The sequence below is a fragment of the Pelodiscus sinensis genome, chromosome 27 (assembly GCF_049634645.1).
Source record: "Pelodiscus sinensis isolate JC-2024 chromosome 27, ASM4963464v1, whole genome shotgun sequence".
Taxonomy (NCBI): Eukaryota; Metazoa; Chordata; order Testudines; family Trionychidae; genus Pelodiscus; species Pelodiscus sinensis.
The window spans coordinates 2,408,313-2,985,028 of NC_134737.1; the positions used below are offsets into that span (position 1 = coordinate 2,408,313).

Consider the following 576,716-nt stretch of genomic DNA (forward strand, 5'->3'; position numbering starts at 1 on the left):
TATGAAATCAACTGACGCTGAATGAGCACATAAGTTGAGTAGACAGACGTGTGCTTCATGTATAAATTAGAGACCCAAGGTGCTTTGACTTCAATTTGTTCTGCCTTCTGAGGTCATACTGCTGGCTTATACCTTTTAATTAAACCATTTCCAAGGACAAGGGGATACTCTGGCTACAGCGGGGAGTGCCACTGAAAAGAGAGGGTGCCCAGGTATTGCACCTCGCAACATTATATTCTACTTTTCACAGAGCCAGCTTACTCCAGAGAGCCCAGGTGACAGGTGGGTTAGTGGTGCAGATAGACAGAAATCTTTTTGAAATATGCATTTCTCTTCTGACTTACAGCTAGTGCATGCAAAAAGGGCAGGGTCTGAGAGCTTGGGGATGTGAGGTCATCTGTTCATTATCCCAAAGGTAAGCAGTGGTCCTACCTTCTTCCACTCTTACCAAAGGACACATGGGGCCCCTTGCAAGGCTGACTAACCTCCATGTCTGTTTGACCCCTGGTACTTTCTTCATTGTCAAATTATAGTCTCGGCAATATTAGTTCAAATCCAGAGTGCTGTGAGGTCACTGAGGTTATATCTTGGCCTGTGGGTTTCAATATAATTTCTCATGGCTGAGAATGCAATGCTCCAGATCTTCCCCCTCCCTCATTAAATAAGAAAAGCTCCAGCAAGTTATAGGAGCAACTTTACTGCACAGGGGTGGCTGGTTTTGTGGTCAAAGCACTATCCTAGGGTGCAGGACAGCTAGGTTGAATCCCTGCTTCTTCCACAAACTCTGTATGTGACCATGGTCAAGTCATGTCATAGCCCTGTGCCTCAGTATCCCCATCTGGAAAATGGGTCTGTGCAGGAGAATTCATTAATATTTGCAAGGTGCTGAAAGACTGCAGGGATGGGAGTCATGTAAAGAGAAAGGCTTGCACTTTTCTTCTCATCTGCACAGGAATCTAGCAGACTGTGGACATGATGTTCTGAATGCCATGTGGGTAAAGGGCACTTCTGCAAAAACACGACTACCTGCATTCAGAGAAGGAAAGCTGACCCCGAACGAGTCCAACTGAGTAGCTGTGTACAGAGCTAATATGCCAGCTGCATATTCCATTCAGAGAGGCTGTCATTCAGCAGCCACTGAATAAAACAATGCAACCTAGTCAGCCACTGGAGTATATCCAAATTGCAGACATTGCCACCAGAATCAAAATCCAGTGGGAGCAAGTGTGTGAAATGGAAAACACATTCCCAGGCCAAGTTACAGGACAGTTTCAAGAAGGCTGTTCCCTTCCCATTTTCTTCTGCTGGATCCTCCTGTTGCACTGGGTGGAGTTGGCTTGGTTTCTGGGCCATTTCTTCATGTTATTCAATGATTCAGTCAGTATATGCAAGTAAAGAGTACACAGGTATGTAAGGAATCCATCTCATTGAGCAGAGACTATAATATCCACTTGGAGTTGGGTATGTACAGAGCAATCAACCGTATATAAGCGAACATGAGATACTAACCTAGGGATGGATTTTCAAGGCTCAGCACCCACAAATGGGGCCAGATTACTTAACACCTGAGCCCCCCACATGCTGACCTCTTCTTAAAATCTGGTCGCTTCGCTGTTTCAACAGGCATTAAGCTGAAAACCTGGCCATAGGACAGAGAACTGATAACCAAGAGGGAGACGTTTAAAGGCACAAAGGACAGCTAAGTCAAATCTCACTGAAAGTCAGCAGCATTTAATAAATAAATAAAAATAATAAATAATAATAATAGAAAGCTTAAAAAATGAGTCGTCCTATGGCACCTTAGAGACTAAAAAATATATATAGTATGAGCTTTCATGAGCACAGCCCACTTCTTCAGATGACAAAAAAAATGATACTATCTATATTTTTTGTTAGTTTCCAAGGGTATGTCTACACTAGCCCCCTAGTTCGAACTAGGATAGCTAATGTAGGCATTTGACCTTGCAAATGAAGCCCGGGATTTCAATATCCCAGGCTTCATTTGCATGTTCCTGGGCGGGCGCCATTTTTAAATCCCCTTGGTTCGAACTGACTGCCTGCGGCTACACATGGCAGCCAGAAGTTAATCCGAACTAAGTCCTTAGTTGGGATTAACTTTAAACTGTCGCGTGTAGCTGCGGGCAGTCAGTTCGAACTAAGGGGATTTAAAAATGGTGGCCAGATGGGAACATGCAAATAAAGCCTGGGATATTGAAATCCCGGGCTTCATTTGCAACTCCGGTTGCCTGATTTGCCTACCTAGCTCGAATTAACGAGCTAGTGTAGACATACCCTAAGGTGTTACAGGACCACTCGTTTTTTAAGCTTTTTTAAAGTTACAGACTAATATGGCTACCCCTGAGACTTCACTAACATTTAATGGCTTTCAGTTCCTTAGGAAATCCCACTCCAGGTGAAGTTTTACAGCATGTGCCCTCACTGGCAATTGTAGTCCGGTGGAGAAGGCAAAGCCCCACATTTGGATGTTCTGCTAAGTTCCCAAGGAATTTTGAAGGCTTTTGGACATTGTCATGAATGGGAGCTACAAAAGAGAGCCTCAATTTACCTGGGGAGTGAGGAAAGGGTTAAGCTCACCTTAAGCTATTCTGTACCTGAGGAAGGGGGCATTGGGCATTGAGCCAATGAAATGCAACTAAAGAATTTCAAACTGGGGAGCAATAGTCTCGTTTGTTAGAGATAGAGCAAGAGAGAAAGAGAGTGGGGATCTTCTCCAGGAGCGGAGGGAAGAAATAAGTTCTCCCAAAATAGAACCCCTGGGTTCATCAGAATGTGTGAGTAGGAAAAAGTTTAGGTATTTCACAAGGTTTATTGTTTTCATTGTTTGGGGTTTGGAACTTATGTCTGAGCTGGTTAATTATTCTCCCCCCCCCCCCCCCTTGTAACCAAGAATTAATCCCAGGGAGAATCCCTGGACTTTGTTTCAATTCATGGCTTTTGAAAACCAAGCCATTTACTAGGTTTGCAACGATAGTCTTGGTTTAATAATAAAGTGTTTTTTTCTTCTGTTAACTAGTTGATCTTTTGAGTCTGCAAAATTACGTGCCTAGCTGCAAACATGGTGCCAGAGAAAGCGCACAGGTTCATTGTTCTCTGCCAGGGTGCCCTTGTTTGTTTTTTCCAACTCCTTGGGGAAAGGAGGTTGGGGGTTTTGCCCTCAGGGAAGAGATTCCAATTGATATCTTCCCTGGAAAAGGAAGTTTGTATACTTGGTGGTGGCAGTGCCAATGGATTTCAGGGACAGGACCTGACAGTGTTTTTATTTTGTTAGCCGGTCCCCATTCCCTACACTCGAAGTGCCAGGTTAGGGAATTCAGCCGTAACAGACATGAAGAAAGACTAGAGAGGCACTGTCCACAAGAACATGCATCTCTCAGGCCTACAAGGCCGAAGTCTCAGACAGCATCACCCACATTAGCATGACTCTTGCAAATAAACTCCCAACCTGGGTCTGACTTTCCCTCCCCCCCAGCCTCATAAAAGTATTTTTTTGACTTCCGGGATGTAAGTGCAAACTATTCAGCAATTTTCAGCAGCTGCACCCAGTGGCAGGCACTCCCCTTTCCTAACAAATGAAACCTTCCATTGATATGCAGATAACCCTTTGGCATCTCAAAATAGCCCTCCGCACAGAGCAAAGGAGACACTAACTGGCAGTTCAAATTAACTGCCTTCCTTGTTTTCATGGGTGCTCCCATAATCACAAGCCTTTTCTTTACTGTTTCCAGCCCTGGCGTTTGGCCCCTGGACATGCCTACTAAGAAACAGAGCTAATCACAAACTTAGAAATGCTGCTGCAAAGTTCAAAGAGACTTTCTAGCTCACCCCCTCCCTTTTGCCCATTTAAAAATATTTTACCAACATTTGTCAGATTAATGTTTTGTTTTTAGTTTCTTTAAAAAACTATAAGATGAATGTCTAGGAAGAGTCCAATACTCCCCTCAGTAGAGGAGAATCGGATTCAATTCTCCATCAAGAAGATTGTGTCTTGTACAAAAGCAGGCGTGTGGTTGGTTCCTAATAGAGCAGGTTCTCAGCCCCATACCGTACCCTTTGCATGCATGGGGGGTGCCAAAAAAGCAGAGATTACCAGTGTGGGAAAATTCTCAGGAGCCATGTAACTGGCTCCTGTATCTTTCCCTTGTCTGCCACCTCCCGCCCCTGGGATGGCTAACGGGACTGGCCAGAACGTGACACATTCCATCTGTGCTTGGCTGCTGTGTTCTCCCAACTGGTATGTGATGGAGCAGCAGCAAGCATGGGTCGACTAGTAGCCGGGCTACACATAACTGGGTCTCTTAGACCCCTTGTGCTCCTCCATTTGAACAGACATAATAGATTGGGACCAACCCATGGGGTTGGGTTCAGATCTGGGGGGTCTGAATCAGAATCCTTCCAAAATGTCCCACCAGTTGGAGCTGAGATCCTGGTGTTGGCTGCACATTAGTTGTACCATAACCTGGATGCAGCAGATTTGGCTTTTCAGAAGTGACATTGCTGTTGCTACTCTCTCATGTCTCTCGGGAACACTAAACAATTCTGACATTTGAAGGAACCTTGGCTAGGTCTGCAGCGTTACTTCACTTGAAAAATAGGCAATAAAAATTAAGGGCCCAGTGTTGCTGTGGTAGAATCCAGCAACATGCCATGCTGCTCTCTTTTAAGAGTGGAATGATATGCCCGCTTCTAAAGCTCATGTCCTTGTCAGCAGTTGTCAAGTTGCAGACAATGAAAAGAGAGGAGTGCAGAGAGCTGACACGGCTTGTAATAGCCTACTGAAAGATTTCACCATGGGAACAGGGACAGCTCCACTCCCAAACGAAAGAAATCTTTCTGCTTCAGACAGACTACGGACCTACCAAGGTTACAGGAATGATTTGGAATTCTTGTGTGCATGACTCTAGATGAATAAATGCTCTGTAGAGAAAACCAGGACATCAGAAACACAAACTGGGAACTGGAGAAATTGCATCAGTATTGGCTTGGTTCGTGAGTTGCTAATGGAGAGTCCAAAGTGGAGAGGGAGAATAATTACAGTACAGGCTGAACCTCTTTGGTCCGGCAACATCGGGACCTGACTGGTGCGGACCAGAGAATTTTCCGGACCACAGGAGGACAATATATCAAGCAGCATCTCCAACACTTCCACTGCTTGCTGGGCTCTTAGAAGACATTGAGGGGTAAATTAAAGCTAAATAACAGAACAGAACACCGGGAGCCAGGACAGGTGGTGGGAAACAAACTTTATGGGAAACTTGGCCATACCCTTGATAAACAGACTAACTAAAATCACACCGGACCACGGATGTTGCCAGACCAAAGAGTGCTGGACTAAAGACGTTCAGTCTGTAATGGCAATTAACCAACCAGAAACCAATGCAAAGCAACTCTGTTTCATAGCTAGCTGCATATTGTCTAGCAAAATGCACTTAAGTTACAAATTCTCTGGTTCTCTCTCACGCGGCCTGGAGTATCCCGTGCGTGAGCAGCAAGGTGGTCTCAGAACACTAGGTATGGGGTAGTCTGGGATACCATTTGCTGTCAGCACCTTCCATTTCCATCACAATGAGAACTGCTTTTCTAATATGAATCATTGACTGTGGCCAGCAAAAGTACTGTAGAGACTAGAGTGATTTATTAGTGGTGTAAGAAACACAGCATCAGTGTAGGAGCAAAGAAGTTTCTTTCATTGGGAATGGTGGAAAGAAGAGTGAGCCACCCATCAATTCATCTCTCTAGTATGATGTAGGTTTCATGCAATTGGCAGTAGATTTGTGAGCTGTAGCTCTGGGAACCTATTACAACAGGTATGGAAACCAGGCCAGTGTACAGCCTTGGAAATTGGAGTCCATCTACATAGCCAGAGGACAGGTACAGCTCTTGTGGCGAGGGGAGATGGAAGCCTGTGTGTCCCTTTGGCCTGGGTGGTATTTATAACTAGGAGATTTACCTGGCATTGCTTGGGTCCTACACTCAATTTTTGTTTTTCTTCATTTGACTCGTTGCTCTGGGGTGGGGCTGGGGAAGAGGGGTTCAGGATGCAGACTGCCCTGCGGGGGGAGGGATACCCCCAGCCCTCTCTCACGGCAGGCCAGGTGAGAAGCATCTCTCCAGGGCTGCTGCAGCTCCAGCAGGCTCATCCGGGGAAGGAGTGCATGTCCCCTGGCTGCGGCAGGTCCAGTTCGTCTGCCCACAGTGCTCCCCAGCCAGAGTGCACAGTTTGCTCCATTCCTCACTTTTCCCTCCCTCCCTGACAAAGGGGACAGCCAGCAATGTTCCCGTACAAATGTGGGGGAGGGGAGCTTCACCTCCCACCCTCCCTAAACAGCAGGTAGGTGGCTTAGAGCTGGGGAAATCCCAGATGTTGGGGGGGGGGGTAAGATGTCATCACCAGCCAGACCCTCTCACCTACCTGGTGATCCTGTCCCTCTTCTGTATGATTTTATGAGGGGTCTGGAGGATGGATGGTTATAATGTAGAATGACCACAGGGGGGCAGCCAGGGGCCGGAGATGAGGACCCGGACAGCTATTGGGCTAGCAGGGGGCAGGGGTGGAGAAATGGATAGCTATCTACTATAGATTCCAGAGAGTTTGTTTGTGTGTCTGTTTGTCTGTCCCCCAGCTGGGGGACATGCACCCCTCCCCTGGCTGTGCCTGCTGCAGCAGCCATGGTGAGGGGTGCCTCATCTGTCCCCAAGCCACTGCAGTGAGAGAGGTCTTGGGGTGTCATCTTTGCCTGGGGCTACCTGCATCCTGAACCCCTCCTCCCCAGAGCAATGATTTAAACAAAGAAAAACAAAACTTATTTGAGCTAAGGTTGAGCTAAGGTAAATCTTACCCAGTGCAATGCTAGGTAAATCTTCTAGTCATCAGTAAGCAAGTCTGTCAGGGAAAACGCTATTTTTCAGAACTAAATCAGAGGCTTAGATAGAAAACAAACGATGTTGTGGGTAAACAGAAGTGCATGGTTACCATGGATTTCTAAATGAAAAGTGGTTGAGCAGATTTAAGTACCATCTCCAGTCATTGTTTAAAACCACATCTGAGAATGCCCAGCCTGATTTAGTTAGGAAGAGAAGTGGTCTTGTATTGAACTACCACAGTGGGACTGATCATTAAAAGTACACAATATATGATGTGCTTAAATAACTGGGACTTAATTGTATAACAATTAGATTTATCTCTAGTATTTACAGTGAAGCTTTATAAATGTCCTTTCAATGATATACAATTAACATATGATATACTGTGCATTCTGCTTAATTATGAATGCCCACTAGAGATGATGTGTTTCAAGTGGTAGTGGAATTGTTTATGAGGGTCTTTGAGTTACATTAGGACATTCACTTGCTTTGTTCTTCTGAACAAAAAAATGTATTTAAATCAGGCTCAAGGCAAAGTCATGGCTCAAAGCCCTTCAATATACAGATGAACTTGAAGCCAGCTTGCAAATCTGTTTCCACAGTAACCTTCTGGGCATCTTTTATCCCTCAACAAGTATCTAAAACCTTTTGCATATAAGTAGAGCTAATATTAGACATTCAAAACTTTTTCCAAGAAAAGAGAAGTTTTTAAAGGATATTTTAAATGAAAAACCTATTCCATTTTCAACCAGCTCTGGACATAAATCCAGCTACGATCTGATTTTACACTGGCAAGAGTTAGGAGATTCAAAGACAGGATAAGAGTCGGCCTTTACAGAGGGTGATGCTCATTTTGGTGAGTGCAAAGAAATGGCCATGGTTAGCAGAGCATAGCAGCTTAGGCAGACAACAGATGATAGCTTTATGGGGAAAAAAATCACCTTACGGAATATGACAGAAACAAAGTTTCTATACTTTTTTTGAACAGTCTTATAGAGTGCAAATGGATTAGAATCCTCCAGGCTGGTTCACAGACCTGCAGTGAAATTCTCATTCCCTATTAAACTACAGAGGTGTTAAGAGAATAAAGTTCCCTAGAACTGTGCTATATTGGTCTACCAGCCTATTGGTTTTGGCTGGGATTTACAAAGCATTCATGGACAGTGCCTAACTTGGTTTTAATTTCCCTTTTCCTTCTTAAAACATTCCATTCGATTTTCCCAGAAGGGTAGACAGACAGACACTTATTTCCTGCCAGGGCCGTCCCAACTGGGGCTGGTGCTCCTGGAGGGTGGGGTCGAAGCTTTGGAGGAAAGGGGTTGCTAACTCTTCTAGACTGGCACTGAGGGGCAGGGATGGGGCGGGGGGGATGACTGGAGCCTGTCAGCAGCATGCGGCTGCCTAGGCACCATGACATGCGGAGCAGTTTGGTGCCCCCAAATTTTGTGGTGCTCCATGCGGCTGTGTGTTTTGCCGGTTGGTAAGGAAGGCCCTGTCTCCTGCAGGTATGGATGCCTTTGCACAACTCCTTCCTGTGCCGAGTGAGCCAAATTTAGGACTTTCATCCCCCTCCTGTCCATGGGTGCTCAATTCATCCTCCCCATTATTATTTTAAAATGAAAGGTGCTATTAACATAGAAAAGGTGTTAGAGAGAAAAAAGGGGGCAGGATGTTAGTGAGAAAGGCAGGGCAGCAAACGAGAACAAGGAGTGAGAAATGGGGAAGGAGGAAAGAAAACAGGGTGTTTATCACAACTCTGACAACATTTGACAAACAGGTTAAAAAGAAATCTCCAAATACGGTTTTTAACAGCACAGATATTTAGACTGAGTTTGGCCAGTCATGCATGTCCCAAGGGCTCCCCTGTGCAGTCCTCATTCCCCCGTCTGTCTCGCTGACTGACAATTAACAGACTCAGTTCCTGAGAGGGTCAACAATACATTTGTGGCATGGCCCAATGAGATGGTGGAGAAAAAACCCAGCGGCATGGTGGGTACTATTGGGAAATGCACTAGGCGTTAGCCTTAATTTCTTTTTTTTCAGTCATGTAATAGGTACAGATCCCTGGCTATTTAGGGCCACATGCTGGCTTGTGTAACTGTGGATAGTTAACTGGATAAAACCTTTTCATGCTTTGCCCAGAATACTTTGCTGGACTGACAGGTTTCATTTCAAAATAATCAAATCACTGGAAGAAGGGCCCTGACCCTGAAAATTATAGATTTGCATTTCCAAGTGCTAAGGCCATAATGTAATAATGAATATATTTGTCTTCTTCAGATTGTCATCCTATTAGTGCCTGTGTCTAACAATCAGCTTTCAGCTAACATCAATCATTACCCTCACAAATTCAGCAAGTAAAATACATTAGAAAGCAAATTGATTCCGTTGCACGCCTCTCTTTCTCTGATTAGTTCATTTTCCCACTAACGGCCCACTATGCAGTTAATAATGTATAATTTCAGGTACAGCGTTCTTCTACCGTATCACTGCAGGAGAGGGCTGATGGAGTGCTACAGAAATTCTCTGCCGCAGGGTAAGATTCTCCTTTCTGATCAGCATGGCCAATCTCTATTGGGACTCTGGTTATACACCACGACCAGCCAGAGAGAACAGTTTGTAAACAACCCACAGGCTGAAAATTGTTCCCCTTCAATATTCAGACCCATACTGACAAATAACGAATACAGCCATAGAAACTGGGTTCAATCCACCAACACAAACCAGAGCTAAAGTTCATTGGGTGGTTTATCAGCAGTGAATAGTTTCATCGGCTTGAGACTCCACAGGCGTTGCTTCCATCACCTGCCTTGGAAAGGGGAGTTCATTCTTACCGCTGCCAGGAAGTGCTTTGTTAGGGGAAGCGTAAACTTGTGTTTCCCTGATTGTTAGGTTTGTAGCTGTATTTGGACCTCTCTGCCCAGGTCCTCACTGTAAAGATACAGGTACCCACTCCTAAGGTATGTTGGAGAAACTAATTTTCATGCAGCGGAAATTATGGGCGGTGGGTGAAGGTAGGTTTGGAAGAGGCACCCCCAGCCCCGCCCCTTCTGCCTAGGCAACACCCCCATCACAGGGCAGTGGGGCAGCACAAGGCCCAAGCCTCCTCTGCCCAGAGCACAGGAAGGGAAGAGGGCGCATGGCCCCAGCCTCCCAGTCTCTGGAGCATGGGGGGGGGGAGGGCCGGTGTTCAGGGGCAGCAACACTACAGCAGGCGTCCTGAAGGCGGAGTAGGGGTGGGGCCAGGCTGGGGGTTTGGGAAGTCAGTGCCTTCCCCCGCCTTGCATACCGGGCACCCCAATGGAAATCTATAGACAGAAGCACTGTTTTATCCCCTCAGAGGGCCAAGGCCCACATTTTCAGCAGTGACTAGCGATTTTTGGGTGCCCAGTGTCAGGCCCCTTAATTAGAATGCTCAACCTCTTCCGCATGTGCACAGTGGTGGAGGGAGGTGGTCACCCTCATAGAACTGAAGCTTCCATTGTCAGCAGGCTTGAAAACAGAGATGCCCGCTCTTGCCTCTGCTGCATGAGGGAGCCGTGCGCTTGCAACGGAGGCCGCACACAGATTTTTTTCCTCTAGCCTCAGGCTTCAAGCTCTGAAATTTTCCTAACTATTGGCTTGCGTGTGTCAGATCTACAGCAAAGAGATGCTGAGCCTCCGTTCAGTCCGTCTGTGCAATGATTAGTGTTGATACAACATCTCGCTGCACCAATGACCAGACTCCCTTTCCATTTGCTGTAAAAGCCATTAGCTGGCAAAGCCTCTATCAAACACAGAGCGCTCCGTCAAAATATTTTTGGCACATTCTGCAGTGGGCTCTGTTCCATAGCAAACCCATGACATGTTTCAAAAACTTTCCTCCTAGTGTTCCCTCCCCACCATGAGGTAATTAAATGTGTAGCAAAATAAGTTGGCAAAGCAGCCAGCATTCTTTACAAGGACAAGAGTAAACTATGGCTTTTTTTTTTTAACGTTTGTTATTTTGTTTACTGGTAGCAAAGAAAGAGGAAACAAGAAAATTACTGGTGGAGGAATGTCAAAAGGCCAACAGTTCAGAAAAGCTCATGTAAAACTCTTACTTAAAATAGCCTGAATTCTTGAACACGCAACAACCGAATTACATATTTCATAAGAACAGGATTTCTCCTAAAAGTTTCAAGCATTTCCACTTCCAGAAATGTCACAAGATGTGCTTTTCCCCAGGTACATGGGCATTTCTAGTCCCAGATGGGAAAGAAAAACCACAAAAACGAAGACCTATTTTATGTATTAATGGTTTAGTTAGTGTTCTGCTATGGAAACAGATGAAGGGTAAGGATGGAGGTGAATCAAATGTTATCTAAGGTGTCCATCACTATGTTATACGAGTTCCTAGTCTTATGAATTCAGACATTCCTATCCCTCTAGAGAATCAAAGGAATTTGCAGGCCAGAGCTCAGACCCAGCTACTCCCATTATTATTCTCGATAGGAGCTCAGCATGTCTGAAAATCAAGCTATAGTTACGTGATGAAATGGGAGCTGCTGGCAAGTGAGCTCCTGGGATTTTTCTTTGCATGGAGCCAGTCCACAGGGGCTGGGATCTCAATATGCTACCGTAATACAAACAAAAACACAGAACAAGAGTAAACAGAGCAGAGGGAGTTTGGGGGATTTTGCAGAAATGCAAAATAATGCTGAGTTTAGCGACTCGGTACAATTATTTCCTCATAGGAAGGGCTCTCACAGAAGTAGCTACATTCTCCTGCCCTTATGCTGACAGGAAAAAATAGCTCTAAATCACACCTCCTGCTCAGTCCGACTGAAATACAGCGCGTCGTAATGACACTATTATTTTTCATCTTGAGAACGGCTTTAAATTATTTACAAAACCCGCTACAAAATGTTCCCTTTGTTTGCTGTGCATACCCCCCCCCCCCCCCCCGGCTCCCCGCCTTCCCTCTCTCTTTGGAAATAAATGCATCTTCCCGAATAAAAAAGGGCACCCCCATGTATCATTTCACTCTCAGCCAGCACAGAGAAATATGCTCCCGCCGTCTCCCGCTGGTGCTTTTGCAGCTTGTCCAAGAAGAAATGTTGCTGCGCTCACAGGTAAATTGGCTGCGTACCCACTCCCACCTTCACATCCCCAAGCCCAATCTGCCTCCCCATCACTCCTTGCACTGACACATCAGAAATCGCCTGGCTCAGGGCAGGAAGGGAAGTGTAATCAAAACTAATGAGTGTGTCCTGGGGCTATTGACTCCATAATTTTTTTGGACAGACACAGAATCCATTCAGTCCACTGGGCTTTGTGCTTTTCTAGTATCAACAAAATTAACTAGCTCTGGCACCTGATAAATTTCCCTTGACAATTCAAAGCAAATAAATAAAGACAGACAGGTTGCAGCAATGTAGGGTTTGTGGTGCTTTGGGGGTTTATTCCACCTGTCTTTCTTCCAGTGGATTTTGACTCTGGGACACACTTTTGATTTAATATTCACCTGCTTGTGTTAGGAGGGAAAATCTACTGAGAGGGCTAGGAGCCAATCTGGGATGTTGATTCTGGACAACAAAGGAGGAAGATGGACAGAAATCCATTGGAGAGCGGTGGACACCAGAAAGCAGGTCGGTGAAACCAACCTTTAAAAGTATTTCTCAAAGCCTATTTGCTGCCACGGCTTATTAATGACAAGGGCTGAACCTACCGCAGAGTGCGCGTTTATTTCCCCAGTATCTCTGCCTCTAAGTCTTTTGCTTGGGTTAATTCAGATTCAGTACACTGTTTGTGTCGGGCACCCAGAGATCTTCAGCTATGAAGAAGCTCACAATTGAGCATCTTACTTAAACTTTTGGGGCACAGCCTGCATTTTTGTTGAGGCTTGGCACAGCGCCCTAGCACCATGACTGAGGCTCCAAGATGCCACCACAATATACATAATAAACAACAGAAATAATCGTTGGTGAGCTAGGCAAGATTTGTTTGATTTTTGCAGGGGCAGGGGGAAGTCGCTGTAGGCACAGGGGGGAACATGCTCAGTTTATATTATAAAACGGACTCAAAATCCTTAAAGCAAACTCAAATCCATCCCGAACCAGGTAGGAGTGCAGAAATCATGTGGCTAGTTTTCCTCCTTTCATTTTCATCTGTGTCGTACTTTCTGGTTTCACCTGGAGATGGAGAAGCTATGCTGAAAACAGAAGGTGTCTGCTTTTATGTCATTTTCAATCGGAAGAGAATCTCTGGCGAGTACTCAGTTTTGTGAGGTTTCAAGTCCGGTTTGCAGGGCAATTAAAAGCCAAGCCTTAGAATGGAGCCATTTGCCACAGGAGACTATGCCACCACGTGATTAAAACAGCTAATCATGGCTCGGGGGGGAGGGGGGGAATTCCACCCCACCTCTGCCACTGACTTGCAGCATGACCCTGGGTAACTCACTTCACCACTGTGCACCTCAATTTCCCCATTTATAAAATGGGGATAATATCAGCTGGTTTAAAAGCTTGCCCATCTTTCATAGGTTTAGGTGAAACATGCTGTAAGTGCCAAGGATATCAATTGTTGTGAACCCAAGAGATTTCTGTTGGAATGTTCTTTGTCACTATATTGCTATGTTGTCTCTGGATGCTCAAGCTGCTATCCTAATCCAGCCCCCACATAACACTGTCTGAGTCTGACCATGGACTCCAACTTTCCTTAGGAAATGATGGGACTCCTGCTCCTCCATGTGGTTTGTTTATAAATTGGGGGGAGATGGTTACTAAGGATACTCAGGCTCATGCCTTTCAATCAAGCTAGGAAGTGCCGCTCTTCCAAAATGCCATTAGAAATCACAGGTGATTGAAGTGGTTAAGGGCCAGTCTCTTTCCTTTCCACCCAACTGATTTTCTTTAAACATCTCTCAGAGCATCCTGGGGACACATAAGTAAAGAGGGCTCTCTCAGAAAGCTCATTTTGGTATCCGGAGCCCATGCGTTCCAGCAAGACTAGCACGATCTCTATTCCTCGTGAGCAGCATATCAGGTCAGCAGACTCTTAGGAACTGAGATAAGGGGCGTGATTCTCTACTGCGTGGTACCTGGCACCATCATCTGCACTATCATGCTGGTCTGCTCTGCTAGCATCTTATTCACAGTGCCAGACAAATCGGCACAACCCAAGCTTTGAGCAATTGTACTCCTGTAGGTTAGGTTATTGCAACGGGAATCAGGTCTACACTGGCAGAGAAAAATCGATGCAAGATACAGCAACTCCAATTACAGGAATTGTGTAGCTGGAGTCAATGTACATTGCATTGATTTTCTGAGGAGGCCCCACAGCAGGAAATCTACAAGAGAAGTACTCCCATCAACTTCCCTTACTCCTTATGACAGTGGGGTTGTACTGGCGCCAATGGAGGCACCCTCAGCATTTCGTTTAGCAGGTCTTTACTAGACCTGCTAACTAGAACTCCGGAGGATTGCTCGCTAGAGTGTTGATCCTCCAGTAAGCGGAGACATGGTCTCCATGTTTCCTCTAGGTAGTAAAGGGAAACAGAACTCATGGCTCCTTGGTTCTAGTCATACATCTATCACTGACCTGCTGCGCAAGACACTTGACCTCTCTGTGCCTCAGTTTCTCTATACATGGCATGAGTAACTAATACTTTCCTACCTCTTTAATGTTGACCGCTCTATGTTCTTTTTGGGAGCAGCAAAATAGTTTTCAATATTAACAACAATACTTAGCACTTACTTACAGAGCATGACACCTTTGATCTCAGAATCTTAGTGAAATTTACAGACATTAATTCCTCTAAGACTTCAGACAATTACACTCCTGTTGATTTGTATCAACGCTGTGTCTCCCACCCTAACCTACCTGCTTGTCTCAGCCACACGTGAGGTCTTTTCTGCAGCTAGCCAGAAAACACTCCCCAACATTTTATTTGTCCTGAGTTTTGTAAATGAAATGCAAAGCTGGAAACATTTTGACCAGCTTTAGTCTTTTATTTCGAATTTGAAGCTTTCTTGTGTGATTGCACTGGTAAATGTTTAATTAGAATTATCCCCATTTTACTGATGGAAACAGAGGTACACAGAAATGAACTGACTTGCCCAAGATTTCTCTGTCACACACACACACTCACACACACACACACACACACACACACACACACACACACACACACACACACACACACAGAGTTGGAAATATCTCTCAGAAGTCCTGATTCAAAGTTCACTGCTTTAAACGCAAGCTGGCATATTTTCCTTATACAGCCTGTTCTCATTTGAAGTGCACAAGCTCTTGGCAGTAATTTTATATTAGAGTGGTATCATAAATATTGGGAGTTACGGTACATTGCAGCAGACCTATTATACATGCCTGAGCAGGTTTGAATTTAATAGGGAGCCAGGTTAATATCAGGTAAGGCAAAGACAACTGTCAAGAGGCAACCCTGTGTTTATCCTGTTTTGCTTCCTGCAGATTCATGTTGTTTGACCTCTGTACATGGAGTCACCTCGCAATTAGCAAATTGTGTCAGGGCATAACTCACCCCAAAGGCCACTCTTGCCTTTCAGTTGATGTGGCTGTAACAACAAACCATTTGCCACTTCCTGTAAAGTGGTCACAACACAACTTTGTCTTGAGGTTTCCGAGGCAGGCTGCGGTGAATTCTCCTCCTCGCTGTCATCCCGCCCAGTTGCTGATGTACCCAGAGGAGCCCCTGTTTGCCTAGACATAGCCAGCTCTGCTCAGTGCCACTCAGAGAGGAAAGGAACAGTGGGGACAAGACTGTACATTCCTGCCGAGTGATGCTCCGTTAGCTGGGAATGCTTGCGCACTTCCAAACAGCGGAACAACAGAGGGGTTGTGACAAGGACTCCCGGTGATGGAACGTGCAGCCTGTCCCCTTCAAAGAACCTTCTTGAGGTGTCCAATGCCGTGGTGTCCAGCCAGTTCTGAAACGTTAGCCGCTAGAGTGGCTACTGCTCTAACGAACTAACCACGCTCAACCGGCCAAATAGACACATTGTTCAAGCCAACTAGCCCTACTCAACCGGCCAAATAGACACATTGTTCAAGCCAACTAGCCCTACTCAAGCGGACAAATAGCCACATGTGGCTCGTGACTAGCGCGTTGGACACCTCAGGTCTAATGGTTCCAGAAGTGACCTCCCCACTTTCTTCCTATTCCTTGAGTGAATTTAGTGCTATCAACAAGGCTGTCAAGCAGTGGTTCTTAAACGTTTTAGCCTGCGGCACACCCCACTCAATGCAAACTTTTCCATGGGCCACCAGCCAACCACTCATGATGACAAAAAGGATATTGCAATTAGAGAAAGTCATTTCCAAGGTGAGAGTGAGGCCCCAGGATTCATGTCAATGACTTACGAAAACTAGCACAAGATTGTGAATTTTTGCTTTACATAGGGACTGAAGGAAGCCATCTTCAATACAGCAGCTTTCCTCCCAGGTCCTCCCTGCAGCAAAATGTGCTGCTGAAGTCACCTGGCACTATAAGCATGGTCCTGTCTGGCTTAGGAGAGCTAGCAGGATTACAGTGGAAGGCAACACATCGATGACCACAGACACAGAGTATGGGCATACAGCTGTTGTGCCCACTGCTAATAACCTGGCTCTTTACTTTATTCATCCACAAGAGTGCTGTGCAGGGAGAAAAATTGTTCTCCTTTACATCTGAGGATAAGACAAGAAGCAATGGGCTTAACTTGCAGCAAGGGAGGTTTAGGTTGGACATCAGGAAACATTTTCTAACTGTCAGGATGGTTAACCACTAGAATAAATTGCCCAGGGGGATTGTGGAATCTCCGTCACTGGAGATATTTAAGAACAGATTAGATAAACATCTATCAGGGATGATCTAGACAATGCTTGGCTCTGCCATGAGGGCAGGGGACTGGACTTGATGATCTCTCAATGTCCCTTCCAGTTCTAGTGTTCTTGATAGTACTACAAATGAAGGACTATAAATATGTACTGCATCAGCTGTCATCATCTATCACATTTATAGAATACCAGCGGGGGTCTGCAGAGCTAGGGCAGGTATAAACTGTTACCAACATTGTTACTCATGGTGTTAATGCATTTATAGAAGCAATAGGATTTATGGTGAAAGCTTTATTTCCCACTGGTAGAGTGTAAATATGCTTCACACACACAGCCCTTTTTTAAAAGATTTTTTCTCTGTTAACAAAGAAAGGAAAACATACATACAGGTTGGAGAGTCACCTGCATGAACACCAGAGATGAGGCCAGCAGACAATTTACTGATTAGCTGACTCTCTGGGCATCTCCACTTGGACTTGTCCTGCATGTTTATGAACGTAGTAAAGAAAATGCTGCATGCTGTACGCAGGAATCTTCAGGCTTGGGACCAAGTGGACATCACTGCCAGTGACACAGACACTCAGAAACAGCACTTGTGATGAAAAGGGGCTTATACCCCTCCCACACGTACACTGAGAACCCGAGAGAGCAGTTGAAATCCAGATACTCTGACAGGGCAGGCACTTTGGAATACTGGCAGAAACCAGTTCTCTGGAAAAAACAAACAGCAGAGTCCACACTGGCTATTTGTTGATAATAAAGGGACAAGAAAAGACAAAAGTCTCTTGCAGGGCTGGAAGATTTTTGTCTTCAAAACTGGGTGTTTTTCCTGACAAAATTTGCATTGCAGTTTAAATGCTCTGTTTTGTCGCCAAAAGGCAGGCTTTGGTGACAAAACATGCCAGTGTGGACAAAGACCATCTCCTCTGAAGTGAAGTGAGATCAGATTCAGGCAAGCTGTTTCTCCTATTAATGCAAACTTTTTAGAATGATCAGGGCAAAGGCGAATGAACCAAAGGTGTTGAACCAATAATAAAATTGGTTCCCTGTCATGTTCGTTGGCAGCTTGGCCAGCCTGCACCACTGCCTCCTCCACTCACCCTTCAAACAGAAGCAGGCCTGGATTGCTTTTCCTGTATAGAGAACCACCCTAATGGGAGGTGGAGGGGAGATTTTTGGCTACCATCTTTCTGGTTACAGCTCCTATCAGCCGTTGCAGCTTTCTATGAAGAATAGAACTACAAGAAGGCATCTGACTGAAAGCATCCAGTATCTGTAAAGTGTCCGGTAAGTTATGTCTTAGCTTCAAGGGCTATGCAGCCCCTCCCCCTTGGGAATTAATGTCTGAGTGGCTCGCAGGGCTGCAGCAGCGTGGTTACATATAGAACGAAGCATGTTCCTGTCTGGCAATGAAGAGGTATGAGAGTTCCAGAAAGATATTCAATACTTGCTCCCAGAGCCTTCCAGATAGGGCCAGCGTTTGACGCACACAGCACTGTTGGGAACTACACGGGAAGGCCGTATATAGCTGCTGCCTACTGAGCATTTCTAAAATGAACCTTGGGAGCCCCTGGTAAAGAGCTTAAAGTAAGAGATGATCAAGTCCTCAGGACAGATGGTAACAGGAAAAGGCAGGATAAAGAGAGCAGGAGCTACTCCAGCAAGCAAGGGCGTGACATTCAATTCTAAATATCTGGCCAAAATCTGCATCTGCCTCTTTGCTGCAAAACACAACAGAAAGTCGAGCCCAAGTTTCAGAGAAGTCTCCATGGTCTCCCAAAGGTCTGGACAAAGCAGAAGAGGAGACTGTCTCTCAATGAAAGATATGGTTGCTTCCTCCTTTTTAAAAATGTACCAACTTTTTCCCCAAATCACTGGAAAGATCAAAGCTATGAAAATAGAAGTCCCAGGTCTCCTTTCAGATTCAGATTGCTGATGCGGCATTTCATGGCTGATTGTGCCCTTTCCATATGTAACATACCCTGCATTTTGTAGAACCAGAGATAGCAAGACAGAAACAAATGTCTGCTAACTCAGTGCAGGGTTGCCCTTTGGAGTATGCTGGACCCATTTTGACTTAAAGATGGGGCTTCTAGCTCTCCTCATGGGGAAACTCTTCCATAGCCCAAGAGGCATTACTGTAATGGACCAGATTCACCTATATTATATATATATATAATATACAGTCCACCCCAAGTCAATGGCATTTCAGCAGAGGTAAAGCTTGGCCCATTCATCCTATATGTTCCTTTGTTCAGTTGGAAGGGACTGCATAATTCCAGGTTATACTTTCCTGGGCTGCTCTGTTGTACTCTTTTCACCTTCCAGATAACTGTGGGTATTCATGTCTCTGTTAGCTGTGCTTTTGGCTAGCTTGCGCATTTTTAGCCTCTTTTACTTTCTTCTTAAGCCTGCATGTTTCTTTCCCATTCAGGAATCTGCGCGGCTACTTTGGCTGCTAGATACGAAATGTCAAATGCAAAGTCAAGCTCTGAGAGATGCAAAACTTTTGAGAAAGAAATGAGAAAGGGCAGACCAGAATAATTCCTGCAGCCACTTTTCACACCAAAGAGATAATTGAGCAGAGCGGGCAATTATTCCTTTATTTTCTTCTTCTCTAAGCAGCAGCAGGAGAGATTAACCTCCCTCCCCACCGCAACAAAACAGGCTAATACAGAGGGAAAGGAATGGAGAGGGATTTTGTTCCCCTTTTTGAAATCCCAGAAATACTGTGTCTGGTTTTACCAAGGGAGGATAAATGAAAATGGCCACAAAGGAGTTGAGAGGGAGCAGTGTCTGAGGCACGCCAATATTATTAAGCTGATCTACAGAACAAAGAGAACACAAGGGGGCGGGATGTGAGTTAATTTGTGTGCATGAATCCATCGACATAGCCCCAGTGAGAGGAAGAGACGGAGAACGAGGCAGATGGCTTCCTGTCAAAGGGAAATAGATTTTCTGTGCAGTTTTAGGAACAAAAGGGCCTTTTCATTCCTATTTGCTTAAGGATTCTGTTGAGTGTCTAGCAATTGAAGGTGGATGGATACAGGTGCACATCAGAGAGAGAGAGAGAGAGAGAGGAAACGTTGACCGGAGAGTCATTAATAGATGGGGTTTCTAGGGCTGGCTGCAGCTCCAAATAATCTAGTGGCAAGACAGTGAGGCTGTATGTGCGTGGCAAGGTCAGATTTGGTCTTCTTCCTCACTGCCTTATTCTAGCAGATCTCTACAGAATCTCTTTAGAGATTCAGCTTGCAGCTGTCAAATCTTTTAACAAGGACTCCAGGTTTGGGCCCCTCGTTTGACGCAGTCTCACGAGAATGGAGCCCAGCCCTCTGCAAAATTTCAGTTTGCTTTGAGTAGAGATGCAAACACGTGCAAAATGTTGCTGGGTGGTGGTGGTGCTGGCAGTGCATGCGTTGTGTCTGTAGAGTGAAACTGCAGAGGGAAACTGAGGTACGGAAAGGCTAAGTGACTTGACCAAAGTCATAGGGTGAGCCTGTGAGAAGAAACCAGGTCTCCTAGCCAGAATCCTAACCATTGGCCCAAGCATTCCTCTCCTAGCCCGTTATCCCTAGAGCAGGTACCTCCTGGGCAAAATCAGGGATAGCTTCCCCCACATACAGCCCTTCCCGCCAGCATTCCTGCAGGATGCAACTTAATTATTAGGCCCGCAGAGCAGGGGAGCATAAGACCCACTCCCAGCTCGCGGTAGGGAAACTTCTTGTTTTGGCTTTGAACTCTCTCTAGAAGGAGCTTGATTCCAGGCTACCATAGGAACTCACGAATAATGTATGTTGTTGAGTGCCTAGCACTGCAGGTAACCGATCAGCTGGGAATCATGTACTTACATCTAAAATGAACTCATTTTAATGTACTTCTAACTCATCCTCTAAGTGTTACCAGTGTCGCTTCAGAAAAGCTGTTTGCATCCTAAAAATATATTTCAGCAATGATAAAAAGCTTATTTCTTTCACTGCCATTAATTCCAGGAAGGCTCAGCTATGCACTTCTATTTTGCCTTGATTTTTTTCTCCCGACAGTGAAATTTTTGCTCATGTAAGTTTCTAGGCAGAGAACGGTGTCCTTTGTTTACCTGCTTTCCAGCTACAGCCAATGGGCAACAGCAGCGTAAGGCTGTATCACCCTACCCCAGCAACGTAAGGTACCCCTGTCCTGACCCAAAAGTCTCAGAGGGGCAGCCATGTTAGTTTTTTTAAAACAAGGTGTAGTCCTTTTGCACCTAAGAGACTAACAAACACATACAGGGATCATGAGTTTTCGTGGGTAAAATACACTTTTTCAGATGATGAGCTGCAGTGGAAAGTCTCCTCTTTCCACACGCAGGCCCATCACTGTTCTTGATCATGGTACTAATGGAACTTGCATAGTGTTGATATGAAATCTAGAACATGGCGCCACATAGTACTGTACATTTCCGTGACTTCCCGCGGAGGATCTTAAAGCACATTGCAAGAGAGCGCATAGACTGACTCTGGATTTAACCTGCTCTATTTGAGGTCAGACCTGGAGAGCACAGCTTCCTCGTTTTTTAGGTAGTGTTAGCACGTTGGGTATTAAAGGCAACCACAGAACTCTGGCTTTGGCAAGTAAAACCTAAACCTTTTCAATTCCCTTTAAATTATGAGAGTTTTAGGAATCCTTGAATTCTACAGCCAAGTCCTGGTTCTGAAAAGGTGGATCCCCCTGTGGTTAGGGTACTAGAATGGGATGTAGGAGACCAGTGTTCAAATTCTGACCCTTCTGGGATCATAATGGACCTGCATGGGATCTCAGAGCCCAGCTGAGTCTGAAAGTTTACACTGCCATTGTACAGCCCTGCGGCCCGAACCCGCATGCCCAACTCAGCTGAAGTGGGCCAACTGCCCGTGTTTTACTTCAGCGTGACTCACCGGACAGCCCATATACCTCAGTGTGGCTGGAGAGGTCACGAGCTAGATGCAGGGGTAATACTCTGCCTGGATATTTCCAGGACATTGTGTAGGGCACGAAGAACTAGAATTTGCAGAAGAGTTCTGGGCTAAGGTCCCTTTCAGCCTTGGGAATGAGCCATCAGACTTTCCACAAGTGCTCAGCATCCTACTACTCCCTAAACACCTGGCTCCGGTTGTGGAGGTACTGAGCACTAGAGCAGGTGCATGCCATCTGAGCACAGACCACGCAGCAGCCTGGCACACCTCCATGTGTCACAGGCTGCAGCTTAAACTTTTGACTGACCTAGCTATTCCTGTAACACACAGCAACCAGTGTCTTCTGCCTTGGCGTCACTGGAACGTGAAGCAGCCATCTGGTGGCTAACTGCAACGTCAGGTCAACTTGATTCTTCAAAACCAAAAGGGGAGATTAATTACACATAGAAGAGGTTTTTATTCCTCTTAAAGTCAAACCTTCTGCTTTGGGATTTACAGAATTAGTTCCACTTCTTGGCATGCTGACCCTTTCCAAGTATAGCTCCGTCGCCAACCTCCAAAGTCAGTCTCACCAAGGTGAGTCGTCAGGAATGACACCGGAGACTGGAAAAAACCAATGTCTGTCAGAATGTGTCCTTTCAGAATTATATCTACTGTACTGGGGAATTTTCTTTCACTTCCCATTCCTCAAGCTTAGCCAATCTGTTTACTGTCTCCCCACTTTTTTTAAACCTACAACTACTGATGTTAATAGTCAGGGCACTTCCAGAAACTGTGTGTGGGTGTCTGTTTGATGGGGTAGACAAAGCTCAAAGCCCTCTGCTGGAGGCTTGTGGCCTTGCTGCACCCTTCCTCCTAGAAAAGAGCAGAGGAGAGGTCCTCCAAGCAAGCTAGAGTGGCTGCTTCCGCTGCAGCCAATCAGGGCCCAGAAAGCCAGTATAAAGAAGCTGCTGGGCCAGGGCCTGTCAGTTTCTCTTTGGGGCTCAAGCCAGGCATACCCAGGGACTGACTGAATGGGAAGGCAGCAGTACCTTGGACTGCCCAATGGATTGCAGGCCTGGCTGAAGCCCAGGTCGGGTAGGGAGGCTATGGTGAATTGCAAAACCCTGGACAGGGCATCATGAGGACTTTGAGATAAAGCCCTGAGTGAGAGCAAAGATGGAACAAATTCTTGGATAAGTGGCCCAGGGAGCGAGTAGCAGTGGACAGTAAGGACTGACACTCAGCAGACAACTACTATTTACAGGGTCCTTGGGCTGGGATCCAGAGGAGTGGATGGACCTGTAGCTACTCAAGGGGGGAGGAAAGAAGCCTGGTCCTAGGTGACCCAGAAGAGAGGGCATCTGGGATATCCTCCACTCCCAGAGCTGGTCACCAGAACAGGAGCTTGTGGACACACACCCTTGTCCAAAAGAAGACACTCAGGAGAGGAATAGCACCGCTGTGAAACAGCAGCCAGAAGGACAAAACAGCAGCTGTCTCATTTGCTGCTGTTTTATAACACAGCCTGACAAGCAAAGGTGTGCAGAAGTTGAGAAAGGAGCAGCCCTTTACTTTCTCTGTCTATATCTGCTTCTGTCTCTTCTCATTCCTCACTCACAGGCACACCAAACAAAAGCTACAGCCAATGTTGTGGGAAATGTCTGGGTGACTAATGAAGCCTCAGTTGACACCAGTGTAAAGCCGGAAAGATGTCATAGCCTCAGGTGGAGTTTGATGGCTGAGATCTCCTTTCTAGCTTCATCTAGTTTCAAGTTGCAGCCAAGAAACTGTCACAGCACAAACATGTTAAACAATCACTCGAGAGGTGAGCTATCTATTTTGGTACCTGTGCCGATTTACAGTGGGAAAAGATTAAATGAGCACAAAGATCTATTATTGACTTATTTCCTTCCTTTTCTTCTCTGCAAGACTCTTCACCAGGTAGCAGCTGTGCAATCTGATGGGAACTTTTAATAGTTTGACCATCAGGCTCAGGAAAACTTTGCAGACTACTTTTCCAGACCTGGTTCAATTTGTCGCATCCGTGCTGTACTGTTTCCCAGAGTTGTTGATGGCCTTCTGTTGCTATTTGTGCATAAATAAGAAGAACTTGCTAGCAGAATGTGAGCGTTGAGACAAGGCAAATGCCCTTGCTCCCTGCCCCGTGGGATGCTCACTGTGATCAGCAAAGTTGTCTCTCAGGCATTTGGGGTGAGCATTCCGCAGATGAAGACAGATTTATCCAAACAACCTGCACCTCTTGTATGTGAAGACTATGGAATGTTGCAAGAATAATCTCCTGATATATCTGCTGCTTTCTATTTTGTCTCAGCATTGCTATGGGAACCCATTTCCTCATAACACACCAACATAGTACCCAGCAGCAGAAAGAAGTAAAAGTAATGGGGAGTAAATAATAAGGTACCCCTGAACTTTGAAACATCAGTTTGGCCAAGTCCCTTAGTTTTTTTATGCCTTAGTTCCTCATCTTTAAAATTAGAGTAACACGTCTCTACCTCGCAGGTATGATAGAATATTAGAACTAGAAGGACCTTGAGGGATCATCAAGTCCAGTCCCCTGCCCTCATGGCAGGACCAAGCACCATCTAGATCATCCCAGATAAATGTCTGTTTAACCTGCTCTTAAATATCTCCAGAGATGGGGATTCCACAACCTCCCTGGGCAATTTATCCCAGTGTTTAACCACCCTGACAGGTAGGAAGTTTCCCCTAATGTCCAACCTAAACCTCCCTTGCTGCAGTTTCATAGAATCATAGAATACTGGGACTGGAAGGGACTTCGAGAGGTCATCGAGTCCAGTTCCCTGCCCCCATGGCAGGACCAAATACTGTTAGACCATCCCTCATAGACATTTATCTAACCTACTCTCAAATATCACCAGAGATGGGGATTCCACAACCCCCTGGGCAATTTATTCCAGAGAACATGACCTATGAAGGAAGACTGAAAGAATTGGGCTTGTTTAGTTTGGAAAAGAGAAGATTGAGAAGGGACATGATAGCAGTTTTCAGGTATCTAAAAAGGTGTCATAAGGATGAGGGAGAAAACTTTTTCATCTTGGCCTCTGAGGATAGAACAAGAAGCAATGGGCTTAAACTGCAGCAAGGCAGGTTTAGGTTGGACATTAGGAAAAAGTTCCTAACTGTCAGGGTGGTTAAACACTGGAATAAATTGCCGAGGGAGGTTGTGGAATCTCCATCTGTGGAGATATTTAAGAGTAGGTTAGATAAATGTCTATCAGGGATGGCCTAGACAGTATTTGGTCCTGCCATGAGGGCAGGGGACCGGACTCAATGACCTCTCGAGGTCCCTTCCAGTCCTAGTTTTCTATGATTCTATGAAATGAACATGGCACACCCAGTCAGAGATACCTGGCATATGCTTGGATATGACAACAATGGGGATATTTAAGTTCCTGGGTACACAGACACATAGGGCTAAGTGCTCTCTTTAGAGCCTGGTTAAAGTTTCAGCACCAGGCAGGCAAAGCCCCGTGAACCCTGCCCAAACCGTGGTAAAGACTGTGTTTTCTCCTCTCTCTGGCCATATGGAAGTGCCTCTGGAATAAGCAGCAAAATGGAGGCTTTTTAGTCTGTTTAGAAAACCAGTCTGAGAGACCACAGCAATCCTTTTCTTGTGTTGATTTTCAAAACTTTACATGAGGCTTTAGGGATCCGTGCTCTGAGTATGAAGTATGTCTGGTGATCAAGAGTGGATAAAATTCCATTAGAGGTAAAAATGTTGTCAAACTCTGTCCTGGAAAAAATATATCGAAAGCTGAGAAACTCCTTAATCAATTCAGACCAATGCTCTGTGACATTTCCCCCCAGACTCTTGTGCTGCTTACAAATTCTGAAGAACACCTCCAGTCATTTCTGGCATGGACTTATGATTGATTTCAAAGAAAAATGGGCCTGAGAATGTGGGTCTGTGTTTAAGGTGAAAAGGGAGTTGAAGATGAAAAGTCAACTGGCATGAAAGATTGCAGGGCAAATGTGAAGGCAGCAAAGCATGTGGGTGGTCTTGGAGCATGTAATAGGATATTGGGGAGGAAGAGGGATGCATTCAGGATGCTGGAGTTTAATAAAATCATTCCTTTAACTCAATCAATAACGTATAGGAAGAGCATACAATTAATCCCTGAGGAAGAGAATGATGCAAATGAGAAAGGGACTTGTGCCATTATTGAAATGGTCAGCGCCATTCACCCCTCATACACCAAACAACACACTCACACCCAATTCAAGGTAAGGCACCATGAGCTGCAGAGTTTATAGCTGGTATCAGCAGAGCTTTTCCCAGGAGCTAAAGTTCCTATTTGCTCTCTGCTTGCTTCCCCCCCACACCAAAGGATGGCAGTGTGCTGAAAAGACAGTCTGGCTAAGCCACTAGCCTTCTGTGTTACTAGAAGCCCAGGCTAGTAGATTTTATAGCTCCCACTATGCTCTGGGGAGAGGCCAAAAATTAGGAGTTCAGTGTGTGGGAGGGGGCTGCCTGGAACTAGGCTTGGGTGAGTCTGGACAGGAGAGAGGATATAGGAGTCAGTTGGGGGTGGGAGGTGTGGGTAGGAGTTAGGGTATAGGAGCAGAGTGGGGGTTCAGGGCCAGGGCAGGAGGGGGGCTGCTCCCTGATGTGGGGAAAGAAGCCCCAAGCCTCTGGGGCCAGATCCAGGCAAGCTGAGAGCCGGATCTGATCCCTGAGCCGTAGGTCCCTCTGGTCCCTCTGTCGTAGAAGATCTGCCCACTGGAATCCGTTTGGACTCCACCGGAGTGCCAGAAGGGCTTGATAGTTGCAAAAGAAATTGAAAAACTAGGGAAAGTTACCACTGAGTCATTCGGCGAGACAGTAACCATTAACGCGGCATTCTGAAGCTAATTCGATTAAATGTTTCATAAGAGTCTCACACTTGAAATTCCGAGCCAACACGAAAGAGAACAGATGCAAATTATTTTTAAAAATGCACCAAAAATACCTATGAAGAGAAACTGCTCCTAACCTAAATGATTCAATTCTGAATAGCTAGCATATACATGACTCTCACTTTAATGGCCCCTCTTATCATTACTCAGTGTGAAACAGGAGGTACCACATTTTAATTGCTACAGATTGGAGGGAGTCTAGTGCCAGACAGTTAAGCACATTTCTGGTTCAGGCTCGCTGCTGAGTTCCATCTTTCCTTCATCATTTGAGAGCTGTTTTCTTTCTGTCTATATTAGCACACATGTCAACGCCAAATGGAGAGGGTTATACCGGAATCTACGTGGAGTTCTGGATTTTTTTACAGCCTTTAGAACGGGGGTAGGAAATACCAGCACAGAAGTTAGATCTGGTCCACCAGAGTTAGATCCTGGCGGGACCCTTTGGCTGTATTTACTCGATCAGCTGCAGGTACCGGCAACTGCAGCTCTTGGCCAAACCGCTGTTCCCGGCCAATGGGAGCTGTGGAAAGCAGTGTCCTGGCCCGCACAACTATCCACCACTCCCATTGGCCAGGAACGGTGATTCACAGCCAACAGGCACTGTGATCGCAGGTATCTATGTCTGTGCAGGTAAACAGAGCAGCGGCACCCCACCAGGGGTTAACCCTGGCCAACCACCGCCATGTTATTGCCCAACCCTGCTCTAGGAAATAAAACACTCTCAATAAGATGAAAACGTGGTAGCCTTCAGATGTTCTGGTGAGGAATCAAGCAGTAAATATGAGCACCGGCATTAGCACTAAGGTCGGGACATAAATAGCATTCCCTGTAAGGCAAGCTTTTGGGTGGCTGCCTACAAGAGATTCAAATGCTGCTTAGATGATTAGCAGAGCACGTGTAGCCCGCAGCATGTTTCTCTAACAGTGGTGCACATCCGTACATGCCTCATGCACATAACAAAATTTATTCTGCATGTAGATGGAGAAAGTTAGAGGACACATTGGATGTAAACACCTTGCAAAGGAGGTCTTGGCATGTGTTTCAGTTCCCCATCTTGGTTGTAGGCACCTAAGCATAAATTACAGATTTCAGTGCTAAATTGTTCCATGAATTAAAGGAAGCGCTATGAAACCCAGATACAGCCAGCAAAACTGACACAAGCTCAAACTCCCGGAAGTTCCCCTCTCTATATAAAGAAGTAAAAGCTCACCTGCCTTCTGATAAGAAAAGGAAAGAGAGACTTACTATACCTACAGACCCAACTTCTTCCTGCATGCATTCAACCACTGGTTTATATACCTCAGTAGCTCTGAGCCTTTCCATATTACTGTTCCCGTTTCAGGAGCCTGATTTGTCTTGCCTACTTAAAAACTACTTGCTTACAAAATCAGAGATAAAACTGCCAAACTGTCACAGCACACTGGTACTGACAGATTGCTTATTTTCTCATTTTTTACCATATAATTATAAAACAAGAAAAGTGGGATATAAATATTGTACTTACATTTCAGTGTACACTACATAGAGCAGTATCAAGAAGACCTATGAAATTTTAGTTTGTACTGACTCTGCTGCTTTTTATATATAGGTTGAATCCCTCTGACCTGGCAATATCTGTGGTCCAGCATGATTTCAGTTAGCCGTATGTCCACTTATCATGGGTGTGGCCAAGTTTCCTACAGTCCCATAAAGGTTGTTTGTAGCCACCAGGCCTGGCTCTCAGTGTTCTGTGCTGTGATTTAGATCTAATGTACCCCTACATGTCTTCTAAGAGCCCAGTAAGTAATGGAAGTGTTGGTGATACTGCTAGACAATAATGACTTCCCATGGCCTGGCAAACTCTGTGGTTCAGCACCGGTCCTGAGAGTGCCAGACTACAGAGATTCAACCTGGAGCAGTATTGTAACACCAGGAAAATATCTAGATGAGCTGATGAACTCCCTGGAAAATCTCTGCATACCCCCAGAGGTATACACACCGGTCATTAAAATACCTTATTCATGCTGTGGGAAAGATGTTGCTAATTATGTTTTTGCACCATCCTCCACAGTCCTCTTGCTCTCTTATTAAGCTTAGCTGGTGGATAACAGGCAGCAGCTGCAAAGCATCTGGCTGCTTGGGGATGGCCTATATTTTTAACCTCTCTTTTTTTTCTTGCACAGAGTTTCATGCAACCCAGCCAAGAATTCACCACTTTAGCAGACAACCGCTGCCACCTTCTGAAGTGACATAAACTGCTATTAATTTCCACAGATCTCTCTGGGGGGTGGATGCTATCTGGGTAGATTTACTTCTCATTGGTAATAGTGGTCCTTCTCAGTGGTCTTTCGGGTAGACTCTGGCATGCCACTATGATCAGTTCTCATGCCCTTTGGTGAGAGGGAGTGCTCACCATCCTGCACGGTTTGAATCTGGAACAAGACTACAAAGAACACCTGGCCTTGCTGAGACTACTCCATGTGGATGCAGCAGGATGGAAGGCCGAACAGAGCGTGGGAGGAGGAGCATAGCCAGACTTGTTCTTACTCTGTCATGGGATTCATTTGGATTAAAAGCCTGTTTGTCAAGCTTCCAACTCAGTTTGCCTCATCGGTGTTCCAAGGAGCAGCAATTTTGATCAAGGAACTTAACACAAAATCTTGAAAAGCCATCTGAGGGCGTGACGGGTCTTCTGCTATATCATTCCAACCAAGTGATTAATTTCACTCACCCCATCCCCAAGCAGGAAAAGATCCTAGCCCTCTCTGCTCGTGGCAATGCTCGCTTTGTCGAGACAAACCAAGCAAAGGGCCAGGCTCCTTTTCTGTCCAATGCTCCTGCTCCATCCCCCGCCTGGGATTCTGCAAGTGGTATGCATGGCCCAGGGAATGAGATTTTACTGCAGAAAGACTATGTGCAGTGATCATTAAAAGTCCAGTGGCAAAAGGGGAGGAGATACAGAGAGCTCTAGGCTCAATGAAGCTTTTCACATTTGGGGCCCCGATGCTGAACCTAACCAAAGTCACTATGGCTCTGCATGGGAACAGGGGACTGACCCTCAGGAGCACCTTGCAGGATAGGCTCCATGGTTATCATGAGTTCAAATCTGACCCAGGCTATGGGGAATCTTCAGCAGGATGAATGAGCCACATGTTCCCAGCCCACCTTGTGAGTGGACAGAGGTTCGTGTAACAACAAACCAATCAGAGCTGGACCTTGCTCCCCGCAAGGCCAGATGAACTCTGGTCTTGAGATTTTCAAAGCAGGTTAGCTTTCATCATGTGACCTCCGCTTGCTTGGCTTTGAAAATCTCCCCCTGGAACTGTGTTCTGACCCCTAGTGGTGGTGCTTTCATGGCATTTGTAAGCTTGAACTGCCTTAGATGTATACACTGCTTCAAAAGAAGCAGGCAGCTCCCTGTGCTATCCAGAGCCTTAAATTAACCTCAGCTTCTTTTCTATATAAAAGAAAAAAGGAAAATGATGCACTGAGGCACTCTGTCATTATTCTGCACAGCACAGATAATAATAATAATAATAAAAAATACCCTCCATTGTCCAATCACCTTTCAGATCTTGCAAGAGAGGAACAGACAATCATAATTAACAGGGCTTCTCCCCCTTCCTTCCCCAAAGCCATGAAACTGATGTAGAAACTTTAAAGCTCGGAGCAATACTTACAGGGAGAAGATGAAAAGCTTCTCGGAACATAGATTCGAGCGTCAGATGGAAATTACTGCTCCAATTCATCCTCCTTTATTACAGGGCTCTGTGAGTTTAATGGGAAGCGAATACAGTTACTTTCACCTGTCTTAGGGGAAAAATGACATTCCATTTTGTCTCCAAAAATACACATTATTTAACTTATAAAATATTTAATCTAAGTAATTAATCCTCTCACGACAGTGCTTTGCACATTTTCTCTGGCAATCCATACTTCCAAGGGCCTATTGTAACAGCAAACTTTGTTTCCTTTTTCATATGAAATTAATCAAAGGTACATCCTGAATTATTCAGGAGAGGAGTGAAACCTGCTTACCACAGCTCACAGAAAGAAAACTCCCATTTCTTTCATATCCCGCCAATACGACAACTCAAGTCAGCATGGCAGCTAGTGCACAAGAGTTCCTGCTGACTATGAGCAGGAGAACACAAGAATGGCCATGCTGGGTCAGACTAAAGGTCCATCTAAATCTGTATCTTGTCTTCCAACAGTGGCCAATACCAGGTGCCCCAGAGGGAATGAACAGAACAGGTAACCATCAAGTGATCCCTCCCCTGTCACCCATTCCCAGCTTCTGGCAAACAGAGGGTAGGGTCACCCCATCCCAGCTAATAGCCATTGATGGACTTATTTTCCATGAATTTACCTAGCTCTTTTTTGAATCCTGTTATAGTCTTGACTGTCACAACATCCTCTGGCAAGGAGTTCCACAGGTTGACTGTACATTGTGTGAAGGAATACTTCCTTTTGTTTGTTTTAAACCTACTGCCTATTAATTTATTTGGTGCCTTTAGTTCTTGTATTATGTGAAAGAGTAAATAACACATTTTCTTTTTCTACACCAGTCATGTTTTATAGACCTCTATCATATCCTTCCTTAGTCCTCTCTTTTCCAAATTGAAAAGTCTCAGTTTTATTCATCACTACTCATAAGGAAGCCATTCCATACCTCTAATCATTGTAGCATGTAAAGTTTCTTCTCCCTGTGGTCTATAAGGCTTAGCTTTTCATGTGTGTTAGGTTTAGATACATGGCCTCCATGAATATCTATATGAAACTGTCCAGCATGAAAATGGTCTGGATGGGGCCTAATGGGTTATTTTATCTCTATTCTTTATACGTCTGTTTATTCACAGGTCAGACTTTTTCTCTCTCACATTAAAACTAGTCCAGGTTTCTGAGCAGGAAGAGTTCTAACAATAGTTTCTCAATTTTAAAAGGAAAAACCCTCTTTTTTTCTGGTTAAGAGATCAATTCTGCTTGTGGTGAAATTTGCCAAACTCAGCAAAGAAGAGAGATGAAGTTTTACTTTTAAATTTTGATTTTTTTTTCAAAACTGTCAAAAATATTAATTTGGTGCCTCATGTAGTGTCCCTGACTTCCAGCAATCTCTGCCAGGTGTAAGTTATACAGAAAGTGCTTAGCAAATTTATTCAAGCATAACTGGAGCCCAACAGAAACAGAGTGGTTTCAATTTTCTTTCATTTTCAACTGCATAAATCCAGAGTAAGAACTCTGGCGTTCATGGCTTATTCTGTATTTGAAAATAAGAGCAGAGGGCTCATGGGTTTGTTAGGTTTGGGCCTCAAGCCTGAAAAACAGAATAACATGAGGGTATCCCTGTGCTCATAAGCAACCCAAGAGAATTTAGTGGATTGAGCACAGAGCTCAACATGTGGGATTTTCTTTGTAAGACTGGAGCTTCTCAGCTCCAGTTCAAAGCGATTGTGTTTCTTGGCCTGGCATAACCAACGAGGAGTCTTGTGGCACCTTAGAAACGAACAGATTTATTAGGGCATCGGCTTTCAGGGGTAAACCCACGTCATCAGGTGAATTGGAGTGGAAGTTACAGAAGCAGGAGTAAATATACAGAAAAAGTGGCTTGTGTTAATAAAGCTAAGGGTGGAAGTATGTCATTCACAGCATTTGGCTGGGAGATGTGAATATCCAGAGAGGGGAATTTGCCTTTGTAATGCGTTAACCAGTGAAGATCCTTATTCAGTCCCAAGTTGGTAGTGTTTAATTTGCAAATGAATTCACCAATGGAAATGGCTGCTGGAAGAAGGTGACATTAAAATAGGTTCCACATGCCAATTACATCCAAACCTCAAGAGCTTGACATAAGCTGTTGTACTTTGCATAATCACCAATTCCCCCCTTCTTTACCACCCACATGGGACAGACTCTTGTGCAACAAGCACCTTCACAGGAGAAAAAACTCACCTTTCCTGAGGATCTCAGGCACCTATCCTTGAGCTACTTTTAATACAATGGGAAGCACTGGAGCCAAGCAAATGACTTGAGTGCCTCAGAGGTGAAAGATGTCTATTGGGCACATATGCTCCTATTTCTGGTACAATAGCACATCGATTTCTCATATCAAGCAGGGCCAGATAAACACTGGAGAAATCAATTTACACAGAAAGTGCAGGAAATTACTTCTTACATAAACAAATAAATCCCCACTCCTGACCTTCGACATGAAGGCTTCATGGTGGCTTTTTCACCCTGTCACTGAGAGGCAGGGCAGATGACAGATGTTCATATTTTTTTATGTGGCCTTATTATTTTTTGAAACCCAAAGCATTACTGTGTATTAAGTTCTAGAATTGAGCTTGTATTCCTACACTAGGGAAGGAAAAGAAGAGATGTTACCGTTTGAACTTCTAGCCTGGCACTCTCTGGTCCAGCAACATGTGTGATCCGGCATGATTTCAGTTAGTGGGATGTCTACTTATCACGGGTGTGGCCACGTTTCCCACGATCCCATAAAGTTTGTTTATAGCAACCAGTCCTGGCTCTCAGGACTGTTCTGTGCTGTTATTTAGCTCTAATGTACACCCAAATGTTTTCTAAGAGCCCAGTAAGGGAGTGTTGGCAATGCTGCTAGACCAGTGTTTCTTAAACATTGTAAGACCGAGCAACAACAAACAATAATTTTTTTCAAAGCAAAAAAGCTGAGGAAACATTATTGATGGGGGAAAAAAAGGGCCAGGGGGAAAGTTATTGAGCAAAAAAAAAAAAAGATCGCCCTTTAAGGGCGGCCATTTTGAACATTGTTATTCTCTGCGGCACACCTCCGACAATTTAAGAAACACCGTGCTAAACAATATTGACTTTCTCTGATTCAGCAAATTCTCTGGATCAGCACAAGTCAGGTCCCTAGGGTGCTGAATTAGAGAGGTTCAGCATGTAACTACTACAGTGTTTGTGTCTAATGCTATCTGTGCTTATTCCATACCAACATATATATGGTGTGGATAAAGCATATACACACAGACTAGCAGCTTATATATTAATCAGCCATAAATAGATCCATCAAATGTAGCCACAGCCCTGAGACAGCTAGCTCTTCCTCCTCTCTGTCTCTCATATAGTTCTTTAATAGTATCTCTCACCATAACATCCAAGAGCTTCATGGTGTTGCTTTCTATTAAACCAGTTAACATTTCCTGGAACAGGTGACGGTAGGTTGCACTGTGTCTGTGAGGCATTTATATAAATGCTGCTCGTTATTTTTACTCTCCACATCAGAAAGGGGAACAACTAGAAAATCCAGACTAAGATTCTGTATCACCTCTCCCATGTTATTTGCTAACAAAGTCAAAACTCCAAATGAGCTTTTGAGAAGGTAAAGAGCTCCCTCAGCCTCCTCACTTCCCTGTGGGGCACTAACGAGCCATCCGTTCCCTCAGCACTTCTTACCTGTGCTAACTGGGTTTCAGTTACTCCCTTAACAACAGGGTTTACTTTTCAGAAGAGTGGGAAAGCACTAAGGCCTGGCTTTCAGAGGAGCTGGGCGTTCGTAACTCCCTCTGGAGATTAAATGGAGTTGTGAGATGTTCAGCACCTGTTTAAAATCAGGTCTTTAGGGTATTGGAGCCTGAAGTGGATCTCCTTGTGGTACAGCAGCACTGACATTAGTGGAGTCACTCCAGATTGACACCCGTGCAGGACAGGAGAAACAGGCCTTGGTGAATTTAAGTAGTTTCCACTATAAAGGAGGAGAGATTGAGCCTATGAAGGAAATAACAGGAGTATGAGGGAAAAAAATAGCCAGCTCCTCTCTACTGAAACAGTTGGAATGTCTTGCTTAAAATATAACTCTCTGCATGGCCCCTCAAGAAGCAACAATAAAGAGAATTTTCATCTAAAAAATTAAGCCCTGGAGGTGAAAACTTCAAAAGAGTTGAACTCTGGATCAAGCGAAAGCACTGTGCTCCTGCGGGAGCTGGGCAGAACAAGTTTTGATAAAGTGTTTTAAAACTTTTCCAGCTCCGTGATCAGATTTCATCAGCCATTCAGCTTCAGGAGGCAGTCGGTGATTGGCCAGCTGTATAAACATACGCTCCAATGGGGAGTCAGACCCCTTGAAATGATGATGAACATACTGCATGGAACACAGAGGGGAAAGTGAGAGAGAGCAAAGTGTACTCAGACCAACATGATGCTGGAAAGATAAGGGAGGACGCGTGAAACAAAATGCTAGAGATTCATAGATCAGAAATGCCTCTAGACTCAAACGCACACAGCAATGCTGGTAACGCACTATAGGCCAGATTTCCATAGTGTTCAGCGCTCAAAAATCAGGGCTGGATTTTCAGAACAGCTGAGCTGCCATTCAGAGACATGGGGCTTTTGGGGGACATCAAGTCGGAAGTGTCACTATGGCAGCTGCTGGGTGCTCGGCACTTTTGAAAATCAAAGTCAAAACACGTGAGCCTTTTTGACTATCTGGCCAGTCAGGAAGAACTAAGCCCTTACGCTTTCCACTAGAATCAATGGAAAGGTTCCCTTTGAGTTAATGGGTAGCAGACCAGAACCTTTCTTTGCAGAAATGTATCTCCCCATGGGTTGAATTCCCTGCACCTCAAGATAGAATCATAGGGCTGGAAGAGACCTCATGAGGTCATCAAGTCCAGCCCCCTGCCCAAGGCAGGACCAATCCCAACTCAATCATCCCAGCCAGGGCTTAGTCAAGACGAGACATAAAAACCTCTAGGGATGGAGATTCCACCACCTCCCTAGGGAACCCATCCCAGCGCTTCCCCACCCACCTAGGAAAATAGTTTTTCCTAATTTCCAACCTAGACCTCCCCCATTGTAACTTGAGACCATTGCTCCTTGTTCTGCCATCTGTCACTACTGTGAACAGCCTCTCTCCAGCCTCTTTGGAACCTCCCTTCAGGAAACTGAAGGCTGCTATCAAATCCCCCCTCACTTTTTTTCTGCAGACTAAACAAACCCAAATCCCTCAGCCTCTCCTCATACGTCATGCACTCCAGCCCCCTAATCATTTTGTTCGCCCTCCGCTGGACCCTCTCCAATGCGTCCACATCCTTTCTATAGCGGGGGGGAAGGAGGGGGGGGGGGGGCAGAACCAGACACAATACTCCAGATGTGGCCTCACCACTGCCGAATAAAGGGGAATAATCACTTCTCTGGATATGCTGGCAACGCTCCTCCTAATGCAACCTAATATGCCATTAGCCTTCTTGGCTACTAGGACACACTGTTGACTCATATCCAGCTTCTCATCCACTGTAATCCCCAGGTCCTTTTCTGCAGAACTGCTACTTAGCCAGTTGGTCCCCAGCCTGTAACAATGCTTGGGATTCTTCTGTCCCAAGGGCAGGACTCTACATTTGTCCTTGTTGAACCTCATCAGATTTCTTTGGGCCCAGTCTTGTTATCTGTCTAGGCCCCTATCCCTGCCCTCCAGCATATCTATCTCTCCTCCTAGCTTAGTGTCACCTGCAAACTTGCCGAGGGTGAAATGCATCCCCTCATCCAGGTCACTAATAAAGATGTTGAACAAAACCGGTCCTAGAACCGATCCTTGGGGAAAACTGCACAAGATGCACAAGTCGTGTGTCTCACTACCTGCCTTTAGATATCCGCAATCTCTCCAGCTGTTGTGAAGGGAGCAAAGAATCCCCACCCAGGGCCTGGCAGGGAGAATAGCAGCTGGGATGAAAAGGAGAAGCTACATGGACGGCTGAGTGTGTGCACCACAGAAATAAAGAATGGGGAGCAGCTCTGTTTTCCCCTACAGTTATATATGGTCAGAACTGAACTGGCACGTCACCATGGCGTGAGAAGATGCTCTTCTGTTGGGTGAGAAATAAAACCCAATTCCTTTGATCCAGTGGTGGGCAACCTGCAGCCCCCAAGAGTCCACCTACTGCTTGCAGTCCCCCTATAGGAGCTCCCTTCCCCACACGCCTCTCGTGCACAGGGTCACCGGAGCCCTGAACTTCCTACTCCTCGCCCTGCTCCCACAAATGCACTGATCCTCTCTCCATCTTTGCTCTTTTCCCTCCCTCTCAGAGCCGGAAGGCCCTGAACCAGCTGTTTGCGGCAGTTCAGTCTCTGGGCAAGAAGGGCTGGTGTGGGGAAGGAGAGAGAATCAGCCAAATCATGGTACTCCAGAAGTGCTGGCAGGAGAAATGTGGGGCTCTAGGGTGTGAGAAGCATGTGGGGGAAGAGTCCAGAGAAGGGGTGCGCAGGCTGAAGGTGAAAACCCAGTGGGCCATGGACCAGAGGTTGCCCACAATTGGTCAGGCGGCCCACTGAGACCAAGGAGGACCACTCGTACAGCCCACTCACTAGTCTTGGTTGCCTACTGCTGCTTTGATTCATCTGGGTTTATTACAGTTTCCCTAGCGGCCTTTTGCCAAAGAGAGTGGTCAGTGTCATAAGCCGTGTAATGATCCAATTCCAGTTTGGATAGCGACATTTCAGCAACAAAATTCTGCCCTGGGTGATGTTGGCAAGTATCTGACATAACTGCAGAGACAGCAGAGTGAATAGACATTGTTGTAACCGAAAACAACACTTTGTCCATTGTCTTTCAATTTCATCTGCCCTCGCAAGCAGAGAAGTTATCACTAAATTGGCACCGAGTGTTTCTTCTGGCATAGATTGGATGCAGTGTTCTCAGAAGCGGATGGATTTCAGCAGCCACTGAGTAATGTCTGTTACAGTATTCTCTGTAAATAACTGGGATATTTCCAGAAGAAGGTCACTAAATAAGTCTAAGCTATTAATAATACATCAGGATACATGTATCTTTCTTCAAGAGGTTTATCACTGTAAGTGAAAGCTAAGTGCTGTATTGCTGCAATTTGTAAATGGCTGGTTTTGAAGAGTATTCAATATTCAGTTACATTGGCTCTGAGAGAAGAATGGAAGTAGAATCTCACATATTATGGCTTAGTGTAATGCCAGCTTCAAACCCAACAGAAAATTGAAAACCACTATTTATCCACAAGATTGTACTAAAAACATTTCCTTTAGATTTTCAGCAGGCAGCTACCGAAAATGATGCGATATTTCTTTATGCAGGCACTGACGCCCTATGTTCACAGTCTAGCAGAGAGGAAAAAGTCTAACACCCACTTGAAACAACTTTAGAACAAGCCATCCCAACCGGAGAACACAGACAAGACAGAGGGTCACATTCTACGAGAATGAGGAAAGAAGCGGGGCCGAAACCAAAGAGTGTGCAGCAAAACCTTTGTCAGAACCAGACGGGCTCAGCTCTCAATTATGTACTGTAGCTACTGAGTGGCTGGGCTGCCCAAGTCAGACAGACGGGTCACTCCCAGTGCTTCAGGTTTTATCATCATCAATATTCGTATTGAGGTGTGCCTACAGGGCCAAAAAGGGCTCAGTGCCCATTGTGCCAGGTGCTGCACATACCCAAACTGACAGGCAGTCTCTGCCCAAAGAGCTTGGAGTCTAAATAGACATGACCAAGAAAGCATTAATTTTCCCCCTTTTACAGATGGGGGTTAAAGTGACTTATCCTACACTGTAGAGGAAGTTGGTGGTACAGGCAGAAATCAAAGTGAGGTTTACAGAGTACCAGTGTTTTAATCACACCCCAGCTTTCCTCACTCAAGATATTTACTTAGCCTCATTGCCTTTCCAAAGCAGCGTCTCAGAATGCACGTTTAGGGTTTTAAAAGGTGAACAGAACTCCTGAAAACAGTTCTCTGTTCTGCTCACCAGTCAAGTGACACCTTCCCGATCTGCTAGTCTCATTTGGAAGGTGACAGACCACAGCTGGGGAAGTGCAGACCCCTCAGCAAAGACATCCAGGGGCAAGTTGAGGAGGAAAACTGTGAACTGTCCCATGAGGTGCCACTGAGAATCTCATGTCAGCACCGATGCCGCAAAGCACGTAAGCTTTCATGTACGTTTAAGCAGGAGAGTAGCTTGGTTGACTTCAGTGGCGCCTTCTGAAGTAGGTGCCTCTGTGTTTTCTTGTATTGGTGCCCAGTTGAGCTATCTATTAAATAGTGTGATGGCATGTTGCAATTTACATTAAAAACAAAAATAAACACAACTTATTAAATTGCATAAAACCTACTAAAATAGCCATGCTAAAAACCCCACTGAATTCAATGGGAGCTGTAGAAAGTCAACACTTCTCAAAATCAGGGCAAGTTTATTGAGATGTCCACATATGGATTTAGGTGTCTAATTTTCAGCAGCCAGGTTTGAAGATCTGACACACAGCAATTTATGTTTTTTTTTATGCAGTTCCCTTCTTTTTTACTCCCAGCCAAAACTAGTTGCCAAATTTGACCTGAATTCATGAACAGTTTTGGTTGACCCAAAGCTCCGATTTTGGGGCAAACATTTGCCAACTAAGACATTTGCCAAAAAAGTTTAACCCGTGCTACCCCAGTGCAAGAGAGCAGAGCATGCCCTAGCAGGAAGATGAAGGGAGCTGAAGTTAGCAACTTATTTTATATTTCATCCAGCTGACCAGCCTGTTACATTTTTACACGCTCACTCAGGGGAGACACGAGTGAGATTTTGGGAGAGTTTAGTGTAGGCCCCTGGTGGGTTAGAATGACTTACACGGCACACATACACCGTGCTAGCCCTCTACACAAGCTACATTTTATCCCATGGATCTACCGGGGAAAATGGTTGTTTCACTGCAAAATAGCCTTCGTGCTTCTTTTCTTTTAGAGACTCGATGGGGCCACAGATATGTATCAGAAGAAGAGACCGACATGTTGTCTAGGATTCAGGACATAGCTCAAGTTTCCCAGGAAGTGAAAAGGCAGGTGGCACGCAGCTGTCTTGTTCCAAATGTCAATCACAGCCCAGGTCTGAGCTTACCCAATCTCCTCCCAAGTCATTTGGGTCAACGGAACTGAACGATACAGGTCTAAATTGCTGCTGTGCTTGGAAACCTGTTCCCCGTTACTTCCCTCCTGCATTGAACACAGCTCCCACACCTGCGTTCTGCCACTGTCTTGTCTGTTACATAGTTCTGGCTTTCACTCCCACCGTGCATCTCGAGGTGCAAGACAAGCTGGTGGAGATGACTGCAAATGCTGGTTTGTGAGCAAGGCAGCCTCACGTAAAATGCTGCAGGAAGAGGAAAGCCAGGCGCCAACCTGACAAAATGCTGAGTCGTCCCTTGGCATGGCAGCCCACTCAAGCGGCAAACAAGAGAAGAAAATAGACTTGGTGATTTGTGTAAGCCCTGGCAACCGCACTTGAATGTACAATAAGTTTCTGTCGAGCACCGTGTCCCATTAAAATGAAAATGTGGAGGTCTCCATAAACTAAGTAAATAACTTTCCTCCTTCTGTTTTATTAGAGGATTCCTGTGGAGCTGACATCTCAGGACAGCTTTTGATCGGAACTATCACTATTCCAAACACATGCATGACAGGTAGGCCACCTTTACAGTTGGGGTGTGTGCGTTTGTGTGTGATTTTAATAATTCTCAGTTGATCTAATTTTAATACACTCCCATCCCTACACCAATACTTGCATCCCCAGTTGGTTTTATGTCACTTGATAGAGCCTTAGCTGGATTAACGATCCCAGCATGCATTTTCAAGAGGCGCGGCATTAGCCACCTGTTGGCATTAATTACATTTTGCAGAGCAAGTGGCCTCTTGAAATGCATACTTGAATGAGCAAGGCTGGACAAAATGATCTGAGGGTTTGTAATCCTAGCTGGGTGTTTAGCATCCAAGTCTGTTTTATTCCAGCTCACAATATGTATTAGAACTGGGCCGCAGATAAATGTTTTCTTCTTTTGATTCCTGTCTAGGCTTTTTCCCAAGCAACTATTACAGGAGCACCTTCTTTTGTAAAACAAGTATCAGTGGTGTCTGGGCTCACTTGCTAAGTCAGCTCGCTGAGAGTTCAACTCTCAAAGAAGAGAGAAGAGAAAACTACTTTGACTTTTCCCCTCTTTTCTTTATTATAAAACTGCTATTTTCTCTGTTTATATGGGTGCATTTAGTGCTGATGAGAGAGCCTGCCTGAGACTGACCGGATGCCCTCTAGTCCCAGAAGAGGCAACATTGAGAGCAGCCATACAAGTCTTTGCTTTCTTCCCCATCTGAAAGAAAGATATTGTTGACCTCAGACTGCATTCACTTGCCCACTGCCTTCAGCTCCCGTGCCTGGCGGCCCAAACGTGAAGATTCTCCCCCCCCCCTTCTTTCTGTCTCCTGTTTTCCCCGCACAAGCCAGCCAAGCCACTGGGGTAAGAAATTGCCTTTTGTTCCTGCCAATGAGTGAAATCCAGAGGACAGGACCCAAATCTCCTTAGAGGTAAATTATTCAATCACAGTTCTTTCCCTGAATTGGTGGAACTAATTAATGTATTTAGATTTCTCTCTCTCCTTCCCCCTCTCACCCGCCCTGCCACAACTTCCAACCACCTTGACTTGCTTGATTAACATTCTCACTGCGAATTTCCCCAGAATGTTTCTCAGAGGCCATACATAAATTCCCTCTCATCTCCAATACAGGATGTTCATTCTGATGGAACAATGGACAAGATCTAAAAGGGCTCGCCCTGAGGGCTCAGCTCTTTGGAGAACAGTCTCCTTGAGGAGGGAAAGAACAAAAAGCGCAGCCCTGTTTCCAGGGGTCTAGGAGATGGCTGGCTGGAGCTATCTATAAGAGACAGGTCTTTGGAGAGTCCACATTACGAGGTCTGAGTTTGAAAGTCCTGGGGGAGAATAGAAAGGAATTGAAATGACAAACTGCATAATGAGAAAAATGAACTTGCAGGGGCTGTAAATAGAAGTCAAGGCTTCCACATGATATGCCCACCAAGGAGAAAGAAGGGGACAGCAGTATCCCCTGCAGACCCATTGGCTATAGAAACTGGAGGCCCAACAGCCCCAGATCCTGTGTTTTTCTGCCAGGAAATTTGGGTTAGGAGGTTCCAGAAGCATGTGGCTTGTTGGCTGTATGTGGACTTAAATATGTTTTTGTAAACCAGAAGGTGAGGGAAAGGGGAGAGGCAGTGGCAATTAACTGATGCCTGCAGGGGATGGCATACAGGGTGGGACACCCAGAGGGACGGGAAAGGGGCAGACCCATGTAGCAATTAACATTTCGGTGTGGGCGTAAGAGGGCAGTGCACTCCAGAATGCTTCCACAAGTCACCTATGGAGAGGAGGGTGTGATTGGTGCAGGATTTGGGACAGGGCATGAGTGTCAGAGAGGGAGGAAGCAAGCCTGGGTATTGCATACTCTAGCTGCTTTGGGCACCCTGTTGTCTAGCTCAGTGTGACTGTGGGGAAAAGGAAGAAAAGATGCAGGTGGCTATTTGGGAAGGAGACAATCCTTGCTCCTGGGTATTTGCCCGTCACTGTGATTGGAGCTTGCAGCAAACTATTGCATGAAAGTTGCCCAACTTCAGAATGAGCAGTGAGGGGGAACAAAAGATCCTTTTCCCTTTACCCATTTTTCATTTAGTGGAGGAGCTGGGAAGCAAGGAAGCACAAGCCACAGAGACCACATGGGAAACATAGTCAACCAAAGTGTAGAAGCATTTCTGCTTGTACAGCCTGGTGTGTCTCTTTGTTGTTGCTAGTAGTAGCCCATATTGGCATAGAAACTGGAGCTCTGCTACTGAACAGCTCATTTGTCACCTCAATCAATATCAAACATTGCACCGACCCTCCCTATGAAGTGTCTGGTGGGTTCGAGCCTCGCCTGCCCAATACCAAAACTCTGACCTCTAACTCTTGATCTAAAAGAATTACTCCACCTGCTGGTAGCAACAGTAGACTATTATCCTCTATGCACGTTAACCACTAGAAAGGTGCACAACACAAGCTTTACAAGCATGCTGCAAAACCCAACGCTGGTTGCTGAGGATACGACTATATCACACCACACACGGAGGTGGTTCTGCTGTTCAAGATTGCTTTAGTTTAACCCTGGGGCAAGTGTCACAGGGCACCAATGAAGGATGTGCATAGCAGAGTAGAGCTGGGAGCTTGTGGGATTCAGAAGGCTTCTCCTGCAGGGGGGAAGGAAGCTGGTTGCCACTTGGGGGAGGGTAGTTATCTGGCTACAGACACGCCAATCACTTTTAAAGTATGTTAGTCTCTTTAAATAACCCTTCTGTAGGAGCTAAGCCCCACGAAGGGGCTGCAGGAGACTGCATGCCTGTGGAGAAAGTAAGCACTGGGTTCTCCTAACCTTAATATTTCCAGCTGTCTTTTTACCAATGGGCTTTGGCCAGCTTCACCAACCCTTGTGTGTTCTATCTTCCTGATGTGTCTCAGCAGGACGCCCTCCCTGAGCACGAGGTGGGGAATGGCGTGAAGCTGCCCACTTAGGGACACCGGACGCATTTCTCTACAGACTGGCACTCTGAGCTGCTACAGCTGTTGGGATGGACCATCAAGCAGCCCTTTGCCAAAAGGGCCATGCCTCAGGTTTCCTCTGCTCCCAGCTAGGCTCAAAACTTTGCAGAATTCTCAAGCTAGGGGAAAAGGAAAAATAATAGATAAGGGAATGCAGCACAGGGACACCCATTGGGCTGGGGAGACATGATAGGAACAATGCTTTCCCCGCCTTCTTCTCTTTCCATAGACCATTTGAAACCTCTCAGGGCCTTTCATGCCTAAACAGTAGGGCTCATGCTTGGGTTACACCATGTCGGGGTGCAACTGAAAAAGGAACATTAAAGATTTAATAGAACATCTGGAGTGAGAGTCTTGGCTGCTCCAGAACCTTATGCTTCCCACAAAATCTGCTGGTCTGACATATACAATATGAAAGACCAAGCAGACTGCTATGTGTTGCATACTCCAAATTACCTTTTATCGGCACAACAAATTTAGTTTGGAGCAGCCTTTGGTGTCTATGGCGCCTTTAGATACACGCACCTTTAATACAAACACCATTTAATAGACTGCAAAATCATCCAAGATTAACTAGTCTTACTGGCCTACTTTAGCAGCCCTGGTAGTCATCTCTGAAGTTGTGCTACTTTCAATATAAGCACAATACACGTATTGAATAAAGATGGTGTGCGACAAACGGTACCTCCTCAGTCTAAGTAAGCAGAACCAACATATTCTTCATTCATTTTGTTCTCGGGGTTACTGTTTTTCCATGGTGAGAAGTTGGCTGCCCAGGTGAGACCTTTGCTTTCCCTAAGAATGGTAATGGGGGAAATTTACCAAGGTCTATGGTATGGTGCTCTCTTTCCCTCTTGCTCCTTCAGTTTCAACAGCTGCCTGCACATTAGCACAGCCTGAGGTATGCTACCAAACCCAAAGCAGCAGCCAGTTACCTTAAAAGAGATAGGCAAGCAATATTCCCTCTCATCTTTTCAATCCAACATGTGGATTTTTTCCATCCCTGTGCGGAATACATTTTATGTGCACCGTGGCATGTGTGAATGTGCACCACCAGTTGAAACACAAAACCTAGCTCTGAGTGCTCTGTGAATCACCTGGGCAGCATTTGAATTTCTCCTGGGCAGCTGCACAAGTGCCCAGCTTACAGGGAGCACAGGCGGCAAGCTAGGAACATTATTAGAAGCATGAGGGGGAATGTATTGGGCACAAAGTGCTCTTTATAATACCGATCACTCTTAAAACCTGTGATTGATTGATTTTGCCAGAACAGTAGCTAACGTGTCACTGGCCAAATCAAAAAGAGGTGGGGGAGAAATAATAAACCTGACAAGTGTCATGGGCCAATGCAAAACTAAGAAGGAATGAAGTAATTTAATGCCAGCCTATGGTTTCAGACTTCTCAGCCCTAGCCACTTCATCTTGAGAAATGAAAAAATAATCCAGCTCCAAGTGCAAGGTAAACCCTGACACTCCATCATGTTCAAAGCCAGTTCTGCATTGATTTAGATGCTTGCTACAGGGAAATCCATAGGCTGAGATAAACGACAGTGTCCAAATCTGAGAGCTTGAGGTAGACAAACCAAACTATTAATGAGTTTTCTCCAAGTGTGATTCTTAAAATTAGACAATTGGGTGGTCAGTAACTAATCTCTGAATACAGCTGTATGATTGTCTACATGGAAATTGCCTGATCTAGCTGTAATCCAGTGACCTGAAACCACAGCCTTTGAACTTTCTAGTTCTATCTATATAGACAGTTTAGAAATTTGTGCATCTGTCTGTGAGTCTATTTGTTCAAGAACTCCTGCTAAACAGTAAGAGCTAGCACCAGCAAATTTTGTAGGCAGCCTTCTCGTCTCCTAACTTAAAGCCAGGTCAGGGGTTGGTTGTTCCAGGAAAATAGGATGTGCCTGGAATTCGATTGTTTTCCATAACATAAAAAGCAAGGGGGCAGAGAGAAGAGGGGCATGATACTCACAGTCACCACTGGGGGGCAACAAGTGCAGGGGACAGCTATCCTGCAGAGTGACCACTGGGGCAGTTGCACCACCGAAGGAGTGGCCAGTTTGGGACAGAGCTCACCGTGATGCCTGCCACCAGACCAGGTAAGTGGCTGTCCTGCCCAAACCCCTCCCGCACCCCAACCCTAGCGCTGGACCAGGGAAGGGGAAGCCCTGCCAGCTCCACCGCTGTGACTCCCCCTGGAGGCACTGTGGGGGGTAAGCAGGCAAGTCCAGTCCTCCCAGGACCCGCTGGTGCCCCCCACCTCCTGCCGGCATGGTCGAGCTGCCTAGCTGGCTGCAGCCAGTCAGCCTGCACGGCTCCCTTTTCTCCTATCTCCCCGTCCGGGCTGAGATTGGGGAGCTCCTGCAGGATACCTGCACTGCCCCCCCATCTCCCCTGGGCCAGTCCTGGGCAATGCCGGGTAAGTCTTCTAGTACAACCATATGCTTGTTGGCAAGTTCCTTCCCAGCTCCCCAAAATGCAGCCTTGCTCAAATAGATAAATTATGTTTGCACAGCATTAGCAAGTTCATTAACACCAGAGATAAACTGGATCAGATTGGAAATCTTCAGAGACTTTTCATGAGCTATTTCCAGGGGCTTGAATTCTTGTGAGTTTAGTCACTCTCTCTCTGTGGTGTTGTCTTTATTTTTTCCCTTTGAGGAAACAAATTAACCCTTCCTAGAGAAGTCGCAATGTCTGTGAAAATGTAACCAACTGGGTTTTACAAGCTGTTATTGGTGGTACCAGTATCCAAAGAGACCAGAAGCTTAAATGGAGGTTACAGAATCACACGCATCAAGGAAAACAATATACATACTATGATACTATCTTGGGTTTCAATTACAATTGTCTTTATAATCTAATTTACTTTTCACCGCATGGGCTGTTATTTCCCTTTCCGTTTCACTGATCCATCTCGCATAATCCTGATTAGCTTCTGTTTTTAATCCATGTATCTCTAGGGCATTATGTTGAAATGTTTAACCAACAAATGTGCAGCCCGAGGGGATGTAAACTAGAGCAGAATTCACCCCATAAGTTGCAGAGAGGGCCAGCAGCATAAATCAAAGTGGTCTGAGGAAATCAGACTTGTAGAGAATTTAGCCTTCATGGGAAAGGTTAAACTCAGGTCTGTTTTGCTTGTCTCTCTGGGAAATCCTAGAACACTAAAACTGGAAGGGACCTCGAGAGATCATCAAGTCCAGTCCCCTGCCCTCATGGTAGGACCAAGAATGTTAACCAGCAGTTAAAGTCCTTGTGATAGGTCTGAAAAGAGGATGGAGACTCTTGGCCAACATGCAAAGAAACTAGTTCTGATGACTGTAGTAGTCATACGAGCTGTATTTGCTGTAGGATAGGGACTCCTTTTGTCCGCAATGGCTTACCAGCAGTGTTCTGTTATTTTGTTTGTTGGGCCTATCTTGAAGAAGCTGATGCCTGAGTACTCGTCTCGTTCTGTCAGTCTACTTTTTCACTTCCCGGGTGGGTATTTAAGTTTTAAGAATGCCCGAGAGAGACCCTGTAGATTCTAGTCCCAGTTCCTCTGCTAAGAAACTGCCAGTCCTCCATGATTCTTCCTCTCCCCTTGAAAGTAGATTTCCTTCTCCCTCCTTCCTACATCAATGAGCATGATGCTGCAAGATCTGAGATGTAAATACCAGGACACGTTGATGATCTTATCCTAGACCACTGAAATGTTAATCAAAGCAATGTACATACATTTATTATCGGTAAACAGCTGGCCATGAGATACATTGTCTATTACCAGGGAAGGATCAGAGCACTCTTAGCTTTCATTTGCATCAGTAGGTAAGGATGGTACCTGGTATCTAGCATAACCAGGGCTTTTGTTTATATTCCTCACTCAAACACCTCTCAATTTCATCCTATTTAATACATGAACTCGCAAAGGACAATGACTTACATGTCTGAATATACTTTATATATTTTGTGTGTGTGTGTGTGTATGTAATTTATTACAGTTTTCAATTCCGGTAGCCTCCTTTGTAAAGTGTGGGCCAGGATCTAAACTTGCATTTCCATTGACAACTTGGAGGGGGAAATGACTGGAGCATGTTTACTCAATTAGGGGGGTTGTTAAGGAGGATTCACTTTGTGCTACAGTATCTGCTGCTTAATGATGCGTGTTCCATTTCAAGGCAGTAGGAATCAGTATGTTGTGTGGGGATGGATCCAGGACTGGTGAGATCACAGCAGCTCACAGCTTTCATGTGCATTAAAGCCCCCGGAGGGGATGTTGCAGAGCGGGGTGCCTTTCCGGAAAAGACTGGGGGAAGAAAAGCAAGTGGTTGCTGTGGCAACGATGGTGAGGTCACAAAGGCATGACTGTGGCTTCAGGTGGGGAGCGAGCAGCAGGTGCAGATGAGACTTGTAAAGCACAGAGAGTCTGTTTCAGAGCAAATGTCCCTAGTTTAATAAGGGTGAGAGTTGCAGAAGATATTGGATAAGACAGGGAGGAAGAAGCATTTCTAAGGAAGTCTGTACTCTCTTTCAGGGAAATAAGATAGCTCAAAAACAGTGAAATATTGAGTAGACCTTTAACCAAGTTGTGTGTGAAAATGCACAGCATGGTGTGCTATTAAGCATGCAAACCCATGCATGCTTTGTGAAATGGCATGCCTACCTCGCACATTCCTTGATTCTGGCGGTCATGGCAATGCCTGTGGGAACCTCAGGATTATGCCTGCACATTTTGTGCACAGTTTTGCTTTAACAGATAAGCCAACAAGTTGTAAAGGAGTACAAAGTCGTCCTCAAAAGAGGATGAGTCCGGCAGAACTCCTCAGCAAGTTCTAGTTCTCGAAGACAGATTTAGTATCTAAAAAGTGTAACATTAAAGCAAAACAACTGTCATATCCTTTCAGCCACAACACTAGCACCTCTTCTTATCACCACACAGGTCTGATGACTGAAAATATACTTTTGGATAAGTTCTCCTATGACCTTAAAACAGAGTAAGTATCAAGATTCCATCCCCCACCTCTTTCTCCACTGCCAACAACACAATTACAAAAGTCCTGACTGTATAACCAGGAGTAAAATTACTGTCTTCTATTTACAGTCACTTCACACCTGCCATCAGGGAACAAAAGAGGAAAGATTCTGAGGAGTCTGCAGACCCTGTCCAAATTTAATTGCCCATTCCATTGGGGGATTGCAAAACACACTCTGGGTAAAATTTTCAAAAGCACTAGCGACCTAGAGCCAGATTTACAAAAGCATTAAAGTACCTAAAGGTACAGATGGGTGTCCAGTGAGATGTACACAAGCGGCTAAAGTCGTTATGAGCAAACTCTCATGAATCCCAATGGGAAGCAGGTGCTGAACTTGCGTAGGTGATTTTGTAAAACACGATAAGGACCAATTTGCACCTGTAGGTGCCTAAATCTCTTACTGAAAGCTAGTCCTCAGTCAATGAGAAAATCCATTTTACCCTGTAATATTTAGCTTGATGCTGCCAACAGTATTTCCTTTCTCTCTGTTTTAGAGAAAGGGGCCTTTTGTGATCAATCCTTTAGAATAAACCCTTCTTCCTCTTCACCTGACATGGGTGTTACAGGGAGGCGAGAGAAAAATTGTTCTCCTTGTCCTCTGAGGATAGAGCAAGAAGCAGTGGGCTTAAACTGCAGCAAGGGAGGTTTAGGTTGGACATTTGGAAAAACTTCCCAACTGTCAGGATAATTAAACACTGGAATAAATTGCTTAGGGAGGTTGTGGAATCTCCATCTCTGGAGATATTTAAGAGCAGGTTAGACAGGCACCTGTTCAAGGTGATCGGTCCTGCCATGAGGTGATCTAGATGGTGCTTGGTCCTCAATGACTCCTCGAGGTCCCTTCCAGTTCTAGTGTTCTAGGAACCTATGTGCTGTGCACTGCAGCTGTGTGTGTGTGTGTGGGGGGGGGAGTTATTTGGAGAAGACTGGATGTTGTCCAGGACCTTGTAAACCAAGGGGAAGTAGTCCCCGCCTCTGAATGGAGCTTCCCCAGAGTTTATGTTATGAATATCTTTGCTAGAAGAGACTGTCGTGCTGGCAAAAGTGCTGGATCAACAGACCCAGAGAGTGAATACCCTTGTTTACCATCAGAGCTGGGGCTACTTCATTTCACACCTCTGGACTTTAGGAGAGCTTTTCAGTTGCCTCTTGTTGATGTCCCACTTCTGCATGCAATACCCAGGAAACGTATCAGCACCACAATTCTTATTGGGATTCTGCAAGTATCTCTTTATGCTTTGTAAAGTCAATTGAAAATCATGATTTCTTTAGAAAGAAAGAGAGAAAGTTGACCTCTCATGACCCTCTGGGAGAAAATCCATCTCTGAAACTTATCCCTTGTCTCTGCAATACAAGGCAACCTTAAAGCAGTACCTTCATGTGAAACTTAATAGTTTATGGCCATTCTCATTAAAATGAGCCATTGTGCAATTGGTGTAAGCTCTTTCACGGCTCTTTCATTTTGACAGCTTCTAATGGGAGCTATATAACAAGCTGAAAAGAAAGCAGGGGTAAAGCATGGAAAGAGGGTGCATTGATGAAAAAACTTAGACACCACTTCAGCTAAAACTTAACTTCTCTCCTACTTTCCTTTTGCTTTACACGCAGTCAAGCCCTATTTCTTTTCTCTGCTGAGGAGTCTAGTTTCTTTCCTGCTGTCTGGACTGATCGCATTTCCCCCTTTCACCTCAGAAATCTGCTTTCTGCAGTAAAAGGTATTTGGCTCCTGGGCCAATTGGTCCAGAGCATTTAATCAGCTAATACAGCTATGGCATTCCACTCCAGTGTTTTCTGTCACCAGCCAGTCAGCTTGGCAAACAATACAAACAGTGGCTGGTTTCTTACAGCAGAAAATGAGGTGCTTGTGGAAAGCACATGATGTAAACCAAGGGGCAGCTGTGCAAGGCTAGCTTGTGTTCACATAACAATATGGCTCTGTAACATTACGGCGTAGATGTTATCCAGCCCTCTTCAGCTCTATGGGTATGTCTACACATCGAGCTGTGGGGAGGGTTCCCGTCTTAGGAAAAGTCCCAAATACATGAGCACCAAGTTTGGTCACAGAGATCCCCTTGCAACTGTCCCTTGATGGGTTGGAAATACCACCCAGGCTGGCTCAACAGGATGGGGTGGTGGGAACCCCAGCTAGGCACCCCAGGTAGGTAGGCTCAGTGGCACAACCAGCACAAGTCACAAGGGGAATTTCTGTGACTGAACCCATCACCACATGCCCCTAAGCATGTTCACAGGGCAGTCATCCCATTCCGCTGCTCACTGGCATGCCAACACTCTGCAATTAGCGCTCTTGCTCCATGAGGGCTAGTGCAAGCATGTCTCCCTAAGCTAGGAATTGCCCCTCCCCCAATCAACACGTCCACCTCTTAAAGCACTCTAACAGAGAAAGTGAGTGTTACTATCACGCTTTACTGAAGGGCAAGAGCCAGAAATAGAAGGCAATTCTCCTGGGTCCTACCCCAGAACCTTCTGTGCCAGGGAAGATAATGGAGCAAGTAAATAAGGAATTCATCTGCAAACACCTGGAAGAAAATAGGGTGATAGGGAACAGCCAGCATGGATTTGTACAAAACAAATCCTGTCAAACCAATCTGATAGCTTTCTTTGAGAGGATAACAAGTCTTGTGGAGAAGGGAGAAGCGGTAGATGTGGTATACTTAGACTTTAGTAAGGCATTTGGCACGGTCTCGCATGAGATCAGTAAACTAGGGAAATATAACCTAGATGGGAAATATAACCTATAAGAGGGGTGCATAACTGGCTGGATGACCATTCTCAGAGAGTAGTTATTAATGGTTCACAATCCTGCTGGAAGGGCATAACAAGTGGAGTTCCACAAGGGTCTGTTTTGGAACCAGTTCTATTCAATATCTTCATCAATGATTTAGCACCATAAAGAGGGCATTAGAACACACAGTCTAGATGTGATTTTGCTGAAAAAAGCCCCGATCGCCATTTTTGCGATCGGGGTTTTTTTGCGCAAAACAATACCGTGTTGTCTACACTGGCCCTCTTGCGCAAAAGCATTTGTGCAAGAGGGCTTTTGCCCGAACGGGAGCAGCACAGCATTTCCGCAAGAACACTGACAATCTTACATGAGATCATCAGTGTACTTGCAGAAATTCAAGTGGCCAGTGTAGACAGCTGGCAAGTTTTTGCAGAAAAACTTGCCAGTCTAGACGCAGCCTGTTGGTAAAAGATTCTTAACTGCTAAAAACCACCTCAGAAACCCAACATGCAACGTGAGTGAAATGAATGAAGGGGACCATACATACAAAGGTCTCATTGAAATCAATGGCAAAACTTGAATGGTCTTCAGTGGGACCAGGATTTCACCTCGAGTATTTTAATAACGTATACCTCTATAATAGGTCATTCACTCTTCTAGTATCATGTGCTTTGGTGGGCAAAGCCCACTTCCTCGGATGAGATGACGTTGAGAGCATCTATCATCCCACTTGTCACAAAGTGATGTTTTACCACAGCAAATTGTCCCATCAGATACTGGGGTCTTAGTGTTCCCACAAGACCCTTTGATAAAAGTATGCTAAGAGCAAAGAACAAGACAGAAGACCACACCATTAACCATCACACACAGAAGAATGTTGTACAGGGATGTGGGGAGAGCTGGGGTCAGATGAATGAGATTTGCTTCGCAAGAGATAGATGCAAAATATTTGCCAGCATTTTTTTTTAAATACTGAAGTTCGTTCCAAAAATTTAGGAAGCATTTTGCTGACGTGAAAACTGCTTTTTGTCTTGTCTCGTTTTTTCAGCTTCCTGCCCAGAGGGTTGCCTCTGTCACTCTACATTGCGAAAGGTTTCCCAGTCCTACTTGCAGGCATGGGGCTCTGTAGGGAAGCATGCAATCTGAGCCTAGCACAGTGAGTCCCATGGACCAACATCCTAACGTAAGGTGGGGGGAGCTGTGCCGAGGCCTGCCAACAAGGGAGGGGGGAGAAGGGCAAAGCGGGGCAGTTGCGTCAGGACCCAGCAATTCAAAGGGGAGTGGGGCTCCCCGTCACTGGAGCCCTGGGAGGTGCACTTCAGATGGCACTGAGGGCCGGCCCTTCTGCCCAAGCTCCCGCCCCTTTTGCCCGAAACCCCGCCCCCTCCAGGAGCGTGAATCCACCCTCCCACCTTGCCCAGGTGACTCTCTCAGTTCTCCTGGTTGTGCCTCTTTGTTTCAGGGAGCAGCCTGCATTGTGTGTCTATTTTGGGATTGCTCTCTGCTTTCAGAGTCTTATTTGTTATTCTGAATTCTAAGAAATGTAGTAGTGCTGAATTATATCCTTCCAGCAACAGTATTTTATGGTCCCTCCCCCTAACTTTCTGTTTGTATGCAATGAATGATCCAGTGGACCTGTACACATATGAGTAGCTTTGCTGATGCAAATGGCTCCATTAACTTAATAATGCAAGTAGGTAACATTTTGGAAATCATGGTTTGTATCTATACTGCTTGCCATGAGGAAGCCGAGAAGGCAGGTAACATCTTTTTTTATTGAACCAACAAACAGAGGTTGATGCATGAGCTTTGGGGCCAAAACAGGACTTCTATAGTATTTAGAATTTTTTTTAAAAGCATAACTTCCCTCCCTGTGTCAAAGATGGAGGAAACCAGACTGGAGATAGGAGTTGATGCTGGGAACATAAGCCACACTAGCACTTAATAGCTAGCACTGTTGGTATAAAGCAAAACCTTTTTTCTGATTCATACATGCTATTACCAGGATCTGGATTCAATGTGTGTGCAGCATCTGAGAGCTCTTTTCAGGACTTTTAATATTGCCTGGTTCCCATTTCCGGAAAACATTACAAGCTGCATGAATGGAATATGAGAAATGCCGTCACGATCTTTTAGACAGCCCTCTGGGCACTGCTCAGAAAGAACAAGTGGAGTACTGAGTCCCTCCCACAAATGTTTCTCTGCACAGGCAGGTTAAGAATTTATGTTTATATATGTTGCATTTTTTGCAACATAGACATACCCTCAATATTGCAAAAGGGAATGCCGGAAAGCAAATACAATGACTACATTTCGCAAGTGCATTGTACGGAGTCCTGTACCTAATCTAAACAAATAATAATTAAAAGCCAATAATAATGCTCTGGGTTACGTGAGACAGGTTTCTATTTGTGTGGCAAATACTCAGCTATTGCTAAAAGAAAGGGATACAAGACAGTGAAAAGGTGCAAGAATTATGGAACTAGGATGACTCAGCATGGCTTCTAGGCTCATTCCCTTTTCTGTGGTTTGTAGCTTCTTCAAATTCCATCATTTTTCACTCATGGGTGAAATTCACCCATGGCATTTTGAGGACTTACGTATTACAGAAGGATTTTTTTTTTACTGTCCCTCTGCACAGAGGTGAATATCATCCACACATGAGTACCAAGACAAAGGGAAAGACACAACTCAGCTGGATCATCAGTCAGCCTTCCTGTCAGGCAGGGAATCATTGTGGCTTCAGTATTGGATTAGTCCACATGAGGTCTGGATTTTATTTCTGGCTCTACCATTGGCTTGATGGGCAGACCAAGCAAGACACTTTCTTGTCCCTGTGCCTCAGACCCACTCATGTACAGCAGTACAGAAGAGTAGACAGCAGTAGCAATGTGAGTTTTGGATGACTGACATTCTGATGTTAGGTCCACATTCCGGGTTTTCTAATGAAGGCACCTGCGGGTACAGCGGGACATTTCCATTTGAATGTGCTTTGGAGCTGGAAGGGTGACAGAGGTCAGGCTTTAGGGGATGCAGGTGGAGGTTTGAATATTTAGGCAGGCTGGCCACCCACCCAAGGAAAGGCCCTTGCGTCAATAGGGCTTTTTGCACTCGGTCTGAGAGCCTGTCTTTGATGTCAGCACATCACCAGCGAACGTTCCGGATAACGCCGCCAGTCATTCCGATGAGCTCTGCCAGAGGGATTAGTGCAGCAAAGTAGGTCACAGGGAAATTGTTTGCCTGCTGAATTGGTTTTCATCTGTATTTAAAAAAAAATGAGTGATTGGCATGGTTCTCGGTGGGGAACACACCAACACTTCCAGTGAACTAACGGCTGGAGCCTGGGCCACACAACCGCTTTTGTCTCATGCTAACTGTATGTGTGCTATGCCCCCCCAAAATGGCTCAGCTCCTCAACCAGAGGTCCCCACCCACAGCGGGCACAGGGGGAAAGGGGTTGTTTTCTCTCCCAGATCACATGCTGTTTACTGTAGAGACATCCAGCCAGTCTGGCCTGGGAAAGCGAGGCCAGGAGGGAGATGCAGGCTGGAGGACTCTGGCTGTGCAGCCTCCTGCTGTTATTCCAACCAGAGAGAATCACCACTTAAGGGGAAGACACTGCTTCTCTTCAGCTGCCCCCTGCTCGGTCCTCCAGCCTGCAAGAGTTGCCTGCTGCTGCCTGGTGAGTGAGGGCTGAGTGCTGAGCCTTGGGGGACGGGGCGGAGGTGGTGGCTGCACTATGCAGCCGTGTGCTTTGCCTGTTGACAGGGATGGCCCTGTCTTCCTTTTCCCTGCTGTACTTTTACAGCTTGTGTCTAATAGACCATGTACTCTTCGGAGAATGACAGTCGCCAACTAAGGTCACAGTTCAGGAAAGCACGCAAGTGCATGCTTAACTTGTAAAAGGACTTAAGCGCATGTTTAATCCAATGGCATCAGAGGATGCTTAACATTTTTCTGAACAGAGATTGAAGAGTTTACACCACTGAGAGACATCCTAGGCTAATGAGAGGGCGCATGGGTGGCCTTCATCTCAGCAGGCAGCAAGTCTGTTGGAACCAAGATGGTCTCCCGGGACCGGGTAGTTGTGCTCACTGCCCTTGTGTACTTAGAACGCGTGGGCGGGGGGTGGGGTGCTGACTGAACCGTAGCCGCACTGTGATTGGGTGCAGAGGGAGCGCCTGGCTCTCACAATGCTGTCTGCAATCAGCATGCACCTCCCTTCAAATGCCCTGGCTTTAAGTACCTGTCACTTTTGTGCAGTAGGAAAAAAACTACACAGACAAACCAGCCAAATCTGGCAACCCTGCGCATGGACAATAGTAAAAAAAAAAAAAAATGTTTTGTGGGTCACAGTTTGCCCACCTTCTGGGAAAATGAATTTGGGGATGTTTTTGTAACTGAACTACCAGACAGGCATGCCTCATTAAAATATTTGTTCTATTGGCATGTCAGCAATTTGGGGTACATCCTGGCTTTGGCTCTGTGTTTGTACAGTGCCTAATGCAAGAGAATCTGCTGCCCACCTACGGCTAATAGGCTTGATCAGTAGTAAAATATTTCAATGCACACCATCCTGAATTTTGGCAAATCTCGGCACATTTAGGTTCTGCTCCCCACCCTTAACATTTCATTGGCTGAAGTTAACTGATTACAGCGGAACACAGTGAGCAGAGCTGTTGAAATCACAACTCAACTTTTTTTGGGTAGGGCAGTGGGGACCAGAGGGGCTGATCCAACCTAGGAGATTTTTCAGATTCCCCCAGTGCTTGTGTCAATGCCTGTGGTAAAGGGCTCCTGGTTTCTAAGCTAGTTGTAGCATATTTATTTATCTTTTAAACTACAGAGGAAAAAAGTATTGGGGACAAAGGAAAGAGAAGAAAAACAAAAACCCCAGCCTGTAAAACAGAGCAGGAAACATGTCTGCAGAGGGTATCTCTGGGAGAGCCTCCAAAGGTGAGTCAGAGGCAAGCAGGAGTCTGCAGAGATTTCTGAAGCAAGCTAGAGCAGAAAGGCTGCCTTTAGACTGCGTCCCTGCACCCTGAAAGGGAGGGAGTCAGGAGGAAAAAGAAACTACAGCGGCCGCCAAAGGAATGTCGAACAGAACACACACTTCCCTTGCCGTCAGAGTCCCGCGACTACTTTGGATTCTTAAAGCAAAGGTCAGAAAGTTCAGATTTTGTGGACACAAGATTCAGCATTATATGTAGGCATGTGCGTGATATTTACTAAAAACCCTGCACTTTTACAGGCTCAGGCGTCTTACAGAAAGCACCGTGTTTTACCAACAGGAATCATTGCCCCATCACTGAAACGTGCCCCCTTAGGCTACAAAGCGGGAGCTGTGTAATAGCACACATTCTGTTCTATCCAGGTTCTTATGCCAGGCTGAGCGCGGTAATACCTTAGTGCCTTTCAGTAGTGCACTAAGCCATGTGCCGCACAGCTGTCGCGTGTGGTTTGTAACACTGAACAGCAGCCTAGGCCAGGAACAGAAGAATACGGAAGTATGGTGGCAATTACCCAGCCTGGAGTCTGGCTGGGCAGCTGATGTTTTTGTGCATTCCCGACTCTTTCAAAAAGTACTCTGGGAGCTTTAATGGCCGTAAGTAATCAGAGTTTCAATTTAAAGCATCATTTAAAAGATGCATCTGCACCGTGATCCCTCCTGTCGCATAGGCACATCCGCTCAGCCTCCATGCCAAAGGAAGCATGCTGCCTCTGCTCGATAGGCAGCCCTGCTACCTTCACCTTCTTGGATTTTCCCTGGAGTCCTCCCAGCCCAACACTGATCAGGCTCAGCCTGGCTGGCAGAACAGCACACCAGTGGATTCTCTGGGTGCAAAGAGAAGAGCAGTCGAGTCTGCAAAGCCAGGACAGTGCTGCTTTGTCTAAGTTTCCTACTGAAACGAACACAGGCGGAAGGGACAGGGAGAGGACATGGGAAGATCACGGAATGCAGGCTTCGCCTCGCTCTCTCTCAAGCATCCCTTCTCCCCTTTGGCAGATGCGCAGAGAAACAGGGACAGGCACTGAGGGTGTCTCAATAACAACAACAGAATGGCCACAGTGGATCAGACCAAAGGTCCTTCTAGGCCAGTATCATGTCTCTGACAGTGGCCAGTGCCAGGTGCCCCAGAGGGAATGAACAGAAGAGGGAATCATCAAGTGATCCCTCCCTTGTTACCCATTCCCAGCTTCTAACAGAGGCTAGGGACACGATTCTTGTTCTTTGTGGCTAATAGCCATTGGTGGACCTAACCTCCATGAATCTATCTAGCTCTTTTTTGAACCCTGTTAAAGTCCTGGTTTTCACAATGTCCTCTGGCAAGGAGTTCCACAGGTTGACTATGTGTTGTGTGAAGAAATAATCCCTTTTAATTTCATTTGGTGACCCCCTAGATTTTTTGTTCTTCTAAATGCTTGGCATGGATGAAAAGGGGTATCCTAGAGAACCCCACAAATTAGAGAGACTCCCACTACACCGAGTTCCCCCGCAAGTGCTGATGTTGGTGGGTCTAAGTCCCCACTACAAAAGGGGATCTTCAGACAAGAGCGTGGGTATGTTTTTTCCACAACACATGTGGTTCTGGCTGGGAAAGGTTAGTGCTGGCACCACAACAGTAGATTAATTTAATCTTGTTATGAATATTCAGCTGTTCACATGTGGTGACCATTTTCTGTGGAAAACCAATGTGGCTACATCAGGCTAGATGTGGGTTATTTCTCTGCAGTCTTTCTGGCTCCGAGTGCACAGAAACAAGTGGGGAAACTCCGGTTTATGGGCAATGCAATTTATTTTATGATCAAATTACACCAGGGTAATGCCGCCTCTTGCATTAGACAACTCAGTTCCAGTAATTGCTACCCTGGGGGGGTCTCCTCTTCTCTCCATATACCCAGCCCATTTATAACACTAATGGCAGTAATGCGTGAGTCGAGGGAGGATAATAGATCTTAAATAGCAGCAGCATTGCGCTAGAGGAGAAGGCTTCGCCTTCATCTGTGTGTCCAATTCTGGGCCTCACGCTTTAGGAATGATGTAGACAAATTGGAGAGGGATTCCAGAAGAGAGCACAGGCATGATGACAGGGTTAGAAAATCTAATTTAGTGAGGAAAGCTTTTTAAAAATGGGCATGTTTAATCTTGAAAAGAGAAGGCCAAAGGGGGACTTTGATAACAGGCCAAGTCTACCCTGGCACTTTACTGTGCTCTCACTCTCTGGCTCAGAGGTCTGAAAAAACATCCCCTCCCCAACCGCTGCAAATTCCAGCACTGCCAAGCGCCAGTGTGAACCAGGCTACAGGGCCTGGTTTACATGAGAGTTCTCTCCCAGCACTCGTGCCGTGGCCACACTTTCAGTTTTTAAAGCTCTGCTGCAGCTACGATTTAAACTTCTAAGTGTCGATAAAGCCACAGGATGTTCAAAGCTGTCAGAGAGGAGGAAGATCAACTGTTCTCCATGTCCTGAAGTTAGGACAAGAAGTAATGGATTTAATCTGCAGCAAGGGAGATTTAGGTTTAGCTAGTGGGAAACGAATGTAGGGTTAGTTTAACTCTGGAATAGGCTTCCAAAGGAGGGTGTGGAATCCCCATCATGGAGGTATTTAAAAACAGGTCATGCTTGCTTAATATTGGCTGAGAGATTTGAAAGTATGTCTACTGTGCATGCACAAACACCACAGATTTCCATCACCAGTTGCTCCAGCAGTGTGTTACTTGTACGTGGGCACCTGTGCAATTGTTGACATAGCAAATGTGAAGACATGCATTTGTGTGCGCAAAATGCATGCGAACTGCAAACAACTGTGTGTGTGTGGGAGGAGAGGGGAATAAAAAGGATTCCACTTTTCCTGTCCCAGTTAGTCGCAGAGCCTGAAACAGAAGCAGAGCCATCTGCACTGCAACAATCCTACCCTTACTAGTTGTGTACAGTCAAGTGTATGAAATGCACTCAGCAGAAAAGGTTAAACTATCTGGAGAGAAGGAGAAAAACTGACAATTCCAAAGTTAAAGTCCAAGTTAAATCTGGCTTTACTGAGTAATCTCCCGGGTGGTCTCGTACAAGTGATAAGGACCCTCTAAACCCATCAGCTGCATAGTTTTGTTATGTTTTTATGATAAACATTAAACTGGAATCCAAATTTCTTCACTCTTGCACCACTTTAGATGTGTGTTTCCTCAACCGCCTCCTGCTTGCTATGCCAGAAAGGACTCCTGCAACCTTAACTGAATCCTGTGTGACACATGGAACTCATCATTGTGTTAGATGGAACAGGGGAAACAAGATTCCTTTTCTGAAGCTGCTATTATCTACAGACCAATGCTTGCATCCACACCTCTTTACTCACTTGTGTGTTCGCGACAAATTTGTAATGTGATTTTTTTTCCTGCCTTCCCTCCTGGTCCTCCTCCTAACAAATGTTTCTGCCAGCCAGCAGGACCATATTTCAAACAAGATCAGGCCTCTGATTGTCTCTTTCTTGGCACAATATATTTTGCAAAATATGATATATAAATCAAACTCTCCCCTCCAGCAACAAAGTTGGGAGAAGTATCGTGAAGTATTTCTCTTCATCTTTGAATGCCAGGAGAGTGAGGAGGCACTGGAAACAGAGCAGATTTTTAAAGGAAAAACATCTGTACCCTGCACAATTCTCTCTCGGTTTATATTTATTAACGAGTAACCAATTTGTGATCAGAGCATGGCATTCCTCAAAAGACCAGCATGGGGAAAGTGTTTGTGATTAAACCAGATAAATAAAGGATGAGATTTTCAAAACCAACTCAGAGGAACTATAATTTCCATTATAATTATATTATTCATTACAAACATTTAGCAGAGAAATACAATAAAAACTGTATTTTTTAATTACTTCCCCTTACCTCATACAAGGGAGGTTTAATTACTGTTGATCATGCTGTCAGTTTACACACAGTACTGAATTTAGGTCAGTGTGCCTGTTATTTGTGGGGAGGAGGTTAGTACCAGGGTTGCCAAATGTCCAGTATTAACCCGGACAGTCCGGTATTTTCACCTCCTGTCCGGTAAAAAAATTCAGAAAATACCGGACACCTAAAATGTCCAATATTTTCTATTTTTTTCCCAGCCAGGAGGCGAAAATACCAGACACCTGGCAACCCTAGCACAGAAATCAGAATAGAATGTAATGCCAAGGACATTGGCTATGTTAAGAGGACCATGAATGGTCAAAAGCAAGAAATGGTGGAAGATAAAAAATAAAGTCTGGATGAGAGGACTTAAACAATAGCCTATCTTACTAGCAGCTGATCATGAAATATTCAGCTTTGTGCATTAGAAACCATGAAAACCCCATTCCATCCCTGCAGTATGGAGTACTGAAGGCTTTCTCTCACCTTGCGAAGCTTGCGAATTTGCTGTCCTGGGTAGATAGCTCCAGTCATGGAAGACAGGACGAGAGATTATGGGGTACCTTTAGTGTGAGGCAGAAATTCTGTTGCAGAGCTGTAAGGCCTTGGGTCAGTCAGTTCCTTAACCTCCCGTTACCTCAGTTTCCAGATCTCTGAAATGGAGATAATAAAATTCACCTTTGTGAGATGTGATGTTGGGAAAGGCTGAGGAGTTAACAGACGATAAAGCTCTGCGAGGATGTAGAGTTCAGAGCCTCAGTTAGTGCAACTCACTCCGCTGACTTCAGCCAAACTACACAGACTTTTACCATCTCAGGATCTAACCCAGAAGACTGCTTGTCTAGGTCACCCGTCTTTGGGGAGCATCTGAACACCTGAACTGAAGTATACCACAGGGGCCATCTCCTTTATGTGCAGGAAACTGGCACTCTTAGCTATGTGGAAAACTAGTTTTGATCTCTTTCAAATATTTAAAACTAGTTACCTGGCGTTGCTCGGGTCCTTAACTCAATTCAGAGGTTTTTTTAAATAAAAGGAAAATGTACATGCTTTATTTAAATGATTTTATTTTTCAAAAATAGAGTGTTATTTTATGAAGTTAATTTTTATTTCAGATTTCTTAAAAGGGAGTAAAGTTCGGGGGGGGGGGGTAAAGGGAGACTCAGGCCAAGGGGCTGGCTGTGGGGTGTGGGTGGGGGAGGAATGGGGGCCAAATCCCACCCTGATTCATACCAGGACTGCTTGCTCTTCCCCCTCCTGTTTCTATGAGGGAGCAAAAGCACAATACATAGTTCATCTGCCGCCCTTGCTCCCCAGCCAGCGAGAGGAATCCAGCAAACTGTGCACTTTCCCTTTGCTCCCTGATGAAGGGGAACAGCCAGCAACATCCCCATATGAATCTTGAGGGGAAGGAGCTTCACCCCCTGCCCTCCCTAAAGGGCGCATGGGGGGTGGGAGGCTCAGGGCTGGGGCAATCCCCGATAGAGGGGAGGGGGCATGGCCACAGCCAGCCCCTTCCACCTACCTGGTGATTTTTTTTTCTGTAGGGTTTTCTGAGAAGCAGTCCCCTTCCAGGCACATCCCATTGTCCTGGCCCAAACAAACCCTGACCTGGCTTTAAGCTATGATAAAAGGAAGCTGCATAGCAAATTTCGTGGCCCTAGCTCTTACCATTTAGGAAGAGTTCTTGGACAGAAAGACAAATACTCATCTATATAGTAGATAAAAAGTGCAGAAAATGGGGCAAGAATCTGACCCACTCAAAAAAGGGAGTTGGGTTTGTGCACTGATTATGTGAATGTTCATGTGTGAAATAAAGCCAGTTTCTAAAGGCAAAAAAATGTCATTCAGGAAAATTCATGAAGTAAACTCATGAATATACAGGGTTTTTCCCCAGAGTAAGCATTTTGTTAGTTTTTTTTTAAAAAAAAGTTTTTGTGTTTTTAAGACACAAAACCAAGAAAAATCAAAACATGTTTGCAGGAAGCAAGGATGAAACTCACAACTACTGGTGAAAATACAGAAAGGTCACACTTGAAATCACTCAAAGAGTGAAATTCACTTCAATTCAGATGACCTGTACAAAGCCAATGTATCACTTAAGCCCTACTTGAGACTTGTTTGGGAGGTGTTCTTTATGCCAGTGTTTCTTAATCTTTTTTTTATAAAGTACCCCTTTTTTAAAATAAAAAATTATAAGTACCCCCAATACCTATGGTTTTCAGACACACAATTTTTTTCCGACCATTGCAACACATTTGTTTAAACAACTTAATCTTAGACAGGTGGGCGATGAAATTTTTGGGTGTACAAAGTACAAAAATAATAAAGTGCTGTAAAACTTAAAACAAAAATTCAGTTTTCTCCAAATTTCAGTTTGTTAATATACCCCCAGACTTCTCTCAAGTACCACAAGGGTACTCATACCACTGGTTGAGAAACACTGCTTTATGCTATCTCTTCTGCAGAGATGAATGCTACTCAAAGTGGACATGAAATCTCTTTGCACAGTGACTCGGAGGACTCCACATTAATCACAGAGTAGGGGTCACACCACAAGAAGGCTGCTTAAAAGTTGGGAATGCTGGTGGCCACTGAAGTGGACAAAGCTTTAAACTGTGCTAAAGCTGGGCAGTCTCTGCAACTTCACTCATGCCTGGTTTCACACAGATAGGAGAGAGGAGAACAGGCAAGAGGACCTCTGAAAGTAAAGTCTGTTTTTAATGCAGTAGTCAATCTGAACCGCAAGAGTCGGGGTGAGAATCGCTCAAAATGATTCAGAACCTAAGAAATATTTTGATATCAAATCAATTATGCGTCCAATATGGTTAGAAGTAAAACTGGGTAGACTTCAGTGGAATCTTTTCCTCTTACTTCTGGGATAATGCACTGATTTCTTTCTCTGGCAGGATTGCAGGGAGTCATAGAACCCTACAATCCTAGAACTGGAAGGGACCTCAAGAGATCTTCAAGTCCGGTTCTCTACCCTCATGGCCAAGCACTATCTAGATCATCCTTGATAGATGGAGATGCCTATCTAACCTTCCCTTAAATATCTCCAAAGATGGAGATTTCTCTACCTCCCTAGGCAACTTATTCCAGTGCTTAATTTCCCTGACAGGAAGTTTTTCCTAATGTCCAACCTAAACCTTCCTTACTGCAGTTTAAGCCCGTTGCTTCTTGTCCTACAAGCTTTTTTTTTTTTTTTTTTTTTTTTTTTTTAAAGTGACCTTTTTTTTTGAAAAAACTTCCACTGCATCTAGACTGCTGCCGCATTCTTTCAAAAGTAAATCGAAAGAACGCGGCAGTTTTTTTGACCACAGAAAACCTTGTTTTAGGAGGAATAACGCCTTTTTTTGAAAGTGCTCTTTCGAAAAAAGGCGCTATGTAATGCAAACTATGCTTTTTTGAAAGAGAGCATCCAGACTGCCTTGGTGCTCTCTTTCAAAAAAGCGAATTGCTTTTTTGAAAGTACTGGTTGTCGTCTAGACGCTCTTTTTTGAAAGAGGCTTGCAGTCTAGATGTAGCCAGAGGCCAAGGAGAACAATTTTTCCCTTCTTCCCTGTGACACCCTTTTAGATACCTGAAAACCACTGTCACGTCCCCTCTCAGTCTTCTCCTTTCCACACTAAACAAGCCCAATTCTTTCAGCCTTCCCAGGGCCGGCCCACAACATTTTGGCACCTAAGATGTGTAGCTCAAATGATGCCCCCATACCCCATCGCTTGCACCAAAACTTTGAAAGGTCTCAATTCTGCCTTCCTCTCATGGGACTGCTCTGCTACCTACATATGCACCAGCAGCAGACACAATTTTCTACACTCTGGGTCCTAGTGGCACCCCCCCACCCCCATGGTCTGACACCTGAGGTGGCCGCCTCAGTTTGCCTCATGCAGGGGTAGATGACCATTTTGCGGGGCCCAGGGCAGCACAATTTTGCCAAGGCGCATGCGCGGGGCTTCTTGAAGCATGGGGCCAGGGCCGGCCGCCCCGCTCGCCCTGCCCTATATCCGCCCCTGGCCTCATGGTGGGGCCAGCCCTGAACCTTCCCTCATAGCTCATGTTCTCTAGACCTTTAATCATTTTTGTTGATCTTCTCTGGACCTTCTCCAATTTCTCCACATCTTTCTTGAAATGGGGTGCCCAGAACTGGACACAATATTTCAACTGAGGCCTAATCAGCGCAGAGTAAAACAGAAGAATGACTTCTCATGTCTTGCTCACAACACTCCTGTTGCATCCCAGAATCATGTTTGCTTTTTTTTGCAACCATGTCACACTATTGACTCATTTATCTTATGGTCAACTCTGACCTCTAGATCCCTTTCTGCCGTACTCCTTCCTAGACAGCTTCCCATTCTGTATGTGTGAAACTGATTGTTCCTTCCTAAGGGAGGGGAGGAACCTTCCTACAGCCTCATATCCTGGAATTTGAGGGGTTTATTAAAAATACAACTCCATCAGACATTCGATTCATTTCTGTTCATACCCCACAGCCACCTCAGCTCCCTTCAGGATACAGGGTAAATGGATCAAAAGGAAAAGAGAGGATCCTGAGAGCCCATCATTCATTATCACAGTTTCTTCCCTCCCTCCGCCCCCCAGTTTAATTCCAGAAGCTGTCAAACAGGGACCAATTCTAATTCAGTTTCAATTTGGGGTAAAATTCTCGGCCATGCTGCTTTTCCTTTGCATGGCTCGTGCTGGCATTCGGCATGCGCTGGGTCAGGGATGGAGGGGCTTGCTGAGGGCATGGAGGAATTCCCCGATGGCCGCCCCTCATTGCCCCTGAGCATTGTATAGGCCCAGCTGAGAATCTATCAAGCACTTTAGTATTGTGGTAGCAGTAGAAATTCCACAGACAGGGAAAGCAAAGATGGGAGATCTACATGGAGACTCTGGGTGAAATTCACCTGTCGAGCTGGCCAGCCTAAGACACTACTCAGATCCCAGAGTTGTCATAGAATCAGAAAATCATAGAACACTGGGACTGGAAGGGACCTCAAGAGGTCATCGAGTCCAGTCCCCTGCCCTCACAGCAGGACCAAGCAACACCTAGACCATCATGCACACTCCTTTAGTTGGCACCATCCGCAGGGGTGAATTCCACCCCAAATGCACGGTGCTGCAGCAGAGTCTGGGGCTTGTTATACTGGAGGTAGGTCCCTATTTGCTTCTTGATGAGCTGCCCTGGAAATGCCTCTTTAACAGCTATATGCAAATAGATTCCAAGAAAAATAAATGGGTAACTAGCAAGGATTTTTATCAAATGCCTTCCGGTCTCCAAGCCCTTGGAAGTGCCAGGCAAACTACAACAGGAACCTCACGAGAGCTTTTCTCTGAGCCAAATATTGTCTCTGGCAGGCTGCATCCTTGTTTGTATTTCCCTTCCTTTCATTTATTTGCTTTCAAGAACAGATGAACTGCACGCAGCTATCTCCTCACAGACCCTGCCTTTCATGCTTCCCTGCCTGTCGTGAGCTCATGCTACCTTTCGTGCCTTTTCATCTGGGCTCTCTTCCAAGCCTCTTTGCTTTGATCTGGCCCATTAAAGTCAATGATCTATTTTGGGAGCATCATTTCAGATGCCGTCAGAGCATCTCTGTCTCCCTTGTCCACAGTATGGAGCCAACATGGCTGCTGCCGGAGGGGCTTTCTGTGAGCCCGGTGGGGCCCACACACGTGTTCTGCAGTGATCCCTTTGGTGTGTGCATGCGCTCACAAGTTAATTCCAAGCTGACGCCACACCTGAGCTCTCAATGTGAAAAGCAGCAGCTAAACACACACAACCTGGTGGAAATTATTTTTAACATATTGTATTCCCCAGCAACATTGTAAACCAGAGGAAACTAAAGAATGCTAATGTGGCTTCCAATGGCATGGCTGGAGGAGGCGGGCGCTTTACTGTTTACACACTATAACCTTAGCTTTATTCCTCAAGCTGACAGCTTGGGTGACTTATATTGTATTTTATAGCTGGTATTTTTTTCCCCTCCTCTAAAAATGTCTTAAATTGGTTAAGACATTTTTTATGATGTCCCTGAAGAGATTTCTAATAGCAGTTTGGCTTTCTAAAACCAATTGTAGCTTCATCTTTATTCTGGAAAAAGATTAAACTATTAATATGATGAATTTTTATGATTGCGCCCAGACACTGAGATACCATCATGTTCAGCCCTGCACAGTCAGCTCCAGGAATGGCTCGAAAAGTTTACATTATAATCTGAACAGACAAGAGCGACAGAGGTAGAAGAAAGGAAGTCTCATTCGCCCTATTTCTGAAAGGGATGCAGTGAGAGATTAAATGACTCAACCAGGGTCACAGAGGCAGAAACTGACCCCAGATCTTCTGAGTGCCAGTCCAGCCTCTTCACAAAGCCATACAAAGCAAGACCCAAGTGTGGCAAAGGCCCAGTGATCTGTCTTCACAAATCCAACTGCAGCTTTGGCTTACAGATAACACTCATCAAGACCATTAATGGTATGTTAATGAGCAACTCCAGTTTGCTCACTCTCTTTTGGTGGATAATTCATAAAATGTTTATTCAATAAATGTCACCTGTTTCTCTGTTTGTGTCTTGCCAACAAAAGCAGATCCTGGATATTATTCATTTCACATTTTGCATGGGCTGGAGCCCTGCTAAACCACACTACAGTGCCCCCAAAGTGAGCTTTCCTGTGCAGGAGAAGTCTTCCCATTCTCATTTCTTAATCAGTCCATGCCAGTAAATGGCCACTGAGGACTAGCTGGGTCCCTTGACTTCCTGAGCATATTAGGGGAAAATGGAGAGGTAATCCATGCCAATCCCTGCTGAGGACTCACCTGATTCTTGCATCTGGGTTTGATGCAGAATACGTAACCCCCCACACAAACAAATGGGACAGGAGGCAATGTTCCCTCTAATCTTTGCCATCCCCAAGCAGAATAAAATGTTTGTGTGCACCGAGGCATGTGCAAACGTGCACCACCACTGGGCACTCTGCTAATCAGCATGGCAGCATTTGAATCTCTCCTGAGTGGCCGCCCAAGCTCACATCTTACAGGGCGTACTGCTTGGGGGCGGAGGGGGCAGAGAAAGGCAGGAAGCAGATGGAGTTTGGACTCATCTCCTCCCACAGGCTGGCCAAAGTGGCCAGGCTCAATAGAGAAGCAGGCTGCATCCGCTCCGGGAGATTGGTAATTCCCTCTACTCTCCTCCCCCCCACCCTGAGAAAAAGGAAGAAGGGAAACAATAAATGTAACAAAGAAATACAGCAGGACGTGTAAATAATTTGCAAGCCCCCTCACTGTGGGGGTACTCACTGTGGTCCATGTACTGGTCAAAGTGAGCTCTAGCCCATTTGGGTTAATTTAGTAAACATGGCTATTCAGAATGCAGCGCTCCCGCCGTTTCTTCAGAGCGCTTCTGTTGCAAAACAGGTAACAAATACTGGCCCGCTGAGCCACAGTTCTTTCTGGAGGGGAGCAATGACACAGTCCCTGTTACTTGGGGTATAGCTGAAAGGCTCCCTCTTGCCCTACATGCCCCACAACAATTTATGACAGGGCAAGTCCATGGAGAAGCTCCTGGCCAGAGTCGTTTTTGTAGTTTGTGTATATTGATTGTTTAATATTCAATAGCTGAGTATGATGCTGTTGTGTGCAGAGGAAAACACTTCATTATAACAGAAGGCATTGTACCGGCAGAATGGCCAGCTCTGTGCTCATACAGAGTCCTTTCAGTAGCCAGAGATAAGTGAGGAGGTTTGGACAAGACGTGATACATCTTTAATAGGCCAATTCACAGCGTACGCAACTAGAAATTGTGCTAAAAAATACAGCTTCCGCAGCGAGAAGATTGACAGGGTGGACAACCCCACGCCACCCCCCTGAGTTGTCACTTCTCTGACTCAAAGCTGGATTCTACACAATGGGGCCCACTCAGCAGCAGAGGAAAATAATGACAGATATGCCGTAAGAGCCAAGTTCACCACATAAGAGGGTGGGATTAAATGACAAACTGAGTTTAGCGTGTCCTAGCCAAAATGTTTTGAGTAATTATTTTATAGCGACAGCGATCCTGTTATAAAGTGAAGTCAACAACATTTTAAAACAGTCACAAGGAGGATTATGAATAAAAACAGAGAAAGAAACTAACATGACCACCTGAAACTTACACACACACTTTCCCCACGGCTCCTTCTTTCTGTTTTGCTCACCCCACAAACCTGTTCTCTCACTTAGGCTTTGTCTGCACTTGCGAGGTGAACATGCTGCTGTGGTGGTGTTTAAACGTGGCATCATGGTCACGGCACCAGCGCCGGGAGAGAGCTCACCCACCACTGACACTTTTTGGCACTGTAACTTGCTTCCGCTGGGTATGGGTGTGTTTTTTTCATCCCCCTGAGCAAGAAAGTTAAACAGCGCAGCAACGTGCCAGTGTAGACAAGCCCTTAGATGTGCTGTCACTCTCTTTTTCACACACACACAACTTTATGCCCTCGGGTACTTATTTCCTCATTTGCATACATTCACCTCATTCATGAAACCATAGAAGATTAGGGCTGGCAGAGACCTCAGGAGTCCTCAAGTCCAACCCTCTGCCCAAAGCAGGACCAACCACAACTCAATCATCCCAGCCAGGGCTTTGTCAACCCAGGACTTAACAACCTCTAGGGATGGAGATTCCACCCCCTCCCTAGGGAACCCATCCCAGTGCTTCCCCAGCCTCCTAGGGAAATAAGATTTTTCTAATATCCAACCTAAACCCCCATCCCCACACTGCAACTTGAGACCATTGCTCCTTGTTCTGCCATCTACCACCACTGAGAACAGCCTCTCTCCACCATTAGTCTTTGGAACCCCCTTCAGGTAGTTGAAGGCTGCGATCAAATCCTCCCTCACTCCTCTCTTCTGTAGACTAACTAAGCCAAAATCCCTCAGTCTCTCCTCTTAGGTCATGTGCCTCAGCCCTCTCATCATTTTCACTGCCCTGCTCTGGACTCTCTCCAGTGAGTCCACGTCTTTTCTGTAGTGGGGGGCCCAGAACTGGATGCAGTACTCCAGATGTGGCCTCCCCAGTGCCAAATAAAGGGGAATAATCATTTTCCTAGCTCTGCTGGCAATGCTCCTCCTAAGACAGCCCAATACGCCATTAGCTTCTTGGCTACAAGGGCACCCTGCTGACTCACATCCAGCCTTGCATCCACTGGAATCCCCGTGGCCTTTTCTGCCAAATGGCTGCTTAGCCGCTCAGTCCCCAGCCTGCAGTATATCCAGCTCTTCTAAATAGTCCTTAACCTGTCCTTTTACCACTGAGGGTTATTCACTTCCTCCCCATACTGTGCTGCCCAGTGCAGCAGTCTGGGAGCAGACTCTGTCTGTGATGACGAGACAAAACAAGCACTGAGTACTTCAGCTTTTTACAGTCATCTGTCACTGGGTTACTTTCCCCGCTCAGTAAGGGCTCCACGCTTTCCCTGGCCTTTTTCTTGCCAACTTGCCTGTAGAAACAGGAGTGGCCGGCTGCGGCAGCTAGTGCCCCAGTGGAGTACGTGATCAGCGCCCCCGACTGTAGGGCTGTCAATGGCCTGACGTCATCAGCGGGCACCCTGGGTGCCCCTGTGACATCATCATTGGGCGACCCGGGCAGAGACCAAGTCCGCCTATAGTCATGGGCCGCCCCGTGTAGAAATCCCCCTTTTTATCCTTCACGTCCCTTGCTAGCTGCAACTTCCATTTACCCACACAAAGATTTCCTTTCTAAAATGTCACTTTGCTCAAGGAGTCTGGAGTTAAATTTGTGCCTATTCCCAGCCTCGCTTTCCAAACACCTGGCGATGCGGCCCTTTGAGGTGTGCGGCCCTTTCAGAAACGTTTGGAAAACACGGCTCCATCGCCCTCATTTCTACTTGCTTCCCTGTCACAATTCAGAACCCACCTCACTGTGAAATGCTGACAGCGTTTGAGTTGGTTGCTTAAACTGGTTTCATACCGAGTATGTTTATCTTTGCTAGCAAGCCAGAATTTCCATACTAATTGGAAAACTATTTTTTACCCTGCATCTTCTACAGACCTACAAGGACAGATGTGAGAAATGCAACATTAATCTCAGCTTTTTGTTCCTCTTACCCTCAAATTAAATGGTTATGGGACAAGATATTCATTGGAGTTTGTTTGCACTTATACCCTGGTGTATTACAAGATGTGGGTTTCTGTTTTCAAGTGCTCAGACAGCCTGGTCTTAAATTCATTATTGATTCCTTGTACCTGTCTCCAGGGGTAGCTGCAAAGCAGCCAACTTAAAGGCCTTTATTTATGATGCATGGCACTGGGAGCACAGGGTGCTGATTTAAGCGGATTCCAATTTATAATAATTATTCAATCACAAACACACCAATATTTAGATAATCAGAGTCTACAATTCAGCCCCTTGCTACAGGACAAGGTGGACAGTCCTTTGCTTAGCACCTTGCACTTGGAAACTTCATGCCACATACGTAGAATGGAACCAAAGACGGACATAACTCTTAAGAGCTAGGAGAGGAAATACTTATCCCACTCTGGGCGGGTAGTTTTGGGTAGTTCTCTGCACAGGGATAAACTTCACTCATCCATGACCACTTGTTCCTACATTTAGTTCCATTGGTTGATGCATCTTAATTGTACAAAGGCTCTTGAATTCAATGCAACTACTTACATAAGCGATCACCATTCTAACGGTGGCATGGGCCAGACCAGAAACTGGATTCCAGTTAGGATATGCTCCTCAAAAGTTCTGCTGCTTATCTGAATCCTTTTTTTTTTCTTTCAGATCTGAAAAATTGGTCTGGATGCCTTGTGAAAACAGGCTACTTTGGAAGGTTTTGCAGCCTGGATCAGCTAAAGATAGGGAGGTGCACAAAATTTAAAAAAGTAAAAATAATGGGGATATTTGGAAAACATTGAGCAAGTCTGAAGAACCTCTGAGGAGTTTGGGTTTGAGACTTTGGCAATGATTGCCAGTGGGAGGGGCTACCACTTCAATCTAGTCACATCTATGGAGGTCAGGTCCCTCTGGTGTAAATCCAATTCACTGCCAATTTCCACCAGCTTAGGATTTGGCCCTCTGGTTGCAAACCAGAATTCTGAAATAGCAGCAGCAGCAGCAGCTTAACCCAGGGCGGGCAATCAAAACTAGGAGTGACCGTATGAGTGGCCTTTTCCTTCATCTCAGAGGGCTGCAGTAGTCCCTCTCCCCTATACACCTCTCACACACTGGGGGGCTGGAGCCCCACACTTCCTACTCCTTCCTTTTCCTCCCAGCATGTTTGCACCACCATGAATCTGCGGATTTGCTCTCTGTCCTCACTCAACCCCTCCCTCCCAGAGCTGGAACAGCTGCAAACAGCTGATTTGCAGCATTCCAACTCTGGGAGGGAGGGGAAACAGAGAGAGGGAAGGAGTAGGTAGGACGTTCAGAGCTGCTGTGCCCCAGTGTGTGAGAAGTACATGAGGGAGGGGAGATGACAGGGGGGTCCACAGGCCACAGGTGGAGCCCCAGTGTGCTGCAGGGCATAGCTTGCCCACCACTGGCTTAACCTCTTAGATCTGAGACTCACTAGAGGCGTTGAGATGCTATAAATGGAAATCCATCCTGACTCTTGTACTTCTGTCCTTTCCTAGCCAAGAGATCATAGAATCCTCAGGTTGGCAGAGACCTCAGAAGGTCACTGAGTCCAGCCCCCTGCCCAAAGCAGGACCAACCCCAACTCAATCATCCCAGCCAGGGCTTTGTCGAGCTGGGACTTAAACATCTCTAGGGATGGAGACTCCACCCCCTCCCTATGGAACCCATCCCAGTGCTTCACCATCCTCCTAGGAAAACAGTTTTTCCTAATATCCAACCTAGACTCCCCCCACTGCAACTTGAGACCATTGCTCCTTGTTCTGCCATCTGCCCCCACTGAGAACAGCCTCTCTCCATCCTCTTTGGAACTCCCCTTTGGGGAGTTGAAGGCTGCTATCAAATCCCCCCATGATGGGATGTTGTGTTGCTCCTCTTGTTCTCCAGACAATATCAAGAATAATATGATGCAGCGGCATCTGAGGGTGAGTCTACAGCTCTGCTGAAGATAATCCATGGTGCTGGGATGCTCACCAGCACACGAACATGCCAAAAAGGATCATTGCAAGACTAAGACCATTTAAGTGAAGTAGGCACACCCTGGGAAAAGGATGTGAGCAGAGGAGGGTAACCACCTATTTCCCTGTGCAGCTACACCCCTCAGTAAGCGGTACCCAACTTGTGGGTAACTCCCTGCCTTTGTAATTTCCATCCAATGCATCTGACAAAGTGGGTCTTTGCCCATGAAAGTTTGTACCCAAATAATTTGTTAGTCTTTAAGGTGCCAAAGGACTCCTCATTGTTTTTACAAACAAGCTGTTTCATTTAAAGGAAAACATATTCTGATCCAGAGCAAGCACAGAGAAAGGCCAAGAGAAAATGGCTCTCAGAACTGAAGCAGGGAGAGCCAGAGGAAGCCTGACTGTCACTCATGCAGGGTTTTTAACCACCTTTCAATATTTTAATGAGCACTTGAATTTTCAGATGACTCTTTTCCACTCTGCAACATGCCCTCTTCTCAAGGCTGCCCTGACAGCAAGACATGTTCACAGGGGAAGCAGCTTTCTGTAGAAATAAAGCCCCGTTCTGAATCCCTTCTACTTATAACAAATGAATGTGATTAGAGAAATCCTCCCCGCCTTTACCCAAAAGGGAGAATTAAAATGAAATGCAAGTGCTGTGTGGCATGCATGCCCCCGAGGAAACCTGAATGCGTCCTGCTTTTGTCTGTCCGCACATCTAGAAAGAGCAGAGAAGGGTATTTGATTGTGCACAATGTTCTTCTGTTTCCATTTAAAGGGAGATGCTGGTCCCCAGCATTATCTCCTACGTTCCAAGGTTGGAAGGGACCACTGTGGTCATCTATGGGTTGAACCTCTCTAATCCGGCACCCTCAGGACCTGACTGGTGCCGAACCAGAGAATTTGCCAATCCATGGAAGGTCAATATTGTCTAGCAGCATCACCAACACTTCCACTTAGAAGACATTTAGGGGTACATTAGAGCTAAATCACAGCACTGAACACTGGGAGCCAGGACTGGTGGCTGTAAACAAACTTCATGGGACCATGAAAAACTTGGCCACGTCCATGATCACTGGACATCTGGCTAACTCAAATCATGCTGGAGACCATGGATGTTGCAGGACCAGAGAGTGCTGGATTAGAGAGGCTTACCCTGTAGCATGTTTTGTGTGATACAGCTCAGCCAATTTCCCCACAATAATTCCCAGAGCAGATCTTTAGAAAAAAACAAATCCCAACTTGATTTAAAAATGACCTGTGTTGAAGAATTCGTCCCAGCCCCTGGCAGATTGTTCAAGCACTACTGGAACATACACTGTACTAATGTACCTCTACTAATGTACCTCTATTTCCCCACCATTGTGAGCTTTCTTCTTCCATCTAGTTCTAAGCGATATACCCTTCTATCGACACGGATGTGTATGCAGAGATAAATACATTTAGCGGTATCACTCTAAAATATGACCATGGAACATATTGCAGTCTCTATCAATGAGAGTGAATTTCAAGGCTTATAGATGGAGGCAATGTAAGTCCTTAAAATTGCCTTTCCATACAAGGATGGAGATGACGTTGTACTTGCCATGCAATGTATTTATTTGCATTGGATTATATTTCACTTGGAAATGCTGCCCTGTTTTCCAAATGATTAATGTCTAATAAAAGCTTATGGCCCAATTCCCTGCCATCATATTTATGGATATAAAACCATCCTTTTTATACTCTACTGCTGCTATGTATTTTGTTATCAAGGAGGCCTCAGGTCTGAGCTATATGCTTCCTTCTGCCTCCTCTATGCGTTCGAGCCAGTCACGCATTTGTGTCTTCTTTAGATTGTCCCACACACTCTCTCTTCACAGGCCACTTTGAATGATGGAAAAATAACCAGCTGCGGGTGAAACTGCAGTGGCTTCTTAATCAGTGGACTGGTAAGAAGCAACCAACACAAGTGGGACATGAGGCTGAAAATCCCTTCTCGGGCACAGGGCTTTGAGCCACCCATAGCTGCAGTGGGATGTAATGAGTCATGTGGTCAGGGCTAGGGACCAATGCAAAGGCTTTGTGCCTCTTTCTTTTCTCTGCCTCCACAGGTTTCAGTTTCTCCTGTCTTTATCCTCCCTCTTCTCTTTTCATTTGCATTCCCCTCTTCCTCCCCACCCCCGCTCTCTCCCTGTCTCTTGTCTCCCTCGAGGGCCAAGCAAAGCAGTGCACAAGTATTAGTCATGTGCCTTTGATCAAGCTCTCTGAGTCATCAGAAAGAAAACCCATCAGCAGACTGGGAGCTGGACTGGTGCTTATGTAAAAGCTTGGCATGGTTCCCTGTCAAGGTTCAAATGAGTGCAGGGGATATCTCTAAAAGGGGGTTAACGAGGTGGTGGTGGTGGGGGGATTATTCTCCTTAACCTCTGATGATAGGACAAGAAGCAATGGGCTTAAACTGCAGCAAGGGAGGTTTAGGTTGGACATTAGGAAAAATTTCCTAACTGTCAGGGTGGTCAAACACTGGAATAAATTGCCCAGGGAGGTTGTAGAATCTTCATCTCTGGAGATATTTAAGAGCAGGTTAGACAGACACCTGTCAGGGATGGTCTGGACGGTGCTTGTCCTGCGGTGAGGGCAGGTGATGGGACTTGATGACCTCTCAAGGTCTTTTCCAGTGCTGGGATTCTATGCAGCACAGAATACTGCTGTAGAAAATCTCCTCTGCACACTTCCCCCATCTGGTTACTTCACCAGTAAGTGTATTTCTATCTGTATTAAAGACACCACACATTCTGTCAGTTCTTGAGCTTGTGCTGAGGTCCCTATGTAATGCCAGGAGACCAGACCACAGCTGTCTGCAGGGGGAATCAAACCTGGGGGCTCTGGAGCTTAGCCCATGAGCCTCTAGAACAGGCACTAAAACCCAGCTGGCAGCAGACTCATTATTCTCTCTGTAAGTATTCTCCTTACCACTACAGAGGCCAGTACATCTCACCCAGCAGGTGTGTGGGTTACACTTGCATAGATGCAGGCTTCTGAGATTTATTCTCACTCAATTACAAGTCTCCCCTCATCCCCTCCCACCTCTCAGTCTGTTGCACTCTCTTTCAGTCCTCCTGAGACTGTTTGCCTGCTGCTACATCTGGTACCCTATGCCTCCTGCAGCTATCTGTCTCAGCCCTAAGGCACCGGTCATGAAAAAAATAACCACCGAGCCACCATGCAGAGGCATTGCCAGGGCCCTGAATCACTTAAGGAATCTGTCCTTACCAGCTGGGCTTCACTGCGGGAATTAAAATACCTAGCCTGTTGCCAGCTGGCATTGCTACTTACAGGGCTACCGCTGCTCAGTCTGTGACGTGCTCCTCTGAACATGAAAGATGCCTTGGTGTCTCACCTATGCCCCCTCTCTCACTCTCTTTGTCCCCCCAGCCTTGTCTGAAGGATGCTTTGAACAGCAGATCAAAGGGTTTTGGTTTTACGTCAGCCTGGATGCCTGGCGCAGATAGGGGCACGTCTCCTCCCCACGCGATTTCCCTGTAGATGAATGCAACCTTTGGGTAAGCCTGGAGTTTTAAACCCGGTAGTGCTCTCCTCCGGCATAGTCACAGCACCCGTTAGAGGTTATATTTGTTTATCTTCCCTGTTAGTCAATTTATCACGTGGACGTGGTCTGCTTGTGAAAGCGCCTGACAAAGTCTGGCAAGTCCCCCAGACTATAGTTAATCAATTGCTCAATACTCTTGAAAAGACGAGCGGGCAGGGAGGAGCACGGGAGGGCTCGAAAACTTTCAATTGTCGATCCGCTTGCCTCACCCGGAGGAGGACTAGCGAGCGCAGGTCTGGAATGAGGGTATCAACCGCTGTCTTTAAACCTTAATAAAAACATTGGTAACTAAAACACTCCTTTTCTGCTGACAAGCAGGAGCAAATCAAGGAACTGGCTCTTGGGGTGGACGTAAGTGTTCTGTTTGCGAATCTGTGGGAGAAGGACGTTGCCAGAATTGACATGTATAGATCCTCCTTTCTGTATTTCATTTGTTGGAGTAATATCTCAACTGATCACATATCAGTGAATTAATTCATCTTTGTGAGAGCGGGGAAAAGGTTATTCTCCCATTCACCCAGGCAAGGGAACTAGGCATAAAGAGTTTCATTGACAGAAGGCCTAAAGCAGAGCTGTGGAGGGAATCCACACCTCCTGAATCCTAAATGGGTGGATTAACCACAAGGCTACAGGTGAAATCCTGGCTCTATTCAAGTCAAGGGGAATTTTACCATTGACTTCAATGGAGCCAGGATTCCATTGAATATTTTTCCTCCTAGAAGAGGAGGCCAGAGGTAAAAAAAAAAGCATGTTGCATCACACTTAGCAAAGTGGAATGCAGCAGAGGTGAAAGTCAGGGGGTGCACCCAGATGCACGGCTCCAGCAAAAGCCAGTAGGGAACTATTTAAAGAGCTGGGAGGACCCTGGGTTGGGATACGACAGCACTTGCAAGTTCCTTTCAATCCTGGAATGCAGACAAGAGAATATTATATAGAGAAGAAAACCACAACACTGATGGGTGCTTTCTCCATTGGAGTAGGATAGACTGGCATTGGCCACCTGGGGCCCATCTGGGTTCTGTGTGTGGCCCACGAGACACTCTGTTACCGTTGTCCATGCACAGGGTTGCCAGTTTCTGCTGGTTTCTGTCTGTGTAGTAATGGATTACTAAAATGACACACGTGTAAAGCAAGGGCCTGTGCAGGGAAGTGCGTGCTGATTGCACATAGCATTGACTGTGAGAGCTATGTGCTCCTCTGCATCCAATCACAGTGCTGCTACGGTTCCATTGGCACACCCTGTAAATTCTAGGCACACAAGTGCCATTAGCAAAACTATCCAGGGAGACCATCTTGGTTCTGGACAACCATGCAGTCTACTGAGCTGGAGGGCCAGGTTGCCCATCGCTGGGTTAGTAGACACATCCATTACATGGCTGGGGCTGATCCTGTAGACACTGTATCCTAAATAGAGCTGGTCAACACTTTTCTGATGGAACAGTTAGTTTACCATTGGCAAATACTGATTCACTGAAAAGGCCAAACCAAACATGGCCATATTAATTTCAGGGGAATTTGACATTTTTTTCCATTCTGATTTAGAATAAAAGTGAAATTTTGGAATTTTCCCTGGATTGGGAATTCAGGGTTCCAACCAGGGCTGAAGTCTGCTTGCTGCATAGAGTGCTAGTAGCATAGATAGCATATACTTCATTATTGGTATTATTTTAATGCATAGGAGTCTCTAGTCATGGACAAGGCCACACTGGGTTAGGTGAACAAACACAGAAAAAAAAGGTCCTTGCCACAAATAGCTGCCAATCTACATAATAGTTCTCCTCCTTTTGGGGCCAAGAGTTACTGTACATCATTCCTGGTGGGGGAGCATGTGATCAGGATTCGAACCATCTGTGTTTTATACACCTGGAATAGGTTGGCAGTTACGTGGAAATATCAAATTTACTTGCTAACAGCCTGGAAGATTGTTTCACCCTCCCCCCCCCAGCAAGTTATTGAGTTTTATGAAGCACATAAAGATCTTCAAAGGTGGTCTTTCAGCCTAGTTATAGCGCTATAAACATAGAGAGCTGAAATAATTGCATTTTAAAGACTTCTTTATCTTTATGTAATTGGTATTTTTAAACAATCACACCAGCAAAAAGGGGGGAAATGCTCACTGTAACCTCTTCTGGCTTGGAAATGAGGGGCCAGCTGACCCCTCATCCCTGCACAGCTGATAAAAGCTTCCCAGTTCCCTATTATGCACTGTTAAAGGAGTCTATGAAGATAATCTATACATTACAGCATTCTGATTGGGTACGTTATGCAGTGGACGGCTTAATGCTCTAAGCACCAGACCTGAAATGCTTTGACTGCTCTGCAAAAGTGCAGCTTCAGGTGTTTTCCGAGCAAATTCACTCTCCCGAATATGACCGTTGATTCTCAGTGTGTGAGATTCACTCCTATGAAGACGGTCAGCACCACTTAAAGCCTGTTCTGAGGGCCTCAGTGGGACTAGGTGCAGCAGAAGTTTTGGGCTGATCCTCTACTCAGGGGTAAACTACAAGTGAGATTGGCAGTAGACGTGGCATACCTAGACTTCAGTGAGGCATTTGGTACTGTCTCACATGCCAGTCCTATCAAACTAGGGAAATACAACCTAGATGGGGCTACTATATGGAGGGTGCATAACTGGCTGGATAACTTTTCTCAGAGAGTACTTATCAATGGTTCACAGTCATGCTGGAAGGGCACAGTTTGGGGACCGGTTCTTTTCAGTATCTTCATCAACAATTTAGAGGATGGCATAGCAAGTATGCTTATAAAGTTTGTGGCCCAAGCTGGGAGGGGTTGCAAGTGCTTTGGAAATGATCTAGACAAACTGGAGAAATGGTCTGAGGAAAATAGGATGAAGTTAAATAAGGACAAATGCAAAGTGCTCCACTTAGGAAAGAACAATCCATTTCACATATGCAGAATGGGAAGTGACTGTGTAGGAAGGAATACTGCAGGAAGAGATCTAGGGGTCATAGTGGACCACATACTAAATATGAGTCAACAGTTTGACGCTGTGGCAAAAAAAAGCAAACAGGATTCTGGGATGTATTAACAAGGGTGTTGTGAACAAGACACAAGAACTCATTCTTCCACTCTACTCTGCACTGATTAAGCCTCAGTTGGAGTATTGTGTCTAGTTCTGGGCACCACATTTAAAGAAAGATGTGGAGAAATTGGAGAAGGTCCGAGAAAAGTAACAAAAATGATTAAAAGTCCAGAAAACATGAGCTACGAGGGAAGACTGAAAGAATTGGGCTTGTTTCGTTTGGAAAAGAGAAGATTGAGAGGAGACATTATAGCAGTTTTCAAGTATCTAAAATGGTGTTGCAAAGAGGAGGGAGAAAAATTGTTCTCCTTAACTTCTGATGATAGGACAAGAAGCAATGGGCTTAAACTGCAACAATGGAGGTTTAGGTAGGACTTTAGGAAAAACTTCCTGTCAGGGTGGTTACACAGTGGAATAAATTGCCTGGGGAGGTTGTGGAATCTCCATCACTGGAGATATTTAAGAGCAGGTTGGACAAACACCCATCAGGGATGATGTGGATGGTACTTGGTCCTGCCGGGAGGGCAGGGGACTGGACTTGATGACTTCTTGAGGTCCCTTCCATTCTAGTGTTCTGTGATTCTATGAAAAGTTTCATCCTATTTTGCTTCTTTATAAACCACATAAGAGTGATCTGAAAGGCTTGGGTTGAGCGAGGTTTTTGTTTTGTGCTGGAATATCCGCAATGTCCAAGCTTATGGTCCTGTGTTTTTGGGTGAAATTCTTGGATCCCTCCAGGGTGGGGGCTGGGCACTCTCTCAAGCTACATTTCAACATCTTTTATTAAGAGAGGAGTTTGGTCTGGAGAAAGCCCTCCACTGTGGCAGATGGGTGCAACTTCCCAATGGCATCCACGTCTCTCTCATTTTTCACTCATGGTGACACACACACACAAGTCAAAATCCTAGCTCCATTCAGTATAGCCACGCATGGGTATGAAAGGAATCCTATTGCCTCTCAAGCTCCAGACTGGGAAGAGCTATTTTGCTGCTGTTCCTTACCCAGGGCTAGGGAAGTCTACATCATGTGAGAGGCAGGAGGGGAACATCTAGTTCATCATTCCTCACCCCCTCGCCCTACCCTGATACATGGGGGAGCACAGGGAAGGAATACCAACAAAGCCACCCAAACCCCGGCCCCTCCTTCATGCCGGTTGTGAGCAACATCTCTACTCCTGTGCTGAATTTACCCTCCAAAACACCAGGACTGATTATGTCAAAGGTTGGTAAAAGTTAGGGGAGCTAACGGGAGAGGTGGTTTGCTTCTCATTCATGACAACAGGTACATTCCCCAGGGATTTGATTGAGGTGCTTGCAGTTTTGCACAGCTCTACATGTCAGAGGCTGGGAACGGGTGACAGGAGAGGGATTGCTTGTTGAATCCTTGTTCTGTTTGTTCCCTCGGGGGTACCTGGCATTGGCCGTCATCAGGAGACAGGATACTGGGCTGGATAGACCTTTGGTCTGACCCAGTCTGGCCATTCTTATGTTCTTAATTCTGGCTCCTGCTGGGCAGAGTGAACAATTGTGATTCTGAAGCCTAGATTAGCTCCCTAGCATTCCTGTAGGTAACCAGTGTAGTAAAATTTGCTACATTTTGTCAGGGGAACCATCTCAGTGTTATGATGGAATATAGCAGTTAGCATCCCATTAGCCAGTGCTAGCAGAAAAAAGTGGATCAAAATCCATCTATCTGATCTGCCTTTCCCTTGCTCGGTGGATCTGGAGAACAGACTTTTATCCTTCTCGAGTGAAAAAATTGCAGATCAGAATTTTGGCCTTGTTACATTACTGACTTTGTATTTATTTATTGCTGATGTTTGCAGGTAAAGGCTTTGCAGTGTTTTAAGAGTCCCAGTTAAATGTTTCATTTAGAGTTAGTAACAGTTATGCAAATTGGTTACCAAAAAATCATGTGTTTAATGAGAGTGCATGGGACACAGTTAACTGCTATGCAATTAATAAAAAAGACCTATGCAACACGTAGTTAATTAGGTTCCCAGCTGAACAGTCACAGTAATAATTTGTGGTTATTTAGTAAGATCACAATCAGAAGTTATTAAACCCAGTTAACAGTTAGTTTCAATGGACATTAATTAGGGTTAAATAATAATGGGATTATTTTTATTACACCCACTTCACTATCCCGAGACCTTCTCATGTTTAATGACATTGAAATGAAAGCCAGATGAATTAGTAATATTTGCAACTTATTAGAAAAATTTGCCTGAGTCAGAACAATTGAAGTAACCGGTAATTCCAGCAATGTCAAATGTATAATTATCTTGCCATAGGGTATCTTTTCATATTTCAAGTTCCTCATTCCTCCTGCTGCTAATGGGAGGTGCATTTATTCCTCTCTCTCCCTCTCATTGGTAACCCAGGCATACACCACTAGTGGTTTCTCAGGTAAATTATCCCTTGCAAAAAGCCAGCAACTGCCTATGCCTCACTTAAAACCCAATGAAGCTTTATTTGGAGGCTTTAGTTTAACAAAGCACTTAAGTAAGTGCTTAAGTCCACCCCTATTAAGCCAAGTACTTATGCTGAGCTATAAGCAGATGATTAAGTCACATTGGCTTTTGTTAATTGACTTGCATGGGGCTTGGGCTGCAGAGGAGTAAATTCGGCAGTGTGCAGTTGGGAGAGTGCCCAAGGTAACATACCATTATTCATGGGAAGCTTATAGTACAAGTAAAAAAAAAAAAAAAAAAAAATCCTTCCCTTGTAGTAAATGAAAAACCCAAGCCTGCTAAATATGGCTGGACTTCACACTGATGGCTACATATTTCCTTTCTATATTTGTCAATATCTCAAAGTCCTGGCATACATCCTATTTACCTTCCCTTCTTTAGCAGCTTCGATGTGTTGCCAAGGTTTTAGCACCAGCCTGGTTGCTCAGTTAGTTTATTACAGCTTCATTTCGTATGTGTGGGGGTATTTAGTCTTACAGATGGATTGTGACCCTTTCGTTCTGGCCAGCCGCAAGTGGAATGGGACCGTAGTGCAAACTGTCTGTGGAGAAGATTTTCCTTCTGATTTAAGAACAAATTAAATGGCGGCAAGCTCAGTTAGAAGTCTCCGGCACTGCCGGCCTTTCTGTGCTTTTTGATGTTTTATATATTTGTCTTTGCTGCCTGTCATCTGAGCCGGCTTGGAAGTTATCAAAGTTTTATATCACTTTTTTCCAAGTAAGAAAAAAATCTCTTTGGCCCTTCACATTTCATATCCTCTCTTCTCTCAGACGAAGTCAAACGGCAAAGACAACCACAGAAATCGTTTTTCTTTCTACATAAGGAGCCTCTTTCTGCAGCGCATTGTTCAATCTGATATTAACTCTTCACTGTCTCGTGACTTGGGAGGGCAAAGATGAAAGCAAAATCTTGTTAGTATTTATGGTGTTGAGGGTTAACAGTGATAATGCTTTGAACTGCTAAAGCACCTTTCATCAAAGGAGCTCAAAACATTTTGCCATCATTAGGGAAACCTTGCAACGCTTCTGATCTAAAAGACGGTTATTTGCATTATATGGATGGGGAAGCCAGGTTAGAAGGAAGTGGGCTGTTAAGTAGGTTAAGTGACTTGCCCACCTCTAACTTGGTAAATCAGCAGAAGATCTTGGAGTCAAGACTGCTGTGTTCTGTTCTAAGTCACCTGCACTACCCTTGCAAAGGTAAAACAAACAAGCTTTTAAGAATCAGTGAATTGGTCTATGTAGTCTTATCCCTTGTCTTTTGACAAGAGAATTATTTTCGTGGATATATTTTTGGACATTAGAAGAATGTTTCACTTTGCCATGAACGCCTTATTATCTTGCTTTGTCCCTTGTGTGCACGCTACTGTTTATTGGTCTGATCTAAATCTACTTGAGGTCAAATATTACAGGGATGAGTGCAGTACAGGAACAGAGGCAGAATAGCAAAGCAGTCTTTCAAGTTAACTGCTTTGGATCAGGATGTATGTGGTCCAATGAGGAGTTACCTTTATGCAATGAAATCCTTCTGGAAAGTTTGCTGGATGCAATGAAGTCATTTGTAGCCTGAAACACTGAAACCCTGCTTTCTGTTATATCATGAGAGGACTTTTCAATAATCATTAGTGTCTCTGCCTTAAGCTACTTTTGTAACCTTTCTCAGTGTCCCACTTTTGAAAACATAGCCCAGCAATGGGCAACCCAGGCTAGTGATGGAGCTGCAAAAGTGGCCCTCCTTCATATCATTGGGCCGCAAGATTCTCATAACCAAGACGGTCTCCTGGGAGAGGGTAGTTTTGCTCACTGCGCTTACGTACTTAGAATTTGTGGGATGTTCTTACTGACTCACAGCAGCGCTGTGATTGGATAGAGAGGGAGTGAATGGCGCTCTCAATCAATGTTGTGTGCAATCAACATGCCCCTCACTTCATGTCCCCTGGCATTACATGCATGTCACTTTAGTAACATAGGAAGGAAAAAATCAAGTTGGTAGGAAACCAATCTGGCAACCCTGTTTCCAGGAAATGGCAAACAAAATGTCTCATGGGCTGCACACAGAACTCCGATGGGCCACAGGCCGCCCGCGACTGACATAGCCTACACAAGGCATGTTTTCACTGGTGCTGCAGTTAGCATTTAAAAAAATGATTTGGTCTGCACAGTGTAGCCAGACAGGAACCCCCCTTGTAACATCCATTTTTGCTTGCCTGGAGCATACAGGGCACACAGAGCAGAAGGCTCAGGCTGTGTGACCGTGAATGGCTGTAAACAGAGATATGCCAATTACTGACCAAGAGGCTGCCAAGGAGTGTCCTTGACTTAACCCATATTGATACAAACACACAGCCGTCCGTGGGGGGAAGAATCTCTCGCCCAGTAAAAAAATGTCTAGTACTCACAATTTAGTTCTCTCTCTTGCAAGTGTAAATTAACTTGAAACTTGCTTGTAAGAACTGGCACCACAAAACGGACCAGTAGAATTTGGCCTCTTAGATAAGAAAGAGAATACGGGCCCCCAGGGGTATAAAGATGGGTCCAGCAGCGCATTTTCTCTGTGTGTCAATCTACCATCTATCTGCTGGTAGGGTTAGGTGTTTGATCTCCCGAGGTTCCAGAGGGGACGCCCACCTCGTATTCGTCTTTCCTAGGAATTGAGAGACCGGCTCTGGCCTGACACGCTGGAGTCGAGAGGCACAGAAGGGGGTAAAAATTGTACCTGGATGTGGTCCTTTGTTTAAGTATCTATATACATAGTGTCAGAGCTCTTTAAAGATTAAGCTGTCACTTGGTACCATTATTTCTATTTTCTATCTTTACCTTTTTCCTGTAATCATTGTTAAGACCTATATATATATATATATTTGCTAGCATTTAAGAAATAGAGCAATAGCCATTGTAATCATATGATTTACAAGCTTCTTTAATAAACCTGTAACTGTTTAAGCTTTAACCTGACTCCTTCAGTTGCTGTAATAGAACCAAGCACAATTTAAAAGAACTTCAGCCGGTCATAAAAGGACAGACATAGGGAGAGCTTTGGCGTTTGGATCTGTGTCACTCCCAGGTGATAGATCCGTTGGGGCACTTTTCAGCCTTCCCCAGGCTGCCCGCTGCGAAGGAACTTTGTGTTCTAGCAGCTAAAATCTAAGGTGTAATAAGCTCTTCCTATATAATGGGATGTCTGTCGGCCTGCTGGCCACCCTCTGCGATGGGACCCCGGTCCTAGCAGTAAAGACACGGATGTTAAACCTTTTCTCGGAAACACACACACACACACACACACACACACACACACACACACACACACACTGCCCTGACCGTCGGCTGACACACAGTCCTGAAACCTGTGGATGATTCATTAACTAATCCCTTGCTGATCTTTGGTCTGATACTTGCACCAAACACCAATAATCCCATCAGCCACCCTCATGTGATGTTGAAGTCCATTTTTAAATGGTTGTGATTGGCAAAAGTAATCTGAAGTGTAATGCACCCAGTGTATTACTGCCTTCTGCTTCCTCCCGCAATAGAATTACGGAAAAGAAGATCCAAAGTGGGGCTGAAGTTTGGCATGAGTGTGTCCGAGTGAACATAAGAACGGCCATACTGGGTCAGACCAAAGGTCCATCTAGCCCGGTATCCTGCCTACTGACAGTGGCCAGCACCAGGTGCCCCAGAGAGGGTGGACCGAAGACAATGATCAAGCGATTTGTCTCCTGCCATCCCTCTCCAGCCTCTGACAGACAGGCCAAGGACACCATTTTATCCCCTGGCTAATAGCCTTTTATGGACCTAACCTCCATGAAATTATCTAGCTTCTCTTTAAACTCTATTCTAGTCCTAGCCTTCACAGCCTCCTCTGGCAAGGAGTTCCACAGGTTGACTACACGCTGTGTGAAGAAGAACTTTCTTTTATTAGTTTTAAACGTGCTACCCATTAATTTCATTTGGTGTCCTCTAGTTCTTCTATTTAGGGAACTAATAAATAACTTTTCTTTATCGGCCCTCTCCACACCACTCATGATTTTATAGACCTCTATCATATCCCCCCTCAGTCTCCTCTTTTTTAAACTGAAAAGTCCCAGTTGCTTTAACCTCTCCTCATATGGGACCCGTTCCAAACCCCTAATCATTTTAGTTGCCCTTTTCTGAACCCTTTCCAGGGCCAAAATATCTTTTTTGAGGTGAGGAGACCACATCTGTACACAGTATTCAAGATGTGGGCGTACCATAGTTTTATACAGGGGCAGTAAGATATTCTGGGTCTTATTTTCTATCCCTTTCCTAATAATTCCTAGCATCCTATTTGCCTTTTTGACCGCCGCTGCACACTGCGTGGAAGTTTTCAGAGAACTGTCCACGATAACTCCAAGATCTCTTTCCTGATTTGTCGTAGCCAAATTAGCCCCCATCATACTGTACGTAGTTGGGGTTATTTTTCCCGATGTGCATTACTTTACACTTATCCATATTAAATTGTGATGTGGGGGTTTGCTCATGAGCAGAGGATGGGGCTTGGGTGACAACAGAAGAGGAGCAGTACAAGACCTTCTTTAAGGCTACTGAACTGTGATGACCCCTTCTTTGCACCTTATATTGTCACAACTCTCTTAACACAGGTTCTCTTATTTGCTGACAGTGTACACAAAGGGAGGGTAATAACATGGCAGTGGTTCACCAGGGTCAGCTCCTGCAGGCTGCCACTGCAATATCTACCTGCACAGCTGCTGGTACCAACAATCGCAGCTCTCATTGGTCACAGATTGCCGTTCCCAGCCAATGGGAGTGCAGGGAAGTGGCGGGGACTGGGACAGCTTGCATTGGCCAGGAATGGCGATCCCCGGCCAATGGGAGTGCAGTCACTCAGACCCGTGGAGGCACAGGTAAATATAGTGGTGGGAACCCACCAAGAATTAAGCTTGGTCAGCTGGGTCTGGCCGGCAGGCAGGTATTTGCCTGCCCCTGGTTTACATCCACACTACACCTGTGTCAATCACCCCTCATGCACCAGGCCCATTACTTTCACCAAGCAGTAAGAACCGGGTTTCCAGACCAGATCCTGTAGGTGAGTCTGTCTAGGAGAGATTGGGCAGGGGCAGCTGTAGTGCTGTGCAGTAGGCATTTGGCTCGCATACTGGCGTATAGAACTGCAAACACTCAAAGGGCTCCAGTCTCAATGACAAACGCCACTCACTTCAACAGTCTCTCCAGATCGACGCCAGGGTAGCTGAGAGCAGAAATTGGCCACCAAATAACCTAACACAACCTCTCCTTTGAAGCCTCTCCTAGATAGATTCATGGAGGTTAGGTCCATCAATGCTATTAGCCAGGATGGGCAGGAATGGTGTCCCTAGCCTCTGTTTGCCTGGGAATGGGTGACAGGGGCGGGATCACGTGAGGATTACATCTTGTGTTCCCTCCCTCTGGGGCACCTGGCATTGGCCACTGTTGGCAGACAGGACACTGGGCTGGATGGGCCATTGGTCTGACCGAGTCACGCCATTCTGATGTTCTCCTTCTTCGCACCCTAATGCTAAATTCAGTCTCCCTTGCACCAGTGAACATCAGGAAGGGCTGCACTGCAGCCAACAGAGTAACCCCAATGTGAAAAGCCGTTACATGACTCACCCTCGCTTTCCTTAAAATGTGCTCGTAATGCCCGTACATACCGTTTCTTCCTCTTTCCTTGCTAACTACTCTATTCCAATGATACCCCCTGCATCCTTTTCAAATCCCACCTCTTCTAGAGGAGACAGGGAGTCCACTGGAGTACATGCCCACACAGTGTACACCGAGCCTGGCTTCTCATTACTCCTTAATGAGGATTCATGCTTTTGATGCAGCTAATCACATGCATTTCCAGAACATTTGATTAACGAGGCCCTTTTCTAAGAAGGAATAATAAGCCCCTGGCTACAATGTGATGGGAATAGAGAGAGCGGTCTAGGCTTCACTCCCCTTAAAGAAACCTGACAGTAGAAGAGCCAATGTCTTCTACACGCAGGGTTCTGGATTCTCCTGCCTGCAAGCTGCTCACACCATTAAATAGGTCATCCAGCAGCAAGTGCAACAGGAGAAGCCATTTTAAATTCTCTATTTATTGCCTAGCATCTTTTGTAGCCTCTCAGCTGAGTAAGACTCTGACAATGGAAAGCACATCCAAGGGGGTAGTTATACCCAATTCATTACTTTAGGGATGAAATTCATTCCTGTGCAGAGGGTCAGCACAAAGCTCATATGCCCCTGGAACCCTACAACAATCTTTCGGAGATCTGGGTCCATTGTTGTGCTTTCTGAACTGGGTTAGTGGGTCCCTGGTTTGGGGTTGCAGCCTACTAAAGACTTCTCTGTCATATAATGAGGCAGATTTTCTAAAGCAAAGGAGAATTAGGCACCCAACTCCCATTGGCACTGGGAGTCCCTAACTTTCTTTTTTGTGTGCTTTTGAAAGTCAACCCCAGTATCAATAACTGTTTTACAGCGTGTTCCCGCTAATCTTTTCCATCCATGTATGGAATATTTTTTCTATGTGCACTGAGGCATGTGCAAATGTGCACCACCAGTAGAAACCAAACCTAGCTGTGGGCACTGTTAATCAGCTGGGTGGCATTAGAATCTCTTCTGAGCAGCTGCCAAAGTGCTCAGCTTACAAGGAACACTGCTTTGTAGCTATGTAATGTCGAACATTACAAGACTTAAGAAACACTTGTGTTTCCAGGCTTAATCCCATCTCTGACGGTGGTCAGGAAGAAACCTTTGCTGAACCCTATTCTGCACCTTCCTTTGAAACAGCTGATCACAGCCTCACACAAAGACAGTACTAGACCGACCCCTCTCCCTCTGATCCTATCTGGCAATCCCTGACAAATACTGACAAATACACATACAATTACCTGGAAACACAAGAAGGAGGAATACAAATTATAATAAACTTGCACTTATGTAGCATATTTAACCCCGAAACAACCTATATCATTTCAACGCTTTTACTGATTGTTATCAAGTTCTCTATCCATCCACCCTGGAAATGCATTCCCATAACATAGTAGTTATTGGTTTAAAGCAGATTTATTTATTAATGTAATGCTTACAACTGGTGTGGGCAAGAGAAATCAGCAGTGACAAACCAATCATGAGAAGCATGCTTCGGAATGAATTGGAATAATTTACTCCGACCCCTTCAACACGATACATTCCAAGCCAAAGGGAAAGTGTCTCACTCCTCCAAGGATTCAAAACAGACTATGAAAATGTAATTAAGTGCTAAGTCCCCTGAAATCAATCACAACCAGAAACTAATACCTAGCTTGTTGATTAGAGGGTAGGTAAGCGATGGGGCAATTAACACATTACTATGAAAATTGTTAACTATGATAGCAACCCATTTTGTTAGAATAATTGCTCTGAAAAAGGCTATTTGATGATTGATATTAGAAGTAAGGGCATGTTTGGAATCAACCATATTAACTGCAGTTAATTAAAAATGACCTATTTCTTGCTACCACTGTATTTGGTTGCACAAAACCATTATTCCCAGATTCAGATTAGAAGCCCACAACATGCGTCAATCTGATGAAAGCCGGCTTCAAAAGTTTCTGATTTATTTCAGCATTAACCCCCCAAACCCCACCCCCCCGAAATTAATCTCAGACCAATAACCTTCATTAAGAGGAAGCTGTATACTCAGTGATGGAGACTAGACCGTAACATGGGACCAAGTTAATTTCTGCCACTTAAAGAGTGACACAACAGGAACGTAAAGGCTCTTGTGGTGCTGTAGAGACATCCCTCTTGGTATTGTGTGGCTCTGCCTTAGCCACCAGAGGTACTGAGGCATCACTGAGGTGTACACTTCATGTCAAGTAAGGGAAATTAATCCCCTTCTTGGGTGTAATGTAGCTGACAGGATCAGGTTTATCTTAGGCTAGGTCTACCCTGGACAGGGCAGCTTGGCTTAAGGTACGCAACTCTAGCTACATAGAATCTGTAGAATATGTAGGTAGAGTCATCTTACCTTAAACCACTGTGGGAACCCTACCAAGCTTGGGAGGCTGACGGAAGTAAGCGCTCTTGTTGGCCTCCCTTACTCTCACAAAAGGAAGAGTTCTGGATGTTGATGGGGTGTCCTCTGAGTTCAATTTAGTGAGTCTTAACTAGACTCAGTAAATCAAACACTGGAAAATGGATCACAGCAACGGCAATCTTCCTTTTTTGTGTAGACAAGGCCAAATATATGATGTCCCATCATAGTTTCCACCCTGACTATGACCTGAGACCTCCACCTGCCCCCAGCTCTTTGTTCTCAGATTCCCTCCTGGCTGTGGTAGATGGGAGAGAGAGGGAAGACGGGAATTTGGAGAGCTGGATGGTTGAACATCAGGACAATGGTGAGGTTAATACTGGGTGCTCATGACATCTATCTGGGATGATCTAGACCAGTGTTTCTTAAACTGTGTTCTGTGGCACACCTCAAGGCAGTTGGAGGTATGCCATGGAGAACAACAGAATTCAAAATGGCTGCCCTTATAGGGGCAGGTGACCTTTCTTTTTGCTCAATAACTTTCCACTGACTCCCCCCCCCCCCCGCCAACCCCCTTTTTTTTTTTGCTTAACAAAAAATTCCTGGTGTTCCTCATGAAAAAAATATTGTTTGGTGTTCCTCAGACTGAAAAAGTTTAAGAAACACTCATCTAGACCGTGTTTGGTCCTGCTGTAAGAGCAGGGATTGGACTTGATGATCTCTTGAGATTCCTTTCAGTTCTAGTGTTCTATGATTCTATGACCATGGTGCAGAAAACTATAACTACATACCCTGCACAGATTAAAGACCACCACTTGTAGCTTATAGGGCAGACCTATTTGCTTGCCTCTATAGATTTATTATTTCCTAATGGCTTTGATTATATGTTTATTATAAGAAGTTTCAGTAGCTTTATATTGGCAATTTGGCTTCACATGAAGGACTTACAGGCCACATTGTGGTGTTGAGCTAAGGCAAAGTCAGCATGCACATGCCTGGGACCTTTCACCCAGATCGCAAAGTCAATGCCCGTATATTCTGGACCTTTCACCTCGATAAATCAATCTTCAAGGGCATAGGAGGGTTCTAAGAATACCCTCAAACTTAGCAGGTACATTATTTGGAAAAATCCAAAATAACCGGTTAAGACCAGACTGAATAACTGGGTAGGACAGAAATAACAACTGAGATAGACAACCACAAAAGGCCCACGGTAACAAACTGACGCGTATGATAAGTTGATATCGATGATATACTGACCTAAAGGAAAAAGACACTTCATCATTAGTAACGTAAAGAAATAGAAATGAGGAGAAAAGGGAACATCCCCTACTGAATATGCATCAAACATAACAACATATGTTTCAGCATAACCCATGATGAAAGTGCCATCCCAGACTACGGGCAGTAGGAGAAGGAGACATAGTCCTTGAGAGGTGCTGGAATGAGGCCAGTGGTGATGATGGGGAAGATGAAGGTGATGAGGAAGATGGCTAACGCCTCAGGTTGTTCTAGAAGGAATGGTGTGAGTATAGGGGATGGAAATAGAGATGTACATTCCCCATCTACCTTATGGAATTGGGCTGTTTGTGTGAACTGTATTTGTAAATACACAGGAGTTCCTATAGGGTGAGTGCTGCACCTCTGCACATCAGGTTCCCAGTCACAGAATAGTTAAATACTGGGCCTGATCCTGGGACAAAGGACCTGACAACCCGAACGGTGGTAACTGGACATTCATAAGTACTCTTAGATCAGGCAACACACTGCAGGTCAAGTTAACTATGTATGGAAACGTGGGGACTGATCCCGTTCTTATTTTCCCCAGGTTAAATCTGGAGTCACTCCAATTCAATGTGAAGTAATGTAAACGTGAGGAGAATCAGGCACCATCCAACTTACATGTCTTGACTGTTGTTGACACTGAGTTACACCAAGATCATCTGAGTATATTCAGTGTACGTATCTGTCCAGCTATCCCAGCTTTCTTTTCACTAGCTCATTGCATGGAATGTGTGAAGAGTTAATTCCCCATTTCCTTCTCACTGTTCTCTTCCAATCAGATGCAGAGGTTATTCTGTCTCTGCACAGCAGCTCCAAAGCAAAGCAGATGAAAAGCACGTTCATGTCTTCAATTGTGGGGAAAGTGCTCAAGATTTTATTATAATTTGGGCCGTAAAGTTGTTAGCCAAGCCCACTCCAGCGACTAGAAACGAGCCCCATAAAAATGAGCCCATTACGTTTGCCACACTGAATAATTGGTTACATTTCTAAATATCCCATTGTGTGTTTGTTCAGAGTGGCTGAATGGAAATGCCAGAAAAAAAAATGTTTGTTTTTCATACCCCTGCAGTTAATGACCAATTTTCTACAAATCATAATAGTCTTACCCCATTAGGTTTTATAATTAAGTCTTTATTATATGCTCCTGTTTGTTCAGCACACAGACATTTGACAGCCATCCTGCATTTTTGTCAGATGATCCAGAAATGACTTGCGTTGCAATGCAACCTCCCAAATGATGGCTTAGTTCCTCTCTGGGAGAACAAAAGGATGAGGCTCCAGGCTAAATGAGGGAGGCTATTTCAACAAGACTGATAAAATAATTATAACACTGAACATGAGCCTCAACTGGTGTTTATCAGTGTGTTACCACCGACTTCAGTTCACATCAGTGGAGGATCTGGCTAGCAAAGCATAAGGATTGTGACTTTAGCTGTTAACTGCAGTTATGAAGCAGATCCTGATTTCTGTAGCACCTATTTATCGGAGGTGCCCCCAAAGCATTTTAGAACTATTTCAGGCTTGCTATCCCCCCTGTGAGTGTTAGTCCCGCGCACAGCAATTAAGTGACTTGGCCAATGCTGCCACTCTGATATTATACCACTGGGGACAGTTTATAATTACAGAAGTGGTTTGGAGTGTCATGGTGGTTACGTTTGCAACCAGGATACTAGTGAGACAAGGTCAGGAAAGGTAATCTCTTTTATTGGTCCATCTTCTGTTGGGGAAAGAGACAAGCTTTCCAGCTGCACATGGCTTTTAGAATCGTAGAACACTAGAACTGGAAGGCACCTCGAGAGAACATCAAGTCCAGTCACCAGCTCTCATAGCAGGACCAAGCACCATCTAGATCATCTCTGATAGAGTAACCTGCTCTTCTTCAGAACTTGCGCAGCTCACAATCTCGTCTGTTTCGCCACAGAACCCACGCCGATAAAGCGATTACCTTGCCCGTCTTCTCTCTCTAGAATTCCAAAATGGAGCTTCACACTGTCCTCTAGGTGGGTCTTGGGGTTTGCAGACACAGACAAGTGCATAAGCAGCCAGAATCGCTCTCCTGGGATGGGGAGTCACTTCAAGTTTCTCTGATAAACCAGAAGAAACATTTGCTTTCCCCTTTACAATCTCTTTTTGCCATTTCCTCTCATGGGGATCACAAGACAGTAACAGCTTCACTGGCAGTGAATACACATGTGAGTGGTTCATCAGGGATTAGAAATAACTAGTCCTGTGGCACCTTAGAGACTAACAAATATATCTATAGTATCATGAGCTTTCATGGGCACAACCCCCTTCCTCAGATGAGTTGGAGAGAGATCAAGCATTAGTTCATCAATAGCATGCCTAGAACTAGTAGCATAATGAACATTTATTCATGATGAATTCTATGCTTGGTTGGTTTTTATTCCATCATTTATATTGCTGGATAAATAATGACAAAATCTGCCGTGAATCAGTATTGGATAAAAAGCCCAAAATGGTAATTTGATTCCAATAAACAGTCTGACATTCTTGTCAATAGTTCACCCAGTTTCCCTGATAATGCCAGCACGCCAGGTCATCTCTCTTCTGTGACAGGGAAGGGCTTTTGTCTCCTTTTCCACAAATCAGGGAACCTGGCCCACAGCAGTGAAACACCAGATCACACAGCATGCCCAGGGCATGGGTAAGAACAAACCCAGGAGCCCAGATACCTAGCCTTCTCTGCTCTAACTCCTAGATGGCACTCTCTCTCACACACAGCCTGCACTGGCCTTCCTAAAGGGTCCTGTGAAGGAGGTATATGCCATATTAATATAAAATACCTCAAATTTTTGCCCACCCTCTTTCTCCAAAACACAATGGAACAATCCCCATTGACTTCCAGGGGCTTCAAATCAGGTGTACAATCTGTAAAGGTCACCCTTGCTAAGAAGCCTGCATTGCTGCAGACAAGCAGAATTGGAAATGTAACTAGAGAGAGGTGTAATTAGGACTGCCAGCGCTCTTGGTTTATGGTCTTTCCCACCACAGTATTTTCACCAAAGCTATAGATGCAGCTACCAGGGGTACAGGTGCTGCCTGGGAGCAGCTGTTCAGGATTCAGAATGGGTCAGGGGAGGGGAGGCCATGTTCTTAGGTGCATGACACTGAATATTATAGCAGCTCTGATTTAGAGCTGGCCAATATTTGATACATCATTTCCCCACAAAGGCGGATTTGCTGAAACTGAAGCTGTTTGAGAAACAGGAATGCATTCAGTTGATTTCCTGGCTTGAGAAAACACACAGAAATGATTTGTCTCCACAATTAAGACCAAAACATTTCCTAATTTTCCCACTCTAAACAATGTTTTTGTGTTGAAATTTAAGTTAATCAGATTAAAAAAAGGGCATGCCAGATGAAAAGGTCACAATCAAAAGAAAATGTTATGAATTATTGTAAGGCAGCATTTTGAGCACCCTGAAGGGAAATTCAAAAATGTGTTTCTTAGTCCACAGAAAATGCTTTGAGACAGAAAATGTTTTCAAAATATCTACAGGATGGGAATACCTTTTTGCCATTCACCACTACTCAGAACAGCTGCCCTCTTACGTTCCCTCTAATCTTTTCCGTCCAGGTGTGGGTTTTTTCCATCCTTATGTGGAATAATTTTATGAGCATGAAGGCATGTGTGAATGTGCACCACCAGTAGAAACAAAAAACCCAGCAGTGGGCACTCTGCTAATCAGCTGGGCAGCATTTATATCTCTCCTGGAGCGGCTGCCCAGCTTACAGGGAACTCTACTGCCATCCCCTGTGTTAAAGACTTCACTGTATCTGCTTGCACAAGCAGTCCCCAGAGACTTGCACAAGTGGCTGTCTCTTTCAGACCAGGAGAATATGAGGGCCATCCATGAGAGACTAAGGGACACATCGGTCTGCTATGCCAGCTAAAAGGAGTCACTCCTTTAGCTCATACAGCAGAGAGAAACTATTTGAATCTCTAAAGATTCCAAATTCAAACTCTTCTTATAGTCAAAGGGGCTGGGTCATTAGTAGTATCACTCCAAAGGGGTTTGAACACATTACTCTGAGATTAAGGATCTCCTGACTGGGTTAAATTTCAAATCCCACTGAGGGGCCAAGATGGGGAGGGTGGGAAGAGAGGTGATATCTTTGCAAGTGGTGAAAAATGTTGGCACACTCCCTACTACAGCAAACTAGGGCACCGGAGAGCATGCAAATCAAAACAAAACTGGCCATGGGGCTCCCGCAGCGAACACACAGCAGGACATGGGACTGCAGGGGAATTATCAAACCCAGAACGAGTCAGTGTATTACCTGTGTGAGGTACCTGCATCCCCAGAGGCTCCTGAAAGCCTCCAAAAGCTTCCCCAGAGGAAGAATGTGCTGCACCAGTTGAAAAAGCAAACAGAATGTTAGGAATAATTAAATAAGAGCTAGAGATGAAGACAAAGAATTGCCTCTGTATAAATCCATGGGCCGCCCACATCTTGAATACTGCATGCAGATGTGGTTGCCTCATCTCAAAAAAGATCTCTTGGCACTGGAAAAAGTGCAGAAAAGGGCAAAAAATGATGAGGGGGTTGGAAAAGCTGCCATATGAGGAGAGATTAATACAATTGGGAATTTTCAGCTTGGAAAAGAGGAGACTAAGGGGGGGGGGGATGATAGAAGACTATAAAATCATGATAGGTATGGAGAAAGTGAATAAGGAAAAGTTATTAACTTGTTCCCATAACGTAAAACCTAGGGGTCACCAAGTGAAATAAATAGGTAGCAGGTTTAAAACAAACACAAGGAAATAATTCTTCACACAAGGCACAGTCAACCTATGGAACTCCTTGCCAGAGGACACTGCGAAGATCAGGATTTTAACATGGTTGAAAAAAGAGCTAGACACATGTATGGAGGATAGGTCCAATAGTGGCTATTAGCCCAGATGGGCAGGAATGGCGCCCCTAGCCTCTGTGTGTCAGAGGCTGGGAATGCGTGACATGGGAGGGGGATCACTTGATGGTTACCTGTTCTGTTCATACTCTTTTGGGCACCTGGCATTGGCCACTGTCAGCCGACAGGATACTGGACTGGATGGACCTTTGGTCTGACCCAGTGTGGCTGTTCTTATGTAAGAAAAATATTTATAGATGTGTGGCTCATGACTGGGGTAGGCAGATGCCGTCCTTGCCATTGGGATTGGTGTTTATTTCCTTATCTAGAGGCATTTTTGGGCTGTCAGTTGCTGCGAGTCCCTGAGTGACACAGAGATTAAAAGAGATGAAGAAATTCTCAGAAATGGTCCTACCCCAAAGGAGCTGAGTGTCTCTGTACTGCAATATCGGGCAGTCAGTTTGCCCACGAGGTCATACCATTGTCAGTTGCTAGAGCAATGGAATGTTGAAAGTGTCCATTTAAGTACAAGAGGCATCCATGATTTTTTCCATAATGCACTACCCAGGCTAAACAGAACTGGTCAAAGAGTTTTGACAAAGCGGCGATGTGGAGTACGTAGCTAGTCTGTTTTCTGGTCTATAAAAAAGTGAAACACATTCCCAGCTCTCTCTGTTTTATCTAGGACCTTATGGGCTTTATAACATGGTTTCATGCTTATGTCTGAAGATTTTTCCTACTGCTAAGCTACATTTATTCTCAAATAGGTGGCACAAAGATTCATTTCTAAATTGTTCTATTAGAGTCATTAGGTCTTCAGACAATGTAAAAGGATAAGACTCAACTGCTGAGCACTGACAGGGAAATGACCTGGAAACCCCCAAGTCCAAAACATACAGATCTAAAGTGTGAAACTTGTATACCTCCATTGCAAATCTGCAATCAAGCCCCATAATCCCAGAGATCTTGTTCTAATTTGGCTCAAATCATGGCTATGACTCTTTGCTGCACAATGTGGACCACAGTTATATGTTAATGGATTATTAGCATGAAAATACAAAGGGACATGATTTTCCACATTGGATTTATGTCAGCTCAGGTCCTCAGAGCTCAATGAAATGACAGCAGCATACAACAGAGGAGAACCAGACCCTGTATATGTATTTACATTCCATTATACTGCTCAGGATAAAATGCAACTTATAAACCGTTAACTCTTTTTGACAACAAATTAGGTTTAGATCAAGGGCTGCTACTCTGACTCAAAATATATTCTTCACTCCTGAATTATTCATCTTGCTAGAAGCTGTTCCTAGCAAATAAAAGCAATTTTGAAGTGCTTTATACAAAATCTCCCTCACTTTCAATGCTTCTTCGTGAAAACTTCCTGGGTGTCTGTTTGGTCGGGGGTAATCATCTCTGTTTCTTTAACTAAACAGTGGGATTGGAGCAGCATCAATTTATCCAAGATACTAAAAAGTAGTAGATTAATTTATTTAATCAGACTAAGATTTGCATCTGAGTCTTCTGCCTGTGATTATGTGTTAAGTACATGACTCAGCCACTAGATGCCTCTCTTTTCTCTATAAAGAGATAAGTAGGATGTGGTACACATGGCAGACAAAGCTAGAACTGGAGCTGGGTGGAAGTCTGTCTGCAACTGTAGATGATTTTTTAAAAATGTAGTTGTTCTCAATCAGATGAGAACATTCACCATGATACCTTCCCATTTATCCTGAAGATCTCACTCATTTTTAGAATGTGAGGTATAATTATTAGCAATCAGGAGTCTGATACTAACATGTCCACAAGACACATTCTTTCAAAGACAGCAAGCCCCAGTCCTGACATATTCCTTCTTTGTATGCTTTAGAGAGCAATTGTAGCTGCTATTTGCTGATGCACTTTGTTATAAATTCAAAAGCTGTTATGCAGATGCACATGAACACTCATGCCTAATTGATCAAGAGCAAAGATCCCTTTCATGAAAGGGCATATCAAGAGCCAAATACAAATCTCAGTAAAAGATAAAAGGAGATAAAAAGGAAGAATAAGCATTACAAAAATCAAAATGTCTCAGAGAGGTAGTCATGTGGTACTTTAGAGACTAACAAAAATATATATAAATATGAGTTTTCATGGGTAAAACCACTTCATCAGATGAGATGGAATGGAAATAACAAAACCGGAGATTAATATATATATATATATATAACAGCAGAAGTATTACCTGCCAATTGTAGAACCCATGCTAATGAGGTTAATGGGCTGGATGTGTCCCATTCATAGCTTTTGATGTGAAAATATGGATGTTAAAGTCAGGAGAAACTGGCTTTGTATTAAACAGTTAATATCATTATTCAAGCCCAGGATAACAGTGTCAAATCAGTAGATGAATTCCAGTTCTGCAGACTCTCTCTGTAACTGGTTAGTGAAATTCCTTTATAGGAGGATGGCTACTTTTAAATTCATGATTGAGTGACCAGGCAGGTTACAATGCTCCCTACAGGTTTATGTGTATTACCATTTCTGATGTCTGATTTGTGTTTATCTTTTGATGCAGAGGCTGTCTGGTTTGGCCAATATACATGGCAGAGGGGCTTTGCTGGCACAGATCATGTTAGAGGATGTGCAATTGTATGAGTCTCTGATGTTGTGGTTTATGAGTCTGTCTGTACTGAGAACTAGCATGGGATTCTCAGAACATTCAGATCAGCAACAGTGAGTCACAGAGTTCTGGAGAACTGCATAAGTCAGAGCTGCTGAGGAGCCGGCTCTGTTTTTTGGAGCTACACCAAGCAGAACTGATGAGACAATATGCATGTTCACCAAAGCCCTGGATAACTGAGTGGTGCATGGACCTTTTGCTGGGCAAGTCCAACCTTCAGGAATGCTCATCTGCCAAAATACTAGAGCTGGCTGAAAGTGCAGAATCAGATTGATTTTTTTTTTTTTTAACAGAAAATGACTTTTTGCAAAATACATTTTTTTTCAGAATGTAGAGGTTACCCAACCTCCCCAGCCAATTATATACAGAGAGGGAAAACTGCAAATGTTTATTTTTTGCTTCCAAACTCTCCCCCTGTTTTTTCTTTTTTGGTGTTTGAGTTTTCATTTTCTCAACAAAACTGGAACATTTTCTAGAAAATTAAATTAAAAAAAGTTTCCTGACCAGTTCTACAAAATATACACATTTGCCAGTGACAAATATATTCCTCTCCCCTAGCCAGCATGGCTTTTTCATTGCAGTGTGATACCTTCCTGCCTGTGGAGATGTGCACAGTATTCCAAACAGCAAGGCAAGAACTAACACTCGAATTCAGGGCTACTCAACATGCGGCCTGTTTGTTTGCGGCCCATGGTGCGGTTTGGGCTTATGCCTGGCTAAACACGCGGCCCACAGGTGGGATGCTTTGAACATGGCTCCACTGGGAACACGTTCCACAACGGCGAGGCATCTCCCAGGCAGGGTGACCATTGAAAGACGCAAGCAAAAGGGCTGTCTGGAACAGACAAGTACAGGGTGTTGGCATTTCTAGCCCCCGCAGAAGAGGTGCTGGGAGCGCTGGAGCATTGTGTGAAAGAAGCTATTTGCATATATATTTGCATGTATATACAACCACATTTAAGTTGCGGCCCTCGGCATGTGCTGAGAGTATCATTGTGGCCCCCGGGGCTTCCAAAGTTGAGTAGCTCTGCCCTAAGCCATAAATGGAACCTATTGGACATTATAAAGCACAGTTCCTGTCTGTCTTAGGTGCTTAGGTAACCCCAATCACCATAGTATTTGAGAACCTTGCAATCTTTAATGCATTTTTCCTCAACAACCCTGCAAGGTGTGTGTGGGGGGGCTTTTATCCTCTTTGCAGAGCAGGCAACTGTAGCACAAAATGACTTGCTCCTGATCACACAGGAAGTCTGTGATGGAGCAGGGAACTGCACAGGCCTCTTGTGTTCCTTTTAAATCAACAGTACATGAGTCTAATTGATTTGTGTGCAGCACTACTACAGTCAATTTCATCTAACTTGTTTAGTTAGGTATACCCCAAATTCCTCCTTGTTGCTCAGTACTGAACGATAATCAAGGGTGTCCATGTATTAGCATATTATGTTCCTGCATATCCAAAATCTTCCCTTTCATCAATTATGTTGGAAACATCACTTCTGAGGGCTGTCTACAAATAGCAGCTAGTGTTGCATTTTTGTCTCTCTGTGCTGGAACATCTCCATTTTTTGGGTAATTATTACAGAGAAAGGGAGGAAATTAAAATAAAACTGAAAAAACAAAACAGGCTAAAGAAATTCCAGCTCAGCTATTCCAAAAGGAACCATACCTCCGTGCTTTGGGCCTTAACTTAATTTCTATTTCACCTTTCTTTCAGTAAGGGACGACAGTAGTAATGTGCATGCTATGACACTTGGTATTAATGTCTGCTTTCTTCCAGAAGGCTCTTATCAACAGCCCATTGCCTCTTGACACCAGCAGATGAATAGTCGGTGAGAAAGGTCTCTGGGTAGCAAGCAGCCACCTGTTCCATTTGTCAGCAGTGCAGTGCAACCATGTTTTAGAGTTAACTTATCCACTATTATTTACCCTTACATGAAGTTTAGCGGCAGTGTAAAATACCAGCCTGTCAGGACTGGAGACTGGAATCCTCTAGACTGGAAACAGGTACAAAATACTCCCTCTGGTCAAGATGGGAATTTTGCCAGCTTCCCTGAGCAAAGACTAACATGCTGCATTTAAGGAGCTGACCAAAATTGTTGTACCCTCCACCCTTTTTGGGTGTACATTATTTCACCCCACTCCGCTCAGATTACAAAGGCTGATGCATGCCCACTTTCCTTTGAAGAAGTGGCCAACTCATTTATAAGCTTGCACTGTCCAGGGGAGTCTTGGGCAATGTACAATGGTATATTGCTGAGATCAAAGGCTGGGGTGACTGGCTGGTGCCTCTCTCTCTAGTGGGCATGGGAGGTGGGTAATATAGGCAAGGGAACACGTTGCCTTCCCAAAACTGCCTACACTGCCCAGCCATCCAGGAGGGCTCAGCTAGTGGCCCAGCTTCCTGGCTTTCTTGGGAGGGCTGGGGCTGCAACAACTGTGGAGCCGGGCTGCTGCACCGTAGGCCTAGCTCTCCTGGGAAGCCAGGCAGTGAAGGCAGTCTGGGGAAAGCAATGCCTTCTCTTGCCTGCATTACCCACCTTCCATGCACTCATGAATTATACAGAGAGAGGCCAGGAAGGATTGGTCTTAAGGGCTGGAGGGGGAAGATTGTTGAAGGGGTGTGGCCTTGGGGAAGGGGTGTGGCTTTGGGCAGAAGGGGTGGGGCCTGGACGTGCCTTTTCCAGTGGGGCCTTCACCCACCACCCATGCATGAGTGGCTTGGAGAGCATTCATGCAGTCTAGCTAGGTGCATGGTTCCATGTGCAAATGGCTGGAGGAGCACCAGGAGGAGTTGAGCTACTGGCTGCTGGCACAGCATTTTGTGAGATAATTCTCCAGCCTAGGTGCAGGGAGCACAGCAGTCCCCCAGTTCCTGCATGTCCCATGGGGATCCCATCACAAATGGATCATTAAAACAGACTGTTCGGCTTTCCGATCAATTGCTGATCTGGGATTTTATTTTTCTCGCTGAATGGTAAGCCGGATAAGCTGTTTTACTAAAGGAGGAACAACCTATAAGGTTTAATTGGTTGCTGCAGGAATCTTAAGACAATTCAGTTTCAGTTTGAAAATAAAGATAAGAATGGAGTTCAGATTATTCCTGGAACTTTGCTCCAAATGTTTTACATTTTCTGTTTTTACCGAGTCTGGTATCTGCCCACGTTTATATTTTAGATTGGAAAAAACCAAGAAGCCAAGTAGAAGAAAGCTCAGATACATAGCTGATTCAAAACACATAACACCCTGTGGAACTCATTGCCATAAGGTGCTGTTGATGCCATAAACTTAACAAGATCCCTAAGAAAGAGATTAGGCATTTATAAGATAGATACAAGCATAACTAGTTACCTGAGTTAGGATAAGACATTATAGAGGGTTTATGTGAACCCTCATAATGTAGAAGAGATGCGAGCCACAAAACACCTAGATGCTTGTTCTCTTCCTATCATTACCATAGTAACTGAACCCAAATGATCAAGGTTTTTTTTAAAAAATATTCCCTGTGCAATTCCCATTTACAAACATCAAAGTTATTCACAACTTCAAGTCACTTTCTGCCAAGAGAGGTCAGTTTCTAAGCCAACACCACCAGGGAATCACATAATAGCACTACTTTGATTTTTTTTACTACAAACACTTAGGGACAAACAGGAAAGTAAATATACTCATGTTTAGCAATTTAAAACATGCTCACTGAGCTAATTAGCCCTCATTGGCTTGTTGCAGTGCACTCTTCTGTGCTACACTCTGTTTTTGCTTTCTAGAGTTAACAGATGCTGTAGCAATGGAGGAACCATTTCTGGATATTTTATTTTTGAAGACGTGATGTATGCAGGTGTCTTTTAAAAAGACACCTGCTAATCAAGAGGGCCAGGGCTCAGTTAGCAAAAAAGATGGAAATGACTCCATTGTCCTGTTGCAAAATATCAATGAAATGTAATGCCTTTTCTACCAAACCGGCCCTTTGTTTTCCACTTCATTGAGGGAACTAATAATTAAACTCCTGTCTGCCTAGTGTGCCAAAGAGCTGAAACACAGTTCAGTCTCTGAGACAGTATTTAGAAAGGTGAATATCTAGTCTGGTGGCTTTGTTGAAGTACCAGAGAAATCAAACTGCTAGATGGGAGAAACCATAGGGTCTCACAGCTACAGGAATAAGCAAACGTGAAATTAAAGCTGCGTGAAACTTCCCTAGTAATGAATCCAGCCCAGTTTGGGTTTTCCTGCAAGCCACACAATCAATGCAGGTTCTGTGTCAGTGTCCGAGAACCTTGTATGTGCTTTGGGTAAGTAACAATGGGTGAATTATGCCAATGTGCCAAGTGTATTGCCAGCAGGAGATGGGGAAGAAATGAAAATGGGACGATCTGGAGGAGGAGCAACCTTCATGTCTTGGTTTAATACATTTAGATCCAACCCCTAATATCCATTTGAACTCCTTTCAGTCCACATCTGGCCAGAGGCACTGTGGAGACGACTTTGCTTTCTTCTGAAACATCAGATATGTGGACAAAGGCTGCAGACAGGGGAGTTTGAGCAGGAGTACAAGAGAGAGTCGTGATATGGTTAGGAAGACCCGTAACACCTGCTAGATAGTCCTGTTTTTTGTTTCAGCTACACCAAACTAACACAGCTACATTTCTATCACTATTCAACTTGGAAAGTCTCTGAAGGCATGTCAGTCGCAAAGAGAGCAATGTCTTCACAGGACTGGTATTGAAAAATGGTTCACTGAATCCATAGAAACAATTATTCCCAACCAATGTTTCCAAGTGTTGGTTTCTTGTGTAAATGGGGGTTAGCAGGAAACAGATGGCAGATGATGCACTGTCGAGTACACCCTCGTCGCTCTCGATTTATTGTGTTCAGTCAGGGTGTATTTATAGTCCTCTCTTGAGTGGTGGTGGCAGTGTGTCACTTCCAGTTATTTTACGCTTGTTATTCTGGAAACGGAGAGAGATTGCGAAAGCGCCTTGTGAGCCGGAAAGGGGTTCAGCTTCAAACCCTCACTCAGCGTGCTGGCTTTCTAAGACCAGCCACTTCTGTTCTAGTAGGCCATGGAAGGGGGCTCTTGGTTCCCTCAGTGTTGAAGTCCTATTTTGTGACACAGAATAGGGAAGCGTGAGCAGGAAGTGGTGGAGGAGCAAATTCCAAACAACTGCCAGCGTTATAACTTCCCAAGGAAGTTTAGCAGGTGCCAGACACTGACACCCAAGCATTTAAGCTAAACTGTCGGGCATTTTAAAAATCCAGATGATCGGCTTACATGAACATAGGTGCCATCAGTCACTAGCCCAGAGAGGACCAAGGGGCACAAAAGCCAGAAGCTTAGTCCAGGCATCTATGATTCCAGACACATTACTGCTATAGAGGTGCGTGTGGGGGATGGGGGGAGAAGAGGACGACAGGGAAGGAGGCAATTCTGGGTTCTGCAATAGTCCTTAACACTACTCTGTAACGGGTGTGGGGAAAGGGATTCTCCCCATGGTGTACAGCTGCCAAAGTGGGCCTACATCGCTCTCAGGCCCAGGAGGAGACAGGAAGTGGGAAGGGTCAGGTACCGAGGAGGTAGCATGGCCAGCTACTCTGTACTGTACCGGATGTGGGCTTTGAAATTGAATCTGCATGTTACAGCAAGCGCCTCTCTCTAAATTCACCGCAAGATGGAAGTGTGTCGGTCTCTCCGTTGTAATTCTAAGATGTCTCTCCTGTATAGTTCTACCAGACCATTTCAGGTTAAATTATGGCTTGCATTTTTCTATGGACTTTTCCCCTGGGTCCTTTCTCAATGGGACAGCTATCTTGCAGGCCTCTTTGAAATCAAGACAAAGCACTCCCAGCTAGTCATGGCTTGCAGACGCTGATCGCTGTAGAAGTCCAAGCAACGTTCACACCCTCAGCTGTCAAGGATGTCATGAAACATTCTCAACACTAGCAACTCCTTTTCTGCCCGCGAGACAGAAAACCCACCTTCAAGACCCCACCCCCATCCGGCCACACTGTGAGCATCAGAACTGATCAAGATTCTGCTTTCAACGGCTCCAGAGTGAAAACGTGCAGCTGCTTCATTACTTTGATTTTGGTGACTGCCTGTTAAAGATTATCAGCGCCATCTGTTCCCTTTTCTAGGTGAAGGGCTGCTCACTCCCCGGCTGATTACCCGATAGCAAGAATTCAGCTCAACACACGGAAAGCGTGTGCTACAATTATAATTAGCTGAAGGAGAATGCGATTTAAAAAAATCATTCCTATGCATAGTATTGAGGTTCATTGTTGAACGTGCTTATCCATTTGAATGTTTCACCGGTACAGGATGTTATGTGATAGCCAAGCAACGGCAGGGTGGTTGGAGAGTAATTATTTAAGTCAGAGGCAGAGATTCAAAAAGTTCACCTTTATAACCATTAAAACTCAAATAGTCAGCATTGTGTCACTTTACACAAACTAAATACCCTTAAACCAGAGAGATACTCAAGCCCATTTGTCTTCTTATTTTATCTGTACATTCTGAGTTTGGTGGAACTCTTTTCGTCAGTTTGTGTGAACAGTAAAATCATGTTTACAAATATTGACTGATAAGTCTAACTGTTTAAAGCTTGTCTTGGAACAACCTTGCCACCCCACTAAAGCTTCATACAGCATGTATCCTTAAAGACATGTTCTGTGGAATTGAATGTAGATGATAAAGGTAGGTGGGTACCCAGAATTCACCTACTACAGAACAGACCCACCAAAGAAAGCAACAGAACACCCCGGCTAACACCGCTCCAATACATCATCAAGGATCCACAACCTACCTTAGATGATGATCCCTCACTCTCACAGACCTTGGCTAGTCCTCACAGAGACAGCCCCCCAACCAGAGGTCAATACCACCAACTTCACTCCTCACGACAGAAGCACTAACCCAGGAACACATCCCTGCAACAGACCCTGTCCACACATCTACCCGAGTGACACAGTCACAGGACCTAACCACATCAGCCATTCCATCAAAGGTTTGTTTACCTGCACATCCATCTGCTAATGTGATGTCTGCCATCCTGTGCCAGCCATGCCTCTCTGCCATGTACATCGGACAAACCAGACTGTCTCTACACCACAGAATACATGGACACAAATCAGACATTCAGAATGGCAACATCCAAAAGCTAGTGGGGAGAGCACTTTAACCTCCCTGGACACACAGTTTTGGATTTGCAAGTGGCCATTCTCAAACAGAACGATTTCAAACCCAGACTGCAGAAAAAAAGTGCTGAGCTGGAATTCATATGCCAGTCTGACACCCGGAACCAAGGTCTAAACACACACATGGGGCGGTCCTCGCATTGTAATAGATAATTTCCCATTCAGGTACTCTCACCTTCTCCCTGCAGTTGGAGATGAGCCACATCCATTCTGATTTAATTAGCACTGATGTCACACTCCCATCTCTGTCTCCTTCCCCCCCACCCCGTCTTTCTTTTTTCTTTTCCGCATCTGAGGAAGGGAGTTGTAGCTTATGGAAGCTTATGCCCTAATACCCTAATAAATTTGTTAGTCTTTAAAGTGCCATAGGACTGCTTGTTGTGTTTGCTGAAACCAACTCACATGGTTATCTCTGTGAAACCTATCCTCCTTACAATTTTTTTTAAAAACATCCTATGGAATTATTTTACAAGGATACAATTTCCTATTACATTCTATGGGATGCTTCGTAAAAGGTTATCATGACTTATTAAATGCTATACATAACTGAATAAATTCTACAGAAGCTTTCTACATTTCCCTAGAGCGTTGGCATGCCTTACACATGGACTTTGTCACAAGGTTTGCCTGCTGTTCCACCCCATCACTCTGGGTAAGCTTGGGGTCTGTATGGGCTGAGCCGATTGCAAGATCAGGACCTACAGTGCTGAGTGCTCTAAACTCCCATTAGTTTCAGTTAAATGTGCAGGTAGGGGGAGGAATAGCTCAGAGGCTTGAGCACTGGCCTGCTAAACCCAGAGTTATGAGTTCAATCCTTGAAAGGGCCATTTAGGGATCTGGGGCAAATCCATCAGGGATAGTACTTGGTCCTGCCTTGAGGGCAGGTGACTGGATTCAATGACCTCTCAAGCTTCCTTCTAGTTCCAGGAGCTAGGTATATTTTCAGATATTTTATTATTTCTGCAGATCCACCCCTTTAAATCCAGCTCTGCCTGCATACTGTACCGATCTACACATTCTCTCTGTAGATTTCAGTGGTTGCAAAGGACACTTATCTAGAAGCACAGGAACGACCATGCAAATGCAGCCAAGAGGCCTCAGAAATAAGATACAGAAGAAAAGATGTGAAAACTTCATTTCCAAGTCCAGCAAAGGGTTGTCTGGTTTCCTGTTCTGTGGGGAATTTAAAGTGCTTCTGAGTCTGGAATTCTAAATCAAACTCAGAAGTGAGGAACCATATGCCAGCCAAAAGGAAACAGACACTTCATACAAACGGCTGCCACACCAAATGCCTGGCTTCATTCAACTGTCCTTCTGTTAGTAGGTGCTCAACCAGGATTATTCCCACTGGTGTAACCACAAACAAGCCTATTTTTATATACCATGAAGTTTTGGACACGTTCCGATAGCAGCTATTAAATCCCACGATAACCAGGATGACTCACTTCCTTAACTCATATTCACCAGTCTTTATTCAAACTTCCAATTTGCATCAAGCTCCTGACATGGGTTAATTACAGCTCTTTGTCAGTGAATATTTCTTTTGTTTCTTTCTTTTATATTTAGCACAAGTTCTGAAGGGGTAAAGTGGGTTTTAATTAAGATGATTTAATTGCTAAGGCCTGCAGAATCCTTGGAAAAATTAAGAGTGGGAAGGAAAAAAAAACATACTTCATTTACTGTAAACAGAGATGTTGGAAGAGTCTCATGCCTTGGCTAGTAAGACATGCCCCGTGAGCAGGGGTAAGAATGACTATGCATATAGAATGTGCATTTGCAGTATGCATAACAAATTCCCATGAGGTTCTCAAAGCCAAAACACCACCTAAGCTCTCCTCCTCCGTCATAAGTCACCTGACCTCCCCTAATAAACTCCAGCAGGGAGGGGAATGGTGTATAGTTGCTACCATCCCCCATAGGACAATTGTGACTTGGGTCCATGGGGGAAGCGGTGTAAACGGCAATACACCTGCAAGGCTGAAAGTGCCCTTCTAACTCAAACATTATGCTCCTACCGAGTCCAATTCACCATTGCGCTGGCCCCTTGTCACCATGTACACCAAAGCTAACAAGCCACAGAGGCCACGTTTTGTTGTGGTGTGAATGATCACACCAAGTGCAAGAGAATGGAGAATTCAATTGGGATGAAGCCTATAGAAGTTTATAGAGATCACTCTAAGATCCCAATGGAGAATGAACGTCCGTCTCCAGGTCTTCTAACAGCAGAAAACAAAACCCCCCACTAACCTAGAGAATGTTACAGGAGTGAAACAAGCTTCTACTAAGCTAGAGGAGGTCTCTTCCTCCAACAAACAGCCTAGGGAAAGAGAATCATTTCCTACTGAGCTAATGGATTATAAGGCCAAAAGGGACTGTGGTGATCATTATGTCCAACAATGCCCAAACTTTTCCCTTGCATGCCGCCCTCTTTCCACCCCTGCAGATTATGGATGGGACCAGCTTAGGGCTGCAACTACAGCCAGATGCCGAATTGAACTGGGGATAAAGTGGCACTCAGAGCCACCCCCATGTTTCTCCATGCCCCCAAAAGGGACATGCCCCCCCCAGCGTGGGGACCCCCGATTTAGTCTGATCTTGCACACAATGCAGACCATTCATTCCAATGTGATTCACTAAGGAGAGAGGGCAAGAAAGAGACAGAAAAAGGAAGAGAAAGAAAAAAAATCACAAAGGGAAAGAATTGATTCACCTGTGCAGTGACTCCGGGGTTCCATTTAGAAGCAGCCAAGAGATTTACAGATCGTGCAAACAATCCTGGAGCTCTCCAGAGACCAGGACACAACAGCCACCAATCATAACAGAATAGGATGATTAAAGCAGCAATTGCTACATGCCGAGTGCATTATTCTGGGAAGTATAATTTATAGGCTGGTAAAATAGCTCATTCTTGCTAACTCAGGTGTACAAACTCTGCTGACATAAAGCATAAACAAGAAAGGGAAATTAGTATTTTTTTTCACTTGCTAAATGACAGTTTTTCAAGCATCAATGTAGAATGCCTTTTGATCATGAAGTCTTGTCAGGGACAAAGCAGGGCACAAAGCCCTCCTCTTCTCTGGCTCATGGTAAAAACCTTCCTATGCCACTCCCGTGTTACTGGAAAAATGAAAATAGCCACAATTTGCACAATACATTTTCCTAGCAACATCTCCTCTGTTATACCCCATTTTCTCTCTGGCAGCGTTCACATGCCAGTGCTGCCAGTAAATGCCACTTCCTGCTAGTGAAACATGCCAGGAGCCAAGTCCTCAACTGGCGTAAATGAGAATTGCTCCACCATGTAAAATAGCTGATTTTTTTCTCCCTCTACCCAATTCAGTGCCGCTTGCATTCATTTGCAGCAGGTAGGGACCAGTTCCTGAAATCCCATCACAGGCAAGGTCAGAATTGTTTATTTTTTGAGATTATTTACAATTCCGTAACAGCTCTCCCCTAAGGATTTGTTTGGCTCCCAATACTGTACCCTCTCCCTTGGGAGCAAGGTACATACAATTTTCTTCACTTTAATCTGTGCCTTAATTTCCCATCTGTAAGATTCCAGATTGGTTCTAGTGATGAGTGAATCCGGCTGTACCCTGTAATGGATGTCCCACTCTGTCCTGTTATTAATGACAGTTCATATAAATGCTGCTGCTCTTGGCATCCCTATTGAGCTTTGTCTGTGAAATGTGCAGAGCTGTCCTTTCCATGGGAACACGTCCCTCAGACCTGGAGCAAGGAGGCATTTATTTACGAGACACAGCTCAAGGCATTTCTTGGGGAGGCGTGATCGATCGCAGCATCTTAATGTGTTCCAGCTAATTCAAAACTTATTTGGGGCACTCTGCAGAGAATGGGACGGGAGCAGCGGAGGAATCATATTTCATGTTTGTGGCCAGTTGTAACTTTACAATACAACGCTCTATTGCTGCTAACTTGGAACAAGGCATAAAGGCAGGAAAGTGCATTGCCATTTGACAGGTAATTGGGTATCAAATAAATGTCCTATTAATCTCTACCCTTAGGTTAGCAGTGAATGTTACTGCTGGTAGCATACAGGACTATAACAGAGTAGTTCTAAGCTCTGAAAGGGAATACCTTTGCCATTTTCTTTCATCTGATTCTTCTACAGACAATTCTCAGTTTATTCTGTCCCTTTCTGTGTGTTTTAAATATATGGTTCTCTTTGGGAGCTGTCACCACCATAAGGGGCGCTTAGCTGAAAAATGAGAGAGCAGAGCACTTTGACCAAAGAAACGGGGAGGAAGTTGGAAAATTACAATGGTCACAGAAGCAGTCGGGGAGTGAGGACTCCTAGAACTAGACTCATTGGTGTTAATGGTCATAGGTCAAGGGTTACAGGTCAATTTACACCACTTGAGATCTGGCCCCCAATTTCTATTCCCACTCTGCTAGAGGCTCACAATATAACCTTGGATAAGTCATCTTCTCTTTTGTTTGTATGCAAATATGCATTTTAATGGATTTCCCATTGAGCGTAGCATCTTGCTTTTCATTTCAGCTTTGACCATTTGCACAGAAGTAGTTCTTAATTCCAACCAAAAGAGGAACTTTTGTATTTTGTGTTTGCACTTAATTAAATTGTGTCACAATCTCCACTTAAGGAGGAAGCTTTATACCTGATGGAACCATTTACTGACATTAAATTAACTCCCCAGTTGGAGTTTTCACTAATGCAAAGTGAGGATTATACTGTGTTCTTATTAATAAATTTATCCAGGAGCAGAATGTGGTCAGGTAACAGGAAATATACCAAGATTTAGCAAACTCATAAATTATAACTGGGCAAGAGAGAATTCCCAGTTCTAAAACAGAAGCGTAAAGGATTAATGAAACTGCAGTGTATTTTCCAGTCTCACTCAGATTCCCACAGACTCAACCTACATGACTTTCCCTATTATGTCCCATTGGAAGATCTATTGTCTGACCCTTTCAAAATTGGTTTAAATGTTTAGCGTCTTAATTCAATACTGTAAAATTTGTACGGCTTATATCCTGGTCTTCACATCTCACCAAACTCTTGTAAAAAGCCTCGAACACACAGAAATGAGATCTGTACAGCGGTGGAAGGGAGGGGAATCAGTTTTAAAGGACAAATTTTTAAAGTGTCCATACTGAAATGTTCAAAGCCAGAGTAAAAGTAAGAGATCCTGATGATAAAAATGAAGGGTTTTTTTTTTTTTTTACTTGTTTTAGGGAGAAGTAAGATTTGTTTGGAAAGAAATTCATAGAGGAAGGGCAAACAATTCTAATCTGCAGCTACAGTACACATGAAAAATGTGGTATTTTAGTTGTGTAGATGTTTGTGACCAGACAGCTTCAATTTTGACAAACTTTTCCCATCACACACACAGTTACAGAAACACAGGGCCCCAAAGAGCTGTGAACTTTGCACACATAGTAAGGAACAGCCTCTCTCCTGAAAGAGCTTAAGACAATAAAGAAAGGAAACATGGAAGGAATTAGCATTCTCATTTTGACAGATCGAGAACTAAATGGAATAATTAATGGACTTGCCCATGGCCACACAAGGCGTTTGTGGAAGAGCCAGATCTTGAACTCAGGTGTCCAGACTGCTAGTCTATGGCTGTGTCTGTACGACTATTCTTCTTAAAGCACCAAGCTAGTAATTGCCTGTCCGTATCATTACAGACCTTCCTTCATGAAAGTTGTAATTCATGGCTGCCCTAACGCACTGAATTTGTATGTGAACCGCAGGCTGTGGGAAGATTGCAGTGCCTTACTTGGCTGTGGATTCCCTTATGTGGTCCAGTGTTTTCCAGTTCATGAGAAGGGAAAGCCTTCCCAATATCTCCCATGGGAATGGGATTGGACCCACAATTAGTTTAGATGCAACAAACCAGTAGTTTTCAATTAAGGAAACATATACCTCTGTGGACAAGTAGAGAACTTTCAGGGGTACATGAAACCATCTAGATAGTTGCCTAGTTTTATCTCTAGCTACATAAAAAGCACTAGTGAAATAAGTGCAAATTAAAATTTCACATGACTTGTTCATACTAAAAATATAAGAACAGCCAGACTGGGTCAGGCCATAGGTCCATCTAGCTCAGTGTCCTGTCTGCCAACAGTGGCAAATGCCACATATCCCAGAGGGAGTGAACACAACAGGTAATCATCAAGTGATCCATCCCCTGTCACCCATTTCCAGCTCTTGACAGAGGCAAGGACACCATTCCTACCCATCCTGGATAACAACCATTGATGGACCTATCTTTCATGAACATATCTAGTTCTTCTTTGAATCCTGTTAAAGTCCTGGTCTTCATAACATCCTCTGGCAAGGAGTTCCACAGGTTGACTATGTGTTGTATGAAGAAAAACTTCCTTTTGTTTGTTTTAAACCTGCTACCTATTAATTCCATTTGGTGACCCCTAGTTCTTGTGTTATGGGAGCAAGTAAATAACTTATCCTTATATACTTTCTCCTCATCAGCCATGATTTTATAGACCTCTATCATACCCCGCACCCCTCACCCCCCTCGCGATATACTTTACACTGAAATGTACGTACATTTATATTCTAATTGATTTATTTTATAATTGCATGGTAAACATGAGACAGTAAGCAAAATTTCATGACTAGTGTGCTGTGGAGCTTTTGAATTTTTATGTCTGATTTTATAAGGAAGTTGTTTGAGTGAGGTGTAACTTGGGGGCACACAAGGCATATCAAACTCCAGAAGGGGAACAGTGGTCTGGAGAGGTGGAGACCCACTGCAATAAACTAACATCACAGTTTTTTTCTCTTACATTTACAGTGGAACCAGTGAAATGACATGGAAGTAAGTGAGCTCAGGATTTGGGCCATCTGTTTTGGAGCATTATTCTTTCTTCTATAATGAAATGACACCCTTCATACCTGTTGTGGATGCTCAGGAACTTTGTCTTCCCTGCAAAGTTAACTCTAGCTATAAAACTCAAGCGCAGATTGATCTGGAGTCCCATTCACAAACATCATACATACAATATGATGGGGACGAATCTGGCTACAACTAATCAAGAGAGAGATCTTGGAGTCATTGTGGACAGTTCTCTGAAAACATCCACTCCATGTGCATGGCAGTCCAAAAAGCTAACAGTGTTAGGAATCATTAAAAACGGGATAGAATCCATGGTACGCCCACATCTTGAATGTTGCCTACAGAAGTGGTCACCATCTCAAAAAAGATATACTGGCATTAGAAAAGGTTCAGAGAAGGGCAACAAAAATGATGAAGGGTTTGGAACACGTCTCATAGGAAGAGAGATTAAAAGGACTTGGACTTTTAAGCTTAGAAAAGAGGAGACTAAGGGGGGATATGATAGAGGTCTGTAAAATCATGACTGGTGTGGAAAAAGTGAATAAGGAAAAGTTATTTACTTATTCCCACAATAGAAGAACTAGGGGTTCACTAAATAAAATTAATAGGTAGCAGATTTAAAACAAAGAAAAGGAAGTTTTTCGTCACTCAGTGCAGTCAACCTGTGGAACTCCTTGCCAGAGGATGCAGTGAAGGCTACAACATTAACAGGGTTCAAAAAAGAGCTAGATATATTCATGTAGGTTAGTTCCATCAATGGCTATTAACCAGGGATGGGTAGGAATGGTGTCCCTAGTCTCTGTTTGTCTAGAGGTGAGTGACAGGAGAGGGATCTTGTGAGGATTACCTGTTGTGTTCATTCCCTCTGGGGCATCTGGTATTGGCCACTGTCGGCAGACAGGGTACTGGGCTGGTTGGACCTTTCATCTGTCCGTTCTTATGTTAAACCAAACCAAACAACACACACAAAACCCACCCAACCACAACAAATACAAAACAAACAACAAAACCAAAAAATTAAATACCAAACCAACCAACCCCTCCTCCCCCCAAAAAAACAAAAAACAGAACCCAAATCCTCATTCACATGAAATGGTGCTTTCAATCCAAGTGGGCCAGCCTTTCAATAGCACCACTCTGCTGTGGGAACACAGGCTAGCTTCCCTCCAGCACCCCTATTCTTTCAGTGCTTTGTGTCATTTCCCCATAGGCCTGGAAAGGGCAGAAAAGTTCTCCCACTACTCACTGGGAGACCATCAGAAAGCGACTCATCTTACTGCCAAGCAGAATCATAGGCTGTGCTCCCAGAATTCTTAATGTCATGAGTGGGGTCTGTGTCGGTGTAGGCACAGCAGCCTGAGGGTTATTGCACTGCGTGGCCATGCTCACTCAAGCTAGCTATCGTGTTAACTTTGCAATGGAAACACGCCTCTTATGGCTTCCAGACTATGAACCTCTTCCTTTGATGCACTTTGTTTAGGACTCTGGGCCTTCTTCTCATTTAGAATGAAGGTTCCTTTACCCCACTCTGGCAGTATAAAGATTCCTTAAGAAAGGTGCAAATTCTCATAGAACATAAACCATATTTTCCTTACATTGGCATAGCAGTGTAAAAGGGGTCACTGAAGTCAATGAGACTCGTACACTAATTCTGTAGCAGTTATCTTGTCTGGTCCAGGGAGAGCAGATCAATTAATCATGCACAGGGCGATTTGGATTCATTTAAATTCTGCCATTCCCCTTACCCATTTCTAAAAGAAATTGCTTTCATTGTATGCCATGGCAATGGGTTTATTTTTTGTAATAGAAGGCTAAAACAAATAGATAAAAGGAATTAAAAACAAATCAGATTATAATAGGTTTTATCTTTTCACAGTCTGAATCCTTTCATGCACAGCTAAGAAGGCATCTGGGCAAATTCTGTTTTCATTTACACCAACATAAAGCTAGAGTAAAACCAGTGAAGTCAGTTCATGTGAGTGAGAGATCAGAATCTAGCCCATGCTTTTTGATAGTTTAGATTGTTCTATAGGTCTAATATTTGCTATAAATGGTTATAAATACATGCTGCTTTGTGCGGAACCATTAATAATCTTATCTCTTTTAAATCTTATGAGAGCAAACAAAGTTTTTACTGCAAAAACAATGAGGAGTCCTGTGGCACCTTAAAGACTAACTAATCTCTTGTGGTTCTTGCTTTCTAAAAAATGTATGTCCAGGGTGCTCAGAACTCTTAGATGAATGCCCTTTGGGAAGGAGTTTTTAAAAAAGCACAAAGTAAGTAAATAAGTGCAGATTCTCTTCTGTTTAATTCCAATGAGCAAGTGGGGTTGCTCCTAATCTACACTGGTGTCAGCGAGAAAGGAATTCTGTTCCTAACACAAACAGCCTAAACCGATAGGTGCTGAGTTCAGCCTAGTGCCTTCAAAGACAAAGATCCTTTGATCCATGGGGTTAGGAGAACCTGCGACACCAAATAGTCTTACAAGCAAAGATACCTGCAATACCAGCTCTACACTGGGGCTATGTCTACACTGACAGCTTCTTGCGCAAGAACTATTTTGTGGAAGAGTTCTTGTGCAAAAACTCTTCCAGAAGAGAGCGTCTACACTGGCATGTGCTTTTGTGCAAGAGATGTGCTTTTGCGCAAGAGCATCCGTGCTAGTGTAGACACTCTCTTGCGCAAGAAAGCTCTGATGGTCATTTTAACCATCGGGCTTTCTTGTGCAAGAAATTCATGGTGCCTGTCTACACTGGACTCTTGCGCAAGAACAGTTATGCAAAAGGGCTTCTTCCTGAGTGAGAGCATCAGAGTCCTGGCTCAAGAAGCCCTGATTTCATACATTAGAACATCAGTGTTCTTGCGCAAGAACTCACAGCCAGTGTAGACAGGCAGCAAGTTTTTGCGCAAGAGCGGCCGCTTTTGCACGAGATCATGCCAATGTAGACACAGCCTAGGTGATCAGAGAAGCCAGTGGACCAAATTCTGGATTAAGAACTTGGCAGCCAAGAGCAGAATAACCCTCAAAACTCAGCAGCACAGTGGAGTTTATTTGGATTCACTGCATAAGTGGAAGCAGAATTTAGCCCTATATTTGTTCGGGGTATGTTATAATGTAAGACAATTGCAGCTTGGATGCAAGAGGCAATCACCCCAGTTCTCTGTACCACCTGTCACCAGTGCAAAGCTGGCATGATGCATGAGTAGTGCCCACTAAAACAGCTGAGATCTCAGCTGCCTGCTGACAACCACCGCATGGGATACAGGTCCTGCAGAACTGACATATTAACCTATTAGCCGTGAGTCATCCAATTTGCTACACCCAGTCAATCCCCAATACACCTTTTAGTCAAATGGTTGCCAACAGTACCCAGGGCACATGTTAGAAATAATTAAAATGTTGCAGTACATCATGAAATAGACCTGGACAGGAAGGCAGCTTCATTTATCAAGCTCCTGTAGAGTATTTGCACGGGGGCCTTCGCCACTGGGGAGGGCATTAGCTTAGCTCATGAAGGCTTGACTAACGTACCGGAAGTGATTTGTTTTCTGCTAGCCGAGGCAGATGATGATGGTGTTTATCATTTTCTCTACTCTTGTTCTGTACTGAGCTGCAGGGCAGGCAGCTAATTTAAATCAACAATCCAAAAAAACTAGCTAGAAAAAAAAATCACTCCTCCCCCACCAATGTTTATTGACAACAGGACTGCTTTTCAGAAATGCTGGGCACCTGGGAATGTCACTTACTGATAATGACAATTAGATCTAGGATCTTTGGGCTTCCTAATTTCAAGGAAGGCACCACAGTGTTTATGGACATGCCGTTTCACATGCCTTGTTGCAATTCCCTGTTTCGGAAACTCAGGGGATGCTTTTCTCCTTGACTCACTCTGCATTTGGCTGAGTCAGCCTTGGGCTGAAAGTGGCTTCCCTTGGCACTTGCTTGCTAACGTTATCCTGGGGTTACTTGCATGGTGGGTTTGTTAGCATCAATTGCACCAATGAAGCATGCTGCTTCCATTTTACTCCAAGGCCTGACAAAGAAGGCCGTGTCAGGAATTCAGTACGGCTTTGATAGCTGCTACTTCCTGAGCTGTTTTAAAAGGATCTGCTCAATGATGAGATGTTGCCTCTAAGCCTTCAGCAGAAGACCTGCATCACGCACGATCCCATGTTGAAAAGGACTCAATGTGAACCGTGTGAGGAGACTTCTGGGTCAGGGAATTCTATCTCCTGGCCACACGCACACTTGAAGCTCACCAGCCAGCCAAGCTGGATTTCCATATGTGTTTATCCTTCTGCGAGGCAGAGCAGTGTTCTCATGCCCATTTTACAGATGAGGAACAGAGCAATTAACATCAGGCAGTCCCTAGCAAAATATTTATACTGGATCCCCCAGTAATGCAGGCTACACCAGAAAAAGCACTTTCAGGATGGGAACAACTGCGTCTATTCCCTGACTTCTGGTGGTACAGCTAATGTTGCCCAAAATAAAAAAATCTGCAGCTAAAAATTCCTACCCTGGCAAAAATTTCTAATATAGATCTGGCCCAAGTGACTTGAACAAGTCCCACAGGAAGTCATGGACAGAGCAAAAGAATCCAAGCCGGAACTCCAGCTCCCAGTGTAACCACTGAGCCATTCTTCCTTTGTAATGTCACAGTGCGGGCATATCTCAGAAAGCAAATGCACTTCTTGGTTCAGCTGGTTACACTGATTCTTTGGAGCAGTGGGGTGGAATAATGCGCTTTCCCATGCAGTAAATGAGCCACCAGAGGGAGCATGAAAGATCATCTACTTGCACGTATGCCAGAAGCAACTTCCGAAGCTGTCAAAGCACTGTTAGTAGTAACTAGTCCTAGAAACACCAGACACGCAGATCAGCCCTGTCTGTCTGCTTCATTTTGTTTACCTTGGATTTTTTTAAGCTCACTTAGAGAAGAGAATAAATTAATCCTCTTTTTTTCCATTTACTTGGTGCTTATTTCACTCGTTTCACTCCTTACCACCAAGACATTAGGCCATGAGTATGCACATTGCAAGCTATTAAAACATAAGGCTCTGATGCTTGTGTATGGTGTTGCTAGCTGGCTTGGGATGCACTTTTCAGTCTCCATGACTTTTGTATCCATATGAGACGGGGAGGTTCCTCCCCCTCCACCCAAGGTCTGGAGTGGCTAGGTTTATTCTAACAATTTGTTTGCAGGTCAGGCTAAGAAATTTGTCCAGTCTTCCATCAGTTAGCCTGAAAGACTGCTTGGCTCCTTAAATGAGCAGAGATCCTCAAAATGACCCTTTAAAAGGAAAGCAAGGCTCAGCCTGCATAGGCTAGGCAAGTTGCCACAAGAACACATCCCTAGGAAGGCAAAAAGAAAACCTCAGCAGAGTGAAATAAGCACTAACTAAAAGGGAAAAAATTGATTCATTTTTATTTTCTTCTTTTAAATTAGCTTAAAAAATCCAAACTAGTCAACCCTTGGGAGAGGGTTATAAAGCAAGCATGAGCACTAATAATTGCCAGGCTCTAAATGTCTTTCACACAAGGACCTCCTGAGTTCTAATCTCATTCAGGTCTTCATCAGTTCTGTAGCTGGCTCACTGGCACATGGATTTTTCCAAATACTCCCCAGATTAGGAGCTAGGATTCTATCTTCCCCATCACTCTCTCCCCCCCTCAGAACTCTTCCTGATGATGTCCTCTCTTTTGGCCTGACCCAGAAGCCTTTTAAGTCAGTGGAAAAGTTCCAGTTGATTCCAGTGGGCCTTGCATCCTGGCTAGCAGTCAAGGGCCATTCAGGGATCTGCAGGTGCTTTTCACAGAAATTTCCCATGAGTCTAGGAGACACGAGGTAATAAAGTGGAAGGACGGCTCTACCATTTAGCCTGGGTGGGCTTTGAGACTGAACATATGATGCCAAAACATTGAGGCTGCTTCAATGCTCCGTCCCTGTGCTTCCTACTGAAGCATTGTAGCTATTTCTTGTTTGTAAAAACCCTTCTCTGCGTGCAGCTGGGCAAACAGCCAGGGGCCTCCAGGGAAAGTGGCTGCACAAACCCGTACACAGGAAACCTTACGAAGCATATCGCCATCAGAGCTAATTCTCAAAGCATTTAAAATAAAGATACACGCTCACTTCAAAATACCTGGAGGCTTATCCGAAAGCAGCCCCTAGAAAGCTTCTGAGGGTGGCCAGTCCCTGTAACTAACAAGTCCCAGTTACTGGAGTGGAAGCAGTGCAGATACACCACTGCTTTTGCAATGCTTACCAGCTACAGGTACAATCAGCTGCCTCGGAGAAGTGGGACACAACGGGCTGGAAGAGGGTGGCAGGGTGGAGCAGAACAGGCTGCTGGGCTGCTCTGGCCCCCATTGCCATGGTGTGTGTGCGCGCGTGCGTGTAGAGAACAACCCCTCCTGCCTCAGTGCCAGATCCCTGTAGTCCCCTAGGTCCTTCCCATCCACAGGACATCTGGGGCAGCCATTACAACATCCCCTAAAGCACGGGGCTTGGGCAGCTGCCCTGATCCATCCTATGGATGGGACAGCTCTGGGTACAAGCGTCTTGGTTCGTGCTACAGAATGGAGTGAAAGAGACTTTGGTAGAGACAAGACACAAGCAGAGTCCAAGATATTGGGGATGAGTGAGAGAGAAGCAACACCTTCTATTCTACAGTATAGGGCACCAGACCATCCCACTTCACTTGGCCACCTTCTCCCCACCCGTCGCTTTCCGACATCCCTGCTGCCGCCACACACTGCAAGGAGACAGAGAATGGTTGCACAGGGACCGGAATGGGAACAGGGCACAGTCAGTGCCAGAGGTTCTATGCTGGAGTGAGAAATCAGAGGGGAAGCAAGCCATGTGGGACATCTGAACGGCATAGGAAATAAATTGTGGGTCTTAGAGTTCTGACAATTTTGGGAAAAAAACCTATAGGGAAATACTGGCTTCACTGAAGTCCCTGGGAGTTTCTGCATTGTGCTCTAAAAAGCCAGGAATTTGCCTGAAATTTAAAATGATGAAACTGACCGGGCACCGTTGGAAGCCAAAAGTTCATCTTGGCCATAGGAGTCTGATCTTGATACTCTTACCACTGGTTGTTTTTAAATAGAAATGTTATATTTGTTGAAACTAATGGAGGAATTTCAATTAATTGAAAGAGTAGCCATATCCTACTATAATGGGACAAACTAGGCACTGCAGCTAGAAATGGCCATAGAGAAGTCCTCCGGGCTGGCTAGAGGGGCTGGGAAGAAACCAGCCAATGAGGACTCAGGAAGGACTACATAAAAAGCTGCAGCACCAGAATCAGGGCTGTTGCAGCCCGGCCCTAGGGAGAGAGAGCCAGAGATATCTGACTGATCTGAGGGAGCGCCATGGGGAGAGCTGCTTAGAGATTATGAACTGGAGTGGGGAAAGAGCCTGAGGGGAAACAAACAGAGACAGACCTGGAGAGACCAGCAGAGGGTGTCTGTTAAGTGTGTTTGAGTATTTCACAAAGTGTGATTTGGCCGGAGGATTAAGTAGCCAACAAGGCTTTTAAAGAGTCAGTGCAGGAACCCGCATTGACTAAATGGGGGCCGCTTGCATAAGGTGAGTGCCACCCCATTACACTGGCTTTCAAGCCTCACCCATCTCTGCCAGTGCTCAACATGTGCAAATCAGAGCTACCTTTATTATGCACTGCAGCACACTCGCCTCTTCAGGGCCTCCAATAAGTCACACCACAAAATGACAAAACTCAGCAATGCTATTAATATTGAACATTCACTCCATCTTTTCTAAATGCACATGCACGCACAAAAATGTACCGCAGTGATTTGTTTTCCATTTTATGTTACTAAACATATTGCTAATCAATTATACATATTTACAACGGAGGGTAGTGGGTATGCTGAAGTCAGTTTGATTGTAAATATAAAATAAAAACACCACAAACTAAAATGTATCTCCCTTGGAATTTTTATATTACGCTACCATTATACAATGGAATTATATGCTTTTAATTGGATTGCTTGTTTATATACATTTATGAACCCATTTTTAACAAACATTCACTCATTACAGTATATTTAAGTAACAATATGGGACGCGTAACTACCATGGATTTTTGTCATTGACTTTACTGCATTTTTTTTAAACTTGGGGTTTATATGGTACTTAACACATGCAAAGTGCTGGGAAAATATCTAATCCAGCATTGAAAAACAAACAAAAAACCCCATACAACTTTCTAGTAAGTGGCTAGGAAGAAGGGACTATGCTGTCCCTCAGTGGCAGAGAGTGTTCAATGGGCTAATTTTCTAAGGAGCAGCATGTCTATAATGGATCTCAAAAAGGATTTATGACGACTATCTCAGTTGTGCGTTGTCTGCTACCTTTTCTCCAGCATATGTCTGAGATCCACAGGGGCAACACAAATAATTCAGCAATCCACATGGCTGCTTTTTGGAGCTAAAAATAACATGCTACTGTGAATACATTATGTTAAGAATGCAAAATACCTTGACTTAGTGTCTCTGAGGGCTGCAGATAAAATGCATGTCGAAATATCCATGGCCTTGATCTCCTTTTGCCCAAAGATGATGGCGTTAGCCAATGAAAACCTCATCCCTGCCCCACATTTAAATAGTCTGTATTATTCACTTCACTATATAAGGCCTGATCCAAAGCCCCTTGACACCAATGATAATAGTCATATTGACTTCAGTGGGATTTGAATCAGAGCCACAAAGCAGAAACCTGAAGATAACCAAAAGCTAGATCTTGACCTGAGTGCATGCATTTTCAATGTACTTATGCAAACATATGTAATTACATTGCTCTCTTTTTTGCCTTATGCTGAGAATGCCTCATTAACCTGGTTAATTTCTGTCATTATTGGTCTTTATGTGGGGGAAGGTGTTAGCCTACTGTACTTAAGCATCTCATACTACATAAGGAAGGGGAGTGAAGCGTCAAACACGTACACAGATAGAACTCACGGCAGTGGAAATATGGTCTCTGAACAGTCATTTGAATCCAGCATCAAGTGTCAACTCCATTGTGTTTATGGCTTTCATGTTTTGCTTTCAGTGCTCAAGCTTTTACTAGTACAAGCCTTCTGCCTCTCACAATTAGAGCTGAGAGGTACATTGGTATGAATAAGGATGATCTGAGCCCAACTTTTCCAGTGGCTAGAGAAAGTTTGGTTAGGTTATCCTTAAATTAACCCTCCCCCCCCCACCACACACAGAAAATGATCAGATTCCTCTGCATTCCCTAAATGCAGCCCAGAATGGAAGATCAAATTCTCACATAAAGGCTGTTCTGACTGCATTTCTGATAAACAGGGAGCACTGGAAACATGACGACATTTCCAGCATGACCAAAGAGATTCTATTAATTCAGTCACACTATATATAAAATGTACCCTATGTGGTATATAGCTCTTTAGGGACAGATTCTTAACCATTCGGCCCATGCCTGAAGAATAAGCCATGGTGCTTATTCCTGCACCTATGTAAACCCTATTGACATAAACTTACAGGATGTCTACACTTGCAGCCTATTTCGGAATAGGGCTGCAAATGTAGGCATTCGGAATTGCAAATCAAGCCCGGGATTTAAATATCCCACGCTTGATTTGCATCTTCCTGGCCGGGCGCCATTTTTGAAATTTACAAGCCCGGAATAGCTGCCTGTGTCTACACATGGCAGTGGAAGGTGCGTTCGAAATAAAGCCCTATTTCGAACTACCTGTTATTCCTCCTGCATTGAGGTTTAACAGGTAGCTCAAAATAGGGCTTTATTTTGAACACGTTTCACTGCCGCGTGTAGACGCGGGCAGTTATTCCGGGCTTGTAAATTTCAAAAAATGGCCCCTGACCGGGAAGATGCAAATCAAGCGTGGGATATTTAAATCCCGGGCTTCATTTGCAATTCCGAATGCCTACATTTGCAGCCCTATTCCGAAATAGGCTGCAATGTAGACATACCCTTACTGAACTAAGTGAAGCTCTGTCCTGACCCCAGAGCCTATCCAGATTGAATGATTTGCAGGATCTAGATCTTAGCCCTTGTCTACACTTTGGATTGATCTATAGATAGGTTGGTATGGAGTATAAAAATAAAATCACAATTAAGTCAACGTAACCCCCCGTGTGGACAGGTTGGTCAATGTAAGAATTCTTTGGTTCACCTCGCTACCCCTATGCAGGGGAGTAGATTACTTACCTATATTCTTGGAACAACTCCTTTCATTGATCTCGAAAGCATCAAAACTATGGCACTGCAGCAACATAGCTGCAGCACTGCACCAGTAGCATAGGCCAATGGTTTTTCCTTTTTCATTTGTGGACCCTTTGGCCATCTACTGTCTGTATATATCGTTGAATCCTGTTCAGTCAGTTTTCAGTCTTTCATGGACCTTTTAGACATAGTTCATGGATCTCCAAGGACCCACCAACTGGAATCTGAGAACCACTGGACTATAAACAAACCTTCTTTGAATAACTCTGGTTCTTCCATTAATACTCCGTTACATGTTGCATCTAATCCTAAGTTACATCCCAGGCTATTTTTCCCCCACCACTGCAAAACCCTTTTGTAAAATATTATAACCATCTAGCAGCTTTTCCTCCAGTAGCTCTACCCAATCCAAACTGTCAATATTTGCTGCTCTCTCAGGTTAGATGACATCCTTTAATATTTTTCCAACGGATCCACTGGTAAAAACAAAGTTCACTTAGGCCGAATGTTTTGCAGGTTTTTTTCCTTTTTAAATACTGCGTATTTCCTCAGTTCTTTTCTTCATATTTGTTTTGGTCCACAAATATTGACTTAGCCCCAGAACATTGACAAGCATGACCACACATGGTCACATACGTATATTTATTTTAATGCAACAGAAGTACCTACTCATTCTCTGTGCATCTACACAAATATTAAAAGTACCAGCAACCACAGAAATATTCCCCATTGAATTTGTATGGTTTCCATCATCACTGAGTCCCAGAGCCTCACCATCTTTCAAGTAGTTATCCTCACAAACACCTTTGGGCATCAGGGAGTTTCTACAATCCTCATATTGCAACGGGGCACAGAGAGATTCAAGTGCTGGTTCTCGCAGGGATGTAAGGTGTTGCAGCACCCCACCCAAGCAGCCCCCACCCAAGCAGGCCACCCCACTCAAGCAGGCTACCCCCTAGCAACAAAAACTGTATTGCTCCTGCTCACCCTGTGTCCCCCAGCTGCCTTGTTTATGGGCGCCGTGCTGCCTGCCCCGGGAAGCCTGTATCTGGCCCTGCTATACTTTAGGGTCTGACAAGCGTCGGATGCACTCAGAACCCACCTTCAGAGCCTTGGTAGTGTCGGCTTGAGCAGAGGCTCTGAGCTGGTCACTGTGGGGCAGCAGCAGGGTTTATGCAGCTTTGTGAACACTGACTTGGTGTATTGGGCCCCAAGTCACGTCCTTGGGGTCATACAGAAAGTCTGTGGGGGAACAAAGAATTGAATCCACATCTCCCATTCCCCAGACTTGCACCCTAAGCTTTGGACCCTGCTTTTGGTCTCTCAAGGCTACCGAACAATCCATCTCACAGCACCAACGTGCCTTTCACCAGCCAGGAATCCACCCCCATCTCCATTTGCCCCTCCACTGGGAAAGCCAGTAGGCAAGGGGTGTATCATTCCGAGAAGGTCAACACAAACTTGCCCATCAGGTCAAAGTGGGAGGCAATGATGGACAGATCCTACATTAAACAAATGACCTTCCAGCAACCCTTTCTCTTGACAGCCAGGCTGGGATTGAAGCTGGTTAAAAAATGCCAAATCTTTATGGCAAACTTTGAAATCCTTTGAAAAAAAATCCTGCATGTTGTTGAATGAAAAAAATGAAACCAAAAATTATTTTCTTTAAAAGCAAGCAAGCAAACAAAAAAAAACCAAAAAAAAGAAAACTTTGAATGAAAAAGCCCCAGAAAACTTTTTTGAGGGGGAAGATAGGGAGGCTATTTCCTGCCTTAGACCCCTCTCCATCACCCTTCCATTAAAAAAAGAAGAAGGGCAGCCAGCACTAAGTGGTTGGCATATATTGCCATAACCCATATTAATGCCATGTTGGACTTATCCCTTTAGAATGGATCAACCATTCAAAAGGTTTATGATTCTGCTCTTTCTGCCAGCTAAGGGATTTAATTCTTCAACTCAAGCAGTAGAGCCTGATGTTTTTAGATTAAGAATTCTGGGAGCAATAATCCATCCACAGAGTTGTTACATACACATACACATGCTATCTGAAGCTTAAAAGCAGAGGAGCACACGATTGGAATATGACAAGAGGCCCCAAGCAGTTTCCTTCTAAAGCAATGTTTCTTAAACTTTTTAAGACTGAGGAACACCAAACAATACATTTTTTTTATGAGGAACACCAAGGATTTTTTTGTTGAGGAAAAAAAAAAAGGGGTTGAGGGGGAGTTATTGGGGAGGGGGGGGGGAAGGTTGCCTGCCCCTTTAAGGGTGGCCTCGCTGCACATTGGTGTTCCTCGGACCACAGGGTTAATAAGTTATTCAATTATTAGAGACCATCATTGAGTCCAACACATTGCTTATAACCAACCATGTCTTTTTGTCGAGTACTAAATTTTAAGGCATTTCCAGAGCCTGCATGCAGACTTGGAACCACCATAGAGAAATGTGTGATCTGACTCTATAGTCAGTCTGCACAGAGACAGCCTGGACTAAGGGGAGGTAAATTGTGATGCTTTGCCTCAGGAAGCAGCCTGCTTTGTTTCTCCTGTGTTAAGGTTCTAGATTCCAAGGAACAAAGTAATGTTATATTGCAACCTTCCAGCAAAAGTCTGTGTTATATAACTTCTGTGTGTGCGTAACATCTCATACAGACATGCTTATAACTGTCTACAAAATATACTACTCATGTCTGAAACATGCTGTTTACCTCCATTAATGATTTATTAACGCTCTAAACCATTCACAGGTGGAATGACCCATTTAATAATGTTTTCTACATATCATGAGTTATTTATGTTGTTTCTCCCCCAGTTCTTCCTGTGAGACAGACATATTTTCAATTGTGATAGATCATAGATCTGTGTTTTAAAACAGGAAGAGATTTAAATGACTTAAAATAAAAAAAAGTCCTCCATTAGAAGTCACATTTAGAGATTTCCTGCTGGTTTTCTACATTATTTATTGTGGTACACTCAAAATAGAATCCAGCAGAGCAAATTTAGGCCAGCCTGCCCTTCCAAGCTGAATGATTACCTGGTGCTACTGTAAATTAGGCCTACTGGATCTGAATTAAAAGAAAAAATTCCTTTTCTATTTGACTCATTTTCATACATCAGTCACATTGAGAAGGATTTAGAGTCCTTTTAATTGCAGCAGAGTTTGATACCATTTCAAAACAAGTACATGGTTACAATGACAATATATAAACTTTCCAGGTCATCTTCCTTGTAAACACTGTGATAAACCAACACCCCTTTGCTATTCTCTGGAGCTTCACCCACAGAACACCCAAAGTGGGTGTCTGAGTTCTTTGACTGAGGGTCTAAAAATTTTGCAAAGGGACAGTAGAATTAAAGCCAGAGGTGAAATCCTGCCCCCGTCAGAGCCAATGGAAGTTTTTCCCTGGAATGTCACTGAAGTCAGGACTTCATCCCATACACAGAGAGCAACTTCAGTTCTCACCATTGGCTTCAACTCTATTCCAATCACAGTTGGAGTGCATGGTATTGTTTCTGCTCCCTGGTTGGATGGTCCGGAGAACCAAGAGTTAAAGTGCAAAAATTTCTAAAATTCATGCCATTGGGATTTGAGAGGGATTTCTAGAACAACACTGCGGTGTTTGAATGCTCATCATAAGGAACCAGACTCGATGCTTTTACACATCAGTGAAAATATCAATTAATTGACATTTGCTCGGTCTGGGGGTCTCTAGTTTGTACCCAGGAGCAAACTGGAAACTGGGGGAGATTATAGAAAGCCTCACTGCTATATGCATTCCAAAATCAGAACACTAAGTAAAGGAGCTGATTTTTGGCTAGAATGGTTACCTGAGAAACCAGGATCTAGTGCAGACCCCAAAGGATCCCCAGACTGGAAATCCAATCTCCTGCCTATTATTTTGATGCCTGTTGCTCTTGCTAACACTCAAAGCTTTTGAAAAATCTTAATTTCACATATCTGAAGGGTAAGCTTGCCCCATTGCCAATGGCCATGGCATGCCCCTGTTTCAGAAGCAGGCAACAGAATGCGGGCTGACAAATTTCTGTGTTGATACAATCATGTTCTAATATGCAGTATCATGAGTTTTCATGGGCAAAACCCACTTCTTCAGGTAAGGTGATCTTGAGAGGAGAAAAAAAGGGGGGGGATCCTCAGAATAAGAAGGGAGATTGATATCAAACGCTGTGTATGGGACACTTCCAACCCACTCAATTAGCCTCATTAGCTCCAGGACTAAAACTAACAGGTGATTTACCCCCTCCCTTTCCCTTCTTATTCTGAGGATTCCCCCTTTTTTCCCCCCACTTAAAATCGTCTCATTGTGGGTTGTGCCCACGAAAGCGCATGATACTATATATATGTTTTTGTGAGTCTCTACGGTCTACTCGTTGTTTTTAAAGTTACAGACTAATCCGGCTACCCCTTAAAAAAACAAAGCAGTAAAATATTTTTAAAAACTAAAGTATCATGCTGCTCCAGGACTCTGCGTCCTGACAAATAAGACAGCAACTAGCACTCGAAATATATGCACAACCCATAGAACAAGAACACACCAGTCTGACTCCCTGCCACTCGCCCACGTGTAACTAACTCTGCGGGAAACCAGGATGCCATGTACTGGCCACATTCATTCCTGCTGCAACTCTAGCAGTACTGTGGGATTGAACAAGGATTGAAAAATATTTGGCTTGTTTTTAAAACCCATTATCATCGGTTTGAAAAGGAAGAATGGCCCAGCAGTTAGGGACCCAGTCTCAGTTGCTGGCTCTGCCACTGACTGCATGCCTCAAGCTCTGGGCCCTGGTCAAGTCACTTATCCTCTGTGCCTTGGGTCCTCATCTGTAAATGAGGGCTGAGGAGTTGGGCTCTAGTGAAGGAAACCTGCCTATTGAAACATCACGAAATGATGCTCTACTACGGGGCTGCTCACAGAATACATACCTTCATCAGGTGGCTTAGTGTCAAAATGCAATGCAAGCCTTCCATCCCCCATTTATAACACAACTTTCATATTTACATTTATCTCACTGCAACAAGTAAGTGATGTGAACTAAATAAATTAGGTTCACCATCTATCAAAAGGTAAACCCATGGCCATCACCTAAGGTTCCTGCCTCATTCCCAGTCTAAGTTCTCTTTACTAAATAAATCATCAGTGCTAACGACATGAACCACCAGGGTGGCTGCCTCAACAGGCTGAAAGGCCAGCGTGAAGAAGGCAAGCAACCTCATGATGAAATCCAAGCATGGTGGAACCCTCCTACTTGTTAGCCTAGAGGATCATATTGCAATTAATCATGTCAAATTACCTCCTATTACACTTATCATAGAATCATAGGACTGGAAGGGACCTCGAGAGGTCATCGAGTCCAGCCCCCCGCCCTCAAGGCAGGACCAAGCTCCACCTACACCATCCCTGACAGATGTCTATCTAACCTGTTCTTAAATATCTCCAGAGAGGGAGATTCCACCACCTCCCTTGGCAATTTATTCCAATATTCGACCACCCTGACAGTTAGGAATTTTTTCCTAATGTCCAATCTAAGCCTCTTTTGCTGCACTTTAAGCCCATTACTCCTTGTCCTGTCCTCAGAAACCAAGAGGAACAAATTTTCTCCTTCCTCCTTGTGACACCCTTTTAGATATTTGAAAACCGCTATCATGTCCCCCCTTAATCTTCTTTTTTCCAAACTAAACAAGCCCAGTTCATGAAGCCTGGCTTCATAGGTCATGTTCTCTAAACCTTTAATCATTCTTGTCGCTCTTCTCTGTACCCTTTCCAATTTCTCCACATCTTTCTTGAAATGTGGCGCCCAGAACTGGACACAATACTCCAGCTGAGGCCTAACTAGTGCAGAGTAGAGCGGCAGAATGACTTCACGAGTTTTGCTTACAACATACCTGTTGATACAACCTAGAATCATATTTGCTTTTTTTGCAGCAGCATCACACTGTTGACTCATATTCAACTTGTGGTCCACTATGACCCCTAGATCCCTTTCCGCCATGCTCTTTCCTAGACAGTCGCTTCCCATCTTGTATGTATGGAACTGATTGTTCCTTCCTAAGTGGAGCACTTTGCATTTCTCTTTATTAAACTTCATCCTGTTTACCTCTGACCATTTCTCTAACTTGCTAAGGTCATTTTGAATTATGTCCCTATCCTCCAAAGAAGTTGCAACCCCACCCAGTTTGGTATCATCTGCAAACTTAATAAGCATACTCTCTATCCCAATATCTACATCATTCATGAAGATATTGAACAGTACAGGTCCCAAAACAGACCCTTGCGGAACTCCACTTGTTATCCCTTTCCAGCAGGATTTAGCACCGTTAACAACAACTCTCTGATAATTGGTTATCCAGCCAATTATGCGCCCACCTTATCATGGCCCTATCTAAGTTATATTTGCCTAGTTTATCAATAAGAATATCATGCGAGACCGTATCAAATGCCTTACTAAAGTCTAGGTATATGACATCCACCGCTTCTCCCTTATCCACAAGGCTCGTTATCCTATCAAAGAAAGCTATCAGATTAGTTTGGCATTACTTGTTCTTCACAAACCCATGCTGGCTATTCCCTATCACTTACTAATTCAAACTCTAATACAGGTTGAACTTCTCTAGTCCAATACCCTCTGGACCCAACCTGAGTCAAACTAGAGAATTTGCTGAACCACGGGACGTCAACATTGTCTAGCAGCATCACCAACATTTCTCACTACTTGGTGGGCTCTTACGAGACATTGAGGGGTAAATTAGAGCCCAATAGCAGCACAGAACACTGAGAACCAGGACTGATGGCTGTAAACAAACTTTATGGGACTGCGGGGAACTTGGCCACATTAAGTGTACATCCGGCTCACTAAAATCATGCCAGATCATGGATGTTGCTGGACAACAGTGCGCCAGACCAGAGAAGTTCAACCTGTAGTATTTACTACCTCCAAATGTGTTCATCTGAACTGAGTGCTGGTTGTGGTGCAGTGTCAGTACCTTGCTGGTTGCTATGCTTGGGCGGTGGGCTGTGGAGGACCCCCACTGGTGGTTGTCGGTAAGCATGGCACAGCAAGAGGGGGCTCAGGACAGTGGCCAGACTGGTTCTACTTGTTAAGGGAAGAGACAAAGGAAGTGTGTGCTGGGGGAAGGGTCAGTCTTGGGCTGGAATCATGGAGGAACCAGTCTAAGGAGGGGGCTGGAATCTAGGGATCCAGGGACCCCTCTCAAGGGGTCTGAGGCATCCTGGCCCTGACTCCTGTAAGCGCATCACGTCTATACTGTGCTGTATCCTGGAGAAGCAATAAACCCCCTCTATTCTACCGGCGGGAGGAGTCTGTTCTTGCTGCTACTGGGGTGCAGTGTTGGGGGAACCCCAACTGCATTGTCACACTGGTGCACGAATATTTTCATACAAACACACTTGTTAAATTCCCTTAGACAATTTTTCTTGAAAACCTGGTCATCCAAATAAGTGGGCTGTGCCCACAAAAGCTCATGATACCATCTACATGTTTTGTTTGTCTTTAAGGTGCTACTAGACTATTCCTTGTTTTTTAAGTTTTTCCTGTTACAGACTAACTCGGCTACTCCTCTGAAGCTCTTGTCTCATATTGTCAGTGAATGTGACATGCAAATGAGATGGGGAGGGAACAAAAATCAAAAGTAGCTTTTGACAGGTCTCATTAGATGAAAGAGGAGTGAAATGGAACGAAATACAATAGCAAAGGAGATAAACCCCTTCTGACGGATGGAAAGTGTTTTAAAGCATCCATCTGAGAGCTCCTCATGAACCACAAATAGATGCAACTTGAATCTGGGTTTGCACCAGTATTGTATATCTAATTACATGTATGGATTCACTGGAAGAATTGTGTAACAGGCTGTGAATATGAACAGAAAAAAAAAGCAAATCTCTCTTGAAAGACATTCTCAGTGGTCCCATCACTTAGAACCAATCTGGAGACACAATGGTGGGGACACAGGTTTTGTTCAGGCATGGAGACACATTGCTCCTACTGAGCATTTTCACAAGCAGAGAGTGGAGAGGAATGTATGGTTTAGGGAGACCACAATCCACTTAGTCAGACATGCAAGGCACCTTCAAAACCCTGGCAATGGATGGCAGATTCCTTTAGAACAAGGCTCCATTTTAGGCCATGTCTATATTTACGCAGAAGTTCGAATTAAGATATGGAATTCCAGCTAATAATGGTGTAGCTGGAGTCAACATAATTCAAGTTGAATTTTGGTGCTGTCTCCACAGCGATTCTTGGAGTACTGGCATCACCAGGGGTGCTCCCAGTATTTGATTTAGCAGGTCTTTACTAGACCCACTAAAACGAGCCCCAGAAGATCAACCACTGGAGCGTCAATCTTCCCGAAGTGAAGATGTGGCCTTAGAGTATATATTTTGGGGATAGAAACCAGCCTAACTTGGCGTTGTAATTGGGATTTTCAGTGAAGTTGCAACTAGAGGCTGTGTATACTCACAAGCCAATTTTTCAAAACCTTTAAACTAGAAGTAAGACTGATGCTTACAACAGAGACATGAACACTGTCTAACCTGTGGTGAGGAAGAGCCGCAGTGCATGTATCTTGTAAAAGAAAATGGAGTGAGTTTCTTGAGCACAATCAAGACTTTTCCCTACATATTCAGAACAGATCCTTCCCGTTGCTACGTCCTTCTCACTAATAGAAGCTGCTTGCCACAGCTTTGTACAGGACGGAGGCACTTCTGTTTCCAAAGAGAGACACTGTCCTATGGAATGATGGATTGCAGAGAGGCAACAGTTTCAAGTCTCTCGCCCTACAAGGCTGTATCAGAAAACGACTGCAATATGAAAAAGGATAATAGAGTCCAGGGTTGAGAGAGGATTTAAGTCACCTGACTGGTTTTAGCGACAGGGCATAAATTCTCTAGACACATGTCCTGCACCCACCAGCTAAAAGTGCAGAACCAATGGAAAAAACCCTCCAACCTCCTATTTTTTATTTTAGCTTTCAGCGATAATGACTTAGCTCCTGGACATTTCCTAGGGATTAATGACTGTCTGGGGTTAATGGCCCCTGGCTGCTCTTCGAGCCATCAACTCCTCCCCACCAGTCATTAATTCCCAGGAAATGCCCTCTACCCCGATCATTAGTGCTTCATTACCATTTGTCTTGGTCACAGTCACCAAGACCTTCAGTTCTCCAGCCTCAGATCTGGTTTGTGAATTGACTTCAGACCTGGCTGCCTTGGTCACACCGAGAAAGAAAACGATTTGTCTTGAAATTCTGTTTGGCTGAAACTGAATCTGGAAAACTTCCTGCTCACGGGTGCCAAGGCCAAGCGATGAGTGTTGAAAGCACCTCTTTTCCAAGATCATTAGCCCCATCCAGAGAGTGTGACCTTTGCAAGTGACCATGCATTCTTCTCTCTGAGAAGCAGGCCAAGGATAAATGTATTTAATGATTTTTGCACTGGGAACTTATCCCCTCCAACCTATCCCCTCCCCTAGCAGAGTGTCACATCAACTAAACACTGTTTCTCCTAGGCAACAATTGGGTTGCAGACTTCTCATCTGGCACGTGTCTACATCAGAGGTATTTGTGGACATTCCACTGCAACTTCTCAAGGGGCAACAAAGATCAAAGCTGCACTGCAAATGGGTATCAGAGCTCGGACTCCAGCCTAAGCAGAACGGCTACATTTACCAATGCAGCTGGAGCACCCTGAGCCTAAGTCACTTGGTAGCTAGTCTCAGGTGTGGGTTGTGTTCCCCCTTCTGTGTAGTCTTTGAGGACACGTCATTCAGGGGCATCCTTAGGATTGATGGGGCCCTACACGGTACTAGTAAACTGGTGCCCCTAGGTCATACTGCAGCAGGGGAGGGGGAATGATTTTAATCATCTTCTGCACCACACTAACAAAAAAGTTTTAAAGCAAATTTTAAGAAGAAGGTCCTGTTGACCAACACAGAAAATTCAGAAACTGATAGGCTAGGCCTGGGGTTGGCAAATGCGAACAGGCATGTTAAATGGCTTCATTTCCACTTGAACGGCACTCTCTCAGGTTCTGCTAATAGCTCTGCCAGGCTCTCTCATATTTAAATCAACTAGACCCACTCAGGAGGAAGTGAAGCCATGAAAGAGAGATAGGAAGAAGTGGGTGGGTGGACATTAAGACCCAGCGGTGCCCCAAATTTTTGAGTGCCCTATGCAGCTGCATATTCTGTGTATGGATAACGATGGCCATGACTTCAATCATCCTTGAATCAACCCTCACTCCTTTGGAAGGTTGATACATGCTGAAATACTATCCCAGTGCTACCAGCCCAAGCAGCTAAGCGGTTTTCTTCTATCAGCCAATTTAACTGGAAGAATCTTCTTCCCAAATGAATGATCACTTTCAATGTCAGAGCACTGGCAGGATTTTCCTACTCAAGTTCGCTAATTCCTTTAATTGATATTTCCATAATAAGCCTTCTGCTACAGTGTGGGTGTTCACATTAAGTAGCTTTCCTTCTTTCTCTCTCTCTCTCTCTCTCTCAAAAAAAAAAAGACCTCATTTTTCTTCCTTGTCTGTAGTTAACATCTGTTGAACAAAATTGATAACAAAAGGGGACTCGTTGCTGTCACTCCAGATGCATTAGAGGTTAAATCAAAATATGTTCCCACGTGCAATAGGGAGAAGGAAGCTAAACAGGCATGCTCTATGGCCAGATGTTTAATAGTGTGATGGAGCTAGTTAGACTTTCTAGTCATTCAGCTTATTAGTACATTCCACATTTTCTCCCTTTGCTCGTCACTTTTTATTTGTTTGTTCTTTGTTTATAGTCACTTCATATTAGTTTGCTTCATAATTCAAGCATATCTGATACCATTCTAGTTTTTAATCTAGCAAGCACATTAATCTTGGCAATGCACTTGTGGTTTCACTCATTCTTACTCGACACACCCCTGTGCACTCAATTCATTACCCTATATAAAAGAATGAACCGAAAACACTGTGCACCATAGCAAATCACATCAATTAACCACCTCAACTATTTGACCAAATGCTATACGCTGAAATGTATAAAAGTATATTTAAGGGTGCTAGCATTAAGTAGCCTGGGTCTTTAATGCTATCTGCCACGTGTGTGTATCCTGGAGAGATAATATGTCTATTAGGCAAAATTAAGTGTGCTTATGAAACTAAAAATCCTTGGGAAGGATTTGTTGAATTATTGCAGCCCTATACATCCATGGCCTTTTGACTACACATTCTAAGATAAAGTAAGCTGTGGCATATACTTATGTGCTTGTGCTTGCACATTAACACTCCAGAGATTGTAGCTTTTTACCATGTTAGTACACTAAGGCCACACCTTCACTTTCCAGGAAAATCGATGCTGCAGGAGTTCATCTTCTGGAGTTTGATTTAGAGGGTATAGTAAAGACCTGCTAAATCGAATACTGAGTGCACCCCTAGTGATCCTGGAACCCCCTCTCTTTGAGAGAAGTAAGGGAAGTCAACTGGAGCATTTCTCCCATTGATCTCCCATTGTGAGGACAACACCAAAGCTCAGCTTAAGGTACATTGACTCCAGTTTTATATAGCTGGAATTGTGTACTTTAAGCCAACTTTCGGCTGTAGGGTGGACCTGGCCTAAATTATAGAAAACCACAGCTGGGTCTTCCAGGCATTACTGCAATACAAATAATAAATAATCAAATCAGTTCATCATGAAGGCTAGTGATGGATAAGCTTGTAAAAGGTTCTGACATTAGGATCAGTACTTTCTGTAAGCATCTGAAAGTTTGAATAGTTCTCCAGAGTTTATCTAAACCTCTTGTTTATCTAAACTTCTGCAGACTTCAAAGTGATTAATTCACAATACCTTGGTGAATGTAAGCAACGTTACAACCATTTTCAAGGAAGGCAAAACAGTGACATAGAAAGGACAAGTGACTTGCCCAAGGTTAAATAGCATATTGGTTGCAATGCTAGGAATCGACTTCTTCAATCTCATCTCCCTGCTCTTAACACTCACTAAAATCACTGCCCACAGATTACTTCCTCTCTGCATAGTCATTAGCAGGAGAGGCAAAACCATCTTCACTGCCTTGTGGAGGAGAACACCATCCCAAGCTCAGCAGCTAGCAAATATCTTGCCACACTCCACTACTCCGGAGCAATGAAGCTGATTAATACAGCACAACCTGTTAAGTGATAACAATTCCATCACAAAGATTTTTAAATTAACTTTTAAAATGGTTCACTCCTCTGCTTTTTATTTGATCACCCTCTGTGTGTGTGTGTGTGGGGGGGGGGGGGGTGGAATTATAATGACTATTGTACTTCCCAGGGTTCTATTTAAAATCACAATGACTTGAATAGACTATTTCAAAGAGCTTTTCCTTCTCCCCATTCCTTCTGTAAAACAATTCGTAGCTGTTAACGAGCACTCCTCCCTCTCAGGCAACGAAACCACTCTGGCAAATGTTTGGGTTATATAATTACATAGGTAAATATCGGATTCACAGAGGAAACTGCAATCAACATCAGTTCAAGTTCATTCCCTTTCCCCCCAACTCAGTATTCACAGACAATTTGCTGCCTTAATCCTGAATGAAGGAGACCATGCTCCCTGGGCCCCATTGTAGGCAAGAATCCCTCAAGACACAATTTAAGCATGTGCTTAAATCCCACTGTTACCAGTTTAAGCACACACTTAAGTGCATTCCTAAATTGGATTCCATGTTTTGAGTCTCAGTTTCCTGGAGGGGAAAAAAGTTTGACATGTTTTGAGCAGTTTTGCTGTCAGCTCAGGGTTCCCTCCCACTTTTCACATCCCCAGGATGAATCGTTCCATTTCTTTCTGGAGGGACATCATTAATTCAGGTGTCTTTGTTGCAAATGTGTATTTTGCTGATATGTTCAGTGTGTCATTCGCACCAAAGTCTTCCCCATCTTGCAGTTCGGCAACACAAACTATCACAGTCTGCAGCCACTTCACCGTTGAGGAAAATAATTATCCAAAATGTAATTAAATTAATTGACCAGGAAAGCGATTTCGTGGGTCTATGGGGATAATTAAAAATAGCACATGTTTTGATGCATTTATATTACAAACCACATAGTACCACAACAGTGATTAACACTCCTTGTTCTATTATTCACCCTATACAGTCATCCATCCATCCACCCACCCACCCACCCAGAAACAATCTGAGCTGGAATAATCCCATATTTATAATGCTTTTATTCTTCTTACCAATCGGTGTGTATTCGAACTGGGTCTGTGTTCTGTGAAACCTCTTTTCTGTTCTTGCTGCTGGAACTCCATTTAACAGAATAATGACGGAGCAAGGGGCTAGTTTAAAGACCGGATGGATAATGATTTTCAAGAGGCACCTAAAGTCCTACTAAATCATTGCAGCTAACTTAAGGCACAGTTCTGTATTCCTTGGGCCCAAACCTCCGCTGACTTTCTGCAATGCTTCTTGGTCACCCAAGAACTACAAGCCCAGGCTTGAGATCTGCAAGGTGATGTGAAGACTAGAAGGTTTATGGGGCACTTTGAACATGGCTGGATCTGGGCCATGTTCTCAGCTCAATGTCAGACAGCATGGGTCTCTTGACGTCATATGGAGCTATGCAATTTGTGTTCCATCTGAGGCTCTGAACTAGTATTTCCTGGCTTTGGTGTAAGCCAGTTGGCTCAATATTAACTGAGTCCGACTGAGGTTGTGAGGGGGGTGGCAGGGCATTCTGGTAACTCTGGCAAGTAGCAACATGAAGCTCAGACCTCTTATACACACCGCATGGTAACTCCAGTGGATCACCATTTAATTTACTTGCCTTGCAGACATTTCTCCTCCATATCTCCTTCTCCATTAAGCACTGGAATAAGTTGCCTAGGGAGGTTGTGGAATCTCCATCACTGGAGATATTTAAGAGCAGGTTGGACAGACACCTGTCAGGGATCATCTAGATGGTGCTTGGTCCTGCCACGAGGGCAGGGGACTGGACTTGATGACTTCTTGAGGTCCCTTCCGGTTCTGGTGTCCTATTGTATGATCCTAGGATATTGGGAGGTTTATAGATCTCAGAGTGAAAAACTGGAAGTAAAAGCAGCAGAGAAAGTGCATTAAAGAAAACAACATATACATCTATCTTTGGGAATGTAGGTCCACAATTCTTTCACTACTTATTAATAGTAAATACATGCCCAAGATGTTATGGGGCAGATCCTCAGATGGCATAAAGCCGCATAGCTTCATTGACGTCAAGGCATGTTGATTGACACCATCTAGAGATCTAGATCCCTAAGGTCATATTTTCAGAGGTGAGGACCATTTGGTTATCCTATTCAAGTCAGTCTGGGCATGTGGAAGGTCTCAGGGCTGAGTTCTTTGGCTTTTGGGGTTTACAACACTCGTAAGTGCGTTTTTTGAAGCTTCAAGGCGAGATCTGCTCTTTTCCAGCATTGGCTTTTCTGTATGCAGTGGCATAATAAACTCAGGGGTAGTAATGATTCTTCTATATCAACCTGAGGGTGTATGAATGGCAACAGCAGGATACTGTAGAAGAGCAACAATCACAAGGAAATGGGAGGGGAGGGAGGAAATGACAGTCCAGAAAGGACTCCGTCCTGAACACTGTGTTCTCAGTAGAACTCCATTTTTCACAGATGACTAGTCAGTTGCCTAGCGCCATCCAATCATCATATGACAGAATACTCACCTAGCCTCAGTTCCATGTAACTGATGCTTGTTTTGCTCGGAGTGTGAAATGGACTGCATGAGAAGCCAGCAATTTTTTTAAAAAGAGGGGAGAAATGAAAAGGTGGGTGGGGACAGAAGAGTGAATGGAGGAAGCGAGATTTTGCTTCCCAGTTATTTGCTTGAGAAACACAAATCAGCAGTAGTAAACAGAATCTTTAGAGCGGGGAGTTCATGAAAGAGTGCATGTTGGGGCATGTGCATTTCCAAACAATTACACGGATTCCATACGCTTCAGAAATGCAGTTTCAGCTTTGCTCAGTTGGGATCTGTCACTTGTTTGCTAAGCAGCATTCTCAGTGTCAATGACTCACTGAAGGGACTATAATTGGAATAGGGGACCTCAGAAAATGGAAATTACTTTAGAAACTGCAGCCCTGCACTGAAACTGCAGCGAGCAATAGTAAACCTCCAGTCTATAGAACCCAAGGTATGCTCAAAAGGCCTATCTAGCCCAGTGTCCTGTCTTCTGACAGTGGCCATGCCAGGTGCCCAAGAAGGAATGAACAGAGCAGGCTCATCCGTCCCGTCGCCCATTCCCAGCTCCTAGGAACAAAGGCTAGAGACTATTTTGGGTGGGCACGCCTAGCTACAGTCAATAGACAGACATACATGAAGCAGATTAATCCACATTAGAATGAGAGAAATACCAAAGGATAGAAGCGTTTATTCTCGAGGCTGAAGGTCATAGACCAGTCCAAGTCCAGTTAAAAATGAGTCTAAACCCTGTGTAGTCCTGATGAAATCTCCTTCTTTACTGTAATGTAATTTCCAAGAGCAGTATTTGGCCCAATATGGTCACTAGTTGATGATTAGGATATCTGACTACAGGAAACAAAGATCACTCCCACTCATACTGAAACAGGTTTGGGCTAACCCTAGTCTTAACCTAAACCCTGAGGCTGATCTGTAGCACACAGTGACAATAAGGGCAAGGAGCAGTTTTACTGCTCTCTAAGTTTGCACAAGTTAGACTGGATTACGTGAATTTCACTCACTCTCTCTGACCTGCACCGGGGGATGGAGAATAAAGGTGCACAGGAGTTGTGTCTGCCAGCACTCTGTCCCTTGTGAATAACTCCAAGCCAAAAGGAATCTTCTAAGATGGGTTGCAGATAGCTTCCACTCCCTTCTCACCACTCAGGTGACTCAAAGGGGTAGATTAGGGCTAATTATCTGCCCCAGAATCTAGACAAAGCAGATCAACAAATGGCAGAACTTTCTGAGAAGAATCCAAAACACCTTCCCCCTACCCAGACTGCTATGAACATTCATGTTTTGAAAAGAAGCCTACTTTGAATTTGTGCAAAAACTTAGAATAACAGACGCCCTCGCTTCTGAGCTGAAGAGAGATGGATGGAGTGTCTTAATTGTTTTTGTGGCTTATTCCTGCCTTGATCGTTTGGATGATTTTCTTTGCAGTCCATTACAAACTTCATTAAATGTACTTGCCTAGCAGGCATTTCCCCTTCATATAATCAGTTTCATTCTTGTCAAAGATAAATTACTTAAGTGGATAACTTGCTCCTATACAAATGAAGCTTTGCTTTGAAGTTGTGTTGATAAGCAGCACTCCAGCAAGGCACTAGATAGAGAAAGTTTCTCTGTTCTTTAGCTTTTCAGGGCTAACTAAATTAAATCAGGGCACTGCTATTTTTCCTACCTGAGCCTACACTGTATTCTAATCTCTACACTGCCTGATGAATGTCTTTTATTAAGTGAAATGCTCCAATACAAGCCGCTCAGATGGAAGAGCACTACCACTTTTAAGGTCTTTGTTAACTTACATCAATATAGTTTGTCAATGATTTGTAGAGTACTATTTTTACACTATTTTCAAGTTTCCCTTGCATACAGAAGGGGACCCACTGTTCATGAAAAAATATTTGACTGTTTTTGTGCTTTCATTTGCACGTGCATTTACTATTTTTAGGCACACAGTTATTGTCACTGGAATTGGGTATTTAGGTGCATGCAATATTGTTCTTACATTTTGGCCTGCCTCAGAAAAATATGGAATAACTGAGCCAGATACTGAGTGCTATACTGATTTACACCACCAGCTGAGGACCTGGTCACTTGTTCTTATTATTAAAAGTATTTAAAAAAATATCCACACTAGCACTTATCTGCCCTATAGTCGAGTGTCAAGTTCTCAGCGCAGAGGACAAAGACAAGGATATTGAGGGCACACCTAACAGAGTAGCAATGCTCGCTTTCAAATACTGCTATGAAAAAGCACACTAGGGAATGTTTAGTGTGCACCGGCAGGTCTCCACGGTATGCCAACAAGTGAGAGAGATTTAGAAACCACATTCTCACAGTACACATTGAACATCATGTAGACACACCTTCCCTAAGTGGTCTATTGAAGTCTCTCTCAAACACAAGTGTGATAGCATTGCATGCACTGGGGCTGTTTCTGTTGCATATTTTCTGTAAATACAGCAAATACTTGAGACCTTTGGCACCTCTCCCCTGTCCAAGATCACTTGGCGGATTATCTATTTCTAATTACAAGCATTTCCAAGAATCTTATCATAGCATTTCAGCACCATACATGCACTAATCAATCGTCCTAATTCCCCTGAGCTAGGAGATTGTTATCCTCAATTTACAGAGGGAGAACTGAGTTGGAGAGATGGAGTGATTTACCCAGGGAGTCTGTGATCCAGCTAGGGTTGGAATCAGATTTCTAGTTCCTCACTAGTGCTTCAGCCACAAGGCCTTCCTGCCTCTCTTCTGTAGTTACACCACTATGATTGTACTGAATTAGCTGGAGCTGTAGGTCTAAATGAGACCAGAATTTTGTTCCCATTATTTTTTAAAAGTAATCTGGGCCATTAATACTGTAGACTTCAAAGTTACAAACACCAGGGTTACAAACTGACCAGTCAAACACACCTTTCATTTGAAACTGGAAGTACACAACCCAGCAGCAGCAGATACACACACACAAAGATATAACACAGTTCTGGGTTAACATTAATAAAACTAAAGCTTCAGGGGGTAGATGAGTTAGTCTGTACAGGATAAACTTAAAAAACAACAAATGGTCTGGTAGCACTTTATAGACTAACAAAACATGTAGATGGTATCATGAGCTTTTGTGGGCACAGCCCACTTCTTGAGATGATCAGAATTTTGAGTTTAGGATTTGAGCCAAAATAAATAGGGGAGAAGGGATGGGGGCAGAGGGGCAGAGAGGGGAAGGGCAGGAAACAAGAAGCAGAGGGTATGTAAATATGAAAGGGAAAACCAAACAGGCAAAACTGGTAATTTATAAAGACCTAAAATTGGATAGTTGAAAGAAGCGGATAAGCAGATAAGATAAGCAGATAAGGATTTATACACAAATGAGGGAAAAATTGAAAAATTTTTTTTTACAAGGCAAGGAAATGGTTTCTGTGCTTGTTACATGTAAATTTTAACAATTTTTTTTAAAGCCACATTTTTTTCTTCTGCATAGTAAAGTTTCAAAAGCTGTATCAAGTTAATGTCCAGTTGTAAACTTTTGAAAGAACCACCATAACGTTCTGTTCAGAGTTATGAACAATCTCCATTCCCGAGGTGTTTGTAACTCTGAGGTTCTAATATGCACACATCACTTTCACATCATTAATGTTTCAGATGGAATAAGGCCCTTCTTGGCATGAATAAGGGTTTCACTATCCCGTCTCAAGCATTTGTTAATTCATTATGGGCTAGATTCTGCTGCCCTGCCTCTTGAGGATTCAGGATTTACTTTGTGAGATGTGCCATTGAAAGCAACAGAAATGCTTATGAAATAAGCCATCACTGTGATCAAGGAATGGAGAATTTAGTTCTGTAATTACAGTAATGCTGAGGTAGGTGTAATAGCTTAATTAACTCATTTTAAAGAGAGCTTAGTAGTTATGACAAAGTCAGCGTAGCTTAGTGCACCAGGTCATTAACTGTGTAATCTATTTTCTTTCCAATAAAAAAAATCAGGGAATTGTATGTCAATGTATTATATTTTAATGAGCTGTAATTAGGTATTTATTAACCCATTAGTTGATTCAGGATGAGAGTCGTTTGCTAAAGATATTAGACTTTGTGTTTTCCAGTAAGTAGTTTAAAACTGAAAGAAAAAAATGCATTGTTAAATGTGTAAAATAGAGAATAATTAATTAGCATTAAATGAGATGCATTGTACATTAGATATCGGAACTTTATAGTTTCAGTGAGCACTGCTTACTGACACCTTGGTGATTCAGTATACTAATGCTAATTAAGAGTTTATTCTGGATGAGTTTAACGTATTAATAAAATGCATTTACATATTTATAGATTTCATAATGCAGTGGAGTAATTCAAAGTATGCAAAAGAAACAGTTATTGAGAAAACAGCAAAGAGGCCACAAAGTATTTGCTCTAAGGGACTCTCTTGGCCTCCCACTGGCACTACAGACATGGTTCCATCTCTGCTTCTCTGCATTATGTTGCCTGGAGGGGAGATATTCACTCCATTGTATATCAGGTAGGAAAATGAAGAGGGAATGAGTTCTCAATTCAAGGCTGAATGTCTGCAGGGAACCCTGTTCTTCTTAAAGCCTTCCTTCCTGCAGATAAAGCCTATTCCAGGGAGTCAGCAGCCCTTTAAAAATAGACGGTCCACACACTGCTTTCTTCAACAGCTGCTGCCCTACAGTCAAGGTGGGAAATGTCACAAATGAATTCTGACATTGAATTCATGAGTTGAACTGCTGCATGTTGCTTGAGCCAAGTTTTCAGTTGTGCTCCTTGGATATGTGCTCTGGTAAATAAATGTAAAAAAACCCGGAACAAACTTTGCAGTGCAATGCACATTTTATCCAGGGATCTCAAAGCACTTGGCAAACTCCCTTTGATTTGCATTGGGTAGCTTTCCTTTGACTATTACCCTCTTCCCTCTCCTATCTCGTCCATATGCTATGAAACAAAGAAGAATTTTATTCTGTAAAAAGGGTTCAAAACATTGCATCTAATCCAGACTACTGTGGCAATATTTGTTTAAGTTTTGTAGTATGTTTTTGCCAAGGAAGAGTGAAGTGACTGCACTATTTGTCTCCATAAAGAGCTAGCTGTAGAGGTAGGCCTTGTCTGCATTGATGTGTTTTATTTCCAACTACTCACTTTTGGTGACAAACCAGTGAGTGTTTGCATGGCGGTGCGATTTAGTCAGGGAAAACATCCAGTTTGGGCACAAAATCTTTCCACCTCTTCAATAAACTTTTGTCTCTTCCCTCTCTTTATTGTGGGCAGTGTGTCAGTGTGGACTCCACTGTTTGTTTTGTGCAGAGAACTGGCTTCCACCAGAATCCCACAATGCCTACCCTGGTGACTGTGCTCAGTGTTTTGTGATTTCTGCTGCCCTGCAGGCCTGCACCCCTCTCCTTTCAAAGTTCCAGGAAGTGTCTGACAGAGGAAGGAGCTGCTCCATTTGTGGAAGAAGCAAAGAACAAATAATTGGAATGCTCTTGTTCTGTCTGGGTAGGGACACAGCAGCAGGCAGGCGACTCCTGCAGAGGGGCTGGAGAAAAGGTTGTGCTGTGTTGACATTCCTTAGCACAGAGAGCTCCCTGAGCTATGAGGGAATCCCAAGAAGTGCAGGGATTAGCTCTGCCTTCCCACAATACTGCTCGGTGGGATGCTTACCCACACTGCTTTGCTCTGTCTGGGGTGTTAGTCATGGGACCAGGAAATGTCGACAATGGGAGGGAAAAAATGGGTTTGACTGTTTTTCACTTTTGGTGACTTTTGCATGTCGACAGCACTTTTGTCACCAAACCTTCCCTGTGTAGACCTAGCCCTAGACAGAGAACCTATGAGAACCTGACTTTCAGACCTGAGCTTCACTGTTAGAACAATCTGATATGCATTCCAGCTGTCAGGTTACTCATGGGTATGTGCTGTCAGCAATACGCCCCATTGTGCTGGTTTGTAAGATAAAATCTTGCTGAACCATGACTCATTTGCTATCAATCAGGAGCAAGGAAAGAAGATCTTCTGAGTTCCAACAAGCAACACAGTCATTGTTTAAAGTTGTGTGTTTTGATGTGAGTGTTGATTTTGCAAGACATGCCATTAGTTTCTCTCAGTGAAGGATGTGTGCTCAAGCACATTAGAAGCCAATCACATCTATTACAACGGTAACTTAGTGGCAGAAGAATTTGCATTTCTTCCTACGAGTCAATTATGCAAAGCATTCAAGAGCCTCTATGCCAAACCATGAATCACCCAGGGATAAAGTGACCCCTGGAGTTTCCTTGCAGAACCAAGGCACACAAAACAAAGCACCATCATAGAATTAGCTACTGTGTCAGAAAAGAGAAGCATCAGTCAGTGGGAGACAATTAAGTCAATGGGATGTAATGGACTCAAAGGTCCTATTTATAGCCCGGCTTAGAATTTTTCCAACTGTTGCCTCCAGAAGGGATGTACACACTAATCACTCACACCGCTGAAAGTGCTGGTTGTAGTCAGAAAAATGAACTGTGCAAAGCGTTCGTCTGGTGAAGTGGGTTTTAACCGCAAAAGTGTCTGCCCTAATAAATCTGTTAGTCTCTAAGGCAGTGGTTCTCAAACTTTTTGGCGTGTGGCCCTCCCCGCTCAATGCAGATCTTTCCATGGACCACCACCCATGATGACAAAATGGGTATAGGAGCTGGCTGAGAGTGTGGGGGAAGGTTGGGTGCAGGAGCGGGCTGAGGGTGGGGGGTCTGGCCAGGAGGTTGGGTGCAGGAGTGAGCAGGAGTCGGCTGAGGGTAGGGAGGCTGGACAGGAGGGTGTGTGTGAGAGGGGGGATGAGAATGGGGGATATGAGAGCTCATGATTCTTGCCAATAGGAGCAGTGGGGAAAAACTTCAGGCAAGCTATTTCCCACTCTGCCATTCCCTCAGCCAGGGAGAGGGGGAGCATCAGCAGGTGGAGCCTCTTACTCCTCCTGCAAGCTGGATATGGCCCACAAGGTTTGCCCTTCACCATCACCCCTGCCCCCAGCAGGAAGCCAGCACAGGCACTCCAACCTCACAGGCTGGGTCATGGGGTGCAGGGCTGAAGCACCAGTGCAAATTCCCCACTGCAGGGGTGTGATGGGGCTGCGGAGACCACTGCCGCTGCCCCCACCGCAGTCCCCGAGCCCTGCACTACTAAAAGCCCCACAGCGGCTTTGGGTGGGTGTGACGAGGCTGCAGAGACCACCGCCACCGTGACCCCCGAGCCCCACACTACTAGGAGCCCCACGGCGGCTTTGAATGGGGAAGCCGTAGCCACGTGGCAGATGTGCGCCGCCTGCTCTGGGGCCACCCCACGGAGTCAGTCGGAGGCGCCAGATGATGTCAGAAGAGGCACCGGGAGCTGGAGGGGCTGGGCATCAGAGGGCGGTGTGGGATATAAAGAAGGCCCTGAGAGGCCCATGGGGGAGGAGGAGAGGAGCGTGCATGGAGAAGGCGGAGAGAGCACTGAGTGAGGGGGCATGCGACGGCCCGGGGAAGGGCGCGCCGTGCCTTGGCAAGGAGTGGGGTCCACAGGAGGTGACGGCGAACTGCCGGGGAGACAGACCTGAAGACAGGACCTGACGGAGGAGAGGAAGGACTGAGCAGTGGAGCTGGAAGGTCGCTCGAGGGGTGGTGAGCTAAGGCTGCAGCCCCACCAACTGGGCAAGGAATCCCATCCCTGCCCTTAGAGTCCTGGGTTGGGACCTAGAGTGAGGGAGGGCCCAGGTTTCCCTCCTGTCTGTTGGACAACCCCACAGGAGAGACTCATGACTAGAAAACGTGCGGTAATCCTGGAAACCAGGAACACTATAGACAGAGGACAAGGGGAGAAAAGACCTTATAAACTGAGATACTAAGAAGGGAGGGGGAGCACTCAGGAGTTGAGGAGAGGCGGGCATAGCCGCCTTAACCCCAATGATGACACGGCCGGAGATCTGAGAGGAGGCGCGGACCGTGACAAGGGGGTTAAGCCCCGAGTGGAGGCCCATTTGCCAGACGGTGGTGGAGCATAATTTGAAACCCGCTGCTCTAAGGTGCCACAGGACTCCTCGTTGTTTCTGCAAAGCTTGACTCCCTCAAATGACAGAATAAACGATATTACTTCGCCCACAATCTCCACTGTAAGAAAGGGCCCTTGACGCTCAGTCGGCTCCCTCAAGGCCCTGTTCTCTTGCTTACACTGGTGTCACTCCATTTGCTTCAGCAGAGTCACTTCTGATTCACACTAGGGTACGTGAAAGGGAAAATAAGGCCGGCTGAGATTTTGAAGTCCTACCTTCTGGATTTACCGCCACAGACAAGCTTTGAGCACTGATAGTGCTTTAGTCACTGCACGGTTCTGGTTTCTGCCTTGTCAGCTAAGTTCCCCCTAAGACCTGACTACACAATGGCCTCACTGGGAATTCAGTTCCCTGACTGAGGCCCATGATACGACATGTTTTCACCTGCACAACTGGCATTGCTGAGAAACAGACACAGAAACCCCATAATCATTTTAAATAGCCCCCTTTTTTTAGTGCATTGCTGCACTTTCAGGACCAGCTTAAGAGAATGGAGCAAGGAAACTCCACAGCAGAGCTCAGGACTGCTGCTGCGGGTTGAAAATATACTTTGTAAAAGCAGCTGAAGTTGTACTACAGGGCTCCAGAGCAGAGACCCAGCTAGGAGATGTACTCCGTTCCCCAAAACCAAATGGGTCAGGATCTTTCAGTTTGCATCAGCCTCCCAAAACTGCACTAGCTTGGGAGGGTGTGGTACTTGCTTCCCCGAAAAAGCTGCTGCGGAGCTATTGGAACAGTTTGTCTATTACAGGAGAAGGAAGCCCATGGACTTGTAGCGCCACTTTAAAATTAACAGGTGCTAAGCTAAGGAAGAACCTTGAGTCTAGGGAAGTGGGTAGAGGTAAAGGGAAGTCAGTGGCAAAGTCCTATTGACTTTGGTGGGATAGGACCAGGCCCTATACATGTGTGTTATTTATCCTTAGATGAACACACGTATGCTATTTCCCTTCACATACAAGTCCATAGCAACTAGTCCAACCTCTGCCACTGATTCTGTTGCCTTGAATTTCTAAGGCAATTTCCCTGTTGGCTTGAATTTCTAAGATGATTTTCCATAGTTAGGTGCCCAGTATGAAACACAAAGGGAGGTGAGCATCTAACACTCAAACACACTTTTGAAAATCTCACCCCTAGCTGGCCATTTAGGCCTCGTTTCTTCATCCATGAGAGGTGTATGCTGTCAACCTCACACCTCCTGCACAATGAGTTATGAGGATTCAGCCAAGGTCAGAAAAGCACTTCAAAACGCTAAGGCTGTGACTTTCAAAGGTTCTTAAGGGAGTTGGGAGCCTAATTTATACTGAATTTCAATGGGAGTTGGGTGCCACAATTCCTTATACTGCTTTAAAAATCCCACCCTTACCACGCTACTTGTGTCACTGTAAGTTTGTGCTATTTACCCATTATTGATGGACACCCAGGGATTTCACTGTGTACTATTCACATCCTTAAAAATAAAGGCAGCTCGAGTTGAGACTTACTCGTGGCCTTATTTAAAAAAACCAAAACAGTGGGAATCTGTTGTATTACCATTAATACGAAGTCTCAGTTCTCTGCAAGGCAATCATCGAAGGGAACTATTTTTTAAATGAAAGAGAAAGCTCAAAGTTGCGTTCTGACACTGTGGTCCTCTTAGCTCCATAGCAATTGGTAATTGTGTATTTCATATCCTCCCAACATGTACACTGAAGTGTTATTTTATTTTCTGGTGAGTGCTAATAGTGTCAGAAGGCAATACAATAAAATGTTTCTTAGCAGACTCATTCCTGCCTTTGGGGACAACCTTTGAATATCATGTGTCTGGAGATATTTAAGAGCAGTTTAGATAGACATCTATCAGGGATGGTCCGGACAGTGCTGGGTCCTGCCATGAGGGCAGGGGACTGGACTCGACCTCTCGAGGTCCCTTCCAGTTCTAGTGTTCTAAGATTCTATGTTGGGTTTAAGCTCTAAAACGCAAAAAGCAGATTTTTCCCTTCTGTACATTATGAATTCTAGCAAGTCACTCTTCGGAATCCACTCCAGAGGGACTTGTCACGCTCTGTGCTCAGTTGCACACCCCAGTTTTATCTGATTTTTATTAGCAATTCACTCCTCAACAAATGTGAATGAGAAATGAAGAATAGGACATAAGGATCCCCTTTTCAAATGGGCCATAGTTGCTTGCAGAAGTGATTTAGGACCCTATGGGCAACATTTTTCAAATGCAAGTAAAGAGATTAAGGAGTTTAAGTCCCATTTTCAAATTCACTTACACGCACAGAAGCCCAACATTCTCAGTGGGATTTGGGCTCCTAAAGCAGGTGCTTTTGGTGCTAGATCTTAAGAGTACAATATATGGAAATCTTTCATCGGTAGGTCACTAGTTCAAATCTGGACAAGGCTAGTAATTAAGGATGGAGGGAAGTTGGAATTCTTTGCAATTTGTTTAGTTGTTTAAACTTCATCTTAGTGTCAGAATGTTTCCTTTCCAGAAGGTAAAAAACATTGTTTCAACTTAATTGTTTTGCTTCATTTTATATTGATTTTTACTTCAAAATATTTTAATTTTCTTTGCATATCAAATTGTAATATATTATTTCAACATTACTGAAACGAAGCGAGCTCATTGTGTCCAATCTGGATTTCAAAATTTTCATTCCATGGGGAAATTTTGAAATTTCATCTCTTACTTGGAACAATGCAGTTTTGAAACATCAAAATTTACCACCAAACAGAATTTACATTTTCTGATCAGATCTTGAAGAGACACTCAGTAAAAACAAAAACACCAGAGTGAAAAACCTATGGTTTTTTAAAAAAAAAGGGGGGGGGGAAGGGAATATAATCCCTATTATACAATGAGTACACCCAACATGCAGAACTTTGACTATAGGCAAGATTTGTACCATTTTAATTTTCATGGTACCAAGTGGACATGATTTGTTTCTCATGTTGGCATAATCCCTTTGACAGCAGTGGAGTTAGTCTTGATTTACGTTGTTTTTTTTAAAGTGAAAGCAGCAGGATGCGGCTTTGTATCTAAGTCATCATTAACCAATATCACAGTGAGACTCAGTAATATAAATATATGCCGTATGTTTATCTAACTGCCTTTGAATCTTCACAAAGATTTTGAGCTGTCAAAGAGAGGGAAATATCCCCTCAGATAAAATGTTTGATTGAAGCCTCTCTGTCTTCCTGGATATTTTAATTGGTATCGGTTTAGTTCGTGTTTCTAAATGAAAGTTCATATGCATACCAGGAAAGGCGCTACCACGCTGTTTCTGCCAATACTGCAGAAATCATTATCTTTATTTTGATTTTTCCCCCTTTCACAGTATTTTAACAAGGTGGTAGTTCTGAAGACTGAGTTAACTTTTTTTAGATTAAAAATAACCACTCTTAATAGAAGCCAATGTGGAGTTCTTTTTTGAGGGAGAAACTGAAGTGGAATTTCACAAAACAGGGATCTCTGGGCTCTCACAAAGGAGGGAAAATCATAAAGCCTATTAACCTTTTATTCCTAGGCTGAAAAAAGTGCCTTTGGACATTTGATTTATTTGCTGTAAGACAACAAAATAAAACCCACCCACCCCTGGAATTGCTTCATTTTATCCCACAATTCCCCCCTTCTCCTAATCTCCTGAAAAGGAGTCACCATCAGGATCATAAACAAAAAGATCTTGATATTCTATTTTTCCAGCTGCTCCCAGCAGGTTACTTACCAGGCAAGTCTAGAAGGAAATATTCATACTGGGCCAGTTGCTGAGGTCCTTACTGTTTTATACTTGGGCAAACTCCATGAAGGAAGGTTAAAGAACAGACAACGTGAAAATGTCTTATTAAGGAGATGAAGGGTTATCACTCAGCATAGATCTCAGTGGCATTTTCCACTTCCAAGGTACAACACAGCAGGGCAATCCAAAGCCCCAGAACTGGGCAGGTATCAGTATGTATGACCACCTTTACCGGGGGGGGGGGGAAAGGAAAACACTATCAAAACCTGGACAGATTGCAACCCTAGCCTTCAGGGATGCCCTAACTTGCTCCTCTGTTGAAATGGATCATATGGATTGTTGCAGAATGAAAGGGTTAGGTCCACCCAAATCATGACTTGATATATCATCTAGCCCACCCTGGCTGCTCCCCATGCAACAAAGCAGGCAGGAAGGGCAGGGCCCTAGCTGAACAGAAGGATGAAGTATGTAGTTACATTGCAGGTAATTTGCATTTGCTTATTTAAGGGCAGGTCTATACTATGGGAAGAGACTGCTCTAAGTTATGCAGCTTCAGCGATGTGACTAGCATAACATACTTAGCACAGAGTCTTCACTGTATTGCAGTAACTGGAGACGCTTTCCTGTTGATTCCTCTGGCACTTCTTGTCGAGGTGGAGCATGGAGTCCATGGGCCAGTGATTGGCAGCTGATTTATTGCGTCTATACTAGACATGGTAAATCTACTCATGCTGGATCGATCGATGTCCTGTCAATCCGGATGGTAGTGAAGACAAAGCCCTAAGGTGGCACAATGTGGCTGCTATGGAGAAGTGTTGCACCCTTCAACTTCTTCCCATGCCTCACCTGAGAGCTCTCCAAACTGAATAAAACTGAGAAAGAACATGAAAGTTGTGTCCTATGCACAAAAACTTCTATTTTGATCATGAAATAATCATCTACAGTGTAAACTTTCATGTCCTTCTGTCTTTTAAAGGTCACTCCATTGTTAGCAACTGGCTTAAAAAGGTCAAGTGTTAAAACAATTCTGTTACCCAAGAAAATTTGTATGTACATGTTAGGGAGAATTCTGAGCTAGCAGAAATCATGACTAACTCCCCTGAAGTCAGTGGAATTACTCTAAATTTAACTCACTGTAAGTCAGGACAGATTCTTGTGTGAAACTAAAGACAAGGCAGGCTTCCTTCACGCAAATGAACCTCAGCTCAGACCAAGAGGAATCATATAAAGGAGCGAGAAGGGAGGTGAGTTTCTGAAGCTAATGCAGACATGGTGAGTCTCCCAACATGGGGAGCCAATCTTGCCAGTTATAAGGGTGGGTTTTGTAACAGGAACTGGTCCATTAGCAACCGGATTGTACGCAGCTGGGGCGGACACCAAACTTTTGGTGCTGTGTTTTGTTTTCCATTAACAAGTAGCCCACTAACTCAATTGAAGCCACACAGAACACATCAACAGTTATGTATGGGACTCATTCAGCCCACTTAATTAGTCTCATTAGCATAGGTCCTACAATTGACAGGTACTTCTTCCACTCCAATTCATCTAAGCAAGTGGGTTTTACCCACGAAAGCTCATGATTCAATATATTTTGGTTAGTCTCTATGGTGCCATCCAACTGCTTATTGGTTTTAAAGCACAGAGTCAGCTATTATAAATAGAACACTGACTTCTCTCAACTAGAGGACAAAAACCTCAACATAAAGCTTCTACAGTACTAGACAAAGTAGTGCAACGAAGGTACTTATATGGCCTGCAGGACCACTGTATCTGAGCATCTCACCATCCTTTATAGTACTTATCCTCCCAAGACCCCTGCTCAGCAGGGAAATTCTGTTAACCCTATTTTACAGATGGGGACCTGAGGCTCAAAGATAGTAAATGACTTGGCCCAAGATCCCACAAGAAGTCTGGGGTAAAGCAGAGAACTGAAATGGAATCTTTAGCTTGCACCTTAATCACTGGACTATCTTTCTCCCCTGTAGAAGGCAGAACTCAGCCAAAAGAAACCAATGGAGATCGACCACCATATTTGCCAGGAGGTGACATCATTCAGGGGTTAGGGCATTTGTGCAAGACTCAGGAGACCTGGATTCCCCAATCCCATCGCCATTCTGTGCCTTGATTTCCCCATCACAAAAACTGAGAACGATACATGCCGCCGTAAAGCAATTTGAGGGTTCCAGATCATTGCTATGCAAGTATATCATTATGCCTTAGCTGAATTTGGCCCATGGCTCAGAGATCTTATCACAGCAATCATCCTGTGAAAAGATAGCTTCCACTCCACAAGTCTAATCTTTCTGAATGCTTCCGAGTAATTATCTAGACTGCTGAAATAGGATCAACGTCAACAAAAACAAGCATTTAATACATGCGCTTCAGCCAAAACAGGCTGCGTGATTGCCAAATGTCTGACTGGCTCTTCTTGGTGACTGTGATGACATTCCTGTCAGCATGGATTGCATCACACAGCTAGATCATCAGTATCTTTTATACAGTAGCTATTCACCCAGAAAGAACTCCCTCCAATTATCAGGAAGTTTTGTGCATTTCTCATCTGTAGGGCTTTTTGTACATTTACTGCTTTCATTTTTGGCTTCTAATTTTAGCCTCCCTTAATGACTTTTTTTTTGTCATTGGCAAAGGACTGATCACATTAAAATACTGCACATTATCACCAATCTGTCATAACTTCAGCACAGATACCAGAGACAAATGTGTCACAATGTTAATTTGAGAAATAAGATAACTAAGTTATCCATTAATTGTCCCCCTTTTGTTTTGCTGATTGCCATGCATGCAGACTCATTTTCCATTTCTGAAGGGAATTGAGGTTTGATTCTTTTAAGACCTGCCTTATTATATTCTGCACAAAGCAGATGTGAATTTGCAATTGTGTACTTGGTGTCAAATGCTCCTCTTTTAATATGGCCAATTAACTCCAAATCTTACTTGCCTTTCAAACTGCATGGAAAGCAGAGTACGGTTTTGTGAGATCGACTGCGGCAAGTTGTTAAACGCAAGTAACAAAAGATATCTTTAGCACAAATGAACTACACCAAATCTGAAGAGCAGGTTATCCAAAAAAAGGATGCAAGATTTTCTTCCCTCACTACTTTGTACGAAACATTTAAAGCAAATACAATTGTGGCAATTCTAGTCATTTTTCTTAAGAGGAACAGGCTATTTCCACAGCTGATACAATCGCTTAGTGCAGCAAGTAATCCCACAAAGTCCACGTGGTTTAAGTCTCTTAAAAAAAAGATTTAAAAAAAAGGCTCCAACGACTATCCCGGCAGTTACCAGCCATAAGCCTAACTTCAGTACCAGGCAAACTGACTGAAAGAGCAGACTATCAACACACAGACAGACACAATATGTTGAAGGAAGAGTCAACTTGGCTTTTGCAAAATGAAATCATGCCTCACCAATCTACTAGAATTCTGTGAGGGTGTCAGACACATGGACAAGGATGATGCAGAAGGTGTAGTTTATTTGGACCTTCAGAAAGCCTTTGAGACAAGGTACCTCACTAAAGGCTCCAAAGCAAAGTAAGCAGCCACGGATTAAAAGGGAAGGGCCTCTCATAGGTTGGTAACTGCTTAAATGATAGGAAACCAAGGGTAGGAATAAATGGTCAAATTTCACCGTAGAGAGTGTTAAATAACTGAGTCCCTGTCACATTACTGAATTGCAGGGAAGCAGCCAGATCGCTGCTGCACCCCTAGGTGGGGGTGTTGGCCCCAGAAATTGGTATAAAAGGGAGCCATGTGGGGTATTGAATGGGAGCTTATTGTTTGCTGATCCTGTGTATGCTATTTATGTGAGTGTATAATGTCTGTGTGTGTAGGTAGGAATCTGTAATCTGTGTGGAAGCTGAATATTTCTCTGAATGTGGTTAAGCATTGCTATGGACAGGCTGATTAGCCAGGCCCTGTAGGACAATGGCACTTGATGGGCCAAGGACACACCCAAAGAATGGGGGCTGTCACCTGAGAGCAGCCAGCAGGAAACACAGAGATTGGCCTCTGACCAGGTGACCTGCTGCATACAAGAAGAGGCCAGGAAGGAGGTATAAAGAGGTCATGTGGTCGATGCCATTTTGTTCTCAGCTCAGCACTTCATCCCAGAGGCAGCACTGCAGGGATCGAAGAGCCTGGAAGACCTGTGAACCCATCCTGATGATAGGATGTGCAACAAGAACTTTTAAACCAGCAGCTGTAACATCTCTGCTAGAGCCTGCATCGAGGACTGGGAGATTCGGTGCATGTAACGTACTGTACTTTAATAATCTTACTCTCAGGCTTTTCTTTCTTGTAATAATAAACCTTTAGATATAGATTCTAAAGGATTGGCCCAGCGTGATTTGTGGGTAAGGTCCAGAGGGTAAATTGACCAGGGATCTGTGGCTGGTTTCTTGGAACCGGACAGAACTTGTTCGGGGTAGGTGGGATTGGATGCTAGGACCCCCCCACCTGTGTATGAGGCCCAGGGCCATCTGGGGCACGGATATTGCTGGGGTGTCGGAGGGGTTTTGCTCGTGAGGCTTCAGGCAGGCAGCTGAAGCGCTCTGTGGGACTGGTTTGTGGCCTGTTTGGAGAGGTCACCAGTCTGGGGGCTGTAAGGAGCCCTGGATTTGAGCAATTCGCCCTGAGCGGGCGCCCTTAACTGTGCCCAGACACGGCCCGGTCCGTCACAGTCCCCCTAAGGATTTGACCTGGACCAGTGCTGTTCAACATGTTCATAAAAGATCTAGGAAAAGGCAAATAGTGAGGCAGCAAAGTTTGCAGAATTACTCAAGATAGTTAAATTCAAAGCTAGAAGAAGAGTTACAATGGATCTCTGAAAACTGGGAAACTGGACCACCACATGGCAGATGAAATTCAGTGTTGAGAAATGCAATTGGAAATTCAATGTTGACAAATGCAATTCCATTATGCTCATTGGAAGACAATCTAGCTATACACACAATGATGGGGGCGGGGTCTAAATTATCTGTTACCACTCACAAAAGGTCCTGGAATTGTTACGGTTAATTCTCTGAAAACTCCTACACAATGTGCAGCAGCAGTCAAAGCAGCGAACAATGTCAGAAATCATTAGGAAAGGGATCAAGAACAAGGCAGAAAATATAATGCCATTATGTAAATCCTTTGTATGCCCACAGTAGAATATTGCATGCAGTTCTGGTTGCCTCATCACAAAAGAGATATTAGAAGGGGAGAGGGGGAAAGCACAGAGAAAGGCAAGAAAAATGACTGGGGTATGGAACATCTTCCATACGAGGAGTGATTAAAAAGGACTGGAACTATTCCTTTAAGAAAACAGACAAGGGGGTGGTGAAATTCAATAGTTTATGCAATTATGAAACAGTATAGAGAAAAAGGGGTACTTACTCACTCACATAACACAAGAACGAAGGGTCACCTAATGAAATTAACAGGTTTGGGGCAGAGTTTGAAGGATGCTAAGACAATCAGTCTTGTGCCTGTTCTGCTCAGGCGTAACTTCCACGGTGTAACACTTCTAACCCTGAAGCTGGATTTATCACTAATGCTGCTTCCCATTTCTGTAGAGCTTTCCATGCACTTTACAAGGGTATTCATACCCATTTTGATAGAGGGCAAAAGCAAGTGAGTCCCAGATCCTCAAAAATAGTTAGACTCCTGATGAAATGGGAGTTAGGAACCTTGCCACACCTATGAAGATCTGGGCCGGAGAGATAATTGACTTGCTCCTGGCAACATAGGTCAGGGACATAAATGAGTATTAGACCGGGAGCCCTGGCTCTTAGCACAGGATTTGTCCCACTCAGCTCTCCACCAGCACACCTGTGGACAAGTCAGTCATTCGCTTGCCCCACACATTTCAAAGTCTAACGGAGGTTGCCTTTCTTGCTTGCGTTGCTCTCTACGTAGAGCATGAACCCCCCCCCCCCCCCCCCCCGTAGGTAACAGGGAAGAGAAAATGACTTTGCCCAACAGAAGGCAAACCTGTTTGAGATCCTCACACGGCTCACAAGGTTCTGAACTTTCCATGCTCCTTGAAAATTGCAGTACGAAAGAAACTGTTCTAACCTTCGTGAGAGCTGGGAAATGAAAAAAAAAAGTGTTCTGAGCATGTGAGGAATGATGCTTTCAAGTGACATCATTATAAGCCGTAGCAAGAAAGGCCTGTTCACCGCCAGTATCTATATCTATCTTTCCCTTTACGCACCTGATGAAGTGCGTTGTAAGTCAGGAGAGCTGATGCCATAATACAATTGTTAGTCTTTAGAGGGGCCACTGGACAACTTGTTTTTTTACTGCACAAAACTACCAAGTCTACAGTTCTACAACCAATGGGTAAGCTCATTCTCCATATACTTGTGTAGAAAGAACACTCCATATTTATCTCTCAACCTCCCAAGTAGAAAGGATAAGGCCTTGGGACCCTAGGCAGAGCTCTCATTAGGGTTGAGTCCACCCCACCTCACTGATCTTGTGATTAGGAGCTTTATTACCTTTCCTATGGACCTATGCAGACCTCCATAACTCCCGTAAGGAGGAGTCTCTGATACTGCAGCTCCATCAGAGTGAAAATGGAACAGCTGAAGTCACAGAGCTGGGGTGGAAGGAGAAGACTTCCTGCCCTACAAATCAGAGCTGAAAATGGAGCAGTTTTTTCCTTCTATGCCTCTCCACCATTAGGTGAAATTTGGGCAGGCTAAATTATGCCTGCCCTTGTCTACATACAACTCCATAGCCTTTAGTGCAGTTTCACAAGCATGCTGGAGGGCGTCATTAGAAGACAATCTAGCTGAACATATAATTGCTTCTGCACTATCCTTGCAGATGAGATTTAATATAATCCAGTATATGTGGATTTGATGCAGATTTCAGGGAAGCTACAGCCACACAGGCTGTGGGGGGAATAGCTGCCTTAAACAATAAAGATCAATGCTGAATTACAAAACCCCTTTTTTTCCATCACTTGCAATCCTGACGCACAGCCACTGTGCTAATTGGAAAAATGTATTTCAGAAAGGTGGTGACTGTCAACTCCTCCCAGAGATGAACATCTTGAAGACATTACCATCTTCATGCAACAGATGGACTTCCTTACAAGGAATTTCACAGAAGAGTACAGCATTTTATAATCAGTGTCAAAGAGTAAGAGTCAGAACATCTCAATGACAGACACTGCCTTGTGTTCCAGGTCTCTGTATTTCATACCGATTATTTGCACTACAAAAGATAGCCAGAAGTTCAGTGAAGTATCTGTGTCCCACAGCAGAAAATCAAATGGATTTTTCTGCACTTCCCATCTGTTCATTTTATACTATTTTTTAAAGATTAGACATTTTCCTTATTCCTGGAGCTCATGCAGTAAGCGAACGAGCTTTTGTAAGAGCTTTCTTTCCTGTGCATCTGTGAAGGGGCAGACAAGGCCCTGAGCCCAGAAAGGGCCATAGGGAAGTCCTCCAGGAGGCTAGAGTGGTCAGAAGAAACTGGCCAATCAGAGGCCAAGGAGGCCTACAAAAGATGCTGCAAAGCTCAGTTTCAGTGGAGCCCTGAAAGAGAGAAGATCAGAGGTAACTGGCTGACTGAGGGAGCAGCAGTACAATGGACAGCTCCCAGGGGAGAGCTGCTGAGAGACTGGGGACTTGAATAGTATTAGAGAGGTAGCAGTGTTAGTTTTTTCCTTTTGTTTTAGCAAGATCAGACTATGTAGCACTTTAAAGACTAACAAGATGGTTTAATAGGTGATAAGTTTTCTTGGGCCAGACCCACTTCCTCAGATCATATTCTGAAAGAGAACTGGCATGACCATATATACCAAAGGAATACAAGGAAAAAAGTGAACACGTTATTAAACTGACAAATCAGATTTAGTACAGAAGGTGGGGCGAGGGAGGGAGGGAATAGCTATTTATAAGTCCATGAATGGCTAATCAAGGGTGATAAGTGGGGAAGCTATCTTTGTGGTAAGGGCAAGGAAGATGTCTCCAGGAGGAGCAGCCCTGGAAGCACCTCTCTTAATTGGAGCAGGGAGAATGAACTGAGAAAATAGACTGAACTGAGAGAGACTTTACAGAGCACAGAGGGGGTTAGAGATGTACCCCCCAGAAGGGGCTTGCGATACACAGGGAATAACTCGGCCACAGGGCTAAGTTGCCAAGGAGGCTTTTGGCATCATTCAAAATGCAGTAACCCACACTTGGCCAGTTGGGGGGCATCTGCATGAGGCGAGTGCCAACCTTGCTACAGCATCATAACTAGGTATCATGACTGCTCAGTCATTTAACTACTGTGAGAGTGATTGTAGCAAAATAATGCAACCGCCCCATCCACGTCCAGTCTTCTAACAGTGCTCTCTTCCACCACTGGTTGAACCAGCTGCATTGCTGTGCTGCAGGGTGGGGAGGGAGGGCAGGTGAGGTGGGGAGGGGTGACTGAGCCAAGCCAAATCCCTGTACCGTGGTAGCTGCTCCAGCTAGAACCTGGCAAGCCTAGTCCGGTTCTGCATCTAGGTTGCCAAGTCTGTACACACTATTATTTATTTGATTGATTTAAAAATATTTTTTATCCCGCCTCGCTTTAAAATATTCAAGGCAGCTTACAAAAATTTTAACACACTATATATAGATAGAAAATAAAACACACTAGCGCTTCTGGTGCTTGCCAGTATGTTTGTCTCTATCCCAGTGTTTTCGTAAGGGGGTTATTGCCAAAGAGCCAGGCACAGAGTGAAAATCCACTTCAACAGTCTGAACCAAAGCCCATTGAAATTAACATGCACCTTCCCATTAATTTGAATGGGTTTGGGATCAGGACCATAGCAACCTTACTCATGTAAGTCTGAGCAGTCTTTGCTCATGTAAGGTATTTCCTTGCACTCTGTGATCTTCACATTACTCGTGGCACTTATTTAATCCAAAGCCTTTCTAAGACTCACATGGCCACTTTGCTTGTAATAAAAGGCCCAATTCTGCTATCCGTACACTCAGTAGTGCCTCACACTCTCAGGCGTACCATCGAAATCAATTTCCCAGCCCCCAATGCAAGAAACCTCAATCCAGAAAGGCACTTTATGCATATGGTTAACTTTTAGCATAGGCATAGCCCTAGTATCTTCAAAGGGACAACTTGCATACGTAAGGGTTTGGGGCTTTTCCCCAGCAGAATCAGGGCCAGAGGTGCTACTCTATTTGAATAAGGGTGAGAGAACCAGGCCAAGAGTTAATAGGTACAATACCCACAAAGTGTAAAAAAAGTAAAATTCTGCTGCTCCCTAAAGTGGCTCCTAAGATTCCCCACCATTAGGATGTTGAAACCTCACTCTGTTACCTAAAACGGATTCATCCCATATCACAGGGTATCAGGAAGGGCAGGTGAAGCTAGCCAACAAGACTAGGTAAGTTTGAAATGGGGCAGAGAATGGAAAGATGAATGCAGAAATGAAGTCACGGGTTGTCAGTTTGAAATAAGTTCTGTACATTGTCCCCAAGAAAATCAGAAACCTCTATATTATGCCTGTATTTGTATCGTCACAGTTTGAAGAGGGACATTGCGCTTCTAAAGAACACCTAGATTTCTTTTTAAAGCTACACTTTTTTGCACACCCAGAGCAGCATGAAATTAACATGCCAATGTTCTTTAGAAAGAGCAAACCAAAATATAGCAGTTTGCTGCCTATTTTTCAATCCTTACACGTTATATCTGGGTCTTTAGAGGTCATCAGGCTTCTATGGGGTATAGGAGTGACTAATGCTTTGCAATGCTGTTCATTTGTTAAGGGTAAAGGTTGCTCCCATATTCAGAGACCAAACATGCACAGAAAAAAAAAAATCAATAAAGTGTTACGCTACATTAGCAATAGGAGGAGCGCTCACCAGCTGAGAATTACCCAGTAAAGCAAAAGGGAGTGAAGTTCAACTAATATAGGAAGAAGCAGATGTTTGTGGCTTGTTTTATTTTGACCTTTTTGATTTTGGAAAGGGATTTGAAACCTATTTAACGAATTAATAGAGAAGAGATTCATGGAGCACATGACCTTTGCTAATGCGATGGAGAGAAAACAAAACAAAAGCAAAGACAAGTTTGCCACCAATGCTGGTGCAGCTGAGTAATTGGAAAATGAGTGTTGGGGTTTATTTCAAGAGGCAGACTAACTGCTCAGTTGTTTTCAGGGCACCAGAAGAAGAATTAACCATGTTCTTTCAGCACATGGTTTGGAGCTGAGCTCCCTGACTCCAAGCTTGTGAGACACAGCTGGAATGGGCTGATCATCCAGCTGCCATTGTGAGCAAAAGGGAGGATTCCTTTTCATTCTGCAGGGGAGCTCATGGGAGACTAGTTTGAACAAATTGTTTTGAGGATGTCACCTGGACTCCCTGTAAGCTGAGCACTTGGACCACTGTCCAGGAGAGATTCAGGTGCCACCCAACTGTTTAGCAGAGTGCACACAGCTGGCAGCATGTTCCTATTAGTGGTGCACATCCACACATGCCTCAGTGCTTGTAACAAAATGTATTCCACACATGGATGGAAAAAATTTGAGGGAACATTGGATGTCACCATGTTTATTTAGGAGATGCAGGGAGGGGAAGAGGGTGTTATCAGGTTTGCCTTCTTCGTTCCCTATGGTGAAGATCCATGTTCTCATCACCACATCAATAGCACCTGCAGTGGGACTCGGGGTTCATCTGCCTCTCTTGACTCTGGGCTAAATTTCTGCTTCCACAGGCGGGAGAGCAATTTCATCTGCCTTTTAGAGAACAGTGATACCTTCCCTCAAACTCCCTTTGTGGGCTGGCATGAGAGGGAAGATCCATGGCTCCCTGCATCTGCCTGCCTGTCCCCTTTCACGGGTGTTAGTTCCATCCTGCTCCCTCTCTTCCTGGGAATAGGACGGAACTAACTCCCCACGCTTTCTCCAAAGCACATGAGCAGCCTGACCCAGGCCCAGACAGCACAAAAGGAGTAAGAGTCCCTCCCTCCCACCCAGCCTTACAAGCATTCACCCCAATCCAGCCCTTAGCTGTTGGACCGACAAAGCAGGAAATAGAAGGGAGCACCCACAGGCAACAGGATGGAAGCAAATAACGGGGAGTTCTTTTCCCCTAGTTACAGATGAATGACAGCTGCATTGTAATACGTTCACAGGCCTTCACATCCCAAGTGCGTTCATCTGTCTCTCCCAAAAAGGCCTGTAGAACTTACCCGATGAAGGAGAATGCTCAGAAGGAATACAGCAATAAAGCCAATACAACCGAGTGTGGGGTGAATTTCAAGTCAACCTCTCTCCGTAAATCCTGGAATCAAGTTAATTGTTATTCCCTGCCTTTGTTCAACGCCAAACTGTCCTTGCTAAACAGATAGGAGTAATCTCTGTAGCATTCTAGGTCTGTTTAATGATGGAATGGCCCAGGTTCCAAATGTCAGACGCAAAGATGCATCATGTTAGCAGCCATCAGGATGGCCCCAGAAATGAGAAAAACACTACGGCGGAGAATTACTTCAACCCGATGAAGATCTGTGTTGCAGCTAGAATAAAAGGGTATATAGTCAGGTAGAGAATTCCTAGAGGCTATGGGCATTTTGGAGAGAGCCTCACAGACGTCTGAACAACTGACACCTCACGGAAACCTCAGGAGACCTGTGATTCTTCCCTTCTTCTGTCTAGGTGGCAGGGATTCAAATGCAAATCTCAAGTGCACAAAAGCCATTTGATGTGCGGGGGGGAGGGGGGAGAGAAGGAGCAATACAGCTGGTGACAGAATTCTAATCAGTTTTATTTCAAACTGATGGGCAAAAGTGTATTCCTCAGAGCAGAACACTCATCCTTCTGCATAACCCTCCTCCCCCAAGTCACTTAACTCCATGGGATAGGGCTATGCATGGGGCACCAGCAAAGGATTTAACTTCCCTGCATGTGCCATCCCTCTGATTCACAGAGTGGGCGAATTCCTTAATTACTGCTACCAGCTCCAACGGCAAATGCCTGTGTTCTTGGTGATGAAAGTCCCAGGGTTACTCCTCATTGACCAACATGGTGGCACAGGGTTGCTACTGAAGGGTTGGGTCTCTACGCCAGCCTGACGGAAGATGGATTGGTGTTGGAGGGTCACAACCTGGGATCAAGGTGCCTTACCACCCCACACGTAGCACAGAGGGGCCAGGTCCTGTATTCTAGCTCACACTTGCTCCCTGGCAGCAGGCTGGAAGGGAGTGGGCTTTGTCTCCTCAACTCACCAGGTTTCAAACAAAGCCTGGTCATTAACCCAACTTTATACAGCTGAAGCACATTTCAGCCCCAACCTACCAAAAATCCATCCTCAGCACATACAACGTTTCCCTTATAAAACCCCTTGCATAAGGCTCAGATGTTTCATTTAGAAGGACTGTAGTTTTTGAAAAAGATGTTTTGCATGGTTGTACCTCTTGCCAAGAAGCAGAGGCAGCACTGCTCTTCGAGCCAGGAAGTTCCCTAGGGAGGGGGTGGAATCTCCATCTCTAGAGGTTTTCAAGTCCCGTGTTGACAAAGCTCTGGGCTGGGCTGATTGAGTTGGGGTTGGTCCTGCCTTGGGCAGAGGGTGGACTTGATGACCTCCTGAGGGCTCTGCCAACCCTGAGATTCCAAGTCTTCATCAGCAGAGCAACATGGGCCAATAGAGACCTGTGGGACTTTTTCTCTGTATGGCACAAGAAAAGTGTCAAACCTACATGAGAAACACCCCATCCACACTTGGGGGAAAGTCCCCTTTCTGCTGCAGGCATGATTGCAAAGCCCTCCTTCCAGAAGGCAGCTACGCTTGTAACAGAGAGCAGGCCCGTATGCAGGAATTTCTGGGGCGGGTGCACTTTCTTTGTAAATGTGGACCGCAAGGGTGTGAATACACCCCTTATGGCCCCCCAAGTAAGCAGGGAAATCAGCCCCTAGCCTTCCCCCAGCTGGTCAGACCATGGGGGAGGGAGGCTCAGGCAGCGTGCAGCTCTTGCCTTCCCCTGGCCAGCCGGAGCATGCTCACTTGGACATGGGGGGTGCTTTTGTACCCTTCACCCCTCCCTCCCAGCATATGGACCTGGAGGGATGAAAAAAAAAGGAAAAAATGAACATGCTTCCTTGGCTTACTGCTCAGCCAGGCTCCCTGCTGAGGGGAATAGTTTTATATCAAGCTTAGCTTCTATCAGCACTCAGACAATACTAAGCCACGCATTATTACCCTCCACCCTGGTATGTGCTTGGATGAAGAGAAAGACCAGCTCTGTGTCTGTGTGTGTGGCGGGGGGGGGGGGGGGGGGGGAGCCAATCCCTTCTTCTACCACCCCCCCACCCCAAGAAAAGCAAAGCCACCTTGAACACACATCAGTACAGGGGCTCAACCCAATGCAGAGCTGTCGTGGGTAGAACAGCCTCCCATGTTAATGATGGAAGCCAGTGGATTAAATCAAGTGAAGCATTTCCTCTCATCCCCTAGGGAGGGAGAAACTCTAGTAGCATTCGGGAGGAGACTTGGAGGTCCTGTGTTGTGGTCCCTGATACTCGGTATCAAAGGGACATTGGTAAAGGGAACGGAGCAGGCATTGTTTATAGAGAATGTCCCTTGCTAAACTCTAGCTGATTACTGGGGTTCACCTTCAATGCTAAGCCCCTCTTTGTTCATTTTTAACTTCAGCACAGGTCTTTGGGAAATGAAAGATGGCGTCCAGGAGGCTGAGAATCTCAGGCAAAGGGAGGACAGATCCTGGGGGAGAACCAAGCTTACTCACTCCCACAGGGTTGGGAAAATGGGATCTGCAAAGAGCCCAGGGTCTAAGCCAGGGGTGGGGAACCTCAGGGCTGAAGGCCGGATTTGGCTCCTGAGACTCACCTGGATCTGACTCCCGAGTTGAGGGCTCCCCCTACCAGCATTGAGGAGCCTGTGCTGGTGCTCCAGCCTAACATCCCCCCCACATCCCCACAACTTGCCTCATGGGGCTGGATTATTCTGTATATAATGAGAAAAGTGCTGCTGATTCCAAGGGCATCGCTTTTAGGGACTTTTTAACTATGTGGCTACGTAAGTTGATGAGGCCATTACTGCTAACCCACGTCATTGTGTTGTGGTTCTTGGGAACTTTGGTTAAAGCTCCAGCTTCTGGGTTCCTGTGATTGTGTGACACTTATTGTGATGATGCAACTAAATAAATCTGTAGCCCCTATACTATGCTGCAAGGCTTGAACATATGAAAATAAAAGGGATTCAAATGCAATCTAAGTAGTCAGAAGCCTGATTTTATGGGATTGACTCACGATTTGAGCACTGCACATTGACAATACTTCAAGCCATGAGACACATTGCGATGGCAACTGTGAAAATGAAGAGCCAAGGTCTGAATCCGGTATGGTAATGCATTCATACGGTGTGCACCAAATCCAGACTTTTGGAACACCCACTTTACCATGCAAACACATCTTGGTGAACAGTCAAGGCAAAGTTCTAGTGAGATCTGGGAACTTACTCTTTTGGGTTAGGGTGTAAAAGCAAGTTTCTATATGGAGAGGTTCAATCCCCTGGCACCTTCCATAAAAGCAGGCTTGGAATCTCATGTCCACGGCAAGCAAAAACTTGGGTAATTAATTACATTCTCGTGAATTGAATTCCTCTGAACTTTTACTGATCCACATTTCTGTGCTGAGCTGTTGTGTGCATACTTTTGTGTGGTCCTGTGAAACAGCTACCACGTTTGGGCCCTCGAGGAGTGTGGGAAAAGCATTCTATCAATGCAAGACTATCGCTGCAAAACTAAACAGGGCTTTCAGATCACACAGCTCCTCAGTCCCTGTCATGACACACAATTCCTCCTTCTCTGCAATATCAATAGAAAGAATCAAAGCCAGTGCTGCTCAGTCAATCTCTTTCAGGCACGGATTGCATTTCTGTAGGATCTTTGCCTACAAAACAGACAAGCATATTAAGTCATTTGCCCCAAGCAAATGGATAAGCAGAGGAGCTAGGATGTTCTGTTGTTGCTGACTGTCGGTGAGAATGCTCGACATTCAGCAATGCCAACAGCCCAGCTGTTCACCTGGCCTCCTGCAAACTGTTTGTGTAACTGAAGTTAGAGATGGAGAAGTCTTTGCCCATCAGCCAGTTCAGGAGTCTTCTCCACCGTATCTTTGTCTTTGGCACTTGGTCCCATCCATTTTTCAATGATCCAAGAGGTGGGCATTTGCCTTTCCCTTAGAAGGCAAACTCCACACTGGCCTGGAGCTGCAACGTGCATATCCATTACCCACTGTCCTCTGCTGCTCCTCAGATCTGGGTGAGAATGTCACAAGAGCGCCAAAGCTTTTCCGTCTGCCTCGGACTCCTTCCTACCTAGCAGCCCCACAGGTGATTCCTTGAGCCACGATGCCCCCAGCTCAGATCCACGCTTCCTTTCCCCTCCCCTCCCCGGCCACCTGTATACAGAGGGCTTTCCCATGGTTCACGTGCCACTGATGTTCCAATTAAGCCCTATTTTGAGAGTGGCACACAAGTACCGTAGACCTTCTGCACAGGGGTGACTCCCACTTACTTGTGTATCAGCTATATCCAGTGAAAGTTTTGTTAACTGGCACTCTGTTAACCGGCATTGCCCCCTGTCACACCACTACCACATCTGCAGGCTCACATACCTGACTCTTGCCTGTCCAGCTGGTCATTGCGGGGTTCCTGACAACAAGCACTACCAACTGATGTCATCAACAGGCACCTCCTCCCCCTTCAGCCTGCCTCCAGCTGCTGGGAGCCAGATCTGCCTGGAGTAGCAGAGGAATAAACTTTGTTATCCGGCACATTCAATTAACCAGCAACCCTCATGCCCCATGAGTTCCGGATAACAAAGCTTCCACAGTACATGCTTTCAAACAAAGGATGTGAGCATGTTCACCTGTTACTGAAAATGTGCCTACGTGGCTGGAAAGTAACAGCCACCCCTTGTTTTGTTTCCAATCCTGAACTATCACAAGCTATAAAAGCACTCCCTTCAGTACCAGCTGGGCGGGGGTTATAAACAAGGGGATCCCAGGCGATCTGGTATGGGGCTTTAAAACCAAAGAAGCTACTAGATAAGGCTTAGGGCTTATCATCACTATGCGGAAGATTGACACTGGTCAGTTTTCCAGAATTCGATTTAGCGGGTTAGTAACGACCCACCAATTCAAACTCAGAGGGTGCCCCTGTGGCCAGCCAGTACTCCTGATCCTCACAAGGAGTAAGGGAAACCAACAGGAGCATTTGCTCCCATCATCCTTCCGCTGCAAAGACCCCCGTGGAAACTCGAATCAAGGTACTGTAACTCTAGCTACATAAGTAATGCAGCTGCAGCTGTGTATCTAACTTCAGCCTTTCCCTGTAGCGTAGGACTAACCTTACTGTAGGATGGAAAAGTACCTTTTTGTCATCATCAAGTATCATGAGTTGTTTGCATGGTTTTTGTTTTTTAATTTTCCTCGGTGTTAGTATAACTAGACATGAGGGAAAGGACTTGAACTGAATTATAAAACAGGTAAAATTAAGCCCCAAATCAGTAGTATCTACTTATCAGCATAAACAGACCTTTTTCCCCCCATTTGTTTGAAATAAAACAATCACAGCAAACACTAAGTGCCTTCACTATTTCTTTAGCTTCCAAAGAAAAATCTATGCCCTTATCAAGAGCAAATGGTAGTTGCAATTGTTATGAATATTTAACATGCAATGATCTAATGATTTTAAAAGTGCTCCCTCTCCCAATAAGAGAAGTCTGGTGGGATTTTTATTTTAAATAAAAAGAAATAAAATACATTAAAGCAAAGTCATTAAGTACTTAAAGCAGCACCGAATGCCAAATACAGTATGTGCAACTTATTAGCGTAGGCTAGCTGTAAGTAAGGCCCCACTTGTAATAGATTTTAAAATTTATTCTTTGTGCACTGCCAGTATAAAAGGTTCCATGCACTGCTAAACAAGCAGCACACACTGTTCCCAGTAGGATTTGATTTTACTCCTCCATAAAAAAGGAATTAAACCAAAGAATGGCTCTAAAGGGATGGTAAGGCCCATACATATGTTGCTACCACTTATTAATGTGAGGCAGCAAGAAGAATGATCCTTGGATTACTATCTGTAAGTTTAGCTCAATTCTGAGCTCAAAAAAGAAGACAAATAATTGTTGAAAGCCATTGCCCTGTGGCCTTCCCAGGTAATACAGTCTGATTCTTTTCCTTATTCATGTTTTGAACTTCCACTTAATGGAAAACTTCACTCCTTGGATGGCATGTATAAGCAGACATTGCACTGCGTAGGAGCGTGAAATCATTAGCCTTTGAGGGTAGCAGGATGGCAGTGTGTGCACATAGCTGGTCTACTAGCTGCCATTCTGCATCTATGTAAATAGTTATTAGCAACAAGAAACAGTTTTAGTTTTAGAAATATGGAATTCTGTCCCGTTACTACTCAGCATGTGTTGCATGAAAAACACAACCCTTGATCTTGGTGGTAGATAATTTATTCAAGTGCATATTCCCAGTAGACTAGTTTGTCCAAGCAAGCACTCAAAAGTTCCATGATTCAGCCCTGAAGCGTTAACCAGAAGCATACAAAAATCCCCTGAATTATATTTAGGTGTGGTTACAGGACATCTAGCTTTTTATACTTACTGTACAATGCTGTTTCTGAACAGCTGGTAGAAGTGCTGCACAAAGAGAAACCTCCAGAAAAACCTGCCATTTTCTAAGTGAGCTCTCTGGGTTAATACTGTCCTTTAAGTAAATGACTTATGCATATGCAGAACAGATAACGGCCGATAAAAATCATCCATAAAACTTTGTCCAACAAAAGAGTAATTATGAACCATGCCTGTTAACAATACATAAGCCAGGTTTACACCAAACATAAACATGATTTCCTTGAAGATGGATGCTAATGTTCCAAATTACCAGACTAAACCTAATTACTCTTCCCCCCCCCCCCCCCTTCACTAAATGATAAGCAGTAGCAACAGGAGTGGTTCTGTTGACTTTGGATTTGCATAGGAACTTAAAGCCATAGGGAGAGGTCTGCTGCATTTCTTTCCAACAGAGAAGCCAACATAACTGGGGCTCTTTTTGTGCATCTGTCCTCTGCTAAGCTCCACCTCTGCTTTTACCTCAGATTTTTGTTTGCTGGGATAACAGGGTGCTTTCGAACTAACAAATACAATTTTTGCCTCTATCTATGAAGGCCTGAGAGTCAACTCTTTGAAAGGGCAAAGCAGCTTTTTCTCCTTTTCTTTCCTTATTTATCTTTTGCAGCTTTGGCAATCTGTTTTCAGAACAGAAATACCATACAGCTACTTTCAATTGCCATGGCAACCATACCTATATTTCAGTTGATAAAAAAACCCTGCAAATCCATGCTCCTTTAGGTACGTTGGAGCAGAAATTACACACCACTACTCACATTTTTTGGTAATTCTTTCTGGGTAAAGAGTAATGGCTGGATTTTTATGCTAGCGACACATAGGGCTTCCTTCTTTGTGCCTTCCATTTCATGCACACTGATAATTGCAGACATCTCAATTGGCTAAATTGCATCTGAGGAGCAGGTTTGCAGGTGTAGTTAGGTATTTCAAATGAGTCCACAGATAAGAGTGAGCACAAAATTGCACCTGCCTGCACTCCTGCCTTTAAGTTGAAGATAGGGAAAAGAGGAGGCTGTTTAAAAATCTGGTTCATATTTGCAACCGGAGTTGGAGAAATGAGACAAAAGTCACAGTAGTAGATTAATTCATGTCACCCAGGCTACTCCTCCCCCCACTCCCATGTTTGTGAAGGTTTCTCTCCATGGCTACGTCTAGACTGGCATGATTTTCTGCAAATTGCTTTTAACGGAAAAGTTGTCCATTAAAAGCATTTGCGGAAAAAGGCGTCTAGATTGGCACAGACTCTTTTCCACAAAAGCACTTTTTGCGGAAAAGTGTCCGTGCCAATCTAGACGCGGTTTTGTGCAAGAAAGCCCTGATCACCATTTTCGCGATCGGGGCTTTTTTGCGCAAAACAGTTTCAGCTGTCTACACTGGCCCTTTTGCGCAAAAGCATTTCCGGAAAAAGGTTTTTGCCCGAACAGGAGCAGCATAGCATTTCCGCAAGAAGCACTGATTTCAGACAGTAGGAAGTCAGTGTTCTTGTGGAAATTCAAGTGGCCAGTGTAGACAGCTGGCAAACTTTCTAGTCTAGATGCAGCCCATGAGTTTTTGGGGAAGTAATGTGGCCTAGTGGTTAGGACACTCTCTCTGGGAGTCAAGAGATTTTGGCTTTATTTAGGGCTCTGACTCTAAGCTGTTGTGTTCTTCAGGCAAGCCTCTTCTACTCTGTGCCCTATTTCCCCTGCCTCTCTTCCTCTGCCTTTTTGAATAGGGGAAACATTTTCACAATTGATTTAGGGGCACAAGAGTCTTAATGGGAGTTTACCCCTTAGGCACTTCTGGAATTCCCACCCTTGATGTGTTTGAGATTTCTTAATACCCTCTCCCCCCAAAAAAGGGTACATGTACTAGACTGCCGGCAATACTCTTCCTTGAACTTGTCAGTTCACATGTGTGTTTCCCCTTGGTGAAAATAATTCTGAAGCTACCAGTTCAAAGAGAAAATAAATGGATCCCCTTAAGTCACAGTGAAGCTGTGAAGAGATGACTCCGTCCCTGATAGTGTCAGTCCATGGAGAGGGGATGTAAGCATAGGGGGTGACTATAATAAATGCAGACCCACTGACAGGGTCAGCAAAGGGGGCAACTGCCCCAGAGCCAGGCAATTCAAAGGAGTCTGAGGCTTTGGTCACTGCCGTAGCCCTTGAAATTGCTACTGGAGCAGTCGCTCTGAGCAGCACTAAGGACTGTGGGGTGGGGTGCACAGCTGGCTTCCCCTTGGCCCTGCCACTTCCAGCCTAAACCCTTCCACGAGCACAGAGGCCCACCCCCCATGTTGCCCAGGCTGTTGGCTCCACTGAATGTTTGAGGTGATTATTCCTTCCAATTATTATTTGTATTAGCGGTAATGCTTAGTCCAGTGTGTCTCCACCCTACCAGACTGGCTACCCCTTATTCCAAAAGGAAATTTTTGGGACACCCTTATATTTGCTACAAAAGAGTAAAATGTCTCAACGATCAGCCGAGGGAATGAATTCTGCGTGCAGCTTTTGAACACAGTTGGCCTTAAAGGATAAGGATGGACAGAAAGCAAGGAAGTGCAATTCTCTTTGCTTTAGATTATAACTCGCGAGAAGACTTACCCAGGGGTTGCCAGAGCCCTTCAAGGCGGGGGGCTGGTGGTGTGGAGAGTGCAGGAGTCAAGGCAGGAGGCTGGGGATGTGGAAGTGAGTTGGGGATTGAAGACAGATTGGGGGAGCCCCAGGGGCAGATGACTGTTTTGCGGGGGCCCCGGGCAGCATAATTCCGCAGGGCCCCCCCCTTTGTCCCGGCGCATGCGCAGCGGTGCCACGGTGCATGCGCGGGGCTTTCTGAAGCGTGGGACCGGGGCGGCCGCCCCATTCCCCTGCCCTATATCCGCCCCTGGGGAGCCCATCCAGTGGGGCTCTTACTCCCCTACTGCCTAGCTGGCCCTTTTCTAGCCCTCTCAGCTTTCCCCTAAGCTTGCCGCCTTCCAGTGGCCACTCTGAGCATCACATAGAATCCTAGAGCTGGAAGAGACCTCAGGAGGTCACCAAGTCCAACCCCCTGCCCAAGGCAGGACCAATCCCAACTAAATCAACCCAGCCAGGGCTCTGTCAAGCTGAGACTTAACAACCTCTAGGGATGGAGATTCCACCCCCTCCCTAGGGAACCCATCCCAGTGCTTCACCACCCACCTAGGGAAATAGTTTTTCCTAATTTCCAACCTAGACCTCCCCCACTGTAACTTGAGACCATTGCTCCTTGTTCTGCCATCCCTCACTATCATCAACAGCCTTTTTCCATCCTCTGTGGAACTTCCCTTCAGGCAGTTGAAGGCTTGCTATCAAATCCCCCTCCCCCCCCCCCCCCCCACGCTTCTCTTCTACAGACTAAACAAACCTAAATCCCTAAGTCTCTCCTCATAGGTCATGTGTTCTAGTCCCCTAATCATTTTGGTTGCCCTCCACTGGACCCAATGCGTCCACATCCTTTCTATAGTGGAGGGCCCAGAACTGGACACAATACTCCAGATGAGGTCTCACCAGAGCCGAATAAAGGGGAATAATCACTTCTCTAGATCTGCTGGAAATGCTCTCTTAATGCACCCTAATATGCCATTAGCCTTCTGGCTACAAGGACACACTGTTGACTCATATCCAGCTTCTCATCCACTGTAATCCCTAGGTCATTTTCTGCAGAACTGCTACTTAGCCAGCCAGTCCCCAATCTGAAAAACTTTTGCGCAAAAGGGCCAGTGTAGACAGCAGAGATTTGTTTTCTGCAAAAAAGCCCCAATCATGAAAATGGCGATCGGGGCTTTTTTTGCGGAAAAGCACGTCTAGATTGGACACGGACACTTTTCCGCAAAAAGTGCTTTTGCGGAAAAGCATCCTGCCAATCTAGACGTGCTGTTCCGAAAATGCTTTTAACGGAAAACTTTTCTGTTAAAAGCATTTCCGGAAAATCATGCCAGTGTAGATGTAGCCCTGGAGTTTGATTTAGCGAGTCTAGTTAAGACTTGCTAAATCAAACTCAGAGGGTACCCCCATTGGTGTCTGGTACTCTTGCATTTGTGAGGAGTAAAAGAAGTTGTGGGGATGCTGCTAAGCTTGCCTTTCGGTAAGCCAACTCCAGATACGTATTCTACGTATCTTAAGCCGAGTTGCCAGGGCTAGTGTAGACCTGGCCTTAGATTCCTACCTCAGGGTGGATTGGCCAGATCCTAGGAATGTACACTGATGAACCAGGATTTTTGCCTCATATGATCCTCTGCAGGATTCTGCTCCATGTGGGGAGGAGCCAAAAAACCCAGAAACATCAAAGTCTCCCCTCAATTTAAATCTGGCAAGCTGCAAGTAGCTGAATCCTTCTGCAACAACAAAAGGGCCCAGCCAAGATCCAGATCTGCTGTTAATGATTTCTTCCTCTGAGCCTTAATTACATCTAATGTTTGATCAATAGCTGCTTACAAAAAGCTGCACAATACAGGAACTGCACATTTATTAACCAATTTGCCTTCTGGTTAAGATAGATGATACCTAGTGGCCTCTCCCCCCCCCCCCCCACCCACACCATACCTTTATTTTTTTGTAACTGTTCTGAGAAATGAAATCAATAGGCTTTATAACATGTCAACGGCCGTGTCTTTCAGCAACTCCACTGATGCTTCTGAGGAGTAAACTTGCCCCCACTCCAGCCAATTTAGTCTTTGCACTTTTTCGGAGAATTCTTGCCCGTATTTTTATCACTTTGATGATGGGCTTACAAAGAGGATCCAATCATGACGGGTGGAGTCCCATCTGCATACAATTCCCTGGGGTAAGAGACAGTCCTGGCTCAGACAAGTTTGTGCTCTAAATAGGCCGGACAAGGAGGAGGAGGGAAAACAGGTACACGGACTTGCCAGAGGTCACATGACACTGCCAGTCACATAATACTTCCATCTCCTGAGTGCCAAGCAGTGTCTTATCCACAGGACTATGCTACCTTTCAATATTTATCATCCTCATCATACCTGGCTGCTGCCAGAATCAATGGAACTTTCCAAGTTCGAATCATTTAGTGACATCACCCCACCCTGGAACATGGGTACAGCTCAAAGTGTCCCTCTCTGCTCATCTGGATTTTCAGCAGTGTCATTCTACTCGTGTTGGTCACATTGCTCTGAAGACCCATGGCTCAACCCGAAAGCAAAGGTGACCCCTGTGCCTCCAAAAAAGACTGATGTGTAGCAGGGACTATGAGTGTTTTGGACAGTGCGATCCATCCCAAACCACATGCCAAGCAGAAAGGCCACTGGAAGATGATGTGGAATTCAGAGATACAGAGTTTATGGCCAGAAGATACCATTAAAACATCTAGGTCTTACCTCTAGTATAGCCCATGCAACGTCAACCAGTTACCCCAGCATGAAGCCAAATAACTAGTTTGACTAAGTCATCTCCCCCCAAAAAGCATCCAGATGTGATCTGAAGAGGAGCTCCCCAGCCTCTTGATGCCCTTCTCCTGGTAGTTTGTTCCAATACTTGCTCACCCTCACTGAGAGAAAATTGTGCCTCATTTCAGTTGGGAATTTGCTGGCTTCAGCTTCCAGCCCTTTGTCCATCCTATGCCCTTTTCAGTTCGATTATGGAGCCATTTAGGACCTGGTATTTTCTCCCCGTGCAGGTACTTACACAGTGTAACCACATCACCCCTCCCCATCTTCTTGATAGGCCAAGCAGATGGAGCTCTTTAAAATGGGTGAATCAGATATTTTCTCCAAGTCTTCTAGAAGTTTTATGGCCCTTCACTGCACACTCTCCAGATTATCGCATCATTTTTAAATAGGTGCACCCCAAAACCAGGTACAGTATCTACCTCAGCAATTCCAGTTAGTATGAGAAAAAAAATCTCCCCCTTCCCCCCCCCCCCCCGTTTCTATTCCCAACTACCTTTTATATACCTCCAGGGACCACATTAGCTACTTTGCCATAGCATCCCATTAGGAACTCATTGTGAGTTGTTTGTCTATTATGACTCATCTATCCCTTTCAGTATGCTTTCCAGGGTACTGTCCCACACTCTGGGGCATGTTCTTTCTTCCTTGTTTCTAGATGTATGCAGAGCCCCACTAGAAATGCTATCATTTGAGGCTGATTCCCCATTAAGGGCTATTTTCAGAGATTGTTAGGGAGTTTTGAATCCATTTTATGAATTAGCACTATAAGATAGCAGTAATCAGAATAGGTTGTAAATTTAATGCCTTATAAAAAGTGTAAGTATGTTACACATACAGTTACCTTCAATCAAACTTGTAATCTCAAAGAATAAAATCAGGTTTGACAGGAGGAGTTATTGTCCATAAAACCATGTTGATGGCATTAGCTATACTATTATTGATCAATTGCGTCCAGTATCACCTTTTTTCTTTATTTACCCCGGAACTTCTCTCATACTAATGAGCCTAGAGTTACCAGGGTCATTCTACTTGCCCTTTTTGAATATTAGCATAATATTAGCACTCTTCCAGAATTTCCTGGAAATTCCAAGACTTTTAAAAAATAACATCTCTTCAGAGTGCTCTTTTTGGATATTTGGATGCAAGTTCCACAGACCTGCCGATTGTAAAATATTTATCCCTAGTAGATGTTTAACATCCTCCTTGATTACTAATGGATTGGAAATTAGTTCCTCATCTTCATATAATATGATTACATCACTCTATTTCTTTCCAAGTGCAAACCAGAGATATTTATTGAAGAAGGTCTGCCGTCTCTGCAGTATTAACAATTTCCCATACCAATTAGTAATAGGCCTATATCATTTAAGGATTGCTTTTTTTTCATAATATTTAAAATAACCTCCTCGTTGTTCCTAGCTTTGACAGCCATGACTAGTCCCTAGTGTCTTTAGCTTTCTTTATCAATTTACTACACTCCATACCTTTACATTTCCTCATCCCCGTGCTCAGTTAACTATTGCTCCCCCTCCCCCGTTTAATTGTTGCTGGTTCCTCACCACTGAACCAAGTCACGAGAATTTTGACTAAATGCCTTTTTCTTGATTGCTGAATCATGGAGATGCTCTTCCCAATATCCCAACTGTCCTGTCCTACCCTCCAACTAAAACTGAGAACAATAAGACCCTCTGAAACAGGCTAAGATAATCTGTATGAAAGAAAACAAAAAACACCAAGCAAAGCAAATGTGCTGTTCATGAATTGGAAACTAAATTTCTATGAAGGACTCTCAACTACAGCGATGATTGAGCCACCAGAAGAATAGACAAGGGACAAGACCAACTCAGAGCTAAAACCTAGGTATCGGAAGAATTTACAAGCACCACACTTTGTAGACACCGAAGTACAGGTCTGCCTCCCTTAATTATAACAGGACCTTTTTAGAAGCTAAGGACCATTAATCAGTATTCCTAGCAGCTGGTTGATCATCTCTGAGATCTCTGAGTTAATTCAGAGACTGTCGCCTGTTCACATACACAGTCTGCAGTTAATATTTATTCCACCCTCTCATATGTGTAGTACCATGGCCAAGTAGCGGCAAGAGGGAGATTTAGGATAGAGAAGATTTTCCCTCCTATTTTTAAAGAAACTTGAGACTGTCAATGGAGCGACACGGATATTCGCCAGCTGACAATTTGTCCCAGAACCGTTCCCAGACTGGACTACATGAAGGGGCTGCCTACTGTCCTTTCTTGGAGAGAGCAATGCTGCATGCTCCAGAGGAAAACCTAAGAGCCTTATAAAGTTCAGACATGCAACATTGTACCATGCATGGGAAGAGGGGTTTCCTAATGGGATTGGGTGGAGGGGGGCTCCTGATACCAGCTAGTCATAAGTGTATACATCAGGCATTCCTCGCACAGTAGGGCTGAGGAGTATAGAAGAGCTACATACAAAGAACCAAAGCTACATGGGCTACTCTTCTCTTATTATCCAGATACCTCCCAAAGCGCATCCAATGCTTGAGGAGATGGCAGAGCACACGAGGCTTAAATTACCTAGTGTGAGCCAGCCAGCTTGGAGCTGTGCTCCGGCCACTATGATTTATTCATTTGCCTGCATTATGCAAGAATCCGCAGGGCTCCCAGTATGAACCAGCCCCAGGGGACTCTATTAGCAAATCCCGGGGCTCTGCTGTTCATCTAGAGTTTACTGCTCTTCAGGACTGCAAGGAGCTGCCGGGGCATCCTAATCTACAGCCTGTAAAATGTTCCAGTCTGCGCCAGACTCTGCTTCCCTTGGAACAGGCGAACCAAGCTCAGAGACAGGCAGCGGGTTCCAGAGGTTGTTAGCTAGCCAGGGCGCAATCCAATGATTCAAGAATTAGCACTAATCTTAATATAATGAGGTTCTAAGTCTAATGCCTTGTAGAAAGTGTAAGTATATTACACATACAATTACCTTCAATCAAACTTGTACTAGACATCCACCTATCCCAATTAGCTATTTAGCTGTTATCTCTACTAAGCAGCCAGGATCTTGCTTGGTCACTTAAGGCAGGTGGTTGTGTATTAAAATAAAGCTGCTCTGAATTTCTCCAGCCCCATCACTTTGCCAACATGCAAGGGATGGGTAGGCTGCCTGGGACAGAGAAGTGTAGGAATCTGCCTGATCTAACGAGTGAGTATCACAGCCACGAATAGAACTCAAGGGATCTTAATTCCCAGCCCTCACTCTATATAGCTCTATATTCTGTGCTAGTCCAGTCTGATTCTTCCATGCTGAACTCCACAGTATCCAGATAAAGCTGCCGCAAACAAATGGGGGAATCGCTTCCCTGGAAAACATAATCATCCAAGACTCTGGATGAAAACAGGTCATTGAAAGAAGATTTTCACAGAGGAGGAGGCAGGGAAGTATTTCCTTATTTGCTTTATGGGAGAAGGGAGCAACGGGAAACTGTTCTAACTCCTCAGGCTGTGAGATACCCCCTCCATCAATCCTCCGACAAAGGCCAGGCTGCTCACATGGAGTGGAATAGGATGTGGATTCAAATAGACCTAGTTACAATTTTTGGAACATAATTCAAAAAGCATGCCTGGAATGGTCACCATTCTTTGTCCAACTCGAGTAATAAAATGGTCATCACAGTATCTAGACCTGCAAGCTAGTGCCCTACACCAGCAAAAAGGAGAAGTCAATGGCGGCTCTGAGTAGCTGCAGAGATTTGTCCATGGAGGGTTTGTCTACACTGCGTTTTAAAACCCACAGCACACTTGCCCTGCCTCTCCAGACTTCACAGCCTAAGCACAAATGTCCAAACAGCTGTTTTTAGCACCTAAGTGCGAGTAATGTGCCCTATCTGGAGACCCACATACCACACCGCTTTGGGTTTTAAAAGGCAGTGGGCGTGTACCCAGTGTGTCAATTGCAGACTCAAGGCCTGTGTTGGCTTCTTCATTCGAGCTAGCTAGTGTTAAGATGAATTCCCATGAAAGCTGACCTAGGACAAATTCACCTCTTACTTGCACCAAGCAGTTTTCATGGTCATCAATATGATTGCAGAATCACAACCCATTCAACTGCAGAGTTTTGCTCCTTATTTTTATTGGCATGGTTTTGATTTCAGAATGCTCTTCTTACATCCCTCATTAAAAATCTGTGCTGGACGCCTTTCTTCAGAGCAAGGCTTCTCATTTGCTATTGTCATTCTTATTTTAAGCTGGTTTGCCTTCAAGTGACATACATCAAAGTCACTTTTCATATCAACGGGCCTTCCACTTCAGTCAGCCTAAATTTAATCACTTGACTCTGATCAAAACCTCTGAAATCTAAGCCATTTGCATTAAAAAATAATAGATCTTCCCCCTTTTATTTTGATCAATTGAGGCAGGTGTTATTCAATAATTTAATCATTGGCTATAGAAAGCTGCTATTTAATTTAAAAAGGGAATGGGAAGAAAAAGACTATGGAAAAAACCATGATGCGAAATGATACACAGTGCTGACAGCTGCAAAATCCAGACATGATTACTTGCATTTTTAGCAGAATTTAAGAAGAGTGGATGGGATATGTCTGTGGAGGACAAAATTATCCAGAGTTACAACAGGAAAGATGGGGGGGGGGGGGGGGGGGGGGGGGGGGAAGAGAAGGGCAAAATCCTGGCTCTATTGAAGTTGATTTTGAAATCTCAATTGACTTTGACAGGGCCAGGATTTCAGCCCAGATGCTTTGGAAGAGGCCTAACCTCTATGTCAGGGCACAAACCCACTTTTAACTAATGGGGATTAGGAAGAAACATCCCTGGCTGGCAGGCTTCCTTATCTTGGCTTTGTGCAGGGCTCCCTCCACTGACTCATTTAGTGCTGGCCACAACACAGTGGCCTAGGCAGGAGGCAGCATTGTCTAGGGGATAGACCAATGGCCTGGAAGTCTAGAGAAAAAGATTCAAATGCATGGGTTGGGCAAATACTGACCTACAGGCTTGATCCGGTCTGGCAGGGTTAGCTCCTGATGGGTCCTCACTGCTACATTTACCTCTGCAGGTACCAGCACTTACAGCTCCCATTGGCCGTGGGTCGCCATTCCTGGCCAATGGGAGCTGCAGGAAGCAGTGTCCCAGTCTGCACTGCTTCCCACCACTCCCATTGGCTGGGCGATCTATGGCCAATGGGAGCTGCAATTGCTCATATCAGTGGCTGTGCAGGTAAATATAGCAGGTGCGCCAGGGGCTAACCCTGGCAAGCCATTGCCATGTTTTTGCCCACCCTTTGTTTCAATGCCAGCTCTGCCACCAACCTGTCATGTGACCTTGGGTATTTCACTTGACCTTCCTGGGCCTCTGATTCCCCTCCCTCCTTTGTCTTATCTATTTATGTTTTAAGAACTTGCGGGGGAGGGGGGGAGGGAAGAGGAGAGTTAGAGGCCATCTCTCACGGAGGCTGTGTAAGGCCCAGCACAACAAGACAGAGTTGCCAGCTCTCTAGGATTGACCTGGAGTCTTCAGGAGTATCATTAATATGATGAAATATCCAGGAGTTCAGCTAACCAAAGCTGTCAACCCTCCAATAGGGCCTCGATCTTAGTTGGAGCCTCAGACTTGTGTTAATAAATGTATTTGTGTTATTTCTCCTGATATCGACAGAGCAGAGTTCAGCCTAATGTTAGGGTTGCCAATTTCAGGTGGATGTGTCCCTGGAGATTTAATCACGTGACAATATGTAATTAAAGATTACTCTTTAATTTCTGGAGACTCCAGGACAACTCTAGATGGTTGGCAACTCTACCTCCTAGAACAAACTTCTTGACTGTGAAATAAAGCACAAAAAGTTGTTTGCTATTGAAAATTGATTTGTTAACACATAAATTTACTTGTTAAGTATCCACACTTTGCAGCATGCATCATTATGGTCTGCTGAAGAACCACTTTTTTTTCTTTTATTGTTGATGCGTTGTGGCTCATGAATTGGATAAATATATCTGACTGATGAACTGGATTTTTCCTCCTGATTAGTATATTGTAATTAATTCTCTGATGAATCCTTGCTTAGGAACTTTATTAAATCCCATTAAGACTAATGAATTGTTTTTGTTTGTTAATGATACAGTTGTTTCTAGCTTAATGAACTGTGTATTAATAAACGTACAGACATTTTACTCTTGGGGTGCTAGTGTGGGGGGAAGATATATAAGAGTTATTATTCTTGCTAACAGTCCTTCCCTTCGGCTCGGTTTTCTTTCAATGCATCTAGAAGACGACACATTCCCTTTACATACAGATTTCTAGAGAATTACGTTCATTTATAAACAAATGATGTTCACAGCAGTGAAGAGCTAAAGCCTTTCCAGCACTCGAAGGAGTATATTTTAATCCAAAACGAGTATAGTTCCCCGCAAGTTAAAATTTTAGCACCCATGCACGCTGCTTAATATTTCTTCTGACACAACTGATCGTATTTTTTGTAAGGAGGAGAAAAGAGTCTGACTGACTAGGGCCCCAATGACGTATTTGACTTCACTGAGAGAAAAATCCACAAGATGCTGTTCCCGGTTTATGGAAAAGTAGGTCTTAGAGATGACTGTATTACTGTGCCCAGACCTGTCTCCATTAAAATTAGGCAAAGAGGTGACCACATGTTTAACTCTACAGAGGTGGGTTTGCCTAACAAAAACTTGAGCTACTCAAGTAATGGATGCTGTAAACAGAAAAAAAAAACCATGTGGGTAGATGGATGAACAATTTCCAGGTGTTAAAATACCCTTAGTCAATTTTGGTTTCAAATCAACAATGGAAAGTGTGCGTATGGGGAGGGTGGGGGCGAAGTGACACACACAAGATAAATAGAGAGAGAGAAAAAAAGAGGAGACATTTTTCAACACATGCCTCAATGTCAAATATTAATACATGAGCCTGATTCACTTCAGCTATTTTGTACCCCTCCCAAGATGTAATGCAGCTAGAACTCAGCAGTGACTCACACCGGTGTATGCTTATTTTATTATCTTTCATAGGAATGCATTTCAAGCGATTTCAGAGTGACTCAAAAGTTATATTGCATTTTCCCCTCCAGGAATGGGCTCATTTTAAAGTTGGCAGCTAATCAAACCACCTACCAGCAGTTTCAGTGACAGTTTGCCCCTAAAGTTTCTCTACCCACTTATATTATAGGAGTACGGCATGTGTTTGATTAATTCCCATTAGCCCACTGAACAAAATGTTCTTCCATGAGCAAAATGACGGAGCTGCTGTGGTTACCTTAACAAGCTAACATCTGCTTAGGAAGAAAAAGCCATCATATCACTTGTTAGCTGACTGACCGGAATAGTCTAGCAAAGAGTGTAGGCTTGTCTCCAGGGCTGGAATAAAGGACCGTGTGGGTCTGCACACCTGTCATTGTCTCCTTCTCCCCCAATAGTTACTACTGAAGCCAAGCAGAAAGGAGCCTGGTTAGAGAGTTTTGCTAACTTCCCACTGGCTCATCAGAAGACCACACCAATTCAACCAGTGCTGACTGCCAGCTCCTGCTCCCTTGGGAACATAGCCGCGTTATCATCAATGCCCTTAAGCAATCTTTCTTTTCCTCTTCCTAGAAATAATCCTCACTTTCTGGAGCAGCATGGTTTAGACCATGGGTTCCCAAACTGGGGGTCATGAAGAAATTCCAAGGGGGGGCACAAGGTGACCCAGCCCCCGCCATCAAGTTTTGCTGCCCTGGTCAGTTCCCTTTTTTTTTTTTTGGATGAGGGAGGGGGGCATAAGGGTTTTTCAAAAAAATCAAAAAGGGGGCATGATACCAAAAAGTTTGGGAACCACTGCTCTACACTAATATACCTAATGGGGGTCTAATCCCCCTAGAAAGCCCACTCCCAACTGGGGTGTGGAGACCTTAAAACCTGGCTTTGTGCTTCTGTGTGTGTGTATGAGATCTGGACAGAGCTCTCAGCCACATCCACCCATGCACCAGGCTCAGTGTTGCACCCATGCTGTTTCAGGGGGTTCTCAAGGACAGCCGACAGCCTGCAAGTTGGCAGGGGTGTCATATTCCCCACTAGACTCCTAGTCCAAAGCTGTGAGGTTTCCGAGGAACAAAGTTGTTTCGTTCCCGTTCCCAGTCCTTGGTGCAGACTCGCACCTCACCGTCATGCTTCCACAGACGCTTAGCTCGACGCTTTAGTGCGCTTACTCCTGGTTTGTGTAATTTCAGTAAATAGAGACACTAAGGTTGTCCTCCCCTCCGCCCCCGCCAATTGTCTTTTCTACATTCCTGTCAGAGGTGGCGAGTTTTGGTCTTCTTGGATCTGCACAGGCACTGAATGCAGCAGCAGAAATACCAGGCAGACATTTCTGAGCAATTACTTTTTAGGTACCAAATGTTCAGGAGGCAGGGACCAGCAGGAGAAGAGGATCTAGCAGGAGCTGATTACCAGTTTCATTACGGGCATTTGGGAAGCAGCAAAGCTACAGATTAGAACAAGAGAAACATTTAATGATGGGGGAGGGGAATTGTCTCTTGTTCCCTCAATGTCTCCTTTGTATTCCCCCTCCGAGGGCTTCTAATACACATCAGGGCTCTTCCTTTGCTGGCCAAAGGAGTCATCCAGGTGACCTCCTTCCTTCACAGCTCCATTGGCCAGGGCATGTGCTAGAACTTCCTGACTGGCCATAGTTCCATTGCTCCTCTTGGTGTTCTTCAGTTACACTGTGTCACTGGTCACCAACCAGTAGATTAGGATCTACTGGTAGACCCTGAAGCATCTGACCAGTAATCAGTTATACTTGGTTTTAAGTGCATCAGGCCAGAGGACTTGTCTTTTTATTCTGCTTTCTGAAAGGCTCCATTGAATGGTGTTTTGGTCCACGGTACAGTAATGACATTAATTTGCAAACCACCATGATCCTAAGGAAGGTAAATAAAATAGAAGCTTCTTTACTTCTGCCAAATGCCCAAACACTTCCTTCCTATGTCACATTACGCTGTACAAAGACGTGGCTCCATGAAAGAGCAATAATGCTGTTCACTACCAAGAAGCAAATGGATTTCTGCTGCGCTTTAATTTATAATGAATGATGGTGCCTAAGCCATCCATCAGTAAAACTATTTTGCCGCATTAACAATCATGTTTAACGGCGACTGCCTTGCTTATTGTGCCACAGCTTTGATTAAAATTGTGATAGAAGGGAAATGTTTAAACAACACAACCGTGGGGAATTCCAACCAGAGCAGGACTCTTGCATCTTGGTACATGTCGTCTTAGGAAGGGTGGTCATTCCAAAATACGGTGAATACATTTGGGGAAAAGCAGGAGCAAGGAAGTGAAAGCTTAGAATTCCTGGATATTTTGGTTTCTTGACTCTCTTCTGTCGTCTGTGGCTGTGATTCACAAAATTTAGCTGCCAACATGAAACAATGCCTATTGGTTTTAGGTTTATTCTCCAGCCTTCATCTACAAGCTTTTTTCCTAGAGCTGGCAGCAAAAGTTACAAAAAGAGTAATTTTAAAAAGAGAAGTGTCAAAGGTTTTCATGATTTTTTCCTCTTCTCCTCTTCCCACATTTTATGACCAGATCTGTGTTTAGTGCACTAACGTAGAAACCCCTTATGTACTTTTGGTACTTCTAATAGGCAGGTAGTGCAGGTACGCGGGTCCTTTCTAAATATACTGGAAATGTATATTCAGAGAAGATATGGAGTTGCCAGCTAGCTTTACTCTAAGCGTGTCTAGACTACAGGGTTTTGTCCACAAAAGTGGACTTTTGTCGACAAAACTATATCTGTGTCTACACTGTGCTGAGTTCTGTCAACATAACGTCGACAGAACTCAGCAGTTTTGTCAATGGCTGTAAACCTCATTCTACGAGGAATAACGCATTCTGTCGACAGAAGGCATTATTGAATCTACACTGTCCTTTTCGTCTAACTGTCATGTCGACAAAGCGGCTTGCTTTGTCGACAGAACTGGATGTAGTCTAGATGCTCTTTGTCGACAGAAGCTTTGTCGACAGTATCTGTCGACAGAACTTCTGTCAACAAAAGCCTGTAGTCTAGACATACCCTAAGTGTAGAAGATCTATTTTATGCAAAGAAACAACCTAGTCACCAAAAGATTCAGCAGAATTTTCCAAGGGTTCTTCCTTGTCATACACTATGGTAGATAAAAGATGGCTGCTGAGAAATGTAGCCAGAACCTCCAAAATAAGAACATAGTCCTGGCCTTGGACAATATCAGTGTCACAGCAGCCTCTTCAAATATGAACTTCAAGTCCCAGATTATGATTCAAGAATGATTCTGGAATGCATTAACGGGAGTGTTGTGAGCAAGACACGAGAAGTCATTCTTCCACTCTACTCTGCGCTGATTAGGCCTCATCTGGAGTATAGTGTCCAGTTCTGGGCACCACATTTCAAGAAAGATGTGGAGAAATTGGAGAAGGTTCAGAGAAGAGCAACAAGAATTATTAAAGGTCTAGACAATATGAGCTATGAGGGAAGACTGAAAGAATTGGGCTTGTTTAGTTTAAAAGAGAGAAGGCAGAGAGGACAGGACAGCAGCTTTTAAGTACCTAAAAGGGAGTTATAAAAAGGGGGTTATAAGGAGAAGGGAGAAAAATGACACCCAAATGATGCCCCCTGAGGATAGGACAAGAAGCAATGGGCTTAAATTGCAGCAAGGGAGGTTTAGGTTGGACTCTAGGAAAAATGTCCTACCTGTCAGGATGGTTAAATACCAAAATCAATTGCCTAGGGAGGTTGTGGAATCTCCATCACTGGAGATATTTAAGAGCAGTTTAGACAGACACTTGCCAGGGATGATCTAAATGGTGCTTGGTCCTGCTATGAGGGCAGGGGACTGGACTCACTGATCTCTCAAGGTCCCTTCCAGTTCTAGTATTCTGTGATTCTATGATTCTGTCTACACATAAGGGTAAAACTGCAATAATGAAACAGGCCAAAGACCCATGCTAGTCACATGCCCTTTCTTTGACATTGGTGTGCGTTTCAGAGGAAGGTCAAGCACTGGTATAATACACCTAGCTGTTCAATACTTGGTATGTGTTACTAAGGAATGACAACCTTTTCAAAAAAGGCAGGAGGTTTTGTGCCCCAAAAGTGCCTGTTTCCTTCTAACCTCCGGAAAGACGTGGGTATTTATTTCACAGTTGGCATGGTACAGACTAATGTAATCTACTTGAGTATAGATTTAGGCTATTGCTTTTTATTTCAGTTCATGCCATCTTGGAATTTAATACCCGCTGAGATAAAGGTTGGCAGAGCATGTGTAGAGAAGGGAGGGAGAGATGTTTGTGTGTGTGCCGTCTTTGGAAACAAAAGCTTTGATCTTTCTCCTGATAGCTCTCTCTGGTGTTTTTTTGAAGATTTAAGCAATTAAGAGCCATTTGGGTAATTTCAAAGAGCTAAATAATCTAAAGCAAACTGAAGCATCGACATAATCTGAGCCCATATGCATGTAAAATAAAGTTAGCCAGTGCTGGTTCTGAACACTATCCCATATGCCTTCGTCCCTGCTGCTTCTCCTGTCAGTATCTGACTCAGGAAATGTCATCAGGCATACAGTGGTGCCATTTGCATGCTGAGCGTTTCTGGACACAATGGAATCATTACCCTGAATTCTAGACGTCTTTTTGTATAGCCTTTGTTCCCCCTCCCACCACTCCGCCAATGCCTTTAAAAAAGCCGTTCCTTTAATGCAGGTAGCAGCAATGCCCTTCTCTGATATACAGTCACAGATGGTCGGTAGCTACATCCCTTTTTTACAACTCTGTACTTCCCCGGTAGCCTGGCATTCCCTCTGATCAGACCTTTTCTAATTTCAGTGGGCTAGTGCCAAGGTTACCTGGGGACATCTGCCCTTTGCATACCGGTGCTTGGTGGCAGTGTTTCTGATATATATACCATACCAGCCTCCCACAAGGGAACCTTATTAGCACCCCTACCAAAGCCAACAAATAAGACAAAGGGTGAATGCTTTGTAGAGTACTCTCTGTAATAGATGGGATACATTTAGCTTTGACATAAATCCTAATACATCTATCTGTAATCTAAGTACTTTATAGATCAATGAGTAAAATGTGAGAGCCTGCTAGTGCATAGCTTCAAATCAGGTACACTTGTCACCTCTCCTCATCACCCGCGTATTTACTGGGGCAACCATCTTATGACTTAAGGATCGAGACTCATGAGTGAAAGGATAATGCTGCTCTGCTTTCCGTGCCAGTCTCATGCCACCTTTCCCAAAAGTCTAATAAGTATAGCTAGGGCCTCATTTACACTATTGTGGGCTGTTGATCTAAGGGCTTGTCTCCATTCACAGGGAGATTGACACTGTGGGGATCAATCTTCTGGGGGTCAACCCCAGTACTCTACCCAGTCACGAGGACTAAGGGAAATCAATGGGAGAGTTTCTTTTGTCAACTTCCTGCAGTGGTGGTGTTGTGGAATTTCCATCTAAGGTACATTGACTCTAGCTATGCTATTCTAGTATCTTTTCCTAGGTTGACTTTCTCCCCTAGTGTAGGCCAGGCTTAAGTTATACATCTTCAGCTATGCGATTAACTAGCTGAAGTCAATGTGCTTCTGGTGGAGTATCAGAGTCGACGGGAGAATGCTCAGTGGTCAATTTCCTGTGTCCTATTAGACAAAAAAAAATCACACCCTGCTGGATCGATTGCTGCCCACAGTAAAGACATGCCCTTATGCAGCAGCTTCTACCATTCCAGAAGTATTTTCTAGGTGACCATTCCACAGTGGGAGATGTTTTGCTTTCAGCATCTTTAGGGGAGGGAGGGAAGAATTACTCTAAAGCCAAGCTTTGTTAAGGATCTGCCGATTTTGAGAGACAACACAGGCACAAGATGGCCTCATGACTGCCAAAACCTAGGTCTGAAAGCACAACTCACTGCTTGCATCATGAATCAGAGTCAAAGAAACCCACCTCCCCACACACCAGGGCCCAGATGAGCTAGAGCATCCTCAGTAGATTTCCTGTTGCCCCACAGCACATCCCTCTTCTGGAACGTTGTTGATGAGGTGAGAGAAGCAGGGATAATTCATGAATTTCCCAAACCTGGTGCAGTCTTGCCAAGTAGCCCCTTTGCAGAGTTTCAAGGAAGGAGGGATGGATTATTCTCTTCCCTGCCAAATTCTGAACTAAGTCTTTACGGAAAGCCAGAAAGCTTCACAAGTTTCCTAAAAACAGCAGGTAAGGCAAAATACTAGCCCATCCTGGAACTAGATGGCCCAGGTGATGCCTGAAAGAAATAGTTGTGTACACAAAGAGCTGGCAGTGTGCTCACCGTACAGAACAGAAATTTGTCATGCCTCTCTAGAATGGGGTACAAAGCAATCCTCAGCAAGTTAGGTGTGAAGCAAAGAAGTCTGAACTGTTTGACATTCAATGTACATACGTTGTCTGTGCCTTGATCTCTCTCTCTGTCCCCCATTTCAGTGCTGGCATGCTCCCAATGCCCCAACCTGTAAGCTTTCCATCAGACCTGCTCACAACACAGAACAGAGGCGTTTCAACCAAGGGAGACGTTACTACAAATTACAGAACAATCATTTAGCTCTTGACAACATTCCGAGATATAACATTAAACACTCTGGTTAATTAAACCTGAACCACTCAGTAGAGGTACAACTTTACCCCGAATGAAGTTTTGCCAACATTAACTATCACTCCATTTAAGATTAAGGCTGTTGATAAATCACAGTTAACTCACGTGATGAACTCAAAAAATTAATTGCAGCTTTAATTACACTACTAAACAATAGAATACCAATGGAAATGTATTACATATTTTTGATGTTTTTCTCCATTTTCAATTATAACACTGAATACCAAGTGTACAGTGCTCACTTATTTTTTGTTACCGATGTTTGAACTGTGAGAGTGATATAGTATTTCTCAGTTTAGCTCACACAAATATTGTAATGGGATCTCTTCTTGGTGGAAGTGCATCTTACAAATGTAGATTGTTACATAACTGCACTCAAAAACAATGTAGAACTTTGGAGCTTACAAATCCATTCAGCCCTGCTTCTTGACCACTGAGATGAACAAGTGTTCTCACATTTGCAGGAAACAATGCTGCCCACTTTTTAGTTGCAGTGTCACCTGACAGCGAGAACAGGTGTTCCTGGGATAATTTTGTAGCTGGCATTGCAAGGTGTTTACATGCCAGATATTCTAAACATTCCTATGCCTCGTACACTTTGGCCACCATCCTAGAGGGCATGCTTCCATGAGGATGATGCTGTTAAAAATAGTCTTAATTAAATTTAGGACTCAGCACCTTGGGGGAGATTTAAGAGTCTCCTGCTCTGTGTTTTACCCACATTCTGCCATATATTTCACGTTATAGCAGTCCTGGACGATGACCCAGCACGTGTTTTTAAGAACACATTGGACTGCACTGCTTTGGATCGTTATTGAGCAGAACTCATTAGCTGCATGGACACATCTTCTGAAAAGGTGACTGACACATGAATGAACATAAGAATTATTAATGCTTATGGCATGCAAATATTTTGTGATGCTGGCAACAACCCTAAATGCAAACACTGGTTTTCATTTTCAGGTAGCATTGTAAACAAGAGGTGGACAGAATTATTTCCTGCAAATATAAACACACTTGTTTGTCCGAGAGGACAAGAATTAGGACCGAGTGGTCTTGTAGAGACTAAAATTTTATAGTTTTTGAATGCCTTTTTTTGTACAACTTTCATGCTAAAGAGATTGCACTACAGTTTAAACATCCAAAATGCTTAAATAAATGGTATTGGATTATTGTTGAACAGAATGATTTATGGCATGGTTAATTATGATTAGTTTTTTAAAATTGCTTGACAACCTTAAATAAGACCAAAGCCAACTGATTACTGGTCACCAGGTTGGTATTCTTCTTGACTCCTAACCAGACCCACTGCTCTTGGGCTTTGTTATTTCAGTGGAAGAAGCAGGGATATGCAGTGTCATGCCAAGCAGAAGTCAAGAAAATCCAGCATTTGGACACGAGGTTGGAGAAAGAAACCTGAATCACTGCCCCTTTTCAACCAGTGCAGTCATTTACACCAGTGTAAGTGGCAGCCAGTTCAATTTGATACCACTTTTGCATTCACTTGGAAATTGGGACCATCTTTTTATTGTTCTGAACTTGATGGCCAAGCAAGGACACATCACGTCTTACATTTGCCAAATTGCACTGTTTGCACCAGGAATAGCTAGGAGACACTTTTTTTTTTAAAAGTCATATAGCATTTAATAGGATTTACTTTTCATATATTTTCCCTTTAGCAATGTACTAAGGGTTTTTAATTTCTTTTCATAACAATATAAGAGGATTTGCCTTGCAATTTGTAAGTGTGTCACTTTGTAATGCTAAGAAGTGTCATATATTTTAATTAACAGGTTTTTGGTCTGACTTAAATCACGGTTAAATTAGTAGGCTTTTCCTATTAAATACTTGTAAGACTAATTCTTCAAGGATCTTGTCAGTTCCTGTATCAACGATAGCCTCATTTAATGACCTTAAAAAGTTCTGATGAATGTTGGGTCAAACAATAATTATTCTCTTTACTGTGGTATGTTGTATTTTGAAGAGTATTGAGCTGGTGTATACAAATAAATAAAACCAGGAGAGGGAAGAACTAGATCAAAAGGTACTCATTAAGTTAGGTGATGCTATGGCCTTAAAATTTTTTAAATTAACGTTCCTGTAGACAGAAGTCTCTTCCAGAAGCAAATGTAGGCAGGAATAGTTTCTATTATTCACATTACCTGGGATGCCTGCTGATCACATTAAGACTCCCCGCAACAAACACTCACCTACCTAATATTTCAACCATGGAAACTTTCACATTGTCACACTGAGAGTCTCTCTGCTAGAATAAATGAAGAGCCTATGATCAAATATTTGATACCTTGTAGATAGCAGGGCTGACAGCCCCCATGGGTCCTGGGGCAAGCAGTGTGTGTGGGGGGAAGCAGTTACCACCACCCCCCAAGGGATAGGGCCTCAGGTGGAAGGGGCAGAGCTCAGGGCAGCCAATCCTTAGTCCCCTCAAACTGCAACACATGGCCCCACCTCCCCACCCCTCCGCAGCCCTCAGAACCACATGGAGCTATGCGCCGGTAACAATTCAAAGAGGCCCGGGGCTCTGGCTACTACCATAGCAGCAGCTGGGATCTCCAAGACCCTTTGAACCGCCATACCTCAAGGCAGTTGCTTCCTCCCCACCCTCTACCATTTGCAGGCCTCCTTGTAGAGACATATCTAATCAAGTCACCCCTTAACTTTCTCTTCTGTGTAGCTCAACAGATCAACTCCTTTGAAGCATGTTTCCTAATCCTTCGGCCATTCCTGTGCCTCTTCTCCAATTTCATTCACCTCCTCCCAGACTTGGGGGCACCACAACTAGACACAGTATTCCAGCACTGGTTGTGACCATACCAGAATACAGAGCTGAAATAACCTCTCTGCTCCCATCTGAGATTCTCCCGTTTATGCCTCACAGGACTGCATGTGCTTTTGGCAACAGCCTCGCATGGAGCTCAAGTTCAGCTCATTCTCCACCAGAACTCCCAGTTATTGTGTACATATTTAAACCTCCCCAGCCCTTCCCTTAAACTTGGGTTTAACAGTTTTAGATTAAAGTCTTCTCTCATTTATGCCAGTCCTATTCGAAGTGAAGTCACTAGGAGCTGAAAGATGACTCCCGAAATCAGATTTTTACTCAGTCTTGGATGAGATGGGAATGCTTCCCTTTTCCTGTTGATGATCAACCCTGAAAAAATTCTTGTCACTTCAAATGTAATTTCAGATTGATTGATTTATTTTGGTGACTCAGGATTCTATAGTCAAAAATGTCTTCCTAACAGAAGGTGACATGACATTGAGGAAGCTGAAACAGCAAAAAAGTCAGAAATAGATGCAGTTGTAACTTCTCTTAATATTACAAGACCCTGGTTTAAAAGACCATTGCTTTGATGAGCGCTGCTGTTTTAGGTGAGCATTTTTACCTGTTTCCATGGGACTCAGCCTGTGACTTAGGTCTGCATGTGTAGGGGTGTGTCTAGACCACAGGTTTTCTTTTTTAAAGGGGCCTTTTTTCGAAAAAACTTCCCCTGCATCTAGACTTCTGCCACATTCTTTCAAAAGCAAATCGAAATAACGCAGCAGTTTGACAGCGGAAAACCTCATTTTACAAGGAATAATGCCTTTTTTCGAAAGTGCTCTTTTGAAAAAAGGCACTATGTAATACAAACTGTGCTTTTTCGAAAGAGAGCATCCAGATTGCCTGGGTGCTCTCTTTCGAAAAAGCAACTCACTTTTTTGAAAGTACTGGCTGTAATCTAGACACTCTCTTTCGAAAGAAGCTTTTCAAACGTATTTTTCGAAAAAGCCTCTTTTGAAAGAGGCTTGTAGTCTAGACGTACCCTAAGAGTTGTTAGGATCAGGCTTTGAACTTGTAATGGTTTTTTTGGGCATCAGCTTCAGAATGCAGGATTTTGTTGGCAATTTAAGACATTTTCCCCTCTTGATCTCTGCTTAATATTTAAGTTTCACAGCTAATAAGACAGAAAGCGATGTTCAAAATAGGATCCAGTGCATGCACATCGTTGAGTGCGGAATGATGTCTGTTTATTAGACATCACACCTCCAAACTGCAGACAAGATTTGAATTCCTTTTGCTTCTAACAGCATAACCCAAACACATACAACTGAATAGTAACCATGACAATGGCTTATCATTTATTCTGCAGCATATAGGGGTTTTCACTTTTTTACTTTGTGTTATTTACAAAGCACAACCCCGAACAATCTGCTTAAGAGATAAGTGGTACTGATATAATCAAATTATTTCTGAAAAACAGCAGTCTAGTGATGCACATACACAGGAATAGGAAGGAACCTCGAGCCTGCCTCGAGCAATGACTAATTCCTGATTCTTCAAAGGCTAGAACTAAAAGCAATACCATAATGCACCTGGCTAATTGTACAGTATAGTATCATGAGGGGAAAATACTACAGCAATTAGCTTCTGGTCTAAAATTCAAGCACAAGACAATTCTTATGCTTACTGTCACCAAGGCTTCAATACCTGCAAATACTAATATTTTTAAAAAAGCCCATCATATTTCCTTTTTTGTTCCTGCTGCATTGAGTTCCACAGCTAGGTGATAGGCTATATGAAGTTATTGTATGTCCTTTTATACTATACAAATGCACCACTCATTATTTAGTTGTAAATAGGTCTTCAACTAGTCTAATTATGTTGTTCTAGAAGCTTAGAGAATGTTCTTTTTTCCTTTTTTACTGTGTGCTTGTGGGGGCATGCCAGGTTGCTGCTTGGGCAGGCTTTTCATCAAGCTAAGTGGATTAAAACCTTGACAAGTCCATTCTGGCTTGTTAAATTGGCACAGATAGAAAAACAAAACTTTAAGTTGGTTTAATTAAACCCAGTATGCACCCAGATGGAGCATAAAAACAACATCAACATGACTACCAGGATATTCCCAGTATGGAGGAGACAAAACACACAGAAGTTCTCTTCTAATGCACCCCTGACGCCAATGATGATGTATAGCAAACACCACAGCAAGCCCATCTTCCTTGTTTAAAGAAAAAATAAATTGAACACTAACCATAGACTCATGAAAAGGTAAGGGTAGAAGAGACCTTGAGATGCCATCTTGTCCACCACTGGAGTTGAAGTGGGATCAAGTAAATCTTGATCATCCCCCAACAGGTGTTGGTATAACCTGTCCCCCCAAACTGACACTTGACAGGAAATCCACAGACTCTCTTGGGGGCCTGTTCCCAGAGCTTAACTATCCCTCTCTTTAGAAACTTCCCCCCAGCTCAGCTTGTAACCTAGATCTCTCATGCAACAGATCAGGCCTATTACTACTCATCCTACCTTAAGCTGATATGGAGAACAATCGATCAGCTGCGGTGTAAAAGCTTCTAGCATATTTGAAGCCTTATCAGGTTCCCCCCTGGGGTTTAAAATTGCCAACTTTCTAATTGCACATACCCCAAACACCCTTGCTCCCATCCCCTGCCTGAGGCCCTGCTCCCCGCCACACACACACTCCAGCCCACCACCCTCTGTTGCTCCTTCTCCTGAGTTCACCAGGCTGAGGCTGGGAGGGGCAGCATTGCTCAAGGCTGAAGCCAGAAATAAGGGGAGAGGGCTCCAGGCTGGGGCAGGAGATTGGGGTGCAGAAGGCGGCTGAGGGCATGGCAGCACTAACTTCAGGAGGCTCTCCAGAAGTGGCTCTATTTCCCTGGCTTCAAGGTGGAGATGCAGCCAAGCCCTTACCCCAGCAGCACCCGAGTTTCTGGCCAATGGGAGCCGTGCACCCGGTGCTTTGGGTGGGAACAACGTGACACGTACCTGCCTCAGAAGTGAAGAACAGGTCAGTGCTCCTAAGGAGCTGCGCTGAGCCAGTAGCCAGCCTGCTTTTGCTCTGCTGCAAAACCAACCAGCCTTTTAATGGCCCGCACCGTGGTGCTGACCAGAGGTGACAAGGTCTCTTTTCAACCAGGTGCTGGAAGCCTGGCAAGGTTAGGTAGGAAACCCCCTCCTTGGAGGTTGTCTCCGAGCCCTCAGGCACATGCTCTGCACTCAATAAACGCAGCACAGACATTTGGGCTCAGACTCTTAACCCCAACATGCTTAACTGTAATTTAAGTACTTTCCATAGTTAGGCATGCACTCAGGTACATTGCTGAATAGAGGTGGACTGCTGACCCAAGGCCTCATCAGTGCCCTCAACAAGCCACAGATACTATTGAACACTAGGGGGGAAAAACCTGTGCTCTAGAAGACTGTTGAGTTCATTGTTTATACTTCAGTGAGAAATGAGCAGCTTTGTCTAGCCTGAAGACCTGAGTCCACATGAGAAACATTAGGTAAGACAGCGATGGGCTCAGGTGTTAGCAAGACTACCCTAACAACCCAAAGGATGGGAGGGAAAAACAGATTTGGTACCTTTACCACCAGTGTTCTATGCTAGTAAATGATGCCAGCCTCTGAGTGATTAAAAGAAAGTCATTTAAATTAATAATCTCAAACGTAAACAGCTTTCCATTGCTCATACACTCATCTAATATAGCAACCATTTAAATTATTGACTGGAGTCTGGGCTGAACCCCCGAAGTAGGTGAAACGGAAGAAGCAGTAACGAACCCATCCTCCAAATCCTAGCACAGAGGGAAAGGGATGTGCAGCTAGTTTGCAGAATGAGCCAAGAATCTACACCTGACCCTGCCCAGAGAAATCAGAAGCAACTCCTCAGAGGCATCTCATGCCCATTTTGGACTTAAGGCTTGTCTGTATTTACCCACAGATCAATGCACCAGAGATCAATCTTCCGGGGTTCCATTTAGTGGGTCTAGTAAGGACCCATTAAATCGACCACTAATGGAGCCCCCCTTGACCCTGTTACTTCACTGGGTCATGAGTAGTAAGGGAAGTCGACAGGAGAGTTTCTCCCATTGACCGCCTGCACTGGGGCTGCAGGAAAAATTTGATTTAAGTATGTCAACCCCAGCTAGGCTATTCTCGTAGCTGAAGCTGCATATATTAGATCAAATTACTCCCTCAATGTAGATGTGGCCTCAGAGGGACCCATCAGGCAGCTTCCATTTCAGATCAGCTGTGATCAAACAGGAACGTGACTTCATGCCTACAAAAGATGTTTTGCCAATGTGACTGAAGCCTTTGCCAAAGAGTATTCTCTGGGGGAAAGAACATGCAAAAAGATGGACTTCCAGCTGGGTAAGCAAGCATTTTACACCACAACAAATATAGTGCAATGTAATAGTTCAGACATTACCCACACAATTAGATCACACTTTCTAACTTATTTAGACTAGAATAAGCTTACTCATATCACAGACTGCCTTTCCAGACAACCGTACCCTTTTCAGGAGTCTGATTTGTCTTCTGCAACCTTGAATTTCACCTCACTTCAAAACTATTTGCTTACAAAATAAATAAATAAAAATAAAATCAGACCTAAAATACAAGTGTGACAGCACACTATTACTGAAACATGCCTTCCTTTTTCATCTTTACCCATGTAAAAATAAACCAACTGAAACATATTGTATTTACATTTCAAAATACAGGACTATGTAGCACTTTAAAGACTAACAAGATGGTTTATTAGATGAAGAGCTTTCGTGGGCCAGACCCACTTCCTCAGATCAAATAGTGGAAGAAAATAGTCACAACCATATATACCATAGTGGAACAAAAGTCTTGCAAGGTGTCAGTTGGTGTGGATGTTTGTCTTGTGGTGGAACAAAAGTCTTGCAAGGTGTCAATCGGTGTGGATGTTTGTCTTGACTATTTTCTTCCACAATTTGATCTGAGGAAGTGGGTCTGGCCCACGAAAGCTCATCATCTAATAAACCATCTTGTTAGTCTTTAAAGTGCTACATAGTCCTGTAATTTGTTTCAGCTACACCAGACTAACACGGCTACATTTCTATCACTATTTACATTTCAGTAAGAGAACAATACCAACAGTCATTGTATGAAATTGCAGTTGGTACAGACTTCGTTAGTGTTTTTTTTTTTTTTAAAAAAAAGACGATTATCAAAGGGTAGGTAAACATTCCCTGGAGGACCTCATTGTACCCACAAGGGTATGCATATTTCTCATTGAGAACTACTGATTTACCATACTCCTTTAGAGCCTAATCCTGTGATGTGTGGAGCACTCTTGACTGCTTTTGAAACCACTGGGTGGGGAAGCTGCTCCTTGCATGTTTGAACCCTTAGATAATAAACCCTTTGGGACAGAGACTGTCTCCATTATGTGTTGATGCAGCACAATGGGTAACCCATTTTTAGGTACTGTTGCATTACACACACACACACACACACACACACACACACACACACACACACACACACACACACACACACACACACACACACACACACACACACACACACACACACACACACACACACACACACACACACACACACACACACACCAGGCTTTATGCTTCTCAACCCACCTCTTCTCTTAAATGTCCCAGAGGAAAAAAAATACGGGTTTTGCATCACGACCATACAGATTAACCTGCCTTGTTTCTGAGAGCATGGGAAGTTAGTTCAAAAGGCCAGGATCTGTCAAAGGCAATCTCTCGCAAGTGGCCTCTTATTTAAATAAAACAAAAGAAACTCATCTACTTGTCCAACTGCAGGAGTATCCCACAGGAAATCTCCTATCTAACCAGCAGTTACCACAACAAGAACTTGATCCTGACCGAGGGCTCTGGTTCTAGGCACTGTTGTAACAAATGTGAAATCATAATCATAGTGAATTACCAGCACTGGCTACTGGATTGTCCTGAAATGCTCTCACACACAGTTGAATGCTTCCCAGGATTTTTCAAACCAGGCTCTGGATCAGCTACTCTAAGGGGAATGCTTTAAAAAAACCCAACACCACCACTCTGCAATTTTAAAAACACTGACTGATTAAACTTTAAGCACTGAATGGCTGAAGCCTTAAACTGCTTTTAAAAATAGCACCTACCTTTTCAGTGGTGCTATCTTTGTTTTCTTCTAAATAACATAGCTCCCTGAACTTCCCCAGAATCAATGTGTCATCTAAAAAAAACCAAGAGAGCAAACTAAACAAAGCAGAGAAGTATTACAATAATTTAAAACTTGAGCAAAGAATGCTTGTACAAAGAACAATCAAGTTACTGCCTCCACACACATCCAAATCCAAGTTTTCAGCTGTGGCAATATGCCTCTTACTCTAGTACAAAAGCAAGCTTGATTCTCCTCTCACTTAATATCTGGTTCATCTCCTTGCTGTGGATTTTCTCCTGATATACGTGGACAAGAGAAGAACTGGGCTGTATTCAACTTTTAAAAATTAATTCCTCTCTGGCCTTTCATGGATAGAGGTGGCTAAGGCGATTTATTTAAGTCAACACATTCAGTTTTGCTTTTCAACATGTATCTGGACATTCAGCCCCCTAAATCTATTCATGTTCATGCAGCCAGTTGGGTCTCTGACCCTGCCTAAATTTCTTCAAGAGAAGTCACATTTTTAAAGCACCATCGCAAGCCCATCCATAATTGGTCTCGTCTGGGGCATTGTGATGTGCACAGCCATAGCACGGACAGAACTCTCATCCCCTCTATGCTACATTAGCTATCGCAACCAGCTAACTGTGCAGGGAACAATTATTGTAGCTTATCAGTACAGAGACGCAGACACAACTGAGCGGTTTTGATCCTATCCAATAGATGGCAAAGGGGTATCCAGGTGCATACGCACCACCCACTTCTAAAACAAACCCCGATATCAAAATCCTGCTATGCCAAAGTTGTCTTGCATTACTCCAGAGAGCATGCGGCTGCTCTGTTTAATCTAGTTTTAAAAGGGCTGTTATACTGAGCTCTAGTGGACAGCGCAGTATTCTAACATTATGTTGGGAGCAATGCAATATAACCCCCCTCCCCTACAATAACAGTAAAATATTTAACAAAAGTTCCGACTTCCCCAGTGTTTTTTACCTTGGCGAGTTAAGGTCAGAGCCGGAGGCACGGTTACCAGAGAGGCGAGGAGAGAGCTGGCCTACTCTGAAACCCTTTGAAGCCAAGACTGACCCATACGCACTACGTATTCTCTTTGTACAATGCACAGGCAGAGGGCCGGAAGCGCAAGCCGGTGTGAAGCTGCAAAGCTCCGTGGATTTTTCCAATGGAGGATCTAGTCTGTTTTACGTGTGGCGGAGCTCCAGCTGTGCCCATGGGTCCTATGCTTCTGTGGGACAGTGTTCAGCCTCAAAGGCTTGCTGTGACCTTCCACACGGCCTCTTCTTTTTCCAGAGGGAAGGGCCTACTGAGCCACACTCCTCACAAGCTAGTCCACAGTACGGGGTAAAACCCCTCCCCAGCCCTGCTCTGCCTACCCAGGGACAGGTTCCGTTGTGGTGTGGGGAGGTTGGGGGGAACCCGGGCCCGCCCACCACTGAGGGTTCCGGCCCAGGGACCCTAAGGCAGCAGCAACCAATGGGGTTTGTTCTACTCCTCGGTCTGGCAAGGACTTCCCTTGGGTCACTCCCCCAAACGATTCCTCCCAGGTGCCTGAGCAGCCTGCCATGGCACCCTGCCTGCCTGGCAGCTCCCAGACTCCTCTCTCCCTCACACCTTTGGCTCCTTCCCGCCTCCTCGTGCGCGTCTGATGGAGCCCTTTGAAACCAGTCTCAACTGGTTCTTGATCAATCAGAACACTGGGCCAGCCTGACTCCCTTGGCTCTGGAAGGTTCCAACTAGCCTGAGTGTCCAGCCTGATTCCGGAAAGTTCCTGCCGGTCGTAGGCCAATCCCTGCCATCTTACCCAGGGAGCAGAGACCTACTTAATCCAGGGCTCATGTCCCTTTGAGTACTTGTCTGTAGTCTTCTGGCCTGACCTTGTCGCATATGCAAAAGGTGATCCAGGCCAGGTTGTGCATGCAAAATATTATTCATGCTGCCGTAGCAGGGGAGGTGGCATTTGAGATGCCATGACACAGGTATTCAGTCCCCTCTCTGGACTTGTGGCATGCTCACAAATAAGGTCTGGAGGCCGTGAGGGACAAACTGCTACCAAGCAAGCCGCTGCATAGCAAAAGGGCAGCTGCCGGGAGGAGATGTGCTTGTCTGCCTTTTGGAAAGGTTCTTTGATCTTTTCTTTCCTCGAGTGGTGGCAAGCCAGCCTTTCGAAATCAGCCACCTTGCATGTCAGCCTGACAGCTGAATGCCTGGATCCTGTCACAAGGCGAGGCCTGAGTACTGCAGAGCCAGAGGAAAAGTAATGCCACTCATAGCCCGCAAACGAACCCAGATGCATTAGTTACACCCAGGAGACCTTGCGCAGCAAGCATGAGACACTCACAGGCACCAGATGCAAGCGCGGTATTGGAGAAAGTCTGACAAGCATGTCTCTGTTCCAATTTAGGAGAGCTCTGAATCACCTAGGCAATTATAAAGGAGACACCTTAACCATGACAGGCACTTAAGGAGCCAGGGTTCTGGAAGCAGAGCTGGGTTTCTGTGCTGGATGGTACGCGTAGAAGTTGAAAAGACCTTTCTGCAGCATCACTGCTTTTCCCCAGGGTCCTCATTCACACAGCCCACAACCTTTTCATGACGGGCGAGGTCAGCAACAGTTAGCACCGTGTCCGTCGTTAGTGGCGCAGGGTGCCAACTGCTCAAAGACGACAGCTGTGGAAGCTGTCGTGGCCTTGTCAGTCTGGGAGAGCTCTTCAGCAGAGACTGTGCAAAGCAGCCCCCAGGAAGAGTGTTACCTGGCCATACCAAGCTTAAGAATGGAAGTTGTAGAGAGAGATGTAGGAATTGCCAGGCCACCCCAGACAAATGAACCTTCTAGGCCAGCATTCTGCCACAGAGCATCCGGTATCAGATGCTTCCCAGGAAGATGCAAGCACCCTGTAATCTTGCAACAACCTTACAACAGAACCCTACCGACATATTCAGTATGGCCATTCTTAGGTTCAGACCAAAGATCCACCCAGCCCAGTGTCCCTTCCTCTGACAGTGGTCAATGCCAGGTGCCCCAGAGGGAATGAATAGAATAGGGAATCATCAAGTGATTCCTCTCCTGTCACCCATTCCCAGCTTCTGACAAACAGAGGCTAGGGACACCATTCCTACCCATCCTGGCCAATAGCTATTGATGGACCTAATCTCCATGAATTGATCTAGCTCTTTCTTGAACCCTGTTAAAGTCTTGGACTTCACAACATCCTCTGGCAAGGAGTTCCACAGATTGACTGTGCCTTGCATAAAGAACTACTTCCTTTTGTTTTAAACTTGCTACCCATTAATTCAATTTGGCAACCCCTAGTTCTTGTGTTATGGGAACAAGTAAATAACTTTTTCTTATTCACTTTCTCCACGCCAGTTATGCCTAACTCAGATAAAATCATATTTATATTCATAAGCCAATTTTCATAAAGTATGTGGGGGAGAACTGTCACACTCCATATTATATTAAATTTGCACCTATTGTGCAGATAGATGGAATTCAAGAGAATTAGTCCTTCAATTTGAGTATGCACACAACTGTTTGCTATTTCAGGGGTCTATAAATCATACCAGACGATCAAGATTTTCTGCTTTCCTTGGGAAATTCCAGAATTTCCTGTTTCAGAACAGGCCAAAAACCATCACAGCATCTTCATGTGTCCATTTCTAGACCAGAGTGAAATGCTAAGTCACATGAAAACTCAGGGGTGCAGTGATGTGGAATGAAAGTGTCTGTTCAAGGTTTCCAAATTTCAGTCTCAGCGCAGGTTTGGTTTGCTTTTAAGACTGAACTCTAGACTAGTTGTTTCACTAAATGAACTGACTGCTTTATCTGCAATCACTGGGAACCTGGTTAACATTTCCAGCTGCAGCTGAACACATACATACCAAAAATTACCTTTCATTCAAATATATTCCATCTACACACACATTAATATATTTCATTTTTGGTAGACGACCAGAGCCATTTGGATGATAGTATGAACACCATACATCAATGTCATGTATGCTTTATGCGGCTCACTTCTTATTTTGCTCGAGTTTAAGCATTAAAAGAGAAGGGAATCAGTGTTCTAGTTGCTTCTGGAGCAAGAGAGGCATCAAAAGCATATTACTAACAGTTTTCTCATTAGCAGTGGAGTGCTTGAGATTGTATGATTCATCATCTCCTCTTTGAAAAGCTTGCAAAGTATCCAAACAGTGCAAATGGAGTTCCAGTTGCAACAAAACAGCATGTCCTTAAACATTAGCTTTGCTGTGCAGTAATAATCATCTCCATTTATTTCATTTAATCCTTTAAGTGCACAAATGTAAAATGGCTCGGTAAGTACCCAAAGGATAAATGAGGTTAAAACATTCGGAGGCAGTGGAAGGCAGTGGCGGCTCAGCCTTATCACTTTCGCCAGAGCCATTACTTAGCAATCAGCTTTTTGACGTTTCAGGCCTTGGTGGCAGGGGCTCTGCGTTGACACGCATCTCCTTTCGCTAAATACCAACTCTCTTCATTAGAGAGCAGCTGGGCCGGATGGAAACCACACTGCTGATTTAACACACGCACACCACAGGCACACCGCATTGTCACATCTCAGCAGCGAAGCAGGGGGCCCAGGGAGATTGTTCTTTCCCCGTACACATTGTTCCTTGGAAAAGCAGCTCTGCTGTGTGGGAGAGCTCTCTTGGCCCAATCCTTGGTTGGTGTAAGTTATCATAGCTTCACCGAAGCCAACTGGAACAAGTGATGTAGATACAGGACCGAGGTAGCTAGAGAGAGCCAGAACTCAGCAGAGGAATGCCAATTTACTCCAGCTGAAAAATCTGACCCACTCTGTCTCCATCCACATATCAAATGTTAATCACCATGATGTTTATACCAGTGTTTCTCAACCTTTTTTTTTATAAAGTACCCCCTTTAAAAAAAAAAGTTATAAGTATCCCCAGTACCTACAGTTTTCAGGCACACACTTTTTTGTCCCTCCCATTGCAACACATTTGTTTAAACAACTTAAAACACATGGGTGGTTCACTTACAGGTCACTCACCTTCCAGAATCAGAGGTGCAATATGAAAGCCTCAAATAATCTGCAGAGATGTGGGAAGGGAACAATTGAGTCAGGATGAAAAGGAGAAACTCTTTGCAGCCACTCCTCAAGGCCCTGGAAAATGCCCCCAAATGCTCCTTCTAGCTGCATCCCCATTTTTGCTAATCCTGGGACCCATGGTTTTGTTCTGCCATTAAAGCTGTGACCAGGCATGCGAACAGCCACTAATTCATTCCAGAAAATCTGCACTGTAGATTCAAAAAAGCCCCAGTGCACTGCAGCTTCCAAGTTCCACTTGTAAAGCAAGGGGTTTCCTGGGGAAACGACTGTACTTCATGAAAGCCTTACTTCATCCTACACATTGTTCTGCTTGACATCACAGTGGCAACACATTGAAAGCTACACCTAACTATTTTCAAGTGAGACTCCTTTGAAGCTCAGGTGCATTTTGCCCCCTTGATTTCAAAAAGGGGGTATGCTTAAGTATAAATGGTATGTTATGGCCATCTGTAACTAGGCACCAATTGGAACCAAGCAGCCTTAGGCGGTTTAATAAGGATGCTAAGTAGATCTGGCTGTCTGCTGTTGTGTGTATGCTGGTTGTTCCTGGTCAGGGTCCTTTATTCTACCCTGGAAGCAACCAAACGGAGCTCCCCCCCTACCTCCCCATCAGGGCAGCCTGTTTGTCGTATTGTCTTTATTTAATGTTAGAAGAGGACACAGCTTCCCCAAAGTGACTGACGTTGCTTCCGGAACCAGGCAGACTCTATCAGCGATTTGCATTTAAAAAAAAAAAACCCTGAGGGGCTTATTTGCATAGTGTTGCTATAAACAGCAAAAGATGCCAGTGGGTTAATTTTTACATCCAACGACACGTTCACGAGATGTGAACAGAGGATGATTTATGCCAGGGGTGAGAGTGGCAGCGGAGCAACCCGGAATTGGAGGACGATGAAGATTCCACCCTACCACAGAGCGGTCTCCTCCAGGTTTGCAGCACACGGACACGCGGAGCTATGCTCTGTGCATGTCTGTGACGCAGTTCCAACACAAGTATTCAGCTCAGCTGACACGAATGGGGTCAAATCTAGAGAGAATTGCAGTGAGGGGCATGGTGTGAGGGTCAGTGTCCCAAAGGAAAGGACTAAGGGGTTCAAAGGTAGAGGGGAAGGTGTTCCAAGCCCTTTTCTACTTATTTGATTTGGACTCTGCATCCCCAGAAGCTGAGGGTGTTAGCCAGCTGCCCCCTGCAGAAAACAGATGCTTACTCCTGGTCTATAGGCAGATCCTTGACAGTGTACTCCTCACGCCACAGAGCTCAGTAGAAAGCACAGGGTGAAACAAAGGTGACAGCAGGGGCACTGGAAATAAGGGTGCTGGGGGTGCAGCAGCATGCCCTGGCTTGAAGTTGATGCCATAAGTGGATTTAAAACAAAGAGCTAGATAAATTCATGGAGGATCGGTCCATCAATGGCTATTAACCTAGATGGACCGGTGTGGTGACCCTAGCCTCTGTTTGTCAGAGGCTGGGAACGGGTGACAGAGGATGGATCTCTTCATGGTTCCCCTGTTCTGTTTATTCCCTTTGAAGCACCTGGCATTGGCCACTGTCAGCTGACAGGATACTGGGCTGGATGGACCTTTGGTCTGAGCCAGCGTGGCTGTTCTCATGTTCCATCATACACAAGGTTTACTTTGGTGCAGTGGCTCTCAGCACCCCCCCCCCCCCGCCCTTACAAATTATTCCAGCACCCCTGGATGGCTGGGATTTTAGGGCACTCATTTTAAGGCTTGACGCCTGGAGTTAGCTCTCTGCTCCATGACAGATTTCTAATGTAACCTTGGAGGAGCCTGTTTGTGTCTGTCCATGGGGACAGTAACACTCCCCTACGGAGCAGAGGTAAGGGGAAGGAGAGACACACTAGAGATTGCAAGGTGCTCAGATATTTGCTAGACCTGCTAAATCAAATGATAGAAGATCAACTGCCTCAACGTCAATCTTTCCGCAAGGGGAGACATGGTCTGAGTTGAAGTTAATTGCCAGCTCATTGGGAGTTAAGAGTGTCAAAACCCCTCAGTGCCCTGTCATACAAAACAAGCCCTTAAAAAGCTTTCGTGCTTATGGGCCTGATCCTGCATCACTGAAGCTAATGGGAATTTTGCCATTTAAGTAAATGGGATCACGATCAGGCCTTAAAATAGGCTTTGAGAAAGAAAGCAGCAACAAATAGTTCTCACAATGGCCATTAATGCATCATGCTATGGCTCTCTCCAGATGAGCCATTTCTGAATCACTGTGAACTTCACCGCTTCACTCAACTGGGCTCTGGGGTTGAGTCGTCCAGATGCAAGTGCTAAACAAAATATATAACAACAAACATGAGGGATTTGAGCAGTTACTTTGTAGTTAAAATACCATGAACTTGGAGCCTTCAGGGACACAGAGTATAGAAGCCTAACATGTAGTTTTCTTTACTAAGAAAACAGATGTGCAACTAGTTCTGATGGGAGAAGGAATTTAATTAATTTATTTATTTTAACAGATGCACTTATCACTGAGAATTTTCTTCTAATCCTGATTTGTCTGAGCGTCTGGAGAAGATTGTGCTCATTCCAAATCTTGTGGAATCTTTATATTGTGCGGCCACCTCTGGGCAGGAACTGGGCTTGCTCATAGCAACACCTTTTATCCTTAAAAGGCCCCATGTACAAGTTCTTCCAGTGATTCACTCTTTAACGATGGAATACAAATGGATTCATTGTAGAGAGCTGGAGCATGGTGCATGAGGAGGGGAGGGGTGAGAAGATGCCATGCTGCATCCATCAAGTATTCCCAGAAGAAACAGTTCAAATCCCATACATTTCATCTCACTTGAAGTAGAGAAGCAAAATGCAGGACAATGTAGCACTTTAAAGACTAACAAGATGGTTTATTAGATGATGAGCTTTCGTGGGCCAGACCCACTTCCTCAGATCAAATAGTGGAAGAAAGTAGTCACAACCATATATACCAAAGGATACAATTAAAAAAATGAACAAATATGAAAAGGACAAATCACATTGCAGAACAGAAGGGGGATGCAGGGGGGGGGAGGAGGAGGGAGGAAGGTAAGTGTCTGTGAATTGAGGATATTAAAGGTAGGGAGAGTGGGATGTTTGTGAGTTAATGGTATTACAGGTGATAATTGGGGAAACTGTCTTGGTAATGGGTGAGATAGTTCAAATTCTTGTTAAGTCCTTGTTGGCAAGTGTCGAATTTTAACATGAATGACAGTTCAGAGGATTCCCTTTCAATATTGAAGTAGAGAGAGAGACACTACTCAAAATGCAGGTATTCAGAAGCATTGAGGAGAGAACATCTGCTGAAAAATAAACACCAGGACTAATTATCTAGGATTAGGGATTTAAAAAAAAATCCAGCTATTTTTAACCAGGAAATAAAGGTTTGGGGAAAGCAAAAGTTTCCGTGATCAACATTCTAAGCCAAAGATGGAGATGAAAATAAATAAATATCCATGTAGCTAACAGGAATGGAAGCAGAAGACCCTGGAGTAGACTCTGCTTTCTGGAGTTTAGATTGAACACCATGAAACCACTGCTGTCTGGGGTGGCTTTAATTTCACCAGCAATTCACCGGATAAACATCATGCCTTTCTTTTCAGATTCAGCGACAGTAGGCCAGTAGCAAAGTTCCCTTCATTAGCATCTGTGCCTCAGGTCATTGGCTAGGAGAACTCTCCTCTCTGAACCATACATAGCATGTTGCAATGGCGGCTTTGGGAGATATGGAGAATCATCAGTGGAGGAGGCAGCCAAAAGGTAGACTGACACTCCCCCCGGCCCCTGAAAGATTCTTTGCTTATGCTGGGCTCTGATCTCACATCAGCATAAATTAGCAGAGGATTGCAAGAAAATCTCTCATGTCTTGGGTGTTTAAAAAGCAAACAGACTCAGCAGAGATATTTTACAGAGAAGCAATGAATAGAACAAAGACAATGCTGAAGTGAATGATCAAAGGCATCTGCCTCGTTAGATAGGGTGCTACCGCTGTCGTGGCAGTCCAGTTATTTAATCCAGTAAGAAATGAATTTTAAAGACCAAGGAGAAGGAAGACGGATGCAGTGCAGTTATCTGCCAAATGAACCATGACCTCCCAGTAACTACAGGGAGGCTTTGAAACCACAACCAAGTTCTTAGTGTGCACCCCTCACCCACAGATCTCTAAACGCTTCACCAAGGTGGTCAGTATTGCCTCTGTCACAGCCTTTCCCCCCCCCCTCCGCTGGGCTTTATGATAAGTGGCTCATGAATATGCATAACTCAAAGCCACTTTAGACAAAAGATCTCATTGTAACATATCAATAGTAATGTTACAATCTGCTGAATCTGTGTATCTGGGTTTTCACCTGCGTACCGGTATCATTCTTGTACGTGTGGTTGGAAATAGGAAGTGAGAGTCTGTTTATAATTCCAAATGTGCTAGTGAGGGCCACTATGAGACTTCAGGAACATAATGGCTCAGTGCTCAAACCGGGTTTGTCCTGTAAGCCCAAACTGTGGTTGGTCCCAAAGAGACAAGTGACCATGCCACCCTGTACTGGAATCCACCAGATATTTTAACAGGGTGCTGAACACCCTGGGGAAAAGTCTATTTATACAATGAGAAGCCACCGGTCCTTTGTCTTCACCTGGCCCTTGAAACTGCCTGGACATATTTCACTAAAAGGTCAGTAGCTTTTGTGCCTTCCAGTATCTTTTCCTGCCTAACTTCTATTACTTCAGGCAATGCCACAGGCTCTTTATCCTGAATTTCTGGAAGGAAAGTTAGTCCAATGGTTATGGTACTAGCTTGGGACTTGAGCTTTGAGTGAATGAAGACTGGAGGGGTTCAGATGGTTTGGAGGTGGGGGCTCTATAGATAATTCCATCTCCACAGGAAGCATGGAGACAGGTCATAGTGGGCTTTAGGGAGGAATAGAAATTGTGTTTGACAATATGTATACAGCTGAAGAAAGCCAAAGACATCATTAGAGCTATCTAGGTGATAGTGCTGTCCTTCTAACTCTGAGAGAATTGCTCCAGAACTAAGGAAAGAATGACTAACATGAAGTCGGGGGAAAAAAAGACCATTCTTCATATTTATTGCTCTTGAATTAGCAGAGTAAAACATTATGTTTTATTGTAACTTCATAATAATTACAGTGATTACTGAATCCATGCATCTTGAAGAGGCTGTAGTTCCCTAAGAAATCTCATTAATTCGTGTGCCATTTCACTGAAATTACGTAATATGCCAACTTCAACATTTTTTGCTATTAAACAATGTCTTGCCCAAAAAAATGTATGTATTCACTAGGGTTGTGGGATCAAAGTCAGGAACAGACCTGGCGCAGAAGTAATTACCTTTAAAAACACTTCACTGTGACACCACCTTCTAGTTAGAGCACATAGAGACAGTAATAGTTGTCTTATCTTTCTGTGGCTCCATAAATACCAAAGGATCCTAATGTGCATTTCCAAGTCTGCATAGACTGGAAATGCATCATATCCACACAATGCAGCCATCTCTGGGATGAAATACAGCAGCTGATAAACAGCTCACAGCAACACTGCTGGAAAGCAGAACTCAGGGTTTTAATTTGTTTCTAGCTTTGCTTCCTGACTCCCATTTACACCTCTTTCACACATCCCAAAATAATTCCCGTTCCACGTGCATACCCTTCGGTTCCATAGAGATCACTCCTGTTTGGATTGGAAAGCAGCTTTTCAGCAGGTAGGAAAAGGAACCCTGCATGCAGAGCAGCTGCTCTTGTCGTTTAAGGACACGGAGGTCAAGTTTCGTATCAGGAAGCGGGGGTTTGGACTGCAAGGCAAGCAACTGCAGGCTCTGTCTGAGATGTTAGAGTTACGTCATGTCAGAAGAAAATACAATTGGAAATACCAGCTCTTCCTTCCTAAGTTAAAAGAACAGGAAGTCTGAATGGTTCAGACAGACACTTGACATTACAGGTGGTACTTCACTAAACCAGGACTTGGGTCCAACAACATCCATGGTCCGGTAGGACTCTGGATGTTCCTGGATCAGAGAGCCCAGGGGCAAGGAGCCTGGCAGAGCATCCAGCAATGCAGCCAGAGCTGGTATTTGACAATGGTATTGTTTCCTACACGATGTAACTCTAACACCTTAGATAGAGCCTGCAGTTGCTTGCCTTGCAGTCCAAACCCCCACTTTCCAGGACCCCTATGGTGGGGGGGGGGGTGGGGAGGGAAGGAGACATCAGCATAGCCTGTAACCCTGTGGCACAGCCAGGAACCCAGCAGCAGGGGGTTCTGGCCCCATGGATCCCCAGCTGGGCCTGCTGAGCCCAGCAGCAACAAGTCCAGAGCAGGCCAGAAGGAGCCGGCAGCAGAAAGGGGAGGCAGGCTGGAAGGTTGGTGGCAGGGGAGCTCCCCTGATCTGGCAAATTCCCAGGCAGATCCCGAGGGTGCCGGACCAGGGAGGTCCAACCTGTATTTACACTCCCAAAGCCAGGTGACCAGTGAGCTATCGGGAAGCAGTGATTTCCTTGCATCGTGCCAGAGCTGTCATGTTAAAGCAGATGCTCCTCCCCCACCAGCAGCAGATATCAGCCAACTTGCAGCAATCACTTACCGCCGGGGGAGGGGGAGAAGTGGTAACAGTCATTTCAGACCTTTCAGCTGTAGGCCACTTTGAAGACAAAAGGGGACTAGGGTGCATTGAAGCCAGCAGCAATGGCACTTTACATCTCTGTTACCTGACCGAGTGAGGAAGCTGCGCACAAACTCCTGGTGGTCACGATTCCCGGGTGCTTTGTGCTCTTATACTAAGTTGAAGTGGCTGCCGAGGGCAAGTCTGTTATCAGCATCAGTGGCAGCCATTCAGAATAACTAACTGCCAAACTGGCTTAAAACCAGCCCAGCCATCCGCACCCTAAGCTTAGGAACATCATAACTAAGGGGCTCAGACCCAACATAACTACCCAGTGAAATAGCTGATATTCCGTCACTCGGCATCCAACCCTGTTTGAACCCCATGTTAACACCTGCCCTGAATGGGGAAGAGACTTACAGATAGAGGCATTCCTGCATAATCAGTCACATGCTCACCCATTCATTAATTGATACAACACACGGTTAATTGGCAGGGTATAGGAGTAGCAATTCAGCCTCACGTGTCGGGCATCCAAACAGCATACATTCCAAGGAGCCGTATAACCTTATCTCATTTCTTACTGCTCAGTTAATCTTTTGTCTTCCATCAAATGAATTGAAGCACATTAAAAAAAACCTCAACCATGCATATTATGTGAGTAAAATGAGGCAGCAGAACTGTTGCAATTCTTAGGCAATTTCCTCCATGGTGCCAAGCTGTACTTACACATTAATATTTCAAAAAAATTCAATTGCTATTAAACTTTCTGACCAACTTTGTAAAATTAACCTATTTTTCATTCAGGCAAGAGTTAGCTTTTGACTTAGCAAGAAAGAATTCACTTAAACACTTTCTAGACTACCTCCATTAGGAGATTTAGCGGTGATCAATAAGCCGTTTGAATAAATTATCTGTCTGAAATCTGAGCAGTTTCTGTGTGAACCAGACAGCGGCTCCCTAGCCGCTCCCCATGATGTAAAGTTCACACTGGATCTATGCACCCATCAGCCTCCTTGATTTTCAGCACAAGAATGGCATCTTTTGCCTTTGCTGCTTCTCGTGTGCAGAATACGCCCCAGAGGATGTGCTGACTCAGTCAAGCTGATTGTGTGTCATAGCCTACATCTCTGTTTGCTCAAGCAAACTTGAAACTTGAGACTAAACTTAGCTATGCTGCAACTGCGTGTGCAGTTCTGTTAGCACTGGACAGGGTGTTATGACCATGAAGATCCAGTGTGCTCTGCTCATGCAGACCATCAACCCGTATTGTAGAAACAACCTCATAGGGGTTCTCCCTCCCACCCAAATGTAAATGGAACACTTCACTCAACTCGGCACAGCTGTGATGGAATTTATTCCCGCATGGAGGACCAGCGAAAGACCTATGCACCATTTACCCTGCAAAGCACGGAACTTAAGTGATGCACAAACCATCTGTTGGCTTTCTCTACAGGTGTCAGTTTTACCGCGAGTGTTCAACATCTTTGCATAAACAAACAGATCCCATGACAAAAAGAAAAAAAAAAGACTAAAGCAAAAGATTAAAAGGGTAATCCTGTGACTTAAAATGATCAATTCTTGTTAAAGGGATAAGGTTTCCTTGAGTTTAATTAGATGAGCATGCAGCTGGCTGTTTGTGAATAGGCTTCATTTGTCATGTTCACAGACTGTTTGATTGCAATTTGATGGTGTTTCAGTTACTGCAGCATATTATAAAACATGACCCCAGAAAGGGTTGCATGTTTCACATTCCTGCATGTCTAAAGTTAGGGGATTCCTCATTCTGTTTTTCAAGTCAACAGCTGTATCATCATCAGCGGTACAGGGATACATGGGAGCTCACTGACTTCACTAGCAGCTGCATGTGCTTGGCACCCAGGGGTGTCCTTGTGACATATGACGCCCTACACAGCCCGAGCACTTTCCCCCACGAAGGGAGGCAGGTGGGGGAGCAGGTGGAAGGGAGGCAGTGCAACCTGCCAGAACTGTGGGCCAGGAGGCAAAGCCGGGGTGAGGGACTGGGGCTACAGATGCCAGTAGGTTGAGCAGAGGGGCATGGGATTGGGATCACCTGAACTGGGGTGCAGTCAGAGAAGGGGTGAAGGGCTGGGAGGCAGAGCAGGGAGCAGGGGACTGGAGTTGCTTGAGTAGCACCCCAAATGTAGGGTGCCCTATACAGCTGTGTATGCCTCAGAACAACCCTGCAGGACCTTGGGGAGGAAGGGGAGTCCAACCACATGTACTAAATACACATTGAGGCTTCTAGGAGTTTAGTGTTGGAGTATTTCAGCCATGGGTCAAAGCAGAGGCAGAGTCGTAAGAGAGAGGCTGGACAGCAGTTAGAACAGGGGGCTCAGGGCTGTGGGATGCTATCCCCATTCCTGGCACTGACTCCCTAGGAGCTCAGCACATAGAGCCAACTACAAACATCAGAACCCAACATCGGGACCAGACCTTTTTTAAGAGCTGGATCATGTGACCGTCACAGAGGCTTTTTGAGCTTCACATTAACCTCCTGCACACCAGCAATAAGACCACCAGTTAAAAGCAATCTAGAATGAAAAAATCTAGAAAGAATCTAGAATGAAGAGCACAACCCAGCAATAACACTGCTTGAAACACTGCAGTTCCTTAATTGCTTTGTTCATTTCAGGTGAGGTTAGGCAACAGAGTTAGGATTGGGTTTTTTTTCATTTTAGGGGGTTTCTTTTTTTGTTTGTAGGTTTTTTGGTTTTTTTTTTTTTTGTTCCTAACCTTTAAACTTAAGGGTTTTTTTGTTTTTTGCTTTGTGTTTTTTTGTTCCTAACCCTTAACCTTAAGTTGGGTCATAGAAGTTAACATTGGGATTGATTTTGGGGATGAAGATAAAATTTGGCTGTAGAATTTAAGATCAAGTTGAGTTTAATATAACCCTGCTGAAAATTTCTTTTCTCTCTATTTCAGGTTTTCAGCTGTAGTATCTGAGTGTCTTCCATGTTTTAAAAAAAAAATCAATGATAATAGCCAAGTCCCTAGTGGACTGTGTGGATTCTCTGACTCTTCTCCCTTCTGGTGGAGAAAATTCTGCAAGGGTCAGGTAATAGTTGCAGTGGTGTTGGGAGAATAAAAAGGAGTGTTTACACGGGTAAGAGTCATTTATGTTGGAAAGACTCTCTCAAAGAAGATATTAGAAATTATCCATCTATGTATTTATTTGCATTCCTTTATTGCCAGAGACCCCATGGTGCTAGGCACTGTACAAACAGAACAAAAAGATGGTCCTTTGATCTCTAAGTGATGTGGTCTTTTTTTTAAGTTTGTGTTTTAAAAGCCCCATATCTTGGAAGGGCCAGGCATGAATCAAAACCAAGCAAAATCTTGCTTATCCGGTATTATCCCTGCTCTAGTTGAGAGATCAATTGGAAATCTGCGTTTTCATGTATGGTTTGGATAGCTCACAAAGCCATCTGCAGGGGCGGGAAAATAAGTTCTGCTTCACTACAAAAGAAATTGGATCTAAATGAACAAACATCAGATAATAAAAACTTTAACACACTTGAAAAATGCTGCTGCACAGACAGGTAATCCAATGATGTATAGTGTACACCATGCTCTTGACAAGGGTCACCTTTAATTATTCTGCAATGAAAGGAACTGATTCATTTCTAATAGGCCTTTATGATGTGTAAATGCCGAGGCAGAGAATTAGCCAGCCAGAGCCTAAAAAGCTGCGCTGCTTTCCTAGTTGGGAACTAAATAATATGTATTCCCAATACGAGGAATATTAGCCTGGCTTTTCTACTTTATTTTGAATGGATTTTCAAGTCATAACCCTCTTCACATGTCTCCACTCCATCCCGCTTTGGCTGAAGCTGTCATTACCAACTTCAAAAGAACTCCTGAAGTTGCTAAAGACAGGGATAAGCACAACCACTCCAAACACTAGACCGAAATTGACTGAGTTCTCTTAAAAGCCAAGTAATGAGTCCATGTTGAGAGCACAGCCAGATTAACTCTTCTGACTGCCCTCTGGGCTTTGGGGTGGGGACGTGAATGAGGGGTTCTGTGTGCAGGAAGGGCCTGCCAGGGAATGGGGTGTGAGGTCTGGGCAGAAGGTAGGGAGTAGGAGGAGACTGGGGATGCAGGGTCTGGGCGAAGGGCAGGGGCAGGGGATTAGGGCGCTTACTTGGTGCAGCTCCTGGGGGAAACACGTCTCTGTGGGATACTGGACTTGCAAGCACTGCCCCCCCCCCACACCTCACTTGTGGCCAAGTGGACCTTAATTGAAGACAGGGACAATGGGAGAGGTGGGTGGGGGAAGCCTGCTGGGAAGCACCATTAGCAGAGACTTGGGGGGTGTATATAGGAATGGCAGTATTCAGAACTGCTTCTCCCCACCCCCACGCACGACTGTGTCACTCAGGGGCTTTAGTGGCTGCAGTCCTGGGCTAAGGGGGCCCCAGGCTCCAGTCCTAAAGCCCCTTTCATAATCCAGCCCTGACAGAGGGTTCTCGTTGGCCATTGACCCCACAGGAGTGAAGAGGGCTCATCCCTAGGAAGTCAGGGTGTTGGGGCGGGGGTGGAAGATGGATTTTCCAGTTCTATACAGCAGCACTTTGCAGAATCAGGGCCTGGATATGGACAGCAGTACCACATTGGCTTTACATTTATGCAGAAATGTTTATCTGAGCTCGTCAAAGCCCGTAAATACCAATTAAGCCCCAGCACACTTGTGGAAAGCAGGTACGTGTTTATAGAATCATGCACGGGGCAGGGGGGAACCAAAGGCGCACGGAAAAGTAGTAACACGAGGACGTTTGCTCAGCGAACCATTTCGGAAGTTTCTCTCACAAAATAAAGCCTCGATTGTCTGGCTCTGTGGCTAAATCCAGCTCTGAATTACACTGGCGTATATCTGGAGTACCCCCATTGGCTTTAGAAGCATGCCTCTACTTTACACCAGTGATTCGAGGCCAGAGCCTCTCACAGGCAGGATTCTTACCATTGTCTGAAGGAACCACCAGCCCCACACGGGTCTGCTGGCTGCACAAGGACAGCAGGGTCATAAAAGTGACAGGCAATAGTGGTAACGTGATATTCTGACAGGGAGGATGGGGGGAAATGAACAAAGTAGATGATTGAGGTGGACAAACAGAATCTGACAGATGATTAAGGAAATCCCAGACAATTAAGACAGAGCAAAGCAGTTAGGAATGTAGTCTGTGAAATCTATGACCAGCCATCTGCATTCTCTCTTTTCCTTATGATAGAGCAGGGTCACACGACCTTCACTAGTCTCTTCTTGTGATGGCTGTTGTACCCTGTTTGGAGCTAGGGTTGATGCATGATTTTGTTTTAGGATACCCAAGATCTAGTAGGTCAAGATGCACTAGGAGGCCAGGGCTATTTGGAATCAGGAGTGTGGGAGTTGTCAGGTCAGATCATGTCTCTGCCTAGTCACTCAGCCAGCTTCTGGCACGAACCAGTCCCCAGAAGAACATGCCAGCTTTAACCAACTGCACAGGGTCCAAGGAAGGGTCCTCTCTGACCTCGCCCCCCAGGGGAGCCTGCTCCACACAAAAGGCTCAACTCTGAAAATCGCCCAGCACCCCCAACTTACGCTGCACGCTGGGGTTCCAGGTGGAGAACATGACACCCTCTCCCCACCCCAGAGCCTGGCCCCGGCCATTACTGCAGTGACGAGGGTGGCAAAGACACCACGGCTCCACAGTCTGGAACAGGCTACCTAGCAGTGGATCCACCATCCTTGCTCCTCCCTAAATCCTTCTGCCCATGGTGCACAGATCTCCATTAGAGTCTGGGCCCAGCACCATGGGCCTCTGGATACTCCCCCTAAAGCATCGCCCTCCTTGGTTTACCCTGCAGCACAGCAATCCTTGCTTAGGCCTCTCCCACCACACCACTAATCCCAGTGTTTGCACAATTATCTGCCAGTTGGATGGAGATCCTGAGACCCGTGCAGGCATGGGGCATGTCTGAAGTTATTAGAACTTACACACACACACACACACACACACACACACACACACACACACACACACGTTAGCAACACTACAGTTCTAGGAGTTGCATCAAGATCCTTGTTCACCATCACGTGGTACTTTATAATTGTGTTATTTAACCTCAGTTTCTGACCTTGGTGGAGTAAGCCTGGGATAGCTGTACGTTCATCCAGTGAGCCTTACAGTTATATTTAGCTACAGCTCTCTCTCATGCTGCCATCCTGAAGTGTTCCCTCCCAATTCCTGACTAGGGCTGCAGAACAAGTCAAGACAGACTTTAGCTCACCCCTCCTGGGACTGTTGCAGGCCAAGACTAGCTTGTGAGGACTTACCCTCAAGCGGTGATGTGTGCACACAGAGGAGCATCCTCCCTGGTGACGTGCCGCTTCACGACGGGGTGTGGCATCGCGTAGCAGCGTGTCTTTCTCTCTCATAGTGCTCCCTGCAGCCATGCCGCTCCTGCCGCAGTTTGTCTTTTCTCGGAGTCAGCCTTCCAGCAAAGTCACCTTTTAGACCCGCCGCTTCCAAGGGAGCAAAGAGTGCAGTGCACAATCCCCACAGCCCGTGTCTCTCTTCAGCCCTCATGTACAGGCTCTGCCATCCTCATCGCCTCTCAGAGCATTCGTCGCCCTCAGCAAGGGGCTGTCTACCACGCAGCTGGCAAAGCACTCCTGTCCTGGGACCCACTCTAGGCTGGGCAGCTGAAGGCTGCTGTATCAGGCATTTTGCTTCTGTCCCCTTAACTCCTTCCTACCATGAGCCCTTCTTCAGGACTTCCTTCCAACTCTTCCCTGCCTCCATGTACTGAGCAATAACACCCAGAGCTTCTCCCCAGAGAGCCAGAGTCTACCTTCAGGACAGACACTTGCTCTGTGTTTCTCTCTCGCTGGCTCCCACACTCTCCCCAGCTGCCTTTGATCACCAATTATGCCTCAACACTCCTCAAGGTGCTCCCCACTGGCTTAATTGGGCTCAGGCCTGGCTTAGGTGGTATGGTATGTATCACCCAGTCCCAGTGTGCAGTGAAGTGGTGCATAGGCTGTGTGCTAGCCCTCTGCCCAGGGGGAATTTCCTCCTCTCTGAGGAGTTATGCAGTGCAGGCAAGACCACTACAGTGCATGCTTTGCTGTCTTTGCTCCGGTGTGTCAGGGCTTTGATGTGGTGACCTGAAGCTCATAGGAAATTCCTCTGCGGTGTCGGCAATCTTTGGAGCAAAACATTGAGAACTGCTGCAGCACTAGGGAAGAGGGGCTCTCTGGAGGCCCAACTGGGCTCTCCCTCCCTCCCAACAACCTGCCAGCCCATAACTGTGCTGGGGAAACAACCCACATGCCCTAGGTGCAGAGGGTCCAGTTGGTGACTTCCCTCCTACCTGCTCTGTGGCCTGGGGAAAATCCACAGAGTGCAGCCAGCCAGGGGCTCCAGCTGGTAGGAGCTGAAGCAGGGAGCACTGGCTATTCCAATTGAAACTACAGACTGTTTTCAGACTGCCTCTATCCTGCACTGAGTGGCTGTTTTCTCCAATACCGCCCGTCCCTAGGGTGACCACATACCCTGTCCTGGCTGGGACAGTCTCCTTTTAACCTCTGTGCTCGACAGCCCGACTCTTTTGGAGGGTTTGTTGTTGTTTTTACAAAAATGGGCATTTCCTGGTTTGCTCTTGCCAACGGATCAGTTTCTAACAGTAAAGGAACAGGTGCCCAAGGCACCTTAGAGGGACACGGAGGAATGTGGAGGAGGAACAGTGATGGGAGGAGTTGTCACAGGGTTTGGGTGGGGGATCAGTCCCAGCCCCAGGCAAGGCAGCGCTCGGAGAGCCAGCCCCAGTCCTGTGAGGCATGGGGCGTGGACTCAGCTCCAGTCCCAGGCAGGGCTCACTTGGTTGCTTAGCCCCAGGTGGTCCACCCCAACCCCAGCCGCTGCCAGTGCAGAGCTTGGGGGAGAGTCAGCCCCACTGTGAAGCTGCAGCAAGTGGGGAGAGAGGCTGGCTCAGCCCCAGGCAGCTGGGAGGGGGCAGCTCTGGCAAGCCCTGCTGGTGATGCGGGGAGAAGAGGGGAGATAGCTTAGACGAGCCCCAGGGTGTCCCGATTTTAACCCAGGCCTCCTGCACAGTTTTTTCACCTCTGATTCACCCCGCCCTCTCCTCTTGCCTACCTGTGCCGGCCACATTGTTCATGCTGCTGCTGAGGTTATGCATTCTCCCACCCCGGGGCTGGCCGCTCCATTTAGATTTGCGAGAGCTTTGGTGACCGTCTGCGATTGTATTTGCACAGCTCCTAGCACCAGAGGGGACTGGGTCCAGGAACGGGGCCCCAGTGGGCTACACGAATAAAAATGGCTTAGCCTTTGTTTTCTGCCATCTCGTTTTCACCCAGGCTTTCATGGCGAGCATCGAATGTACCCGCCGGAGCTAAAATTTAACCTTGACCCCAGTGAGCGCCAAAGTTTAAACATCAAAAGCAGCATCGCCCCTTTGGCTCTGTGCGCTCGTCCTATCTGTGTGCAAGAAATAGACATCCAATGTCCTTTTCCCCCATTATCACTGAGCCACATCTCAAAGAATGGAGCTCCAGTCTGCTTATTTACAGGGATGTGACGTTTGCTTTCAAGAGCATGATGCAAAAGCAGGAAGCAAAAGCAGGAGTGGAGGCTGACCTGTATGCCCAGGGAACACCTCAGGGAGCTGTACAACAATGAAGAGGTGTTTGAGGCAACCATGGCTAGAGAAAGACATTGCCATTCCTTGCACATTGCAAGACAAGGCTACACAATTAGCAACAAAAGAATAGTTTTAACCAAGGTATAAGTAAAAAAAATAGGTGTTTGACATTAACTTTTCATCCGGGCTCACTTTCGCACTTGTCACTTTTGAGTCTGACTTGCAAAGGGTTAGGACGAATAGATATTGCCTCGATATAAAACCACGGAACGCCCACATCTTGAATACTACATGCAGATCTGGTCTCATCTCAAAAAAGATATATTGGCATTGGAAAAGGTTTAGAAAAAGGTAACAAAAATGATGAGGGGTTTGGAACGGGTCCCATATAAAGAGAAATAAAAAAGACTTGGACGTTGCAGCTGAGAAAAGAGGAGACTAAGGGGGGATATGATAGAGGTCTATAAAATCATGACTGGAATGGAAAAAGTAAACAAAGAAAAGTTATTTACTTATTCTCACAATATAAGAACTAGAGGTCACCAAATGAAATGAGTAGGCAGCAGGTTTAAAACAGATGAAAGGAAGTTTTTCTTCACTCAGCACACAGTCAACCTATGGAACTCCTTGCCCGAGGATGCAGCGAGGGCTAGAATTTTAACAAGGTTCAAAAAAGAGTTAGATATATTCATGGAGGTTAGGTCCATCAATGGCTATTAGCCAGGATGGGTAGGAATGGTGTCCCTGGCCTCTGTTTCTCTGGAATTGTGTGACAGGGGAGGGATCACATGAGGATTACCTGTTGGGTTCCCTCTCTCTGGGGCATCTGGTGTTGGCCACTGTTGGCAGATAGGATATTGGGCTAGATGGACCTTTGGTCTGACACAGTATAGCTGTTCTTATGTTCTTATAAAATGCCATCTTCCTACTGGGACCTTTATGTAAAACTTCATCTGATACAGCAGTAAAAGAGCCTTTTGTTATGAACAATAAATGTCTGTTAGTGGCAGGCACCCACTCCTGGAGTGTTACTCACACAAAATTCTCTGTCACTCCCACACTCCAGGGACACACACCTTTACCCAGTTCCTAGGGCTCAAGGGATACCCCTGTTAATTTGAATACCCGCCTTACCCAATTCCTGGGGCTCAGGACATAATTTCCTGTGGGTTTGCAGAATCTTTGCCAGTGAAAGGAGCCATACACAGTAATATCATTATGCTCTATTAACAAGTACCAAGCAAGCGAAAGACACATGCTTTCTTTCTTTTTCTATTCAGGATCTGAGGAAGTGAGTTGTAGCTCATGAAAGCTTATGGTATAATGCCTGAATAAATTCATTAGACCTTAAAGTGCCACTGGACTCCTTGTTGTTTTTGCTGACACAGGCTATATCTACACGGGGAAGGTTTGGTGACAAAGGTGCTGGTGACATGCAAAAGTTGACAAAAGTGAAAAACAGTTAAACCAGTTTTTCTACCTCTCATTGTCGACATTTCCTGGCCACATGGCTAGCACCCTGTCAACATCTAGTGCAACAGCTACAGTGCAGTGTCTTGGGAAAGCAAAGTTGGTCCCTGCACTTCTTGGGTATCCCTTGTAGCTCTGTGAGCTCTATGTGCTGAGGAATAGCTGCACAGCAGTCTCTCCAGCCCTCTCCCTGCAGCAGCAGCCTGCCTGCCGCTGTGTCCCTAGAAGGTCAGAACAGGAGCCCTCCAGAGATTTGCTTTTTGTTCCCTAACCAAGCAGCTCTCTGAGCTGTCAGACACTTCCCGGAGCTTTGAAAGGGGAGGGGCACATGCCTGCAGGGCAGCAGAGATCACAAAACACTAAGCACAGCCACCAGGGCGGGCATTGTGGGATACTAGTGGAAGACAGTTCTCTTGACAAAACAAGCAACCGAGTCCACGCTTGCTCTTTGTCAACAATAAAGGGAGGGGAAAAGACAAAAGACAAAAATCTCTTGCAGGGTCACCAAAACTGGGTGTTTTTCCTAACAAAAGTTGCACTGTAGTGTGTACTCTCTCACTGTTTTGTCAACAGAAGGCACGTTTTGGCAAGAGAATGTGCCAGGGTAGACAAGACCATGGACTAACATGACTACTGTCCAAAACCTATTTTCAATCTATTTCCCCAGGTGCCCCAGAAAGCAAATGCTGAAGTATTGTTACGCTAACAGTTGCTAATGGCTGTTATCAGGTCAGTCTTTGATCCATAGCCAATCACAGACTTCCTTCAAGACCATGGTTCTGCCAAGCACTCTTTCTGCCTGACCAGACGTATTCCCCACAGTGCTTTTTTTGTTAAAAAAAAAAAGTGGTGCCGGTACTCCCGGGGAAAAGTTGTTGAGCAAAAAAGGCTGGGGTGGGGCCGGCATTGCCCTTTTGAGAGACACAGCCCCCTTAAAAACATGCGGCCCAGCCAACTATTGGACATTTACATACAGAGGTGCGGGTGCGATCCGTTTTTTCCAGGTAAGCTCTAACTGGAGGTGCTGGTACTGCATACAGGTCAGTACCCTCACAAAAAAAGCACTGGTTTCCCACACGTGGGGTTTGAAGAAGCTGCAGCTTGCGTTGCTTGTGGATTGCGACAAGAGCTTTAATCAGATTGCTCCAGTCTGAAATAGCTCCTTGATCAGGGAATGTAATGTTCATGTTAGTCAACAAAGCTTCTTGTGGAATTCAGGAAATTCTCAATGGGCAGTTTGGGCTTTAATGCAGCTTGTATTGGTTTAGCTTCCGAGAGTAAGACCATTATTCAAATGAATAACAAACACCCTATACAAACCTACTGGGGTGGGCAGCCCTGCTGACCTTTCAGTGCCAGACACTAGCAGGAAAAAGGATCCCCCAGATCGAGATGTCTGTTTGGAGCACTTGCTATGCATGTCTTTAATGTCCTTGTTACTCAGTCAGAAGCAGGGCTACCATGGATATTGCCTGCTTATGCCCCTCTGCTCAGACAGGGTCAGGCCTAGACCAGAGCAGTCACTTTCACCGCACTGCGAGTTATTTTTTACGGTACTGTGAAGCCAGGGACCAATTAAGCACCTTTGTCTTTCAGAACAGCATTTGCACAATTTATTTTTATCTTCTGTATCAGAACAACAAGGCTAGCTAATGGGGGGGGACCAGTTGCTGTGGTTACTTGACGTGACAAAGTCTTCCAGTTGCTCTCCATGCTGTGTTGCACAGCCGAGGATAAATTGGGATTTGTGGCTTGCAGGGAGGAGATGGGGAAAGAGAGGGTGGAGCACAACTATCAATAGATGCACATGCCATGCTGATTGCATAGCTGGGAAGGGTTTTCAAAGAGCTGGTATTTAATTGCCTTCCATTTGAACGTGTTTGTCCGCCACAAAGAAAGCTTAACTTTGAACTCCACCGCACGAGCTGTAATCTTGTTTTCCCATTGTGAAAATTAAAGGCATCTCTTATTTACTCTTAGAAAATGATGGATAATTTCAAGCTCTTTGGTCTGCACTTGTGGCTAGGTGAGGTAGGATGACAGGAAGAATGACCAGGGAGAACCATCGTAGATCAACCTCTTTAAAAGATAACAGAAAATAGTGAATTGTGTTTTTTTCTTCACTCAGCGCAGTCAACCTGTGGAACTCCTTTCCAGAGGATGTAGTGAAAGCTAGGACTTTAACAGGGTTAAAAGAAGAGCTAGATAGATTCATGGAGGTTAGGTACATCAATGGCTGTTAGCCAGGATGGGTAGGAATGGTGTCCCTAGCCTCTGTTTCTCTGGAGGTGGGAGATATGGGCAGGATCATGTGAGGATTCCCTGTTGTGATCCTTCCCTCTGGGGCATCTGGTATTGACCACTGTCAGCAGACTGGACGCTGGGCTAGATGGCCCTTCGGTCTGACCCAGTCTGACCATTCTTATGTGTCCTTCAAGGTGGAATATACTCTTGTACAGAGGCCCAGCGCAAGGCCTCTATTCCACTGGCAGCCCATTTAGAGCTTCACAATAGGCATTAAACATGATTCCAGTGGTGTAAAGACCACATGCTACTCATCTTTGTATGACATGTGTGAATTTTATCTTGATGATTCCCTGTTCTATTCATTCCCTCTGAGGCACCTGGCTGGCCCTTGTCACTGTCAGGAGACAGGATACCGAGCTAGATGGACTTTTGGCCTGATTCTGTATGGCTGTTCTTATGTTCTTAAGTGACATTGAACACAGATTACTGGCTATAATAATAGTTATATGATGCAGTTCCTACATAGCTAATGATCATGCAGCCTGCTGCTTTGTAAAAACCTTTGGATTACAGAAGTCTGGTCTACAGTTAAAGTAGACTGACACAGTTACAACACCCAGGGTTGTGAAAAATGTCTCATCCTGAGAACTACCTCTCCACTGTAGACGTGGCTAGCTTGAAGAATGAATTCTACTGTCTGCGTCTTAGAGAGACCTAATCATACTGATGGGAAAACCCCTCTGACAATTCAGGAAACATCTACAGTGCAACGCTACAACGGCGTCGCTACAACTGCACTGTGACAATGGTTGGAGCGTTGACAGCCTATGTGTGCAACACCAATACAACAACCAATTATACTACGCTTGTTTGTTCACGAGTCTCTGACCTCCAGGCAATCCCCTGACTTGCCTTTTTTCTCTAAAAAGAATTCTGGGTTTAAATTGGTTTTACTGGAAAAGGTCAGTCTGAGGAATATGCCTCTGTCCAACCACCTCTCACATGGCGTGTCGTACCAACATTTATCTAATCAATAGTACATTGATCCCCTGTCATAAGATACCATTCTCATTTGGCTCCAACATCATGTAGTGCATGGACTTATTAGCCTTTCAGTGGCAGGGGCCTCTGTGTGGACGTGCATTGGATCAAACATGAAATGAGTTTGATCAACTCAAACTCATGCAGGCTGGGAATGGAAAGCACGTATCAGAGTTCTTAGCTTGTTTCTGCCTGGCCATTACATGGTGTTTCCCTGTGGCATATATCCTAACCCGTCATGTTGTCTAACCTTAAGAGCCTACAATTTCTCGGAAGACTAATAAGAAACATGCCAAAGAAAATGTTCTTAACATCAGTATCATTTCCTATTCCTTAATTTCATCCAGTTGCCCCTCGATTCAGTCTAATACTGAACATCTGCAGTGGAGTACAAAGTCCTAGTTTGGTGAAATGTTGAGAAGATGCCTGTCATACAAACAGTGGGGAAGGAACTTGATTCCCCAGGCTTGTAGTAGTATGTGGAACATTTGTATCCATTAGAGGCCAATAAACAAATGGGACTTGAAGATGAAGTCAATGTTAGGAATGATATATGGAGATATACCTGTCTCATAGAGCTGGAAGAGTCATCAAGTCCAGTCCCCTGCCTTCATGGCAGGACCAAGTACCATTTCTGACAGTCAGATTTACCCCAGAACCCTAAATGGCCCCCTCAAGGATTGAACTCACAACTCTGGGTTTAGCAGGCCAATGCTCAAACCACTGAGCTCTCTCTCTCTCCCCTCTCCCCTTAGCATGCAACCCTGGCACACTGTCAAGGTGACATTTTTCACTGGCAATTAGTAAAATATATGACAACAATATTAATATTCATTTCTTGCCTAGCCGCGCCAGGTCATGTATATCCATGTTAGATATTAAATAACCCTATAAGACTATATTGGGTACCATAATAAGAACTGGCTACCTCTGACATTTACAAAATGCTCTAAACATACTTGCCTCTGCCCACTTTTGTGGCTCATTACATGCCTTCAAACAACAGTTTCTTCCTTTATCACAACTGTAGTCATTCACCACAAAGCTGGTATTTACATTTCAAATAAAAGTTACAATCCCACCCGTGATGATCTTCACCCAGGTTCTTATCTCCTCATTTATTTGTCTGTATGCAAAAGATGATTTTAACAAAGCTGTGATGTGTTGCTAGACAGCAGCTGCATTGGAGTGCCCAACAATGCTTCCAACACAACATTTTTAGACTGCCTGGAAGTGAAAAAACAATAATCTGATTGTATTAAGGGAACAGGAGCTCTTTAAAGTGACACAACACTACTAAAGAAAGCAGGGACTACTGTTAGTATGTTGGTAACAATGGAAATTTGCTTGGATGGTTAGCCCTTAAAATTAGGGAGAGAGCCAGCCCTTTGGAGCAAAATAATTAGTGTTTCACTTGGAAGCACGCTCCTTTCCATACGTAGTGACTAACCATGATGTAGTATAGTAAGTGGAAACTGTCATCTTTAATGCATTAATAGTGTAAAGGTAACTCATTTACATGTGTCTAAATTTTTGCCCATAATAGAAGGCTGATCATTTATTTTAGAGCTGACAGTTTCTCTTTTATTTGCTTAGAGCTGAACATAAGCTACTTTATTTCCTTTTCAAAACAAAATCTTGAGCTTACTTTTCGATCTGTAATGGATTGGATCAAGTGTTTGGGATTCAAACACAGTTGAATGTTGCCTGACTAATTATAATCCACTCATTTGTGGTAAGTACAGCACTTTGCCCACTGTCCCGGCTTTATTTTAGTATAGAGAATTAATGACTCTCCCAAAAATCCTTAGATAATTATATCATGCCATTTATTTCTAACCTGAACTCCTCCTTGACTCTGTGAAGGAAATCATTTGGGAATTTGCTTAAAAAAAGATGGATTGAAAACTTCAGAATTTGTCCCTGAACGAAAGAAAACCTTTTGGTCATATCATCATGGTGGAAAGCAATAAAATACCCCTCTCTGCTTTGTTTCTAATATGTTGTCAGTCAAGGTTAAAGAATGACTGGGAAAATAGAATCTTGCTTTTTCTGCTCATCTGATTAACTTCTGCTCTGTGGGAAAATTAGAATCTAAGGGACCATTTTTCCTGCACTACATGCAGTTGGGGTGAGCATGATGCAAGCAAACAAGGAGTGAGACAGTTCGTACAGCAGCACAGTTGGTTTTATGGTGTCATGCCTTAAATCTATTGCCAAGAAGTGCTCTTATAAGGAATAGTCCTGTCCCTTTTCTTTCCTTGAGAGGCGCTGATTCCAAGAATGACTAACCAAATGACTCATGTTATATGTCTCTCATGCACTGAGCAACAGGAAAAATAAGTCACCTCTTTTAAGCTGGCTTTTAAATACTATCCACCTAAGGATATATTTGCAATACAGGTTGAAACTCTCTGGTCTGGCACTCTCTGGTCTGGCAACTTCCATGGTCTGGCATGATTTCAGTTAGCCAGATGTCAACTTATCATGGGTGTGGCCAAGTTTCCCACTATCTCAAAAAGTTTGTTTACATCCACCAGCCCTGGCTCTTAATGTTCTGTGCTGTTTAGCTCTTATTTACCCCTAAATGTCTTCTAAAAGACCATTAGGCAGTGGAAGTGTTGGTAATGCTGCTAGACAATATTGACCTCCCGTGGTCTGGCAAATTCTCTGGTTCGGTACCGGTCAGGTCCCCAGGGTGCCGGACTAGAGAGGTACAACCTGTACATGCAACAAGGAACCAGGACGGGGGAAGAAACAAGCCATTACTTTGAGTCACTCATATTCTAAGCATTCAAGTCTTAATTTTAGATGAGGCATAAACTGATTTAGGCCAAGGACTTTTCTTTCTGACCTACAGACCATATTAAGCAATGGTGTATTTCCATCTCGGTTTTGTTCTGTTTCAGCATTCCTGCTCAAATTGAAAGAGCAGGGTGCAATCGACCTACAAGAAGGATTCAACGTGAGTTGTAGTCTCAGCAGAGAGACACATTTCCTTGTCTCTGCGGTTGTCATAATCCTGCATCAGAGAAGTAGGTCAACAACCACACCCCAAGGAATGGTCATGGCAGATTCCGGTGATATTTTCTGAACTATGCAGTGCCAAGGTGTACGTCAGTACTCCACAGATGGGACCCAGCAACTGGTTCTGTCAGCACAGAGTTAAATATGAATGATGGCTCAAAGATTAGAATGTATTAGTACTCCTGGTGGCAGTGTCAGCACACAACTCAGGATGGAATGGATACTAATAACCCCCATTCACCTCAGCTGCTTTACAGGGAAGAGTGCGGGGGCATTGGCAGAGGGTACTACAGAGAAACAACATCCCAACTGCATGTGCAGAGACATAGCATGAGAAGAAAACCTATTCTGAGACTTCCAAGCCAGTTTTGCAGACTCAGAGGATTCAGTTAGATTCATCTGAACTTTTTGGGTGCTTTCCCACACTTGCTCTGATTTCCCGGCAGTCTGAAGTTCATTCATTTCTAATTTCTGTGGACGTGGCCTATGGGCCGTAGCTCACCTGCTCCTGAGTTAGTGTGAAGTGGTGTAACCCTAGTGAAGTTGACGGCTTACGCCATTTCAGGATCTGGCTCAACAACTTTCACCATCCCCTGAATGACTCCAACCCCCAGTTAGTACAGGGGTGGGCAATCATTTTTGATGGCGGGAGGGCACTCCAAGATTTTGGTAAGTGGTCAAGGACCACACTTTTCTACGGAGAGGGTGCCGGGTCTGAGATGCAGGTTGTGCACAGAAGGAGGTTTGGGGTAGGGATCTGGGGGGCAGGATAGGGTGTGTGGTCTGAGAGGTAGTTTGGGTGAAGGAGAGGGTTGTGATATGGGGTAGGGGACTTGGGGTGCAGCTTCTGGAAGAGAATATGGGTTCAGAGGAGGATTCTAGCCTGGGAGCAGGGCGGAGTAGGGGGTGCAGGGTCTGGGAGGGAGTTGAGATAAGTGAGGGGGTAGGGTGCCAGAGGCAGGCTCTGCCTGGGAGGTGCTTATCTAAGCAACTCTGGGCCAGCAGCATTCTCAAGCCAGCAGCCCCGGAGCACTCAAAGCAGCTGGCTGTTCAACGCAGCTCTCTGTGTGGCCAATAGGAGTTGAGAGATTTTGCTTGTGGCAGAGGCAGCGCTAGAAGCTCCCCATCCCTACCCCTACCCTGCAGTGCAGACAGCCACAGGGAGCAGCCAGCCTCTCTGAATGGTGTTGCTCTGTGCCACAGGGGTGGCCCGTGGGCCAGATCCAAAGCCTTGGTGAGCTGTATCTGGCCCGTGGGCTGTAGCTTGCCCACTCTGCATTAGTGTGAAGTGGTGTAACCCTAGTGAAGTTGACGGCTTACGCCACCTCAGGATCTGGCACAAGAGTTTTTACCCTCCTCTACATTGACATCAGAAAAATAAGAAAATTGGAAAAGGAAAACAAAATCACATTTTAGTTCCTTGCAGAATCTAAAGCGTTAAGTTGTATTCAGAAGCAACAGTCAATGGTTTTAAGTTGAGCAGCTTAAAAAAGGTAAAAAAAAAAAAAAAGCTGTGTGCAATCAGAAAGTATATTTATCTAATATGCTAACAAGGCTCTTCGGATGGCGAAGGAATAAGTCAAGGGGCACGCATACAAGAAACAATGTTACACCTTGCTCTGTGTTAGGCTCCAATGTTATTACCCCTTTCCAGAAACCTGACATTTTTAGAAGCTGGAGAGAGCTGACAGAGGTGTCAATAAGCTAATTTGTGGCTTGTTAGAGAGTTACACTTGTTTATTGGCATTTAACTAGACAAGATATTGATGTTAAGACAGTGGGCGGAGGGAAATGTCTGAGCCAGTAGCGTGTCTTGCTGGAAAATTAATTTGAATCTTCTGTATGCCCCAGACTGTGGACATAATCCGTTACTAAAGCACAGACGTTCGGCTGAAAATGAAACTAGGAGCATGGAGCAGTCAGCAGGTCTTTGACCACAGACACAGTTTAGTTTTAATTTAAGACTCACACTGGACATCTAACTAGTGTATTTTATCCTAGAAAGTTTAAAAAAGGAAGAACAATGTTTTCCGACACAAATGGCTTTCTTAACAACCAGGAACAGGGGTCGCTTGTGGCCAAGGAATGAATGTTGTTTGAAAGCTTAGCAAAAGCTCATGCAGCTCTTAATGTCATCATCTTCCTCAGAAGGGTGGCACTGTATTGCCAGGATTATGTGTAGTCCTGCTGAATACTGTTTACAGTTCCTCCTCCCACCATGTGCATGATCTTTCTGTAAGAAGGTCAATGCATTCCTATTTTTGTTCGTTGCTACAGTGCATGATTAGAAGTCTGCAAATCCCACCTACGTATTACTATGACTATTTTTGAAAAGTAACCATGTATATTAAGACTTCATGGGTGCATCTACACAGCACCCTAAACTCGAAATAGGAGACGCGACTTGTGTGTAGCTCCGCTGATGCTAATGGGATGGATGAATGGGATGAATCTGGATTTGTACTGGTGGAAATCTATTTGAAGTCAGTGCAATAGGTAGTTGACATACATTAGCCATGTCAGTCACTTCTCCAAACATCATGACATTAGACAGCGCTGGGCATGTACGGCCCATCAGGGTTCTGTGTGGCCCACGAGCCATTATGTTTACCGCTGCCAATGTGCAGGGTTGCCAGATTCTGCTGATTTCTACCCACGTAGTTTGTTTCCTTACCGGTGTTACTAAAGTGACACACACATAAAGCAAAGGAACATGAAGGGAGGTGTGTGCTAATTGCGTTAGCCCCATGGCCATGCGTCTCGTTGGGGTGGCAGAAGGAGTCTGAATTAAGGTGAATGGGGACTCCGGTTTCAGACTGTCTGCAGAGTCTGGCAGGCATGAGGTTACACTCAGTTCTCATTTTCAAACTATTCTTCACATCTATATGGGCAGCATAGAAGAGTATTTAAAAAAAATCCAAACTGAGATTCTGACTTCTGGGGCCCTAGACACAAACCTAAGGCATATAGGCCTGAATCCAGCCCTGCTTGAAGATGGTATTTTAAATGGGTCTCTATAAACTCTTAAAATGACAGAAAAGCAGTGAGCATCACACTGACCTGACATTCTAGAAGTCTTTGCCGGTCCTATCACTGGTGCATGGGCAGCCTCGGGATGGTTTTTTTTTAAAATGCCCCTTAAAAAACACAGATATTTAGGTGAGGAAAAACAAATCAAAAGCTCTTCCAGACCACTCCACCTTAGCAAGCATGATGGCCCTGACCCCCACAGCAAGGAATAAACAAAGTGCCAAGAAATGTCACAAGCCATTCAAGTTAAAGCTACAAAAGGTGGCGTGGATGCGCCAATACATCTCCGCCTTGTCAGAGCAGGATTTCACTCGTCGAGTGAAGAACAAGCAGTCGTTTGTCAGACCTGAGATGATTGCACAGTTTACCATATTGGCTATTCCTCCCTGTTTAGTAACAAGGCTTAATCCAGAGATGGGAATAGGTGCCCAGTTCTTGTCACCGTGCGTGCACACCCTGGTCATGTTCAGGTGTGACTAAGGGTGGCATGGACAATGTGATAACCCTTGTGGGGCAGCCTCCAAGCCTCACGGACCCCGCAATCCAAGTTCCATGGAAAGAGCACTAGCAACAGTGTAGTCTAATAAACAGAGTCAGTAGTGCAGACATTCTCTACAAAGCAGAGTGGCCTATTAGCTAGAGGCTTGTACACCCCCTCTTCCTAACAGGGCAATGCGGCCGGCTATCCCAAGTCAGTACCCTTGCCTGCATGGCAGAGTGGCCTAATAGCCAGCCACAGTCCTAGGATAGAAATAGTCCCCCGATCATGATCTCATTGCAATACGTTCCCATGGTATTTTCAGATGTGTAGCTATCCTGTTTCTAGATTGGTATCAAGAGCTCTTCCAAACAGTTCCACCTCAGCAAATGTGATAGAGCAGACCCCCCGAAGCAAAGAACAAACAAGGTTCCAAGAAATGTCAGGAGCCATTCAAGTTAAAATGGAAAAGGTGGTCTGGATGCCCCAAGACACCTCCTGGTTTTCTCTTGTTTGCCAGAGTTTAGCTGCAAAGTGAGGTGTACACAGATAGATGGTCACTGTAAAATATTTGCACCTGCCATTTCATCCTATGCCATGGGATATGCTAAGTAGTCCACATTCCGCCCCTTGCTCACTGCTTGTCAGAAGCTAGCAGCGCGCAGGCAAGCTGCTTCTCATCGCTTTGTGATACGCTTCTCAGAGCTCTCACCGGGCCTTTGCGAGTGAGGGAAATTGTTCTGCAAGGAAAAAACCCAACCCTACCACACAATTCATTCTGGCATCCCTTACCCCTGTGAGTGCTTCTTCTTACGTAGCACTGAGACTGCTCCTGGCAGAGTCAGTGGAACTAGTCAGAAACCAAACCAGTCATATTTGCCACCAAATGGCCCATAAGTTGACAGAAACCTTTTAAAAAACACAGTAAATGGTTACCTGTTAATGGATTTAAGTAGCAGGTGAATGGGGGACATTTGCCACCCATTGCTGCTATTAGTGGGATTAAAGTGATTATATTACTTTCCAAAATCATCGTTTGTATTCCACAGCACCTGGAAGGGCCAGTTATGGACCATGACTCCATGGTGCTGGGCGCTGTACAAACAGGGGAAAATGGTTCCTGCCCCCAAGGAACTTATAATTTTATAGTGCCTGAGTCTCTGCAATCCCATGTTACAGTCATGTTTGAATGGCAATTCGCTTGACCACTTTCACCATCAATGGGGGTTTTAAAAACCCGACCTGCGCAGAGAGGCTGAGCTGTCTCGCTCCAGTCCAACAAAGCATTTTGTACATGCTTAACTTTAAGTACATCAACATTCCTCTTGACTTCACTGGAAACATTCATCTGCTTGAAGTTAAACATGCGCTTAAGTCATTTCCTGGATCAGGGCCAGAATGCTCTGCATGGAAAGCACCTTGCAGGATCTCCAGCTGTTAGTGCTTAAATATGGAACAGGTTAGAGTACCAGGGCTCTGTTTAGATCCATAATGCAACTATTTCACAGGGAGTATCAACTATGAAATAATGGCTCTGCAATCACAATCTGGCCAGCTCCTGCCATTCCCCATGGAAATCGTCTTCCACCAGGGATTAAGCAATCATGAGAATTCATTACAGAGTTGCCAGTTCCTTTGCCTGTACATCTGAGCTCCTTGGTTGATTTACCTGCTTAGTCAAGGATTATTTTTTGGATTTCCCTTCTCCAAAAAGTCTACGCCTTATCAAATGGAAATCAGAATCCATTTCTCAGATCAGCAGCTTGGATCGAAGCTGAGGAGAAACGGAGGTCACATAAGATGCAGCCGCTGTCATAAAGATGCGCCTGGCTTTCCCTCCTTAATATTTAGGAATAAAGGCCCGACCCTGAACGGAGGTGCTGCATGCTCTCAACTCTTCATGAAGAGAATAACTAAGACATCGGTTGTATGATGTGTCACATAAGATACTGCAAGAAATCTTTCCTGCCCATCTCTTCTTTCTGCTCACATACATGCATTTTATGTAACAGTTACAGCTGGGAACTAGAATTAGAACTTCTGCGTTCTCAACCCGATGTGGGATCTTTGACAATTCGCTGAACTCCATTCCTCAACGTACCCATTGCTAAAAACAATGATCATGAATCTGGTCAAAGCTTCAACATTTTTGGTGCTAATAGGTGTCAAACAACTCAGTGTAGAAGGGCCAAAAAATGAGTATTTTCACTTCCCTCCCCGCCCACTTTGACTAATAACCCTGCACAGCCTCAAAGGCATGTTCTGAGGACTGATTATAGTCTGTAAACACAGCAATTCAAGTCAAAGTTGCCATGGAATTGTGAAGGGGTACCATTTCCAATCAGTAATAAAATTCTCACTCTTGATTTGAAATCAATAACTTATGGAAAACAAATTCACTGAAATGCCTGCTTACACAGGTTTCCACTTATACTCAGCTTCATCACTCTGGGATCCATTGCTTCTTCCTGAGCCACAGCTGGGGAAATGCATTGTGTTCAAAAGTGCGTTACCTAGCTAGCATGATGCGAAAAGCGGTTTTAGCCAACATGTTTCAAAGTGACTAGTGATTTTGTGGGCTTCCATTTGAGACTCTTAAGAAGTCTGATTTTCAAAGAGTGAGTCCCTCAATGCTTTCTGAAAATCATGTTCTTTTAAGAAGTTGCCATCTGGACGCCCACCATTAAGATATAAGCATTTCTAGCTACTTCTGAACATTTTGTGCCTTGCCCTTCGGATGGAGGAGGACAGTTGTATTTTCAGATGTGTTAGTGGATTGTGCTTATCCTTGCCTGTACTGCTAAGGGCACAATTCTGCTTACCACAATATGAGATAACGTTTTGAAATGGTGACTTTTGCCTGTGTAAATATGATTCACGAGGTCCTCCTTTGTACTGCACAGAACCCATGGTCATGTTCTGAACATCATTACACTGTGATTAGTGACTCACTCTGGCGTCTCAGATGCGTGGAGCATGCCACTTTCTTTGTTTTCCCATTTTTCCAGCTTATATCTTCACCTGCATCTCTCGTTTAAAGTTGTGTTTTTGTAGGCACAAGGGGTAATTTATAGGATGCTTTTACTGATTAGTAGATTTTCTAGTGTAACAAAGAGATTTTAAAAAAATATACAGCACAGGGAACCCCATTCTTTTCCAGAATGGAGGATCTTGCAAACAAACAAAGATCATTAACAACTGGATCTTGACAAAAGGCCTGAACCTACCAAAATCCCTTTATTTGGATGGGGGGGTTGGATGATCTTCAAGCTTGTTAGGAAGCAAAGACTCAGCTACACTGAAGCAATTTCACTCTGGTCAAGAGATTCTCAAGCTCAGAAAGATGCGAGCATTAATCTCTCTTCCATGCCAATTGAGGTGCTTAAAGGAGAGATTTTCCAGTCCTGAAGTACTGAATTTAATGCAGGACTTATCCAAAAATACTACCATAATTCCTTTTCAAGTGATCAGCCATTGCTTCTGCCCTGAGCAAGTTTAAGATAACAGAATCATAAAATCCTTCTTTGTATATCAAAGGTGTCCACTGAGTTTTAAGATTTGAATTCCAGGTTAGTCTTTATTTAACAATTCACACACTCACAAAAGGCCTCCCTGTTTAGCTAAGAGACTGCGCCTAGGCATGACTAGACAGAAATAATGATCTTAGTGGATCAAAGTATTCACAAAAAGTCAAGATGTAGCCTGAATACCAGTTATACAATTTATCAGCAAGTGAAATTATTTTTAATCCATTTCAAGAGAAACACATAAATCTATTGTTTTGCTTATTAGCATTTTTAGCCTCAGTGACTCCCGGCTCTGAGAGCTACGGATTGATTTGCATCAGGCATCTCTCTCTGGCATGTTTTTGTTTGTTTGTTGAAACCAAGGAATCTGAGCACTCTCTGCAATGCCCGTCTGCCATTCGGAAGGGCAGCTGAAAGAAGGCTAAGCAGGAGCTTTTTTACAGTGTATCAAGCCATGTTTCTCTAAGTGAGTTAGCATTACTGAAAGATGCCAGACTGATTGCCTTGTAGAGTGACGTGTTAAATTTATCCACAAGCTGGGACGTGGCAGGGCCGGCTTCCGCTCAGCTTGCCGGTGTGCACGCCAGTCTAGACGGGATCTTTCAGAAAATAAACCCTTTTCCGGAAGATACCTTATTCCCTTATTCCTTATTTTCCGCAAGATCCCATCTAGATTGGCGCTTTTTTCCGGCAAAGCCCCGAGCCGGAAAAAAGCGGCAGCCATGTTCATGCAAATGCCGCGGGGGATATTTAAATCCCCCGTGGCATTTGCAATTCCGACTGGTCTCATTAGCATCCCTTTTCCGGAAAAGGGTGCCAATGTAGACATAGCCTGGCTGTTGAGGAGGCAGAGTGGATTAGAGCAGCAAGGCCATGGCCACATGAGATCTGCTTCCAAGACTTATGAAGAACAAAGGGCTTTGCCTAAGAAGCGATACACTCAGCTCTTCTGCTAGGGACCATGGAGTTCAGTCTCTTCTCTTGCACAACGTCTTCATGTCCCTCTGAGAACCTGCCTGATTTAACTCTCCTGTTCAAGGCAGGGCAGTCTGCCTGCTCTAGTCAAAGAAGGTGCTCAGAAACTCTGCTTATAAGGGCTTAACTAAGAACTTGGGGTCACCAAATGAAATTAATAGGCAGCAGGTTTAAAACAAACAAAAGGAAGTTTTTCTTTACACAGTGCACAGTCCACCTGGGGAACTCCTTGCCAGAGGATGTTGTGAAGACCAGGACTTTAACTGGGTTCACAAAAGAGCTAGATAAATTCATGGAGGATGGGTCCATCCATACTTATTAGCCAGGATGGGTAGGAATGGTGTCCCTCGCCTCTGTTTGTTAATGGCTGGAAATAGGTGACATGGGTGAGATCACTTGATGATTATCTGTTCTGTTCAGTCCCTCTGGGGCACCTGACATTGGCCATTGTTGGCAGACAGGTACTGGGCTAGATGGACCTTTGGTCCAACCCCGAGTGGTCATTCTTATGTTCTTATATTATGTTCTAAACAGACAGAATCTTTCCCTACCACGCAATCTCTTTCTTGTGAATTCTAAGGAGGCATCATGCCTATTTTAGTGGTAATTAGAGCTGGTAAGTCCCTGCTAATGGCTTCCCATTGCTCAGTGTCTCTAATTAAACAAAGAAATATTGTCCAAGTAGAACAGCAGCAAGAGAATAGAGATTCCTGTATGGGTCTTAAATTCAGTCATAACCACGCCTCCTGCTCATGTCCAGCAGTTGGGCCCAGAGCATTGCTATCAGCATGTGTAACAAATGGCAAATGCTAAAGCGTCCAGACATTAGGGATAAAACATCATCATGGTAATGAAAATACTGCACAGAATTAGCACCGTTCAGTTGCCTTCCTGGTCCCCTAGGGACAGAGGTAACTAGCATTCTTTTCCTGGCTCTGCTGGCAATGATGGAATGACCTTGGGCAAGTCACTTACACAGACAATGAGAGGTGTGATGTGGGTTAAAAAACCCACAAACCTACACATAGGAAGTCAGTGTCAGAACCAGGAAGAGAATCCAGGCCAGGCAGCTCCACTTCCTGGCATTTTGTACCTCTAGATCACATTCCCTGAAGCCAGAGCATAGTGGCTGGATGGTTTGGACAAGATGGGACATAAAAGAGAGTGGAACAAAAAAGGCAGTTCTTTGTGCTATCCATATAGTGCAGTCATTAAAGCATTAACATCAGAGTTTTAGTCTTTCACTCGCTCGGCTCGGGGGTGACTGACCACACGAAGTACAAAGCCATGAGTGAGCGAGGACCAATATATACTTGTTAAGTGTGTACACCAGACTGCAGGGAGGGGGACCCATAAACCAATAATAAAAACCAGAAGCAATCAGCACAGCCGAGAAAAGCGATCCCTGTGGTACGGCATCCATTCTCATAAGCAAAGCAGGTTCTATGTATTCCTTTTGACTGTTGACATGATTTAACACACACACTTAAAAAAAATTAAAGGACAGCTCCTTAAATTTGCAGCACATGTATATTCCCCCAATCTGATTCACTTGTTCTGAATCAAAAAGGACCCACATCGTCAATTTACTATAATGTTGAATCAGGCGGTGAAATCCTCAGCATCATTTCAGCTCTCGTAACCATAAAAATAATCCAATAATTTTTAAATGAACCATTTATCATTTTTCCTCTTTAATTGCCTTCTCAGCTTCCAGATAAGTGGGAGATTGCTTTGATGGTAACCATTTAACACAATGTTTTGGAGATTAAAGAAATGCAATTGGCACACCCTTTGATTGATTTGGTGTTTTGTAGCTGTGATAGGCTCGTAATTGTAAAGCTTCCCTATGGGGTGGGAATAGAACCCTGCAGTCGTAGAACTCTGGAGTAGTCAGAGCATGTTCCCTCTAATCTTTTCCATGTGTGTGCAGAATAAGTTTTGTTGTGTGTACTGAGGCATGTGTCTAAGTGCACCACAAGGAGAAACAAAAAACCAAGCTGTGGGTGCTCTGTTTGTCAGCTGGATGGCACCTGAATCACTCCTGAGTGCACAGCTTACAGGGAACACTGGTAGTCAGCTACAGAAGATACAGAAAGTCCTGCTTTACTTAGAACACAAGACAGCCAAGGGTTAATTTTGGGCAGCCCAACGCACACATACAGGGGTTTTAGCTTAAAGGTAAGAAGCCTGATTCTCCTCTCACTCACTATTGCACTGAAATAACTCCATTGGCTTCGGGGAAGTTATCTGATTTGCAATGCAGCTCAAAAAGGAGAATCAGGCTTGCTGTAGTGATAACAAAGGAATTGGACCCTCTTTGGATGTGTCAGTTTATCCATCTGTAAAAGGAGTAGAGCAACATGTTGCTACCAACTAGGAGGTTCATAAAGTTTAATTCACTGATACATCTGAAGTGCTTGAGAGCCACAGATGAAAGATACTGTAAAATGGGAAAATCTTCATGATCCGGAGGGCTTTGTTCTGATCCTAATAACACCCTCAGGGGCAGACCTGGAAAAACTCCCCTGGAGCGAGTGGTGTTACTGTGAGCACCTACAGCTCCCATTGACTTCTTTGGTGAGTGCGCTGCTCAACCCGCACTTCTGAATATCAGCCTAGAGGAGATGAATGCGCCCACTAAAGTCATCCTGTTTTGCACACAAAACTCTCCTATCGTGAAGGGCGTGATTGAAGAAAACACATGATGGGGAAAACAGAGCTGTGTCTACACAGCTTTCTAGAAAGCATCAGTTAAGTCACACTCTGTGCGAATGCCATTGTCTCTCAAGCATACATGCAGCCCCTTTCCTTGGTCTGCTAACTGATCCTCTGCCACCCTTATTTCAGCCAGCCCACCAATCTGCTTCATAACAGCCTTTTGCTTCCTGCTCACCCTGGCTTTGTTTTCCATTAAGACTTTTTTTAGCTTCCTCACCATACACACTGTCCTATAGATAATCAGGAATGTTGCTAACGCTGGGGCCTTGTTACTTAAATGTCGGGACGTTGATGAGGTGGAGTATGGTCAATTAAGCACAATCCCTGTTGAGATGTTGCAATCGGGCATCGTGGCTAGCCAGGGTTTTTTACTTCTCTTGCTGAATGAAAAGAAATCAAGGAAGCATGTGGCAAAGTACCCAGGGAAGAAAAGAATATTGGGTTGAAAAAGCCGCAACACATCCCTAGCAATGCAGAGCACAATAAATCAAAGCATTGATCCAGAATCACTACTGCCCTTCTAGGGTCAGCTCTCCATGCTCTCATGGGTGATAGCTTCTTGAATTGTTAAGGTCAGTGGAGCAGAAAAACCTGCAGCTGCTGGCTGGGTAGCAGGGCTTCTGTACACCATCCCCGGCGTTCTCCTGACTCCGTTTGAAAGCAAGTGGCAGAATGCAGTGGTCCACAGGGGGTTTGTTTCAAGTTGGAAAATATACAAGTGTATGGGGGGAAAGTTGATGTGCTGTACATTGGAGACAGCCCCAAACCGAACTCTCCAAACTCAAAGCACTTGTAGATAGTAGTGAAATTCAGATTGAGATATGATCTGGACTATGAACCTTAGGATGTGCTTCTGCCTAAATGAGAAGTAGGGAACCTACCTCCAGCTTGCCAGGATCCAGCCCCTGAGACTTAGGGCTCCCCTCCAGGACTGGAGAGCTCCTGCCCCCTCCTGTCCAGACCCCACACTTCCACTCCACTCCTGCACTGCACCTTCCGCCCAGCCCCCCTATTCCTAGCCTGCTTCTGCACCCTACAACCCTCCCAGGACCACCAACCCCCAACCCACTCCTGCCCCCTCCCTTCCACCCCACACCCCAAGCCTCCTTCCTGGCAGCTCCCTCCCACACACTGAACTCCTCATTTTGGCCTCACCCCAGAGCCTAAGGGAGCCCACAAAATCTACAAGCCCTGGTCCCTCTTGGCTCTGTTGTGTGAGGGGAATGTGGGGATTGTCTGTCTGCTCCTCAGTCAATGGATGCTTTTTTGTTTCCCACCTTTGTGTGCCCCCCAACTGATTTTTCTGTTGGTCAGCAGCCCCTGACCCAAATGCTTCTTCAAATGCCTCTTGGGTTTATAGAGGGAGGGGAACCACTCAGGAGCCACAATGCTGCTGTCTCTCAGCACTTTTGAGGTGGGACTTCCCATGGTCTGTATCCACAGTAGGTTGGGAGCAAGGGGTGGCAGCCACAAATATCTTGTCAGGGCAGCAGCATAGAGGACAGTGCTACCTGGCAGCACTGTACGCCTGGGTTTCAGGCCCGCCTGGCCTTCTAACTAGTAGTACTGAGTGACTCTGTCAGCATGTTAATAATAAATATTCAGGCAAAAAGAAGACCTGAAATGTCACAAGGGCAGAAATACTGGCACTTTTCACTCTCGTAGGGTGCTATTGCTCCATATGCAGAAAAAACCCATTTGGCATGCAGTGAAACATGTATCATTTGCCAAGCTTTTGTAATGCATCCCTGCCATTTTTCTAGATGCCACAAACAGCCTGACTACCATGACTGTGAAACTCATTCCATAATCCAGAGCCACTTCCACCACACACAAACAAACCCAGTGTTATATGGTAACAAATGGAAAGCTAAAAACAGCTCAACTGATTAAACAAGCTCACACTTCCACCCTAAACACAGCATCCCCCAGAAGGTACAGGTTGAACCTCTTTAATCTGGTACTCCCTGGTCCAGCAACTTCCATGGTCTGGCATGACTTTAGTTGGCTAGATGTTCACTTATCCAGGGTGTGGCCAAGTTTTCTGTGGTCCCCTAAAGTTTGTTTACAGCCACCCGTCCTGGCGTTCAGTGTTCTGTGCTGTGATTTAGCTCTAATGTACCCTGAAATGTCTTCTAAGAGCCCAGTAAGCAGTGGAAGTGTTGGTGATGCTGCTAGACAATATTGACCTCCCGTGGTCCAGCAAATTATCTGGTTCAGCACCAGCCAGGTCCCGAGGGTGCCGGACTGGAGAGGTTCGAGCTGTACAAATGAAGATCAGTTGTATCCCCACCATGGAATTTCATACACACAGCTCATATTTGAAATTCTTCTTTTAAAGTTTGCAGTCCTTTTAAATTATAGGTTTTATGGGGCATGGATTGGTATTTGATACAGACTGCATGGTTCCTATCACAAGGGGGCCCATATCTGGTTGAGGGTTAAAGAATAGTAAATGTGGCAATGCCTGATGCATGGAATACAGCTTGACAGCTCTGAGGCATGGTAACCCAAAGGAAGGGCTAGAGAACCTCACAATGTACTCATAGCAGCTAGCTTCCTATTACTCCACTGTTTCCATCCCAAGTAGTTTTGTACTTTGTTGTCAACTTAATCACAAAGACATAACCTACAGACAGTATGTATTTCTTAACACCTTGATCAGGGGCTGAATGTTGTCAGTTCTAGGCTACTGCCTTAGCAGCGATAAAATATATATAGTAGCTAGACATACAAGTCAGCAAATTATTTAACTCCTCATTCTGCTGTGCCTAAGGCATGAAGACATTTTATGGGAATGAAAAATAGGTCTTATTACATTTATTGGACAAATGATAGAAATTGCTCCTGGCTTTCCTTCATGTATTTACATTTAGTAGCCAGGATGGGTGTTTACATATCATAATGAGAAAAGAGTTATATGGAGAATGGATAGATAGTTCTACTCCCTGAATTACAAATAGGAAGATATAGTCCTGGTGGGTGAGATCATATCTTTTATTAAACCAACTTTTGTTGGTGAGACAAGTGTTCAAGCTCCAGAGTTCAAGCCTGTCTGCTTCACCAAGAGAGGTTGGTCCAATGAAAGATATATCCCTTCTCCATCTTGTGTCTCTCATATTCTGGGACCAACACAGCTTCCACAACACTGCAAACGGCAAAGTAGATTGATAGTTCTGCTCCTGAATTACAAACACCACACCCTTGTTCAGAACCTTAATGTGGTATAGATCAACTGACTGATCCATCGATCAATCAGCCGTACTTGTGTCCTGTATCTTTCATCAAAGGATCTCATTGCAGTTTGCAAACACTTAAAAATTCTCACACTATACCATTTTGGTCAATATAAATTAGTTTCCATCAATAAAATGGATATAATAAGGAACTTTAAGAAACTTAGCTGAGGTCTGAAAGGACTCCATGACAGAACCAGACATACATTTAAACAGCCATGCCTTCCAAGCTCCTCTGAGCACTAGACTACAAGGCTTTGTCTACACTATGAATTTTTTTGGCAGAAAATATGCTAATGAAGTCACAACTTATGCTGATGAGTCTCTAATTAGCATATTTTCTGCCAGAAAAAACTCGGAGTGTAGACACAGCCCAGCTGTTTAGATTGCAAGAACTGACTCCATAGTTTAACTCAAATGCATGATGCTTCCTTAATCTACCCAGACTTTTTTCACAAGATTGGATCTGAGCAGGGATTGGCAGAGTTTATAGGGCACAATCATTCTACAATGCTACAATATTATAGCAAGATGTAATAAAACCAGCTTTATTGCTATAACTGTCATTGCAGAGTGCTTACACAGCATGGGCTTGAAGTCAATGCAATATTTACATGCAGAAGTAATATACAGGATAGTGCCTAATGCAAAGAATAGGGAACAGAAATACACAATGGAAACACAGCCTATAAATACAGAACAAAACTGCAGACTAACCAGGCAAGCTACAGTCAATATCAGTATTAAAAGTCAGTGAGTGTTTCAGGTTATTTCACTGAGACTATCTAATGTTTTAGTGTTTTGATGATTCTACTATTCATTTAAAGAATAAAGACAAACCATCCATAAAGATTTAGCAAAACATATAGTAAATACAGTGGGATCTTGGGACAGGATCCTGTTTAAGTTGTATTCTGTAGCTCACTTAGTAAGGTAGCTAGATAGAGGTACAGGACTAATCTCTCAACCTTTCGAAAGCTTTTGTATAGCAAAGTAGTTCTGGAGTTATTCTTGAGGAGATGACATATGTACTATTTTGAGACACAACAAATAATTATAACAATGATTTTGACCCAATGGGTAAACATTTTCTCAGAAGGACAGAGCTTGAAATCCTTTGCAGTTTTTTTTTCTTTTCATTCTCAAAATGCTTTTCAAAACACTAGGTAAATAATCGCTCATTCATTCATTCACTCAAACTTTCCCCCACCCTTGTGGGGTGGATAAATATTATTATGCTCATTTCCTTTTAGTAAGTGTAATGGAGAGCATAGGTAGGTATGTATGTAGATAGGGAGAGAGGGAGGGGAGGTGGAATGGAAAGAAAGAAAGAATCCAGATTTTTTTTTCACAGATTGATTTGCAGCTAGCTTACTTTTGACTTTCATTTTCTATTTCAACATACAAAATTGGGAGCATTAGAATGAGCTCCCAAATTAGCTTTTTAATAGAAATTGAAAGTTAAAAGGGGGCCGAGTCATGGGGGAAAAGCTATTGAAAACCACAGCCAGGCCACAGCTGGTAGAGAGGGAGACTACCGCGTGAAGGAACAAGAGAGAGGAGAAGAGATGGGAAGTTTTATATAAAGATGACATTGTAAACCGCAACACAATCATTCAAAGCAGGAGGAATCTCACTGTCTTTATTTGCCAACTTTCGGCTAGGCACCTGCTGGTGCACAAAGATGCATAGAAACAAACATTTTAAGAGTTTTTGACAACATTTAGCGAGGATAGATCCAGGACACCTCACTGTGCTGAAATGGGTAGTCGTTGAACACAATTGTTTCTAGTCTTAGGTCTTGTGTTTCATATTAAAAGCAGCAATTAATAATCTCCCTAGAACAACTTCTTTGGTCTGTGGATACTAAACTTACTGAGCGCCTCTTTTGAAGTGTCCCAAAACGAGGACCCAAACAAAGGGAGGCAGATAAAATCACGAGTCTCTTTGGAAAATGTAGGCCCCCCGAAGGGCGCTTCTTTCTCCTCAATTCCGCGTTTCTTTCTCTTTGGTGCCACTCGCCCGCGGCTCACACGATTCCTCTGCGGACGCGTATAAAACCCGGCAGGCGCGGTGTGGCACCACCAGGCTGTTCGAGGGGGCATTCCCGACGGCGCCCTGGCATGCTGCCCACCCGCGGCTCTAGCAGGCTCGGGGTGACCCCGGGTGTGTGTGTGTGGGGGGGGGGGGGGGGGCTGGCAGGAGCATCCCACCGGGGCTACTCCGGGGACCGCGCTCCGCCAAGCGCCGAGGGAGCTGTCCGCCGCGGCGTGGTGCTGAAAGCGCCCGGGCGGGCGAGGCTGGGGGGACGGCGCCACCTGCCTGCGGAGGGGAGCCGCGGCGCTCGGCTCGGGCGGAGCAGGGAAGACACCTGAGCGTCCTCCAGCTCCCCAGGCTCCCGACTGCCGCTGTGCCTGCCCCCCAGCGCACACACGCCGCCCGCTGCCCCATGTCCCCAGCGGCTGGATGGCAGCGCTAGCTCCCCGCGGCCACCCGAGGTGGAGAGTCCGGCCGCGCAAGGCAGCCCAGGCGGGGAGGGACAGGCCTGCCCGCCGGGACGGGAGGGGACAGCGCTTCCCAACCTGCCCCCCGGTTCCCTGATGCCGCCAGAGAAAGAGCCCGCTGGGCGCCCGGGTCCTCCCCTGGCTCTGCCGGGGGGCGCGCTCTGATGTGGGCTGGTTTGGTCTCTTTTTGCCCCCCAGGCTGTGGCCACGCAGCTCAGCCCCGCCGCTCGACTGGAAGACCCTTGCCGCCGCCGGAGGAGACGCCGCACCCGGACCGAGCTGCCGGGCTCTTCTCTTGCCCGTACGTACCCGGCCAGCCTCGGAGAAGTCCCCACCTCTTCGTGCAGGGCGGCCTCGGGGCAGGGCCAGAGGGTCTGGGTGCAGAGAGGGGATTTCACCAGGCCAGAAGGAGAAGGGGCTGGGCAAAGCGCTTCCGTCCAACTTCTGTCCATTTTCAAAGGGGCGGGGGCTGCCACGGGAGAGAGATGGGGTCGTCCCGTCCCCCACCGAGAGGCGGTGGAGAGGAGAGTCTATGTTCTCTGCCGGAGAGAGGGAGGGGGGCAGGCGGGTCTGGTAGCAAAGCTCTCGCAGGGGACGGGAAAGTTCCTTCACACCCCCTCGACACGGGGCCCATTAGCATGCTGTGTCAGGGCTGGCGTGTGTTTAATGACTCCATTTGCTGGTGTCTCTCGGTGAGCTCACACCGCCTCTCTCCAGCATCTTGTTTTACAGCCTGCTTCTCTGGGGGGCGGGGGGGAGAAGAGGGAGGGGGACTCCCAGCTCCGTCCATCATCCCTGCTCCATCCGAGAGCGCGGAGTCTGCAGCAGCTGGGGGACCCTTTGCAGCTGGAGGAGGCAGCAGGAGCAAAGCTGGGCTTGAAGGACGACGGGGTGGGGGTGGGGAGAGAAACCTCCTCAAACCAAGCGGCTCGGGGGCAGGGAGGGAGCGAGCGCCTCGCCCCCCCTCGGCAGCAGTAAGGCAGAAGCGGTTCAGTCATTCCTAGCTACTTTCCCGGCGCTCTCTGATTACTCCCGCCTGCGTTGAGATAGAGACTGGAAAGGCAGAAAGCACCGCAGCCTGAGGATCGGGGCCCCCGCCCCCGCCCCCGCCCCCTAGAGCTACCCCTGCTTCTGGGGGCTGGGAGCGTTTCCCTGCAAGGTAAGCCATGGCTGCGAGCCGGCAAGGGGGGGCGGGCTGCTGGTTTCGGCGGGGGGGGGGGACGTTCCCCTGCGTTTATTCCCAGCCTGTTGCAGTGGCTTTCCGGGCGTTCGCTGGCTGTAAACAGCAGGCGGGCAGGCGTGCTAGCGGTCGGGGCTGGGGCCGCTCCGAGAGGATGCTGAGGCTGGGAGGGGGCCGCTGTCGCAGTTCAAACGCGCTGAGCCCGACCCCCAGAAAAAGGATTTCTCACGAGGGAAAGAGCCGGTGCCGCGCCTCTCCTTCGCTCCCCTCGGTCCTGGCTGGTCCTGCAACTCACCGCGCACGGCTCATTTCGGGCAAGTTACCCTGCTTCTGGAAGACCCACCGGGAGACCTGCCGGGCGCTCTCCCCGCCGGAGGCCCAGCCGCGTCTCATAAGATTGACATGGCTGGCAGCAATAATTAAGAGGAGAAATCCTTGGTTAGTTCCCCGCCCTGAGCCTGGCCACAAATAAACTTGTTCTTCGCTATGCTCTGTGGTTGGGGGAATGAAAACGCTCAGCACAGGTAGCCCTGGCGCAAAGGATCCGAGAGAGAGCAGGCAACGGTAATTTTAGAGCACGAAAGAGGATCTGCTGCCCGTTGCGCTCATAGAGTTTGGGTGGCAAGGGCAGTAAGGGACCCGGGGAAAACGAAGTCTGGCTACTTCCAGACTGGTGCCAGCATCTCAAGACAAAAGAGTCAAAACCTCTTAGCAGGGGCCCAAGCGTTTCTAAATCCCACCATCCTACTTTTTAATAATAGCAGTAAATGAGCTGTTTGAAGGTGCTACTAGACTATATCTTGTTTAAGTTTTTGAAATAAACATGTAACATATATGCATGTACTTGTCTCAACACTGTAAATATGTCTGTATATAAAATACGGAATGGCTTATGTGCATGTGTTTCTCTTCAAACATAGCTATGGATTATGCAAAATATTTCTACCAACCCCTTGTTTGCTATTGTAAGAAAAAACCCCACCAGAACCTCAGAGCAGATCAAGCTGCTAGTAAATCCTCTGTTTTAGATCTTAGCACTAAGGGTTTGGTGTGTTCAGTTCACAAAGTAAGATATACACATCCACTTACTTCCAGTGGTGGGGACTATTGCAGATTTTCAAAACACTGCCATTGCTTAGCCATGAACATGCTACACCTTCTCCCCTGCTGATAAGCGCACCAGCTCACCTCCCTTCCCATTTACGCATAGGCACACACTCCCTTCTCCCGAACAACTGGTTACAAACACTTGTTTTTCCAATCGTTAAAAAACTTAATCACTTTGTATTTGTGATAAACAGTGACAGTGCTGCTGCTGTAAAGCAACTGGAAAAATCAACCCTGAGCACATGCACTAGGAACTTTTAACTTCATGTGCTGAAGAGTCCCCTGAGAGACAGTAATTGAGTAATGAACTTTTATGGACAGGATACACAGCCAGCACTCGTGTGTTTTAATTTCTTGGCCCGTTCAGGTCTTAGAAGAAATTTGAAACTTCCCTCACAGTCAACATAGGACTTTTTTTTAAAAGTGGTTTTAATATGTATAATCCAGTACTAAGGGATCTGTGTTGTCTTAAAACTATTTAAGCATGAATACTGCCTTTGGTTACGCAGTGAGATGTGCTGGAACTCTCCCCCAGAGATGCCTAATGTATAAAACCACGCACTGCTACTTGTAAAAACCCAGAGGTTTTCAGTACATTTCCAGCCAGGCCCAGGGGGATGAGCTCAGGGTCATTATGATCTTTTCTAGTTAAAATACCATACAGACCCAATCTTTGAATTATAAAGGATAGGTCAAGGGAATCTGTAGTCAAGATCATAGTTACTGACCACATTTAACACAGCTGGGTAATGAATTAAGGTGTTTCAATCTTGCAGGATGGTACTAGCTTAGAACTACTCCGAGGGCCACACTTCAGTTTTATTTTCCCATCAAAATCCATTTCTGCCAGAGATGGAAAAGGACAGCATTGCCAGATGGGTTCTTTTAAACATTAGATCTCACATCAATAGATAAAGTTGATACTATTATGCTGTGCCAGTTCTGGGACAATATAGGAGTCCAATACACCAAAGTATGAATGTCACCCTTCAACCATGCTTCCTTATTCTTTAAAAAAATTATCTAAGGCATGCATCAAATACTGACAAACTCCGCCCAATAAAATCATGTGGGAGATGGCTTCTTGTACTACTGCTGTACTGACAGTAGCATCAGTGTACACATCCTAATTGTCAAACTGCTTATGGCACTAGAAAGATGTGTACCCTGGGGTTAGAATCACAATCGTACAGCATGATGCTGCATATTAAAATGATGGATGTTAAGGCTCACTACAGGAGAAAAGCATTTTCTAGGATCAGTTTAGTGAGTGGTTTCACCACAGGTTGGTTTTACACTTTTTCCATTCAAAATTGTGAGGACCTGCTGATCAATAATGGTGCAGACCTAGTAACTGGAAAACTATGCACAGAATTAAGATACATCATACTAGAATTACCACAGATCTAACTGCCTTTGGTAGCCACAGGGCAAGACATGGCAATGAGGGTATTTCCAGTGACTTAATGGACTGTGGGTAGGTCTATTTTAATGGCATTTTTCACCAAGTATTTGGGAATGCCAAAAACATTAAGTGAAAGCACACACAATTTTTTTTAAAGTTACATAAAAGGCTGGATTACAGAACTGCACAAGAAAATTCTGGACCAGACTCACAGCTGCCATAAATCAGTAGTTGCATTGACTTCAGCAGAACTTTGTCAGTTTACAGAAATGGAGGATTCCAAAGGTTGGGATATTTTCTACTACTAGATAGGTCTTTAATGGCAATTATAGTAAACATACTCCACCGTTTCATTCAAAGACTTTTGTCTTCAGTAGACAGTCAAGGTAACATTCTGGTAAAAGAACAGTGATGTTTGATTGGAATGATGCTCTTCTCTTCCTTGATTCGATAGTTAATATTTTAGGGGTAAGGATAGGGTGTGCGTATAGAAAAAGACTTCACATAGGAGCAATGCACTCGTGCCCTGTAGAGTTTGAATTTTCCTCTTGCTCTTTGGAATAGTGTAATATTTCACTAACATAAAACCTGTCTCAAGCAGCCACCCATGGGACCAGTATCCAGTCTGTAGCACTGCAGAGATTGCCAACCAAAGGTTGAACAAAATTGTACTGCAAATGAAGATTTTAATGTGTTTGAGGGTTACCAACTGGTGGTGTACTTCGTGCAAGTTTCACTATACTTCCAGTTTGTTATTGGTTACTAGAAGTCTAATGTACCAGAAGTCTACTCAGGGACTTCATTAATAAGTAATTCCACTGGGTGGACTCCCAGCATTTCTGTTACAGTTCTTTCTTGACAGCTGTAGTGATGAACAGAAACAGATTACACCTGTGGAATCATGGATTAGTCTTGTTTGTAGGGAAACAAAATCTAAATTAGTGTGTTTATGCTGCTTTAATACTTTTAATGAGGAATCATTTGCTATTCAAAACTTCAATCCATAATGATGCCACAACCTTCCCCCATTAATCATCATATGCATCTTTTAGTCTTTATTCTCCTTAGTTCCTTGGTTGTCAGAAGCTCCCCTAGATGAACTTATCCAAGTTGTGACGACAGCAGAGAAGGCAAAGCCTCCCTCATTGACTTTGTTGTTTTTATATTTTATTTTTTAGATGGACCTGATCTGATTCCAGACTCATTTTAGAAGCAGCCAAACGGTCTTCTCCTGTACCAAGACCTGGAGCCATCATGGCAGCAGGGGTAGCAGCATGGTTGCCCTTTGCCCGGGCAGCGGCCATAGGATGGATGCCAGTGGCCAACTGCCCTATGCCATTGGCCCCCACCGACAAAAATAAGAGACAGGATGAGCTGATCATTCTGAATGTGAGCGGGAGGCGCTTCCAGACCTGGAGGACTACACTGGAAAGGTACCCGGACACACTCCTGGGCAGCACTGAGAAAGAGTTCTTCTTCAATGAAGACACCAAGGAATACTTTTTTGACCGGGACCCTGAAGTCTTTAGGGCCATCTTAAACTTTTATAGAACTGGAAAGCTGCATTATCCAAGGTACGAGTGCATCTCTGCCTATGATGAGGAGCTCGCCTTCTATGGGATCCTTCCTGAAATCATTGGGGACTGCTGCTATGAAGAGTACAAAGATAGGAAGCGGGAAAATGCTGAGCGGCTGATGGATGATAATGACTCTGAAAACAACCCAGAAGGGTCTATGCCATCTCTGAACCTCCGGGAGACCATGTGGAGAGCCTTTGAGAACCCCCACACCAGCACCTTAGCCTTAGTGTTCTACTATGTCACTGGTTTCTTTATTGCAGTCTCAGTGATCACTAATGTGGTAGAAACCGTTCCGTGTGGCACAGTGCCTGGGAACAAGGAGCTTCCATGTGGGGAGAGGTATGCTGTGGCTTTCTTCTGCTTGGACACAGCTTGCGTGATGATTTTCACTGTTGAGTACCTTTTGAGGCTCTTTGCGGCCCCAAGTCGCTACAGGTTCATCAGGAGCGTGATGAGCATCATCGACGTGGTCGCAATCATGCCATACTACATTGGCTTGGTGATGACGAACAATGAGGATGTCAGCGGAGCCTTTGTGACACTAAGGGTTTTCAGGGTTTTCAGGATTTTCAAGTTCTCCCGCCATTCCCAAGGTTTAAGAATCTTGGGCTATACGCTGAAGAGCTGTGCCTCGGAGCTTGGCTTTCTTCTGTTTTCCCTCACTATGGCCATCATCATCTTTGCTACTGTGATGTTTTATGCAGAGAAAGGGTCTTCAGCCAGCAAATTCACCAGCATCCCAGCTTCTTTTTGGTACACTATTGTAACCATGACAACCCTTGGGTAAGTATTGCATTTTCTTTTATTAGTCAACAGGCAACCTCATTTGGATTTTGGTTTAGAGAAGTGAATTAGTGGTTTCTTTGGTATTTGGGGAGGCTAAGGTGGGCCTGATTCTCCTCTCCCAGGCCCATCCTGTCAGCATCTGCACCGGTGCAAAGTGATTGCACTTAAACCCACTGGGAAAAATACTTTGCACAAGTGCAGATTAGGGTACGAGAAGCAAGGCTGTGGAGAATCAGGCCCTGGTGTTATGGTCCGGTAGCTTTGTACTCTCTCTGCAAAGATGTGTGTCAATGCCAGGTGAAGAGCAGTTGAGAGCCAGGACCTATGTTTTGTTCAGACACATTTGTCCAACGTATAGATTTACATAAAATCATTGGAATGTATTTTGTCTTTTCGCAACATTAACATTGACTATAAATACTGACTGCTTGCCAAGTGAGCATGACAGGTTTGCTAACTCAATCAGACATTGCAGATAATCATTTTACTGAAAGTGTTTGGTGATCTACAGGACGGTTTGTCATTAACTCAACAGGAAATGCTCTTTGCTGTGTCTACTTGTAAGCTTAATAATCATAAAAATAATGCTATGGCAGTTGCAATATGCAAGGTGCAAATATGATATAATGACAAGCACAGGAAATAAAGCCCAGAGAATCCTTCTTCCTGTTTAATTTCTCTCCTGTTGATAGTACAGCTGTTTCTGCCAAGGTTATAGATTTGTGTTTCTGCTGCTCAGAACAGAAACCTTCATAAATGGAAATGAATAGCTAAATCCCCTGACAAGATTATACCCAATAAAGTAAGCTTTGTAGGTTGGTACTTCAAGGAGCTAAAGTTGCATAAACTAAAGTAATCTCTTTTCATAATTCACACTTGGATACCAAGTTTGCACGTACTTAGGGAGACGTTTCCTTTTGAAGAGTTCAGAGTTTTTATATTTGGCCTTAGAATTTTTATGGTCTGGTGAGCAGGTTTCTCACTGAACTGCTTTCACTTATAAACACTCCCCTTTGCCAACAGCACTTTTAAATTAAGGTAATTCAGCTGTCAGGAAAGCACGGAACATGAGAATTGTAAATTCTGGATCCCATCCTTCCCCCAGCCCCATAAAGTGAAGAATGCAAGACATCTGCAGATTGAATGATGCCTGAGGAACCCAAGTAGACTTCTTCCCCTTTGAGGACTACTGTAGTCAGTATGGATGTACCCATAGAACTCCCAGGGTGTGATCGCAGCTAGTGAAGCTATTTGAGCTGACTCAGGCCAGGTCTACTCTGACAGAGAAAAATCAATGCAAGATAGTTCATTTAGCTGGAGTTGTGTCTGGCTGGAGTTGACATCTTGTACCAGTTTTCTGGGGCAGCCTCAAAGCAGGGAGGTCAATGAGAGAAATGCTCCCATCAACTTCCCTTACTCCTCATGACTGCAAGGAGTACCAGCACTGATGGGGGCACCCTCAGCATTCAATTTAGCAGTTCTTCACTAGACCAACTAATCCAACCCCAGATAACCGATCACCAAAGCATCTTGTAGCCCAGAGAGGTGGCCTTAATCCTCCTTAGCTTAGGTACTGGAGCAAAGCCAGAGCAACATGGGTTCCACTGAGGGCTATGCAAGCCCACCCTGCACCCTAAGTAATTGCTTATAACGAGCTCATGCTGATGTCTGGGGTGCTGTTATCTTCACTGCTCTTCATGGGCTACCTAGAGTACATCTACACAAGCTGCAGTCAGATCCTCAGGCCAAAATGTCAAAGGTGACACGTTAGACCCTGCAATCTGTACTTCAGTATCTAAATAAAAGTGGCCTGGTGTTTGCTTCTGAGTATCCCTCCATTGATTTCAATCTTCAAAGTATTCAATTTAGAATACTTCAGTATAGATTTAGGAGCGTAACTTGCAGCTCCCAATTCTGAAGTGGACTTTTATATTCTATTCTGTTGCATTTCTTACACAGCTCTTCTCCATAGTATCCAAGTACATTCTAGAACCATGGTAAGTCATCTTGTTTAAGTCAGGAGCATGCAGCACTTTAAGACTAACAAGATGATTTATTAAGTGATGAGCTTTCGTGGGCCAGCTCATCACCTAATAAACCATCTTGTTAGTCTTTAAAGTGCTGCTTAGTCCTGTCTTTTGTTTCAGCTACACCAGACTAACACGGCTACATCTCTATTACGGTTTAAATTTCTTCTCTTGTCCTGCTCCCAAGAATTGTGTGCAGGGGATGTTGTGGTTTGGAATTTTTAGAATTCCACACAGATGTATGTATTTGTTTGGGTGAAGCTTGGCAAAGTGTCAGACACAGAGTTTGGCAACTAAACAAACTAGGATAAAATTTGCATACAAGGCTTCGTAGTACAAATAGGCCTTTGTTCATCTGAATGAAATGGTCTCTTGCATGTGGCACCTTTTCATTTTGCATATAATGCTAGTTAAAACAGGCTGTTTCAGAATACTGAGTGTTCTCCATCTATGGTAATCATAGAAATTATGGCTGAATGAGTGCTTTAAACGGACTGACAAGAATAAAAAAATTACAGAGAATGAAATGGGACTTGCTTAAATAGATCATCCCCACTAAAATTTACCAACAGGAGCTGTCTGTAAAACTACTACTAAAGAAATAAAACAAACCTCTATGATTGTTGGGTTTTGGGTGGATTTGAATTGAAATAGCTTGTGGTAGCACCAACTATTAATATCATCATAATAATCTAACTAAAAGAGTTATGTCGTGTCTTAAGACCAAAACAGGAGGTGCTAACTTAAGGATAATCCTGGGTGCCCACTCACCCCATCATCTTGTTATTAATTTGGTATTTAAGACCCAACAACCTCTGTTGTGCTACAGTTGCTTGGCTGGGTCTTGGATAGAAAGAAAGGAATCATGCCTCTGTAGCTAAGAGCAACTTTCCCCCAAGGCAGGCTGTACAGAACTCCTCATGGACCAGCTACAGGAAGCCACCTTTGGCTCATTTAGGGGTGTGGCTTGCAGGATGAATATACACCAAGGTCTGGAACAAGACCAGAGCCCTTGCATGCATGAGCTCCGCTGTCTGGCCAGCAAATGGCAGGCGCAAACATTGCTGCACAGCTGTTACATGCACACAGTGCAGTTAGAGATAAATCTTCAGGTTTCTGTTTATTTCTACCTTCCGCACTGAAACTGACTGAGATTACACATTCCAGCTCCCCATCGCTGATAAAAACAGAAGGGAGCTTCAGCTCCTTTTTGGAATCTGGTGCAATGTTGTTGCCTGCCAGTGTTCCCTAGGCTTCTTTTGCTGTAACAAGGGGCCTCCTCTAGTTTCTATCTACTTGAACCATGGGGAAGAGAGTGTCAGTTTCCAATACCACTTAACGTAAGAACAGCCGTACTGGGTCAGACCAAAGGTCTGCCGACAGTGGCCAGCACCAGGTGCCCCAGAGAGTGGACCGAAGACAATGATCAAGAGATTTGTCTCCTACCATCCTTCTCCAGCCTCTGACAAACAAACAGAGGCCAGGGACACCAATTTTATTCCCTGGCTAATAGCCTTTTATGGACCTAACCTCCATGAAATTATCTAGCTTCTCTTTAAACTGTGTTATAGTCCTAGCCTTCACAGCCTCCTCTGGCAAGGAGTTCCACAGGTTGACTGTGCGCTGTGTGAAGAACTTTCTTTTATTAGTTTTAAACCTGCTACCCATTAATTTCATTTGGTGTCCTCTAGTTCTTCTGTTATGGGAACTAATAAATAACTTTTCTTTATCCGCCCTCTCCACACCACTCATGATTTTATAGACCTCTATCATATCCCCCCTCACTCTCCTCTTTTCTAAACTGAAAAGTTCCAGTCTCTTTAGCCTCTCCTCATATGGGACCCGTTCCAAACCCCTAATCATTTTAGTTGCCCTTTTCTGAACCCTTTCCAAGGCCAAAATTTCTTTTTTGAGGTGAGACCACATCTGTACACAGTATTCAAGATGTGGGCGTACCATAGTTTTATACAGGGGCAGTAAGATATTCTGGGTCTTATTTTCTATCCCTTTCTGAACAATTCCTAGCATCCTATTTGCCTTTTTGACCGCCGCTGCACACTGTGTGGAAGTTTTCAGAGAACTGTCCACGATAACTCCAAGATCTCTTTCCTGATTTGTCGTAGCTAAATTAGCCCCCATCGTACTGTACGTATAGTTGGGGTTATTTTTCCCGATGTGCATTACTTTACACTTATCCACATGAAATTTCATTTGCCATTTTGTTGCCCAAACACTCAGTTTGGTGAGATCTTTTTGGAGTCCCTCAGTCTGCTTCTGTCTTGACTATCCTAAACAGTTTGGTATCATCCGCAAACGTTACCACTTCACTGTTTACCCCTTTCTCCAGATCATTTATGAATAAGTTGAAAAGGATTGGTCCCAGGACTGACCCTTGGGGTACACCACTAGTTACCCCTCTCCATTCTGAAAATTTACCATTTACTCCTACCCTTTGTTTCCTGTCTTTTAACCAGTTCTCAATCCAAGAAAGGACCTTCCCTCTTATCCCATGGCAATGTAATTTACACAAGAGCCTTTGGTGAGGGACCTTGTCGAAGGCTTTCTGAAAAATCTAAGTATGCTATATCTACTGGATCCCCCTAGACCGCATATTTGTTAACCCCTTCAAAGAACTCTGAGTTTAGTAAGACATGATTTCCCTTTACAGAAACCATGCTGACTTTTGTCCAACAAATTATGTTCTTCTACATGCCTCACAATTTTATTCTTTACTATTGTTTCGACTAATTTGCCCGGTACTGAAGTTAGACTTACTGGTCTAATTGCCAGGATCGCCTCTAGAGCCCTTTTTAAATATTGGTGTCACATTGGCTACCTTCCAGTCCTTAAGTATGGAAACCGATTTAAAGGATAGGTTACAAACCAGAGATAATAGTTCTGCAATTTCCCATTTGAGTTCTTTTAGAACCCATGGGTGAATGCCATCCGGTCCCAGAGATTTTTTAACATTAAGTTTTTCTATTTGTTCCAAAACCTCCTCTAATGATACTTCAATCCAGGACAGTTCCTCAGATTCGTCACCCAGAAAGGACGGTATAGATTTGGGAATCTCCCTAACATCCTCAGCCATGAAGACTGAAGCAAAGCAATCATTTAGTTTATCCGCAACAGCTTTATCGTCCTTGATTTCTCCTTGTATCTCGATCTAGGGGACCCACAGGTTTTTTTTTTTTTTTAGCAGGCTTCCTACTTCTAATGTACTTAAACATTTTGTTATTTCTTTGAGTTTTTGACTAGCTGTTCCTCAATCTTTTTTTGCTTTTCTTATTACATTTTTACACTTGATTTGACAGTGTTGATGTTCCTTTCTATTTATCTCACTAGGATTGGACTTCCACATCTTAAAAAAGATGCCTTTTTGTCCCTCACTGCTGCTTTTAGATGGTGGTTAAGCCACGGTGACTATTTTTTAGGTCTCTTGCTATGTTTTTTAATTTGGGGTATACATTTAAGTTGGGCCTCTATTATGGTGTCTTGAAAAAGTTTCCATGCAGCTTGCAGGGATTTAGCTCTAGTCACTGTGCCTTTTAATTTCCGTTTAACTAACCTCCTCATTTTTGTGAAATTCCCCTTTTTGAAATTAAGTTCCAGAGTGCTAGACTGCTGAGGTGTTCTTCCCACCACAGGAATATTGAATGTATTATATTACGGTCACTATTCCCAAGTGGTCCTGTAATGGTTCTCCCCTGACCTGATCCTGCGCTCCACTCAGGACTAAATCGAGAATTGCCTCTCGCCTTGTGGGTTCCTGTACCAGCTGCTCCAAGAAGCAGTCATTGAAGACATTGAGAAGTTTTATCTGCTTCTCTTCCTGAGGTGACATGTACCCAGTCAATATGGGGATAATTAAAATCCCCCATTATTATAGAGTTCTTTATTTTGGTAGCCTCTCTAATCTCTCTCAGCATTTCAATGTCAGTATCGCTGTCCTGGTCAGGTGGTCGGTAATATATCCTTACTGCTAATTTCTTATTATTGGAGCATGGAATTACTATCCATAGCGATTCTATTGAGCATATTGATTTAATATTTTTATTTCATTTGATTCTACATTATCTTTCACATACAGTGCCACTCCGCCACCCACACGGCCTGCTCTATCCTTCCTATATATTTTATATCCCGGTATGATTGTCCCCCACAGATTTTCCTCATTCCACCAGGTTTCAGTGCCTATTATGCCAATCTCCTCCTTTAATATGAGGCGCTTTAGTTCACCTATCTTATTAGTCAGACTCCTAGTATTTGTGTAGAAGCACTTAAATAAGCAGTGGCAAATTTTTAGTTTGCCCTTCCCTGATGCATTGGATTCTTTTATGTGTTTATCTGCTCTGGCCCTGCTCTGGTTTGTCCTCTCCCCTCCTCTTTCTGACTACAGCTTAGAGAATCTTTATCAATGGATTCTCCTCTAAGATGTCTCCATCTGATTTACGTGCATTTCCACACCAATTGGCTTTCCTCCATCTCTTAGTTTAAAAACTGCTGTACAGCCTTTTTAATGTTCAGTGCCAGCAGTCTGGTTCCACCCTGGTTTAGGTGGAGCCCATCTTTCCTGTATAGGCTCTCCCTCTCCCAAAAGTGTCCCCAGTTCCTAATAAATCTAAACCCCTCCTCCCTACACCATCGTCTCATCCATGCATTGAGACTCTGAAGCTCTGCCTGCCTACCTGGCCCTGCGCATGGAACTGGAAGCATTTCACGTCATAATGTAAACCTCTGATTGCTGCTACTTAGACGACGTCTAGTCAACACTTCCTTGCGGGAAAAAGCCACAAGTGTCTCAATTTAGGAGCCTCACTTGGGATCCCAAATGCCATTCAGCACCCAATTCGGCCAATCCTATCCATATTTATTCAATTGCTGCTATGCACCCCTGTGAGGCTGGGACACAGCTTCCTTAATTTATTCTACTACAGTAAGGTTGGCTTTTTGGGAGGGTGGGAATAGAATAACCCAGTTCTCAGCTAGGAGATTAATGCTATTAAGATGGAATGATATTGATAATATGCATGCCTATAATTTGAACAGCTTTCAGGCTGTTTTAAGTTGCCTCCACCTAGTGACGCCATTCCAATAGCCACATAGTGTAGTTATGGGGCTGTCCTAGCCATATCCTCCACACTGGCTAGAGAGAGGGGGTTCTGTTCCACTGGAGAATCCATATATATTGAAGTGAACATCCAGGAGATTGAAGACAGCTTGCATAGCATCTGGATGCCTCTCCCCTTACAGCACCCCAAGATCTGAGATCCAGGCTACAGGTTTGAGTTCTTGAAGTTCAAAGTGATGAGACTATTTAGACAAGAATAAACAGCCCTACTGGGGCAGGCCAAAGGGCCATCTAATCCAGTATCTGGTTTCTGACAGTCGCCAGTTCCAGGTCCTTCAGTGGGAATGAGAATAGGGAATCTTCAACTGATCCATCCTCTATTGCCTGTTCTCAGCCTCTGACAAAGGTGAGGGACACCTTCCTGCCCATCCTAGCTAATAGCCATTGATTTTTAAGGAAGTGCAGGAACACATGGGGAATTTGCTTTGCCCTTGTTTTTGGTTTACATTTCTTTTTATTTCCTGCCATTGCTGCAGCTGAACAATGCAAGGCCTCTGAGGATTTCACTTTCCCAGGTGAACTGAAGTTGGGAGTCATTTGGCTCTGCTGGAATGAACTTGTTACTAACTAGTGCATTTGCAATTCCCTACCTAAGTGATGTTGCCAAAGATTCCAGGCAATACATGTGGCAGGATATGCCAGAATTTGCCCACCTCAGTGTGGTGCCAATTAGCTTCTTGCCTCTGAACAGCGCTCAGCTTTTATAAACATTTTACAATTATTTGCTCAGTTGCATTTAAAATTCTAATTAACATTTGAAATAGGTTTGGACCAGAAGAAGTCAGGTGTGTTTAAAAAGAATTAGTAAAGGAAAAACCCCTCTTTTTTGCACGTTTAATCTGGGCAAATGAGTAATTTCTCCATCTTGAAAACTCATTGTTAACAAATTCATTTATAAATGGAATTTAGACTATGCAAGATAATGTTCCTCGTGTTAGTAAAACGTTCAACAATAAAGCTCACTGCGGACGAATAGGAAGGTTTAGTTAAACCCAACCAAAGCATTGTCACATTCTAGTTGATGAGCATTAATACTACTGAAGAAAGATGCGCCACTATACACCTGCTAGGATCTTACACCTCTTTTCAGCCTTTCGTGAAGCCCTTGATAATGAAGAGGTAGAAACGCCATCCTTGCCCCTCCTCTACCCCCTAAAGACAGCTGTTACATTCACAGGACTGATTCTCTGCTCAGATACACCTGTTTTATGCTTATGTAACTCCATAGACTTGAGTGGAGTGATGAGGATTTGAACCGCAAAATAAGTTCAAGGGTATAACTTTTTAATTTCCTGGCTGCTGTTACTGAATGCTTCATGTGCATCACACCCACCATGAAGTGGGCTCACAGACAAAGGGCAGAAAAGTCCGATGTCTCATTTCATCTGTCCTCCTGCCCATCAGAAGCCACCACCACCCACACACCCAGCACAACCCCCAGAATTACAAAGCATGACACACCTCAAGGGAATAAAGTCTTGTGCACCATGGGCAGAGAGTAGGGGGCACAGAAGTCTAATGCCCATGGCTCCTACAGAAGCAGGGAATGAATTTAATTAGCTACCCCAAGATGATCCTAGCAAGTGACTTATGCTACTTGCTGGAGAGGAAGGTGAGCCTTCTCCTATCTGGCCAAGTCTCTGCTAGGGCAACTTCAGATAAAATTCCTTCCTGGCCCCAGATTTAGTGTTCACACTGAGCAGGAGAGCAAGACCCAAAAGCTAAGCTCTTGAGAAAGAATTCTCAGTGCCACCTCAGAACACTGGCCTGCCCAGTGTCTCCTATCTAGCAATGGCCACATCACATACTTCAGAGGAAGGAGATTTTAAAAGATTACATGGGGGGAGGGAGAAGGAAGGTCCCTTCCTGACCCCTGCAGGTGATTTACACAGGAGCTCCATCATGAAATGAATCAGATGGTTTACCCCACAGCTTCCACTGGTGGCTATGTCAGAACTTAACTTCAGGGGTCAGCAGTGGTCTTCTCGTTTCCAACCTACAGGTTTTCATTCTAGGTATCCCCCAGATGACATGTTCCCACTGGGACAATGCATCCAACAGGAGTTGGATACAATGCTTATTCATGAAATCAATGGGAGTTTTCCATTGATTGCACTGGACTTTGGATCAGGTCCTCCGGGTTTTGTCTATGTTACTGGGCTTCCCTTGAAAGCTATGGAAGTGGTGGGATGTTAATACATGAACCCTCTGTACTCCAGGGCTATGTCTAGACTGGCATGATTTTGCGGAAATAACGGAAAAGTTTTCCTGTTAAAAGTATTTCCGCAAAAGAGCATCTAGATTGGCAAGGATGCTTTTGTGCAAAAGCATCCGTGGCCAGTCTAGACGCGATTTTGCGCAATAAAGCCCCAATCGCCGTTTTAGCCATCAGGGCTTTTTTGCGCAAAACAATTCTTCCCTGTCTACACTGGCCCTCTTGTGCAAGAATACTTGCACAAGAGGGCTTTTTCCCCCAAGCGGGAGTGTGAAAGTATTTGCACAAGAAGCACTGATTTTGTACATTACAAAGTCAGTGTTCTTGTGCAAATTCAAGCGGCCAGTGTAGACAGCTGGCAAGTTTTTGCGCAAAAGCAGCCACTTTTGCACAAAATCTTGCCAGTCTAGACGCACCCCAGGTGATCCCAAACTGAGAACACCTACGGGATGGACTCTGGCAGGTGGAGGAGGAAGCAGATCTGTGCACTGCCCCTCTTCCTTCCAGATCAGACTTTTCCCCACCACTCCCATTGCAAGAGGGGGCAGTGCCTGGAAACTCAGAGCCATGTGTGCCCCTGGGAGTGGGGCACCAGGTAAGCACCCCATCCACCTCATACCTAGCCCCCTCACTGCCCTGGCAAATTCTGTAATCCAGAACACCCCGTTTCCCAGGGCTGCTGGATCCAAGAGACTCAAGTGACTGAAATACACATGGTAAAAACAAACCACCAAATTATCCTCTCATTGCAGGGGTATTGAGTGAAACAGAACAAATAGTACTTTGGGGGGGTATTATTTTTCCATCTGATGCCAGGTTTTGAGGACTCCAGGATGGCTCACATGCTTCTTTGAATAGCAAGTAAATTTAAAACACTGCCACAGTTACAAGCGCAGTTTGCATGCAGCAGGGAAGAAAAACAAAAGGAATCAAATTATACTGACCTGCATCCCTCTGCTGTGCTCATCAGCCTTGGTTTAAGAGAGGCTGTTTTTAATTTCGCATGATTTTAATTTCACTCAGGAGGTTTTGTAATGAAAGTGTTATTCTTGGGTGCATCTTCAATCAGTCTGAGTTACAGAAACAACTATTCAAAATTAATTCCAAATCAGCTACCCACTTCATGCAGAAACTCTCCATGGGCAGCTGACAGCAACCTCACTCTTTCCCCACCCTTTCATCAAGCACCAATAACAAACAGCATTGTCCCAGCCCTGCCTCTTTTCAGCACAAGATGCTGACCTAGACCATCTACCTCCACAATGGCATCACAATGCTACAGGCAGAGTTCTGGCTCCTTAGTAGTAGTATTCAGAGACAAGCCTCCTCTTTAGTTGCTGGCTAAAGTATTGCAGTGCAATATCCTGGCAGTTTTTGATCTATATTCAAGCATTTTAGTTGCGTTTTTGTGTTAGCCGCATGTTATTTACTTTTAAGTAGAATTCTATTTGATTGGAGATGACACCGTGGGTACAGTCCCATTTCATGGGATTTTAAGTAGACCTGAGCAGTTTTCATCCAAAACAGTATTTTTTTCAGGTTAAGTTTGTTTTTTAAAGCTATGCAGTGAAGACAGCAATTTTCCTTCAAAGCAGAGATCCTGAATGTGCATCAAAATGTTTTTATTGATGTTAATCCATATGGAGCCAATTGGATACAGTTTGAGTGATTAGTGCAAATAAATCCATGCCCCAGCCTGCATTCTGTTCTATGCTAATAGGCTATGTCTACATTAGCAAAATTTTGCGCATATATTTAATGCAAGAGTTTTTGCATTAAAGTATTTGTGCAAGAGAGCGTCTACACGGGCATGTGCTTTTGCACAAGAGACATGCTTTTGTGCAAAAACATCCATGCCAGTGTAAACGCTGTCGTGCGCAAGAAAGCTCTGATGGCCATTTTAACCATCAGGCTCTCTTGCGCAAGAAATTCATCTTGCCTGTCTACACTGGCCTCTTGTGCAAGAACAGTTGCACAAGAGGACTTATTCCTGAGTGGGAGCGTTATAGTTCTTGTGCAAGAAGAACTGATTCCACACATTAGAACGTCAGTGTTCTTGCGCAAGAACTCCCCACCAGTGTAGAAAGGTGGCATGTTTTTGTGCAAAAGCGCGTGCTTTTGTGCAAAATCATGCCAATGTAGACACAGCCCTAGAGTTTTAGACTGCACACATCATCCTGGTATCTGCAAGCTTTGCCTAGGCAGGGAATATGAGTTGGAATTTTCTAAGTGGTCACCGTGAGCACAAGTCTCAATGGGAAGTCAATGCATCTACCTGCCATGGTGATGCTGGAAATCCTAACCCCTAGCTCCAAATGAAAGTTAGTTGATTGTCTCAAGACACTGAAAATCTTAAGTATGGTGGGAGAAAAGATCTGCATCATAGAATACTAGAACTGGAAGAGTCCAGTCTGCTGCCCTCCCAACAGGATCAAGCACCATCTAGATCAATGTTTCTCAACCAGTAGTATGAGTACCTTTAGGAGTACTTGAGAGAAGTCTGGGGGGTATGTCCACACAACTGAAATTTGGAGAAAACTGAATTTTTGTTTTAAGTTTTACAGAGCTTTATATTTGTACTTTACACCCCAAAATTTCATCACCTGCCCAGCTACGATTAAGTTGTTTTAACAAATAGATTACATGATAGGAAAAAATGTGTTTCTGAAAATTGTAGGTATTAATGGTACTTATTTATATTTTTTAAAAGAGGTACTTTATTAAAAAAAGGTTGAGAAACACAGATCTAGATCATCCCTGATAGATGTCTATCTAACCTGCTTTTCATAGACTTTAAGGTCAGAAGGGACCATTATGATCATCTAGTCTGACCCCCTGCACAGTTCAGGCCACAGAATCTCAACCACCCCTCTTAGAATAATCCTCTCACCTATATCAAAGATATTGAAGCATTCAAATACTTTGAAGGACCCAACATGCAGAGAGTCCTTCAGCTGTGATCTGTGCCCAATGCTACAGAGGAAGGCGAAAAACCTCCAGGGCCTCTGCCAATCTACCCTGGAGGAAAATTCCTTCCCGACCCAGTGATGGAGATTCCACAATCTCCCTAGGCAATTTATTCCAGTGTTTGACCACCCTGACAAGCAGCAAGTTTCCTGTTGTCCAGCCAGAACCGCCCTTGCTGCAGTAGAAGCCCATTGCTTCTGCCTAAGATTTTCTGTGAATATAAAGCAAATTTGCTTCAGTTGTCATTAACATTTGTCTTTCATTAACATTGAAGTGGAGCCAAAGAAACCAACATTTTCAAGTGACATGTATGAGGACTCGTGCCAAAGGTGCTTGTGTAATCAGTTTTACAAGGTGCTGCGCATTGATTGCCATCAATGAGGATACTCATGTACCTGGATAAGGATGATAGGCGTAAATAGAATAGCTAGCATAGATTATCAAAAACAAATAGTGCAAACTAAACTTAATTTCCTTTTGACAGGGTTACTTGCTTAGTGGACAAGGGGGAAGCAATAGTTGTAATATCTTGATTATACTAAGGTTTGTGGTACCATCCTAAATGACACTCAAAAGCCAACTAGGGAAACATGGTATAGAGGAAATTACAAGTGGAACCTCTTTAGTCTGACACTCTGGTGTGGCAACATCCATGGTTCAACATGTTAGTTAGCTGGATGTCCACTTATAGGTGTAGCCAAGTTTCCCGTGGTCCTATAAAGTTTGTTTGCAGCCATTAGTTCTGGCTCCCAGTGTTCTGTGTTATTTAGCTCTAATTTACCCCCAAATGTCTTTTAAGAGCCCAGCAAGTAGTGGAAGTGTTGGTAATGCCGCTAGACAATACTGACCCCACAAATTCTCTGGTTTGGCACCAGTTAAGTCCTAAAGGTGCTGAACTAGAGAGGTTCAATGTATACTATTGGGTGAGTGCACAACTAATTGAAAGACTGTTAAAAGTAGTTATCACTGGTTTTCTGTCCAAATGGGAGTGTATCTAGTGGAGCCCCGTACTGGATCTAGTACGAATGGAAAAAATATTGAACGATGACTTGGATAATGGAGTACGTTTATAAAGTGGGGTCATGTGCACAAGGGGGGTGGCTCTGCAAGCATGCTAGAGGACAGGATTAGAGTTTATGAACTTCCAGTGTCCTTTCCACCCCTACCTTTCTATGGTCCGGTGCTAAGCATGCGCTTGGGTATTTTACTGAGTTGTGCCTAGACTGTTCAACACATTGGAGGACTGAGCCCCCAATCCGGGAATGGTGAGTGTGGGATTTGCCTGAAAATTATGAGCAAATACAAATTTGAGTCCATGAGGCAGCCTGCATAGTGACCACCTCCCTCCCCAACTCTGCCCCAGAGCAATGATTTAAATGAAGAAAAACATGCCCAGTACCCTATACCGACACACTGGCCTGTCCATGATTGGTTCAGAAAGGAAAACTTTGATAAAAAAAGTGAACCAATAAACTAAAGTAAATTGCAATTTTCACATGTCATTGGCAGGCAGAAAAAAAAAAATCAGATTCAACTCAGTTTACATGGATGCAAATTAGTTACTCAGCAATGTGGGAAACTGAATCCTTAGGGTGCAAGAGCTGCTGCTTCTTAAACACATCCAGAGATTCACTGCTGACCTCAGTGGTTAACAGAGGCAGGTCACTGCTGAGAATTTTATTTTAAGTCTACACTTTCTCTGCTTATGGATAAATTACTTTTTTTGCTGCTTTCAGTAGTGTCAGCATCTCTGGGGATTCTGCAAAAGTCTCAAAGTTGAGCTGTTTTACACATTGCATTTAGGAGAATGTTTTAAAATTCATGACAAAGCAGATTTTTTTAAAGATTTTTTGATTGGAAAAAAACTCGTTCTATCAGATTTTCAATTTTCAATTTACTTGCTCCAGGCTCTCTACTTCAAATTTTGCCTTGCCAAAACCATAACCCAATTCCTTATGGGACTAAGAATGGGACACAGTTTTCACCTGTGTCACAGGTTCAAAACCAACCCCCGATCAGCAATGATCTCTTCATCAAGTGACATTGTGTGGTGGCCCATGATTTGCTCAGTGTCAAATCAATTCCTGGAGGATCAAGTGATACATACCCAATAATCAGATGTTGGTATTAACTGGACCCTATCTTGACAAGCTTAGCAGACTGGCCAATAATTGAAGGTATGAACTGACTGAATTAGACTCCTCCCTCCCGCCCGAAGGTAGTCCCTTCCAAGTATCTTCTAATAAGGTGTTTCCTACACAGAGATGGATACTACATACCCACAGATGGTGCAAACTACATACCCACAGATGGTGCAAAATACCACAAAAGACTCCTGTGGTTTTGTATTGGTCCCTAAATCAGCCAGAAATGAATCTTAATGGCACAGCAGAAAATGTGGCCAAGGGAAGAAATCCCTAGAATATTCTGATAGGAGTCCCAAACACCACCATGTACGTTAAGAAAAATTAACACACACCAACTGTTTGGTCTTCTATCACTTCATAGCAGCAAAGAAAAGTCTGAAATGTTACTATTGATATCACCAGCTTGCTGATGGAACAAGATTTCATTGTCTTCTCATTTCAAGATTTTATCTTGTACATCTATGCAGTGAGAGTGATGACATTTAACAGACAGCTAAAGGAAATTCATATCAATGCAGTGTTCATTTGCTGATGGGTATTTTCCCCTCAATATTCAACCACAGGAAAGAAATGGGATCGGTTTTAAGTAGAATAGAATGTTAAATACCTAATGGTGGACTTTTGACAGATGGATTAGCATAAGTCTACTGAATACTGACCACAGTTCCTATACAAGATGACCAGGCATGTGCCTTGCCAATTGGGATTTGTTTCAAGTTCTGATCAAAAGTAATAGACATTAAATCAGATTTTAACTTTCACTCACTTCATACAAATGAAGGATAGCAGGAACAAGTACAGAAAATAGCAAGTTATGGATTATTGTTCCTCCTTCAGTTCTCTGGGAACCTGCTGTACTTTGGCCCAAATAATCAGAGAGAGAGTGTGTCAGGACTTGCCTAAGTATCATTAAACTGAATTAGAAAAAACATTTTAATATAAATTTCACCTTACACAATTAACTTAGTTGATGAAAAGATGGCTGAGATAGGGGCTACTTCTTTTGTCTCTACAATTTCATTGCCATTGTCATTTCCTACAGAGCCAAGAGCTTTAACACCCGCAAACCAAAGGACAACTTGAACACCGAGAAAGTCCAGTCATGGGACTATAAAAAGAACCCATTTTCTTCAGGCTTTATTCTATCAAACCCCACTTCATCTTACATGAAATGGGCATGAATTATCTCCCACTAATGGATTTACAGATATTGCTTGTGAAACTGATTTTAAAAATCAAACTACAAGGAGGGGTGGTTGGGGTTTTTTTGCATGATATGGATAAAAACACTCATGCATCACAATATGTGACTATAGTCAACAGCACCTTCAAAATATTGAAATCTCTACCAATGCTAATGTATTTGTATGAGCCTATTAAATCCACTGGGCTCTTTTCTAACCTTCTAGAAATATTGATCTAGGAGTTGTGGGTTTTTTATTTGTTGATCTTTGTATATAATTTTTGGTAACAGCAGCAGCCAACTTGTCATCTTCTCTTAAGAAATCTCATTATATGAATGGTAAGTTATTCTGAATAAGGCTAAATTATAGTATCAGCTAAGCTAACAATGAAACAGCCATCAGGAATGCCAAAGGAAACCTTGGCAAATATCTATCTGGAGTAATGGGTTTAGCACATTTTACAAAGCTTCTTTATTCCTTCCTTTCTTGTCTGTGTCATTGCAAGCATGAGAGAAATTCATTAACAATAATGCTGCATTCTCACTGAAGAGAAAGGGAAATTATTGGTTTGCTTACTGGATCTGAGCTATTTTTATTCTCCTAAAATGATAATTGAATAACAGCACTGACCCAGTACAAAGTAATTAGTTTACAGAGATCACTTGAAAATAAGCGACATGCTAGCCACTGAGTATGAAAAAATGGAGGGGGAAAAACCATTGTTAAACGCCCTGCAACATATTAGTTTGGAAAGGAGAAGACAGAGCGGACATGATAGCTGTTTTCAGATATCTAAAAAGGGTTCCACAAGGAGGAGGGAGATAAATTGGTCTATTTAGTCTCTGATAGGACTAGAAGCAAACTGCAGCAAGGGAGGTTTAGGTTGGACATAGGAAAAAACACCTTCCTGTCAGGGTGGTGAAACACTGGAATAAGTTGCCTAGGGGAGGCTGTGGAATCTCCATCTCTGGAGATATTTAAGCGCAGGTTGGACAGATATGTATGAGGGATGGTCTAGATGGTGCTTGGTCCTGCTGTGCAGGCATGTGACTGGACTCGATTTCTGGAGGTCCCTTCCCATTCTAGTATTCTATATTAGTCATAAGTAATTAACACCTTCTCGTTGATTGTGGCATTTCACCCAGCTGAAGTCAGGATTGAACCTGAATCACAGTTCTGATCTCAGCTCTTTAGTCACACAAATGGTGATAATGGTTTCCAGTAGACCTGAATCTGCCACCATTGTGAATAGATATCAGTAGATCTATTAACCTTTCCTGGAAAAGTGACTGATCCTCATGGAAGGCATCCATAAAATATTTTGAGATGCGCTGTAATTGGCCTGGAATTGGTACTAGAGCAGAGTGTGGCATCTGTCCCCACACATAGTTGCACATGAAGTGAAACAAGCAGATTCTTGTAAATGGGCCAAAGTCTTTAAAAAAACCCAAACCCCACACTTGACATCCCATTCTCAAATGCGACGCAAGCAGGAAGGCACCTACATCTCATTATGGCCCAGGTTCCCTTTGCAAAGGGGACTTTGGATGTTAAGTCGAGTCAGGTGCTCAATGCTCACAAGCGGGCCAAGATGTTGTGTTCATGTTCTCAGAGCCCTCCTAGCTCCCTAGAGGCTGTGTGGGTGCAGCGTGTACGCACTGTCACTGACACATCTGGACTGGGCACTAAGAAAAACAGACGAAGTCTCTCCCCAGATGCACCACTGTCTGTGTTGGTTAAAATAAAAGTCAAGCTACTACAAATATGCTGCGAGGACATGCAATAGTGTCACTCCCTCTAGTGACAGCTCCACACATCACAGGGGGTCTGCAGCATCCCTGCCTCATTTCCTTCAGAGGAAAGAGGGGGCATTCTCCATGGTCTCCTTTCCACAATTCAGTGCTGGCGATATTACTTACCCTGGAAGGGGTAAAATGTCTTCAGCAAGAGAAGGGAAGTCCAAGCAAACATCTTCTGCTCTGTAACCACAGGACATGCTTCAGACCACTTTCTGGGATGCCATTTAGTCCTCCCCCTCTCTGCTCCCGTGGCTCCCTGCTTCCTCACCGTTATTCCCAGGCCCCAGAGAGTTCTTTGCTTCAAAGCAAGCACTGCCTTTCAGGGCTTTCTCCCTGCAGACCTTTGTTCCTTTTTTTCCTGCCCCTTCTGCCAAGCACCATCTCCTAGGTCTGTCCTACAAACTCTACCACACAGCCTCTCCTAGGAGTTTAACATGCGTTCCAAAGCTCGTCATGCTCACTGAATTGTCAGTGACGTTTATGAAGTTCAGGTGTCCATGACAGCTTCGCTGACTATTACTCCCAGACTCTGAGGCTGCTAATTAATTTCATCTTAAGGGGGGCCAGTCACCCAGTGATGGGAAGTTTCTTGCACTGACAGGGAGATGGACAAGCTCACTCAAGAGGCTCACTTACACTGATTAAACAGACTGGTCCTACACTTAATCCAGAGTAGGAATCGAATCAGACCTCCGGTCCCATTTTCATTTTGGAAAAGAGTTGGGTGGAGGATTATTTTTGATGACTTTGGCCTAAGAGTTCAACTGGTATAAAATGAGTAATTGTTTTCATTTCATCACAGAATCCGATTGTAATTGTAGAAGAGACATCATGAGGTCATCTAATCCACCCCTCTAGACTGCGGAAGGACCAAGTACATCTAGACTGCTAGATGTTTGTCTGAACTGCTTATAAAAGTCTCCAGTGAGGATGATTTCATAGTCTGCTTTGGTACTTCGAGAGAAAGCTATATCCTTATAGTTAGTAAGTTTCTTATAATAGCTAATCTAAAATCTTCCTTGCTGCAGATTAAGTCAATTACTTCTTGTTCTACCTCTCATGGACACTGAAAACAAGTGATCATCCATCCTCTTTATAAAAGCCCTTAAAATATCTTTTAGATTAGGAGGTTAAGCCCCTGCTTCAAAAGGAGTATTTCCAAACCCTGCATAAGTACGTAGGGATAGAGTTGCTTCCAAATTTCACTTGGGAACATGAGAGGAAGTTCCATTTATTTATGTATCTGTTTTTAATGTAGGACAAACATCAAAAAAGGGAGCTATCACTCTATAAACTTGTTTTCCTACCGCCAGTGCAAATACCCTAAGAATGCTCTTTTGTTCATTATTTTGGCAGCAAGAGGAAATGTAGGTTGGTTTTGGCTGCATCTCAAGGCTAACAGGAGGGCTCTGGCAGGGAAAAAAACCCACAACCCCATGCTGAGTGCATCTGATGAACAGACGTTGAAAAGGAAAAGACCTGGTATTAGGTCATGTATCTATTTGCCCTCCTCCTATCTGTCTAGTGCAGTATTCACTACAGTGTGGTTTTCAGTTTAATACAAAGTCTCCTCCTGGAAGAGGTGGGAGTCCAGCTATCTACCTAACTTTTCTCTCCATTACTTGTCAGACTATATGCCTTAACTTGACCCAATTATTTCTTCTGTATTCCTTGAACCACAGCAGGCCCAGTAGTCCTTCACCTTTCCAGAGAAATCAACCAGTGGTGCCCCAAGATGTAGTAACAATGCACAATATTACCAGAATGGACACTAGGTCCATATCATGTCACATGACCTCACTAAGTAGGTGAAGGACAGGCTAAGGTTCCAAATTTCTAGCCTCAGTTCCCAAATCCACCTCACCCTGACTTTCCAAGCAGTATCTGTTTCTTCCCCCACAGCAGCACAACAAAATTAGATAGCCACTGGCCCACTGGCCGTCAAGAGTTTGTTTACTGAAAAGCAACATAATTTTTTTTACATTAGCAGGCTACTCCATGGCACCAAATCATAACTGTCTGTTTAAAAGTGGGAAAAGACTGACTACGGGCTCTCAGTAACGCAGCTTGAGAAAGAATGGGCTCAGTGTGTTTGAACCGTTCACATGCTAGCTATTGGCTAACAGCAGACACTTTTCTTTCTTCAGCAGAATATTTATAACCTGTTTATTCTTTGGTCTCTTGATTTTTGTATCAAACTAGAAGATGTACCTGGTATTGCTTGGGTTCTTAACTCAGTTTTGTTTTTCTTCATTTAAATCATTGCTCTGGGGCAGAGCTGGGAGGAGGTGGTCACTATTCAGGTTGCCTCATGGAAAGAGGACAACCCCAGCCCTCTGTCATTGCAGCAGTTTGGGGCCAGGTGAGATGTCTGTCTATGACCACTGAAGCAGACAGAGGAGAGGTGAATATCCCTCAGGTGTGGGACAGACACAAAAAACTCTGAAATAGCTACTAGATACCTCCCTTTCTCTGCCCCTGCTGGCCCAATGGGATTATAGCTATCCCTGTCCCCACCTCTGGCCCCTTGCTGCCCCCTTGTGGTCATTCTGCAGTATAACTGGCCCTCCTACCAGACCCTTTCCTTTCCATTTTATGGAAAACAATCCAATTCCAGGCACATCCCATTATCCTGGTACAACCAAGCCCTGACCTTACTTTAAGTTATCAGAGGAAGCTGCCTACCAAATTTGGTGGTCCTAGCTCTTCCCGTTTAAGAGGAGTTCTTGAACAAGTAGACTCTCAGATGGACTGACAGACATTCAGATTTCCAAAAAGTACAGTAAAGGAGAAGATAAGGGAGAGGGAGAGAGAGTTATTGGAATAACAAAGGGACCAAGTCATGAGGAAGATCCATGTGGCATAGGACACATTCCTTGCTGCTTGTTTTTTGGAACTCAACTTGGGTGCTGATGTAAGACCTTGTGGAGGATTCTCTGGATTTCTTCACGTGGCAAGTATTTTGGGACTCAGCCTGGTGGACGATTCATCTCAGACTTACATAGCAAGAGACAGTCTTTCCCAAAGAGCTTAGTGTGGATGTAGGCACAACAAAGCACAGTTGGGAAAACAGAAGCCTGGACAGGACATGCCCAGGTTCACACAGCAAATCAGTCATCAACTCAGGAACAAACCCAGGCATCTTCCCTCTTAGTCCAGTGTCCTAGCTACTGACCTACCATAGTCCCTGTTAGTCACTTAGTGTCAGACCACGTTCAGTGGCCATAGTCTATGCCATGGGAATTTCAGTTAAGGTAAGCAGAAAAGAGATTTATAATTAAGTCATTGGGGTCAGAGGGTGCTATTGTTTTAACAATAAAACCCTAGCTGGCCATTAGCAAGAGGCATGCAGCAATTCAAATTGCTGCCATTTGGAAAAGCTGGATACCAAAAAGTTTTGAAACTTCAATCACATCATGCCTGCACATCTCATTTATTAATTTCTATCAATACAGTGTGAAATTCCCCTTCTTTCCCCTCACAGGGGGAAATCATACATGGATACTCCACGTACCTCGTATTAGGATATGGGTTAGGCATTATTAGCAACTGAATTGTAAAGTTCTAGTTGATTCCCTGCTGCAGATTGTCTCATGGAAGAGAATTCTCTCTCATGTACCAAGGAATGCAACAATTCCTCTCCAAAATGGGCAGCTACTCAGTCTCATTTTCTGAGCACACTTCATTTCTAGGCTGAAGGACAGCCATTGACTTGATGGCTGGGGAAACCTGCTGCTTTAATCTTGGTCCGCCATCTGTGGTAACATTAAAACCCAGATCAGCTTGTGCTTTTTGCCTTTAGGACTTGGCAGAACTCAGGCTTGTATACAGCCCTAATAAGCGCCTGCGAAAAGGAGCTTCAGCTTCTAAAAAAGCCAACATAGAATCAAGCTACAGGGCTCTGGCAGAAGTCTGACTGATTGGTATGGTTCCTACAGTCAAGTAATAGTGGCTATTGGTTATTCAATGCAGGTACCATAGAGGTGGCTCTCACCAGGGCTTCTGTCTGATCTCTAGTAGAACTATGAGGCAAGTCATATTACTTATCTTGGGAAAATGCATGGACTTTCCCTGCAATTTGCATGTTGCTGATTTGACTTTGAGCCAGCTTTTTTTTTTTTTTTAAAACAATACTACTCCTGCCCCACAACTATTGAATTACCAACACCTGGTGTCAAATGCCAAGTTCACTTTGCTTTTTCACCTTTGTGTAAACAAAAAGTTTTTTAAAAACCGTCTCATGATTTAATGTTGTCCTTTTATGTGCTCTTTGATGGTGGGAGAGTAAAAATACAAAATGCGGGTAAGTTTTTCTTTTCATCTTGACCCATTGGGGTGGGCACAGCATCAGACAACACTTTTGGTTACTCGCAGCTGAGGCAGCATTCCAACTGGCAAGCTTGGCATAATGGGTTTTAGCACAACCCTTCATCTGAGCCATTCATCCTGTTTGTACAGGTTGAACCTCTATCCTGGCACTCTGGTCTGGCATGATGTTAGTTAACAGGATGACCACTTCTCATGGGCGTGGCCAAGTTCCCTGCAGTCCCATAAAGTTTGTTTCCAGCCACTAGTCCTGGCTCAGTGTTCTGTGCTGTTATTTAGCACTAATGTACCCCTACATGTCTAAAAGCCTAGTAAACAGTGGAAGTGTTCGTAATGCTGCTAGACAATACTGACCTCCCATAGTCCAGCAAATTCTGTTTCAGCACCACTCAGGTCCCAAGGGTGCTAGACTTGAAAAGTTCAGCCTGTACCAAGGAAAATAGCTTAAGATCAATTCATTGTATCCATTCCCTTGCTCTCGTCACAAGGTTGCCCTATTACTAGGCTGTCTAAGCAGAGAGATGCAAGTGCACAATTTCATTTTTTTCCCCACATATGGAATCAATACTGCATCTTTGTTCTGTTTGTACAGCACCTAACACAATGACATTACAGCACAATGGACTCCTGGCATTACAGTAACCAGAGAGCCTAAACGATGGCTCTTGTGCATGATAGTAACTACTACTAAAATAGCTGTGTAGCTGACTGGAAAGAATCAAGCTGAGTATTTTTTCCGTCTGCTTTTGGCACCTGTAAGTTTGCCATAGTTAAAACTAAAGTGGTAGGGAGTTTGGTCAAGATTTCCCACTCTGCTGCTTGTTACTCTTCTCCTGCCTTGAATTTTAATATTCCCCCTTAATTTGGCCCCTTGGTTTGAGAGTCTTGAGTTTGACTGTTTTCTGCTGCCGTTTTGACCTTTCCTCAGAGATTTTAAGCCAGCTGCTCTGAATAGGACTCCCACTTCTTGCTCTTTCTTCATAGAAGAAACCAGAGTAGGTGACAAAGGGTTTAACAGATCCTGGCACCTTGGTTACTTTACTGTACAAGGGCCTTTTGCTAGTCATCAGTGTCTGAAGCAAAAGGAAATGGAACTTTAATTTACCATGGAGAGCATGAATCAATGAAGCACTATTGCCAACACATCTCCTTTGTCAGACAATTTCACTTGTGCTGCCGGTTCAGAAAGATTTAAAGCTCCGTCTCAATCAGAATTACACCAGCGAGCTGTCCCTTTAGTCAAGCTCAGTGTTACATCCCTCCATAATTAATGAAAATTTGAAATCCTTAGCTTCTGGCATGTACACGTTGTGAAAAGTCATAATTGCTTTAGACTTCCTGCAAGACTGCTCGAGAGGCATACAGATGGGCAATCAGAGTCGGCTTGCAGGAGGCAATCACAACTTTCTTGGTGCCTCTCGCATTCCTGCCTACATGCAGCTGCCCAGCCGTCTGTTCAGTCCAGTGAGCATCCATCATGAAGTAGAAAGAAGTTCAAGTGACTCAAACTGTTTTGTTGGATGAAGCTAGTTGGCACACCCAATATTCTTAGCCTTAACAAGCCCAAACCAAGACATCATCCTACCAGTATACCTTTTGCATGTGAGTAAGAGCTGGCTGGATACCAGACCTTGTGTGGAAAATGGCAAAGCTAATCAAATGGGGTAAAATTTTCCTTTCTGCAGAGGGATAATGCAATACCTATAGATCAATTCCATTCCACTTTAGTCCTATTTTGTGGAATCAGGTGAGCAGAAGAGTTACAAAAGTCTCAGACTGGCCTGCGCAGGCGGGTGGGGGAAGGGAGATTGATTTCACACCCCATGGAATTCATTGATCGTCATGTAACCAGGTGTAACAAGTAGGTAGGCTTAGCATGGAAGAAGCCTGATGTTAAAGCACTTAGAGGAGATGAATCTCAGAATACATCTCTAGTCCATAGATAGGAGACAAATTTTTACTCTGAACTACCAGCTGAATCTCTCTAGTCTGGCACTCTTTGGCTTGGCAACATCCAGGGTCAGGCATGATTTCAGTTAGCCAGATGTCCACTAAAGGGTGTGGCCAAGTTTCCTACAGTCCCATAAAGTTTGTTTATAGCCAGCAGCCCTGGCTCAGTGTTTTGTGCTTCTTTAATTGACTCCTACATGTCTACGAGCCCAGTAAGCAGTGGAAGGGTTGGTAATGCTGCTGGACAATATTGACCTCCCATGGTTTGGCAAATTCTCTGGCTAGGCACCAGTCAGGTCCTGACAATTCAGGACTAGAGAGGTTCAACCTGTATTAAGCAGATATCAAGCAAGAGAAGACATGGCACACTGAGCTGTTAATAAAGGAAGGAAACGTGGCACGGCAAGCATTAACTTGCTGGATTAGCAGATCAACCTATGACAAGCTGTTTCATTAGCCTTTGTTGCATGAAGCGCCCACACGACATCTGCCCAGCTTGTTCTGAACCTCTGGGTGCACAGACATGCTTTGGCAACTTTCTGTGCTCTGCCGTACTGCGGGCAGAGCCTCGTGCCGCATGGTGCAGTGTGCTGCATTGTTAATAGCTCCTATGTGGGAAAGGCTAGAACTGTGGTCCTGGATTCTTTTGTTAAGGCTTGAGGAGCTAGAAGTACTGCTGAGGCCATATGCTCAGCCTTGGGGTAGAAGGACCAGGAAGTGTTGAGGCAGCTTAGAGTGGTTCTAATTATTCTGTTCCTCTTCTGCACTGCACCCCACACACTGACACTGCTCACAGCCCTGCTTGGCCAGATGGATTAGAGGGCGGTGATGTCTGAAAGTGACTCATGACCAGACAAGTCTTAGGGTACATCTAGATGACTTTCCTCTTCCAAAAGAGGAAATGCAAATGAAGTGCTGATTAGCATATTCTCATGCATCATTTGCATATCCTCTTCTGACCCTTTTTGCAGAACAGGTTTTCTGCCAAAAACCTGTCTAGATGAGGCTTTTTTGTGAAAACCCCTTTCAAAAGAACCCGTATTCCTCAAAAAATGAGGTTTACGGGTTCTTTTTTAAAGGGTTATTTTGGCAAAAAAGCTGCATCTAGACTGCATTTTTTTGGGCGAAAAACCTCTTCTGCAAAAAGGGTCAGAAGAGGATATGCAAATGAAGCATGAGAATATGCTAATCAGCACTTCATTTGCATTTCCTCTTCCGAAAGAGAAAAGCCATCTAGATGTACCCTAGGGTGTGTCTAAACTACATGGCTCCATTGATGGAGCCATGTAGATTAGGCTGATCAGCAAAGGGAAATGAAGCCGCGATTTAAATAATCGCGGCTCCATTTAAATGGCTGCTGTGCTGAGCTAATTAGCACGCTGAGCCGACAAACAGCTGGTCTGGATGCTCCCGTGCAGACCTGAAAGCCCTTTATTGACCTCCTCATTATGCCTCATAGGATGAGGTTTACCGGGGAGGTTGATAAAGGGCTTTCATGTCAGCAGGGGAGCGTCCAGACTGCCCCGATCTGCCAACTGACAGCTGATCAGCAGAGCAGGGCAGCCATTTAAATTTAAATGAAACCAAGATTTAGATTGTGGCTTCATTTCCCTTTGCCGAACAAACAAATCTACATGGCTCTGTCGATGGAGCCATGTAGTCTAGGTGTACCCTTAGAGAAAAGCAATGCTGGAGGAAGCTGGCAGGGGAAGGTCTGCCCTAGGCCTCCTTCATACTGGCTCCCCCTCAGAACAGGAGTCAGATTTACCAACTTGCCATGCCAGAGACAGCACTTGGGTCTGCTCAGAGGTGCATTAAGGCTCTGAGGTGCCATGGTGGTCAAGTGGGACTAGCATGCTGTTGAGTCAACAGAAAAGCTGAGCTCTACAGAGGTATGGGGGTGGTGAACTAGGATGGCAAAAATGCTTGCATGGCCCACCAGTAGGTATAAGTGGAGGAGCATCCGCTTACACCTACGGGTGGGCCATGCAACCATTTTTGCCATCCTAGTTCACCACCCCCATACCTCTGTAGAGCTCAGCTTTTCTGTTGACTCAACAGCATGCTAGCTAGACACAGGATGTACTTGGGGATATTAAGAGGCCCTCAATCTTGCATTGTCACTGCCCTTGCTTCCTTCATCCCTGGCTTCTTATGGAGGATACCTACATTGCCATCTTTGGCACATGCGAGTGCAACCCACACATCTACTGTCCCATGTACTGGCACTGAGGCCACACAAAGAGAGGATGAGTTTACTCTACAGCCTCAGCTGAGAGCCAGCTGGCTTCTAGCTCAAGCTGTAGAGGCTCAAGCACTAACCTCCAAAGGTCCCAGGTCCCATTCCACCTGTCAACATGCTAGTGCAGGGGTGGGGAACCTAAGGCATGGGGCCGGATGCAGCACCCAGCTTGACTGAATCTGGCCTCAGATTCAATCCCTCCCAGCATTGTGGGGCCTGAGTTGGTGCTCCAGCCCCCTGCCCTCGGGGCTGGAGCACACAAAGTTTGCAAGGCGGGGACCCCTTAGATTGTGGTGTATGAGGGGAATGTTGGGAGTGTCTTCTCAGACAGTGGCCACGACAGTGAGGTTTTTTGGGGGTTGGGGGCTTCACTTGTGTGCTGCCCCTGAATGATTTTTTGGTGCATCAGCAGCCCCCAAGCCAAAAAAGGCTCCCCACCCCTGTGCTAGAGATTCACATGCAGGATAGTTTGGGATGTACAGGGAGCTACTTAAACAAGGTGGGAAATTCATTTTATTGGACCAACTTCTGATGGAGACAAGCTCTGCAGCTTCAGAGCCCTTCAGCTACTTGTCTCCCTAAGGGGTAGCCCTGAGCTGGACACTTTTCTCTATCCATCTCTCCCCCCCCCCCCCCCACACACACACACACTATGAGCACAGTCCAGTACTTGGAGTTTTGATTCATCAGAAACATCCCTGAATTGCAATTCACTTTGACAGGTTTTGAGCCTCAGATTCTCTCATGTAAAAAAAGTAAAGAGTCAGCAGAGATTGTTCTTAACTTTCTCAGTCTGCTTTACTAAATCCATGCTTGTTTCCTGTCCCCCCCCCCCCCCCATGTTAAGATTTTGTTGTGCCTGTTTATCAGCTGGTGTGCCCTTCTGCACTATGGTGGCTGTAAGCAGCCAGTGATGACCGTGAACTTCACTCAGATTTGATACACAGCTTACTCCGGCGTGTTTGATGACTTCTGCTCCAGCATGCCTCCACAGAGACCACAAGCCCAGGCTGCTATATTGTACATCCTCACATGTCTGTCAGTGACCCCTGACCTTACTTGTGTCATGATCTTGTGGATGATCTCAGCCAGAGGCCAATTTAAAGGTCTCTGGGAATTGCTGGAGTAAAACCTGACAGCCATGCCCTATTGTGGTGGATTTATTATGAAGAGAGATGTAACCCTTTGAGTCAGACACTTAAATCTGTCCTCTAATATCTGATCTGCTATATACACATGGTGGGTAGGAAGAGGAAAGAATCTCAAAAGAGGAGCCGAGACCTGCATGCATTTAAAAGAAAGGTCCTTGTGCCTTAAAATTGTCATCTGCATTTTAACTCTTTGGCAAAGGTTTGAGTTGGGCGAGGTTACCAGCAAGTAGGGGAAAATCCTGGTGTATATATTCATAGAATACTGGAATGGGAAGGATGATCTCTCAAGGTCCAAGTCCAATATCCTGTCCTCACGGCAGGACCCAGCACCATCTACAACTACATCATCCCTGACATGTCTATCCAAACTGCTTTTAAATATCTCTAGTTATGGAGATTCCACAACCTCCCTAGGCAATTTATTCCAGTGTTTAACCACCATGACAGGTAGGATGTTTTTCCTAATGTCCAACCTAAACATCCATTGCTGATAGGACAGCCAGCAATGGGCTGATATTGAAGCAGAGGCCAGGAGAATAATTTCTCCTCCCTCCTTGTAACTCCCCTTTAGATACTTGAAAACTGCTATAATGTCTCTTCTCAATCTTCTCTTTTCCAAACTAAAAAAGCCCAATTCTTTCAGTCTTTCCTCAGAGCTCATGTTTTCTTGACCTTTAATCATTCTTGTTGCTCTTCTCTGGACTTTCTCCAATTTCTCCATATCTTTCTTGAAATGCGGTGCCCAGAACTGGACACAATACTCCAACTGAGGCCTAATCAGCACAGAGTAGAGCAGAAGAATGACTTCTCGTGTATTGCTCACAACACTCCTGTTAATGCAGCCCAGAATCATGTTTGCTTTTTTTTTGGCAACAGTGTCACACTGTGGACTTATATTTAGCTTGTGGTCCACTATGACCCCAAGATCTTTCAGCAGTACTTCTTCCTAAACAGTCACTTCAGCCACTTCCCATTCTGTATGTTAAGAGCTACTACAACCATGGAGATCAATTTATAAGTTCAGTACACAGGACACTATTCAAAGTCAATAGACAGTGAGAGGGAAGGCAGGAAGAACAGTAAATCATGAAAAAAGCAGAGGAGGCTGGGTATAGCTATAAAATATTTGTAGAGACGAAGGCGCTAAAGGAAACTATTTAAGAGTAGGAAGAAAGATGCCCAAAGTAATTTCTCTGATAATCCAAAAGAGTCAGCCTTCAGAAATGTGCAGTCACATTGGTGCAGGGAGACCTTCTATGCACACCTCACTAGGTACGTAAGTGTGCAGAAAGCTGGTTTTCACAAGTAAATATGGGTTTGTAGGTTCACGATTTTTGCACATAAGTTTAGATCCTACATTTTGGATATTAATGGGAATCTCTGCAGTGCTTCTGGTTCAACCATCCCCATAACCATTGTGGTTTCTACTAGTTTTGTCAGCCCTAGCTGTGAATCATGATTTCATGAAGGCTGGTTTCTCACTTCATCCCAGCATAAACCAGGAGTAACTCCACTAGGCTGTGTCCAGACTCAGGGGTTTTTTCGGGAAAAGTAGCCTTTTTCCGAAAAAACTTCACCTGCGTCTAGACTGCAGCCGCGTTCTTTCGAAATTAAATCGAAAGAACGCGGCTTTTCTTTCGATGGCGGTAAACCTCATTTCACGAGGAAGAACGCCTTCTTTCGAAAGTGCTTCTTTCGAAAGAAGGCGTTCTTGAATGTAAATAGGGCTTCTTTGAAAGAGAGCATCCAGACTCACTGGGTGCTTTCTTTCGAAAAAGGGGCTTGCTCTTTCGAAAGTTCCGCGTGCAGTCTAGACGCTCTTTCGAAAGAAGCTCTTTCGAAAGTATCTTTCGAAAGAGCCTCTTTTGAAAGAGGCTTGCAGTCTAGACATAGCCTTAGAGTCAATGGAGTTCCACCAGCATAAAACAGACTACTCAATCTGGCTCCTTCGTCTGGTCAGAACAGACCACATGCAGTCTTTGAACGACCAGCCTTTTATAATTTGAAAGGCATGTGGTGAAATACTAATGATGGTAAAATCCTTTGATAAAGGGCACCTTCTGACTGCATGGCCTATATGAAGCTACAGCTGAGTTTTTCATGGTGACTTATGTTTTCCTCAGCTGTCCTGTGCAAGGCATGCATTTCTAGTTCTCACTCTAAGAGGAGTTATTTTACTAAGACATTTTACAAACCTACTTAGGATTTTGTGGCATCACCATCCACTCCTAACAGCTGGGGGTAGTAGAGGTGTTGTTTACCCATGTCACTGGACTATTATACATTAAGTCAGCCATTAAAATGGCCAAAGAGACCAGGCTTTTATCTGAATCTATAGGAGGAAATGCTTGATCTATAGTTGGACATACTAACGATGATGAGTGCCAGCAACTCAAATCCCTACAGAAAAAGGATTTGTGGAAACCTGTAGGTCAAATCCCTGCAGAAAAAAGACGTGTGTATTGATAAAATTCTCTCTGCAGGAAAGGAGGTCTAATGAACCTGTAGGCAAACGTCCCTGCTTGGTGATCACTAACAGCATATAGAAAGCAGACAAGGAGCTTCTGCAGCTAATACACAAACAGGTTAAATCATGACAGACATGTATTACATGTCATCTTACATTGTAACAGTGCCAATGCTATCCTACAATGCAGTGAGATCATGGGTAGCCTCCCCACAACTACCACCATGGGGCTTGGGGAAAGGAACAGACATCTCTCCCCATGCCCAATCTTTTGGCCTGCTGGAAGTTCCAGGCCAGATTGCACAACTAGCTCCAGCTGGAGACGGCCTGCAGGCTGGGAGTTTGAGACCTGGATCTAGACCATCCAGACAGGTGTTTGCCTAAACTCATACTGAGCAGTGGAAAAGTTGCCTGGGAGACACATTGCAGGTCATTTCTAGTCCTGGTGACTTGGAGCATTATGAAAATATACCAAATCCATTGAGCTCACACTTTGCCAACTGGTGAACAAACATCCTGTGGGGGAAAGCATATTGAAACCCAGATTGTAGCCTATCCGTGTAAACCAAAATACTCACACTGAAGCTGGGTTTGAGGCAGGTGTTTTATCCTGAATTCCACTGTGACATAGGTAAACAGTACTAGTTCCCATCTGCAGATGGGTAAGCTGAGGTCCACACAATGAGTGAATGAGAGGTGATAGCAAGTAGATTAGAGACCTTCTTTTTTGTCAGGAATTGAATCCAAGAGGTGTCTGCTCCAGGGGCCCCACTTCCTCCACCACAATGCTTGTACTAATACTGAAAAAGCTGGTATCAAAGAAGTTGATAAAATGGCAGAAGAAGCTCTCAATTTTAGCTAAGTGAAGGCCAAAGGAAGAGGTTGGTCCACTGATCTACAATTTCCTGCTGTAAAAGCAAACTGCCAAAGTGATTTAGTAAAACACCAGGAGAAATTGATACCTTCCCACAAACTGATTTATAAGTCAATAATGCAGGGCTGTAATTAATGAATCTTCAATAGCTTAAGGCTAGGAAGACGACAGATCAGGTTTTGCCTGCAAAATTGTTATTCAAATAAGGCTGAAGATGGGGCCATTTCTGTTGGGTTCAGTGAACTACTGAAGAGATTTTGTCCAGTTTCAGATCTGCTTAATCTAGCCATTGTTTAAACATTTTTCACTTTACTGGTCACACTGTACACTATGGTTCCATTTATGAATAGTTTATATGTTTTAATAAATGATTAATGGATGTTCTCATAAATAGGTAATCAGTTTGTTATAAAATTCAACGGTTGGTTAAACGCCTGGTTTATAACTATTTATTGGTACATTTATAACCATTTACAGCATGTACAGCTCACGTCTGTAACCTACTTATATTAACCTTTTATAAAACATTTATACCTGGAACCTTAATATATAAATCTAAGTCAACAGGAAAGAGTCTCCCCTACCCCCGTACTATGCATTCCCATTTACAAGGTTGAGCCTTAGGTTCCCAAGTCATTTGGCAATTATGAATTTTTTATCCAATAAATTCGGGATACATCTACTTTACACCATGTGATCATTTTCTGCAAAGTGCAAGACAGTGGAAAAAATCAGTCCATTTAAAAAAAAAAAAAGGAGGTTTTGAGTGGTTCTCAAAATCCATTTTTAGTGTTCTTGGATTTGCCATTTTAGGATATTTGATTTTCAACAGCATTTAGGTTACAAAAGGCATCCAAATACTTAGCATAATCACACGGGTCATTTTGCAATCCAAGCTAGCATGTACCACTCAGATATTTATCGGGTCTTTTTTCCACAGCCAGCAGCAGTCAAAAAGCAAACAATGTTAAGAATCATTAAAAGTCTCAGAGGGGGAGCAGTGTTAATCTGCATCTTTAAAGACAAGGAATAGTCCTGTAGCCCCTTACAGGCTAATAAAAATTACATTAGTTAGTCTGAGGTACGACAGGACTACTCATTTTAAGGAATCATTAAGAAAGGAATAGAAAAATAAGGCACACCTTAATGCAAATCTCCTGGTATGCCCATATCTTGAATAGTGTGTGCAAATGTAGGCACACTGAAAGGTATCTTGGCACTGGAAGAAGTTCAGAAAAGGGAAACAAAAGTCATTAGGAGTATGGAATGGCTGCCATCGAGGAGAGATTAATAAGACTTGTCTTACTAGTCACTTAAGTCTTAAGGGTGCTTGTCAGCTTGGAAAGGAGACCACTAAGGAGGAATATGATAATGGTTTACACAATCAGGACAGGTAGGGCAAAAAGTCAAGACAAATAAATAACTTTACCTAACACAAGAACTAGGGGGCCACCAAGTCAAATTAAAAGGTGGTAGGTTTAAAACAAACCAAAGGAAGTAGTTCTTCATGCAGCATAGTCAACCTGTTGAACTCCTTGCCAGAGGATATTTTGAACAGGATTCAAGAAAAAAGCTAGATAAAAATCATGGAGGATGGGTCTATCAATGGCTACGAGCCAGGAGGAACAGTAATGGTGTCCCTATCATGTCAGAAGCTAGGAATGGGTGACAGGAGGGGGATCACTTCATTCCCAGTTCTGCTCATTCCCTGTGGGGCACCTGGCATTGGCCACAGGATACTGGGCTAGATGGACCTTTGATCTGACCCACTATGGCAGTTCTTATAGTCAGTCCAGCATTCTCTGGCCTGGCAACATTCATGGTCCAGCATGATTTGAATTAGCTGGATGTCCACTCATCATAGGTGTGGCCAAGTTACCCACTGTCCCATAAAGTTTGTTTGCAGCCCCCAGCCCGGGCTCTGTCTGTGCTGTTCTTTAGCTCTCGTTTACCCCTAAATGTCTTCCAAGAGCCCAGCAAACAGTGGAAGTGTTGGTAATGCTGTTAGCCAAATCTGACCTCCCCCCACCTCTCTGGCACTGGTCAGGTCTTAAGGGTGCCACACTAGAGAATGTCAATCTGTGGTTAGTTTGACCCAGACTTTGAGACTGAGCATTCGCTATGTGTAGCTTCACCAGGTATTCCATCCTTTGAGAGTTAAATATACCAAGATAGTGATCCATGGTAAATACCTGGCACTCTCCACAGCAGCAGGTAGTGAACACAGATGTTGTCAGTTATTAACAAGCAAAGCAAAAAGCTGAAGAGAAGAAGAGACTTCACTGGAATTGAGAAAAAGAATGTCAGACCTGTTTGAGATTTAGATAAAAAGCTTGTTTTCTCTATGGTAGGATAGAATTTATCTTTTCTTGGAGCTACAGCAATTCACACCCTCTTGGAAACCTCCTCTGCTAGTTATTGAGCACAGTACAGGAACCATAGATGAGCCTCACTCTGCAATCAACCAGACTAACATGGAAGCAAAAACAATGGAAGGTGCAGCTGCTGTGAATGAGTTTCCTTCTTGCACATGATGCAAGTAGATAAAACGAGCTACATGCAGCCTGCAGCCTGTTTGTTTGTGGCCTGTGGTGCGGTTTGGGTTTATGTGAGGCTCAACAGGTGGCCCATGGGTGGGATCCTTTGAACATGGCCTCCATTGGGAACATGCTCCACAACGGCGAGGCGTCTTCCAGGTGGAGTGAGCATTGAAAGACGCAAGCGGACGGGCTGGCTGGAACAAGCCGATTCAGGGTTTCAGTGTTTCTAGCCCCCCTGGGAGGAGGCACCGGGAGTGCCAGGGTATTGTGTGAAAGAAGCTATTTGCATATATATTTGCATGAATATGCAACCCCACTTAAGTTATGGCCCTCAGCATGTGCTATGAGTATCACTGTGACCCTTGGAGCTTCCAAAGTTGAGTAGCCCTGGTCTTAAAAGTAAGTAGCCATCTAAGGCAACAATTTATCAGGGATGAGTCAGTCAGGAAGTTGGATCCCTTCCACAAGGACAGTAAATATTGTGCAAAATCAGGACAAAACTCCCAAGCATGGAGCAAAATATAATAACCAGTCTACCTTTTAGGGTCTTTTGGACAGTATCGCTAAGCATGCTGAATGCAGTTAAAATCCTGAAGCCATCAACAGCCTGTGTCAACTGGCTGAAGACTACCACTTCCATTGCCATCCCTGCCACTTACGTTGAACCTCCCCCCCCCCCCCAAATTTTTAAACCCCAAGGAAAGAAAGTGGCTGGGTTAGATTTTTGGAGAGTGTGAATTTGAGGGTCTCAGTGAAACCAAGCTGATGGCATCAGCGGAGGATCTGGGGCATTTTTTCCCAGGTTGAAAACATGGTCTCTCTCCTATGAGCGTTGGACAACTGTCGACTATGCTAGCAATTTCCTTTCACCCCACCCAGTGTAAACCAAGAGCAACTCTGAAGAGATTATTGAACAGTGTTCAGTCTCAGTGAGACATGGACCGCGCCCATCACAGGCTGGTCTAGCCTCATTGCTTCTAGGGAGAGAAAACTAGAATGATTTCACCATCCTTTAATAGATCTTCTTAGGGTGTGAATAAGATTTGCCTAACAGATGTACTTGCCTGTAGGTCAGTTTGTTCCTAGATGTCTTTCCTTTTTCACTCTAGCGGACTGTTATTTCAACAGATACGCTTAATTGTTGGGCAATGAATCAGGGTGTTTTTTTTTTTTTTTTTTTAAGTAATACCCCCTTGTATAAAAGCCAATTTGCTGAAAACTGTGGAAGCCTCCCCACCTCCACCCCCTTTTCCTGATGGTAGCAGAGGACACTGTACATGAAAGCTCTAGTCAAAAGGGATGTTTAATCCCATTATCTGTTGAGCAGCATGTTCGAGAGGTCTGACTAATGTCCCTGGAAATCTCTCCTTACGCTGTTTATTCACATATCCACTAAGCCACTTGGTCTGCACATTCAGAAGACATTTCTGTAGTTCCTTAAATTTTGGATACTGGCAGGTGTTGTTTCTTGGCTTCCACTTTCTACCCACTCTCAATTCAAGTGCCTGGTACCTCCAGGGCAGCAATCTTCATCCGTTCCTGAAAACTTTTGGCCACACTGATACATCACCTAGATAGAATTCAGGCCCCGAGGCATGAATTTTCTAAACTTTTCTCTTTCTTCAGATAACAGAGAAGCCAACCACCATGAATTTTAGGAACAGAGGCCCCTGTTCAAGAAATCATTTCAGCGTACTTTTAAATGCTGTCCTGAATCGGGATGCTTTTCAGAATCAGGGCCATAAAACCATGAATAATTCATAAGTTCATTATGTGATTAATTTTCTTTTCTCCCCCTTTGCAGAAGAGGTCTCACAAAATTGAAGGAGCCTTAAAATTAATCCATTTTTCAGATGTTTGAGAAGCAGATTTTTTTTTTGCCGTGAATTATTGCTGTGCAGTGTATTCACAAAATGATGCTCTGTGCTGATTTTTCCACTTACTCTGGCTGGATAACAGTAATATTTCTGTGCTCTGATGACTTACCTAACCAAGTTCAATTTAAGATTCCATTGCACAGTTAAGTGTACATTTCCAAGGACCAAGTTTTCAGCTGTCGTATCACATTGCATTGATACTGATTCATACCAACTGTGGGTCTGGCCTCAGAGGTGCAATTCAAAATGGTAATTCTTCCACATGCTGGGTTTAAAAAAAGCTTTTGGGTTTTGAACCTATGAAGTGTTTTATGGTCCCATTAAAAGCATCCCTATTCAGTGCAAGAGATAAGCATGTTCTTAAGTACTTTCCTGAATCCAGCCCAAAGTCTCTGAAAGCTGAAGATCTTCAGGAGATCACAGCAGGGTTCAGTGCCTTGCAAGAGTAACTACAATAATTTCATCTCATTTGCTTTTCACTAGTATTCTTACTAGTTTGCCAGAATTAGTGAGAAATAAATAGCCATTTTTTTCCCCAATCACAGGGTATGGGACCATACTGAACATGGTTTAAAAATCTGAATACATCCATCTAGCAGATTGTATCATATTTGCATGTGCAGGGGGTGAGAAAAAATCCAAGTCAATGGGATTTTCCTGTAAAAAGTGACATTTTATGTACATGTTATTGCAGCTGGTGATTTGTCAGAGCTGGGCTGCTCTTTGATATCCGGAGGCAGTAATCATGTACCATTATCTACTTAGGCAGTGGACAAAGTCCAGCTTGGGAATTTATAAATCTGCCTAATCGTTGTTTGCTGGCTGTTTTTCCCTTGCAGGGATCTATCATAAGGGGACAGAATAGCACAAGAGGACTATCTGCTTTAAGTAACTACACGCAAGTTCAATACTAGAAAGGTTGGAGACCACAACACAAACACTTGTGTAACAAATAGGGGGCTTTAATTTCCCCTTTGTGAAGACCAATTAGAACTTAATTTCAATAACACTCAGTTAAAGTAAGCTGAAAAACATGCAAAAATCCAGTACATAGACTGGATTGAAAGGAGACCGTAAGCCTGCTGTGGAAAGTACAGTGCCTGCACTGTGCAATCTAAGTCTTAACCCTCACTAGACTGAGCCAAGAGGAAGGAAGAGGAACCGATATGGAAGCAAGTGATTTTCCTGTATGTTGGGTATATAATGTGACAAGCAACAGACAGTTTGCTTTTCACAAGCAACAGAATATTACAACTGCAAGGGACCTTGAGAGGTCATCAAGTTCTGTCCCCTGCCCTCATAGCAGGACCAGCCACCATCTAAGAACATGGGTTCCCAAACTGGGGGGCGTCCTTCCTGGGGGGCATGAAGAAATTCCCGGGGGGCATGAAGTTACTCAGCTTTTGCTGCTATTTTTGTTTTTCGGCCTTGGGAAGTTCTTTTTGCTCAAAAAGTTTTGCTGCTATGGGGGGGGGGGGGGGGGGGGGGGGGGGAGGGGAGTGTTTCTCAAAAATAAAAAAGGGGGCATGATGCCGAAAAGTTCGGGAACCACTGATCATCCCTGACAGGTGTCTAACCTGCTCTTAAATATCTCCAGAGATGGAGATTCCACAACCTCCCTGGGCAATTTATTCCAGGGTTTATTCCTGACAGGAAGGTTTTCCTGATGTCCAACCTCAACCTCCCTTGCTGCAATTTAAGCCCATTGCTTCTTGGGCTTTCAGACATTAAGGAGAACAGTTTCTCCCTTTCATGTAACACCCTTATGGGTACTTGAAACTGCTACCATGCCCCCTTTCAGTCTTCTCTTTTGCAGAAGAAACTAAACCAGTTCTTTCAGTCTTCCCTCATAGGTCATGTTTTCTAGCCCTTTAATCATTCGTTGCTTTGCTCTGGACCCTCTCCAATTCCCCCATGTTTTTCCTTTCATATGGCTACACATAAGAGAAGTATAGGAAGGATTAAAGGCTTGACTCATTGTGCAGCCATTCTGCCAGCATGAAGGTAGTTGAGAACACTGCCAAACAGACATGGCAGCATTCTAACTACTTTACCAAACACGCATGGTTGTCAGCTATAGAAATTGGATCTAACAATGTGGGACAGCCCCAACGGCTCACCAAGTAAGTGACTGAGATTACTGAAAGATAAGGTATTGCTCTGAATTTAGAATCAAGCACACCCAAATTATCCTTATTTCTGAGTGTGCTGGCTTTAGTTGGCAGAGTTGATCTTTTAAAATCCATCCAAGAAAGGGGTAGGCCGAAAGGAATTGCTTGTGGCATGGCTGTAAGTGTTAAAACTCACCTGCTTTGTATGAGAAATCTCTTCTTTGATAGGCTTAAGATCCGATTCCCTCTCCCCATCTGGCTCTCCACCTAAATTAACTGCTTTGTGGAGCGTTCTGACACTTGACATGCTTATGCCGTGTCACCTTGGCTTACAAGCCATTTGCATCTGCCCTGACACAGTCCAGCCATAACCTGGCTGTCATTTAAATAAAACTCAATTCAGACACCGTCACGGGGAGTCTGATGAGCCCCTGGTGCTTACCCAGCACGGTCCCGACATGTGATGCCAATGGCAATGCTACTTGACTGACCAGCAGCAGGAGCTCACAGCTGTAAGTCTGCAACCTAAAGCAGCATTAATGAATTTAACCCAAAAAGAGTTTAAATTTGACTATAATGGGAGTATGGCTCACAATCACCCCTCCCAGTATGACTGCACCAAAGAATCACCTAATGGAGCAGGGAAGGGTTTTAAAGCGGTGTAGCCAGGGTCATAATTCATTCTCAAACCCTCATGCTCCCACTGACAGCACATCAAGTCAGGGTTGGGTTTGGGGGGGGTTGTAAGACTCTGCTCAAGGGATTTGGGTCAAGGCAATCCTGAGTACGTTCAGCTCCAGTGGGTCTGTGCCAGCCACAAAGAGGAAGCCCAACTGTCCTGTCCATAGGACAAATTGGGGTGGCCACCCAAAGCCTTGAGCTTTAGGGGGCCCCACGGCAGCTGTCTTACCATCCTATGGCTGGGAGGGATCCAGGGCATTATGGGACCTGATGAGGTGGTAGCAGGGGTTGCCATGGAGATGCAGGGTGCAGTGGCAGCGTGGAGCAGGCTGACAGGCCACTGTGGCTCCTGCTGTCCACATGGTGATGGGGACAACCCTTGCTACTGCCACACACCCAGGACTATGTTGCTTGGGGGAGGGGGCAAGTGAGGGTGGTTCCCAGGCTCCTGGGGGGTTTGCTCAGCCCCTTCCCCCCCAGGCCAGCCCTGGCAGCAAGGCAGGCTGGTAGTGTAGAAGCAAGTGTGGTTGCACATCTGCACTGTACCTGAGGACTTTGCTGAATGTATTCAGAGCCTGGCTTGCCCTTTCGTCCAGAGTCCATCTCCCTGGAGCTTTCACCAGAGCACAGGCCTTTCAGAAAATTTCTGGAGGGGGAAGTGTGCCTGTATCCCTGCTTCTGCCTCCTCATCGAGGCCATGGCTGGGGAGGAGGGGAGGATGGGGAGAAAGGAGGATTAGCAGGCCAGCAGCACCCCAGAGGGCATGTCCCGGTCCTATCCCAGGGTAGGGGACACCAGGGAAGAGCACAGGGAGGTGAGGCAAAGGACCATTTCCCCCCGACACACACACACTTAACTTGAGATGGTGCCCCTCCCTGGTCTCATGGGCATCAGGGCCATACCTGTCAATGGCATTGAGACTCTGTTTAGACCACCTGCTCTTTGGCCATGCTGACACCCTTGTTGGAGGGCTGAGGTGAGAAGGGGCGGGCACAGGGCAGAGATCAGGACCCGGCTCACCCCTCACCCAGCTCCAGCCCACAGCAGCTGCCTGTCTGGCTAGTGGGGACAAAGTGGCAGTGACAAGCCCCAGCTGGGGGAACCCACTATGTCCCCACAAGCCCCGGGAAGACACTGTTGTGCTAGTGGCAAGAAGCTATGAAAAGCAGGGCAGCACCCCTGCCACGGGGATGTGTAAGGGAGCCTCACTCCACCACACCCCCATCGCATGTCCTACCGCTCCTTACATCAGGAGAGTAACAGGAGGTGTTGAAGCTGTGACTAGGGTACAGGTCCCGCCAGCTTACCTCCTGCCGGGAAACACCCCTAGGAACCTTCTGTGGCCATCTCTGGGTGCTTACCTGGCCCAGAGTGGACTGGGAAACGCAGATTTCAAAATTCATAGCAACAGCAAGGCTTCAGGCAAGGATGTTCTGCCCTGCTTTGCTGAACAAGGGGCTGCCTGCCAGCTGATCTTTAGAATGAGTGGGGTTATGGGTGACTGAGCACAGGGTTTGGGCAAACCCTAAGCAAAACAGGGTCAGTTTCACATGGTGAAAGGAGAAGTCACCATGGCTGGTGACATTACCTGGATCCTCTCCTCAGCATTTCCCATCCCCCATTATATACAAGGAAGATCTTGACTCACACATGGGCTCTCTGGTCTCACCTTCCCCTGGTTTCACTCCATGCTGGGCATCAGAATCTCCCTCTGAGCATGTGTAAAGGCCACCAGGCAGACTTGAACCTGGGACCTCTGAAGCTTAGTATAGGAGCCTCTACCCCTGAGCTAAAAGCCAGCTGGCTTCCAGCCTATGCTGTAGAGGTCCCCTGATGTTAGCTGCTGCTGTGGTCTAGGTGCCGCTACATTGGTCAGTGAACCACATTAGGTGTGTGGGTTACACATGGACCACGTTTGCAGCTGTCAGACAGGGGCCATTGTGGTGCCTTAAGAAGATCGGTTTGATGTCATGTGGGAAAGGAATCCCCCAGCAGGAACATGCAGCCTGTGACAGGCAGATCTCTACCCTTCTAAATAATGAGGGTTGACAAATGCTCCCCACCTAAAGCAGAGCTGAGTCAATAGAAAGCACTGGAAAGTTCTCTGAAGCATCACAGCTCTTTAAAGGCTGTTTGTTGCCTGAACCCTGGGTGAGGAGTGTGGCTTAGCAATGCAGGGAAGCAGTAGAAATTAATTCTTAAATAGCTTCATGCATGCCCTGCTTCCTCCTTGTGCAGGAATAAAAAACCACTCTGAACAAGAGAAAAAGGCAGAGTTGGGAAAAACTCCCCCCCCCCCCCCCCCCACACACACACCCCAAGTAAGACTGTGAATGCTTATAAAAGATACTCCATTTGCTGTGCTCAACAGGCCAGACAATCCAATCAATAGGGTGCAGCTATTTATAGCACAAATCCAAGAGAAACTTAATTATGACCAAAAGGAGCTATTGCTAGCTTAAGATACAGTTTCCCCCCACCCTCACACAGTAGAAATTAGTCAGCAAGGGTTTCTGACACTGATGACCGTAACAAGGAAACAGACCTGAGATCTAAAACTGGAGAAATTAGAGGGGAAAAATCCTTGAGCAATGGGGTTCTGAAAAGGGAGCTGACATGGAAAGTGTTCTTGTCTTAAGAAAGCCGAGCTAGGGAACCAGCTAGGAAGCCAATGCTAAGAATCAAGTCAGCTTGAGAACCAAAGCAGTTTTATCTTCAAGCCACATAAAATCCCAATGGTTGATAAGCTTGCAAAATTGCCAAGTGAGGTGCTCAAACTAGGAGAGGGGCAAAGCTTCAAGCCACATCCACCGCCCCTGAAAACATGAGTAAGCTTTCCTCCATCCTGTAAAAAATGTCAGAGACAGACTGTGACATTTGTGTCTTGGTGACTGAAAAGGAAAATTGTAGAGTCTCCATTTCTAGGCACACAAAGTTTGGATTTTGCCCAAGAAATATTTGAGGAATTTTATTTTATTTTATTTTTTTACCAAAGACCATTTTTCATCCAAAACTTCACTTACTGTAAATTTTCAGCCAGCTCTAGTTCTTGTGCTAGGGAGTAGTCACATGAAAGCAGACTCTCAATGGTGGAAATTAAAGGTAGTCTTCACAGTCTAGCCTCTCAAAAGATATTTCCCTTTAGTTCTTTGCTTTTTCTTCTCTCCCCCCTACATTTCCTTTTTCATCCATTTGGTACCTACAACTAGGAAAGTCATTAACATTTATTGGCCAAACTTCTCTGCTCTATCACAGCAATTGGTCTGAACAGTTCTTCCCCCCCCATACTTGCCAGTGTCTCTCCCTAGAATTCTCAAGCCATGAAAAGAAAGTCTCCGGTAACAAAGGAGAAAGAACAAAGTAGCAGAAAGCCTGCTGGGTTTGGGTTCTTCTCTGTGCATTGCGCTGCTATCTACTGCACTCTTGCCTCCAGAGCTCACTCTGTTCAAACCAGTCACATTTCAGGGCCCCGTGACTGGCTGTTTGTAAGAGGAAAACTCCTCGTTTTGCAGGTCTCTCGTGTAGAATTCAGAAGCTAGCCCTGCTGTGAAGAACTTGGGTTTCAAGCTCTTCCAGACTCCATGTCTCCACTTACGGCGGCAGAGAGTCCTGCATGCTCCTAGCCTTGGTATCGATAGTGTAGATGGTGAGTAGGACACATCAGAACCATAGGAGATGCACCCTATGCAGCAGTCTGTCCAGCCCACCTGTGCCTCCCCCTGGATTTAGCACTGTAGCATCCTGGTGCCTGCATGGGGAAAGGCCCCAGCAGAAGGAGCTGCCAGATCCTTTCCCTGCTGCCTCTCGCCTTGCCTATCATGGCAGTGTTCAGCTACTCTTTGCAGGGAGGACACAGCCTGCTTTCCCGAGGTGTGTACTCTGCCTGTCACCACACAGGTAGACAAGGCCCACGCTTGACCTTGGACACTTCACCGCAGGGTCGGGCAAAGGCGCCTAAAGGAATTTCATTGGGAGCTGGGTGTTCTACTCCCTTGGGCACTTTGAAAATCCCAGTTCACTGGGAACCCAGCTCACTGTATCTCGGTTCCCCATCTGTCATGGCTCCTTCCCCACTCTGGCATGATAAATGCAGAAGTGGGGGCCAGCAAGGGTACCCCAAAGCCTTATCTACCAGGCTTTAGTATAAAATTTCCCCCCAAGATCTTAAAACCCTAGATCTTGGGAATAAAACTTCCGCTGCCACCACCCAAATGTTGATAAAGAAATCAGGGGAAAGATCATTTGGGAAATCTTACCCCTAAAATAAAAATCAAGGCACACAATTAACCACTACTAGGTTAATAAAAAGAAAAGGAAGAGCTTTTATTATTACAACAAGATTCCTGTTGCAAACATAATGACTAGATAGGAAGGTAACAAAATATACTCATGGAGAAACTCCATGGGCCTAGAACTTAGTTACAAAGAAAAGCCAAAACATCTTTTAAACAGTGCCAGATTTCAGATCCCATACCCAATCCATAAAACAATAAAACCTAACGAAACTACCTAAACTTTACCCTACTTACAGAAAGTGAAGAATGGTGTCTTAGAGAGAGAGAGAGAGACATGCTTGTCCCTCTCTGTAGTTGCAGAGAACTCAGAGACAAAAGGGAGAAGAGAAAAAAAACCCAAATTCCTTTGTCCCAGTTTGAAAAGTCCCACCTACATTCTTATTGGTCACTCCACCTGGCTAGGTGTAGTTAACCCCTTAATCTCCAGACTGCTGGCTAACCTTCATAATCATGACACCATCTACAAGACGAGGAGATGAGACTGGTCCTTTCCAAGAGACAATCTTGGCTGAGTAGATGGAAAGATCTTTGAGACAGGGGCAGCACTAGCCTGATGGGCATTGGGTTGTGTCCACCAGATGCTACTGTAAAGCTAGTAGAGAATAGCTTCACCAGAGGGTGAAATTCATCCCATGCCAAGAAGTGCCCTTCAAGCAAGGTCTAGGCCTTGCCCCAATGTGAGCTACATGCACAAGGTACAATTTCACTAATGGAGAAAAAAATAAACAGATATTTGAACCTTCTATTGACCTCAGCACACTGATCATCCTGCAATGGATAGCAAACCATGTTCACATGGTGAATAGGTAGTTTTGGTGGGGGGAGAGAAGGGCAGACTGATTCTTAGCCCAAGTCAAGTCTGGAATCATGCTTTTTACCTGTGGATTCACAGACTACGGGAATACTCAGGGGAGAGAGAGATTCCAGCGTCAGGCTTTATTTATGCCAGAATCACTTTGCCCATCCATGCAGTGCAGCCAGGTAATGCTTTGAAAATGTGCAACAGCACAAGTGTAGCCAGTTTGGATTAGAATGTACGTGTCCAGTTTAAGTGACAGAGAAACGTTGCAAAGCAAAATTACTATCCCCAGTGCCCAGCTCTGAAAAGAGACTAAATGGTGCTGTAGGGTTCTTGACTCTATGGGCCATCAGCAAGTCAGCAGTCAATGCGGCCAGTTTGCTAGTAAAACACTCTTGATAGTGGCCATTGTTATACACTCTTCCCCCAGGATTGGAACAAGTTACTGTATCCCTTTCCATGCTGCCTGGAGAGGAGCAACCAGACCGCACATTCAAATGGCAACAGTGCTGGCATTACAGAACCATGCTTGGGTGAGGGCTCTGAGGGGAAACGTGAGAGAGTCATCAGCACCACCTTCTCCAGCATGGTGCCCCTCCCTCCATGCTTGCACAGAGGAACATCAATGGTCAGATGGATGGCCCATTAGTACTAGTCTCATTGATTGGGGTGGCACAAGCAGCCCCACTCAGACCAGGGTTCAGTTGTGTTGGGCTCTCTATACACCCAGAACAAGAGCTAGGATCTCCACCCATAAGATAGATCTTGTCCATGCCCCAAACTGATTATAGGCGAAGTATAACCAGATACAAATGGACAAAGGAGCATGAGGAAACCATGAGATAATATTTGTCAATCTAGGCCAGTAGCCTGTCTGACTTCTTTTAATACCAGCTGCTTTATAAAAAAAGATGCCAAGAAACTTTTCAGTGACTGGAGATATTATCATTTTCCCCAGGGAATGTTTCTTTGTAGCTCACATTAAAGTTGGCTTATGCCCCATAGCAGGAGGGCATATGTCCATTCCATTGCCATTGGTTTCTTTATTTATACTAGAGGTTGAACCTCTCTAATCCAGCACTCTCTAGTCTGGTAACATTCATGGTCCAGCGTGTTAGTTTCCGGATGTCCATTTATCTTGGATATGGACAAGTTTCCTGTGGTCCCATAGAGTTTGTTTACAGCCACCAGTCCTGGCTCCCAGTGTTGCGTTGTTGCCAGTGTTATCTCTAATGTATCCCCTAAGTGTCTTTTAAGAGCCCAGTAAGCAGTGGAAGTGTTGGTAATGCCACTAGACAATACTGACCTCCCGTGGTCCAGCAAATTCTCTGGTTAGGCACTGGTCAGGTGCCAAGGATGCAGAACTACAGGTTCAACCTGTATTTTAACTCCTTAGTCTCATGCTCACAAGTGTTCAAGGGCTCTTCAGGCTCTTCCATCGCAGTAGAGGGCATTAAGACAGGCAATGTAGAGAAGCTAACAGCCCCACCTTCATGCCACCTGGGAGTTTCTAATATGAGAAACTCTCCCCCTCCCACTGGAACTCAGGCAGCGTCTGTGACCTGAACATAATACAATGATGGACGATTGTGTCATTCTTCCACTACCCAGGCAAGGTGAATTTGACTTTTCCAAAGGGTTCTGTGCACATGCATGCATTCCCCAGCCAAGCATTGTGAGTGGTATTTCAACCCTTCCCTTGAATAATCCCACCTCTGGGGCAGTGCTTCTGCTGGAAAACAAAAACAACCCCAATTCTCTATCAAGCACCAAAACCCAGAGGTGTCGTATGTCAGAAACTGACAGCTCTGGCTTTCTAGTAAGAAATGCAAGGCAGAGTACATTTGTAAAGGTGGAAGCTGTTCAGGCAGTGCTCTGAGCAAAAGGAGAAAGGGCTGCAAATCCATCGTGAATAGGAACAATGGGATTACAAGCTCAAGTCAGAGAAGAGGGCCTGCACTGTCAGGGAAATACCATTTCATTAACTGAACCCTGGAAGTTGTGCTTTTAAGACACTGTAAAAATTGCATCTCAGATGATAAATAGGGTATAAGACCAAAAAAAGTGTGTTCTGAGACTTTCCATCAATGGCAAGTTCTCTTCCGATCTTGTGACACTTGAAAGCAAATATGCTTGTGACTGTAAAAGACTCGTACGGGTCATCTAACACTACTTCCATCCCGCTTTTCAAAGCAACAAGATCCTCCCCCCTGCAGATTTTACTGTTTACAACATTCCCAGGAGAGCTCCAAAGATGACGACTCCATCTGGTATCAAATACCAACCGGAAACCCATATCCTTTTTGCATTGTTTCTCTTCTGTTGCTGTTATTTAACCCTCCAACAGTATTCTGTAAAGAAAAAACACTAACATGTAGCTTAAGGCTATAGGGAATGTTTGGTATATTGAAATAAAGGATTGGGTAATAAATGGAGCTATGCTGATTCATACCAGCTGTGAATAGAGATCTGAGAGATTTCACTTGACAGTGTCTCTTGAACTGTGTGAAAGATGCTATTCAAAATGAAGTGAATCTTTTTTGAGAGGACAGAAAAGTAAATACTTTTCTGCTCTTGACTGAGGCCTTGATTTAACAAGTCATGTAAACTCACAAATCCTATTGACTTGAATCTGAATTAATGTTTAATTTTAGGCACTTGCTTTGCTGAACTGAGGCCTTGTGTATTTCCCTTAGCTTTGATGTTTGGTGGTTCCTTCCTGAGAAAGGGAAAATAAATCTATATGATACCTTACTACAGGTTAAAGCAAACTCCCTGTCTCAATGAGTTCAGGTGCCAAGAGGCAGGCTTCTGTCCCATTGAAAGTGAGTAGTGTGGCACCTTAGAATGCCTCACTGTCATGGAAGAGCAGGAAAGGCGTTTAGAACGTTTTGCATGGCAATGAGCGCGCACAGTGAGTTTCCTTTAGGAAACTCAAAAGGCTCCAAGCCCCCAGCTGCCTGGAATGCTGCATTTGAGAGATCTGGCATGGAAGGGAGAACAAATGCTCTTTTGAAATAATCCGCAGCACAGAGATTAAACAGTGTCTGGCTGAGCACCAAAAAGATGCCTAGACCTAGAGAGCAACCTGCCAGACCATCTAATCCCTTTAAGACTTCATATATAGGGGAAGAGATTTATATATATATTCATCATACCTCTTCCTGGGATGGATCAGACAAACAGCTTCAGCTGTTTCTGCCATAAAAGCACAAAGTTGGGATATATTCAGGCAAAGCCCCGCTTCATGGCTCACATGAAACTGATTTTATTTTGCTTTCTTCCTTTTTCTAGCCTTAGATGAATGGGTCTTGGCTGTTAGCTCAGATGGCTTGGGGCTAATTCAGTGAGCCTTGGAGGACAGTAAAACCATGAACAGCAAGAATGAGAGGTGTCTGTGCAAGATCTGTTGTCTTGTGATATATGACCCTGCTTTCTCCTTCACCCTCCCTTCTGCATCTCTGTTTGGGAGAGACTCTGAAAGAGAAATGGGCAAAGCCAAGGGTTGTGTGGGCTTCAGACCCCTGCATCAAAATGAGGGTTGGCTCGAAGCCAAGTCTCATGTTATCCTCACAAAGTTTTTATCCTGGGAAACAGGGATGCCAGAAAAGAGTTGGGGGTCAAGAGTTAGTTGATCAGGAGTTTCAAGTGTGCTGCTGAGGGCAAAAGGATTAATGCAGTCTTGGGTGCGTAGAAAGGCCATCTTGAGCAGGAGAAGAGGTGATATGGCACTGGTATGTGTCTGCTGCTAGAGAATTGGGGTTCTGGGCACCACAATATAAGAATGTTATTAGAAAGTTCAGAGAAGCCACAAGAATGATTAGGCCAGAAAGAATTAAATATTAAAATCAACATTTCAGTAAAAAAATAAAGTTTTATTTTATGGCACTTAAATGAAGAAACACTCAAACCATCTAACAGGAATACAAAAACAGTGAGAATGGGTTAAATCTTGATTTAAAGAAGTTTGGCTTACTTTGTATGTTGGTGTGTGGTATTGACAATGGCTATGTCTACACTACAAGGCTGTGTCTACATTGGCAAGAAAAACTGCTTTTGTGCAAAAACTTGCCACCTGTCTACACTGGCCGCGAGTTCTTGCGCAAGAACACTGACGTTCTAATGTAAGAAATCAGTGCTTCTTGCGCAAGAATTATGATGCTCCCGCTCAGGGATAAGCCCTCTTGAGCAACTGTTCTTGCGCAGGAGGCCAGTGTAGACAGGCAACATGAATTTCTTGCACAAGAGAGCGTCTACACTAGCATGGATGCTTTTGCACAAAAGCACATCTCTTGCGCAAAAGCACATGCCAGTGTAGACGCTCTCTTGCACAAATACTATGCAAAAACTCGTGTTAAGTATTTGCGCAAAATCTTGCCAATGTAGATGTAGCCCAAGGTTTGTGTGTAAAAAAAGCTGTTTCCCCGCAAAGACCTGGGGAGCATCCACACCTCAAATGAGTTCTTGCACAATTAAATGGGCAGTTAAACATCAGAACAGAGGGTTTTTTCCACTGTAGGTAAACCTTTTCTGAGGTATAACTGCTTTTAGTGCTACAGTTATTGCACAAAAAGGCCAGTGTGGATGCTCCAGAGGGGTTTCTTGCACAAAAGAAACCCTTATGGAAAAAAGCACAGGTGCCATCAGAGCTTTCTTGTGCAAGAGTATCCAGCAGTGGGGACACTCTTGTACAAAGGCACATGGCTTTTGCAGTGTGCTTCGAGGTGTGGACATGCTATTGCGCAAGAAGTTTGTAGTGTAGATGTAGCCAATTTGTTTTAAGGGTTATAACACTAACTTTTGAAATCACAAGGTCTGCCATTACATAATTGTTCCCCCCTCATCTGACCCTCCACCCCCATAATTTCTCACCACTGCAAAGTGTACGTTAAGAAAATTGGGAGGAGTACTTCAAACCCATAGTTTTTCCAACTGGAAGACTTAAATCAATAAAAAAATTGGTCTAAATATAGAAGTCAAATTTTGCCAAGCCTATTTATGGTAAGAGACTCTAGGAACAAAATGTGCTTTCCTCACCAAGAAAAAGTTAAGAGGTGACTTGATCATAGTATCAGAGTACTTGGGGAACAAAAATTTGATGGGCTATTCAGTGTAGCAAAGACAAGTCTGAATTGAGAGCTTAGAAGGTGAAGCTAGATGAACTCAGTGATTTTTTTTAAGGACTTTCCAGCACTCAGCGGGATTTTCAGAAGCAGATGAAGAGGTCTAACACCACTCATTTTAGCAGGTATTTGGTACTTAAGTGACTTGTCCAATGACGCACAGGACAAATGCGCCAGCATCAGGAATAGAATCCAGGTGTCTCCAGCTACAGATTAGCACCGTAACCACTAGCCCATCCTTCTCTTAAGTGCTCTACTTTAGTGCAGGGTTTCCAAACCTACGGGTCAGGACCCAAATATAGGTCACTATCACATTTCAAAAGGATCACCAAGTGTCTTCCCCAGGTGGCTCTGTTCTCCCTTCTCCCCCCCATTTATCAATTGCCTTGGGTCACCAAGTCTCCCTGAATTGTCAAAAATGGGTCCCCACCTGGAAAAGGTTAGGAACTGCTGTTTTAGTGTAGCAACTGTGATCCAAAACATGCCTTCAGATGTATGCTTGACTCCTCTAGACACTGGGAAGAGGGTACCCACAGACAAAAGCAAAATTTTGCACTTACAAGCTTTGCTTAAATCATTCTGCATGACATCTCAGATGTGTAGTGTTTGCAATGAAACCGTGGTGAAGTTAATATGGAAAAAGGGAGACAAGTCTAGAGACTGGTAGGATCCTGCAGGACACAGCAATTGATGTTCATGTGCGCTGAAGCTCAGCTGTGACCAATCAGCACAAGCAAAGGTAGGTTGAAGATGGCTCTTGAGGAAGTGTCGTGTTTGTGCAGCCAGTACACCTACCCAGTTAGTGTGCAAGTGTGTTAGGAATGGGAAGCCTGCACTCTGCTCTTCTATACCTTGATCATGTAGATCCCTGGTGTCACCTCACAATCCTGCAACTGGAAGGGACCTTGACAGGTCACAGTCCAGTCCCCTGCCCTCATGGCAGGACGAAGCACCAACTAGACCATCCCTGACACGTGTCTGTCCAACCTGCTCTTAAATGTCTCCAGTGATGGAGATTCTACAACTTCTCTAGGCAATTTTTTCCAGTGTTTAACCACCCTGACAGGTGGGAAGTTTTTCCTAATGTCCAACCTAAACCTCCCTGGCTGCAATTTAAGCTTTTGCTTCTCATCCTAGCCCAGGAAATATTTTCTCCCTACTCCTTGTAACAGCTTTCAAATACCTAAAAGGGTGTTATTTCCGCTCAGTCTTCTTTTCCCAAATGAAAACCCAGTTTTCGGCCTTCCCATATAGCTCATGTTTTTCTAGACCTTTAATCATTTTCATTGCTCTTCTCTGGTCCTCCTCCAATTTCTCCACATCTTTCCTGAAGTGTGGTGCCCAGAACTGGACACAATACTCCAGCTAAGGCCTGACCAGTGCAGAGTGGAGTAGAAGAATGACTTCATTTCCTGCCATCCTGTAGGTAGGTGAAGTCCACAGATTAGGCCGATGGACAGATTACCTGCAACTGACAATAAAACTGGTGTTTGTACCTTTTAACGAGCACACCCCGTGGTAATGGATAACTGAATAGACTATGCCTGTCAGCAGAGCAGCTGAAGTGTTCTAGGAACTTCAGGGATATCGGTTTTATGCCCACTGTGAATAATGGGCTGTGTCAAGAAAGAGCTATTTAAAACTAATCACTGCTCATGGTTGTCTTTGAAACATACACTGTTACATTAGCAATTAAGTCACTGCCTCCCCTAGCTGGTGGGACAGATCCCCACTGGCAAAACATTTCCTCTACTTGTACTGGCATGATCAAAACTGATGGGTTCTGCCTGGACTTTGTGTGACCTTGTACCAATCAGGTCATCTGATGTATGGATTCAAAATCGCCACCTTGGTTTTTGGGCAGAGGCCATTTTCTGCACCAAAGTCATGGCTTGAACTTCTTCCCTGCCCAGCTACACACATCTGTTGAAGTGTTTGCACTGTGACCCCATCTGTTTCACTGCTGGAGGGCAAGGCTCAGACTAAAGCTGAGGGCACCCATGAGGGCAGGAAGGTGGGCTCAGTGGTATTTCAGCACCTCTGACAATCCCCAGGGCATCTCAGCATCCAACCCCCATCACAAGAAGAATCATCCAGCAGTGAATAATGCTCCCCCCAGATGGGTTATTTGGGCATGTGCACACAGTGTACCATAACATGTTCTTCCATTGCCCTCCTCCTCTGACATCTTCCCCCTTTGATCTGCTTGCCTAAGAATCCTCTAGGGCCAGGTGTCCATCCATTTCTGAAGCAGTAGCCACAGTAACAACTACTGCTAGAGCAAACTAGTCACATGTGGCTAGCTTGTTGGACACCAGGATTCTAGGGTCAAAAGATAGCAACTCAGGGTGCTCTCAAGTCCTACATCCAAGTCAGCATTCACTGCTGGCTGTCTCCTGTCCTTTCCTCTTGGTGCAGGCTTCCCAGCCATCCTTTTCCTCCAGCCAGGGCACATGCTGCTTTCTCCCACCGCCCCCAACCACAACAGGCTTTTTGTGCCTCAATGTATTTGAAAGGGAGTGATGTCTGCTACAGATAGAACCAGGCTAGGGGAGCCAGCTGAAGCAGTTTTAGCACCCCCACATTGATAGTTTTGTGAAGGCCCCACCCAGGGAGCAGCTGGTATCTGAGACCAGTGACATGAGATGCTTTCACAGACAGATGATCTCCCACTTCACTATTGACACACAGGTGGGTAAATAAGCTTTATTTTGGCATCTTAGTCACTTCCCCATCTGTCTTGTGCCTGCTCCTCACCCCTCCTGCCACACACTGACCCAGGGCTGGATTACCCGATAGGCAGACTAAGCATATGCTTAGGGCACTAACAAAGCAGGGGCACAAAAAAATAAAAATTTTACAGTATTGTTTATTTTGAATTACATATGGGGGGTAAACCATGATTCTCAGCACTTAGGGCCTCTAAAGGTCTTAATCCAGCCCTGCATTGGCCTTTCAGTCCGGTTAATTACAGGTGTCAGACACATGCCATTTGGGTAGCTCTGCCCAGCATGCCCTGACACTTGGAATGTCAAGTTCACCTACACTGAACATGGCCTCTGTGGGTTACTTACAGCAAAGGAGACATTTCCTTGTGTGATCGTTGGATTGATTAGCCTTCAACACTAAGCAGCATTTAATCTTTTGCAGCCTTGCCAAAATGTTTGCAATGTTTTACATCCATTTACTAAAATGTATTGTTTCTCCAGCTAAGTAGTATTATCTTTGTTTTGTAGATTGAGGAAAACTCAGTATGAGGCAGTTGAGGGACCCCCCAAAAAAGCTGTGCAAGCACCCCCAAATCCCTGTTTTGCTGCTTCAGGAACTCAACTGCCTTCTTTCTAACAGGGACAGTGAATCTGGGTTATCATTTGGAGCATCCTGTTGAATCAAACAGATTCCAGAATACTTCAAGGCCACTTTAATCTGTTCTTGCAATGAGCAGTTTCTTTAAAAGTTGCAACCGTTTTAGAAAGTGAGCCATTTGAGACTGCGGGGCATTAGACTTTTCAGCCTTTTGTTTAGTGACAATTAGTCCCATGCTACTTCATTCCACCCATTTCTCACTAATCATATAACAAGCAAGATGGAAACACAGCTAATCTTAATACTGGCTTTGTTCCTCACACCAAAGTTGCACTGCCAGATGCAGACCCAAGGCCCTCTCCAGAGCAGCGGCACAAACCCCAAGAGTCTAAAACAGACTTTTGAAGCTGGAACATTGTTTTTTGGTTTGAGACCCCCATTCTCTGCAGAGCAGCAAACAATTCAGCCCTCTGCCTTAGGAAAGAACTTCACATAGTGTGTTCAGGGACTTTGTGTTGCCGTGTAAACCTTGCTCAGAAATAAAGGGCACTAAGATTTTTAATTGCTTCCTAACCTTTTGTTAATTGGTTTCTATGTAGTGAGCAATAGCGCAGTAATAGGTCTGCAACCTGCACTCAGAATGCAAATGTGTGGCTAGCAGGGAGAGCACCTCAGAGTCGCAGGCAACAGTTCAGTGGGAATTTGTGCACTCAGCCACAATAGACGGTTCTCACTGCCCAGGGCTCCGTGTTTCACCAGACACTTCAGAAACAAGCCAAGGCCATCTCAATGTAAGTTTACACTCCATGTGTTGGAGTCACATGAAACAGGCCCTCTACAGCATTGAGAAAGCTGGTTTCCCAGTTCCTCCAAGAGCCTTGAGGTCATATTTAAAATATATTTGCATAATAATGGAAAACAAATGGTTGTCTTAAGTGACTAAATCTGCCTCAAACAAAAGTAAGGTGTAGAAATAAATCTTTAAGACAGTCCCATAAGGTATAGTTTTAGTGCTCATAAAAATAGCCACAAGGGCAGTAACTTTATTTATGCTTTCAATTGTGAGAGTTGCATCTACTTCTATGCATTGATGTTTAAGGCAAGGCAAGGGAGTTAGCTTAGCACCCCTGAGTGCCACCTAGCACAAGTTCTCAACTGGCATCCCAGACCAGTGTTGTCCATAAATTGTGCTCTTGGGCACCACCGAGGAGAAATTCAAATGCCACCCTGCTGATTAGCAGAGCTGCCACTGCTGACAGCATGTTTCTATTGGTGGTGCACATCTGTACATGCCTCAGTGCACATAAAATTTATTCTACACATGGTTGAAAAAAGGAACATTGGCCTGGAACTGTTCAGATGCTTTTTTTGGAGAGGGGGGCACATGTACTGGGAGAGCAGGGAGATTCTGTAAGCAAGCTGAACTAGACACTCCACATACACACCTGGTTAGCAAAATAAAAAGCACGAAGCCTCAGAACAGAACACACTTCTCCTCCCCCCCCCCCCCCCCATCCTGCAAGCTCAGATTCCTTAATGCAGATCCATAGTTCCAGGGCAAAAGTCTATTCTTCCTCTCTGCCCACCCCTATGCAATCTCTCTTCCTGTTCCTTGTGCAGCTATTATAACCCCTTCCCTAGAGCAGAAGTTGTTTTCCAGGGACAGCAACACAGTTGCATAGGTCTGAGCCAGATAGAGCACCTGGGGCAGTGGCAAAGCAAAGCAAGTCACATTACATTGTGAGAGTCTGGGGCAGCATCAGTGAACCTCCAAGTATTTCACTCCCTTGGTCACCACTCACTTTCCCATTACCTAGCAGTAATGAAAACATCCACTCAGTGTGCAGCAGGAGTCAAAAGAGCAAATAGAAAGTTAGGAGTCATTAAAAAAGGGATAAAACCATGGTACACCCACATCTTGAATGCTGCATACAGATGTGGGTGCCTTATCTCAAAAAAGATATGCCATTAGAAGAGGTTCAGAAGAGGGCAACAAAAATGCTGAGGAGTTTGGAACAGGTCCCATATGAAGAGATTAAGACAACTTGGACTTTTCAGCTCAAAAAGGGAGACTAAAGGGGGATGAGAGAGGTCTATAAAATCATGACTGATATGGAAAAAATGAATAAGAGTTATTTACTTATTCCCACAATAAAAGAACTAGGTGTCACCAAATGAAAGAGGAAGTAGGTTTAACACGAACAAAAGGAAGTCTCTTCACTCAGTGCATAGTCAACTTGTGAAACTCCTTGCCAAAGGACGCGGTTAAGGCTAGAACTTTAACAAGGTTCAAAAAAGAGCTAGATTGATGGAGGTTAGGTCCATTAATGGCTGTTAGCCAGGATGGGTAAGAAAGGTATCCCTACCCTCTCTCTCCGCAAGTGGGAGACAGGGGAGGGATCACATGAGGATGCCCTGTTGTGATCCCTCCCTCTGGGGCATCTGGTATTGGCCACTGTTGGCCGACAAGACACTGCACTAGATGGATTTTGGTCTGACCCAGTCTGGCTGTTCTTATGTAGTGCTGGGCATTTTCTCTTGCCAATAATGTTGCTGCAATAAAGTGAAGTTGATTGGGCAAAACTATTAAGGAAATTTGTCAATGAGTGAGAGACTTGGAGCATTCACTGACCATCTGGAGCAGAAGACAGCAGCTCTCTGATCTTTAGCCCTGTGGATAGGGCAGTCACCTAGGAGATCCCACCTCAGTTCCCCCATTCTGCCCAGGAATTTTGGGCATCCCTACTGCAGGAGAATGCACCACCTCCTCAGCTACAGGATAGCCCAGGGCAGGATGGTCTCAGTCTTTCCTGTTGACCCTGTTTTATGGTGTCATTGAAGCAGGAGGACTGCTAGAACCTCCCAGGCACCTGATGGCTAGGTGGCTGAGGCAATCACTTACTCTTCCCCACTAACTCTTCAGAGTTGACATTCTCCCCCTTGCAAAGGAAAAAAGGACACGTTTTAATTTCCTGTCTCACTGACTTAGAGCACTCTCAGGGCTGGTCTACACTACAAGCTTAGGTCAACATTCAGCAGTAGATCAAACTTGTAACATAGGTCTACACTGCCTAGTCCCTCCTGCCCACCTAAAGGGCTTTCAGAGTAGACCCCGGTGTTCAACCAGCATGTGGAGTAAAGCCTGAGATGTGGTGTAAACAGTTGTAATTTGGAGTTACTGGCCTCCAGGTGGTGATCCAGAGTGCGCCATTGTGAACGCTCAGAACACCACTGCTCTTCAGCCAGGTGAGCAGGAAATGCCCTGGGAATGTTGACCTGTTTGCCTCCCATTGGAGCAGTGTAGAAAGCTCACCAGCACAGCTGAATGTGCATGCCCAGGGTCACAACCACCTCCAGCAGGGCCCATTCAGGAGTCGGTGAGCAGGCAATCCTGTCCACCATTCCCTCCCTGCCAGCGGCGCACCAAAGCAGCAAAACGCACACTGATATCTATGCAACGGCACCATTTCAGGAAAAGGCGCTGCAGTCCTGCATACCATGATGCTACATGCTCCTCTTCCTGTTCCCCCAAATAGCAGGGAGCCATGGGAAAGTTAAGTACTCGTCTTGTATGCATGCCTCACTCCCAGCTAAGGAGGCAGAGTTCTTGCTTCTGTATACATTGATCAATGTCGGGGACCTCACCCTATTTTCTAGTCTTAAATGGATGCAAGTAGCACACCACTGTTGTACATACACCTTAACTGTGCTGAATTGCCCCCTTTAGATCTTAAGGCTGAGATTAAGAAAAAGCCTCTCCTGGCATTCAAATCCCTTTGGTGGGTTTGAAATTCTCAGCCTACAATGCTACATAAAACATTTCACAAAAAGCAGAGGCTGCAGTTGTAATCTGACCACACTCTTGCGGAGACATGGACAGTGCCTAATATCACATGCTTCATCTCTCATCCAGCAGGTCTGCTCGGAATGTTTCCCAGCAGAAGCTTGTTGTCTGTTGGGGATTACAATGCCATTTGTTCTAATTTTTGTTGGCATTTCATTTCACAGGCTATTAAATGAGCCTCTCTAGAAAAGATTAAATAGAAAATTTGCTTTAGAGAGGGGAAAAAAATCATGTGTGCACTTTGGTGTCAAACAAGCTCTTGATTTATTCTTCTGATACCAGTTAGCTCCATACATGTTAAGCATCTAGTCAACCTTAGACAGCATGGCTGTATTTTATGTAACAGTGTAGTTATAGTCAAAGTTACTAATATGATTCAATACTTACAGATCCTTCTTAGTGTTTGATTTAACTAGTATTTTTAGCCAAAACATACAGCTCTTCTCTTTACTATCTAAGTAGTTGAGATGTTCATTCTATGAACAGCCAGTACTGTATGCATTGTATTCAGTGTTTGATAATGGTACAATGGAATCAAGAATAAATTGTTTGTCATTAAGACTAACCAAAGTATTTAGAACGAGCTTTCACGGGTGAAACCCACTTCAGATGAATTGGGGTGCTGGGCTAGAACAAAGACATCAACTGGTTGGTGTGCTACAAAGCCAATTTCCCTTGCCTTTAACATCTGAATTTTCACATCAGAAAATGTATGGATGCATCCAGCCCACTTAGTCTCAGCAACACAATTCATATTCTTCTGTACATTTATATATAAAATCTTGGTTTCTGTTTCCACTCCAATTCATCTGATGAAGTAGGATTTTACCCACAAAAGCTCATGATTCTAGAGACACACAAATTAAGGTGCCATGGGACTACTCATTTAAAACATTACAAACATGGCTACCCCTCTGACATTTAGTCGAGTTTAACAATGACAGTCATTTCTCTACTGGGCTTGTACAATAAGCAGATATCCTGACATTTCATTTCTTGTATTGAGCATAATCAAGTGTCCTTAGAAAAATGGAACGGAACAAGTTGCTAAGGGTGGGTGTGGAAACACCATTCCTGGTGAAATGCAGCACAACTAGATATGTGTCTACCTCCAACAGCTTTAGAGAAAGAAATCTATCCTGCCAAGGAGGAAATGGTCTCTGCAAGATGTCTTGTCTTGGTGGAGCCTGTGATCAGACCAGGAAATTGTGCTCTTGCCATCAAATCAGAGTGCTGAGATTTCATGAGCTTGATGTCCACCATAAGGACTTACAATCAGATCCAAGCCAATATGGTAAACATGCTACTCCCTTTATCCAAACAGTGTCCACGGTTACCATCAAAGGTGGCCCTGCACCAGTGCAATTTTAGAGGTCCACATTTTTCCAGAATTGGTATTACATGTTTAATTTAAACTCACAACAAATTAACATCAAAAGCTTCAGGACTTCAGCTGCATGCAAGAAGCTCGTCTAAACTGATGCGTCTCTGGATCACAGATCAAGGTAGAAGTTGCACAAGGAGTGGTCTTCTGTTGAGAGACCCGGTAATCTGCAATCTAAGCAATTAATACGTTTGTGTATTTCAGAATTTCCATGGCCTGGCTAGAAGGGGAGCACAGAATCTTAGAATGCTAGAACTAGAAGGGACCTCAAGAGGGCATCAAATCCAGTCCCCTGCCCTCACAGCAGGACCAAACACCACCTAGATCAGTAGTTCCCAAACTTTTCAGCATCATGCCCCCTTTTTGATTTGAGAAACCTTTACCTGTGCGCCCCCCCCCCCCCCCCAATAGCAACAAAACTTGAGGAAAAAAGTTGACTGGGACAGCAAAACTTGATGGGGGTTGGGTCACCTCGCACTGCCCCTGGAATTTCTTCATGCCCCTGGGGGGGGCACACCCCCCAGTTTGGGAACCCATGATCTAGATCCCTGACAGGGGTTTAACCTGCTCCTAAATATCTCCAATGATAGATTCCAAAACCTCTCTGGGCAATTTATTCCAGTATTTAACCACCTCAACAGGAAGTTTTTCCTAATGTCCAACCTAAACCTCTCTTGCTGCAGTTTACATCCATTGCTTTGTATTGTATCCTCAGAGGCCAAGGAGAACAATTCCTGAAAACTGCTATTATGTCTCCCTTCAGACTTCTCTTTTCCAATTTAAATAAGCCCAATTCCTTCAGCTTTCCCTCATATGTCATGTTTTTAGATCTATCGTTTGTTGCTCTTCTCTGAAACTTCTCCAATTTCTTCACATCTTTCTGAAATGTAGTACCCAGAACTGGACAGTACTCCAATGGAAGACAAATCCATGCAGAATAGAGTGGAAGAATTGCCATCAGATTGTGTTGATTTGTGCAAGAGTAGATAGCCTTTAAAAAAACAATTAAACCCAGGTTTTTTTTAAACAAACCTTCTATCTTAAAGAAAACACCAAGTCTGTTTGAGATCCCAATTAATGCATTAGCAGACTGTTTTAGTTTGTATAACTGTTTGTTCCATCTTATAATAGCCAGATGATATCAGGTGCTGGACTTTTGGCTTTGTAGCCCATCAAAGTCAATGGAAAGATTATTTCAAGAGACCTTGACTCCCTGTAACGAGATGAAAATTTTAACCATGAGGTTCTCTACAGTGATTTAGAGCTGAGAAAGATTAATATTTAGAATAGTGATAGAAATGTATTAATATTTAGGCTTTTGTTCCTGAATCATGCTAAGAGAAGGATTTTCTCTTTAGAAGGGTAGTGATTCCTGTCCCATCTTTCTAACTCTGCCTCCTTGTGGGGTATACAACTGTTGGCAAGTTATAAGGGGTTCATTGGTATTTGGCAAATGAATCCCATAAAAACGCAAGTTGAGGGTAAAATAAGTTTGAGCTTTCTGTTACTAGACCAGAATAGTAAGAGCCAAATCCCAGTTTTATCATTTGACTGAGTGTTTATTTTCCTCTAGTGTGTAGATTGGGATTAGAAATGAGACCCACAGATAAATGAAAAGAATCAGAAAGCCGGGGGATTGTATTTTGTTTGGACAGAGATGAGCATAAAAACAAGTTGCTGCCATTGTAGATCAAATCGCTCAATAAGCATTATAAAGTTTGAAAGGTTCTCATTAACTTTTGCTGTCTCTAATAGCAGATTGTGTCTATACACACATGGGGCTTTTACCCACCCATTCAGATTTCAGTAGCATTTACTGAAATCAGAGCCCCTTGTGTGTAGTGCTGCAGAACACTTAGCAAGACAGCATGATCTGAACAAGCCACATCCTTCAGAGGAAGAAGGGGGTACTGGAGGCACAGAGATGCCAAGCCTAAGGCCCCACAGCAGCTCAGAATTCAGGTTACTTGAATCCCAGGGTAGTGAATTCTTCACTAGCCCTCCCTCCCCCCCCCCCCCCCCCACCTTCCCCCTCACTGGCAAATTTGTTGGCCAAATCACTCCCCCCCCCCCCACACACACTCACCTTTTACATTCTCCTCTTTGCTTTGCCAGTGTTTTCAGTCACTCACCTTTGAGACACCTGTCTGGGTCTTTCCAATTCGTGTTTTTAAAAAAGGAACATGGCTCTGAAGTTAGTTCCTGTGTTAAGCTAGAATGCCCATCAATTGGCCACAGACAGTCCCTTGCCATCAATTGGCCACAGACAGTCCCTTGCCTTCATTAAGGCCATGCGTTCGGCATCCCAGCGTGTAAGCTACTGGGCACGGTTTAGAATGCTCAGCTCCTGCACCTGGAAAGGGTGCGTGCAGGGAACCTGGTGACAATCAGGTCAAAGCACAAATGCTGGAAGTCTCCATGAGCACTGCACCTGATGCTGCTGGTGCAAAGGGCAAGCTGACCCCTAGAAGGCACTAGGGCAGGTGTCCCATTATAGATCGTGAAGGGGTTAGAACCCCAGTTTTACATAAAAATAACTGAGTGGGGAACAGCTTCCCATGGAGACCCTGCAAAAGCTGACTGCTGTAGGTCCCCAAGCACTGTCCTTAATCGCTTAGAAATCAGTTTGGCCCCCTTCTCCTCCCGTAGGTATTCTGGTAGTGGTTCATAAGACTGAAGACTGTACTGATTGACTGTCTCCTTGATTCAGAACAGACATGCCAAGCTCTACATAAGCTATCTGGTCCCTCAGGCCTTCAAGTCACCATGGCAACTCATTAAGGGCTTCCTTGCTTGAAGAACCCTGAATCCCCTGAAGAATTTTCAGTAGGTCTATTTATTCATAACTGGTAGCATTTGTATAGCTTATTCTATAGATTGGGCCAACTACCCTGAATCTGTGCCCAGTTGATGTTAGTAGCATTCTCCCCATTTTACAGATGGGCAAAACTGAGGACCGTGAGATGAAGATGATCTGACATAAGAGTTGCTGAGAATGCCTTGTTTCAGACCAAACCAAAGCAGCTGAGCTTCAGATAAAGATTCCAAACTCTCAGATGCTCCTTCAGCTGACTTGCTTTTTTGGAGGTTATCCGGTCACAAGTTTACAGCAGACTGAGTGTGTGCGCACACACACACACACACACACACACACACACACAGGAGAAGGGCAAAAAGGCTAGGATACCTAGTGCAGACTCAAACTTCCATAAACCCATGTGAGGGAAAATAGGTTATAAGCAATCAACAATTTTTAGCATGCTGTGAACGCCTTCTGTTTAGTGTTGAAATCAGGATATCATCATGCAAGCTATTGTCAGCTAAACCACAGGGCTAGTCACTTTTGCCATGAACAGCATCTAATCACCCACTTCTTTTCTTATGTGGTATCTGCCTTCTAAATTTGTTTGTCTAATTAGCACCTTTCCCAAACTCACAATATGATTAGATCGGTATTAAAAAATTTCTGTGCAGAGCAAAATCAGACACACCTGAGCATTTACTAAATTTAGCAGAGGACAATATTTAATGGGTTATTCTAAACCGATGCTGGAACTGCTGCATAAATGAACTCTGATTTGAATTTCCACGGCCTCTTTATCCCCTACTGCTCCCTTAAATTGTATATCAAGCAGATTAGGTTTCTCATTTATTCTTTCCATCTACCACCATCCATCATGGGCCTATCAGAACTAAATTAACAATGATCACTTTATGCAAAGGGAGGTGGGGAAGTGGGGATTCTTTATACTTTGACATCCTAACATGATGGAGCTGGACAAGAATTGACATAAAACAGCCTCAAGGGCAATTTTAGACAGGGCAAACAGGCATTGGAGAATATCCTCCTGTAATTTCCATAGTCAGCATTTCTTCTGTAGCTTGGAAAGATTTCTTTTATGGAAAAGTGTTACTACAAGGCTAGTATCTTAGTGATTATGAAACCAAGATCTCATCTTGTTTTAACTTGAAGCCCAGGGCTCAATTCCTATTGGCTTTGGTAGGAATCAAGGCTGCCAATTGCTCCAGTTGATTGTTTATCATGTACTTTACCTTACACCCAGCCCAAGTCATAGCCAGGAGCACTGGGCCAGGGGCGACTTAGCACCCGAAGCATAACTGTTCAGCTCTGTGGAGAGAAGATACCTGCATCAGTAGATAGTACCATCTCTGCTCCCCAGACATGCTTGTGTCTGTAGCAGCCCCTCAAGCTTCCTGTTCTGCAAAGTTTGAGGACAAATGGAATAATGGGGGGAGGTGAAGTCACCTGATATGTATGCTCCCCAGCAAACCAGTGGAAGACAGATGATTCCCATTATACTAGTGGATGCTGCTGCTGCTACAGCCTTTGAGGAGGAAGCTTGATCTTCCCAAACACTGCAGAAGTGGCAAGGAGTTCTGTGGCACCTTATAGACTAACTGAAGTGTTGGAACATAAGCTTTTGTGGGCAAAGACCCACTTGGTCAGATGCATGTAGTGGGTCTTTGCCCACAAAAGCTTATGTTCCAACCCTTCAGTTAGTCTATAAGGTGCCACAGGACTCCTTGCCACTTCTGCAGATTCAAACTAACACGGCTACTCCTCTGATTCCCACACACTGAGTCTGTTCCCCTAGCTGGTCTGAACAGGAGACGGATGATGGCTCTACACCCTACCCCAGTGCTTGTAGGTTTGATACATGGCCCTTCTCAGATTACATGACACCTATGTAAAAGTGCAACAGAGTAGGACAACTCCTTAAGCTGCTCCACACATGGTCATTCTCAGGGTTTAGGTACAAAATAGGGCCACAATACACGTAGTACATACTTATGTTCTGCCATTCTGGGTCCACCGATGAAATCCACCTGCCTCTAGAATGCAATGTAGCAGTTATGTAACTGTACCCAGGAGTGTAGGACAGTAAGTGTAGTATGGCACCTACTTGAACCACTAAATATGAACAGAACAGAATTACTCATATGGAAACTGGGCCAAGGTTCTGGGACCTGTACTGTTCCAAGAAGTGCTAGAGATTACTCAGTGGCCAATAGCAGCCATTCCAGAGGCAGCCCGTTCAGTTGGTTCCATGCTGACTGGGTTCGAATGCTAGCCTGGCACTGACCAGCTGTGTGATGTGTCAGGTCACTTTCCCTCATCTGCCGCCTCTTGTCTATTTCAAATGAATCTCTGGGTTGGGGCTGTAGTGTTAATTTTTTTTAAACCCGCACAGTGGGTTGGGATTGGCCTCCATTGGAGGCCAGTAGGTTACTACAACACAGATAGCCACTTGTTACTAAGGCCCGTGTTCAATCTCTGAACAAGGGCAACGCAGCAACTCAACACTTGCTAAAAATTCCATTGGGCCACTGCCTCTCCGTGGCTCCTAAAGAGAAGCATTAAATACTGACTCACTGTCTTAATGCTCCTTGGAAGGCTGTATGCAGAACCTGACTCAGCCACAAGTCAAGCAAACCATGGCAACAGCCGTCCATTTCACCACACCACCGCATGTTGGTGAGTTCAGTCTTGTAGAACTAATCCTTTCCCTCTGCTAGCCTGACTGGTAGCATAGTCCTCTATAATAGGAACGCTACAATTAAGATGACTCCTAAATGGTGTAGGCTACAATATCTTGAGCAGATGCCACCATAGACAGTGTAAGAGGTATTGCAGGGTTGCATCACCTTGTGGACTAGAATTCACACCTCGATGGCCTTGTTCCCTGCCCTTACCAGGGAATGTTCCCAAAGGACGAAGTGCACCTGGTGAGCAAGGAGGCAAAGCAGGAGGGATTAGAGGAGGAAAAACTAAGACTGGACAGAGGAAGAGCCCCTGATTCTTGGCCAGAACCCTTACAGACCCAGTTGCTGCTATCATGCTTGTGGCTTGCAAGGCAGAATGGAAGACTCGGGTTCTTCAGGATCCTCACTGGCTACAGAGACCCTTGCACAAAACTTGTGCGCCCAACTTGAATAGTTGCTATTTCCCATTCAGGAGCAGATCCAAATCATGTTGCAGGGGGTGAAAAGCCAGTGCCTGACTCACTTAGCTATACAGCCACCCCTTTCATTATAGTCCATTTGCAGCAAGGCAACCAATTCCATCTTCATAATTACAAAGACATCCACTGCAGGAGACATTAAGGTTGTTTCTTACTGAGGACTTGAATTACTTCAATTATTGTGTCTGAAGTCTTCCATTCAGCCAAGCGTGAGGGTTGGGAATACTTTAAAGCAATCAATTTTGCTTGATTGGTTACATTCAGTAACATTAGATGGTAGCCCCCCTTACCTCCTTTAGAGAAGGCAAAGTCAGAGGCTTGTATAATTCCTGTGCCCTCACTGGGCAGCTGTTTGAACACAAAAGAGACAGAAAAGAGAAAAGAGAAAAGGCTGAGTTATAAGCCCCGTTTTCTCCTGCTAAAAAGGACAGTTGGCCTGAAAACTAACACTGTCCATATATTCCATTTAAAAAACCCACACAGTGCAGTGTTCAGAGGAAAGCAATGAAATGAAAGTGTTTAGAAAAACCAGCAGGGCTGGCAGCCAACACCGGCCCTGGGGGAGGGGAGACAGCTCTGTGCCCTGAAAGAGGTGGGGTCTTGGGCAAAAGTGGCTCAGCGGGGCAGCCACCAGTCCCAAAGCCCTTCCCCTCCAGCATTCAAAGCTTCATGGAGAGGCACTCCAGCACTAACTCAAGGGGGCCCGGGGTTCTAGCTGGGAGCTCCTGGCCCCTTTGCACTGAGGCCCACTGTTTGAATTGTCCCCTTTGTCATCCTAGCCCCGCCCTGTCGACAGGCCTAAGAAATCCAAGCTGAAAAAAAGACTAAGGGGGTATGCTTAATTCTGAGAGCAGGAGAAGGCCTGATGACAACCTTCAAACACATGAAAGGGCTGTGTTAAGAGGACCATGATCAATTCTTCATGGTGACTGAAGGTAGGACAGAGTAATGGGCTTTATCTGCTGCAAGGAAGATCCAGGGTCAGTATTAGCATGAGCAAACTCAAAGGGCAATTGAGCTCTGGACAAGGGCTCCAAAGGAGGTTGTGGAATCCCCTTCATTGGAGATTTTGAAGGACAGATCAGACATCTCTGTTGGGGTGATTAAAGGCATACTTGGCCCAACTGAGCCCTCACCGGTTTTTATACGTCTGTGGGTCATTGATACAACTCTGAGCACTTTGCTAGGGAAGTGAAGGTTACATACCACAGAAGGCAAGGCAGAAGAACGAGGTTACACAGTAAGTCAGCATAGGAGCCAGAGGAACAGGGTAGTTGAAACCTGAGGCTCAAACCAACCAACCTCCTGACAGAAGCAAGTGGTCTCAGTCTGACACAAGAAAGTTATCACTTGCCACTGCCAGGGATCCCAAGATACAAAGGAGCTGGATTAGAGGCCATAGTGTCCTAAGCACCAGCACCAGTCCCTGTCCACTAGACCATGTGGACTTCTAGGCTGCTTTGGGGGTGAGTTTTGGAAGAGCTGCATTTATCCAGAGGGATGTTTTTCCCAGCAAGGTCAGATTCTGGCAATGGGTTATTTTTTTCCTGAATCCAAAGAAATACAAGTGTACAAACCCTCAAAGGTTATTAAACTGCCCAGGAAGTTAATTCCAGTTTGACAGGAATTTTGGGCTCAGTTGTGCTGTCTATTTTTAAGGACATCTCCCCATTTCTGTGACTATTCATACAGTGCCTCAGATTTCCAAGCAGAGTTCTGAAAAACTGATAGGATAGAAGATGGTCTGCATCACCTCCAGTGTCCAGTGCCTCGCTCTTCGAGGCCTCAGATTCTTTTCCCAGATGAGGCAATATAGACAATTCACCATGTCCAGCATTGGCCAGACTCAATGGCATTCAAAGCTATTCTAAAATTCTCTGCCCAAAGTTTTTGCAGCTTCTGGCTTATTCTGCATTTCACTGAGTTCCTCTATGGCACACCATAGAGCTAGGCCTCTAAGTCTAAGTCATGACTTCCCCCAAATACAAACATAACCACTGGAAAAGGGGCTAGGAAGTAAAGGAGCAGGCTGAAAAGCATAACTGTTAGACTCTGAAATAGCAGCACTAAGCTCAAGAGGACAAAAAAGTTGCTTTCTGATGTCAAGGAAAGCTGCCATTCCAGGGAAGTTCTAGGTAGGGCACTACCAAAGTCATGATCCATTTTGGTCAATTTCAAGGTCACAGGATTTTTTTCAAGTAGTCCGCTCCATCATTTCAGATATTTAAATCTGGTATTTCATGGTGATGTAATTGTAAGGACACAAAAAGGAGCTGTGTGGGGGGGAGGGTATCCCAAGGTTATTGTGAGAGGGGGTTGCAACCCTACAATACTTATTTCTGCACTACTGCTGGTGACTTCAGAGCTGAGCAGCCAGACAGGAGTGGCTGCTGGCTGGGAGGCCAGCTCTGAAAACCGAGTTCCCACCTGCAGCAGCACAGAAGTAAGGGTGGTAGGGCATCACTGCACCCTTCTTCCTCCACTGCTACCTGCGGAGCAGAGACCTTAGTTAGCAGTTACTCCCCAGGTACCCAGTGCTCAACACAGCAGTGAAGCGAAGACATGGATATATTGCCCCCCCTTACTTCTGTTGCCTTTAGGGCTGGGCACCCAGACAACATTACAACCCCTGCTCCAGATGCCCAGCTCTGAAGGCAGTGCAGAAGTAAGGGTGAAATGCTGTGACCCTCCTAAAAATCACCTTGGGAGCCCCCTGCCAGTCCCTTTTGGGTCAGGGCCCCCAATTTTGGTCTCATCCATGCATCTATATAGGATAAAAGCCCACCCAAAAGGCCAGATTTCACAATCCGTGATGCATTCTGCATGGCTGTGAATTTGGTAGGGCCCTCAGTCTAGGATTCCTGGAAGCTGCAGCTTTCAGCAGGACGAACCTGAAAGCTTCTGTGCAGACTTGTAGCTGCCACTGGGGCACAGTGAATGCAGGCTTAGGGGAGGGCACGGATCAGCCCTCCCACCCAAGGATGTGACCAATCCTTTCCAGTGCTCAGGAACTGGAATTTACACCCAGTTTCAGCCCTTTTTGCCCTATCAGTGGGATGAAAAGGGACCTTTGCGCAGACAATGTTAAGGGCTCCGGTGTCCATTTCTAGTTTGATGTGTGACCTTGGGAAAGTCAGTTTCTCTCCAACTTCCCAGGTAGCTAGCTATCGTGGCTAAAACCCATTAGTCTTTCCAATGTGCTCTCAGAACCTTTGATGGAAGGTTATTAGAAACCAGGCACAGTTACCCATATTACAGAGGCAACAGGAAGTCGGTCACCATCTAATGGTAGGATAACTCATGTTAAAGTGGAATTTGGAAGCTCTGCAGGAAGATACCCTGAGCTCTGTTAGTCATCTGGTCTCAGCATGGATTTACTTCAAGAGCACCCCCCCATGCTGAAATTTGTCCTCTAGGAATAATGAAGTTCTCATGGCTCTAATTAAATTTCTCTGCTCTCTGCCAGTCAGCAAACAATAAGCCATTGGAATACAAAAGACTAGCGTTTTGCATTGTGGGTTCTGTAAGTGCTTTGCAGCATTAGAGTGCTCAAAAACCAGACCTGATGTGTTTATTGCTGGATAAACAAGTTTTCCTCCAGTGTCAGCTTTGGCAAGAAGGAAAAGAGATATATTCTCCTCAAGTCCCAAATGGTCAGAGAATTTGAAATTGGTTATATTTCAAAATCTAGCTGAATTGGCTCAAAAAGTCTGACAGGGACCAATTCAGCAAAGCATTTAAACATGTTAAGCCCACTCTTCTACAGCAAAGTATTTAAACATATGTTTCAAGTTGAAGCATAGACGTGCAAGCGTACAAATGTTTTGCTGACTAGTGACCTACCATTTGCTTAATTACTTGCTGAATAGGGACCATAGAATTGCCCCCCCCCCCCTTTTTCTTTTTTTAATACCTTACTAACTCTAGAAACCTGTTGGGTTTCTACTTATTACATTTCAGGAGAGTTTCCCCATCAAGACAGAAAACAGTTTGTCCACATTTCTCAGGGCTGGTAAAGCCAAAATGCATGTCATACCAAAATTAATGTTTAATAAATAGTGGGGCTTGTCCTGAATTTCTGGGGAAAGGAAGGGATATTCAGTTGTATTACAGTCCTGAGTGGAAATGAACAAGCAGAAACAACATTTAACAGGAGTCCTATGATGAGGCTGTTCCTCTACAAAGGCTGAACAGGTGTATTAAGATGCAGATTGTTTTTAAAGACATCCTTACTCAATTATACTGTGATCTCTTTAAAGCAGCCTGGCAGTGTAAGTGGGGGAGCTTAAAGAGAATTTAGCCAGAAGTCAGTGGCCAGGAAGCACAGCTACTCATATCAGTACAGGTCCACATGTTGGTCTCAAGCAAAGCAAATGAGCAGAGAACAGCCTCTGTCAGTCTGGCTCTCAGTCATCAAAACCAGGGATAACTGATATTTGTTAATCTTTGAAGTGCCACTGGACTTGTTTTCGCTGACAGACTAACACGGCTCCCTCTCCAAAGCACAGATAACTGGGCTTTGTTTCTACGGTGCAGCAGTGATTTCTAACCTTGAGATTAATCACTTTGTGTTAGCCTTAGAATTTTAGCACCAGCTTCAGTGCTTTCAATGAGAAGAGAGAGAGGATGCTGCTCCTATCAGCTACAAGCTGAGTTTGGGGGAGAGGATGGTTGAATTTCTAGAGGAAAATTTCTTGAAGTTCTCTTTTAAGACATAACAAAGGTTAAAACAGTGGACCCCTACAGAGAGGGATCAGTCAGCTTAATATTGAATAGGAAGAAGCTGGTGTCCCCCCCACCCCACACACACATTTATCATGTTCATTATAAAGTATGAGACTGATTCACACCGCACAACCCCAGATTTAGATCAACCTCATGCTATGCAGTTAAACAGTATCTATTAGTCCATCCCTTCCTCACTACAGTGTCCGAGAGCTAATATGGCAGGAAGATGGTGCAATTTAGCAAGTACGTTTCATAAAACTTCAAGTCCAAGTAGATTGAATGGCAGTGGATTTGGCATGGTTCCCACCCTAATCACATCAAGTTTTAAGTTTAAATCCAACAAAGGTGCTTGAGAGTGTTAAACCTGTGAGCCAGATGGTGCAACCCCTACCATGGGTAGTTCTTTCTTTCAAAGTAATCCCACTGTCTTGACAGTGTTACAGATTATCAGCAAGAAAAACAAAACTGGAGTCACATAAAATTGTTCTGCCGGGGGGGATAGAAGTTTGATAAAGGGAATTCCCAAATAAGTACATTACCAGTGTTTAAAAAAAACATGTCTGATACACCTCCAACTGACCCAACATGCCAACTCACCCATCATCTGTGGGCTTGCTTGTCTGAAAGACTGGGCGAACAGAGATTGTGTATCTTACCTCTGACTTTTGTTCAACATGAATGTAACCATTAGAAAAGTCTTTGTGCCTCTAAGAACAGGCAACCTCCCAGTAGATGGAGGGAGAGTTTCCAGTACCACTACACATTTCAAGAGGCAATTTCACCCATTAGCTCATTCATTTCCAGATACTGAGAACATTTAGCCTTTGTGATCAATTAATCAGTGACATGTTTAATACAACTAGATCCTGTGTTTATTGCCAAGGGATCAACCACTTTTCCCCTACTTACTCTGGGTCTGAGCATTTCACCTCAAACCTTTTATCTTAAAATTTTAGAATTAAGTTTAGCCTCACAATCCCTCCTGCAAGATGGATCGACTGGCATTGGTCCTTGTTTTGTGAGAAAGGGTAATATTCAGGCACAGTAAATGGTCTGTATAAAAGTACACAGGAACCACGTGGCAAAGCCAGGAGAAGAATCTAGCTTTTCCTGACACGCAGTTCCCCTGCTATAGCTACAATACCATCCTTCCATCTTGTTTGGATTGGTTTGCTATATAATTTTGTGCAGCTGTAAACTGCTTGGTCTGACCTGAGTCATCACAAAGAAGTGCCAAAATGTCACAAAAAGGGCTGTTTTGTGATATCATCAGCACATCCTACACTGGAAGTCTTGCAAATAGTAAATCAAGCCTCATGAGATGATATTGTCCACTACTTTCAATCCTAACCACAACAAAAATAAAGCACATTATTATCTGGTACACAAAATAAAACTCCTTCTCATTCCATAAGCCCCAAAGCTAACAGTTGGTGCTTATGGGGAAAAAAGCAACCTCAAATCAACATTAAATGCAATCTGCACACTTTCCTTTCATCCAGGAGGCATTGTAAACATCCTGATACATTCTCAAGTCACAAAATCCATTTGCACTTTGCATATTTAAAAAGGCACTTCATGTATTTTGTGAGCCACACTCTTAATTGTGCCTCCCTCCTCCCCATTTAATACAGCACAGCTAACAGGAAAATTTTCAGGAGGCATAAGAGGCAAATAGACTAATCAAACATGCAGCTGAAGACACCCCCTCTTCTCCCCCCCCCCCCCCCAACACGCACACAGATGCAAACCTAGTGAGGAGGAAACCACAGCTTGAAGGGTCAAAGCAGGACAACACAAAATGCAAGGAAACATCATGAATTGTTTAGCTGGTGCCTGGCTGTGAAACCAGCCTTCCTAACCAATGGTTTTTCTCCCCATTGAAGCTCTTTGAGGAATCATTGCAGTGGCTGTAAATATTCTGCTATTATATTAGTCAATTTAAGTCAGTCCAACGCTCAAAAGTGACTTCCACACTCAGTTATACTCCCACAGTTCCAGCAAGAGAAGGGAGCTGGGCACACCACAGACTTAAGTGAGGCTGGTTGGGTATCTCTGCTTGGAGATTGATATAGCCAGGGCTGGCCCACAACATTTTGGCACCTAAGGCAGGGAGCTCAAATGACATCTCCATGGCCCCTTGCTTGGGCCAAAACTTAGAAATGTCTCAGTTCTGCCCTCTTCCTGTTCTATTCTAGAGAAGAGAGAATACAGATGCACCAGCAGCAGACAATTTTCTACACTCTGGGTCCTAGTGGTGTCCCCCACAGTCTGGCACATGAGGCTGCTGCCTTAGTTCACCTCATGGTAAGGCCAGCCCTGGATATAGCCACCCTGCCCCAGTGGTCACTCGCCACTGGTGGTGTTCCCCACTGGCCTTCCTGGGGAGTAAGTCACCCACCATGCACTCCCCCCAAAAAAGGCATTTTCTCCTGCTTTGCCTCCACAGCCTGTGTCTGTCCTCTCCTCTTTGCAGCTTGTCGCACCCATTAGACCACTCAAGTCCTCTACTTTCTTAGAAACTCAGTCTTCCCAGAACCACTCTCTGGCAAGTGACTCTAATATGCCTCACCACCTCCCAGCAGCTGGTAGGGAACACAGGCCTGTCCCCTGCAAGGGGTGCCAACTCAGGGACAGAACAGTTAACAGTCATAGTGCCCATACAGTCCTACCTCTCCACAGCTGAGTTTTAGGCTTCCCCTTCCCTGGTGTGGCCACCACTTTCCAGTCAAGAAGTGAGGACAGCCTTTTGCCTTGTAACTTCTTTCTGTCAACAACATCCCCCTTACCATACACAGCTACCTTTTATAGAGGCCAGGCCTGTTCCTACACAGGTGGGTCTTCCTTGATTAACTGCCTAACTGGTTAATTGGCCCACCTGTGCTTCATTAACTCTGCAAGGTGAGTGTCCGGGTAGACCCACTACATGCATGTAGTTGAAACTCTCTGTTTAAGACAGGCACTGAGTGCTTGTCCGCAAATGACCTGAAGTGTGGCACAAACCCAAATCACTCATCACAGCCACTGCAGCTCTTACTTTCCACAGTGTACCCATGGATGCTGGTGCTCTTGTGTTACAATCTGAAGGAATTAGAAGGACTCCCAGGCATTTCAGTAGGCCATGGATCTGAAATGTAATGTTGTTTGTGTAATCTCTCCATTGAAATAAGAATATAGAGCACATACACAGAGAGATGAAGAGGAATAGCCCATCACACAACCACCTGAGTACCTTGCATTAATCCCTTCTACCCTCCCTTCCACTTCCCCCCCCCAAAAAAATTAGCAATTGCCTGAGAACAAAGAATCATTACAGGAAATCTCTGCAAATTGATTGGCTGCCTACTTGTCTTCTCCCTAGATGGAAGCCGGTGTTGCCAAGACAACGTAATAGCAAATAATCATAGGTACTGTACCCTGGAAAGATATGTGGAATCACTAAGAGGACCACGGATTGAGGAGGAAGAGAACTGAATCTGCACGGGAATTCATTTGGAAAGGGACTTAGAGCAAACCCCTGGGGCTTTTTAATGTCCCTTTCTCTTTAGTCTGTGCTTTGCAGTGTCTCCGTTTTCTTACACTTCTGAAATCTACTTTTAAAATATAGTCCTAAAACCTGGACAACTTGGATTTTTACAGAGTACCTAGCAAATGAGATGGGAATCATGGGAGGTGTTGCGTTAATTTTTCAGTCTCTGATTCCATTTCCCCATTTTCTGCTTGCTCCCTATCTCCTTCCATCCCTACATTTCCTAGGGTAGCAGCAGGTGTTTCCATGGCAACATAATAGAAAGCCATAGTTGTGTGTTACAAGGTAGAAATGTTGAATAGCTGAAAGGAATTGACTTGGGGGAAAACCTGGAAATTCGCCTAAAAATAGAAAAGTTAATAATGGAAGGTGGTTGTAGGGAGCTGTCTGGAGAATTCACAGCTGCCAGATCTTTTTGAGAGGCCTTTTAGTGGCAGAATGTAATTTGGGGTCTTTTTTTTTTCTTTGACAAAAGAAGAGGGCGATGTTTCTTGCAAGGGAGAAAAGTTACTTTCAGTATATTTTTCTTTCATTCGGATCTGGTATCGTCTGTCATTTCTCTCATTCTGTTTCATAAAATAAAAATGGTTCTATTGGAGCCCAGAGAGCAAGGAGGGATGGAACAGGTCCCACTTATCCTTCTTAGGAACTGATGCACTTGAAAGCATCTATTGTTACCTTGCAGTAAAGCTGTGTAATTTGTACTCTGATCTCCTGTCTGGCTTTATAAGTGACAAATCAATCATTGAACAGCCTTTGATAATCAGTATGGTTACATTAATTATGATAAATGCTTTTAGCAGTTGCAGCGTGTGAACGCAATGCATAATTGCTTAGGAATCATCTTACCCTACTTTTCTGGGTATGCGCACTGTTCTCCTGCAGTTGTTAATTTCTGAGTTTACTGTCTATTTTTGCCAGTATCTAATTGTAGAAAATTCAGGTCCCATTTTTATTATGATTAAATTTTGCTGGATCAAGAACCATTAGGCCACATCTACACTAGGAAGCTATTTTGAAATTAGTAAATTCAACTTAATAACTCCCAATTTAACAAAATCGAACTAGCATGTCCACACTACAGGGAAGCCTCAAAATTAGTCAGAGGCAGGCTCCATTACTGTGGACACTCTACCTCAGACTTAGAGCCCCAGGAAACACTGGGGAGTAATTAGTTCGAATGACTCTGGCGAGTTGTTATTTCGAAATAGCGTCACTGGTGCATCTACACTCCTGTTATTTCTAAATAACTGTTTTGGAATTAGTGTTGCTCTTCATGAAAAGCAGGACAACAGATTTCGAATTCCGTGGCCTGTTATTTCGAAATAATGGGCTTGGTAGCATGGATGCTCCACTTATAAATTCAAACTAAGGGGCGTTATTTTGAAATAAAGTCCTAGTGTAGACCAGGGCTTAGTGTTTTCCAAATTTCACACATACTGGAGGAATGTACCACTTTGGCCAAACCAGAGGATGAACCTTAGCCATTTTTACACAGCAATATCATGCAAGAGTTTAGGGCAGCAGAGGAGCCGACAGAATTGCTGAACCTCTGGGCAAGGGAGAGGGCATCTCCGTACTCCTGGAAGGGGTGGGGCTTCAGGTGAAAGGGGCGGGGCTCTGGGCTAGATTCCCCTCTACTGTCCCTTCAGTGGAGCCTGGGTCCTTTTGCATCGCTGGCCATGGGACAGTTATCCCCTTTTCCTGCCCCTGTTGGCAGGCCCAGGAGCCAAATCCAACTGCCAGATGCTTTTGAATGGACCCTGACCCTTTTTGTTTGATTATTAATATTTTGTTTTATTACTTTCTCTGGAGTCTGATCCTTGACTAGACCTGTCCCAAGAAATTTGGATCTTGACAAAAAATAATTAACTACCCCTGATTTAGGACATCAGGTAATGACAATCACCATATTCAACTGAAACGGCAAAGAAATTTAGTTTGGCAGGTTTTTCAACTGGACCACGCTGTAATACCTTCAAGTGCCATAATAATGAAAGAGATGAAATAAGAGATCGGGATTTTGTATTCACCATCTCTCATAAAACAAGAACAGGAAAAGCAAGTAACATTCAATGAAATTGAAAGGTGAAAACTTAGGAAAAAACACTAATAAAAAGAAATATATTTTCAAAATAAGTGTAATTGGCCTCTGGAACTCATTGCCACAAGGTATTCCTGAGACCAAGAGTTTAGCATGATTCAAAAAAGGACTGGCTGCTTTTACGGAGAAAAATAATTTCCACTTTTAATCATAAATATTAAAAATAAATTATAAAACAATTTGTAATGATGGGAGGTTAAGAGGAAAACTTCCCTGAAGACCCATTATCCATTAATCTCTTCTACTGGATTTCATCCCCTGAATCTCTTCACATGACTCACTGTCAGAGAAAGAATACTAGACTCCATGAACTTCTGGATTGAGCCAGCATGATCATTCTTGTGTTTCTATGTTCTCAAGGCCTCAGGTTTAAGTCTCGTCCACATGTAGCTTTAGAGTAGCCTTTTCAGGGGATTTTGGACAATGCAGTTGAATTAATTTTGCAGAAAACAGAAAACGTGTCTTTAATCACACAGTGTAAAAGCTTGGTTATTTCTGCAGCAACTGTTGCAGTATAGATTTTAGGTTCCCTTTTACCCTAGACAGACCCTGGTGATGCTAAAAATAAAGAAACGGGCTTGGCTTTAGTGATTACATCAATATAAAGGAAGACAAAGACAGAGAGAATGAAAACTCTGTAGAAAAACCGACTGTCCCCTTCTTTAAATGTCAGAATGCGTCTTTGAGATTTGATCTACAGTTTCTCAGCTGGCATAGCTGTTGCAGATGAAGGCCACTGGAGCAATTTGACAAGGATCCCTGATATCTTATCATAACTGAGAATCAGAATGCATGAAACTGTGAAGGAGGAATAGGGGGCTGGTTCTGACAGCTGAATTCCAGCTTTGCCTTTTAAAAAAAGGTAGCAAATTGCTGTACAGCCAACATAACTATCCAACACTATGCAGAAGGTCTCAGCAAAAGACCTACTGTTGTGTTGCCCAGCGGGGGTAAGCAGCATGCTAAATCAGTTGCCTCCTAAATTCTGGCAAGGCACCAGCAGGAGGGCTAGCAGCAGAATGATTTTTAGAGTGTAAAGGCAAATGTTGCTCTGCCGTGCATACAGGGGCATGTGTCCATTGAGAAAATGGGTTTTTAAGCCATCAAGCTGGTCAAGAAAATGAATTAAGTCTACTGAATTCTGAGTTCAAGCAGCTAACATTGAGGTGTGATTGCTGAGCCCATAGTTACTCGATCCAGCTGGATATCATGCTAAGAGTATCCAGACCACTCCATATCTGCCTCTCCTTGTGGTTCCAGATGCAAGACCTCACGTCCCTTCCCCGAGGTGCACCTGGACTATGTGCAGAAGGTTGGTTGACACTTAAAAGAGAACAATAAGTGTTAGATTATGAGACTCCATGTTTCTACTGAACACACTGATTTGGGGTATTGCACAAACTTTAGTAAAGGTGCAATAACTCAGTCAGTGTGTCACAAACTGGGGTGTCAGTGCTCAAACCTAGAGATCGGAGTAGCAACCAGAGTCAGGAAGCCAAAGTGAATAGGACACAAACAGGACAGGACCAGGGGAGGTTCAAGGTTAGGAGCTAGGGATATAAAATCCCATTTAATTAGTTAACTGGTTAAACATTATGTTTAACCAGTTAACCGCTTGAACAGAGGAGGGCCCAGTCAGGATGGCATGGCCTTCCATTGTGGGTGGCTCTAGCCAGGCTGGGCCACCAGCTAACCAGTACCCAGTAAGCATCACACCTTACTGGAGCTACAATTACACTGCAGGCTTCTTGCGCAAGAATTTTTTGCACAGGAGTTCATGCGCAAAAAGTTCTTGCACAAGAACGTGTCCACACTGCCATGTGCTTTTCCGCAAGAGCGTCCATGGCAGCGTGGACGCTCTCTTGTGCAAGAAACCCCTGTTGCCCATCCACACATGCCTTTTTGTGCCAGAGCTCTTGTGCAAAAAGGCTTATTCCTTGTAGAAAGAAGAATAACTCTTGTGCAAGAAGCCCTGTGTTCTTAACTGTCCTTTTTCTTGCACAAGAATGTGCTTGTAGTGTGGATGCTCCACAAGTTTTTGTGCAAAAACAGGTGTTTTTGCACAAAAACTCTGCAGTGCAGACATAGCTTGGGTGATGCTTACGGTTAACCACTGACATCCCTATTAGGAGCAGCACAGATAGAAGTCCCAGATAGGGGGGCGCGCCTCTAGGCAGCTCTTTTCACCTGCCTGGTGATTCTGTCTCCTTTCTGTATGGTTTTCTAAGAACCAATCCCATTCCAGGCACAACCAATGCCTTATGTTGCTTTAAGATATGATAAAAGGAAGATGCAGATTGAATTTGGTGGTCCTAGCTCATACCATTCAGGAGAGCTTGATCAAACAGACAGACAGACAGACAGCCATGCAGACAAACTCTCTCAAATGTATAGTAGATTATTATTAGTTTGCAATACAGCCACTGGAGCTCTGCCAGTGGACACTGAGTGAGAATTTAGCTCTGTAAGTTGGATTGCTTTCCCTCAAAGCTCCTGGCATTAGAAGACCTGAAAATAAATTCATTAAATAAATTCAGTCATTTTGTCTAATGCATGATAAGCTCCGATGAGTTTAAACTGATTTATCCCATTTTTAATGTTAAACATTCTTTTGCTAAAGCTCCATCATAATGTCACATACTTTTAAAATGAATAATTCATCCTGCCCACTTCCTCTGAAATGCCAAAAGGATACTGCGCCTTGGCCCACTGAAACATACACCTTTTGCCAAGAATACAAGCAAACAACATTATTTAAGAAACAATATCAACCCAAATTAGGCCACCTGAAATCTCTATATTGGGAGCTGCATGTGGGAGAATTTGGATCGAAACCCTTAGAAACAAGAAGAGGGTTCCGTTCTATGCAGACATTTCTAAGCAAGGGGTGGCAATTGTTCCGTTACTCAATGGGAGTGAGGCTATATGCTTTGTAGCAGAATGTCACGATGTATCTGAGAATCAGCGACAGAGGCAGGTAAGACACCAGATGCCTGTCAAGTAACTATATCAGAAATGACATTGATTTTATCCCCACATTGCTATGACTCCGAGGGTGGGTGTTTGTCAGTTCTATATTTAGCCATTACATTATGCGCATTTCTAATAAGTAGAGCTTTGTCAATTTGTAGCCCAGCAGGGATCAGGTTAAAAAGCAGCAATGAATTCCATTTTGTGCACAAATGGGGTTTGCCCACTGGAATCAAATAGAGGTGTAATGAAAGAAACCCGGAGAATTTTGAGCAATAAACAGAGGAGTTTCTTGCAGCTGGATAAAAGGGCAGGCAGTCTTTGGAAGCCATTGTATAATGGGGCATTTGCTCTCTGGATCAAGGTGACGGAATCTATCAAGATGTTAAGCAGGACCATCCAAGCAAGTAGGTAGTTTGCATAACATTCACCAGTAGGTACAAATCACATGGCACCTTCCCAGTGGAATGTCATTTAGTGTGAAAGCAGTGAATGCATGAAGGCAACAGCTACAGTTAGCTGCCTTGATGATGTACATAGGGGTATACATGTGTGTTATATACAGCAGTGTGGCTTCTAAAGAAGTTTTTACTGGAAGGAAGGAATCATAGGATCATAGAACACGAGAACTGGAAGGGACCTCGAGAGGTCATCAAGTCCAGTCCCCTGCCCTCATGGCACGACGGAAGGAAGGAAGGAAAACAAATGTGACAAAGTCTCCGTGGGAGACATAAGGCATCAGATCTCCTTTGCTAAACCTTTAGTGCATTATTGGGAACACTGAACCCTATCACCTGTCATACCATTTCAAATTCAGTCAGGAGGAGCAAAATGAAGAGAGCATTGCAGGGTTTCAGTGTGCCATGGGGTGAGGCTGTTAGGGGAGGCATGCTCTCAGAAAGCCAAAAGAGGTTCCCCAAAATACCGTGGGAATTTCCAATACTTCAGAATAACATTCCTCTGCTCACTTCATAATCATTTTCAGGCAAGTGCCTTCACGCTTTCTCCCAGGCAACTCCAGAAACATATGAGGCAGTCCCTATAAACATCCTCCAACTTACCTCACGGTTCTCCTTAAAACTCTCCTCTCTGGGGATGCCTACAGATCAACCTGAGTGTAGTTAGAAAGCTGGAATGCTGTAGGTAGCAGGGCTAACAGCAGGTGGGGTGGGGTAAGGGCATTGTAGCCCCATGGTTAAGGCTGCTTGACTGTCCTTACCCTCAGGGCCATAGGGTCCCAGTGACTTCGGGTGGTATTTACCTCAGGCAGCTCCTAGGAAGCAGCAACATGTCCCTCCAGTTCCTAGCTACAGGGATCCTAGGCAGTTGTGGGTAGGGCCAGATCCTTTACCTGCCTTGAGTGAGTGCCCAACATACCTAAAAGCAACCCATGACCCTCCCACAGAGCACCACCCTATACAGGTGGACGGTCCCGGCTTCCTGGGCAGCTCCTTCCATAGCCCATCTTCCTCTCAAGCCAGGGGTTGGGCATTGGTGGTGGGGGAGAGGGAGAGGAGCAACAGGTGGGACCCCATGGTGGTCGGGGGGCGGGGAAGAGGCCCAAATGTTCTTTGTGCTCAGGGCCCCAGTAAACCTGAATCCACCTTTGTCTGTGGTTTATTGAAAATTGTATTAACATTATAACTATCGTTTTCAATGTTCCTGGTCTTGCCGGCAAGCAACAGAATTGGGTACAGAACCATGACATCTGGGCCTCGGAGAGTCAGTCTGCAGAAAGCCATTCTAGAGGAAGGTGGGGTGCATTGTGCCCCTGTGTTTTAGGGAGCAGACTTCCTTGTCTCTCTCTGGTTTGGGGTTCTTGTGTGTTATTGGTCTGATTTCTAAGAAATTAAACAGGATTACACAACGTATTGTAACATACATGGGTATTTTACATAGTATATTATAAGATACAAGTCTGAAGTATAAAATACATAGTGCATTTTTATGTTTTTATCTAATTTCTGGGGGCGTATATTAGGAACATCACAATACCCACATGCTCATCTCAACAGTCATGTGGCCAGGCACTGATGCAGCAAGTAAATAATGTGAACACCCTAAGACGATGCAGTAGAAAAGCAGACATGTCATGATTTATGAGTCCTGGCAATGCAATGCCAGCGATTAGAGCAGAAGTGAAGGATTTTACCTTGATAGATGTGTACATAGCTGAGGCTAGCATGGTCTGCTGTTCTAGAGACCTGGGTTCTATCTCTGGCTCAGCTTCCGCTTTGCTTTGTGTGTCCTTGCCCTGGTCATTCCTCTTCTTTGGGCTCCCATCCTTTGTGGAGTTTGTCTATAAATAGAGCTGATAAAAATGCACAAAATGTTGACTTTTGACAAAATAAAAAAAAATTGACAAATAAAAAATTCCTTTTGGGGTCAAAACTGAAATATTCTTAGAACATATCTATTTTACACAAACACACATGCTCATGTACACTGGGGGGCCACATCTGGAGTTTCACATCTTATTCTGCGGCCCCCATTACAGAAAGGGTGTGGACGCATTTGAGAGGGTCCAGCAGAGGGCGACCAAAATGATGAGGGGGCTGGAGCACATGACCTATGAGGAGAGACTGAGGGCTTTGGGCTCGTTTAGTCTGCAGAAGAGAAGAGTGAGGGGGGATTTGATAGCAGCCTTCAACTACCCAAAGGGGGGTTCTAAAGAGGATGGACAGAGGCTGTTCTCAGTGGTGACAGATGGCAGAGCAAGGAGCAATGGGTTCAAGTTACAGTGGGGGAGGTCTAGGTTGGATATTAGGAAAAACTTTTTTCCCTAGGAGGGTCGGGAAGCACTGGGATTGGTTCCCTAGGGAGGTGGTGGAATCTCTATCCTAAGAGGTTTTTAAGTCCCAGCTTGACAAGGCCCTGGCTGGGATGGTTTAGTTGCTGTTGGTCCTACTTTGGGCAGGACTTGATGACTCCTGAGGTCTCCTCATACCCTAGGATTCTATAAACGTTTTTGGGTTTGGCTGCCAAAACACAAATATGTCAGCCAAAAGGTGAATAATTATTTTTTGAAATTATATATATATGGACAAAACCCAGAATCTTCCCAAACCCTTCTCCCACCCAGCTTGAAGTGTATGTATTTAGGTGCAGGAGCTATCTCTTATGATGTGTTTATGTAACACCTGATCCATCTACACTGAGTCCCGTAGGCCCTACTATAATGCAAATCATAGCAACTTAGCAAGTCTTGAATCTCAGAGAGAGCTCATCACAAGCCACCTGAAGTCTAGTGAATGACTAACCTGTGTGAGATCTGTCAAGATTTCCCTTCTCTTCTTATATGCTGTTCCAGATACATTTGGTGTCACTTCCTGTTTGCTTATGGTCCTGTGTTGTGATCTAAGGTCTCTGAAACAGGCTGGCTTTGGAAGGACCTGTGGAGCATCCAAAAAAAGACAGTGAAGAGAAGCTGAAATGTGCCATAAGGCTACAACATGTAGGCTGTGTCTAGACTGGCAAGTTTTTCCAGAAAATCAGCCGCTTTTCCGGAAAAACTTGCCAGCTGCCTACACTGGCCGCTTGAATTTCCGGAAAAACACTGGCGATCGTCAGTGCTTTTCCGGAAATACTATGCTGCTCCTGTTCGGGCAAAAGTCTTTTTCCGAAAGACTTTTGCACAAAAGGGCCAGTGTAGACAGCATAGTACTGTTTTCCGCAAAAAAGCCCCGATCGCAAAAATGGCGATCGGGGCTTTTTTGCGGAAAAGCGCGTCGAGATTGGCCATGGACGCTTTTCCACAAAAAGTGCTTTTGCGGAAAAGCGTCCTGCCAATCTAGATGCGCTTTTCTGAAAATGCTTTTAACGGAAAAGTTTTCCGTTAAAAGCATTTTCGGAAAATAATGCCAGTGTAGACGTAGCTGTAGGGTCTATAGTGGGCCAGTGCACAAAAGCAGCAAGAGGGCCCTAGAGAGCAGTTGTCCACAAAGAAATCTAATGGTGAGGCAGGAAGGAAATGAAGCACAGCCCTGGCCATAGGAGGTCACAACTCAAAGCTTTGTTTAGGCTGGGGATCAGAGAGCGTTGAGGGGGGAAGTTCGGCTACTGAGGCTTTGGTCGGAACCTATATCTGCAGAAGAGGCTTCCGAGCTGCTTTAAAACGAGGCGTTTTTTCTGAGTCTTGCACCAGAACTAATTGAAGTGCAGAGAAGGCCTGGAAGGTGTCTGGCAGCAGAGTACATTATACAGTCATGAAGAGTGTATCTCCGAGGGCTCTGAAGGGAAGGGTCACTGCCTTGCACTACAGCAGCCTGGTGATAGGAGGTGGAAAGAACTATGCCTCAAACAAGATTTTTGATGCCATATGTCATGCTGTGCCAGGTACTCTGCCTCGTGTCCTCCCGCCTCTACATGAAAAATGAGCCTCCCTCTTTCATCTCTGAGGGCCGAGACAGCACCCTTGGAAGCTAAAATTAAATCTTCAGCTCGTTTGGGCGGGCAGACTTGTGCTGAGGCTGACATCCCGTCTGCATATCTGAGCACTGCGTCTGTCTGACCCACTTAAAAGGCAGCCCCTGGGGGCTTGCCTTCCTTCCAAAAGCAAGGCTGAAATGGAGCATATGGAGCGGGTTTAGGTAGCCAGCCTCTTTCATCCTTCCAGCTGGGGTGCAACAGGAGGAGGTGACTGGGTTCTGGATGCCAGTTTGATGAGCACTGAAATTATACTCCGAAGGGAGGGGGAAAAAAAGAAAAAAATGTCCTCCCACATGAAACTGTCATTCAAAGACATGGTGTGTGAGAGAGGGTGGAGAGGGTGTCTTCTCTCCAAATAACTTGTTCCCCAATTTTCCTTCCTCCCCTTCCTCTTTCTAATGACTTCTTTATTTAGCCCAGCCAAATAGAAATGTGTCTATGTAGCAGGCTATGCCGGTATGACATGGCGTACCAGGCATGAGTGTAATTAATATTAATTATTTTCCTAGCTCAGGGGTTGGCCACCTTTCATAGTAAAAGAGCCATTTTTTGTTTTTGTATTTGACCAAAATGTTTCAAGAGCCCCAGCCTGGTGCAAGGGATTGGGATGTAGGAGGGGGTGAGGGACATGAGAGGGAGTTTGGGTGTGGGAGAGGGTACGAGGTGTAAGCTCTCACTGGGAGGTACTGACCACAGGGGTCTCACAGCCAGCGGTGCCTCAGGGCTCAGGCAGGCTGCCTCCGTGCTGTGGACCCACACCACTCCTGGAAGCAGCAGGCTGCTGGCATGTCTCTGAAGGCCTCCATGCTCTACCCACACCCATAAGCATTGCCCCGCACCTCCCATTGGCTGGGAACCAGCCAATGGGAAGTGTGAGGGTGGTGCAGAGGATGGGGGCAATGGTTCCCGGCCAATGGGAAGTGTGAGGATGGTGCGGAGTGGGGTGACAATGGTTCCTGGCCAATGGGAACTATGAGGATGGTGCGGAGAGTTGGGGCAATGGTTCCCATCCAATGGAAACTGTGAGGATGGTGCGAAGTGTTGGGGCAATGGTTCCCGGCCAATGAGAACTGTGAGGATGGTGCAGAGGGTTGGGGCAATGGTTCCCGTCCAATGGGAAGTGTGAGAAGCTTTTTCAGAAAATGGCTGCCTACAAAGGGGCAGCCAAAGGGCCTGGAGAGTCACAGGTTGCCAACCCCTATCCTAGGCAGTAGTGCCTCAGAGCCAAGTCATGGACCAGCATCCCATTGTGCTGGGCGCTGTACAAACACAGACCCAAAGCCCCAAGGAGCTTACTGTCTAGGTACTAGCCCTGACTTCTGGTGGACTTTGGATACTTCACTCCCACTATCTTATCTGAAACATCTGTAGTCATTGAGCATGCTTGGAGGCAGGAGGTTGTATAAACCAACAAATTATTTCCACTAGTATAACATATGGCCGGATAATTGGCGATATCTACTGTACATTCCTGTATATCTAATGACTTGCAGGATCCTTACGCATCCTACCAGTTTGCCCCCATTAGCATGTGACTGCTCTACCATTTTTTCCCTTCTCTCCTCTCAAGCCATATGCACTGACATCTGGGTTGGTTGCATTCCTGGAGGGCTGTTTTCTACTTTTCCATGTGTTTAGCTCTCAGGATAGTGTCCCAGAGCATGGGCCAGGGCCTAGAAATCTTTTGCCTTATAAAATAAAAAAGAGCAAATAATGGAATTAAAATTAATTCAACATTCTGCTGCTCTTAACACTAAGCAAGAACGTAAGTGATTTGCTGAGTAAAGGCACTCGTGCTTTGGATCTTGCTGTCTCAAACCCTAGGTGGAGCCCAGAACTGAACACAGATCTGAGTCCTTGCCCAATTCTGTAAACACGGGACTTACCCTTCTTTAAAATAGTGTGGACAGTAGCATTTTGGAGCTACCGGAATGACAAGAAAAACCATCCTCTAAGCAGGGAGGTAATTCTGTATCACCAGAGTTTGCTGGGAATAACTATCACCAAGAGTTTGCATCATCTCATTGCCCCTGAGGACAGATAAAGGTTTCAATTTCCCTCCGAATCTTTCTAGGAAGGCACTGGTATATGAACCGGGTACAAGCATTTCAAGATCTCTGGCACATTCCAGCCACCATATGCACAGCTTCTGGTCCTGTCAGTAAGATAATGGGTGTGCTCATGCAGATGCTATTGGAAGTAACAATCCATAGAAACATTTACAGTGAAAGAGGAGGGGAAAATGTTACTTTAAAGCAGGGGTCAGGAACCGTTTTTGAGTCGGGGCCTGCTGACCCACAGAAAAATCAGTCGGGGGGCACACACAAGGGAGAAGCAAAACAAAACAAAAACCCTCACCCAATGTGACCTCTGACTGAGAAGGAGAAACATACTCTCCATGTTCCTCTTATACACTAGAGCTTGGGGGCCTAGGCAAGTAGATTTTGTGTGTGCCCAGGCTCCCCAATGCTGGGGGGGTCCCAAACCTCAGGGGCCAGATCCAGGCAAGCCAGGGGCCACATCTGGCCCCTGAGCCTTAGGTTCCCCACCCCTGCTTTCAAGCTTTGGATCGAGTCAGTATTTTACTAATAGCCGGGTGCTAGCAAGCAAACCAGGGCATAACGGGAGCACGGGTTCCTAGGTAAAGCCTGCTTTTGGAAAACTTGACACGATACCGGCTTCTTTTTCCTTTCCATTCCAATGTCACTGAGTTACACACATTTCCCAGTGGTCATTCAATCAGTTTTGATACATTGTGCCATATTTTCTACAGCTTCCTGGAGCACATTAGATCTCATCTTCTGTGAGCCCTCTCCAGACAGAGCCTAATAAAATTCTATAATGAATGCTCTCAGCAGAAAACCTTTCCCGCCACCCTCATGCTTGGCACCTTTCACCTTTATCCCTGTGAAAAATAACCTTTCCAACATGTTATGGTTGGGATACCCTAGCACACAGGACTTAAATCTCAACAGAGATAGGTGCAAGAGAGGCTGGAAAAATATATGTAGAGATTTTGCTTTTTACAAATGATGGTTCCCTTTAAGAAATAGAAGATGTTATTCAAGGAAAGAGAAAAGCTGCATCACCATATAAATAGATATGTGCACATATAGAGAGAGGCACAGCTTTCCTGACTCAGAGGAAGATTCATAACTTACATAATCTTTTATGTCAATCGACTCAATTGTTCAACTGTAATGATTTCTAACTCTGGTGTTTGGGAATAAATAGAGGAAGAATGATCTAGTGGGTAAGCCACTAGCCAGGACCTGGGTTCTTAAGGTTTTAAATTCCTAGCTTGACTAAGCCCTGGCTGGGATGATTGAGTTGGGGTTGGTCCTGCCTTGGGCAGGGGGTTGGACTGGCTGTGTCCTGAGGTCTCTGCCAGCCCTGGAATTCTATGGTTCAAGTCACTGCTCTGCCATAGACTTTCTATGTGAAGCCATTAGAAGTGCTGTGCCTGAAGCTCAGTGAATGTATTCATGGGGGCAGGGCTGGGGCAGGGGAGTTAAATCAAGCAAATACTTGTAAGCACTATAGCTTTTGGTTTGGTCCATATTATTATCTGATCTGTAGCATAGTTAGAAGAGACTCTGTCCATCAAGGTTACAGATTCATTCCAGAAGGCAAAGTCTGTTATCACGTTTGTAACAGTGTACATGGGTCATGTTGGTATCATACACACCCACACACATACTCCTAAATAATTATATGAAACCTCACAAGGCCACCACTATAGATGAGTCATTAGTGGCAGCCTTGATGAGAAAAGCCAGTGAGTGAGCTGTGGAAACTTTACTCCCCTTTTCAACTGTAGAGGCCATGGCTTCAGAACGGATGCATGATGATGAGACTATAGGTGGTTACTTTAAAATGTTACGTTAGTGTATACTTTGAGGCTATATGTACACTGCAGCCTTTTGCCAGCAGAAAATATGCTAATGAAGCACTCATTAGCATTTGTTATGCTGTCATTTGCATATTCTCTGCCAATGCTTTTTGTGCAAGAGGTTTTTGCGCAAAAAGAAGCAATGTTGATGGGTCCGTTTGGGGCAAAAAACCCTCCCTTTTGCACAAGATCCTTATGCCTCAAAAAAGGAAGTATTAGCACAACAAATGCTAATAAGTGCTTCATTAGCATATTTTCTGCCGGCAAAAGGCTGCAGTGTAGATGTAGCCTGAATGTATAATTCTTCTTCAGACACATATATAACCAGATTAGATCTTCTTCCTGTGATAGAGCCCCACACGATGGCAGGCTTTACCAATCTGATTCGCATTCAACATTTTTTCAACCAATACATTCAGGAGGCAAGTTTCAGCCTATGAACCACTCTCCAAAGTGTTCACCTAGAATATTTCTTCTGATAGTTGCTGTTTGTGATTGGTCATAGAATCCCAGGGCTGGCAGAGACCTCAGGAGTCATCGAGGCCAGCCCCCTGCCCAAAGCAGGACCAGCCCCAACTCAATCATCCCAGCCAGGGCTTAGTCAAGCCAAGACTTAAAAACCTCTAGGGATGGGTTTCTATTGGGAACCCATTCCAGTGCTTCACCAACTGTAAAACTAACTTGCTGGCTGTTTGGCCAAAATCAGGTCTTCTCTTTGTATTGGCTGGGAATTGAACCCAGATCAACTGCTTGGAAAGCAGCCAGGCTCACCACTCTACACCAACACAGCTACATTGCGTCATTGGTCATCGAAGTCACATGGAACCGGTCCTGTTCCCTGACACACCTGTTGAATGGTCATTCCCTGAGCGAATCTTTATGGATGTGCGTGAGCAGTCATGGGGCTTTTACTTTCCACAGACAATCCTATGACTAACTCAGTGTGCAGCCGACCCCAGCAAGCCATGGGGTAAGCTGGAGCAATGGAGAGACCCCCAGAGAGAGGGGGATGTATGGATTAAATCCCAACCAGAAGCAGCTCAGACATCACTCCATGTGGTCCCTCAGATTCCCCCTCTCACCTGCTTTTCTCCTGTCCCCTGCCCCTGCCATCCCCTTGTGCTGTAGGGCATTGTGGAGAGAGGACCTAGTGCCTGTCCTGCCCACCATGGCTGTCATTGTTTCTGGGGGTGGCAATGGGTCCAGGTGATTGGTTCCTGCCTGTAGAAACTGGAGGGGGAAGCAAGTTGCTACAGGTCACCACCATGGCGAGTTCCCATATTGGCATCTGTCACATTGTGAGCACTTTCCATCCAGAGGCAGCGTGGCCCAATGGCCACAGTCTGTAAATTAGTCCTTGCCTCACCAAGCAATACAGTCTAATGGCCCAAGTCTACGAAGTAGCCCTTGAGTTACAGGGCAACATAGTCCAATGGCCAGAGTCTATAAAGCAGCCTTTTGGAACAGGGCAATGTAGCCTATTGACTAGAGTCAAAGGGGTTGGAGCAGCAGCCCTGGTAGGCGGGTCTGGGCTCACCCTACTCCACCGGGCCCCAACCCAGGGCCCTGTCAGTGGGGGAATGATCCGCCACTTGCTTCGCAGGGAGTCCGACTGCAACATGCTGAGCTCACTCAGGTTGGAGATACCACTCATGCACCCTCCCTGAGTCACTTCCTACCAGCTCTGGCCTTGGGGTGATCCACATAGTTTCTGGGTCCTCAGGCTCCACAGCGCTAGTCTCCTGTGGTGGCTTGATACAGTCTCCGGGATCTTGAGCTTCTATTGTCTGGGCTTCTGGCTGGTCCACCTCTGGAGCTCCTGTGGCAGGTCCTTCCTCTCCAGCATCCAGCCCTGATTGAGCTCAGCTGCTCCCTTTTATACTACCCCAGCCCTTGGAGTGGCTGGGGGGCAGGACTTTCTTTGCCCGCAGGGCATTAAGCCTGCCTGGCCCAGTGCGTGTATGCACACTAGGGATGTAATAGTGGAGTCAATTAACCAATTAACTGATAAGCAAAAGTATATAGGTTAATGCTATAGACCACAAACATTTCTTCCCCTCCTTTCCCACCCCCGCCAGTAAATTTTTTAGCATGCAGGCAGCCAGCCCAGCTCAGAGACAACAGCACAGGATGACAGGCAGCTGGTCCACAAAGGGAGCTGGTTTTTAAACTGGCTCCTCTCAGACCAACTCCTGCCTGGCATCCCCCGCTGCTGCCTCTCATACAGAGGCAGCAGCATGGAGTGGCAGGGGGTTCCTTGGGAGTGAGGCGCACTGGCTGCTGGCCCCGCCCCCACGGACTATAGAATAGACTACTAACCAATAAGAATTCATGAGGTTACTCGACTATTCAATTAACTGATATTTAACATCCCTAATGCACACCCTGACACAGGCTCCATATATTAACCTCTCTCCCACCTTAACAGCATTGCTGGATCTCCTTCTATGCTAGACTGATCACCAATTTGAGGATCTGGAAGGGATTTTTTCCCATAAGTTGTAAGAGTTCCACCTCTTCTCTGACATCCAGGAGGTTTGGGTTTAAATAATAATCGTCACAAAACCTTGGCAAATGTTCCTGTCAGCTTCTCTTATTCCTCGCGACTGCAAGGAGTACTGATGCCGACCAGAGTCACTCTCAGCATTCAATTTATAGGGTCTTAACTAGACCCACTGAATCAAATGCCATAGATCAATCTCTGGCATGAAACATAACTCAGATTGGGTAGCTTAGATTGATCTGTCCCCATAGAGTAGCCCTGCCCTCAGAAAGGTTCCTTCTCCCTCTCCCCCATCAGCTCTAGTGGATGGGCCTATTATTGAATGTAAAATTGCTAAGGCTACTTTGCCATTTGGGATGTTGGAGTTGGAGGGTATGCAGTGGCCTATGGTTAATGAGGGCAGAAAACATCTGCTGCTCCATTTAGCTAATCAAAAGGGAACAGATTTTCTTTCTTTCTTTCTTTCTTTCTTTCTTTCTTTCTTTCTTTCTTTCTTTCTTTCTTTCTTTCTTTCTTTCTTTCTTTCTTTCTTTCTTTCTTTCTTTCTTTCTTTCTTTCTTTCTTTCTTTCTTTTCCAGTGTAGTCTTTGAGTTTTCTGCTGAATGTAATGCTGTGGTGTCCACCAAGCTAACCACTAGCCACATGTGGCCATTTGTCTGGCTGAATGTGGCTAGTTGGCTCACTAAATTATTTATATTTTCAGAATAATGTGGCTAGTTTACTATAGCAGTAGCCACTATAGTGGCTTCTGCTTCAGAAACCAGTGTTAGAGTCTGGAATCTAAATTCCTTTTCTCCCCTCCACACAGAGGAAGAGATTTCTTCCACTTGCCTGGCTTTCCATCCCTTTCATTTGGTTACACAAAGCAGTGTAGATTCCCACAACAGTGCTTCTCTATGCATTATGCACTAAGAATAATGCAGCTCTCCCTCCCTCAGAAGAAGCAATGCATCACTCTGTGGTGTATCTTGACAACACTGGACTAGGGGCATCTGTAAAATGACTCTCCAGTCCAGCTGTTGTAGCCCTCTCTTGCTTCACCAGTTTGTCAAGACACAAGCAGCTTTTCCAAGAAGCCTCCGGCTCGGGCCATGTAAGCTTGAAACTTGTCTCTCCCACTCCCAGAAGTTGGTCCAATAACAGGTATTACCTCACTCAGCTTGTCTCTAACATCCTGGGGCTGACATGGCTACCACAACACTGCTAACAAAATAGCTACATTTTCCCTCCCCTTCACAGCTGCAGGCTCCTATCTTGTTCCCACCACGAGAAACACAGATGTTAACATCAACAACATTTCCTTCTTTTGTTCAGCCCATCCCTGTCCTGCCCATCACACGCCCACATTCCCCGATCGTGCTCCTGGACCACGGACATATGTTCTGGTTGGAGGGGATGACTCAAGCGTTCCCTCCATGCCATCACAGAGTTTTAGTGGTCCCCTGCACGAAGCCCAAAGCTGTGTACAGGGAAGAGCCGCCAGAGATTAAGGAAGGAAAACTCCACTCATACACCCCTGCTCTCAACCTACCCAGAGGATTTTTTCCATTGGACCTATGTAGCCATGAGTTGGCTGCCAATGCCCTTGCACAACTCTTGGCCTTCTAGACCCCTGGCCTAGCTCCTGGTCTGAGAATCCGATCCTACTTACTGCCAGCTCTGCAGAGTTCCTAGCATACACACCATGTGCCTCAGGGGGCCCATGCAGTAACAAGAGCCTTCCATGGCCATTATTCAGGCCAGAGGATTTTGCCCCCCAAAGGCCTGACTCTTCTACAAATGGCTAAAGGCCTCCGCATTTTGCTGACATCAATAGGATTTGAGGATGCTCAGCCTCTACCCAGGAGAGCTCAGTGGCTTGCATCTATAACTGAACTCTGAAGTTTTACCGCAGCTCTCAAATGCTTATTCCTGTCCTGCGGCAACTGTAGAAATCTCCCACTCCCACAGGACAAGCATCTCTGTATTTGTTCTCACTGGCCCGGGAGAGATGGTGTCATCCGTGGTCATGCTGGTAAATGCTGATGAACATGACCGAGTGCAGAGTAAAACCTTGTTGTTGGCTGAAAACAAATTCATTGGTAACTGTGACAGGGTCAGGTCAGAAGAGTAAAGGAGAGTGACGGAGGGGAAGTATATTAGCCCCAGATTTGAGTAAATCTCCATTCCCAGCATTAAGTAACCAGTAGGAACTTGCCAGACTCAATCAGGGCAATTAGCATCTAGAGCCTATTAGGAGGTTTCCAGAGTCAAGTGAGACAGACTAGTCAGAACACCTGGGGCCAATTAAGAACCAGTTGAGACTGGTTAAAAAAAGCTCCTCTTCAGTTAGCTCTGTGTGGGAGGATGGAGCTGATGACAGAAAGTGTGCGGGAGAATCTGGGAGAAGAAAGTGCAAGCAGGTACCAGGAGGAAGAACCTCCAGAAAGGAAGATGCTGGGGAACTGGTCCAGGGATTTGTAGCTGTCATACAGTTGTTACCAGAAACATTGCAGACTGCTGCTATTACAGCATCCCTGGGATGTAGCTTGGAGTAGAGGGCAGGCCCCGCTTCCCTCTGTCTCCACTAGCTCCCCATTTAAGTACTAGAAAGAGACTGTCTTTGGTGCACAGATTTGTTCTATCCTGTACTACTTGGAGGGGCCACAGAGATGATGAAGTTTGGTTTCTCCTTTTTTCCCAATGCTGAGCAAAGCTGGTGTCTAAACCGAGGAGCCTGTGAGACAAGTCATCGGCCTGAAAGCGCAGAACCCGCTAAGGGTAAGGGGGAGCTTTGTCACCATAAAAAGCATAGACCAGCCATGTTCTGTGGCTCGAGCATGATCATATTCAATATTGAATGTTACTGTCGGTGTAGGCTAAAGGTCTGAACCTTTGGCTGATCTCTGTGATACGAGGCGTCTGGGGAAGGACACGCTACAAGTCAGACAGGATGAGAGCAAGGAAAAGTAAGGAAAATGAGGCCGTGAGAAAGCATCAGATAAGAAAAGATGTTTCCATTATTAAAAAATAACAGTTCATTCTTTACATTTAGTGTAAAATCTTCTGTAATTACCTAGCAGTTGGAAAGCAATTTGCAACAGGCTTTATTGTTCAGCATCTGTACGGAATTCGCAGAGAAGCATCCACCAGGGAATAAAGTAAAATGAGATACACTGCAGGGACTGTAATATTTAAATATTTGTACAATAGACATTGTAGTGAGGCTTAAATAAGCCATAATAACAATTTCACTTTTTTTGGTAGCTGTTTGTTGTTTATTACTTAAGAGGTAGTCGGCCTGACTCAAGCATCACTTTCTCCACAGAATCTAGTAGAGTTATACCAGTATATAAACCCACTGTCAGAGGCAAACTCACGTAGCAGAGAAATTCTGTCAGCTCTCATCAGAACTTTATTATTGCACATAATAATATCTTGTCATTTTTCTCTCTACATTGGACCCAGAAGGTTAAAGATGATTTATAATTTAACTAATGCCTTTCAGATTCACCCCAGAATCCCCAAGTAACTGTTTCACCCAGTGAAGTAAGTGAGAGTTATCACAGGATTTTGTGGAAACTTCGGGCTTGTCTACAGTTAAAGTGCATTAAAGTGCCAGGAGAATATAAAGTACTTGTGTGGACAAGTTTATCTTGAAAAAAAGAATGGGCTAAGCTAAGCAGGAATAAAGCATTCTTGTTCCAGAATAAGAGCGCCCACACATACAGCTGGTTAGGAATAGCTGATCTGAAGCAACTGCATGTGTAGACAAAACTCGTTCAGCACGTTACAGTGTATTCTGGGAACTGTTGGAGGAACGTCACTGGAGTCCAGGAAATCAGTGGAATTATACCAAAGTCAGTGAAGTAGCTTCAGATTTAAACAATTATAATAAAAAGGTCTGCCATCCTCATTGCTCACCTGTTGCTCATCTATAAAATGGAGCTAATAAGATGTCCCTACTACGCATGGCAGGAAGAAGATACATCCAGAGATATGGGGAATGCTCTCAGATAGACACTGGTAGGGGTCATGCGAATAATAAGATGAAACAAAACATTAAATCGGATTTTTCTTTAATTACACACAAGCAAACTGCAAAAATTGGTGTTGGCTGGTACCCGTGAGGGGTTGGGGTGTGGGCGTGTATGCTCCACTGACTCTCCCTGGAGGGGAATGGATTTGCTTAGCTGTATGTCCTGGTTAGATGTAAGGGTAACACGGTGCTTCATCTGGGCTTGGCAGTTCGTGGCTCTGGCACCTCTGGGCTTGTGGCATCAGTTATGAACGTAGAACACTGGCATGAGCCCCAGCACCGCTCTCGTTGCAAAGGAAGCGGCGTCGCGCTTCAAGGACTTTTGTTCATTTCAAGTAGGAGGGGCGGGGCTTCAGAGAAGGAAGACCTAGTTATATCCCCAGTGCTGCTTTGATGTTCGCTGGGGGCGTGGTGTGCAGAGTGCTACTCTGAAGTTTCTAGAATCCCACCTCTTCCTTCCGTCGTTTCCCGCTATGCAAATAACTAATGCTGATTTAAATTTTCCCAGACAAATATATCCCTATATCCCCTTTTGCAGCCCAAAGCCAATTGCTATGGGCAGGGGTACCAGCAGCCTCCATGGGTCCCTTGGGCAAAGGGTGTGTGTGTGGGGGGGGGGGGTGGCGCTGTGCTCCTGGAAGGGGTGGGGCCTCAGTCAGAAGGGGTGGGGTCAGGAACAGCAGCTCTCAGCATCGCCCAGAGCATGGCACCCCCATCCCCGCCAGCCTTTAGTGCTGCCTGGATTGCATGGCACAACACTCTGGCGGAAATTTAAAGGGCCCAGAGCAACAGCGACAGTAGCTGGGAGCCTTGGGCCTCTTCGAATCGCTGAGCCCCAGAGAAACTGGGCAACTGCCCCTTTTAGTGTGGCAGGCCGGCTATGGTCAAACTAACCCCACCCCTCCAAAAATGGGGATGTTATGATGAAAAGGCTGCTAACTCCTCATGAAGGAAGGGATGCATGTTCCCTCTAATGGCCCTGCATCTAGACTGTTGTTTCAGAGCCCTCATTTATACGCTGTTGTGCTACCTTCGCCTGCCTAATCATGTATGTTCCCACACCTCCACCTCATTGTTATCCAAATGTCTACAGTGCCCTGCCGTTTGCTTTAACCCACTGCCTCCAAGTGTGACGGGATTTCCAGGGGGAGGAAAGGGTTGCATTTTCCCCAACTATAATCAAGCAGTGATTGGATGGGCCTGGGGTTATTAGGCTGAATAATTCCCTGTTTCAAGAGAAAAGAGGAGAAGTCAGCTAATACTCATGGAAATATAATGGATGACGAGTTAAAGAAGCTAGTGCAGATTCTCTGATAGGGAAGGCTGCTACCACATATGCTCAGGGAGGTTGTAGAATCTCCATCACTGGAGATATTTAAGAGCAGTTTGGATAGACACCTGTCAGGGGTGATCTAGATGGTGTTTGGTCCTGCCATGACTGGACTAGATGGCAGGGGACTGGACTAGATGATCTCTCAAGGTTTCTTCCAGTTCTAGTGTTCTAGGATTCTAGGATTCTATATAGAAAGAGGAATAAAATTTTCAAATGAAATCTCACCACTTTTTATTCTGTTAACTCTCAAATTAGGGATCACCGTGACCACATAGCTGGCCCGACTACACAAAGGGATTCTTCAGCTTCTTCGTGGGTTCTGTCAAATCTTGGTCCTTTGACACCGGAGGATAAGAGAACCTTTCCGACACAAGGGTGTGGCAAACTCTTCCAGAAAACTCATTTTAGTCCTGTGGCCATCGTGGAGCGAGAGGCTGTCCATAGGAACTTAGCAAACTGTGAATTTCAGCAAAAATGTAGGGTCCCACTCAGTGACGTCCCTGATACCTTTTAAAAATCCTGATTTCAGGGCTTGTTGCCTTCTGTTGGCTCTTTGTCAGTGAGTTTCAGCTTTCTCAGCATCTCTACTGCTTCCATTGATATCCAGTAGATGGTGTCAGAATACAATACATTTCTTTGCTGTTTCTTTCAGTCGGAGGGTTCCATCAATTTCATGGACCGTATTTCATTATTACCTTGACCTCCTTTCACCAATTCTTCTTAAGATTTGAAAGCTTTACTCTAGTAAGCTTATTCTGTTTTTCAACATTCCCTTTTGTATGATACAGTTTTTATCAATTCTAAGGTGAAACGATCATTTACAAGGAAAAAAAAATCCTTATAGTCTTCTACATTGAATGGACACACATTTTACATTCTTTGATTATATCTAATAGCTTTCATTCACTGTACATATTTCAAGGTTCATCATAAGATGTGAGAGCAAGACAGATTATTCACGCAGAGAAATGTATCTCATTCAAAAGCAAACAAATGGGCAGCTTCTAAATTGGGGTGAAAGATTTTTATTATATTAGAGTTCTTGAATTATCCAGAAGTTTGACCTGAAACTTTTCAGCTTCTTGAGACACCAGCAAGTTATTCCTAACAAGTTTAAACCTATTCTTTGATTGTTTAATCTATTCTGGATATTAATTACCATATGGCATATAGTAGGGGACTTGGCATTAGAGGAGATAGTAACTTTTGGTTGTCATGTAGCAGGGGTGGAAGTCTTTGGCTTGAGAAACGAACAATAGCTTAAAAATTCCTTATCAAGCATCAGATTTTTCCTTTCCTGGAAATTGCATATTTTAGCTTTATCTTAATTAATGTTCTCTAGACAAGATGTGTCCCACCTGTTGATTCTCATTATCTTTAGCTCCAAGAGGAAGCTAAGGTTTGAAATATGCATATTAGCCATTGCCATCTGATAGTTAAAAGGGCAAGAGAGAGGGAAAGTGCCAAAAACATATTTTCAAGGCATTTTTTAAAAGGCTACACAGCTTACTATTCACCCAGTGCTCCAATAACCTCCTGTATTGAGCTGCCTGTGCCAAAATCATTCGAGTGTCTCTTCAGTCTCTTTTTAAATTCTGTGTGGTTATTTGGCTTGTCAGTTTCCTGTGGCAATAAACTTCACAGACAGAGATGTGTCTAATGCACTTGCATTCGCAATTTCCCGTGTTTAGCACACACCAGATAGCTGGTGACTAATGTTTTCTTTTATCTTTTCCATCAATGTGTGGAATAATTTTATGTGCACCAAGGCATGTGCAAATGTGTACTACCAGTAGGAACACAAAACCTAGCAGTGGGCACTCTGCTAATTAGTTGGGCTATACTGGAATCTCTTTGGTGTGGCTGCACAAGTACATATGGTGGCAGATTCAGCACTGAAGTGGCTTCCAGAGGAACACAACTTTACAGGGAATGCTGCTGATAACAAACAACCTCTCTGGCTTCAGAACCTGGTCTCTTGAGGTAAAGAGAGACAAGATGAGTTATCAGACACACAGGGTGAAAGTTTTTAAGCACTGGAGAAAAGGAGAGCACTGTATTTCTCTCTCCTATGAACATTGATGAATAACAATTTCATGTCTCCTGCAAAAGAAAGAAAAGCATGAGATTACATCTCAAGCATGAGATTATTACATTTTGCATTTTATGCCCTGGCAGAAACTAAAAATAGACCTTGATAGTTGCTCGGTGCCTTTCTAATGACTTTTGTTTGAGGTAAAAATGGGATTTGGTTCAGAAAAACAGAAGGTGGGAATTAGTAACATCCAAGAAAATAACTGAGTGGAAGAACATGAGTAACTGGAGTAGAAGGAGCAAGGAGTTTGCTATCAGGTTTTCTTTTCAGGAGGGAATACACTGGGAATTCATTTGGCAGATCCTTTAGAGCTTTCCGAAGGCCCCACATACCTTATGGGATATAATAATATACTCATGGCAATTTAATCAAAATCCTCCCCTTCATTAACACAGAGAAGAAATATCCTTAATAATTCTATTGCTACATAGTCATAGCAAATAACTTTACAAGTTACATTTGACAGAAAACAGGTGGGAAAAAATGTGTGCTGGGAGAAAAAAAAAGGAAGCATTTAATCTTCAGGCCAAGGGCAGAGGAATGAAGAGACAGCAGGAATGAGTATTTTCAAGAGAACTTTGTAGTGAGATGGAGGGCTGCAAAGAAGACATTTGTCTCTACGTTGAGTCTGAAGGATACAGACCGATCAATGGGGACTGAAAAGCATTTCACTGATCGTTCTACTAAGTAATGAGCAAGCAGCATGCCATGTTGCCATTTGTACACCGCATGGTCCTGCCAAACTGCTCAAGGAAGACAATGTATGTGACAAAGAGCATCTTACACAATAAACCTTACACCAGGGTCTGGCGATGCCAGCGCCCAAAGAAGTCAGAAGCCTGCTAAATGCATGAGCCCAGGTGTGAAGTGAGTCAGTCAGGTTACATTCCCTAGAGGAGAGCAGCCAACAGGTGTCCGCAAAGCCCTTTCTGAGTTCGGTGAGCGCACAGGACCGAGCTTGGGTACTCCAATGTAATGAGCTGGACACCCTGAGCAAAATCATGGCCCTATTAAAGTCAATAAGTGTTGTGCTGTTGTGGCCAGGATTTCACCTCCTTTTATTAGCTCCCTCCTGCAGGCAAATACAGCACTGGAGTCCTTCATTTTTGACAGGGTGGGTTCAGCCAGTCTCCCCCTAAGTGTGACAATTTCTCACAGTAATCGATAGCTGGCAGTAATGCTCATGTGTCTACATTCCCAAGCCCTCTCCTGGCTCTCACACTGCACTGCTTCCATACACGTGGGTTTTCTCTACAATGCAGAAATGGGCAATCTATATTCCCACAGAAACAACAGATGCCAACGAAACACCAACTGCATGCAAATCAACATCATTTAGCAGCTGGAAGAGAGAAGCCACACTGAGCACTTAGAATAGGTTCAGGACATTTATCTATTTGGCTACCATTGCCAGCCACAGATGCACACAGCCTGATTCTGGGCGAGGCATTGCATACTAAAATATAGGTAGTCCTGGCTTTCTTTGTGGAGCCTATTAAAAAGATTGGGAGCGGGGAGTTCTGTTCCAACACTGCTGCTCAATTGAGTCATCTTTGTTACAGTGCTTTGACAGATGCATGAGTTCTGAAGGAAAACAATTGGACAAGAAAATGCTGGACCCAAAGTGAGATTTTATTGGGTTTTATGGATGGGAAACTGAGGCAGTGAGCAGAGGTGGTGTTGCACCCCAGAAGTAGCCAGCAGCAGGTTTGGCTCTCAGGTGGAGGCACATAAGCAATTCTGCACGCTGCTCTGGCCCACAGGCACAGACCCTCCCCCAACTCCCATTGGCTGGGAATTGGCCAATCATAGAATCACAGAATACTAGGACTGGAAGGGACCTCGAGAGGTCATCGAGTCCAGTCCCCTGCCCTCACGGTAGGACCAAATACTGTCTAGACCATCCCTGCTAGACATTTATCTAACCTACTCTTAAATATCTCCAGAGATGGAGATTCCACAACCTCCCTGGGCAATTTATTCCAGGGTTTGACCACCCTGACAGTTAGGAACTTTTTCCTAATGTCCAACCTAAACCTCCCTTGCTGCAGTTTAAGCCCATTGCTTCTTGTTCTATCCTCAGAGGCCAAGATGAACAAGTTTTCTCCCTCGTCCTTATGACACCCTTTTAGATATCTGAAAACTGTTATCATGTCCCCCCTCAATCTTCTCCTTTATAAACTAAACAAACCTAATTCCTTCAGCCTTCCCTCATAGGTCATGTTCTCTAGACCTTTCATCATTCTCGTTGCTCTTCTCTGGACCCTCTCCAATTTTTCCACATCTTTCTTGAATTGCAGTACCCAGAACTGAACACAATGCTCCAATTGAGCATTTCCTGGGTTGTTCTTATTTCCCTTTTTATAGATGGGCACTATATTTGCCCTTTTTCAGTCCTCTGGAATCTTTCCTGTCTCCCATGATTTTCCAAAGATGATAGCTAGAGGCTCCGATACCTCCTCTATCAGCTCCTTGAGTATTCTAGGATGCATTTCATCAGGCTCTGGTGACTTGCAGGCATCTAACTTTTCTAGGTGATTTTTAACTTGTCCTTTTTTTTATTTTACCTTCTAAAACTACCCCCTTCCCACTACAATCCCAATGGGAGTGTAGAGTCAGTGCTTGGGTGGGAGTTTGAAAACCACTGGCTTAAGGGTCTTTCCCAAGGTCACCGAGGAAATCTGCAGCATGGTGGGAAACTCAGCGCAAGTCTCCTAATTCGCAGGCTAAAGTAGCCCGCCCAGCCCACCTGACTATCTTCCCCCGCCTAGTTGCATGGAATGCTGCAGCATAACCATTAATAGCTTCTCGACATGGAGAGCAGTCCATTCATACTGGCCTGCACAGCCGTCATTCTAATTATCTGGAGACAGTTCTCTGGCAGTGCCAGCAGGCATGCTAACAAGGCCCCGCGTCCGAAAGCAGGTACTGCTCAAGAAAATGGCTTTTTTAAATACCTAGCGTATGAGCCTCAAAAATGGCACTGACATCCGATGACTTGCAATTATAACCATACATCTTCATTATAACTGCTCATTTTCTGTATTACAAAATGATCATCTCGGCAGTTTAATGAGAATAGCAGTCAGTGTTTCCATGGTAAAGAATTTCAGATCGTACAAGAATTGCATGAGTCAGGCTAAAGGTAAATAGACTATACTCCAAACTCACTGTATTAATGTACAATAAAATGGACTGCTTTACTGTGCGTCAAATCTGTCACACCAATCTATAATATGACCCATGTTTTAAATAAAGCAAGCACAAAGTAAACTCATAGCATGGGTGGAAGTTGATGCTTCAGGGTCCGCACCTCTCTCAAACTCCATTCACTAGACAGGCATGTCTAGTGGTTAGAGTATGGGACTTAGACAAGGAGTTTAAATCCTAACTGTGCTGTGCAAATTGTGACCTTTTCTTGTCTTTTCTAGGGGTGGAATTCTAGCCCTATTTGGGTCGACGTGCATTCTGCCGTTGACTTCAATGGACCACAATGGTGCAATCAGGGCAAAATTCCCCTTGACTTCAACAGGGGAAGGACTGGAGCTTGCTGTGACATCCCATTCATTTCTGTGGTGTTAGTCTGATAGGTTCTAAGAAGAGAACTGAGGGGAAAAAGACTCCGTGCTAGGAAGAGGAGTATCTTGTATAAATACAAAAATCTGCACTGCTTGCAAAGGGAGCCCGTGGAAACATATCTGGCCAAATGCATGGTTCTATGTACACTTGCTTCAGTGTCAAAGTCCTTTTCACCCACTCTGTGGCACAGCCAGCTGCTTAGAAAACAGAGTGTTTAGCTGATTTACTAGTGGGGAGATAGCGGTAGAGTCAAACTCCTAAAATGGGTCTTTCCCTTCAATTCACATGACATTAAAATAGAAAAAGAATGGGAGGAAAAGCAAAAATAACAAGGAAATGGCAACTTAATAGTTGTGTAAGTCCAGCTGCACTCCAAATGCTGTGCTGAGAGTGGATGAAATTAAAGTGCAGAGAAGCAGCCTGGGTACATACATAAATTGTCCTCCAATTGGATTAAAGTTAGGAAACTCAAAATGTCCTGTATGTGCAATAAGTTAAACACCAAGATTCTTAGGCAAGTAACTCAGCTGATGCGTGAGCAGGAAAATACAATCAGAGAGGTGACATTTCTATGGGTAGGAGATAAGAGCATATGATAGAAGAGTAGCGTGATATTAAACAAAAGGAAATTGAAGTTTAAGAATAGGAAATGCTTCCTAATATTGATTCTCTCCTAATGCCCGATGTCCATCACTGAGGCATCTGAGCATATCCAGAGTGAGACAATAGATATGGGACCTGGAGAAGGGATTACAGAGACCAACACTGCATTGTCTGAAGGTGTGAGGAGGAGAGATTTGATAGGACAGATTTACTAGCTTTGTTCATCTCCAAAGCCTGTTAGTCTCTGGTACATTGGCATTATTGCACTGTCTCCCATCTGAACTGTCATCCACTGTATTTGGTTGTGATTTCCACCTATGGAATTATGTTCTTTCTGCTCTTTGCTGGACAAAATGGGGCTTGGTTCGACTGAGTAGCCCTCAAGACTTTTAGGTCCCAAAGCTGCAAAATACTTCCACAGAAATAACCCCCTAACAGTTAGACTATGTCTAAAAAAATTTAAAAATTAATGGAGATTGCCTATGTCCTAGAACTGGAAGGGGACCAAAGGTCATCAAGTCCAGTCCCCTGCCTTCACAGAACCATCCCTGACAAATTTTTGCCCCATCTCCCTAAATGGCCTCCACGAGGATTGAACTCACAACCCTGGATTGAGCAGGTTAACACTCAAGCCACTGAGCTATCCCTCTCCCCTAACTACAGGCTTCTTGTGTGAGAAGCTTTCTGTGGAAGAGATCTTCTGCAAAAACTTCTTGTGCAAGAGAGTGTCCACACTGCAAAAGCATATAGAAAAAGCGATGCATTTTTGTACAAGAGAGCATCCAGACTGCCTAGATGCTCTCTCGCAAGTAAGCAATGATTGCTACAGACAGAATGGCCACCAGGGCACCTGTACTTTTTCCTCTTCCCCCTTCTTGCGCAAAAACTTCCTCTTGCCTGTCCACACACATGGCTTGGCAAGCCCTGGGGATACCTACACCAGAAAAAGCCCTCTGTTCTTTCATTTTACTTGTGCAAAAATGTGCTTGAGGTGTGGATGCTCTGTGAGCTTTTGCGCAAAAAGTCTGTAGGGTAGACATAGCCTTGGGGTGGTTAAGCACTGGAATAAGTTGCCTAGGGAGCTTGTGGAAACTCCATCCCTGGAGATATTTAAGAGCAGGTTGGATAGACACCTGTCAGGGATGATCTAGATGGTGCTTGGTCCTGCCATGAGGGCAGGGGACTGGACTTAATGATCTCTCAAGGTTCCTTCCTGTTCTAGTGTTCTACGATTTAAGGATTTGCTCGGTTGAGCACAATGTCGAAGGAAGATTTTAACAGTTAAGTGGCAGTGCTCGGGTATAGATTGTAAGCATTATTCTTTGTAATCAGTGTGCACAGTAACCTCCCCCTCTTGGATTAGATACAGGATTACTGACATAATTTAGAACTCTCTCATATGCACCCTTGTTTCTGTAATTGTAACAGGCTACATTTCAGCGCACACAATTCCTGGGGATTTGGGGATCATGGCTCATTGCCATGGTTTAATTTGCCTTCTCACATTTTCACCCTATATCTATGGTGTATGATTAACCAGAAATATTTGCAAAAACAAATTCTGCTTTCTTCAAACTTTGGGTTTCTACCAGAAAATGTTCAATTATAAACTAGAGATTGCACATTTTGTGGGTAATTTTTGTTTCTTTTTCAGAAAATCCAAACACATTTCAAATGCTTTTAAAAAAAATGCATCAAAATTTTTCACGGAGGGGGAAATGTCTCAATCAGTTTTAGCTAAATATTTCAAAATGGACATAAGATGTGTTCATGCAAAAGGAAGCAAAGAAAGCAAGAGGCACTGAAGGAGCACACTGATGCCCAGACAGAAATACAGAGGAAGTAATAAGAATAAATAATGCTTAAGGAACAGACCTGGCAACAGATTTTGCCAGGCCATGGGCAATGGGAGGGGGATCTGGACTGTGGGACCCCACAAGGGGTGGGGCCATAGGTGGAAGGGGCGGGGCTAAAGGCAGACAATTGTCATTACTGCCTGGACCGTGCTGTGCCTTCCCCACCCAGCCCTTAGCAGGACTGTCATTACAGCAGTTTATAGGAGGGCCCCAGGACAGTGACACAAGGATGATGGCCATAAGGATAAAATGGAAGCTTTTGAGAATCCACACTCCAGCTTTTGTTGTTGCTGTCTTTTTAGTGTTTTCTTATGCTTCATATTTTATATACAACAGTTAGGTGAAGACAAATCAATTGAAGAACAGCAAAGTGAAAATAAACTTTGTTGAAGCACTTAAGTTGCTGGGAGCCACCTACCTTGACATTGCAGCTGATGGATGGTGCTAAAAGGAGTCCTCATTCTCCTTCTAATCTCTGTGTTCTTCATCAATCACACCTATCCTCTGTATCCTCCTGGCACTGCTTGCTCCTCTCCCTTGCAGCTTCTCCTGCTGCTGACCTTTTCCTTAGCCAGGGTCATTGGGGGGGGGCAGTCTGCAATGAAGAAAGAAAGAAAGAAAGAAAGAAAGAAAGAAAGAAAGAAAGAAAGAAAGAAAGAAAGAAAGAAAGAAAGAAAAAGTTTTTTGCGTTACTGTAATTCCATGTCTTTATTCTTAACTCAGTGACAAACATTTCTCACACTGGGTACCTGAAGCCTAAAGACATATTTAGTCATATCAAAAGTGGACTGATTTTTCACAGGTACTGAGTACTTGCAGTTTCCATGGCAATGAATGGATGCTTAGCGCATCTGAAAATCAGGCAACTTTCTTGGGTGTCTAAATGGGACTACCTTTGAAAATTTGGAACCAATACACTCAAAAGTCCTCTGGCTTTGATTAGCTGCTTGATTCACAGATCCCCACGAAAAAAGACTCTCTGAAGCTCTCCTGAAAGGCTAAAGGATTGCAAACTGTGGAATGGGGAAGAATATATCAAAAGCCCTTGGCTGGATACCGATGGCCTGATTTTCAGAGGTGCTGAGGTCTGCCTGACTCCCTTCGACATCAGTGAATTTGACGTGGTGCTCAGCGCGGCTGAAAGTAAAGCCATTGGTTACCTGTATGGAGAAGGGCAGTGGGTTTATGAAGCCAGCATTCTTAATGAACAGATTGGCCCTTAATGAACAAACATGCTGCCTGCACCACTAATTTTCCAGGAAGTGCAGTGCCCAGGGATGGGGCCAGATCGTCATGATCTCAGCTCCCACTTCAGCACCAGATACTAAGAGGGCTTAGCTCGTTGGGTGAGAACCTGATCGTCTGTGTCTTGGTGGGAGTTGAGCTCTTTTGAGAGGCTGTCCCTGATGGGTAGGGTGATAATATGTCCCATTTTGGCTGGTACGGTACCTTCTTAAGCCCTGTCCCAGCTGTCCCTATTTTTTGGACATTTGTCCTGTTCCTGCCAACTTGATCAATTAGGAAGAGCAAACAGGACAAATGCCTCCTTTTGTCAAACAAGTTCGGGTGCAGAGGAGCGTGGGGGGGGGGGGGGGGAAGGTGAGCGGTGATGCCAGCCCCACACAAGGGGGAGGGGGAAGGGTCAGGTGGGCAGCTCAGGCCAGCACTGGGTGGGGGGACACTCAGCGCACCCCCACACTGTGTCCCTTTTTCCCTTTGAAAAATATAGGCACCACGCCATTGAATATCTGCCTCGTGGAGCCCAACTCCTAGCTGGCATAAATGGATGAAACTGCATTTGAGCCAATGGTGCTGAACCCATTTACACCAGCATGGAATTTGGCCCCATTACTAGGAATCTGATCAGTGATCGCCTTGGTGTGGCTGCAACCTATGAGCACCGCGCCTGTTTCCCTTGTTTGGCATTTAGCTTTGCAAAGCAATTTTATTCTACCCTGAATAAAATACAGCTCCCCCATGAAATCTGAGGGTACGTCTAGACTGCACGGCTATTTTCGGGATACTGGTGGTATCCTGAAATAGCTATCCCATGTCCGAGGAACGCATCTGCTATTTCAAAATAATTTTCAAAATAACAGACACACTATTTCAGCATCCCTGCAAACCTCGTTCCACAAGGAATAAGGGATGTCTCGAAAGAGTGCATTATTTCAAAATTTGGCACCATGTAGACACACCAAATTTCAAAATAGCCTATTTCGAAATAAAATCGATTTCGATTTTATTATTATATTACGATTTTAGAGTACAGTCTAGATGTACCCTGAGACAGCAATGAAAGCATGATTTTTTTAAGCAGGAATGTAGTCCTGCTGGCAATCAATATTTTACTACCTGAAACGGAGCTTCTCTCTCCCACACCTCTCTGTGTAACCCATCATATCCAACCAGTAGGCCGAGGTATAAACCCCTCTACCCACAAAGTGCAGTGGTATCACAAGTCTATTTCTGCATCCAGGCAGCATTGTCTTTTGTGATTTCACAGCTGCTCTGCCGCAGAAGTGTCCAGGAGATTGTGTTTGCATAATAAATTAGCGTCACCAATATGTCTTAATCCAAAGTAAAAAAGCAAACAGCTCAGTTTAGAATTTGATTTGTTTACATAAAACTTGCCAGTACAAAGGCATGGGTTTAATATTTGGTGTCTGGAACCTTTTACGGTTCCATTTTCTCCTCTTTACATGTTTTGGCACAAAAATAGCGTCAGCGAGCTAAATGGAACCTGTTACTCAAAATACACTTTTAATTTTATACACGGCACTCGGCAGATACCGATCTCAGCGGCAGTGCTGTGTGATTAGCATTCAGCACCCCGCTCTCAAAGAAGGCAGTCTCTATGCAGGCGGCTCTGTCTAGCAAAGCAGATTTCTCAAGTGAGGCAATGCTGCAAAATTTGCTGTCAATGAGCAAATACCTTCTGCCAGGGGAGTGCAGGAGAAGCCAAGATCGACATACCTGGACCCAGTTATGGGGGGGGGGGGGTTATGGGGACGTTGTATTGCAAGATCCGGGTACAAATCGGCACCTCTAGCAGCTGCAGGCCAAGAGATATTGGAACAGAGCTGCTGCTTCATGTGAGCACAGAGCAGAGGGGTCCAATAAGGTTTGCATCCTGCTCCCCATCATGATGAAAGAGCACATAATGAAAGATTTCATAATGAAATCTGATCCCAAATGCCTTTGCGTGTAACCTCAGTGTGGGGGGAAAGGTGGGGCAACAAAGAGACTCTAGCGTGAAAGAGGCTTCACACCCGTCAGCCTCCCTGTGCAATTGCTCTGGGCCAATTGGGTTCCTGGGAGTGGGAACATGAGGAACTGCTCTTTGCACAGCCCTTGGAGGTCACTGTGCATGCCGGGGAGGGAGGAGGTATGCCGGGAACAGGAGGGGTAGTGGCAGAACTCCCACATGCAGACTTGGCAAAGGGGCGGGGCAAAGGGAGACACTTGCCCCAGGGTGCAACCATTCAAAGGGCCTGGGGCTCGTGGCCAGTGTTCCCTGTAAGCTGGGCACTTGTGCAGCCGCTCTGGAGAGACTCCAGTGTCGCCCCATTGATTAGCAGAGTACCCGCGGCTAGGTTTGTGTTTCCGCTGGTGGAGCACATTGGCACGTGCCCTGGTGCACATAACAAAATGTATTCTGCACATAGATGGGAAAATAATCCACACATGGCTGGAAAAGAGAAGGAATATTGTTCTCAGCTGCCACTACCCCAGGAGCTGTGGTATCCAGAGCCTTGGGCCTCTTAAATCACCGCTGACACACCACACAGCACACTGCAGGTAGCTCTGAGGGTGGAGTGTCGGGGGGTGATGCAGTGCATGCCAGGCAGTGTTGAGGGCTGGCTGCCCCAACCCCACCCCCTCTGGGAGTACAGAGCCACCCTTCCCTCCCGCTTTTCCAGGGGCCCAGCAACTCTGTCTGCTTCCCCTGCCCCTCTTCCACTGGCATAAAGTTCCTGAGTGACCTTACCCAGAGATTTATGCAAAAGAAGCCCTTCCTGGGGATGGCCAGCACATAAGTATGCAACCATCACTGGATTCCTGACAGATCTCCTCTCTCCCCTGCTGCCTGCCCTGACATGGAACCGGGTGGCCCTGAGAATCCTTTCTACATGTACGATTTATCACGCTTGCTCCAACCGTGTCCTGGGGCGCCTGCTCTCTGTCACATGGTGAAATCAGTCCCCACAGCCCCCCATGACCCACTCCTTGGCTGAGGTGGGAGGGGACGATGCAGAGGATGGAGAGTTGGAGATCTGGGTTCTGTTCCCAGGCTACCTGTGTAATGAAGCAAATCTCTTTCCTCCTCCATCTGTAAACTGGGAGGAAAAATGAACCTGGTCTCCCCTCACACAGGGCTCCTGAGGCTAACGTGACTAATGTCTGTAACGAGTTTTGAGGAAGGTGGATGGAAGTACAAGCATTAGCATTTATTCCACAAGTCGGGCAGATGGTAAAAAACATGACATTCAGATACCACCACCCAGGCAAGATGTCAATTTCAGCTGCTGTTGTCTTCATGGTATTTATCCTTTCTTCATTCATTCTTCATTTTATAATAACCATACAATTCCTTTCCACGCTTCCTGGTTTCCTGGGGTATAGCTGTTCTAGGACGCTTATGAAAAGACCCAATAATAATTATCTGAACTCTCCTAAGCAAGGGCACATTCGAATAACCAATAGCAAACACTGCAGAGGGCAATGCTACAAGGTAAAAGCAATTTAGTTTGATCTAATTTCCTGGTGAGAATGGTACTGCAGAGGAGAGGTTCATGGATTCCACTCATTGTTTGGTACTGATCAAGCAGAATTCATGGCAAGTGTATTTCCCCCTTTGAGACTAGAAGAACCCCATGGTCACAAATAACACATCTCTTAGGGTATGCCTAGACTATATGCCTCTGCCGACACAGGCATGTAAACTAGGCTACTCGACATAGTCAAAGAAGCCGGGATTTAAATATCCCTGGCTTCATTAAAATAAACATGGCCGCTGCGCTGTGCCAGCTCAGCCGATCGTCGGCCCAGCGTGCGAGTCAAGACGCGGATCGGTCGACAGGGCAAGCCTTTGTCAACCGCTCCTGTAAACCTCGTTACATGAGACATAAGGGAGCAGTCGACAAAGGCTTCCCCTGTTGACCGATCCGCGTCTTGACTCGTGTGTTGTACCAATGATCAGCTGAGCTGGCACAGTGCAGCAGCCATGTTTATTTTAATGAAGCCAGGGATATTTAAATCCTGGCTTCTTTGACTATGTTGGGTAGCCTAGTTTACCTGTCTCTGCCGGCAGAGGTATGTAGCCTAGACATACCCTTATTTACTACAAGTGAGGGGCACAGCATGGGATTTAGAATAGAATAGAATAGAATATTTGGAATGCAATTTTTATCCCTATGTGTTACCTAAGGTACATTAGCATTCCAGTTTTAAAGATGAAGAAAAACTGATACAAAGAGGATAATTTGTCCAAGTTCACACAGTAGGCAATTAGCAGAGGCTCTAATAGAACTTGGGATGCTAGAGCACGAGTCTCCTTGTCCAACCAATGATAAAGCGCTTGATGCAAAAGAAGAGTGACTACTGCAAGGAGTTTTCAAGTACCTAAAGGAGTGTTACAAAGACGAGGGAGACAAATTGTTCTCCTTGGCCTCTGATGATAGGACAAGAAGCAATGGGCTTAAACTGCAGCAAGGGAGGTTTAGATTGGACATCAGGAAAAACTTCCTAACTGTCAGGGTGGTTAAACACTGGAATAAATTGCCCAGGGAGGTTGTAGAATCTCCATCTCTGGAGATATTTAAGAGCAGGTTAGACAGACACCTGTCAGGGATGGTCTAGACGGTGCTTGGTCCTGCCATGAGGGCAGGGGACTGGACTTGATGACTTCTTGAGGTCCCTTCCAGTTCTGGGATTCTATGAATTACTTCAGGGTTCCATGGCATGCAGTTGACTTGCATAATGTGGCCCTCAGTTTAGCCCTCTCATTGCATAGCTTGCTACAGATAAGTGGAGTCCCATCTGTACACCACTTATCTGGAGAGTGCCCACCGTGCCTTTCAAAGGGCCAATGCCGGTTTTCGCTTGAGCTACATTAAGCAGAAGGCTGCTTCTGCAAGAGTGGAACTACTGTTTTCACCAAACTATTCTTTGAAATAATGCGCTCCACACAACAGAGCCAACTTCCTTTCATTGTCTTGTCTGTAAGCAAAATGTGTTGCCTTACAGCTGCATTTTCCTTGGGGTCTACACAGAGCATAGTGGGATGTTAGACATGCTGAGTGTCACTTAGAAGAAAATATCATTTTTTTAAAATGAACATTGCACAGGATTTTTCAGATCATCTTCAGATTTGTTATCTGTCTGGGAAACAATTTGTCTGCAATCTCTCCTGTGGTCTCAGGGAGTGCTGCTTATGTGTTTGCCCTTTGCAGCAAAATTATCTTCTTTTCATCTTTATAATCCTAGCAATTTAAACACGTTCTACCCATCCTATTTACAACATCCTCTAGTAATCCCATGCTCCTCCCTGGATACCATTCCCTCAGAGAGTCAGCCACAGGCTCTCCCCTCTGAGTTGGAGCTGCTTCCTTCTGATGAGAGATGAGAATATGACATAGCCAAGAAGAGAGGTGCAAGAAAGAGCTTTAAATAACCAGCACAAAGCCCGGCTTGCTAATAATATTGCAGATCTGTTGAAGACAAGAATTTCCAAGCAACCGTTGATAAAAAAGCACGGCTTCTATGTTTATCTGAAAGGAATTACGTGAAAATCTTTGACCTTGCAGCTAAGGGAAAATTTGGGGTTCTGGTTTTGTTACTCAGGATATCTGCTTGAAGAGAGCACTCTATGAATCAACCTGTATAAGCAGATGTAATTTCATTGAAGTCAATGGAATTACATCAATTTCCCACTGGGTAGAATCAGGTTTCAAGATGTTTGCATCTTAGGATTCAAGGGGGTCTGCTGATTTGAGCAAGGCAGTGGTCATTTCAGCCCAGCTCTTCTACAGACGCCCTGAATGATTTGGGACGATTCCTCCCACTGTTCAGTGCCTCCGTTTAGTCCTCTGTAAAACAGAGAGAACAACATCGGCCTCATTTGGGTTATTGTGAGGCTTAATTAATTGAAGTTGTTCAAATGCATGGAGACTCTTGTATGACAGATGCTAAGTAAAGGCAAACTATTAGCATAAAATTCATGCAGCATTTGTGACATATAATCAGTATGTCCACTTAGGATAGTGTAACTCAGACTATGGCTACACTACCAGGTTATTTCAAAATAAGTTCTTTCGAAATAATAATTCCTGAAATAACTATTTTGAAACAAGCTTATTCCTCTTCACAAGCAGTTGTTATTTCGAAATAACAGGTTTGGTAGTGTGGACGCTTGCTTTGTTATTTCAAAATAAAGAGTTATTTGAAAATAACTCCCCAGTGTAGACATGCCCTCACAAGCCTCCTGGGTGTGGTACACCGTTACATCTAGTGGCATCAAGACCACTTACAGAGGGAATAATGGGCTGTCTCTACAGTCTACAGCCATCATTAAAAGTCATCTGGTGCTTGGTCATGCAGTAAAGGCTCATTTACAAAGCTCTAGAGATACTAAGTTCAATTCCACCTGCAGACAGACAACAGGACTCAAATAGCAGAATTACAGCTGGTTAAGTGAAGGGATGGCCAGGCTGAAGGGTCTGATGTCAAGTAAGACAGAGACTCCTGAGATAACCTAGTCAAATACTGAAAAAGACCTCCAGAGCCATCACAGTTGTTGACATTTGCATGAGTATCCATGACCCAAGTGTGTAAGCAGCCATCTTGAATTTTTTTCTGGGGATGGGTGTTATCCAATATCACGTGACGTAGGGGACCAATCCCCTGGCCTGGAAGTCATGCAATGCCATGTGACTAATCCTACTGCAGGAGCTATTGTTTGACCTGACCGACTGGTCGATGACAAAAATAGCAAATCATGAAGGGTGAAGTCTCAAAGCCATCATCATTGCAGGTAATTTGCAAACAATGCACCGGGTGAAGTTGTTGAAATAAGTTCTTGGAAAACACTTGTGAAAGGACTGTGATTAACAAAAAATACTTGAAGTCTTCCCATGACTCATTTGAGTCCAGAATTAAAGAAAAATTAAATTCACTCTAGACAGAAGACCAGCACCAGAAGATCTATGCACCCTTTAAACGATGGGGCTCCCATTTTCTCCAAACTGGATAGTCCCATGCCTAGGGGAATGAAGAAGCATGCCTAGTGGGGATGTGAAAGGTTAACAGGTAAGCATCGTCCTTAACGGATGATGCTTACTGCTTCCAGTTAACTGATGGGGGCTGGCACAGTTTAACCTACTGCTCCAGCCCCATGGATTGCGTTATAGGCAGGGGCTGCTCCAGGCATCCGGAGCTGCCCCTGTTTACGCCCCCCCCTCTTAATTGGTTAACTGGCTAAACTTCATGTTAAACCAATTAAACATGATTTTACATCCTTAATGCATAGAAGTTAAAGGGGACGATAAATCCTCCTTGTGTGTTTTGCTAGTCCCCTGCATAGGGGTGAATTTCACTCCCAAAGGCCCATTCTGAAAAGTTCACCCTGTTCATCTCCTAAGCAGCATGGGTCCTGCTCTCACCAAATGCCATTGGTATTAAAATCCAGGCAACAGGAATAAATAGAGCCCATAGAAATATTGGCTGTGTCAGTGAAATGTCCTTAACCTGAATATATTCCAAGAGATACCAGCTGCTCTTTGAGGACACAACATTAGCCTTGGGATGGCCTGGTTACAGTCATTTTTAACTCCGACTCTTTACATATGCAATGCCCTTGAGGGCAGGAAGGAAAATGTTAGTGCTGCTTCGTGCCCTTGCCCGCTCGCCCGCCGTGCAGAGAACAGGTTTCCATCACATTTGATCTTTTCCAGCTGCTTGTCAGCTGAACCCCCGCTGGAGAGACGTTCCCGTTGCCGTCAGGACGGTGGGATGCAGATCAGCGCACACAAGAGCACTGAATGTTAATGCCAAATTCCTTGGGCCTGGCTGTACAGCCGTGCGACAGGACAGTGACCTGTGCTGCTATCTGACCTCTTCTAACAGCTAGGCAAGTTACGAATGTCGAGGCGGGGCAAGGTAGGTTGGAGTTCCCTTCTTCATCATGGAGTGCCATGATTCAATCTGCAGATAGCTATTCCTGTGGGCATGCACAGACACACATGAGCTTCTTTGTGACGGCTGTTTGCAATTCCTGAATCCTTTGCACTGAAGGTTGGTACCTGTGCAGGCTTTCCCTAGGTGGCCCCCTTTTTTGAGGTAGCTGTCCTGGGAAATCTTTGCAGTACACTAAAAGTCCTGGTTTTGGGCACCTCCCATTCCCCAGCTCAGCCATCCCTCCAGGTTCTCTCTCCATACAAGGGGATGCCCTGGCTTTGCTGGGAGGGTTATTGCCTCGGTCCTGGAGATGGGAGTGCTGGCCAGAGCTAAGGAGACTTGACCATTCTTCTCAGGCCTGTGTTGAGTAGGAGATGCAGTGCTTATCAAAAGCCCAGAGATCTCCTCTTACACTCTTCAGTGGGTTGCCATTTTAAACAAGAGGAGATGATGGGCACAGGCGGAAGAAGTGGCACCGAGCCCCATCCATCCAAACCGCCCACCCATATGTCCCCCTTTTTTTTCTTTGCATCTCAAAATTGGCAACCTGTGTCCCTTGTTAACTACATGCATGGGTGGCCACTTAGGAGAAATTAGCAGAGCTCCCAAAGCTACGTTGTGTTTTTACTGGTGGTGCACATTTACACTTGCCTATGTGCACATCGAAAAATTTATTCCACACATGGATGGGAAAGAAAGAGGGAACGTTGGTGGCAGCACTAGCTGCAATCTACAGAACCGGAGCTTGAGAAGAAGCCACTCCGTGCTGGGACTTAGCACCACGACATTCTGTTCCTTGAACAACCAAAACTCGGAATGTACTCTTAGTGCTGTTCTTATTCCAGCAGGGCCCAGAGAATGCCACTTGGGATCCGAGCCTGATTGTCTTGGTCCCTGTAAAATCAGAACCTCTTTCCTTATAAAATTGGGACATCTGGTCACACTACCTTAGAGATGCAACCCTACAAAATCATGACAGGTGTGGAGAAAGTGAATAAGGAAAAGTTATTTACTTGTTCCCATAAATAAGAACTAGGGGGTCACCAAATGAAATGAATAGGTAGCAGATTTTTTTTAAAAAGGAAGGTTTTCTTCATGCAATGCACAGTCAATCTGTGGAACTCCTTGCCAGAGGATGTTGTGAAGACCAGGACTTTAACAGGGTTCAGGAAAGAGATATATAAATTCATGGGGGACAGGTCTATCAATGGCAGTCCCTAGCCTCTGTCAGAGGTGGGGAATGGATGACAGGAGAGGGATCACTTGATGATTCCCTCTTTTGATCATTCCCTCTAGGGCACCTGGTATTGGCCACTGTGGGCAGACAGGACCCTGGGATAGATGGACCTTTGGTCTGACCCAGTCTGGCTGTTCTTATCTTCTTATGAACTAACTGGAGAAATGAACTCTCTTGTCAGTACTGTAAGTGGCTGCTAAGACTTCAAGGAAGAATCGATCTTCCAAACCTTTTTCCATGCTGATGGAGGAGGGATTACAGAACTTCATTTAAGACTCAACCTCTGAAAGGGACACATTCACAGCCAGCCTCTAGGGCTCTGGCGTCTCTTAGAGTCTGGTTGCAATGATTATGTTGTTTTCAAGAAGCTTGCTTTATATTCCAGAAATCAATGCAATTTGTCCTTCACTCCAGGACTGGGACTAGACTGATAGACTAATGTGAGCACTGCAGCAAGGAAGGTGAGTTCAGCACAGAGGGAGGCAGGTTTTTGCACTGCTGTTTCGTTTTTGTTTTTTTGTTTGTTCGTTTGTTTTGACACCTCCACTTCCGGTGGGGACCAACGGTCCTGTGCTCATGAGAACACGTTTTTTTCACGAGGTTCTCTTCAGAGGTGGGACAGAACAGATACCACTATGTCCCATCCCTCCAAGAGAGACCGTCCCAACACAGCCTATCTTTGTGGTATGCGGGCAATTGTGCTTCTGATCTCCATTGTGAAGCAGAGAGGAAAAATGGACGTGTACATGTGTAGGTGTGTGGGAGGGTATGTACACGCATCAGTCTAGATGAGAGTGTGCACACACATCTGTGTGTGAGCACACACCATCTAACCTCAGATGAGCTCACTGTTCTCCAGGAACTTTATTAAGGGGATTTGCTGCTTTTTTAGTAATTAAAGGCTGAATTGGGGAAGAGAAAGGAGGGGCTTTAGAGGATTCACGTTGGATAAAGAGAATAAAATGCAAATCTCCCTGCAGTTTGTACTTAGGACTAATACCTAGTGCAACGGATTCCTTTGGAAACACGCTCATGACGTCCCATTTGTCAATCCTCCCCTCCTCTCAAAGCTGCTTTCAGCCACGTGCCCAGATTGGTTTTCCAGGGCCTGCACATCCGTGGCTGCCTCTCCTGAGCCTTCTTGCCCCTTTGTCGCGTCTCCTGTTTCATTGCGGAGGAGGCTGCTGTGAAGAGCTCGGGACTGCGCCCCAGCAAGTGCAGCTGGAAACAAAAGTTTTCACCAGAGGAGTTGCTGGCATTGTGGAAAATATTCCGAATGAGTCAACAAGACATGAATAAACATGAGGGGGCCTTAATCTCCAAGCTGTATTAACTGTTGGTGAGTTAACGATGTAGGCAGTTTGCAGCTGCTGCTCCTATGCAGGGAGGACCAGTCGGGATTTTCTGGCTAGCTAACTTCTTAGCAACTCACTAACACGGCTCACAAGGCACGGGGCAATGTCATTGGCTCTCTTCTCTTTCCCTCATAATTCCAGTGTTGACTACAGCGTACAGTGAAACGTTGAGGGGTCTAGGCACACTCCAACCTTTAGCCAGCTGGTCACTGGTGTGAATTTTCACCTCCGTCGATGAACATGTGCAGCTGTCTCCTGTGGGCTGGATGAAACACAACCCTGAATTGGCTGGTGGGGTTGGCACAGCGTCCAGCTGCATGGCTCTCAAGGTCAGGGGACACAGCTGAATAACACCAAGGAAGGGGGAGCAGGGAGGGGAGGAGCAGCAAACAGATGAGTTTAGGAAGAAGCCAGAGATTATCAAGGGAGGAAAAAAGTTAAAGTTGCAGTGTTAAAAACAAGGCAGAGCTTTTAGTGGAGGTGTCAAAGGTCCCTAAGTTCTTAACATAGAATGAAACTAACCTGCTCAGGAAGGAAAAGGAAATATATTAATTTTAATTATAAAATAATTAATTGAAATGTTAAATTAATTTAAAATATAAAATTATATAATTTTGCATCAGGACAACAACTGGTTGCATATTGTGGTTAGAGAGGAATGCCTGTCTTCTGTCTTCCATCAATGCACGATGGATTAAGCACGGATTTTATTTAAGCAAAAAAGAAAAACCTGGTTTGTTGGGATCTTTTTAATGAGTTTGTGTCTTGCTCTGAGACAGCAGGTACTGGCCAAAGTAGGGAGACAGGATGATGTTAGAGGATGAGATGACGAACAGTCAGTTAAGCCAATGGGACTACTTGTGGGGTAAGGAGATTGTAATCTGACCTTTCTTCTCTAAGGTCCTAGTGCAGAATATTCAAACAGACCTAACTGACTTAAGCACAATGGAGTCACTTATGTTCTTCTAAAACTGTGGTGTCGAACACACTAGCTACATGTGGCTGTATGGCTGGTGGAGTGTGGCTAGCTGGCTCACAAAATTATTAACATTTTCAGAATAATGTGGCTAGTTTGCTATAGTAGTAACCACTGTCGAGGCTTCTGCTTCAGAACTGGTTAGACACCACGGTTCTAAAACATGCACTCAGTGCTTTGCAAGATAGCGTTTTGTGTTCTCACACAGCAATGTGGATGCCAGCGTCAGCCCTAATCAATGATCCACCAGGATCTCCGCCTACATCAGCTCCTCTTTCAGGGATTATATTTAAGCAAAAAAGAAAAACCTGGTTTGTTGGGATCTTTTTAATGTTAGTTCTTCCCCGCAAACCTTTTAATGCAGCACCCACTTTTGCCCTGGTAGCATTATCAAAAAGGATTAAAATGCAATTTAGAAACATAACAGCATTTCCTTTAATTTGAATAACACTATTGCAAAGCCATATATGTTCAGATATGCTCAGTCCAGGTAACAATGGTCATTTAAGCATCCTGCTTTGCTAAGACCCCAGTACAAAAAGCTTATGCCAAGTGAATCTATATAAATACATTAGACAGAGAATGAAAACCATGCTGGGATTAGGCTTCCATCTCTTAACATCTCTATACATGACAGCTGGGATTAGTACATGAATAGAGCACTGAAGTAAGGAGGGCAGATTAATGATGGAAAATAAAAAGGTAGATAATCAGTGGCAGCCTTTCGGAAAGAAGACTTAAGGCGCATGGCACAAATAATTCTGGTTTATTTACGGCATTAAATGAGAGTCGCAGAATATGAAAAATGAAAGAACCGTCTTCCTTTAATCCACTGGGCAGGCTGGGACTGGCTATCACCTATGCAAATACATTATGGGCCATTAATGAATAAAGAGTCCTTCCAGCATATACCCTGCAGCACTAATCTCCTGACAGCCTGGGAAGCTTAGAAGCCCATTCAGCTGCAGCTATAAGGTAGAAGTTTTAATCTCCATTCCTATGCAAAAAACAGAAAGAGAGAGAGAGAGAGAGAGAGAGAGAGAGAGAAAAGACAGATAAATCAATCAATCATAGACTCATAGAAGTGTAGGACTTTAGGGGTCCTCGGTAGACCATTTAGTCCAATGAATGAATCTCAAATTCACATGCTGATGTGAGAGAACAAATCTCTATAACAAATCTCTATAGCTATAGTTTAATAATATGATCATAGCTGTTGAGGTTTATTTGCAAGTCAGTGACAGGGTGAATATGACACACAGGCAGATTATCCTTCTAATGCACAAGTTTGTACCTGGTGGATTTAATTAGAAGTCAGTGGTGTTCCTTTGTGTGCCAATCTACTAAACATGGAAATGCTCTGTTATGACAAGTTGAACTTCTCTAGTCCAGCACTCTCTGGTCTGGCAACATCCGTTTTCTAGCATGATTTTACTTAGGGGGTATGTTCACTTATCAAGGGTGTGGTCAAGTTTTCCATGGTCCCATAAAGTTTGTTTACAGCCATCAGTCTTGGCTCTCAGAGTTCTGTGCTATGATTTAGCTCTAATTTACCCTTAAATGTTTTCTAAGAGCCCAGGAAGCAGTGGAAGTGTTGGTGATGCTGTTAGACAATATTGACTGTCTGTAGTTTGGAAAAGTCTCTGGTTCAGCATCAGTCAGGTCCTGAGGGTTCTAGACTTCAGAGGTTCAACCTGTATGGTGATGGGTTCTAATACACAAACAAACAGATAATCAATACTCTTCATTTACACCTGCAAAAGTGAAAGAAGAATCAGGCCTCTTAATGTGAATGGGGGAAAGGGTAGGTAGACTGGGTGTGGAGACTCTTATTTTAGAGCTGAAGAAATATGTTGTATTGTCACAGCCAAAGCCTTTTGCAGACCCATAGCTGTTTCAATGAAGTTTTCATTGGGAAGATTTTGGCAAGACTCCCACTTTTAGCCTGGCAATTAGAGGACTGCTAGAAAGCCCAGGTTTATGTTCTTGGTCTACCTCAGGGCTACTCAATTTTGGAAGCCCCGAGGGCCACAATAATACTCACAGCACATGCAGATAGCCGCAACTTAAGTGTAGTTGCATTGTAACAGGTTCAGTCTTGTCTGTGCGTGCCCCTTAGTGGCTGGGGGTGGGGGAGACCCAGGCCCACCCACTCCTCTGGATCCCAGACCAGGAACCCTATAGGTAGCAGTTACCTGCCTGGTTTCAGAGTCCACAGTTCTGGTCATGTCCCTGGGCCACTTCCCCAGGATGCCGTTTCATCCTAGCCCTTCTCTAGGGCCTAGTTGTAAAGTTCCCCTTGTCCGGCATTCCTCAGAGTTGCTGCCGGCTAGCCTTGTGCCAAAGGGTCTAGCTTGGGTTAGCTGCACAGGCCCAGCTCACAGTCAGAGGTGTCCAAGGTGCTGGTGTCCCGTCAGCCCAGAGGTCTGCCAGGTTGAGCTCCAGGTTGGAACTGCCTACCTGTCACTAGCAGCTCCTTATATAGTATCCTAACATACTCTAATTGGCTACAAAGCAAGCTGCCTCTCGACCCTGCTTGGAGGACTTCTCCACTGCCCTGCTGCTGGCCAGGGTGCTGGAAGGTCTCCCGCATGGAGGATGGGCTCTGTCTGCCCCATCACACGCATATACATGCAAATATATATGCAAATAGCTTCTTTCACACTGATGGGCATGAATACAAAGATTAAGTTAGCAAGACTACACAACACGCAGGCCCCATTTAAGTCAGTTCTGCTGATATTACTAAAATGCAATATTTACCCCATTTCCACCCATATGACGGCACTTTTAGTGAGCAATGGCAGTCCAGGAATTTAACTACTAAAATGCATATCAACAGAAGACCATTATATGGACTACTTTTTTGTTTTGACTCCCACCCATGGGCCACAAACCATAGCTGCAGGATGCATGCGGCCCATGGGCCATGTGTTGAGTAGCTCTGGTCTACCTGATTGATGATGATTACGAATAAAAACTCTGCTCTGAATCAGGCAAGGTGTTTGAAAGGTTATGCATTCATTTCAATCAAGAACCAAACTAGACCTCAAAACCTTGAAAGTAGCCAGGAAAAGCAATTGTCAGCTGGGCAGCTCCCTTGTTTACTTTGATCATATGTGGTTCTTAAATTGAATCTGACTTCTAGAAATACCTGGCATCTAGAAATACACAGAGCTTTTCATTTCTAAGAAACACTCCTTTTTTGTGATAGACAACTGCTTTTGAACCTTCAAAGCTAAACTGACAAGCTGTGAAAGTGTATTAGGATAAGGAATGCCTTCATGCTTCAGGCAAAGTATCCCACAGAGTTGGTTGGAGTTTTTCAAATTTCATGCATTTATGAACTATTGTGGTCAACATTTTGAATTTTGAACAAAAGATGGGAGCAAATGAATTTTACATCCTGTTCTTCAACCTGCTCCTGTATCCAGGACTTTTTTTCATCTGGCCATCAGAGTCCAACGAGAATGAAAAGACCCCCTCTTCCATCACTGCCTCAGTAATTCTGGTCTCATGCGGCTGTTAGCACTAACAGCAGCAACAACATCACTGTAAGACAGGTGTTTTGTTCTATTAAATTAGCTGGGACTAGGAATCCAGTTCTAATTGGCATAGGTGTCAGAAGTAGAGGTACAGGGAGTGCTGCAGCACCCCCAAGTTTTGCATTCTGCTTCCCAGCACCTGGGGCTGGCCCTGCTGCCAGCTTGTCCTACCCCGGGTCCTGGCTTCTGGGCTGCCCACTCAGGGTCCTGCCAACCTCATGCACTTTGTCAGCCCTTCCATAGTTCCGCTGGCCCAGTTGGCTCTTGGGGTTCCATCACCTGACAGCCCCATGAGTTCTGCTGGCCCTCAGGGTCCCACTGCCTGCTGGCCCTGCCATGGGCTCTGCAACCTTCTGGGCCCAGATCAGAAAAAGATCAGTGCTGGCCTGAGATAAGACCAAGGAGGAGAACTATAGCATGAACAACTTTTCTTAGGGCATGACTGCCCAGAAGGGCTAAAATCAAATTAAGCTACGCAACTTCAGCAACATCAATTGCATGGCTTAAGTTGAAATAGCTCAACTCGGCTTTAGGCGCTCTCCACACTGCTGGAAGTCAAAGGAAGAACACTCTTCCTTTGACTTCCCTTACTCCTCATGAAGGGGTTGGAGTAACAAGTCCTCCAGTTTGACATTATTGCAAAATAAAGGCTTGTAGTGTAGACATGCACTATGTTAGTTTGCAATAACGTTGCTGTGTGCACAAACCCTTAGTGCCGCGTTTCTCAAACTGTGGGCCCCAATCCCCCGGGGGGTCATGAGCAACTTAGAGGAGGATCACGATATCACAAAGTTTGAGAACCTCTGCCTTAGTGTATTAGAATTAGCTGACGTGTCTGTTTATTTTGGTATAATAACTTACTTTAGTCTGTTTTCTCTTGCAATCACTTAAATCCTGCTTTTTATACTTGATAAAAGTACTCTTGTTTCTTATCAAGCCCCGTGTCAATAACTGTTACTGGGGGGGGAATCACTGTGAATATCTCTATTACATTGATAGAGGGGGTGGATCTTATGAGCTTTCTCCGTGTAAAACTTTTACTCAGGGAAAGATGGATTTGTTTGGGGGTTTGGTCCTTTTTGGGGGTTGTTTTCCTGGGTGCTGTCAATAGCCTTCTAGTTGAGCCCTCCCAGAGTTGAACTGGTTCAGTGTCTGTGTTGCTGTGCATGGGGGCTGTTACCCCAACTCTGTGCTTTGGCCGGGTGAGACCAGAGCTTCTGGCTGAGCAGGGCAGGGTGGTGGAGCACCCCAGAAGGCAGGAAGGCAGGCATGTATGGCTTGAACAGCGCAATGGGTTATAATCCCCAGGGGATTTCCGTGATCCACTTGGTCACACTCATTCAAATCAAAAGCACTTTTCCATGCGCCATTACGGCACTGGAAGCACACAGGTATTAGCATGGTTATGATTTCCTTTTTTAGTGTTACCTACAATTTATAAGATACTATTTTTCCCTTAATATACAAACCTGTTAGTCTGAAGGACGTGGTGCATGGGGGCTCCCACTCCAGTTCTTCTCTATAAATCTATAAAATCCCAGGGGACTTTTCAAGCTTTGTGCCCTCTGAACAACACCTCCCTGGAAGGTGAACAGTGTGGTCCTGGTCTCCTGCACTGAACTGACAGGAAAGCAGTTTGCCCCTTGTTAACAGATTAACAGATGTGTGTATGTGTGTACGGAGTGCACTGGGGCGGGGAGGCGGTGTTGGTGAATTAGATACAGTTAGGGTGTGAAAAGTAATTATAGTCTGTTAAAATAGTCTGGGAATAAGAGAAGTCTCTGCAAGTGTCTTTTTAAATAGGTAATATTTCTCTTCATTGGAATAAGCACATGGGGCCACTGTACCTTCGTTTTAAATAGCAAGTTATCTGAATCACCAAACACAGCTTGAAGTGGACAATTATTGTGTCTGAATGAAGTTGGATAAACTTTTGTTCTTTTTCACCCTTCACTCTTTCACATCTACACCGCACTGTTATTTCAGAATAACTTAGTCGGCATTTACACTACAAGCAGTTATTTCGACATAATGTCAAAATAATGTCGAGCTGGAGGACTTCCGACTCCTGTAACCCTCATTGTACACGGAGTAAGGGAAGTCGGAGAAAGAGTGCTCTGCCTCTGACTTCCTGCTGTGCAGACAGCGCCAAAAGCCAAAATAAGCTATTTTGATTTAAGCTATGCAATTGACGTAGCTCAAATTGTGTAGCTTATTTTGGCTTTAGCCCTGCTGCCTAGATGTGCCCTAAGTGAGACAAGTGAAACCATGGTCCAATGTCCAGCAAAATCAGGAAGAAAACAGACATTTGGCTTCAATGGTTCTAAGGGAGAGCTTTTATTTTGAGGAAGAAGAGGAAAGCATGGTCCTTAATTAGGATTTGGTGCGCTCCCAAATTTATGCTCCTGTATCCTATGGTTATTTGTCTAATAACAGTAATAACAAATGCCCTCCGAGTACAATATAAATGAAGGAAGGGAAATATTCAGAGTCTCCAAAGATGGTTGCAAAAAGAACAGAGGCCTCTTACTGCACAGCTCAGAAGGAAAACTGTAGGGTAGCTAATAGAACAAAGCTTTTAGCAGTAAGAATAGTCGGGCTGCAGAGAGACTGTTGTAGCACCATGGCTGCAGATTCAGGAACCGGGTAGATAAGATGTTAGCAGGAATGATGCAGGGACCCACTCTGAAATTAAGCAGGAACATCTGAGAAATCCATTCAGACTGGCCCCCAAAGGGCTAACTGGGGAGCAGACTTTGGATCAGACTTGTCTCACCATTACCCCTTGCTCCTCTTGATTTGGTTTTTTTTATTGTTTTTTTGTTTTTGTAAAATTTAGACTGGAATATTCGCTGGAGGCACAAACTGTGTCTTTGTTATTGGTGAAATTCTGGTCTGATTGAGGGAGTATTGACATTGACTTCAATGGATCCAGCATCTCATTGTATGGCTACATTTAGACTGCACTCTAAAACTGAAATAAGATAGGCAATCTGCGTTACACAAATTGCGCATCTTCTTTCAATTTTATTTTGAAATAGGCTGTTTTGAAGATTGGCACCTCTACACGGCACCAAATTTCAAAATACAGCACTATTTCGAGACATCACTTATTCCTCGTGGAACGAGGTTTACAGGGATGCCGAAATACCATGTCTGTTATTTTGAAAATTATTTAGAAATAGCGAACGCATTCCTTGGATGGAGGGTAGCTATTTTGGGATACCTCCGGTATCCCGAAATAGCCTTGCAGTCTAGACATACCTTCTACGTTTGCCCAGGTCTTAGCACAGTGGATCTCATGCATCTAGGTGCTATGGAATACAAATAAATAGTAACAATATAACATAGTGTGTCCGAGTATCCATTACTCTTCCATTTTATTCACAGAGTCTGCACCTGGGTTCTCTTGCACTGCACTTGGAGGTGGTTCTTTATACCAGTACAATGGGCTTGAGACCATAATCAGAACATAGCATTTTCAACTCCCTTTGAACTCGTATAAATGTCTGCACAAGATTCATGGCAGTGTTAAATCAAGCCCAGTAGGTTTACATTTCCCTACGTCTTCCTTTCACTCTTCAGAAACAAAGCTAAATGGCAGATTCGAAATAAAATAATCAAATAACAAAACCAATGTTTTTCAAAAAGAAAAAGAAAAGCTCCCCATCATTTTGGTGACTAGGTAAATGTTTCTACAAGCTAAGTGAAAGAGTTTACAGTGGTAATTTCATCAATCTGAGGTTATGACTTATGCATTTTGTTGAGTAGTTGACTAATGCTTTATGCATGCACAAGAGCTAATTGTATCTGGGCCTGTTGTTCTGGAGGTGTATTGCCATATGTTTGGTATATACTTAATTAACATAGTACAGCTGCACTTCTATCCATCTGTATTATAGATTAGATTTCTATTCCACTTCTAGGCAGGAGTCCCACAATTCATATTTATTAAAATAATTACCCCAAGAACATGATGGCTGGGAGGTACTCAGCCAAGCAGCCCAGCATTACTTTTCACTAGGCATGCTTATTTGGTTATGAAGCGTAAATGAACAGTGTGAATATACAAGTACTTGGCATGCATGCAGTCAGAACGCCAGCCTGCAGATAGGGGTTAATCCAAGGCCTGCTGAGCATTGTTGACAGACACTGGCTCTTGAGGAATGAAATCTGCTGAAGTACGACTTGTCAGTACAGGTTGAACTTCTCTAGTCCGGCACCCTCGGGACCTGGCCGGTGCCAAACCAGAGAATTTGCCGAACCACGGGAGGTCAATATTGTATAGCAGCAATACCAACACTTCCACTGTGTGCTGAGCTCTTAGAAGACATGTAGGGGTAAATTTGAGCTAAATCACAGCACAGAACCCTGAGAGCCAGGACTAGTGGCTGCAATCAGACTTTATGGGACCATGAAAAACTTGGCCACACCCCTGATTAGTGGACATCTGGTTAACTAAAATCATGCCAGATCACAGATGTTGCTGGACCAGAGAATGCCAGACTAGAGAGTTTCAACCTGTACACTCATTTCCAACCCTCCTCCCTTCCAGACTACTCCTTTTTATATTTCCACCCACATCACCATTTTATTCTAAATAGTTAACTGATTTGGATTTAAAATTTGTTTACCAGACCTTAGCTCCATTTTGTTATGGATCAGATATCCCGAAAATACACATGCCTCTGCTTGTTTTTACGCATGCATGGAAACTCAAACACATGTGCAAATTGCATTTGTACATGCAAGTTGGGGAGATTTCTAATCACTCAGTTGTGTTGTACATAAAGGCAGCCTGTACGTACGCAAAACTGTTTTTTTTCTCATGCACAGAAATTCAGTAATGAAAAAAACAAACAAACAGGTGGGCCAAATGTTGCGTGTGTGAACTAGACATAGTCTTGAAACCCAAAGTTTGGACCCAGATTCCAATTCCAATTCCAAGTTTAGAAGTCAGGGGTACTTGAATCTGGAGTTCTGACTTGGACTTTTCTCTGGTGGGAACATGTCATAAGAACATAAGAATGGCCACACTGCATCAGACCAAAGGTCCACCTAGCCCAGTGTCTGTCTGCTGACAATGGCCAATACTAGGTGCCCCCAAAGGGAATGAACAGAACAGGGAATCATCAAGAGGTTCCATTCTGTTACCCATTCCCAGTTTTTGACTAACAGAGTCTAGGGCTACGTCTACACTATGACTTTTGTTGCAAGAGCCTAAGTAATTGAAGGCCAGATTAGCATTTTCCTGTGCTTCATTTGCATACTCTCTGTCATTCCATTTCTGCGCTAGGGGGTTTTGTGCAAAAACAGGCAGTATGGACTTTTCCTTTTTACGCAAAAATCCCCTTTTTGCTCAAGATAAATGAAATGAAAGAGAGTATGCAAATGAAGTGTGGGAAAATGCTAATCCACACTTCATTTGCATATGCTCTTGCAGCAAAAGTCATAGTGTAGACATAGCCTAGGGAAACCATTCCTACCCATCCTGGCTAGTAGCCATTGATGGACCTAGCCTCCATGAATCTATCTAGCTTCATGAATTTATCTAGCTTTATGAATGTATCTACCTCCATGAATTTATCTAGCTTGGATCATATCCGTAAAGATCTTTCTCATGTTCGTTCTCCCCTCTCTGGCTAGGTATTTTAAATTAATCAACATGACTGAAGAAGTAATCTGATGAATTAAACCCCAGATTCACAGAATTATAGGGAGCAGCTGCATGTCTGGGAGTTAATCAATCTTACTTCTTTTGTCGATTCATGAAGTCAACAGTAATTTTACAAACAGAACAACAGACGGTTATGCATTTGTTGTGGGATTACACCACTTCTCAGAGGGGGAATAAGCCTGTCTTTAGCTCCATGTGCCCCAGGAATATATTCTATTACACAGCCACTTCATATATACTCAGTTAGCAATGGGTACTATTTATTACATATCAGACTGAATTAATAACCAATCACCCGTATAGTTGCATGCCAGAAAGGGAAAACCCCGGGGTTCCACGAAACAAAAGTAAGGGTTCCGCGAGAATGTGGCACTCCTCCACCCCCTCTTAAAGAGACAGAGTCTATTTTGCAGCTTTTTATTTTTTATTTTTTGCTTGACCAGTTCTGGTGGGTCTTTTTTTTTTTTTTCTTTTTCTTTTTGTTTGACAGATTTTACCCTGGGAACCCTAGGGGTTCCTTGAAATTCTTTCAAGTTGAAAAGGGATCCGTGGCCAAATAAAATTGGGAAACACTGGCTTAGAGCATATAGACAATAGCACCGTCATAATACAGTCTGCTAAGTATCACATTCCACGGTTTCATGTTCCTGATTCCTGGCCAGTTAGTACCAAGTGACCACTAGAAATAGGACTGAGATCACTAGTTATTTCAAGCAGCTAAAACAGAGATATCTGCTGCCTGGCTAATACTTCGCTTGTTGCCTGATGAGAAAGATGCCGTGGATCAAATTTCCCAAAGGGGTTCCAGCTGGCTTCTAAACCTGCATCTGTACTTTTAGAAGTGCAGATTTATGGTGGGGCCACTGCTCTGCTTATTCAAACCTCAGCTATGTGCACAAGTTGCACTGGAGCTTGCAAGTCGAGTAGATTTTGAGCCGCTCTTGTTGTAGGTCCTTTGCGCCCAGCGCCCATGCTTGGGGGTAAACTGCCGTTTGACTGCTCATCACCTGCTGCTTTCTCCTATCTCTACCTGTGACCCTGCAGCCGTAGTATGCTCAGGCCTTGCCTCAGGCTCTGCAGCCTGGGAGTGAGGTTAGATCAGAGTGCCCCTGCCCTTCTCTGTCTCAAGAAGCCTCCAGCTTCCCTGCAGCCAGGTCCCTCCCAGCTCCCCAGCTGGAGCAAGAGTGTGTCTGTCTCCACCTCACCAGGAGCCTTTATTTACCCTGCCCTCAACTGGGCCCTAATTGTTTGCACAGCTTCACTGCTCCAGCCCTCTCCCCAGTTTTAATCCTGAAAGGGCCAGTGCGGGGCAGATGCCCTGTCACAGAGCCAAAGCCAGTGGCACCAACGGGAAGGGGAGAATACAAGGCTGACATTTACCTGGCTCCATATTATACTTACCTTGTCTGTGCTATGCTGCCTAATGTCTAGCAGAGGTTCTGAACTATTAGTCAATGTTCCTCATCTATGCAGCTTGGGCATCAGATAATAATGGCTTGTCTCCAGTTTTCATGGGCAGTGACATTCGCTGTCATCACTCTGCAAAACAAAACAAAACAAAACAAACATAAGAAGTTGAGGCTTTCTAAGAGCAGGCCCCCGAAGGAGAGGGAGTTGACATGTCTAGACAGGATTCAAACCAGAGCAACCACATTCAGACCAGCCAGAGCCATACCTGTGCTCCGAATGGCAAAACATAATCCCTTGTGCCTCAAAAAAGGAGGAATACAGGATCTTGCGCAAAAGGGATTTTTTGTGTGCAAAATGGCCCCATCTACACTACTTTTTTGCGCAAAAACCTTTTCTGCAGAAAGGATCAGAAGATACTATGCAAATGAGAGCGTGAGAAATGCTAATGAGCACTTCATTTACATTGCCTCTGCTGACAAATTCCTGCAGTCTAGATGTAGCCACAGTGTGGCTTGACATTTGCAATGTAGCTGCATCTGGTTGATGAGGAAAAGACCTACGGAGGAATGGAAATAATATATCCAGGAACCAGGTTGTGGAGGGTTAGCCTGTCAATATTTGCTTTTTCCTCAGGTTTCTGAGTACAGCAACTCTGGGAGGAGGGGAATAAAATGTTACTTCAGCTTCAGATGATATTAAGGGACCAAATTTAATGGTGCTGCAAATCTAAGAGATGGAGGGAGAATTGCTTGGTCACTTTGAATCAGCTGCTTTACTAGCCCTGCTGCCTAGCATATTAACTTAGACATTTCCAACTTCCCAGCTGAAGAATGTTGGCTGTTTTTATGTTTAGATTTGAATTATAATAGAGTCGCTCTGGCTGGAGGGCAAAGATAGGGAGACGTCTGGAAAATATGCACAGATCATTGACTTCTGACTGGTTTTCTTCCAGGGATTTTCAAAAACACAAAGCAAACAAAAAAAACCCGCCAAACCCCAATGTCGTTGACTATTAAAAAGAAAATAAACCCAGCAGAGTTTGCTGGAGAGGTAAATGCAGTTTCACTGAGCCATCCCGCAAGCCAGAGCGCAGATGTGGCTTTGTGCATTTGAGCTGTACAAAAATCGCCAAACCCACAGAAGCAGGTTTAGGGGATTTTATCCATGCGTCAAATCCCTCACGTGACGCAACATGCTGCTAGACCTCAGCTGCAGGAAGTTATCCAAAGTGGTGACTGTCACCCTTGGGAAGGGACCTCTCTAAGAATAGCTTTAAAGTCTCTCCCAGACATTTCTTTGTATGTGTTCTTATAGGTAATGAAAATGCCATTCCCTGCTGTGCAAACAATGCTCTGTGAGCAACCTGGCAGGAGGTAAGTACCAAAATGGTGGTGCTATCTTGTTGAGATTCCACAATCTCCCTAGGCAATTTATTCCAGTGTTTAACCACCCTGACAGTTAGGAAGTTTTTTCCCATGTCCAACCTAAACCTCCCTTGCTGCAGTTTAAGCCCATTGCTTCTTGTTCTATCCTCAGAGGCCAAGGAGAACAATATTTCTCCCTCCTCCTTGTAACACCCTTTTAGGTACTATCATGTCCTAAAGGTACACACTTTTAGCTGCTATCATGTCCCCCCTCAGTCTTCTCTTTTCCAAACTAAACCAACCCAATTCTTTCAGTTCCCTCATAGCTCATGTTTTCTAGACCTTTATTCAATTTGTTCCTTTTCTATGGACCTTCTCCAATTTCTCCACCTTTTTCCTAAACATGGTGCCCAAGACTGGACACAATCCTCCAATTGAGGCCTAATTGGCCCAGACTAGAGCAAAGTATTACTTCTTTCATGATGTTCCACTGTAGAATGACATTCTATTTATTGGCCAAATTCTCAGTTGGTATCTATGTGGGGGTCACTTACCTTGGCACTTTCTTACAAACTCAAAGAGCTTTCAACTGTTCCTTTACCCAGCACAATCCAATCTCCTGGCCTTTGTCTAGAGAGATGAGACCAATAATTGTGACAAACTCAGAACTCAAGCCAGATTCAAGGAGGAAGAATGGTTCAGCAGATAGGGCACTATCTTAGGACTTGGGAAACCCAGGGCACATGTCTCTGCTGTCCCAGGTTTCCCGTGTGGTCTTGGACATGTCATTTATTCTCTCTGAATTTCAGTTCCTTGTCTGAAAAATGGAGATAATAGCACTGCCCTTCTGCGTAGCGGGGTTGTGAGGATAAATATATCAAAGATTATAAGGCACTCAGAGACTAGCATAATGGAGGCTATACAAGTACTTAAGCTAGACAGATAGATAAGATAGAGCTTGAAGTGTATGATTCTTGAGTTCCATTGATCTCTGGCCAAATATGAGCCATTTTTATATGGTTGTTTACTTTTTGCCCAGAATGTCTGAGACCCTTAGGAAAAGGTGTCATCGCATTCAGTAGACAATGATAGCCACTTTTTTTTCCTACCACACTATGAATTTAATAGAGAAATCTAACCCAATACATGTTTTCCCGCTGGAGGCCTCCATTGGCAATGATATCTCAGAGAGAGTTAACAGACAAAAATAAACTCTCTTGGGCTCAGTTAAGGTCTCTCACAACCAGGTAACTAGAAAATCATTATTTACACTTGGCTCTAATCAGCTTCCCATTTTAATTCACAATATAATGTTTAACCAAAATAGCAATTTTGGCACATTGCACCCAAGGGGCAGGGACAGACCTACAGCTCTTAGAAGAGAGGGATATTTTAGAAATAAATCCAGTCACTTTGGCCTCACTTTTTGTGCTGGCTGCTGGTAACATTTTGATTCTGTAAGTCCTCAACAACCCAAAATCATAATAGAAAGTTTCTCACTGCAGAAAGCAGCTTTCATCAAAAGGAACGAACTAAATAAAATGATGCTGAGCGGGAAAAATACAATTAACAATATTCATTACCTATAAAGAGTATATAACAGGATTTACTTTTACTTAGGAGAAAATTTTTCCCTTTTTCCTGCCCTTTTGAAGTAGTTCCTACTTTCAGCAGGATTAGAAATGAATATGAGGTTCTTTGTAGAGGAAAGAAATTATGGGAGAGCCTTACTGCACTGACGAAGTGGGTCTTTGCCCATGAAAGCTTATGCTCCTACACTTCAGTTAGTCTATAAGGTGCCACAGGACTCCTCGCCGCTTTCTGCAGATCCTTACTGCTCTGTAATCACAAGCTCTCCATATCACGGCACCTTCAGCAAAGGGGCATCAATAAACTTGAAACTAGAGAATTAACATGGCAACATTTTAATTAACAATGGAATCGCCGGCCAAGCAAGGTCAGTTTCCATATGAGGTTGAAGGACAGGGCAGGTATGACACAAATAAGTTCAATGTAAAGGTCACTTGCATCAATTGGATGTTCTGACTAATCATTTGCAGCCCGATCATCTGTGATTAATGTTTAATTAATAACCATAATAAATAATAAGAAGGAACTGTGCAGGTTAGCTTTCAACCAGTGAAATTATTCCATGTTCTGTGCAACCTTTGACACACAAGACCATAAATATGTTCTTTTTTATACCCCCCTCAACATGGGACTTGGAGGTTGTAAGTGACAGGGTGGGGCTTGGGAGAGACAAGTTTAAAGGCAGATCAGTTTTTACTCCTATGGCAAGGTTTGAAACATGCCCTTTGGAAGGAGATCCGGGCTGCCAAAGGAATTCTCCCACAGGCAAGCATAGGTGGGGATTGACGGTTGCGTTTGTCTGATCAAGTGAGCTTAAATAGCTTCCTCACATTCAACTCAAATTGAGAAAATTCAGGGGCTTGAATCAGCAAACAGCCTCTATCTTTGGGAAAATAAGGATCAGTGGGAGGAGGCAGAACTAACACTGGTGATTTGTCTGTAAGGCTAATTAGGAAGATGTCTAGTGTTGGCTTTGCAGAATCTAAAACACGAAGGTCATTAAAATGAAGGCTGGTACAAAGAGACAGAAAATCATATAAGGCTACCACTTCCCAACATCTATATTTGCTGTCTCTGAAATCATAGTAAAACGTGCTACCTGCTCCTTATTTATGATCTCCAAAAGGGTGCATTGAATTTGAACCATTTAATTCATTCCCTATTTGTTAGCACGTCAAGGCCCGGATCCAAAACCTCTGGCAATTAATGGAAAGATGGCCATTGTCTTTCTATGTACTTTCCTCCTGACTCCAAGTTGGCTAAAAAGGAGAAGAACATTGGGGGTGCATCTAGACTTGCCAGCTGTCTACACTGGCCGCTTGAATTTGTGCAAGAGCACTGACGTTCTAATGTAAGAATTCAGTGCTTCTTGCACAAATACTTTGACGCTCCCACTCAGGGATAAGCCCTCTTGCACAAGAGGGCTAGTGTAGACAGGCACCTTATTTTTTTGCGCAAGAAAGCCCGATGGCTAAAATGGCCATCGGAGCTTTCTTGCGCAAAAGCGTGTCTATACTGGGCACGGATGCTTTTGCGCAAAAGCACTTTTTGCACAAAAGCATCTGTGCCAATCTAGATTCTCTTTTGCGGAAATACTTTTAACAGAAAAACTTTTCCGTTAAAAGTATTTCCGCAAAATCATGCCAGTCTAGACGCAGTCTGGGAGAAATACTCAAGGAGTGAAAGCCTTCTAAGTTTTCCTTAGTTCTCAGAGCAATGTTTCAAGGCACCAAAATAAAACAGGAGCCAAACTGCAAACTGACATGTTTAATAAATGAAGGTAAGAACTGCAGCCTGAAGAAACTGTTTAATAACAACATCAAATTATGATCAGCCATGGATCATTTTTATTCACGAACACATGAAGCAAGCATAAATTCCCATCATATGGTGGAAAATATCACCTCCGCCTCCTAAGAGTATCAATTTTTGCATTCAGCAAAATACGGTGCACCAAGGTTACATGGATGATTAGACACCTAGGGTATGTCTACACTTGAAGCTGGGGGTGTGATTCCCAGCTTGCAAAGATGTTCTCATGCTAGCTGTCATCAGCTTAGCACCCTAACAATAGCAGTGGAACGGTGACATCACAGGCAGTAGTGAATGGTGGCAGCAAAACAAGCCTGCTTGGCCAGCATCATGCTTCCACTTGCCCATGCCCTTGCTAACTCAGCTATGTTTCATTGCACCAACTCAATGACAACTTGTGCAAGAATGTCTGCTTGAGCTGGGAATCACATGCCCAGCTCCCAATGCATAGACATAGCTCAAGTTTCAATGGGTTTACTCTGCTCTGATGACCTGGCGCAATGTAAAGAAGATAGGAAAAACTGACCTATTTCCCACTAACAATTTGTCTCTGGTGAGGCAGGTCCAAATGTCTACTACTGTGCTTTGAAATATAGACTGTTGGTGTGTAGGGCTATCCGATGACAAGAAAACTTCCCCATGGTCACAAAATGTGATTTACTGTACTTTCTGTTGAATAATGAAAAGCACTTTGCAGTGACCTTTGGTGCAGGCAGGATGAGTCATGTATTTTTTTATTAGACCTTGAAAACATAATTTTAATTCTTTCTCCGCAAAACATTAATCCGCCATATTTGCAAATAGCTAATTAAGTAAAGCAGAGCCAGATTCTGTTCTCAGTCACACAGGTGGTAATCAGCAGAGTTAGTCTAGACTTACACCAATGAAACAGAGACAAGGATTTGGACAAATACTGAGGAAAATATCTAAAAACCTTGAGTTGCGTCCTTTATTATAGTGGTCTGGTAGGCTATTATAAGGTTGCCTGACATTTCTCATTGTAAGACCCTGTGTTCAGTCAGCACAGTCTTAAATAATATGATCACATAATATTCCCCCCACCCCCGCTTCCACAGGACACAGCTTCATTTAATGCACAGGGCAGACCTGTTCTGTGAATGAATCAAGAGTGGGTAGTGAAGGAGATTGTGGGATGTAAGTACCCTATTTCCTTTATTGTAGCTTTTGGAAGGTATGCAGTGAATGAGACAGAAGACTGCAGGAAGAGTAAGGGCAGTTTAATGCTTCCTTGGAGAACCGGGGTATAATCCTGTCTGTGCCACAGTGTTACTGTGTGATGCTGGTCAAGTCACTTAAACCAAAAGCAGTCACTAATTGAGTGTTCCTCACTTTCTGGCCTGACTTGAGACCATGGGATCTGATCTGCAGAAGTCCAACTGAACTCAATGGAAGCCTATGCTTAGACTATATAAAGTGCTAGAGAATGCTGAGTACTTGGGAAGAATTAGCTGCTGGGTGTCTCAAGTTGAACATGCAAATGTAGCATATTTTTTTAATCTTAATCTCTTTGTGCCTCAGTTCCTCATCTACAAAATCAGGGCAATAATATTTGTAACACACTCAGATTTCATAGTGATGAGCACCATAGACAGGGCCATGAGGAAGTTAATCATTCTGTCTTCACAGCAGGATTTGAATAATGAGTAGTAAGTAAGGCCACAGATAAAAAAGAGAAATAAAATATTGATAGACAACTTATTAAATGAGACCTGTCTGTCTGGTGGTGGAAAATGGTATATGATCATGTAGTTAAAGATTGTATCATAGAATCATAGCAGTGGAAGGAATCTCCAGAGGTAATCAAGTCCTGTCCCCTACCCTCACGGCAGGACCAAGCACCATCTAGACCATCCCTGACGGGTGTTTGTCTAATCGACTCTTAAATATCTCCACTGATGTAGAGTCCACAACTTCCCTGGGCAATTTATTCCCGTGTTTCACCACCCTAACAGGTAGGAAGTTTTTCTTAATGTGCAACCTAAACCTCCCTGGCTGCAACATAAGCCCATTGCTTCTTGTACTATCCTCAGAGCTTAAGAAGAACATTTTTTCCTCCCTCCTCCTTGTAACAATCTTTTAGGTACTTGAAATCTACTGTCATGTTTCCTCTCGGGCGTCTCTTTTCCAGGCTTGATAATTTATGCACAGGGAGGCTGAATTCAGGTGTTTACTGACAACTTTAATTCTGGCATTTCTTTCTTTATTTCTGAGTTCTTGACTTTTAACCTTAATAATGTTCTTCTAAGATGTGGGGGGGGGAGGGGCGGAGTGTACATGTGTGCGCGTGTGTGTGTTATTGTATACACCATTCACAACACAGTCTGGACGAAAGATATTTTTTTCACAGCACTGTCAGAAACCAGAAGTAATCATTAGGATTGATTGCCCCATTGTGCTGGTTTTGCATTCTGTGTACGTGCGTGTCTTCGTCAAGTTTCTGAGGGAGTGGGTGATGGGTTTTGCTTTAGCAAATGCTTTTCCGTAAGCTGTTCCATTTTGTGAAGGCAGCAGTAAAGAAGCAAGCAGCAAGGGATGGTGATTTTTCTCTAGTTTGGTTTTCAAGGTCTTTGGTAAACTTGGTCTGTGAATAGATCTATAGTAATTGAAGTTGAGCTTTGAAATAGACACCAAAGTTTGTGAGGACTCCAGGACCACTTTCTGCAAGACACGGAGCAGATTCTCAAATGGTATAACTCCATCTAAGTCAAGACCATTAACCAAGCAGAGAATTTGGATCATGGCACTGCCACATATGCTGGGACAATTACACACCATTGCCGTACCTTGTGTTGTCATCCCAAGAAACACCATTGCTGGTGGATGATGCTTCACCATTTCCTGAGGGAACCGTCTCATATGGAGACTCAGCTGGCATATAAAGCTGTCCCCCCAAATGGATGACAGTAGTGGTGCTGGCTTCTGCTCATACCGCCTCCTGCAGACAAACACTCAAAGCATGGAGTACCGCTTACCCTCCCTGCGCCCATAGTTTGAACAGAGGCCACAAAGTACAGATTTTTTATTCCAAGACCATCTGCATGATGAAAACAAACCCTGACTAGTCACTTGTGGCCTGGTTCTGCGTATAAAATGGTAAATATATAAATGCATTTCAAGCTACGTGTCTTGAGGGCGGGTCTGGTAACCACTCAATGAGGGCTTGTCTGGAATTAGACCTCATGCTGGCACACAAGAGCAAAGTCCATGCAGTCTGCATCTCACCTTGTCCTCGGTTCTTCTCCTTGAGTGAGCCTGATATCCTTTTCCGTGTCTGGAGTTCCTGAAGTATGAATTGTATCTTTCCACTTTCCCTTTCATATCTCTCTGGATCTTTCCTTAAAAGTGCCTCTGGCATTTGTTTAGTGTCATGCGAAATGTTCTGTCTCTCATGACTTGGCTGCCCAAGAACTAGGCCACGGAGCAGTTCACCAGAGGAATACTTGTTCTTTAGCACTCGGGAGTCCTGCATGACCTACTTTCAAGTTTTTAACACTCACCAAAGCACCAGAAAAGAGGGCAGGAGAGGGAACGGCGTACATTGTGTTGGTTCATGCTCATGAAATAACTTGCAGCATTTGGAAAACAGTCTTTAAAATGTATTTTAGATTAGGGTAGTACAATAGGCTGCCTCCTTAAACAGTCGACCTTGCTAACAAGTATTGATGCCCCTGGGAAACAGTTGAGTGGGTTCTGCTCACTCAGAGGTGTGAACTTTCCAAGGCTGATCTAAATGAGGTGTTAGCTCTGGAGCTTAATAATAGCAACTGCTATGGTCAGTGGAGGGAGGAGCACAGGCTGCAGGAGGGAAAAGTTTGGAGGAGGCAGCAGGAAGTCTCTGCATCCCATCCCAAGGTGGCAGGTGCATAGTCAATATGGGGATAGTTGATATCTTCCTGTGATACTGGGTGCTCTGTTTTTGTAGCTTCTCTGATATCCTGGAGCATTTCTCAAGTCACCATACTGGTCAGGGGGTTGGTAGCATATTGCTGCTGCTGTACTTTTATTACTCACACATGGTACTATTGCATGGTGCAATCTGAGCCCTTTAAGATTTTAGCTATCTATAACTCTACGTCTTCTTACATCACCCACTCTGTCTTTCCTGTAAGTTTTGTACCCTGGTATTATCATTCCCTTTGATTATCATTGTTCCACCAACTTTCTATGATGCCTGTTCTATCAATACTCTCCTTTAATATCGGGCATTCAAGTGCACTCAACTTAGTGGTTAAACTTCTCCATTTGTATGCCAGCACTTATAAACTTTGCCAGCATGTAGTTGTCTGCCCTCTTGTGACATGATTCAGTGGGAATCTTGACTGTTTCTCTTCAGTTCCTATGGTTCCTTACCAACTTGTATCCTCTCCTCTTTACTAGAATACAGAGTGTCTCCTTCAATAAATTTACCCCCAAGAGAGGCCTCTGGCCAAACTGATTTGATCCCCAGGAATGGATGTGTCAGCACTTTCCCCTGCTGATTAAAGCAAACAGGGAGGCTCTGCACAGTCTTCTGTGAGAGACAAATCAGAGAGGAAGAATGGTTTATGGCTAAGACACTGAACAGGAACGCAAGACATCTGGGGCCCATTCTTTCTTCTGCCACAGACTTCCCGTGAGACCTTTAGCAAGTCACTTAATTTCTGTGTAGCTCAGTTCTCTGCTTGTAAAATAGGGCTATGAATGCTTCCTTTCCTCTATCCTTCTCCTGTCTTGACTAATGATTGTAAAATCTTCAGGGCAGGGACTATATCCTGATTTACGCATATACAGTGCACTACAGTAATATACATATATTAATAATAAAATCTTGGCATCGCAATTGGGAAAGTACTCTCACCTAGTTTTTGTATCAGACCAGTGCAGTCCAGTGCCCAGTATATCTTACTACAGAAGACCCTTCAAACTACTTGCTTGTCCCCATGCCCATTTAAGTCAATAGCAAAATTCTCTGAAAATCTAGAAACCCTGAATAGAACCTACCCATCTCTATCACACTGCAGATATTGTGTAGCCATAAAAGGCTATTAGCCAGGGGATAAAATGGTGTCCTTGGCCTCTGTTTGTCAGAGGCTGGAGAGGGATGGCAGGAGACAAATCGCTTGATCATTGTCTTCGGTCCACTCTCTCTGGGGCACCTGGTGCTGGCAACTGTCGGCAGACAGGATACTGGGCTAGATGGACCTTTGGTCTGACCCAGTACGGCCGTTCTTATGTTCTTTTGTATTCTGTGCATTGTTGCAGCAGGGTCAAATTATATAAGTTCTTCCATTGTTTTCAAATAGACCTCTTCTTGCTGAACTCAACCCCTAAATCTTTCTCGTGTCTTGAAGCTGCCTGTCTCTTCTTGGTTTTAATGATGTTGCTCTTCAGAGGTGTCATTACCTCTCATTATTGCTCATAGTTTGCCAGATTTATGTTGCTCAGATTGCTCAGAAGGCTGGCTAGGACAATCTGCACTGAGAAGAGTCTCAGGTTGGAAAACTGACAAACAAAATTGAACTTGCATCAACACCCGAAGTCCTGGCTCCAAGCAGAGAGACAAAATTCATTCGCCCAATCCCATGTGGAAACTCAATGATCAGGAAATGAAGCCAGGTAGGGAAAGTCTGCAAAATCTCTGTGATGCTAAACAAGAGACACGATTAATCTTCCTACCTTCAGCTGATCTCTGGTATCTATGCAAATTAAGTTAGTGGCTCAAAAAACATATAGCACCTATTGCCTGTTTTAAATGAAGTTAGTGATTCGGAAATAAAAGACAGGCGCTAAAATCAGTAAAGTAAGGAGGTGATGTTCAATGCGATATTATCTCTGCATCCATCCCCTCTTTCCATTTAACCCACAATGCCTGACCATTATGCAGATTAGGAATCAAGGCTTTAAAAACCAGCCTTAGAATAGCAAATATTTGTTGTTGCTAATTCTGGTTTGAAACCAACTGCTTGGTGTTCCTGTTAAAATGTGCCCAAGCCATTAAATACCTGCATCAATAATAAATGGGGAGGGCATGTACTAAGATTATGGTCCCTGCACCAAGACACAAACGGACCCATGTTTTATTAATAAGAATTTGAAAACTGCAGGAAGGAAGAAGCTTTCGCTGACAGAGGTTTAAATCTGTAGTCTACTAGTGAGCACATTTCAAAGGTTAGCACGGGTTTTAACTTTATGGAGATGGATTTTGCCAGAACACTTAGCTTTGTGTGTTTAATTTTAATTGTACTGGTCTGACTTTTATTTTAAGTCACACTTTAAGCTGCAATTCCCATTATAAATTGTTTATAAATAATGAATAGATGTTTTAGTAAGTGATTAATCAAATGTTATTAATCAATACAGAGTCCACCAGGTCACTAGGTTACTACCATGCCATCTTTGGCTGGTGGTCTTAAAGACCACTGGGATACATATTACTCATGTCTGCAACAGGCTTCTAAGTGTTATTCAGCCTTTAAAAACCATTTGCTAATGGCCACTTAGTACTAAATGCGATCATCTTTTTGCTTTTCTTTTCACATCAAACTTAATTCTCTTTGATATTCCTTTTCTTTTGGACTTTTTCTTTTCTTTTCTTCTCAGCATGCTCATGGGATGGCTTGGTTATCCTCACCTTATCTTCTATAGAGCAGGAGTGGGTAAATATCAGCCCACAGGCTGGATCCGGTCTGTCCCTTCTTCCTGGCAGGCCTCCACACTGCTGTATTTACCTGTGCCTCTGCAGGTATGCAGGATCATAGCTCCCATTGGCTGCGGATTGTTATTCCCAGCCAATGGGACCTGCGAAGGCAGGTATCTGCAAAGGTGGGCCTCGACTGTGCCTCTCTTTTAGCCTCTCATTTTCCTGAGTTCGATCACTTCTTTGCACCCATTTATTTTTTCCTTGCCTTGTCATTTTGGCTCTCTGGGAGCTGTGTATGCAGCAGTGGAGAGTAACTGAACCAAACTCTTTTGTCAGGGTGGGGAAAAAATCCCTGTGAGAACACCTCTCTGTATGATCACCCACAGAATCCTAGAATCCTAGAACAACTAGAACTGGAAGGGCCCTCGAGTCCAGTCCCCTGCCCTCACGGCAGGACCAAGCACCATCTAGAGCCTCCCTGAGAGATGTTTATCTAAAACTGACTTTTTCTCTATGCTAGGGATGCGAATGGTTAACCAGTAAGCCTCACCCATACTGGTTACAATTAACTGGTGAGGGCTGGATTTGCCCCCAGCCCACTGTGAGCAGGACTGCTCCAGCTCCGCAGGGCCCAACGTGGGTGAGGCGTGCTCCAGTCCAGCTGTGGTGGGCAGCAGGGGAGGGGCGTCTGCCCCCCTTTAATTGGTTAACTGGTTAAACATAAAGTTCAACTGGTTAGCTAGCTACGCAGGATTTTACATCCCTACTCTATGCCATACACATGTACAGTTAAACGAACCCTTGGCACATAGCTCCTTGTTTCATAGCCCTCTGGGCACACAAAGAAACATATGCTCACTCTGTTGTTCGTGTTAAATAGCACAGTGCTTCCCCCCCCCCCCCCCCCCCATCCTCCCGACACACACAGAATCAGAGCCTTTGGTTTATGGCATCTCCTACATGCACGCTCTTATTGTCATGCTTGTCATACCCTCTGTAGCTCGGGGTCACTTGTGTGTTGTTCTCACAGGAGAAGGTTCATCTTAAACTCTCTGAAGTTTGAAAAAGTCTCCATGAATGTTAGGATCGAGTGTGGAATGTGTCCCTTAACTGGGCACAATAAGTTCACACACCTACATTTTTAAATGAATCAGACTCCATTTCAAATGAGGCTGTCAGCTACCACCTGAAGCGTATAGGTGTCAGGGTGACAAAAGCAAAGTCCTGTATCGGTCACACTTTTCACAAAGCAAATTTCCTACCCATGAGTGCTTTGCCAGAGGAAAATATCGCCTCTCGTTACATGGTGAAGAATGTACAGAAACCAGTGTGGTACAAAATCTTTTATGGACCTATGGTTGGGGAGGAGGGCGGGGGAGAGAGAGAGAAACAGAGAGAGAGAGACAGAGAGGTGCTTTCATCCTTGGGTGTTGTGTGAGAAATGTGGGTCCTAGTGAGAAAGAAAAACAAGATCCATCAGCACTTGGAGTTGCTTTGGGAACTGAGATGCCGTGCTTAGGTTTAATGATGCCTCAGTGAGGATGATTTACAAAAGATGTATTTATTCTGTTAGGCACACACGTCCCTGAGGCCTGCTTATCCCTAGCACTTCATCCATCACAGCACAACGGCCTTCAAAGAACAGGCGGGGCTGACAATGCCTCATTTCAAAATGTTTCAAGGCTTTTTTTTTTTTAAAGATAAAGAATTTGTTTTTATAGATGAGTAATGGGAGCAAATAAACCCCATCTCTTGGCAGAGTTTGAGAACCGAGGGCATATGGGATGGGAAATTAAACTCTGGAGAGGAAGGGATCATACTGGGAAATTTTCTGTGAAATGACTGGAAAGGAGGAACAGATGATATTGTTGATACTGAAATGGAAAAAATCATGGAAGGTACCAGGGTTCCACAGTCTCCCCGTATCACACGTTACATTAAGGAAGAAGTTGACCCATTCCATCTAGGATAAAGAATGCTGTGACTTTATTTGGCATTGCAAAAAAACACCAGCAAGAAGGAAATGTTAGCGAGACCAGCTCCACCAGGTGCACAGTCCAAGCGAAGGGTCTGACAGGTAATGGAAGTCATCGATCTCTTTACAAACTACCTCAAAGGCACATCTCATGGACACACAAATCACGCACGTGCCAGAGCAGAACGTCAGACTGCAGGTCTGGGTGTTGTCCTCTTTCTCTCTCTAATTTAAACACAACCTACGGGGTTGAAATAGCAACTGACTAATAATTCATAAATATAAATAAGCTTCTCAAACTCCCTCACTGAAAACCAGCATTTACTTGTCTGTGGAGGTGTGCGGGGTGTTAAAGCCACGGACAAATCAAACTAGCCCATTTACTTACCCAGAGGGCCTTATAGAAATCTAGGGCTGAAACAGCCGTGGACCGATGCCTTAATCAATATTAATGAACTTTCAAAAGAGCTCTTTCCCCTCTTCACCCCGCAATGTGTAAATTAGACCAGTGAGACGGTCTCTGAAGAAAGGACTTTAGTGACAATTTACCCTGCTAAAAGCTGGTATTTGTTAAATTACAACTATTACTGAAATAGAATGGCTTCTAGGGGCGTTTAATGGTGCAATGACAGCCAGCTATGTCTCATTGCTCCTGGGACTGTGTCATAGAAACAAATTTCTCTGGACAGCTCACTATCCCCCTTTGCATCAATTCAATAATTAAATCCCTCAGCAGCCCAGAGAGGAGGGTAGATATTTGTAAACCCGCTTCATAGAATGAAACAGATGCACAGAAGTTAAAGGAAAGGCCGCCCCTGAAAAAAGGGCTTTAAAAATGCCATTGTCTTGCCAGCCTGGCAAACCTTTGAGTTTCCAGACACATTTAGTGAAGTGATCCGTTTGGTCATTGATCTTCATTGATCACGATAGCAGACATTTGACTCTTGACAGAGGATTAGCGACAGCCCGGCCACACAATGCACAGAGAGCGTGTGCTGTGTCAGACCAGAAATGAACATGAAAGTACAGGCAAAGCCTGAGCTACAAATGTCTGACATACCAACGTCCCGCACAGACAAACGAAAGCTCCCCGGCTGCCTTAGGGGAACTGGCAAGAGGTACAGGTGGTGGCTGGAGGACTCCAGCGGAGCAGGAGGTGGTCATGCAGCAACAGCCGGAGAGAAGCGGCATTTTGAAGGGGAAACCATCGCTTTTCTGCAGCCAGTGGTTGCATGGCCACCCTCTGCTTCTCCGGAGTCCTCTGGCAGCACTCACCACCTCTGGGGATTGAGAGCAACCCATAGAGGGGAGGGTGGTCAGGAGTTAGTGCTAGCCACAAAATCTGGTGAACAACCTGTGGAAGGATGGGGGGGGGGGGCAGCCAGGGGATGCCAAGAAGTTCCCTTCAGAATCTCTACCTATCTCCTCACCCTCCTCTAATTAAACCTGCCTTTCCCCAAGCACCTGCATTCAGGGTTCAATCAAACAACCATTTCTACTGGTTTTCAGCGCAACTATACAATATTTCAGCTTCATTATGGGTTCAGTAGGCTCTTGGGGGCTAGCCTGGGAACCTAACTACCCTCGATAGCATTGTTTCCATGGGAAAATGTGTTCCGAGTTCCAAACCACCAGCTTACCAAAGACCTCTTGGAACCCAACCCGTTGGTAAATTCCTGTCCCTGAGTGGGACCTTGAGACCACTTGAGGGGAACGTGCTAACGAGAGACCCTTATAATATCTCTGTTCAATGGACACATCCGAATGGGCCCTATGTAGCAGTGAGCTGAAGGACGCAGCGACGCAGAGAAGATGTAACTGTCTGTGTGTATCCATGTGCGCACTCCTTTACTGCCTCTAATGTGCACTGTCGTGAAACTGATGTTTTTCTTGCAAATATTCTTTCCCTCCACCCCTTCCCCCAAGGACGTTGTATGAGCTGGCTTTGGGGCTGTGGGCTAAAAGCAGCTACAATCCTAGAGCCGCTTGTTGGAAACACCAGCCTCTCACTCGCATTTGCTCATTAGGATGGGGAAGAACAACCACGTCTAGAAGAGCTGCCAAAAGGCAGGCTCCTGAGCTGCCAAAAAATCCAGGCTGTTCCAAGCGCAGGGCGCAACAGAGCTACTGGAAACATAAGGCAGGATTCAGCCAAGTAGCTCGAAGATATGAGCATGTTCCCCATAGGATATAATTCATGGATCTATTCATGTGTGAATTGCTGGGGTGGTGGAGGGGGGAAGATCCAACAGCTCAAAGGCAGGCAGAGCTATAATAGGATATACATTTAGCTTCCGTGTGCCAATATGACATAGTTTCTCCTACAAAAACTGAGGTGAGAAGCTAGAAATAGGAAAGCGGTCCCCAGACACCGCCGTAATGAGTGTCTGGGCCAGATGCCTGCTGGTGTTAGTCAGTGCTGGCCCAGGGACCGGCATGTGGGAATATGCGACTTCCCCCACACTGCTGATCTGGACCATTCTTCCCCACTGTTTTCTCAAAGAAGGCGCAAGAAGGGGGAGTAGCCCTGCAGGGCTCAAGATGCTCTTTTCAGTGTGCTCTTCAAGCACCCAAGAAGCTAGAAAGAAGAAAGGAGGAGAGGTGGGTGTAACCGAACCCCTTTCATTTGGGCCTCCCGCTGGCCTGGCCTGTCCCATTCTGCCATTGATTCACCAGGTCACAGCAACCGACCAGGTCTCCCCTCCGGGCTCCTGGGTTGTAAAATGGCGGTGATAAAATGTAACTCCCTGTCCTGGTGCATGTGTTGAGGCAGAGCAGGAAAGACGCATGATCATCCAGACACTCTACAGATGTACAAGAGCAAAAACTCACTTGTTTCCTAGGGCTTGTTTTTATTTACAATCCTTCCCTCCCTCAAGTCCCCAAGATCCAACCCTAAGAACTACAGGTTGAACCTCTCTAGTCCGGCACCCTCAGGACCTAGCTGGTGCCAAATCAGAGAATTTGTGGAACCACAGGAGGTCAATATTGTCTAGCAGCATTACCAACACTTCCACTGTATACTGAGTCTTAGAAGACATGTAGGGGTACATTAGAGCTAAAGAACAGCCCAGAACACTGGGAGACAGGACTGGTGGCTGCAAACAAACTTTAGGGAACCATGGGAAACTTGGCCACACCCATGATAAATGGACATCTGGCGAACTCAAATCATACTGGACTACGGATGTTGCTGGGCCAGAGAGTGCCGGACTAGAGAGGTTCAACCTGTATTCATTCTCCAACCTCACTTTCCGAAAGGCCAGTCACATCTCTCTTATGGAGCGAGCAAATCTCACCTGTGGCAGTGAGTCATCAGTAAGCTTCCTGAATGATGCGAGTGGGCGAGTCTCTCAGTGGTCCTAAGACTCAGCTGGCATTGCCGAGGCACAAGGAGATAATTAATTTATACGGGAGAGACAAAGTGGAGGTGGAAATGACTTTTATTGGACCAACTTCTGTCAGCAAAAGAGAGAGATGTTCAAGTTTCATGGAGCTCCTTCTTCAGCCCAGATCTGTCTCATTCACCAACAGAAACTGATCCAGTAAAAGATATTACCTCACCCACCTTCTCTTTCTAAGGCTATGTCTACACTACAACGTTAATTCGAACTAAGCTAATTCGAACTAACGCATCCAGACTAAAAAACTAGTTCAAATTAGCGTTTTGCTAATTCGAACTAGCATGTCCACATTAAGTGGACCCTGAACTGGGGTTAAGAATGGCTGGAAGCAGTGCCAGCAGGGCATCAGATGAGGACTTAGAGCGTGGAGATGCTGCCTCAGGCTAGCCGAGGGCTGCGCTTAAAGGGACCCGACCCCCACCCCGGACAGACAGTTCTCAGGGGTGCCCCGCTTGCAAAGCAGTCCTGGCTTGGAGTGCCCTGAGTGCCCACACTGGACACATCACAGCACTCGGCCATCAGCCCGGCTGCACTTGCCGCAGGCTGCCATCTGGGGAGAGGGGGCAATTGGGGGGGCTGCAGGAGAGCTTCCACCCCCAGAAGCCCACAGAGCCAGCCCAGTCCTCCCCATCGGGGGCTCGTACCCCATTCCTCCCTCACCTCCTTCCACTTACCCCTCCCTAGCCCCCCTTCCTGATGTACAAAATAAAGAAAACGTGTGGTCAAAAATAGAATCTCTCTTTATTGAACAAAACTGGGGGAGACTGGGAAAAGGAGGTGGGAGAGGGGAAGAGAGAGGGTGGGAGAGGGTGGGAGAGGGGAGGGCAACTAAACTGATCAGAGGTTTGGAACAGGTCCCATATGAAGAGAGGCTAAAGAGACTGGGACTTCTCAGCTTAGAAAAGAGGAGACTGAGGGGGGATAGGATAGAGGTCTATAAAAGCATGAGTGGGGTGGAGAGGGTGCATAAAGAAAAGTTCTTCATTAGTTCCCATAATAGAAGGACTAGAGGACACCAAAGGAAAGGAATGGGTAGCAGGCTTCAAACTAGTAACAGAAAGTTGTTCTTCACAAAGCAAAGAGTCAACCTGTGGAACTCCTTGCCGCAGGAGGCTGTGAAGGCTACAACTAGAACAGAGTTTAAAGAGAAGTGAGATAAAGTGATGGAGGTTGGGTCCATGGAGTGGTATTACCCAGAGGGTAGGAGTGGTGTCCCTGCCCAAAGTTTGTGGAAGGCTGGAGAGGGATGGAACGAGACAAATGGCTTGGTCACTGTCTTCGGTCCATCCCCTCCAGGGTCCCTAGGGTTGGCCGCTGTCGGCAGACAGGCTACTGGGCTAGATGGACCTTAGGTCTGACCCAGTACGGCCATTGTAAGCTCAGGGCTCAGGGTCGGGGGTCTCAGTGGACCACCTTGATTTTCATGCACACCTGCTCCTGGGTGGCCAGGCTGGCAGCTCTCCTGCCCTAGACGGCCACTTACACAGCCCTTAATTCGAACTAGTAAGTTCGAACTAGGCTTAGTCCTCGTAGAATGAGGGGCTTAGTCCTCGTGGAATGAGGTTTACCTAGTTCGAACTAAGCGCTCCGCTAGTTCGAATTAAGTTCGAACTAGCGGAGCGCTAGTGTAGCGCCTATCAAAGTTAATTCGAAGTAATGTTTGTTAGTTCGAATTAACTTTGTAGTGTAGACATATCCTAATATCCTAGAGAGAATCTGGCCACGACAACACTACAAACATTAATCTATATATCATTAAGGATATATAGATCCCTAATGTGGCCAGCTCACAGGGTTTGTACTGGGACATAAAGCTCTTGGCCTCTAGGTTTCCTGCTGCTGCTGAGTCATTTCCACCTGATGGATATGTTTGGTAGCCTATGTTGAAAGACAAGAACATGACATCTGGGAATAGTGTTCCATATCTCAGTGGAAGCAACCTTTGGATGTAGGCCAAGGACTCAGCAAGCCAAGCTTCCATCCCTCCAAGCTGTCTCCTGGGCTAGAGTTAACCCAACCCAGGCAAAAAATTGTTTCCCATAGTTAAAAAGGAATGAATCTTTTCAACGTGGCTGCTCGGGTGAAATGATGGGAAGAGAGGAAAATGAAATCAAATCCCATATTTAATTCAGCGGTTGCCATGGGTATGAATTTGCTGCAGTGAACCTGACATCAGTCCATCACAAAGAGCACAGGAGAGTGGTGTGAGCCAAAGACAGGAATACAGAGCTTCCCTGAGCAGAACAAACACACTGCCCACTCACTGGTTTCCACCTAGTTCTAACCTCATTTCATGCATCATTTGTAGCTTGCTACACTGGTTCCAACCTGGCGCACAAACGTGTCCTTTAGTTACATTAGTGCATGGAATATTTTTACCTGGGGCAAGGAGAAGAGCTTAGAAAGTTATTTGTGAATTGAGAAGCAGATGTAGGAAGGGTACCTGGCCGGGGAATCAGTGAGGTACGTGCCTAGCACAGCAGCACAGTATAATCTATATGGATTGGCTGGGCTAATTAAGTGGAGATTTTGCTAGATCACTAGCTTCGCCAGAATTATTTCCAGAAGTCCTCTCTCTATCTCTCTTTCTCTCTCTTTCTCTCACACACACGTGTGATACACTGAGGTTGATTCTTATCTTACACCCATTTCGATATTTGGGGTGCTTAGCTTTCCCTCTCTGACCAGAAATTTCTCCTTTGACCTGAGGAACCCTTTCACTGACAAATTCCCGATCAGCTCTATTCAAAACCATCCACAATAAACACATTTAACTTTTGTACATCTATTTTGCATCCTGGTCAAGCAGATGATTCAGATGAGGTGAGAGGAAATTAGGGTTGGGTGAATCTGCTGGTTAAAATTCAAGTCTGTTTAATTGTGTAGGTTTAAGTTTTACCTATTTCACATTTTTCATCTGTTGAATAGTTATGAGGAAGCTCAACATTTAACGAGGAGGGGAGCATTAAGGAGGGGATTGGGGTTTTTTTTACATTTCCTAATCTGAATTTCTGACCCTGCTATGTCTTTTCCCAGTTGAATGCTTATAGGTGAGGAGGTTACACTATAATTTTTTACCGCTTATGCCACAGGCAAAATTAGGTACATAAATACTGAGGCAAACTGAAAATTTTAAACTCATAAAAAGAGACCTTTCATGCCTCTGCAATTTGAAAGTGCAAACTGTGTAAACCTGATGCAGTGTGTGGGGCTTCAATACCGAACAAAGTGATAATAATAACAACAATAATAATCAGTCTATACTCACATAGCTCCTGACACTTAAGGGCATCCGTTCAACTGAAAAAAAAATAGAGTTCTACCTCAGCAACAACCCTGTGAGGGATAAACTGCAGTGACGTTCAACAACACCTATAGCCCTAAGGAGAGGAGAGTGGCAGAATTAGGACTAGCCTCCTTTCTCCCTCTCTCAGTTCGAGACACACTTCTTAGGCACCGGAACGGATCCACTCCAGTCGGGAATTGCTGAATCACCTCCAGTCATGAAGGACTTACTGCATAACAGCCCTGTGTAGTTAATGGAACATCTTATATAAGGTGTGACACTGAATGATAAAACAAGCCACAGGAGCGGAGTCTTAATGGAATATGGAGCCTTTCACAGCCAGGTGGCTGGTTAAAATCTGGACCACGTAGGTATGACTAAAAGTCACCCGCCTCTGACAGCTAAAGGATGGCTTAAGAGAAAAGTGTTAATGGTCTCAATAGAGTTCTGCATAAGCAATAGAAAGGTCTGAGCAATGATTTATTTGAACACTGTTAAATTTAGGCATATTTTTATATAATGTGGGCCATTCCGGGACATTGGTTTCTAGGCAGAAGTCCTCACTGATTTCCAATGGGAAATTCTTGCTTAAAATCTAATTGGACTGTGTGGCCTTTTGGTTTTATTTGGGTCACTTACTCTTCATCAGGACTTTGAATCCAAGGTGAGTCTAAATATTTATTATTGATATGACATTAAGGCCTAACAGAGCCCAATAGGCTGGCATTGTGCATGCCCAGTCTTTCTGGCTCATTGGCTCTGTAGGCCAGGAACAAGAATGGGAGAAAGAGAGTTCTACCACCCCCAGTGTGCTCATGGGGAGCCAAGGCGCTCATAAATCGGGAAGGCAGGACTGACGAGACACGGTAAGGAAAGAGAAATGTACTGCTCCCGCCCCCCCCCCCCCCAAAATTGTAACTTCTCTATAAATTATGTGAAATGGGAGCAGCCGGGGCCTCAGTGAATGCAATGTAGCAGGGCCCCATATTTCTCTCAGTGGGGCTGGATGAAGGGCCAGATCCTCAATGGTCTTAAGGTGTCTAACTCCCCACGGCTGGCAGTTCAAAGGGGCTTGGGGTCCTTTAAATCACCACCAGAGAGCTGGGCGGTGCACTTTGTGCGCTCTAAGGGCTGAGGGGTGGGGGGGTCGGCTACATGCCAGGTGGCACAGAGGGCTGGCTGCCCCCTGCCCCACCCCTTCTAGGGTTGCCAGATGGTTTCAACCAAAATACCGGACACACTTGACATGACATCGCAATCTACATGACATCTGATTTAGAAAATACCGGACATTTCTATTGTCTCATTTCTATTTTTTCAATTTGTTTCCTGAACAGAAAGCTCGAATACAGGACTGTCCGGTTCAAAACCAGACACCTGGCAACCCTAGCTCCTTCTGCACAAGGCCCTGCCCCTTCCAGGACCATGGAGCCGGGCCCCCACCCACTTTGTCCAGGGCGCCTACACCTATCTGTCTTGCCTGAAGTCACATAGGGAGTTTGAACAGAACCCAGATCTCCTGAGTCTCAATCCAACACCTCACAGCTGCAAGACCATCTTTCTCCTCAGCGCTTTCATCTTCCTAAGACCCGCACAGTATAAATCGCTCCAACCTTGCCTACTTTCTCGTCTTGTGTTCTCAACGACGGGCATGTAAATCATCGATTCTCTCCCCTCACTTCCAAATGAGTCCCATGTTATGGTTTTGTGCAACAGGAGATTAAACTAGCGTGGTTGCCTAGGATATTCCTTTTAATGGTAGAAGATATTGTGGTGAGGGGGCAGGGAGGGAGATTTAGCTTATCACTTTGATGGTATAAGTCCCCTAACCATGCTCCTGCTACAGATGGAACAATACAGGACAAAAATGTATCTAAAGCTGTTCTTATCAACAAAATAAACCTTATAATAAAAGGATTTAGGAACACTGCAATGATCCCATTGCTCACTACTAGCACAAGCTGCGCCCATTTTATGTCATATTTACTGTTATGAAAACATAAAGTGGATTAGTGGGGTTTAGGGCGTAAGCAGCCCTCACTACTAGTTAGGTGAGGAACTTAATACAGCCTGACACATGTAATGTGCTTTACCTCAGTTAGAGAAAAAGCCAGGGCCCAGCCTGTAATCTGTTCTTAGCAGAACAATTTGTTTTAAGTAAACAAAACATGTATTGAAATAATGCAACGGTTTGTTAGGATAAATCCAGAGAAGCGTGGAATTTCTGAGCCACAGTACCTGTTGTCCTAATATTGGTGCTTGTACAATCACGGCTCAAATCTCATCAGTACTGGTACAGAGGATGCCATGGGAGGTACAAATAATTAGATACAATGGAGCGATTCAGGTACTTTTCCCAGTGTAAAATCCTGGCCCTGTTGAAGTCAATTGCAAAATCCCCATTAACTTCAGCAGGGCAGGATTTCATCACATTTTCTTCCTTTCTTTAAAAGAAGAAGGTTGATTTCTTAATGTTTATTATTTGCCATTTTTTCTTCCTAATGGTATTACATTTCATGCATAGATATAGTGTACTTAGATTTCCAGAAAACCTTTGAAAAGGTCCCTCACCAAAGGCTCTTACGTAAATTAAGTTGTCATGGGATAAGAGGGAAGATCCTTTCGTGGACTGAGAACTGGTTAAAAGACAGGAAACAAAGGGTATGAATAAATGGTAAATTTTCAGAATGGAGAGGGGTAACTAGTGATGTTCCCCAAGGGTTAGTCCTGGGACCGATCCTATTCAACTTATTCATACATGATCTAGAAAAAGGGGCAAACAGTGAGGTGGCAACGTTTGCAGATGATACTAAACTGCTCAAGGTAGTTCAGACCAAAGCAGACTGTGAAGAACTTTAAAAAGATCTCACCAAACTAAGTGACTGGGCAACAAAATGGCAAATGAAATTTAATGTGGACAAATGTAAAGTAATGCACATTGGAAAAAATAACCCCCACTATACATACAATATGATGGGGGCTAATTTAGCTACAACTAATCAGGAAAGAGATCTTGGAGTCATCGTGGATCGTTCTCTGAAGACGTCCATGCAGTGTGCAGCAGCAGTCAAAAAAGCAAACAGGATGTTAGGAATCATTAAAAAAGGGATAGAAAATAAGACGGAGAATATATAATTGCCCTTATATAAATCCATGGTACGCCCACATCTTGAATACTGTGTACAGATGTGGTCACCATCTCAAAAAAGATATACTGGCATTAGAAAAGGTTCAGAGAAGGGCCAGGATGAGTAAGGAATGGTGTCCCCAGCCTCTGTTTGTTAGAGGGTGGAGATGGATGGCAGGAGAGAGATCGCTTGATCATTACCTGTTCGATTCACTCCCTCTGGGACACCTGGCATTGGCTACTGTTGGCAGACAGGTACTGGGCTGGATGGACCTTTGGTCTGACCCAGTACGGCCGTTCTTATGTTCTTATGCCATGTTGCTGCACTAACTCATGCTTGCCCAAAAGGAATTCAATAAAACAATGTTTATTATACAGAGAATGCGATTTTTGTTCTGTGGTGAAAAGGTTGGCAAAAGTATGCAATGAACAAATGCATCAGACCCCTAATCTTTCCTGCATCCACAGTGACTTGCTTAATAGACATGTGTTACAGTTCAGGGAAACTCCACGTGTATCCCCCTCTCTGTGGTCCAGCAAGGGCCTCTCTCTCCCTCGTGACCATGTATTTCCAGAGCGCATACTTCACGGCCTATACTGTGTATTTCCCAGCATTCCAGGCACTGTTGCAAAAAAAGCAAGCATGATTCTGGGCTGCATGAACAGCAGTGCTGTGAGCAAGACAGGAGAGGTCATTCTTCTGCTCAACTCTGTCCTGAGTAGGCCCCAATTGGAGTCTTGTGTCCAGTTCTGGGCACCACAATTCAAGAAAGATGTGGAGAAATTGGAGAGGGCCCAGAGAAGAGCAACAACAATGCTTAAAGGTCTAGAGAACAGGAGCTGTGAGGGAAGACTAATAGAACTGGGTTTGTTTAGTTTGGAAAAGAGAAGACTGAGCGGGGACATGATAGCAGTTATCAAGTATCTAAAAGGTATTACAAGGAGGAGGGAGAAACATTATTCTCCTTGGCCTCTGATGATAGGACAAGAAGCAAAGGGCTTAAATTGAAGCAAGGGAAAATTAGGCTGGACGCTAGGAAAAACTTCCCAATTGTCAGGCTGGTTCAGCACTCAAATAATTTGCTTAGGGAGGTCGTGGAGTCTCCATCACTGGAGATATTTAAGAGCAGGTTGGACGGACACCTGTCAGGAATGATCTAGACGGTGCTTGGTCCTGCCAGGAGGACAGGGGGCTGGACTCAATGATCTCTTGTGGTCCCTTCCAGTTCTAGGATTCTATGATTCTGTGAATCTAAGCAGGCCTGTTTCAATTTTCTCCTCAGCGACTATCATAGGCTCCTCATTGTTTTTGTAGATACAGACTAACATGGTGACCCCTCTGAGACTAGCTAATAACAGCTATAATAGCTCAGAACAAGCACACCACGAATCTGTGAGTCACTCCTTTATATGGTTAAGGCCTTTGATCTACACAGACGTCGTCAGCCAGACAATGGCCCCATCGTCAGACTGAAGTAGTGAAAGGCTGAATATTTGCATCACCAGAGATATTAATTTGCATTCCTCTGAGCCCAGTTATTTCCTAGTACAGATGCTTAGCTTTCTTTGTCTGGCACATCGTTTAAATTGGTCCTTTGAAGCTCATAGCACTTCCCAAGGTTTCTACTGGCCACATCTCACTGTTAGAGAAGTTGTGTGTGACCCCTCAATGATACATAAATTTTGCCTTTTAATACCAACAATACTTACACTTCATTTGGTAACATTTGTCCAGGATATTGCAGGAAATTGTCATTCCTGTCCCAGATATATGGTGCTCAGTTTTTCACTCACGCCGCGTTGACACAACAGCAGGTTGCATCAGACCCTGTGAGCTGACTGGCGAGAGCTCTTTTATCGGCTAAATAACTCCTGCGTCCATGTGAGGCAGTAGCTGTGTCAGCGAGAGAAGGTCCCCTGCCAACAGAGAGTTGTCTACTGCAGCGCTTCAGTCAGTTTAATTTATGTCACTCAGGCTACATCTAGACTTCAGGCTTCTTTCGGAAGAAGCAGTTCCGGAAGAGATCTTCTGAAAAAACTTCTTCCGAAAGAGAGTGTCCACACTGCCAAAGCGCATCGAAAAAGCAATCTGCTTTTTCGAAAGATAGTGTCCACACTGAATGGACGCTATCTCGCATGTACGCTGTGATTACTATGGAGAGAGCAGCCACCAGGGCACCAGTGCTTTCTCCTCTTTCCTCTTCTTTTGAAAGAACTCCCTCTTCCCCTTCCACACACACCTTTTTGCGAAAGAGCTCTTTCGGAAAAAGGCTTCTTCCTCGTAGAAAGAGCTAGATGGACCTTTGGTCTGACCCAGTATGGCCGTTCTCATGTTCTTATTCAGAGCCTAGTGAAATCAATGAAAAGTTTTTATATTGGGTTCAGTGAGCTTTTGGATCAAGCCCCATATTTATCAGCACCAGAAGGAGTCAAAAGAGGGGCCCATTTCCCATTCACGAAATCTCTTCCAAAAAGCAAACACAGAGCAGAGCTGGGGCATTGCCTTTTCATTCTTCTCCTTCTTATGAAAAAGCGGGGGGGAGGGGAGTTGGAGATTCAGATTTTCTATACAGCAGCATGGCCTGTTGAAAACACTGCCGGGTGCCCTTTGGCTCTAACCCTTTGGTTTGCACTGTGACTGGTAACAAACCCATTGCATCTTTCCTCTGAAGGTTAATAAGGCACCAGTGAGATGCGCAGAAGGGGACAAAACTCCAATCAAGACTTATGGGCTTCAACAAGAGCCCCTTTTGACCAGCTTGATCGAAATGGGGGTCATGGCCATAGGTGGTTGATGCCGGAGGCGGGGTGCAGGGGGGGCTACCCAGAGGAACAGGGACGGGACGTGGGGGCATCCCATTTAGCAATTAAAATTTTGGCAGGGGCACAGTGCACTTCCCAATTTCCTATGGCCATGGCTCATCTCTCCTCAGTACTGGTATAGAGGATGCACATAGAAAAGAGCAAGTTTGGCCTTGCTATGTGAGTTTCTGCATAGTTTCATCATGTATTATGTGGTCATCTAGCAGCAGAGATGACAGGCTCCGAGCAGGGAACTTAATATATACACACAGGATCACCGCCCACTGTGTCATCACCCACTAGAAATAGGAGTCAATGAAGATTTTCTTGCCTTGTTTCTCTGACAGAGCCAGTAACAAAAAAGCATGAAATGACACCAAGTGAAATTAATTCTTCAGACAAGAATTGTTTGCAGCAAGCAAACATAATTCTTTCTTGTACCAATTTTTAAACAGACTATCCTCATCATGTAGTCCTCTCAGGAAACTGTGCTTTTTGCATCTACCTCATTCAGACAGACAGACAGACAGGGTGTTTGTGGGAATAGCTAGATAGCTAGATAGATAGACTGACTTTCCAGAGTTTTATCTGACCTGACTATTTGGCCAAGTTAGTAGGAAGTGTTTGGAACTTGTGTCACTTTGTAAAGATCTTACAGCTGTCTTACTAACCCGTAGGGAAAAGGTGCAGTGCATTCATTGCCAGACACAATACAAGTGCTGACAGAGCCAACTGGCATATTGGAAGGCATTTTTCTCCCCAGAACATACTGCTGTATGAGACATCTGGATTCTAACACGTCTTTGTCATAAGAAAGATGAGGATTAAAATTCATGTTGCAGGTCTGGGTTGGAGGGGCTGATATTTTTGTTTTTTATTTTTATCGGTTTTGTGTGTTTATGTTTTTGTGAGTTGTTGGGTTTTTTCAACAGAGTCCTGACTGCTTTAATTACAAAATTTCGGCTGTTGTTTTCAAAGTGACATTGAGATGTTAGCCTACCATGTATCGCTTCCATGGATAAATTCAAACACTATTACTTATTGTGGCTAGTAACTGGCAAAAGAACTGCTCCCTCTCCATTCCAAAAGAGAAACAAATCCATTATCAAATCTGTCCATGATATCAAGCTCATTGTAGTCACAGCTTCATATCTACATAGAACAATTTTTCTTCTCCAGGTGCAAATGTAGCTGAGAAAAGAACAGGAAAACACAGATAGCATCTTCAGAAATCCTCACTTTCCCCAAGTATCTTTCCCCCACGATAATGACAGAGCAAACTTGAAGGATAGATGGTGGGAAATGAAGATAAATATCTGTGCAAATAATATGAAAAAGGAAAAGGATTATTCTCAGTGATGAGGAGGCATGGAACAAGAAAAGATGGGTGTGGGATTTTTCAAGTTTAGGATGAATGGGGGGTGGGGATCAGACATCTTTGTGACTGGAGGAAAATTAGGAAATGAAACAAGTTAGCAGGGGAGCTGTGGACTTGCAGTCTCTGGAGGTAGTCAAGCCAGGGACCAGAAGAAGAATTTACTGGACAGGGCTGTTGGATGCAGGGTAGTTGTAGGCCTGTCAAGTCCCAAGTGCCTGGGTGGTGGTTAGATACTATAGACTGATGTAGTATCTTTTATTGGACCAACGTCTGTTGAAGAGAGAGGCAGTAATATGTCTGGCCTGTAGTGATACAAGACAATGGACCAAGTGTGCCAAGATGTCTCTTTCTACTGAAATACCTGAGAGCATGCTTCAAAATCTGACGGCTTGAGTTTATAAATAGGACTGCAAAATGTGATTGTTGTTGTTGTTGTTATTTCAGTGGATCATATAGAATGTTTGTCTATTTACATTTTACATCTGTGCAAAATTATGCGATTTTAGGATTTGTATGTATTTAAATTATTACAGTTTGGGGAAATTGAAGGGGTCAGACAATAGCTATTTAAAGACAGTAGATGTTGTTATTCAATGTAAAATCTTTATAACCATTAAAACACAAATTGTCAATATCACATATCAAAATATACAAAGTCAAAATATCCTTAAACAAATCTCTAATAAATTTTCAAGCAGCATTTTTCTTACCTTTCCTGCCTGTAAATTTAAATGTGCATCAATGGAAATCTTTTTTCATCAGTTTGTGTGTGTGGTGGAACTGATGTTTACTGATAAAAATCTAATCCTTCCAAGGCTATGTATAAGGTTCAACAAAAAGAACTTTGAGCTCCGGGATCAAACTGAAAACCTCCTATTGTGTTTGTGGATGCTCTGATTTAAATGATATATTCTGAGCATTTCTGAATCAGGGCTGGCCCAAGGGTATTTGGCGCCCTAGGCGAACTATAACTTTGGCATCAGCCCCCTCCCCATCCAATTTAGTATTTGTTAACATTAGCAGTCAGGTGTTCAAAAAATCAGGGATTTACTATTACTTTCACAGTAAGGGCATGTCCACACTAGTGAGAAGATTGACCCTCCAGAGGTCAATCATCTAGTGTTTGATTTAGCAGGTCTAGTGTAGTCCCGTAAATCAAACTCCAGGGGAAGCCCCTGCTGGGAGAGTAAGGGAAGCTTACAGGAGCATGTGGTCCCATCCTCCTCCTGCTGTGGGGACACTGCCACGGCTTGGCTTTTAAGGTAAGCCAACGCCAACTACACATTTTGCATAGCTGGAGTTGTGTACCTTAAACCAACCTACCTAGTCTAGTAAAGACCAGACCTAAGAATCTACAATAAATACACAATCTTAATCTTACAAGCATTTGTGATTCTCCTTTTACAATCTTGTTAAAACCTCTTACCAATTTTTTCAAGTCCTTAGGAGAAAGACATTTTTTTTCTGGTGATAGTCCTTTTGTGTATTAATTATTTTTATTAGGGAGTTAATTTTTATAGCAAGCCTTCTGCTTTCTCACCTGGGGGAAATACATCTACAAGGCCAAAGTGCCAAGATAAGCTTTATGAGTGTTAGAGAGGTAGCTCGATAAATATGCTGCCCCATTTCTGTTCCATGGATCATCTAATTCACTGAGACAGTTCTCTTTCCCAAGATAATATGATTTAACAGCATGTTGCTAGCAGACACTCCCCCAGTATGTGCATTTTCTCAGCATCAGCTCGCTCGTTTGCTGTGGTGAGTTACCCAGACTACGTATCCTGTGCAACTTGTCCTTACTTTCTAATCTGATAAGACATGATGTTCAGAGTAACAGCCTAGCTGGTGCAGGTGACCTTGTGTATTGTACTCAAGGGAATTTTATACCTTGGCAACTGCCTACCCAAGTTCTGGAGGAAGAAAAAGGGAGAAACCAGGTTCTGACTAGTAACATCTAAGGCAACACTATCAATCACAGGAAAATTTGGACAACTCCAGTTAATTTTTGCCGAGAATGATAAAATGCTCCTTCAGCAAAGAAAATAAGAGGAAACTTCATCCCGGGCTCTTCTTGAAAAAGAAATCATGCTTTTGTTAAATCTTCAGAGCGTTTCATCAAACACAAATGAGGGAAATTGTATTTTACGCAAATAACTCTGTTCTTTCAGATAAGCAGGTAGCTAAGCCTACAATATTTGGGCTCAGCCGACAGTAAGTGAGCTAATTTTCTCCAGTTCTCAGCTTCTTCTAATAGAATGAAATTCAGTCCTGTGCAGAGGGACAGCATGAGACATTAGGTGTCTGGAAATGTGCAGATACCTGCTCACCTTCTACACCATTGTAAATCACCCTGAGGGAAGATTCCTGAAGCCTTTACTTGGGCAAACTCCCATTGCTTCCAGAAGGCGTTTTACCCAAATAAGTTCTGGTACAACGCCACAGGATTCAATTGCATGGGAAGAAGAGGAAAAGGAATTTGGCCCATTGGGTCTAAAAGGCTAACTGCTTCTTCCCGATTATTTCTTTTCTGCTTTGCTGCTGAATTATAGCTCTTCAAGTGAGGCTACCCTCTAGTTTCCAGCTTCTGAGCACTGAAACCATAAAGAGACACCCATAGGCTATCAGCATACAGTTATTTTTTTTTTTATTTGACAGCAAGCAATTGTTCAGAAAGACCTTCTTCTTTGTTGCTTTCACTTCTGGATCTCAATTACAGTCCTATTCACCATAAATATTTTACCTGCTGCTCCTGCTTATTTGTTATTCATGTTCTGTGACTGGCGAGATGCATGGTAGCTGGCAGAGGGGAAAGTGAACAGACAATTCCTTCTTTTGTTAAATCATTCACGGATTTTTTTTCTTCTTCTTTTTATTTACTTAGTTGCAGAAAAGTCTCTATAGGCACGAAGACTGGAAATTAATATGCTCAGCAGAAAACAACATATTGCTCATCCCACTTTGACACATAAATACTGGCTAATACAAGGATAATAAAATTGTTCTTATTATTTCTTTTTATTACAGTAGAGCCTAGAGGCAATAAAAAAGATCAGGGGGCCTCATTGCACTGGCTTCTGAAGATCTTGCCAGAAAATGTATTTTGTTTCTCATAAAAAAATCCAAAGAAAACAAGCAACCACCACCAGTTATTTTCAGCATTTTGGGGAAGGAATTTTTGTTGAAACCTAAAAAGACGCCCACCCACTCCTTTTTTGTGTGTGTTTTGACAACTGAAAAGCCCCTTCCCCAAAGAAATGGGTTTCTTTTTTTTTATAAGAAACTGTAAATTGTCTGGTTTGGGAGATTGGGGATTTTTTTAAAATAAAATGCCTAAAAAAATGTTGCTGGAAAGGGAAATTTCCTTGTGACAATGTTTGTTAAGTCGACAAAGCTTTCATCATTAACAAAAGGTGCAGGCAAAACATTTTCAGCACTTTCACTCCCATATTGTGTATATTTAGAAACCCAAGGATCCTTCGGGTGAACATATTCTCTGACTCAGAGAAATGTCCTGTCAGTTATTAATATTGTTATTTACATAGAAACACCAAAATATAAAGCATTGGACAATAAAGAAAAGGGTGGAGCCCATGCCCTAGAAGAACATCACATATTGCAGGAGTTAAAATGACAACACAAAGAGGGGTAGGGAAAAGGGTGAATGAGGGAGCAAGATTGTTTATAGCCTCCAGCTGGCTGGTAATTCTGAAGCTTATGGCTACCACACATCATCCTAATAGTTGCTGCATTTCATCACACTACATTTCAATGCGGGGGAAAGTATTCTTTCTAGAAGCTACATCTATACTACAATCCTCTTTCGCAAGAGGATATGCAAATGGAGCGCTCATTTGCATATATTGTGCTCTCATTTGCATTTCTTCTTGCAGAAGAGGATCGTGGTATAGACGTAGCCAGGAGAGAGAGAGAGAGAGTGACTTTGTAAAAAACTATGGAATTCAGTGGTCACTATGGCATAGGATTAGTAGCATTAACAAAGTCCCTAGGGGATTTCATGGGTCTTGTTTTATTATTTTTATTTGGGTTTTACTCATTTCCTCTCGTTTTGGTTTGGGATTTCAGGAGAGAAAAGGGGGTAGTGTTGGGGTTTCATGGCAGAAGAGGTGACAGTGTTGGGAGAGGCATTTGTATGGTGGAAAAGCTTCTTCTGGATTTGCATACTCTCTTCTGATAGTCAAGGCCGGCCCACAACATTTTGACACTTGAGGGGGGGAACTCAAATGACGTCCCCATTCCCCTTGCTTGGGCCAAAACTTTGAAAGGTCTCAATTCTCTGGGTCCTAGTGGCACCCCCGCACAGTCTGGCACCTGAGGTGGCTGCCTCAGTTTGCTTCATGGTAAGGCCAGCCCTGCTGATAGTTGTCAGTTACAGTTGCAGCTTGATCCATGAATTGCTTTGAAAACTACACTGTACTTCATATACATTTGTGGGACGTATAGTGTTCAAATGATAGATCCTTTGCCGAGCTATGGTGTCCTTTCTGGTGGCCATTCTCCAAAAACAAAAATCAAAAGGAGGTATCATTTAGACTGTTTCATAGCATCAGTCTCCCTTTGAAGAGACAATACAGGAAGAGAGCTAAAGAATCTTGCTCTTATTTGTTAGTGTTTGTGAACTTAATAGAATATTATTCCACTGAAGAGTTCCATTTGAAACTCACCAGCTTAGATTGTCCGAAGCCTTAGATTGACAGAAGATGAAAAGGTGGTTTGAGAAAGAAAAAGCTATTCATTTTCATCTCCTTTTGTGACAACCTTTTACTGTCCTGTTACTAAACAGATGTGTAGAAAGGAGTCCATATCCCAAGGGTTTTTACTACCATAAGAATTTGATATTGTCTGGTCTGTTAATATTATTAATACAGGTTGAATCTCTATTGTCCGGTACTCTCTGGTCTGGCAACATCCGTGGTCTGGCATGATTTTAGTTAGCTGATTGTCCACTTAGCATGGATGTGGCCAAGTTTCCCATGGTCCCATAAAGTCTATTTACAGGCACCAGTCCTGATTCTCAGTGTTCAGTGCTGTGATTTAGCTCTAATTTACCCCTAAATGTCTTCTAAGAGCCCAGCAATCAGTGGAAGTGTTGATGATGCTGCTAGACAACATTGATCTCCCACAATTCAGCAAATTCTCTGGTTCAGCACCAGTCAGGTCCCCAGAGTGCCGGACTAGAGAGGATCAACCTGTAGTTTGCTGCATGCTGATGTCCCATGTGGTCACTCCTATGGTGCACTAAACAGTCTTGTAAATGTGATTTGAAAGCAGCACTTTCTAAGTACTATTGACCAAAGCGCACTCTGGGACTTCAATGTACTTCAGTGTACTTCAATGTACTGTGGCAGTGTACGCACAGTAGCGATATTTTATATTAGTACAGCACCTTCTATCCAGCTCACAATAACTTTAATGGTAGAAACTTCACTTGGAGGTTGCAATGCGCAAAATATGATGCACTGTGGAAAACAAAGGAATGTTAAATAGAGTCTCTTATTATTAAAGCGATACCTAGAACCCCAAATCCAGACAAGGGCTCTGTTGTATTCAGCTTTGTACAAACATCTAGTAAGCGTCAGTCGCTGCTCTGAAGTAAGCGTCCCACATTATGGTGTTATGGCAAGGTACAGCTGATCCCTTCATTTCTTAGGATTCTCTCTGAGTTCTCCCACAACCTCCTCAGCTTTGGGAGCAGCAGCATGGGTAGCTCTGTGAGCTCTCCATGCTGAGGAATGTCAAAGCAGCACAACCAACTCTCTGGCCCTCCCCCTGCAGCAGCCGCCTGCTTGCCACTGTGTTCCTAGCCGGGCAGAACTGGACCATTCCAATGATTTGCTTTTCACATTGTCCCCCAACAGAGTAGCTCACTCTATTGTCAGACACATCTCGGAGCTTTGAAAGGGGAGGTGTGCAGGCCTGCAGGGCAGCAGAGATCACAGAACTCTGAGCAGAGCCACCAGAGCAGGTATTGTGAGATACTGGCAGAAGCCAGTTCTCTGAACAAAACAAACAGCAGAGTCCACACTGGCTCTTTGTCAACAATAAAGGGAGGGGAAAAGAAAAATGTCTCTGGACACTTTTTGTCACCAAAACTCGGTGTTTTTCCTGGAAAAAAGTCACATTGCAGAGAAAACACTTGCATGGTTTTGTCACTGAAACAGTGCCAGTATGGACAAGGCTTAAAAGTAAATAAGACAGACAAATGGTTGGGAGAAGAAACAGACTGGTGAAGTGAGTGGCCAAGATCATATGGCAGACTGGTAGCAGAGCTGAGATGAGCTGGTCAGTGCCTAAGCCACAGGACCACAGTGTCTCTACCTTCTGTTCTTCTCTGTTGTGTCCTTCCCATCACTAGTATAAAACTTCTCAGGGATCATTATGGAATGGGGTAAGGGGAGAGGAGAAGGAATAGTAGTTATGCCTTATTTGGGGGCTTCTTGAAATCAACGTTTATTTGTAGGGAGGAAAACAGAAAAAACAAAGTTACAGAGCAAGGACCATTGAAGGAGCCTGCACTGTACTAAAGTGTAGTGCTAACTAGACACAGGTGTAATGTGCATTCCAAGAGTAGGTGAGAATATGATTGATGGGCTAGGATAATGGTTCTGCAACTGTCTTCCTAGGGTGCAGTTTTGCATCTGTTAGCTAATTAGTCATTAATATTCATTTAAGCAGCAGCACTCCTGAGCCTGGAAAGACCATAAGAAAGGGAGGGGGTAGATTGTTAAGCATAGAAGAGGAGGCAGAATAAGACAAGTTCACACCAAGGAATTGTGTGGGGCATTATAGGAAGAACACACAGACTCTGACTAGTTTAACTGCATGTGTTTTATCATGACAATTACTGGATGTGGATGTGAGGTGCAGCCAATTGTCTCATTATGTTTACTGTATCTGACTGGAGCAGCTATTTCAGCTCCATCATCTCTCAGGAATCATTTCCAGGGTTGTATCTCAGGGCTTGTCTTTACTAGATGGTGGAGAAACGCTGCAGTGATCAATCCACCCACGGTAGATTTATCACATATGCTAAGATGTGATAAATCAACTTCTGAGTGCTCTCCTGTCAACTCCGGTACTCCACAAGGACGGGAAGAATAGCCGGAGCTGATGGGAGAGCAGCCCGCGTCAACCTTACCACACAGAAGACAGCACGGTACGTAAGTCAAGTTCAGCTACGCTATTTATGTAGCTGAAGTGGTGTAGATTAGATCAAGGAGGGGGTATAGTGTAGACCAGGCCGATGTTACAAAGTAGTTCTGCTTCTTTGCCTTGGATGTCTAATGGGATTTTCAATGCCCAACTTGCCTAAGTGCTTTTGAAAATCCCACTAAATGACTATTTGCATCTTTAGGCAGCAAGCAACACAATCTCATCCTATGTCCACATTCCTTTTGCTCACTGCCATCCTAATAAGCAGCATGTTAAAGTCAAGTTTATTGGCACAAGTCCATACACATCTTAGTGATGTGTCTAAGCCCCTTTATGCACACATAACCCACCTACTTCTTCTTTGTTGGGATTAATGAATATTTAAATTACAGTTGTGTCAACCAAGATGGGACCAGTCTGTGCTCAGACATAAAAAAGGAAGTCTGCCCCCAAAAGCTTCCAGTCTAAAAAAGAAAAGATGTAATAGGGGTGTGGGATAAAATCCAACCTGGGTCAGGTCAGAATCTCTTCTAAGAGCCTTTCATAGGAGGAGAGAAGAAAACAATAGCACCATGCCCTCTTCCAACACCCAGCCCACGTGCTGGATTTCCAGAGTGCCACAAGGCCTTCTTGCAAAGAAGATTCTGTTCAACTTGTTCTCGCTGTCTGGTGCTTGTTGCACTTAACAGGCTTAGGGAGTTACAGTTTTCTCCCCAGACATGATCCATGCCAGTCCCAGTATTCATCTCCTGATACTGAGTGGGAAGAGGCAATTAGCAAAGTTTAGGGCCCAGGATCTCTGGATCTCCTCTCATTTACACTGGCTGAGTTCCAGTGGAGTGAAGATGACATGAGGAGAGAATTATGCCCTACGTTTACAGCCTGAAATCCATAGGCCAGTGCTCACCTCCATTCTGAGATACCCTTGCAGACGGCCTATTGATCCCATCACCCTAACCCTTCTTTGCTTGGGTTGTGAAGCTATGGAGCAGACAGCAATGCAATCATACTCTTCGCCTTTTCCCTACCAGCACCTCTACAGCTGTAGGGTTTGTGATCTAGAAACGAGTGTTGTTTTTCACCTCCACTATTCTCTTTTTATGAGGCTTGCAGCGTTGTGTGTGATTAAACTGAAGGGAAACAAGGAACACTGGTGAAACATCTTTTCCATCTCCATAATATCCTGAGCCTGCTAGGGTCATCCTTCAAGACCCCGTTTTGCTCTTGCATTTCCTGTTTGCTTTCCAAGTCGTTATTAGTATTCTCTCTCTCGTTTGTCTTCGGCACATGAATGCACAGCCCTGGAAAACATCTCTGTAGACTTAGGAGTGCGCCCTGCAATGTGCTCACTGTCATTCCTTTGCTGCCTTCTTCGAAGTGGCAGATGGGCAGATCTGGCTAATGATAGGACTGTACAGACATTAATGAATCAGCTTCTCTCATTCAATGCTCATTGAAGTTAGTGGGTGTCTTTCAATTGATATTAATGGGTTTCAAATAAGGCCCATAGGGCTTGTCTACATAGGACTTCACTGTGCAGCAGGCAAAGCTGTGAATCTACACTGCACTACAGATTGAACCGCTCTAGTCCGGCACTCCCTAATCTGGCAACCTCCGTGGTACGGCATGATTTTATTTAGCCTGATGTCCACTTATCATGGGGGAGGCCAGAGTTTCCCTGCAGTCCCTTTGTTTACAGCCACCAGTCCTGGCTCTCAGTGTTCAGTGCTGTGATTTAGCTGTAATTTACCCTTAAATGTCTTCTAAGAGCCCAGCAAGCAGTAGAAATGTTGGGGATGCTTCTGGACAATATTGACCTCCCATGGTTCAGCAAATTCTCTGGTTCAGCACCAGTCAGGTCCCCAGGATGCCCGACTAGAGAGGTTCAACCTGTAGTTCACTGCATGCTGATGTCCCATGTGGCCGCTCTTACGGTGCACTAAAAAGTCCTGTAGTGCACTCTGACGGCGGCTCTTTATGAGTAGTATTGCCAAAGTGCACTCTGGGACTTCAGTGTTCTGTGGCAGTGTGCCCATGGGATGCTAATGTGTAGCAAGCCAGTATGCTGTAGGTTTGCACCCAGATTCACTGCACAGTAACACCCTATGTTACCCCATAAAGCCCTAAGTCTCTTTAAACACCATTATAAGTGAATTTACTGTGATCCACATTTTACAGATAGAGAAACTTAAGAAGTTAAGTGCTGAACACACATGATTCTACTTATATTTAAAATTGCTCCTTCATTTACATGATGTCTCCTACTCAAATACTCACCAAATACTTTGCATACTTTATTACTTGTTCATAATCATTAGATCATAGAATGAGAACTTTACAGCAGGAACTATAACACGCTGAGCGAATCTATAGAACAGTATATTTTAAATTAAAAATGTTTTGATTTATTATTACAAAGAAAGGACCTCTCCAAACAGGCTTAACTGCTTAAACACAAAGAACACATCCAATCCATTCAGATAGATCATAAACATTAAAAACCTTTTAATAAAAACTTCACTCCTCTAGCAAAACAGGCCAAAACCTGTTGTGAGAAGAGTGAACTTTGATTACAGCTGTTTCAACTATATATGTAAAATAGCACAACAGGAAAGTGCAACCAAGAAAACCATGGCAACCATTTCATAGTACACAGCAGTTCTGTGTAATGTTCAAAGAAGAAGCAGAGAAATATAGCAGAGATTCCAGTGAGGAATGATTTAAGAATTTGGAGCCTGCTTACAAAGGCCACTGGCCTACAGAGATGTACACACATGCTTATCTTTATGCCTGTGGGCAGTTCTCCTCACTCACTGGTGCTCTTTGTAGTTTTAGGACCTACTGTCCAGGACTTGTAAAATGTACCAAGGCAATTTGAGTGCCCGTTTTTTTTTATCGACTTGTTCACATGATAGAACCTCTGGCAGAATGGCAACCCTTGCTATTGTGTAAGGGGCCTGGGTTCAAGGCATCCTGGTGGGAAAGAATGCCACCTATTGACACCCGGACCCGGCTTCTGGCAGCTCATGGGCTGGCCCAGCCTGCAGGAAAAGGCAGGGCAATGGTCTCTATTTCCATAGCTTTAGTTTCGTCAGCAAAAAGGGAATTTAACTGAAAAAACCCCCAATCTGTTCATTTCTAAATTTATTCCTAAATAGCATAACAATTTACACAGGAGGGGTCAACATTGCTTTTGTCATAAGTTCCTCGTAGGAAGCAGTGTGGAGCTCTGCTTGTCCAGGAGCAGATCAGGAAGGAGATTGTGATCCAGGCTCCAGGTGGGGGAAGCACCCAATGCTTAATCCTTAATACCCGCTACAAATTACTTCTACTCTGAGTCCCATCTTCGCTATTGGGAAGCTCGACAGTGTGGCGATCAATCTTTTGGAGTTCAATTTAGCAGATCTAGTAAAGGCCCACTAAATCAAATGCAGAGAGCAATCCCATCGATACCAGTACTCCTTGATTTGTGAGGAGTAAGGGAAGTCCAGGGGAGCATTTGCTCCCCTCAACCTCCCAATGTGGAGACGGTCAAATTAAAGTACTGTATGTCAGCTTCAGTGACATAGTTAAAGTAGCTGGAGTTGCATAAGTATACTGAAACAAGAGGAAAAGAGAATCTTTACTCTTGTTTTCTGCCCATGATTGCTCACCCACATGCTTGGAAATGGTATAGCAACCATACTCCCTGCTGTTCTACAGTGGATAGCTGGTGCAAGGGCTTAAGGGGCCAATTTATATTCCCTTACTACCTAGGCACAGATTACATATTGTGTAATCTGTGCCTATTGTTTTCTCATCAATACTTATACATAATACCTACAAGGAAACATTCCATTACACAGCACCTCCTTTTCCCCCAACTCACTCCTTTAACTCTTCTGCAGCTTCCTAAACTCAAGATTTCCAAAGTCTGAGGCTTTTAAAAAGTGTTTTTTTTTTAAATAAATGCTACAGGATGGGAGATAATGTTTTACTCTGTAAATATTTCTAGGATTCATATAATCAGTGTGAGCAGCTCATTAAAATGCACAGTGCATGCAACATTGGGATGGTGGCTTGGCTCAGCATGGAAACCGCAAGCTGATTAAAATAAAACAGAAAGGAAAAAAATATGGATAAAAGAGCAGCATCTACTATTAACTGACACCATAATTAAGAATTTAAGACCGAGGTCATGGGGCCTTCACCCCGATCTTAGCTGAACAGATTAACTGATAAACGCATCTACTGTCTCCTTCAGCCTTTACATTTTCAGCAGAGATTTCTTCTATATATAGTATCAATGGCTACAAAGAAATGAATTCCACTATCAGCTACTTTGAGAAAGTTTTTTCACTCTGTATTATCTGACAACTCTACCAGAATTAATAGAAGATTGAGTCATCTAAAAGTCCTCTAGCGTGTGCACGCCAGAGATAAATAATCCCTTTCATTTGACACGTTTGTTTCTTTTCTGTTTCTAAATAATATATTGACTCTTTGGAGCAGGACATATTATTCAGTTATTCAGATAGCAAAGTGTCAGGTGCCCTTATTAAAACCTAGATAGACAGCTCAATCGATAGATCAGCTGGTCTGTTTTCTTAAAATAACAATACATTTTCTCAGCTACGGCAATATGCTTCGGGTTCTGAATACTCTGAATGACAAGTATGTCATTCAACTCATCTGATGAAGTAGGTTTTGCCCACGAAATCTCATGATTCTCTATATTTTTGTTAATCTCTAAGGTGCCACCAAACTGCTCATTTTTAAAGTTACAGACTAACATGGCTACCCCTCCGATACTTTTTAATATGTTGCTGACATGCATCACCTGAAATCAAGAAGAAAGGTATACATAAAAAACTAACACTCACTGAGAAGAAACAATAATGGAGGGAGGAAGGATACTCCCAAAATGGAAGTTCATATTAATTACTCTGATCTCCTAGCTGAAGTAAAATCAGGCTCAGTGAGTTTGCAGACAAATTTAAAAGAATGACATACTGGTAAAATTACAATAACGTTAAATTGTAATGAAATTAGGAAATGCTTGTGAAATGATTTCTTTAACCATGCTATAATCACAGGCTGTTCAGGAATGCACCTCTGAACATTGTAATTGACATCGCAAACTTCTCCTCGCCAGTCTGTGTGGGAACAGCAGTACCGCTAAGGTTAATTGAAATTTAAAAAAAAGATCAAAGCAAGGTGCTGCATTACAACTTAATAAGTATGCAACAGCTGCATGGTTTGAGGACCAAAGAGAACCAGCAGATGACAACTGCCCTGTGCCACGGCAGGGCTGAATTCTTATAAATGGATTTAACTTCTACGACCTGCACTAGAATTTAAATTAAATTAAATATTGACCAAGGAAGAGATTACTGCCAGTTTCAGGGTGAAAAGCTTCAATTAAGAGAAAACAGGAGTCCTTGGAAATAACATGCTGTTACCTCCAGAGGCACAGTAAAAGGCAGCTTTTGGAAAGAAAGAAAGAAAGAAAGAAAGAAAGAAAGAAAGAAAGAAAGAAAGAAAGAAAGAAAGAAAGAAAGAAAGAAAGAAAGAAAGAAAGAAAGAAAGAAAGAAAGAACATCATGGGCACAGGCACTAAAATCTGGTCTCCCACTCGCATGTGCCCCTAGTCCTCAGATAACACAGTGCCAAACACACAGATGACAAATTAGAGATTTCTAAGCAGGTACAAAGGGGTTATTTTATGGTGGAAAGCATGTTTTATACTAAAGCATATTTATGACTAAATCACTGCTTCCTCCCCTCCCCACCTACCCATTGCTTACAGTTTGAGAAGCATGGCCTCTTTCCTTTCTTTATTTTAAACATCAAGCCCAAGAGATTTTTTTGTTGTGAAACGTGCATGCAGCCTCGAATGGAAAATGTACCTTCCTAGCAAGGAAAATTGAGGCTTCTGGTTTTCAAAACTGAAAGATAGGAAATATATTCCTCTTCGTAGCTCCTCAAATTCATCACCATCTTGCAACTTGCTGCATGATGCACTTTGTCTTTCAGGTGTCTGATCAATAATGCTGAAGGGGCTGAAAGCAGGGCCAGATGAAATGTACAATGCTTGTCACTTGAAATTCTCTCAGTGCAGAGGCATGTGCAGGGATACAAAACTACCTCATCATATTCTAGTCCTTGATTCCATTGAAGCGCTTCCTTTTTACAATCTCATTCTGCTCGGGAAAAGGACAGTTAATATGACACCTTTGGTGTCCCCTATTCATTTTCCTTAGCGACTTTCAAATCAAAATTGACTCCATTAGGAAACTGGAACAAGATGAACTTTAACCAGAAATGCTGCAAATTCAGCCTGGCCTACAAATCGTCTAACAAAACCCTTTCTGCTTCATCTGTTATCACCAAAACAGATCTTTGGAGATCAATACTGCTGACGACAGTTTGGCTGCTTGGGGCATGAGGTAAAAGAGAACTGAATTTGCTCTCAGAAAAAAAAATGAATATCACATTCAGAATAAGGAGATGCTTGGGAGATTAAGACTGGCATTATCTTGTGAAAAACTCAATTTAACATTTCTTATATTGACAGTACACTGTAATCAAACTTTTTTCTGAATAATTATTAAATCAATAATACTTTTGCTTTTCCCCTTTTTTGAATAACTAGGTAATGCTGCATTAGCTACTATTGAGGGAAAATGTTCCTTAACAAAATACCTATTTATCTTTACTGAGTTTAGTACGGGGTGGGCAAATACTGGCCCACTAGCTGGATCTGGTCTGCCAAGATTAGCTCCCGATGGCTGTCACTGCTTTATTTACCTACACCTCTGCAGGTAGGGGTGTTTGCAGATCCTGTTGGCCATGGATCACCATATCCAGACAACGGGAGCCACAGGAAGTGGCTTTCTTTCTTTCTCTTTCTTTCTTTCTTTCTTTCTTTCTTTCTTTCTTTCTTTCTTTCTTTCTTTCTTTCTTTCTTTCTTTCTTTCTTTCTTTCTTTCTTTCTTCTGGGAACAGCAATGTGCAGGAAAATATAGAGGCAATGGCCCACCAGGGGCTAACCCTATTGAACCACTGCCATTTTATTGCCCACCTCTGGTTTAATGCAGTATAGCAAACAGTTACTGTCATTAACCTATGAACTGTGCATGACATGAAGCGGTACATGACTAATGGTTTATAAAAAGTGATGGGGGGGTTCAATTTTCAATTTTCTTTTGTTACTTGCTATGGTATTTCTGATATCCTATGGTCCATGCAAAGATTTCTGCACCCAGCATCAAGGGAGAGTTTTCCGATTGTATCTTGAAAAAATACATTAGCTGGCAGAGATGAAATAACAGTTTTTCTACTACCTGTATGGTTTTTGAGACGTTTTGTTTTGTTTTTGTAACTTTAACTTCTTTATATTCAGTTAGATTTGCAAGTGTTAATAGATAGTGTTTAGTTTAGCCCCGTTTCAGCAAAACATTTAAGGAAGTATGTCCTTAACTTTTAAATCAACAGGAATTAAGTATGTGATTACGGTTAGACATGTGCTTAAGTGAATCAGGGCCTTTGTTCCCTGAACCACTTCCCCATTTCCTTTGACACCTGCATGGTGGTAGGAATGGAAGCTCATTTTCCAGTTGGAGATACACTTTTTTAACAATGTAAAGAGTAAGGAAATAATTGACTGGCGATCTGCAGTGTGGGCCAAGTTACAATTATGAGAGGTGATGAAATAGTAATTTCCTGAGTCAAGGTGGATGGGATAGCAGAAGGGTGGGAAATACAGCTATTAATAAAGTGTGAACAAAGAGGTTCTCCTCTCTGTTCTTTCAATGGAAATAGAATGTGACATAATTTTCATCTGAAGAACCATTTTCCCTCTGTATCCTCATGCTGGCAGCAGGACTACGGGAAGAAACACTATATGTGGTAGACCACCCTGTCTGTGCAATGGCTTTGCAAATGGACATTTCTCATTGCAGGGAGAGGGATTTCCTTGAACTCTCATCCTAGTCCCTTTTCTCTAATAATACTTCTGCTGCTCCTTTTAATGAATAGCCATAGAGAACATTGGGATTAGTTTAGGGCCAGGTGCTTTAGCTTCCTGACCTACTTTCCTCACCAATGAAATTATGTTTTTAGTTGTCACTGCAGCTCAAGGCCTGAAAGTTACTCAAACTGAGACCATCTGTCCTTAATAGCCTCTAGGCCAAGAAGCTGAGCTGATCCATGAAAAAGATGCGGAGCCACTGTATGCATACATTAAATATTCCGATGGTACCTCAGTGTATTAAATAACTTACTCTCTTTGCATACACATTTCTCATTTTGTTTCACCAGCTCATGCCGGCATTCTGCATAATAGCAACACTCCATGGTATTCGTTGTTAAGAGAGGCATGAAAGTTAGCCTTTATTTGGGTTTCCATGTGGAAACATAGGGATTGCCCAGTGAAGTCAGTCTTAGGGTCTATCTACTCCACTATCTGGTCTCTGACCAGGATTAGTTCTGGCTGCTTAGTGGAAGATGTAAGAATCCTGCTGTGAGTCATTATGGAATAATCTGCCCATAAAGGAAGTCTCTTCCTAATCCTACCAGCTACAGGTCAGGCCTATACCCAGAAACATGAAGATTTACATCCCTTCCAAAGGATTATCAGTCTTTTACAACAGTCTAATGTAAATATGAATGTTCTCAATATTCATGTAAAGCATGTCCTTTTTAAAAATCCATAATAAGCTCTTCTTCTCAGAGATGCATTGCGACCATGAGTTCCCCAGGCTAATTGCAAATGGGATACAAATATTTCCTTTTTTTGTTTGTTTTAAATGTCCTGTTTCTCAATTTATTGCAGTTCACTCATTATTATGTGTGTTGGCAACTAGTAGCACGTGACTTATCCACCTTTCTTTATGCTACTCATTTTAGCTGGTCTCCTCGTTTTCCTCTCTTCTCCAAACAACACAATCTCAATCTTTTGTGTTACACTAGGGCCGTGTCCAGACTCAGGGGTTTTTTCGAGAAAAGTAGCCTTTTCCCGAAAAAACTTCCCCTGCGTCCAGACTCAAGCCGCGTTCTTTTGAAATAATTTCGAAAGAATGTGGCTTTTCTTTCGATGGCGGTAAACCTCGTTTCACGAGGAAGAACGCCTTCTTTCGAAAGTTCCTCTTTCGAAAGAAGGCGTTCTTCAATGTAAAGAGGCCATCTTCGAAAGAGAGCATCCAGACTCGCTGGGTGCTCTCTTTCGAAAAAGCGGATTTCTCTTTCGAAAGATCCGCCTGCAGTCTAGACGCGATCTTTTGAAAGAGGCTCTTTCGAAAGAAGCCTGCAGTCTAAACATAGCCTAAGGTGATAACAAAGAGGACTGAATGGATCATGAAGATTGTACTATCTTCTTATTCCTATAGTTGTTTCATCTAGGTCATGGACAAGAAGCTGAGGAGATAAAGTTTGAGGAGTTCTGTATTACGCCCACTTTACACCTGTGATGCAAATGAATTCAGTCTCTAGGGTTAGTAATCCAATTCCTTTCACAGTGCAAATTATAAAAATGAATGAAACTTAAATAGCATAATTACCTGGAAAATCACTGTTAATGAATTGCTGACCATACCTTCCCAAAGAATCATATGACCAATTTTCGAGACAGGCATCAAAGTTTATCTGTTGTGCCTGCATTTATGACTTCTCATCCTCCTGTCAGTTTGCCTGATATTTCAAAGGAATATCTAATAAGGGGTACAGCCTCCATGCAAATATTTAAAATAAGACATGCCGGGGGAAAACCCCACAACTTTAAAACCAAGCCAAACATTTCCAAAGTTGGCTTCACACTCAAGGAGCTACACAGCTCAGAACAAGGCAGAAAATAAGTATATTTAATGTGAAAAGAATTCTTGCATGAAATGGGCTCTGTACTTCTGCTGCCATGGTTGATTTGCGGTTTAGCTTTGTCACTCGACAGCCTGTTGTTGATTCCTTTGCTTGTAATGCACGCTGGATGTTGAATTGCTGGGGCATTCATTGGCACATCTCATTCTTTTCAGGATCAATATATTTTAAAAGGAGACCCAAACCCCACCCGCATCCAATTACCCCAAATCTGTGTCCTTAGGAATCTGAGGTTTTTGTACCACTTGAGTCAAGCTGGCCCTGAAAGGCTAGGCATTTGACCTGCAGTGATAATGATAACGAGGAGTCCCATGGCACCTTATAGACTAACAGATGTATAGGAGCGTAAGCTTTCGTGGGCAAAGACCCACTTCGTCAGATGCATGTAGTGGAAATTTCCAGAGGGAGGTATAAATATGCAGGCCAGAATCAGGCTGGAGATAACGAGGTTAATTCAGTCAGGGAGGCTGAGGCCCACTTCTAGTAGCTGATGTGGAGGTGTGAACACCAAGAGAGGAGATCTGCTTTAGTAGTTGGCTAGGCACTCACAGTCTGTTTAATCCTAAAGTGATGGTGTCAAACTTGCAGATGAACTGTAGCTCAGCAGTTTCTCTTTGAAGTCTGGTCTTGAAGTTTTTTTGCTGCAGGTTGGCTACCTTTAAATCTGCTACTGTGTGTCCAGGGAGATTGGAGTGTTCTCCTACAGCATTCGTTCCCAAACTTTGTGGTATCATGACCCCTTTTTGATTTTTGAGAAACCTTCATGCCCCCCTCCCTCCATAGCAACAAAACTGGTTGACCAAAAGAAAAAAAAAAGAAAAGGAACTGACCAGGGTTGAAAAACAAAATAGCAGCTAGGGAGGAGATTAATGGGGTACGGGGGGAGCTGGGTTGCCTCGCGCCCCCCCCCGAAATGTCTTCATGCCCCCCCCCAGGGGGGCACGCTCCCCAGTTTGGGAACCCATGTCCTACAGGTTTTGTATATTACCATTCCTAATATCTAATTTGTGTCCGTTTATTCTTTTACGTAGGGACTGTCCAGTTTGGCCGATGTGTATAGCCATGGGGCATTGCTGGCATAGGATGGCCTATATTACATTGGTAGATGTGCAGGTGAATGAACCTGTGATGGTGTGGATGATTTGGTTAGGTCTTGTGATGGTGTCGCTGGTGTAGGTATGTGGGCAGAGTTGGCACCGAGGTTTGTTGCAGGGATTGGTTCCGGAGCTAGAGTTACTAATGAGGACAATCCAACCAGGGTGTCTGTGGCCCACTCCCAACAGTGGAGGAGAAGGTGAGAAGACCCAAGGGGGGAGATGACTTTCTGAAGTAAGCCAGTCCCTTCCCATCCCTACTCCGACCCAGAGTGACCGTGTCCAGTTTGCATGTGAATTCCAGCTCTGCCCTTTCACGCGACAGTCTGGTTTTGAGGGCATTTTGCTCAAGTGTGGCAACTTTCAGCTCTGTTATTGAGCGCCCAGAGGGGCTGAACTGCTCTCCTACTGGTTTTTGAATGTGACTGGTCTTGGTGTCTGATCTGTGTCCATTTTGCTCTGTATTTATACGATGGTCCTGGGCGTAAGGTAGCCTGGCTGGGAGGCTTTGCCTTCCCAAACCGTCAGGTGTAGTCCCTCCCATAGTGCCTGCTGCAGTTGTGGTGCGGAGTATTGCTGCCCCCAAGGCCTGCCTTCTCTGGTGCTCCGGGGACCGGGGAGGCTGGAACCACGTGGCCTTCTCCCTCCCCGGTACTCAGGCGGCTGGGAAATCTGGGACACACATACTTGCCTCCTCCCTTCTCCTCCCCTCCTGTGGTGGGGGGGGCATACTGCCCCACTTCATCCCCTCCCTATGGGTGGGGCGGGGCCTCATCAGAGGGGGCAGGGCTGAAGGTGGGGCTGGGGGCCTGCTTCCCCCCGCCCTATCTGCACCGACCGCCCATGATGATGCTTTACAAAGGGATACTCAAAAGTGCACATTTTCAGCCTAACTCTGCTCCCATTGAGTAGTTGTGAAAATCCCATCCGACATTTTTAAAACACTATAAACACTGTTAACCTAATAACCTCCCTACCCCCACCTCAAAACCTCTCCAAGTTGCATAAACATTATGAGGGGCATTTTACGGAAGGTGAAATGGAGTCAGAGACTAAAAATATCTTGTTCCAGGCCACAGAGCCAATCAATAATGGATCCCGGGTTAGAAATCAAGTCTTCCTAATCCCTAACTCTGTGTTCATTCCATTAGAATGCACTGCCTTGATAGCTCCAGAGCCCCCTCTGGCTTCCCAGCTTACGTAACTATGGTCAATGATCAATGGCATATAAACCTTTGTTTCATGCATATAAACTTTTGTTTGTTTCATGCATATAAACCTTTGTTTGCATGAAGATTTGGAATGAGCTTCAGCCATGCAGCTCTCCACTGCCAGCCCCACAGCCCCTCTTGACTGTGTAGCAGGCCGGAGCATGAAAGTGAACAAAGGATAAGTTGGGATGAGCAGTGGCCAGGGAGGAAAAGTGATGTGTAAGCAAGATCTGGCTGTGAACCATGGTCAGACCTTCCCAGCTAGAGGTAGGATCCCCAGGACACAGGCCCTACACTTGTGGAATTAGAGAAACTAGAAATTGGCAAGTAAAGGACCAAACTCTCTGCTTAAGTCAAGAAAGAGAGTTTAGCTTAGAAGGGGGATCTTTAATGAACGTCCTAAACAAAAGACCTGGAAAAAATGTTGTGGCTTTTAATAGCCAGTTCACAGGGGAGGCAACAAGAATGATTTGCCATTGTTTTTGGCCTGAGATTAGAAGTGACATGGACATTATTTCACTGGAGGTTCAAAGAGACATTAACATGATTGCATGGAATTGGCCCTGTTAAATGGAAGGACATTAGCTCCTCAAAGCTGTCATGTTCAATATACATGGGTTGTGCAAATGCAGCTGAATCATTCTGGCTGATTTTTCGAGCTCCTTTTTTCTTCATTCAGGTCAAAACATTGCATGGTCATTGATAACAAAACTTAATATAAAAAAGGACCTTTAGCACTTGGGAAGCTACCTACTAATTCCATACTTTAGCTATTCTGTCTTATTCATGCAAGAAGTTTGCAAAATCATATTCCATTGTATGGTACATTATTCTTCTATCCTTATTGTCTTGAAAGCTGCAATTAAAGGAAGTGGTGGAGATATTCTCTTGATTCTACAATACACAGCAACAACAATACACAGCAATACACAGCAATGCAGAAACTCTCAGAGAGCTGTTAATGCCAGTCATAGAATCATAGAACATTAGAACTGGAAGGGACATTGAAAGATCATCAAATCCAGTCCTCTGCACTCATGGCAGGACCAAGCACTGTCTAGATCATCCCTGACAGGTGTCTGTCCAACCTGCTTTTAAATATCTCTAGTGATGGAGATTCCACAACCTCCCTTGGCAATTTATTCCAGTGCTTAATGCCAATCTATACCACTCATACTAGTTCATTTGAAGTATCACAGCTTATGTGTTTCAGTCATCCATTGGAAGTGTGAAACCCTTCATATGTTCTGTTTGAAAACCATGAGGTTTTGCATCAGAGGGTAGGAAATGCTTTACCACTTTTTTAATGTACCTGACAGATGCAACATAAAAGCATAGAATCATAGAACACTAGAACTGGAAGGGACTTCAAGAGAGCATCAAGTCCAGTCCCCTGCCCTCATGGCAGGACCAAGCACCGTCTAGATCATCCCTCACAGGTGTCTATCTAACTTGCTCTTAAATATCTCCAGTGATGGAGATTCCACAACCTCCCTTGGCAATTTATTCCAGTGCTTAACCACCCTGACATTAACACGATTAGAAGTTTTTCCTAATGTGCAACCTAAACCAACTTTGCTGCAGTTTAAGCCCATTGCTTCTTGTCCTATCACCAGAGGTCAAGGAGAACAATTTTTCTCCCTCCTCCTTGTAACACCCTTTTAGGTACTTGAAAACTCCCCTCTCAGTCTTCTCTTTTCTAAACTAAACAAGCCCACTTCTTTCAGTCTTCCCTCACAGCTCATGTTTTCTAGCCCTTTAATCATGTTTGTTCCTTTTCTCTGGACCCCCTTCAATTTCTCCACATCTTTCCTGAAATGCAGCACCCAGAGCTGGACACAATACTCCAATTGAGGCTTACTGGTTATCTTGTGAGACTAGGAACCAGACATTTCTGAGTTCTAATGTCGCTGTTAACATTGGTTTGCGATGCAACCTTCAGTAAATCCATTAAACTCTCTCTGGGCCACACATCGAGGTGCAGTACTCTCTAAGGAACCCTATTGCCAGCAGCTTTGGAATAAGAGGGTATTTACTCTGAGCAAAGCTGTCGTTCCATATCTGTTCACCCCGTGCCAAATTTATGCACAAGTTAAGCAACTTACATCTTAGGGCTTCAGATTACCTGAGGGCCTCTCACTACAAAAAAATTACTAGTTTTTAGTTGCATCCTCGCCTAAGTACTGGTATATATGCAAATATGAAACTTTAGTATTTTTATTTTCATTGTCCTTTCTGTTAAAATACTACGCATTTTTTAGTAATGCTGTGAGGCCTGTTAAACTTGACATAGCATGTCTTAATCCGACCCTGTGTTCACCAGAGGATCTTATAGTGCCATCAATGGATCCCATAGAATTCCCTTTCTTTGGGTTTTCTGACTCATCCTACAAACCTCAATATCAGAGACGTGGCTTACTGTTAAATGTTGTAGAATGGTCTAATGAAAACACTTTTCTAAGTTATCATTTTTATTCCACTGTGTAGGACTTTTGCTTGACTGTTGTAAGGATTCGGTAGTTAATAATTGTACTGTTCCTGGAAGATATAAAGAGCAGGGTGGTAAGCTCCTTGGGGCAGGGGCTGCTGATTACCATATATTTGTCCAGCATCTAGCACAACCTGATAGAGATCTCTAAGGGCATGTCTACACTAGGAAATTATTTTGAAATAATCTATTTTCCACATTACAGGGAAGCCTTGATATTAATCTGAGGAAGGCTCTCTTAATGTGGATACACTACCTTGACTTAGAGCCCCAGGAAGCACTGGGGAGTAATTACTTCAAATTACTCTGGGAAGTAGGTATTTCGAAATAGCAGCAGTGGTGCGACCACACTGCCGCTATTTTGAAATAACTAATTTTGAAATAAGCATTAAGAACATAAGAACATGAGAGTGGCCATACTGGGTCAGACCAAATGTCCATCTAGCCCAGTATCCTGTCTGCCCACAGTGGCCAATGCCAGATGCCCCAGAGGGAGTGAACACAACAGGTAATCCTCACATGATCCTTCTCCTGTCACCCATTTCCAGACAAACAGAGGCTAGGGACACCATTCCTACCCATTCTGGCTAATAGCCATTGATGTACCTAACCTCCATGAATTTATCTAGTTCTTTTTTGAATCCTATTAAACTCCTAGTCTTCACAACATCCTCTGGCAAGGAGTTCCACAGGTTGACTGTGCGCTGAGTGAAGAAAAACTTCTTTTTTGTTTGTTTTAAACCTGCTGCCTATTACTTTCATTTGGTGAGCCCTAGAGTTATTCTTCATGGAAAGCAGGAGTTATTATTTTGAAACAACCAGCCTGTTATATCCAAATAATGGGCTTGGTGGTGTGGACGCTCCGCTTGCTATTTCGAAATAAAAGGAATTATTTTGAAATAACTCCCTAGTATAGACCAGGGCCTAGTGCTAAGCAACAATAGATTGCCATGCCAACCCTAGGAAAAACCCTTCTATTCATCCCATGCAGAAGGCTGAGCTACTACATACACATACCCATCAAAGCATTCAATTAAAACCAAGCCTATTAGCCTGAGATAATGCCCACTGTCATTCATTAAAAACTTCCCATTAGTGTCAGTAGACTTTGGAGCAGACTGCCCTTGGATGGAACGCTAGCAAAATGGTTAATGCACTTCTAAATATACGTCCCTAGAGTTAAGGTGATATGCTCGTTGCATCCCACATTAACATGCTCACCCTCGTTTTTTAAATCCATGGTTTCTTAATCATGAACTCTCCAGTATTTATACCCAGCTAACAAATAACTGGTCTGTAAACTGTTATGGGCTGCTGCTGGTTAAAAACCTATTTTTAAGTGCAGGGGGAAAACTGAAAGAAAATGGCTTTGTCTTTAATTTTTCTCATGACAGGTGCAGCTATTTCTCTGATGGAATAGCTTCAAACAGCCCAGAGAACATGTGACTTCACCTCTGTGAAAGAGGGTGGATTTTGAGCAGACAATACCTTAATTAGCGTTCAATGTTCCAGGCATGATGGCAAAGGAAGGGCGAAATTCCATTTCTTATTTCTTCTGCACCTGAAGGAAATGAATGAGGATTAATTGTACAATAAGGATAGCTAATGGAGCTTAAACTTAGATTTTAAAGTTTTAATTGTTTCTAAATCCTAACATAAATTCATTAGTTTATGATATTAAAGCTCAATTTCTTGCCTCTTGCCCCCCCCCCCCCCCCAAAGTAGGTCATCATTTTAAATGTCTACAGTTACTAATCAACTTTTGAAGGTAGTGCTACTGTTGGTAGTCACATTCGTTACGGCTTTGGTGATATTCTTAACTATGGTCCTTCTTTTGATGCCATTAATTGTTCTTAATATTTATGAGTGTCATCAACATAACAATCATTTTCTTTTTTTAAAAGATTTTCTTTCCCACTGAGTCATTACTTTAATTTCACACATTTGGTCCATATGTCACTTTTTGTTTCCTGGATAAGCTAAGCTGGCCATAAGCAAACAAGTTTATGCTACTCTTAGCTCCCTTTAGTTAGGGGTTAGGTTTGTATTGTGGGTGGTTCAATGGCTTATGCTATTTGCTATCTGTCTGATATGTGCCAAAACTTTTAGCAATTTAAAGTTGGGAAGGTAGAATTACAGACTTCCATTGAAACTTAACAGCTGGGAAATCATTTCTAAAACCGAAAACTCCAGGATTAAAAACAGCCGTGTAGAAAAAAAAGTGCCTTTCATTTTGCAAAAGAAAAAAAAATATTCTTCATAACACTCGATTCTTCAATTTAGTCCTTTATGTCAGCTAACCCTAGGCTTCCTCGCTTAGAAGAATGGTTGGCTGTGTTCTTCAGTCTATATAATGTATCTGTCATTTAATTTAGTGCCGCTAAAGAAAAGCATTGTAAGCGATTTAACATATCAGAAGGTTGAAGTAGGACAATGGTATTTGAGAGACTTGAATATAAAGAAACCGGCGGAGACAGCAGGAGGTTGCATTACGTGAATATTTTTTCATTCAGGGTATTCATAGCTAGTAATTGAAGTTAGCTCTTAGAGCCATTTGGTCTTCTAAGAAGGGCTTAAGAAACCAACACACGGTGAAATGAATGGATGGCAAGGCGACCGTTTTTCAAGGAGAAGATCTATGAAGATTCAAGTAGGGTGAAGGGCAGAAACGGGGAGAAAGAGGAGCAAAATTATACCCCATTGCTGAGGGGTGGGAAGATGATGAGACAGATCCTGTTGTGACAGATCTCCATATGATATCAACTGAGCCTGGTTCCACCGATACCAAATGAGTTTTACATCAGCTGAGAATATGTCCTGTGACAGAAAACGGCAAGCAAGTAGAATGGAAAAGAGCAACCTCATCAAAATCTTCTCATTGCCTTTGTAGAGGCTTCATTACTGGTGCACCTGCTAATGTCTCTACTCTGTAGTTAAGGGTCTTCAGCTTTTTGATTACAATCCTCTATTTTTAGAGTCTGTGCGTGTTGTGCAGAGAGAGATGATCATCAGAGGACGCTGCTGGGAGAGCTATTTTTAGACTGAGTCATTTGATGAGCTGTTCAGCACCTTATTTATTGCTACCTCCAGCTGCAGGAGTTCAAGGGGTATCCAGACAGCTTCACCATTGAAACCAAAACTCCACGGCAGTGACCTCTATCTGGTAACAATGTCTTAGTGAAAGGGGGGTAAAACAACAGCATATCAAAACAGCCACGCTTGATAGTTGCTAAGAAGGATGAATGGCATACAACCCCTGTTATCACTTACAGCAGCATTATTTCTTCTACACAGCAGCATTATTTCGGAATAACATTTGTTATTCCGAAATAACGATGCGAGCATCCACACAGCTAGCCTGTTATTTCAAAATAACCTATTTCAGAGTATTTCTTCTGGAATAGCTTATCCCGAAATAATCGTGCAGTATAGACGTAGCCAAAGAATGAAGCTGTGATGGATAATAATTGTTCTGGGATCTGAGCCCCTCCAGGTCAGGGTCTCCTGCTTCTGTTGCAAACTGAAAGCAGGTAAAGACACGTATCTCTTTTGTGGCTCTTCGGTATATGAGACATTTGCTTTTCTGACTGGTGGATTGTTTTTGCACCTTTTAAAATTACTAACAGCTCTGATGTGTGTGCTGCTTTCTTTGGAGTTTTGGGTGTTCTGCGTACACACTCTAACTTGCGAGGAGTCATTTTCTTGTCGTGTGAGTGAGGGATGAAGAGGAGTGGAAGGGACTAGCTGTGATTGGTCTTTAAGTTACCAAAATCAGGCCCAAAGGGACAGAAAGGACCTGCTTGCAGGTGCATCTTCCTAGAAAGTGTAGAATTGCTCCGTACACTCTATGATCCATTGCTTTGTCCAGTCCATTCCTCTAAGATTACATTCCTGACATCCTAGAACTCTGAAGTCTTCAAGCAACTTGGTCTAGAAGAGAGACACGCCCATGACTGATGGGACAGGAATTAGACTTGTTCACCTCCTACTCTGCTACTGTGGGACGCAGCTACCTCTCCTGTTAAATCAGTGTTCATGTGAATATAAAGAAGAGAGCTCAGGTATTAAGCAGCAAATAGCTGGTGAGATGGGGTCATGTCTATACAGACTTGAGACCACTGTGAGTAACAGAATGCCACAGGCTCAACTGCCCATAGCGTGACAATGACACACAATCTCAATGGATGAGTGTTCCCTGTAAGCTGAGCTCTTAGGCAGCAACCCAGGAGTGATTCAAATGCCCCCCTGATGATTCGAGTGCATGTAGTGCCAACAGCCAGTAGCAGGAGTTCCTGCTGGGGGTGCACATCCTGCACATGCCTGGGCACACAGAAAAAAAATTATTCCACACATGGATGGAAAAAATTTGAGGGAACATTGGATGTAATCACCCATACCACTACTGGATGCCTGGAAGAGCATCTGGCTCCAGAAGAACCCAGGCAAGACTGAATTGATGCAAGTCAGAAAAGGGAAACGCTTTGACATCCTCACAGAGATGTCTTTACCTCTGGCACAGCTCCCAGTCATCAGAGTGGTGGGACATCTTGGAGTCATATGTGGTTCCTCACGCATTATAGCAGAGCAGGTAGCATCAGTCTCCCAAACTGCTTTGCTTTCTCCTCCAGCTGGCCAGGAAACTTCACCAGGATGAGGCCCTGGACCAAGGGATCCCTGACTTCTTGGCTGCCAGCCTGTGCTAATGTAACTCACTGTGTCTGAAGTGGATCGATTCACAGGTTCCAGAAATGGCAGGATGCAGCTGCCCATCTCCTCTTCGGCCTAGGCCATCACAAGCACATCTGGCACATGCTCAAGCCCTTCTCCTGGCTCCTGGTCAGTTTCCAGCATCAGTTTCAGGATTTAGTTCTAATTTTCTCAGCAATTAGTGGCTCACGCCCTGCTACACTGAAGATCAGATTTCAGTCTGTGAGCCAGCACAACAGCTGCACTCCCCTGGGAGCTGTGCAGCCCCAAGCCCTGGACACAGCATCTGAGAGCCAGAGACAGTGCCTTCTTTGTTGAGGGGATCTGGCAGTGGAAAAAAAAAACTTTCAGAGGTGACCAGGTAACTCCAGATTCTGACCATCTTTAGCAACCACTGCTAAACCTTCCTCTTTGGAAGAGCTTTACCATCCTAAGAATCATGCTCACAATACTCCCTTTTGCCCAATAAACATCCAAGCAAACACAAATGAGGGTGTTAATAAAATTTTAAAAAATCCCCCACCTATTGCCGAACAGAAAACATCCCCAAAAGGGAGAAACACCAGAAGTTCCATAGAACCTACTAAGGACTTTGTTATTTCTATTGGTTTTACATGGAGGGCACCTGAATACTATGGAGATGGATAGCAGCACTGCTAAAGTAAACTGAGGCCATGTCTTCACTCCAGGGAAGATTGACCCTGCCATGACTGATCTAGTAAAGACCCGCTAAATCAAACTCAGACGGCACCACCATCAGCACCAGTACTCATGCTCCTGCAAGGAGTAAGGGAAGCGGATGGAAGCATCTCCTCCCATTGGCCTCCCACTGTGGGGATGATGAGGAAACTCAAATCAAGATACATCAACTCCAGCTACATAACTAACATCGTTGGAGTTGCGTATTTTGATTTGATCTTTGCCTTTAGTGTAGACCTGGCCTGAGCAACATCGCAGAGTAAAGAATTCTGTAGTAAAGAGCAGCTTTCGATACCTGCCAACTTAGCCAAAAAAATAGCTTTCATATTTTCAACCTTAGCTGATTTACTGTGGAATCAATTTTCAGTTACTTATGCCAATGCTAGATGTTTCAGCAAAGCACTAATCCATCAAAAGCAACCCAAACACCCATGTTAGCTACAACAGGGAAGGCCTCAGTAACATTTTCTTTAGACCCCATCAAGGAGAAAGGCAAGACTCTATTTGCACCCTACTGAGTAATCCAGCAGGTCTATATATCCCCACATACACAAATACAGGCCATTTTTTGGCCTACATCAGAGGTGCCTAATGTAATGAAGTGAGTAAGTGGAACAGCATGAATTCTAGCAAGTGTAACCATCGAAAACAGTCTAGCCATTAAACAGTACATATGTTTAGACATGCTTTACATCTAATGCAGCCAATTTGCAGCTCAGCTCTCTGGATATGCCTGGAGCCATTTGCAGGGCTGTATTAACTACAGACTTCTGTCCCACTGTCATTATTATTTGCTTCACAAAAGCACCTTGAAGCCCCATGATACTGAGTGCTGGGTTGGCACATAATCAGAGACACTCACTTCTCTAAAGACCTTCTCATCGAAAAGCACCAAGCAGACAAAGGGGGTTATTCATTGCTATTTCAGAGGCAGAGAACTGAGGCACAGAGAGATTACACTATTTACCCAAGGTCACAGAAAGAAGTCTACAACAGATCCAAAAATGTAACAGAGGTATTTTGAGCTAGAGTCCAGGGCCTTAAATCTAAGGGCAGCCTTCCTCTCTGTGACAGGAGTGCTTTATATGGCCAAGGTGAATCCACAGACTGGTGCTGCTCTGTATGTTCCAAGTTCTTCTTAAGGCCCTCTGGCCATTCATCATAACCTAACTCTTTTATCATCTTGCTATCCTGGTGAGGTTATTGAAGAATTACCTAAAATGTACTTTCTGCAGAAGTCTTTTCCCCTTCTTAGCAAACAAATTAATGGGGTTGGCTGAGGTTCTCTGAATCTCGTCAGAAAAAAAGGGAAGGTTTGGGTTTAAAATGCCGAATTAATGCTCATTGGAAAACAATATTTTTTGATTATTTGGCATCTCAATTATAAATATGCCACAAGGCCATTAGCACCTCATGGGGAAGAAAGCAAGTTGTCACTGTAGCAATTAATATTGCACTAGACTCACATGCTGGAAATGGAGTAGCAGCAACTGTAGTCTTAAGCAATGTTCCCACTAATCTTTTCCATCCCTGTACAGATTGTTATCATCCATGTGCGGAATAATTTTTATGTGCACTGAGGGATGTGCAAATGTACACCACCAGTAGAAACACATCTGAGCTGTGAGTGCTGTGCTAATCATCTGGGCAGTATCTGAATCTCTTCTCAGAGGCTGCACAAGTGCTCAGCTTACAGGGAGTGCTGGTCTTAAGGATCTGCTCCAAAGCCCATCACCTACCTCTCGAACCTGCATACCAAAGAAAAGTGTTGTATCTGAGTGCCCTGAGAATCTGCATCCTAGGTTTTCTCCTCAGCTGCTCAATTTATGCTTGGAGCTGTGCCCAAAGTCAGGACATATTCCCTAGTTCCCCCATGGTTTTGCACCCCTTGTTCAAGGCACAGCTTTGCAGTTAAGCACGGAAAGAGACCAGTGGAGCTGACAGCATGGGTAGGCAGCCAGGCAAAGGGAAGAGGGTCTTGCTTCATGCCCACAGAAGGGCGGGGCCTCAGGCAGAAGGGGTGGGGCTGAGGCAAGGCAGCCCTCGGTGCTGCCTGGCGCACACCTCACAGTGCTCCAGCCGCATTTTATAGCACCTGGGGCTATGGCAGTAGAAGCCGGGGTGGCCAAGTGCTCCGTGCCATTTTGCATCGCTAGGCCCCGGGACAGTTGCCGCCTGTACTCCCCTGTCAGCAGGCCTGAAAGACACATGCAAAAATGCTCTGGCACCAGGTTCGCATTCCTGACAGACTGACTAGCATGCCAGAAAAGGTACTGAAATCAAAACTTGGAACCTTTCCATTCTGCTGGGACTTCGGTAAAACCCAAAACAGCCACGGAGGGCTAGTGAGCCGTGAGATTGCACGGCTGCCTTAAAGAGAGACAAGGCCAGCATGCTTTTCAAGTTACAGCCCAACATCTTAACAGTCAAGGCCAGATAGGCCACTAGAGGGGACATGACAACAGCTTTCAAGTACCCAAAAGGTTGTTACACAGAGAGAGAAAAATTATTCTCTTAGCCTCTGAGGATAGTACAAGAAGAAATGGGTTTAAACTGTAGCAAGGGAGGTTTAGGTTGGACATTAGGAAAAACTTCCTAACTGTCAGGGTGGTTAATCACTGAAACAAACTTCCTATAGAGGTTGCGGAATCTCCATCAATGTTTAAGAGCAGGTCAGACAGACACCTGTCAGGGATGATAGATGGTGCTTGGTCCAACCATGAGGGCAGGGGACTGGACTCGATGACCTCTCGAGGTCCCTTCCAGTTCTATAATTCTATGAAAGAATTATCACAGGAGACCCCATCTCACTTCCCTGGTTTCCCAAGAAGCAACAAGACAATCATCTATTGCGATATCTTTTGCTGCTCCCTTGATAACCCACAAATTAACCCACGTCACCTGCCATCTAGAAATAAGCATGTGGCTTTGCAATTCAGAATGGGACTGAAGAGTATTTATTCATTGTTCTCTACCCTGAAGAATAAGGAAGAAGCAGTGAATGTTCTGCATTTGAAAATGATACATTTATGGCCCTCTGATAATGCCCAATAAACAAACAACTGCATTGTTGATAGTAAATTGATTGTGACATGTGAGAAAATAAGAGGGTTTAGGGATTTTTGTGTGATTTTTTTTTCTTTTTTGGTAGCTGCAGCTGCTTTAACAGAATGCCAGCTCTCAAAAACATGAGGTCATCTGCATTGCAAATCCGGCTGGGAAATGAAGGTTTATAAATCACTGGCATAACCTGAAACAAGTTTTCTTCTCTGTATTCTGGACTGAACCATACACAATCAAAAGACAATCATACTGAAGTTCATACAGTTACAAGCTGAACCACTCTAGTCCGGCACCCTCTGGTCCAGCAACATCTGTGCTTCCACATGATTTGAGTTAGGGGGAGGTTCACAGATCATGGGTGTGTCCAGGTTTTCCACAGTCCTATAAAGTTTGTTTGCAGCCACCAGTCCTGGCTCTCCAAGTTCTGTGCTATAATTTAGCTCTAAGCTACACCAAAATGTCTTCTAAGAGCCCAACATGCGGTGGAGGTGTTGGTAATGCTGCTAGACAATATTGACCTCCCGGGGTTCAGCAGATACTCTGATTTGGCACTGGTCAGGTCCCGAGGATGCCGGACTAGAGAGACTCAACCTGTACTTGTTTCCTGAAGAGTTAGTGGAGATAAGGGCAGTATCCATGGCCTGGGTACCAAACCCACATTTTTATCTCAGCAGTGCCTCAGTTAGCATGCACTCCCTCAGGGTATGTCTACACTACAAAGTTAGTTCGAACTAACAGACGTTAGTTCGAACTAACTTTCATAGGCGCTACACTAGCGCTCCGTTAGTTCGAATTTAATTCGAACTAACGGAGTGCTTAGTTCGAACTAGGTAATCCTCATTCCACGAGGATTAAGCCTAGTTCGAATTTACTAGCTCGAATTAAGGGGTGTGTAGCCCCTTAATTCGAACTAGTGGGAGGCTAGCCCTCCCCAGGTTTCCCTGGTGGCCACTCTGGGCACCACCAGGGAAACTCGTCTGCCCCCCTCCCGGCCCCGGAGCCCTTAAAGGGGCACGGGCTGGCTACAGTGCCCATGCCAGGTGCAAGCCTGCCAGCACCCAGCCAGCAGACCCTGCACCTGGCACGGATCGAGCCACACACCCAATGTCCCCCAGCCCTCCCCCTCTTCCTGGGATCAGGCTGGCGGCTCCCGGGAGATTGCCCGGGACCTCAAGAGGCAGGCACCCGCCTGGGCTAGTGCAGACATCATGGACCTCGTCCACGATCTCCGCACTAGGCACAGGAAAGTGTCCGTCTAGGGCAGGAGAGCTGCCAGCCTGGACACCCAGGAGCAGGTGTGCAAGAGAATCAAGGGAGTCAAGTGAGACCCCCGACCCTGAGCCCTGAGCTTACAATGGCCGTACTGGGTCAGACCAAAGGTCCATCTAGCCCAGTAGCCTGTCTGCCGACAGCGGCCAACCCTAGGGACCCTGGAGGGGATGGACCGAAGACAGTGACCAAGCCATTTGTCTCGTGCCATCCCTCTCCAGCCTTTCCACAAACCTTGGGCAGGGACACCACTCCTACCCCCTGGCTAATAGCACTCCATGGACCCAACCTCCATGACTTGATCTCACTTCCCTTTAAACTCTGTTCTAGTTCTAGCCTTCACAGCCTCCTGCAGCAAGGAGTTCCACAGGTTGACTCTTTGCTTTGTGAAGAACAACTTTCTGTTACTAGTCTGAAGCCTGCTACCCACTCCTTTCCTTTGGTGTCCTCTAGTCCTTCTTTATGGGAACTAATGAAGAACTTTTCTGTATGCACCCTCTCCACCCAACTCCTGCTTTTAGAGACCTCTATCCTGTCCCCCCTCCGTCTCCTCTTTTCTAAGCTGAAAAGTCCCAGTCTCTTTAGCCTCTCTTCATATGGAACCTGTTCCCAACCCCTGATCATTTTAGTTGCCCTCCCCTTTCCCACCCTCTCTCTTCCCCTCTCCTACCTCCTTTTCCCAGTCTCCCCCAGTTTTGTTCAATAAAGACAGATTCCATTTTTGAACACAATTGTCCTTTATTTTGTACATCAAGAAGAGGGGCTAGGGAAGGGTAAGTGGAAGGAGGTGAGGGAGGAATGGGGTATGCGCCCCCGATGGGGAGGACTGGGCTGGCTCTGCGGGCTTCTGGGGGTGGAAGCTCTCCTGCAGCCCCCCAATTGCCCCCTCTCCCCAGATGGTAGCTTGCGGCAAGTGCAGCCGGGCTGATGGCCGAGTGCTGTGATGTGCCCAGTGTGGGTACTCCGGGCAATCCAAGCCAGGACTGCTTTGCAAGTGGGGCACCCCTGAGAACTGTCTGTCCGGGGTGGGGGTCGGGACCCTTTAATCACAGCCCTCGGCTAGCCTGAGACAGCATCTCCACGCTCTAAGTCCTCATCTGATGCCCTGCCGGCACTGCTTCCGGCCATCCTTAAGCCTGGTTCAGGGTCCACTTAATGTGGACATGCTAGTTCGAATTAGCAAAACACTAATTCGAACTAGTTTTTTAGTCTGGATCTGTTAGTTCGAATTAGCTTAGTTCGAATTAACTAATTCGAACTAAGTTAGTTCGAATTCACGTTGTAGTGTAGACGTACCCTCAGTGATTCAAATCCACACTTGCTTCCTTACAGCAGTCTGCAATTTTGTGATATGCAAAGCACCTGCTGCAGCATAACCTAATGTGTAGACACTGGTTCAGCAATGTCTTTCCTTTGGGAGAGGGTAATCGTTTCATAACTGCAAACCAAGTCCTTCTTTTCCACTTCCCCAGAGACGCAGAAATTATACCAGATGCATAATGTCTTGCCTTGCTTTAGACTTGCCTGTAGACATTACAAGTGCTCTGTCATTAAAATATGCTTTGAAACCCTGCCCCGACCAGGAATGTTTGATAGAAGCTCCATATGTGAGCTCAGAGATGCATGATTTGTTCCAAATGATGCTGCTTAAATTCACTTTGGAGGGGTTGGCACAGCAAGAGGAAAAACAATCCAAACGGAAAACTTCTCCCTTGGTTGCAGTGGGAGGATGTTGTATAATGAAACACCCACTTGGCTAGTATGAATGCATGCTAAACTTTTACTAAACACAGGAGGTCCTTTAAATCATAGAGCTACTCCACCAGTTTCCAGGAAGAGTTTCTCCTTGCAACATCACAGTACTGCTCTGCCTCCAGAATTAATGAATGAATGAAGTGCAGGTACAGGTTTGAACATTGTTGCAACAACACATGACCTTGTCTGGGTTCTCAGAGACATGCATGTAGTCAATAGGAACACAGCAGTCATAGTCCCTGAGAAAAAAGTTACCTTGGAGTTGCTACATTTACTCATTCTGCAGAGCACATATCCAGCAGGTCACAGAGACCATGTTAAGCATTACAGTGATATGAGAATGGATGGATATACAGGCCTTTTAATGAATGGCTAAATTTTTCTTTAACAATCAGCAGCATAGAAATGTTCAAGTTCTTTTTGCTGCTTTGTTGGCTCTTACTTCAATGCAGAGTTAGCAAATAAAATCCCAGCTTCTCCTTTTTCTTTCTCTTTGTCTTTTAAACTGATACTTTACTGAAAATATCCTCCAAAATAAATGAAGAATGAGGAGAGAGGTAGTTAGAAGAGCAGAAAGGTAAAGGAATGGGATGGGAGAGGAAGGAAAAGAGCAACATCTTGAGTTACCTGAGACTTTTTCAGTTATCAGCATCCCTTTATATTGAAAGACACCAAATCCCAGTAACTTCTCTGCCTTTGCGTGGAAAGTGCCATGCAAATGCAGAGGGCTGAATTCACCAACATTCTGTGCCCAGACAATTCAGCTGGGTAGATGCATACAGGAGTCAGCATTGAAGAAAACCTATTAAGTCTCATTCCAATCCAGCCTGCTGCAGCTGGTGCAAGATTGCTCCTTGCAGGATATTTCTAGTGTTTGTCCAAGTGAAGGTAAACCTATCTTAAGCTAGCACCCTCTCCACACATGATGCTGGTCTGACCCTTTGATAGCATTTCCTTTGAAGCCTTGAGTAACAGAGCAGATTGTAATCGGGGCATACGAACATACTAAACCGAATTCACCAAGCATGCGTCAGAGAGTTCTCATCTTTTCTGCAGAGGTACAGAAGGGCTGTTTCTATCCAGCAGGTCATATTTGAGGCATATGATTAATTTGCAATTCTACTGTGTCGGAGGGCAGCAGGGGAAAAAGAAAAAAAAAGCATCTTGACAGCCTCAAATGAGGCAGAAGGGGTCATTGCTTAACAAGAGCCTTTAAACTATCTTTATATAAGGCAGTGTCTAAAAAGTTAATAGACAAAGAATGATTTATTGATTAAAGCCATCACATGGGGCTTTAGCACACTGACGGCAGGTGAATCCAGAAAAAGGCTTCTGTGCGGTTCAATTAAACTTCCGCCAGCCGTACAAGGCAATTACAGAAAATTCAGAAAACTGGAAATACTACAGAGAGGTGGGAGGCTGCTGTCCCTTGGCCTGCCTGGCCTGAAATAGAGCCATTTGCTGAAGACAAAGGAGGGCAGTAGCCCAGAGAAGAACCTGTCATGATCTTTTATGTCAGATATTGGGCCAAATGGCCTATTCACCTTTCAGCCAGGAAAGAAAGCTCACGAAGGTCCCTCAAGCACTAGTGTGGCTAGACTGAGCGTAATGGACTGGAATAGCAAGTCACAGCTGCGTCCCACCAAGCACGCCCCCTTCTATCCCATGACCCCCGGCTGTCAGATTTGCAGATGGACTGGCACATACCTCAGGAGAGGTAATAAGCAAAGCCCAAGAGTTTCTGATTTCGTTTGGGGTTTAAATCCATCAGCCATTTCTGAATCTAGTCACCGGAGTTTTTAGATAAATATATAAATCTACCCAGGTTTACTTCAGGTTCCCTTGTCAACCCTTAGGGAATCCATCAATAAACATAAACTCAGGGTTGAGTTTCTAAGGTAGGCCCAGCAGCAATCCTAACTTGGGGTTTCAGTCACTCTGAAGAACTCAAAATCCTAGATTTTCCGTCATTTGTTAGGGTAAAAAGGCCTGATTCTCTTCTGCCCTACCAGGGGGTAAATTAGGGGTAACTCCACAGACACCAGTAGCATGACACCCATGTACAAAAGATGGTAAATCAGGTCCCTCTGTTGTATGTGATTTGCTACACAGATTCAGTTCCTGGTCATCCTGTCCAGCATCCTACCTCCAGCTCTGGCCAACACCTGTACTTCAGACAATCATAGGAACAGCAAATGCAAACCATAATGCAGCTGGCCGATAGCATAATGCTGCATATCGTAGGGAAACTCCTTCCTGATCTTTGCGAATGATCATCTCATGCATAAGCCATGACATAGCACTGCCATTCTCTTTAGCTGTGGACCTAATAGGAACCAGTCCTTCTGAAAACTGCAGTTACAGTGTCTGACTATATATTCATTGAGACCAAGAGGCAGCTATTCTAAATGTTTGGTAAGGCTCCTCTTCCAGGCCTGAGGCTGGCTGTTATCAAGACCCTCTCTTTGAATATCCAGCCATACTTTTCCTGTGGTGGTACTAGTAGGATTGTGTGGGGTGAAATGCACCAAGAGACCAGAGGTTGCTATTGTTGGTTATTAGACTTTACTCTCCCGCTTGACCTTTATCTGCATGCTCAGTGAAATTACACAGGCTCTTGGCAGCGCTGGCTTTGTCTAAAGGAGAGGGCCCTCTTTTTGTCTTCTTTCCCTCTAGTTATGGCGACATGGTGCCCAAGACGATTGCTGGGAAGATATTTGGCTCCATTTGCTCGCTGAGCGGGGTGCTGGTCATTGCTCTGCCTGTCCCAGTTATAGTTTCCAACTTCAGCCGAATTTATCATCAAAATCAGAGAGCTGACAAGCGAAGAGCACAAAAGGTAAGTCTCAGTTATACCCAACAGCACCTTCCACTGACAGACTGCACAGTTTACAGCAGGAGTGGGCAATAAAATGATGGCGGTTTGCCCAGGTTAGCCCCTGGCAGGCCAATGCCGCTCTATTTATCTGCACCTCTTCAGGAATGGAAGATTGCAGCTCCCATTGGCTGCGGATCACCATTCCCAGCCAATGGGAGCTGCAGGAAGTGGCACAGACTGAGATACCACTTCCTGCAGCTCCCATTGGCCAGGAACAGTGATCCACAGCCAATGGGAGTGCAATTACCCAGACCTGCAGAGGTAAATATAGCGGTGGCAGTGAACTGGAGCCAGCTGGTGGCCCAATATTTGCCCATCAATGGTTTATAGCCATACTGCGTTCATGGTAAAACTGCTTTTCTGTTAGTATCACTAGTGACGCAGATGCAACATGATATAGGAGTGCCTAGCATTAAGGGAAGAATAAAAGACACACAAAAAACACAGGACTAGATCACCTAGATCATTCTCCCCCGGGGAAGGATTGTTCCCTATGACATTGTAACAAATCCATGGTCTTTAACTGTTGTTCCTGTGTCTCTGGCATGGCCATTAGGAACTTTATGGGGAAAAAAGGGAGAGAAATCACAGCTTTCTGCTCCACAAAGCCCAACTTTGCTGCCCTTTGTTACACACCAGAGTGGTTCCACTATGACAAAAAAAACCCCATTCTTCTTGTTTATCTTTATCAGGGGTTGTTCACCCTTTTGGCCACGTGGTCCCTTTGCAGTCTTACCATGTCTACGTTTTTAAAAACATAAACAATACTAAAACACTAAAAAGCTATGGTGAGTAATATAGAATGGAATATAGAATGACAGGCTGCCCATAACAAGCAGCTGCTGGAAATTTCTGAGGTTTACTAGTGATACAGTGATACATTCAGTACGAAAATGACAAACACTTATTGCATTCTGCAATAAGACCTGCCAACTTCTACCAGAGCCAGGGCTGCAGAATCAGCTTCTTATAGCTCCTAGAGATTAAAGCTCAGTCTACACTTAAAATTTAGGTCGAACTAAATTCACACCTGAGAGGTGGGCCCAGGGCTCTAGGTGCAGATACAGTCTATTGGTTTCTTCTGCGACATGCTGTCTGCCAGGAACCCATGCTTTCGGGACTCAGTGGAGGGCAGGAGAAGAAAGCTTTGTTACTCTGCCCCAGGAAAGCATCTGGGGCATGTATCCATCTTGCATCTCAGAGGGTGGAGAGAGGACCAGCAAACTCACAAATGTCGGCATTCTGGACCTATGGGATAGCAATATGTAGCTGCTATGCAGAAATTAAATGCATCTGCCATATGTTAACTGTGGGCATTGCGTCTATATTTAAAATGGATTTGACAGTGTATATATATGATTTAAAATCTTACACAAATTCTCTATTTACCTGCTATTTGAATAACACAAGGGGGACATCTACATATTATATAGATGAAAAACATAATATGCTCTAGGTTTTTTGCCGCCCAAGCAAAAAAAATGTTGGCTGCCCCCCCCACTCCCTTTTTGTTGGCAGTGACCCTGACCCAGACCCAGAGCAGGGGCAGCTCTGGCCATGGCTTAGGCCCCCAGTGCGGAGGAAGGGGGTGTTCTGCTCAGCGCGCTTGGCCCTAGCCGCAGGATCTGGCCCAGCACAGCCCGCCACGGGGATAAGAGCTCGGCCTGAGACCAGGACCGGCTCTGAATGGAGCCCAGATGCCTGGGTTCTGTCCCTGGCCCTGCCGTCGGCTGGCCTGGAGCAAGTCGCTTCCCTGCTGCCTCAGTTTCCCCTTTGGAAGCCGGGGAGATGCTGCTGCCCTGCGCGGCCAAGCACGGTGACCGGTTGGGGAGAAGCAGAGGGGCTGGGGCTCCCTGGCCACCTCCTCTAAGTGAACGCCCATGCACCATGACCCCCTGCAGGGCTTTGTGCCCCTCCCCTTCCTATTTGCCCCACAGGGCCCTGCCAGGTCTGTGATGTGGCTCTGGCTGGTCAATCAGAACGTGCAGTGAGGCACACGCAACTCCTGGCCCCACAGGAAAGAGACTCAGGCAGCGCTGCCCGTGGAGCTGCAGGGCTATAGGGCACCTGCCTGGGCACTGGGACCTCCCCGCATGGGGGGGGCGCGTGGAAAGGGCTGGTGCTGGCAGGTGACTTTGGATGGGGGGCAGAACAGGGGAGGCACAGTACACACAAGTATGGCTGGAATGCCACCCCTGGAAATGTGCCACCCCAAGCACATGCTTGCCTTGCTGGTGCCTAGAGCCAGCCCTGATAATGTAAGCATGAAATATATATAAATATGCATACACACATCCATGCCCATCTGATAACCATCATGTGGTTGGTAGGAGTCTCTAGAGTAATTCATGTGGGACCCAGTCTTGCAGTGTGATCTAACTTTGGAACGGGTCCCATATGAAGAGAGGTTAAAGCGACTGGGACTTTTCAGTTTAGAAAAGAGGAGACTGAGGGGGGATATGATAGAGGTCTATAAAATCATGAGTGGTATGGAGAGGGCGAATAAAGAAAAGTTATTTTTTAGTTCCCATAATAGAAGAACTAGAGGACACCAAATGAAGTTAATGGATAGCAGGTTTAAAACTAATAAAAGAAAGTTCTTCTTCACACAGTGTGTAGTCAACCTGTGGAACTCCTTGCCAGAGGAGGCTGTGAAGGCTAGGACTATAACAGAGTTTAAAGAGAAGCTAGATAATTTCATGGAGGTTAGGTCCATAAAAGGCTATTAGCCAGGGGATAGAAATGGTGTCCCTGGCCTCTGTTTGTCAGAGGCTGGAGAAGGATGGCAGGAGACAAATCGCTTGATCATTATCTTCGGTCCACCCTCTCTTGTGCACCTGGTACTGGCCACTGTCGGCAGACAGGCTACTGGGCTAGATGGACCTTTGGTCTGACTCAGTACGGCCGTTCTTATGTTCTTATGTAACTTCTGTGGGACTGCATGTGGCTATAAGGACTCACAGAAGCAGATCTCTTTGGGTTTAAATTTTAATGCTAAGTAGTTTATACAGCGGAGCCTCACTGTATTTCTATACATTTTCCATGTTGTAAGCTGTGTGGGTCCCAGGATATTTGAAAGACAAGGTGAATGAGATAATATCTTTTATTGAACCATCTTCTGTTGGTGAAAGAGACAAACTTTCAAGCTTACGTAGACCTGAAGAACAGCTCAGTGAAAACTCAAAAGCTCGTCTCTTTCACTAAAAGTTGGTCAATAAAACTTATTACCTCCCCCCACTCTCTGTATATCTATACTGCTGCTTTATAAATGCCACAATGGATACATGGGTAGATTAGCTCAGATCTGAAACACTTTGGAGTGCAGCAGTTTGGTGAATATTTACATGTATTCCCATCCTCCAAGCACATCCATGGTTTGGTGATGTAGGCTCTGATCCAGCATCTCTGAAATCAGGGTACCACTGAGAATCTGATCTGGATTTTGATCAGTGGCAGCAGTATCAGGTCCAGACTTGAGAAGGCTTAGGGTAAACTGAGCTTTGGTTTTATGTTGTGGTGCAACCTGGAAGATAGCATCAAGTATCTACAGACTGGAAATAGAGCTATTTAGAATTCCACTGCAGCCACCAAGTTGGACACAAGGTTATAGCTCAAGACAGTAAAAGCCTAACCCCATGGTGTCCAACACACTAACCACTAGTGGCTATTTGGCTGGTCGAGTGTGGCTAGTTCACTATGGCAGTAGCAGTTATAGCCACCATGGGGCTAGCCTTTGCTGGTTCATCTTTGCAACTTCTAAATTGCTATGTATGGCATTTATTATAGGGAGAGTTATTATGGCATTTATGATACAGAAGGTTGAAGCAAATAAGATATCTATAGGTTGTATAAATTCTCATTTACCACGCCACTCTACTACCTTGTGCTTCCACTCCTGTTACCACGTGGAGAAGCAAGTGTCTGCCCATTCGCGAACTCATCACCTATCTACCTGCCGCTTGTCAATCAATTAAGTTGACTATGGGCCAATCTTGATATTCATACAAGGTCCTTGGAGAGGAATGAGGCCATTAATCTGAAAGTGGATGTCATCTTTGTTCTCTGTGGCTGAGATCACTTCACTGTTCCAGTGCTGCTTCCTTATATCCCCCCTGCTAAAATCTCTGTTACACTTAATCATATGTACAATCAGGCTGCTCACCTACTCAAATCTGTCCCTAAGAACTAATGAAAAGACCCGAGTGCTGTAGGTAGCAGAGGCGTATGAGCCCCTTGGGATGAATGAATGTTGTTATGGATACAGAACCAGGCGCACACAAAACAAGTGGGATAATTTTACTATCAAACCACCTGTGGTGAATTCTCAAATGAAATACAAATAGCTCAGCAAAGAGGCACCTGGACAAGCTTCAAACCCCAGAGGTTGCCACACAGTGCCCAGGTGGACTGTAATATAGCAGAGGGGATGCAATCGTGTCTCTGTACTGGAGCTGAGCATCACAGGAACAGTTTGGGAAGCAATCTAACCGAGGTGGGAGAAGAGCCCAGGACATCTGTCTCCCTGATGCACACTCTGCATTCCAGCAGGCATAATGGTTAGGGCACGGGTTCTCAAACCCTTTCCATGTGTGGACCTCATTTTACCATAGAAACTCGGCCTGCATCTTCATTTGCTTTCGCTGGTGTATATCAGGAATATCTCTCCTGAAATCAGTGGAGTAATGCTGGTGTAGAACTGGCAGGAGCGAGTGAATAATCACACCTTTTGTCCCCTGGGCACTTCTTCAGCCATTTGTAATCGCATATCTTTACTCGTCACAATGAGTGTCAAGTGCTACCATTCTGAGAAGAAGTGTTTTATACCCCACTTTGACCTTACTTCACACTAGGAGCCAGGCAGGGGTCACCTACACCTGGTAGGATGTGAGGATAGTGCAACTAAGGCAGAATATTTACATTCAGAAGTTTCACAGGGGTAGCCAAGTTAGTCTGTAACAGGAAAAACTTAAAAAACAACCAGTGGTCTGGTAGCACTTTATAGACTAACAAAACATATTGATGGTATCATGAGCTTTCGTGGGCACAGCCCACTTCTTCAGATGACCGGAGTGTTGGATGTCCAAATCCAGGAATAAATAAGGGAAAGGGGGGAGGGAGGGGAAAAAAAATGAAGAGGAGTGGAGAAAAAGAGAAAATGAGTAGATCAGCAAGGTCAGTGTGTTGTACATCGGTGTGTTGGAAATATTCCTTTAGGCAGAGGTGGCAAAAATAGGCTTCCAGATCTCCACAGAACTGAATGATATTTGTAGGGGTGGTGGGGAAGAAGGAGAGTCCTCAAGATGGGACAGATTCCATTTACAGATTTACATTCAGTCAGGGCCGCCAATGAGGGGACAAAGAGGGTTACCAGGTATCGGGTTTTGGACCGGACAGTCCAGTAGTTGAGCTTTCTGTTTGGGAAACAAATTGAGACAATAGAAATGAGACAATAGAAATGTCCGGTATTTTCTAAATCAGATGTCATGTAGATTGTGAGGTCATGTCAAGTGTGTCTGGTATTTTTGTTGAAACCATCTGGTAACTCTAGGGATAAAGCAAGCGGTTGCTCTGGGGCCTAGTGATTTAAAAGGACCCAGGGCTCTGAGCCACAACTTCTACTATCATGGCAACAGCAGTGGCTGGAGCCCTGGGCCTTTTAATCGCGGCCAGAGGCCTGGGCGTGGCAGAGGGCTGGTTGGGGGAGGATAGCCCCCTAGCCCTGCCCCTTCTCCCTGAGACTCTACCCTTTCTGAGGCTCTGCCCCCAGGGTGTAGCATTGTAGGGTCAACAGAGGTTTTTCCATCACTGTAGTAAACCCGCCTTTCTGAGAGACGGTCGCTGAGTCAATGGAAGAATTCTGCTGCTGCTGTAGCTGTGCTTCCAATGGGGTTTGGTCAGCCTAGTGACATCACATGGGCTTTGCCCTTTTTCATGCCCCAGAACAGCCTAACGAGGTTGACCCAGGCCTCAGACTCAAGTAACTGACTCGGCAGAGGTCCGGCTGAATCTTGTGGTGCAGTGGGAATGTTAAATTGTGCTCCCGGCAGTGAATGGGAAAATAAAAAGGGTCTGACTGGCATTTTTTAATGCTCCAGAGACAACATTTCAGTAATCAACTTTAGTTTAACTAGCTTTCGTGGCACCTAGGCAGCTCCTTGTCTTTTACAGGAGAGAATGAAGCAACGCTATTAAGCACTGAAGTGTCTGTTGATAAGTCCAAGTGACAGCCATTGCACCAAGAGCTGTAATGAGTTGAATTTCCCCAGCAATAATGAACAAAGCGCAATATATTATTAATCACAAGTTTTATAAACACATAAAGGAAACATAAATGGAAATGAATAAAATCCAGACTGAGCTGTTGGAGAAATTTAAAAAACATGCCTAGGCGCCAGTATCTCACTTGCCATCGGAAATAATTGCAGAAAATAATTTGATTTTGAATAGAGTTTGTGATGCACAAAGAAGCCCAAAGCAATTAAGAAAGCATCGATGCCAGTAAGAATGGGATGAAGGACTACGTCTGGGCTTTTCAAAGCCTCCTAAAGGATTTGGGTGCCCAACTCCCATGGGATTCGAGAATTAGATGCCTAAATCCCTTACATTTATGTGAAAATTGCTGACGAAATTCCTATCCTGCGCTCTGGATGAGCACTGAAGCATACTGTGGGGTCGTAGATGGAAAACTCCCATTGTGAGGTTCTCCTACACTACCGGGGACAGACTTACACTGTCCATCTACCCTATCTCACAAGCAAAGAAGTGTGTATTGTGAGCATGCAATCCTGCCTTCTGGATTCTTCTCCATGCTGGTAGGATTTCTGTCTCTAGCACTGTCATTCCCCCACTTTTTTCCAGAGCTAATATCCCCTTATAAAATGCTCCACAAAATTCCCTCTGTTGAACGATTCCACCCCAATAGTCCTCTCCTTCAGAATCCCAAGTCAGAAGGGTGCATTTCAATGGGTAATGAACAGGACCATATAAAAAGCACTACTATATAACAGAATATCTTGCGTCTCCACTGCTATGTGCAAATGGAAAATTTAAACTTTGGTTCACTGGAGGACAGATCCCCTGTCCATCTCGTCTGCCTGTGGAGACTTCAGCTTCAGACACAACATAAAGGAAAACAAAAAAAGATATCCAACTAATTTCTCAGCACTGTGAATTTACAGGTCATTGGAATACCTTTTAAGCAACTAAAAATGCAATCCAGCTCCTCCCTAAATAGCAACATCTATTACAGATTCGAATTTCCAATTTGAAAAAGAAAACATCCCCCATTGCCTTCATTTACAATATCACTTGTGACTAAAAACATCTTTCAAGAGAAATATGCCTTTGCAAATGTTGTTTTGGACAAGTACTGCACAATACTATGTTATTATAGCAGCCTCCCTGGGCTCACTTATTTTTACTGAAACTAACACAACAGGCCTTAACTGAGACAAGGGCCATTGTGCTAGGCACTGTACATTCCATGAGAGACAGCTACAACCCTAAAGAACTTACTATGAAAACAAATGACTCACCCTTGGTCACCCAAGACAACCCTAGCAGGAGTTAAATGCAGATCTCCTAGGTTCTAGGTCCATGCCGTAACCATAACCCATGTTGTCATGGTAATTTTTCCATGCCCTCAGTATTCATGTTGAAGATTTCTGCATAGATTCTTTTTTTTTAAATGTTTCCTCCCTTTTTTTGTTCTCTGGTGCTCTGTTCTGTAAAGAGGCTGCTAACCTTCATGCTCACATGATTGATTGATGCTCTTATAGGTTTGCTGTATTGACACACACGCTGTATAATTTTTCCCCCATAGATCTGCATTTCTAATTCCCCTTGGCATTGGATGAAATGCTGGGTTTGTAAAGTTCTCAAGTCACAAGCATGAGTAATTCTCACATGCTGATTACTGTAGGAATAATAAACAGAAGGCACCCATAAATCCAGCAGTACGCTAATGCGTCTCACTGAGGATGTGTATTGGGCATCAGGCCCACCCACAGGGGCAAAGGCAAAGAGGGCACTTGTCCCAGGGCCCAGTGATTCAATGGGACCCAGGGCTCCTGCTGCTGCTGCTGTTATCTGATGAGCCTTGCAAGGAGGGGCAGAATAAAGCTCCGTGCACACTAGCTAGCCCTGTGCATGCACATAAGAGCTGTCATATTTGTTTGCATGAAACACCATAAATGCATCTCCTAGATTCCTGCTGTGCTAAGTAAGCACTGGGTTCTCTCTCGTTCCTCCATCTGTCACCAGCATAGTAAATATTTTGAGTGTGTCAGTTATTATAGATTCTTTAAAAGAACTTCAATCTATTGCAGGAAGCACAAGTGTTATGGTACATAAATACATTTTAGAACCTGGATCCTGAGGTGTTTCCCTCCTGGTTTAATGAACTCTTTAAAAAGGGGTAGGCACGACTGAAATGCTACTGCAGTCTGGCTAGTCTCAGGTCAGTGGTAGGAGCTGAAGCATTTTAGAGCAGCCCTGAGGCTGTTCTAAACTATAGCAAGGTTGGGACAATTGTAAAGCTTGCCTGAGAATTAGGACACACCCCGCTCTGCCGCATCCAGTGAAGATAAGCCACAGCAAAACATCTGACTCATTAAACAGAAAATCTCTGTCAGCAGCCAGATATTCCTCCCCCTCCCCGCCCTTTTCCCAAATTAATATTCAGAGCATGGAGTTAAATTCTCTTCCAAATTTCCCAAGCCTTTGCAGTATGGCTGAAAAGAATTTCAATTTGCAGGCTCCTAAAACCAGAGATAAATGCAGCTGAATGCGTGACTTAGACTTGGGTCATCTAATGAGCAGTAATAAAGGCAGAAATAATGTGAGCATGTCAGATCAGGCTGAATGTGACATTCAAATAGATGTACAGTTAGGAGGGTAAAAGTGAGATTAAACTTGAGTTCTCCGGCTTAATCTGAGTTTTAGGTGAAGCTGCATTATTTCAGAAAGTTGAGAAATGGGGAGGCATTCAACAGCTTCTATGCACCCTTCCTTTTATCATATGCTAATTCCCAGCTGTTGTTGCTGCTCCGAAGGTATTGGCCTAACAGAGGGAAGAGTTCAAATGGCAAGAGCAAATATTTGCAGACGCTTATTAAAATCCACACACGTGTCCTTGAAAAAACAAACCGAGACAAAATTTTCCCTTAACGAGGAGACAAAAAAAATACCCATCATCAGTTTAAACACCTCAGAGAGAAACTGCTCTTCCCCCAAACTCTATTACAAGCGAATTAATTACCAGGAGATCTGGCAATCTTAATGCATTGTGCAGTGTCGTCAAATTCTCTCCTTTGGCATGAAGCAAAGACTGGGTCAGCCTCAGTGGGAGATGAATTGATCATTTCTGACAAGGTTCATTTGGTAAATTCGAGGGGGTGGCAGGGAATGTTTATTTCTGAGTGATGTTTTCAGCACAGAAGTTCTTCCTGACATTGACAGAACGCTGCTCTTGAGTGAATGTCACACACGCCTTTGAGTCTGAGAACTGGAATATGTAAAAGATTTGACACAAGAGTGGCTCTCCTGCTCAGATCAGGATTAGCATCTCTCTCATTTAGGAGTTCAGCCTGCAGTCATGCTAGCATAGGCGCGGTGCTAAGAATAGGGCAGGTACACATATCTGATGCGGTCTCTCCCAGGCAGAAGATTGAGGATTCCAATGTTTTAAAGCACCCTCCAGGGCAAATCACTTGTAAGTCCTCTGAAGGCCAGTTAGTGTGAGTAGAAGCAACACCAAAGAATCACCCAATGGGATTTGTACGCAGTAGGCTTAAGACCAATAAAAGGAAATACAAACATTTTACCCTGCCTGGTCACTCAGTCATGGATTTAAAAGTAACCATAATTGCAACATGATATTGGCAATTAATTGACCTTTCACTATCGGTGGTAAATAGGCCAATGGTGGGAAGATAGGAATTACTATAGAGAACTTTTTTCTGGGTGTCTGGCTGGTGAGTTTTGCCCACATGCTCAGGGTTCAGCTGATTGCCATATTTGGGATCAGGAAGGAATTTTCCTCCAGGGTAGATTGGCAGAGGCCCTGGAGGTTTTTTGCCTTCCTCTGTAGCATGGGGCACGGGTCACTTGCGGGAAGATTCTCTGCATCTTGGGGTCTTTAAACCATCGTTTGAGGACTTCAGTATCTAAGATATAGGTGAGTAGTAGGTGGGTGAGATTCTGTGGCCTGCATTGTGCAGGGGGTCAGAATACATGATCATAGTGGTCCCTTCTGACCTTAAAGTCTATGAGTCTACGAGTCTATTCTATAAAGGCGATAACAATGTCTTCTATAATAGCGTGACACTGTTGCAAAAAAAGCAAACATGATTCTGGAATGCATTAACAGGAATGTTGTGAACAAGATATGAGAAGTCATTTTTCTGCTCCACTCTGTGCTGATTAGGCCTCAGTTGGAGTACTGTGTTCAGCGCTGGGCACCACATCTCAAATTGGAGAGGGTCCAGAGAAGAGCAAGAAAAATGATTAAAGGTCTAGAAAACATGAGCTATGAAAGAAGACTGAAAGAGTTGGGCTTGTTTAGTTAGGAAAAGAGAAGACTGAGAGGGGACATGATAGGGGTTTTCAAGTAGCTAAAAGGGTGTTACAAGGAGGAGGGAGAAAAATTGTTCTCCTGGGCCTCTGAGGACAGGACAAGAAGCAATGGGCTTAAACTGAAGCAAGGGAAGTTTAGTTTGGACATTAGGAAAAACTTCCTACCTGTCAGGGTGGTTAAACACTGGAATAAATTGCCTAGGTAGGTTGTGGAATCTCCATCCCTGAAGATATTTAAGAGCAAGTTAGATAGACACCTGTGAGGGATGATCAGATGGTGCTTGGTCCTGCCCTGAGGGCAGGGGACTGGACTCGATAACCTCTTGAGGTCCCTTCCAGTTCTAGGATTCTATGAATTTCACTAGCCAATTACAGAGAGTCTGCAGAACTGGAATTTACCTTCAAATCTGACACCGTTTCCCTGGGCCTAAACAAAGATGTTAACTGGTTGACGCATTATAAAGCCAATTTCTCCTGCCATAAACATCTGCATTTCCACAAAGCTATGCATGGGACACATCCGGACCACTAAATTAGCCACATTAGCCCATGTCCTACAATGTACAGGCACTTCTACTGTTACATATCTCCATGAAAGCTCATGGTTCTATATAGTTTGGTTTGTCTAAGGTGCCACAGGACCACTTATTGTTTTTTAAGTTACACACAAACACAACTGGCTCTCTGAGATTTCTTCACACCACGAAGTCAACCCATAGCACTTGTTTCCAGGGGTGCTGTGAAGGCCAAAACTACAACTGGGTTCAAAAAAGAGCTAGGTAAGTTCATGGAGAATAGGTCCAACAATGGCTATTAGCCAAGATGGGCAAGGATACCATCCCATGAGCTGAATGCTCCCTAGGTTCTATTTGCCAGAAGCTGGCAATAGAAGACAGGAGATGAGTCCATCACTAATTGCCTTGTTCTGTTCATTCCCTCTGAAGCATCTGACACTAGCCACTGTCAGAAGATAAGACACTGGGCTGGAAGCTCTGACCTGGTATGGCCATTCTTATGTGCTTATATTTTTTATATGAGCTCCTGAAAAATCCTGAAACCCCAAACAGTTCCCCTTTGGCGAGAGGAAGAGAGAAAGAACAAACTCGATGTGGCAGGTGTTAGTCACATAATGCAACAGATAGTCCAGTCCAGTGATGTGTAAGAACCTGAGGAGAACAGAGAAGATTTTTTGCGGGTGGGTTCAAGTCCGTTAAGCTTCCCAAAGTTTGGATGTCTTTGCAAAGCACACATGAATGATCCAGACATGCTGAACCTATAAGGCTAATTGAGAATCTGGAGAGAACGATTTTTCTTGACAGATTTCTGCCTGCCTTGGTGACAGGGAGATTTCGCCTGATGGCTTTGAGGGGAAATGCAGCGGAGACCTCATTAGCAGCAAAGCTTCTGTCTTCACATAAATGCCACAAGTGGTAAGAACAAACAGGAAGGAAGGCAACAAAACTCCACCGACAATATTAGATGAGTCGACTGAGCTGCTTCTCACCAAAATGTTTTTCAAAGTGTTGCAGGAGGCCTGGCTGCTTCTTAATCTCTTGGGGACATGAACACTTGTCCTTTGTGTCACTTAAATTGTCCTGCTTTAAAAATAACCAGCCTGGATGCCTCATTGAGCCGGAAAAATGCTATCAAGCAGAGCAAACGAAGTTAGTTGGTTCTCCTGGTCTTTTTTTATTTACTGGGAGCAGGCTTCCAAAATAACAATGGTAGTAGATCCTCTTTCGTGTGGCAAAGCTGATGGAGGAGGCTGGGCTAAGCTGTTTGTACCAAGCCTGATGCTGCCTGCATACTCAGCGAACCTAAGACAGTCCATTGTTCATTAATTGGATAGGCACTGTGTTGAGGAAATAGAAGAGGTAGCTGTTACTGTAGGGCAGTAGTTTTCAAACTAAGGGTGTGACCCAGTACCGAGTCTCGCTGCCGCAGAGGGATCAGGTGCACAGTGGGGGGCTAAGGCAGCTCCCTGCCTGTCCCACACTGCAGACTGCGCTGTGCCCAGAAGCAGTTGCAGCAGGCCCGGCTCCTAAGTGTGTACGTGAGAGAGCTCACAGGGCTCCGTGCACTGCCCCTGCCCTGAGCTCTAGCTCCGATCTCCCATGGGCTGGGAACCTGCTGTTGGCTGCTTCTGGGGGCAGCCTGGTCTGCGGGGCCAGGAGAGGCAGGAAGCTGCTTAGCCCTCTCTCTCCCCCGCTGCACAACTGACTGGGAACTGCTCCAGGCAAGCCCCTCCTGTCCCAGTCCTGCCTCCACCCCCCAAATCTGGAGCCTCCTCCTACTCTCCAAATCTCTCCTCCTCAGCCCCACTCTCATCAGGTTCTGTTGGGTCTTGGGCATCAACAAATTTTCTTCAACTGAATCATGAGAAAAAAGTTTGAAAACCCCAGCTGTGAGGTGACGGCACTGGAAGCTGTCACTGCCAATGAAAAGGAATAGTTTAATGCATTAAAGGGTTTTGAAAGGGGCTGTTTAATTATGCAAAGTCCTCTCCTCTCTTCTGAGACCAGAGCTCTCCCCAAGGTGCAGTCCAACTAATTACAGCACTACCAAGCCCCCTGGCTCCAGCAAGGTAACCCAGGGAGAAGGAATTGCTGGCAATAAACTGCAGCAGGAACCGGGGTTTCTCTAGACTTGTCTGGGTATGAGCATGGGGCCTGAGATGGAGAGTGCTATGCACCTGCAAATCCCATTGAAAACAGCCCTGCTGCAGACCAGAGCCAGGTACGAGAATTCTGCAGGCTGTCATGCACTGGGTGGTCCCTGTGATGGATTCTGAAGCCCGTATATCCCAATGGGATAAAACTAGGGAGAAAAGGCTTAGAGGTGGAACCCTCAATGTGTACATTTAGGGCAGAGATTGGGAACGTAAGACCCTGGCTTGCCTGGAGCCAGCCCGAGGCTTGGGGATCCCCCCCAGCATTGGGGAGCCCACCCAACCCCCCCCCCCCCCGCCATCATCCCGTGGGGCTGGAGCACACAAAATCTACTAGCCTAGGCCTCCGTAGGCTCTGGTATGCAAGAGGAATGTGGGGAGGGTCTTTCTTCTTCTCAGACGGGGCCCACATCGGTGAGGGGTTTTTTGCTATTGGGTTTTTTTGTTTGTTTTTGCTTCTTATTTGTGTGTGGCCCCTGACTGATTTTTCTGTGGTCAGCGGCCCCCAACCCACCAAAGGTTCCTCACCCCTTGTGAAGGGCCATTTCTTCTAATTTCCCCATCCCATTTATTACTGACTGACCTTCTGCTTTCTGAGGGTTTGTGGACACTTGCCATATCTGCTCGCGGTGAGCCCTTCCGAAGGCTAAGTGCATTCAGCCTCATCGCCTCAGGGCTCGCGTGCTGCTTCTGAACCGTAGACCTCACGTGTCTTGCTTTCAATAGCAAAGAAGTGTTGTCACGGTCACACAGTGCCAGTGCCCTCATGTCTGCAACACAGGGAGTCATGTGGCTTGCACTCAGGGTGTCGTCTTCTTCACGTTCAGTGCAGCCAGCCACGACTGTGGGTTTGTTTGTTGTTCCCTGGCACTTTGAGCACTTGCCTAGTTGACTTGCAGCTGTCACAGAGCTTCCACAAACCTTCAACAGAATCCAGGCCTTCCGTAAGTATGCTTTGGAGTATTCCAATTTAGTGAGTTCTGAACGTTTCATTTATTAGCCAGTGGCCTTTGCTTACAGCACTTCGACCCCACAAACTCAGGAAATGTGTTGCAGAAGCTTTGAAAGCTATCTTGTTCCATTACTAACATCCGGGAAAGGGCCAAATGCCCAAATGTAGTTAAGGGAAAGTACTATGCAGGAGGAATTCGTTTTCTAAAGCAGTTCCCACACAAAACTATATTCCAAGATGTGTTACAGGGTGGAACAATATATGCAATCCAAGAGTATATAGGATAAATTAGGAAAAGCAGGGGAAAGAGCACTTTGGCAAGAAAAGACAGAAATAAACATCCTTGTGACTATTTTGTTTTTGCTGTTTTCTTCTGGAGAGGTTTGTTAGAAACAGCTTGTTCCCTGAATTACAGCCTTCATCTCCGTAGGCATGGAAAATGTGATGGCAGACAGAAGAGAAGACAAAGAGAGAAGATGGTGAAGAGAATATTTAACACTTGTTGTATGGCATCATCTTACCCCTGAGAAAGATGTCTGACAAGTCTGTCAAGAGAGATACCATTAGCATGTGTGATTTGCTGCCAAGTGGGTTTGAAATTTTCAAGGGGGTTGTCTGGTTTTTCAGCTGATTCGGGGCAGGCTGTCCTGAGAAGGTAGTCATCTTGCTGAGCATGAAAGGGAGGAAAATACAAGAGGCTAGCATTGAGACATGGCTACGCTCTGCTCCCATCCATCATGCTACAGGACAAGGAATGGTGATTGAAGAGGTAGATTTCAGGAGTGGAAGAAATACAGTAAAAGCTAGTGCTGGCTCACTTCTTTTCAACACAAAATTGCTTTCCAGCAGAAATGAAAGTGTTTTCTTGAAATTTTTTGTTTTGGTCGATGTTTTTCAGGGGTTTTGTTTTTAACAAAACAATTAATCCACATTTTGAGTATTTTAAATGTTTCCCCATCCCCCTTCTTGCTTTCTATTTCCTCAGTGGAGGGAAGGGAGAGCAAGGGAGGAGGAACACTGAAAGTTATTGAAGGGTTTTAAAATATAAGGCATTTTTCTGACTGTCAAAAAAAAAAAGACAACTGATTCATTGCTTTTGAATTTTTCTGAAACTAAGTAGCATTTTCCAGCCTTCTCTAGTTCAAACTCCTGCTCTCCGTTCCACAAACTGCATAGGACAGATGTCCCTAACCTCTCATTCCTGGGGAGGATTCAAACTGGTGAACCAGGGCTGAAAACTCATGTGCACATATTTGAACACTGACCCTATTCCCACTGCACATCTGCCCTAGCCCCAGGCAAACACCCCATTTTGCTACCAGCACTCATTAGTGGGTGGCGGTGCGGTGAGAAGTGAGCACCCTTACAAAACTCCCCCATCCTTTGGTGGTTCCTTAGTCACCCGTGTGAAAGGGTCTCCTCTCTGCTCCTGGCACGGATGCAGAGCTGCACTTCCCAGATGGCTGATTCTGTATCGCCATTAGTAGGATTTGTAATGGTCGATGATGTCTGCTTCATCTCATAGAATCACAGAACACTGGAACTGGAGGGACCTTGAGAGATCATCAAGTCCAGTCCCCTGCACTCACGGCAGGACCAAGCACCATTTAGATCAGGGGTTCCCAACCTTTTTTGGTCCCCATACTCCCTTGGCTTTTAGTAAACCTTCCCATACCCCCTTTTCAATATGAGAGGAAATAAATTCTAGACTCTAGAATCCACAACTTTTTTCACTACCACTACTACTTTTGGAATATTTCAATTGGGATAATCTAGTTATTTACCAAATATTCCCCGTACCCCCTTGACAAGCTTCTCGTATCCCCTGGGGGTTCGCCTACCCCAGACAACTTTGAAGTAGGAATAAGAGCCTCCGGAAAAGGGCACTTTTTCCGGAGGATCGGGGCCAGTCTAGACGCTCTTTTCCGGCTTTTTTAAAAGCCGGAAAAAAGCGGTGGACATTTTTATTTAAATGCCGCGGGGGATATTTAAATCCCCCACGGATTTCCCTACGACGACTAGTGAAATTTACATGCCCCTTCCGGAAAAGGGGCCAGTGTAGACGTAGCCCTAGTGTTTAACCACCCTGACAGGTAGGAAGTTTTTCCTAATGTCCAACCTAAATCTCCCTTGCTGTAGTTTAAGCCCATTGCTGCTTGTCCTATTCTTAGAGTTCAAGGAGAACAATTTCTCCTCCTCCTCCTTGTAACATTCTTTTAGGTACTTGAAAACAGCTATCATGTCCCCTCTCAGTCTTCTCTTTTCCAAACTAAACACGCCCAATTCCTTTAGCCTTCCCTCATAGGTCATGTTTTCTAGGCCTTTAATCTAGTTTTTGTTGCTCTTCTCTGGACTTTATCCAATTTCTCCACATCTTTCCTGAAATATGGTGGCCAGAACTGGACAATACTTCAATTGAGGCCTAATCAGTGCAGAGTAGAGTGGAAGAATGACTTCTCGTGTCTTGCTCACAACACTCCTGTTCATGCATCCCAGAATCATGTCTGCTTTTTTTGCAGCAGTGAGTCAGGTGCCTGAAACTGTCTAAGCCTTGCCAAGACAAGCCACAGTTAACATGCTCAGCATAAAGTACCAAGGAACCTGGTATGAGCTCTTGTGATGCAGCAGGGGCTGTCTTTTTGTTCTATTTGGATAGCAGCTAGTACGGCGCCTCTCCTCTATGCTATAGCTGTGACACCTATGTGCCACAGTAATACAAATAATACATAATCATCATCATTTGGGGATATTGCAGTCAGCTCAAACAGAAGAAGCTAAATTCACTGGAGGAATTGCTCCTCAGGAAATATTTACCCAGCTTTCCGCTTACCCGTGGTAAAGCAAATCTCTTGTTTACTATGCAGACTCTTGCATGATGATAATTTGAGCCACCTGTTCTTCATCTAAGTGTAGGTGCTGAGACCGAACTCAGCATCACCTCTCAACGAAAGCAAGAATCAAGAGGCAGCTTTCCCCATTGTCCACTGGCTCCATCATCCGGCAGGCAGCAAGTTCATTTTCGTCCACATTAGAAGCATAAACTTCGTTAGCTATTGAGTCAGGACAATTAGGAGCCATTCTTGTCAGAACGTGTAACAATGCTGGAATGCAAAAAACAAGGGTCGCCATGACAACCTTAGAGCTTTCTGCTGACAAATTGGAGGCCCACACAGAATGTGAGGCGGGTTTCTCCCTGGGTGTTCAACGATGCACGGCGGAGTGGGGGGCAGTTTTTTGTTGCTATTCTGATAAGAACATGGGATGTGCTAGTTGCTCCCAGGACAGAAGGGTCCATCTTTTGGGACCCGTTTCCTCCTCTCATTGAGTGTGACCCCAGGGCCAGCATTGCAACTATTTCCCCTTTGGAAGGCGAAGGGAGGAGACACGGAAAGAAGAGAGGCAGAAACTAGAGCTGCTATGTGCGGTGAATAACAGCTGCTCTGACAGACCGGGCGACACTGGAGCAAGTCTTATCCACCTGTAACTGGTGCTCTTTCAGTGAACTGCCCACACCTGTACCGCTCTCTCTCTTTTATGTAGCTCTTCCGGAAGAGTCAGTGTGACCAGCAATGCACACAAAATGTGCGCCCTCAATAGGGATCCGCCAGCGCAGGATTCTCCGCTAAATAAGAAATGCCCTGTAGCGTTGCGCAGCCCAAGGGTCAGTCATTCCATGTCTGCTTCTTCCGGGAAGGGTTTGACCTGGCAGAGGAAAGCTCCGGTCCCTAGAGCAGACTGTGTCAGACCCTCTCCACCACACGCTCATCTTAGAGTCCCCTCTGCCGTTCCACAGCTTTTTTCAGCCAGGTCCAGTCACAGTGGCTGTACTGGGGCAGGCAACTGTCATGTTAGCATGGGATGAGATGAATAGATCCCAGGACACGGCTATACTGGGAGGAACAGGGGTGTACGAGAGCTTGCCACCAAAGAAATGAGAGAACCCCTCCCCCACATTTCTAAGACAACATGTTGTCATGGTGGGCAGCAAAAGGCAGCTGAGGGTTTGCATTTGGTTCCTTCAGCGAGAGGGTCGGATGTCCAGATAACTTTGCGCACAGACACTTGAAATCTGTTGGCGTCATTGCCAGGCTGGGGGACGAAGTAATTTTCTGGAATTCAGTTCTCATGAGGCCTCCCCGCCTCCCGTCTTAGCTTTTCTTAGCTTTGTCACCTCCCCCATCTCAGCAAGGAGGGCCAGAAAGAGAAAAGACAAAGAATGCTGGCCTGGCAGAGACACTCGCTCTCCATGGCTGGGTCAGACCCGTTGAGCACAGTCCACATTGGGGGAACACTGGGGGATTGGAATTCATTACAGTGAACAGAAGTAAGAAGGGACATAGCTCCCCTTCCTCTTCCTGGCTCAGGCAAGCCGCAAGCCCCGTAGCGGCCGCAATAAGAATCCTCCCTCCCCCGCCCCGCACTGTTTCAGTCCACTTGCAATCAATGGCTACCCTGAGGGATTGTGGTATGCTCACCTACACTCTGTCGATCTGTGGGCAGGGCTGGGATTCATGTGAAAGACGCTCTGGAAGCAAGATTCAGAAAGCTGCAGAAAGAGATGACTGACACACACATAGTCATCGCCCTGTGCTTGTCAGAGTCAGGCAGAAACTTCAGTTGTCCTAATGGGAAAACAAATGCAGTAGCTGCACTATTCATAATGCAGTAAAGTATGCAGCTGCTTTCGAGAAGACAGTTAAGTGAAAAGTGTCACTGGTTTGGGGACAGATCCTGGCAACCTGATTCATGCAGAATAGTACAGGTTGAACCTCTCTAGCCTGGCACTTTCTGGTCTGGCAACATCCATGGTCCGGCGTGATTTTAGTGAGCTGGATGTCCACTTATCATGGGTGGACACACTGATCATGGGTGTGGTCAAATTTCCTGCCGCCCCCCTAAAGTTTCTTTACAGCCACCGGTCCTGGCTCTCAATGTTTTGTGCTGTTACTTAGCTCTAATTTGCCTCTAAATGTCTTCTAACAGCCCAGCAAGCAGTGGAAGTGTTGGTGATGCTGCTAGACAATACTGACCTCCTGTGGTTCAGAAAATTCTCTAGTTCGGCATCAGTCAGGTCCCAAAGGTGCCAGACTTGTGAGGTTCAACCTGTATCTTACTTCTTGAACAATCCCATTGATATCAATATTCAAGGAGCCAGGCACTATGCAGTGTAAATACGTAAGGCAGAATCCAGCCCTGATTTATTACAGTTCTTGTGTAGCCTGGAAGGAAACAAGAAATATCATATAATTGCTGAGGACTGTTTAAAGTTCCATATGTTAAATGCACTCAAATCTTTCTCTCTAATCAGTCACTCTGTGCTTAGTGGAAAAGCTGAGGCCCACTTAATTCCATAGTCTGTGTATTGTTCTATAAATAGATTGCAAGTCGTGTCCTTCTGCGTTGGAAAAGATTAAACGATACTCTGCATTTGATACGATGCTCTGTTGCTTTAATAGAGCCAAGGGTAAGATAAGATTAAAAGAATCACAAAGGAGTGGAGGGGAATCTTTCATCTGTGGAAGGCAATGAAGAGATGGAAAATAAGATAAAGGTCTGACTCTAAGTGGCTCTATCAAATTATATAGGAGTATAATGAGCTCGACACAATTTAATTTCCATATGCAGCTCTACTGCAGCTCACCCAAAGCAGTAAAGAGTGAATGTTTAAACCTGTCTCAAAAACTGGTTCAATGTAAAGATTTGAAGTGTTCACAGGAAAATTCCATTTTTTTCCCTAAGACAAAAAGTCAGAATAACAAAGAGATGAGTTGTGTAGGCAATACACTTGTTCCCCTCCGTCACTTCATTATAACCGTGCTGTCTGGCTGTTGCAACATTAAGATGGTTCCAGGACTGGCATGATAATAACTGGCTATTATGATGGGGGACATTTGCTTTCTAAACAGTTATTGTTCCTCTCAACACATGTAACAGTAGCAATTCATAACTTCGCCCTCCAGCCTGTTTTCCAGCTTCATTTAAGGTGTCATATCAGCTTCTCAGCATCCTAAGTAGAACAGATAATCGGTGTGTGCACTCCACGCCACATGCGATAGCTTCCTTGAATTTCTTGTCTTTTTTCCTTTTTATTTTTGCACAGTCCTCTAGTCTCCAGCTGCAACAGGGAAATGACAGCAGTAGGTCAGAGCCTCAGCTGAAGTTATCGGAGCTTTGCTGGCTTACACTATGGCTACGTCTAGACTACGAGCCTCTTCCGCAAGAGGAAATGCAAATTGAGCACTCATTTGCATATGTTGTGCTCTCATTTGCATTTCCGCTTCCTTTTCATTTTGCGCAAGAGGTTTTTGCACAAAAAAGTGCTGTGTAGACAGCACCTTTTGTGCAAAACCCCCTTTTGGTAAGAGCCGTTATTCCTCTACACAGCGTTTTTTTGTGCAAAAACCTCTTGAGCAAAAGGGAAAGGAAGAGGAAATGCAAATGAGATGCACGGTATGCAAATGAGCACTCCATTTGCATTTTCTCTGTGGAAGAGGCTTGTAGTTTAGACTTAGCCTATTGATCTGACCCTTTATTTTTCCAGAGAGCCATGTGAACTCTGGTCTCCAGCTAAGGAGAAAGGAAGTCTTCGACACATTTCTTTCTGTTTCAATATTAATCATAGAATCAACGAATTCTAGAACTGGAAGGGACGACAAGAAGTCATCAAGTCCAGTTCTTTCCCTCACGGCAGGACCAAGCATCACTTAGATCATCCCTGACAGGTGTTTATCTAACCAGCTCTTAAGAATCTCCAGTGACGGAGTTTGAACAATCTCCCTAGGCAATTTATTCCAGTGTTTAACCACCCTGACAGTTAGGAATATTTACCTAATGTTGAACCTAACCCTCTCTTGCTGCAACATAAGCCCATTGTTTCTTGTGCTATCCTTAGAGGTCAAGGAGACTATTTTTCCCCCTCCTCCTTGTAACAACCTTTTAGTTTCTTGAAATCTGCTCTGATGTCCCCTCTCAGTCTTCTCTTTTCTGGACTAAACAAATGGAACTCTTTCAAGTCTTCCCTCATTGCTGATGTTTTCTAGACCTTTAATCACTGTTGTTGCTCTTCTCTGATCTATATCCGATTTCTCCACATCTTTATTGAAATGTGGTGCCCAGAACTGGACACACTACTCCAACTGAGGCCTAATAAGTGCAGAGTTGAGCAGAATGACTTCTTGTGTCTTTCTCACAACACTCCTGTTCATGCATCCCACAGTAATGAAAGACCTGAATGTTGTTGCAGACTAAGGTCATTTTAAGAAAGGCTTAATATAATGAAAGCAATACAAAAAAGCCTGTACTTTCCATCTCCTGTATACTCGGATACCCTAGCTAGGGTGGCAGAAGCTGTTGCTTTCTCAATCCCCAATCTTGTTTGGTACATTTTTTTCTATATGCAAAGAGCAAACCTAGAATTTCTATCTAGAATACAGATGCAAGCCTCAATTCTGATCCAGAGAGCTGCAGAACAGAACTACAGACCCTTAAAGCACACAGAAGGGAATCTGGCCCTTACTGGCTTTCATACTATGTTGTGGTGCTAGAAAACCACATCTTAAAAGCCTTCATTGGGTTATCTTTGATGATGACTTTCTTTTAGATCCAAAAAAAGAATTTAACAAAAATTATTGTGCGAGTAGCTCAATGCAGCGCTCATGAGTGTAGACACCAAGAGTGCTATAGATATTCAAACCATTAATTATTTAGAGGGGGAAATGTGTGAGCAGCTGTTAATTAGCCAGTGTAGTTCTATTTTCTGCCAAGAACATTCTTGGTATGGTGTTAGCTGATAAAATTAGATGGGATGGATAATGCTAATAACAGCTCCCAGCCCAGTGGGAAGGGAGTAGGACTGGCAGTAGGACTCCAACACACAAGACTTGACATCCTCTGCATGTTTGGGATGGTTACAAAAGACGCAACTGTTGGTGCCAATGTTATAAAGAGCTTTCTTTTAGACCTCAGGGTATTGTGCTTCAAGCCATACTGTAAGAAGGAGTGTATCTTCCAAATCAAGGGCACAGAAAATCTGGAAGACCACAGGTATCTGTCAAGTAAGATTTATGTCGGAGAATAAAATCATTCTCTCCTAGAATATATGGAAATCAACAAGAACAATGAATAGGTACTTTCCAAACATGCAATCCAGTAAGAGTGTTTTCTTATCATAGAATCACAGAATCATAGACTATTAGGGCTGGAAGAGACCTCAAGAGGTCATCATAGAATCCCAGGGCTGGCAGAGCCCTCAGGAATCATCCAGTCCAACCCGCTGCCCAAAGCAGGACCAACCCCAATTCAATCATCCCAGCCAAGGTTTTATCAAGCCTCACCTTAAAAACTTCTAGGGATGGAGATTCCACCATCTCTGTAGACAACCCATTCCAGTGCTTCCCCACCTTCCTAGTGTGTGTCTATATAGCAGTGTTATTTCGGAATAACTGACTTTATTCTGAAATTATGAAGAGTGTATCTACACAGCAAGCCATTATTTTGAAATAATGGGGAGCCGGAGGACTTTATTCCAACTCCTGTAGCCCTAATTTCACGAGGAGTAAGGGAAGTTGAAGGAAGAGTGCTCTTCCTTCGACTTCCTGCTGGGTAGACAGCTCCAAAAGCCGAATTAAGCTATTTTGACTTGAGCTTCGCAATTGACATAGCTGAAGTTGCATCGCTTAATTTGACTTCTGTCTTGCTGTGTAGATGTGCCCCTGGTGAAATAGTTTTCCCTAAAACTTCCTAATAGCCAGGGTGGTTCCGTACTGGAATAAATTGCCTAAGGAGGTTGTGTAGTCTCCATCATTAGAGATTTTTAAGAGAAGATTAGACAAACTCCTGTCCTGCCGTGAGGGCAGGGGACTGGACTTGATGGCCTCTTGAGGTCCCTTCCAGTCCTATGCATCTATAGAAGATGAGATATTATTCCTTCGGATAGGCTGTGCTCCTGATTTTCTTCCGACTCCATTATTGACCCCTGTGGACAGCGTAGGAAGGTGACTGCCAGAGAACTGCCATCATGCAAGGCTTGTCTATGTAGATATATCTCCCCCCTCACCATAACATCCGAGCAGACCCACACGATGTTTTAGAAAAGCCATAGTATTCTCCCTGTGCTGTTCATTTTTGCCACATTGCCTCTTAACACTCCAAGGCCTAGGGAAAGAATCCACACCTTCGCTGACACCTGCCTTTCCGTCTGATCCCTGAGACAAATGCAGGCAGAGAGAAGCCAAATTAATTCTCTTAATGTGCAAATTGCTGTCCTATTATTGTTATTATTTCAAATGAATTATCTTCCAGATTTGGTAATATGCATGTTGAGCTCCTGTGGTTTCCTAGCAACTCTTGCTACCACCTCCACACTCACACACACGCCAGGGGGGCTGCTTTTTTCTTTTCTTCTCCGCTATAACTGTGCCCAGACAATTGCGATCCCAGGCCTTGCCTGACTGCCCTTTGAGAGTCATTAGGGCAGGCGAGATTAGGAAGGAAGGCACCTTCCCTAAAGGCATTAGCAGCAAATCAACCCAAATACATGGTCTTCCACTTGTCCAGGCCTGCTAGAGCCCTCCCTTACCTGCATGCGTGGGTCGGGGATGACACAATCAAGCCCACCAGTTTTTAAAATAGTATATGACAAAAGCTGCATTTAAATGCAAACCTAAATGCCTAGGGCTCCAATACTGAAGTCACTGAGGTTTTGTATGGATGCAAGAGATGCACACCATTCCTACCCACCCTGGCTAATAAGTATTGATGGACCTATCCTCCATGAATTTATCTAGCTCTTTTTTCAACCCAGTTAAAATCCTGGTCTTCACAACATCCCCTGTCAAGGAGTTCCACAGGTTGACTGTGCACTGAGTGAAGAAAAACTTCCTTTGGTTTGTTTTAAACCTGCTGCCTATTCATTTCATTTGGTGACCCCCACTGTTCTCAGCGGAAAGTCATTGCCTCTGGAATTCACTTCCCCACTTGGTCTGACCCAGCCCAAATCTGTCGGCCTTTGGAGCAGACAACACTATCTGCCATTGACTCAGGGCTGCCTATGGAGTGGGCAGCCTGGAGAGGATGAGGGTGGGGTCGGAGAGATCTGTTCACTGCATTTTGTGTGTATTGCACACATTTAAATCATGGCCCATGCACCGTCAGTCACTGGGGACAAGGCTGCCCTGGAGGGCACATGCTGGGTGCCAGGCTGGAACTCACTGTCCTCCAGCAACACCCGTAGCTAGTGCAGTGACTTCCTATCTTGCATGAACTAGAGCAGCCATGAGGCTGCTCACATTTGCCCCTACCTCTGGGTCCAACACGGAGCACAGCTCAGCTGGATGCCGGAGTCAGGGCATTTCCTGCCTGGAGAGGTGTGCCCAGGAACAAGCCTGGGCTTTGTTTTAAATTTCAGGCAGGAGGAGGCAGCCTGGACAACGCCCAGTGGTGGAGGGTACCCAGACCTGTGTGGAGACTGGAAATAGTTCACACGAGCATTTTAGGAGCATGCTCATAGGAATTGTGCCCTCTCCGGACTTTACTTTGAGTGTCAGGGTTGGCCAGAACCAACAGATCAATGTAAAATTCACCTATAACGGCCCATTGCATCTAACTGCATGTGACAACACCGAGCATATCCTGTTTTCTATCCTGGAGCATGATTTACAGTCGGTGCTCACTCCCACTCCGGTGAAAGGAACACAGCTGACTAGGGGCAGTGGGGTTCCACAGGGCAGCACTTGGCCACAACAGGGTGAAATTCACTCTGATGCACAGGGTCTGTATTGTGCCTTTGCCAAGCCCTTCGTCGTGCCCCATCATGCTTACACACCCATGTCCTGCTGACCTGTAAGAACCATGGGGCTGACATGGGATATACATGATGACTAAGCCCTTTGCCTCAGCACAGAGGTGAATTTCACCCATAGACAGGATCGCAAGCACATCAGCCTTCGTAACTGTCCTTCATGGTCTACTCTTGGGCACGACTTCCTTCTTTCACTCTCCACTTTTTCCCAGCAATGGTTACTTGATGCCCCTCTGAAGATCTTTTAAATAACATCTACTCCCAACTCTGAAATCCAGGAGGCTTAATTATTTAGTGAGCTGGTGGCCCTGTTTCAAGGAGGAAGAGCAAACAGAGTCTCCGAGACGGACCATCCGCAGTCAGTGTAGCGTACAGCTATTAATATTTGATCTCCTGCTAGCCTGGAGGCAAAGGGAATAATGTTCATCGCAGGAGCCCAAGACTGAATCCACTTTGACAAATAACTGAACTGATAATGATAGCGGCAGAAGATGCGGATGGAACCTTTTGTGGTGCATCTGAGAAGGAACCATTGGGGATCCTTGCTGCAGCAAAGGAACTGACATTTTGTCCGGAGCGCAGAGGAAATACATCCTCTGTCATCACTGTCAATGGAAAGACAGAGATCACTGGGCCAAAGTTACTCCTACTGCAACTCAGGGGAGGGATGCCCCACACCCATTGCGAAAGTCAAGGAAAATGTACAAAGAGGCTTGAGTGTATGTGAAGTAACTTGTGTTTGAGGGCTTATCCATTCACCCTCCCTGGTCTTTCTCACGTGAACAGAGAACAGCAATACCCCAAGTCCATACAATTCGATGTTTATGGGGGTTAGCTTCCAGCAATCATGATCCTCATTTCCTTTCCTTTCTTCTCCTCTTCCCTTGTGTTTTCCCTCCCACCCCCACTCCCTCTTACTTCCTCTGTGTCCCTAATATATATAGCAATATTTTCAGGTATACTTAAACCAATCATTCCACTGAAATTTAACTAACCAACCCTAAGACATTGGCACATGATTTATCTAGCCAATTATATCCCTCCACCTTCATTGGTTTACATCAAACAAAATTAATTATACAGGAGACAGATAGAATCAAAGAACCAGACAGCACCAGACAGAAACAATGGCTGGGGATTGGGTCCCTGCCAGACAGACGTCTATCAACCTAAGTTTCTAGGCTCTTCCCTTTATCTGTTGGCCATAGATCTCAGCCCCAAATTGTTGGAATGCGCCTTCCTTCAATAGGAATGTTTTGGACTGGTTTGGAATGAGCCAAAAGCCTTAGCTTACGAACAAGGTCTCAGACCCTTTCACAGGCAGGCCTGAATATCGACGTCCTAACAACCTGGTGGAAAGCAGGTGCAATGCTTGTAGTGCAAAGCGATGATCCAGCAATTGCAGTGGCCCCTTGAACATGCCTGCCGCATTTTTAGGAAGAGAGGTTTATTGGGCTCCCAAATTGTGTGGAATTGTGGCTCCCAGTCATGCTCACTCCCACGTCCAATTCAGATTTGCCCCAGGGCAGCATACTTCTTGATGGTAGCATCGCCAAGAAGTACATCTCATCAGTGTTTGAGGGTCAGTTTTCCTGGCTTCTCTCTTCTTCCCAAGTCAGACAATTCCTGCCAAGACTTCTATAGTGCTCAGTGCCGTGCGGCTGTCATGGTTACTGTCATTAAAATGCTTAACAGGACAGGAAAAGGATGTGAGGAAGGAGAAACCCAGGAAAGAGAGGCCATCTTCGACTCACGGACTTTAAGGTCAAAAGGGACCATCATGATTATCTAGTCTGACTTCCTGCACATTGCAGGCCAGAGTCATGCATAAATCCTCTCATGGTGTCAGATCGCACGTTGTGAACTAATCTGCTGCCGGCTTGTGGTACAAGAACACTGGGTGATAGCCACCATCCATCTAAGCTAACGGCAGTTCTACCATTGGTTTCAGGGGATCCAGGATTTCACCAATCAATGTTGAGCTTTAATGTTAAAAGTGTGTGTGGGGGGGGGGGGGGGGGGGGGGAGGCGGATCCTTGGAAATGTGGCCAGGATTTAGAAATGTGATTCTTGGATACTTTTGGATACTTCCATTTTTGGATGCTCAAATGGGCTCATGGGGAACATCCACCCACTGAAAAAAGGTGCATCAACCTGGACGCTCAAAATTACTAATCCCTTGTGAATCTCATGGTCTGTGTCTTTGCACTGAATAGCACCGGGCACATGTGTTTGCTCAGGAAATGGTTTGTGTGCACAAATGAAAGTTCATTAGGTTAAGCAAACCTTTCAAACACAGAGCGTTTGAGTCTCTCATGCATATACAGTAATACACTTTCTAGAATCATTATGCACTGTGGATCCATCACAGGTATTTATTGCTTGGCTTTACTCTTGCTACAGTGTATGTCCATTAACCACCACTAATTAGAAAGGAAAGCCTAGTGATCTCTGTATTTAAAAGATCATGCAGTATTTTAAGACCCGACTCAAAAGTAATTTGAATAGTGTTGATTATTTCATGTCTTTACCTTTATTGGAACTTGAGCAATAAATACTGGATTAACAACTTTTTTAAAAAAAATAAAAGCAAATCCCTTCACAGAGACAGCATTTGAATAGACAAATGAGAAAGAGTTAAAAGCTGTTTGATCACCTAATGATAGAAGCTCATTGAGGCTTTAAATGTTTACATTAACTCTGTGCTACTTTTCAATAATGTAGTTCAGTCCTCTAACTAGAAATGATAGGGTCTGTAGATAAAAATGGGCCAAGCAGGGGTAACTTATTACAAGAAAGAAAACATTCGATAAATAGATCTTTTCTTCCTTTTTGAATAACTTATTTGTTGCTGCAAAGAGATTTCTATCTATCTATGAGGGCATATATTTTTCTGGAGAAAATTATTCTTTTATTACCATATATCCAAGTTAAAAATCATGCACTGCTGCCAGATGAGAGAAGGAACAAAGTGTTTTTCACAGTTTCAAAGGAGAGGCTAGATAGATAACATAAGAACAAGCGGTCACCAAATAAAATGAATAGGTGTCAGGTTTAAAACAAACAAAAGGAAGTTTTTCTTTGTGCAACACAGTCAACCTGTGGAACTCCTTGCCAGAGGATGTTATGAAGACCAGGACTTTAACAGGGTTCAGAAAAGAACTTGATAAATTTATGACTGGGTAGGAATGGTGTCCCTAGCCTCTGTTTGTCAGAGACTGGAAATGGATGATTTCCTGTTCTGTTCACTCCCTCTGGGGCATCTGGCATTGGCCACTGTGGGCAGACAGGACACTGGGCTAGATGGACCTTTGGTCAGATCTAGTATGGCCCTTCTTATGTTTATGTTAGAGAGAGAGAGAGAGAGAGAGAGAGAGAGAGAGAATTATTGATCTATGACCATCAGCTCATAGATGGAGTATATTAATAATCTGCCCTGTTATATGTACTTCTTTTTTCAGTCTCCTATTAACGGTTGGACCTCCCTGGTTCCGCACCCTCAGGACATGAGCAGTCCCAAACCAGAGAATTTATCAGACCAGGAAAGGTCAATGCTCCCCTGCCAGCTGCCAGCCTACATCTGGGTTTCTTTTCTGGCTGCCAGGATCTGGCTCTCCCTCCTGCTGCAGACCCAGATGGGGCTCTTGCTGTTGGCCACTGAGTTCAGGTTCCCCAGGCCGGGGTCCTCCATCCGCCACAGGCCCCACTGTTGCCTGGGCTCCCCAGCTGCCACCATTGTGGGAATCCTGGCTGGCTCCCATTTCCGGCCTCTAGGGCTCTCGTGGTTCCATAAGTTGGGGTGCACTGCTCAGCTCTGGCAATGTTCCCAGGGAGCTGTGGTGGTGGGGCTGCCCCCTTCCAGCACTGTGGCCAAAGGCTAAGGGGAGAAGTTTGGGATGGGGAAGGGCAACTCTCTTCCTGGTGCGACTGCCCCCTTGTGGTCACTCTGCATTATAACTGTCCCCCTGCACTCGGTACCCCCAGTGATCATTGTGGAGTATCACTGTCCCATCCCTCCCATTCTGTGTTATGGAAACCAATCCCATTCCAGGTACTTCCCATTGTCCTTGCACAACCAAACCCAGACCTTGACTTTGCTTTCAGTTAACGTAAGAGGAAGCTGCTGTACCAAAGTTGGTGCTCCTAGCACTTAGCACTTTTGAGTAGGTAGCAACTGACTCTTTAAGGGAAGCTATCACTCGGTTGTGAGCAGTCGGCTCTGGTAATGTCTTGAGTCCTCCGATTTCCTTATGTCCATCATTTGAGTTTTTCAAACTGGGTTGCAGGAAGGAAGTGCAAAGGTTCTGTTGGGCGTTGATCTTCTCCCAGCCATAAATTCCTTGTTGTTTCATCTCTCTGACTATTCAGGTTCCATGAAAACTTTCTTTTCAGTTTTCCCCTATTTTAGCAAAGCAGGGACAGCTGGCTTGGTGTGTGAAAGTAAAAATATGTTCATAAATCTTGTTTCTCTTCACAGAAAGCCCGGCTTGCAAGGATACGAGTGGCCAAAACTGGCAGTTCCAGTGCTTATCTTCACAGCAAGCGCAATGGCCTGCTGAACGAAGCTTTGGAGTTGACGGTACGTGCCGAGAAAATAATCCCTTTCACGCTGGAGTTTGAAAAGTTCTCCATCCCAGTCAAACCCTGTTTGGGTTGTTCCCCCCTCCACAAAGACATACCTAATTGCTTGTTATTCAGTGTGACAGCTTCACATGTTGAGTTGTGCTACACTATAATTACACAACAATCTACTGTATAGGCTATATATGTAGAGGCAGCTGGAATTCAGCTGCAAAATTGGAGAGGGAGGGAGGGATTTTCTGGGGCTCTTTCTTGAGCTAGGAAAGAATCCATCCTGCTAACAATGGCAGAATGACAGCATTAGTGTGTGTTGAAGCCACTGGAGCTGTCCCCATTTATCTGCGGTAAGATTCCAGCTCTCCAGGACACTTTTGTTATCTTTAATAAGGAGTCGCCTGTTTAAAAACACCTATCTACATTCATAAGTGTGCCACACCATATTAACAAGTGCCATGCTGTGCACAAGTAGCTCGGTAAGATCTTGCTAATTGTTACATTACTAATCCATAGGCTGGATGATACACAACCCGACACCTGTGCCAGAGCATGAGTGCGCACACACTCGCACCAGTGTGCACACACACACACACAAAACAGGCTCACTCTCACCCTATTTCTCAGTGAAGAGACAGCACTATATGGCTGCATACTGCAAGCCAGCAGCTCCAATAGTTTAACACACTATGTTGTGGAGCACTCACTAGCATGCTCGGACATACCACACGCCATTCAGACCCACCACTGCCAAAACAAGATTTCTGGTAATGCACCGTTCTTAAATATCCTTCTTAAAAATCATATTTGTTTCCCCGGGGGCTTGACCTGGCAAGGGGACAGCAGCTGTCAGTGCTGTTTGTCCTTGACTTGAGTTGAGGGTGCTTAACCCTTCAGCTCAGCCCAGAACTACCAGTGGCTTGAAAGCCACATCATGCCAGGAGTTGTCCTGGGAGGCTGTGGGATTCAGAGATCCCTGTTTGGGGCACAGGGGAGCCAACAGCCTTGCTGGACCCCTGGGCAAGGTGGGGCGGCTGACTCCGCTCTCCAGGAAGAGGCGGGGCCCAGCACTCGGTACTACCCACACCGTGACGCCTTCCCCCCCCCTCATCCCTTAGTGCTGCCTGGAGTGGGCCTCGTGCTGCCTTCCTCCCCGCCCCCCAGGCAGCCCTAAGAGCCACCCGGAATGCACCACATGGTGCTCCAGAGGCAATTTAAAGGGCCTGGTGCTCCGGGCGCTGCTGCTGCTGCTGCAGAAGCAGTGACAATGACTGGGAGCCCCGGGCCCTTTCGAATTGCTGGGCCCCGAGACAGTTACCCCCTTTGCCCTCCTGTGGGCAGGCCTGCGGGGACATGACTCCTTCATACTCGCTTCTCATTCTGGCAGCGGGGCTAGTGATTTGCTGCTTAGTGGGAGACGGAACCAACCCCCACCCACCTGCTCTTGGGCAGTGGGCATTGAGGAAGCCAGCTGCATCTGCTGTCCTCTGCCCCTTTGCCCCCAAGCTTGATGCAGACCAAGTCCCAGTCTTGCCTTGGTTCCGTCCTTTGCTCTCCCACTAATGGTTCTCTTGGCCAGGGTGTGCCACCGAGGATCTGCCATCTCTGGGAAACCCCCCGTCATATGTATGCTAGGCTCATAACCTGCTGCATACTCTGCACTGCCACACACACACACGTTATTTCACACCCCTCACAGTGGTCGACTCTCGTGATTTTACTGCTCATCTTCCCGCTCAGTGCATTTGTCCAATCCCCAGCCCCTGGAGTCAGGTGAATATATCGCAAGTGTCTCTTAACAAAACACCCTTCTAGCCCCTCCTGCTTGCAAAGACGAGCCAGGGAAGGTGAACCCTAAAGACTCAAGAGCTAGTAAGCAAATAAAACAGAAACTGACATTTATTCTTGTCAAAAAATGTTGTGATGTTGAGCCCATCTCACGATTTTGGAACAGCTGAGTTGGGCAGTGCTGCTCTTCTGCAGCTACGGAGGAGCATGGGAGGAGAAAAAGCCAGCACCTTGCAGAGTGGGTGAGTCACTGACATGATACGAAGGGACTGAGGAGGGATTCCTGACAGCATTAGCCCTGAAATGATCACAAGCTCGCAATTACTGGATTGCGAGAAAGAAGACCCGAGGGCTGTCCAGCAGGAGAGGAAACTATCACAGCTCTTGTTCTTTTCAGCACGGCGGTTTTATTTTTAATAGCAAGGTATCTGGAGGCTAATATTAGCTATTCATGAGAAAGGAAAGTTTTAAGTGCGTCAGATTGCTCGGCACAATCAGTGGAAATGAGAGAAGGGTGCTACATGAAAGCCAACTCAAAACCCGAGCAGGAATTAACACATTGTGTGGGTTTAATTTTAAATAAATCAGGCCGGGGCACACATAGGAAATAGAAACTGCAAAACTGAGCCTGGAGAGCCACCTAACGCTGTGTTCTTGCATCTGTACGCTGGACCTCATCCTGCAAACCCTTGCTGCTTTGCTTGGGGCTGCCCAATGGGAGCGTTCAAGGCAGCGAGGGCTTGCAGGGATAAACCCTTTGCTTGTACTTAGTTCTGGCCAAGTCTGAGAGAACAATTGCCACCATGAAAGTGGAGAGACGGGCTTTAGGATTTGGAATACAGTATCCCTGTGTTGTTGCCTGAGCCAACAGTTATCTGAATTCAGTGGGGGCTGGATCAGGGACATAGGAATCACTGTGCCCATTAGACGGTGCATGGGCTGTGCTGCCCCGTGATTCTACAGGCAGCCCCGTTGTTCAGGGAGGCTACTTACAGAGTAAGGATGTGGCTGGATGGGAGTAAAGGCTGAAGAATCCGGCCATGAGCTGCCGTGATGTCTTTTCAAGGTGATTCCCAGGCAGTGTACTGCATCAGACACTAGACCGGGGTGCCCAAGAGCTGGCTTCTGTCACTGACTTGCTGTGTCACTCCATTTCCCCACCTCTACAAGAGGGACAATGGCGTGTAGCACCCTTTGCAGACAGCACGGTGAGCTCCAGAGGAAAATGGCTCTAGAAGCACTAAGCCGGGGTGGGGAACGTAAGGCCCGGGGGCTGGATGTGGCCCCCGGCTTGCCTGGATCTGGCCCCAGAGGCTCAGGGCTTCCCCTGCCCCCAGTATTGGGAAGCCAGTGCTGGAGCTCCAGCCCCTCCACTGCCCCATTGCGGGCCTGAAGCTCACAAAATCTACTAGCCTGGGCCCCCTAGACTCTGTGTGTGAAGGGTGGTTTGAGGAATGTCTTTCTCCCTCTCAGTCAGGGGCCATGCCAGTGAGGGTTTGGAGGGCGGGGGCATTTCTTCTCACTCGTGTGCAGCCCGACTGATTTTTCTGTGGGTCAGCGGCCTCCAACACAAAAAGGTTCCCCGCCCTAGCACTAAGCAAATCTGAGAGCTAAGTTCTCATGTTTGTCAAAACCCAACCCAACCACCGGGGGCATTTTGCCACCTCAGCGGAGCAACTATCCATGTCAGAATCCAATTCCCTGCTCACAAGCCTTCCTTGCTCCCCCAGGCCGTTTCTCTCCCGCTCTGCAAAGGTCCCCAGCCCCTAATGACAGTGACGCCTTCTGAAAATGAGCATTAAATCTGCTCCACGGGTTGCACATTTTTTTTAAGCATGGGCTGTAAACAGAGCTTGTCAATCAAACTGTGAAAATCTTTGAAGGAGGCGCCATGTGGTCACGACTTGGGCCAGGACTCTGAGAGCCAGCTCAGATGAGTTAATAAGATTCTGTTATTTCATCAGGAGGCAACATGCGCTGAAAATGTAAATCAAGCCCTGGGCTTTCTTGGTCTTTTAATTGTACTGCTTAAAAATGCCACGGCAACTCGGTGCAGATGTGCAGCTCTCACTTGGTTTTCCAGCCTGTCTCCCCAATACAAATCCCATCCCTTCTTTCTGCCAGACCACTCACAGAATGGCTGCGGGGACACAGATGCAAAAGTCGAGAACCCAGTCGCCTGAGAGCAATATTTGGCTGCTAGGTTCTTTTTCTGGCTTTTGCCCAAAGTGAGTTGGAAAAGGCGCCTTTGTTTTTTTCTCTCCTTTTGGCTTTGTGGCTACTGCAGATGTTGGGAAGATGAAAAAAACATTTCTGAAGTGGTTCTGGGGAGTGTGTGTTCCCATTCATCAAGACTTTAATGATTATTTTTATTTATGTATATGATGGCAGTGCAGCGGGCAGAGGTGGGCAGTAAAACGGCAGAAGCTGTAATTGCCCGTACCTGCTAAGGCGCAGGCAAATATAGCACAGCAGCTGGCCAGAGGCTAATCCTGGGGAACCAGATCCAGCCCATGGGCCAGTATTTGCAAACTCCTGGTCTCTGTGCAAGCTATGGGCCCAGTTGTACATATACATACTAAAAATATGCCCCTGCCCTGCCCATCTAAATAGCCAAAAGCAAGAGAGGGTCGGAAAACGGAAGGATGGCCATCCTGTGGGGCACTGAAGCATAGAGAGATTAAGTGATTTGTCCCCGTCTGTAGTAATGCCAGACACGTCTCTTAAATCCCAAGTCATGGCAGGTGCCCCTCTCTTGGATAAGGATATTATCCAATGCACAATGCAACAGTCAGGAAGTTCCCCTGGACCTAACCCTATGAGGCCAGAGTCTCCTTTTCTTAGCCCTGGTCTATAGAAGGTGTTTATTTTGAAATGACCCCCCCCCTTATTTAGAAATAATAAGAGGAGTGTCCACACTGCCCAGCCTGTTATTTCAAAATAATGGGCTGGTCATTTCAAAATCTGTGCTCCTGCTTTCCTTGGGGAATAACACGTATTTCAAAATAGTGATTTCAAAACAGCAGTCATGTGGACACTCCATTGCAGCTATTTCAAAATAGCTGCTCCCCAGAGTCACTCGAAGTAATTACTCCCCAGTGCTTTCAGGGGCTCTACGTCGAGATAGCGCGTCCACATTAAGGGAGCCGGCCTCGGATTAATTTCAAGGCTCTCTGTCAGGGGGTACGCCCCCGTCAAGGGGCTCGGCCCCCTCCGACCAGGCCTGTACAGCACCCCAACGTCTCACTGCAAAAGTCCCGGCCCTTCTATCAGGGCATATACGGTATGAAAGTCTCAATGCAAAAGTCCCAGCCCTTCTATCAGGGCATATACGGTATCAAAGTCTCAATGCAAAAGTCCCGGCCCTTCTATCAGGGCATATACGGTATCAAAGTCTCAATGCAAAGTCCCGGCCCTTCTATCAGGGCATATACGGTATCAAAGTCTCACTGCAAAGTCCCGGCCCGTCTATCAGGGCATATACGGTATCAAAGTCTCACTGCAAAGTCCCGGCCCGTCTATCAGGGCATATACGGTATCAAAGTCTCACTGCAAAGTCCCGGCCCTTCTATCAGGGCATATACGGTAGGCGAGGCCTAGCCGCTCTGAGAAGCCTCCCCTGGCCCGGGGTTCGCTTGCCCAGGGAAGGGAAAACGGGTGGTAGGGGGACCCGGGCCCTCCCTCTCCACCGGGGCCCAGCCCAGGGCCCTTTAGGCAGGGTCTGTGGCTCCTGCCGGCTCGGTGGGGGATCCGGCCGATACAGGCCGAGCCAAACTTTGTCTCTCTTGCCCTGGGCTGCTCCCTGCCGCGCCCCGGCCCCCCCGGTCCCTTCGCCCCCAGGGCAGTACCTGGCGGGGCTGCGGGCGCGCTCCTGCCGCCCTGGGTCGGCGGCTGCTTCCTCCGTGTCAGGGTCCAGCGCGGGCGGCGACTCCGGACCCGGCGGCTGCAGGAACACCGGCCTGGTCTCCTCCTTCGCCCTGGGGCCTCCCCGACTGCCGGGCTCCTTCTGCCCTTATACCTGGCCGCTGTTGGGAGCATGCCCAGTAGGGTCGGAGGGGCGGGGCCTTCTCTGCCAGCTGGGCCTGGGCTATCCCCTGCTCATCAGTGCGGGGCCTGTCCGCCCCGTCACACTCTCCCATAGTGGGGACGTGCTACTTCGATGTGGTTATTTCAGGAGTTATTTCAAATTTAGTTCTTCCAAAATAATTTCCCAGTGTAGACACGCCCTTACATTGCGATACATGAGGCCAGCCTGTGAGTTGGATGCTAACTGTGAGGGATGTGGCAGAATCTGACCAGTGATTTGCCAATCTCCGCTTGTTTTTAAATGTTACAAAGGAATGTGTCCTTTGTAACTGTCAAGTGGGGTAATATTTTGGTTCCTAGCTCTGGGACTGAACCTCCTGAACTGTAATTACATGGTAGCAACACTTGGTTATGTTTCCTACCCTTGAAGCAGGGCCAGAACTTGCGTCAACATTAACTCCACTGGTTAATGTTAATGGGATTTTCATGTATCTCTCCAGTGACAAGACTGCCTTAGGGTTAGCAATAATTCCAAGTGTAATTACCATGTGGTCCTTATTAGCAATTAGCCTGGAATTTCCATTGTTTACTATTATGTAATCAATACATAATCGTTTTATAAATGCCCAGTAGTAACAGTGTGAGATGAGCCAGAAGAGAAGCACTAGGACTGATGGATCCCAAAGTACATTATCTGGAGTTATCCAAGGAAATAATTACCATAGATAACACTCCGGTTGAACACTCAGCATGCATGGGGCTTTTGGGCATGTAGGGACCCAGGTCTAATTCTCCTCACCCACCAGTGGAGTTACTCCTGATTTACACCTGCTTATGTGCAAGGAGAATCAAGCCGTGTCTCTTCAGGAAGGGCCTAGCAGTGTATTGGGCACATGAAGAGCAGAGGAGATGGTGAGAGGAGAGCAGTGTGAGAGAGGATGTTCATTCCCTACACTCAGCACCCACTTTCCTTTCCGTGAAATGTGGGCGTGGAGCATTTTACATTTGCCATGCAGGCCCGGCATAGACAGGTTTTGTGCCCTTTCATATAAGCACGGCTGTACTGGGTCAGATCAAAGGTCCATCTAGCCCATTATCCTGTCTGCTGACAGTGGCCAATGCCAGGTGCCCCAGAGGGAATAAACAGAACAGGAATCATCAAGTGATCCTTCCCCGGTCACTCATTCACAGCTTCCAACAGAGGCTAGGGACACTATTCCTGCCCATCCTGGCTAATAGGCATTGATGAACCTATCCTCCATGAATTTACCTAGCTCTTTTTTGAACCATGTTATTGTCTTGGCCTTCACAACATCCTCTGGCAAGGAGTTCCACAGGTTGACTGTGTGCTGTGTGAAGAAATATTTCCTTTTGTTTGTTTTAAACCGGCTACCTATTAATTTCATTTGGTGACCTCTAGTTCTTGTCAAGGTTCCCTCCAAACTACGTGGCAGCAAAGACCTGCAGCTGCTTAATAAGCCCCACCTAGCCAAGGGCTCAGGACTTGTGCACAGAGCTGCCTGGCTAGGGAAGGGGCACTTCTCCCTCAGCACCAGCAGCAACTCCCTGCTGAAGACAGAGCAGTGAGCGTCTTCCAGCCAGCAGGGAGGGGACACAAAGTCATGTGTTTCACTACCCATTTGTGACTTTTTCTCATGTTGCTGTTCCAAATGGCTTTTTAACACAAATGTCCTGACTGTCTAACCTTCCCTGCTTTCTGCAAAAAAAAACATGCAAATCTCTCTGTTTCTAGTTTCCTGCTACAAAGCACCTCTGGTACTCAGAGAGATTAGGGTTACCTAAAGCCACTGGTTCCATTACTGTGTTCCTTTCTTCTTTTAAGTGAGATTTAGCTTGATATGGCTGCACTTGCTTTATCACAGAAGGTGTGCTCCACAGGAGATATTCAGATGCAAAGCCCTTTTCAGCTTTGATTCCTTTCCTCCATCTCAGCGAGAAGAGGTTTAGCTAGTGAACTCTGCAGGCTTTGGCCAGGACCTCTTTGATGTGTTAGTTCACTTGTGTTACTATTAGTAAGAAAACCCTAAACCGTTATGGGTTTTTTTTAGCCTAATTCTGAACGGATCTTCTGGATATGAAGCACAGCAATTTTCAAAGCAATAACGGGAAATTGCCTCCTACCTAAAATAAATGTCTCCAAAACAGTCTATAAACTTTGTTTAGTCAGTCATCCATAATTATATATGGGGGTGCTTTTCATTTAGCAACAGGCAATTTGCCTGATTTTCAGAGATACCAAGTCAATTCTTGATGTGACTTCAGGTACATTCAAAGATGCAGGTTTGTTTGTTTGTTTGTTTTACATTGAGGGTAACAGAAGAGTCACTTAGGTGTGCTAGAACAGTGATAGAAATTTAGCCGTGTTAGTTGGGTGTAGCTGAAACAAAAAACAGGACTATGTAGCACTTTAAAGACTAACAAGATGGTTTATCAGGTGATGAGCTTTCGTGGGCCAGACCCACTTCCTCAGATCAAATAGTGAAAGAAAATTGGCATGACCATATATATCAAAGGATACAATAAAAAAATGAACACATATGAAAAGGACAAATCAAATTTCAGAACAGAAGGGAGATGAGGGAGGGAGGTAAATGTCTGTGAGCTAATGATATTAGAGGTGATAATTGGGGAAGCTATCTTTGTAATGGGTAAGGTAATTAATGTCTTTGTTCAGACCTAGGTGTAAAGTGTCAAATTTAAGCATGAATGACAGTTCAGAGGATTCTCTTTCAAGTCTGGTGTTAAAATGTCTTTGAAGCAGGATGCAGGTAATCAAGTCGTTGAGACAATGCCTTTCTGGTTGAAATGGCAAGAAACTGTTTTTTCTTTGTGATCCTGTCTAATATCTGTTTTGTGGGCATTGATTCTTTGGCGAAGTGTCTGAGTGTCTGAGACGTACATAGCAAACAGACACTTTCGGCACATGATTGCATAAATTATATTTCTGGATGAGCAGGAATATGTGTTCTTGATCTTATAACTGAATTGGTTAGGTCCAATAATGGTATCAGCAGAGTGAATATGTGGACAAAGCTGGCAATGGGGTTTGTTGCAAGGGAAGGTTCCAGAGTTGGTATTAGTGTGGAATGTCCTGTGCTCTAATCCCACTGACAGAGACCAGAAACTTCAGGATCTCTACCAAGCATTTATAAACCTCAACTACCCACCTGGAGAAATAAAAAAACAAATTGAAAGAGCCAGACGAATACCTAGAAACCATCTACTACAAGACAGACCCAAGAAAACCAACAATAGAACACCACTTGTCATCACCTACAACCCCCAACTTAAACCTGTCCAACACATTATCAATAAACTACAACCTATACTGGAACAGGATACTAAACTCCGAGAGGCTCTGGGAGACAGACCCACAGTTTCTTTGTGTGGGTGCAAACAGAACTCGGTGCCAGCTGCTCCTGGCTGGGACAATCACCTAATCTCAAGATGATTCTTACCTACAGCCACAGGACATACCACACTAATACCAACCCTGGAACCTTCCCTTGCAACAAACCTCGTTACCAGCTTTGTCCACATATTCACTCTGCTGATACCATTATTGGACCTAACCAATTCAGTTATAAGATCAAGAATACATATTCCTGCTCATCCAGAAATATAATTTATGCTATCATGTGCCAAAAGCGTCCGTCTGCTATGTACATTGGACAAATGTCTCAGACGCTTCGCCAAAGAATCAATGCCCACAAAACAGATATTAGACAGGATCACAAAGAAAAAACAGTTTCTTGCCATTTCAACCAGAAAGGGCATTGTCTCAGCAACTTGATTACCTGCATCCTGCTTCAAAGACATTTTAACACCAGACTTGAAAGAGAATCCTCTGAACTGTCATTCATGCTTAAATTTGACACTTTACACCTAGGTCTGAACAAAGACATTAATTACCTTACCCATTACAAAGATAGCTTCCCCAATTATCACCTCTAATATCATTAGCTCACAGACATTTACCTCCCCGCCCCCATCTCCCTTCTGTTCTGAAATTTGATTTGTCCTTTTTATACGTGTTCATTTTTTTTATTGTATCCTTTGGTATATATGGTCATGCCAATTTTCTTCCACTATTTGATCTGAGGAAGTGGGTCTGGCCCACGAAAGCTCATCACCTGATAAACCATCTTGTTAGTCTTTAAAGTGCTACATAGTCCTATTTTTTTGTTTTGGGTGTGCTAGAAATCCATGGAATTAATCATAACTGATTTGATTCCTTTAACACCCCTAGAAGAAGTCAGATGGTAGATGCCTATGTTAAGATATCCTGCTTTTATCCCATTCCACCATTTGTTTTTTTAAACGTTTGGATATTGCTGCTAGGTGCCAGAAACAGATATTCAAGGCATGTGTCAACTTTTATCTTGCAGATTCCAGCCTCACAGAGTAGCTAGGCACCTCCTGCTGAGACATCTATGGAGCTTAAGGGGGCCACTTGCAAACAATTAATTGCCATTTTAATGTGTCTAATTGTCTTTGAAAGTTTTAGCCACTAAAGATTAATGAGGATGATCACTGAAAACATGCTGTGAAATTGGGGTGGATTTCAGGGTCAATGAATTTAAAGAAAAAAGTGCTCAGCAAAATAGTTCTTAAAACTGCAACTATGGAATGGAAAAATTGACATAATCCTTGTTTTGGAACTGCAGAGAGATTTGCCAGTTAGGCCCTTCTTAGCTCCTCTCTTTCCATTTCTGGAGCCATTTGAAAATCAGATCTGAAGAGTGCGTGATACACGCAATCTTTTAAGAAACAAGCATTTGTATACGACCACAGAGATAGCAGATTCACTGGCTTGCATGCTGTAATACACAAACTTTGACTGCGGTGCTCTGAAATGTGCTTATTGGAACTCCTCTGTTGTGTGTGTGTGTGTGTGTGTGTTAATCTCTGCCCATTTGCATGGGACTCCAGAGCACTGGTAAAGCAGATTTTCTTCATGATATTTACCATGTTGAGCAAGTACTTTCTGACATCTTCCTTCTTTACCTGCCAATAATCTCATGCAAATAGTGAAGTTAAGTAATTGCTGGTTTTATATAGTTACTTTGATCTAATATCTTTGCACTGAAGGATTGAATTGGGTATAAGAACAATAAAAGATTAGATTGCGAGCTCTTTGGGTTTGGCTGATGGGTTATATGGTGCCTATCACAATCCAAACCAACTCTAGAGTCCTTACAACATGACAAACACTGCTAAAAACAGCATAGTCTAACTATCAACACACAGAGGTAGGAGAAAGGAGCATCAGAGTCCTGATCCCCGCTCTGAAGTTGGCTACCACTAACCCATGGGGCAAGGCACTGTACATTTATATCATCGGTTGACCCATGGAGATAATAATAGTGATCTCTCTCAGAAGGGTGGCATCTGGGTTAGTCAATACAGACAAGAAGCTTCATCAAAATGTTATTATGCATACACTGTACTGTGGTTCCTTCGGATTTATTTGAAGAAGATAAAGTCCTTCTCATTACAAAGGCAGGCTTTAAGCTTTCCCTTACACCTGCTCCCTGTGCCTCTCCCCAAAAACCATTCATCAGCAGCATGAAACCCTCATCCAGCTTGGGGTTTAGCGAAGAAACTGATGACAGAGCAATTTGCAGATAGCATTCCTGCTGCTGCCTGAGCGTGATTTTGGAGACCAGGCTGTCAGCTGTTGGGACAAAACTTCTCAGGAGACCCAGTTAAGTCAAACTCCTCCTGCAGGGTCCCTCTTTCATTGCAAAGGTTTCTAGTGAAGTCAAAAGGGCACATGCACACACACCCCAACAACAACCACATCATCATCTCAGGTCAGTTTTCTTTTCTGTGGCTTGAATCCTTAACACTTGCTTGCCCCCCAAATTCAGCCCAGTGAGAAACCTGTCTGACCCCACCTATCCTACTTTCTACAGACCTTTTAGTCAGGTCTGACAGCGGCCAATCCTCTTTTAAAGGCTCTGAGCCTAACGCAGCTCATCTGTGCATGATTCTGGCCCAGCTGGGAGTGCCTGCCTCTAAAGACTCGCCCAGGGAAATCAGGCCTGCTTCTGCCTTAGACTGTGAGCTCTTTGGGGCAGCGTTTGTACAGCACCTAGCCCCATGGGGCCCTGAGCCATGACTGGGACTCGCAGGTAGTATCGCAACACAAATAACCATCGGTAATTCAGTCGCCATTATTAACAGACACAACCCCACAGGAATCCTTCAGAAAATGGAGCTTTTTCTCCCAAGGGACTGCTGCTAATTCCCTCTGCTCTAACCTCTTGTGCCAATGCTACACGTTCCCCCAGACAATCTACTTCGCTTCTCCTAACGGGGACAATTGATTCATAATAATAAATTGCACCTCTCCAGTGTCTTTTATCCAAGCTGCTTGTCAAGTAAAGGCCTTGCTCCTGTGAGGTTCCCCACACCAGCAGCGAGGTTCTAGCGCTAGGACTAGATTTCAGGACTCCTGGCCCTTACTGACTGTATCGTCATTAACGCCCCACAGAGCCAGTTTATCCTGCTGCTTGTCCTCACTGTTTCACATCAGTTCTCTGTGGGTTTTGTACCATTCCCACGCCAAGAGGCAGGATCAGAAAGCCCCGTACCACCTGACCCCCTCAATTACACCCCGGCCACACCCCCACTAGCACAACCTCTTCTGTCCTTTTGTACCCGAGTACGACTGTGTCCCTTTGATTATCCTTACTCCACCAAGTTTCTGTGATGTCCGTTGAATCGATAGCCTCATTTAATGCTCTAGTTCACCCATCATATTCTTTAGACTTCTCACATTTGTATGCACACCCTTTAAAAACGTGTCACTTTGTAGTTGTCTGATGTAACGTGACTCAGTTGAAGGCAGCTTTTTTTCATTTGACTGTTTCTCATCAGACCCTACCCATATTTTATCATCTTCCATCCTCTCCTCTTTATTAGGACATAGAGAATCTCTATTAATAGACCCTCCCCTAAGGGATGTCTCTGTCTGAACCACATGCTCCACCCCACCTGTCAGCTTTCCCCCATCCTTTATTTTTAAAATTGTTCTATGAGTTTTGTATGAGCGGATTCCTCTCTTTCTCCCCATGATTTCATGCCTGGTTCTTCTTTCTCTGACTGTTTAGGGATCTACTGACGATGAGCAGCATGTCAGCAAACCCACCTCGCTGATCGAAAGCCAACATCACCACCTGCTGCACTGCTTGGAAAAAACAACTGTAAGTAGCAATAGGCCTCAAAATCTGACTCCATTCTTTGCTCCTGGATCCCAGCTTCCTTTGGAGAGGACTAGGGTACAGTATGGCTTTGCTCCTGTGACCCAGTGCATGCACTCACAAACACTCCCCCCTCCCCCAGAGGGGATACAAATAAGTCACTCACATCTGAGATTCAGCACAGTGATGGGTGCTGAATCTCAGAAGTTTCCTGGACTAGACCACCCAGGGAAAGATTCACTTGCTTTTTGTGAATTGCTTGACAAATCAGCATTGTGCAAAATGCTAAATCTGTGTAAAAGGGCAAAGGGCTGGATTGCTCTGTACACCACTGCACAGTGAGTGCAAACCACTGTCCTTTTGATCGGGTACCACTGCCTCCTTGCACTCACTTTGCAACTGGCGCAAATGACAATCCAGAATGCCGGGCACCAGGGACTCAAGCTAGTTTATATACGTTTATGCAAGCAGCCACTGCGGAGCAGAGAAGTGGCCTGTAATGACTCAAGACACGGACTTGCGGGAGTAGGTTTTAACCAGGGTTTCTGAATCCATTGCTCCCACCCACCGCCAGTGATGGAACAGGTTGCTGGCAGGAAGAGGAAGCTGATCACAGCAAATTCCAAGCCACGTGTATTCCCAGCCACAAATAGGCTGGCGAAAACAACCACTGAACCATTTAAAGGGAGCAGCCGAGCCTTTTTAGTATGGTTTGGTGATGCCACTCATGTCTTTCCTTCCTGACAAGCCTCATTTAAAGGACCAGTCCCTTCATCAGGGGGACCAGTCAAGTGGATTCCACTGGAGCCACGTTTCACTTATGCAATGCATGGTGCTGGCATGAGACCCTTGGTAGTGCTATTTTTTAAATTATCAAATGTTTCTGTAAGCAGAAGTCCCTGGAAAAATTGCAAACAGATCTTTAACTCGTATCCATTTCCAGCTCTATATTCAAAAGTGATCTGTGGTAAAGGGACATGTTATTTATATTGTATATATCATGGCCCTGCCTAGAAAGACACCAGTGGGTTGAAACCTGAATAGGAAAGGGATACATCTTATCTGCAACTACCATCAGCCATGCCTTTGCTTTCTGACCTACACGCATAACCTTAGTTTTTTCACAATGTGGTTCCTACCAGAATAACACCCTGTAGGTTCCAAAGACGCTTTGGAAGAAGCGCATTGGTTAAATACCTATAGCAACTAAATCCCGCAGGTTCTGAAACTCATCCTGATGAATTACGAAGCGAATCATTACGGTGATGATATCAGTGGCTGTTGATTTAATTGTATAGTATAAGTATGAGCTTGCCTGTGTTTCTGATAACACTGTATGTTTCATTGCAAGCAGCTATTTCACAGCCTGACTCTTCAGTTGTTTAGAATTCTGTACGTACCCTCAAGCTTCAAATGATTTCAAATATGCTTATATCATGTGATTATTGCTACTATTTGCCAAGTGCCATAAAGTTGCCTAGTATTTTAAACAGGTAAGATCCCCGTTCCAAAGTATCTACCATCTAATGTCCAGATCCTGCAAAGTCTTAGACACATGCTTAACTTTACACACCGTGGGTATTTCCACTGCCTGTCAGTGAGTAAAGTTCAGCAAATCTAAAACTCATTGCAGAGCTGGGGCTTACATTAGACAAACTTTAGGCCAGATGACGATATTCTGTCTTCGGAGTCGCACTTTTTTGCACACTGATTCCAGTGAGACACCTTGTGATGTAAGTTGCTATTAGCTGTTTGGCCCAAAATGAATGATAACAACAGCCAATGGGGTCAAAGGGGCAGCAGCAGAGAGAGGAGAATGCAGGGCGGAATTGTTTCTTGAGTTTTTCTATATTGACCCCCAATTTATTTTGTTCGAGATGGCTGTGCAGGGTGGGGAACAGAAATATAGAGGAGCTACTGCATTGACTAGAATCCAGAAAAAAAGCCACAAAACTTGTAAGGTGAACTGTCCTGCCTTTGCATTCAGATATTTGCATCAGCTGTTAAAAATTTTCTGAATTTTGATTTTTGGGTCCAAAAATGTCATGCCAATTTAGATGAACATTGGAGGGGAAAAAAATCCACAAAATATTTGCTGCATTTTTGCCCCATTTTTCAGCTTGCCGCAACCCTGATTAGATTGTCTGCAATGTGATCGCATGTCTGGGTATCATGCTTAGAGCTGATCAGATCAGGGAAAATAACTATTTGAAAATAATATGCTTGATGAATGACAGCAAAAAACAAATTCTGTCTTCAAAAAATGCATAGCTCTGTTTGATTAATGAAAACTGTTAATTTTGAATACATTATTTGTTGGGTAATGGGGAACCAGAGGAGATAATTAACAACTTGAATAATTTACCAAGTGACATACCGGATTCTTCATTACCGGCAATATTTAAATGAAGATTGGATTTTTTAAAAAGATATTCTCTAGTTCAAAAGGAATTATTCTGGGGAAGTTCTAGGGCTTGTGTTGGGGAGGGAAAGGAGAGCGAGGCTAAATTATCATAATTGTCTCATCTGCATATGGAACCTCTGACTCTCTGAATTGATGAACAAACTCTGTCACAACAGCCATATGATCCTCTAGAATCATGATACAAACACCAGCAGGATTTTATTTAAGGTGGGTTTATTTTTATTTTTTTTATTTTTTAACTTGTTTGGGATTTTTTAGGTTTTTTTCCCTCTCTCTCTCTCTCTAGCTCTGTTCAGTATTAAGTGGCTGTTCAATTCTTGAAGTGTGAGCACTGCTAACCTGGAGTACCAAAGTTTTCAAAAAAGAGGCTGTCATTCAAGGAGTCAGTTGCAGCATGTTTAGATTGTGGTTCTCGATGCGCTAGTCAAAACAGCTCAATCAATTTTTGTGTTGAAATTCCTGTACTTTCTTGGCATTCTTAATCTATTAAGACATTATGCAAAACCATCAAATTGCAGAAACTGCAGCCTATGAATTCGAAACACTGAAGAGTCATTTTGAAATGTTTCAGAGTTTCAGGAGGAATGGAATGAGGAATGATCCATGTGTCATGGTTACCAACGTGTTTCAAAGGGCAATTCACCTTTCCTTAAACTAAAAAAGGGGAGCTTAAAAGGACATTCATTATTTTCACAGTATCTGCATTTGTCACTAAAATAAAGTCCTACAATGTAACAGCTATGAATGGCCCACACATCTGGCTTGTTACAAGACAAAGTGACCTTGAGATGCTTCCGACAAGCATGACAAAAAAATTCTTTGTTGTGTTAACACAAGATTTGTCAGCTCTATTCCCTATCCCTAATGTGAGCACTGACATTCATATCCTATACTTACTCTGGCTGCTTGCCTTCGTTGAGCCATGTCCTTCAGCCAGAACTTTCCTTCTGCATTTCCACAAAGGAAAACCAAAACACAGTCCCATTGTGTAATCCCTGAGCCACTCACAATGCAATCGCCAAGCTCCATTTCAGGGCCCGAAAATTTGTTTTATCTGCTGCTTCTGTATCTCAATAAATAAATAAAAGGAAATAATGAATAGCTGTCATGTGCCTTGGACGTCCACTCTCTTTTAGAAAGAGAACACAAAATTAAAATGCAATCTTCCAAAGAAAGAAAGAAACTGATATAGCAAATCAGTTTAGTAAAGGGAAAGGCTCAGTTGCCCATTGAAACTTGGGGTGCCAGATGGAATGCTGAGATTGAATGGATGGAATGCGGAGACTAAACATTGGAATGCAGGAATGGAAAATCAATCGTGTTTTTATCTTTTGTTGGCATGTTGTCCTGTAGGGATTGTCCTATCTTGTGGATGATCCCCTGTTATCTGTACGAACTTCCACCATCAAGGTATTTCCTTTTTTTAAATCAATCTGTTTTCTACGCTCTCTGTGACGCGTCCAGAATGTTTGCTTCCTTTCTTGTTCTTGTCCTGTTCTCTGGAGTTTGTGCATGGGGTTCATTTTTGCCTTTGTTTGATGTCAGACTTGGTATCTGTTCCAATGAAAATAGATGGTTGCCTTATCTCCAGCCCCCCTCCTCTCCTCCTTCCTTTCCAGTTCTGAGAAGTAAAAAGTTACATTTGTATATTGGGCATCTGGGAATGTTTATGTACATGTATATTCTTTGGCTCTTCCCTACCCTGTTCTCTACTCATTGGTGCAAGAGGCACTGAAGTTTTCCGTGCAACTCTGAAGCTCTAGGCTACCCAAATTTGCAGTTCTAGGTGACCCTTTATCACCATTTCCCTCCCCTTTCTGCCTCCCCCTTAACACCTTTACTTCTGCCACAAATAACCCAGCTGCCAGCCCAGAACCGGATGGGTGCCATACCTTGAAGAATCATCTAAACCAGCACACTCCACCTAACTTTCCAGCTGAATGATGGGCTGGTCCCACTGACACAAAGAGTACAAGCCACGGCCTTATTCCCAAACCCAGAGCCAGTGAGCCAGGGTTTCCTTTCCACACCACTTTATAGCAGTGAGACTCCACCGGCTTCCCACGGGTCCCTTCAGGGACGCGGGTGTGTAAGTGAAAAATCAGGCCCAAACTAGGTCTGGTTCTGAAACGTGGTCCTGACAAGCCTCTCAGGCATCTGTTGCAGCTTCTCTGATCCCTGAGTTGTGGCGTGGTGGTGGGGGGGTTAGGGTTAGGGGAGCAAATGAGCTCTCTCGGTTGCACTAAGTAATGGGATGATGTTATCTCTCTCCCTGTTGTTGTTGTTGTTGTTGTTGTTTGCACTTTTTAAAAATCTGAGCCATGTCCAGTGCAAGCTATTTCAGACCCACGGGCAGTGAGTGTCTCACCCCTGTGAGGGGCTGACCTGTCCCTCGTGCCTCGCCCAAGGTGGTCTTGGCCACATGGGTCGTGACCAGCCAGAGTGACACTGCTGTTTTTTCCCCCTGCCAGAACCACGAGTTCATAGATGAGCAGCTGTTTGAGCAGAACTGCATGGACAGCTCCATGCAGAATTACCCCTCCACACACAGCCCCTCGCTCTCAAGCCAGCATGGCGTCTCCACCTCCTGTTGTTCTCGCCGCAACAAGAAGACGACGCACCTTCCCAACTCCAACGTGCCGGCCACTCGCCTGCGGAGCATGCAGGAGCTAAGCACGATACACATCCAGTGCAGCGAACAGCCATCCCTTACAACAAGGTACAGTGGGGCTGACTGCAGTGTGCAAACCCGCTAGGGGTGAGGTCTGAGCTGAGTTTGGGGCAGTTTCTATGCCCTTGGCCAAGGAGAAGTGGGTCCCACCTGGGCCTATTGCAGTTCCCATTCTTCCAATAGGGTCCCTGGAGAGGTGACTCCTGGCTGCCTTCTGCAACTACTCTGGACTCAGCCTAGAGGGAGCTGACCCAAACTCTAGCTCTTCTCCATCCAGTTTGGATCCCAGTTGAGGCCAACTCAGGAGCTGTACTCGTGGAATGAGGAGTACAGCTAGTTCGGATTAGGAAGCCTAATCCGAACTAGCTACTCCGTGCCGCGCGGCATGGGGTTCGAACTGCCGGCATTTAAAAATGGCGCCGGCCGGCTTTATGCAAATGAAGCCCGGGAAATTCAAATCCCGGGCTTCATTTGCAATTGCGGTATGCCTACATTACCCTCCTATTTCGAATTAGGAGGGTAGTGTAGACATACCCAGGGTGGGTAAGCACTGGAATAAATTGCCCAGGGAGGCTGTGGAATCTCCACCTCTGGAGATATTTAAGAGCAGGTTAGACAGACACCTGTCAGGAATGATCTAGACAATGCTTGGCCCTGTCCTGAGGGCAGAGGGCTGGACTTGATGACCTCTCTTCCAGTTGTAGTGTTCTAGGATTCTATGATTTCCTAAAGTGTGGGGGTGCCCCCTTAGTGGAAAAACAGGTTTCGACTGGAGAAAGGGAGAGGCCTCTCCGTCATTTCCTACAATCTTCCATTTAAAAATAAAAGCAAGTTGCTAGCTCTTATGGTTTTAAAGAAAACCTTGAGCAAACTGCCCATGTGTCATCAGCACCTGCCCGAATCTGTAGCAAGCCTGAAACAATAGCTCCGAAGAGTATGGATTGCTGTTTGTTTCAGTGGCTGCTAAAACCAATTTCAACAAGGTTATCTTAAATAATGTTAACTGCGTCCCTACTTATCTGGTGTTATGTAGATCTGCATCCCTCTGTTGTGAACTGCTGGTCATGGGGGGAGGGGGGAGCACATGGAGAGGTTGTAATGAGAAGGAGGGACTGGGGATTCTTTTAATTGTCCTTAAATGGGGTGTAGATTTCTAAGGTTTTGGAAATCCCACCTTAGTCTCTTCAGCTGAGTCTTCAGCTACTCCTCCCCCGTTTTCCCCTATAACTGCAGAGGCATTATAATGGGCCACTCTACCTCGAAGGGTCTCTTACAATACCTGCTAAGGACTGACACTAAACAATCTGTTCCATCTTGAATAGTGATAGAAATGTAGCCGTGTTAGTCTGGTGTAGCTGAAACAAAATGCAGGACTATGTAGCACTTTAAAGACTAACAAGATGGTTTATTAGGTGATGAGCTTTCGTGGGCCAGACCCACTTCCTGGGAGCACCTTTCCCCGGGGCTGCAGCAAAGCTCAGTGTGGCTCGGAAGCACGTCCCTCTCACCCACAGAAGTTGTCCAAGTAAAATCCATTGCCTCACCCACCTTCTTACATGAAGGCCAGGACTTTAACAGGGTTCAAGAAAGAGCTAGATAAATTCATGGAGATTCAATCCGTCAATGGCTATTAGCCAGGATGGGCAGGGAGCGTATCCCTGGCCTCTGTTTGTCAGAGGCTGGGAATGGGTGATGAGAGGGATCGCTTGATGATTTCCTGCTCTGTTCACTCCCTCTGGGGCACCTGGCATCACTGTGGCAGACAGGACACTGGACTAGGTGGACCTTTGGTCTGACTCAGTCTGGCTGTTCTTATGTTGTCCCACAGAAGTACCCTGAGACCTCTCGGTGAGTCAATAACAGTGGTGACTTTCCAACGGGGAGCCCTTTATATTATATTTCAAGAAAACCTGTTCGGCTGGTAGCAGCAGACTCCTGCAGCTATGCAGATGCAGGGAAAACAGACCTATCATTTTCCTTTGGTAATTAATTATAGGCCGCAACTGATGCTGATCTAATAGGAATATTCCAAGCTGCCAGAGCCTTAGCAGTAGTGCAGGGGAAACAAGTAGAAAAGACAAAGGGCTGGAAGCTCTGAAAGGAAAAATAAAACTGAGCTGGAGTTTGAGCCTGTGGTCCTAAGGCTTTAGACTCTCACATGCACCAGGTTTACACCATCTAGCCTGTTGGGTCCAGTGAATGACAGCTGATTTCAACCACTACCGAGAACAGAATCAGGTGCAATAGCTGCTGAAGAAAACAAACTAAAGTCACAGGATACGAGGCCAAATTCTCATCTGGTATCAAGGGACATGGCCCTGTTGTAATCAGCAGACTTGTACAGATTTACAGCAACTAAGGATCTGGCACCGTGACTCTGTGCAGGATTTATCTTCTTTCCTAGGGCAGGGCTTTGAACGGGGGGGAACTGCTTAACTAGGAGCAGCCCCCTGCCTGCAGCCTGCCATGCTGGGCCCCCCCACGGGGCCACCAGCCCATCCCATCCTGCTTAGTCAGTTAACCGGTTAAAGGTTCAGTTAAACTAACGTTTAATCGTTTAGCTGATCGGTCAGGGTTTTACATCGCTGTCCTAGGGTCTGAGGTAGCAGAAGGCTTCCAGCAGTAGTGGAAGGAGAGCTCTGTCTTGTGCCAGATCCACCCTTGAGCTGCCCCAAACTTTCATTCGTTTTAGGAAGGGCGGCTTCTGAAAGCAGAGTTGGCCACCCCCAGTAGCTGCATTCACAAACCCGTCACCTCCCCACTGTTGGGGGGGGAGGCTTTTATTGTACAGGCAGGCTCCCACCCCGCACCTGTGTGTATCACACTTGACGCACCAGTGACCTCTGCTGCAGCCTGCCCCTCAAGTGGCTTTGATTGGTCCGCTTTATTTTGTATTTCGGGATGAGACACGCTCCAGGGAGAGCTTATCGCATTTCTCAGAGTGCCCTGCCCCTACACTGAGATGGGAGAGACACAAACACACGGCCTAAATCATTTGAAACACAAGCATTGCGCAGCACATTAGACCTTGCACACCCCATAGCAGGCATTACAAAGCCTACAGCTAACACAAGGCCACCTGGAAGGATGTTTATCTTACTGAACCCCTTACCTGCTCATTGCGGTGAAACAGCGACACACAGCACCCAACTCTTTGCTGGAAGGTTCATGGAGGTCCATGTACCCAGCGCTGAGAGCCGCTGAAAAACACCCCCAAGTTCTTCAAGGGAGAAGCCACTACGATTTGACTGACCAGAGGGATGATTAAGTAGGCCTGGCGTTAACAGAAATCCAGGACCTGGCATTCTGAACCTACTCAGGAGTAATAGCTAGCCCATATCTCATCTTCACCAGTGCCCTGGCCTAGAGGAAGGTGCAAGAAACCCTGAGGAGTCTGAAAGAAGAAAGAAGCTGTCCCCAGGCAACGCTGCAAACCAACCAGGAGGCACTGACTATATCCAGACTGCATCCCTCTGTCAACAGAGGGATGCAAATCAAGCACGTTGAAATTGCTAATGAAGCAGGAATTTAAATATCCTGCACTTCATTAGCATAAACATGGCTGCCCCTTTTTTTCGAAATGGAGCTTTTTTGGAAAAAAACGGCAGTCTAGACACGGATCTGTCGAAAATAAAGCCTTTTTCGACAGGTCCTGTATTCCTCAAAAAATGAAGGAATAATTAGCGTATTTGTCTGCTAATTATTGTCCAAGAAAACATATTTGCAAGGGCTGGAGGGGGGAAAGTCAGGCTTTGGTAGAAGTGCTAGTTTTCAGTGTCCTTCCTTCAGAGGCATGCAACACTGTGGAAGAGCAGGGGCCTTTGTTACTGACTCTTGTTAAAAAAAAAATCCCTTTTGTTTTCTAGTCGTTCCAGTCTCAATATGAAATCCGACGACGGGCTGCGACCGAACTGCAAACCCTCCCAGCTCACGACAGCCATCATCAGTATCCCGACCCCCCCGGCACTGACGCCAGAAGGAGAGAGCCGGCCCCCACCGAGCAGCCCCCCCCACCACGCGACGAACATTGCCACCACCAACGTGGTCAAGGTCTCTGCCTTGTAAGAAGGTGTCGCGTGAAGGAAGCAGCTGGAATGCCGGCGTCCCTCCCCCTCCACGCCTCCATGTTCCTTTCTTGCTGCAGATTGTGCCTGGATGGACCAACCTGACATTTCGTCATAGAATTAGCAATGGAGACCTAACGAGGCAGCTTTCTTCAAACTCGCATTCATGCCATGGCCGGAGAATGAATGAGGAGAGGGAGGAAGAGGTGGGTTGGAGAAAGGGGGGGTGTGCCCGCGCCCGAGAGAGTCTTGTTCCAGGCTAAGAAGCATAGAAAGGTTTCTAGAGGCTAGAGAAAAAGAACCATCATGGCAACAAGAAGGTCAATAAAGAAACAGAAATATAACACTGTGTATCTCGGCACCTTTTTAAAGGTTTTTAATGGATAATATTTATTCATGAGGAAATGACTGAAAAAGGTGAAACAAAAACAATGGATTTTATGATTTTTTTTCCTTCATGGAGCAGAATCTTTAACCAACCAAAATTATACATCTTTTTTTTTCTTTTATAGAGAAAGATTTAGACAAAGAAGACAGCTGTCACAGAAATCTATTTCCGTTTCTCTGTGTGTGTATGTGTGTGTGTGTGTGTTTGTGTGAGAGAGAACCACACAAAGGTCTCAGCACATTTTCTTGATTTGGTGCACAGTAGCAAACTGATTGCACAAACACAGGGGCACACATGCGCACGCACAACCCCAAACACAAATAAATCTTTCACCTTGGATGGCAGTCTTTATTTAGATGATTTTGTAACCACCTTTTAAGTCCATACAGTGCCACTGCAAACAGTGTGTTTGTCTGCTAATTATTGTCTGTGAAAACATATTTGTGGAAAAAAAAAGACAGGCTTTGGTAGAGTGTTAGTCCCACATGGATTTCTGCTTTCTATTTTTGTTATCACTTACTTGTAAAGAATGTGACTAGATGACCAGTTCTGTATTTTTAAAAGGAAATAAAATGAAATAAATGTAGGAAAACTTTTTTTAAAAACAATCTCCACACAAATGGCAAAGAATGTGAAAGCACTAAACTCAGCTGCACCAGATCATCAGACATAGCACAGTGTCCCCTGTAATCTATGCCCTCGCTTTTTTAATTTTATATATCTGCTAATATTTGGCAGGCAACCCATTATAAATGGTAGCCACGTAATGTCTGGGCCTATCCTGGATACAATTACACCAAGAGCCAACCCTTCAACATGGCCTGAGAAGGTGTTTGGCTTTTGAACACAGTCCTGTAGCTCCTACCGGCTTACTGATCACATCTGGGTTGCACTGATGTGGTAGATAAACTCATTCAGAGAGATTAGTGCTTCCCCTCCCCGCACAGGAGCTCACCGTGTGTGTGTGCAGTTGAGCAAGGGGAGGGATACGAGGGATTGGAATACACTGGATACAGTGTGGTACAGACCACACTTTACTTTGAAACTCTGTTCTCCATCCGGGGAAAGTCACAAACTTTTACTCAGCCGAAAAAATGTAATTCTGTGTGGTATGGCCAAACTGCATGCGTCTAATTAGTTCTTTCATGACTACTGACTGCTGTCCCTGTCTGAGGTCTTTCTAGTCGCAATATTGTCTTGAAACACATGCACCTGACAGAGTTTCATTTATCTACGACCTTTTTCCATTTGGAAAAATAAGTGGGAAATAATTGCTTATTCTCCTGCTGCACATTCCTCAGACCATCTTTTCATTATTTGTGCAACTCATTAGCAGCAGCACATATTGATCCAATTGTTCTCCTTGGCCTCTGAGGATAGGACAAGAAGCAAAGGGCTTAAATTGCAGCCAGGGAAGTTTAGGTTGGACGTTAGGAAAAACTTCCTGTCAGGGTAGTTAAATATTGGAATAATTGCCTAGGGAGGTTGTGGAATCTCCCTCCCTGGAGATATTCAAGAACAGGTTAGACAGACACCTGTCAGGGATGATCTAGATGGTGCTTGATGGTGCCATGAGGGCAGGAGGCGAAACTTGATGATCTTTGGAGGTCCCTTCCAGTTCTAGTGTTCTATCACTCTATACTACACGCCATCCGCAGATACATGCAATATAACGTATTACTCATTGTTGTCATGCTCAAATGCCTCCCTGATGCTCAGAGCCATGTTGAGCAAGGGACTGAACAGACTCATACATGGGCATAAGCCCTGCCCTAAAGAGCTTCCAGTCTAACAGACAGCTTAGGAATCATCCCCCCCTTCTTCCACCAGTAAAGAGTAACTTTACTAACACAGCCCTCTCCGCAGCACCACTCAAAGCAGAGCCCTGGCTGATACAAAGAAAAGATGGGTCTTTGGGCCTCGCTCAGAATGCAGGCTGATGTTATGTGACTTTAAAGTATGCACCATTGACCCACTTGTCAACAGTCCTAACTTATTACTCAGTATCCTGTGGACTCAGATAATCACTGTGATATCCCAGTTATCCACATATCCCATTCTAGGAATGATAAAGCGACAGCCAAGCATTCAGTGACGTTATAAACGGATGGGCCTTTGCTCCAGGGCTGCAGAGCTCCCTGGAGGACGTTCTCCAGCACTTTGTCTCGTCCTGTCTTAAATCACTCAGGTGCTGTGTGTCTTTACTGCTTCCCTTGGGAGGTTATTCTATCACTGAACTGATTTTACCAATAGCACGTTTCTTGATGCTCAATTTAATCTTTCCTTGGCTTCATTTCAGAGATGGGGCCTACGCATGGCCCACAAGACTTTTTGGTTACTGTTGCCCCTGTACCAGGATTGCCAGATTCTGCTGGTTTTTCTTACCAGTGTTACTAGAGTGACACTCACATAAAGCCAGGGCACACGAAGGGAGGTGCAGGCTGATTGCGCACAGCATGGATGGGGAGAGCCATGCGCTCCCTCTGCAGCCAATCACAGTGCAGTCAGCACCTCCCACACATTGTAGGTACCCCTGCCCGGGAGACAATCTTGGTTATGAGAATCTTGCCGCTCACTAAGATGAAAGAGAGCCACTCATGTGGCCCACTCACGAGCCTCGGTTGGCTACCACTTCTTCATTTAATCCCATTCCACCCCATCAGACCCGTGGCTCATTGAATATCTTCAAAGTCTGATTCTCTGTTGCCTTGCACCTTATGCCCCCATTTACATCTGTGCAAAGGCTAAAAACACTGCCACGCTGGCCGGGAATGTAGCACTTCCATTGTGCGCTCAGTTTGCACAGGTTTCAATGGCCAGCCCCTTGCCTTGTATTCTCAGCTCTACCCTTCTCTTCCCTGACTTGCTATGGAGTCTTAAAGAAGTCACTTCACTTCTCTATCCCTTGGTTTCCACATCTATTCGATGGGGGAGATAATTACATCCACCTGTAGAAAGTACCTTGTGTGCAGTGTATTGTTGTTAATCCAAGTCTTTCTCGGACATTCACAGTTTTCATTAGGGCCATAAAACCAGGAAAAATAGCGCGTCGTGTTCCGCTCTTTAGCTGTCTGGGCTCAGGCTGCCAGGGTAGCCATCAGTGTTCCCTGGAAGCTGAGCACCTGGGCGGCCACTGAGAAATTCAAATGTTGCCCTGCTAATGAGTAGAGCACGTGTTTCTTCTGGTGGTGCACATCCGCTCATGCCTTGGTGCACATAACATTTATCCCACACCTGGTTGGAAAAAAATTAATGGGAACGTTAGGAAACATACATTCTGCAGAGGAGAAATTATTTTCCTGCATCAAAAGCACGTAGTGTTACCATTTCTAGCATTACATTGGCCGGGGCTGCCGCTGGCTTGGCAAAGCTCCTGGTGAAGATAAAGAAGGGAGGGAAAATCAAACAAGGGGTGAGAATAGTAGCTTAAGACAAAAACAGCATTCATAATGGAGGCATTAGGCTATTGTACTGCTCATTTGAACAGGACGGGGGTAAATCTGTCCACCTGTAACTAGGTACAGAACTTCCTGAATTACACAGTGCAATGATGCCTTTGCAGTGATTACAGGCATTGAAATAGCACGGACTGCCCAGAATCTCTCTCTCTCTCACACACACGTACATACAGTAGCTTTACTGATAAACAGAGCTGCAGAAGCTAAGGAGAAAGAGGTGTGGAGAGCAGAGAGGATGGTCTCTCTGCAGGAGGCAGGGAAAGTATCTGTTTTGATAAGCACAGGAATTGCTTGGCACTCCCTGGCTAATGAGAAGGAAGAGACTTGATTAGCTCGTGTGAACTTACAAAACACTATTGGAGATAAGACCAAACCAAGCCCCAGATTTTGATCATTCAAGATGTAGGTTCATTGTGATCTGAGCATGGGATCCAAACTCCGCACCTTGCGCCCTTCTTGCAGGTATTACTCAGTTGTTCTGTCTTCCAACCTCGCTTTTTCCTTCCCCATCTCTCCATACACAGAGAAGTTATAGCTACAGAAACCCGAAATTGCCTGCCCCTGCATCCCACTTACCTGAGGCACATGGAATGTGGTTTCTTCGGGAGAGAGGAAATTGAGAACGGTAGAGATTGTACCCCTAAAGAGATTTGAAGGAGTGCTAGAACAGAGCAATCTGATGAGTAGATCCATTCAAAAATTCCAATTTATCCCCATGATTTTCCCCCTAATTTTTCCAACATTTCTTGGGATTTTTTTCCTCCATGAAAAAACAAAAAAAAATGTGATCATTTATAAAGAAAAAAACTGTTTTCGTGAATTTCCATGAAACATTTTTTCTTTTTTTTTTCCTCAGCAACTGCCAAAGGACATAATTTTCTTTCAAAGGAAACAACAATATTCAAAGGCCACTTTTGGTAGAAAGGTGTTGCAACAAATTTTCACCCAGCTTTACTGGGCAGTCTCTTCCCTTCTCATTGTGGGTTGCTGCTTATAGCAGGACGGTATACATTCTAGGAGCAAACAAACCCATTGCAAAGGACTGGACCATTCTCCTGACCCAAACCTGGAATTCAAGACACTGTCTTTGAAATTTTTATTGCCTCTGTTCCCCTAGGAACTTCCAAGTCACTGTGGTTATGTCTAGACTGCAGGCTTCTTTCAGAAGAAGCTTTTCCGGAAGAGATCTTCCAAAAAAACTTCTTCCGAAAGAGAGTGTCCACACCGCCAAAGCACATAGAAAAAGTGATCTGCTTTTTCGAAAGATAGCATCCAGACTGAATGGACACTATCTTGCATGTAAGCTGTGATTGCTATGGACAGAATGGCCACCGGGGCAACTGTGTTTTTTCCTCTTCTTTCCAAAGAACTCTCTCTTCCCTGTACACACACGCCTTTTTCCTTTTGGAAAAAACACTTATTCCTCATAGAAAGAGGTTTACCAATGTTGGAAAAACCCCTCCATTCTTTCAATTTTTATTCGAAAGAATGTGATTGCAGTGTGGACATAATTGAAGTTTTTTTCGGAAAAACAGCCGTTTTTCCAAAAAAAACCCTCTGTAGCATAGACATACCCCCAGAGAAATGGACACAAAACCTAAATCACTGTACATAGAAATTCAAGATGAGAGAAACCATTTAGTCTCACTCTTGCCAGCATAGCATTCTTCCCCATGAAATATTTCCCATTGCTTTTTCTAGACTGCATATAAATCTCCCCACGGACAGGGTTTCCACAGCTTCACTTAAGAAATTATTCCAGCCTAATAGCTCTCAATGTCAAGCAGTTTTCTTCTGATGCTCAGCCATAATTTTCCCTCCCCTATTTTTCATGGCTTTACTCCTGATCATTTCCTCCTGCACTTGCTAAATAGTCCCCTGCCCTCACCAAATATTAGCTGTGTACAAACATCTGAAGAATATAAAGTCTTGTCTTAGGACAGCAAATTCTTATGCAGGAGGCTGATTTTGCATTGCCAAAGGACGCACATTTTCAAGGTAAATTGGAAGAACAAATTGGCAAAATAAATGTTTGCAACTCTGAATTCTTAAGAGAAGCAGCTTACCCACTGAAAAACTGCATTTCTTATTTCAATGTTGGGAAATCATTTTCTTTCTTACAGGATTCAGTGCTGCCAAACCCTAATTTTAAAATTGCAGGTTTTAAAATAGCTGAAATAGCTGATGCGGGATGAGGAGGTGCTTTTTAAAGTATTTTAGATGCAAGTCCATTTGTAATCATGTTGTCTATGACAGTGTTTCTCAACCAGTGGTACAAGTCTCCTCAAGAGTACTTGAAAGAAGTCTGGGGGTTACGTCAACACAACTGAAATTTGGAGAAAACTGAATTTTTGTTTTAAGAAATGGTGTCCCAGGTCTCTGTTTGTTAGAGGCTAGAGACGGATGGCAAGAGACAAATTGCTTGATCATTGTCTTTGGTCCACCTGGCACTGGCCACTGGTGGCAGACAGGTTACTGGGCTAGATGGACCTCTGGTCTGACCCTGTATGGCCATTCTTATGTTCTATGTAAGTTTTACAGTGCTTTATTATTTTTCTACTATTTACCCCCAAAAATTTCATCGCCTGCTCAGCTACAATTAAGTTATTTAAACAAATGTGTTGCAACGGTAGAAAAAAATTGTCTGAAAACTGTAGGCACTGGGGGTACTTATAATTTTTTTTTAAGGGATACTTTATAAAAAAAAAGGTTGAGAAACACTGGTGTATGACATGTTCTAATGCTGGCTGAGGATCTTAAAAATCATGTTCAACTGAGGATTTGCAATGCTCTGTGTAAAAAAAGATTAAAGCGGGTAGAGTTACAAGTCATTGTGCAATGGCAGAATGGCAGCAGTGGGTTTGAATAAAAGGCCTTGCATGATAGGTTTAAAGCTGGGTTGAATATTATTTCCAACTCTTTTTCCCCCACAACAATCAAATTTTGTAGCTAATTAGTCATTCTTCCACACTGGAAAGCACTGTAGCGGATTAACTACTTTTAATTGTTTTCAAATTTATTTGTAATTGTTTTCTATGAAACTTTTGAATCAAATGCAGTGAATGGTGTGACTTCATCGCTGAAGTTACAGGCTTACCGATTAATGATGCCATTAAATGGTTCAACTTCCTTCCTCATTAGGATTGCCTTCTAGATCCTTCCGATTGATGAAATGCAATGATTTAATTATTAAAATTGGGACTTAGGATGAGGATGCCAGGCTCCCTGTCTGAATTAGTTACCTCAGACAAGTCGCTTTGCCCCTCTATGCTCAGTTAACTCATCTGTGAAATAGGTATACTACTTCCCTGTCTCACAGAGATTTTGTAAAGTTTAATAAATGTTTGCAAAGTACTTTAGAGGTCCTGTAATGACAGGGACTAGAGAAGTGAAAAGATTTTTCATATTTGGGATACAAGACTGGGCTAGAAAGATTTCAGGTAGCTCAGTCAACCACTCCCCACAAAGATATGTGAAAAATTCCTGCGATAGTCTTTTCAGTCAATAGTCTTATTTTTGTATGTATGTTATGTGTGTGTGTTTCTCTTTAAGTTTTGAACTGGCACTAGTTCTAGCAGGTTGTATAGCTGTTTGGGTGAGAGGTAAATAAGCATACCACGCTCTTCCCAGTTGTCTGTTGCAACCGTAACTGGAGTTCTAGCTGACATTTTGGACCAATGAAACATTTTACAAAACACGTGTGATGGTATATTTTTGATAATCAGTGAGACATTCCAATGCAATGGTGTTTTCTTTAGCAATTTTATGTTACGAGAAACGCTTCTGATTGTTTTCTATTTTCACACAATAACTGGGCTTTGCTGACACACATCACAAATGACCGACACAAAACATACTGTACAAAACTGCAGGTAGATTCATTTGAGAACACCCTTCTAAAGAACTCTCAGTTTCTGTTGTCTTTCTTTTTGAATTGTAGTGCATATGTTGAAACTTGTATATCATTTACAGTATTGAGTCTTGTGCCACTGCTGTACCTGATGTATCCAATCTGGATTAAACAGAGTATATGCCACAAACACTAAGATCATGCGGTAGATTTCTTTTAGAACAAGCTTTAAGGCATGTATTCCCCCCCCCCCCCCCATTACTACCACTGTAATGCATAAAAACGTCATTTTAAACACAGGTCCCTTTTTTCCATTACCAATGTTCAGACCCTCAGTTTAATAGAAATAGCTTTTGAATTTTGTTTTTTTAATAAAAAATTAGAAGTGTGAAGTGCTCTTCCCTGGCCCAGTTAGCATTCTTTTCTCTTTCTGGGGCAGCGTTCCTTGCAGGCCATCCATGGCTCCGTGTGTTACAAAGGGGGTTCTCAATCCTTTTGTGTGTCCTCCCCAGAAAACAGGCTATCTAGCCCACCTGGGTCTCAACTGTTTCTCTGTTAGGGATGTAAAATCCTGTTTAACCAGTAAAACATTATGTTTAACTGGTTAACTGATTAAACAGGGACGGCTGGGCTAAAGTGCCTGGTACCAGGCTCCACAGGACTGAAGCAGCCCCCTACCCATGGCGGGAGGAGGGCTGCTCCTGCCCCTGCTGCTTAACTATAACCAGTAGCATCACCCAGGTAAGGGTGATGCTTACCGGTTAACTATTCACATCCCTATTAAAAGCCAGGAGCAAGGCAATTGCCCAGGACCTCATGCCAAGGGGACCTCATGAAGCTGTGGCTTTATCTTCAGACCCAGGTGACATGGTTTGGGCTTGGGCTTTCTGCTCTCCGTCTCTGAGTAGAACGCCAGCCTGTCTGGTTTATTTCAAACCCTCTGAAGCCTGCTTACCACCTCCCTCTGGTCTGTAGTTGGGAGCTGCTGCTTTACTATAAATGGATAGCAATGAATCCAGTACAGGGAACAAGATGCTTTGGAGCCCTTCCCCCAACATGCTTTTTTTTTTGGGGGGGGGGGGGGGTGCTAAGGCCAATACAGAATTTCCTTGGACTGTGTGAAAAGAAATGCAGCCTGTCAGCATATTTTCTGTCCCACCTTCTGCACAGTGACTTCTTTGTAAACAGTCAAGCTTTTGGCTTTTCTCTTTGCCACTGAAAGACAAGATTTTAGGTTTTGCTAAATACCACGGCTAATTTTTCTATCTACAACATCTTTGCTATGCAGTTCTGAGAATGGCCCCTTTATCATAAGGCTACCATGTGATGCAGTATCTTGACTCGTTCTTACCAATGCTCAAGCATGTTGTATTGTATTTCCCCAATTATGGTATTGTAAGCACAACTGCTAAGGGCATGAGATGCTACCATGAATGTATTCCTCCCTTTAGTTGGTATGAAGGATCAAGTTCTCACATCCACTACATCGCAGCAGCTTCTCACAGTTGGTTCTGTTTCAGTCCATATACAGCCAGCTAGTAATTTCTAGAGTCCTGTGCAGATACACATTTTGTATCTGCATCCACATATGTATCTGCACAAATGAACTGTAGATATCTGCATCCACACCCCTGGATGCGGATACCTATGGATATCCACAGATTTGTGGAGGTCTGTAAATATTTGTCTAACCTATTGTAAATGTAGTTGACATGTTGCAAGCACTGTACAGTAGAACCTCAGTCACAAACTGACTAATCAACCACACCCCTCATTTGGAATCAGAAGTACAGAGTCTGACAGCAATAGATTTTTTTTTTTTTTACTGTGCCCAAAGAACAAAGAGAAGGTTAGCTATTTCTGTGCTTGTTTCATTTAAAACAAGATGGTTAAAAGCTTAATTTTTCTTTGCTATACAAAAATTTCAAACCTATATAAAGTCATTGTTCAGTTGAAAACTTTTCAAAAGAACCACTAATGTTTTACTCTGAGACAAATATTTGAGTTATGAACAACTCCCACTCCCAAAGAGTACATAACTGAGGTTCTACTGTTGTTCTTGGAAAGAAAACCCAGACAAGATTCCTGCTCTCTCATGCTAGACAACTTCTCCATCCCACAGCTCTTCAGGAAACTTCTCCCCCTTATTTAGAACCTGACCTGGCAACTGGGGTCAACCAATTGGAACTAGCCCTTAAAACCCACCGATCTGTGGGTGCACACACAGAGTGTGTTTCTTCTACCTTTCCACTCAAAGTTTCAGGTCAGAGGAATACAGCCTCACAACAATGCAATATAATTCTCTTCCCACCCTCATCAGAGCTGCAGGTCTTGCATAGTAGGTAATTTTTAAAACGACAACCAGTATTTTCAGTTTATGAGAAGGGCTTGCTTGCAACTTTAACTTGCAATGTAAATGAGAGGCAGCATCTACAGTCTAGGAAAAAGACAAATTCCTTCAACTGTAACAATTTAATTATTCAAGGACTAGAAGGAAACTATGTATTGTGCACACAAAATTTTGAAATCTTACCGTCTAAGCAAAACCTGTAAGTACTGGTTCCAATGGAGAAATTTATTTCACCATGGGTGTGTACACAACACCTGAAACTCAAGATAAGATACACAATTTGCACTACACAAATTGCATAGCTTATTTCTAGTCTATTTCGAAATCGCTTATTTCATCATTCGGCCTGTCTACACAGTGCCAAATTCCAAAATAAAGTGCTATTTTGAGCCAACCCTTACTCCTCGTAGAATGAGGTTTGCAGAGATGGCGAAATAGCAAATAGTGGACGCGTTCAAAAGACACGGGGTCGCTATTTCGGGATACCTCTGGTATCTTGAAGTAACTTTGCTGTGTAGACATACTCCATAGATGGGATCCATAGTCTGCCTTCTTACAACACACAAACCCACAACGTAAGACATCACAGAAAACAACAGTAAAAAATCCCCAGAACCCAAGGAAGCAAAAACAAAAACAAAGCCCCAAAAGCTTAAACGTGCCATTCGGCTGCTGAAGCTGGAACAGTGTGGAAAAGCAGGGTGCACAAGAACAAATCCAGCGATTGCTGCATTGCTTACTTCAAGAAAATATGTTTGGTTGTCAGCTACATGACTGAGCAGAGTGCAGGAAGAGTTAAGAACAAAAAAAAAATACTGATTACAAAATGGCTCCTATTGTAGAAAAAAACGGGTTAAAGTGATTTACAAGTATCCTGAAAACAGCTCCTGTCTCACTAGCATTGTGGGATTCTGTTGCAACTCTTTCCCACTGATTTAAGAGCTAAAATGACAAGTCAAAGAATTTTCCACTACTGAAATGCCACACCAGTTTGAAACTTCATCATGCCTTATGCTACTGACAGCATTACCTATAATAAAAATTTGTAACTAGATGTTGGACATCACTAGGCAAAACAGTTTGCTTTCTCAGCTATGCCAAGGGTCATAGTTCAAACATGTTTAGCGGTAAAGCTAGTAGATATGACTTAAAGACACAAGGGAATAGCTATACTGCTTATGAAGTTGTTTTAAAATCATGTTTACGGTTCAGGCATATGATTACCCTTTTAGTGCTGACTGCTTTCCACAAAATGGAGAGACCTACTGAGGCAGCCTTTACAAGGAAACCGTAATGCAGACAGTCAAGATGCAGCCCAACTCTGTATCCTCCTTTCCAGCTCATTAGAAGTGGAGCAATAGAGTATATTTGTTTTTAGAAACAAAAATCACATTATAGTCTTTTCAACTAATTGCAAAAGCACTTTGAATTGCATTCTTCCTGTCGTGTTCATTTATCCTGACGCTAGAGGAAGAAACACCTCTCTAGCTTGACTATTTTTTCTGCATTTTAACTAGTATCGTTCAATCAGAAATTCTGTTGCACACGTTTCATTGAATTGCTAAGAGGAAGACTGCCCCTTGTGCATTGCTTTAGAAATGGCAGTTCTCATGCTGCAAGTTCTTCATCTGCAGGTTTCCCAAGTTCTACATACGAACTATGGGCTTACTCTGGAATGCATTTAAGATGCAAAACAGTCACAGCTGATTTTACGTCTTACCCGTTAGCAAAAAAATCTCACCCCCAAAAACTTCCAAGAGTTACAAGGAGCCCAGTGGCACCTTATAGATTAGAACATAACATAACAATGGCCGTACTGGGTCAGACCAAAGGTCCATCTAGCCCAGTATCCTGTCTGCCGACAGTGGCCAGCACCAGGTGCCCCAGAGAGGGTGGACCAAAGACAACGATCAAGCGATTTGCCTCCTGCCATCCCTCTCCAGCCTCTGACAGAGGCCAAGGACACCATTTTATCCCCTGGCTAATAGCCTTTTATGGACCTAACCTCCATAAAATTATCTAGCTTCTCTTTAAACTCTATTATAGTCCTAGTCTTCACAGCCTCCTCTGGCAAGGATGACTGACAGATGTATTGGAGCATAAGTTTTTGTGGGCAAAGACCCACTTCGTCAGATGCATGTACTTCCAAGAGTTAACAGCAAAAACCCATGTCAAAAGTCTCTCTTCCCTCTCCCCAACAGTCTAATTAAAAGCTACTAATTACACAATTCCCCTGTAAACACTGAGCAATGGAGCAACCCTTAAGGCTAAATATTTAACTTGTTCCTTTTTCAATTTGCTGTGAACTCCAACACACACTAGGTGCCGCTGTTTTTTCTGCTCACAAAGGAGTGAAAGCATAAAGCCGTAATTGACCAGCAGATGGGAAAGGAGGTGTCACTTTCATGTGCTAATTTTATCAATTTTGTACATTTACTGCAGGCTGAAAAGGAAAGGAAGCTTGTACAACAACACTTATATCCTGCAAATAGATAAGAGATATTTGGAATAGCAAATAGTCAAAGCTGAGAAAAGCATATTCATTTACTTAAATATGGCATGCTCATGAGTTTTGGTTTGGAAAAGTACTATATGGAAATATCCGCAACCAACACGCCCGCCTCTCTGTAAGTCACTTTATCAAAGATCCCTATGCCTTTATTTAAAGAGCTTCCCATGAAAGACCTCTCTGAAGCCTTTTAAGGATTGTTTAAGTAGTAAGGAGTGGAGTTTTGCTCTAGAGTAAGGGTTTGAACACTGGCATTTGCACGTAGATTTTGAGATTTCTTCACATTAATGGGAGCTATGCAGTAACTTGTGAATGTGTCCTCATACATTTCCAACATGATTTTGGCATGGAAGTGACAGCCACACACACCACAGGACTTCCATGCAGTTGCCTACTGGGTCTGCTATCAAATATCAACAACGCTATTTTGAAAGTAGCAACGGATTGATATTGAGTTACAGTGGATGAAGACAAATTCACAATTTCTCAAAATGAATTGCAAGCTGGTGAAACTGAACCCTCTTCCATCTGAAGTCTTCTAACCAGGTGTGGTGCATGTAGAAACAGCAAGCTTCCACCCAGAACTGTATTTTTACTCTTATAGGGAGGAAGCAACCCTCCCACTCAAGAACTGCAGGCTATGTCCTGGCATCTCCCAGGACTGGCAAGAACAGGATCAATGGTGGATGGCTGAGAAATCAACACTTGTGCACTAGGAACCGGCCTGACACCCAGATCGCTGCACAGAGAACGCAGAGCAATGTTTCAGGTGGTAACTTTCAAGCATTCTACTGAGGCTAGATTGGAATTCAGAAGCTAGAGTGGAAAGATTCTATATCCATTACCACTATCCTAAGTCACCCAATTGCCCATTTTTTCCAAGTTTAAAACAGGCACAAATCAGCAGCAAGATCTAAACAAAGAATCCCCAATTAGTTTCAGGGCTAATAGGTAATTTTGTTTCTAATTAAAGTTTTCCCTTAAGCATGGCAAGTCTGATACTGCAGCACCCAGGAGGACAGGCCAATTATGATAGCTGCATTTTTTGGTATATAATTAAAACCGTTTCTATCACACAGTCTACCATACCTAGCTGTGGAAGTGTTATTTATACAGTTTTAATTAAATCAATTTAAATTAGCAATACACGTATTAATGGAGATAAGCAGTTTCAATCTACCACTATTAAACAGCAGAAGCAATTTTGGCTCTGCTTAAGGCGGCGCTATGACAACTAGGATGATAGCCGCCCATGAATAGTAATTTCTGTAGGTTTTTTAACGACAAATGCAACCTCACTCATGGAGTACCACAAAAACAGTGTACAGCTCTGAAAATCAGACAGTATACTTTGCCGAGTTTTTCAAATGGGGCTTCTTACTAAGGACATTAAAAAGCAGGTAACTGGGTAACTGTATAACCACTGAAAATCACGGCTACATGCTGGAGAGTCTGCACTATAAGCTTAATATTGCAGAGTCTGTAGTGCAGGATGGCAACCTGCTCCAGCATGTACCGGCTCTCACCTGTCAGCCCCGCTCCCACAGAGCCAGCTGCCATCCTACACTGCTGCCTCTGGCTCCCACCACCTTCCCAGTTAGCCAGCAGTGCAGCGTGGCAGCCGGCTCCCTGGGAGTGGGGTGGGAGACTGCATGTAACTCTTCACGTAACTGACAAACCCAGGCACATGGGATAACCGTTTAAAGGGTTACCCTATTACATCCCTACTTCTTAAATCTAAATTGTCCTTAATCTGATTCTGCATTTTTGTTCACTTAGAAGACAGAAATCCAACATCCAGATGTACAAGACAAATCATTTCTATTTATTGACAAACATTTGGTGCAGGACCAATGCCAACTCACTGGAATGTATACAAATCCTTTGCCCACAGTTTACTTCCAAAAAGAAAAATTAATTCAGCCTAAAAACAGACATCTGTTTATTTCTGTAAGCCAATTCCTGTGTGCAAATGATAGCTCTTGATAAAGCGCAGTCCTTTTGCAGTGAAGCTTGCTCTCCCATCACTAATCACTCTTCAACAGTTCTTGAAGATAGACAGAGTTGGTTTGATAAGCAGTCATCCAGTTAAAAGGCCAATGACATCTCCTGTTGTAAGAGTGAGAAGCATAATAGCCCTGCCACATTTGGTAATAGGACTTCCAGTATTCTTCATAAGCCTGAGTCTCATAGGGAAAGGCAGGGACACTCCCCACCGGAGGGCTGTGTGAATAGTCTGCCTGGGCTTCTCTCTTTGGAGGCCTGGCGGAACGTTGGTGGCGGCTTTTCTTACACCGTTTGGAAGTTTGTTTCACCACCTTCTTTTCCACCTGACTGTGCTTTTGGGTTTGTGGTATTTGTTGGTGCTCCATTGGACTCAGAGAGCTGCTTATGCTTTGAGAATAATTCTGAGCAGCCTGATCCATATTGAGTTCATCACTTCCTCTCTCTTGAGTATCTGAAGAGGCTTCACAGTAGGACTTGTTTTCCCTACAAGGTGAGGAAGCTCCGGAACGGTATGAGTTACTATCACTATCAGTGTCCTCAAATGAGAGACTGTCTGCTACTGACTGCATGGTCTCCTCCATCCCTTTCTTTTCAAAAGTCCCATTTTTAGGGTGCTGGTACTGTTCTCCAGGGCCTGTGTAGCTTCTTATGATTTCAACCCTTTTCTCCAACCCTTCTTTAATGAAGTATTCATAATCGTCAACAAACTCTGTAAAGCTCCAGGGAAGGGCAGGCTGCTGGTTCTTAAATGACGATAGGCAAGGGATTTTGGGGAGTGTATTTTTTAAGGTTTCCTTATCCACATGCTGATCAATATGCTGTTCAGTGGTTTTGCAGGTCGTTGCCATTTGGTGTGTCTGCTGTGTGCTGAGGTTGAATGTCTTTGGACTCTTGCTAATTTTTTCTGCATTTGCATGATCTCGGTAGCCTTTTAGGAGCTGCTTGTGCTTGGAAACCCTTCTTGGCTTGGATGTGGAGGACTTTTCCCCTGCAGGATCACACGGAGGTATCTGAGCACACCTATTTATGCTTGTGTGCTGCTCTGACTCCTCTGGACTTTTATGGGTCAAAGTAGGAGTGTCCACGGAAGCATCTGCATGGGCAACAGCTGTGACCTCCACATCCCAATCTGCAAAGTGCTTCATCAATCCAGCGGGTACAGGTTCTGCACATGAGAATAAAGCAGCCATGTAGTCAAAAGCAGCACAAGATTTCTTTCTGATCCCATATAGGTTTTGCATGCTAGTGAACAAAATCCCAAAACAGTTGTCAAATTTGCTCTAAATATCCCCAGTAGTACTGGTAGATGTTTTGGTTTTCTTTTCAAAAAAGCAGGGCACAGAAAGGAAAAGCACTGCTAACAGGTAAACTGTGTTGGTGGGAAAAGTGATGATGGTGAAGGCATTCAGAATGCCCAGTTCCTTCCTGGGCAAGACCTACTGCTGAGGTCTTATGGGCTTTGAGTGCAGTACAATGGTGGAGGGGAAAAGGAAGGAACTGGGCAATCTGAATGCCTTCACTATCATTACTTTGCATTGATTTAAAATAAAGGTAGAGGCCACATAGTTAAGAGCTATTTATGTATGTTAATACCAACACTCTGATTTACAAGACATATATGCAACTATTAAATCCTACACTGTATCTAAACCACAGTTCACCAAAACTGCCTGTGAACTGAGCTGTCAGATTAAAGCAAACACATATAAACAAAAACCATCCAAGAGAATATAATGCAGACAAATTCAGGAGTCAGGTTGTACCTGGCAAAGGAAGAAGCTGAAGGTTACATTTCTGTGCAATTTTCATCATCATATTCTCTTCCTCCCCACGGCAACAGTAAGTCACAGCTAGGCCTAAGGTTCCTACAACATGGAGTGAGGGAAGAATTAGCTAGCCAGTTCCACAGATGCACCACTTCCAGCTACACAATCCCACACTAGTGTTTTACCAAAGCGGCCAGCTCTGCCAATCCTATGCATGTACGTTTCCCAGTCCAAAGGCACATCTAGGTTGATGACAAGATTCACCTTCTCAGCATCAATTCCACGAGAAGTCTTTAGGAGGGAATAAAAATAAAAGAATGGTGACTAGCAATACAAGAGAAGCAGCTTACCTTATCAATTCAGGAGTCCCCCCTTCTGTAAATGTTATGTATTTCAATACACTGTATGAAGATCATTTGTATTATCACGGAGGAAGAAAAGATGATGTCAGGTTACCAAGGGAGTACACATGTTCGCAGCTTAGAAACAACACACAGCACAGTTGTATTTTTAGTCGGGATGTAAGTGACTAGTCAGCTACCTGATAAGCCTGTATCAGAGGCAGCAAGGGGGAGGGAGCAAGAGCCGGTGCTGGGAGGGGATCCAGCTTAAAAGCCGTTTCCCCAGCACCGTCTCCACGGGGGTCAGGAGAGGCAGAGGTGCAGCAGCGGAAACAGCACGAGCCAGGACTCAGCTGTCCTAGCTTACACTGGGTCCCACATGCTGCACCTCTACTTTTAAAATGTGGTAAGAGCCGTCGGTCTCTTACTACGTTTACAGAGCCGCAGTGAACCCCCTTTATCAACTAATCGAGTAGTCTATGGAAATTCAATCGCCTATTCAATTAGCTTCCTAACCACTATTTAACATCCCTAATTTTTAGGTGACAACTTCAAGCATTCAACTGAAGACAGCAGGAACTGTGCCCTGTCTTTTCATTTTTTTAAATGTACCAGAAAATATATATGGCCAAATTTAACATACCACAGAAAAATATATAGCTACTGCTCTTCTTAAAATGTGTTGTGTTGGTTTCATATGAAGGTGTAAGTAACTTCTGATTCCCCCCAACACCACCAAAAGGTAGAGACTTACTTCTTTGAAATTAATATAGCCTCCTAGAACCTAACAACAGAAAAGTAACTAACGAGAAATAAATATTAGAACTTTATATTTTAAAAAAGGACTTTGAAAATTGGTTCTCTTTTCTGAAGGTGAAACAAGCACAGCAACAGCAGTATGTATGCTACCCAGATAAAAGCTGTTATTTTCAGATAACTGTTCTATAAATACACTAAGTCAGATCTATATCCAAGTCAGCTCTACAGTATGTGAATTTATATTCTAAAGGACTTTTTCTGCTTCACAGAAAAGAAAACTCACCAAGTCTGTGGAAATCAGGACTCTACAATGGAACTGTTTCAATTTAGCCATTGCATCAAGACGCTGGTTCTGATTCATACTTCCTGAAGAAACAAAAAAGTATATTTAAAATGAGAAAAAGTATTTAGGTTATTAGCCTAGTGCTGCTCAAACCCAGGGAAACTGGACTCAGTAAATTGTATTACAGAAAGCTAGTGAAGTGGCATCCAGTTTTCAGGAACTAATTCTAAGGCATGTTGTACTTACATGGGGGTAAACTAGGTAACATGCAATGCAAATAAGTTTACATACTAACTACTATAAAAATGCAAATATTCTTACACAAAGGGGAGACTACAAAAAAGAATTAGTATTACAAGGATGGTTTTAACATAATTGTGTTAAGCTCTCTTTTATTGGCTTCTAATTGAGACAGATTCTGAGTAAGCACCCAAATACATCAATTTACTTCCAGATACCCATTTCTGAAAGCTTCAAGCACACGAGGCCTTTCCTTTCAAAATACACCAAATCTGTTACAGTACAGGTGGAACCTGTCTAGTCCGGTGCCATCCGTTGTATGGCATGATTTTAGTTAGATGGATGTCTATTCGTCATGGGTGTGGCCAAGTTTCCCATGGTCCCATCAAATTTGTTTACAGCCACCAGTCCTGGCTCTCAGTGTTCTGTGCTGTTCTTTAGCTGTAATTTAATCCCAAATGTCTTCTAAGAGCCCAATAAGCAGTGAAAGTGTTGGTAATGCTGCCAGACAATATTGACCTCCCATGGTTCAGCAAATTCTCTGGTTTGGCACCAGTCAGGTCCCAAGGATGCTGGATTAGAGAGGTTCAACCTGTACTCCAAAGTCGGACTATCAAGTGATTAAAAAAAAATCAGTTGTGATTAATGGCACAAACAACAGAATACCATTTAAGTATTTTGTTTGTTTTCTACCTTATTTGTGTTGTAACTGAAAACACAGAAAAACACCCAAAATACGCAATACAATTCAAATGATATTGTATTTAGCTGTGCGATTAAAACTGATTAATCGTGGGGGGGGGGGGGTTGTTAATGTGGTGAGTTAAGTGAGATTAATTGCCAACCCCACTCTAAAGCATAAGTGGGATTCCCTAGTACAAACTGAAAAGCATGAAGAAATAACAACTATCTAACCAATAGGTAAAAAATAAAGTTAAGTATTTAAAGATTCTCAATGAACCTGCAAGTAATATCAACAGTCAAACATTACCTATAAACCATTCATGTAAATGCTCCCAAATCCCCACTTATATCCTGAATACTCCAATGGCTACATTTCTACATAACTTGAGGTCAGTTTTGCACCCAATTCCAATTAATAGAAGCAGTAAGTTCCAAATGGACTTGCCTGAAATGCACTCAGCAGGAAAACCTTTTGATGTCAGTACTTCAGCCAAGTGTTGAGCCCTAATACAACATACACATAAAGGTTTACAAATAAAATTATATACTTCCAGAATCTCTTCAAGATGACGAACTGAAGATGACTTAACAACCTGAGCCCCAGATCTGAACTCTTACTCCTTTACAGTCAAAGATTAAATCAGCCATTCATCTTCACAAGTTAGATACAAGGACAGTTTGCAATTTTGCAACTGGTGGATCTTTCAGCCGAGACTTCAAAAATCAAGTGTGCACAGACACTAGTTCCCACAGCACTACGTGATGTGAACATTCCCCTTACCCCTTGACACACTTAGTAGAAAGTGTGAGTTGTTGAAGCTGCAGCCCTCTATTCCAGAAATGCTAGCATTTCAGACAGAAATCTGCATGCAGTCTGTGTAGTAATTTGGGAACTTTGTGAAAGTGCTATAAAAATTTAATATATTATGGCCACTGTTCACCAATATCTACAAACACCATATTCTTAGTTTAAGAAATTCTTGTTACCTGCTATGCAGATTTGAGAAGACCAAGGCCTGATTAAATGGAATCTTGCTAAAAAGCTCCTGCAAATGCTGCGCCTTCTCTTCAAAAGTCTTATGGGGAAGTGAATGAGAATTCACAATTTTGTAATACTGCTTCAGCCCTGTACAAGAAATAAAAGCATGGCAAGGTTAACAGTACTGAAAAGTCACACAAAACAAACAATGAATTGGTATTAAAAAATACTGACTCAAATACATAGTTGTTCCTAGAATAAGGACTGGAAACAGGGAAATATTAGTTAACTGAAATTAGTTAGTCACATGACAAGTGGGAATTCGACAAGCTACTCTTATTTAAAGTTTAAAATCTTTTCTTCAAGCTATGGAAAAAGGATACTCCTCAACAGGGAGAAAAACAGCCTAAGAATCTAGGATGAGAGAATGGTTAAGAGAAGTTTGGGTATAAGCACTTTTAGGGCAACCAATACTATAAGTAAAAAGTGAAATATTTTGAAACTGTTACTGTTTTTAACCAATTATACTCATAGCTGAACAGTAAATAAATTCAGATTTGCATTAAGCCGTTCAAATTATGGATGTGCAACTTATACATACCAATCAGACTTGGATCTGTAGGGTTCAGCCTCACAAAGGTAGGGTCTCTCATGTACCTGGTTAAAGCCTTAGCCAGTGATTCAGGGTAGGTAGCAGAAACAGCCAGCATCTGTTTGTTGGCTGGCAAAGAAGAATAAATCCAGCTAAGAGAGAGTAAGATATTGAAAGTGAATGTATCCCACATAATGCATATTTAATAGCTGAAAGATTTTGCACGTTCAACAGCTGCTAGATGTATGAGAGAAATACTAGCATTGTTCTTACTTGACTTGTTCCTGGAAGCTGCCTTCTTCCAAAAGCTTGTCAGCTTCATCAAGAATGAAAAGGCGGATACTGGCTGTATTCAGACAGTCCAATTCTATGAGTTGCTTTATGCGACCTACATGATGAGAGAGAAACTTGAGCTCCAAAAATATTCATGAAAATAATCTAGTTGAGTCAGGACACTCATTGCAAATCAAAGAGTCCTTACCTAACCCACTTATTTAATAAATCTTTTTTAAATAGAACATTCAGAGTAATCACTCACTAAAAATACTTCTCTGGTCATATTTTCTATAGCTTCAGACTTTGAAACTGTTCCGTAACAATGGAACAAAAAAAATCAAGAATTCAAGAGTACATCTATGTACCAATTATTTGACTGTTGAAAAGTGTCTCACTGAATTGTGACTAAAGTAGAATCAATCAAATGTGCTCTTACCTGGAGAGCCTACAGCTATGTGACACTTCTTTAGTCTCATTTTGTCTTGGTTCAAAGGAGTCCCTCCAATGAAGACATGACATTCCAAGCCCTCCATTTTGATTCCAATAGTTGTGATAACTGCATGAATCTGCACTGCAATTTCTCTTGTTGGAGCTAAGACCAGGATCTGAAATAATAAAGAATTTGGCTTTGAAGGGACAGTGATGGCTCACTGGATTAGAGACAGATCTTTTACCTCTACATCACCTTTTTAACTATAATGTAGGCTGCCAGTGACAAAGTTTTTACCCCTGTTGTTTCATGCCTTGAATAACACCTGCTGGGAGTCAAGTCCAGTTTTTACTGAACAGGTTCTCTCCTTCATCCCCTAAATCAATAACTTGAGACTCAATTCCCTCAACCCTGTACAGCAGACCTGAAGCACACGGATTCAATTATATACACGGAACTCTATCACACAGGTTGTCAAGCCAACAAGGTGCCTTTTTGTGCTTGTAAACCTAAAAATGACCAACCAAAAAAGCATGTATGTTTCCCTTATGGCCCCACCCCATATTAATTTCATTATAACCTATCAAGCTATCTACTACGAACATCAATTACAAAATAAGTCAAGAGCTCCATAGCACTGCATTCTCAGTAGGAACTTCTGGCACCAACGCACTGAGATTTGACAGTGAATCACATGCTGAACTTCATTCAAGATGTGGACAGCCACATAGCCCAGACTAAATTGACCAATATCCTGTCCTGCACATGGCGTTCAGTGTAAAACTTGAGGTCCAGGTGATCATCTCTATGGTTATTGAAACAGCTTGGACAAGGACCTGCAGACATTCCCAGGCCACACCACATCTTGAGGGAGGCTCACCTGGGTTGCTGGGTTTTCCAGGATGAGGGAATCGAGGGCAATGGTGGAGAACACACAGGTTTTGCCAGTGCCGGATTTTGCCTGCACAATAAGATCTGAAAGGGTTTGAAAGGCTCGAGTCAGGCAGCAGCCTCGCCCAGGTGATGCACTTTTATTAGGGGCTTTACTCTGGGTTTGGGACGCCTCCCGGTACCCTGGACAGAGGCACAAGTCTCCACCAGCCTCCCCTCCCCTGCAGGAGCAAACCGCCAGCCCTTGCTCCCCCCTCCTCTTTCCACCCATCACGAGACCCCTCCCCTTGGCAAACCCTGCTTCCCCCCCTCCCCCCGAAACTTCAGATTCCCGTTGCCCCCCCCGAGGCCCCCCCGCCTCTTCCCCCCCCCCGCTGGGGGCGACTCCCCCCCCCCCCCCCCGCCAGGGATGATTCCCGGTCCCCTCTCCCCCAAACCCCCCCCCCTTCTTTTTCCCCTCCCCTCGCCGGGGGCGACTCTCGGCCCCCCCCTCACCCAGGCCGCAGCGCCCCAGCGGGATGGCCTTGAGCTGCACCGGCGAAGGCCGGAGGAACCCGGCGGCCTCCAGCCCCGCCAGCACCGGGGCCGACAGCAGCAGCGACCCGAAGTCGGCCGGGCCGCCGGGGATCAGCACGTCCCGCGTGCGGAGCCGGGGCTCGGCCGCCGCGTTAGCCGCCATCTTGGGAAGCGGCTGGGACAGGGGAGGGGCGGGTTTGAGATCTCGCGAGGCGGTCCCCCTGGCAACAAACGTTATCAGCAGCCCCGCCGCGCGAACACGGCCGGGGGGGAAGAAACCATTGTGCGGGCAGGGGAAGGGGAGTGCGGAAGGAACCATTGTGCGGGCAGGGGAAGGGGAGTGCGGAAGGAACCATTGTGCGGGCAGGGGAATGGGAGTGCGGAAGGAACCATTGTGGGCTGGTTGACAGAGTCCTATGCACTGAAAGGAGGCGGGGGCACAGGGGGGCTCCTAGGAGGGGGCACAAAGGGGCGCAGAAGACTATGGGGGAAATATGACTCAGATGGGGCATTTCCCCCCTCAGGAGCCCCCACTTGTTCCCCTACCCCACAGAGTACCCCCTTCCCCCCACTTCACAGGGGCTCCCCATGGGCCCCCCACTTGCCCCCCTCTCAAGATCCCCCACTTGTTCCCCCCCTCTTGTCCCCCCCAGGACCCCCCACTAGTTCCCCCCAACAGGGCATCTCCCAGTTATCTCCCCACAGAGCATCCCCCATTTGTCGTCCGCCCCCCCCACAGGTTCCCTCACTTGTTTCCCCCCCCTCAGGACCCCCCCACTTGTCCCCCTTCACAGAGCCTCCCCCCTTGTCCCCTTCCCCCCAGGGCTCCCCACTTGTCCCCCCCACACACAAGGCATCCCCAGTTGTCTCCCCACAGAACCTCCCCCACTTGTTCCCCCCACCCCACAGGGCACTCCCCACTTGTCCACAGAGATGCTTCCCTTCATGAGTACTCTCCCAGATCTTGGCACCCAACCCATGCTATATCACATTAATCAGACAAAGTGGGTTTATTCATGACAGCTCATACCCAAATAAATCTGCAAGTCTTTAAGGTGCCACAGGACTCCTTGTTTTCTTTGCAGATACAGACTAACACAGCTACCCCTGGGAGGCATTCATCAGAGTTAATGTACAGTCCCCGCAAGATCCTGTGTAGGATCAATGGCCATGCCCATCCAGCTGGGCCTTGTATTCTGCTTTTGTATGGGGAAACACATGACAGTCACTTGTTATTTTCTACCTCTGGTTACTATGATCTTAGTCTAGAGAGTCAAAGGCAACAGGATAGCTTAAAAGCTTCTCTCTCACCAGCAGAAGTTGGTCTCCTTGAAGACATAACCTCACCCACCTGCTTGCTCTAATATCCTGGGACTGACATGGCTACTACAACACTGAATACAACGTGCAGGACAATGTAGCACTTTAAAGACTAACAAGATGGTTTATTAGATGATGAGCTTTCGTGGGCCAGACCCACTTCCTCAGATCAAATAGTGGAAGAAAATAGTCACAACCATGTATACCAAAGGATACACTTAAAAAAAATGAACACATATGAAAAGGACAAATCACATGTTAGTCTTTAAACTGCTACATTGTCCTGCATTTTGCTTCAGCTACCCCAGACTAACACGGCTACATTTCTATCACTGAATACAACGTTATTCCTATTTGCCCTGCAAAGGAGCAGATTGGGCTAGCTGCATACAGTGTAGACAGTTTCTTGTCAGCAGAGGGTGCTGCCATTGCACATATTGTGTTTCCTTTATTAATTCTGACACACATGCGTGGCTTAAAAAGGTCTCTGTGTGTGACAGGATGACAGAGTGCATGTAGGATTTCCCAGAGGAGATGTGGGGAAAATTTGCTCTCCCTGATGAAAGGGACAGAGAGACAGAATGTGTATTTGGCTTTTTGTTTCATGCCTGAGTTTAGTAAAAACATACAGTGCAGTAGCTTCAGAAACCAAAATCTTTGATTTAGTTGGAGGATAAATACAAACTGAGGAGCAGCAATGCACTTTTTTCCCAGTCACTTCGGACTGCCTCTCTACTGAGATGGATGGATCGCTAATTCAGTCTATGGCCAATTCACACCTTGGGCTATTGCATCATCCCCAGAATTACGCAAGAATTAGCACACTCTAAAGTTCCAAGCAGTTGAGCTTGTTCCTTCCTTGTATTAGTTAGGGGAGAAAGAAAGAAATTCCTACTCAGAAAGGAGACCCGTGCCTCTTGTGGAGTACACATATAGTTATCCCAACTTTTTAACTGAGAAAATTGTGACACACAGTGTGTAAGTCACACAGCCACTGATAGCCCTGGAAATAGCTGTGATGTTTTCAGGCATACAGTCCCCTGGCCATAGCCATAATCATGCAGCTGCATCTCTTGAAAACCCTGCTGCCATTATCTAGCAAGCATTCCAACTCCTGAGCGGCAGCATATGCCAAGACTCTGCCAGTGTAGGCCTGGCCTCAGAAATAAATTGTAAACAGCTCTAAAGCCATGTGGCAATATGGACAGGTTCATGAAGATTCTTAACCAACTTGCACATTGCATTTTCTCCTTCCTGGCACTAAACTGGTGCACTTTATTCATTCAGCTGCTAGACAGAGGTGCCTGAAGAAGCAAGAAAGACTTTTGCAATCACTACACTTGATTGTTATTAGAGATAGGTTTTTCCATTGAATTTGTGCTGTAGCCATTAAAGTTTACTCCTTACACCTAGAGTAATGTTTGAGGCATGTTTAATACGAGCATTGGAAATTTAGATATAGATACTGCACTTAATTATAAGTCCTATATGGATCAGATAGAAGAGGGAATTCTAATGGGTGCCAATAGGAATGGAGAAAAGCACCCAGCCAGCTCTTGCTGTTCAGTTATCCATCATTGATGATTTAATCCACATGTGGCGTTTCTTAACTTTTTAAAAAATAATAGTCAGCCACCTTCAAATACATGCTCTCAAAACTTCCTGCCAGCTCTCTCCATTTTTATTTGCACAAAGTTTCAAAGGATAGGGTCACGTTCCAAGTGGCTGATCACGTTCATTTCAACAACAGGGAGGGGAAATGAAGTTGTCTCGCAAATTGCAATCCTTTGTACTTACTTGTCTGGAAACTTTATGGCTCATTGGGGGTAGGGGAAGAGGGTCACTATTATAGATCTACAGACTTGGTTTGGGGGTAATTTGTATTAAATTTGTGCAAGTGGAATTTCCTAAATGGGCACCTACAAATACAAATAAAATAATATCTAATACTGTAACCTAGTGAGATTCATCTTAAGAAATCGCTGCATTTGAACTTGGAGTAACAAAACACCAGACATTTCACTTGCCAGTATAGTATTTCAGGGCATCCCCGCTATAAGTCACCCAGGAATACATTGGTTCTGCACTAGCATCGTTTACACTTTTGAGAACTATTCCGTTTTAAGTCCTCCCATTCCCCGTTCTTCTGTCGCACTAAAAAAAAAGATAAATACATGCAAACAGAAGTCAGCCACGGGGGGGGGGGGGGGGGGGGGGGAAGTGGGGGAGGGGGGAAATCCCTGCTTTACGTTCTTTCATTCTTCATCCACATTTTTTTGAACATATCTTGTACATATAGGGAGGATGCCCTGTACTCTTAATTTGTATTACAATACACTGAGGCCATCCCAAGTTGGATTGTGCTAGGAAGCACAAATACATCACCTAATAGGCAGACCCTGTCCCAAAGAGCTTGCAGTTGAATTAGACATGATGGAAAATATTATCCTCATTATAAAGATGAAGAACTGAGACACAGATTAAGTGATTTGTCTGTCATCCAAAAAGTTCATGATAAAGTTACATACTGAACCCAGCTTTCCCAGTCTGATACCTTAATCACAAGACCACTTTTTTACACAGTAAATGCCTCAACTCTTATTTTTCTAGAAAGTCCAGGAAATTTGAATTCACTGCTAACAGGCCTTTCTTTATTTATTCATTTATGTTTGTTAGTTTTTAGCCTGTAGCTCTGTGATACAATTTACTAGCAGCCTCTGCATGGAGCAGGTTAGAGCACTCAAACAGAATCCGATTACATTTTGTTCCATATGATAAAAAGACTCCCTTCAGTAAACCAAACAGTCACGCAATTTATCTCACATTTGCTGCTCAGAAATTGTTGCTGCGTAGGTTTGAGCATAAAAAAAAGCCCTCTATAACTGAAATTCCACAAACTGAAAAAACCTCTCTGTGTGGCTGCGCAACTGACGTGATTAATTACACAATTTAATAATGTGCCACGATCTTTTGAGAGTCAGGGCTGGGTTTGTTTTGCTCTTTATAAAATCTGGCTCTATACATTATTGTCCACAGCAGGGTCATAAATAACTTGCCTGGTTTGGCATATGGTTTATCGTAGCTCTGATACGTAGATCAACGGGAACTTCGACTGTGTGATTTATTAGGTGGGGAAGCACGCAGTAGCTTTAAAGGCAAGTAGATGGAATTTCATTGATCGTGATTGTCTGTGGCAATGTGCCACGTCCAATCTTGTCAGCTTTTGCCACAATTCTCATTGTTCTCCGTTGGCAGATATGTCAGGCTGGACATCCAGCAGTTCTTTTTGGTATTTTAAATGATTTAGAGTTTTCAGTATCTATATAAATGTGCAGGTGAAGTCCGCACTCCACTGAAATCAATGGGGAAAAAAATCACATTGATTTCAGTGAAGCCAGGACTTGACCCAGAGAATAAGCACGCGGGCAGGAGATAAGGGGGATGTGCTGGCGGTATATCTCTGTGTGTGATAAGCAGTCTTGTCCTCTGAGATTGCTTTTGCCTCTTGGGTCTTTGAAGCGACTTTTCACATCCCCATCCCCATCCCCATCCCCATCCCCATCCAGTATTTTAATCTCATAAGTGAGACAAGATTCCTAACCCTAGCTAAATTTGAAGGTGTAGTACATCTGACAACTGTCACTTCTTCCTCTTTCTCCTCTCAGAGTCTTCATGTTCCATCAATCTTTTCTTTCGGGAACACATTTTCTTTCTCTTCCCTGAGTACCTCAGTATCAGATTCTGCCCCATAGGGCTTTTTTAAAAATAAGACAAAAATCATAATCTTGCTTTATCATGTGGCTTGTGATAACTTTAGACCTTCCTGCCTGCTCTGAATTTTAGAGTTTTCTTTACAAAGAAACTCTGAGCTCCTTCATGTGTACAATGATTTCTACCAACTTTCTCCACTCCTCTTAAATTCCAGATGTAAGCAGGCTCTGTGTAGACATACCTCACCCAATTCATAAACCACAAAATACCTGTTAGGTTTTCTAGTCTTTCATAGCATTTAAGTACTATGGTGATTGCCACTCTGCAAATACCACAGAGTTTTTTCTCTATGAGCTCTGTAGTTCTTCCATAATTAGCAATCTTAGACAAGTATCAATGAGTACTATCTAGGTGATCACTGTGTGCTTGTAAAACTGTTTCTAACTATTAGGAATTAGGACAAAAGACAGATTATCCCACATCTGCCCCCCCACTGTTCCCTGTAAACTGGGCACTTGTGCGGCCACTCAGAGGAGATTCTGATGGCTGATTAGCAGAGTGAGCACAGCTCAGTGTTTTAATTTTACTGGTGGTGCCATATACACATGCTGTGTGGCAAGTAACAATTTTTTTCATACATGGATGGGAAAAATCCGCACATGGATGGAAAAGTTTAGAAGGAATGCTGCTGCCCACTGCAGGTTTTCTTGCCCTTTCTTCTGAAGCTTGGGATGTTGGTCACTGTCAGAGACAGAAACTGGTCTGATCCTATCTGGCAAGTCCTAGGTTCCTATGCTTGTACTTTAAATGGACAGCATAATAAATTAATATCTATATTTGGCATGGAAGAAAAGGAGATAGTTAGACCATGTCGCCACTTATGGAGGATCGATGCTAGCAATCGATATTCTGGGGTTCCATTTATCAGGTCTAGTAAAGACCCGCTAAATCGCTAAGAGCGACCCCATCAACTGCAGTACTCCTTGTGACAATGAGCAGTAAAGGAAGTCAACAGGAGAGTTTATCCCATCGACCTCCCATTGTGAGGCTGCCCCAGAAAGTCGATGCAAGGTACAATTCATGTACCTGGAGTTGCGTATCTTGCATCAGTTTTCTCCACCAGTGTAGACCTGGCCTCAAAATGGAAGTTAGGAACCCCACCAATCTAGTGCCTGAAGGTTTAGAGCTCTTGGTGGAATCGCTGTCTCTGAGGAAAGCTGTCCCAATATAGAGGTCTCTATGAAAATTTGTCTCTGCACCCAGCTGCACTGGAAATAACCACACACAGGTAGAAACTGGCCATGGGAACCGAAGAGAACAGCACCATCACGGCTGACATGAGCTACCATAGCTTGTTAGCTGTGATACCAAGGTGCTGTTGGAACCAGCCTGGCACTGTTGCTCTAGCCAGGATGTTAAAGGAACCGATTTATTTTTGTACATGGGATCCCAAGAGGAAACTAGCTGTATCTCAGCGTGAACTGCAGCACCAGCTAATTTCTTTAGAGCGCCTGGCAATTCTGTCCTTCCAGCTGAAGTGATCATGTTGCAGTAGCAGCTGTGGTCATTTCCACTATAGCTCCTTTCCCACTGTGCGTGACATACGCACGTCCCCAGATAAAAGCATCTGTGAGAAAGTGATCCTCAATGTGCAGCCAGTTATCCCTCGGAATCCATGTGACCATTCGCCTGCAATTGGTGTTTGCTTTAGGGATAGCTCCTTCGCTAGACACAAAGATTTGCAAGGCGCTCTGCACTGCAGGGGAGAATTTTAAACCCAAGCAGATGGGGAGATCACCAGCACAGAGAGATTGCAGGACAGCAGTGGGCTGGGAAGACAGCGAGGACACTTGGCTAACGGGAGGCTTTGCTGAGTGCAGGGGCAGTGTGAAAGAAGAGAACAGGCTGGGAGTGGGAGGAAGACTCAAAAGGAGCAGTCAGCTCAGGAAAGAGGAATGAGAAGAGTGTTGAGGGCAAAAGGGAGAGGAGGAAATGAGAGCAGAGGTATCTGCGGGAAGGAAGAGGGGACTGAGTCATGTGGAACCTTCAAGTGAGGATGGGCACTTTGAACCTGATCATGTTTCCAAAGTAGTGTCAACAGCTTTCTCCCTAATAGATGCTCTTAAACTAGACCACCAATAAGTGTGTTAGTTGGGAAAGAGAACGGACACCACTCATCTCACTGCTGCCAGGAATCAGAGCCTAACTTTAGCGTCTTGGATAGGTTTTACAGAACCACATCCCATAGGTTGTGGAATCTCCATCACTGGGGATATTTAAGAGCAGGTTAGATAAACAGCTGTCAGGGATGATCTAGATGGTGCTTGGTCCTGCTGCGAGAGCAGGAGACTGGACTCAATGACCTCTCAAGGTCCCTTCCAGTTCTAGTGTTCTAGAATTCTATGACAGCCCAGCTGATACAAACAGGCCTTGCAGCCACTCAGAGGCCTGGCTAGGATAATCGGGGAGAAGGGACCCAGAGGTGAATGAGAGAGAAAAGCTTGAAAGAGAGCATTCACAACAACAAAGGTCAAATCCTGGACCGTTGGAGTGAATAAGTTCAACTGGTTTCCGGGGTGAGCAGGATGGTCTGGTACCAACATGGCTATCACACTGTGCCCATAAATTAGTTCCAGGTTTTATTTTTCAGGTGAGACTTGGTTAGGTGTTTGTACTGATTTAAAAAAAATACATTCCCTAGTCCATTTTGATTCAGCAGGGCTTTCATATTGTTATTCCAGGTTGGCTTCTCAAGGGACATAAATGTCTAACCAGGAGATCATTATCACTGTATAATCTGGGTCCTGAAAGAGACAAGGCGCCTTTTAGAAATAGGGGACATGGCAAATGGTTTGATTAACTAAAATCCCCTGTAAACCTTTTCAATTAAATGGATGTGATCTAAGCAGACAATGAAGGACAGCGGGCAGCATTTGCTCTCTGGGGGAGGAGCAGGACTGAGGTGATAAAACAGCAGTCAATTAGATTTCTTTCCTCTGTATGTTCTAAGCAATATTTTTCTCACCCTTAGTAGGAAGCATCTTGTAAGGCATCTTAGGTAATTTACATATTAAGAATAATTTCCTTTTCTGGCATATTGTTATTAGAGTATTCCAGCATGGTATCATCGTTCAGAAAGGCACTGAGATTTGTATGTTTCTGACTCTATTGGGCTCTGGGGTGGAGGAAGGGTTACTAGAACCAGCCCAATACCTGTGTGCTGAGTAACTATGTGACATAACTGGCAGCTTTGTTGTTCCACTGATTCTTCCAAAATTTAGGGCCCACTCCTCTTGCAGGTGCAGGCAGTGAAAGGAGCAAAGCACATGAGTTCAAGCTCTTTATAATCCCAATATTTGTAGTTTTTAAATCTCATATTTTAAAGCTAATGTTCTGACCTTTGGGGCCTCATGACTTTGGAATGCTTTGAGTTGGCAATATTGGACAAGTGGAATTTTCCACCCTTTGTTCCTGAGCCTCGGCTGGGATCTGATTCCTTTGTCAATGTGGAGATCCGTTAATGTCCCAACACAGGACCGGGGCCTCGCAGTCCACAGACTGCAGTCTGCAGAGTTGCCTTTCGATGGTGTTTTACCTACAGGAACATGGCATAATTGGTTCAGCATCCCACGCAGTTGTAGAAACACTCTTGGGCCAGAGGAGATTACTTTACCATTCGTCAAACTAGCACATGCCTTCTGCAGCCAGTCACCTACAGCACAGACAACTCTGGAAATTAGCATTTAAATCAGGGGTGGGGCCCAATACAGTCCCTGGCTTGTCTGGATCTGGCCCGTAGGGCTCAGAGTGACTCCCCCCTCCCCACATTGGGGAGCCTGTGCTGGTACTCTAGACCCCAAGATCCCCCACCAAATGATTTTTCTGTGGGTCAGCAGCCCCCAAGCCAAAAAAGGTTCCCCGCCCCAGATTTAGATAATGTACAAATGCACCTCACTACATGTTACAAGATGAGCAGGGCTACTGCTTCCATTTCAGCTGCATCCAATTGCTTTACACACGTTGCTAGCTTTAAAAGGACACCGTCAAGGCTCTCCCATCTGCAGAACAGTTTGAAACAGAGATCATTGCTTTCTAGGAAATAGAATATGTCTGTCACCCTGCTTTATTTTCTTAAATTGCACCTTTGCCAGGAAATATAGCCACTGGCCTCGTAGGGATCTTATACTAGGACAGACCTTCTGCAAGAAAGAGACACTCATCTGAAAGGAAACGTATCTCCATTGTACCTAACCCATTATGCTCCTTCCTTCCTTCCTTCCTTCCTTCCTTCCTTCTGCTACATCCATCTCTCTCGGGGGCTGATGAGCATGTCTCTTTATTTGTTTTTTAATCTGGACATTTCAAAACCATATTTTTCCCATCCCCAAATCTCCTGGACTTTTTACCATTTCTCCCTCTAAAATTAAAAACTGAATCTGGTGAAGTGACGGGTAAAAGCTGTGTGGTTTCTGGTTTGTGCGCCACTCCCATTCTCAGAGCTCCTGAGTGCCATAAGGCTGCGGCAATGTGCAAGAGGGATTTCTCAAAGCGGGGGTGTGTGTGTATAATCATGGGAATAAAAGTCCATGAGTTACTTTGAGTGTCTCGACACAACTGTGCAAAAGGCTGCGCGGAAGCTTATTGTTCACCTTTTACTGGCTAGGGCCCCGGGCCTGCAAGCTGCTCCAAGTTTGTAGGTTTATACCAGCAGGCCGTTCAAGTGAATAGGGCTCTCCGTAGGCACAAGGTACTGCCTGAATGGAGCATCTTTCAGGATCTCTGCTCCTAGCAAGGGCGTGATGGTCTTATGCAGCAATAGAAATAGAGCCACATTCTAGACACCAGGAGTTTGATTTGGTACAAGCTGGAAAACCCATGGTGGGGAACGTTTTCTCTCTCAATCTTCTTTTCCCCTAAAACTAGCAGAAACGGTGCTCTATGGGTTCCCACATGACGGAATCCTAATAGTTGGGGGTAGGGGGAGGAGAGACCCACAGCTTTGGGCACACACAGTTAGGGTACATCCACAGTGTACGCTTATTTTGGAATAAGCTATTCCGGAAGAATCGGCCTTTTTCAAAATAGCACTTCTAAAACTACAGGGAAGCTTCAAAAAGAGTCCGAGGAAGGCTTCCCTAATGTGGACGTGCGATCTCGATGTAGAGCCCCAGGAGGCACTGGGGAGGAGCGATTTTGAAATAGCAGCGGTGGAGCCTCGACATGGAATGAGGTTTACAGAAGTCGGAATAAGCCGTCTGTTATTTCGGAATGGCGGTGTAGACGCTCGCATTGTGATTTCAGAATAACAGCCCTTATTCCCAAATAACGCTGCTGTGTAGACGCGCCCTTACATCCATACACAGCTCTCCCTGCATGGGTTATCCATGCACCTCGCAGGAGGACGGGCGGGCACTGCCTGGCTGAACGGGCACAGAGTAATGCTGCAGTTTGGAAGCGTATATGTACACCTGTGCTAGAGATACAGGCGCAGAGAAGAAGAGTTTGGGCCATGGTTTGGAGCCCCAGAGTCCACTGAGCCCCAGTTACATGTGTGAACATACTCTCTCTCTCTTTTTTTGCCCCCTCCTATATTAAAACAAGTCAGGACCTTACTAGGAAGGTTAAAAAGCAGGTAATTAGGTAACTGGGTAACCACTGAAAATCTCAGCCCTGGGAAAACTGATGGGATTTCCTCTGCTAAAATGATATTTTGCTCTTTACATATGTACATAGGCTCCCTCTGGCTGGGTTCTCTCTTGTCCTCCCCTCCCTTAGCCTTGTAAAATAGCAAACAAGAATGTTAATCTAAAAAGGGAGACTCTATCACAAGCTGCTTTGTGTACAGAGGGTTTGAGCTCTAAGGGTACGCCTAGACTGCAAGGCTCTTTCGGGATACCAGAGATATCCTGAAATAGCTATTCCGCGTCTGCAGAACGCATCTGCTATTTCGAAATACTGTTTGAATGAATGGGCATGCTATTGCGGCATCCCTGTAAACCTTGTTCCACCAGGAATAAGGGATGTCTCAAAACAGTGCTGTATTTCGAAATTTGGTGCCGTGTAGATGCACCACATTTTTATCTTATTTTGAAATAAAATTGAAATAAGATACGCAATTTGCTCATATTCCTGGTGGTGCTGCAAATAAACACCTGCTATAAAACTCCAAAAGTAAGGCGAGTTTTTCTCTGACTTTTCTTTGAGGGGGAGGAGCCTCATTTGGGCTTTCCCCTAAATCCACAAGACTTTCTTTGCACAACCATTAATGATGGAGCCAGATTGCCTAGGGCCAGTGGTGCGGTCAGTGCTCTCTTGTATGCCTCCTAACCCTACTTTAGCCTCTATGCGGTGCTGAGACCCAAACCTCGATTTCCCATCACCCCATCCAGAACCATAGCCATAAGCCTGTTCTTCCTCCTCTCGCTATGTATTGTGTATTTCATTAGCGACACCTGAAGAAAGTTTGTGGTCCCTTTGAAATAATGGGATACGCCACTCCCAGTAAAATTGCACTGGTTTCAAGAATCTGGATTTGTGGGTTCAACTTTTTTTATTTAAAAGTTGTTAAAATTAAACCTACCTCTGCTGCTTAGTTGCCATTTCTTGTTCCTTTACCTGTTACCACACTGGAATGTTTATCTTGGAAGGATTTGCCTTCAGTATCTGGGAGGACACAGAATTATACAGAAAAAAATCTTGGTTTCTTTGATATAGTTTTAAAGTGAGATAATCTTCTCTCCTGGCCCCAGATGTGCTAGTAGAAAGACCCTGAGACTTCTCAGCCCTCTTCAGCCTGTCTGACTCACTCTCAGGGTTGTGGTGTTTACTCATGTTTATATTGCCATGGAGATTTTTCTTGTTCTCTATAAACCAAAGCACTTTAAAATGAAAAGCGCCATTGATATTGGCACACACTGACTTCATATCTATGATCGAACTAAGAGACTCTAAGCATCCTGTGCATTCATCTTCTGTATGGGAAAACACAGAGCAATTTACCAGCAAGGAACATATCTTTGTGGCTTCAGTCACGTCTCAATTGCTTTATAGAATTGGCAAAGTCTTGCCTTTTTCCCCTCATAAAACTAATGTATGGAGCTGCTATAAATATCATAAATCATGTCTTACACTCATTGAAGAACGAGGAGTCACCAAATGAAATTAATAGGTAGCAAGTTTAAAACAAACAAAAGGAAGTATTTCTTCATGAAGTTCACAGTCAACCTGTGGAACTCCTTGCCAGTGAATGTTGTGAAGGCCAAGACTATAACAGGGTTCAAGAAAGAACTAGATAAATTCATGGAGGCTAGGTTCATCAATGGTTATTAGTTAGGATGGGTAGAAACGATGCCCCTAGACTCTGTTTGTCAGAGGCTGGGAATGGGTGACAGGAGAGGGATCACTTGATGATTCCCTGTTCTGTTCATTCCCTGTGGGGCACCTGGTGCTGGCCACTGTCAGCAGACAGGATACTGGGCTAGATGGTTCTTTGGTCTGAACCAGTCTGGCTGTTCTCATGAAGGCTCAAACCAATGCCTCCCTGCTGCTAACGCACTGGGTTCACAGCTGGGCTTTTCCTCCTGAAGGATCTCAGAGAGTTTTACGAGTTTCAGCTGCAGTATAAACAATGCCTAAGGGTCACTTTGGACACCACTGAAAGGTAGCCACCTCGGGGTGAAATGGATATACTGCTTAAAAGCTCATGGAAGTAGAGATGCAGGAGGGCTGCAAAACAATGGCTAAAAAGTAACCGTGTAACCGTTAAAAATCCTAGTGGTTATACGTGCTGTGAGCTCTGCAGTGTAAGCTTTATCCTGAAGGACAAGCAGCCGGGAGCTGGCGCTTGCCAGCAAAGAGGGTACAGTAGAGAAGTAAGCGTATAACCATAATGAAAACCGTGAAGTTTAAACGGTTTCACTCTCACATCCCTAGTATACAGCAACATGGGACGGAACGCAAAGAACACGGAACAGCCAGAGGAATGTTAGGAAGGCAACATTGGATGAGAATTAACACTCTGAACTCTTTTGAAAAACTGCCATCGGCTCTCCAAGGGGACTAGGAAAGTGCATGTTATTACTGCTGTGCCCCTAGGTTTCCTCTCGCATCCCAGCCTCACTCTGTGGTCGCTACCTTCATTATATCACACGTGAAATTAAATTGTAGGCTATTGCAGGTCAGGGACCACCCACTATTTACCTTTATGGCTTGCTGCCCAACACGCTTCTGGATACCAGGTGAAAATAGAAATATCAACACCACACAGATAATGAATGTAGAGCTGCACGTACAACCCCCTGTTAGTGGCTCAGTGTTTATTTAAAAGGAAAATTCACTCAGAAAAGCCAGTTTTAGGGTGAATAAGCCACTTCTTTGATATCAGCCAAAACTGGAAATGAAATAAGGGATGTTAAACCTTCTCTAGTTTTAAATCAAAGTTTAAACTTTTACTTTATTTTTAGTAAAAAAAAAAAAGGTAGAAAGTGCATTTTAAGTTAACTAATAAAAGGTTTCAGGGACATAAAAGCTGGACAATGACCTACTTGACAAGTGACATGGGAGGGAGAGACACTGAGATATCAACCTCATGAGATCTGATGTTAACCCAATTAACACATGACTCTTTTGCCATAAAATTGACCAGTTATATAGCCTCGCATAACATGGATACTGGTGATACGTTGTTCCTCATGGCTAACTTAATATAATCTCTTACAATTCTACAGAAACTTTTATATTGAAGTCTCCCCAGCTGCTCTTTGGCCTGCATGTACAGGATCACATAACGAAATCCCAGCTGTCTCTGAAATGGAACAGCACACAACGTTAAAAAAAATTGGGAAATGAATGAAAAAAATCATATCCCATTGCAGCTACAGAGGGCTGGAAGACTGAGAGAGGTAAAATGGAATTACTTGAGTTTGATTTTTCACCATAGGATCCTTATGAGCATAAAGTGCACATGATTAATAGCCTAATTGACTAATTGGTCAGATTTTGAGGGAGAGTTTAATTCCTTATGCACAAATATAAGCGTAGAATTATTAAAGTTATATTCTTACATTTCTCCTGGCTGGCTGTTCTTGCTTCAGCTGATTTACACAAAGCTGGGTGCATTTCAGGTCATGCTGCAACCCTGTTTGATAAAACATTTTGAAAGGTTTAGCTTAATGCAGGAAAGGCTAGAAAATGAGTAAAGATTCAGAGATAACCCCTGATGGTAGTTCAGCAAAGAATAGCCACACAAAAGCACTGAGAAATCAGGATCAATCAACTGGAAGATAACACATGCAGGTAAAGAAACCTTTAGCTGGAGCGAGAGGGATTTTTTCAGACAGGGAAGGATTGAGGAATTTTTGATGAGAAACAAATGCCCCACATAGAAGGCATGTTGTATTTATTTTTTTCCCTAAAGATTTTGAATGTTTCATTGTAAAATAAATTTTAAGAAGCGCATTTTGCTTCTTAAAGTTCCGCTCCCCTGATGTGTTTTTTTATCTTGAGACTACGAGCCTTATTTTCCATTGTGCTGCCTATTGTACTAGTGCAAAGTGGACATGTGCCAGATTTGATGTAAGGCCCAAGTCAGTGGAGAACCTGGGCTAAAGTGATGAGGTGGCTTTGTTACAGAGTATAACAGATGCATGCACAGAAGAGAAAATCTCTGGAGAAAGAGTCTCAGACCCTTCCTTCTTGAATGAGTTCCCTGCGCATGGATATTAAGGGCCAGATGCTGAAGTGACCCCTTTCGATACTCCTGTGGAAATTTAACTCCCTGATCAGTGTCACTGGGAATGAGCAAGGACTGTGTGGGGCCAGAGCAGATTCTGGCTCTAAACAGGAGGTTAAAATCTTTGACTCAAACTAGATGCAACAAACAGAATCAAAACAAAGGTTAAGTGTTTTTCACTGGGCATGCACTGTCGCACGATTGCTGTGCTCACATTTCTTATGAGCTCTTCAGAACACTGCTCTTGCCTAAACGGCATGCAAATGTGAAGTCATCCCTGCGTATGGTTCATACTGGACAATTTATAATCCAGATTTTAGTACTTTGGTAAGGTCCCTTTTTCCAGGTGTGAAACTCACAGCCCAGGGGAGAGGAGCAGAGTGCAGGAGACCCTTGTGATTCGTGGAATTGCTATTCACGGTTCCACATATTTGTGGGGGTCTCCTGTCCCGGCTTGGGAGGAAAGGACAGTGGAGGCCTGGAGCCTCAGGGAGTTGCCCCTGTCTTCCAATCCCTGTGGTCAGCAGGAGCTGCCAGGAACTCACTGCAGGCTCCAGGAGCCAGAGCTCCCGGTATTTGTAAATTTCCCCATTCACAGTGAACTAAGTCCAGGAATTCATGGACAGAGAATGGCGACTGTAGCAGGGTCAGGATGCAGTTTTCTTCTGCATGTACTTGTGATCAGATGATGAGAGCCCCCCACGTACTCACCCGATGGTCCAGAATGGAACAGTTTAACATGGGCTGAAAGTGTGAAAGCAAATTTGAACCATCCAAAAGCTGTGAGTTCCACCCTAGGTTCCACTCTAGGGGCTGGGCTGTGCTCCTTGTTCTGTGCTCTCAGGGGCTGGTCTCAGGGCCAGGGCCATCCTAAACACAAAACCACACACACTATTTATCAGTGCTCATCTGAAGAAGTGGGCTTTGCCCAGGAAAGCTCAAGATCCTATATATATTTTCTTTAGTCTCTCCAGTGCCACAGGACTCCTCCTTGTTTTTAAAGTTACAGACTAACAGGGCTCCCCCTCTGAGACCAATGTATTCTGTTTCCCCTCTCCTGGGTTTGGACAGGTCCTTTCTGGTGGGAGCAGGGCAGCCGGGGCTGGCAATCTGGCCGAAAAGGGGGTCCCCTCTCCATGCGTTTGGACTTTGGAAACTTCCCACATTGTTTGCACGCAGCCAGGTGCCCAGTGGGAACACGCGTGGGGATCTGCCAATGCCACCAGCACCCCGAGGGGCTCCTACACCAAGCTCCAGAGGTCCCGGGGGTGCCACCAACTCGCGGTGCTTGGTTGCCCGGCAGGAGCGGGTCCCGCTGATGCAAAGCGCCCCCCGCCCCCTCCACTCTGGAGCGGAGCCCAGCCCCTGCTAAGACCGCCCCCGCCAGCGGATTTGCTGCCCCCTGTGCCCGCAGCAGCCGGCGCGCCGGGGAGGAAGAGCCCGGCTCGGAGAGGCTGCCTGTAAGCCAGGGGCTCGCCGGGGGGAGAGGCTGCCTGGCGAGCCTGGGCTCGCCGCCGTGCGCTGAGCGGCCGGGCGAGGAGGCGCCTTCCCCGGGAGCTTGGTGCCTTTGCAAGCGGCCCTCGGGCGGGCGCTGGAGGAAGGAGCCCGGGCGGGCAGAGGGAGAAACTTTCCGCCGGAGCGCGGGGCGCAGGATGGGGAGCCCGGGGCGCGCCCGGGCGCGCTGAGGGGCGCGGGCTGCGAGGGGAGCTGGGGAGGATGGAGAAGAAGGACATGGACCATTACCTGCGCCGCCTGAAGCAGGAGCTGGTAAGGGGGCCCTGGGGACGGGGCAGGGCTGGAGTTGTGTGGGGAGAAGCCTGGCCCCTGCAGCGCGTGGACAGAGAGCGCCCAGCACAACACTTGGCCGAGTCTCCCCCACGGGCCGCCTTCCCTGCGTGGACACTCGTTTTGACATAAACGCCAAGTGGGGGGCCCCTTCCAGCCCGCACAATGGGCCCCGTGAGCTCTGGTCCTACAATTGGCAAGCACGCCCCCCCCCCCCGCTGTTATCCATTCTGGGTGTCTGTTGTCTCTCTCCAGCCCCTCTGAAGAAGTGGGGTTTGCCCAGGAAAGCCTGTCGCTATATTGGGTTAGCCTCTGGGGTGCTGCAGGACTCCTTGTGGTTTTGAAAGTTACCGACTAACACAGCTGCCCCTCCAGGGGAAAACATCCTGGCCGGTTAGTCATTGAGAGTGGTGAATCATCGCTCATGTGCTGCAAGAGACACATGGAAGAGCCCCTGTGTGAGCCTCATTGCCACAGGGTGTCTTATGTGGGCTGCCTCCCTGTGTGTCACCTTCTCCCCACAGCGGAGTGAAAGGGGTCGGTCCTGTAATGCCATCCACTGGACATGTACCTGCCCTCCTCCACTCTCAGGGCAGGTGTCACAGCCAGCCCCAGCGGCCCAGAGTCCCTTAGTGCCTTTGGCAGGCAAGCAGCGAGAAATCCAAACCACATCAATGTGATTTTCTGAGAGTTTTTTTTTTTAATTTGCTGGGGAGAGAAGGTTTGAAATGGAAAGACTGAAATGCCCCCAATTAAAGATTAATATTTCTATGCAGCCTTGTCATATTGGCACCACTTGTCCTGTTTTAAGGAGTTTTGCAGGCTTTTTCAGATGTGACCTCTGAAGCACTGCTGAACTTTCTCACCACAGTGGCTGCAGCTTAGGTGGGTTCATACCTTTTAAATGGAAACCCTCACCATCTCACACCCCAATCTGTTCGATCCGTCCACAGATCTGTGGGCAGATAAATGTTTCCATGCTGGGTAAGATCTGTCCTTTACCCTGCTCTCACCCTCCCCATCCTTTCCAACCACGAATTACTGGACAGGGGGGTTTTAAACACATCCTCCCACAAGCCCAGCATTTTTTCACTGACTGTCCCCGATCAACATCGTCTTTAGAGCATATAATACCAGGCATTCTGCTTCCCAGCCACTCCTTTGACCCTAGTGAAATTACTCCAGTTTAGCATGGCTGTAGATCAAAGAGCCGAGTTTAGCCTCTCATTGATCAGATGTGGTTAAACCAGCTGTCTCTGAAAAGTAGAACTCAAGGCAAAATTAGAGTCCTAGTGATTGTGTGGTTTTGCACTGAGAAATACACACAAGCCGCTGTTGGAAAGCGAAATAGGAAGTCCCAATAGAAAGAGGTTTAGAGGAATGCAATGTATACCATTATCGGACTCGAGTATCAGAGGTGTAGCCGTGTTAGTCTGAATCTGCAAAAGTGGCGAGGAGTCCTGTGGCACCTTATAGACTAACCGAAGTGTTGGAGCATAAGCTTTTGTGGGCAAAGACCCACTTCACATGCATCTGATGAAGTGGGTCTTTGCCCACGAAAGCTTATGCTCCAACACTTCAATTAGTCTATAAGGTGCCACAGGACTCCTCGCCGTTATTGGACTGGGAGTCTAGTATGTGCCATTGCAATTTCTAAACCGGTGTGGTTTTGACAATGGAAAAGATCTGTTCTTTGGGGTGGAATCTCTGGGCATGTTTAGTACAGTGTTGCAGTCCCTCGCCCTGCCTCGCAGATTCTTTCCAGAGGGTTGTGTTGCTTACACAAACTTGCTTGGGCTTGTCCACAAGCAGGGAGATGTGAATACCCTGGTTTTTGTTCCTGAGGGAGTCAGAGAAAGAATTGAATGTTTTTTAATTAATGAGTTTGGAAGTTCAATCAGAACCAGAGGGTACAGGTAAATAGGAAATGCATGTCATACAAATACATAATAGTAAGAACAAAAGAAAGCAAAGCAAAAATGATAGGTGGGAAGTTGACATATAGGGTAACTACTTGTGCAACATAATCTTCAGCTGGGGACTGGTACAAACTGGTGTTTATAACAGGCACCCATGTGTAAGACTACACAACTGCACATACTAAAACACATGCACAATGTTACCTATATAAGCAATCCCATTGAAGGCAATGGAACTACTCACTAGTTACTTACATATTCCCGGCGTTGCAGGATCAGGGCCTTTTGCAGTTATGATACCAGATTCTGTTTTCCCGCCTTCTATTGAAGTAGCAGAATTCTGCCACCCTGAGTTACATAGAGTAGCTCTGTGAGAGGCCCAGTTCATTTCAGTGAGGATGATCTGCATGGGTAAGGATGACAGAACCCGTCCCTCGGGGTTTTGTAATAAGAGGGTTTTGTCAAACCCATTTCCTTGTGCTTTGTAATACAAAGATGAGTAAATGCTTTTTTCTGGGATTTTTTTCCTGCCACAGACCCTTTGGAGTTTATGCTGGGCAACATGGGAATTCAACTAAAAGTGAAAGGGACCAGTTCATGGATCCTATACTCCCTAAATGAAATGCAGAAGGTACATTCCACATTTAGAATTCTTTTAGCTATGATGAAAGGGAGGTTTAGGTTGGACATTAGGAAAAACTTCCTAACTGTCAGGGTGGTTAAACACTGGAATAAATTGCCTAGGGAGATTGTGGAATCTCCAACACTGGAGATATTTAATGGACAGACACCTGTCAGGTATGATCTAGATGGTACTTGGCTCTGCCATGAGGGCAGGGGACTGGACTTGATGATCTCTCAAGGTCCCTTCTAGTTCTAGGACTCCATGAACTCTAAGGTGTTAGCCTGAACATGGGGCAGGAATTTTTTTTAAAAACATCAGTCAATATATAGTTAAGTTTCTCAGTTAAGCATCTGAGTACAAGTCAGGACTTCTGCCTCCTTTTGAGCAAAGTAATGCTACAGGGCATGAGATGCTGGTCAGTTCTCTATGTAGGGAACTGATTACATGGAGAGCTTCATAGATTGAGGGCCAGAAAACCCCCATTGTTGTCTCATCTGACATTCTGTATATCACAAGCCTAAAAACTCTCCCAAAATAATTCTTAGGGCAGATCTTTAAACAACAACGACACTCCCAATCTTGATTTAAAAGTTCTCAGTGATGGAAAATCCACCCTGTCCCATGGTAAGTTGTTGCAATGATCAGTTACTGTCACTTAAAATGTACATGTGATTTCCTCTCTGAAGATGGTCTATGGCAATACGGCCAACCTTCTGTCATTATTAATTTCGTAAACAGCCTTGCAGAACTTCTGGGAAGTTCATTTACTAAGGCAGAATTGTATTAATTAAACCCACAATAATTGCCCCCCCCCACAACAATACGATATTTTAAAATCAATACTCTTCTTTATAGGCTGGGATTAAAATAGGTATGCTTTCCCTAAAAGCAGGCAAGCCATTTAACAGACAGCTGCGACTGTCTGGGCTTAATGGTGGATGGGAATTGAATCTCTTGACCCTGACTTCTTCACCACTTTCTTCATTACCAGGCAGGTCATGGCTCCAGATATTAATGCACCAGAACCAAACACCATGTGGGGATAAGGTGTGGGGGGAGGAAAGATCCGTTTATCCCACCAAATAAGGACAATGAGAACTCTATCTGAGGTTAACTAGGAATCCAGTTTTATGGCACTAGTTTGAATGTGGTAACATGCTGATTTGCATTATACACAGCACACTGTTCTTTTCCATGTTAGCCAGTGTGGAAAGGGAAAGAAGTAACATTAGAGAGGTCCTGTCAAGAAGGCCCATTTAAAGAACCAAATCTTGTTACGTCTGGTTCGTATAGCGAGGGGAAAGCTTGCGACAGTTTGATCTGCTGAAGCTTAATATGTCTTTGTATAAACTATTTCAGCCTTTGACTGGTTTTGAGAGAAGTTAAAAAAAAAATTGGCAGAGCTCCCAGTTTCATGGAGGGGAGGTTAACTAAAAATGAAACCCTATCCCGATGCCAGCTTGTCTGTCCCTCTGATTCATGGATTCGTTCTTTTTTCTCTTTGCACGTAAAAAAAAAAAGAAAGAAAATGGATTGCAATGAATGGGTGTTTGGTTTGGGTTGCAAGTGCTCCACAGTGTTTCCACTACTAGCCATGCATCAGAACTCACACTGTAAAGGTGCCTTTCATATGCTGTAGCAGTGCCAAGGCCAGGCAGGGATCAGCCACTTAGATCTGGGCACACCTAAACTCTGTTTTCACGCTAACCTCCGAGAATGCACGTTCAAAGCTGTGGTGTGACTGGGACTCCCAAAGAGAAATCCAACCTGCTTCAGTCCGTGAGAAGCTTCTTTCAGACACCGGTTGTGTACTTAAAGCTAAGAGTCACTGGCATGCTTCAAATTGGATTTCCTTTCAGATAATTTGAGTATTCCACACACATGTTTCAAAGTCAGGGGAGTTTCAGCTGATACTTTCACTCATTACAAAGCAGGCAGTGTTGAGCCAGGGTGACAGGACTTGACTAGTGCTCAAGAGAGCTGGGTTCTCATCCCAGCCCTGCTGCTATCCCGCTAGGCAACAACAAGCAAGTTGTTTCATCCCTCTGTGCCTCAATGTCTCCACCTTTAAAATATGGAGAATGGTACCTGCCTCTTTTGACAGTGCTTTGATGTTTTAGAACAGAAGAACAGCCAGACTGGGTCAGACCCATGGTCCATCTAGCCCAGTATCCTGTCTGCCAACAGTTACCAGTGCTAGATGTTTTAGGGGGTATGAACATAACAGGAGAGCTTTGGAGAAAGACACTCCTTTCTTGTTGTCTTAGCTTCTAGCATGCACAAGCATGGGGTTACATCCCTGACCATCTTGACTAATATCCATGGATGGAGCTAGCCTCAGTCGCCGTGTTTAGTCCGTTTTTGAACCCAGTAACACTTTTAACCATACTCTGGCAATGAGTTCCACAGTTTAATTTTGTGAAAAAGTATTTCCTTTCATTTGCCTTAAAGCAAATTGATTTAAGCAGGTGTCCCCTGGTTTTTAATACTGTGGGAAAGGGTAAATACTTTCCCTATACTATTTATGATTTTATAAACCTCTATCAGATCCCCCATTAATCTTTGTTTTCTGGAAGCAGAACTGTCCTGGTCTTTTTAGTCTCTCCTTACATGGAGGTTATTCCATATCTTTCATCATCTTTGTTGCCTTTCTCTGAACCTTTTACAGCTCCACTGTAGCTTTTCTCAGACAGGATGACAAAAAACAGCACATAAGAGCCCGGTATTATTGTTATTATTTGTCTCAGAAAGGTAGCCGTGTTAGGCTGTAACTTTAAAAACAACGACTAGTCCTATTATAAATTCTGGGTTTCTGTTGTCCCTCTTCAGCTCATCTTAGGAAGTGGATTTTGCTCACGAAAGCCCATGATCCTATATATTAGTTGCTACGGGGGTACCTGCACTGAACCCTTACTATGAAATAAGCTATGCAAATTGTGCAGCTTATTTTGAGGTGATTTTGAAATCGCTTATTTTGAAATCTAGTACTGTCTACACAGTGCCAAATTTCAAAATAACCCGCTATTCCGAAACGTCCCTTAACCCTCATGGAACAAGGTTGACAGGGACATCAGAATAGAGAACCCGTTATATTTCAAAATAATGGGCTCACTCAAAATACGTGGAATAGCTATTTCAGGATACTTCCGATATCTCAAAATAGCTCCGCAGTGTAAACGTAGCCTAAGGGGCCCCAGGACTACTCATTGTTATTATTTGAAAATGCTGATTTCAGATGCATTGGCTGTACATCACTCTGTGGAGCTCCTCATGAGAGGATCTCATAGCATATTACAGGCCCACTCCACATTCTGTTGATGTAGACTGCAAAAGTACAGACTCCAGTGGGACCCGAAGATCTGGCGCTGGTCCTGTGCCTTTCATCTGGCTTTCCTGAGGTCACATACGCAGCCAGCTAGGAACCTGGAAAACAGGACTTCTGATTCCAGCCTCCTGCTCTGAGCACTGCACATCACAGACTCATTTGTTCTGTGTTCGTACAACGCCTAGCACAAAGGTTTGGGGCTCCTACGTTCTAGTTCTTTTGGGTGGGAATTGTTTCCTCATTACAAGGTTGCAGAAATGTCTGGCACAACGGACCTGGGGTCATTAGACCCCACGGCCATAAAAATAAGTCACTCCCCAACGAGGAAGCTGTAAGGTATCTGGGGAATTCTACCATTAGACTGCAGCTGGGGTTCCATATTGTCCTCAGTCAGTACAGCTGAATAGTAAAACCAAACAAAACCCTCTTGGGCTAATTTCCTGCTCATAAGTTCAGCTGTGATATTGAAAACCGTGGGAAAAAATGCTATTCACGTTATGGGAAAAAAAGAAAACAAACTAGGATCTTTCCAATTTCCTGCCCATGAATTCAGTAGCAATGCCAAGGAACTGCAGCAAGATGGGGCCATGAAAATAGGGACAGAGAAGAATTCATATGTGGAGGTTTTGCACATGACTTGGGGAAGTGCAGCTTGTGTAGCTATTTATTCCTGCAGGTTTTGATGCAGGGTGTGAATGTTGGGGAAATCGCCAGTATCTTCGGACGTGTTTCAGTCCTAGCCAAAAAAAATCTGCAAACTCTAGAAAAGTTACACTCACCTAGTTGTGAATATCAGCCAAAAAGATGTGGAAACCATGCAATGGAAAGAGCTGATACATTCCACATATACCCACAGTTTTTATCCTATAAAAGGGGGAGCCTTTTACCATTGTAAATCATCCTTCTCAGCATCCCCATCCTTTTGGACCTTGGCCCTAGAAACGAGCCAGGTAAAGAAGATGCGTAGCTAATACAGAGCCTGATGCTCCACTGTTTTCACCTGGCCAAGTTGTTTTACACTTGTGCAAAATGGGTGAAACGTGCTGCCAAATCAGAGTTCTCCACACTCAGAAGGGATTTTCCACTTTGCACGGGTGTAAATGGTGATACAAGGTGTAAGACAGTGAACAGGCCGAAGGCTGATCTTAATGAACTGCTAGTCAAGTGTAACTTCATTGCAATCAAGCATTCCCATGGTGAAAACAAGGTCTGGGTCATGGTGTGTAGCCTGAAAACTCTAGAAGCACTTGTAATCTAATGTTGTGTGTTTTAATTATTCTTGGGTAAAGCAGGCTGTTTCTAAATATTTTGTGGAAAAGAATGTGTATTTTTTAATCTATTGTTAATCAGCAAATATCATCGGCTAGTGGTTAATGGCTGCTCCCACCTCTGGACATAACATCAAACTTTAGAATTGGGTGCGGTGCTTGGGTTCCTATTACACAGCAGTTTCATGTTTCTTGTGTGAGTGTCTCACAAGAGCAGAACTCACAATGGAAGTGACAAAGTGCAGCCCTTCTATTTTTACATCCTGTCTCAGGCTGAGTCCTGTTGTGGTAACCATGTGTCATGTGTGCAAAATGCCCCGCTGTGACATACACCCAGGCCTGTTCTCGTCAATGAACATGTGAATTCTTCTTTCAGTTAGCAGTGTTTGTTATCCATCTAGAGGTGCCCTCTCCAGACATTGTGTCTCAGAAGAAAATGCAATGCTAGCACCAAAACGTGTACAGCTACTGGTGGGCCCACGCTAATGTGGGAGCGCTGATGGTAAATGAGGAGAAGAAATAAGTTCTTGCTAGTCTCCAGAACCCTGTCCTACAGTGAGCGCTAGAGAGGAAGGAAGAACGATCCATTGCTTAGGGCAGTCATCTGTGAAGACCCATGATCATTTCCCTGTTCCCTGCACGAGCTTCGTGGGTGACTTTGGGCAAGTCATTTAGTTGCTCAGTGCCTCAGTTTCCCCTCTAAAATAATAGTCCAGCCTCACCTCTCAGGCATGTTGTGAGCAAAAATACATTCCGGATTGTGAGGGGCTCTGATACTGTGGTGATGGGGGGGCCACTGAAGATTCTGAGATAGACAGAGAGGGTCTCAGACCTCATTGTTATGCACATGAAAAAATGAGGAAGAATGGCTCTTGCACAAGAGAAGGTTTTTGCGCAAAAAGGAGCCATCTACATAGCTCCTTTTTGTGCAAAAGCCTATTGTGCAAAAACGGCCCCTAATTAATTATGCAAATGAAGCAAATCAATATGCTAATCCATGCTTCATTTGCATAGGCTTTTGCACAAGAAGGAAGCAATATAGACATAGCCCAGGAGTCCCAGTCATAGATGAGGATCCCACTGTGTTAGGCACTGGAGCGGACATACTTTTGGGGGGAAATGTTGGGAGGGAGGGAATTTCAAAGAGACAACAAACTTTATTTTTGTTTTCCCCCCACTTTCATCACTTCTTCAGTAATATTGAGGCTGGGGAGGAATTAGAAAGGGCCACCTTCAATTGGAGGTAAGAATACACCTGATTTTGCAGTGAAGACACCCCATGCACCTATGACCCTGTCTCCAATCTTTTCTTTGACGTTCACCCTTCCCTCCACTCAGTAGCTGAAGCCAATGTACCTGCTCTGTGGCAGTGTCGGCTATATGCTAATGTTTTGCAAGAGGAACCAGAAGTAGCCCCTTGTGGTATTTTTTTACTTGAGAGGTAAATAAGGAAAGTCCTGTCACCCAGCAATGAGACTTTCCAAAGGCAGGAGGAGCCCAGCTAAGCTCTATACGTCCCAATGTGTCTTGCTACGAGAGCAGGGTCAATAATTGTGACATGCTGAGAGCCAAGAGGCCTGCTCATTTGAACACAAAAGACCTGCATAGGGGTAAATTGAGACACAGGCAGAAAGCTGAGTCAGCCAGTCCATTGGCGCCATTCGCTGTAGGTCACAGAAAGGTGGCGTGTAGCTGAGCCATCTGATGTCAGCCTTTAAATTCCTGTGACTCAGGGAAGAACCTTGGTGGATCGTCTTAGGCGGAGGTGAGATTAGACCCCTTTGGCCAAATTCATTGCCGTGTTGTAGTCTCCAGAGAATTCCCTGACAGACCTAGATTTGACACGGCGGGCTGTGTATTCTCCGTGATAGAGTTGTGTCTGGGAGGGATGTTCCCATACTCCAGCTGTTCCCAGCTTCTGCAGTAGCTCACAAGGTGCGTTTTAGCCTGGGCACAATTTATGCCACCCTCAACAGCTCAAGCAGCCCCTTGCAGGTTCAACATAGGAAACATTTGTCCTACTTTGCTCCTCTACCTCACTTTGAGGCTGTGCTCTGCTCAGAAGCAGAGATGATTTGGCTCTTTTGAGACTCAGACGTCCTTGCTATAGTTAAAAGTCCATGTAGCCATCTGTGGTGTGTCCAGGAACCTTTTTCTTCAGTGTTGCACCTGGCTCAGGCAGCAGGAAGGAACTCTGCTGATTTCCCGCTGCTTGTAGATGCTTCAATCTAGTGGGGGAGGAAAGCAATTAAAGACTTTGTTTGCTATTTATTCCTGAGATAGATCTGAGGGACTGTGTCTAGTCTGTTTCGCTTTGAAAGCCCAGAGCCTTGAGTGAAATACATGTCCTTGGGGAAGCAGTAGATGGTTTTGGAATCACACCAAGCCTGCTACCTACATTCGGGGCCCTAAACCAGAACCCGAGCGGCAGGAAAGGAGGCAGAGTAGAGGGGCAAATCCTGCTGATCTCCAAAGGAATTAAAAATTAACCTTGTGCCCTTGCTCTCTTCTTTATAATGAATACCAAAGACCTGAAAATTAGTTCTTTTTTATCTGTTTCTTGACTGTTAACGTTTGATTTATTTTTTTGACTAGAAGTTTAGATCTTGTCTGCCCTGAAAGGGTCAGTGGGAATTGGGGAACAAGAAAATACGATGATTTCTCAAGAACCAAGAGAGAGAAAGTGAAGCAACCGAAAGAGACATTTTAGTCAAACTATTGACAGCTGGTTGGTTGGTTGTTGTTAATGCTTATTTAATGAGTTGCTAACTTTTTGAATAAAGAACACCTTAGTTAAAGAATCATCCCCTCTCCTCCACTTCCTTCAAATTAGCTGTTATCTTACAGTTAGCATCATCAAGGGCTCTTAGAGTTTCTCCTGTCAAACCAAGGGCCAAAAGATTTGAAATGCTCAATATTTGCAGGATAAACACAAGCAGAAACAGAAAGACCTTTCCATGCTTTCTGTGTCCATCACAAGGCAACAAAACAAGACATAACCCCAACATAAAAAAAAAATCCTCCTCAAACCACCCTTAAAATAAACTCCCTCTGATGACCTGAGGTAAAAGAATCCAGGCTCGTGAAAGATTAATTTCATTAGCGTTCTAAAGGAAAACAGAGAAACTATCTGATCAGCTCAGCAGTTCTAAAGTCATTTTCATCTCTTATTTCATTCTGTTTCAACACCAAATGGTGTTTGTTGCTGGCTTTGTTGCCTATCAACCTAATTATTAAGAGCTGCCACTTCACTTCCTCCTTTCCTCTTCCTGCAACAACTTCCTCTCACAACACCTCTTCTACCTAAGCGCTGGACATCTGTCATCCTCCTCATTATCCCAAACACACCCCGAGCTCTTCTCTTCACGTCTCTCCAGTCAGCTGCAGTCTGTAATGTGTTATCTGTTCTTTTTTTATTCTTTCCCTCCCGGTCATCATCAAAATATTGTCGTAGTCCTGGGCAACCCGGATGTGGAGATGAGCTAGAAATACAAACAGCTCTGGCTCAAGGGACTTAGCTGGATTTGAGTTCCAGAGCTATCTTGTGAATTCAGGCACTAGTCAAGATATGTTAGCTCCCAAAATGTTGAACAGATATTTTTGTAAGTGAGAAATGACAGATGAAGTTCCCATTTTTCATGCTTTTCTGGCCCAGTCCATTAAAAGGCAAGTACAGGAACACTCGGGGATTAGGGCATTCCAGTTATCTAAAAATTCCGGTTATCTGAGGGTCCCATCAACCTAGGAAAAATCAATGGACAATAATAGCAAAATTCAAGTTTTTAATATTGGTAGTTTTGTAGTGTGAGGCAGTTGATCTAACATTTCTATTTGAGTTAAAGATGATTAGTACTTCTTAAATAAAAAATTGGTAAGCCAATCATGGTCAACCAAGCCAGGCCTGTGCGCCTGAAGATGTGACAGAATTGTGTCTGGGGGCAATGCTGGTTAACAAAGTTTCCTGGTTAAAAGAGTGTCGGATGACAAAGGTTTCACTGTATCCTGTCTACCCTTTGCACAGAGGTATTTGACTTTGTGATACATAAAATACTGGAGGAATAGGAGCTGTACATAAGCCAATCGGTGTGTTGCTTTTCTAACAACACACTGATCCACGAAAGGATTATATTTCTGTTTATACCGTGCATTGGCCCCAGGGCCTGTGTGTACCAACATCTTACATTGACTTAGTGCTTTTTGACCAAAATACTTTATGCACTTATCTGGCTGTAAACTATACACTGGCATCCTTTCCCCCACCACTGACATGCAGCTGTCCCAGGGTAGAACCCAGCAACTGCTACACACGGTGTAATGTTTAGGGAACACACGTAGTGAATGTGCTAACAGACACGATTTGTTCGGCACACTTGAGTTAACCTGACTCTTGGGTCTGAGGGGTGAAAGTAAAGCAATCTACCTGTATTTGAGAGAGTTTGTCAATGAGCAAGTCTGTCCGTCTGTCCATTTGTTTGGCCAAGAACTCCTCCTAAACGGTAAGAGCTAAGGCCACCAAATTTGGTATCCAGCTTCCACGTCTCTTAACTTAAAGCCAGGTCTGGGTTTGGTTGAGGACGGGGAGGGTGGACTGAAGCTCCCTCCCCCCCATGCATATGGGAACCCATAGAACTATACAGGAAAGAGACAGAATCACCAGGCAGGTGATAGTGGCAGGCGGGGGGCATGCTCCCGCCCTCTGTCTCCCACTTCTCAGGTACTGTTTAGGGAGAGGGGGTGGGGCTGCAGCAAGCCCCTTCCCCCCAGTCATATGGGAACATTGCCGGCTGTTCCCCTTCACCAGGGAGTGAGGGGAAAGTGCCCAGTTTGCTCCATTCCACACACTGTCTGGGGAGCGTAGGGGGCAGATGAACCTGGACCTGCCCCAGCTGGGGGACACGCCCCCCTGACCCAGCTGTGACCACGGGAGCTGCAGCGTCCATAGAAAGGTGCTTCTCACCTGGCCCCAAGCTGCTGTGGTGAGAGAGGGCTGCATCCTGAACCCCTCCTCCCAGCCCCACCTCTGAGCAATGATTCAAATGAAAAAAACAAAAATGAATCGAGTTAAGGACCCGAGCAACCCCAGATAACTCTTCTGCAATTAAAATAAAGGTGTAGCCCAGTGTCTGAGCAGAGGGACAGGGCTAGAGCTGGAACCCTGGACATGCACTTTGGCTTTACTGGTACTCACTATTTTCCTGCCAAGGGAAGAATACTGTAATGACCCTGGGCCAACCCCTTGGATTGACCAGGCAAGTAGTCCTTGCAGCTTCAATGGGGCTGACACCTGGGAGTGATACATACAAAGTATGACTCCGTACAGACAGACTGAGGCAGAGTTTACTTCTGGAGGGCTTGAGGCACTTGTGCTCCTGTGTCTACATTGGCAGGATTCTTGTTTTGGTGAGGTGAGTCCATTTGGACCTCAAAGAGTCTGCGGATTATCCCCACCTGCTAGTGCAGAACACTCCAAGAGCTTGGAAAGGGATGTAAGGAAATTCTCCAATAAATGTTGCTCTATGTACAGGTTGATTCTCTTGAGTCCGGCACCAAGAGAATTTGCCAGACCACGGGAGGTCAATATTGTCTAGCAGCATCACCAACACTTCCATTGCTTATTGGGCTCTTAGAAGACATGGAGGGGTACATTAGGGCTAAAGAACAGCACAGAACACTGGGAGCCAGGGCTGGTGGGCAGCTGTAAACAGACTTTATGAGACTGAGGAAAACTTGGCCACATCCATGAAAAGTAGATATGCAACTAACTAAAATTATGCTGGACCAAGGATGTTGCCAGACCAGAGAGTGCCACGCTAGAGAGGTTCAACCTGTACCATGGTGTAGCACTGGATCAAACCAGAGGGCTGCTTTGTTTATGCAACACACTTTATGTAACAATCGTTGCATTGGTTTATGGAACACTCAAAAGCTAAAAGCACTGCCTGCTTGAAATCATTTATTTATGGGGTTTGCAACTAAATTTGCTACTGCAGGTGCATTTGTGGAAGCATTACAGAGCGTGGCTGCCAGCTAGAACATGGTCCAGCAGCCTGGGACGTGCATTCCCATGAAACTCTGTTAGATATATCATCTCTTGGATTTAGGTGTGTGGCAAATGCAATGGAAAACTTTTCTGGACTAGAGAGATTACCCTTCACAAACTGAATTACTGCTATTGCAGGTTGCACCCCCTGATCCGGCACCCTCGTGACTGGACCAGTCCTGGATGAGGGATTTTTCTGGACCAGGGGAGGTCATTTTTGGCCCCACTACCACCACCACCACTCCTCAGCCCTGGCTTGGCCACACTGCCAGCCCCACTGTCCTGCCAGCCTCACTGGGCTTCCCAGTCCTGCAGAGCAGCCCCCACTGCCACACAATGGACGCATGGTACTGCCGGGCAGCCCTGCTGTCATGCACCGGGTGCCTGGCTACTCACTTAGAGGGAGATCACAGAATCATAGAATTCCAGGGTTGGCAGAGCCCTCAGGAGTCATCAAGTCCAGCCCCCTGCCCAAAACAGGACCAACCCCAACTAAATCAACCCAGCCAGGGCTTTGTCAAGCTGGGACTTTAAAAACCTCTAGGGATGGAGATTCCATCCCCTCCCTAGGGAACCCATCCCATGCTTCACCACCCTCCTAGGGAAATAGTTTTTCCTAATATCCAACCTAGACCTCCCCCATTGTAACTTGAGACCATTGCTCCTTGTTCTGCCATCTGTCACTACTGTGAACAGCCTCTCTCCATCCTCTTAGGAACCCGCCTTCAGGAAGTTAAAGGCTGCTCTTAAATCCCCCCTCACTCGTCTCTTCTGCAGACTAAATCATTTTGGTTGACCTTCTCTGGACCCTCTCCAGTGCGTCCACATCCTTTCTGTAGTGGGGGGCCCAGAACTGGATGCAATACTCCAGATATGGCCTCAACAGTGCCCAAATAAAGGGGAATAATCATGTCTCTAGAATCATGTCTCTGCTGGAAAAGATCCTCTTAATGCACCCTAATATGCCATTTGCCTTCTTGGCTACAAGGACACACTGTTGACTCATATCCAGCTTCTCATCCACTGGAATCTCCAGGTCCTTTTCTGCCGAACTGCTACTTAGCCAGTTGGTCCCCAGCCTATACCAGTGTTTGGGATTCTTCCATCCCAAGGGCAGGACTCTGCATGTGTCCTTTTAGAACATCATCAGATTTCTTTTGGTCCAAACCTCCAATTTCTCTAGGTCACTCTGAACCCTATCTCTACCCTCCAACATATCTATGGGTATGTCTACACTACCACCCTAGTTCGAACTAGAGTGGTAATGTAGGCAACCGGAGTTGCAAATGAAGCCCAGGATTTGAATTTCCCGGGCTTCATTTGCATCTTGCCGGGCACCGCCATTTTTAAATGTAGCCGCGCGGCACGGACTAGGTAGTTCGGACTAGGCTTCCTATTCCGAACTACCGTTACTCCTTGTTTCACGGAATAGGAAGCCTAGTCCGAACTACCTAGTCCGTGCCGCGTGTAGCCACCCGGCACAGAGTCCGCACTAGCGGACATTTAAAAATGGCGGTGCCGGGTGAGATGCAAATGAAGCCCGGGAAATTCAAATCCCAGGCTTCATTTGCAACTCCGGTTGCCTACATTACCACCCTAGTTCGAACTAGGGTGGTAGTGTAGACATACCCTACCTCTCCCCCTAGCTTAGTGTCATCCACAAACTTGTGGAGGGTGCAATCCATCCCCTCATCCAGATTACTCCCTTGCATTCTCAGGTAATATATGTACACTGCTCCCTGGTCATCTGTCCAAGTTTCCACTTCTTGTCAGCTTCCTTTCTTTTTGTTAGCTCGCCATGGATTTCATTGCTAAACCAAGCTGGTTGCCTACCATATTTGCTTTTCTTACTGCATGCCTGGAACATATATTGTGGGGATTTCCACTTTTAGGTGCCCTACTTATGGACCAGTACCCCACTGTGCTAGGTGCTGTACAAACAGAACAAAAGCTCCTGTTGCAGGGGAACGGATGGGGCAGCTTGATGTGCCTAGCTCTTTGCTTCTGGGAGATGGGGGTACAGATCCTGCTTTGCTGGGCGTTCCCAAATGCATCTGTCTTGGTGTCTAGTCCTCAAACACAGAACCACAGCACGTGGCTATCAGAAGTACATACTGGCCCTGCTGCTATAGCAGTGGAACAGCCATCCTCACTGCAACACCCCTGGGCAGTAGGGCAGGGTGTTATCCTCATGGTACCGAGGGAAAACTGAGGCACTGCATGACTATGCCTCTCCTAAGTGGAATAATCCAGAATTCCAGAACGTGTCTCCGTAACTAATGATAGCCTAAACATCCAACAGGGTAACCTCTGTCTCTACCGGTCTCCTGCCTCAAGCCTTTTCAATCACGTGCTGAGCATGTTGCTCAGAAGGTAAAGCAGGGTTAATTGTGGAACATTTACACGTAGACACACCATTGGACCACTATCTTCAGCCTGAAGGAAATCTTTTTCTCACCTTTTGGTGATCAGCCCGAAGACCTTAAGACCATAGTGTTCAATATCCGTACATCACTCTTCACATATTAGCCCTACATCCGTTGTGCAGGCTCACACACAATCCCGTACCTAACATGGACACGGAACATAACATTCTTTAGTGAACTAATGTATAGATACCAGACTCAACAGGTCCCTGTAACCCATAGGCATACCTCTTGCCCTCTATCCATCAAGAGATCCTTGGGGGTATGCTCTTTCCTAGTATAACTCTACCTTCACTGGAGAGATACCATCAACATGCCAAAGATAGACAAGCAGTAACCGTGGCCGTATACTTTTCTCATAGAGCTGGAAGGGACCTTGAGAGGTCATCAAGTCCAGTCCCCTGCCTCATGGCAGGACCAAGTACCATCCCTGATAGATTTGACACAGATACTTAAATGGGCCCCTCAAGGACTGAGCTCACAATCCTGAGTTTAGCAGGCCAATGCTCAAACCACTGAGCTATTCCTCCCCTTCTTTCTTGCTGTAAAATGGGACCACTACGTACCTACCTCAAAGGTGGGTGAAACTGTTTCTTTAGGGGCATCTCTTCTGTTGGTCTAAACGGCCCAGTTGAAGTCAGAGGAGTTCTGACCATTTACCCACCATGGTGGAGATGCATTTTGTGTTTATCCTACGAGAGTGGCTCATGAAAATGTCCATGAAAAATGTTTTACAGAAACAAACAACTGTAGGAAAGTTTCTGTGAAAACTTGTTGTCCCTTTTCAAAAGGCTCTGAATGCTAGGTGCTCGTAGGAGAAGGGGTCCATTGGTGACAGGAACCCGGCGATGGTACATGCTGCCTCTGAAATATTAATGCATACTAGGTCCCTGTCGGAGGAGGCATGCCTTGTAATGATACCACCCATCATGGGACAGTTAATTGAATCAATGAAGTGAACAGCCCAGCCGCCCAGCATATGTTGTCTTTTTGACCCGTCTAGTCATTACTGCCGGATCCTTGTCACTCATCACTGCTTGATTACACTGCTTTGCCTAGGAGGGGATTTGATGCAAAGTGTCCAATGAGGGTCCAAGCTGGCTCCAAATCCAGCTTTGCAAAGCCCCAGATAAAAAAGACTTCCATTAATAAGACAAGAAAGGTTAGGACGAGAAGCATTACAGCAAATCTGGAGAGGTAAGGTGATAGTTTCGTCTGAAGCTTATGGAACAGATGGTCCCAGGTTTTGTATTGGTAATGCAAGAGCTCTTCTATTGTAGAAGTGTGGGCATTGCTTGTATGTAAGTACCAATGTGGCTTTATTTTATGGATACTAGTAACTTCTCTTGTAACATTGACTTGTAAATGTAATCAGAGGTTTGAACAGAGCTTTCCTGTAACTTCACATCCAGATATCCTTGCTGGCAGGCAAGCATGAAGCTCCAGAAATAGGGGTCGTACTTCTGCTAACTCTGAGAGTCTGATTTTTGAAATGCATGGACATGCATGGCTGGAACATGGGTTATGGAGATTTCCACTTTTGCAGCATGGCTAGTACAGCCATGTTTTAACAGCCTTTCTTACTCGCAGGTAAGAACCTGCAGTTTCCTGCTTTCAAACAAACAGCAAGCCACAAATAACTGAACCAAGATTGCAAAAATGACACCCCCCCCAAAAAAAAATTGCTTGGTAATGTACAGCCATTTATGTGTACAGCTGTAAAAGGCATGCAGCACAGTAAGGGAACTTTTGTCATGCAAAGATTGTGATCAGCTTTTTAAACTGTATACTCATGATCATTTAGATTTCAGCTTTTCTGAGATATTTATATTATCCCTTCTGCCAACCTCTCTGCATCAGCGTGAGACATATCTTTGCCTCCAGCCTGGCAAACTGCCGCCCCCTCCCCCTCAAAAAAGTGGTAGCAGCTGTTGGAAAGTATAGTCCATTTGTTTTATGATGCTGCTTTGGGAATATGATCCAGATCCCACATAAGAGAGAAAGAGAAGAACAGAAGGAAAGGGGACAGGGGGCACTTTAGAGGTTCTGGAAAATAACGAGCATATTTTAAGGTTAACATAGAGAGTTAAACCTTTCTATGAAAGTAGAAAGATCAAACATATGAATGTTGGATCTAGTTTGGGAGCCAAAATAACTGACTTTTCAGGAGATAAACTTGTGATTACTTAATTGGTTTTTAATGAAGCTATTCAGATTTATAGGACTTCATTCCATGATCCGACTTATGTTTTTCAACATATAATTAGGGTATTATAACAAAGCATTGAGACATAATTACAGAGTGACCGTGTATGATTTTTATTTTATTTTAGCATGTTACAGAAACTAGTCTGTCCAAGGCTAGCTGCTTTATAAATTCACAGCACTCACTTTTCGTCTCAGTTGTTTTGCAGTGCAAGAAAGAGAAAATAGCTGTGGAATAAGACTAAAAATGGATGCAGCGAATTGTCATGCTCAGTTACACGAAGGGAGGGTCTGCTGAGCGATTAACTGAAATGCAGATAAACATTATTTTGGCTGTCCATCCGTTGCTTATTTCAGTTCTTGCTAATGGGTGAGAACTTGGAATTTTTTTACAAAGTTGTATTTTAATGTCTTCAGAATCTAAACAAATTTCTGTTTATGATCCCGTGAACCGGCTGGAATACCAGGGAAAAGGGAAGTAAATTGAAATCCTAAGAATTCAGTATTAGGGCATGGTTTTGGGGGGCCTTGCTGTTTGCAGTTGACTAGCTTACGAAATAAAAAGGGAATGTGGCTTTAACTTTTACTTCCCTTTGTGTCGCAGGGGTAACATCCTACTTGTTTTGTCTTGGCTTTTCCAAACACTGGCTCACTGCCCTGTCTTCCTCCCCAGGTATCCATGAAGGAGGTTGGAGACGGGCTGCATGAACAGATGAACTGCATGATGGGCGCCCTGCAAGAGTTGAAACTCCTCCAGGTCCAGACAGCTTTGGAGCAGCTGGATATTTCAGAGCCTCGAAACAAGGTTCCAGGCATTGGCCAGCACCACTGCTGTCGAAATGGCCGAGAGACGCCCAGAGCCAGCAGGCAGAATGAGAGGTTGCTGGGAAGGAGATCTTTGGAAGATCGCGGCCCTACGGCATTTGCATGCTCCACCCCGGTGCCACAATCTGCCGGCCTGTTTGGCCCTGTTACTTTAGCAGAGAGCAGCCACTGTAGACATGTGGCTTATAGCAGAGACTATTATCCATCTTCTTCAGCCCTGACCACAGCAGAGTTCTGCCCGCTAGGGAAATTCGAGTCAGCTAGTTTGGGCACAGCTGGGAACCAGCTTCATAGAGACACGACCAGCACCCCTCAGACTTTGGCTGAGAGTAGATTGGGATGCAAAGGATGCCAGGGTTCTGATGAGGCCAACGACTGGACTTCCTCGCTAATGTCTCAGAGTCGGAACCGGCAGCCTCTGGTCTTAGGGGACAACATCTTTGCAGATTTGGTTGGGAACTGGCTGGATCTGCCGGAGCTGGATAAAAAGGGGGAGAAGAGTGAGACGTCCCTGTCCATCAGCCGGTCTCAGGAGTTCTACAGGAAGTTTTCCCTCACGGCCAACATCTTCAAAAAGTTCTTGAGGAGCGTCCGGCCGGACCGAGATAGACTCCTCAAGGAAAAACCAGGCTGGCTCCCAGCGGAAGACAGAGGGACTGAGATTTCAAAGAGATCCAAAAAGGTCAGCAAACAGAAGGGGACGTTTTACTTCCCCCTCCATGGGAACCTGCAGAATGCTCACAGCAAAATGGAGAGGTGCCCAAAGGCAGAAGCTAGTAGTGACAAATCCAAGCATTGTGCCAAGAAGTTCCATAGCACCGCAGACCACACCCCGTCCGGCTTCGACATTAACACAGCTGTATGGGTCTAAGTTCTTATAATCCTCTCCTCTGCCCAATGGTTCTGCTTCACACCGAATACAAGCTGGAGCGCATATATGCCTGTACCGTATATACCCTAAAGGCCTGCCCTGCACTGGGGCATGAGAAACAGTGTATTCTGTAGTAGAGCAAGCTGGGCGCATCCTCCCCTCAAGCCTCTAAGAAACCTACATCGTCTGGGGCAGCAGCTGAATCAGGCCTGTTTGCGGAAGCTTTCCAGACCCAGCGCTTAGGAGAATGACCAGATTTCTCCACTGCTTTCAGGGCTTGTTGTACCTTGGCTATCCAGCCCCTTCACTGTGGGAACCTCTCTGGTCACAGGGACTTCATGTTTGCCAAAGCCATTCAGCTCATCTCTGGTTATGACCGCTGCAGTATAACACGTTCAATGTGTGTGTGTTCTGTATATATTTTTAAGTCTGCTCTCCCTTGTGTGCACTTAATACTGGCTTATAAACCAGGCAACTTGAACGTTGATCTCAAAGCACGTGATATTTAAATTGAAAAAAATAAGGCATGAATTTATATGAGAACCATTGCTGAATGCAGATATTGTGTCCTCACCATCCCATTGCGTTTCAGCTTTCCTTTTTCGGAAGTGGTATCTTCAGCGTGTTCTTTGCCTGTCCTTTCCAGCCTGTTTAACTTCTAGGCTAAGTCACAGGCCCATCCATGGAATTTTGCAATGTCCCAAAATTCTTCACAAGTTTAGTGTTACCCGTTATGGCCTTAAACCCAGATGCCACACTGACGTGTGAAGTTGCAGCTAACTTTGTGTTGGATTGTTCGGGGGGGAGGGGGTTGTGTATTTGTTATTATGTACAGATTTAGTTTTGAAAAGGAGAGTTCTTCAGTGTTCCACTCTCCAAGAGTTACTAATAAAGCGATGTCACAGTCTTCCAAAGGGCAGTGAAATAGTTTACACAACATGTGGTATCTCTGTACTGGCCCTTCTGTGTCCGGCTTGCACACCAGTCTATGGGGAAAGCAAATGATATGGGAGTGACAGCCACAATTTAAAAAACAAGAAAAGGGCTACATTCTCAATTGGTGTAAACTGATGTAGCTCATTTGAAGCCAGTGAGTTACTCCGGCTTGTACCAGCTGAGTTGGGGTGTGGGTTCTGTGGCGTGGATTACTCAATTGGGAAAATGGGACTGAAGAGCAGACAAAACCATTTGCCACTAAAGAAGTTGTAAGTCATCTGGACCAGAAGGGGACGCTGGGTGGGGATTTGCTTACGACAGCCCCACGCCCCTTGGAATTTGCTCTCATTTTGGTCTGAAAGAGCCCAGATCTGATAATCCTCAACCACATTGCTAAGACAGTCGTTTTTCTTTGGCATTTGAAAATTGGAGGGGATGGGGGATTGTTCAGGTGAGAAAATGTTCACAAGGGAAGGGCCTTGGAATTCTTTGGTTTCTGGGTTGACTGAACATAATAAGAACAAAAGAACAGACATACTGAGTCAGACCAAAGGTCCATCTAGCCCAGGATCCTGTCCTCCGACAGCGGCCAATGCCAGGTGCCCCAGAGGGAATGAACAGAACAGAGAATCATCAAGTGATCCCCTGTCACCCATTCCCAGCTTCTAACAAACAGAAGCTAGAGACACCATTCCTACCCATCCTGGGTAATAGCCATTGATGGACCTAACCTCCATGAATTTATCTATTTTTTAACCCTGTTAAAGTCCTGGTCTTCACCACATCCTCTGGCAAGGAGTTCCACAGGTTGACTGTGCACTGAGTGAAGAAATACTTCCTTTTGCTTGTTTAAAACCTGCTGCCCATTAATTTCATTTGGTGACCCCTAGTTCTTATATTATGGGAGTAAATAAATAACTTTTCCTTACTCACTTTCTCCATACCTGTCATGACTTCATAGACTTTTATCCTATCTGCCCTTAGTCTCCTCTTTTCTAAACTGAAAAGTCCCCGTCTTTTTAATCTCTCTTCATATAGGACCCGTTCCAAACCCCTCATCATTTTTGTTGCCCTTTTCTGAAACTTTTCCAGTGCCAAGGTATCTTTTTGGAGATGAGGTGATCATCTGCATGCAGTATTCAAGATGTGGGCGTACCATGGATTTAAACAGAGGCAATAAGATATTCTCCATCTTATTCTCTATTCCTTTTTTGTAATGATTCCTAACATTCTGTTGTGACTTGGCGTGGGTTATATCGAACCACCACTGTATGTAGCGTACATTGTTAAATTCTGCCAAGGGCGCCTGCTTGCCTTTTGTAGGATTCCTGTAAAGCAAAATAGAGAAACGAGTCCAGTGAATCTGGCTCGCAAACAAATGTGCAGTCAAGCTGCCAGGCTGCTCAGTCTGTACTGTGTGATATGGAACGTGCCAGATTTACAGCCCTGGAGAGTGAAACTCACTCACTCCACATGAGCAGGGGCCATGTAAAGCCCTCCCACGCTCCAGCTCCTTCTCACTCCTCTCCTGCAGAGGCCTGGCAGACAGTAGAGTTTCTATTTACTTTGGCTTCTGTGCCATGCTCCCCTCTGCCCCTAGCTTTCTGAAGAGTTCAAGATGCTCAGGATTGGGCCTCCTTTCCCTGCTTCTCGCTGAGTGTCTTCTGCAGGGTTTGCTGCAGAGTGCAGCAACTGATTCATTTGTTAATATTGGGGCGGGATGGGGAAGACTTCCACTGTGTATTGCTGCCTCTGCATTTGTACGGCCTGTGGCTTTCGCCACGCAATTCTTGTGACTGGTGCAAGGTTATGCTAGAACCATAGAACACTAGAACTGGAAGGGACCTTGGGAGGTCATCAGGTCCAGTCCCCTGCCCTCGCAGCAGGACCAAGCACCGTTTAGACCATCCCTGACAGATGGTTATATAACCTAATCAACCTGTGGAACTCCTTGCCAGAGGATACGGTGAAGGCTAGAACTTTAACAGGGTTCAAAAAGAGCTAGATAGATTCATGGAGGTTAGGTCCATCAATGGTTATTAGCCAGGATGGGTAGGAATGGTGTCACTAGCCTCTGTTGTCTGGAAGTGGGAGACAGGGGAGGGATCACGTAAAGATTACCTGTTGTGGCCCCTCTCTCTGGACCCAGACCCAGTCTGGCTGTTCTTATGTTCTTAACGTGCTCTTAAATATCTCCAGGGATGGAGATTCCACAACCTCCCCAGGCAACTTATTCCAGTGACAGGAAGTTTTTCCTTATGTCCAACTTGAACCTCTCTTGCTGCAATTTAAGCCCATTGCTTCTTGTCTTGCTAAATCGTATGCAGCTCTCACCCGGTTTGGGAATGGGAGAGGAGACTGTTAATGTCACTGTTTTATTCTCACAGTCCTGTTCCTGCTCTAACTCTCGAAGGCAAAGAGGCTGGTGGGCAGAGGCATGAAGAGAGAGAGAGAGAGAGAACACCTTTTTTTTTTTTTTTTTTTTTGCAAAGGAATTAAATATAGGCGCAAGACAAGCATTGCTTTTGCCCATACAAGGAACGAAGAATTGGTCAGCATCTGGAATTTACACTGGGCACCTTTTCAGGAGCTTCAGTAACAGGCAGGCAGTAAGTTCCCGTCCTCCCAAGATCGGGGGTGGGTTGCCTTTTCTCCCTCTCATGTCTTTGAATGTTAAGAGGCTGCTTTTTTAACTTACGTTGCTATAGAACGCCAGTCCACGTGTGCTGCCCTGATGCCTCCCTGGAGGCGGGGGAGAGAAGGGGGGTTGAAAATGAAATCACCATAAACAGTGTCATATCAGACACCCATCCTGCCTACCAGCTGCCTCCTCTGCACAGGCTGCTACAGTCCCTGCCTTTGCTGGCTAATATGCTGTTCACTGGTGCCCTGAGTGGATACAAAATTTGTATCCACATCCATAGCCGCAAAAATGAGCCATGGATCTCCGCATCCGCAGATATAAAGTGGCTATCCGCACATTTGCAAGGCTCTAGATACAACACCTGTACCCGCCTCTGCCAAAGTGAGCCACAGGTATCTCCATCCACATATGCGGCTGCACAGATGATACGTGCGGATTTGTGGGTCTCTGCTTTTCCCCTCACCCTGCTCCCTACCCCAGAACCACCCCCCTGCAGAAAGCCAAGGGCTCGACTCTTCCCCCCACTGGTGCTGTGCAAAGCTGACCCGAACTGCCTTCAATGGCCTGACCCCTGTTTCCCAGCATGCCTCTCTGCCAGAGCAGGGTCTCCTGAGCATTAACCACAGCGCCACAGGCCCAGCAGCTGCCAAATCCTGCACTCGGCTCTGTTGGTTCCACGTTGCTGCAGGGGAGCCCAGCCGCACGCCCGGGAAAAGAGGAGTGTTGCCAGGGCCGGCCTAAGGGAAAATGGCACCCTGGGCCAACTTGTGTTTGGGTGCCTCTGACCCCTGTAGGCACCGCACCACCCATTTCTCCTGGCATCCATGGGATCCCCAGCTCGTACGCCCCCATCCTGTGCCCCCTTTGCCACTAACCCCTGAACTGTGCCCGCTTTGCCCCAACCTCTGCACAGTGCCCCCCCGTATCCCAGCCCCTGTACTTTCCTCCCACCTGTGCCCCCAGCCCTGCACTGCCAGCCTGCCCAGCCACACTGCCCCCCTTCCTAGTACTCGCCACCCTCCTGGCCTAGCAAGACCCAAGCCCAGTTGCCCCTCACCCTCTGGCTACGGCGCCCTGGGCACGGGCCCAGTTTGCCCAGCCCTCAGGCTGGCCTGGAGTGCAGCCCTACCATGCAGGGAGAAGTACATCAGAGAAGGGTCCTTTGCAGCGCCTTTGCCACCATGCCCTGCCAAGATATTCTTATTGGATGGTGTGGATTAGAATAACCCGCTGCTGCGATTTAAAGGGCCATGCGGTGGACGCTGGCCCCAGCCTGAGAACCACACGCCGTCTCCCGTGGATCACCCGCCAGGCGGAAGATATCACCGCCGTGGGTGGGAGAGGCACTTTGCCAGCTCCTTGTCCCAAAATGGTTGGTTTCTCAATAGGCCCCTCCATGGGAACGATTCTGATCTCAGTGCCTGGAGGTTTAAGACGGGCACTGCCTTCTGGCACCCAACGGGAGCCCGGCACAGAAATCCCCTCTCAGCCGAGGCCAAGGCAGCTGTCTCCCGACTGGCTGATGAGAGACGGGGCCCAAATTCAAACCTCTCACTCAAGGGGCTGCTTCCCTGGCCAAGCGCATCATTCGGGCAGCCTAAGGCTCCGTGGGTGAGAGGGATGGGACAGCGGAAAAGGGCGAAAGCCGGCGTGCAGAATAAACACGTAGGCAATAGAAATGGAGATGTTTTCTGGGCTCTGCTTCTGAATCCCCCTCCCTCTGCTCCGTGGAAAGGTCCTGGCTCAGCCGGCATGTTCGCACGTGACCCAGGGACGCAGGGTAGGCGCTGCAGATGCTCCACAACTGGGATTTGTCAATAAGGTCATAGGAATGGACTTTGCCGTGACACACAGTCCCTCGCAAGTGCTTAAGCCCCCAGAACGACAGCTGTCGGCAGCGCTGCTTCTCTCCCAGCTGACGGGCTCTCTGACAAAGCAGCCAACTGGAACGCCTCTTGGGAACAGGGCCTTTGGCCTGGCCCGCGCTTCCCTGACAGCTGCACTAAATGCATCACTCCAGTGCTTCTTTCACGTGAGGAGGGGAAGCGAAAAATTGCGGGCGCGCCACATTCGCTGGCCTCAGGCGCTGTTCACAGCCACGAAGCACCCGAGCGTCTCCCCACTCCACGAATGGGGCATGTGGGGAAGGGACAGTCCTTGTACCTCCTGCAGGTCATGTCTCTTGCCCGTGCTGGGACTTCCCCTGTCTGACTGCTCTCTCTGAGGCCAAAGGGTGTTTGTTGCTGACTTCAGCGGGAGCAAATTCAGGCCCGTAGTTCTGCCATCAGGCTCAGGGTACTTCTGGTGCCTCCATTTCCACAGCTCCTCTGCCCACATCTGCACCTGTGGGAGATGGGAACACAGTGCTGGAGGGGGACTGGCTGTGCCGATCAGAGAGAAGAACTGGGCTATGTGCAGCTTAAGCCGCACTGGCTGGCCACAGAGGAAACCCCAAGGATCCGGCTGGTGTGAGCAGTAAGGATAGGACGGAGCACTTGACTTGAGTGGGGCCATATAGGATGTTACCGACTAACAGCATCTGGCTGATTACGTCATGTTAGGGCAGAGTGGGCCGAAGAGAGCCTAGAAGGAGCAAAAGAGACAGATTTGGGCTGCTGTCTGAGATGTATATATCGGAGAGAGACACTCAACAGAAGGCAATTCATACACATGTCTCAATAAATATGCAATACAGTTTCAAAGGGATGAAAACTCTCTCTGCCCCTTAACTGTATCTCGAAGAAGCCTGTCAGAGTTGTTGATTCAAGCCCCACGACTTGAACTCGAGTCTGACTTAAGTCGCCTTGGTGACTCAACTTGAAACTCGACTTGGGTTCATTGTTTGTGACTTGAAACTCGACTTGGGACTTGCTAATTTTGTTAAATCGACTTGGTGAAAAAATTCTCTGAAAATGCCTATCACTTTGGGATTGTCCAAGAGCCTAAGAAAGTCAGTTGGTCTTGGGCAACTAATGTTCCTTTGACAACTGCAGTCCAAGTGTAGACAGGACTCAGCAGACCTTGAAGATGGGACTCATGGTACCTATTTTCTAATCAACAGGAAAACAATAGAAAACCTTCTTTAAGCCAGGTTCCCCTCATCAAATGCCACCCAAGCGAGAGAAAGTCTTGTTGATAGATTTGAGTTGAGGGGTTGTTTTGTTTGTTTGGGTTTTTTGGCTTTATTTAATTTTTTGTAGCTTTGCAAATTACCTTTCTCAATTCCTCTGTGCCTTTCCCTGAAAAAAAATAATGATTGGTTTCTTGCCTTGATGATATTGCTATACAATGACTCCCCATCACTAGGTCTGGCACCGGCCTAATTAGCCCAATGACAGTATTTAATGAGGCCGTGGGTGAGTTCGGCAAGCTTGGTGAGAACGGTCAATACCAAATACAAACACTACACGGTCATGCCATTCCCCTCTCCACCGTGCATTAATTATAGGACATTCTCCCCCCGATTCAATTGCACTTTTTTAAAGGAGCCATGACTCATTCAGATCTATTAGCAACTGCTATTCTCAGAGCGCGTAAAGCCCACAAAGGACCGCGTGATTGAAAAGGCCCTGGAGTTAATGTGACACTGATGACATCCTTTCATATGCCAGGGATTAATAAACTGGGAAGGCAGGAAAGTTTCTGTTCACAGTGCACCTGTTATTTTCAATTAACTCCAGAGGGATGCTGCTAGATTCCAGTCTTATCTCGGGCAAAGTACCTAAGAAGTGCTGAGCAGGTACCTCACCAAGACGGGGACCCTTGGGGACTGGTGGACTTGAGGCATCACAAGACCTTAGGGTGGGATTTTTGTACAGCATCTATGCAAGTTAGCTGGGTTGCATTGGGAGCGAGGCATCAAACTCACTGCTTTGGAAACCCTGACCTCACTGAGCAACATGGAGAAAACACTGTGTTGTTCCAAGTAACGAGGGACTCATTTGTGCCCTGGTCCAATGCCTAGTTAGCAATTTCTTTGGAGGCGGCAAATTTTGATCCTCACCTCTCCCCCGAGCAGCAAACCCCGGCATTCAGTCTCCACTTCTCCTCTCTCTCTTCTATACCATGCATGTACCAGTGTTCCCAGGTATCGAGTTCTCCCCTGGGCCCTGCTGTCCAGGTCTGTCTGGCCAGGTCAGACTTCAGCAGCTTGGCAACCACGTAGCCAGAGCAAAGTGCTGGACCGCTCCAAGAGCAACTGTACTAATCCATTGCAGTGCCGTCACTTAAAAGTGGCCGTCTCTCCCGCACCCAGATCCATGCGACTTGGAACAAGTGCAAAATACACGGTGGAGGAGGCATGGTTCATCCATCCTCTCAATACCTCCCCCCCTCCAATTGGCGCCACTTGTATTTAAGTCAACAGGAGTCATTTCATTGTCTTCAGTGCCTCAGGTTTGTGCCGGTAATTGGCTGGATGCAGGTTTCAAAGGGAGCTGAATTAGGCCCCATGTTGATACATGAAATCTCCTGCTGGATGTCTTTATACATCATGGCATTTGCCTTCAATAGTAATTCTCATGCCTGCGTTCAGTGCACTGAAACAGCCTGTACCCATGGATTGCTCATCCTTGGATAAGGATTACGATACAGCCAGCCCGTACAGGCCCCTTCCACAGGCCAGGTGGTGCAATGCTGTCCAATCCCCTTCCTTTCTTTTGGACGTTAACCATTTGCACATTGACCTATGTCCCACAGGTAACATCTCACAGCGCTTGGATCCTGTGTCTGTAAACATGTCAAAAGCTATCGTTCCTTCCATTAATAATTCATCCCACCCTTGTATGCTGTTCGCTCACCATCATTGGCTGGACTTCAGATCCCACCCTAAGCCAGCTGCTCTGCTGCTTGAGCTTAATTGGTCAATTCATCTTGGGAGAATGGTATTATGGTGTGCTACAATGGGGGCAGCGAGGGTGCCAGTGTGTTGCCCTGTCCCACACCTGTCTCCGTTGCCAACGATGACAAGGTAAGTCAATGGAGTTGACACCAGTTGAGGATTTGGTGAGGACACCTCAAGGAATGGTTGTGGATGCTGGAGCATTTCACAGAGAAGGTGATGCGTGTGCGATGACAACTGTCAGAAGTCTATCACCGTGTTCACATTTCTGAATTGGAAGGGGAAAAATAATGAAAATACGACTTCACTGGAAAATCTTTGAAACGTGTTTACTTTGCATAAGAAAAGGCCTTTTAGAGGTGAACCGGGATTCCAGTCTCCGTTTGCATTATGTCCTGAACTGTTCTGCTAGCCCTAACCACAGACGGTACCAGTTCGAGTTGGCCATCGGGAGCACTATTAGGAAGTAGAGGGAGATAGTTGACTGGGGTCACATGTTACATGACTATGGGAACAAGAGTTGGGTACTTTGACCTGGGGCATGTTTAAACTGGTTCCCTGATGGTGAAATGCTCCATCATCCACAACCATTCCTTGAGTGATTCAGTGTCCTCACCAAATCCTCAACTGATGCCAACTCCATCGACTTAGCTATGCTGATTCACACTGGCTGGAAAATCTGTCCAGGAGCTTTCAAGACTGTATGCTCCACATCTGGGAGTAAACTGCTGAATCTAGGAAGATTTTCAGGGCAATAATACGAGTCTGGCTAAGTCCTGAAATACACAGCCAGCTCTGAAATTACAGGGACTACACATGACTACCGCTGCCCTTTTTCTCTCCCGCTTTACTTCTTCATCCACAGCAGAGTCTGGGCACTGACGACTGTTTTGGAGGCATCTTTCAAATGGTCACTGACCTTGTTTTAATGACTCAGTGCTGCATCTGAGCAGCTCTGACAGGGCTCTCTCATAAAACAAGCTTCAGCGAGCAGCATTGTCATGCATGGACTAGCAGGAATAACGACAACTTTGCTAGGGTGAACTGGAAACCTCATCCTGACAGCTCCCCCAGACACACACAGGGCTCTGAAACAGAGACTCCTAGAAGATTTGCCCAATGCTGCACGGGTCCTTAACTCAATTAATTTGTGTTTTTCTTCATTTCAATCATTGGTCTGGGGTGGGGGTGGGGAGGAGGGGTTCAGGATGCAGGCTGCCCTGGGGGAGAGAGGACAACCCAGCCCTCTCACCGCTGCAGCTTGAGGCCAGGTGAGAAGCACCTCTCCATGGCCGCTGCAGCTCCAGTGGGCACAGCCTGGGGAGGGGTGCATGTCCCCTGGCTGGGGCAGGTCCAGGTTCGTCTGCCCCCTGTGCTCCCCAGCCAGAGTGAGGAATGCAGCAAACTGTGCACTTTCCCCTCACTCTTTGATGAAGGGGAACAGCTGGCAACGTTCTTTTACGAATGGGGGGGAGGTTGGAGACGCTGTCGTCCTCCCCTCTCTAAAAGAGAGTAGGAGGCTTAAAGCTGGGGCAATCCCAGATTGGAGGGTGGAGGGGGGACTTCCTCAGCCAACCCCTTTCACATGCCTGTGAGCAAGTGAATGTGTCTAGCTCTCAAATACACAGCTGATAAAAATGGAAACAAGCTTAAGGAACCTCAGAGCGGCAGGTTTTCTAGGTGCCAATGCCACTAACTCTACTGCTTCATAGACACGGTTTAGCATAGCGAGGTGCCCTGGATGTATTGTGCACATCAGTCTGAGTGCCTCTGCCACAATCTGTCTTCCTGCACAGGAGACAGACTTCCGCACAGTGAGGCAACTAGCCAGCCATGAAAACACTCCCTACATCAATTCGGCTGTCCCCCTGGAGCTGTTCCGTCAAGATCGCTCAGTAGCAGTATCATGCCGGGAAAAGGTTTGATCCTACAATGGCAGTTTTATAACAGTGGTAAAAAAAATCCCTTTTCCCCAACTCAAACTATTCTGGTCCATTTGATACCCAAGAAGTGTTGGCAACAGCCTCATGACCTCAGTACAATCAATTAGAGAAAGTTTGCTCTGATCATATATTATTTGCTAACTGATATTTGGTAGGGAGTATTATGATTAGTTATTACCTAGTGTTCCCTGTATGCGGAGTTCTTGGGCAGCCACCCAAAGAGATTCAGCTGCTGCTCAGAGCTGATTAGCAGAGCACCCAAAGGCAGCAGAATATGTTTCTAATAGTGGTGCACATCTGCACATGCTGCTGCGCACATAACAAAATGTATTCTGCCCATGGATGGAAAAAAAAGCTAGAGGGAATACTGATCATAATGTTCAAGGATTCTAGATGAGACCAAGGTGCAAGGTAGGGAAACAGACATCTCAATGTACTCCTTTCTCTCTCCTTCTAGTGCAGCCCCCATGATACAGCCAATAATAATAGAGTGAAATAAAGAAAGTGAAGAGGAGAAAACCTCTGACAGTGATATCTATTTGGGGAAGAGTCTCTCTTGGAAAGTGGCAGAAACTCCAGCGTGTGGGGCCTTTGCAATGTGATTGGACAAGAGGCTAGGAAATGTGCTATCGATGGCAATCCTGCACTGCCAGTGAGACAGTCTGCATGATCTAGAAACTCCTCTCCTTTTCCTTTTCCACATCTGTGAGAGTTGAGGGCTCTGTCTCGTGTGATTGGCATAACAGGGTGGGACCCGCCTCTCCCCACTGCCCTCACACAAGTGTGTGCATGCCTGCAGATTTTTTTCCTCCACTTCCAGTGCTCTCTCTCAGCCACTACACTTGGGCAGGGACTTAGCCCCCCAGCCAGGTCTCACGTGGTCCACACACAAAACAAACAACCCCCTTCCAGGATATACAGTCCAAATGGACTACAGCCCTGCCTGGGCTCAGCGGTCACAGCGCAACGGGGCCCAGCATGGTACCCTCACTTGGTCGGGGAAAGCTCCCACTTTAGAGCTGAGCAGCACCCCAAAAACTTCTTCCCTGGCAGACTCTTTACTTCTTGAGTCCTCAGTGACCCCAGCCTTCCTGCTGAGTCACCCCTCTTGGGCTCAGTTTGCTGGCCCCAGCTCCTCACAGAGTCAGACCCAGTAGTGTAGCCCCCTTCCCTGGGGGCCACATGTCTAATTCCCTTCGCTTCCCTCACTATCACTAATCCAGGTCCCAGCCCAGGGACCCTTTGGCTGTGTCTAGACTGCATCCCTTTTTCATAAAAGGGATGCAAATTAGACACATCGCAATTGCAAATGAAGCACGGATTTAAATCCCCCCCGCTTCATTTGCATAAACATGTCTGCCGCTTTTTTCTGGCTTGGGGCTGTGCCGGAAAAAAGCGCCCGTCTAGATGGGGATCTTTCAGAAAATAAAGCCTTTTCCACAAGATCCCTTATTCCTTTTTTTTAAGAGAAATAAGGGATCTTCCAGAAAAGGCTTTATTTTCCAAAAGATCCCCGTCTAGACTGGCGCTTTTTTCCAGTGAAGCCCCGAGCCGGAAAAAAAGCAGCAGCCATGTTTATGCAAATGAAGTGGGGGGGATTTAAATCCCTGCTTCATTTGCAATTGCAATGCGTCTAATTTGCATCCCTTTTACAAAAAAGGGATGCAGTCTAGACACAGCCTTGAATTATAGCAGCCTCCTGCTATGTCCCTTTACTAACTGCTGCTCTGTCTTTCCCTGAGACACTTCACTTCAGCCCATCTTAACTGAATTTCGACAGCCAGACAAAAGCTTCTCTCTCGCGCCTCCAGTCACTATCTGCAGCTATTCTCAGACACCCCTGATCCCTGCCAGCAACTGATCTAGCCAGCCCTTTCAGCAAGCCAGGAATACCTGGCCCTGGCACAGTCTCTGCCAACAGACTAAACTCATGCCAGTACTGCATCTCATTTTATACTAGCCTGTTAGGCTCTGACTGGTTGCTCCCTGTCCCCTCTTTCCTGATTGGTTGCATCCCATGCAGCCCTCTCTAGGCAGCTTGGAGGACCTCTCCACTTACCTGTTCCAGGGCAGGGCTGCAAGATCTCCAGCAGGGGACCTACTCTGCCTTGGTCAATGATCTCAATGGGAGCTAGGTCAGACCCTTAAATGTTTATTAATATAGAGAGGGAGCTCAGCTCCAAAAGTTAATTAAATGATTTTTCTGAGACTGCTCTCAATTCTGCATCCCGGGGCTCCCCTACACTACCAGAGCCAGTGAATATTGCACATCTTTTCCAGCTCCCAATGCAACTGTAAATAAAATACCTGTATTTGCAAATCCATTTCACACTTGTTCTTTTTGACTGTGTGAGGGGCTTGCGGAAAGGGAAAGTCAGGCCGCCCATTTCATTTCTCTGTGTATTTGACACACCGTATCTTATGCATTGGAATCCAGTTTCTTCTCCTTGAAATCAATATAGAAGCCTGCCTCGAAGCATGGTTAGTTTTTCCTTGCTAATATAGGAATGATATTTTCAGCCATGCCAGAGCTGCAATGCAGATTCTCTTGCACTTACCTAAACCTACAGATGTCCTTTGACAACACTCTCCTTCGCTTTGGGTCCCTAGCAGGCTGTAGGCAGGAGCTGCTCAAGTGATGGGCAAAGGAGGCAGTTGCCTAGGGCCAAACATAAGCAGCCCTGTGAGCTGGCATGCCAGGTCATAACCACCCACCGGTGTTCCTTGTAAGCTGAGTGATTGGGTGCCTGCCCAAGAGAGATTCAAATGCTACCCAGCGGATTAGCAGAGTGCCCACAGCTACCAGCATGTGTTTTCTACTGGTAGTGCACATCCGCTCATGTCTTGGTGCCCGTAATAAAATTTATTCCGCACACCGAGGCAAAAAAAATAGAGGGAACACTGCCACTCACTCCAGTTTGGCTGGGCTGCCCCTCCATCATGACAGAGGGCTTGACCTCCTCTCCTTCTCTGCCACTTATACCATAACCACCAAAACTCAGAGGGCTAGCCATGCCCTCACCAAACGTCTGACATTGCTCCCCTCCCTCCCTTCCCCGCAGTTGAAAAGCTCTGCCCTGGGCCATAGGAGGCAGGGTGGTGCGCTGAAGTTCTGACATAAGGACCTTTCCCTGAAAGACTGATCCCACCAAGAGAAGCAATAGCAGGCAGCCGCAGCCGGGAAACTGCATTACACACACCGAACAGTGGTTCACAGAAATATTAAACCCCATCACGTAGAAATACACAAAACTCTGAATTAAAAGCACCACTCTATCTGGCTCCTTCTCTTCTCCTCCCCGTCCCCTTCCATAGCCAGGGCCCCCTGCCAGTCAAGCGACTTGCATTGCTCATCTCCGGTCTCCCCTCTGCTGCCGCTGCTCCCTAAAATGACCCAGAAGGACTATTTGTCCAGCAGCAGGCAGCAGCATCTGATCCGCTTCCTCCGGCAGCCTCCCTAATGCCACTGGGATGCTGAAGGGTTTCATTCAGCCCCCCCGGCTGTGCAGGAAGAAGAGGCTCTTTCCCTTCCCCTTTGTTCCGGCTCAGGCCCGGGTGTTCTCAGATGCCCTTTCTCATCCATAAATCCCACCCCATCCTCGCTGGCAGGCCAGGCACCGTGTGGTTTTGTTTTTCTTTCCCTCTTCCTCAGCAATTCTGCATTAAGCAGAGACCTGGCTCTTGGGCTACAGCAGAGAAAGCAGCTTCTGTTAGTCTGCCTGGCGCCAGAGCCGTAGCAAGGGTGGGGCCAGCAGGGCACATGCCCCAGCCGCAGTACATTTAGGAGCACGAAATTAAAAATTGCGTTCATTAATTAAGCCTGCATTTTATTATTGCATTTATATATTTACTAGCATTGCTTGCAATTTCAATATATGTGCAATTAACAACATGTGCGATGGATAAAATTAACACAAAACATTACAAATTTTATCATTGCGGGGGGGCGCAGTTCAGTAGCTTGCCCCAGGTGCAGAAAACTTTCATTGTGGCTCTGCCTGGCACACTCACTGGCAGCTAAAAGAACGGGGCCTTTAGCCGAGTTGCGGTAACTTTCCTGGAGTCGACGGTGCCTTCGTCCTTTCGGGACCCTCCTTGGCCTCGTACGGGGATTCGCAAAGTGTCGGGGCGTTTCCTGTCACGAGTCTCCAGAGCCAAGCCTTGTAATTGGCTCCGCTTTTGCGGCACAGGAAAGGGGACAGGGAGAAAATCAATATTTCTGAAAGACAAGAGGCCTCATTCTCCACGCCCCTGTACCGTGTCTGTGTAGTCATGGGTGGCAGGTGAAGGCCCAGCTGGGAAGGCAAGCCTCACCCCTGCCCTTTCTGCCTGAGGCCCTGCCCCTTCTACAACCTCCCCTCCCTGTGGAGTCTAGCCCACCCCAGGTTACTGCCCCCAGCTCTCTCGGTGTCCCCCACCATAGTGGCTGGTGTGGCCCCACCCTTCCCAGGCAGCCAGAGCATCCGGGGCAGCCATGCAGCAGTCTAATACTTCCTGGCCAGCCAGAGAGCTGGCCAGTGGCACCGTGGCCCCAGCAGATGGCCGCATGGAGTGTGGGCAGTTTTGGGAAGGCAACTCCTTCCCTTGCCTGCATCACCTGTCACCCCTGTGTATAATCACTGAGGCACCAACCCAAGAATGCACTTTTGAGCAAGCTTAATTTTAAGCATGCATTTTCCACTCATCAGTGAGATGTCAGCAGGTGCTTAACACTACACACACGCTAAGGGGTTTGAATCAGGATCTCAATCGGCGGGCGTGAAAGCCACCACCATGCTGATTTAGTCACGTATTAGACAGAGGAGAGCCCCCACTGTTCACCTTCGCACTCCAAACTGTCCATCCCAGGGCGTTTTAATCACTGCTCCAGGAACAAGACTGAGCACCTGCTCCACATGCAAATAAGCCATGCTCAGGTTTAACCACACCCCTTGCAGACACCCCTTGGCGACCACAGAGATACATCAAAAATGTTACTGGCATTTCTGCAAAAGCGTAGTGGTCCCTGAAGAACTAAACCTACCGACTGGAGATGGCCCAGTTCTCTTCATCCAAATTCATCTGTTCTGGAGTTTCCCCTCCAGATACCTGTTCTTTGCACAACTTTCCATCCTTTCTGCACAAGTGTTAGGGAAGGGGAAAAACAGCCTGATATCAGTGACGCATGGTTCCTTCTCTGTTCAGCTGAGACTTCTCTGTTATCACCTCCTGGCTTCCGTGTGCTTCATGTCACTCGTGGGCTATGGTATTGTACTCAGATTGAGCTCTTCAGGCAGGGATTGTGTCTTTTGTATGTGTCTGGCTGACTCTGTCATGTTCCCTTTCAACTCTCAAGCTGCAGGAATGGCCACATTAGCGCCCAGGACAATGGTTTCCTGGCCTCCAGGCAGCACCGTAATAAATTATTAAATAACTATTGAATAAACCATATTAAATATTAACACTCCAGCGGACATTCAGCCATCAAAGTGTTTTGTCTCACATTCCCCAGAAAAATGTTACTGTGTCTGAAAATTGTATTTCACTAAAGTGAAAGGAACTGGATGCTAGAAATTCAGGAACGAGCTTCTGAGTCACATGGGGACAGTGTGAATCTTCCATTGACCAGGCGTGAGTTTGCTTGTTTCCTTCTTCTTGCTTTTGCAACTTGGGATTCCCCATGCGAAGCCAAAGAAGTGGGATGTGACTCGACAACTGAGGTGATTGTACCTCAGATGATGTAAGGTATGGCCCCAGGGGAACAAGTGGGCTTGTACTTGGGGGTGGGGCTAGTCTGAGCCCCGCCTCCTGTGGTACCACAATCAGGCTGTTACTAAAGCCATGTCTCCACTTACTGGAGAATCGATGCTTTGGTGATCGATCTTCCGGGGTCTAGTAAAGACCCTCTAAATTGAACACTGAGGGTGCCCCTGTTGACCACGGTACTGCTTGTAGTCACAAAGAGTAAGGGAACTCAACAGGATAGTGTCTCCCATTGACCTCCTGCTGTGGGGCCACCCCCAAAAAAGTGATACAACATACGTCAATTCCAGCTACACAATTCATGTAGCTGGAGTTGCATATCTTGCATCGATTTTCTCCGCCAGTGTAAATCCGGCCTTAGACAATTTAGGGGGATACACTTCTACTCATGTACCATCCACAAAACCAGTGGGCAGTTCAGGCTGGACTGCCCCAGGGCCTTTGCTAGGTCCATAACATCAGGCTGACATGAAGGATGAGACATTTGGAGCTGAGTGGTAACGAACATAACATTCCGTCGAGTTTAATTAGTCCCTTTGCTTTGGCCTGGTTCCTGACATGCTGCGTATCCATTGCCAGTGGCAATCTCTGCAGGACGGCGGGGGGAGGGGTAAACCCACCTCATGACATTTTGGAATAAAGGAATGTCACCTCAGGTGATGGCCCTAAGGAAATTAATACAGGGGAGAAAAGAGAACAGACCTGGCAGGGCAGAGATAAGCAGCTGCCTAATTAGACTCTTTACTGTTAAAATCATTATGCTAATTGTAGCTTCTCTGGCTAGTGAGGCCAATTAAGGGACTTTTCCAGGCACTTTTGCAGGTTGTTTTGCACTCTCCATAGTTTGCAACACTCACCTGGAGACTGAGACTATTATTTTCAGGGCACTGGGTGTCTCAGGAAACCAAGGGTGGCCCGGGCTGCCTTTCACCTCTTTGGCCAGACGGTGGGTGACTGCAGACAGCGCAGAAAGGCCCTGCAGGAAACCTCGGTGAGAGGAGTTTCCCATCCCCATTTGGGTTGGGGCCCAGTCTCATCAGCACGCAAAGCAGAGCCCCAGCCGCGTGCTGGAGCCGGAATGCTACAGTGAGTGTAACATTCATGCCAGCTGCTCCACTTGCGTTAATGAGTGTTAAGGCTGGGTCAGAAAACGACTCCACAAGGGAAAGGTGTCATCTGAAAAGCGTTAGACTGGGAGGAAGACCCCAGCACCTAGGCATCGCAGCTGGTGCTCAGCTAACAAGCTCATACTCTGCTGGAGGATGCACGCGTAGGATGGTTAACACATTCCTCTCGCTAGTGCTGCAAATCACTGAACTTACTGGCGGGGACCGGTTAGTCTGCTAAGGGGCTCCATGTGTCATACTCATCCCCACCCACCATCCAAGCTCTGAACAGCTCCTTTCCCCCTCACCTCTTTCATGTTTTCCTTCCCCGCGCCTGCTGCCTGCATGTCTCCCCTTCTTCATATTCCCCTCCCCAATTCTCATCTTTGCACTTCGTTCACGTCCTTTCAATACAAATTACTCTGACCGTGAATCATGCAAATCAAACCATTGCAGCTGCAAATGCAGCGAGCTAGTCATTTATCCACCGCCCCGCCATGGCATTGCTTTGTCTAATTTTGGTCTGTTTGGTTTTGCACTGAGCCTCCCCAGCAAGCTAGCCCTGGAGAGGAAGAGGTTTTATTAGAATCCATTTGAGTTACAATCATACAAGGGAAAATGCTTTTACTCTTGGTTAGTAGCTTTTTGCTCTGTCTCCCATCCCTTAGGAACTTGGGCTTTCCAGCCGTTACATAAATGATTCCCTCTTTCAAGGGAGTGCCTAATGTGATTGTGAACAACCAACCAACATGCAGCTGTAAAGTGGGTTTTACTGAATGGCTTCAAAACTAAATGTATTCCCTGGAATGGCTACACAAAAGAGTTCCCCCAGAGGGACTGGATGGGGCCACTACATCTTTCTGAAGATGTCTGAAACACCGTTGAGTGCTGCCAGTAAAATAGCAAAACCCTGCAATTTTCATAAAAACCAACTATTCCTTCTGCCTAGGAAGGTTGTGGAATCTCCATCACTGGAGATATTTAAGAGCAGTTTAGACAGACACCTGCCAGGGATGATCTAGACAATACTGGGTCCTGCCATGGGGGCAGGGGGCTGGACTCGATGACCTCTCGAGGTCCCTTCCAGTCCTAGTATTCTATGATTCTATGTTGCAATGAAATGCACTTCCACAACATGCAAAACCAACAAGGAGTCCTGTGGCACTTTATAGACTAATGGATTTATTTTGCCATAGGCTTTGTGGGCAAAATCTCACTTTGTCAGGTACAGTATAATATGGCTATGCCTCTAAAAATTTCCACAATATGCCTGCACTTGTTTATTTGGGGGGTTTGCTCCCATTTGTGGGTTGGTTTCCTGGGTTCTGTGCCCTTCTAGCTGAGCCCTCTTGGAGCTGAACTGGTTCAGTGTCTTTGTTGTTCTGCAGGGGGGTGGTCACCCCATCTCGGTGCCTCGGTTTGGGGAGACCGGAGCTTCTGGCCCAGCAGGACAGGGTAGTGGGAAGCCCTAGAAGGCAGAAAAGTGGGTGTCAGTGGCATGATTAGCACACCGGAGGATAACCCCAAGGGGGCTTCTGTCATTTCAACCCATCACAGATACCCAGAATTCATGGCCCCTTGTGAGAACTTGGCTACTGTTTTACCTCATGTTTAGCAATGAGGGTGGGACACTGAAAGGATTCATAATGTGCATACAAATGAATGTGTATTTCCACCCTATGGTGCCCCTCTCTTAAAACCCAGTTGTTAGAGGAGACAGCATCGCATGAGGAATATTTTCCTCCCCCTCCATTTGCTACTGTCTTTAATTGAAATGTATGGTCAATTAGCGTTTCATAATTAATCCTCTTACTTCATGCTAACGTATTAATTCCTCTCCAGCTTGGGAAGGGAAAGAAATGTTCACCTTTGTTTTAATCTGGGAAGGGCTCAGAAGAAAATAAGTCAGCCCCGGTGCTGAAAGGGTGAATTCTATACCGTGTTAGCTCTGCACCGCTGAAGCAGGGGTAAAGAAAAAACAACACCTAAACGTTGTTGTGGATTCATACTAGCACCACTGGGGATATGTAAATCAGATGTAACTGATATTCCTTTAAATAAGAATTATGCCACAGGCGTGGCACACATCTATGCAACACCACATTTCCAGGGAAACTGAGGCGAGAGCATGAGTCTCAGCCAGCCGCAACTGTGACGGGATGCAGAGCTCACAGCGTAGGCTTCTCACTCAATCCTTGTAAGGGAAAGAAGAAACGGTCGGGGCCAGGAGAAGCCTGACACATCCGTGTGCGATTGCCAAGCTATTTTACAGAGCAGCACAAAGCTCCTGGTACTGCTCACGCCTGTCTGTGGCACCTGATTACGAAGGGCAGGTTTGATATGGGTGGGTGGAGGCAGAGCAGAGACTGGGATTGCTCGAGTCATTTACTGTGCTGGGTTCAAGCCAGCAGGGTGCTGCGGATGTGTGTCATGCGCCCACATGCTGCAGCGAGGGGGGTAGGAAATGAATCGAAACAGGCACTTCTGATGCAGGTGAAGGTTTTGATGTGCACAGAAAGTAAAAGCCAGTGGGATCCTTCAGGCTACGTCCACACTGCAGGCTTTTTGCGGAAGAAATCTTCCACCGACACCAACCAAAGAACGCATCCACACCCTTTTGCACAAGAGAGCGTCCAGACTGCATGGACACTCTCTTGAAAGAAAGCCCTGATTGCTATTCACAGAATAGCCACCAGGGCACCTGTGCTTTTTTCGATTGGCTCTGTTTGCACAAAAACCCCCTGTTGCCCGTCCACAAGCACCTTTATGCATAAGAAATCTTGCGCACAAAGGAGTTATTCCTCCTAGAAAGAGGATTGTCTACACCACAAAAGCCCCTCTGTTCTTTTGATTTACTGTAAATTTACTTGCACAAAAACTCGTTTGAGGTGTGGATGTCCTGTGGGTTTTTGCGCAAAAACCCTGTAGAGTAGACGTAGCCTCACTGATTAAAGGACTCACTCGTGTCAATAAGGGACTTCAGGATCAGGACAGTTTTCTTACTGTCAGGAGACAGGATACTGGGCTCGATGGACCTTTAGTCTGACCCAGTATGGCTGTTCTTACACCCAGACCTTGTGCCAATACATAGGCCAGGGGTGGCCAACCCATTAAACAAAGAGAGCTGAAAAAGTGGCAGAAAAAATGCGAAGAGCCACACCAGAATTGTTGAGAAAAAAAAAAGTCACTGCCCCTTTAAAAATCTTGGGTTAGGCTTTTTGGCTACATCAAGCTCCCGCCAACCAATGCTATCTTTCCGACACCATTTTACCAAGCCAAACAGCTGCCCTGCACCCGGTGAACACAGGGATCACGTGCCGTTTGTAGGGGCGCGTGGGGCGGCTTCATGAGCTGCGGGGGAGGCTTCGCGAGCCGCACTTTCAGGGGTGAAGAGCTGCCTGCGGCTCGTGAGCTGTGGGTTGGCCACCCCACCATAGGCTATAACTAGACCCAGAAATCCTCTGGGGCCCAGTCCTGCTTCCGTGGAATCAAAGAGACTTTTACCATGGAGTAGGATTCTGTAGCAAGATACAACACAACAAACAAAATTCACTTGATGAGCCAAACCAGTATCAGGGCTCTGTGAACCAGACCTGGGAGGCTTACTTCTCCCCAGGACTCACCAGGTTTGCTACGGCTTTGTTGGCCCCTTGTTTGCTTGCACCTTTCTTTTTCTTCTTCTTTTTTTAATTCTTCCTTGTCTCCAAAATTCGTCAGCTCTTCATCAGAAAAGTTCAAGTGAGCCCGGCTGCCCTTTGAACAAAGTGCCTATTCTTGCCAGCTGCGTTTTTTGAATGGTCTCCTCTTTCTTTTTGTGGCAGAGAGGGGGAAATCTTTATATTCCGAAAAGAAAAGCCCCCTAAGCCGGCCCAAGGAATGCTGATGGAAGTAGGTAGCAATGACTTTGGCGATCCTGGGGAAAATTCTGTGTTCGATAGCACAAACATTGCTGTAATTATCTTGGGCCCTGGTACCATGAGAAATCCCTTCTGCACACTCGGCAGGAAGATGCAACAAGAGAAAGAGTTAAAAGCTCACTTTTGGCAGAAGAACACAATGCTTTTGGCTCCCTATGCTCATCTAATTATGCGCGGCACCCTCTCATTGAGTTTAATTACTTGCCTCATTTGGGAAGTAATTCACAGAGCATCCCTGTAGGGTGCCTGTCCTGACTGTGCCGGTCTTATTTGAGATCAATGATTCCAAGGCTCCCATGATACATGAGAGAGAGAGAGAGTTGGGGAAAGATGTGGTTTCTCCACTATCACAGGCAGAGTGTTTATAGACGGGAGACCAGTCAGGATTGGACTACTTGCATTAGGTGTCTCATCCATCTCCCCATAGACTAATGGAAGCATTCTCATTGACTTACGTGGGGGTTGTGTTGGGCCATAAGGGCATGTCTACACTAAGAAACTATTTAATAAGAACATAAGAGCGGCCATTCGGGGTCAGACCAAAGGTCCATCTAGCCCAGTGTCCTGTCTGCTGACAGTGGCCAGTGCCAGGGGCCCCAGAGGGAGGGAACACAACAGGTAATCCTCATGTGATCCCTCCCATCATCCATTCCCAGACAAACAGAGGCTAGGGACACCATTCCTACCCATCCTGGCTAACAGCCATTGCTGGACCTAACCTCCATCAATCTATCTAGCTCTTGTTTGAACCCTGTTAAAGTTAACGTTTAATAACTCCCAAAATAACATAATTGAAATAGCGTGTCCTCACTACAGGGAAGCACCAAAATGAGTCCGGGGCAGGCTCCTTTAAAGTGGATGCGCTACTTCAACTGAGAGCCCCCGGAAGCACTGGGGAGTAATTAGCTGACTCTGGGCAGGAGCTATTTTGAAATGGCAGCACCGGCATGTCCACACAACTGCTATTTTGAAATCACTATTTCAGAATTAGTGTTATTCCTCAAGGAAAGCAGGTTTCTAAATTAGCAGCCTGTTATTTCGAAATAATGGGCTTGGATGCACCGCTTATTAATTTGACCCAAGGGGGGTTATTTTGAAATAAAGCCCTAGTGTAGCCCAGGGCTCGGAGAGTAAATTATTTCATGTATATTTTTGTAACATCTTTCCTCCAGTTTTACTGTATTCACATCCCCATCTTTCATCACTTTTTCTTTCATCCCAAGTGCTTGGGGGCCTGTGCAGCAGCTTTGAACCTGTGTATTGAAATTTGTTAGGCTTCACCTTAATAGTGTCACTTTTAACTGCCCATTCTGACCTTTGCCCCATCCTGAAGCATTTAGTAAAGTAGCCTTTCTTGGTGTTTTCAGAACCATTTATGTCTCCAAATCGAGCGCCCTGGCATTGAATGTTTAAACTGCTCGGGAGATGCATCCCCTGTGCTTAGTGTTCTGTGTGTAAATATTTTAGCAATGGGTCACAGCTCCGGCAAGAAGTCAATAAGCAGAAGTTGGCAGGCAGACCTCTGAAAAGCAGAAGCACCAAATGCATTTCAGAAACACCCCTTCTCTTGGAGATTCTGGCCAGAATCCAGCTCAAAGGGAACTTTTAAGGGAGAGAACAAACCTTTGCAACATGCCAGACCCTGATAGCCTTGTTTCATTGGAATACACATTGACTTCATTATTCACAAGAGGAAAAGGAAAATGTCCCCAGGGCAGGTGGAATGATGGGAATGGAAAGAGGAAAAGATGCAGAAAAATATAAGTCAGAAAACTTCAGTGGGTTGCCCTCCAGTTTTGTGCTCAGATCAATGTAAATGTGGAATAAATCCACTGAAGTCAAGGGAGTTATGCCTGCGTAAGTAACGTCAGAATCTGTCTCTTGGTCTTTGAAATCAGCCACAGATAAAGCCCTTCCTGGGGAATTATTATCAACCCTTAATTTCTTATATATGATTCTATACTCTGGTGAGTATTACATAGAAAGAGAGAGAGAGAGAGATGGTTGCTCATACTTGCCTAGAGACTGCATGGTGGTTGAACTCCTCAGTAACAGGTTGTTCCACCTTTGCCCCTATTCATGGGTGGTGTGGAGAAAGTGAATAAGGAAAAGTTATTTACTTGTTCCCATAACACAAGAACTAGGGGTCACCAAATGATATTAATGGACAGCAGGTTCAAAACAAATAAAAGGAAGTTCTTCTTCACATAGTGCACAGTCAACCTGTGGAACTCCTTGCCTGAGGAGGCTGTGAAAGCTAGGACTATAGCAGGGTTTAAAAAAGAGCTAGATAAATTCATGGAGGTTAAGTCCATTAAGGGCTATTAGCCAGGATGAGTAAGGAATGGTGTCCCCAGCCTCTGTTTGTCAGAGGGTGGAGATGGATGGCAGGAGAGAGATTGCTGGATCATTACCTGTTGGATTCACTCCCTCTGGAGCATCTGGTATTGGCCACTGTGGGCAGACAGGACACCGGGCTGGATGGACCTTTGGTCTGACCCAGTCTGGCCGTTCTTATGTTCTTATTCTGCAGTTGGGTGCATGGTGACTTTTTCGCACCCTGGCTAATGAGGCAGGCCTATCCGCCCTGGCCCAGGAAAACATGTCCTCTCACTGCGATGCCCGAAGGCGAGGTGCTGCTCCCTGACTCGCACAGCAGGGTGAAATAGACTCGCCTCCCAGCTGCTCTGGCCTGCCTGTCATTTAGTGTATGAATATATTTCAGGAAGCTCCTTGTCTCTCTGTGTCCCACTTTCCACCCCCCACTCCCATCCCCTTCCATAGCAGCTGCAGATTAATTGGCCCTTTGATATCATCAGTGGTTCTTTGCCAAAGACTGTTGTCTAGCTGAAGGGCGGGGGAGGGGGAGGCGGAAACCAGCTTCTCTCTTTTAAGAAGGCCCAAACGGCTCATTTTGTTTCCCGTGTCTACTTTAAATGCCCTCAGAGCTAGCAGCTCCCAGAGGATAGCTAATCAGACAGCCCTGGCCGCTGTAGGCTGCAAACATCCTTTTATTTACAATTCTTCTTTGACTTCTTTAAAGCTATCTTGGGCAGCATTTGCCAGGCTGGGATTCCTTCCCCACTCACCCACCCACACGTGTTTGGTTTCCTTCAAAAGCCTTTGTGAGCAGCGGATTTAATTAGGATGCAAACGATCCCAGAGGAATGTTTAATGAATATTGTAAAGGGACGAGGGGCATGATGAAGCTAGTCTGGGCGGCTGCTATTTATACAGCAGCGCATGCTGGGGCTGTTCGAAGCCGGAGTATCAAGGCACAATGACCCCACAGCATTCTCTGGGCAACGTTATTTCTCATTCTAATTGTCCGTCTCTGTCCTTTCCTCCCCATTCAGGTTCACTCAAGCAGAGCAAAAGAAACAGGGGTTTAGCTCACCGGCTCTTGTTCCACTTAATTACATAGCAAAAGCTTTCAAAGGAGGAGTCCTCCGCTCCCACCCTGACCAACGAGCATCTAGATAAACAACCAAACAGGCCTCGTGCGGAGAACCGTGCCTTGGAGCTGATGAATGAGAGGCCTTCCCAAAAGTCCCTTCAGGCAGAGAAATAACCTAGAGAAAGAAGTCTGCGAGCTGCTTTCAGATGGAGATGTCATAGTGGAGGAATACCAGCTAAGGGCCATATGACTGCTTTTCCTGCGCAAGCATGAGACCTCTGCCCTCTAGCAGAGAAGGAACGTGTCTTAGCTGGGGCACTGCTTTTATGTAACTGTCTTTTCATCCAGGGTAGCTCTATTTATATCCCACCGACTCAGCTTGGCCATCTTTGCTCCAGTCCTTAGTAAACGTGAACAGTAAAGCGCCTGGCAAATCTATACGGGCCTGCTGTCTTTGACATGCATGTGAAACCTCACCCGCGAAGCCACGTGGCTCTAAAAATGAGGAGAGTCCAGCCTCTAAGGATGCATCTACATGGAAGGCCTTAACTCGAAATAAGCAGCGCAAATTGAGCTACGGCAACTGCGTAGCTTATTTCGAAATTGGGGCGTCTACACAGCACTTATTTTGAAACAGAGCACTTTTCCTCCCACTTCCCTTCCTTCTCATCCAATCCGGGTTACAGGAGTCGGAGTAAGAAATCCACCAGCTTGACAGTATTTTGACACTATTTCGAAGTAGCTGCCAGCTGTGTAGAGGCAGACGAAGTTATTTCAGAATAGCGCTAGTTCTTTCGAAAGAGTGTAGCTGTATAGACATACCCTAAGGGCCTGGCCCTGTGGGAATTAAGCATGTGCGGTGAGATGCAGAACACCCTCTTCTGTCACTGAAAGCTGCTGTTCTCTCTTGCTCTCATCTCTGGCCCCAGCCCGTCCACTGCCTCCCTGCGAGAAAAGGAACAGGGTTTCCAGGGGCAGTGTGCCTCACCCAAAGCTGGAGGAGTTGCAGCTGTCGTGCCTGGCTCTGCTATGACCCCTGCTGTGTGGCACTTCCTTTGTTCCTGCCACTAATTCCATGGGTGCTTCAGGGCAGGGAAAGCTGAGAGGGTCCTAGTGTCAATGGTCCAGCCCCAGCAAATGCTTTTCCAGCACCGTGGTTTTCCCACTCACTGCATTGCCTCATACTACCCAGCCCAGGATCCACAGGCTAGAGGCCTAGAATCACAGAGTGCTGCAATTGGAAGAAAGTCTCAGAGGGGGAGCTGTGTTAGTCTGTAACGTTAGCAATGCCCCTCTGCCCTGGATATTGGCCAAACTGGACTGTCCCTATGACAGAGGACAAATGGACACATCAGACATCAGGAATGGTAACACACATAGACCTGTAGGGGAGCATTTTAACCTCCCTGCCCATTCTATAATGGATTTAAAACTAGCCATTCTTCTACAAAAGAATTGTATCACCCAGTTAGAGAGGGAGACATCTGAACTGGAGCTCATTTACAAGTTCAACACTATCAATTTAGGCTTGAATAAAGACCTTAAGTGGTTAACGCACTGCAAAGGCCATTTCCCCTGCCTTTGATAGTCCCATTTCCACATCAACTGCTATGCATGGACACATCCAGCCTGACTTAATTAGCTTAATTAACACTAGTCCTACAATTGACAGGTAACTTCTTTTGCTGTTATATATACCCCAGATTCTGTAATTTCCACTCCAGTTCATCTGATGAAGTGAGTTTTACCCACAAATGCTCATGATCTAATACACTGGTTGGTTTCTAAAGTGCCACAGGACTGCTAGTTGTTTTTACGGTTGTAAGATTTCAGAGCTGTTGTGTCACCGCCTGGTTAGAGCTCTGAACTGGGACTCGGGTGTCTTGGATTTTACTCCTGGCTCCACTGGGTGATGCTGGGCAAGTCACTTTCCTCTCCATGCCTCAGTTTCTCCATCAGTAAAATGGGACCAATGATACTGACTTCATTTGTAAAAGCACTTTGAGATCCACCGATGGAAGGTCCTGGGAATTATTGTTCTATTGTTGTTGGCTCAGGGGTGTCAGGAAGGTGACGTGCAGAGTGAGTTTTGGCTACTCGGAGGCTCTGGGATGTAACACAGAAGTGCTCAGTATCAGTGGGAGGGCTCATTGGCTGAAGCTGTCCCCTTTGCACCTGGGAGACCCAGCCAGTCCTCGGTCAGCTCAGCCCAACTTTCACTCCTCCCGGCAGGGCTGACGGATGCAAACCCTCCCCAAATTCGCAGCACAGCCTTTGCAAGATGGGAGAGAGGTTGAGTGCAGAGTGCTTCCACCATGCCTGTTGCACGGAGCAGAAACAAAGCAGGAATAGCACAGTAAGGAGACACCAATTCAGCTCCCGGGGTTGTCAGTGTCTATTTGGGAAAACTGATGTGATAGGCAGCTCCGGGAGACAACAGCTGGTTGATGCTTGTGCAGTTCTGTCTGACAGCCTGCATGTCACACTGAGCCATGAGCATCAAACCCTTGAACCAGAAATCTGCTCTCGGCCCTTCCTTCCCGCTTGGTTCCTTCTATCTATTTGCTTTTCTGCCTTCCTCGTTTTCCTGTGCTCATTCCTTCGAGCGGTGCAAATCTCCTGGAGGCTGTTGTCATGGTCTGGGGTGCAATCCAGACCAGTCAGGGGCTGTGTCATAACCAGCCCCACAACTGTGGGTACCCCACAACACTGTGCAAACAGCCTGCCGGTCCCCCTGGAGTGTCTGTGCATAGCCACAGCTCTGGCCAAGCAGCCTGTCAGCCACACATTGGCCCTGCTCTGGCTTCCAGCAGCCTTGGGTAGTACCTCCAGCGTGACCCTAACACATTCCCAATTCTGAATTTTGCCCCAAAACATGTGTTCTGCACTGTCCAACCCTCTCCTGGACAATTCAGAGAAAAAAGGATCCGTTGCCCTTGTAAAGGGACAATATTTGTCAACAGTGTGCTGTTTTAACGGGAGTTACCAAAACACCCCAGTATAACCAGCAGTGGACTTGTTTAGATTAAAAATAGAACAAGTGTATTTAACAAGCAAGAGAGAGATTTAAAGTGAGTACAAGGTATAAAGTCAGAAATGGTTACTAGAAAAAGTAAAGATAAAACACCTCCTAGCAGCTGAAAATTAAGCTAGACAAGGTTGAAGCCAAAGGTATAAATCCTTACCACAGGTTCCCAGCAAAATAGCTGTCCAAATTCTTAGGTCAACATCTCGCCCCAAAGTCAATGGGCTGGTTCCTTTGTCTTCATTGGTGAAAGAGTAACCTGGATGGTTTTGTCCTTCACTCTTAATCCAATCCCCGTTTGAAATGCATTTGCTGAAGGGTTACCCCTAGATACAGTCCATTTGAAGACTGAAACATGGAGCCTCATGAAAGAGATTCCTGGTTGTTGGATAAAATGCAGATCAGTCTGTTCCCCTTCCTTACCAAAAAATGGCCACTTGACTGGGTGATTGCCAATTAACTTTGATGACACCATCTGCTTGTCCTTTGTCTTTGAGAAAATAGTTTATCCACTCCCCAGATTTGTCTGGTAAACACATTGTTGTCACAATTTCAGTTGATGTTCATAACTATTAATACTTGTTCCGTACACACTGTTTATAGTTTTAAATGTGCTAATGAGCCTAATGGCCGGGTGAGCAGCTTAATGACTTGTAAAAGGCCTTGTTTATGCTCCAAGTCCTGAAAGGTGGTTGGGCTGGAGAGACATGTGACCATACCACCTGGTACTGGGATCCATCTTGAACCTGGTATATTTCCACAGAAGAGGGGAGGTTCCTGTCCTGGAGTGTAACCAGTTCAGCCAAGATGCAAACTGAGCTGTCGATTGCAGTCCTCACACTGGAGCTTTAGCTACAGATAAGACATCAAGGATATTGACAGGACAATAGTGTACTTCTCCCTTATGACTTATCTGCCACAGCCTCCGCACTCCACCTCAGGACAAAACCCCAGGATCTGGCAACCCAAGCAGCCTTCCAATCACCAGAACACTTGGGCCACGTCTTCATTCCACAGATTGATTTTCCAGAGTTTGATTTAGCGGGTCTAGTTAAGACTCGCTAAATCAATCTCAGAGGGCACCCCCATCAGAGGCCAGTACTCCTGCTTGTGCAAGGAGTAAGGGAAGCTGATGAGAGAATTTGCTCCCATCTCCCTCCCACTATGGGGATGGTGGGGAAATGCAAAACAAGGTGAGTCAATTCCAGCCATGTAATTAATGTAACTGGAATTGCATATCTTGCTTTGGTGTCCCCTTTTAGCGTAGACCTGGCCTTGGTAGAATTTTTTTACTCCAGAGGAAAAATCCTGCAGGACGAAGACCTGTAAATAAGCAGGATGAAGCTATCATGCAGAATCACAAGTTGGCACATTTATTCTTGCTGTACATTAGCTCTTGCGTCAGAGCTGAATCAATATATTCAGGCTGGGAATTTGTCATCCTTTACTCCATTAGGGCTCGCGGTATAGAAGGGACAAATAAATATCCCCCAGCATTAGAGCCGCACAGGAAATTAGCGCCTCCTGTCTGGTTTTGCCGCCCCAAGTTATATTCAAAAGGTTTGTGGGTTATCAATGGTTCCCAGGGTGGCTGGGCTTCAAGAGGACATCGGTTTATGTAGGTGTAGCACTGGCTGTGCAGAAAGTAGAGCATGGTAAGTATATTTAGCCTTGCTCAGTCCTTCCTTTGCTGTGTGAACAGGAAATGGTCGTGGACACTGTTGTTATAGCGACACGGAGTTACTGAGCATCTCTCAAGATCCGCGCCAGCGATTAGCCGCTGCTTTGTCAAAGCCCAGCCTTTCTCCCGTCCTCTGTGCATGCCTGATTACATCTTGCCTTGTGTAGCAATTCCCAGTTATTAGCTGTCACACGGATCAACGTCTAGTAAAGGGATCGCCTTTGTGGTACATACATTTTATTGCAAAAAAATATGCCACTCGGGAACCGGCCCTGTCCTATTTAATAGTGTGTATTCATTAAAATAAATGTTTTCCCTTCAACCCAAGCTACATTAACACAGCATCTTGCTATTGCCTGCTTCAAGGATGAAGCTAATGAGAATAGCCTACCTCGCAGTAGCACTGGACCTCTAAGTCCCTCCGAGTTTTACACACCGTGATTGAACCCCTATAAACCCCATTGGAAACACGTCTACCTGTAGGCGGCAAATACCATGGAGAGCTTGTAAATACAGACATTAATTATCCCCATCGTACAGAAAGGAAAACTGAGCCACATGCCTGAGCTCACCCATTGACTCAGGAATAAAAAGCTGGGAATAGAACCCAGAACTCCTGTCGTCTCATCCCTAACATCTCTTTATTAACCTAGTGCACGAAAAAAGAAAATCATGGTTTGGGGTAGGACCTTCTTTCTTTGAGTTCGAATCCTGTCTCCCAGCTAACAGAGTCAGAAGGAGAGAGGGGAGAGTGAAGGTGGTTCCTAGTTGAGCATTCCGATAGGGAAATATCATGACCCTCTTTAGTAAGTCTCCCTCTGCCCAGACACCGGGAGGAGTTTAATTTAGCCATCTACATTCTGGATCCAATGAACCTCCCTGAGCCATTTTACCTGAAAGTCTTAACTCCCTGTTGAGTTCATGACCCCACCCTTCTGCGTCATTTGTTCCTTGTTCCAAGCAATGTTCCCGCTAATTTGTTCCACCCGTGTGCGGAATAAATGTTATGTTATGCACTAAGGCATGTATAGATGTGCACCACCCAGAGAAACACAAACCTTGCAGTGGGTGCTCTGCTAATCAGCAGGGTGGGTTTGGAATCCTGGGTGGCCACCCAAGCTCTCAGCTTGCAGAGGACACTGGTTCTAAGTGAACAGGCAGAAAATACATTTGTGGCAAGTTGCTGGTTCTCAGGGCTGCCTTGTGGCTTGGTTCTCCATGGGAAAATGTGCATAAGGCCAATGCAACCTGCTCCCAGCTCACTGACCGTCAAGCATGTGTGTAACCCATCTCAGTTCCTCTTTCCCAGAGACACTACTGCTCCCTCAGTATTTCAACTATTAATCCCATTCATGTGATAAAGTCTAATTCCATTTAATTTCTAGTCATTTTTCCCAGGGAAAAGCGGCTCCAGGAAACAGCAGTACCATTATTATTCCTGAGATGCCCAGTGTGGAGGGACTCATTCTTAGCCACGGATGAATTGAAAGATATACTTTGGAAGAGTTGAGAATTAGCTTGGAAGATCTCTGTTTATCCCCAGCAGCCCATGCAGTGCCCCCAGATCTGATCCAGTGGGGACAAGAGACAGGTCTCGTTCTCCAGGTCAGTCCTTGGCCTCTCCGGTAAGGCCGCGGACTAGGATGGCAAGTTAGGATCCGTTCTGGGAGGTGGTCAGCTCAGCAGTTCCTCAAGGTCGTTCACAGTGCAATACAGGCCAGTGAGAAGTTGTGTCACCATTTGCACTTCAGCCCTATGCTTTGCTGCTGCAGCTCCCAACCCCAGGCTGTTCACAAACACCCTGCACGCCTCACCCTGCGTGTCGGTGTATAGCTACAGCCCTTCTCCACCAACCACTCCAGCAGTCTGACCGCAACACACCAGCCACACTCTGGTATGTAGTAGCCTTGTTACTACCTGCAGGGTGACCCCCGCACACTCCCCGCCCTCAATCTGCCCCCAAAATGTTCTGCACTGCCCAGCCCTCTCTCAGAGACCTCAGATTAGCTGCAGGAAAGGGTCAAGAGTTTGCTACTTTAACTGGAAGGACCAAACATTTCAGTTTAAAAATAGAAGCAGTATTAGTGTTTAGTCTAAACAAATCACATTATTTGTATCTCTGCAAAGGGAGCGGAAGTGAGTACAAGTATAATTAAAGTCAGGAATGGCTGCAAGAGAAAAACAGAAACTGCTTTCAAGTAGCTAAAACTTAAACTGGACTTAGTTTCAGGGAAAATCCTCACTGCGTGTTCCCAGCCACAGGGCTGACAACATTCTCAGGTCAGAACCCCTCCCAAAGTCCCAAAGAGCTGTCAGCTGGGCTCTTCTTGCGGCCGGGTGCACTGCCACAGTTCTCAGAGCCTCCCTTGTGGGGTGCACAATGGCTGGCGCTCAGCCACAAGGAGAAGGATGGGGGAGCAGCTGTCCCCCCATTTCCTCTCCTTTCCGCCGGTAGCACAACGGGGTCATTTTCAGCATCGGAGTCCCTGTGCTACTCAGGCGAGAGAAATGACTTTTGGCCCGTGCCGTTGGAACGACTGAAAGAAGCTGCTGCCAATAGCTTCCGCTCGCGCCTTGGCAGCCAGTTGAATGGGAACCCGGAGGGCACAGGTTGCCGTTAAAGAGAATCAAACTTGTGTCGTGGTATAAAATGACAGCAGATTTGTGGGGAGGCGACACTCACCCAGGATGTGCTAGAGAAGCCAGCGTGGGGCAGCGCAGCCTGAGACAGGTCCCTTCACCTCTGTACACCCTGCCAGGCTGGACGATTTTGTTGGAAGGGACAATCTCTCTTTACAAGTCTACACAGCACTTAGCACGACCAACAGGGCTGCTGAGCAGGCTGCAGAGAGGGCAGATGCCCAGCAACTGTGGGCCCTTTAAATTGCCGCCGGAGCCCTGGGCGGCACTGAGGGCTGGCCGCACTTTGGCCCCGCACCTTCCGCCCGAGTTCCCCTCCCTTCGAGGCGGTCCAATGCTGAACTCTCCCCCCCCTCGCCCACACACACACACACACACACACATTGCCCAGGGACTGGCGAAGTCTGTCACCAGCCCTGACAATGAGACTTTGCTCACAGCTGGGGCTGCCAGCTCCTCCTGCAATACAAACAAGGCAATCGCCATTGCTTTCAGCTTGGTGTCTCCTGCTGGGTATTTAGTAAGGCGGGACTAAATTCACTCCTAGGATAACTGCCACCAGCGAGTGACGTACTTCTCCATAGGGCCTGATCCCAGAGGAGTCCCGCACGCTTTATCGGAGGCCTCACTTCACCCGCTAGTGTCATGCAGGCCCTTCCGGCAGGGGACGTGAGCCGGGTCGGGCCCTGCTCCCTCCTCTGCTGGGTTACATACTGCAGAAGTGTGAGCTGCAGGCCTGCCAGGGACTCGCTCTTGTCGGTTCTGACGTACGTTTGTGGGTTTGGAGCTGCTCTTCCCAGCAAGGGCAGCCCCGTGCGGCGATGTACCCTGGTCAGCAGCCAGCCCACACCATGCCTTAGTGCACCAGCTGTGGAGGCCTGAGCCAGGCAGGGGGCCAGAGGAAAAGATCATTCCCTTTCTGGGAGGGAATGTCAATAGGAGAACCTTCTAGGACAGACTAGCCAGAGCAGGATGAAGTGGCTTTGTCCCATCCCTGGGAAAATCCATCCCAGCTTTGCTCCTGAGCCTGGTGCCAGTAGGAACAGGGCGTGGGTTATTTACTAGTTGATGTATGCAGGCTTATGCTGGACGGGCACCAGCCACAAAGACTGTAGGCTCAGAGCTGTGGTTAAATGGGCACCCAGCTCCCTCGGCATACAGCCCCGCTTAGTTACATGAGTCCCAGCCCAGCAAAGGGCTCCCCAAGCGACTGACGCACCAAGCTGCCCTCGCACACCCTGCTCACTTCCCATTTTGACCACCGAGTTTCTTTACTGATCAATAATTCAGGCGAACCGCGCGTGGCAGGAACGGGCACTGAACTCGGCAGCCTGGTGAGTTCATTTTCTGCACAAACCAAGTGCTGGGGACGCAGATAGAAGACGATGTTGTGCTGTTCTTCTACATTTGTCTTCATCCCCTGCTCTCCCACTACAAGCTTCCTTGCGGCGTGGGACAAGCCTCCGGCAGGAGCAGGAACAGACAGGCCCCTGGTCGGATCCAGCCTGGCCACTGCTGTGTTCTGCTGCATGGTTCTGCACCGGGGAAGACAGACGCCAGCCGCAGCACTGGAGAGGATACCGGCCGGGAGGCAGGGTTGAGTCCCATCCTGCCGGGATCCATCCTCCACAATGTGGCCCCGGTGGCCCTTCGCAGGGGCTGCGAGAGGGAGCTGCCGCCATTCTGCCCTCCCTGCATCTCTGAGGGGCTATTAGCCAGCGAGCACGCGGCACGTGCCCGCAGAGACGTGCAAGCCAGTGCGCCTGTCCCGGCTGTCTGTGCAAGGCTTTTTCCATGAATAATGCAGCCGTGGATGCTATTAGAGCCTACTCCTGAGGCTCCCAGTGGGGGATAAAGAGAGGATAAAAAGATAAAGCCATTTCCACCCGCCTTCCCCGGCCTAGTTAAAACAGGAAGGTTCCCCGGGCCCATTAAGGAGCCCTGGAGCAAGGCGCTACCTTGGAGGGAGGCAGGATGGCTGGGGAGGCTCCACGCTTCACTAATGGCCTTCCCGATTAACTCCAGGGAACGCTCCAGTGAGCAAAAAGAGCACTTAGCCGCTCTGCTGAAGCGCACACTCTCCTTTGCTCCCCCAGCCAACACGAGCCTCCTCAGCCTCCGCTCAGCAACCCACACATGCAGCCCGCCCTCCCGCCGCCCCTGTGGGCTGGCACGACGCGGTCCAGTGGGGGAGGCCTTCCCGGGGTGCTGGGCTGCGCCCCTTTCTGCATACACACCAAGCCCCACCAGGGGATGCAGGGGACAGGGGGCTGAAGCTGTGCTGGAGACGGGCCGGCCTGCTCTGCTGTGCTGGAGACAGCTCTCCGCACTCCTGCCAAGCCCTACAAGCCCCCACCGGCCTGTGCGCACCGAGGCAAGGAGAGGAGGCACAGCTCTCTACACCCACACGAGGGATTCCAGCTCAGACAGATGGCGGCTGAGCGCAGCTCTCCCCTTCGGGTCTCTGCCGTGGAGGAGGGGCGGGGGCGAAGGCAGGGGCGTGGGATGCCAGGTGGATTCTCTGCCCCCCTCCAACTCCTTCCACAGTGGCTAAAATGCACTGCCTCCTGCCCTACACACATCTCGCCTCCAGACTGGAGCCTGGCTTCGGCGAGCAGCAGGAGTTTAATGAAACAGAACACACCTTCCGCCGGCTTGCCCCCACGTCCAGGCCCCTGCAGGGCGCCCTCTGTTCGTCTAGGTGAACAAGGCCCTGCCTGGCCACTGACTGACACATTCCCAAGGCTTGGCAGACGGGAGACCAGCCTGTGTGCTGTGAAGGGGAACAGCTGAGCGAGCCTGGCTGGGCAGAGGGCTCCTGTCAGGGGGAAGGATCCCAGATCATGCCAGGGACAGAAGCGCTGACACCAAGATGGCCCGTGAGGAGTTCAATAGCCGGGGCAAAGCTGTGGG

The 576,716-nt window shown here is 44.9% G+C and overlaps 3 protein-coding genes and 3 long non-coding RNA genes across 11 annotated transcripts; 3 read left to right on the forward strand and 3 right to left on the reverse strand.

The window, feature by feature from the left end:
- Window positions 1-21,992: 21,992 nt before the first annotated feature.
- On the reverse strand, window positions 21,993-60,095 carry LOC142820883 (uncharacterized). Its single transcript, XR_012897839.1, has 3 exons — window positions 60,057-60,095; window positions 30,212-30,299; window positions 21,993-22,232 (listed from the first exon to the last, which is right to left on the reverse strand). It is a non-coding gene; the product is annotated as an uncharacterized LOC142820883 (long non-coding RNA).
- Window positions 39,425-50,858, forward strand: LOC102463379 (uncharacterized). 2 transcript variants are annotated; one of them, XR_003088505.2, is made up of 4 exons: window positions 39,425-39,784; window positions 39,883-39,957; window positions 40,540-40,853; window positions 42,833-50,858. It is a non-coding gene; the product is annotated as an uncharacterized LOC102463379 (long non-coding RNA). The 2 variants fall into 2 exon arrangements; XR_012897837.1 differs by having other exon boundaries at window positions 39,425-39,758.
- Window positions 60,096-237,124: 177,029 nt separating the features above from the next.
- Window positions 237,125-484,648, forward strand: KCND3 (potassium voltage-gated channel subfamily D member 3). Its single transcript, XM_075910074.1, has 8 exons — window positions 237,125-239,890; window positions 243,602-244,786; window positions 431,591-431,753; window positions 461,263-461,364; window positions 474,314-474,406; window positions 478,182-478,238; window positions 479,300-479,547; window positions 483,366-484,648. The coding sequence occupies exons 2-8, from the start codon at window positions 243,678-243,680 to the stop codon at window positions 483,562-483,564; spliced, it is 1,971 nt and encodes a 656-aa protein (XP_075766189.1). The 5' UTR covers window positions 237,125-239,890; window positions 243,602-243,677; the 3' UTR covers window positions 483,565-484,648.
- Window positions 345,276-467,153, reverse strand: LOC112545088 (uncharacterized). Its single transcript, XR_012897838.1, has 4 exons — window positions 466,997-467,153; window positions 418,910-418,982; window positions 368,220-368,357; window positions 345,276-345,446 (listed from the first exon to the last, which is right to left on the reverse strand). It is a non-coding gene; the product is annotated as an uncharacterized LOC112545088 (long non-coding RNA).
- Window positions 484,649-497,922: 13,274 nt separating the features above from the next.
- On the reverse strand, window positions 497,923-506,088 carry DDX20 (DEAD-box helicase 20). The gene is made up of 11 exons (XM_075910073.1): window positions 505,862-506,088; window positions 505,356-505,450; window positions 504,482-504,650; window positions 504,043-504,157; window positions 503,779-503,921; window positions 503,186-503,324; window positions 502,644-502,702; window positions 501,275-501,357; window positions 500,077-500,182; window positions 499,889-499,990; window positions 497,923-499,290 (listed from the first exon to the last, which is right to left on the reverse strand). The coding sequence occupies exons 1-11, from the start codon at window positions 506,043-506,045 to the stop codon at window positions 498,146-498,148; spliced, it is 2,340 nt and encodes a 779-aa protein (XP_075766188.1). The 5' UTR covers window positions 506,046-506,088; the 3' UTR covers window positions 497,923-498,145.
- Window positions 506,089-522,050: 15,962 nt separating this feature from the next.
- INKA2 (inka box actin regulator 2) lies at window positions 522,051-542,419 on the forward strand. Of its 5 annotated transcripts, XM_025182461.2 has the most exons (4): window positions 522,305-522,410; window positions 539,444-539,621; window positions 540,435-540,606; window positions 540,910-542,419. In XM_025182461.2, the coding sequence occupies exon 4, from the start codon at window positions 540,916-540,918 to the stop codon at window positions 541,930-541,932; it is 1,017 nt and encodes a 338-aa protein (XP_025038246.2). In that variant the 5' UTR covers window positions 522,305-522,410; window positions 539,444-539,621; window positions 540,435-540,606; window positions 540,910-540,915; the 3' UTR covers window positions 541,933-542,419. The 5 variants fall into 5 exon arrangements, with proteins under 5 accessions (XP_006118833.2, XP_014426865.2, XP_025038244.2 ...); XM_014571379.3 differs by lacking the exons at window positions 539,444-539,621; window positions 540,435-540,606 and adding an exon at window positions 524,884-524,978 and having other exon boundaries at window positions 522,299-522,410; XM_025182459.2 differs by lacking the exon at window positions 540,435-540,606 and having other exon boundaries at window positions 522,303-522,410.
- The last annotated feature ends 34,297 nt before the right edge of the window (window positions 542,420-576,716 follow it).

Coding starts and splice junctions, on each gene's coding strand:
- KCND3 (XM_075910074.1), top strand. CDS start 243,678: ATGGCAGCAGGGGTAGCAGCATGGTTGCCCTTTGCCCGGGCAGCGGCC. Junction 244,787..431,590: donor GTAACCATGACAACCCTTGG/GTAAGTATTGCA, acceptor CTTTCCCTCTAG/TTATGGCGACATGGTGCCCA. Junction 478,239..479,299: donor TACGAACTTCCACCATCAAG/GTATTTCCTTTT, acceptor TCCCCCTGCCAG/AACCACGAGTTCATAGATGA.
- DDX20 (XM_075910073.1), bottom strand. CDS start 506,045: ATGGCGGCTAACGCGGCGGCCGAGCCCCGGCTCCGCACGCGGGACGTG. Junction 505,451..505,861: donor GCTGGGGCGCTGCGGCCTGG/GTGAGGGGGGGG, acceptor AAACCCTTTCAG/ATCTTATTGTGCAGGCAAAA. Junction 499,291..499,888: donor TCAGCTTCTTCCTTTGCCAG/GTACAACCTGAC, acceptor TCTCATGTGCAG/AACCTGTACCCGCTGGATTG.
- INKA2 (XM_025182459.2), top strand. CDS start 539,538: ATGGCTGGAACATGGGTTATGGAGATTTCCACTTTTGCAGCATGGCTA. Junction 539,622..540,909: donor ACAGCCTTTCTTACTCGCAG/GTAAGAACCTGC, acceptor CTTCCTCCCCAG/GTATCCATGAAGGAGGTTGG.